The sequence below is a fragment of the Haemaphysalis longicornis genome, unplaced genomic scaffold, assembly GCF_048455015.1.
Source record: "Haemaphysalis longicornis isolate Haplotype H1 unplaced genomic scaffold, Haemaphysalis longicornis Haplotype H1 scaffold_6, whole genome shotgun sequence".
In the NCBI taxonomy this organism is placed as follows: domain Eukaryota; kingdom Metazoa; phylum Arthropoda; class Arachnida; order Ixodida; family Ixodidae; genus Haemaphysalis; species Haemaphysalis longicornis.
In genome coordinates this window covers 206460670-207037385 of record NW_027526407.1, presented here as the reverse complement: position 1 = coordinate 207037385, position 576716 = coordinate 206460670, and the positions used below count along the sequence as shown (strand labels likewise).

Genomic DNA, 576716 nt, shown 5'->3' with positions numbered 1-576716 from the left:
TACCGGAACGCCTGGATAGATTTAAAAACAGTTGACTGACCTAAATGCTGTAACTAATCAAGTGAAAGTTCTGGAAACCTCAGTGTCTAAGTTTGATGAACAGATTTCAGAACTGACGCTTAAGGTTGATGATTTCGAAAATAGGGGACGTCGGAACAACCTAATCATTTATGGTTTAGAAGAGCCTAACAAAGAGACGTACGAGGAACTGGAGGCGACAGTCAGAAATAACATTTTTCATGAAATACTGGGTGTAACCGTGAACGGTATTGAGAGGTGTCACAGGCTTGGACGAAAAATGTCTGAGAAAACTCGACCCGCTATCCCAAAGTTCGTCGACTACCGTGAAAAAACCGCGGTACTAAAAGCTTCTCCTCAACTAAAGGACACCGATTTTTCACTCTCTGAGTACTTCTCAAAGAGAATTCGGGAAATCCGCAAACAGGTATAGAGGAGTGCAGCTTAAAAAAAAGAACAAGGTGCTAAGGTCAAATTACTCTTCTACAGGTTAAGCGTAGACGGTGTACTCTTTGGTTAGAACAAGGAAAAGGTGACACGGTTTAGGCTGAATAAGAAAACTGCATGATAACATAGCACTGAAAATCAGTCATTAAAAATATTAGCATCAACTGCAGGAGTGTAATCAATAAAGCTACCGAACTCGAAAGTATATTACTAGTACACGATGCCGATACCGCAGTTCTCACTGAGACTTGGCTACATGAATCAGTATACGACAGCGAATTCGTTACTGCCGGATATACTGTAATTCGAAAATACCGAGGCAGCAAAGGAGGAGGTATATGCATTCTTTTAAAAAAAAAAACGTTTGCGTAGAGTGAGAATGCCTGACTTGACTGACGTTGAGTGCATATTCTGCAAAGCGTACCACGGTAAGGTTAAATATGTAATAGCAGCCATGTATAGAACCTCTAGCTCGTGTATTGACATGTTGGAATCGTTAAAGGACTATCTACATTCGAATATAAAACCTGGTGACAAAGTTATTCTGGCTGGAGATTTTAACTTGCCGAATATAGACTGGCCGAATTTCTCGCTCAATAATCAGAATGATCACTTGGGAGAATCGATGCTAAACATTGCGTTCACTTTTGACCTATTTCAAATTCTAAATCCAAGAAAATTGCAAATCAGGGCTAGATCTCTTTCTAGTAAGTGAACCCATTAGTGCCAAACGTTGCTGCAAAGTAGTTCCGGGAATTTCAGACCACAAGGGCGCGTTGCTTATCCTAGCTAATACTTATATAAACAATAATTGAACCATTTTGTCATTTCCGAACTTCTCTCTTGCTGATGATGTGTCTATAATTGACCTGCTCTACTTTAATTTTGATCATTTCCGCAATAGCACTTGTGGTGTACACCACCTTTGGGACATATTTAAACAGATTGTGAATGAATGTATCGAGTGTTTTGTACCCAAGATTACAAAAAAATGTAAGGGTAAGAACCCATGGATTTCGAGGGAGACATTGCAATCGAAAAGGCGAGTAAAGCGCTTAAAGAAAAGGTTAACAAACAACAGAACATTATTCATAAAGCAAGAAATATGGAATCTTTCTTTACAAATTAAAGGCCAAGTACCTGCTGATAAAAAGCGCTTTTACGATGAATCATTACCAAGCTTTATAACCACGTTTCCCGAGAAATTTTGGCGTTCAATTTCTCCGCACTCCACTGAATGTGATACCTTTGAAGTTGATGGCTGCCTTACTCACGATAGTGCCAAAATTGCCCATGCCTTTAACAACCATTTTAAATCTGTGTTCACCCAAGATAATGGGATATCACCTGTGTTTCATGCATCCCTACCACCAATGTCTGATGTCATTGTTACTAAAGGTGGTATATTTTCTTCTCCTAAGGCTTGATGTCAAAAAATCATCAGGGCCTGATGACATTCCTAATAGCTTCTTGAAAAGGTACGCTGAGTGGGTGTCAAAATATCTTAATGTCATTTTTTGCAAGTCCTTACCAGATGGAGAAATACCAAGAGACTGGGGAACAGCTAGAGTTAAACCAGTTCATAAGACCGGAAATAAGAAGTTCTGAAAAACTATCGTCCAATTTCATTAACATGTACCGCATGCAAGATTCTGGAACATATCATTTACAATCACATCTGCGAATTTCTGAACAACTATAGCGTTCTAACCGAATTTCAGCATGGTTTTAGAAAAGGTTACTCGACCAGCACTCAATTAGTTGAAACAATACATGACTTTGCCAAATCACTAAATAGTAGAACGCAGACCGACGTTATTTTTGTGGACTTTTCGAAAGCCTTTGATAAGGTATCCAACAATAAATTGATATATAAGATTGGTAGAATAATCAATAATTCTCAAGTAGTAAACTGGATATCTGCATATCTAACAAAACGTGAAGAATTTGTTGTCTTTGCTGATTGCGGCTCAAATAAACAGCTTGTTGACTCTGGCGTTCCCCAGGGCTCCGTGGTAGGACCACTTCTTTTTCTCCTTTTTATTAATGATATTGTTGATGGCATCCCGGTTAAAATCAAACTCTACGCTGATGACTCTGTACTTTATAACGAAATATGCTGTCCCGCAGACCAACATGTGTTAAATGATGCTCCACAAAAAGCGTCCTCCTGGTGTGATGAATTGCAAATGGCTATTAACTTCGAAAAAACAGTGTTTATGCAAATAACTAATAAAAATCCATTAAAGTGCGAGTACTCTACTACCCATGCTAAACTTTCCGAAGTCCCACATAACAACTATCTTGGGTTATGGATCACAAATCACCTAAATTGGACGAAACATTTTATATGGTAACTAACACTGCAATGCGTAAACTGTTCTTCCTCAGAAGAGCATTGAAACTTTCAACCCCCTCCGTCCGCCTTCTGGCTTATAAAACAATGGTTATACCGGCATTGGATTATGCTTTCATTATGGGACCCTTTCATATGAAACCCTTTCACCAAAACGAATATCAGCAAGTTAGAAAGAGTGCAGAAAAAGGCAATTCCTTTTAATTACAACAGCTTCGGGCGCACTTCAATTACGAAACTTTCAACTCGAGCGAATCTGCCAACACTAGCAGAAATAAACCGCTTATCTAGACTAAAATATCTATATCAACTAGTAAAGAGACATTACAAGACAGACATTTCTGAAGTTCTTTCATTTTCGTCCGGATATGCAACTCGACAAAGGCATTAGCGCAAAATAACACCCTATGCAACCAGTAACAACTGCTTTAAATATTCATTCTTTCCACGAACTATAAACGACTGGAACAAACTAACCAACACCGATGTTTTACAGTCATCCTTAACATTGTTTTCTTCTAGCCTCAACAACAGTGTTTAAATTAACATGCCAATTAAGCTCTGTCTCCACGAACATTGGAATTTTTTGTATATTTTGAGTTGCTTTGTGCATACGTTTGTTTCTGCGTGTTTTTATCTTCCTGTTTTGAAACTTTTTTTCGTTTCAATATTGAGCCTTCATGTAATTCATGTAACCCACTCGGCGAACATCCCTAATAGGGATTGCAGTATTCATAAATAAATTCATGAATAAATTTGGAAAGCCACAGTTCCCAACTTTGTTACTGTAAATGTGCTGCGCATCAATATGAGTGCTATGTAAAGAAAATCGCGCTGTTTGTGTGTTCTGGTTCATACTTTCGTGATTGCGTTTCATTTGTCCATGACTACACAGTACTAATTTGTGTAGCAACTCGTATATGCTGCTTTTGTGTGTCCAGCACCTACTGTGCATTACGTGTGACTATAGTGTGCTACAGTAAACTGTATTTCTAAAAAAAATTGGTTCCTGACTCACTTGTACACATGCATGACAACTGCAGGAGTATCTCCAGGTAAGTCACTTTTGTATTGCAGGCCAATTTAGCACCATGTTGTGACTGGAAATGGATTGCATATGTGCACTGCTGAATTTGTGTGTATGTGAGGGAGACAGAGGTGCACACAATAGGTATTCTAGAAAGTGTGTGGATTGCTGCTGGGACTTCAAACCCCAGCTGCATTTATACTAGGCCATTATTTGCTAGGCAAGGTTCACTGCTTGTGAATTGCTCCGCTTTACTTACACATGTACTGCTGCAATGAGCCCTTCTGTATATGCAACCTATGTGACAAATGGGGTGCTTTTTATCAAAGTGCACAAAAAGTGTAGAGAGCAGGTCAGGTGCACTTTCTATGGTCTAGCAGTATCCCGTACAGGCATGCTGGATTTAAATCCAGTTGAAACTTCTTAAATACTGTGTTTTGAATAGTTTTCGCTTTTAAAAATGTAGTGTTTGTGATGGAGCAAGACAGCTGTTATTAATATACAAGCTAGTGTCTGTCGCATGCCTGTGGAATGATTTTAGGTGATTTGATGTCCTAATATTTCTTGCAGTTATTGAGTAATTTAATTTCGTACTGCCTGCAGTCTACATTTGTGCATGTATCTCAGGTGCCTCTTTTTAGTTTTTCTCAGTTTATGATTATTTTTGACCTCTGCAAATTAAACATTACAACAAAACTGCTGCGTGAATGTCCTTTACTCCATGGGTGCCTTTTGCCCTATGTAGTGTTCTATTCTCTTGGCATCTCAGATGTGGCCACAGTAAAGAGTTAAACTAAGCTTGTGTATAAATTAGATTCCTCTGCGAAACTGGAGAATAAGAAGTTCAACCTGGCATACCCTCTCCGGAATATTACATGTGCCACAAGAGTGATCACACATCGCTAAGTGAATCAGCTTACTTCGCAGTCAGCGGTGACAAGCATTGGCCTGAGCTTTTGCCAGTCCCAATATATCCACCCCACTTAAAAAAACTGCTTATACAATTGCTGCCTTGACTAGTGTGTTACCCGTGACATCCCAACAATTGTGCATATACCTCGTAAATAAAAAAAACCTTGCTTTTAACTCAACTTATAAAGAAAGAAAGCATTTTGTAGATTGAAGCTGATAAAAATTGTAATTTTGATAACACTTCTAGTTGCTCATCGGAATTTCTTATAAAACCTGACCTTTTGTACCCAAGTGTAATGAACATGGACATTTCTTTGCTTACATAACACAACTGTGAGAATGTGTCTTCCCTCTTTGGAGGAGAATTTGTGCGTTCTTAGATAATGTGCACTAAAATCACGAGCAGGAATAACACAATTCAGCGTAACTGCGTTGGCAATGTGCGAGTTCTCTGAACATGTTATTTCGTTTGCTGCACTGTATGCCATCATGTTCGCAATTTCGTTTGCACTAGCTTTAGGTAGTGTAGCCCATGCAGAACTTGTCAATCCACACAACCCATATGTTATGGTCATAAATAGTAATTCAGGTCAAGAAGCCCTTATACTTAACAACTGCCTACCTCTCGAACTCCTTTTGCAGGGTTTTCGAGTGCGTAGTCACCGACATGTGGTTTATTAACTAATCAGCATAATAAAAAATGCAGAGTTAAATGGCAGCCATGCTTGCGGTGACTACTCCGTTTTATGACATCATTTCATCAGATTTTCTAACTTGACGGTCACACACGTAGATACCGAAATCTACATTCCAACACGCTTGTTGGTGTTTCACATATCAATGCATTTACATGTCATCGTGGCTAACATTCGTAATCTGTGTGGGAATGGCAGTGTGAAAAATTGTCTCATATGCACTGTGTTCATAAGAAAGTAATCTGTAAAATAAAACTAAATTACTTCGGAACAAATTGGGACAACTTTAGGGCAATGAGAACTGTGTGCTATTAATGTCGCAGTCGCTGTTCCAAACTTAAAGCGAATAGAAGCTTCTGGATGAAAAACCCACCTTAATAAAAGATGTTTATACATTACTTTTTCAAGGCAATTCTTTTGCAAAGACCCCCCTTTCTTTTTTGAAAGCAGCGTTTCGAGGCTGCCATCCAAATCACCATCCCCTCTATCTGGTTATGCTGACAAGTGCAACATCTCCAAGCATGGGCCTGTTCGATTAACGGGCGTTCTGGCCGCCCGCGGGCTACCAGAAGCTTGCTCTCGGACAGGAAGTTGCGTCATGACTACGTTGTTCCTGCGCCTCGGGATAGACCGGAAGCCGGGACCGAGCGCTGCGGAACAACTCGGTCGTCTGCTACAGTTTCAGCGGCAAAATGTCGGACGACGCAAGAAGTGCGCTCGCTGCTCTCCTCGACACGTTGTTTGCGGGCCACCGTCATCTTGAAGGTGAAGGGTACGATTGCGAAGCCGACGTTTTCAATGTGAGCGTCGTCCTCGCGATGGTCCAGCGGGAAGAACGGCACCGCGTTACCCTCTACATGGAGAACGTTGTGCTGACCTACTCGGAGTTCGAGTTCAGGGGACTGTTTCACCTGTCGTGGCGTACGGTGATAGCCCTGGTCGCCGAATTTCAACACTCAGAATTCTACCCCGAAGGCGTGCGAGGACGCCCCGATATGCCTGCCCAGAAAACAGTTCTGACTGCCCTGTCATAAATCTATGTACAGAGTGTACCATGTACATGATTGCGAATTCGGCGTGAGCGATCGAGTCACTTGTTCACGCCGCAGTCTACGGAGTCATGGGATTTGTACATTTCTATCAGCGGACGGGAAATATTCTGGCCCCACTGAGCAGTATTGAAGCTTAACAAGCGGGCGTTCCACACTCGTTCGTCAAGGAAGCGGAGTACTTCCGGAAAGTATCGGCGAGATTTATGTGTGCCGCATTTCTAGACCCTTGGAGCCCAAAGGGAGTCACTACAATCGCAAGAAATTTCACTCCATCGTACTCCAGGGGATCTAAAATGCGGACATGGGGCTCGTCGACGTGTTCGCTGGCTTTCCTGGCTGCGCCCACGACGCCAGAGTGCTGCGGGAGAGCTTTTTTTTCTTTCCGGAGGAATAAACGAAAACTTTCATTAATGACACGCGGACAACCAATGTACTCGCTGAAGTAATAAACACAGGTATGGCTTCATCTAGTCTTATGACACCGTCCTCGCCCACGAGATGAAATAGGCCCTCCATGTCTGTCAGAAGACGAACCGCAAATGACCGTTTAGGCTCGAATCATATCTCATTTCTCTTCTCGTTAAAAAAAACGGGTGTTGCAATGCGAAACATAAACTGAAATGTGCGCAAAAGTGATTTTTCATAACGAATAAATAAACTCCAAAGCATCATCAAATCCGAAAGAAAGAAAAATATTCGCGATTTTGTTTTGAAACTTGCCGAGCCGCTGTCTTTTGTCGGCTGCTAGCAGCGTCGTCTGCTATCTGCCAGATCTGTGACCGTTCGCCGCCAGACCGTGAACGCCGGCGCGGCTCTGGCAGCTTGGGGGAGCCAGAAGTGGCTGACACAGAAAAATCGAAGACGTTCTGGCACCGCCGGAAGTGACGTTTTGGGCTGCCCGAGAAAAACGAATGACCGGCTCTCGCCTCTGGTAGCTTGCGGGCAGCCTCGGGCAGCCAGAAGTGGAAAATCGAACAGGCCCCATGCTACGACAATGCTCTAGGTGGTGGCTTATCAAAGCGTGCTCTGAAGCCTATGCAATCACCGATTGCATTCGACCTGCACCACTTAGCATATTTTTCAGCAGACGCACCTCATCATGTTCTAGCTCAGGTAAGCATAGCTTGATGGTTTTTAAAAGCTTGTGCTAAAAAAAACAAGCTTTCGTGGGGGCTTTTTTTTTTGCAAGACCTCCACTTGCGGCCCTTCGCGCCGAGCTCATTGCCAAAAAATAATGGCGGAACATCTGAACTTGGAGGGCAAATATTTTTGCAAGGGATACGAATAGTCTTACACACACTTGCTGTTGCTTTCTCGTAGGTGTATGTAGAGCCAAGGCCTTGTGCAGCAACTACCAATTGAATATGAAAGAATACGAACACTGCACCAAGGTTACGCATTTTTATTGCACGCAAAACAAAACCCACAGCATGCAGAACTAAATGTAAACGAAAAAGGTACCCCAGCTTGCCATTCTTACGAACTGCCAAAATAATTTTGTATGTTGCATACTGTCGACACCTATAACTCAAAAAACCCACATGGGCTCCGTCTGTTTCAGAGGTGACTTGCAAAACATCTGAAATTCTGCGCGAAAACTTTTGCACTCTCAATTTACAAGTGCACGCTTGGGCAGGTACTTCACTGTGACTCAACCGATAGTTTGGGCGCAAACTACACATTGTGATGATCAACTTACCGCTATCAAGCAGATACCACGAATACGGCCTGAATGTTACGTGCGCGTAGGTCGCCGAACGTTTCGTGAGTAAATTAACTGCGTGAACCCAAGCATTACTTAAACGCTAGGCGCGCAGTGCTTAACTGGTCCACTGCGTAACCATTTAACACAATTTCTTCCCCACAAAGCAAGCCCACGCAACAGGCGCCTTTTTTTGCAACATCAGCTGAACGACTCTACAGCTGGTGCGGTTGCACGATTCGAAGCCGGGCCTGCGGATACACGGTGCTACTTCCAAACGCTGGTTTCCACGCGCAAATGCTTTTTTCCCCTTCAAACCCTTCTCACCTATTACCTGGTTTAACAAAGCCGAGCAAAACGGTCTTGAACAGCAGCCCCAGTCACTGGATAAATTAATCCTGCTGAGCACTTCTGCCCACACTGAGCTTGCGAAAACAAATTATCACCTAAAGCGACCGGTAGTACTTTTCGCGCTTACGTTAGTAGCCTAGACGTTGATTATTAACGACAGGCATCGGTTATCGCCGAGCAAGTAACTTCTCACAGCTTCGTTTTCTTACGGCATCGAGCGGGCTTCCTGACACACCTGGCCGCCGCCATGTTTACGCTGCGTGGAGCGTGTGACAGCGCCACTTTGATTTTCCTCCAACAGCGTCACGCAGGAATGGGCCCGGTCATCACACTTTTATAGTGCCTAGAATATACTGACTAGTGTGCCGAGGGCCCGCTCTCTCCTATGGGGAGCTGTGGCGCCGTCTGCGATGGATGCCCACGGTGGCCAATTGAGGGCGCTGCTTGTACGGAGCGGGCTTATACGGAGAGGTTTAAAGCAGGGTTATCCTCTGTCACCACTGCTGTTCATGCTATACATGGCTAGACTAGAAAGAAAGCTTTCAGTATATTCCAAGCCTCTACATCGTTAAATATGTGCCCAGACACGCCTTATAGCATGAACAAAGGCAGTTTAATATGAAACCACGGAAAAATACATGCTGTTCAAGTGCGGAAGAAACATAATAGCAATAATGGAAATAAACGAAAAATGCAGTGCAGCTTCTGACATGCTAAAGACATTCGTCGAAACTTAAGCCAGGTAGGATAACGCATCGAGCGCGGCCTGTAGGGGCGCCACTGAGATCCTCCTAGCGGCCCGTTTCGAAAGCATGCGCGGCAGTCCGCGTCACGCTCCCCAGTGCCGCCGCTGCTTTTGCGGCGCGCTCACGACTGAGATTTACCGTTTCCTGGCGTTTGAAATCTATTTTTATGTGGAGCAGTCACTCTGTTCGCAAATGGGGTGTGTTTACGAGAGTATAAATGTTTCTGACGCGATATCAGTATGGTATATTCGGCCTGTATAAGCGCCAGGTGTGGGTCGCAGGCCAGCGTCGCGGAACCGGCGTATGATGGAGCCGATTGTAGTTACACTGAGCTGAATTTACTAGCAGTGTCTCCGTAACCACCTGTTCCTCAGATGTTCATGCTACGGCTATACACTACGATGTAAATCAGTTTTGTGCGCAATCAGCGGAGCACTCATACCTGACAGCACGCCAGTTACGTTTGCCAATATTATACCTCAGATATTGATCACCACCATTTACAAGCCAGTCTGTGTTAATTTCGGGAATATTCAACAAAAGTACGATGGACAATGCATATTTATACTCGGGGATCAGCACACGACATAGTCGTCTTGTCGTGAGGTGAGCGCCCGCAAATATTGGTCTGCTATATATATCCTCTGCGAGCAGCGCGGAAACGGGCTTAGAATATAATCCGCGCTCGCGACTAATCTTTCTTCGAAATATCGTCATATGGCGCAGGGAGCCTACATAATAAAGCAGAAAGTGAAATCAGAGGCTCTTATCACATACCACACTCTTCAAACGACACCTCTCATCGCTTATTGAACAGCCTACCCTGCATACTTCCAAAAATGCGTCCGCCGTACGATCAGCTATTCGTTGAAGTAGAAAAACAAAAGGAAAGTGAACGCGAGATTTGTGTGTGTGATTACAAAAACGTTCATTGCTTGATACCGCTCCGCATTTGTACACAGCGTCGCCTTCCCCCCCCCACCCCAACCGATGTCTCGCGAAATAGCAGTGCATTTCGCGTATAATTGGTCTAGTGAACCCTACCTGAATTAAGTGTCGAAGAACGTCTTTAGCTTGTCAGAAGCTGCAATGTTTTTTTTTCATTTCTGTTAGAGCTAGTATGTTTTTTTAAGAATTTATTTTTCCGTGGTTTCATTACCTTGCCTTGGTTCTTGCTATATGGCGTGTGTGGGCACTGATTTAACGACGCACAGCCTTGGAATATACTTATCATTTTCGCAGGGTTTATATCTTATAAAACACACAAGTTATTGTCCAAGATTGGGTAAGCACATCCCCGAAACATATTTTTCTGCGACGTATATATTCGAAACAAAGCCGCATTCGTTGTCCACGCTGCAAAATAAAGGCAACCTCTCATTGTGCCAGTATCAGGTCTAAACGACGCGACAGTAGAATTCATTTGTGCCTGATGTTTTGGAGGTGACAGGTGTGATATGTTGGTATACCGTCGCCGACGCCCGGAAGAGCGGCGACGAAGCGCGCAGAAGCGGGTCCCCGGGTAGCTCTTGCATGCGATCGCGTACTCTTCGAAGACGCAGCTGCTTTTTAAGTGACCTAAACGTACTCTTTGCCTATAGACGTCACCATAACAAGTTTTTTTAGGGCGCGGAAAGGCGAAAAGAAGCGAAACAGAACCAAAACACTGCACGAGCCTCTATAAACCACGCAGCGCGAATCCCATCAACACCGCGGAGAAGCGGCGGCAGGCGGCGCAGCGATCGCGAAGCTCGAGGCGCGAAATGCACTGGTATTTCGCGAGACATATATGGGGGGGGTTAGGGGAGGGGAACGCTGTGTACAAATGCGGAGCGAAATCAAGCAATGAACATTTTAGTAATCACACACACAAACCTCGTGTTCACTGTAGTTTTGTTTTTCGACTTCAACAAACAGCTGATTGTTCGGCGGACGCATTTTTGGAAATATACAGGGTAGGCAGTTCACAAGCGATGAAAGGTGTCGTTGGAGGAGTGTGGTATGTGATAACATCCTCTGATTCCAGTTTCTCCTTTATTCTGCAGGCTCCCTGTACCATGTGACGATATTTCGAAGGAGCGTTTAGTCGCGGACGCCGATTATATTCCGAGCCCGTCTGCGCGCTGCTCGCAGAGGATATATGTAGCAGATGAATGTTTCACGACAAGACGACTCTTTGTCGTGTTCTGATCCCCGAGTGTAAATGGACATGATCCATCGGACTAATTACGTTGAATATTCCCGAAATTAACTTAAACTCGATTGTAAATGGTGGTGATCGATATCTGAGGTATATTATTGGTAAAAGTAACTGGCGTGCTGTCAGGTATGAGTGTTCCTCTGAATATGTAAGCACACAGAACTGATTTACATCGTAGTGTATACCCGTAGCATGAACATCTGAGGAACCGGTGGTTGCGAAGACACTGCTAGTAGATTCAGGGCATTGTAACTACATTCAGGTCCATGCATATGCCGGTTCTGCGACGCTGGCCTGTGACACACACCTGGCGCTTATACAGACCGAACATATACCACACTAAGGTCGCGTCAGAAACATTTACACTTTCGTAAACACACCGCACTTACGAACAGAGTGACTGCTCCACATAAACATGTATTTCCAGCGCCCGCAAACGCTAAATCTCAGTCGTGAACATGCCTCAAAAGCAGCGGCGACAGTGGGGAACGGGGCGAAGACTCCCACACCTGCTTTCGAAACGGGCCGCTTGGGGGATTTCAGTGGCGCCCCTACAGGCCGCGCTCGGGGCGTATATATTCCAAGTGATCTCTTCTTTTCCATCCCCTCAGTCCACATAAGCCTCTTGGTTTCCTTCACTTGCTTTTTAACTGCTCCCCCTTGTTTATTCGCCGCGGTCAAGTTATATTTACTCGCCAGCTTTCGCGTCCTCTTCCGCCATTGGGTGTCCACACGTTTAAGGTATAGGTACCTGTGCACTCTGGCTGCTCAGTTATTCTCATCCAAATGTATAAGCCGCTCCTCAAAACGTATTTTACTTTGCGCTTCCCTCGCCTCAATTAAAGCCCAGCCCATATCGCCTTGTACCGCCTCATTTGTAGTCTTACTGTGAGCTCCCAGTGCTAATCTGCCGACTGACTTTTGGTTAACCTCCAGTCCCGCTAGGATATCTGACTTTAAGCATAATACGGCATTAGAGAACATGAGCGCCGGCACCATTACCCCTTTCCAGATGCCCCGCACTACCTCGTACTTATTTTATTCCCCAAAGTGCTCTATGTTTCATTACTGCTGCGTTTCGTCTGCCCTTCAGTTTGAGGTGTTTTTCATGGGCATTCATGGGCACACTCCCACACAGCAGCGCCCCAAAGCGGCAGCCGGCTGCGTACATCGCTCCCGGCGCCCGTCTGGAGCCCGCCCTCGGTACAGTAGCCAGTATATTCTAGGCGCTATAACACTTTCCTATTCTAGCCACTGTATTGGAACGGCTACTGACGGCAACCTGCGGTCACAATGCACGCTAAAGATCGCAGCGCCACAAAGGCTTGATTCTGTTTTGGCGTCACTTTTCGAAGCTTGTTCCGAGCACTAACCTGTTTAACAATATTTTATGCCTGTTCTAGCACACTCTAATTAAATTTCACAAAGTCTCAAAAAAAAAAACGACTGAGAACGCACTAAATTTAGCGACTTTCTTTTAAGTCAACACCACTGGCGCTCAAAAACAAGTCAAACCGTTATCAAGCATCTTGCCCAAATGAAGGACGCATGCGAGTGGACAAATTGGGTGGTTGCTGTTCCAAATGTCTTCACTGTTCGCCATATCTCCGTTTTCTTTACATTTTATATTATGCCGTGGCAGCACCGTCTTACGGGTTTGCAATGGGTTCAACGGCAATTTCGCTCTATCAATCACTACCGCACTCAGTGTCCCTTACGAAATTTAAAAAGAGGTGGCTAAAAATCCTTGCTTTGTGCTTCAAGCCCACGAGGTGAAGTAAAAGTAGGGCATTCACAGCCCGAGTGTCCCCAGTCACAGTGCGCCTAGCTCAGACGCCACACAGCCATAAAAGAATTAGGTTATTTCTACCCGCTGTTGAAGACAACGTACACGGTCTGAAAAGGTCTTAAACGGGCCCCGTGTAGCCACGCTATGGAGGATGCTAATCCTGTTCTCATTGCAAACAACCCGCCGCGGTGGCTCAGGCGTTGTGCTGTCGAGCACGAGGACGCTTCCGGGTTTGGTTCCCGCCCGCGGCGGCCGCTTTCTGATGGCGGCGAAAAGCAAAAAACGCGAGTGAGTGCGAGATTTCGGCGCACGTAAAGATCCCCAGGTGATCAAAATTAATCTGGAGCCCTTAACTACGGCGCGCCTCATCGTCTGCGTAGCGTCGGCGTGGTAAACTAGGCCTATACACTAAACTTTTTTACACCCTTTTTGGCCGAAAAGGGTGTAAAAATCTTGTCCCAAGGCTAACCCCCTTAAAAGGTGTTTTGGCAAAAAAAGGGTGTATAGATGAAAAAAGGGTGTTGAGCTCAACACCTTTAAAAAAGGGTGTTGGGAATGCTCAACATCCTAAAAAAAGGGTGTTGAGTCCCACACCCTTTTTTTGAGGTGATGGCATGCGCAGAGGGAATGTCAAACGGCGGACCGCGCAGCATTCAACACAAATAGCCAATACGTACAAGTTACAGTTGGAACACGGGATGCAAGCGGTACAGGGAGTGCATAATTACTTAGCAATACATGTGCTGTTCTTGCTTTTATACCCAGCAGAGGAAAGCCCCCAGATGGAGTCGGTGGGCTTGTCGCAAAACACTGATATTTTAGCGCTAATTTTGTAAGTATGGATTTTACTACGAGAATATACAAATCAACACGCGGATTTGCAAAAACTTTTTAATTACGCGGTAGTTTTTCTGATCCGTAACTTATAGAATTTTATTAAATACCATACAAATCTTCCCTACCACCTCAACACCCTTCAAAAAGGGTGTTCATAATTTCAACACCCTTTTTCCCAGAAGGGTGTGAAGCTTCAAATTAGGGTGTTCGAAACTAAGAAAAAGGGCGTAAAGAAAAAAAGGGTTTAAGAAAAGACCGCCAATGAAGAAAAAAGGTGGCTAGACCTCCAAATTTGGAGGCATTTTGTACCTGTTTACACGGGTGGACTGAACATTCTCTACAAGCGGGCGGGGGGGGGGGTTGCACCTGACGATGTTTACAGCAATATGAATTGGCATAATTTATTACCAGTGAAGCTCTTTAAGCTTCAGGAGGTAGTTTCGGTGGCATTAGCACAAAATACAAAGAAAAAGAACTGGGGCACCTGTAAAGGGTGCACCACCGCAGATAGGGTATAATAACAGTGAAGTCGGCTTTCGAGCTTGTTAGAGTGTGAGCACAAGGGGCGTATGCGTATCCGCACCTGTACCATTTCAAAGGTACTATTCTTTTTTGGATTCTAAAAGGTAAAAAAATTCGCGCAGCTTGCAATAGTGGTGCAAGGCTGGAGAAACAGCAACGCTGGGGGCCGACCTACCTTGTTTCCCTCTTGGATCTCCTGGAAACGGGGAGGGGGGAAGAGGGGCACACTGGAACAGCCTTGTGAAATCCGGTTAAATTTGGCCTCATCCCTGAGCGGTCATCCTGGCTTAGCAAGAACATTGTAAAGCTTAGCAAACATTACAAAACTTAGCAACACCGGAAGAAACAAGGTCGACCCCCAGCTCCGCTCTTCTTTTTTTGCAGCTGAACACCTATTTCACACCGTCTCAACAACCTACAGAAAGCAAAGCGTGTTGCAGTTGGTTAACATCCTTTTCGCCACACGAGTACAGTCTTCTTAATTTTGAATGTTCCAATTGGTGTTTCACGTGCCAAAGCTAAACTTGGGGCATGTGGTGCACCGTATAAGGAAACGAGCGATCATTGCATAAGAGCAATTATTTTTTTTTCTTGCGTTTGGAAATTTCTTGCGAGTAGAGGAGTATATGAGGGGATGTCTTCTTCTTTACAGTGCTATTATGCATTCGAACATGGCCTTATACAATGAACAGCTGAACACCTTTTCCACACCCTTTCAACACCCTAAGAAAAACCAAGGGTGTTGAAGTTGATCAACACCCTTTTTTTCACACAAAAAGGGCGTGCAGCTAGGAAAAGGGTGTTGAGACTCAAGAAAAAGGGTGTAAAGGCCTCCCAACACCTTTTTTCCACTTATTCTACACCCTTTTTGGCTAAAAGGGTGTAAAAAAGTTTAGTGTGTACAATCAATCAGTTATTATTGAGAACAGAATAGAGACTGCCCGCCACAGCCTCATTATCGTGAAGGGCCTGTGTTTGGGTTTACAATGTATATAAAAAAAATTCGCTGGCGATTACAATACTCCCTAATGCGATATTTGGGCGCAGCGAATGTGCGCTGAGGCAGCATTCACACACTAAACTTTTTTACACCCTTTTTGTCTGAAAAGGGTGTAAAAACCTTGTCCCAGGGCTAACACCTTTAAAATGTGCTTTCGCAAAAAAAGGGTGTACGGACGAAAAAAGGATGAAAGAACAAAAAAAGGGTGTTGAGCTCAACTCCTTAAAAAATGGGTGTTGAGGACGCTCAACGCCCTAAATAAAGGGTGTTGAGCATCCTCACGTCGCTTTTTAAAGGTGATGGCATGCGCAGTACCATGGTGCTGCGCGTGTCATCACCAGGGCCTTGGAGGCTTGCGACCTATCACCATGGTGTCCTAATGCAATTCATGGCGACAGGTGTATGTCTGGAGGCTCTGTAAGTAAATGAAATGCAACAATTTATGACTAATGGCACAATTTTAAGTTATATATACAGTGATCCCTCGTGACGTCAAACTCGGATATCTTGAAATATCGGTTAACTTGACATGACACACATAAAAAAACGTAGTAGTCTGAACCAAAAAAGAAGAAATAATAGAACTTCACAATTTTATGCACGTGACGATCACAACATTCGTGCACTAGAGGGACCACTTAAAACCGTTATCATTGTGCTCACTACACATTAGCATTCAAGTGATACAACTAGACAGAACTGGACCCCCACTACAATTGCAATCACGTTTTGTGGTGCTAGCTTCCAAAAACAATATCCCATGTGATGTGCACCCATAGAGAACTTGTATTGGTATTTGTCGTCACACTTTTTTAAAAGGCAGACAACCACATTTATAAGTTCAATTGACCATAAATTGCACAATTTCTTTTGTGTCAAAAATCTTGACACTCAAGCCGAAGGAAACGACGTTTTACAATCGACAGTAAATGTCGCAACATAAAAAAAAAGAAACAAGAATGTTTGCAGAATTCTGTGCATGAATCCTGAGACTAAAACTAATTCACAACCATAAACTATGATTGAGGTGTCTACTAATAAACATTTTGGCAACTTCCCTTAAAACTTCACCGCCAAGCACATACCAAATATCAAGCACAAGCAATTATGAACTTCCTTCCCTCCGAATGCAATGAGGTGGACACAGCAGTCTGAACTATAAAGAACATTTATCTTTGACCCATCCTATGGCCGGTATTCATTGAAAAGTTTAGCTGTCAATTTCTTCATTTGGCAACACTGAAATAACCACGAACATGGCTGATCGCGCCACGCACATGGCGCGGCTCGTGCCACTGCGGCCGCACGCCGAAGAAAAATATAACACTGACGTGCGTCGCCTGCTCCGTTTCAACCGATTCTCAACAGTGGTGTCATCAAAGTTGTTATTAAAAGCACTCGCATTGGAGTCAAGGCATTACTTTGCGTTCGGCGGGCTAGAGCTTGGAATGTCCAAACCATATCATGCGCTTAGCACGTACAAGTACCGCCATCTTGCGGAGCTCGACGTAACCACACACTAAACATTTTTACCCCCAAAAGGGTGCGTTCAGCTTGTCGCCGCAGGAGCACCCTCATAACACAATATTTTACCCCCCTTAGGGTGCTTGGATTCTGTCGCCGCTGGAGCACCCTTTTCTGCCCAAAATATCATACGGTGCTTACTTAGCACTCCAATCTGTAGGAGCTTTTCCTGCAAAAGCACCCACTTAAGGGGGTACAAAAAAGGTGCATCATCCTCGGTTCACAAATGGCGCTGCAGGTGTGCAGCCACATATGGCACAATATGACACACGATTATGGTATGAAACATTCGTGCTTTCCAAGCTCCGGTCTACGAGACATTCCATTGAAGCGCAATGTCAGCTGATAATTTACTTGAACTGTTTGTCCCACCGATTTTTAAAACATCCATTTATAAAGTCTAATATTACAGACAAATCGCAGTACAGAAGTTGTATCATTAGAGGTTGTTGAATACTCAAAACGGTGTTAAAGGAGTACTGACACGAAATTTCTCGCTTTCAGTTTTTATGCTGCAAAGAATACCTATTGGCCTAGTAATTACGAAAATCGAACCGAAAGCCGTCAGCCGCCAACGCAGAATTAATTATAGCAAGTTTATTGCAACCAATTTCAAATTTGGTCGCCGCGCGGGAAAATGGCCGTACGAACGCCAGCCAGCAAGCGGGAAGCCTTACGTCACGGTCTCACCCGTGACGTCAGGGACGTTTTTCTTTCCTCCATGCGTTCGCCGCATCGTCTGCTACGATTGCACATGGTCCGCGACTCGCCCGCGCAGTCGACATGTCGTCTGAATCTTCAGACTCGGATGAGTCACTGCCACCCGACAGGCAGAACAACTTTATTTGGCCAGGTGATTAGGCCGGCGATGTCTTTGCCGACGTCCGTTTTTTTAATATCACTGCGGCTCGAACCGGCGCAGACCGTGATAGCAACAGCTTGTCGCCACTCTTCTAGTCAATCTGATCACGAAAAAGAAGCTCTACATGCGAGAAACTAGATGTTAGTGTGTTGAAAATTGTGCTAGGAGTTGTTATCAGCGCTGAATTTAAAAGTGGCGTTCAGATATTTGCCGCAATGGTAAGCCTAAGCTGACCGGCAGCGGGGGTTCGGCGCTCCGACCCAGCGCTGTCGGCACCACGGTGCGGCGAATGGCCGAAAGATGGCACCACCTGCGCGCTAGAATCAAAACAGGCCGCGGCAGATGTCTTGTTCACCGATCGCAGAAACGGAAATTATTGCCAAAATAAAGCTTCGTATGCAAAAAAGGGGATGATAGTGTGGTGAAAAGTTGTGTAAGGGATGGTCATTCGCAGTTGTACAGATACCAGCGATCAAATAGTCGCCACGATACCAACGATACTAAGTTCCCAACACCCAAGGTGACCCGTGCAAACCCGAGCCCGCTGGCTTGGGCGACAGTTCTTGCGGCCGCCGGCGTGCACGAACTCCACGAAGTCCACGTTTAGCGCTGCATGTCGTCGCGTGGAAAATAATGCATCTTGGCGTCGTCGTCGATTTGCTCGGGCAGGCTTCCACGAGCAGTACTTCGCATACCGCGAGCTTGCCATAGCACAACTTGGGCGAGCTCGGCGACGCGCACCGCCGCGTCGCCGCGGTGCCCGTCGACATCGCGCACCACGCCGTTTTCGGCACGAGTGCCGAACACCATGCGCCGGCAACAAACTGAAGAGCAAAGACGTCGAACACGCAACGTTTACAAGCATTGCTCACACAGCTACGCCCACGTCTCCTGCCCAAACGAATACCACCGACCACAGCAGCGCAGGATATCGTTTCTGAAAACGACTATATGACGTCACCCTGAACCGGCCAGACACGTAGGCCAATGTTTCGTCACGCCGAAAGCGATTGCGCTAGTGCTGCCGATTTGTGGAAGCTCGCGGCCTGGACAATCGAAATCGATTTTAGATGTGATTCCGGCCTCGGATCGCTGCAAAAATTTCTGTGAGGCATCTGTACAAACTACTGAAGCCAATTATATCATTTTTTAGGTATCAAAATTTGGTGTCAGTACTCCTTTAAAAATTCAATTTTATGTTCATTTTGCTGAACTGCAGCGCACATCCTTCGAGCTTCACTGCACAGCATAAACGTGTTATGCAGTGAAAGCAAGTAGGCGTGCAACACATCAACTGCACAAAAGTTCTTTGAACCTTACAACCCTCGGCTTCTCAGCATTGCATCAAACTTCCAATCATGGTAGCTACCCGCAATGTTTAGTGCCTTATTCTTGAGCTGAGCAGAAAAGCTCAATATTAAGGCACACCAAATGCAATATGTATACTTCCCTCCGTACTGTGGCTTTATTCTACCCATAAAAGTTGGGTCCCCACTGCAACTTATTTTATTTTACATTATTCTTTTTGCTTCATGGAAAATGACCTCACATAGCAATACCAAGAACTGTAAACATCACAGAACAATGCATATGCATACCTGCTAGGTTTGCCGGGGCGGCATTAGGGAGATCTTACTGGGGGGGAGGGGGGGGGTGTAGTAGCTACAATAGAATGGGTAACTTTACACACATTTTTTTTTATTTGCTTAACACGTAGCACGAAATGAACTGTTTCTTCGTACAAACTACCAAGAAGCTAGACCACTCAAATGTTCGACGAGGCTGACACCGCCCTTTTCAGAAAGTCCTGGAAATAGTACTGCAAGTGCAATACAAAACAGCAGGAACTGAACTGGTTTGTTGTTTCGTCTAAGCTAACAACAAGCTACACCACTGGAAACTTGCTAAATCTTCAAAACCGCCGTCCAGAACGGCCGTGCTCGTGTGTAAATGAAAGCGGCGGCGGCGGCGCTGCGTTTCTATAAACAGTAAACTAACAATGGGTCGAACAGGTTCACCATCTACACATGGCCCACTACACTTTTTAAGCACTTCATTGATAACGATGCCAATTGGTGTCGCGTTGTATTGTCAGGTATACCTCCCTCACATTGTGGCAACACTGGGAAAAAGATTTGGCCAAAGACGGGTGCGTTTTCGGCAGTTTTTTGTTTTGGTCGTACAATCCTACGAAACCATCAAAATTCGGAAGCCTCCTGGAAAATTTGGGAAACCTGGCAGGTATGCGTACCCTGGTGAAGCCCATGGTTGAAATGTGATGACATTGTTGCTATAGCAGTATTTTATCATGAGTCTAGCTTGTGCATGGTGCCTTGCAATATGTTCCTGCTGGTGGATGTGGGGTCATTTTTCAATGTTGCAAATGAAAACCCAACAGCCAGTGCCCATTAGTTTCGTCTAGTATTACGAGGTGCTTTATGGGAAGCATCAAACCCGTCTATAGCCCTTTTTAGAGTTGAATAGAAGTAAAATCAGCAAAATATTATCGATAAAACATTCAGCATCTTTTTTATTAGCAGCTTTAGTGTTGCTACTTTCCATATTTAGGTTTTTTCTGCTTTTCTTAATGACATTTTTGTTTCGCTGAGAAGGTGCATAACCAATGAAAGCTTTTCTGTAAACCTTTGGTAGCTATGCAACTGTTAGAAAATATTTTACTAAATAAGGCAGCTTAAACTGAGAATACTTGCATTTAGAAACATTAAAATCAATTTAAATTGATCATACATTTCTGGCTGTTTTTACACAAAGCTGCACATGGGATATTAAGTGCACCGCAGAGGAGGGCTCTGGATTAGCTTTGGCAGCTTTGGGATATCTATTGCGCACTTAAATCTCCACACGTGGGTATTTTCACTTTCTGCCTCCACCAGGAAAATGGCCACCAATTTAGAGAGCTATTCTTACTAGTATTTGACGTACATTTTAAAATAATCTCATTTATTATAGCCACAAAATTATTCTCTACAACAGCACCCAGCGGGTGCTGTTATAGAGAGATTGTGCACTACACCAGACACTGTACTACACTGTCGAGAGCTTTGACATCTACAATGACCTCTACAAAGCAAGCTAATACTGGTAAAATGTTTCATACCATAATTACTGCGTGTTCAAAGCTCACGTGTGAAGTACAGATACTGGTGCTTCAGCAAGAACCGAGGATGAGCCCCCTTCCTGGTTCTGAAAAAAAATAAACATGGAAAAATGCTTTAAGCAGGATTAAGAAACAGGGTTGAAAGAAAGTGAGCAAGCAATTCTTTCAAAATATGTAAAGCAATGCAAACAAATATTTATTCCAACTTCATGTCTACAAAAGACACTCTCATTAAGGCTGGTAATGGGGTCTTGGGTAAAAAAGAGCAGAGAGCACTTATATAAATGCTACAGGGAACCTTCAAGCCAAAAATTGCTTGAGCACTTAAACTAATCACTGTCCAACAAAATCATGAAAATTGAATGGATGAAAAACCAGCGGTAGACACAGGACACAGTTAAAAGAGAGCAACGGGACAAGCTTATCCCGTCATTCTCTTCCGTACCCTGTGTTTTCCGCTGGTTTTTCATCCATTCAAACATGTACCAACTAGCACAGTCCGACGCCTTGGTATCATAAAAATACGAATTGTCACTCCTTACAGACAGTTGGAAAAAAAGAAAGTATAAAGCAGGTGACAAAATTAAAACGACCGCAGATTGGTAAACTTTTATATTAAGTGATAATATAAAAAATAATGGCATGAATGAAAGTGAGCAGCAACGAAAGGACCATGATGCTATGCCGAATTCCGCTTTGAAGCAAAATATCCGCTTTCAACGCTACATAGGCCAAACATGCAATGAGGCAACCCTTTAGGCCCACAAAAACATACCATAATATTTAAAAAAGCTACAATTTAGTTGAGAAAAACTGACCACAACAAATTGGAATGGACAACTAGGTACAGTTGTCACACCCAAGCAAGCCGGCGAAAGATGAACAGATATCTAGCTGTCCTACCTCCTATTTGTGCCCTAGCCTCTGATCCGCTGCAGCAAACAAAAAAATTGTTTATATGTAGAACTATTGCTCTTGGTCAAACATAGACAGTTCTAATGAAGGAGCCAAGTGGGTTCCGAAACGTTGGGAACGCTTCGGATAAAGTCCTTGGTTAGAGTATTATATTTGTTTCCATCAAACACAAAAAAAATGCATGGTAAAGCACTGACATTTACTTTGTCTACTGCGGTTCCTTCATGGTGACATCACTACAGGAACCAAAACTACAATACAGTGCATTAAAGGGGCCATTCGGACAACACAGAAGTTCGTTTCGTTCTAAATATTTCCTGTTTTATAGTGCCCCCACCACTTGACCGGCAGCAAATGATGCTACATTCACTGAGAAATTAATTCAGGTTAAAAGTCTGATTCTCCCACCCTATCGTGTGTTTTTGGGATGTCAGCAATAAAGCCATAAGTGCGTGTAATCAAACAAACTACTGCGTCACTCGAATCTGCAGCCTTGCTAGCCATCAGTCCTCCCAGGTGGAGCTACCATACTCATCCGCGAACCGTTGTTTGCCATTGCTTTGTTTTAAGTGCGAATGCACTTTATAAGCGACCCCAAACCATCCACCGCCGGCGGCGGGGGCGGCGTCGGCGGCGGCGGCGTCCGCAGTGCTCCTCTATATTTAAAAAAGAAACAGCATCCGGCGCCAGGTTTCGATCCGAGGACTTTGCGGCCGCAGCGCGACGCTCTACCGACCAAGCCACGGACGCGACGCTGATATCAGTGTTAGTGACGCGCCTTATATCTTTAACGCATTCAAACTACGTCGTCAGCGGCGTGCATTGGCGACTCAGCGGCGTTATAGCGGCTTGATAACTGCGTGGTGTACACGTGATACTACAAACCCGATGGAAGAGATGGAAGAGAAGGCGGCGAGGCGGTGGGCTGCGGGGGCCGAGCGCAAGCGCCGCAAGCGGGCCGACAACCGTGCATTCGCACTTTGACATTCTCCCCCTCGGGGAAATGCGGGGGAATTTTTTGATCGTATCTGCACCTGGCTTGTTTTCGTTACTGTAGAAAGTAATGGTTTTGTGAAACATGGGGTATCCTCGACAAACAGGGTCACGTAAGACAACAACGCCTATGCCAATCGGCCAGTGCCGTTCAAGCCAACTCCAAAGCGGCGGAGTGCTGTCCAGCTAAAACAAGCATAGTGTGCACGCCGTACCAACAGCAGTATGCATCGGTGCTTGTATATTTACGCGTATTTTCGTAACTTTCATAGTTTACTGCACCATTTTTGCTGCTGTAAAATGAATATGCATTACATTTAAGCGCAACTAGCTCGTTCGGCATGCTTATAAAGCCTGCCCCATTTGCGTTTGCTTTTGCCGGCCTCAGCCAATCGCACAGCTGGGAACATATGACATCATAGGTACTGCTGTGGGAAATGAGCTAGTGGGTCGCATGGCCATTCCCTTTTTCCTAATTATATAGCTTACTCGAGTGGAGTGCGCGTTAAAAATGGTGTCAGTATGATTCTAACGAGGCAATCTCTCGAATGAACCAAGCTTATGTGTTGTCTGCATGGCCCCTCTAAGCAAAGGCAAGGCAGCCAATTTTTTTATTTAGGCTGCCTTCATGCACACAGTAGTGCTCTATTACTGCCAGAAACTCATTACGGGACTCCTGACATATTTACAGTTGCAATAAAAATCAGAAATAGAACGAAAAATCATTAGACACTCCACAATGTCCAAAAAACAAAGGCATAATGTGCGAGTGAGCTACCTAAAACACTGCGACAGAAGATCATATTCATCAAGGCAACTAATAAAAACCATGGCTACTGCATAGCCACTACGCAGCTCATTTGTTAAGAGCTTATGTGGGTCCCCACAAGTTGGCTGTGTAAACCCATTGACACCAACAGAGTCCAAGGTTCGACAAAAACTCGTCAGGGGAGGGTGATTCATTGATGAAATACAAGCAAGCATTCGCCTGGTCAAAAACAAATAAACAAATAAAGACGCCTTGGGGCCCCTACGGGCCCCTTGTTCACAATGAAGAGGGGGTGAAAGGTTGCAACTATCTATAGGTTTGGTGGTGCAGAGTGCGCATGTATATCTCGGGGAGATTACCCCGCGACTGGTTAATCGTGTTTTTAGTTGGTTGAATATGCACTGGTTCTAAAAGTAGTCGTGTCGACAGGCGCTTCTCTGATGCGATTATGCTTGCGGAATCCCAATCAATGACGTGGTCAGTAGCCAGGTGATGATCCGCCAAGGCATTTCAGCTTGCATTGTCTTTTTTTGACATCGTTCTGGTGCTATTGAATTCTTCTTTTAAAAATTTCGTTTCACCTATGTAGGATTAGGAACGAAAAAGAGATGCTGACCAGTCCAAACAAAACGTACTGACGTTTCGGCTTCCAGCACGGAAGCCTTGTTCACAATAAATGCATCACCAGAAGTGGGTCGTTTAAGTGGGCTTGAATAATCGCTGTAAAGAGTGTGCGTAGATCGGGTTTAGATTTCCGTCGTTACGATTGACTGTGTTAGATGTGGTCTGAATGATTAGTGATTCTAGATGTAGCCGTGATGCTGTCACTTTTTCTGTAGCGACGATTCTTGCATTGTCCCAATCAATCTTGTGGTCATTCACGACGGCGTGTGTGGCTAAAGCATTGCTTCGGACGCTTTTATTCTTTACGTCACGTGTGTGCTGCTGCAGACGATTCTTATAATTTCCTGATCCCCTGATATACACGCCGCTGCAGTCTGCACAAGGTATCTCGTATACCACACCGGAGAAGCGCTCCTTGGGCAAGCGGTCCTTGACTCTCACGAGCTCATGGCGCATCTTTTTGGCTGGAATGTGGGCCACCTGCATGTCATATTCCCGTAGGACACGTGCCAAACATTCACTTGTTCCTGGAAGGTAGGGCACAGGAGCTCGCTTCATCGGGGCAGGAGCCACGTCCAGTTGTCCCCGTCGGGTCAGTTGGCGTTCCGTTGCATTTATAAAGTGCCTTGGGTAACCGCAGCTAGCCACGTCGTCCCGTACCTTTGCGTGTCCACCGGGGCATCCTCGGACTTCGAGCACAATCTTTTCGCACGCTGCAGTAGCGTGCTAACAACAGCCCTCTTGTAGGAAGCGGGCTGCAGGGAATTGAAGTTCGCGTTTCCTTGCGGTACATGCTGAAACGTAGCCTCTGGCCCTGCCGAGACATGATGACGTCCAGGAAGGGAAGTTTGCCATCGGCCTCCTCTTCTGACGTGAACTGAATGGCACGTTCTATACTGTTGAGGTGGGCCAGTAAGTTGTTCGCCGCGTCTTTCTGAACGACGCAGAAACAATCGTCGACATAACGCAAGAACACTTTTGGTTGAGGGGAAAAGGAGGCTAGCGCGCGTGCTTCCAGCGCTTCCATGGTCAGGTCCGCCGCCGTGACCGAAATAGCGGCACCCATTGGAGTCCCCGGCCTTTGCTTGTAAAAATGGCCCATAAAGACGAAGTACGTATTGTTCAGGCAAAAATCTAGAAGCCTGCGTACTTCTGGCACATCCATCGGTGATCTCCCGGGCAACGTCTCATCAGCCTCGAGAGCAGCGGTGCATACGTTGACAGCCAGGTAAATCGGAACGCTCGTGAAAAGGGACTTCACGTCGAAGGACACCATGAAGTCGTCTTTCTCGATCACGGTGTTGCGAGTCTTCTCGACAAAATCAAAAGAATTACGAACGTGAGTGGTCCCTTTACCAACGAGCGGAGCCAGAACTTGGTGCAGGAACTTCGACAGGTGGCCCACGTTCCAGCCAAAAAGATGCGCCACGAGCTCGTGAGAGTCAAGGACCGCTTGCCCAAGGAGCGCTTCCCCTGTGTGGTATACGAGATACCTTGTGTAGACTGCAGCGGCGTGTATATTGGGGAATCAGGAAATTATAAGAATCGTCTGTAACAGCATGCACGTGACGTAAAGAATAAAAGCGTCCGCAACAATGCTTTAGCCGAACACGCCGTCGTGAATGACCACAAGATTGATTGGGACAATGCAAGAATCGTCGCTACAGAAAAAGTGACAGCCTCACGGCTACATCAGGAATCACTAATCATTCAGACCACATCTAACACAGTCAATCGTAACGACGGAAATATAAGCCCGATCCACGCACGCTCTTTGCAGCGATTACTCAAGCCCACTTAAACGACACACTTCTGGTGATGCATTTATTGTGAACAAGGCTTCCGTGCTGGAAGCCGAAACGTCAGTACCTTTTGTTTGGACTGGTCGGCATCTCTTTTTCGTTCCTAATGTACCCTTCCGGCCAGACAGGATTCCGTCATGATCTCGATTTTACCTATGTAGGATGCGTTGCAATCCTTGCATGGAATTTTGTAGGCAACTCTGGGAATCTTGATTTTTCTAAAGGGTCTTTCACGCGGGTCTTTCAACCGTCTTTCACGGGTCTTTCAGTAGACAAAGATATTGGGGCCGTCTTGTACGAGCATAGCGCAGACTTTTCTATAGCCTCTAAGGCAATATTCGCACAGGCTACTGAAATGGAAGCTCACATCGCTGTTCGAAACCGCTGCTTGTAATAGTGTCCGTTGAAAACAAAATATGTGTTATGCAGGCCAAATTCCAGGAGACGATATAAGTCTGGCGTCTCAATTGGCGACCATGAAGGCCGAAATACATCGTTCTCGAGTAGATCCTTGCAACTCCGGACCGCGTAATTTTGCCTGGAATTTGGCATGCAGAACACGTTTTGTTTTCAATGTACAATGTTACAAGCAGCGGTTTGGAACAGCGATGGGAGCTTCCGTTCCAGAAGTCTGTGCGAATATTGCCTTAGAGGCTCTAGAAAATTCTGCGCTATGCTTTGTGGGGTTCCTGGCGCCCGAGCCGTTGCGTGATCGCTAGGTTTGTGCCCTTGCGCGGCGCTCTTCCCCTCTCTCCCCGAAATGCCTGCTCGTCTCGGCGCCACTGTGTACAGCCGAGCAGTCCTCTCAAACTCCTGCCTGAGGTGAAAGCTCGAGAGACCGTTGCGGCGATAAAACACTGTCATGCAGCGGGCGCTCCACCCCGGTAGCGGAGCTAACCTCACCTCATTGGTCCGTTTGAACGATGCCCGAACCCGACTCTCGCCTGGACGCGAACGCGCGCCCTGCGCGGGGGTCCGTTCGGGGAGACGCTTCCAGGACGCCGAAGGCGTTGGCCGAAGGTATGTGACGCTTTCTTCACTAGCCGGCTGCAACTCTGTTGCGGCGGCGAAAGCCCACCAGCCCTTCCGGCTGCGGCCCGTGCCTAAGGCTGCTCCTGTTGCCCCTGCGCTTGCATATAGTAAGGCCGTACCTACCACTCGACGATCACGCCGTGCGGTACGCGCCTGTGAGCGAATGGGCCCCGTCTCCCTCGCTGCTGCGAGCCGATCTGGCCAGCACAGCGATGCGCGCGCGCACAACGTGCGCGCACCCCGGAATTTGCCCTGACCGAAGAGCCCACTGGCTTTGCGCCGACGATGCGCACACTTGCGCGTGGCGCCTCATCGCCCCTTTCACCTATCGGGAAGTACGTACCTGTACTGTAAATTATGTAATTGGGACTGTAAAATATGTGACTAGAACGTTAATGTAAAATAAACGTCTTCCCTCCGTACCCTGGGCATATTCCTTTGTCGCCCCTTTCTCCACCTGCCCAACAGAGGAGGTGTTATGTTGGCGCGACGGCGTTTCAGTATCGTGAGCGTGCTCAACTAGCTCGAACCCACGGTGGTTCCTCGCAGTGTGCATGAATGCATGCCTTGTGCAATGCCAGGGTTATGGATATTGTGAGGTAGAGAGACCACAAACTGGCGCCCAACGTGGGGCCATTGGCTCATTAGCCTTTGGCCGCTAATTAAGCTGAGTACGCAACCGGAATCAGTCTTAATGCTGATCTGCTAGCGGTAGCTGCTACAGGGACGAGGCGACTGCCCCTCCGTACGCGAGTGTGCGTGCACCCCTCGTTAACGCAGACCCCACTGGAGCGGCGGTAGACGTATTCCGGGAGAAAGGCCACAACCGCCTCTCGGAGTAGTGCACGCGACATTCATGCTTGTTTGCCGTCCCCTGAGAGTAGAGCACGAACGTGGTAGTTGACGTGCTATCTCGTGCTTCGTAATCCATCGAGATTCATTGTCCAAGTGTTACTTTAGCCGGCGGCGCAAAAGCGTGTGCCCGTAAAGGAGGCGAACTTGACAGCCGTTGAGTGGAAAGGACCCAGAGTTGAGAAAGGGCGCGCGAACACCCCACAGAGAGGGGCAGGCGCTTTTCGCGAACTCCATGCCGCCGGAAAGCGGACGGGCCTCGGCTGTAAAATCAGGGGGAAGGGATGCCCGTTGCAAGGCGGTTATATTGAGCCGAAAAGAGCTAGTAGCCGGCTAGCAGAATGACCCGTTTTGTCGCCTTATTTGCGACGGTCTCTGGGAGACAGTTTTTTTTTTAATTTGATTTTTTTCAGACGCCGACACGTAGCTTGTCCTGCTGCGGGCGTGCGCCGAGATGCTACTTGTCTTGTAGCAGGCGCGGGAGAGGGGCTGAAGTCAGCGTGTGTCGCCGACGCCCCGGGGGACTCATTTCTGCTGGACGGTGAAGGACTCGTGCCTAACTACGTAGCCACCGATGATGAGGCAATTGTTCCATTCAGTATGGTAACCCCCAAAGTTTGAGGTGCGCACTGCTGCGCTAATCTCATGACCAGCCATTGGCCGATCATTGAAGCCGCTCCAAAGTTTTCGATGAACTGAGTCGCTCTGTGACCTGGCCCGGCACGAAGCGAGATATTTTCGCGGTAGCCGATTTTTTCCATGTCTGTCAAACCGTGAGGGCGCGCGGTGGGAAACCGCCTTTGATTGTGAAACCAATTGACAGTGTGCATCTTTGGCAGGTAGTCGCTTGCGATTTCAAGGGATCTTTGCCGAGAAGGAAGCAGAGCTATACTTATGTGGTGTCACGGGCTGACTATTTGGCGCTAGAGCACTGTGGCTCTGTGCGGTGATGACAAGGCACCCCCGTTGATCCAGGCTTTTCTCGGCAGTCTCATCAGTACAATGTCAAGAAGAGGTCACCTGGCTAATCATAGGACACTAAACGTGAGGTACTTTCGCCGCCCGTGCTGACCACTTCTTTCAGTCTCAGTCATCGCGGCCGCCCTGGCCGCCCCAGCCCATTGTGTGTGGTCAGTTTCAGCTACCCTCCAGCAAGTTGTAAGCAAATGTTTCTCTTTTTGTTCGGTTTGTAAAAGGGCGCATGTTGCGGGGCGTTGTTTGTATTATCGTGTTCCATTTTATGCCTGCTGAGGGCGAATGGCGTATTTAGTACCCATTTGTTTGGGTGATTATTTTGTGTTCTCGCTTTAGCGCACTGCACTGCAGGATGGAGTTGTGTTGACCATTTGTAGCATAGCGTGTAGCGTGAAGGCTTTTTTTTGCTTTTTTTTACATGGTTCTGTCTGGTCCGAGTGTTTGGCCTTGCTGAAGGCGTTAAGTGTTACCTTTTTTTCACGATGTAACGTAGTGCCTCTTTTATGTGGTTTTTTTTAGTTATTTGTTTGGGTACAGGAAACCTATTTTCTATGCATGTAGGACGAAGTATGTTCTATGGTTCTTTTTATTTACTTCTAAGTAGTAGCGAAAAGGGCTAGCTTTCTTTTGGAGTTGCTCCTTCAGGGCGTACGGTGTTGACTGGAGAGCAACGGTGAGAGGGTGGAAGCTCGGTCGGTCTTCGAGGACATCCCCCTGCTCCTCGCGCGCGGGGTTCGAGAAGTAATGGGCTTGTTTTGAAAGTGTCCGAATTCGGCCATCCGCAGCCCCGTGTTCGGGCGAGCAGCGCGTACTGGAGGCCGTTGCGTGAACTGTGTGACGTTGGGAGAGCAGGCCAGACTTTGGGGGGACCATATACGCAATGCCAACGGGAGGTTGTGTTTTCCTGGAAAACGCGGGCCGGGCGTACGCTACGAGTGGGGCACACCGCGTTGTTGCGAAGGGACTTGGCCCCGGTGGCACGAACACTGTGACGCGCGTGTTGTGGAGGCGTTCGTGAGTGCGTTTGGTGTGTGCTTCTGCCGGCTTCAGCGAGCCAAACGGTGCATTCCGCGAGTGGCTTCTGCTTCGTCCGGTGCGCCCTCCGTCATGTCGTGCCTCGCCAGTGTGGTTAAGGGTCCGCGCGCCAGTGTGGTTAAGGGTCCGCGGGCAGAGAAACAGACGGATGGGGGAAGGGTTCCCGCGTCGTGAACTTGACCGGGCCCTGAACAGCTGTGCTGACTCGGAGGTCAACAATATGTACCCCCCCCCCCTGTGCACCGCCTGCGGCTGGCGAACGTAGCCGGGCGGCCCTGCACCGACGAGAACGGGACTGGCGGCCAGTTGCGAGCTGCGGAAGAGGTGCCCTCTCCAGATGCGGACAATGTGGTGTCATATCGGAACCGCACCATGCGTCATCGGCACCACGGCTGTCGTCCGGCAGCTGCCTGGCTCGCGCTGGGCGGCAGCCACCACCAGCGAGGGGTCATCGCTCTTTAGCGGGGCACCCATCGGGTGCCACGCGAGGTCTACACCTGAGCAGCGCCCTCGCGGTCATCATACCTGCCGGCTGGCTGCTCAAGCCGCATGTCCTCCTGGCTGGTGCCCCCCTTCACGGAGCTGCTGTCTCGACGCTACGGTGAGGTCGTTCCGGCACTGGTGCCCACCATCTTCCTTTCTTGATTGACCACAACGGACGTTTCCCCTAAAAAAAAAAAACTTTCGCGCTCCCAACCGCCGAACTTTGCACAAGCCCCGCGGAACGGCGTCCCCTGAATTTGTAGAAATATTATTTTCGTAACTCAGCGTAGTTTGTAGCATGCCTGTGCCTTGACTTTTGCCCTAATTCTTTATAGTCGTAGTGTGTGCTCTTTTTGTAACCCTGTGTAGCGTAGTATCGCCCTGCATGTATATATTATTACCATTATTGTTATTATTATAGTATCGCGTTCACTGTAATCATTGTATATATCAATAGCTTCATTTTGTGTGTGCATGTGGAACCGATTACTATGTATTATGTATCTCAGTGTCGCGTGTAGTTTCCTGTGTGTATCATTCGTGCTGGAGGGGGGGTAGTGTTGGTAGTGTAGTTTGTAAATATTTTGTATGGGCTGGGGACTGAGACTGCCTGTGCATGCATACTTTTCTACTCTTCGCCGTCTTTTGCATGCCTGGGCGATGGCCGGTCAACTCTTCTCAGACCGGCGAGGGCATTTAAGGAGAGGGGAGTGTGGGGATCCTGGTGCCCGAGCCATTGCGTGATCGCTAGGTTTGTGCCCTTGCGCGGCGCTCTTCCCCTCTCTCCCCGAAATTCCGGCTCGTCTCGGCGCCACTGTGTACAGCCGAGCAGTCCTCTCAAACTCCTGCCAGAGGTGAAAGCTCGAGAGACCGTTGCGGCGATAAAACACTGTCACGCAGCGGGCGCTCCGCCCCGGTAGCGGAGCTAACCTCACCTCATTGGTCCGTTTAACGATGCCCGAACCCGACTCTCGCCGGGACGCGAACGCGCGCCCTGCGCGGGGGTCCGTTCGGGGAGACGCTTCCAGGACGCCGAAGGCGTTGGCCGAAGATATGTGACGCTTTCTTTACTAGCCGGCTGCAACTCTGTTGCGCCGGCGAAAGCCAACCAGCCCTTCCGGCGGCGGCCCGTGCCTAAGGCTGCTCCTGTTGCCCCTGCGCTTGCATATAGTAAGGCCGTACCTACCACTCGATGATCACGCCGTGCGGTACGCGCCTGTGAGCGAATGGGCCCCGTCTCCCTCGCTGCTGCGAGCCGATCTGGCCAGCACAGCGATGCGCGCGCGCACAACGTGCGTGCACCCCGGAATTTGCCCTGACCGAAGAGCCCACTGGCTTTGCGCCGACGATGCGCACACTTGCGCGTGGCGCCTCATCGCCCCTTTCACCTATCGCGAAGTACGTACCTGTACGGTAAATTATGTAATTGGGACTGTAAAATATGTGACTAGAACGTTAATGTAAAATAAACGTCTTCCCTCCGTACCCTGGGCATATTCCTTTGTCGCCCCTTTCTCCACCTGCCCAACAGAGGCGGTGTTATGTTGGCGCGACGGCGTTTCAGTATCGTGAGCGTGCTCAACTAGCTCGAACCCACGGTGGTTCCTCGCAGTGTGCATGAATGTCTGCTTTGTGCAATGCCAGAGTTATGCATATTTTGAGGTAGAGAGACCACAGCTTGTACAAGACGGCCCCAAGATTTTGTCTGCTACGTAGACGATTGTTTTTGTGTGATCCACCGCCAAGACGTAATGCCTTTAATTGAGCATCTAAACTCTTCTGTTCCAAGCATCCAGCTTACCATGGAACAGGAAAATATTGGACAGATCGCCTTCCTCGACGTATTTCTGAAACGGTCGGCCAAAGGATTTACAACCAGTGTGTATCGAAAGCCGACCCACACGGGTAGATACCTGGGGTTCGACTATACGCCAAAAACGCTCCGCCACCGCTGCACTCTTCTCACGCGCATCACGAATCTGCTCTGAGCCTGGTCTACGCAAGCAAGAGCTAGCCGTGGTAAGGAAGGACCTTCGCAGCAACGGCTACCTTTCAAAGCTTGTGACGACGCAACAATTGCGGGCTTCAGTTGCTCCTCCGAAAGGGTTTCTCAAGAAGACAGGCAAAAACGCACTGGCGTCCCCTACACGCAAGGCATCAGTGAAGCTCTTGCAAGGGTGTTTGGCACATATGGCATTAAAATTGCACACGTGCCAACGAACAGGCTTAAGCAGAAGCTGGTATGCGTGAAGGACCCTTTAGAAAAATCAAGATTCCCCGGAGTTGCCTACAAAATTCCACGCAAGGATTGCAACGCACCCTACATAGGTGAAACTGGAAATTTTTAAAAGAAGAATTCAATAGCACCAGAACGATGTCAAAAAAGGCAATGCAAGCTGAAATGCCTTGGCTGATCATCACCTGGCTACTGACCATGTCATCGATTGGGATTCCGCATACATAATCGCATCTGAGAAGCGCCTGTCGACACGACTACTTTTAGAATCAGTGCATATTCAACCAACTAAAAACACGATTAACCGGTCGCGGGGTAATCTCCCCAAGATATACATGCGCACTCGGCGACACCGAACCTATAAATAATCGCGACCTTTCACCCCCCTTTCATTCTGATCAAGGGACCAGTAGGGGCCCCAAAACGTCTGTATTTGTTTATTTGTTTTTGACCAGGCGAGTGCCTGCTTGTATTTCATCAACACCGAACTAACCCGCCTGGATCACCACTTTATAGACATTGAGCAATTCTTTGAATTGGTTTATTGTAGCAAGCTGTCTTGTTTATTTCCTTATTTTTTTGGCATTTAAAATTGGGAGAAATTGAATTTGGCATTTGAAATTGGCATTCTCATTTGAAATTGGGAGACCAGATAGCTTTTACTACGGGTCATGCACTGGTGACAACAAATAATTGATTTCACTTTAAACAATTTTCAGTTCTGTTTTATTGCTCACCAGCCAATGACCTCAAATATCAGAGGCTCTTAAAACATATGCTGGCATTTCTTTCCTGCACTGTAGTACAACTAATCATGACTTTTATCATATTCAGGGGTGAGACAGCTTAATCAGATTTGGGAGCAGTTTTTGGAGCAGCGAAATCTCTATTATGGAGCAGAAGAACCTTGATTTGGAGCAGAAGAACGTGATTTATTACGTCACCCCAGGAGCCTAAAAAATCAAATTTTTGGCGACGCGGAAAGAAACGTGCACTATGTCTTGAACGTAGATAACACTGAAACAGCATTTCAATAAAGTTTTTTTTATTCCACTACCCTTTAACAAACCATTTTTAAATTCTGATGCTCTATGCATAGATAGCGTGGAGCGGCGTCGTAAATATCGAATTGAAAAACTAAGCAATTGCAAAGAATTTTTACTCTCTTGTGAATGCAGAATTTGTTATTTTTTTAATCCCAGACTGGGCTTATTCGGAGTCCTTCAATGCTTGAAGGACTCTGGCTTTACGCACAAGTGTAGAGCCACGGCAAAAGTTGTGCAAAGCGAGGTGACAGTCGTCGCACCCCACCAGGCCTCCCATTTCAATTCCCAAGGTGCACGTTCACTACGATCGTAATTTGAGTAATGTTGGTACATTTAGCCACCTCCCTCTTGGCATTAAATTTCACTTCAGATAAATGAACTATTATTACTAGCGTGCAATAATAACCCGTACTGCTAACGGACGCTGCTTGAACATTTTGCGGCGATGTAGCCTGCACCTTCTGCAATGTCGATCGTCTCATTCCCGCCGCTCACAAGGTCGCTGTCAAAGGCAGCAATAACTAAGCGTTTCATAACACCACAATGAGTCTGAAATTTCCTTTCAAGCACGCACCGCGCCTCAAACTCAAGGCCGAAACACGGCGAATTCGCGGGCACCACGATTCTGATGAACTCCCGTCTTTCGAGTCGGGCAACTTCCCGCAACAGACCAAACGACTAACTGTAAACCCATTCGCTCTCATAACCATAACCACGTTAGAAATCGGCAAACAGCACTCTAACTGAACCACGAGCAACTGATTCGCTCGGCGGCTATGTTTCCCAATCTTCTCCCCACCAAGATGGCGGCGCCCCGTGAAGTTGTTCCGGAGACACGGCGCTCCGAAAATTGCCGTTTTTTCATCAACTTGCACAAGTAGTTTGTCACCTCAGTACACATAAGTATTTTTTCTACACGACTTTGCAATGTTTTCATGTGGAAAGGCTTTAAAATCTCACATAATAAAACATGTGCAACCCAAAATTGTGACATTCAAAAAGACTATCACGGGGAAAATTTGTGCGGGTTTTTTATTAAATGATCAATCGATTATTCCTTTACAAACAGCATCACCTTTAGGGTGCTGGGAAATTATGCCGTCAGTAAGCATTTTTCCCCACCGAAACTGACGGGAGCGTTAAAATCCTTGGCTCTCAGACTGTTTTGGAGCAGTTTGGCGCAATTTTTGCAAATTTAAAGCTTTTGGAGCAGCCCAGCGCAAGAAAACACTTCTAACAAGATGGCAAGTTGGGCGAGTTGGTGCTGATTCATATCGACAACAGGCGCGGAAAGACGTAGACTAAGAAAGAAATACACAGGACTGTGTATTTCATTCTTAGTCTACGTCTTTCCGCCCCTGTTGTCGATATGAAAACACTTCTGTATCAAAACTGCGCAATATGCGCAGCTGTCTCACCCCTGCATATTTTGTTCACAAATTGTAATATTAAAAAGTATTCAGCTGAATGAAAATGTTATTTCAGAAGCATGCGCAATCAACAAGGCCTCAATGACTCACCACATGGTTCACTTGTTTCTGTCACAAATAACCTGATCGCAGCCACATTCCACCCAAGAGGCAGGCAACATACCCTCTGGGATGATGAATATTTAAAATGCCTTACGAGTAAGTGCTCAGCACATGAAATTGTGGCATTAAAATTAAAACAGAAGATCCCTCTGCGGCATCCTTCACTTGGGGCAGCGCTTGATCACAAACTTCGAGCAGCTGAAAAATGCTCCATGTGCCGCTCCAGCCAGCAGAAACAATGCAGGACGCAAGTTGGTAGGTGGACCGTTGGCATCCTGCGATTGTGAAGATTTTTGTTTAGTAGATGCTCTTCTTTTTGCACCACTGTTTATTCCTCCTTTAACAAGCAGCTTAACTCCTGCAGGTTCTACGAACTATACAAGCATAATAAAATGCAGCAATGCCGAACAATTGGCAGGGTTACCTCAATTTTTCTTTTCTAGGAATGAAAACAATGTAGGTAATCTATGCACAACTACAATCAAACCTTTCAATTTTTACCTACTTCACTCCTAACAAGCACACATACACGTTAGACATGTGAGCAAGCTGCTAAATTAATGCCCACAAACTTAATCAGGCATCAGAAATCGGCAGAGAACGACGTGTCACCTTTAAATGGCACTTTTTTCGTTCAAAACACGTAAATGGGCGAGAAAGATACATAATTATGAGTTGGTACCCTCATCTGGTATGGTTTTCAGGCAATGCTTACACTCACTTCAGTACCTTCAGGTGGTCGATATCTTTGAAAACTCATTGCGGGCAAGTGGGTTGTGTTCAAGCTCTCGTATCTTGCCAGCATATGCTGGATTCCAGCATTCCCAAATCAACGTGACGACCCGAATGTGGTGGATACAAGAAAGAATAAGCACACGCCAAGAGCGTAGCCGAAGGTGGGGTGGGGAGAGGGGGGGCCGGTGTTCCCCCTATAATGTTTTATGCCAAGGCTGGGGTGCGGTTTAAGCAGCCTGAAAAACCGCCTAAAGTCACCTGCAGGCGCGGAATTTGCAGTTTTAAGGACATTCTTGCTCATATAAAGCTGACAACAAGGGCAATGTCAACGTCTGGTCCCTGCGCCCACTCCAGATGCTGTACCTGTCAATATATACAGCCCGGCTGCATTTCGCGCCGGATACACCAACAAGCGCCGGTAACCTGCCGCGAGCCGATCGAAACAGCCCCACTGTTTCACTGGCGGAACAGCACAGCCGGGGAATGGCAAAACAGCAGGAAAAGCCTCATGTAGGCTTACATGTGGTCGGGAGCGTGTCATTCCTTGTCTTTACACTGATACAAAGTATAATCACATGACAGAGCATGTCGCTGTATTTTGTTCAGTCAACTATCAATCCTTGATATGTTTATTTTTCTACCGACATCGCATTTCATTGACTATTGCAGTTCCGTAATTTCTGCTGCATAAAAAGCATTGCTCTGACCATCTTGTATTTCCTCCACATCAACAAAACTACACAATTCTTCTTATTTCGGAGCTTTATTTTTTTGGCACTATTCCACTGTTTCCTTGACCTCCTTTTAGAATCAGCATTCTGTATTTGCTTAACCGGAATTTTACTGAAGCCATGTCTGTTTCAATTTAACAGATAGAAATAACGAAATTTAATAAGAAACGTGCAACAAGCTCAACATTCAGCAGCAGTGCAATAAGGTGTTCCGTTTAGCGCAAGTTCACTACTCACGTTACTAGCACAAAAAATAACAAAAGGCGATTACTAAAAGAGCCATGAAGAGACAAAAGTTTGTTTTATTCGAAAGATTAGGCGTTTCATAGTACCCCAAGCGCTTTCCCGGAAGCAAATGATGCTTTATTCATTGAGAAATAAGGCAATTTAAGCCAAAATTTTAAATCTCCCGCTAAAATTGCACATTTCATGTGAACAATGGCGTCATACGAGCCGGTCCATGAAACATATACTTAGTATGTCGACTCCATATAGCACCCACACGCGGGAGTCGACCGAGACGGCGGCCATTTTCAAAATACTAGTAAAACCTAGTGCACCCGCAGCCCTAGTCATGGAATCGCCTGATCCGGAGAAGAAAACTCTCGCCGAGGAGCTCGGGCTTGCATTTAACAACCTCACACCACTTGAACGCTCAATGCTTCTAAGTGCACGAGCGGCAAGAGTTGTGGGATACGCGGTGGACGGGAAAGCGACCATTCCGCGATAGCCACAACAGACGAACGCCCAGCCGTCGGCACCGCTGCCTCGTCAGATGTGCCGTATTTTCAATTTTAGTAGCAGTATCGCTTATGCCAGTTGGCCGGTGTCGTGTATGGAAAGCCGTTCGCTCGAGCTCTCTGCTCCGACCAGGAAGATTTGAGCGGCAATGCGCGGTGTGTACGGCAATTTTTTTCCCCAAGGTCAGAGCGCTTTGGCACCGATTTCACGAAGTCGGCGACGAGCGCCAGCATGTCCGGGTCCCTGACGTAATCACTTCCTCGGAAATGAAGCGAGCACACTCGTACTTCCTTTAGCTCTCTTTCTCATCCGTTTGCAAAGTTCACAAAACATAGCCAATTGCTTCGCCGAGGTTCGTCGTTGGGCAGCACATGAAAGGAGATCTCACCGGCGAGGATGTCACACTCCCTCGACGATTTGCCCGTACTACATGGGCATTTCAAAACACAGCAACAAAATTTCATTGTAAAGGGCTCGAACAAACTGAAGTTTTCAGTGGTTGTAAACTGTAAACGAGCTCGTAACGACAGCAGCAAGCCAACACGACCTCCATACCAAAACCTGTGCGACGAGTGGCACTATCTCGTTGCTGCTCTGTGTTCCTTACTCCCCTTGTTTCTATTTTTACCTTTCCTGGTTGGCGATATGACGGCCAACCTCCTGTGAGGGATTACGATACCAAGCAAGGTCGCGCCTGTGCGTGCTGGGACGGTTCCTTGGCCCCGAAGAGCCTTGAACCCGAAAATTCATCTGCGCGATGGTGGCGACGGCGAGATGTCGAGTTCGGCTGGCGGTAGTTTCGTACGCATTGGCATACACGCTTGCGTGTTCGTTCGGAACTTCAACCGTTTACTCCACCGTTCTTTGTCATAAAAAGATTGTGCAGTATGTTTCACGGGCATTTGATGATGATGGTTGGATGTTAATGGCGCAAGGCCAACTAGGGCAAAGAGCGCCAAAACAGTGGTTAAATATGAGAGGTGAGAACTTAGACACTGAAATCAGTAAGCAAGAACAAAAGTAAAATCAATAAAAGACAGTGAGGATGGCTGGTGTATAGGGCCAGATTTCATGATGCGTGATAGGAAATGAGGTTTAAAAACTTGACTTCTGACAAAAACTCAAACACACGTTTCACGGTAACAATGGCATCGTCACCTAGAAAAAACGACAGATGTAGGGGAATATGTTGTCTGTAGAGTTCTCTGAAGTGTTTGTGTCGTGTTGCGTGAAGTGCCTTGCATGTGATTAGTATGTGCACTACGGATAGGGCCTCTCCGCACCTGCTGCACTGGGGTCTAGATGATCCCGTCAGCAGATACGAGTGCGTCGCATGGGTGTGCCCTATCCGCAGCCTACCCAAGGCGACTTCAGTGTGTCTGTTGTGTGAGTCAGTTGTGTACCGTCCCAAGTGTGGCTTTATTACATGTAGTTTGTTGTCTGTCTGTTCGTCCCAGTGTGTTTGCCATCTTCTGCGCAGGTGTTGTCTTATGTGTGGCTTGAGGTCTGTGTAGGGTACCGTTGTAATGTCCACAGTGTTCCTGAGTGCAGCAGCACCGGCCCTCTCGTCTGCCAACTCGTTCCCAGCGATCCCTGCGTGTCCTGGGACCCAGCAGAGGACCAGCTCATGCTTTTGTGCATACACGGGCATTTAGCTCGCTATGCAAACTGTAAGCCCTGCCTAACATGCGTTTGCTTTTGCCGGCCTCTGCAAATCGCAGAGCATTCTCGAGTGACATCATAGGTTCTGTTGCGGAAAATGAGCTGGTGGGTCGCGTGATCATTTCCTTTTTTCCTAATTATGTAGCCTATTTGAGCGAAGTTTGGGTTATAAGTGGTGTCGTTATGGTTCTAACGAGGCAATCTTTCGAATGAACCAAACTTGTGTTTTCTCTTCATGGCTCCTTTAAGGACGAAGACGCACGTTTGCTAGCTTCACCGCCATAATATACGAATGCGCCGCATGTACAGTCACTGCGATTCGAAGTTTGTCGCGGGAAAGCTACTCTTTCAAACGAAGCAGAAAGAACACCAGCTTTAGCAAATATTCCATGCAAGTTTCGTTATCGTCGGCGTAGATAAAGGGCAACCAAGTCCAAGTCTGTGCTTGATAACAACGAATGTACAGCTTGAAACCCAAAGGGTGGCAAGTCAGTCGTGCGGGCCATTGTTGTATCATGGAACAGCCAACAAGGGAGCGAAGAGTGCGAAATCTCGATTTTCATGGTTCCGAAACGAAACCGTGGGCTGGTGGCCCGCTTGGCGCTCGATGCTCGCGCGATAACCTTCAAATCGTGCTCGACTGTACTTCATAGCTGACAAGAAAACTTAATAGTCCCTTTTCTAAAGGAAAATCTAAAACACGAGAATCTTGATAGTAAACACCCAGTGTTGGCCTGCACTTCCGCCCGACGAACTTCAGGGACCGCGCGTCACTCACGAGCGCACTCATGGTTCACGCTCACGAGCGTGGGTCCGCCTAAACACCTGCTCTGCGGACGAATGAATCGCCCGTGGTGTGCCCACAGACCAGCGAACGGCAATTTAGGTGGTCATCATGATCATCACCATCTAAGCTCCTTAAGGTGGGCTTTACAGATAGCATTGAGCATACACAAATCGCATGTTAAAGTCAGTTATTTCAAGCTTCGTTTCCAAAACAACGCGCAAGATGCCTTGCTTACATATTTCCCCGTCCCATCTTTTGGTCGACCACGGCCCCCCTCCACCCCCCCCCCCAGAAAAAAATTCCTGGCTACGCGCCTGGCACACGCCCAATCAGGAGTACGTTCAGCATGCACGTCGGTTGTTTAAAAAAAAGGGTGTAATGTATTGCTCAGAAGACTCAATGCTTGCACGCATCTTGGAGCAGCAACGGCCTTAGCAGATGTGTTTGAGTGGTTTTCCTCTCTCATAACATCCACAGTGCTTTCAGGAAAAGCCCCAGGCCTTACAATTAGCATGCTCCAGTTAAGAATAATGCAGCTGATACTTTACACTTTCAAATCTTTTTCTTTGTGGAAGGATGTTTCTTTATTGGCGGTACAGCACTAGCGTGCGTAAATCGCAGCCTTCAGAACCCCAATCAGGCCTCTTTAAATGGTACAGGCAGTTACATTACCTATTTGAAAAAGTGGACTGCAAGGACTGTCAATTCACATTATAAACATCCAAAAAATAGCTAAAAACAGAACTGGTAAGGCTTTACAGAAGACTAAACTACAAAGGTAATAACATTTTTGTGTCACCACCTAAGAAATATGGCTTCACCGTAAACATGACTAACACCAGGAAATTCGTATACATGGTGATTAACTGCTACGTCCACATTATGATTTTGGGTGAAACTGAGTTTTCCGAAATTAACAATAAATGTTGCCATTTAGCAGCTACATATTAGGTTATGCATGAAACACCAATAATTGTTACGGGGGCGAGAACTTGTACATTCAAGTGATCGAACATTGTTCAAGTATGGTAGCCCACTGTGCTACCAAAACGGATTGAAAACTTACGTTCTGGCGGCCAAACACTGTTGACAATGGTTGTGGCTCTTGTCCGGTTGAATGGAGGGACGTGATGTGCTCAGACCGTCCAGAGGTCTAAAACAGGATGACACATGATTACCACTCAGGAAAGAATGGAAATTATTGGCTGCACGAATGTTACAACTCGGGCAACACAACATTCAGCCAAAATCAATACCCGCGTACAGCGGCACCGTACACATGGTGAGGTGGCTCGCCTCAAACGCAACGAAGCTTGCGAGGGGCGCACATTCGCTCGCAAACGATTTTCCCTCGTCATTTACAACACGGCACAAACGACAGTGGTGATTAACGAAGCCGTAAACGCAGCGCCGCACAAGTAGCCGCCCGTGTTCTGATAAACTACGCGTAAGACGTGGTTCGCAGTGGTGAACTCTGAACCTGTTCAATATAGTGCTGCTTAATTGGAAACGTTACTGAGTTACTGAGCGCCACTGCGTTACAGAGCGCCAGTGCGTTCAGCGCTCAATGCAAGCACCCCAATGTTCTTTCGCACATCGCCTTTCTAGAGACAAGCCCTTTAGGTTCAACCTAGCCAGTTCAGTTAAACAATTCACACACGCGGGCTCCTGTTAACGAATCCTTAAAGCGGCGATGACAGCTACAAACGACATCCAGTGACAAGAAAGGCGGCAAGTGTGACGAGACAGCTTACCTGACAGAGACCACGCAGAGGAGCGAGCGACGTTCAGGGGCAAGCGCCAAACGAAATTAGCCGACTTCAGGTGGCAAAGTTGTTCTCAAATACTTCAGCGCGAAGTCGAACCCGACAGACATAACCGAAGACGACGAGGTGTCCAATTAATCATAATAACTGCGCTTGTTTAACCGCACGGTCGCACACCACAGTAAACAATCCATGAAAGACGGGTCACGGGGTATCTGTTCCGGAATCCGGCCACGCCGCCGCGCGCCGTACTCAGGGTATCGGCCGTTGGCAGGGAGTTGCGTAAACAAATTAAAACGACAACAATAAATATTTGCATCTTTTACTGAATATAACATAATCTTTAGGTTTATTATTTATTGTGTGTTTTATAATAAAGAAGCTTAGATATTTAAAGTTTACAAACACAAAACGCGAACTGAAGCTTTTGGCGCTCGATTTGAACGTTAAAAAAAGCAGCAGATAGTAAGATAACACTGCGCAATGAAATTTAGCAGTGTTCTAGTGTAAGTAATAGTATTATTATTTGGCACCGGTTTATTTAGCGCCCGATTTCATGCCCCTCCCTCCCCAACTTTTGTTTTCTTTTGATATCTGCCTTGTTCTCCAAAGTTGTTTCTGCAGGAGAAACTAGGTGGTCTGTTTATTGCATTTGTCCACAATATTTACGGTCGCTAACAATAAGAATGGAATAAAATTGTAATTGCTAGTACGTTATAACACCACTGAGCGACGAGAATGACTGTTGTCAGAGGGGGCTATGATTGTGCTGGTGGGGCAGGAGAGGAACAGGGAACGACGGAATGATGATACAGATGTCACAGTTCAAGGTTGTGCTGTGCTCCGTGGAAGGCTGTAGAAAACAAAAAGTGGGAGGGGTAGTGTTATTCTGTCGATGTCGTAATAAGCAAGGGCTGATATTTTTTCCTGTTTCAACGTCGGTGCTGCCGCTGCTTTTTAGTGAAATTTGGCAGCTTTTTTTTTGTGCTTCTGAACATTTTTGACGAGGTTGGGAGGATGGTGCGATGGGTAGTCTTTTTTAAATTATATTGCATGCATGGCCTCAATCAATGAAGAGCTGAACACCTTTTCCACACCCTTTCAACACCCTTCCAAAAAAAAGGGTGTTGAGGTTGGTCAACACGCTTTTTTTCACGCAAAAAAGGGTGGAGAGCTACAAAAAAGGGTGTGGAGATTCAAGAAAAAGGGTGTAAGGGCCTCCCAACACCCTTTTTTCAATTATTTTACACCTTTTTTGGCCAAAATGGTGTAAAAAAGTTTAGTGTGCACTCACGGGGCGATGATGAACCTCTGCGTTGGGGGCACGAAGTGTGTCTCAGGAAGGGAGCGCGAACTGCGTCTTCAGCGAACGCTCATCATAGTCTAACAATACTTGTGGCTTAGCTAGTTGGTACATACTTCAAGGAGCCATGAAGACAAAACAAAAGTTTGTTTTGTTCGAAAGATTAGGTGTTTCATAGTACCCCAAGAACTTTCCCGGAAGCGAACAATGCTTTATTCGCTTATTAATAAGGCAATTTAAGCAAATTTTTTAAATCTCCCTCTAAACTGTACATTTCGTGACGTGAACAACGCCGTTGTATGAGCCGGTACATGAAACAGTTACTTAGTATGTCGACTCCACACTCTAAGAAAAAAAGGTAGAAAAAGGGAGGAAATCGGGGGTTTTCTCCCCCGGACCAGCGAGATTCTCCCTTTAGCTCGTTCCACGTAGCGCCCTCTGTAGGGCCTTTACGAAACACCGAAACGGGGGAGGAAATATTCTCCCCTGTCGTCTGCAATCTGCTGTCGGCGCCGAAGACGAAACCGTTCATCGTTGCACTGTGCATTTCGCCGATTGGGCGCATACGACGACTACGAGCAACACCGCCCCTGCGGTTTTGCTGTTTGCTTGTTTTCTCGGCGTCTTTTTTTTATTATTACCATGTCCTCGCCACGCTAACGCACGGCTCGCCAGCCGTGTGTTTGAAGCACATTCTGTGGTCGCCGCTGCATGCTTGCTGTGTGCGACTCACCTGCGCCCTGTTCAACGTTACCACTGAATTTGTGGGCGTTTTAAAATGACGCCCAAGGGTAAAATAGGTCAGCGATGATAGTAAACTGCCCATTTTTTCGTTAACGAGCACGGACCGCAGCAGACTTTCCCTTTCCCCTCCGTTTGTAAAGTTCACGAAACGTAGCCACTTGCTTCGCCGAGGTTCGTCGTTGGGCAGCGCATGAAAGGAGATCTCTTCACCGGCGGGGATGTCGCATGCATAGGAATTTCAGAGCGCAGCTTCGAAATTTCATTGTAAAGTGTTCGAACAATCTGAAGTTTTCAGTGGTTGTAAACTGAAAACGAGCTCGTAACGACAGCAGCAAGCCAACACCATTCCGAAACTTCTGCGACGACTGGCACTGTCTCGTCGCTGCTTGCTGTTCCTTACTCCCCTCGTTTCTATTTTTAGCTTTGCTGGTTGGCGATATGACGGTCAACCTCCTGTCAAGGGATTAAGATACCAAGCAAGGTCGCGGCTGTGCGTGCTGGAACGGTTCGTTGGCCCCGACGAGCCTCGAACCCGAAAATTCGTCTGCGCGACGGCCAGATGTCCAGCTCGGCCAGTGGTAGTTTCGTATGTGTTGTTTGTACATGTTTGCATGTTCGTTCGGAACTTCAACCGTTTATTCCGCCGTTCGTAGTGTCACCAAAGGAATGTGCAGTATGTTTCACGGGCATATAGCTCACTATTCAAACTGGTAAGCCCTGCCTAATTTTCATTTGCTTTTGCCGGCCTCCGCCAATCGCAGAGCATTGTAGTATGACATCATAGGTTCTGTTGCGGGAAATGAGGTAGTGCGTGGCATGGCCATTCCTTTTTTTCCTAAATATGTAGGTGTTTTGAGCGAAGTTTGCGTTAAAAGTGGCGTCAGTATTTTTTTATTTATTTATTTATTTACTCTCAAGGCCGAATCATTACAGAGAGGAGCGGGTATACATCGTACAAAAAATTCAAGAAATACAGCAGATCAAAATTATATGCACAGAATGGCAGTCTCAAAACCATAAAAAGAAAGACTGCGTGATGTGAAAAAGAGGCAGGGTGGTTGTAACAACAATGTTCAACATGGTTGCGTTTTTGAAAGACGCGCACACACACAAAAAAAGCTAACAAGAGAAAACACAGCGTAACTGAAATGGCGAATTTACGCGAAAAAGAGAGGGAGTTTTTAAACAAAGTGACGTCAGTGATAGCAGTGATAGGGGATGGAAGGTGGTTCCACTGATTTGCAGTTTTCGGGGTGAGTGATTCAAAGTACAAATTCGTGCGGGCGCTATCGTTGCGTAAGGAAACGTACGATGGGGGCTGCAAAAGAATGTTGCTAGGAGACGGGATACTATGAAAAATCTTATGGAACAGGCAAAGGCGAGATATTTTACGCCGCAGTGAGAGAGTGGGTAAGTCAAGATTGGCTTTCATCGAGGTAACACTGGACGTACGATCGAAGTTTGACATGATAAAACGGGCAAAGCGATTTTGAATCGCCTCGATGCTGTCAGCTAGGCAATTAGTATGTGGATCCTAGACGGATGACGCGCACTCGAGTTTGGGTTGGACTAATGTTTGATAAAGCAAACGTTTAAGGTTAGTCAGACCCAAAGAAAAGTTTCTGCCCAGATAACCTAAAGTGCGATTCGCGTTATTTGTAATGTAGTCGACGTGTGTGTTCCAAGAGAGATTGTTAGAAATATACACGCCAAGCTACTTGTAGGACGAAATCAGATCGAGATTGCTTTGGTTAAGTGTGTAGTCGCACGGTACATTATGAGAAATATAACGGGAAATTCACATGGCCTTGCATTTGGTAACCTTTAGCTTCATTAACCATGCGTCGCACCATGATGAAATGTGATCCAGGTCTGTCTGAAGGGCAAGATTATCTGCGTTAGTCCGGATTACACGTTAAATTACACAGTCATCGGTAAAAGTTTTAATAGATGATGAAATGTAATTAGCAAGTCGTTGATGTAAATAAGAAACAGTAAGGGACCAAGAACTGAACCTTGCGGAACGCCGGACGTTACAGGGCTAGTCGGGGAACAGTGGTCGTTAGCAGTTACAAACTGGGTGCGGTTAGATAAGAAATATTGAATCAACTTTAAGACGTTAGAATCGATATTTAGCGTGTTTAGTTTCAGAAGAAGTAACTTGTGGCAGACAGTATCAAAGGCTTTTGAAAAATCTATGAAGATACAATCAACAGTAGATGAACGATCAGCGGCAGGGAATAAATCGTTAGTTAAGGCCAGAAGTTGTGTCTCACATGAATAATATTTCCTAAACCCGTGTTGTTAAAAGCTAAAGAAGGCGTTACGTTCAAGAAAACTCCCGACGTGAGTGTAAATTACTTGTTCCAGAAGTTTGCATGGTACACTGGTTAGTGAAATGGGGCTATAATTCCCGGGACTATGAGCGTTTCTTGATTTAAACAAGGGAACCACCATTACCACCTTCCAGTCCTCTGGGAGGATTTTCATCTTCTAATGACTGATCAAAAAGTCTCGACCGTATAATTGAGGAATAAACGGCAGTGTTTTTCAAAAATTTAGAAGAAATACCATCGACGCCTGGTGACGACGAAATTTTTAAATTTTGGATCAACAATGAAGTCGCGAGCTTGAACGCCTCGAAGAAAGATCGGAGCAGGGGCGGATCCAGTTTTTTTCTGAGACGGGGGTTAGCTTCTATCGGTCATGATGATGATAAGGAGGACGAGGTTAGTAACCTTTTTTATTCACCGGTATTCACGTGAGGGAGATTCGGCGCGTTTGGTTGCCCGGTCACTGTGGGTTAACCCTCAACGAAACCGCTGACATATTAGCTAAAACAGCATTGGCTTTACCGATCGTCGAGGTTCTTCCCCCGTTTTCTTGCGTGTTGTTTGCACGTTATCGCCAATACCTGTTCAATCAAGATGCCTCCGATCATGTTCTCCGGAACTCGAACACCTCAATTACCCCTGGAAGAGAAGCTTATGCCAAACTCGCTTGTGCGAAGTATTGCTGACTTCTTTTCATTGTGGTGTGCCGCCACTTAATCGGTATTTGTATAGGGCAAATCTGATAACCTCCCCCTTGTGCCACTTTTGCCAATAAATTGAATCCGAACAGCATCTCTTTCTTTTTTGCCGCCGATTTTCTAGCCATCGGAGAAGGCTGCTGGAGATCCCCCTGCCACGTCTCGGACTGCCTTTGACTGTAGCGGTGCTTTGTCGTTTGGGGGAACTAGGCTGGGTCGATGCCATAGGGACGTGTGCAACGCCATCCACTCCTTCATTTCGGAGACTGCTCGCCTGCAGTGTTAGAAACATTCCGATTAGGCTGACTTTTACTATAGTTTTCCTACTCTTCACTCTGTTGCTTTTTTTCGTGTTTTTTTTCTCTCTATCTCAGTAACCTAGACCAAATTCTTCCTTCTTCTCCATTATTTTGCCTAGCTCGATTGATTGTAATGAAAACTTAACTGTTCTTGGCCAATCCCACTAAGTGGGTATACGCCATTTTTCGGGCCCCAACCACCACCGCAATTTCATAAAGCCAAAACACAATAAATCGAAAAAAATCCTTCACTAGACTATTCCTAGACATCTTCAGAACTACACACCTTCTAGGAAGTATAAATTCGAAAATTAAGGGGGTGGTCAGGACATCCGGACTCCCCTTTTGGAACCGCCAATGGGTCGGAGTAGTGCTCGCAAAGAATGAAGAAAATGCATGGTTAAGGGCAGCAGCAGCAGCAGCAGCAGCATCAGCAGCAGCAGCACCAGCAGCCACAGCAGCACCAGCCGCAGCAGCAGCGAATTCCGCTCGTTCTTGTGGTGGTAAGTTCAGTCTGTTGCTTATCGTCCCCGTTTACGACCTGCCAAAATTTGTGGGGATCGTTTTGCAGAATTGACGGTAGCGTTTGCTGAAAAAAGGACTCCTTTGCCGCGGATTAAGTACGCCCGTATTCATCGGCTACCTTTTTGTAAACCACCCATCTTTCAGGTAAATTGCAACGCTTGGCTTGGCGGTGAACACGCGTCTTTTTGTTGGACAAGCGTGCTCTCGCACGTGACACCTGCCCTTTTCAAGTCTGCCTCGATTGCTTCCCTTTCAGCTTGTTTTTTGTCTCATCACTACGTCAATTCTCGGACAACATGAACGTGTACCGACGCCACGCCGCACTTTTCATCGTCGAACTAGTGAGTCAGCGCTTTATTGCTTTTGTGTTAAGTATTTCGTTTAAGATTTAACGGCCACTTTACTGGCCCTGAGCTCGCTAAGTACGGTACGCCATACTTCCCAGGATATTGTGGACAAAATATGCTGGAACCCTTTGATCCATGTCAAAAAAATAGGTGTTAGGGAATCCTAACACCAGGGCTAATTTTAAGAGGAAACTTAAGATGCTACACCTAGTGCAGCTATTTCCGGCTATATAATCTACCGTTATAGCATAAAATAGCACGAACTAGCACAAAATAGTCTAAAATATCAGCTATTCACGGCTATAGCATAAACGAGCACGAAATAGTGAAACTGCCTGCTGTCATACTACCTAATTTCAAGCGCACAAATTCGGACAGGGGATGAACGGGACAGAGACGAGCGCTGCTTCCAACTAATATTCTACTTATAAAACGACATATATAAATACAACAATGCTAACAAAAAGTTGCAAGTGACATCTACCTCATCATCATCATCAGCCTATCTACGCCCACTGCAGGGCAAATGCCTTTCCCATTATACTCCAGTTATCGCGGTCCTGTGCTAGCTGCGACCAAATTCTACCTGCAAACGTGTTGAACTCTTCTGCCCATCTAACTATCTGCCGCCCTCTGCCACGCTTGCCTTATCTACGGATCCACTCTGTTACGCTTAATGAGCAACGGTACCTTGCCTTCGCATTACATGCCCTGCCCACGCCCATTTCTTCTTCCTAATTTGTACTAATATATCCTTAACACGTTTGTTCCCTGACCCACTCCGCTCTCTTCCTATCCCTTAACGTTAAACCTATCACCTTCCGTTCCATTGCTCGTTTAGATGTCCTGAGTTTAAGTTGAGCCATTTCAGTGAGCCTCTAAGTTTCTGCTTCGTAGGCGAGTGCCGGTACGATGCAGCTGTCCTACACTTTCTTCTTCAGGGGCAACGGTAGGCTGCCATTCATTATCTGAGAATGCCAGCCTTAGGCACTCCAACCCATTCTAATTATCTCTGCCTTATGGTTGGTATCCGGGGTCACGAATTGGCCTAAGTAGATATATTCGCTTACGACTTCCATGGCCTCGCTACCTGTCGCAAACCACTGTGCTCTCCCGTCCGAGAGCAGCAAATAGTCGACCACAAGGAGCACAAGCAAGTGCGTGTCTTTGGCGATGCCACAAGTCAACCTTCCTCCACCCTAAACAACGTGGATGAACGCCGCCTGCAATACGTGGACGAAGATAACCCTCGACGACGGGGCAGTAGTAGAAGCGCAAGCCGAGGTGGAAGCCAGAGTCGAAGCCGGAGTGTTGTCAGCAACCGCCACACAAGCCGGGACCGCAGTCGAAGCAAGACCAGGGAAGCCTACCGTGGGCGCAGCCAAAGCAAGATCAAGAAGAATACCCGAAGTGACAGCAGAAGCCCGGAATACAAGACAAATTCGCAGGTGAGTCAGAATAGGTTGGGTCAATGGGATATACAACAACGGCAACACAGAGCAGCACTTAGTTATCGACAAGCCCTAATCCGCATTTCACACTCACATACAAATCAAAAAGCTCTAGAGAGTACCCCCGTTACGTCTGAGGAGGGAAACACAGACAATATAATGGATACGGAGCACTTCCCAGTCCTACGGCAAACCGATTCAAACGCCGATAGGAGTATAAACACAACGGCGAACGGCAATGGGGAATCCCTCCCTAGAAAATCGAAACTTGCCCAAGAAACGGCTCCATCACTAGCTGACGAATTCGTCCAGTTCAGGCAAGAAAGTGAAAAGCGTTTCGACCTGATTTTAAGACGATTAACTGAACTAACCGTCCCTACTCCACCCCCGCCATCCCCCGCGGTATCAGAAGAGGTAGTTGCTCTCACTAACGCAGTCTCGAAATCAACCAAACAGGTTGAGTATCTAGTGACACGCATAAGCAAGCTAGAGGGAGAACTATCCTCTATAAAGAGAGCGGGCAGCTCGCGCCCCAGAAAATACCCTGCAACCTCATGTTATGTCAACAACGATGAATAACTCAAACAATGACACATCCACGGGCTGCCTCAACATCTGGCAGTGGAATTGTAGAGGTTTCAGTAACAAGAGAGGTCTCCTAACCCAATACATTCAGATGGCACAGTTCAAACCAGATATTGTTCTCCTCCAAGAGACAGTACGTACCCCAACAATTCCTTGATACACAACTTATGAACCACAAGATCCCTGCAAACAAATTGCTACTTTAGTCAGAAATGATCTAGCTATCCGTTTAACAGCTTAAAACGCGGACACCGATACGCATTTTTTGACCATAGAGGTGGTGACACCAATTAAAAGTAAGGCACACGGTGAACAGAAAATATACATCACCAACCTATACAGCTTTCCGAAAGCGAAAGGATGCCATTTTTCCCAGATATTTTCGCAAAGACCAGGACGACGCTTTACCCACCTGGTGGCAGGGGACTTGAACGCAAAGCACGCAGCGTGGGGTTACGAGAAGTGTGATTTGAAAGGTAAAGCGCTGGAATCTTTAATACACAGGGAAAACTTTACATTGCTAAATGACCCTTACTCAAAGACCGGAGAAGGCAACTCAGTTCAGAAGGACACAAGCCCAGACTTGACACCAGTCAAGGGATCGCTTCGATGCCATTGGCATACGAAAGCGGAAACTCCAACTAGTGATCACACGATCATACACAGAGAAATTTCCATATCCAAATTTAAGAAGAGAAATAAAAAGGTGTGCATCACGAATGGGGATAAATTTCGTAAAAGACCGGGAACGATACAAAGCCTAACCCTAGAAGAATGGAATGCAAGGATATTACAAGATGTGGAGTCGTGCTCCAAAAGTGTATCAACTTCTGATAATTACCCGGAGATAGACTCCCATCTTTTGCATCTATTGGAAGCTAGGCGAGAATTAACCAGGAGATGGAAAAGAAACAAACTGAACAGGAAGCTGAAAAAACGAATAGCAAACATAAATGTCGAAATCCAAACATATGCCTCTCAACTCACAAGAAACAATTGGTACAATATATGCAACCAACTAAATGGCAATCTTCACCTGAAAAAAGCCTGGCCTTTGATTCGGTGTTTGATACAGCCGGGGAACTCCAGAACAGAACTAAACAAGCGTCTAGACATTTTGGAAGCTATCTATAACAAGGTAGAGGACCTTCTAGACGAACTAGCGAATGTCTATTTTCCCAAAAGAGACTATCCGGCCTACAAAGACTACAACGGCAAGACAAACAACATGTGCTACCTTAACCAGCCAATCACTAGGGCCGAGCTTACTGAAGCTATTGCTGAAGCTAACAGGCACTCAACCCCGGGGCGAGATCAAATTGGGAACGGTATTCGTCGCAATCTAATTGAATCAGATTATGAGTATCTCCTGCAGGTGATGAATAAGGCATGGGAACGTGAAACATTGCCGCAGAAGTGGAAGGATGCTATAGTTACTTTCATCCCTAAACCTGCAAAACCTATAGAGATTGGAAATCTGAGACCCATCTCTCTAACATCACGTCAATGCAAGTTATTAGAACGCATAATCTTGAAACGGTTAGTACGATATTGAAATGAGAAGAAGTGCTTACCGTTTCAGATGATTGGCTTCAGGGAACATATTTCAACCCAAGACGCCCTCCTTCAGATTAAGGAAGACGTGATCAGCAATCCAAGTGCAGCTCGAAATAAAGCCATTTTAGCAGTCGATTTAGCCAAATCATTCGATAATGTCACACACGACGGCATCTTTGAAGAGCTAGAAAAAACTGACTGCGATGACCGTATCTACAACTACGTGAGACATTTTTTGAAAGACCGCACTCTACGCATTGTCCTTGGATCGCACACATCAGAAAATAAAAAGAACCCAAGCAGAGGTACCCCACAGGGGTCGGTACTGTCCCCCATGCTTTTTAACCAAGCCATGTGTGGAGTCGCCAGAAAACTGAATGAAATTCCAGACATAAAGTACACCTTATACGCGGGTGACATTACAGTATGGATAACTGTTCTTTGGGGCACATTGAAAGCACGCTGCAAGTAGCACTAAATACAATCGAAGAGGAGGCTCAAAGAAAAGGCCTCCATTGCTCCCCTGCAAAATCAGAGGTACTTCTCTTAACGAGGCATACCAAACGAAACCCCCAAGAAAAAGTTAATCTGACCTTAGGAGAAATTTCCATCCCACAAACAGCGGAAATTAAGGTCTTGGGGCTTCGCATCCAAAAAGACGGCAAGCCTTACACCACAACTCAACAACTTTTGAAACCAGGCAATCAGATCATTCACATGATGAAAAGAATCACCAACCATACTATTGGATTAAAGAAGAAGGAAGCCCTGAGACTGGGGTATGCCCTGATACTTTCCAGGTTTAAATATCACCTCCCGTACTTAAACCCAGCACAAACAGAAAAACGTAAGCTAGAGGCCCTCATCAGAAAGGCTACCAAGGTTGCCTTAGGAGTACCAATGTCTACTAGCAACAAGGCCCTACTCAGGAAAGGTACTCACAATACGATTGATGAGATCGTTTCAGTTCATTTAGCAAACGAAATTCAAAGACTTCGGTCAACAGAGCAAGGCAGGAACATCCTCAGCAGCATCAATTTTGATCCCACACCTCGAAACGAGGCACAGGAAGTCAAGGGCCCATTTCTCGACAGCAAAACTCCAGACCTACTCAAAGCGCCCCTTTACCCAGAAATATGAATCCCGTAAGGAATAAGGACAGAAGACGGCAAAGAGTTAATTTTTTACACAAACTTGTGAAAAGATCTCCAACAAGCCAAGCAATATACTATGTAGATATTAGTTCCAGCAGAGGCAAGCAAAGCATCGTAGTGCTGAACAGAGACCTTCATCCGGCAGTAGCCTGCATTCTCAAAAGTGACGCCAACATCAACACAGCAGGCATTGAACTCCACGCCATCGCCAGAGCCATTAGATACCACGATACCTTCACACCGCATAGTCCGCATGATACAGAACTCCCGGTGATCATTTTCACAGATTCCCAAGAAGCATGCAGGCAAATTATACTGAATGACATGAATAAAGATACAGCAGATTTATTTAATAGTCACTGTCATCATCACTACGATATTATTTAGACACCAGGCCACACGGAGATGTTTGGCGACGTTCGGGCAGACACGCTCGCCCGTGAGGTACGAATCCGGGCACCGAACATCTCCCTGGAGAGGTCCCATTGTCGTGGCAACATGAACAATACACTATGAGACCTTAAACTAAACAGAAGAGAATTACCTCCACCTCATGCTAACCTAGACAGGCAGCAATCAGTATTACTGAGACAAGCACAGACTAACACGACATGCACCCCAGCTTCTTTTCTCTAAAGGAAGAGCACAAGAACCACCAGTCTGCCAACACTGTGGTGGATATCCTAATCAGCAACATATCCTATGGGAATGCCCTCAAACCATTCCCAGCATTCCTCACTTACACACACCAACGCAGTTGCCATATCCCATTGACCCAACCTGGCTGACTCTCGCCTCTACCTTCGAGGAGCAGTTAGCTCTAGTGCAATGCATCAAAAACGCACTAGAGCTGAGTTCCCCATTCACTGAAGACGACCTGTAATTGGGTTGTCTGAACCGCCTTTGGTTCTAAATAAAGTTTTCTCTCTCTCTCTCTCCTGAGGTGATTGATCATACTTTTAGTTTTCTGCAGATTCATTTTCAGGCACACGGTTATACTCTGCTTGTCCAGTGCAGTAAGCATACTTCGCAATTCGCCATCCGCGTTACTTGGAAAGACAACGTATAAACAAATCTCAGTTTACTGAGGTATGCTTCATTAATGCTTACACCCACCTGTTCCAAATCCAATGTTCTCAAAACTTCTTGTAAACAGGCTGTGAATAACATTCGAGAGCTTGGGTCCCTAGCCTGGCACCTTTGCTTATAGGTATTTTACTGCTCTCCTTATGAACGACTATGGTAGCCGTGAACGCATTGTAGATATCTTCTAGTATTCATACGCAATGCTTGTCTACCCCCTGGTTCCGTAATTCCTGAATGACTGCTGAGGTTTCTACTGAGTTTAATGCTTTCTCATAAACTATGACTGCTATATATAGGGGTTCAGTATACTCCGCGTACTTCTCTATCATCTGATTTATTGTGTGAATGTGGTCCGTTGTCGAATACCCTTTACGAAGCTCTGCTCATTCTTACGAGGCTGCCTTTACCCTTGCCCATCTAGCGGGGCCCGCGGCCATCATGCCGCGTTGCCGCATTACCAGGGGTGAAAGAGTCTGGCGTCATGTCCTGCCACAGGCGGTTGCAAATTGAGCGTCCACCGGGGCTGTGCAAGGAACAATGTGCATTCGGGCTTTGGTGATGCCGGGCACCTACCGTTAAAATAGGTACAAGCGACTCCACGTCCTGGTGCTGGGCCCTTGTGTGGAACTACAACACTAGGGAAGTTCACATCGCCTCTGTGAAAAGGGGCGGCTGCAAAAATGCAGGAAATTTTTGGTGACTGAAATGTAAGCGTTGACTGGAATCAGCCTATCTACGCATGGGTCTTAAGCCTATCTACGCATGGGTCTTAAGATGTAAGACACGATAGTGTTACTTCGACTGCCAGAGAACGTTATCGAACTCAGTGGCTGTATTTACGACCTATGCTTCGCGAGCACTGAGAGGAAGTGAAGAGAGAAATACTATGAGGGAGGGTATTTAATCGCCGTGGCCGGGATTAGGCAAAGTCTCTGCGTTTCTGCGGCAAGAGACGTAAGCTTAAAAGGTTGCGGCTACGGATTGATTGTTGGTGAGTTTGAACGAGAAGGGGTCAGTGTCAGTGTTCCAAAGTGTTTATTGTCTAGTGCCTCAGCCGGACTCAACATTTTTGCTTTTGACGAAGAGACAGAGCGAAGGGGTTGCATCAAGATCTTTCTTACGGAAGACAGTTGAGCTTTAGGAAAAGGGGGTAAATAGACGATGGGGATCTCAAGGTTGGAACCTGAACTCTAGGGACTCAAGATCCAGCAGTGTCTTCCCTTGCCTTCTCGTAAGCTTGTGCTGATCTTGAGGTAAAGAGCTGGTCCAAGCTGCCTCCCGCGTCTTGATAGAAGTGAAATATGTAATGTTTGAGTTGTTCTTCCCCGATCACACCCTTGGACAAGGCTGGGTTTTGTGGAAGGGGATGGAGGTTTCTCTGATTTTATCAGTGTTTTACGTTAATGTGTGATGTTTGCACCGAACATTTTTGCCAACATATATTTGTAAATACTTGTGTTGGTTTATCCTCCACAGCAATTACGATTTTCGTCATAGAGATACCCTTGTAGCAAAGGAAAAAATTGGGTTCCTAGTTGTAAGATAAGGAGACATTCTTTTCGTTTTTCTTGAGGTGGAGTGCGGTAGTCGTGGTTGCAAGGAGCGTGGTATGTGCGTTCCCGTGCCTCTTGGTTGGTGCCTCGTTCTTTTCCAGACCCTTGTGTCTGGGTGTCCAGGGGCTCATAAAAAACGGGTGTCATTTTAAAACGGCGTGGCAGCGCCTTGCATATGGATGTGTTCTTACCTGGGTGCCGCTTTTAGTGATCCCGAGGAACGACAACGGCACAGATACGCACTGTGCACCCAGGGCGCAAAAAGATGCATTGTTTGGCACCTTGTAAGGCGCTGCCGCATGGTTTGTAAACGACACCCTCTTTTTTTAGAGAATTGGGCACCGGGTGATGTTACTAATTTTCTTAATTGTGGAAGGGAGTATCTCACAGAAGCAGTTAGGTATTCTGCCTGCAGAAAACTGCCTAATGGGCTTTGACAGCCTGCAATAATGCTTACGCTTCTATTTAATACTTCCCCTAGGCGGATTGCCAGGTGATGTCTCCAACTTCGGGTGCCGTGTTTCTGCACGTAGGAGGGTCATTAAGTCATAAAGATTGCCCAAGTATTCAACTATGATGATTGCGGCCTTTTACTTTCGTGCATGCCTGATGCGATGCATACTGTGGTCTCATGAGCTTGGAACATTCCTCAAATAAACTTCATCCTGCTATTCGCCTACGTTTGTGTACGTTTGGATCCACGTTTTGGTAGAGGATTGTTTTTATGCCGCGTCACTAAATCGGTGACCTCTCTATCAAGGCGCGCAGTCGTTTGTTTATTTAGGGGCAGCCTGTGTTCTATACCATGGCCCGTCCCGAGTTTGGTTTCCCAGGCACCCTCTTGCTTCTAAGAGAATCGTTTCTCTGATTTCTACGAGTGTTATAAAGACACAATTTGAGGGCCTATTCATTGTCATCATCATCAACATCCTATTTAGGTCGACTGCGGGCTGATGGCTTCTCTCATTGACGTTCACCGCTCTTGTCCAGTGCTGCCCGAGTTCATTGTTTGCCCCCGAATGTTGTTATTTCATCCCTCTATCGAGTAATGGTCTTCCCTTTCCAGACCAATCTCTGGCTGTTCATTCTGTTACCCTGGTGGATCACCAGTGTCAGTTTGTCTCACGGTCAAAATTACGATGCCGACGATTTATGCCTTACAGGCTGCGCTGATGATGGTGTTAATTTGATCTCCTTCAGTGTGGGAAAATTTGTGGTGCGGTAAGCTCCGCAATATCCAGCCTATATTAGGTGGGTAAATGAGTTTTACCATTTTTTCTTTTGTTGCTGCTGTTCTGTTGGTAACGCGTTTTATAATTGTTTAAAGATTTTTTTCATTTGGGGAAATTTCTGTTCGACTCTCACTGTAATCTTGAGGCACACTGATCGTCTTCACGTGGCTGTACTCTGAGAGGACATACTCATTTATTTCAGGATGATTTTTATCTTTGGAGTGTGGCGTCCTCCACCGTTTACCAAATGCAGCTTGTAGCGGGGACTGAACCGGAGGGATAATGTATGGTTGTTTGGAACTTCATGTGATTAAACCTTTAGGTTTTAGTTTAATTTGTTTTTACTTATCACAAATGCCTTCTTTCAGCTCTAAGAGACTGGCGTTATTCCTATGCCTCCCATTTTAGTTAGGTGACTCTATGCTGGTGCTGGCATCAGTTCCGGTTGAAACACACCGGTGTAGGTCAGTGCGTAAGCGTCGAGCTGCCGAGCCCGATGACAGGGGTTGGATTCCCGGACCCGGCGGCCGTCTTCGTGATGGAAGCAGAAAACTGAAATGTCCGTGTGTCGACACTTCAGTGTACACTAAAGGTACCCAGGTGTGCGAAATTATTCAGGACACTTCCGCCACGGCATGCCTCGTAGCCCGGTGTAGCGTCATTTTGTGAAATGCCGGAATTTAATTTTGATTTTGCAGCGGAAAGACGCTTTGGTGTGGGGGCGGCAGTTGCAGGCACGGATGGCGACCATATCTGTCGATTAACACCCCACCGACAGGGCGTTGAACGACTTTCACTGTGCAGGCATGGCACCTGCTGAAAATGAGCGTCCTTCCATCATAGTATCATTGCCCTCCTTTCCACAGTTCAGTTTTCCGATTGAGGTCAAGGCTCTAATCTTGCTGCCTGAGTCGTAGCTTCTGGCTGGCAGCGATGACGTATTTTAGAGTACACTTGATAGGCACGGCTGATATCAGACGGCTAGCAGCCATGGGAAAATTTTAAAAATGCGGCTAATAATGCTATCGTGTTAAAACAGAAAGTAGAACAGAGTATGTGTGCAGTTTACTAAAACATAGTATGGGCTCAGTGTACACGTGCGCACACGTTCCTCATCCCTTATGTCAAGCGTGCACCCAGGAGGGCCAGCTCTTTCGCTGTCAAAGATACGGAGGTCATGCTAGCGCAATCTTCGGCCCTACAATGCATCGCAGCCGCCTCCACAATATTCCATTTTCGCTAATCAGAGTCGTGAAACACAACCGTACATTCGCCAAACAGATGCGAACACTTGCATTTCTGGTATGACTAGCTAGGTTTCCATCCGTGCCTTTTTCGGCTCGATTGGCGTGTTCACGGAAGCGTTAAGGCACTGCCCTGTTCACCCAATGTAAGCCCTAGGAGACGACAATGGGAGCTTATACGCGACTCCCGCACAGTAGTCAACGTACTCACCTTGGTGATTAAACCCGCACTTTTTTATAACCGGGCACTTATCAGTGGAGAGCCATCACAGTTTCTCTGGTGCAGACGTCACAACTTTGACGTCGACCCTTCCACCAACATTATTTAAGATTGTCTGAAATTTCGTGGAAGTAGGGTAGACCCACCACCTTATTAGGTCGGTGGGTCGCCCGGTTATCTTGGTCTCCTTGCCTGATGCCAGCCCGTCATTGCTTTGAATGACATACGTCAGCCATCGCTACGATCGCGTTTGCGACGTAACCAGCCGACCTAAGGCGACGCACTTGCAAGTGTCCATAACGTGCTTACATGTTTTGTTCAAAGCAGGGTTGAGGCAGCTGCTGGCAATGGCTCGTTTCACCACTTTTGTATGAGCAGACCTGAATGGCAGTAGTGGCTTCTGGCTGTGGGGATCGTACATCCAACCGACTAGTTTTCGTGAGAACTGCAGTCCCAGGTCGAAACATTTTATTCTGCACTGGTTAGGGACCTCGCGTGTACCCTCTAGTGTCTTAAGACAATCTTCAAAAATCACCAACGTTCGTGCCACATCCAGGGAAAACGCCTCTTCGCCACTGCAAACTAATACTAAAAAATCGTCAACACAACGAAAGACTGTTACAACTGCTGTCTCTTTTAGACTCTCAGCCTTTACCTGTCAAGGTGTGTCATGACGAGGTTACTCAAAACAGGGGCAATGCATGAGACTATACACACTCCTTCCTTTTGGATGTGCACCCCACCATCCCACTGAATGTACGTTGATTTTAACTAGAGCCCAGGTCAATACAAAAATGCTCAATAGAAGTGCCACAGTCATTCGGAAACGGTACTGGGCCAAACGCAAAAATGGCATCTTCAACACAGGTTAGCATCAGGTCAGGCAGCAACCAGTAGTACAATTCTTTAACGTCGACTGCCGAAGACTCTCTCAGAAAGCCGACCGCCTTTCAGGCAAGGCGACCAAGAGAACCAAACAGTTAGGCCAGTAACCTAACAAGCTGGTGGTTGTTGTCTAATTGCACGGCATTTCACGCAATCTTAAAAAGATGTGTGAAAGGTCAGTGTCTGTGATGTCTTCAGCAGAAATCTTTCATGGCTATGCACTGATACGTGCCTGGTTCAAAAACAAGTGCGGGGTTAATCACCAAAATCAGTGCGTTGACTGCAGGGCAGGGGTCGTGTATAAGCTCCCATTCTCGTGTCGCAAGGCTTACGTTGGGCAAACAGGGCGGTGCCTTAATCAATGCTTGCCAACATGCCAACCAAGCCGAAAAAGGCAGAGATGGGTACCTCGCTGGTCATTGCCAGAATTGCAAGTGCTCTCCTCTGTTTGACAAATGTGCGGTTGTTTCGCAACCCTGATCAGTGAACACGCGAATATGTGGATTCAGCTGCGAAGCATTGTGGGGGCGAAGATTGCGTTAGCATGACCTCCGTATATTGGACATCGAAAGAGCTGGCTTTCCTGGGTGCACGCTTGACATAAGGCATGAGGATCATGTTCACGGCTGTACATTGAGCACATGCCCTGTTTTTGTAGCGTGCGCAAACAATCTGCTTGATTTTGCAAAGAAAAGCGTTTTACCTCTAACCCCAGTGGGTTTTTTTCGCAACCATTCATGCCAACAGAAAACTGTAGAAACAAATAAAAGTTACGGGCACCGCAAAGGAATCGAACCTGGACCAAATAGAATAACGGCACGAGAGCCCGTTGTCCTACCTATTTAGCTACGAGCCCATGCGGATACGGGAATGACAGGCAGTGTACCCACCAAGCACATGTGAAGGTTTACCCCTTGTATTCTTGCTGAATCTCACGTTATAGCGTCACGCCAGTTAAATTTCGCCTCTCCATATTCTTGGCGAACTGATGGAGACGAAATAGTGATGTTCTTTTGATGCGCCAGCTGAGAGGACGATCTCGACTCGCTCCGATGACCGACGACCGATGCTTGGAGCGGGTGAGGGATGAGGACTGCCTTCCTTGCTGGTTATTAGGTTTATTTACACTATTTACAATACTCCAAGTTTACATCAGGACAGAGTGACGGTTACATTGTCACTCTGCCCGCAGCAGCCTGTTCAGCCGAGATCTATACTAAACTAGATCCCCTCTCGACCGACCCTCGACAAAACCCAACACTCCGGTTTTGATAGCAAAAACCCCGCCTCCAAACAGGGGGAGTTCAAGAAAGAGAGAAAAATCCAAACAGGGGGAGTTCAAGAAAGAGAGAAAAACCTTTCAAAATAATTATTACAAACCATTGATTGGCCACAGGAACCAGCCAATCACACATATGTCCCCACCTGTGGTCACGTGACCTAACACTCTCTCTTACACACTCATAATGCGTTTCCCACGAACGCCATAGCACCCGACAAGCAAACACACGACATCTGTGGCCTAAGTGGACACACTATACGTTCAGCGGGCGGCATCTGCACAAAAGCCCAGCCGAGGGCTTGGGGCGATCTTCGCGCGGCTACCATCCTCCCGCGTCTGCCTTGACCCCTCGGCTGCACGCACGTTGGGACAATGCGGGAGTCGCCACTAATCCCCTCCCAGACTAAGTACGCCGCCGCCCGCCGTCTGTCGCCAGGGAAGAGGCGCTTCAGGCCCAAGCAAAATCTTCGAGGCGATTGACCCGTCAACGACCCACGCCGCCGCCGGAGTCGAAGATTTTCCAAACTTACACCTCGCGCGCTTTCAACACTAAGAGATTCACCGTCATTCAGCTTCTCGTCAGCTTGTCATGCCGAATGACCCAGCCACCTCCGACGCGACAGAGGTACTCAAGCTAATCGCCCCCGTCTTTTGACACCAAAAGGACGGGCACAGAACGCGCTCTCGGCGGCTCCGAACTAGGCGTCCGTGCGGCTACATGAAAAGGACCCAGGATCGTAGCTACCAGCGCAGGCGACGCCAATGCATGGGCCACCGGCGGCCTTCATTAATTACATGCGGAGCCCGAACTTAACACCTCTGCACTAAGAATGTTGTCCGTACACTAGCTGTACGTACAACATTAACTCTCCTGCAGGTTATGTCTTACTGCAGAGCAAGAACTAAAAAAACACACTCGAGCCGTTACGCAAGTACAATACAACGCGGGTACAATACAGTACAACAACAAAAATTAACCCGCTACACACCAACCCAAACAGCAAAACGCGCCGGCCAACTGCACCAAAAACGGATACAACACGGCATACTCAGTGCCTTTGCCTAGCCATGGCTTGCGCAATATCAAACAATAAACGAAGGCGCTCAACTACAGGGCCCGTGAGAACAAACTCGGGGCACCCTCTACCATTAAAGGCAACCAAACCCACGAAGGGTATAAATGTTACAACTTGACAACTGGATGAATGACACCATCCATCCTTAACCGTTCAGCGCATGTAGGAACATTCTTTCACTCTAATGAAAGAAAAAAACAACACCCGAACAAAACCCAAGCGCTCAAAATGAGGCTACTCCTGTACCAATAACAAAACGTTTAAAGAAAGTTCTCTTCACGCACTCGCGGACGCCGGTTCTTTCGGGATGCGACACACATTGTTCGTCCCTGTTGCGGTTCACTTGCTGTCCACATTCGATGCACTGAAAGTTCATTTCTCAGTACTTCAAACACTATTTCGCACACAAGCGCCACAAGGGGGTCCTACGTGCACATTCCATGGCCCACCATGACCACATGCCAACGAGCGCAAATAAAGAAAGGCACTCGCCATTGTACCCAAAGGTACCCTCCCTACCGTGCTGTAACCGCGGCTCTGCTTCACAAGAAGACAGCGTTAAAACCGCCAAACTGCGCTACTCGCCAATTACACGCCTTACGACAGCTGAACGCAACCAAAACATGCACACACGAAAAAAAAATAACTACAAGGGGGAGAACGACAGTAGAGGTAAAACTAACAATACTCCTCATCTGGGCGAACCCTACACATAAAAAAAACACAAAAAAAAACGCAAAACGCTAACAACAAAGTCTGCGGCAAACAACACTGAACCGTCCTTGTCTCGCACTGCATACTATTCAGCGCGTACACCTCCTTCCACGGCGGCAAACACCGACCGTCGCACGGAAGCTGATTCCGCTTCGTGCGCCACCAGCTGATTCTACAGAAACCCTGGTTCGGCTCGCGGTGTCCTGCGCTCCCGGGAGAAAAGGAACACCCTACCCGGCGGTAGCGCGTACGACGATGTCGCACCTGCGCCGTCACACCTGCCGCCGCCTTCCGCATTCTCGGGCCTGTCGGAATCGACCTACGCGCAAGACGCCGCGGACCCCCTGCGCATTCATGCTTCGCGCACGGAAGCTCCACAATTAGGCGCGCCGATCCGCTGCCCTTTCCCGACCCCTGCGCTTCCTCTGTCTCCTCCGAGATGAGAATGCTTTCTGTAGCTTCGCTCGATCTCTGAATTAGCTCATCCTCGGCGCGTGGGGCGGTGCTGCTCTCGACAATTCCCTGCGCGGCCACGGCAACCTTTCCCGCCGCCACCGAAATTGCTGCAGCTAAAACTTCCGTCTCGCGAGATTCTATGATCTCATCTGCACCAGTCGAAATGCAACGGGGCTGCTGTACAACTGGAATGGCTTCAGCCACCTCAACTGCAATCCCACTCTCCTTGTCCCGTGGCGCTCGAAGCGCCCACGAGGGAACGAACACTGTGAAGACATTGGTGTCCTCTTCGAGTTCACCAATCTTGCGAAGCTTCGCTTTTTCATAAGCGATCTCCGCTCGCCCTTGGGCTAATTGAGCGCTAAGCTCTTCAGCTGCCCATGCGGACGGGCTACCCACGCCCCGGCTACCCGCTAGACTTGCTTTTTCTAAAGCGTGCTGGGCATTTTTGAGAGGTATCGCCGCTCTCAACTCCTCAATCTCGAGTACAATGGCACTAACCTTTCGGTCGGTGCCGCGACATCCCGTTAGCATAGTGGCCATGGTGAACCCGGAGAAAGTAAGTCAGGGCCCACCTGTGCCCGCTCCGGGTTCGGCCGGGTCGCAGTGTCGCTGGTGCAGCAGCTCGTGGACCCGACGCGCCGCTCTCGCCGCTGGGATGGGGCCGTGCTCCCTGGGCCAGAGCCCACGAGGCCTCCCGCTGAGGTGTCGCCCCGTTGAACCGCGGCTTACGCCGCCCTGGGCCAGAGCCCACGAGGCCTCCCGCTGAGGTGTCGCCCCGTTGAACCGCGGCTTACGCCGCCCTGGGCCAGAGCCCACGAGGCATCCCGCTGAGGTGTCGCCCCGTTGAACCGCGGCTTTCACCACCCTGGGCCGAAGCCCACGAGGCCTTCCGCTGAGGTGTCGCCCAGTTGAACCGCGGCTTACGCCGCCCTGGGCCAGAGCCCCCGAGGCCTCCCACTGAGGTGTCGCCCCGTTGAACCGCGGCTAACGCCGCCCTGGGCTGGAGCCCACGAGGCCTCCCACTTAGGTGTCGCCCCGTTGCGATTGAATCGCGGCTGCTGCCGTACTGAGCCGGAACTCACGTAGCCTCCCGCTGAGGTGGCGCCTCGTCGATGCTTGGAGTCTGCCTCGTCGTTAGTCGGAGCCGAACCTTGCGTTGAAGGAGTCTCTCCGCAATGCCCCACCAGCTCCAGCCGATGGTCGTGGTCATCCTGTCGACTGCGCCAGTTAAATTTCGCCTCTCCATCTTCTTGGCGAACTGATGGAGACGAAATGCTGATGTTCTTTTGATGCACCAGCTGAGAGGACGATCTCGACTCGCTCCGATGACCGACGACCGATGCTTGGAGCGGGTGAGGGATGAGGACTGCCTTCCTTGCTGGTTATTAGGTTATTTTACACTATTTACATTACTCCAAGTTTACATCAGGACAGAGTGACGGTTACATTGTCACTCTGCCCGCAGCAGCCTGTTCGGCCAAGATCTATACTAAACTAGATCCCCTCTCGACCGACCCTCGACAAAACCCAACACTCCGGTTTTGATAGCAAAAACCCCGCCTCCAAACAGGGGGCGTTCAAGAAAGAGCGAAAAACCTTTCAAAACAATTATTACAAACCATTGATTGGCCACAGGAACCAGCCAATCACACATATGTCCCCCCCTGTGGTCACGTGACCTAACGCTCTCTCTTACACACTCATAGCGCGTTTCCCACGAACGCCATAGCACCCGACAAACAAATACAGGACATCTGTGGCCTAAGTGGACACACATTACGTTCAGCGGGCGGCATCTGCACAAAAGCCCAGCCGAGGGCTTGGGGCGATCTTCGCGCGGCTACCATCCCCCCGCGTCTGCCTTGACCCCTCGGCTGCACGCACGTTGGGACAATGCGGGAGTCGCCGCTAATCCCCTCCCAGACTAAGTACGCCGCCGCCCGCCGTCTGTCGCCAGGGAAGAGGCGCTTCAGGCCCAAGCAAAATCTTCGAGGCGATTGACCCGTCAACGACCCACGCCGCCGCCGGAGTCGAAGATTTTCCAAACTTACACCGCGCGCTCTTTCAACACTAAGAGATTCATCGTCATTCAGCTTCTCGTCAGCTTGTCATGCCGAATGACCCAGCCACCTCCGACGCGACAGAGGTACTCAAGCTAATCGCCCCCGTCTTTTGACACACAAAAGGACGGGCACAGAACGCGCTCTCGGCGGCTCCGAACTAGGCGTCCGTGCGGCTACATGAAAAGGACCCAGGATCGTAGCTACCAGCGGAGGCGACGCCAATACATGGGCCACCGGCGGCCTTCATTAATTACATGCGGAGCCCGAACTTAACAACGCCACCTTTCGCACCGCTGTGCGTTCCACTGACGCCACGTGTGGCGGCCGTGTGCGCGCCTTGCGCATACGCTCGGAGTTGCAAAAATTAAAGGAAGCTCACACCAATGCTAAAGTAAATGGCAATGGCTAAAGTAAAAACACAGTATACCTACACAGTAAAAGCACAGTTTCCTTCAATGCTGAAGTACGTAAGAAGCAGGCTGTAGAAAAGGCAGTTGGGAACTATTGTCTTCATTGTAGAAATAACAGAAGGGACTTAATGGTTGAGTTTGCAGAACGGAATAATCTATGCATCATGAACACCTTCTTTGGCAAACGGGAGAGCCGGAAATGGATGCGGAGTACCCCGCACGGGGCACCTTCTCGCAATCTTGGTGACGGTGTTGGCGACACCGCGGATCCCGAACCACCATACATAAGTTGTGATCAACCGTGACAATGTGTTTTAAGGTGAAGGGTAGAAACCTCAAACGGTGGCCGTCGGAGCCCAGGTCAAGCTCTGTTTAGCAGGCAGGGAGCTCCAGGACCTCTTCAGCTATCAGGGTAAGGCTGACGAAGAAAGTACCCCCGTCTTCTGCTTTTATACTATGCTATATAGTAAATTCTAAACTACCCCAAATGTGATCGGCCCCCCAAAAAGGGGCCGCACCGAAGTATCTTTTCTCCCATGGCCATCTTTAACTTTTCCTGAACCGGACCATTACTCTCAATTTTATGTCATTGAATCCCTCAGAACAACCAACCCGCTTGCTTCGCAGTCGGTCTTCTTGATCGCAAGATATCTTGAACCCATAATAGGAAAATGATATAAGGTCAAAAAACAAAGGACTGGTGAACTCCTGATCAAGGGAAATGACAAACAGCAGTCCACAAAGCTTCTAGCTCAGACTAGACTGGCTGATCTAGACATCAGGGTGACACCCCACTGTAGCCTCAACAGTTCCCAGGGTGTGATATCCGGGACAGATCTTTTGAACGAAACGTATGCGGATCTTCTTTCGGGCGTGAAGGATCAGGGCGTCACTGCGGTGAGACACATCACCATCCGTAGAGACGACATGGAGATTCCCACCAAACACGTAATCTTGACCTTTGACCGCGCAGTTCTTCCAAAACACATAAATGCAGGTTTTTTTCCGTTGCTCCATCCGTCCGTACATTTCGAGCCCGCGGCGCTGTTTTAAGTGCCAGCGGTTCGGGCACGGTACAAATCTTGCCATGGCCGAACAACTTGTGCAAAATGTGCGGCACACGATCATCCGAGTGACCAATGCCCATCTGACACACTTACTTGGGTGAACTGCGTGGGGCCGCAAGCAGCGTACTCCCATAAATGTACAAAATTTTAGTTAGATAAAAGATCATAAGCATCAAGGTCACTGAAAACATCACCTTCCCAGAGGCGAGAAAGAGGTTCGCCTCTTTCCCTCTGGGGAGGTGAGCCGACGCAGCTCGCCGGTGGGCAGAGAGGCGTCTGGTTTCCACAAAGACCCAGTTAAGCGGATCTGACCTGGTCCCTCCGCCGCCCTCCCTCGGTTACTTCAGGCAACCCAACCCGTCACCACGCCGCTTGCTGTGGCAGCAGCGGTTGTGGTGCCAACCGTCTCTGTTGGGACAGATGGCGCTCCCGCCACTACCTCCCCGTCCTCCAGTGCGTTGGAGGGTGCCGAGGGAATGAACACCGTGGGCCCCGCATCGGCTCCCACCGCCACCGCACCGCCCGTGCCACTTCTGGTGCCCCCGACGCCCGCGGTGGTGGCGGCGGCTCAAATGAAGGGCCCCCGAAGGGGGGCTAAGTCTTGGGGACCCGGTTCGACGGGCACACCCAGGACGTCGGACGACGAGATGGACGTCGCGCTGTTCTTGCCTGCAACGCAGCGCAAGGAGCGGCCTCCGACGTCCAAGCCTACAGAAAGGCCCAAAAAACCCAATCCCAGAGTCACTGCCCCGAAAGACTACACATAAATATACACACTCCAGTAGCTCTCACACTACATAATGGGAAGAGAAAACATAATACAATGTAACTATAGACGCCTTCTTAAAAATCATGACGATGTGTACGAGATGCTGCATGCCAATCAGCCAAGTCTCATGTGTCTCCAAGAGACGCTTCTTAATTCCAAACAGACAAATTTCTGAAGTAGGTACATGGTATTCAGAAGGGTCAGGGTTGGCTGCACACACCCTTCTGAGGGTATGACCATAATCACTGAAAAATCTTTAGCATGCCACCCTGCCATTCTGAACACTGTCCTTGAGGCTGTAGCAATTCGCACAATAATATAACGGTGTGCTCCATATCCCTTTACGGCCCAGCCCACACAAACGTGTGGGTCCACAAATTCTTTTACTTAGTGGTGCCTGATTCGGTTTCGGTTTCACAGCCGTGGGTAGCTGCTGCGAACGCTTCCGAGACTTTTTTGGTTTCGGTAGTTGACTCATTTTGCCACCAGGGGGCGAGAAATCGCACAATAAAATAGCGCCCCAGCAGGCGCGATCACGCTAGCCGCCTTCAAGATGAAAACTGACATTTCTTCTTGTTATTCTCCTATTTTCTAAATAACAAACGTAAGACACGACTTGCGGGGCTTAAGAAAACACGATTGGCTAAAAAATACACCCGTTCCCTTCGCGTGCGTTCCGTCATCATGCTTGAAAAATGCACCCACACATATGTGTGGGCTGGGCTTTCGTCGTTACGAAAATTTTGCTGGGCGGTATAGGCTGGCGGGCTCGTGCACTGCAGCGGTAGCGATAAATAATTTTTTCTTGCTTTCTTGGTGTCTCATTTATTCGCGATTTTGTGCTGGCTCGTTGGTAATGTTTTCTTGCGCCTTAACCTTGAACTAGTTCAGTAATGACTTGTGATAATAAAATTAAATATAAATATTAATGAAAATAATTAAAACCTAATTATTATTTATTTTCACAAAATCCTATGTATAATATAAGTACTCCTGAAAACAATATAAAACCTATAAATAATACGTAAAAATGCAGTTTTTCTGCGCCTGATGCTGTTTTTAAGGTATTCTTACTATGCGCAGATCATACGAATAGAAGCCCAGCCCGCACATATGTGTGGGCATGTTTTCTGTGTGAAATACTCTGAGCTTTCCATTTTCACTTGTCGAACCATCATTAGGAAGGGGTAAATACACAAAATTTAAATACTTGTGGCCATTTTTTATAAAATATTTTTATTAGGCAGGAAAGGGATATACATTCCTCCTGATCAAGCACTTTCGAGCTCGGACTTCGAGGAACTGGTCGACCAGCTGCCCGATCCATACATCCTAACAGGCGACCTTAATGCGCACAACTTACTTTGGGGCTCCTCCAGAACGGATGCGCGAGGTCGCCTGGTAGAGAAATTCCTTACATCTTCAAATCATGCCTTTTCAACAAAAAAAGCCTACATACCATAAAGGCCACAATACATACTCACATGTTGACTTGGGTATTGATTCTGTAATTCTCTTTCCATGTCTTGAGTGGGGCGTGGGCACTGACCCATTGGGTAGTGACCACTTCCCCACGTCCCTAACATACTTAGGTAAAGCCCCAAGCAGTCCATCTTCCCATAACAGGTTTAATGAATGAAAAGCTAACTGGAGCATATTCACAGAAACATCTAAACTACACCACACATACATAAAACACCTACACGTGGAGGAAGCCGGCGAACTCATCACGGCGCACATCCTCGATGCCTGCCAAAAAGTCCATTCCCCACGCCTCCGGTGCTCCGCGCAACCCAAAGGAGGGCCTGGTGGAACGAGGACTGTAGGCGGGCGCGAGAGGTCCAGGACAAGGCGTGGGGTATTCTCCGTCGGTCCCCCACGTGGGGTAACCTAATTTCTTTTAAACGGACAAAGGCTTTTGGGACGCGGTTGCGTCTTGAGGCGAAAAGGGATAGTTGGCGCGCCTTCGTCTCTTCCATCAACTCATACACAGACACTCACAAGGAGTGGACAAGAATACGTAAACTTAAAGTACCCCTGGACAGTACGATAGGGGACACACTCAAAGACCAGGCTAACACACTTGCACACTTCCAACACGTTTCCAGCTCTGCACACTACACAAACACTTTCCTGAAACATAAAACCGCTTGTGAAAAGAAGTCCCTACATGAGAGAAACAGGTCAAAATCTGGTTGAGGGCTGCCCTGAGCACATGTAAACCTTCAGCTCCAGGTGCAGATAAGATTACATACACCATGATACAACACCTACACCCAGACACTTTTGAAACACTCCTACAACTATACAACAAAATATGATTTTCGGGGCAAATTCCACAATCTTGGAGGGAAGCCATAGTAGTGGCTTTCTCAAGGAAGGAGAGGACCCTTCCTCTCCTGCCAGTTATTGTCCCATTGCCCTGAAAAGCTGCCTAAGCAAGCTCCTCGAGAAGATGATAAACAGGAGGCTCGTGTACTTTCTTGAGCACAATGCTCTTCTCTAGAGCTGCCAGGCGGGCTTCAGGGCGGGGCGATCAACAAATGACCAACTAGTAGCGCTAGACTCCTACATTAAAGATGCCTACCTACATAAGCAGTACTGTATGACAGTATTCTTTGATCTTGAAAAAGTGCATATACTGCTTGGCGGTATGGTATCCTCAGCGATTTGAAGTCGTTTGGCATGTCTGGTAACATGATGAACAGGCTTGCTAGTTACTTTTCTGAAAGAACGGTTCGCGTGCGAGTTGGGACTGCACTCTCTAGCGTTCATGTGCAGGAAAATGGCGGGCCACAAGGTGGAATTTTGAGCTGCACCCTTTTTTTGTGAAAATGAATTCTCTTAGGAGGGCGCTGCCACAGCCGATTTCATGTTCAATGTATGTAGACGACGTTCAATTCTCCTTTATATCGTGTAACTTGTCGATCTGTTAGCACCAAGTCCAGCTTGATGTTAACAAGCTAGCCGGCTGGGCAGATAGCAATGGTTTTAAATTTAAACCAGGAAAGTGCACTTGTGTGTTGTTTTTTAAGAGGCCAGGTATTCAGCCGGATCCAGACATTCAACTCCACGGTGTCTCGATTCCTGTTAAAATGAACACACGTTTTTAGGTAATTTGTTTGACGAAAAGCTGACATTCATCCCACACAAAAAACAACTAAAATATAAATTCTTAAAAACAATGGCTATCCTGAAGGTTCTCTCGGACATTTCTTTTGGTGCTGGCAAACTACTTCTTTTACGTGTTTTTACAAGCCTAATAGGTTCTTGATCGGACTATGGTAGCGTTGTCTATGGGTCAGCCACTAAAACATCCCTCAGAATGCTGGACCCAGTGCTTCATCTAGAGCTCCGCTTGTCGTGTGGTGCCTTCCGGACCAGTCCAGTTGAAAGCCTGTATGTAGAGTGCAATAAATGGAGCCTAGAACGTCAGCGAGCTTACACAGTCCTGGTTTATGCTTTTAAAATCTCATCAATGCCTCACCATCCTTTTACATCAGTTTTTTATGATACATCCATATCTCAACTCCTTTCTAATCGTCCATCAATCTCTGCTCCCTACCCTTTCAGAGTAAGAGAAGAAGCGTCACAACTTGATGTCATGTTTTCAGACACCCTCAAAACCCCCGCCACTGAATTTCTAGTACCGTGGCAGCTTCGCCCGATATCATGTGATGTATCTTTCACAAGTGTCGAGAAAAACAGATTGCCTAGAAGCGCGATCGTGCAACATTTCTTGTCCCTGCAGCACAAATATGAGTGTGCTGAATTTTACACGGACGCTTCAAAAACCGCCACAACTGCTTGCTGGGCTGCGCGTGGTGGCACGTTTAATGTGTGTAAAACTATGAATAGAAATTTAAGTATCTTTACGGCAGAGGCCTATGGCATACTTCTTGTAGTTAAACATATTGTTCTAAATCGAATTCTCAAATCCGTAGATTATACTGATCTTTTAAGTGTTGTGCGTACATTAAACTCACAGAAGTCTACAAACCACGTGGTCAATGCTCTCATTACTACGATTATATCTGTGTATGCGTTAAACCTTGAAGTGACCGTGTACTGGGTGCCAGGGCACTCTGGGATTCCAGGTAATGAAACCGCAGACCGAATGGCTGCCGCTGCTGCACTTACAACTACACTTGACATAACAAAAATGCCCTACACCGACCTCAAGTCACATCAGAAAACACCTTCGCACAACATGGCAAGCACACTGGAATCAACAGACAGACAACAAACTACATGTTATAAAGCCACTCTTGGGAGGATACACCACTGACTCACACAACACACACAACGAAGTTACCCTGGCTCGATTACGAATAGGCCACACACATGCAACACATTCCTACCTGCTCCCGGGATCTCCAAGATCCCTGTTTAGCAGGTGTGGAGACGGCCTATCCGTGATCTATGTGCTACTTCAATGCAACGCACTCCACACAACACGACACAAACACTTCCCACAACTATACAGACAACACATCCCGTTTCACCCATCATACTCTTTAGGAGATGAGCCCAGCTTTTCCATCAAGCGTGTTTTTAAGTTTCTTACTGATGTCAATTTTTTACATGTCATCTCTTATGATGCATCATGAAAACCTGGCCCTTTACACCAGTCATCTTCTTTAGCTTGTGTTTTACTTCGTTGATTTTTACTGAAATGCTTCACTTTTATTTTCATGCCACCGAAATAAACTAACCATCATTTGGTGGTCTTTCCCCTCAGTCGGCCTTGCGCCATAAAAATCGAAACATCATCATCATGGACGCAGAGTAGCCCGAATGGAGAAAATAAAAATAAATAGTCCTCATTATATGCGATAACCCTGGCGTCACGGTGGTTGTGGAAGTGCTCGCAAGGGTGAGGTGTAGTTACCACCGTATGGTAACATGTCGAATTAGGCTAGATTTGATGGGGGACCGTAACAAGCTTGTACAAAAGAAGCCGATTAATGAGTAAGACGTAAAATAGAAGAATTCCGTATCGCGCTTCAGAACCGATATTCGGCTCTTACCAAAGAACCAGAATTTACGACACAGGAAGCGAGCGAAAACCTTACATGCGTTATCACGGAGTCGGGGTCATGATGGCTAGACCGGATACTGGTAAACTTTCCCGCGAGACGAAAGACCTAATTAGGAAACGGCAAACCATGACAATCTCCACCCCAGCTGACAGAATAGAACTAGCGGAGCTTTCGAAGTTAATCAATAAGCGTAAGACACCCGACATACGGAAGTATAATATGGAGAGGATCGAATATGCTGTAAGAACGGAGGTAGCCTGGAAGTAGTGAAGAGGCGTCTTGGTGTGGGGAAAAATCCGATATATGCACCTAAAGACAAGCAAGGCATTTGTCATCACAAATATGGATAAAATTGTCGCAGTAGCGGAGGAGTTCTATAGGGATCTGTACAGTAGCCGGGACATCCAGGATAATGCCGAACGAGAAAGTAATTCAGAGCAGATAGACATCCCACCAGTAACGACCGAAGAAGTAAGGGAAGCTTGAAAGAAATAACAGGGGGCAAAGCACCTGGAGAGGGTTAGATAACAGCAGACCTCTTGCAGGACGGTGGAGAAATTGTACTTGAAAAAAATTCCCCCGCACCTTCCCGAAGGGAATCGTGCAGAAATGCGAATGCATTGGGTGCACCGATGAGTGTGTTGCGAGTAATGGCGTATTTTATGACGAGAGTGTGAACGTAATCACTTATTCATCAGCACCTGTTCGTGTTATTGTTGTACCTGCGGCCACAATCACTGCCTTGTGATCGCTAAAGTGCACGGTCAAAGGGTCTTTGAGAAGCATACGCCCGTCACAGTTTCGCGTAAAGACCAGATCAATGCAACTCCCGTGAATGCTAGTGGGGCACGTGTCGAAGCCGGCAGAGAGACAATGCATAGAGTGCCTGGTCTGCGTGTACTTGACGAGCCACTCGCCACTCTTCTTGCGCACTTCAACGTTGAAGTCGCCCACCAAGACTATGGGGTCAAAGGGTTTGGAGCGCACGCGCACACTTTCCATAGCCGCGTCCAGCTGTGCGGCAACGGCGTCTCGAGCGCGGTTGGGCGCGAGGTACACGGTTACCACAAAGACTCCGTCTCCGGTGTAGGCAAGCGTGTACAAGTCCTTGTACGGAGACGTGTCTCGAACGGGAGACGTGGCAACGGCGTGTGATATCAAGTTCCCGTACACGTTAGACACGATACTAACACCGCAGTACTCGCCGTCCTTGCCGCTTCGGGCAAACTAGTACAGCTCGCTTCAAGCGCATGCGTTCGGCATTGAGCGCGGAGAGATCACACCTGCGGGCGCACGCCGACGGAGCACGACAACCCCCGACTAAGAAATTCATTCGCATTTACGACGACGACGACGACGACGAAGGCAGAACTATGAGGCGCGCGCTCACGTGCGCTCGCGCTGGAGGAATGCAGGCGCTCGCCGCTCGATGGACGCAAGACAACCCCCGACTAATAAATGCATTCGCATTTAAAACTGGCAAACCTGTATACGCAATGCCTAATGATCGTAAGTGTACCGCAATCTCCTAAGAACGCGAACATCATCCTAGTCCATAAGGAAGGTGGTATAAGGGACTTGAAAAATTACAGGCTGATCAGCCTACTGCCAGTTGTCTACAAGGTACTAACCAAGGTAATCGCTAACATAATTTCTGCAACCTTAGATTTCAGTTAACCGAAATAATAAGCAGGGTTCCGTAAGGGCTATTGAACACTAGACCATATTCGCATGATCAATCTGGTGATAGAGAAATGTGCGGCGTATACTCAACCCCTATATATAGCCGTCATAGTTGATGAGAAAGCATTTCACCCGGTCCAAACTTCAGCAGTCATTCAGGCATTACGAAATGGGAGTATAGGCGAGCATTACGTAAGAATACTAGAGGGTATCTAAAAGGGGTCCACAACTACCATCCTCCATAAGGAGACCAGTAAAATACTTATAAGCAAAGGTGCCAGACAAGGAGACACAATCTCTCCTATGTTATTCACAGCATGTTTACAAGAGGTATTAAGAACATTTAATTGTGAACAGGTGGGCGTAAGGGTTAATGGAGAATACCTGAGTCACCTCAGATTTGCTGATGACGTTGCCTTGCTAAGATACTCGGGGGACGAATTGCAAAGCATGCTACCGCACTGGGCAAGCAGACTAGGACCGTGGGCCTAAAAAATAATATGCAGTAAACGAAAGAAATGCTCAATAACCGCGGGAGAGCACAGTGGTTGCAGATAGGTTGCCAGGCAGTGTAAGTGGTAAGCGGATATATCTACTTAGGCAAAGCAGTAATCCCGGATCCCAACCATGAGGCAGAGATAATAGAAGGATAAGAATGGGGTGGAGTGCAGACGGCAGACATTCTCAGATAATGAATGGCAGCCTACCATTGTCCCTGAAGAAGATAGTGTATGACAGCTGCATCTTCCCAGCACTCACCTACGGGGCAGAAACTTGGGGGCTCACTAGAAGGGTTCAACTTAAAGGGACCCTGCAACACTTGCCATCGACTACTAGTAATGTATTTTGGGATAAAGTCTATTGTCCCAGAAATCTCCTACCGCAAGAATTATGAAAATCCGTTCACAATTAACGAAACTACGCGCGATGAGAAATCGCGCATAATCGTTCCCTCTCAACTCGACCGCGGGCAACGCGACGAAAGCTGCGCGCTCTCTCCCGGAGAGGGGGGCGGCTCGCGGCGTTCTCTTCGGCGGCCTTCGATATATCACATGCCGGGTAGTTTTCTCCTTTTCTCCGCAACGCGGAGGGGCCTATTTCCGGTCTGGTGCCACAAAAAAGCAGGCATGGGTGCCTGCTCGCAAGTGCGCGCTCAGGCTCGTAGGGTGTTTTTGAAGCAATAAACGTTTGTAGTCGAGTGGTCCCGTTGAAAGGGAAGTATTGAGCTCATCACTCAAACTCCGCGCGCACTCAAAACACAAAAGAAACGGCAAAACTGTGCCTACAGGTTCAGGCATAGAAGAGGTTCGTACACAGCGATGACGACGACGGAAATGGGAGAATCTACCCGCGAAGTTCACCAGTGACAGCCGATCGGGCAGCCATGGCCTATGTGACGTCCCTCAGGCCATGCATAATGAGGACAACTGAAGAGAGAGCGGTTTGTTTTTCCGCGTCTTTCACATCGATTTGCGCGCTCACCGCTTCACGTGCACGTGTAATATTTGGCTCAGGTATTCCTAGGAGTGTAATCTAAACGTTGCGCAGGTTTACTTGCACTGCTCAAAGAGTGTTGCAGGGTCCCTTTAAATTGAGAACTACTCAGCGGGAAATGGAACGGAAGGTGATAGGTGTAACGTTAAGGGAAAGGAAGAGAGAGGATTTGGTCAGGGAACAAATGCGTGTTAAGGACCTACTAGTAGAATTTAAGAGGAAGAAATGGACGTGGGCAGGGCATGTAATGCGAAGGTAAGATAACCGTTGGTCATTAAGGGTAACAGAGTGGAACCCTAGAGAAGGCAAGCAAGGCAGAGGGCGGCAGAAAGTTAGATGGGCAGATGAGATCAGGAAGTTTGTGGCGATACATTGGTCGCAGTTAGCACAGGAGCGTGGTAATTGGACATTTATGGGAGAGGCCTTTGCCCTGCAGCGGGCGTAGATAGGCTGGTGATGATGATGATGATGATTCAAAAGAAATTCGCGCTTCTCTATAAAAAGAACAAGGTCAGTGTAGACAGAGTAAATGACAGCCTTACATCGGCACTACGTGAATCAGCAGCAGCAGGTGTGGGAGAAGCAACATGTAGGGAACAAACTTCATCAAAAGCCTATTTGGGTCCACTGCAGGACGACGGCCTCCCCCATTGACCTCCACCCCTTTCTGTCCTGTGCTGCCCGTGTCCATTCCTTGCCTCCCAATTTTCTTATTTCATCTGTCCATCGAGTTAATGGCCTGCCTCTTCTTCTGGTCCCGTCTCGCGGTGTCCATTCTGTTGTCCTTGTGGTCCACCTGTTGTCCGTTCATCGTACCACATGCCCAGCCCAAGTCGATTTCTTTTTCTTAACCTGGACTATGATGTCATCTATCCGAGTTTGCTCCCTATCCCAGGTAAATCGTTTTCTGTCACTAAGGGTTACTCCTACCATTATTATCTCCATGGCAAATTGAGCGGACCTAAGCTTGCTTTCGAATTGTTTAGTAAGTCGCCAAGTTTCCGCTCCGCATGTCATCACTGGTAGGACGCATTGATTGAATACCTTTCTTTTTAGGGGTAGAGGCATCTTACTTTTCATTATTTGTGAGTGCTTTCCGAATGCACCCCATGCCAGTCCTATTCTGTGCCTGATTTCTATCTCGTGGTTTGGGTCCGCATCGACCATCCAGTGTTTCGTCTCCTAGTCTAGAAAAGGCGCAATCAGCATGCCTATTTATCGTCACTTTAGTGTTAGTAGTGTTTATCTTTAGCCCCACAGCGAAGCTCTGTGATTTTAGTTCCTCAATCATGTTTTGGAAGTGCTCTGCAGATTCACTAAGCAAGGCTATGTCATCTGCAAACCTTCAATGGCTCAAGTATTCGCCGTTTATTCGTAAGCCTAAGTTTTCCCAGTCGGGCCTCCTGAATACTCTCCAGAAATGCTGTGAACTATTTTGGCGAGATGGTATCTCCTTGTCGCACTCCCTTTCGGATCGGGAATTTATAACTTTTTGTTTGTTCTGTGTTCTGTTCAGAGAACAAGCTTGAAAAACCCAGGAAAAAAAGGAACGAGTTGCCATACCCAAGAACATGAAAGTGTCAAATACGGCCGATCAGATTGAATTAGCCGAGCTTTCGAAACTGATGAGCACAAGTAAAAGTAATGACATTCGGGCATATAACATGGCAGTGATCTACGAAACGTCCAATAGGGGCAATCTTGAAGGCAACAAAAGAAAGCTAGCCATTGGCACAAACAGGATGTCCGCACTCAGAAACGAGCAGGGAAACATTCCACACAACTTGGAGGAGATAATAAAGTCAGTAGAATGATTCTACAGTGGACTGTATGGCAGCCCCGTTAGACTAGGGGAAAGTACTGAAAGTACAAGTTCTACTTGCAAAGTCCTGTTAGTATCTAAAGCGGAAGTTGTAAAGACTTTCAAAAGCATTGAAACAGGAAACGCTGCTGGCGAGGACGGCATAACCGTGGATCTTTAGAGGGATGGAGTAGATATTGTACTGGAAAAGGATGCTTTGCTATTTTTGGAATGCTTGAAGATCAAAAAGTGCCCATATCAGTGAAAAAACCTCCACATTATTTCGATTAATAAGGAAGGCGATCCCAAAACCTCAAGAGATACACATGCGTCAGCCTACTCCCAGTTGTTCACAAGCTGTTTACCAAAGTTGGCCGCATAAGTGACAGCCTGGATGCCAAACAACGCTGAGAGAGAGAGAGAAAACATTTATTGCCCAGTCACCGACCTAAGTCCAGGTCAGCTAAACGACGGATCCTGAGGCGTCACTGTCTTCATAGTAGTCCAGAATGTCCTTGGAGATCGTCTGGATATGAAGGCAGAGAGCCTCCTGGGCGGCCCGAACGTCTGTTCCGGGCGGGGGAGCCAGCCAAGTGTCCCACGAGGTGATGCGGGAGAGGGAGGGGGGAAGCTTCGGGGGATGGCAGTCCCAGTAGGAGTGGGGAATAGAGGGGTATGCACCGCAAGAAGGGCAGGTTGGGGGACCGGAGCACTTGCGAATGCGATGTAGAATGTGGTGAGATGGGAGGGAGCGGGTATGAGCCTGGCGGAGAAGAACGGTTTGGGCGCGAGTGAGGCGCGGGTAGACTTGGCGGGCGAGGCGATAGGAAAGTAAAGTGAATTTACGGGTCTCGCGATCATGAAGACGAGTGGAAGGAGGATGGTATGAGGTTGGCCAGAGCATAGACGGACCCGGAGATAGATATCGGAAAAGCGCGTTTACTCTTGCGTTGCTGTCCATGTTAGCGTGGCCAGGTACCCATACCAGGACAAAGAGGTGAGAAGGATGTCTGTTGAGAGTGTCAGTCACTAAGTTAGAAGAAAAGGGGTTGACGGTATAGCGTAAATAATTTCGGATGGCGGATTGCGAATCTGTGAAGATATAAGTAGGGTGTTCGGTGGAGGTTGTGAGAGCAGCATGCTCTATGGCAAGAGCGATGGAGTGCTCTTCTAGGGAGGTGGCATCTGGCGGGCATAAAAAAGGCGTTTGTGCGGAAACCAACGACGAGTGGCGTAAAAAGGCTGGGGTTCCTATTTGCGTAGAGGGAAAATGACTGGCGTCTGTAAAATATACCGCTGATCCTTGCTTTTCTAGAAAGGAGACACGTTTGGTGAGGGCTTTACAGCGTAGAAAGCGGCGGGTGGCATGCCTGGAGGGGTTCATATTCTTAGGCAGGGGTTCTACGCGGATACGAGGGAACGTGGCCCAAGGAGGGGAAGTTGTGGGGATTGGAGGAAGCGAAGAAGTAGGGTAGGCCATCGTCTGCAACAGTGCCAGTCCCTGGTGAGATGTCTGAAGGCAATGACGTTGGGCTTGTTTGTATATCTGAATACGTTCTTCTATAGTGTTATATGTGCCGGTCGCGATAAGATTGTTAGTAGGAGCGTAGCGGGGCACGCCGAGGGCTATGCGGTAGAGATTACGGAGAGCTGCCTCTAGTTTGGTTAGTTGGGTGGGTGTGGGATGCAAGTATGGCACTGTGTACAGTATGCGGGACATGGTAAAAGCATCTATAATACGTAGGAGTTGTTGTTCGTGTAAGCCAGAGTGGCGATTTGTGACGCGGTGCAGCAGATGAATCATTTGCTCGATCTGAGAGTATAGTTCGAAGTGTAGGGTAGGAACTACCGGAGTAGTGGTAAGTGAGACCTAGAATTTTTAGTGAGTCTGTTTTGGGAATTGGGGTGTTATCAATGTAGATGTTGATGAGGTCACGGTCAGGGGCTCTGCCTTTCTTGTTCGTTATGATCATGAGAGCCGATTTGGAATGGGAGATAGCGAGACCTAAGGTGCGAACATGGCTGTTTATTACGACACATGCTTCTTGGAGGGTTTCTTCGAGTTGGGCTGGGCTACCATGGGAGGACCAGAGGGTAATATCATCGGCATAGATGGAGTAGGAGAGGTGAGGGATAGAGTCTAGGAGGGGAGGCAGTTGCGCTAGTGCCAGGTTGAAAAGGGTTGGAGACAGGATTGAGCCCTGTGGGGTGCCAGAGGTTAAATAAAAAGATGGAGCCGACGATCCCGGGATGCTTAAAGAGGCTGTGCGGTCTGAGAGAAAGGATTTGATATAGTTATACATTCGGCTCCCGCAGTTTGTTCGGGCAAGGTTAGCGAGGATGGCCTGGTGTGAAACTGTGTCAAATGCTTTGTGAATGTCGAGGGCTAGGAGGCCGCGAAGTTGGGAGGAGCTTGGGAATTCGTAAAGATCTTGAGAGATGCGGAGCAGTGTGTCCTGTGTCGAAATGTCGTGACGGAAGCCAGTTTGGGTGTAGGGGAGGGGGCAGTTGTGTTCCATGTGCCATTCGAGGCGGGTAAGCACCATGCGTTCGAGAAGTTTGCCTACGCACGAGGTAAGCGAAATGGGTCTAAGATTGTCTTTAGAAGCAGGTTTTCTGGGTTTGGGGATAAGAACGATGTCAGAATGTTTCCAGGATGAAGGGATCGTGCCAGTCTCCCAGACATGGTTAAAAAGAGTGAGGAGAGATTGTTGAGAGTCTGAGCTAAGATTTCGCAGGATTTTATACGTGATTTTATCCGGGCCGGGGGTGGTGTTGCGGTGTAGGGAGTCCAGTGCTCGTTGTAGTTCCTGAAAAGTGAAGGCGGTGTCCTTGGGCGACGCTGGAAACGACTGCTCGCGAAGTTTGCTTGTAGGGTGGTCTGCACTATTAGGAAACAGTAAGCTGCGGATAGAGTTGGCGAGGTCGGTAGGGGACTCTTGTGTGGTAAGTAAGAGCTTCGGAATCGGATCCATGCGTTGTGTTGGCTGAATGAGAGTTTTAAGGAGGGACCAAGCGCGCTTTGTGCTCATATGGGAGTTTAGTGAATCGCAGAGTGTCCACCAGTTAGTGCTGGCCAATCGATTGGCATATTCTTCGGCTTCCTGGGTGAGTAGGTTTATGCGGCGCCGAAGACGGCGGTTAGATTTATTTCTGCGCCAGCGCCGCATAAGAGATCGGCGTGCGTCCCATATGTGAAGCAAATGTGGGTCTACGTACGGGGCTTGGAGTGTGGGGGCAATGAGTTTGGTGTGTTTTTTATAGTTTTCACGAAGGGAGGATAGCCAAGCGTCAGGATTTCTGGGGTCCAGAGTGGGAGTGTTTCCGTCGCGAAACCTTGTCCAATTAGTGAGCGAAATGCGGGCTTGTGACCTCGGGGCTGACTTATGAGAGGGGAGAGTGATTGAAATGATTGCGTGGTCGCTCCCGAGGTTTTCATGTAGGTGCCCCCATAGGGGTGGGAGAGTGCCCTGGTAAAATGCAAGATCAGGGTTCGTATCTCGCTCGAAAGAGTTGCCTATACGCGTAGGATAGGAAGTGTCGTTGAGGAGAGAGTAACGGCCTTGGAGAAATGCATCTACGAGCTTTCGACCCTGGGGAAGTATGGATGAGTAGCCCCACATGGTATGATGACAGTTGAAGTCGCCAAGGATGAGGGAGTCTTGGTGGGGATCGCGAGAGCAGGTGAAGAGTGATTTAAGAGGAGGTGTTGGTTTCCGCGGGTGGTGGTATACGTTGAAACTCTGAGGGTAGCAGATGATTGAAGCTTCGGTTTCACAAGAATGCCATGAGTGTGAAAATAGGGTGTGTTAAAATGTGAGGTGTCAAGTGCCATGTACGTGAGGTCTTTCGCTATTAAAGTGACAAGATTAATGGAATGGGGGTCTTCAGGGTCACCTGTGTGATACGTGTTGTAACCCGATACAGCTGGAACGTGATAGGCTTCTTGAAGGAGGATGATTTCGGGGGGGTTATCGTGAGCTTTGATATACGCTTTGAGGGAGTTAAGTTTCTTGCGGAGGCCGCGACAGTTCCATTGCCAGATTATTAAAGGATTCCGCGAGTTCATGGTTTGTGAGCAGTACGGGGGGAGCTTGCATTTCGAGGGCGGGGCCTAGCTGATAGGGAACGGGCGCGTTTCTTAGGGTTGCGGAAGGAGTGACCTAGTGCTTCTTCTAAGGCGCCAACTCGCCGTTCGAGAGCATCAAATTTGGCGCTTATGTAGAGGAAGAGATCTTGGATGGTGGTGGGGATAGGTACAGGGGGTTGGTTAGTTGCATTTGTAACTACATTTGGGGCAAGTGCATCGCGGTATGAAGCTGAGGCAGTGATAGGTGTAGAGGCAGGCTTCAGGCCTCGGGGAGGAGGGGAGGGGGAGAGTGGCTGGCTCACGGTTTGATGTCGCGGGGCCTGTGCTGCTGGTGAGTGCGATGCGTCTTGGCGTTCGGTAGGCCTGGTCTCGTTGTGCTTCGAATTTTGTCGTTGATGGTGGATTCTGACCGTGGTTTTTGGATGGCGATGGCGAGACTGGGATCTGGAATGGTGGTTGTCCGGTGCTTCCAAAGCAGGAGATCGTTGGTTATCTGTTTTGCGGGTAGCGAGTCGGCGGCGGTAGGCTTGTTGGGTGACCTTGGCGTCGGCTTTAAGTTTCTCGGGGCACTCTGCCCAAGTGCTGGAATGAGAGCCTTTGCAGTTGCGGCAGGTGGCGTAGCAGTCGTGCTCTTGGCCGGGCGGAAGCTTGGTAAGGTCTTCGGAGCACGTCTGGCAGAGCTCTGTAGAAGAGGGCAAAGTGCACACGTCCTTGCGGTGGCCTATCTTATGGCACCGTTGGCAGAATTGAGCTTTTGGGCGTTCTGGGTGGCATCGGTATTCGGCCTGGTAGTACAGAACGTAGCGGGGGACGAAGGATCCTTCGAAAGTGATGAGGGCTGTTTCCGTGCTGCCCATCATGCGAGCCTTGATGATGCGAGCCCCAGTGGAGATGAGATGGGGTAGTAGTTCTTGTGGAGAGGTTCCAGCTGGGACGCCGTGGATGACACCCCGGCAGGAATCTGTGGGAGCTGCTTCGTACGTTGTGACAGGTACTTCCGTTGAGGCAAGGAGAAAGGAGCGAATGGCTAGGAGCTTCTGTTGAGCTGATGGGCGGAAGGTTTTGACGGCGATCAAATTCTGCTGTGGTCTTGGCTGAAGAATTGAGTCGGTAATTTCGCTCGGGGTAAGGTGGGCGGCGGCCGCAAGGGCTTGCATGAGTTCAGTGGGTTTGATCTTCGCAAGTGGGATGCCCGACGGGCGGATTACAATTGTTGCGAGGTCTTGGCTGCGTCGGCGGGTGTGGTATACGGTTTGCCAGCGGGAATCGGTCTCGGAGGACATGGCGTGTTGTTGGGGGAGGGCTGGGTGAGCAACGCAGGGGCACGCTACCGTTGCCACGGCGCTCGGGTTCGCCGAAGCGCCAGTTAGGCCTAGCTGGCCGTGCCGGCGTGGTCGATGTTTGGAGTGAGATTCATTGAAAACGGGGGCTCACCGGAGGTTGAAACTTGGACTGGAGGGTCCCTGCGTGTTCCGGCGTCGGTGGCCGTGCTTGTATAGCTGCTGAAAGGTGCAGTGACGGTTGTAGAAGGAAAGAACGCCAGAGCTCAGCGGAGGTGCGACCCACGGCGTTCGATGACGCTGAGAGAAATATGGTTTTAGTAAAGGGTGCGCAACCGTAGATCACATTCATGTTGTCAATCAAGTGATAGAAAAATCCGCAGAGTACGCGCATCCGCTTTACACGGCATAGATACAGTATGAGAAAGCGTTTGATTCCGTACTCACCGCAGCCATACAAGAAGCACTAAAAGGCCAGGGAACAGAATGCCAACACTATTACTAAGATTGAGCGTTTCCAGCGTCCTGCTGCACGGTTCATTTTGTCAGATTACAGGACATCGTCATCATTAACAAAAATAAAGATTCTTGGCTTGCAAACACTTCAACTCCGCCGACAGGTCGCCCACCTCAAATTTCTCTATCTACAGTACGACAACGAAACCGGCCTGTCACGCGATTATCTGCTTCCCGAACCACAGAGATCATCTAGGATGAACCACTGCAAAACCATATTGGGTTTCAGCCGCACTAAAATATTTCAGAGGTCACCTTTTCCTAGCACTCTAGAACAATGTAACTCTTTGCTGGTATCGAATATAGAGTGTGCATGTGTTGGCACTTTTGAACATAGTTTGTATAATCACCATTTGTAACCGCCTCCTGCTTAGGCAGCGATGCCAGCTGCAGCATTTGTTAATAAATAAATAAATAAATAAATAAATAAATAAATAAATAAATAAATAAATAAATAAATAAATAAATAAAAAATAAACCTCAGTTTCGAACACCGTAACAAATTACCTTGCATTGTAATAAAATATGGTTTTCACGTTTCCATGCATGTACCCACCCCTTATGTAATAGCCCTTCAATGGGGTCTTTGAAATGAAATAACGAATTCACAGGCAGGATACTCCTCCAAGCAACGCGATAAATTCCCGATCTGAGAGGGAGTAAGATAGGGAGATACCATCTCGCCAAAACTGTCTGGAGGGGTATTTAGAAAGCTTGACTAGGAAAACATAGGAATAGGGATAAACGGGAAATAATCGAGCCATTTGAGGTTTGCAGACGACATAGTCTTGCTGAGTGAGGGCGCATAACACATGCAAACAATGCTTGAGGAACTAGAACCCGAAAGCACGGCTGTGGTGCTAAAATAAATATGAATAACTCTAGGGTAATCAGGTATAAGCATGCCAAAAAAATTGGCTGCGGTCTAACTCAGTTACACCTGGGTGTGCGTTGCGAAAGGTACGGTTAATATTATTGTTTAGCTTGGTTCTCTATACAGTTATGACACTTCTCGAGGCGTGCGCCTCTTCTTCCTCCATCTCTTTGGCTCGCTGCCTCCTTTTTGTTTCGTGCTGACGACGAAGCCTGGGCACGAATCCCACCGAGCTGCATATGCGATTTTTTCTATTTTTATTCTTTACTCTGTTTGGTATGATTCGTTTCTTGTTTTTGATTTTGATCGTTTTTTATTTTCTTACATTTCTATTTTTTATTTTTTATTTTTCTTAAGTTTTTTTTACTTATGGAGCAGCAAGCGGCGCTGCCAGCAGCGGCGGCTAGGGAATCGCCAGGTTCCTTAGTCGCCGCAGGTTCCCTAGAAATAGCTGCAAGCGAGGAAACCGCTCAGCTCGCGGTGCGGCCACCGGTCACAGCAAAACGGTGAGAATACGGCCATTGTTGCGCTCGCTACAAAATGTCCTCTTCAGCTTAGGAAACAGGACGCTAGAAGAAGTAACAGTATACAACGACCTCGCACAAATGGTGAGTGCTGACCCCAACCACGAGAGAGATCCGGCGCAGAATTGTACTGGGTTGGCAAGCACTCGGCATGCACTCCCAGATAATAAAAAGTGAGCTACCTTTTTCCCTTAAAAAAAAAGCTACATCGAATGTATACTTCTGGTGATGGCATACAAAGGTGAAACTTGGAACGTTAATGAAGAGCTAGAAAGCAAACTTAGGTCGGCTGAACGGGCCATGGAACGAATAATGTTAGGAATAACGCTCCGGGTCGGGAAACAAGCTACCTGGATCAGAGAATAAACTAAAGTTGACGATATAATAGTTCAAATAAAGAAAAAGAAATGGACTTGGGCTGGTGATGTGGTGAGACGAACTGACAACCGGTGAACAATTAGCGTAAGAGTGGATACCAAGAGTTGGGTCTAGAAAGAGGGGCAAGACGAATAACACGGCAGAGGGATGGAATTAAGAAATTCGGCGGTTTACTGTGTGCTCGAGCAGCGCAGCAAAGGAGTGGTTGGAGGTCCATGGGAGAGGCCTTCGTCCTGCAGTGTACCCGAGCAGGCCTGTGGGATTATTATGAACTACTCCGATCGCGACTGAACCAAAAAATGTCTACCATGGTTCACATGGAAAGGGTTCGCGAAAGCGTTATTGATGCTGTGCGATCAACAACTTTTTCTGAAGCAGTTCGAACATTGGAGAAAACATGGCGAAAAAAAAAACATAACGCACGGCTGTCCTGCTTTTCTTGCCCTCTTTTTTTCGTCAATGAACCAGGTGCTTTCCGCCAGAGACTGTACGAACTAGCACATGGTATCAATGATATTGAATTAATTTCTGTTTCGCTTACCATCTAGTTTGTGATCAGTTGTGCGCTTTCATCTAACCGATCAATCACAAGAATTAAAAACACTCTATACTCAATCATGACATGAGAAAACTGTGTTGCCTCTTGTCGCGCTGTACAGATATCGCGCTTTGTGCAGTCCACTCGCGCTATGAAACGTCAACTTCTTCTTTCCCACGCCCAAGTCTCGCAAAGCGGGAGCAGGAGCAACTGAGCCGAAAACTGGCTGTGTTGCGTATAAGGGGCGATTTACTACCTCAAACTGCTTATTTGCATTTCACAATTAAGTTAAAGTCCATCGCACTCCCGGAAAGTGGAAGCTTTAGGGAAGCGTGCCACTGTGGGAAAAAGGAAAGGAGGTACGCCGGCAACGCAGGGTTTAAAATAATTTCCTGAAGCCGGCCGAACTTGAAAAATGTCTGATATTTTTCACTGCTTCCCCCAAAGAGTGAGGACAAAATCAAAATATTCATTTGCTCTGCACTTTTGTCTTTTCGCCTTTCACATAGCCGCATATATATGTCATCATAGAGAAGGCAGAAAGGGCCAAATAAAGGTTCGAACATTCGGTTTTTCACGACGAGTGAGGAGATAAAATGTCAGTTTTTGTCATCGTAGCAGACACAACAGAGACAACGGATAACACGTGGGGCAGTTTTCGCGCTTTCAAAAGAAGGTCAAGACTTCCTTTACCCCCACTATCTTCGACCTGGAAGGCACTGCATATTTCGTGCATGAAGAAAGGGCATCACTAAGTACGAGAAACATGCCGGAAGGGCGCTGTCCTCCCTTTCTGGTGTTCAGCTCTGTTTTGCATCAGAGGGGCAAATTTGCGACTAGGCCAACTCGCAATAATATTACGGCGCGGTTTGGCGCCGCGGTTTGGCTCTTACGGCGCGGTTTGGCTGTTGACACACGAAAGATCTACCCCCACCTTCCCTTAAGAAATGGAAATTAATCTTTTACTTGCTTCTTGGGCCAGTTCACCCATTTTGTATTGTTATAAAAAATCTATCGTCTCTGTCCGCGATCGCTGCCACGGCAGGAGTCAGGCATAACTGAGACGCCTTCTCGCTTCAACGATGGTTCAAAAAGCTCCTACCGTTCAGATTCTTGACGGAGAACCTTTACACTTAGCTCTGACAAACCACTACACTTTGTAGCCGGTGACTGCGAGCATATCAGATATTCGGATTTCAGTACGCTTTGCATATAGAACTATGCGATTTTAAGCATAAAACCCATCTGTATTTGCTAAAAATTCCGGCAACAATTATTGGCTGAAGTACAAATCTGCCGTTAATGGACAGATCCGTGTTCACAATTGCGGCGCAATTTTACGGCTCTTCCTTGCTATGTTTCGTGCCACAAAAATATTCGGCGTTAGAGGACTACTGAGGAATTCGCCGGGGCGGTTTTCAGCCCTTAATGCGATGGCATGCATGGTCCGCGGCAGTGGAACGGAGCCTCGGCTTCCAGGCTTGTGTGTAACTTTACTTCCGTCAGAGATACGCAGAAAATTAAACGTGGCATGGTGTCTTTCATTCACTGTGTACCGTGTTATCCGGGAAAGGTGGTTCTTGTAGCTTTTGGTACTGGTGACTCTTTCGCAGGTTTTAGGACTGGCCCTTCTGTGTACCAACTCCCCGGACGACGAGAGCGCCTTCCTAATTACCTATGTCATACACCCGCTTTTACTGGTTGTCAACGGAATGATCCTGATCAGCATCATTGTGGACCTTGAACTCTATAAGCAGTTGGTGACTACCAGTTTCGTGAGTGCACTTTACACGTTTTTTCTTCGATTAAGTACTGCATTACTTCCTCGGCGGCATCACATCCTCCCTCGTTACCTGAGCGATTTCCCTGCAAACGAGCCTTTTAATGCAGCACGGTATTAGGCAAGCTTTCCATACATTTCATGACGTCATTGCTATAAAACTCCGAGGTTCCAGGTGTTCCGTAGCACGCGCTTTAACGTGGAAGTAGCCATAGGGAGAGAGCAGCGCACAAAGCGTAGCATGCAGCCACAGGATGCAGAACTAGCCGAAATCGCAAGGGGAAAGCGGTTTGTGTCAACGGGCGAACGGACAAAGCGCTTCGAGAGCGCGGGAAGGGAGCAGAGCGGCTCAGCCATTTAATTGGAGATGGGTGCTTTTGCATTAATAACCTTTGCCTTTTTGTCCTCGGACGTCGCAGTCGGTGTTTTTAATCTCACTGTGTCTGGGCGGCAAGGTTTTGTTTTGGAAAAGGTTACGCGTTTCGTGTTGAGCCATTTGCCGATTGCGGTGCCACACCGATGTGGCCCAAAGTCGATTGATACCATCCGAGACCTACGTCTACTGATTCGCGATGAGTTGTGCATCATAGCGATGACAAAGCCGTTTTGAGAGTCGTTAATAAGTGACAGTAGCCTTGGTGCTTCACTGGTTAGCAAAATTCGCAGGGTGGAATGGCCTGTAATAATTTTGTTCCCAATGTTTTACCTTTCAGTTCCTTGCGCACAACGCAAGTACATTTTTAATCCTGCCCAGCCGGGTGACGATGGCACGAGATCAATAGGAAACGGTGAGTGAAGTTCCACAGGTCTTTGTGTGGTTGCACGCACCGTCATATGGGTATTTGAAATCACTGTCTGAGATTAGCTGATGCAAGGTGAATAATTATGGCTGAAAACATTTCATATTGAGGCGTTCTAATTCTGACCTAAATGTGCAAAATAAAATGCTTGGCGCTGCAAGCCGTTGATGTTGGCGGTTTTGTCGGCACTAGTGCCACACAATCACCGACATCACTAGCTTGCAGGTTCGAGCAATTTACGTCCATACGAGGACAAAATATTCAGCCTTACTGTAAGCGATGTATAATTTAATAGAAGCTATTTTATTTCGTGAGTAGCTTATAATTTATGACATATGTATGTATAAATGTTTATTAGGAAAAGGGGTGGGCTAAGAAGGGGGGGCGGGTTGTTTGGAAGGGGGTATGGGGCTCCCCTAGGCCCTAAAATCGCTCTCGCGAAAAATAGGTCTTGCGGCCGAACAGAACTTCGCAAACAGCGCTGTTGTGTCATATAGTGCATTCAATGTGTTTTCAACAGTATTGCTTGAAAGCAAAAAAAAAAATGCCTCCTATCCACGCTGTGAAGGTAGTTGGAGAGCAAAGATGTAGACGACCCCCACAACGATTGCTGAGGCGACGTCACTTGAATTCCCACTCGGGGCTCTACAAAGAGTGAAACTCGATATTCTGCCAGCCGTTACTTGGAATTTGCGCGGGCGGCGTCCCGAACGCAGCAGCATGAGCCACGGCCGGGGTAGAACTGTTGACGCCGCCGCCATAGCCCAGCAGTGCGTAGGCAGAAAGCGAACGGAGAGAAGCGTCTTTCGAATGGTGAGACAGCGGACCAAGCCACCCTGATGTGCTAGCTCGGAGCTACACCACCGCTCGACACAAGCGTAGGCACCGAAACAATTGGGCATGTGAGCTTATGATTCCCATTTATACCGATTTGAACCAGTGTGATTAGTTTTTTTGAGAATTGCGAGAAAGCGGAAGGAACTTTTATTATCGCTATTTTTCAGTTTTCAGGACCAGTCGCTCTTTCCGCCTGTTGTAATACCTCTTAATTAAAGGACAGCCGCATTGCTGTGTTCTTCATTGTAGGATACGGAGTCCCATTCGTGGCAAGCAGAGCGCAGAAGGTGGCGTCCCTCTACTGGCCAGATGTCTGTATGTGGTCCCTACATTTTTTTCCCGCCATTACAAACAGTCCTTAACGTATCTTTGCCCGGTGACCACTTAACTCTGTTGTGTCAAGGTTATCCAGGAGGTGCTGTCGAACAAGTTAATCAATCTATGCGAAGGAAGCACGCAATGGACGCGAAGCTGCGCCAAGACAAGCCCAAAACAGCCGTCGCTCAAGCAGACGACAAAACCGTACCACCGAGAGCAGGTGCATTCACGCGGGGAATGCTGGGTAAATTAGCCATGCCATCTACAAAGTGAAACACTCCACCCACGTTCCCCCTACCCCCCTCACCGCGTTTGGAGTTTATTGTCCAGCACGCTGCGAAAGAACCGTTGGCTGGTAGAGGTAGAAAGTTTGGCTTTAAAAACATTCACAACGAAAATACCAACACATCACACGCACTCTATATCTCGCACTCTGGCAAAACCCCAGCGAAACATAGGGGCTTTAACGGCTTCTTTGCAGTGCTCGAGGCTGGCTTGGACTTAAATAGGCGAAGCTGCACGCAAAGATTTCATCTCAGAAACGGACGATTCCACGTTTACATCGGCGGCATTTGCCTTTCTTCCTCTATTCTCTTTCTCCTGTCCTCCTCACGAGCAGCAAACCACTTTTCGCGAAGGGCGCCCCTTCGCTTGTGTTCTCTCTGTGTGGTGTCTTCGGTAGCGCAGTGTGCACATTTTGGTAACACGCACCAACTCGCCCAACAAGAGGTCCTATACCTTTTCAAGGCCGCCTTCGGCACTATAATACTTAGGATATGTTCAAAATTAAGGATGTGCGGTCAAAACTGCTAACAACAAACCAGGAACACGTGACGCTGCATGCATGCAGCGCAGCCTGCTAATAGTCACCGGCGTGACCAGCGAGACTAGGGGACGGCGCTCTCGCAGCCGGCCACGTGGAAGATGTTGCGGATGCTTTTGTGTTTATGGCGCAAGGTTCAAAATACACGGCGGCTCACCTCCACAGCTGCCAACGCCTTTTTGGTGAAATTCTGTTCGGTTTATAACCATGAAAGTACTTATCTGGCTGTTTGCGTGGTTCTTTGCCACAGAGCTTCATTACCAGTGCCATGAAGTTTTAACACGCATGCGCACGCGTCCGAAGTCCAAGGGCTCGCGTGCGGGTCTACGGCTTGTGCATTATTTTTAAATGTAATCGCCCGATATCTTAACGCGGTAGGGTTATGAGGCTGATTCCTCGGTTTTCCCGTGCCTGCTAGCCTTCCGCCATTAGCCGTGCTGATCACGCCTCGAGGAAGTACGCCATCGATGCCAGCAGGAAACTGCAACTGAGGAATCAACATAAGAGGGCTTTGACCCTATCGGGAGTACCAAGCGGCGGCACCTAGATAGTGGCAACTAGACTAGATGCCTATGGCCAAGACAGAAAAGATAAGCACCCGCCGTGCCTGCGCAGTGATGTTTTTCCTTAGTCGCATGCTTGGCAGATATTGTCTCCAGCCGCGTCGCCCTCCTCATCACCATCAGCAGCACCCTGCTCAGGCCCACTGCAGGGCGAGGGCCTATCTCAGTGACCTCCAACCGCTCCTGTCCTGCGCTACTCGAGTCCACAGTTTACCCCCCATGTTTCGTGTTCAATCCCGTCATCGCGTTATTGGCCTTCCCCTTCTTCAAGACCCACCTCTTGGTATACACTCTGTAACCCCAATTACCCACCGGTACTTGGTTCGTCTCATTATATGGCCAGCCAAAGTCCATTTCTTTTTCTTTACTTGAACTCTGATCTTCTACTCTAGCTTGCTCTCTCATGCAGGTAGCTCGTTTCGTGTGCGTGAGTGTTATTCCTAATAAATTTTCCTCCATGGCCTGAACTTACGCCACCACTAAAGCGCTTCTCCAAACCACACTACTGCCTACGCTAGCTAAGATTGCGTCACCTCTATAAAAAAGGATGTAAAATGATTAACGCCAGGCTTTCTAAACCCCGGAAAAATCTACATTGAAATCAGAAACGAAATAACATGGGTTGTAGGAAAAATAAAATTATGTATTATACGACTCCCATTTACAAGAATTTTAAAATTATTCTTCGAAGTTTTAGCGGCCCTGTCGTTTCCGCCAGCTCTGTGTGGCAAACGACGACTGGCGTCCCTCTGCCAATTTACAAAACCTAGAAATAGGTCAGAATGTGTTTTCCGAAAACAGTCCCTACCGAGACACGGCAGAGTTTTCCACCCAATCGGCGAAATACAGGAAATATTGCAACATTTCTCCCACATTAAAAAACACCGTTCTTAAGGAAGAGGATGAATAAAAGAGGAAAAGACAAAACTTAAGTACGCACTGATCATGACCCCGATATCGGTCAGCCTGTCCCACCGGAAAAATCAGCCAAATAAGCGCCGCTACCGCAACAACGTATAGCGGTGGCTAGCTCTTAATTTTCACGGTGGCCGTGCAGGTCGCAAATTGTGTCGAATAATAACTTAATATTATGGAACGGCTGTTGGCCATTATCGTCACCTTGTGAAAAGTTAATTTCTCACAAATCCAGGTAATATTGTGGAGAAAAAAGGTTTCTTGCAATTTCCGAATTAAAATACATTAAAGGCCAACTGCACTCAAATACTGCACTCAACTGCACTGTTTAGTAAGTACACACAAATCAGCTGGCACACAAGTGGTAGCCCCGTAAAACGCCTCGTTAATCAGTCAGAAGCGTTTAAAAAAGCTCAGCCGCAGACCACGCTGCACCTGCCGGCGGATCCCGTAAACAGCCATGACGCTACTGTGACGTTCCAGACGATGGGGGCTTCTTCCTCTGGCCAGCCACGCAGCCGGAGAGCCGGTCGAGCTCTGCTGCGCGCGCTTCACACATGTACTGCCCCATCCGCGTCAGCTTGAGTGCAGACTCTCTCCCGAGCTGGTGACCATCCGTCCGCTCACTGGACGGCTGCAACGCCCCTACAATGGCCGCGCTCGCTCTCCTCGAAATCGGTTTCAAAATCTCCGATTTTTGGTGGCCGATTTCGGCATCCACGCGCGTATTTCAGCTGTTGTATTTTGCATGTTGCTTCCTTTTTAAGGAGACTATACGAAAGTAGGGTTTTCTAGAGGCCGCAATTTTGAGTGCAGTTGGCCTTTAACGCTTAGACTATACTGACTGCCAAAGTTGACTCAGCCACCTGGAACACTCTAACATAGACCTGCCCTTAGTATGACAGATATTTTCTGGCTTGAAATACATTTTCTTGTTTGTTTCAAAACCGTGATCCTGTTTTTCTCTTCTTGTCGCAGTTCCTGGCGTTGGGAGACATGCTCGTGCACATCGGCCATTTTGCCGACACCATCGATCTATAAATCTTGCTCCTGTAGTATGTCACAGTTCTGATGGTCTTGCCAAAGGCCAAAAGTGCGCCATCGGTAACTAAAAATTATGGATGATCTGTGCCGTTCTAAAGCTGCGAAGTTTTGCGAAGCTGCAAAAAGATTATAATAAATTTCTAAATTCCCAGTGAAAAACCACCAATAGCTAGAAGCTGCCAATAATTAATTATAGCTGCAGAAGGCCATGGAAAGACACTAAAAAACTACCAATGCAGACCTCGTGAACTACAAAAATGACATTGCAAATTACATCAACCATTAAAAATGCCACCATTTTCTCAATCATTTTCTAGGATTAAAATGGTAGAGACACTGGCTCTGGCGTTCACACCAACCAAATCGGCAAACAAACCCATGTACCTTCTTATCGGCGCAGATACGCGCACTCCTGCGCAAGATACCTGGCCAGAAGCTTGTGACGCTTCTGCATTTCTGCTGGATCACAGAGCTTTACCTGGAGTTAATGCCAGAAGGAATCTGCATCGATAGAGAAAAAAAATGATGCAAGACAGTTTTTTCTACTGTCGGCAGTTTGTTGTACACAACACCTTCGGCAACTTGATTTTCGTTTTCTTCATTTTCTCATTTTCTTTTCACTCATTTTCTTCAATAAATTGACAAAAACTTTGACTGATATTTTTTTGCAACTAAGATGCGTGAAAACATTTGAAAAACTGGTATTATTAGAAAAGGCATTAAATATTCTGCATTTGGTGTTCCTGTAGTTAGTGCTTAACCATTTTTTTTAGAAAAAAAGTGCTTTCTTGAACCCCTAGAAATCGGTCAATGTTCCAGCAGGAGTGAGTTAAATTACTACAGAGCATGACTCATACTCATAAAAGTTCCCCACCCAAAAGTATAAGCCAGCTCGTCAAACTACGTGAAGTTAAGCAACGATAAAAGTTCAGCAAATTAAAAAATAAATTTAAAAAAATGCGGTACTCCCCAATGCAAAATTTCTGCGCAGCACGAACTGCTGTCTTCTTGGTCGAGGCGCATAGTTGCAGTGTCTCAGAAAATGATTGTGTGATCATCTTGATGTGCGTCGGCACAATGAAGCATGTTTTCTAAATCGTGTTTGAACAACCACACAAATGTCACGTGGCTCGACGAGCGATGCAACGAGGATGACGACGAAGGGTCCGAAGGATCGATGACCGTGCAGCACGCAGAACTTGAAAGAACAAGACGCCTCTTTTAATGGATGCCTGGTTTTGCGTTTGCTTTCTTGGGTGCCACTACACGCCGAGGGCAGTTTTCACACACGTGTCGGACACAGCCTTGGCAAGTGCCCTCCCGCTCACACTCTCAGAGCGTGTCGCGCAACCTCAACAAACGCCCGTCCCCCTCACAATTTCGCGGCACTCTCCTACTCCGTTGTTTTCTTTCTTTTTATCGTTCACTCAACTACAACGCCAAACCATTGCCTTCGTGAAACCACGGCAGTGGTGGCCGAAGTGCTGTGCACAAAAGTTTCAAGCTGGCGCCTACATTTTAACCTGTGCAATTTAATGCATCTTAACACCCAGTGTCCACGTCATTGCGCTGTTTCAGTGAGAGGGAGTTTTATAGCTGTAGGGCATAGTTATAGCAGTAACTAGTGGCATCACGCATTTATAACTTTACCTGATAATGCTGCCACCTTGACCGGGCTCAGCGCTTTGCGGATCTTCAGGCCACCCTTCGAGATGGCCTTGTTCGAAAGGGTGCCGTTCAAGCTTCGCACTTTCAGAATATCATTCCCCCACATCCGCACCGCCAGCTGCTTGCAGAACGCGGCGTCAGTCGGCAGGAGGAGAAGCCGCTCCCACGTTCCCAGGTCAATGTAGATGACCCTACCAAGGTGCATCTACAAAGAAATTAGTAGGAAATGGAAGCAATTATACGGGAATTTCTCTACAAAGATACACTGCAAGTCATGCGCTAAACTTCTTAATAAAGTGTGCTTTACATCAGCCTACCTGCCCATCGCTCACAGTCCCTGCAGTGGTGTCTGGGATTAGAGCAGCTTGTCGAAGGGCTGTAAAAAATCAGATTATAGGTTTCAGTTGTAAATCCTGACTACATGTTATGCAGATTATAGGTTTCAGTTTTAAATCCTGACTACATGTTATGCACTGCTTTACTTCCATAACGAGGTCTCTTTTGTTCCTTTCTAAGAAGTCAGCAGAACTTGGTTAATATTAGCTGGCCAGGCAAAACAGATTTTTAAGGGACATGTGATTTTGGACTGTATTCACCCATGCATATATAATTTGCACCAATAGTAGACAAATGTCAAAAGTGAGGTAGAGAAGGAAGCACGAGCAAGGAGGATGCTTCATGTGTGAGCAGAGCCCCGAGCTTTCTCGATCCTGTGCTCAGCCTGTGTTGACACCTTGACCGTGAATAAACCATTCTTCAAACAGCAACCCCGGCATCTAAAATTGCCTATGCAGCTGAAATGTTTAAATGTCGCTACCCACTACATGTACTGCTGTGGAACAACACCTTCAGCAATGCATCACACATCATTTGCTGGGAACAATTGAGCATTTGTACATGAGCCCACTTATAATGAACTCGATCATCATGCTGAACTCGCTCACTATATCCGCAGTTCATAATAAGCCTTTTCTGCATGAGAAAACGCTGTGTGCATACGGCAGGGGCACTGACGCAGCGGCAGACGTCACTTGCTCAGCGTTGGCTGCAGCAGTGAAGGTGCTTAGGAAAGTTTATTACTCGCTCACCAGAACAGAACTATGGATGGTTAGAAAATGGCGGTGCCCAGTGCACGATGGCAATTCTTGTAAGGAGAAACAAAAAGGGTTTTCACTCAAGCCTAGCTAATTCAGTGGCCCCCAGCTTTCCTTCATCCACTAGTGAAATCATTCTTCCACTTTCTCCTACCCCCGGCTGGAGGTCGGGGAAGACACGACCCACGCTTCGCAGGTGTTGCTACTGTGCCAGCACGAGGTTTCTGCGCATTAAATCTACTATGCTCCCTGTCTCGCGCTCCTCGTTTTGACACGCTCCCGGCAAACAGGAATGGATAGAAGGGGAGGGGTCGGAAACCTGCAATTCCCAAGCGCGGTTCCCTGTTTTGTTTACATTTTTGTTCACTGGCGTTTTCGTTTTCTGGCTGATATGTGTTGAGAAAGGGTGATCATGTGCAGTGCATATCACACTATGCGGGCATAAAACAGCCATCGAAGTGGCGACTGGGACTGCTTGTTGTAGACACAAAAGGGTGGGTCCTTCATTGTACCCAAGCTTCAGCCTCACACTCGTTTGTTGTATCGGGAATTGATTGCCATTGGCCCAGTGCATACAATCGTTCGTTATAACCAAGCCTTTCTTATAACTGCGGCAATTACAGGTGGGCTTGGCAGTATTTTGTATATGCATTCTAATATCCAACAACAAAAGTAACCAGCAAAAATTGTTTCCATGGTTAGCGTTTTAAGAACACCATAAGGAAGTGCACGTAAGCCTGCTTGTTTCTAAAGTCAACCCAGGCATAAACAAACACACCTTTTTTTGGCTGTGGTCTTGCCGCATCCTTTGCCCATTCCAGTTCCTGGGGCAGTAAAAAAAATGTTAGGACAACCTGAAGTGCTAATGGTAAAGCCACGATAAAAGGTAAATAAAGTGCAGGTTCACTTGCTTCCAGGAAATTTGTATGTGGAAGCGGCTTGCATAAGTAGGATGCAAAGCCATCCTATTTATGCAAGCAAGGAATCAATCCGCTGACCACATCAGGCTTCATAATGCGACATGGCTCCATGGCCATTGCTACTGAAAACTGCCACAATGACCAAAACAGAGGCCTCCGCCACAGGCCTACTATGTAACTCTGCTGCAAAATCATAGGTTCCACTATACTCGGTTACAACTTAAAAGAATGGCAACGGAAGTTGCCGCTGTGCCTCATCACCGCTGCCGGATGTTACTCCGCGCGGCGCAAGTAGTGCTTTACCGGGAGTGTTTTGAACATGGCACAAGCCGTTTCCGTGATTTTTCGGACTTAGTATGCTTACAAACTACTGCAGCGACAACAAACAAACTACGTGAGAAAAGGCAGACGACATCACTCATTCACAGCAATCTCCTTTCAAAACGCGCGCGCCCGTTGACATCCGTGTCCGTCGCTTGAGCGGAGTGATACCGTACAGGAGCTATTGCCGTTCTTAACTTGTTCCCGAGTATAGCCTAACTCGGGAAACATGCATCTGTCAATATTCTGAGCCAACAGCAAGAAAGCATTCACCTAGTTTCTTCGCAGCCAGTGTCGAGGGCAGGTGGTGGTGGTTCTGCCAGGCCTGTGCTGGCAGTGCCACAGCGCCTGTGCTGGCGCAGCTAACGGCTGGTGGCGGTAGCGACCCAGGGCTTGTGTTGCCGCAACTCGTGCCTGGTGATGGTGGTGCCGCGGAGTCCGTGCTGGCGAAGGTAGTGCCAGGTGGTGGTGGTAGTGCCCCCGGGCCCGCGCTGGTGCAGCTACTGCCTGGTGGTGGTAGTGCCCAGGACTTGTGCTGGCGCGGCTCATGGCTGGTGGCAGTAGTGCCCCCCAGCCCGTGCTGGCGCAGCTTACGGCAGGTGCTGCAGCAGGCCCATGGTGGTACAGCTTATGGTGGGTGCTGCTGGTTCCACAGCTGGTTCCATGTTGGTGTGGTGCTGCAGGCCATCTCCACTCTCTTCGCTGCCTGAAGGGGTGCCAAAGTTACCGTGTTTGCATGTAAATAAGCGACCTCAACTATAACGCAACGGGGGCACTTTTGGCCGCTCCAAAAATGAAAAAAATATATATTACGAATATAACACGAGGTAATGCGAAGTTGTCACGAGGCCCACCAACCTCAAGTGCAGGCTCCCTGGCATTGAGTTAAACAAGCTTAGCCTTTACAGGCAAAAACTGGCCGCGACATTTGCGGACGAATTCTGCAAGGTCATTTTTGAGTGTACAGTAGTGGCCATTCTTGGGTCCACGGAGCGCTTTACCAGTCGGTGTGGCTTGAAAGATGCGATCACGACACTTCCTCCAACCTCGAATGGTTGCCTCGCTTAGTCTATGCACTATGCACAATGCATACAACGTCGAAAACAAGTAAGCCAATCTACATAGCTGCAGTTTGTTCTTTTGGGACTAACAAGCCACTTTCGCAGTTGGGCCTGTAAGAAAACTGTAGACCAATAAGCTGTGTTGCCCAATAAGTCGCATCATTAGCAAGTCTGCCACACAATATATGGAGCATTTACATGTTTCTCCACTTTATATAGCAGTGCCGTTTTACGAATGTGTAATCCGGCCTTCTATTCAACAAGGCGCAATTCATGTGGTGCCTGCAAAGGGCATTACAGAGGCTTACAACTAGATAGAAAAGCAATATCTCAAAATGCCTACAAAAGAGCCATGTAACGAGGCCATGCTACAGGGCTAAAATTTGTTCTAACCCGCACAAAGAAAAGACCCTGTTAATGAGGGTGCAGGCAGTTTAGATGGTAATGGCGCATCTTAGCAGATGTGCTACCGTCCCTGCACCAGTAAAGATTACAGCCAAGTAAGAATGACAGTAACTGCAGCATCTGCCACATAACGTAGCTCATAGCAGTAATAATACACCATACACACTGATGGTTCACGCACCTGCCAAGGGAACTTTCCGGCACAGAGCTTTCTGAAGCTCCCTCTTCATGGACCGCAGCTCCTGCAGCTCGCTGCTACAAAGGCTTTCCTGGAGCTGCTTGTTCGAAGCCTTCAATTGGCTGTTTTCAGCCTCCAATTGTGCAATCCTCATTTTTAACGCTGCCACGGTACTTTCTTCCATCGCAGCAGCCTGAAGATGCAAGGTGGCTTCGGCTGATCTTTTTTGGGCTTTCTCAGCCTTTTTGTTTGTCTTCGCCTGCAAGGAAAGGTCAAGACAGGATAACAAATGTCACTTGTTCCGCATCTCTTCTACCAAAAAGACTCGCCTATTTAGAGCCACAAACATACTGCAGTGTCATTTGACACACAAATTTAAGTGTTGTTTTGAGATCAACTTTTGCAGAAATATTGTTTGACTTCCAAAAAAAGTCCCTAAAAGTGGTTGCTAATTTATTGCCACAGCGTTTAAGTGGGTGCTTATGTTCGATACGAACATTTACGATTAAAATACTATAGTGGCTAATAGAAACAAGGCCTTCACAGACAATTCACGATTTCGATGCTCTAACTCGAGAAGTTACTTAAAGCCTTGTTTACTTAAATAAGGGTGGTGTGGCGATAAGTGGAACACTTTAAACATTTTTTCTAACAAACCGCCGCTCTGTTCGCACTCAAACTTCAAACGAAGGTCGCATTTTGTGGTCTATTTTGTTTGACGCCGAAACAACAATGGTACTTACCTGGTCTTAGTGAAAATACTTAAAAACGATTTTCGCCTGTGGGAATATGGCGGCTTATTTGGATGTGTGAACAAGTGCCTGTTGATCTTGGAACGACGAAGCCACCTGGGGCGTGAAGAGCAAAACCCACATTTCCGATTCCCGGTAGGAAGAAGTAAAATGGTGTAGCAAACAATAAGAAAATCTTTTTCGTCCCTAGTTTAGGATGATCACAAATTCTTCCATAACAGCTGATACCAATCATAACAAAATATGCCCACGGTTCATCATTGCCAAGAAACATTAGATTTGTTTTCTCACCTACTGTTACATTTTCTGATCGCCTGCTAGCATTACCAGTTGATTCGGCCCTGCGAAATCAGCCTCACGATTCTTGCATTGTCCTTGTTCGTTCTTGTTTTATTTGTGAAGTTTTGTTTGCGTGTTTGTATGTGCCTGTCTGTCTGTCATTGCGAAGCATTGAGATGGGAGCTTTTTCTGCGGAAGAAAAGGCAGCTGCGATATGTTTCTTGGCAACGACAAAGTCGTACCATCGAGTACGCACCCTCTTCAAGAAAAGATTCAGCAAGCGACCCCCGAGCTACCCTTGTGTGCTTCGATGGAGGGACGCATTTGAAGCGAACGGATACTTGCAGCTTAAAGTGTGGAAAGAAAAAGGGTGCCGGCGTTCGGTACTTGCCGAGGCCATTGCAGGAGCGTTCGAAGCTAACCAGCGCTTATCGTGCAGAGGGCTAATGTTCGGGACGTCAGCGTCAACAGTCAATCGTGCCTTGAAGGCAAAAAGCTTCAAGCCTTATAAGCTAAAGGTCCACCAGTGACTGACGGACGACTACAAGGGGCGTCGTTTGAGATTTAGTCGCTTTGAACTCAGGCGAACCGCGACAGACCCTGGGCAGCTGTTGTTTCTTGTATTTAGCAAAGAGGAAGCTATTGATTTGGGCGGGCGTGTGAACCGCCGAAGTACGCATTTTCGGGCGAAAATAAATCCAAATTTTGTGACCACACGAGCAATAAATTCCCCCGGCGTCATCGTCTGTTGCAGAATCTGGCGGGAGGGTGGGTTAGGGCCGTTTTTTTCCGACGGCACTGTCACAGCTGATTCGTGGGAATATTTTCTTATGATTGGTATCAGCTGTTATGCAAGTATTTGTGATCATCGTAAACTAGGGACGAAAAAGATTTTCTTATTGTCTGCTACACAATTTGGCTTCTCCCTACCGTGAATCGGAAGTGTGGGTTTCGCTCTACATACCCCAGGTGGCGCCATCGTTCCAAGATCCACTTGCGCTTGCTCGCACGTCCAAATAGGCCGCCATTTTCCCATACGCGAAACTTGTTTTTATTTATTTTCAGAATAACCAGGTGAGTACCGTTGTTCCCGGTGTCAAAGAAAATAGACCACAAAATGAGAACATCGTGTGAAGTTTGAGTGCGAACAGAGCGGCGGTTCGGTCAGGAAACATTTTTTAAAGTGTCCCAATTATCGCACCCAATTTGGCTTGGGGACTATTCGACGCCAACACGAACTACGCAGAAAAATTCCTAGAAACTGTAATTCGTACACAGCGTTCGTAACCAGCACAAGAGCAGTGCACGGGCCGCAATTTCGATGCCCCGACCAAAAGAGACCACGGCCCAGGCCCAGCCCGGGCCCGAGAAATTTATAAAAATTGAGCCAGAGACCCGCCCGACGAATTTTAAAATCTGAGCTCGAGCCCGGCCCGAGCCCAACAAAATTCTAAAATATGAGCCCGAGCACGCGGGAGTGTTGTTAAATATCATCCGTAGTCCGACAGGATATTAACATGAACTTCAAGAAGTTTGCTGTTAAGCTAAAAAGCGTAAGCCCAAAGCAAATACGACTACTTTGGATTTAAATTTCCTTGGACCGAACTTGATACAACTTATCCTCACTTAGAAGCTGTATTTTCGTTAGTCGTGTAACTTCATTTGCCACTTCATTTGCCAGTCCTCGAAATCAAGGCACACCCGAAGATACCTTAAATGATTCCGAGTAAGTGGATTTTTTTATTATTGCAATTCTTCAACAGATATTGCACCTTTCGTTCTTCCATTCCTTGCTGAAGTTCGATCAGACAATGCACCCGGTTTCACCATTTGATTTTTGCCTTTCTCTGTAGTTACGTAGGCAGCATGATTTTATCTGCACTTCTGCTCTCTGTTGCCTTTAGCCATGGCTCTAAAATAATCTTTGCGCGAAAAAATCATGGGCTCTGCTTAGAAAATTGGTTCTTAAAACTCTGCACACACTGCGAAATCCAGGTCACATTTCTTCTGTTTGTTTTAGTTTGAAAAGGAGAGACAAAATACTATCATGTCGTAGTCTGTGGCTGGAGTGCCCTCGTTTTCTGGCCCGCTCTCTCCCACTAAGCTGATGGGACCCAGACTTTTCTTTTATTGATGCGAAGGCTTTTTAATTGCAATCGTCTTTTTATCGTATCTTTTAACGGCGCCGTAGTGAATTAGCACTTTCTTTTTTTGTTTTCACTTTACCTGAAATATCAACAAGAAAACTTTCTCTGGCCAACAATTAAGAATTTGCGGCACAGGCTAGCCGGGCCTCAGGAACTGCCCGGGCCGTATCGGACCAGCACGGCCCGACAAAATGCATGCTACCCGGACCGAGCCCGGCCCGGGCCTGTGCACTGCACTAACCAGCACTATCCTGTGTAAAGGTGAAAATTGTGCAAGCTTTTTTACGAACCTTTTTTTTCGGAATCGGTGCGATCTCCGAGGTAGCAGGCCTCGTCGGCGCCTTGCGACGGCTCCGCTGCCACGAACACATTTCTTCCTTACTTTCTGCAATTAGTGTCGGGTTTAAAAATGTTAAAGCACGCCCAGACCAGATAATATTACGCACAATTTATGGGTAAGAACACTTACCGGTCATATGAATAATGGTCGCTTCGTAATAGCCACCCCGCGTGTCGCTGTCCCCGGACCAAAACACTTCATATAAAGTGTCCCTTTCGTAATCATCGACATCCAGAGGAAAAAATCCGCGCACGTCTTCTACAACTTCTCTTTTTCCCTCCAAAACGTATTGCACGAGAATATACATTTTTAACACTACGATGCTCGTGCAATACAATAACAGAAATGGCTGCGCAACGCTGCCTCTAGTGTGGGCTATGGCTGCGGCTTCAGTCGGCCCGCTACAGATGTTGAAGCGCCGCAAAAATACTTCAAAACTCGGTCATTTTTGTTTTTTAATATAAACAAATATTAGTAACTGTTGACGAGTTTTGTGATTAAAATTTTACATTGTATTGTCTACTGATACCACCTTCCAAGTTTTGCACAGTTCTCCTTCAAATCGTGTAATCTTACGTCATTTTCTATCAGCAAAACAGCTTCCTCTAGATTGTAACTATTTTTTGCATCCTTTTATTAAAAAGTAGCATCCTTTTTATTGAGAAAACGGTACCGGCAATTTTGTTGAAGGTATATTTTTAGTTTTTTATTGCCCGCCACATTGGCAGTGGTGACAAGCAAAACTATCGCGTGACCCATGTAATGCCGGGGCCTGGCAGGGTCTAGTTCACTGTACACGCTACAGGCAAGTTGCTGTATCCTCACCCTTGTTTTTTGCAGTTTTGTGCTATTGCGTTGTTTCGTTTGATTAATTAAGGTGTTACAATGAGTACACCGGCCGGAAAGCGGTATCGCCGATACCTCGAGCCCGGAGAAGCGAGAGATGTTCCGGAGGCAACGTTGCGTTATCAGCGTGCGAAACGCTCTCGCGAACTTGATCGTGTCGAACCACGGAGTGTCGAACCACGGAGTGTCGAAAAGTGTGGAAGTGGCTCCCAGATGTCGTCTGATGAAAGTGAAGAAGGACAAGACTTTCCTCACAGTGATCTCGCGTAGGAGCCAGATGAAGGTTCCATTGGCGAACAGAATGCGTCCGAGGACAGCGACACGGATGACTACGACAGCGAAGGGGTCAGCGACTCCGAACACGCGGACGACTTCTTTGACTGCACAGATTCTGCTGACGACTCGACACCTTTTGATTGTGGCGATGAAGGCATTAAGCACTTTTTTGAGAAGTGTGCCCATGAAGTGCTTCCAAATTCAGCCATCAACAAGGCGCAGGCCATATTGTTGGCATTGACGTACGTCGTGTTCGCTGGCTTAACTTGGACGCAGGTGAATGGCATGTTGAAGCTCATCAACACGCTCTGCGGTGCCGAAGTCGTTCCAAGAAGCAAGTTTCTTTTTAGGAAGATGTGGCAGCGCCATAAGGATTCCCTGAGCGCGCACTTCTTCTGCGAGACATGCTTTAGTTATTTGGGCGCCAGGGACCGAAAGGACAGGGCACACTGCTTCTCCGGTGCAAGTTGCGAAGACTCCGACCGGAAGTCAGTGAGCAGTCTGCTCACAAAGGGATGTTTTTTTCTTGTTTTGGACATTGGGAAGGAAATTTACGATATTGTTTCCGCGTCCGCTGTACTTTTATACGAAGGCCTAAAAAGAGGAGCTAGCGTCCTTCACGAATAGTACGGCGACATTTGCGACGGGCGGCTTCACAAGAGCATTAGAAAGAACGTCGGCGCTGCATGGAGCGACCAGACGTTAACTTTGAACACCGACGGTTCTCCAGTGTTCAGCAGCAGCAAGGCAAGTGTATGGCCCATACAGCTGATGGTCAACGAGTTGCTTCCAGAACGTGATTGTCGGGGCGCTGTGGTTTGCTAAGACTCACCCCCCTGCCCACCTGTTCGTGAAGGCATTCGTAACGGCGCTGAGCAATATGGGACCTATAACTTGGCATTATGGAGACGAGTCTGTGAAGTCCAGTGTTTATGTCACCTACTGCTGTGTCGACTCTCCAGAAAGAGCCAGCCTTCCCAACATGAACCATCACGGAGGCTATTTCAGCTGCCCATGGTGCCTGCAGGAGGGAGCCCCTGTAGATGGTGAGTTTGGGCAATGAACTATATACAGAAGAAATAACAAAAATACACGCGGACTGTGCAGCTTTTGTTACTTGCTTTGCAGTATTGAGCATCCAGATGTAGCAGGGCCGAACATGTGGTGCCCTTCAAGGCATTTGTGAATACAGCCTACTGTTTAATTCACTGCTCGCTTCACGAGGAAACGATGTACACCGCCCAATTGTTTGTCAATATCATGGGAGCGTTGACCTTGCAAATGATCAGCCACCCTATGACGGAGTGGCACAGCAAACACGGCAAATGTGTGGCCACAGCACTAGCTGTGTTGGCCGTCATCTGCTAGCCTCTTCCAGGTGTTAAGCGCACCCCCGAATTGTTTCCTCCGCTTATCACACTCCTTCGGGTGCTGGCCGTCTTTGTTCACGAGAAGGCTCGTGCCAGTACTTCACACATCGCTAAAAACGCAATTTCAAAATTTTCTCGTGGAATGCCTAGGCTTGCGCTATTCACCTGCTCTCTTTGCACCATTAGTGGCTGTTTGGCAGGCAGTGTGCAAGTTTTGTCATTTGTTTTTTGTTGTTTTCACTTGCACAAAGAAAATAGGAACTTTTGTTCGGAATGTAAGCAACTTTATATTAAAGGGAATACGATGTTACCGGCATCCCTTTAATACGTAAGCAAACTTCTACCATAGCATAGTTGGGCTCCTAATGGCACACATATTTCGCTTGTTCTTTGTAGACTAGCCAGTTCTGTAGTACACTGCTGTCTGTTTTAACTGCAGATTTGGTGATTGTGGTAAGTGCGTTAAAGGAAATTGACACGTAGCTGAAAGACCACTCATTGTTGGTTTTGTCGAAGCAGGGAGTAATACTGTTGTTGCTGCAGTGGTAGGTATCACAACAATTGTCTGTAATTCGAGCAAATGTGATGCTGGACTTTACATTAAATGTAATTACTGCTCTTAGTTGGACTTGCTCATGCAGCTTGAAATAAATGGCAGTTGATGGACACATTGGCGTGTGTATTAATACAATGTTTCTAACCCAGGAACGGTGCGGTACAAGACTGGAGGGAGTCCGGCAGCACCACGCACTCACAGAAATGTCCTGAAGGACATGCATGATGCCCACGACAGCAATGAGATGGTTCGCGGCCTTGAAGGTCCATCACCTCTTATCCTTCTGAAAGGGTTCAACCTTGCTTGGTGCCTGCCACCAGATTACATGCATTGTGTTCTTGATTGTGTGACACAGCAACTTACAGACATTTGGGTCGCTGTCAAAAAATATGAAGTAAAGAAGCATCTAAAAGAACTAAAAGAAGTGGAGATGCGCATGAAGAAGATAAAACCTCGGAATTCATTTTGTCGTCTCCCTCGTCCAGTCAAATAGAGGAAGAACTGGAAAGCCACTGAGTGGCTTTATTGGCTCCTTTATTACTCACTCCCTTGCCTGAGTGGTATACTCGACGAAAGCGGGATTAATCATTTTGCATTGCTGTGTCAAGCACTTTTTCTTCTTCTTCAGGCCACTGTTACTGATGCTGACCTTCAAACAGCTGATGAGCTTTTGTCCTTATTTTTGAGTAGAGTGCGTACAGTTTATGATGACAGTATTGCCACCTTCAATGTGCACCAGATGGCACACCTCACAAAAAGTGTTGAAATGCTCGGGCCGTTGTGGGGGACGTCCACGTTTTCATTTGAAAATGGAAATGGAATGCTTGTTAAATTGGTTGCAGCTGCACAAGGTGTCCCATTTCAAATTGCTGAAAGGGTGTTAATGAAGTCATGGTTAAGGACAGCTCCCAAGTTTGTGGAGCTTCCTTTAAGTCTTGCCGATTTAAGGGATAGAATTATCGGCTCCCACAGTGTTCGAGAAACTGGCAGTGTGCGTCTTCTGGGAGTCCCGCTAAAGTCTGAGTCTTTAGAGCAAGCCGCAGTGCAGCTCTTCGCTGCTTGGTATGGCGAATTGCCCTCCTTGGCGCACTATGGTCGCTTAGAAGTTAACGGCACTGAGATTCACAGCACGCGCTACAGCCGGGTTACAAAGACTTGCTCTACATGTGTCAGAATGAATGATGGGTTGTACTGCAAGGTTACTGACATTTGTTCATTTCACTTAAATTGCCAGAACATCATTCTTGTCTGCCAAGAATTAGTGACTTCACAATCGGAGTTTAGAAACGTTACATACATACAGAACTGCAAGCTTCCACCTCCAGGTAGGAACATCTGCCTCTACTCTCCTGAGGATGTTTCTGCTCAGTGTGTTTTTGTCGGTCTGGAGGATCAATCCTATGTTTGTGACATACCAAACAACTATAAAGTAGACTGAGAAATCAAGAATCACCAAACCTCATCGTGCTTATGAGCCGGCATAATTGCGGCAAGTCTGCCATTTCATTACAAAAAATGTAAGCCTTTTCAGTCTGGACCTTTTATCCAATTTCTGGCCATTCCGGTCTGCAGCTATTTCGCCAGTTTCTTGCAATATATATAAAAATGCAAACAGCAAGAAAAACTCGCAGGATATTTATTTTTTCTTTTGCATTCTGTTTGCAACTTTTTTTACTATCATTTGAGCAGTGTGAAAAACTGCTTGAAGCATTCTCCTGGGTGCAGCCCAGGGTTTTAACTAACGTTTGTTTTGCGGTTGCAACGAACGGCACAGTTTTTTTTTTGCTTTGGCCTGGGAGTTTGTAGATGAAATGGCTTGTCCCATCTAGCCTTTACTCGCACTCCATATGTGCAGACAGGTCTAGCTTTTTGACTCAAGCCCTCAGATCACCCAACCGCTGTTGGATAAGGTTGCGGGAGTACTGCAGGTTTCCCTGCTCTTTTTCGTCATGATTCTGCAGCTGTGTGCTCCTCTAAATAACACTAATGACTAGGTAACCTCTAGATGCCAGAAAAAAAGCTTGCACCACTATTTCATTGTCTTTCGACAAAGTGAGCAGCTCAAAGAGTAATTATTCACGTGGTGCTGTCTCCACTACAGTTGTGGTCTTTGTCACTCACTTCTGTCGTCACTCACTTCTGTCGAATCACTGTCATCACGAACTGATGGAGGCACGCAATTCTCTTCCTCACTGAAGTCGCATCACTTTCACTACGTGCACCACTGTAGAGCGCAAACGATGAGGAAGCAGCCATGCTTATCAACAAACGCTGCACATTTGAAAGTGCTCTGTAATCCAGAAAGCCCATGCTGAACATTGCAAAAAAACCTAAACAAAGTGCACTTGTCCCACGAGACATGACGCATCATGTATGCAAAGAATAAGGGCTCATTGCAGTTACAAAAAAATGTAAACTTTAAACTTGAACATTCATGTTGAGAATAGCCCGACAGTGGGCCGCTACGGTGGTTTTGCTTTCTCGGGCAGGGCCCGGCAATAGACCACAAAGGGTTAGAAACAGCTGTCCGTGCAAAATTGAAATGTGATGGAGGAAAATTTTACATCCTACCTGACACTGCTATATGACCACGAAGGAACCGCTCCTATGTTGTATATGTGGCTCCTTTGTTCCAAATGTGCACTGTTCACATTTAAGTTTCTCTAAAACTGTGCTGCTGAAAAAAGATTTGTCCTGGTATGGTACGCGAAGCCGAAACCATTGCCTGTCTGGGGAAGTTACTGTATCGACTGAGCCAAGCAGAGGTTATCTGCTTTTAGTGCGAGAGCAAAATATTTCACAACCTATCCTTCTTTGCTCAAAGAAAGAGACATTGGTTTAAAAGATTGTTTGTCCAGGTACTCTTAAGCATAAACGGTTCAGGTGTTTGTGAACCTGTCCAGAAGACGTCTGGACTAGTCAGGAACGAAGGCCTTTCCTCTGAAGGAGTGTGAAAGGAATCAATCATAGCCTTTTCCTATAGTTTGTAGCAAAGAATTTCTGCTGTAGCTGCGACTGTTTTTTTAAGTGTCTGATAATTTTGGATGCTGGCTGGAGCTATAGACAGCACTAGCAGCTGTAGTTTTGTCCTGAATTCACGACCAAATATCAGCTGCGCTAGGCTTTTCTCTTTAGATGGACAAACGGTCAAGTGGAGTTTGAAAAAGAAGCTGGCCAAGTGAAGGGTATGTCTGTACCTTGTTTTCTTAGTGGCACCAGTTTAAGATCACATACATCACACTTCACGTGGCCATTAGTTGTCAGGTGGTATGGAGAACGTGCGACTCTGTGGATTCCATTTCCCAAACAAAATGTGGTAATTTCAGCTGAAATGAATGCGGTATTGTCTGTCATCAGCTTCTCTGTAATGTCAAAACTAGTGAACAGTAGATAAAGCTTCATGATTGCCATTGCCAAAGTATCATTTTAAAATCGCTGCATTTCTAAGCATTCCGTGTATGCGTCTATGACGACAAAGAACGTTCAACCCTTGACTGGTCCAGCAATCGAAATGTAGCATCTGCCAAGGGCACAGTGGGTGTTCCTATGAGGGCAAAGAAGCTCTGGGTTCACGTCTCTGAAACCCTTCGCACTCAATATATTCATCGTAAGTGATCTTAAGTTCTCGGTCTATGGCGGGTAACCACACATAGCTGTGTGCCACTATTTTCATGGTTACTGCACCTCTGTCACTGGCATTATTGAGCTTCCCCAAAACAGGCAACCACACTGTGTCGGCAGCTTTAGGGGAAAGTTGAAAGGTTTCAGCCGTTAAGTCAGGAATCTTGCTGTTTATATTTTATTGTAGACTCGAAGAAGGGCATAAGGTCTACCTGCATCAATGAAACTATCTTTTTAACAGATATTGGTAGATTCCGGAGTGTTTTTTATGCGTACATGTTATTTACAGTTTTCAAATGCTACTTGGAGTGGTGAGTTTCATTGCAGCCATGCTTGCTCTTGATTTCCGTATGTGATGCCTTTGTTTTAGTATTTGTTATGTAGTTTGTCATTCTGCTGTTTTATTTTTAATTTTGTTCAGGTGAACAGATGTATCGTGTGGCTTACGGCACTTGCATTGTATTAACAGTTTCCAAACTTTTCGCTTGTGATTCTGCATGGAGTGATGAATTTATATTCTTGCCATGCTTATTCTTGTGAGTATCTGATGTCATTTTTTTAGTTTGTTTTTGAAGCTGCTGTTTGCGGTTTCTTTACCTTGTCAATCGCTTTCTGTACATTCTTTTTTCCACGCTTTTATATGGAAACATTTCAAGCCACAACCTTACAGTGTCCAACTATCTTTTTGTGCTTTGTTATTTTTTGTGTGATATAATTTTTTTACCTGTTGCCCTATCAATTTATATGGGGTTGAGTGTACTTGTTATAGATGTTGTAAGAAAGATAGTGAGCGACCGTCAGAGCACCAGTCTCCCCGAGCGGGTATGTGTTCGGCTAAAGCGGAGGCTGACCTTCTGAGTGGCGTCAATCCCCCAGTGGGTATATGTCCCCGTAGCGACAAAGCGGCAGCTCCATCGACAGTGCTTCGGCGCGAGACCTGCGCGCGGACGCCAGACCTCGTTTGGACCGTATCACTACGGTTCGGGTTCTGCGATCATCGCCTCTTCTACTTCTCCCTTGCTGAGCTGCAACTTCAGCTCATTGTGTTCGAGCTGCAGCTCTTCCAGCTGCTTGCGGACCTGACCAAGCTCTTGCTTCATAGCATCAGTGCTGCCTTCCGCGCCGTCAGACCCCAGGCGCGCTCTAATGTACGCAACGGGGTTTATTGGCAGATCTTGCAAGAGGCACCAACGAGGTCTGGCCGTTTCAGAGTCCAAATGAGGTCTGGCGTCCGCGCGCAGGTTTCGCGCCGAAGCACTGTAGATGGAGCTGCCGGTGTGTCGCTACGGGGATATATACCCACTGGGGGATTGACGCCACTCAGAAGGTCAGCATCCGCTTTAGCCGAACACATACCCGCTCTGGGAGACTGGTGCTCTGACGGTCGCTCACTATCTTTCTTACAATGTCTATATTTTTAATAGTTAAAATGTGCAACTGGGAATGTGTTCACTATTTCATATCGTTTTGCTCAGGTGGACAGATGTACTTTGTATATCATACAGCATGACACAAAACATTTGTGTCTTACCTAATTACTGGTTTGGGTTCATAATCTCAAGCATTGTGTTCAGGTCTTAAGTCAGGTGTCAAACTCGCATCAGTGAATGGGCCATGAAAATTTGTCCCCCAAGGGCCGGGACAGCGGAGAAGGTTGAAATGAGTGAGGGGATAACAAAATGTCAGCTAACGCTGCCATTTCAAAGAAATAAGTCCTGTCGCACATATTGGAAATTTGCTGGGTCATTTCTGAATAAAATTTGGCGTAAGGATTTCTTGGCTATGTACGAACAAGGGATGCACTCACGCATTCGATCTTAAAAAAAATAAAAGAACGAAAGCACTCATGAGTAACCCAGGCCGTAATCGAAAGGTCTGCAGGCTGCGTGTTTGAGAACTCTGTCTTAGGTGTTCTTTACAGTGTGAAATAGTTTGTAAATAAGGCTTACTGTTGTAGCCATGTGTACCGTTTGAATTTATAACTCTGGCATCTCGCAGCTGCCTTGGATCTAGCTTCAAGTTGAAATACGTTTTTTTGACAGTGCGATTTTCAGTGTCGAGATTGGATGACGACTAATGCTGGACATTACACAGTTTCTGGCTCACAAATTTTTATGAAGACTGAAAGCAAGGTGCGGTGCTTGCTTCTGCTTTAAGATTAAGCTTGGTGTTCGTCTGTATGCATTTATTTGGCTCTGCAAACTACCTTGTCACTGTGAGAAATCCCTCATCAATGAGAATAAATGAGAACATAATTTTTTTGTATCACTTTGTGACTAATCACAGGACACTAATGTCAGAACCTCAAGCAAAAGAATACAAAGGTAGCACTAGCAAAGTCATGTTAGTGCTTTTGCAGAGTTGCGCTCCTGATGCCAGCACTCAATAAGAATGTGCATGCGTATGGTGTTTCTGCGATGTGTACTTCAGTTGTGATAGTCGAGCTGAAGTCCGAATAATGGAGTAATATTCAATTGCAAGAGCCTCGTGGCCATCAGTAATTGCAGATGGTGTCAATGTGATGCTCATTGGGGAGAGTAGCGTAAATACAACAAATTTAGCTTTTAATGCACAACACCAGGTCAATTCATTCCAAGTGACAGAATGGAGTGTAGATGCACATAGTATAAAACTAGGGTTCGTTTTCTGGTAAAGCCAGATGTTACCCAATTTTTACACCCCGAAGATGTTTCAGGAGAATCTGGTTAAACCAGATTTCTCCCCGAACAGACATTTTCAAAGTAGCGACCTGCACAAATGTGCGCTGACAGTGCTGTTCTCAACCAGTACTTGCTGGAAGCAAGGCCTACAAACACAGCTTCTAAACTTATTGAGTATTGGCACGATGCTACCTCTTACTGCATAAGGCTACAAAATGCTGCATTGATATTGTTGTGCCTAGCTTATGAAAAAGCTGTGTTGTCGAGAGAACTTTATCCCAGTGGTGTCTGGAGAACTTTATTCTTCATTGGAGAACTTTATGAGAAAGTTCTCAAATGGATACCTACATATGCTGTGCATAAAGATAATTTATGTAACCAAAGCTGACGAAAAAATTGACTATCAGCTTTACGTGAATGCATATGTTTCATTTCTTGGAAGTTATTAATTCTCCTTACTGTCATCATTACTGATTCATTTCCTAACAAATGCCGAGTTTCAGAAAGCATTTTAGTCTTGATATGTACCCTCAGCTACCAGCTATTCTGTAACTACTCTCGCCATTCTAGCGTAACGGCAATGAAGAAGTCACTAAACTTGCCTGACCTGTTATTGCGCCGTAATTAAGCATTCACAGCTTTGATGATGATGATGGTTGCATTTTAATGGCGCAAGGCCAGCTGGGGCAAAGAGCGCCAAAAAGAGATGGTTAGCTACAACAGATTAAAAGTGAATACTAAAATTGAATAGTAACAGAGGTAAAAACAAAGACAATGGAGATGGCTGGTGTAGAGGGCCAGGTTGTGATTATGCATGATATGATATGAGTTTCAGAAATTGAACTTCTGATAGATACTTAAAAACACGTTTGACCGTAAACATTGGTTCATCGCCTAAGAAGTACGATGGGTGGAGTGGGATTTGTTGTCTGTAGATTTCTGGAAAGTGTTTGCGTCGTGTGGTGTGGAGTGCCTTGCATGTGATTAGTATGTGAACTACGGATAGGCCCTCTCCACACCTGCTGCACACGGGTCTCTGAGACCCAGTGAGCAAGTGTGAATGCGTTACATAAGTGCGGCCTGTCCGTAGCCTGGCTAAGGCTACTTCCGTGTGTCTGTCTTGTTTGTCTTGTCTGTTATGTATCTACCTAGGTGTGGCTTTATAGTGTAGAGTTTGTTCTCTGTTTGTGTGTCCCATGTTTCCTGCCAAGATTTGCGCAAGGCTGTCCGTACCAGTGGCTTCAAGTCGAGGTAGGGAACACACGGTACATCTATGCTACTCCGGAGAGCAGCCACAGCGGCACATTGGTCACCAATTTCAGCAATTGTTAGAGCTTTAATTAGATGCTGGAGCACAATGTTTTTCGTAGGCCTGAAGCAATGCAAGGCTGTTACCACACTTAGAGGGTCTGTAAGGATAATTGAGTGTTCTGTTCTGGTTTGTGTAATGTGTTGTACTGCTAATAAGATACCATGCGCTTCTGCCGTAAAAATGCTGCTATTTCTGTGTAATGTCTTCGTACTGGTAAAGTTGGGGCGATATGCAGCACATGCGACGGCCGAAGAAGACTTTGAAGCATCGGTGTAGAAGGCGGTGTGCGGGTATTTGTGTTGTAACTGTAGGAAGTTGTAACTGTAGTATAAGTTCTCTGGGTGCATTTCGTTTGTCGATATGTTTAAAAGAAATATCACACGAAATTGCTGACCTCTCCCAAGGCGAAACGAGGTCAGCAATAGAAGACTTTATGCTCTCCTCAAATGAAATCCCTAGTTCCTCAGCGAGGGCTCTCACTCGTATAGGGAAAGGAACAGGTATCGACGGCCGTGCTGCAAACAATGGATCTGATGAAATGTTGTTTATGATAAAGCTACACGGGTGATTTTTTACAGAAGTCGCCTTAATAGCATACAGCAAGGAAGTGTAAGAACGCTGGCGTTCAAGGCTCCACCTATCACACTCTGCATACAGGCTTTCAATGGGACTCGTCCGGAACGCTCGAGATGCAAGACGGAGACCCAAGTGCAGGACTGGGTCCAACATTTTCAGAGCAGTTTTACAGGCGGACCCATAGACGACACTCCCGTTGTCCAACCGTGAGCCAATAAGGCTGGTAAAAACGCGGAGGAGTATTTGTTTGTCCGCTCCATAGGAGCAGGATATTCAGGATTTTCATGGTTTTCATGATTTTCATGATTTTCAGGATATTCATGGTTTTCAGGCATTTCTGTTTCAGGTGTTTTATATGCGGAATGAATGTCAGTTTTTCATCAAGTACCACGCCTAAAAATTTGTGTTTCTTTTTGAGAGCGATTGAGACACCTTTAAGCTTAATATCAGGATCAGCATGAATCCCTCGCCTCCTTGAAAATAGAAGAAGTACACTTTTCTGGATTAAGCTTAAATCCATTCCTGTCTGCCCAGTCAGCGACTTTGTTGACACCTAGCTGGACTTGCCTCTCGCAAACCGACAGATTACAGGATTTGAAGGAGATATGAACATCATCTACATAGAGAGAGTAAGAAATGGTTGGTGGCAAGCCTTTCCCAAGAGAGTTCATTTTTATAATAAACAGCGTGCAGCTCAAAACACCCCCTTGAGGCACACCGTTTTCCTGAACGTGAACTCGGGAATATGTATTGCCCACTCTCACACGAAAAGTTCTTTCTGACATGTAACTTGCAAGCGTATTTAACATGTTGCCTGACAAACCAAAAGACTTAAGGTCGCTAAGAATTCCATAGCGCCATGCAGTATCATACGCTTTTTCAATATCGAAAAATACTGTCATACAATACTGTTTATGAATAAATGCATGTTAAAGTAGGATTCTAAGGCAACAAGTTGTTCATTTGTAGCTCGACCAGCCCTGAAGCCTGCCTGGCAGCTCTCGAGAAGTCCGCTGTACTCCAAAAAGTACACGAGCCTTCTGTTAATCATCTTCTCGAGGAGCTTACAAAGACAGCTTGTCAGGGCGATAGGGCGATAACTGGCGGGGGAGGATGGGTCCTTCCCCTCCTTCAGAAAAGCAATAACTATAGCCTCCCTCCAAGACCTCGGGATGTGCCCCGAGAGCCATATTTTGTTGTAACGGTGAAGGAGTGTTACCAGAGTGTCTGTGTGCACGTGTTGTATCATTGTATATGTTATGTTGTCTGGGCCCGGAGCTGAAGGCTTACAGCCGCTCAGAGCAGCCCTTAGTTCATAAAGCGAGAACTCGGAGTTATATGAAGTGGCTGATCTGTTGTTAACACATATGGCTTCTTTTCAGCGGCGGTTTTATGTTTCAGGAAAGTGTTTGTGTAATGTGCGGAACTGGACACGTGTTGGAAATGTTGTGGGAGTGTGTTAGCCTGGTCTTCGAGCGTGTCTCCTGTTGGGCTAACCAGGGGCAGGCTGTGTGTCTGCTGCGCTTTAAGTTTCCGTATTCTTGTCCAGACTTTGTGGGTGTCAGTGTACGAGTTTATGGATGTGAGGAAGGCACGCCAACTCTCCCTCTTTGCCTCATGGCGCACGCGCTTCCCCCGGGCCTTCGCTCGTTTGAAAGATATCAGGTTATCTGAAGTAGGGTATCGCCGAAGGATACCCCACGCCTTGTTCTGGGCCTCTCGTGCCTGCCTACAGTCCTGGTTCCACCAGGGCCTCCTTTGGTTGCGTGGGGCACTGGGGACCTGGGGAATGGACTTTTCAGCGGTGTCAAGAATGTGCGCCGTGACCAGGTGGGTTGCTTCCTCTATGTGTAGGTGTGTTATGGATGTGTGGTGTAGTTTAGATGTTTCTGTGAACGTGTTCCAATTAGCTCTCACTTCATTGAACTTTTTGTGGGAAGGGAAACTGTTTCGGCCTATATATAACAGTGAGGTAGGGAAGTGGTCACTACCGTACGGGTTGGTGTCCACCTCCCATTCGAGGGAAGGGAAGAGAACTGCTGAGCCGATAGCTAAGTCTAGGTGTGAATAAGTGTTGTGTGCTATGTTATGGTACGTAGGCTGTTTCTTGTTAAACAGGCATGCTCCTGATGATGTTAAGAACCTTTCAATGAGGCGACCCCGCGCATCTGTTCGAGAAGAGCCCCAGAGTGAGTTGTGGGCATTCAGGTCACCTAATAGTATATAAGGTTCAGGTAACTGATATATCAGCGTTTCGAAATCAGAACTTATTAGCCGATGATCAGGAGGGATGTATATGGAGCATATGGTTACGAGCCTGTGAAAGATTATCGTTCGGATGGCAACAGCCTCGAGGTTAGTGCTCAGAATGACCGGATGATATGCTAAGGATTTTTGTGCGATTATAGCCACACCACCAGAAGAGGTTGGGCACCCATCTCTATCCTTTCTGAAAACCAGATAATTGTTGAGGAAGTTGGCATGTTTTCTGTTTAAATGTGTTTCTTGAAAGCACATGACACTTGTTTGGTTGGCATGCAGTAACTCGTATACATCATCAAGATTTTTAAGAAGGCCTCTACAATTCCATTGGATGATATTTTGTCTTCCCATTATAGCCATTTAAGAGCAACTGGAGTTGTGCATGAGTGTGTATTCATGTGTTATCTCTCGGGGCCTGTACTCTTGGGAGGGGCTTTTTGGGCCTTTCTGTTGGCTTGAACGTCGAAGGCCGTTCTTTGCGCTGCGATGCAGGCAGATACGGCCCGACGTCCATCTCATCTCCAGATGTCCTGGGTGTGCCCGACAGACTGGGCCCCCTGGACTTGGATGTAGCACCTTTTAGGGCGTTTTCCTCTTCAACCACCACTGCCGAGGGCGTAGTGGGCGCCACGGGCAGGACAGGTGGTGGGGCGAGATTTGGAGAGGGTGTGGTTTCTTCCGTGTCCAGTTCCACAGGGATCTCCGGTGTGCTTGAGACCTGTGAGGCAGGAACAGGAGTGACCACGTTCCCATCAGCATGAGTGGCCACCTCAACCACTGCCGCTCCAGCAAGTGGCCTGGTGACCGGGGCGGCTGCCACAGGCAGCCTCGTGGGGGGCGGAGGCGGGAGCAAGTCAGCTGAGCTGTATTGCGTCGCCGCCGAAACCAGGCGCCGCTCCGCCCCCCGGCGAGCAGCGTCGGCGTACCTTCCGGAGTTGAAGAGTGCAAACCTCTTCCGGACCTCGGGAAAGCTGGTGTTTTGATTGACCTTTAATGTGATGATTTGTTTTTCTTGTTTGAATATTTCACATGATCGTGAATATGCTGCGTGAGGTCCATGGCAGTTAGGGCAGGTGAAGTTGCTTGCGTTGCAGTTGTCTGTGAGATGGTCAGGTTGACCACACTTTGCACATTTTGGTCTCCCCCGGCAAGAGTTCGTACCGTGCCCATACCGCTGCCATTTGTAGCAGCGGCGTGGGTTTGGCACGTACGGGCGCGTGGGACATCGCAAGTAACCTGCCGTCACGGATTCTGGTAGTGGGGTTCTGGCAAAGGTCAAAATTACGTGTTTTGTTTTAATCTCTTTGCTATCTCGTCGTATTGTGATGCGCCGGAGTGCTGTGACCCCTTGGTCACGCAGTCCTTCAAGGATGTCGGTTTCCGTTTCGTTGATTAGATCGAGTTCGGAGATGACGCCTTGAGAAGAGTTTAAGGTTCTGTGAGGTGCGATCGTAATTTCTAGACCATCGAAGTTAGTTTGTTGAAGGAGCTTATTGGCCTGCTCTTTGTGGCTGATTTAAATGAGCACATCACCAGAAGTAAGTTTTTTCGCCTTGTAGTTTTTTCCAGCAACACTTTCAAGAAACTTAGCAACAAGGAAGACTGATTTTCCACTTACAGGGGTGTCTTTGTCAAGACATTGCATAATGAGGAAGCGAGGAAAGAGGTCATTGCTTCGGAGGTCAATGTTCAGAAGATGTTTGGAAGTTACTTCGGTGCGGGCCCTTTTGAGGACCCGATCATTGTTTGGGGGGTTTAGATAATACCATAAGCTATAGTATAAAAGTAGGGGACGGGGGTACTTTCTTCGCTCGGGTTACCCTGATACCGACAGAGGTCCCGGAGATCCCTGCCTGGTAAACAGACAGGGAGCCCATCTGCCGGAGCTTGACCACGGCTCCGACGGCCACCGTTAGAGGTTTCTACCCTTCACCTTAAAAACACATCACCACGGTAGGACACAGCTTAGGTTGGGGGGCTCGGGGTCCGCGGTATCGCCAGTACCGTCACCAAGATTACTCAAGGTGCCCCGTGCGGGGGTTCACGGCTTTCAATCTTTCACAAAATTTTTCATCATAACCCCATTTTAAAAGAAAAGCTTTTCACTCAACCCTCCTAAATTTCGTCCCGTTTGGATAATGTTTTAAAGTTAGAGTGCCATCTAGTCAAACTAATCTTTAACATGACTCTCTCATTCCACGAGCAAGCAGAGACTAGAACCACCTTCCCGCTGCCATCGCCTCCAAATTACGGACATAAATAACTTCAAGGTCATAACCCACCAAGAAGTGGTTTAAATATATTCTTCGCACATTTTTAGTTCTTGTTAAACCCTACTCCTCTCTGTAATGCTCTCGGGCCCTGAAAGTAAATAATCTGGGCCTGCGGGCATTAGAGACGCATTTTATAATTGTTGCGACCTAGGTAGGCCAGACTGCGGACCGGTGGCGATGAAGGGGATCCTAACGAAGGAGGAGGCCCCAGGCCTTTCGTCGTCAGGAGGAGCATGAGGAGTGAAACTTTATTTTTGTTAAGAAGACAAGAGAGTTAGGGCCTGCAGCCCTCCGCGCGGGTGCAGCCCCTATTCCGGGACCCCATTGGTCAAGGCCGCCGCGATCGCGCCCGTCGAACTAGAGCCAGCGTTCCGTGGACAGCCGTTCTCTACCGTTGCCCATAGACGACTCTCCCGTTTCCCTCTCCTCCGGAGGTCTCGAGTCGCGGGCACCGCTGCGGCCGCGGGCGGTCCAATCCTTCGGTCTCCTCTGAAGCCGCGACCCGCTGTCCCCCCGCTTCCGCCGGAGCGCACACGTGTTCCTATTTTAGTGACCGGACACCCAACCAGTGGTCTAAATCACTTGCTTGTGTTGGGGGGCCTCCCAATTCTTTCCGACGCGACACGGATGCGCAGGCGCGCCAGAGATGGCCGCATAGGTTCCCCCAGAGTACCGCACACGCAACACCCTCCTCACATTGAAATAAAGGTTTGTTTTTACCGTGACTATAAAAACAGTAAATTTGCAAAATAACTATGTCCCCCTTTTTTTTCTCACCGCAGGAATTAAATAAAAAAACGGCTGTCCTCGCGATAGAATTGTCTTGTTAACATTTGCCACTGCTGTCTTTTGTAAGTAGCGCGACATATTTTGTCATGGCAAACACATATAGGGTTCTGTCGTCGCGACAGCCGGCTATGTCACAACAGCATTTTTTTCGTGGTTCTGTAGTTACGACATACGTCACGACAGCTGGCTATGTCACGACATCATGATGGCTGTCGTGACGACAGGGAGTTCTGTTGTGACTACAGGAATTTTTGTCGTCGAGAAATTTGAAGAAAGGTGTGTCATAACAACCGACGGCTTTGTCGTAACGACAGAACTTATGTCGTCATTACAAAAAATTCTGTCGCACGACAGGAATTCTTGTTGGGTTTCTGTCGTATTCCTGTTGACATTTTCGACTGGGTTGTGTATGAGTCGACTTTGTGAATGTGTCAAATAAACTTTGTGAATGGGTAAAACGGGCTTTAGGTGCTGATGTTAGGGGCACCTGCCCTTTGGGGGGTCTTCTTTAGTCCGGAAAACCCAGGTCCTCGCTGGCTGCTCTTGCTCTTCGTATCAGGTCTCGCTGGTCGCAGAGGTCTGAGCTTGCCAGCCGGGCCGCCCACTGGTCGTAGGTGGGGTTGGGGTTTGGGGAGAGGCTAGGGGTTTGTGAGCACTCCCATACCATATGGTATAGCGTGCTTGGCTGGGTGCAGAATATGCAGGTTCGGGATAGAGGGTGAGGTGGATTGCGTGTAGAATGGTGCCATGCGGGTATGAGTTTGTAATTGGCGCAGAGTGGTGGCTTCGGTGCGGGTCAATTCGGGATGAGGGGCAGCGAATCTTGTGCGCTCGTGGCGGTGGTGAGCCAAGATGTCTGTGTAGTTTAACAGCGGCTCAGGTCTTGGCGCGTTGCCCTCTTGAGAAATGGCCCGCAGTGTGTTTGCGTGGGCCATGGCGTGCGCCGCTTCATTTCCCTCGAGGGACTCGTGTCCGGGGGTCCAGACAAGTTGGATTTGCGGCAGCGTCTTCGCAGAGCGTAGGATATTAAGCGCCAGGGGACATATTTCGCCAATAGCGTAATTTCTGCATGCTGCTTGGGAATCTGTAAATATCGTGAGGAACTCTTCTTCATTCTGGTGGGGGGCAGTAGTTGCGGCCAATGCGATGGCTAGTTCTTCAGCAGTTTCTGTTCTTGTAGTGCCAATCGTTGCTGCTGTTAGTTCTGTTCCATGGGGGTCAATTACAGTGATTGCATGAGCGGGTTTGAGCGGGTAAGCGGAGGCGTCGCAATACCGGTTGTCAGGTTGCCCAGCATACTTATTTTGGAGGGCTCTGACGCGGGTGGCACGTCGTGCTTGGTTGTAGATGGGATTCATGTTGCGTGGTATTGGAGCGACTCTGATTCAAGTTGGAGTAATTTGCGTGTGGCCGTTTTTGAGGGTAGAACCAGTGCAGTTTTGTAGGCTTGCCTAATCATAATGTTTAGCTTTTCTTTTTCAGCATTTTTTAGGGCTAGGTATGGCGCACCATAAGTCATTCGACTAATCAGGATAGCTTGGATTATGCGCGCAGTGTCCGCTTCTTTAAGGCCGTATCGGCGATGAGAGACCCGCCGAATGATGCTGACCAACTGATTCAGAGTTTCTTGTAGATGAAGAATGGTGTGAGAGCCGGAGCTGTCCTTTGGAATGTTGAGGCCTAGAATTCAGAGGTGAGATATTTTAGGCACAGGTTGGCCATTTATGTGCCGGTCAGGATCTGGGATTGCTTGTTCCTGGTTTTTGCGAGTTCTTTTACATAGCGTGAGGAGTGCGGATTTTTCAGGGGCGCATTCTAAACCACGAGTTTGCGAGTATCGTTGGGCAATCTGTATTGCTTCTTGGAGAGCGTCTTGTTGGGTGACTGTGGAGCCCATGGGGGTCCACATAGACAGGTCATCTGCGTATATTGCATGCTTGAGGTTTGGGATGCGTTGAAGGAGAGGTGGCAGATCCTTCATGGCAATGTTGAATAATAGGAGGGATATGACTGAGCGCTGTGGGGTTTCCTTTGGTATTGTTGTTGTAGTGCGGTCACTGAAAAAAGAGGATAAATAGTCGTAGGTCCGTTGGCCACAGTTTTTTGAAGCCAGGCCAGCGTAGACAGCGTCGTGGGAGATGTTGAAAGCTCCCTTGACGTCTACAGCCAATATGGATTTCTTGTTTTGGTTGCTGAGGTTGTCTATGATGTATTCTTTTAGTTGGAGTAAGATGTCCTGTGTTGATAGGTGTGGTTGGAAGCCGTACATCGTGTCGGGGAAGTAGTCAGTCTCTTCTATGTGTGAAAGCAGTCGGTTGTGAACTAGATGCTCAAAAAAACCTTTCCGATGCAAGAAGTCAGTGATATTGGGCGAAGGTTTTTGGGGGTGAGGGGCTTGCCTGGTTTTGGAATTAGCATAATATCGGCATGTTTCCATTGCGGGGGTAGGGTGGCGGCTATCCAGTGTTCGTTGATATAGTTGGAGGTTTTCCAGGGCTATGTAATCCAGGTTGCGAAGTAATTTGTTACGTATCTGGTCTCTTCCCGGGGTGCTGTTGCGGGTAAGTTTTCTGATCATCGCTTCGATCTCAGCCATTGTAGAGGGTTCGTCCTTGGCAGGATTAGCTTCACCAGTGTATGGCGGGGCCTTGTAAGTCTTGGGGGAGGTGGTCGGCTTTAATTCAATGGGGTTTCGAAGTTCGTTGAGCAGGTCGCACTCTCTTCCCTGGTAGCTGTGCATAAGCCGTTGAAGCTGGTGTGCTGTGGCTTGCTTGGACGTACCAGTCCCCATAAGGGAGCGTAGCAGATGCCATGTGCGTCGACTCCCCAGTGTTCCTTGCAATTTATCGCATAATTGTGTCCAGTTTTGCTGGCCGAGCCGTTGCGCGTATGCTGCAGCTTCTGCGGTTAGCTTAGCGATGCGAATCTTTAGACGGCGGTTAGTGGGGTGTTTGCGTAAGCCACCTTTTGCGTAAGCGACGGTAGGCGTCCCATAGGTGGCGAAGATGCACGTCCACTGCGGGGTGATATTCAGTCAGAGTCAATTCTTTGGTCTGTTGCTGGGCTGATTCGAGTAGTTTGGAGGTCCATGTTTCTAGGTTGGTGATGGGGTCTACGGGTGTTGCCTCACGGAAGCTCTTCCAATTAGTGAGACGGGCTGTTCCAATTTTACACTTCTGGTTCGGATTATGTGGTAGTTGTTGGATGATATAGTGGTTGCTACCCAGTGTCTCGTCGAGCCTTGTCCATGTAGCTGTTTTGATGTTATGCGGGAGCGTCATGTCTTGGGTCGTGTCCCGTGATATACTGTTGCCGATGCGGGTAGTAAATTGGGGGGTATTGCAAAGATGCAGCTGATTTTGTTGTATTGCATCGTACAGGGAGGTGCTTTTTCTATTGGAGCGGATATAACCCCACGTAGTATGGTGGGCGTTGAAGTCTCCCATGATTAATAATTTATGGCATTTCGTTCTTTGGTGGATGGTTCTGACTAGTTGGTCAATTCCGGGTAGGGCGGGATCAGGGGGGCTGTATATATTTAGCACAAACAGGCTGGTTTACAGTTTGCGCCGTCGTATGACTTGTACAAAGGTATAGTCTAGTTGCGTGGGTGCAGTGAGTTGTTGAGCTCTAAGGGTGGATTTAACCAGGATGGCGTTGCGAGATGTCAGATCAGATACAAATGTTGTGTATCCACTGAAGGATATATTATCAGTGCCCGTTTCCTGTAGCGCGATGAGCTCCGGTGCATGTTGGCCCGCAAAAAGGGTGAGGAATTCTTTCTTGCCACGTAGTGAGCGACAGTTCCATTGCCAAATAGTCAAGGATTTATGCAGTGTCGGGGTCTGTGTACCAGGAGGGGTAGTTATTATTAGAAAAGTGTATTAGTGATGGTCGGAGGGGTGTCTTTTTTGGGTTTCTTGTGCTGCGTCTGCTTTTGCCAATCTTCTTCCAGGGCAGCAACCCGGGTATCCAATGTGGTGATGGGTTGGGCAATGTTGGCGAAATTGGTCTTTCTTTGCTCGCACATACCTACGAGAAGTCGTTCCACTCGAGTCTTAAAGGCTGTGAGTCGAGCGTCTGTAGTGTCCACCGGGGAAGGGAGTTCTGGATTTGACTCAGGGCATGGGGCAGTCACCAGGCTCGGTTGTTGTGCATTTTTATTCTGTAAAATAGTTGCCATCTGGGTTGCAAGCTGATCCATTTGCTTTTTCTTACCGGCGAGTTGTTGTTGTAGTTTGGAATCCTGTTGTCTGAGTTGCGTGTTTTCGTGCTGTAATTCCTGGAGTTGGGGGTTGGGGGTGGTTTGATGGGGGTTGCGTTAGGAACGGGGGGGGGGGGAATTGGGTTTGAGCAGTAGGCGGGGATTTAAAAAGGGTTGACCAGCTCACATGCGGGTCCCGTGCTGGTCTTGATGGTGTGGCGGCTAGTCTTCGGTAGGTCTGCGGGATCTGGTAATGCTGGTTCAATTGAGCAGTGCGCTTCGGGGTCTTGGAAAACGATGGGGAGGGCTTGAACCTTTTCTTGCCGGCTTTGTCCGCGGTAGGATTATCCATGCCGCACAGCAGGCACTTGGGAGTGCATTCGTGGTCAGGTGTCGGTTCATGCACGTTGCACTTCACACACTCATTTTTGGCCCCAATTTTTGGCCCCAATTTTGCCCCCACGTGATGCAAAAACACCTTGCCAATGATTATGACCAGCACAATATTGAAGGCAAGCAAGCGATGCGAAAAAATGTGCATGGAGGTGAAAACCAAACTCTATGGAGGATGCTTGTTCTGATCATCACTAATCAGTCAGAAGTTTAAAGGGGCACTAAAGTGACATGTAAACATTGCAAGATTATTAGCGCAAATTGTAGTCCGAAGTCCCCAGGCCATGTTTCTACCACTCTGGGCGCGTTTGCGCGAGTTTATGTAGTAGAAAAATTCATTCGAAAATGCTGTCCTCCTCTCTTTACGCTCGCCCATTTTCTGTGGCGTTTTCGTGTGACGTCGGGAGGAGCCGAGCTCGCAATTGCCTGAGCTACGGCACGGCTCCCCGACCTTCAGACAGAGTCAGTCGGCCCAGCGTTTCGTCCGCCGGGCGCCGACGGGCCGTCGTAATTCGTTCGCTCAGTTGAAACGAAGCCAGGACAGGTTTGTGAATGTAAGAATGTGCCTTTCTTTACTTGGTTAGTTTGTACACTGTATCTAGCTCCAACTCAAGGTCGCTTCTCACAAGCGCTGCACAAGCGCACATGCGACGCTTCGCTGACTGGTACACCAGCAAGAAAATATAAGGCCTCTTGAAGGCGGGAAAAGAGTCAGCAAAGTCCATATAGGTACTAAGGAAATAAATTCAACTGATATTTTTACCGTACAGCGTAAAACTAGGGTGCGGAAAGCACTTTTTTGCGCTGGGCGAACAAGCACAGCGGTCAGCGGCACGACTACGCATCTGCGAACGCTTTTCCGTATAAGAAATGCAACTGCTCGACCTGAGATATTGTGGAAACTTGGGGGATGCTTACCGCACGAGCGCAAAACAACAAATAGTCACCTAAGCTTCTTGGGATGCTAAAACTAAATAAAAGGGTAAACTGGTTGTACATTATATACCCTTATATTTCCGTGGTCGGCAGCGCTCGCTCGTGGCCGAGTCGTCTGGAGCGCTAAGTATATCATTGCGAGTGTTTTGCAAGTCACGAGTTCGAATCCTCGCGGGTACGTGCTTTTTTTTATAAGTTAACTTTTTCGTTTACCCCCGATGTTTTCTATGCTGACTTCACCTTTTTTAGGGCCGCAACGTTCATTGTTCCACGGACTAGTTCACAGAACGCGCACAGGCTGGCACTGGCGCGCTAGCGAGCTCTCGTTGGCGTGCGGTTGCCGGTTGCCGACTGCCGACTACAGCACCGACTGCTTGCGTGCAGTGGGCACAGGCCAGAATCAACAGAACCTTGGCCTCGTGTGAACACGCTTTTTGCGATACAGGCATGAGTGATGCAAGCTCCAAATATGGGGGAAAAGCGCATGGCACTTGAGCGTCTGCGGCGACGCCGCGGGCGTTCATGCACGGCGTAGGCCTCGGCTAGTGAACGCTACGATTCCAAGCCGTCCTGGGAGGCTTATCCTATGCATTTTACAGCCGACAACATGGCAGAACCGCGGTACCATGATTACTGAGATATTGAGAATGCCCATCCAACGATGCCATGGGATGTGTTTTACAGAACCGAAACCGAAACTTGTTTGATTGCTGACCTTGGGCATCGTCCAATCACAGTGCCCCCTCCTCCCAACGTTACAGTCTTTAGTTGGTGCGACCGCCGAAAACCGCGCATGGTAGTTTGTCTTCTTTCGTGCTTTGTACAATAATTACCGAATTGCCAACCGGATAAAGGATAAAAAGTGTGCTAATATGAGCCAGTCTACGCAATGAAAGCAAAAACGGGAGCTTGACAAATTCACTTCAGTGTTCCTTTAAACTGCGGTTTTTTATCATGTTCCGACGTGCTACGGTAGCCCTGCTTGCAGGAATAAGGTACAAGAATCGTGCCCACCAAGGTTTCACCAAGCCGCCGTCGTGCTTTGAAGCATGTTCAACAGTACGAGCATAGTACATTGCAGCGCCACCTAGCAATTTCGAAAAGAAACAATTACAAGGCTGTTGGAAACTTTGTCAGAATAGACAGTTCTACTAAGCAGCGACACTTGACCTCCGAAAATACCCTCGTATGAAACCGAAACTGGCCGGTGAACAGCTGGCGGTGTTCAAGGCCAATTAGAAGCATTCTCCTCGTCTAAACTGATAACCGACAACTTGGTGTTACTTGTATCTTTCGACTTTCAGCGGAAGCTGTATCACATAAGTAAGGCGTGGATAAAGCGGAAGCACGAGTGGCATGCGTGTTTCAAGAAGCAGTAGCCGGCATCAGAGGTGCCATGAAAAACCTGACGTTCAGGAACGGTGGACGAGCCCTACTGCGCATGCGCCACTCAGACATCAAAAAACAAAGAACGCGGCCTTTTCTTCTTGCCGGATGTGACGTCATGATATAAGAAAAATGGCAGCTGTTGCACGGTCTCGCTGGGCTCATCTCGTCGCGATTTTTGTCTGCCGTTGCTGCGGTGTATAGGGGTTTTGCTGGCGATTGTGATGAGGGGCTCCCGAAGAACTCCTGAAAAGCACTTACGGTGGTGTGCAGCGTGTGTGTGGCCGCCTAATTCGCGCGCAGTACGTTACGATGGTGACCGGCCGTTCTGCATCAGTTCTGCCGCCTCGATTGCGAGAGTGATGAGTGCGCTCCCAACGAACATCTGCGCTGCGTGGTGAGGCCGCTGGGCGTTTCGTCGCCTACGCGCAGTGGCGAGAGGCAGCAAGGCCGGTGACACGAGGGTAGCAGGACGATGCATGACCGCTTTCATCGTAACTGAGCTAGCCACTGCAGACGATTCTGCGTGCATAACTTATTTCGCACCGCACTGCTATGTAGAACACAGCGGTGTGTTTTCATCCGAGTATAACGGAGTTAACCTGTGTGACAAACTATAATTGTGCGTTCGGAGTCGTGAGGCAAGCAGGTAATGTTTAGCATTGCAAAGTATGAGATGTAGTAACTACAATGCTGAATAATCGGTCTGCTAATCACTTCATTGGTCTGCAACCTTAAGCCAGCTGATAATAGACATGCAGCCCGATGGGAGGTAGGGCTGCGCACAGGACAAAGGTTTTTTATTGTTGTTGTTACCAGCTGTAGGAACCGACCTTAAGATTACACATCCAGGCCTGAAGTAGTGAATAAGAAAATGGTAACTAGTTGCACTTAGCCCTGGTGCCCAGCGTCTGACGGCCCGCTGAAGTAGCCGTTTTTAAAAATATCCTTTCTGGGGGCATTTTCAAGCTGGTATAATGCCATGCATTCAACAGATGCTGAACAGTTCACCCAATATGTCCTGGATGTGTGCTGTCACATGCCGCAGAACAATATTGTACTTCAGTTGGTACTTTTAGCAACAGATCATATGCTGAGCACGAGGTCGCGGGTTCGAATCCCGGCCGCCGCGGCCGCTTTTCTGATGGAGGCGGAAAGCAAAAACGCCCGTGTATACGAGATTTCGGCGCACGGCAAAGATACCCAGGTGGTCAAAATTAATCCGGAGCCCTCCACTACAGCGCGCCTCATCGCCTGCGCTGCGTCGGTGCGTTAAACACTACAATCAATCAATCAACAGATCATATGATGTGCACTCCCTTCAAGTCCATTTCTCCCGTGTTTAGCATGATTTAGAACTCGTTTACAACAATCGTACAGTGAGTAAGTTATTGCTTGTCAAACAGCACAAACTACCACTACAACTTAAAGCGGAAGTTAGTCAGGGATGAGCTTTTGCTTGTCAGTTTTATCTCTCCAGCAGTGATGGCAATTGCAGCTGAGTGTTTTATGTCGGTACAAAGATAAACTACCTTTTTGTATGTATATTTAAAGGTGTGTGATTATCACCTTTGCATCTGTGAATTGGATACAACAAGTTTAACTTGGCTCTGAATTGAATAAAATATTTTTGATTATGAACAGTAAAAATTGGTTTCAAATTGAATATTTTAAAACCACACTATCTTTGCTTTCGTATTTACAGATTGTATAAAGCATAACTACATTAAAAAAGACAGCTTAGGCAGTCAGAACTAGACACACCTCTGTTCAGGTTCTAGTGCTTGATATGCAACAAATGTAATGCAACAGAGAAAAAAATAAAGATGTGCAAAGCAATGAAACAAGATATTTGCATACATTGCCGTGGAGAAATGTAGGTTCTTCAAAATACCGTGAACACAGTAATATGTTCAAGTATATTTAATTATTGGCAGCAGTCTTTCCCCGCCCCAATAATTGAAAGGAGGCTGGGCATGCTACTTGCTATAAAACCTCACCAACAAGCCAGATATGATGCTTGATTTCTCACTCGTACCATAAAATTCACAAGAAACCTATTTTTGGATTGTAAATTTTGCCCTCGTAGTGTTGCACTTGACCCAATATACACCACAGCCCGTAAAGTCTTACCATGTAGTAAAGCTTGAAAGTTTGCAAGCCTTGTGGAAGAGCAAACATTCATTGCTCTACTATTTGTAAATTTCCAATATTTCAAACAGCGCAGCAAATCGAATGTCAAAAACTATTCGCAAAGTATTCTAAGTTGCGAATGTTCACACACCTTCAAATATACTGCCTGGTCACTTCAGTATAAGTGTAATAAATTTATACAAATAACTTCATTAACGAGAGTTCAAAATGGCGTAAGGTGTTCATTACGTAAGTTCGGCACATTTATTTGAACTCATTGATAAGTGTTAGGTGCAGTTGATTGAATGGTTAACCCCCCTGTCTTCCCTGTACTATCTCCTTCCTTTACAGGATGGGCACTCACAGGGGCACGTGATGGGTAGTATGTGTGGGCTTGTAGTCAACTGTACAACGGCTTTGGACTTAGAGGTCAGTGAAGGAATCTGGTGGGTTCTTTCTTCTTTCTACGAATCCCTCAGTAGTAAATTTGTGGAAAGCAGTGTGCGGCCTCATTCCCTTGTAGTTTAATAATGCATGATATCCAGATGAGGTAGATGATCGCTAGCTTTTGTATGCGTCGTAGTGTATTTGAGGTGTGATGCAGCCTTTTTGATAGAGGCGAGATGCTTAGTGTGAGGCATAGTGGAATCTGTCATGGCTATGCTTACATCTGTTTTTGTAAGGTTGTGGAGGCGGTAGTGGTGAGTGTGGCAATTGTCAAGGGGTTTTTATGAGTCATTATTGGCAGACGTCCCAGGGCTTTGCGCCTAAATATGCATTGCAGTGAACTGAATGCAGCGAATGCATATACAGTGAACTGAATGAAGGTCGATATGCAGGATAGCTCGGAGTTCATTTTGCACATTTTGGTTAAATGTCAAGCATGACTCAAGGAAAGGACAGAGACAGGAAAGATCCGCACTATTAGCACAGCTTGATTTTCTGAGAGCAATTACAAAGCAACCAAAAGGCCCATGTGGCACTGGTTTAAAACCCCGTATAAAAATCAATTACAGCTGGTGCACACTTTACACTAATCATTCAGTATTCTATAATGCATCTGTCTCCCATCTTTATCACATAGGCCTTACAGATTTCTCGTTCCTGTTTTGTGCCATACAACTTCAGCACTCTCGTCATATCAAATTCTGGCATGCAGCCGCCTGGCGTGCTTTGAGTGTTGGAGTGGAGCACCGAATTGATCTCTGTTCCAGTCGGAAGCAATGCGGCATGCTCCCACCACCACCTGTTAGAGCAGTTCCTTGTCTGTCCTATGTACCATCAAGATACATTAAAATACGAACAAGAATTAAAGCATGTGATATTCAGTGCATGCTGTGCATCATGGTGACGGGCGGTGTAGCCGCGGTGGGAACAAGTCACAAGAATTCGTGTCCAACATTTCTGTGGAAATAGCATCTGAGAATGTTAATTGCCGCATTTGGTGCGGGGTCCCGCTAGGGTTATCAAACTTTGTTGCTGTGTAGGATCAAGCGGCACACGACAAAGGGTGATAAAGGAAGCACAAAAAGGCACCAACTATTGCGGTTGGCAAAATCAATATTTTCGCACACCGAACAGTGCTCTGTCAACACCCACGTACACGTTGGTCCAACTGGAAGTACACAATAGTTTAGATGAACTGCACTAAGCTTATCGTCACTCCCAAACCCTCAACCACACACCAAACGACACACCGTAGCGCTCCTTGGATATCCACTACTACGCCAAGGACAGCTACAACGTGCCCGCCCCCACATCCACCAATACATTTGTGCAGCTCCCATACCGCGAAATACGCAGCCCATTACAACAAAGCACGCCACAAAAGATGGGTCGATGCGGTTACCAATCTCGAAGCAGTAGGGAACCCTACGACGCCATTTAGGATGCCGCATGCTACAGCAGAACTCCCTCCCCCCCTCTCAAGTCACGGTGATGAACCACCAGGGAACCCAACTCACAACTGCCACAATATGCACCACGTCTACAAACACTACTGAAGAAATTGCCATTGACCTAGCAGCCACATCAAACTGCGAATCAGCACAGTCATCACGAACTTGAAAGTCACACGCCACAACTACTAGCTGGGCCACATATCACCCTTTGACATCAAAATTCTCGAATGGGCCATGCAGACAAACTACAAATTTGTTTTATTCGGAAGATGTTGTGCTTGATAGTGCCCCTGTGCTTGTCCAACAACAGATGATGCTTTATTCACTGAGAAACCATCATGAATTTGAGTAAAACTTTGATTCTGCCATCAAATAGTTTGTTTTATGACATCTGCGATGATGTAACAAAGACGTCTTCAAGAAAACGGTAGTGCACTGTTTACTCTGCAGCATACTGTGGGACATATTCTTTACTGTTAGTCCTCCTGGATGGCACAACCACACTGCGCAGGGCTGCTGTCTGCCGTTACTTCGTTTCTAACTGTATTTTCACTTGGCTTGTTTTTCCTACGGTAGGTAGTGATCGTTTTATGAAACATGGGGTATATACAACACACCGGGTCACACAAGTCAATGTCGCATACACCAATTGGCCTGTGTTGTCTGGGACAACCCCAAAGCGCAGGACTGCTGGGCAGCTATAACAAGCATACTGCGGGCAGTACCAACAACAGTACACAGCGGACCTTCATGTAGTTCTGTAACTTAAAATGTTCACCCCACCAATCTTACCGCTATAAAATGAATATGTATTGCATTTACGCGAACACAGCTTGTACTGGACGCTTATAAGCTCTGCCTAGGTTGTGTTTGCTTTTCCCGGCTCCGCCAATCGCACAGCTGTGCATATTACGTCGTATCTAGTGTGTAGCTAGTGAGCTAGTGAGTCACATAACCATTTCCTTTTTCCATGATTAAACAGCTTATTTGAGCAAGTATACGTTAAAAGTGTTGTCGGTATGATTCTAACGAGGTGAGCTTTCGAATAAACCACTCTTGAGTTTTCTATGTATAGCCCATTTAAGATCACCCCGCAGCTTCCCAACATCTATACAGTTTGGACCACTGGACACGACTGATTGATTGATTGTAGGGTTTAACGCGCCGACGCAACGCAGGCGATGAGGCGCGCCGTAGTGGAGGGCTCCGGATTAATGTTGACCACCTGGGGATCTTTATCATGCGCCGAAATCTCGCACACACGGGCGTTTTTGCTTTTCGCCTCCATCAGATAAGCGGCCGCCTCGGCCGGGAATCGAACCCGCGACCTCGTGCTCAGCAGCGCAACGCCATAGCCACTGAGCCACCGCGGTGGGTACTGGACACGAGTCCAATGGAAATGAAACAGTGTCTGCCCAAGTACACACCTTCCGGGCCATCTTCGAAGAAAGTCTAGACCAGGACAAGACCCCCCAAGTTTGGGGGTCTTGTCCTGGTCTTGTCGTGGTCTAGGCGAAGCAACCCCCAGTTAAGTTTGGGGGCTGCTTCGCCTAATTCATAAGACAGGAAGGCAATGTTTTTTTTTCTTTTCTTTTCGTAGAGGCTCGGACTGAGTGTCAACAAGCCGGCCTAGAGGGGCCAAGGGGCGCGACTCGCCGCAGATGGAAGCACTTTCTTCGAGTGCATTTTTTTGTCTTTCTTTCGGGGCGACGGAAACCGCTTAGCGCTTCGGCGGCAACTACGAATAGGTTGGCCCTCATTCTCGGAAGTAAGCGAGGGGCGGGGGCCGTGTGGTCTCGCACCGGGCGCGTAGGGTGTCCACGCGGCGGCTCGGGACCGGTAGCGGCAGTGCAGCGGCCGGGTCATAAATCGCTGGGTGAACTCGTCACGAAGACGCGGAATGTCAAAGCGCCGGCAGCGGCGGCGACGGCTTTCTTTCAAACTGTAAGACGCTCTGTTTTGTTTTGCAATGGGAAACTCGGGGATGACCGGAAAGAAGCGTCAACTGGACATAAATTCTCAGAACCGTTGGCCCCGGAAACGGGCATGGTGTGGCAGCGGCACCTTTGGTAAACAGGCGGAGACACGCCGCAGGCGTTTGTGGCCCTGTGGGGTTTTGGGAGTGTAGGCCTTGTCGGGCCCTTTGAGGCCACTTCCAAAGTCGGTGCAACAATGCGTCAGACTTGGTTAGTTTGTTTGTTTTTCGTCGCGCGGCTTCTGGTGCCAGTCGTTTCCGAGTATTGGCGTCTAGCTTGCGTGGGAATGGGAAAGGAGTTTTGGACAAGAGGTGGGCCAATTGCTTAATTATGAGCTCCACCTGTGGCGGCTGTGTGGACTATGCACGGACAGATATTTGCATTATGTGTCCTTCTCTGTCTCTTTGGTTCCGCCTTCCATGGAGGCGTGTTTTTTTGATAAAACCAAGGTGTTTGTGGTAGAAGGGAGGGGAGAGCCCCGCTTGATGCGGGCTCGTCTCGAGCTATCCTCGAACAATGGTACTTCGATGTCTGTTGTAACTTAGCTGTAAATATTGTAATAAAGTGTAAATTTTGTGGAGTAGACCGTCGTCAGCTATGTGCCTTCGATCCGCGAGACATCTTCAACATCATCGACCGATCGACCGATCTCAGCCATCCATCGAGATTTCAAGTGGTGCCGTGACCAGGATGGATTGAGAGGCTTCCGGCGGACGACGGAGAGGCTGCTCCATGGCTTGGGCAACATTCCAGTGAGAGGCCCCAGGGAGCAGAAGCTCCGAGCTGCAGCGGCGAGAACCGGGGTGACATCTCCGTGAGAGACTCCGAGGGAGCAGAAGCTCCAGGCTGCAGCGACAAGGACGACGCCCAGGACGCGGTAGGGCTGCTCTCACTGAGTCAGCACCCGGATCGAGCGACGGCGGGCGTTCGAGCGCTGAAGTGAACCAGAATTGTCGGCGAGGCGACGACTAGGAACACCGGCAGAAGAATGGGGCTTTCGACCAGAGGGAGGTGCGTCGATGACGTAGCGAAAGTACAGACGGCGGCGTTACCACAGGTGGGCCCTCATTTGTTTTCTCCGGGTTCTCCATGGCCACTACCCTAGCGAAAGGTGGGGGTTCCGACCAGAGCCGCATGGCAATGGTGTGGGAGATTGAAGAGCTTCCAGCTAAGCTGGCTCTTCAGAATGCCCAGAATGCGCTAGGAAAGGTGAGGCTAGCGGGTAGTCGGGGCATTGGCGGTCTTTCCGATTGGTCAGGCGATGAGCTGAGTGCTCAACTGGTGGTCGGAAGGGCCGAAATCACTTTTGAAGAAGCGAAGTTTCGTAGGAATAGTCAGCTCACAGATGATATCCGCCAGCCTACCGTGTTCGCTCCATCATGGGCGTTTCGAGCGCCTCAGAGTAAGGAGTGTGAGGCTGGAGCGACGCGCGTGGAAGCTTGCGATCTTAAGGAGCCGGAGAAGGCAGGTGAGGCTACTCCGGTTGTTGAGAATTAATCTAGCGCTCCCACTGTTGTGGTGATCAATGAGCTGTTTTCAGTTGAGGCAAAGGCCAGTCCAATTGTTCTGCAACTACCTAGAGTGGCCTTTGTGACGGAAGAGGTCGTAACTTCTCGAAAGATAGCGGCCTTGACATCTGCCGTCACTCCAGTGGACGCGGAGGTGAGCAGCCTTCGGTTGGTGATGCCGAACAGCCGTCTTTCGTGCATAGCGCTACTCCATGCGCAGGCATAGAGGAAACGGCTGACCGCGAAGAAGCGGTAGAAGAGGGACTGCAGCTACAACTGGAGCCGAGCTTGTGTGAGGGGGACGGTGCCCCGGGATTGGAAGTCAGGCTCAAAACACACAAAAGCAAAGTTCCAAGGGGTAGCGAAGCCCTAGAGAGTCAGGTCGGTTCCAACCAAACGAAGGCGGTGCATGTTGCATGCAGTGAGACTCGTCGGCTAATTGTCAGCCGGGGTTGCGAAAAAGCGGAAGGCTCACTCGCAGCACCGCAACTTGCCCGTAGGTCAGCAGTGACAAGGCAGAGAAAATGTAAGGCGGGGCAAGGTGTCGAGTCGCAGGTGCGGCCCCGGGGTGCACGTTACCGCAGGGTAGGCTGTTCATTTTCGCCCTGGAGAAAAGGAACCTGTAAGCCACACCACGCATTGTTTAGCGTCAGCTGGAAGTGCATGAAACTGGAGCAGTTGCCGTGTGATAGTCGCTATACGCCTAGAGCGCGGCCTGTAGGGGCGCCACTGAAATCCCTCTAGCGGCCCGTTTCGAACGCAGCCGCGGGAGTCCCCGCCCCGCTCCCCAGGGCCGCCGGTGCTTTTGCGGCCCAATCACGACTGAGATTTACCGTTTCCGGGCGTTTTAATTCCATGTGTATGTGGAGCAGTCGCTCTCTTCGCAAATGGGGTGTGTTTACGAGAGTGTAAATGTTTATGAGGCGATCTTAGTGGGGTATATTCGGTCAGTATAAGCGCCAGGTGTGTGTCACAGGCCAGTGTCGCGGAACCGGCGTATGATGGAACCGATTGTAGCTACACTGACCTGAATTTACTAGCCGTGTCTCCGTAACCACCGGTTCCTCAGATGTTCATGCTACGGCTATACAATACAATTTAAATCGGTTTTGTGCGCTTACATAATCAGCGAAGCACTCATACCTGACAGCACGCCAGTTACGTTTGCCAATATTATACCTCAGATATTGATCACCACCATTTACAACTCAGTCTGTCTTTATTTCGGGAATATTCAACAAAAGTACGATGGACAATGCATAATTATACTACGGGATCAGCACACGACAGAGTCGTCTTGCCGTGAGGGGAGCGCCCGCAAACATTCATCTGCTACATATGTCCTCTGCGAGCAGCGCGGAGGCGGGCTTACAACATAATCTGTGTCCGCGACTAAATGCTTCTTCGTAATATCGTCATATGGCACAGGGAGCTTGCAGAATAAAGCAGAAACTGAAATCAGAGGGCCTTATCACATACCACACTCTTCCAACACCTTTTATCGCTTGTTGAACAGCCTACCCTGTATACTTCCAAAAATGCGTCCGCCGTACGATCAGCTGTTCGTTGAAGTAGAAAAACAAAAGGAAAGTGCACGCGAGATTTGTGTGTGGGATTACTAAAACTTTCATTGCTTGATTCCGCTCTACATTTGTACACAGCGTCCCCCTCCACCCCCCCCTCCACCCCCCCCTCCCCGATGTCTCGCGAAATAGCAGTGCATTTCGCGTATAGTTGGTCTGCTGAACCCTACCTGGCTTAAGTTTCTACGGATGTCTTTAGCATGTTAGAAGTGCGCTGGTTTTTTTTTTCATTTCCGTTAGAGCTAATATGCACTTGCACAGTAATTATTTTTCCGTGGTTTGATTAACTTGCCTTGGTTCTTGCTATATGGCATGTGTGGGCACATATTTAACGACGCACAGGCTTGGAATATACTTAACATTTTCGCATGGCTCATATTCTTATAAAAGGCATAAGTTCTTGTCCTGGATTGGGTAATAACCTCCCCGAAACATATTTTCTGCGAAGTATATATGCGAAACGAAGCCGCATTCGTTGTCCACGCTGCAAAATGAAGCCAACCTCTCATTGTGCCAGTATCAGGTCTAAACGAGGCGACAGCAGAATTCATTTGTGCCTGATGTTTTGGAGGTGACAAGGGTGGTATGTTGCTGCCGTCGCCGACGCCCGGAAGAGCGGCGACGAAGCGCGCAGAAACGCGTCCCCGGGTAGCTCTTGCCGGCGATCGCGTACTCTACGAAGACGCAGCTGCTTTTTAAGTGACCTAAACGTGCGATATCCCTATAGACGTCACCATAATCAGCTTTTTAGGGCGTGGAAAGGCGAAAAGAAGCAAAAGAGAACCAAAACACTGCACGAGCCCCTATCAGTCACGCAGCGCAAATCCCGTCAACGCCGCGGAGAAGCGGCGGCAGGCGGCGCAGCGATCGCGAAGCTCGAGGCGTATATTCCGCCGTGGAAGAAGCGTGCACGGTAGCTGAAACGCGCGGTAAAACCCTCAGACGGCCAGCAACGCTTTGCACACGTTAACTTGTGAATAATCCTTTTTGTTCTGGTATGCTATAGTCACTTAAGCTGAATGGTTAGTGTCAGGCAGGCCCGTAGCCACAGGGGGGGCCCCAGGGGCCCGCCCCCCCCCCCCCCGAATTTTTTATGAGGAGAGGGGGGTGTTTTTCAGCATTAGGGCTTTTGGCACCCCGCTGTGGCAAGACATTTGTCTACAGCAGATGAGCATGTGCAAAACTGAGCATATATTTCCGTGCCCGTGTCCTACGCCGCCTAAACAACCCGGAATATCAGAAAAGAGCACAGGAACCCGCACGCGACAATCAGCGCCCGATAAACACAGAAGGGTGGCTGCGCTACCGACTTTGCCGCCACTGCGGCTCTTCCGCCCGGACCACCCACACCATCAATTTCACCCCCAAACATGCCCTGTCTGCGGCGCCCTCGACGAGCACTTCACTCTCTGTACGAGGGCGCAGCAGACCCCTTTCCTCCCAACCATCTGGCAACAGGTGCTGCACGACCTGGAGGTATGATGACGGGAGGCATCATGATGTCGCGAAAGCCGTCTTCGCCGTCCTGGGGTCGACCACCTAAGCCTGCCTTCGACCGAGTGCCCCCTCCCCTCACTACCCTCATCGACGAGGAACATCCCGTCGTCTACACAAGACGCGTCGACGACCCGTGCCGCTGCTGCTGGACATAATCCGCTTTTGGCGGCACTCTCGGCCACCCAAGCGCCCCCGAATGCCGCCTTAATGATTGGAAACGTTCCGAAGAGGTGGTGACAAAGGCGCCTCACTTTTGGCGACAGGCTTGAGGTTCCTGTCTGCTTCTTTGGGGACGTGCCGCGTATCGTTCTCTTGCACTATGCGGTGTGGCTGATGACTCTGGAAAGGCCGTAGTTCAACGAGCCGCCAACGCCAGAATACCAGAAGGGATCCCAGACGTCCTCCCGACGCTTCAACATCGGTGGTCCGAGGGGCTTCGACCTTAGGCAGATTGCCTCACCGGAGTCAACCCGACCTTCACGTCTGCGAGAGCGAAACGTGCCCTCTCTGTGTGAGAGTGTGGGCGAGAGTATGAGCGCCATAGATTTTTCTGATGGGTGCGGTCTTGATAACAGTGGGAGAAAGTGGATGGAACTACGGCACTGCCTCTTCACGCTGGTCAAGAATGTAAATGCTTTTACATAAAGTTTTCTTTCTCCCTCAACTTGGCCCTCATGAGTGCTCCGGCACGACACCAACCGCGGTCCACTTCGTCCATGCTACCCCGGTTCGCAACATTGACCACCCAGGCCCTGGCAATCGTGGCGACCTTCTGTCCCGCCCCTCCCCCTTCCCCTGATCCCTGAGCTTAAACAAAGTTGTTCTCTCTCTCTCTCTCTCTCTCTCTCTCTCTCTCTCTCTCTCTCTCTCTCTCCGGGCCCCCGCCAAGCAAAATATGCGACACGGTGCGACGCAGTGCGCCACCGGCTCAAATTCAGTGGCGAGGTCCTTTGCAGTGGAGGCCAAGACGCACCACCGTTCAGACGGTGGTCAGGCCGGAATATATCGCGTGTTTGCCCTCTTGTGTGTGGTGTTCTCTGCGTTCGTCATTATGAGCACAAAAAAAAGCGGCAAGGTTCAACACTGATGAACTACTTCAACAAGCTTCCGAAGGTAAGCTTTCTAGATTTGTGCAATTTTCCTTAAGTGCGAGAACGTAATAGAACGCGTATACAATGGCATTTCGTATGCCGAGTTTACTTCCAGAATTAACAGAAAGTTAAGGTTTTAGACGCATAATTTGAGGAGGACTTGAGCAGCTTACTTGTTACTTACGAACGGTAATATTTTGTAGCATGCAGTGCCTGGGCGGTCGCACGAAGAGGACGAGACGGGTGCCAATCCGACAGCTGCGGTAGCCCACGACGAGAAAGTCGCTGGATCGTCGTCTTTAGAAAGACTTCCTGTGAAGCTGAATGAACCGCCTTAGGAAAATGATATTGGAATATACGTAGGCTGCTCGACCCTTCCCGAAGACACAAAAGAACGTGTCTGCACGAGCACAAGGACACCTTGTTCTAAACACGATTTCGAGGTTTCTGTGTCAAAGGATGGGAAAAGACGAAAATTCTAGTTGAACTGGTTGCAACGTTTCCAGTGGCTCGCTTACTCAGACGTTCAAAAAGGCGCCTTCTGCAAGGTCTGCGTACTATTTTCGATGAAATCCGGAACAGGAAAAGGTTCCCATGAAACTGCATGGAGCCTCGTGACTTCACCCTTCATGAAGTGGAAAAATGCCCTTGAAGTATTCTAAAACCACGCAAAAACACAGTACCACAGAGACGCAACGATCGCTGCACACTCATTTTTGGAAGGGGCTCACGGAAAAATGGACAACATTCGTCTGCTGCTGAACAAGCAAGCAAGCAAAGATCGAATCAGAAAAACCAAGGCAATGCGGCATACAGTCATTGAAACGGTACTTTTTTGTGGCCGACAAGAAATCGCGCTTACGGGAGACAGATATTCTGGCAGACTTGCCCTATAGAACCCGCAAAAAACGATGGGAACATTAGAGCACTGCTACGGTACAGGGCGAGGGGGGGGGGGGCGATGAGGTTCTTGCTGAGCACATAAAAACGTCTGGTGGAAATGCCCTCTACACAAGCCCGACGATTCAATATGAGCTGTTTGCGATAATCGGCAAGCAAATTCAAGATAGAATCGTTCAAGCTGTCAACAAGTCTGGATTTTTCTCCGTTCTCGCCGCCGATGGCACAACTGATGGGACACAAACTGAACAGTTCTTCCTGTGCGTACGGTACGTGGAGCTTGAAACTATGGAGATCAAAGAAGATTTTCTCGCTTTCGTACCAGTTTCAGATCTCAGTGGATCAGGTCTGGCGGAAACGTTGAAAACAGAGCTTGTTCGTCTCGGTTTAGACCTTCATAGCATGAGAGGTCAAGGCTATGATGGAGCCGCCGTCATGAGTGGCTCATTTCGTCGACATGAGCGTCGCCCTCGAGCATATCGACTTGGTGCTGAAACAGCTTAGTGATATCAGAAAAAATGCCAATGATCAGTTAAAGGAGATTTTCGATTCATGTGAAGCAACGGTGAGAGGATTTGGCGTTCAGCCAGAGATTTCCAGAAAAATTGGTTCACAGAAGTACAGAGAAAACCATGCTTCCTGTTCTCCTGAAGAATATTACAGACGGACTTGTTTTATCCCGTATTTGGATGATCTGCAGTCTGCATTGAACCAGCGCTTTACTGCTCACAGGGCGATGTTGAAGAGTCTTCAACTCGTGCTACCGAATTACACCGCCGAGAGCAGCTTTGAGTCGTTACAACCGGCAGTAGAATTCTACATGGCGGACACGGAACCAAAAATCTTCGGAGTGATCAAGGCGGAGTGGGAAATATGGAAGCAGAAGTGTCAAGCAACACCTTCAGAAGAGCTGCCAAGGTATGCGACCGAGGCCATGAAGCAGTGCAACACCAGCCTGTTTCCAAATATCAGTTCTCTCCTCAGGATACTTGCTACACTTCCTGTCACCACAGCAGCAGCTGAGAGAAGCTTTTCGACGTTGAAGCGCCTTAAGACCTGCCTTCGCAACAGCAATGTTGAGGAACGGTTGAATGCGTTGGCTTTGATGTCGCTCTACAGGGAGTCCATGGACGTGAGCAATGTAATTGCAACGTTTACGATGAAGGCACGGAGACTTGTGTTTTAGGCTCGCGATCTGAAGGCGCCAGTGCGGAGGATCACCACATAGCATTCAAAGCCACACGTCGGCTGAAGCTCTCGAGCGTGCTTCGATAAAAGGAAATCTGTTGCCGTCCGCCCAGTACACACCGGAGTGTAGAGGCGGTACGTCTTTGTGGACCCCAGACTTATTAACGACTCTCACCAGCACTGTTGCACCTCATTAACGCGCACTGATACATGACCCCACCGTGCCCATCATGCCCTGCAAGAGGCGCTACCGAGCATCTCCTGTGGAGTCGCCATGCTTTTGCAGCGCTCCGTGACGCATCACTTCAGTCCCTCGGCGGACATCGACCTAGCACTTTCCGAGAGTGGATCGGTCCGCGATCGCACATCGGCCCATCGTACACACTTCAGCTCTGGCAGGCATTTCTTCAGTGCTTTAAGAAAGAACAAGGACCTGGCCACTTCTTCGCAGAGCCGGGCTCCAGACCGCCCCACCTCAAAGAAGTGGACACCGGTCCCCGTTGACCTCCACCTCAACCCACTTTATTTCTGCCACAGTGGTTTTAACCTGTTATATTCAGAAATAAAAACGTAAAAGAAATATTTCGGCTATTCGTCATTTTATTGTTTGGCCAGAGTAGCGTAGTTTTATTTTTATAAGCGGAATTTGTTGAGACATATTGTCTGAATGAAAATATTGTACTATTTGGAAGATTACTTTCAAACTAAAAATATAAAAGAGTGGAATATCCCTTAAAAACTCAAATAATTTACATACTGCGATTTTTACCAAAAGTAATCACTGAAAATGGGTACTTTCTCCAAATAGTCAAGGCCTACAGCGAGTCGCCCCCCCCCCCACCCGAAAAACATTCCTGGCTAAGGGCCTGGGTCAGGGTGACTTGTATTTTCGTCACTTCTCTCGTTGTGTCAAGCCTTCATCTTACATTTCGGTGGTTGTTTTCGGAGTTTCATTTGTAGCATTATATCCGTACTCAATTGCGTGAAAGGGGATGTGCGTAGTGTACTGAGATGAGGAAGTTGATGCTAGTATTTTAATATGTGTGTTGCAGTATCTAGCTTTTTTTATACGCGCTGTAGCTGAGCTCTCGCGTGTTTGGTTATTGGTTCCGATACGCAGTTGGGTAGCGCTCACGGGCCGTTAGAGCACGTGCGTTTGGTGAAAGGGTCGAGTGACTCCCATTGTTGTGCTGGCTGGGGGTCATGGTGGGCCATGGAACGTACAAGTGGGCCCCACGCTGTGCGTGTTTGGTGGTGTGAATGCCATGCAGTTTCAACTCTCGCAATGCACCGAAGTGAACCCCCAAACGGGTTGACCGCTTATGAGTTCCTGTTGTGCATTCTGAGAATCGTGCGCGAGAATGCGAAGAGACGATGAACTATTCTTTTATATGTATTGTAACTGCTACAGGAGTAGCCGCATGTTGTGCCTTTGGGTTTGTCGTGTGTCTGTTTCTCTCAATAAAGTGAGAGAACGATTTGAATGCATTGTATGGTATTGTAGGGTGTATTATTGCTTCATTTGCTCTTTCAGAGTTCGCTTGTGTGTGCGAGGTATGAAGAAAAATCGGGTTTTGTTTCGATGTGCTGAATGCTTTCACCCTTTTGGAGGCTAGTGAGGAGTTTGTTGCGGGTGTTTTTTTAATTTGGTAGTGAGTGTCCGCTGGGACAGTTTGAAGTTTGCATTCGGTGTGCAGTGTATAATCTGGGAAGTGATGCATGCAGCTTTTGTTGCATACAGTGTTGTGCATACTTTGTTTTGGTTCTTTCGTGGTTTACGGTGCGGTGGCCGACTGAAGAAGTTTATGTTGTCGGTACAACTAGTGTACCTACAACATTCTTGGTGTGGAGGAGTTAAGTTTGGGGGTTGCTTCGCCTAATTCATAATACTGGAAGGCAATGTCTTTTTTTCTTTCGTTTTCGTAGAGGCTCGGACTGAGTGTCAACTAGCCGGCCTAGAGGGGCCAAGGGGCGCGACTCGCCGCAGATGGAAGCACTTTCTTCAAATGCATTTTTTTGTCTTTCTTTCGGGGTGACGCAAACCGCTTAGCGCTTCGGCAGCAACTGCGAATCGGTTGGCCCTCATTCTCGCAAGTAAACGAGGGGCGGGGGCCGTGAGGTCTCGCACCGGGCCCGTTGGGTGACCAGGCGGCGGCTCGGGACCGCTAGCGGCAGTGCAGCGGCCGGGTCATAAATCGCTGGGTGAACTCGTCACGAAGACGCGGAATGTCAAAGCGCCGGCAGCGGCGGCGACGGCTTTCTTTCAAACTGTAAGACGCTCTGTTTTGTTTTGCAATGGGAAACTCGGGGATGACCGGAAAGAAGCATCCACTGGACATAAATTCTCAGAACCGTTGGCCCCGGAAACGGGCATGGTGTGGCAGCGGCACCTTTGGTAAACAGGCGGCGACACGCCGCAGGCGTTTGTTGCCCTGTGTGGTGCTGGGAGTGTTGGCCTTGTCGGGCCCTTTGAGGCCACTTCCGAAGTCGGTGCAACAACGCGTCAGGCTTGGTGAGTTTGTTTTTCGTCGCGCGGCTTCTGGTGCGAATCGTTTCGGAGTATTGGCGGCTAGCTTGCGCGGGAATGGGAAAGGAGGTTTGGACAAGAGGTGGGGCAATTGCTTAATTATGAGCTACGCCTGTGGCGGCTGTGTGGCCTATGAACGGACAGGTATTTGCATTATGTGTCCTTCTCTGTCTCTTTGGTTCCGTCTTCCATGGAGGCGTGGTTTTTTTTCATAAAACCGAGGTGTTTGTGGTAGATGGGAGGGGAGAGCCCCGCTTGATGCGGGCTCGTCTCGAGCTCTCCTCGAGCAATGGTACTTCGAGGTCTGTTGTAATGGCTTTATGGACACCCCGCACACTTTGGACATGAGCATCAATAGTTACCTCCACCCTAATCCTACTTTTCCAGAGCCAAAGCGACCACACTTTGCCTTCCCCAGGCCAACTCCTACCACCCACCTAGCCGTGTATCCCACCTAATATTACAGTACCTGCAACTTTTCCTACCAGCCCAGTATGTTGCACCTCCTGGTCTGGGAATGTCAACAATCCCCGTCCCTTACACCCAATCCCTGTCCGACGTACGAGCAATGGGTGGGCCAGCTGTCCAGCTCGGACCTCTCGACCCAGCACAAGCTGATAGAGGGTGCACAAGCAGCCAGCTAGCACCACGGCATTCCAGACTAGCGCACGCCCCACACCGGGTTAGTGCTCTCTCATTAACCTGCACCAATGAATCCACAAATAAAGATGTTTATTCCCTCTCTCTTCATACCAAAGTTGAACACTAACTCTCGAAAATTATTCCTACTTTGCATAAATAGCTCATCACAAGAATGTGTAGGATGTACTGACAACCACATGCTCCGTTGTTCTTATTTCAATGTATCTTGATAGTGCATTCACCCACATGTCAATGGAATTTTATGAAGGCCGTGTATACAGTGCCGTACGACGGTATTATTAGCACTCCACTATATCGACGTCCACCGGCCTGTTGTAGCAAAATTGCCGCGTCTGGCAGTACATCGCTCTAGATAACGTAAAGCTAGGCAACCTAACCTAAACATAACATAAGATAACCTAACGCTCAGAAAGAAATCATTTTAAATACGAAAAGTAACCTAAGGCATAAAAATTACACTTCAATTAAATAAGGAAAAAAAACAACGGAAGCAAGAGCCGGTCTCGAACCACCCACTTCGGGATCAAGAAGCTAAGACGGATGATCTACACTATGACGACAGACACTTTGGCCGGTGCTAGCCTAGTGTTAAACATTCGAATGTCGTCGGACGACACTCTAGCCATGCCTGCAACGATCAGCTAGAGTGCAGTCGGACGGCACTCTAGACACTCGGTTTTATAAAATATGTTTGTTCTACACGCTACGAATGTAGTGGCGTGCTTTTCAGTGCACAGAGGAAGCGTAGGTACACAGTCATTTACTGCACAGGACAAAGCACCAAGCTTTTCTGGTGCACTGAATAAATACCATGCATACGCTGGCATGCTCCACACTTTTCTTGATACGTTGCGAGATGCTGTGTAGTTATGGAAGGGCGGCAATTTTCTTGCACAACTTCTGTTGGCCTCTAAAACAATCAAATCGAAAGGACACTGCCACTGAAGGATAGGCCGGCAGATTTGTGCTCAGGATGCAGGCATACCACCCGCAGAGCAGCAGCGGAGTGTAGTAATGCGGAAAATGTTAAACGTTGGTTGCTTCAGCAACATACTTTTTCTTTTTGCACCATGACTTTTCACGTCACTGCGGGTCAGTGAGAAAACAGAAATGGTCAAGCTTGCTTTGTGAAAAGAACAGTAAGGCATGAAGTTAAACAAAAAAAAAACAGGCAAATTTAAAAACAAGCACTCGGAAAAAAAATTTTAGGAAGTGAATACCACTAGAGAGACTATGTGACTATCACAGCATTTGAACTGCGGCCAAATATATTGTGCTGGTGCACAAGAGCAGCCAAAAAGTTAATGCAAGTGGAACCGAGAAAAGTGCAACGGCAAGCAGCAAAATTGACAAGTTCAGTGCAAACAAGTCCATGTACGCAGACAAAAAAAACAATGTGGTGTCTGCAACAACAACAAATAACGAAGTAAATTATTTAACCTTGCTCTCTGATATTTTTACACATGAACGAAATTATATCCAAGTTACACGTCAATTCGCCATCAACAGTGGCCAAAGTGAACACCACAAAACAATGTGGTGTTCAAAACTGTATTTTCTGTACGAGGACGTACGGAAACAGATATCTCCTGGGGAAGTTCTCTGTCGCCAGTGTAAAAAAAAAAAGGTGAGAAGCTGAAGGAGTAATGAACAGATATTATATGTGGCGTTGGACGACATAGTACGAGTGACGAACCAGCGCCTTGTCTCAGAAGCGTCGTAGGAACGACGTCCGCCATCGCCTAATGGGAGCTGAACGTCATAGAGTTTTATTTATTTATTTATTTACAATACTGCCAGTCTCCAACGAGACCACAGCAGGTGGGCACTACAATATACAGTTACAAAGATCACTTAACACTGTAAGGATCGCAATGAGGTAAATGTTACGTAAAAATAAAAATTAGCAACTTTAAAGATTACAAGCAGCAGTTATGCACACCATACACAAAGTGCTACAAGCACAAGCAAATTTTTATGAAAAAAATAACAATGGTAGTTTAACATTATGCACTATATGCACAACTATACACACGAAGTACAAGTGCATGCTGGTTTGCTTGCCACAGGAAAGCAAAGACATATCAAGGACGCTAAGAGACGTTATTTTGAATTCTTGACAAAAAATCGCACAAGGACTGGGCATTAGTGGTGAAAGGGGTTAACAAATTCCATTCGTGGATGGCAATTGGAAAAAAGGAATATTTAAACGCATCATTGTTACATTTATATTCCAATAGAGTATTTGTATGCTTGTGGCCGGTAGCTCGTGTTTGCGAATATTCATCGTACTTCGAAACGTCTATTTTTGTAATAATTATCTAAGAGTTGATAAAGGAATTTTAAGCGTGCCTGCTTCGCCCGTGTTTCGAGCGTGGGAAGCCCTGAAACAGCTAGAAGGGTGGGTAGTGGGTGAATCAGCCAGTTTATTTTGTTATGTATGAATCTTATGGCCTGCCTTTGTACCTTTTCTATTTTCTTTATGTTAGTCACGGTATGAGGGAACCATACAGTATTTCCATATTCAAGGATTGGCCTAATGAATGTTTTGTAGGCTAGTAGTTTTGTTGAGGTGGAGGCCATATGGAGTGATCTGTGAATAAAAAATAGTTTTTGCATGGCAGAAGATGTAACATTATCAATGTGAACGTCCCACCTTAGATCTGATGTTATTGTTAAGCCTAGATATTTATGCCTCTGTACATTCGTGAGAGCAGCACCATTTATGTTATAGCGAAAGTTAGAGGGTTCTTTTTTCCGTGTTATCGTCATGCATGCAGATTTTTTTTTACGTTGATTGTCATCTGCCAATGAGAGCACCATTCTGCAACGGTGTTAAGAGACTTGTTAAAGGAGAGGTGATCTTGTTCAGTGTTAATTTCTCGATAAATAATACAGTCATCTGAAAACAACTTTATTTTACAATCTATATTAGTAGTTATATCATTGATATCAACGAGAAGTAACAAGGGTCCAAGCACGGAGTTCTGGGGCACTCCTGATGTCACTGGTACTGTGTCTGATGAAAAATGATCGAAAATAATAAACTGGGGTCTATTAAACAAGAAATCTTGAACCCAAGCCTTTAACTTAACAAGTTTACTTAACAAGTTTCTTTCAAGAAAAATTGCTCTAAACGAGACGAATCTTATCCAACCTGCTCTGACACGAAAAACAAGGCACACTGCTAAACATGCCCTAACCCCTATTTTTGCGAAGACTAATTCATATAAGTATAGTTTTTTTCCCAGAACGGTGAGTGAATGGAATGACTTGCCAACAAATGTTGTCAATTCCAACAATTTTTTACAAGAGTTGGAACGCTTCTTTAGTGATCTGTATAAACCGTAGTTTCGGCGGTGCATGCTATTTTGTGGTTATTAAGGTGCTATTACATTTTATGCTGTTTTCTTTTTTCCATCTTGGTTTATTTTGTTATGGTTTGTGCTTTTTGTGTTCTGCATTTTATCAAGTTTACGCTCTTATGCTCTCAGTGTTGGCGATAGTTCTGTTACCTGTTTTTGTTTTGGCATTATGTCTGCCCATTGTACTAGCGTAGTCCACTGTGATACTTTTAAGTGCGAATGCACTTTATAAGCGACCCCAAACCATCCACCGCCGGCGGTGGCGGTGGCGGCGTCGGTGTCCGCAGTGCTCCTCTATATTTAAAAAAGAAACAGCATCCGGCGCCAGGTTTCGATCCGAGGACTTTGCGGCCGCAGCGCGACGCGCTACCGACTAAGCCACGGACGCCACGCTGATATCAGTGTGAGTAACGCGCCTTATATCTTTAACGCATTCAAACTACGTCGTCAGCGGCGTGCGTTGGCGACTCAGCGGCGTTATAGCGGCTTGATAACTGCGTGGTGTACACGTGATACTACAAACCCGATGGAAGAGATGGAAGAGAAGGCTGCGAGGCGGTGGGCTGCGGGGGCCGAGCGCAAGCGCCGCAAGCGGGCCGACAACCGTGCATTCGCACTTTCACATTCTCCCCCTCGGGGAAATGCGGGGGAATTTTTTTGAATTAATACTGTTTGTTATTGCTTATGTAATCCCCCTCCTGCCAGGGCCAAAGAATTGGCCTGCAGTATTCCTAAATAAATAAATAAATAAATAAATAAATAAATAAATACATAAATAAATTTCTCCGTCTCCGATCAGGCTTCTTAATTTAGTTATTAGCTTTGCATGACAAACGCAATCAAATGCCTTGGATAGGTCGAGTAGGATTATGTCGGTTTGGCGGTGATTATAATGCCTAGCACGAGGTCCTGTATTACTTCATTTAACTGTGTTAGGGTGGATAAACCCTGGCGATAACCGTGCTGGTTATTGGACAGAATGCCTTCTTGTTCAAGAAAAACGGTTAAATGTTTTAGAATGATGTGCTCGAGTAGTTTACATGCTGTGCTGGTTAGCGATATTGGTCTAAAATTTGATTCAATGAATTTATCTCCTGATTTTGTGTATCGAAATAATTTTTGCTATTTTCCAATCTTACGGTAGTTTGGATGTTGAGAGGGATTTCCGAAAAATAAGGCGCAGGTATCTGCTGCACCACTTCCCGTATCTTTAAAAAAATTGGTTTGGTATATTGTCCGGACCACAGGCTTTTTTAGTGTCGAGGCCAAGCAGAATATTAAGAACACCGGCGTCTGTGGTAACGAGTGGCTCAATAGTGGAGAACCACGCCGCGGATGTAAGTGCGGCATGTCACCATTATCTTTAGTGAAGACAGAACGGAAAAATTGATTGTATCTGTTGGCTTTATTTTTTTGTTCGCTGGACGAAAGCTTAGTTGTGAGTGTGTGGTTTTGGCGGAAATGGTTCCAAAATCTATGTGGGTTGTTTTGAATGCGGAGCATTTCTTCGTCGCACGATGTCGCGCTTCGGCGTCGGCGCCGTCCACATGCTCACTGCGCATGCGCGTCTCTCCCCTTACCCTCCTCGCTCTCAAAAACAGGTACGGCGGTGCGGGAGAAGCGCGTGTACCCGGTGCGCTCCGTCGCTCTCAACAACAGCTGCGGCGGTGCGTCCGTGCTGCGTCCGTGCGCGCATGCGTCGTAGCTACCCGTGCGCTGCGTCGCTCTCAACAGTAACGTCGGCAGGGCGTGTACACGTGATAACGGCGTGGTGGGTGCGTCGAAAGTTCGCGCTTGTGTACGGAAGTGTGCGCATGCGCGTCTCTCCCCCGTACTCCTCTCCCTCGAACGCGGGTGGTGTTGTATATAGGCGGCGGAGCGCGCGTTCGGAATTCAGTCAAGGGCGTCTTTGCTTGGCTTTCGCTTGACTTGACGCTTTGCTTGACTCGAGTAGATGCGATGGAAGCAACGAATTCACCAGTTACGCAATCGCACGACCGCTGCTAAAAGACCCCTAGACAGTGCACTTTAGCGAACACAAACCAGTCATCCTCTCCGTCCAATACAACGACGGCACCAAGCAATAAAGACAGACATTAACTTTACACTCCCTGCCTTCGCTTCCTCTTCATTCAATAAATAAGAATAATAAAGACGAAATAACAATTAAGCATTCCCAAACCATACCCAATTACGCAACATTCACGCGATACCCTCCCACTCTGTGACGCATTTACTCGAGTTCCCCCGTGGGAAGAAGCGGGCGGGTTTTTTTAAGAAGCTGGGCAGTACAGTGTTGAAATAATGGCTTTTCGCTTCTCTGGATTTCTGTTTAAAATTTTTTGCTGCAAGCGCTAGCCTAGGTGCGTTAGATGGGTTGGTGCCTGCTGCCTTGTTTGCCTTCCGAATCCTTTTGAGTTGGCGTTTTGCAAGTATTACTTCACGTGTAATCCAAGGGTGTTTTTTCTAGGTTTTTTTAACAGCACAGGAATAAAATTTGTTACACAGCGCGACACTATGGCTTTCAACCGCAACCAGACATCGTTTACATCCGACAAGGGATCTGAGGCCAATGCCGAAAACACTGGGAATTCATGAGCCAAGTAGGTTTGTATGGAAGCGTCATTCGCTTTGTCGAAATTGATTATGGTTTGCGCAGCCGTTTGCATCGGTATTGAGCAATCTAGTGGTAAAATACACATCGGTATTCCGTAATCTGATATTCCTTCTATTATTTCAACCTGCGTTTGTTCTAGAAGAAAGTTGTTACTCAGCAAGATTAAGTCGAGTACACTGCGACACTCGCCTTGCAACCTTGTGGGGCATTCCACAATCTGGCGCAGGTAAAACTTAGCATCATATCGACAAGTGCGTCTGAAGCCTTTGTCGTGTGCTGCATGTTAGCCCAGTTAAAGTCGGCAAGGTTGAAATCCCCCATAAGAATAACCCGGCACTTTCGAGCATAGTGTTGCAATTATTCTTGTATGGCGTTTATGCATTCGTGCCCTCATCCGGGGCTTCGATAGATGCAGCCAACAACTATACTTGTGCTTTTGGTATTAATTTTACAAAAAACTGCCTCAGCATCTACTATTTCTGGAAGAATGATTAATGGGATTGATTTCTTTATTACTAACGCCACGCCTCCACCACGTGACTGGCGGTCTTTCCTAACAAGTACATAACTTGGGGGAGCAACTTCATGACTCGAGATGGATGCCGATAACCACGTTTCGGTAACTGCCACTATATCGGGTTCTCGATCGAGTAGTAGGCTTTCAAATGGCTCTACCTTATTCAAGATACTGCGGGCGGTTATGTTCAATAACGTTATTTTTTCTTGCGCTGGCTTTGGCGCGTAGCGGGCCGGTTTCCTTCATTTTTTCTTTGTTCCACTTTTTCGTGCTTCTCTATTTCTACCCTTTCGTTCTTTTCATCGTCCCAGATGAACACACGGCTGTTAATGAACAGCTTATTATACGCTAACGACACTTTGTCTTTATTTTCGCGGTTTTGCTTAGCACTGTCCCAGAGTTTTTTTCTGGTTTCTGTGAGTTTTCGACAAAATTCCTCGCCTACCGAGAAATCTGTGCCCTTCAGTTTGAAGCCGTTTTTCAGTACCACTGTTTTTTCTCTTGTATCAAGTAATTTAGGTATGACTGGCTTTGTCTTGTTCGGTCCAACTCTTCCTAAGTGATGAATGCGCTCAATGGCCACAGGTTCAAGTTCAAAAATTTTTGTAATTATTCCATCATTTACTACCTCTTCTAGGGTTTCACTTGTTTCTCCTTCCAGTTCTGGTATGGCATAAACGATTAGGTTTGATCTCCTGCTGCGGTTTTCCAAGTCGTCTATTCTTGCTTCAAGGCCCCTGATTACCCCCTTCATACAAGCCATTTCTTTATTGCACGCCGCGACTTCAGCCTCAAGTTTTGTAATTACGTCAAGCTTCTTGTCAATATCCGAGAGTCGCTTGTCTGTGATATCCTTAATATCTGCAGCGATTTCCGTCAGTTGTTTGGCAATCTTTTCGAGCTCCGGGCCGGGATTGCTTTCGATGTATCCACCCATTAAGAGTAGTTTCTTGAAATATGTCATGCATGATTCACACACAGCGCTATACTGCCATGGGCACGGCAACACCAGCAAGAAACGGTGACTTGTGCTTATGCATTTTTCATATTTCTTTCTCACCTGAAAATTGTAGACGAACGGGCAATTTGTGAGCCGCATGTCGACGGTGCCACCGTGCCCAGTGACAGAGTGTTCCCTGAGGAAGGCGTAAATAGTCCCGAACAGCGCAGACGCTGGGTGGCGCTCTAGAGCGGATAAGTGGATGCATGTGCCGGTAAGCTGATGCAGCCGATAGTCGAGGAAGATCCGTGTCGGCAGCGTCGGCACGTGGTCCCTCTTTGCACGTTGCTCCAGTGCAGTCGCAGTCGCCCCGGTTGTTCCGAGGCCCACATCGCCTGCGTTGAGCAGCTGCAGGCCTGAAAAATGTAGACGAACCTGAAAAATCTAGACGAACGGGCAATTTATGAGCCGCATGTCGACGGTGCCACCATGTCCAGTGACAGAGGGTTCGCTCTACAATCTCTATGCTGAACGTCATCTAACAAGGTTTATATAGGCACGTATTGCACAGTAGGCAGTAAAGGCTGCGGAGGGCGTCTTTCGATGTGTGCTTCACCTCTCAAGGGGCATACATTTGCGCGACGAGGTGCATTATGCGTACAGAGAGGAGCACATTACCAACTCGTCAGAAAAGCAACCCTCTGGATACCAACGAAACTAACTTGGATAATTAAACTTTTAATTTAGTCGGTGAAGTCATTGTAGCGATAAATTGCGTAAAGCTCTCACAGATTCAAAAGCGGCTCTTCAAGCCTTAAATCCAATTGCGGCTTACAGTCATCACAATATCTTGGCAAGACACATCTGTGATGTGATTGCAACTGAAATAGGAAAGACTCAGAAAATAACATTTCAGTGGATTCCCGGGCACATTGGAATAAGAGGAAATGCACGAGCTGACCAACTCGTCAGGAAAGCAACCCTCTGGAGACCAACGAAACTAACTTGGATAATTAAACTTTTAATTTAGTCGGTGAAGTCATTGTAGCGATAAATTGCGTAAAGCTCTCACAGATTCAAAAGCGGCTCTTCAAGCCCTAAATCCAATTGCGGCTTACAGTCATCACAATATCTTGGCAAGACACATCTGTGATGTGATTGCAACTGAAATAGGAAAAACTCAGAAAATAACATTTCAGTGGATTCCCGGGCACATTGGAATAAGAGGAAATGCACGAGCTGACCGATTAGCAGAAACCGCTCATTCAAATTCCACGTGTAGCGCCGTGCCTTTTACCAGAGGTGATGTTAAAAATTATTTGAAAAAACTAAGGACACACATTACTTTGGAAACCAGGTTGACCGATAAATATTGTTCATCGCTGTTATACCAAGTGGACCCGTACCTTACATACCCGTGTGCGTCTCACCTGGGTCGTTCCGTCGACACGTTAATACATCGCCTTCGCCTTGACGTGGCCTACACCAAGAAATTTCTTTACCGTATTCAATTCGCTGATGACACCTGCTGTGCTTGTGGACACCAAACTGAAGATGTACATCATGTCCTGCTTGATTGCCCTCTATATGCGACCGATCGGAAAAAACTAAGTGATAAGCTTAACCTGCTATCTCGGACATCACTATCCTTGCCGAAACTGTTGGGTCCGTGGGACAATGTACGAAACCAAACGAAAGACTTCCTTGCCTTAAGGGATTTTTTTCAAATGACGAAGATGTGTGAACACTATTAAATAAGTGCACTTTCCTCTGAAACGCTCTGAAATGGGTGTGGAAACACACAAAGGTGCTATGTATATTGGCGAAACTATCTGTGTCGCGTCGTGGATGTCGTCTGTATATAGATGTGTATAGTTCTCTTGTTTTTTTTTAACTTCATTCCACTGCTGTAAGGACCGCTGCTGTCTAAATGTACTTAATCTAACCCCTTGTGGTTCCTTAGGGCAAGTATTGTACCTTTTGTATACTCCAATGCCTGGAGTAGCCAGCTCCTGTTTGGGTTGGAGCTAAACTCTCCAATAAATAATTATTTCTCTCTGTCTCTAAACTTTTCATTTCTGCGCGCCAAGAGCCCTCCGCAATTATTTACCAAGAATATGCAGCACGACCATGACCTCGCGAATATACGCCTCGAGCGCGGCCTGTTGGGGCGCCACTGAAATCCCCCTAGCGGCCCGTTTCGAAAGCAGGCGCGGGAGTCCGCGCCCCGCTCCCCAGTGCCGCCGCTGCTTTTGCGGCACGTTCACGACTGAGGTATACCGTTTGTGGGCGTTTGAAATCCATGTTTGTGTGGAGCAGTCCCTCTGTTCGCAAATGGGGTGTGTTTTCGAGAGTGTAAATGTTTCCGACGCGATCTTAGTGTGGTATTTTCGGTTTGTATAAGCGCCAGGTGTGTGTCACAGGCCAGCGTCCGGAACCGGCGTATGATGGAGCCGATTGTAGTTACACTGACCTGAATTTATTAGCCGTGTAACCGTAACTACCGGTTCCTCAGATGTTGATGCTACGGCTATACACTACGATTTAAATCGGTTTTGTGCGCTTACATAATCAGCGGAGTACTCATATACCTGACAGCACACCAGTTACGTTTGCCAATATTAAACCTCAAATATTGATCACCACCGTTTACAAGCCAGTCTGTGTTAATTTCGGGAATATTCAACAAAAGTACGATGGACAATGCATAATTATACTCGGGGATCAGCACACGACACAGTCGTCTTGTCGTGAGGTGCGCGCCCGAAGACTTCATCTGCTACATATATCCTGTGCGAGCAGCGCGGAGACGGGCTTAGAATATAATCCGCGTCCGCGACTAAATGCTTCTTCGAAATATCGCCATATGGCACAGGGAGCCTGCAGAATAAACCAGAAACTGAAATCAGAGGGCCTTATCACATACCACACTCTTCCAACGACACCTTTCATCGCTTGTTGAACAGCCTATTCTGTATACTTCCAAAAATGCGTCCGCCGTACGATCAGCTCTTCGTTGAAGTAGAAAAACAAAAGGAAAGTGAACGCGAGATTTATGTGAGCGATTACTAAAACGTTCATTGCTTGATTCCGCTCCGCTCCCCACCGATGTCTCGCGAAATAGCTTGTATAGTTGGTCTAGTGAAACCTACCTGGCTTAAGTTTAGACGAACGTCTTTAGCATGCCAGAAGCTGCACTGTTTTTTGTTTTTTTTTTTCATTTCCGTTAGAGCTATTATGTTTCTAAATTCCGCATTGGCACAGCATTTCTTTTTCCGTGGTTTCATTTCCTTGGTTCTTGATATATGGCGTGTGTGGGCACATATTTAACGACGCACAGGCTTGGAATATACTTTACACTTTCGCATGGTTTTTATTCTTATAAAAGGCATAAGTTATTGTCCGGGATTGGGTAATCACATCCCCGAAACATGTTTTTCTGCGGCGTATATATGCGAAACGAAGCCGTATACGTTGTCCTCGCTGCAAAATGAAGCCAACCTCTCATTGTGCCAGTATCAGGTCTAAACGAGGCGACAGCAGAATTCATTTGTGCCTGATGTTTTGGAGGTGACAAGGGTGGTATGTTGCTGCCGTCGCCGACGCCCGGAAGAGCGGCGACGAAGCGCGCAGAACCGCGTCCCCGGGAAGCTCTTGCAGGCGATCGCGTACTCTACGAAGACACAGCTGCTTTTTAAGTGACCTAAACATACTCTTTGCCTATAGTCGTCACCTTAACAAGTTTTTTTTAGAGCGCGGAAAGGCGAAATGAAGCGAAATAGAACCAAAACGCTGCACTAGCCCCTATCAGCCACGCAGCGCAAATCCCGTCAACGCGGCGGAGAAGCGGCGGCAGGCGGCGCAGCGATCGCGAAGCTCGAGGCGTATAATGTTACGGAGGTTATGACAGCACCTAGTGAGTACAAGACACGAGCTTCGACGAACCAAAGCGACGCGCAGGAGTCAGCTTTGTAGGTCGCAATAGTCTTGTTTGTTTTGTTATTTCTTCGTGAACGACCGTGTGGTGCGCGACATTGGTTTCACGCGAACGATCGTTTGTGGTTGGCCACGATAGAAGCGCCGTTTGAAGTAAAAGGCATGCGCGCACTCGCACGTAGGCAACGAATCACCCAGCGGCCTCATCACGCAGCGCAGAAGTTCGTCGGGAGCGCACTCATCACTCGCAAATCGAGGCGCCAGAACTGATGCAGAGCGCCCGGTCACCGTCGTAACGTACTACGCGCGAATTACGCGGCCCTACACACGCTGCACAACACCGTAAGTGCTTTTCGGAAGTTCTTCGGCAGCCCCTCATCACAATCGGCAGCCAAACACCAATGCACCGCAGCAACGGCAGACAAAAATCGCGACGAGATGAGCCCAGCGAGACCGTGCAACAGCTGCCATTTTTTCTTATATCATGACGTCACATCCGGGAAAAAGAAAACGTCGCTATCTTTGTTTTTTATATCTGGGTGGCGCATGCGCAGTAGGGCTCTTCCACCGTTCCTGAACGTCAGGTCGTGGAAAATGAGCTTGTAGTTGGGTAACTGCATAATAGCACCAAATATGAATTTTGCAACGCAAAAACGAAACGTAAACTGCTGGAAACGCTCAAAATGCCTGGCACACTCGCTAGTCATACGGGGGACCATCAGAAATAAGCTTTGGCAGAATAAAGCGACCCTTTCTGCGAACCAAAGAGCACTAGTGAATAGATGGTGTCATTTTCAAGCAATTATCACCTCTCAACACCGTCGGATGTCAAGGCTGACAACATTATTTGGTACTTGACTTGCCAGGAGCCATTTTATAAAGGCAGCGTCTGGAACACTGCGCAGGGCACGAGAATGAGCCCGCTCGCAACGGCTCCTGCCCCGGGTGACGTCCTAAATACATCATAGCGACGTCATATTAACAGCAATTGTTTTATATCGCGTAGTAGAATACAGAAAGCAAATTATTTTTGCACTTTAATAAAAAATTAGAAAGCCACTCATTCGCTAGAAGTTTTACAAAAGATTTTTTTTTGTTCGTTTTTGCTGAAGCCGCTGGTGCTTCCACTGCTGGCGGTATGGCATATCCGAAAGCGCTGAATTTCTTGGGTCGACAACGTAGATAAAGCAGAGTTGACATAGTTAGAAGAACTATCAGAAAGTGCGAGAACGTGGCCGTATGCGGGGACCAAGCCAGGCTTTCCACACGGTAGCAAAATCTGCTCTCGGGTAATGCTGACCTATGACCGCCTGCGATGGTACCTGCGATGACCTGCGATGGTACCTGCGATGACCGCCTGCGATGGTACCTGCGTTAGACGTTAGCCGAGTGACCCCGTTCGAACAACCCACGTTCCACGCAAGAAAACCACCGTCCGAGTGTGATTACGTGAGCCCTCTGCGGCATTTCTGCGGGACAGCATCTGCTATCAACAGTTTGCACCACGGCAAGTTCAGAATGCCTGAAATCGCGGTGTGCTTTCAAAATGATAGCAGCGCGGAACGTACAGTGCTCAGGATGTAGGCTAGACGCGGCCACTGATATTTTACTGGTCGCGTGTGCGCATTTCAACTGCAAACCACGGATTGCTAGAAAAGGTAATCATTGGCGTCCCCGCACATGTACGGCGTACAACCCAGCACAGCAGCTTCTCCTTTAAGAAGATTAGCAAAGAATACCCGAAAATCGGCAGTTTGTCGCGCTTTTTGTATATATTTTCGAGTGGACTGAATTGTGGCTTAAAATTGTTTATTCGAAATACGTTTTGTGTTTGGAAGTCTGGTGAGCATGCGCTTCTTGCATCATAAATGCATGGGTGTTCAATTCTTGAGAGGATTTTTCAGAAGAAAGTATTGCAGCTGTACTGGTGAGCCATTTCACTACACTAAAATGTGGCAGAAATACATCTGCGATACAAAGGATGTGAAAGAGGGAGAACATTGGCAGTCTCGTATACCATGGCCCAGATAGTGGCTGGGTAGTTTCCGTCATGCATTTAGCTCCTCACATTGGCAGACACATGATGCTACGACAAATTAAGACCTGGGTCCTCACAAAAGTACATTGGTTTGGTGCTTCATGCCATAGCTGATGCATTGGAATAATTGTCACGTCTCTCTGTATATCTGGCGGTATATGCTATGTTGGCCAGATTTTACCGGGTGCCCTCATGCAAAAGGCCTCAATTCAGGACACCCAGCCGATTGGGTCAGAGAAGAAGCTGTACAGACGGTAATACACTTGGCCGACCATCATGTCTAATACACATACATACACTCCTGCAGGGCCGTAGCCAGAATTTTTTTTTGGAGGGGGGGGGGTTATGGATTTTGGGAAGGGGGTAGTTTTGCTGAAAGCAACCGTAAGTATTGCTTACGTGCTGCTTGGAAAAGATTTTGGGAGGGGTTCGAACCCCCAAACCCCCCCTCTGGGTACGGCCCTGCACTCCAGCATATAAAAACCCATGGGTTCTACGCAGGCTCAATAGTCAACGTCAAAGAGAATCTTAAGATGTTCCTGGAACGTGAAAGCCTCAGCGGATTGTTTGTGTCCATGGGTATAAGCAGCGAGCACACTGCAAATGTAATTGATAGGCAAAGGTCAACGCTGTAATGATGCGAGTTTAACCAAAATAAATGGTGAAAAACATCCCAGTTTCAAACTGCAATAATATAATATGGGCTCGAGTGACATTATATGGACGTGCACTGTAAATGCAGTTATCTGCGTGTTAACTGTACGATAGCACTCAAGTGATACGATCAAACGTAATGGAAGTCCCACTGCAATTGCCCAGTTATGCTTTTTTTACAGTGGGTTAGGTCGGTTGCTGTCAATTGCACAAACAAGATTCTGTGATGTCATTGAGATATAGCTGGAAAGTGTGTATGGAACTTGTACTGCTCTACACATTTTCTGTACTATCTTATTTGTTTGAAGTTTACAATAAAATTGATGTCATTTGTTTTTCGGGCAAAGAAGTCTTTTTAATGAACGAACCTTGTATTTTTTCTTCGTACCCTCTGTAACAGCCTGCCTACTGTGCCCCCAAACAGTAGTCGCTAAACAAATGCCTACTTGCCAGGCAGCTTCAGGCGCTTGTAACGATTTACTAGGATTTCTCACGGCCAACATAAATTCCAAGGAATCCAAGGTGGTACACTCCAGGGCAGTGCAAGGCTCAAAAGAAGTTTGACAGCTGGACTGGACACTGTAACACAAGCAACAGGCTTCATAGGTGGAAACCAGAAGCCCACCCACACAATGCCATGCAATAAGCCAATGCATTGAGTCTCTAGTAATTATTACGAGTGTAGGTTGTCATTGATTTTTATGCGAGGCATTCAACCTGTGGGTTGACTAGTGAGGTCTACCTGGCCAGCTTTGGCACAACATACTCTTTTGATTTCAGACAGCTCTCAAAGGCCTCTCTAGAAGTCTGTGTTTTTTTTCGCGAAAAAAGTGAAAGCTCACAGTTGGGGATCTTAAAAACATTGTTTAGCTTCTCCAGCAATTGTGCGAGCCTGAGGTAACTCTGCCTATAGGTGGTCCTCCTGTTTGCTAGCTCCCTCAGCAAGCACATGAATGCAGTGACTGAGAAAGATGGTGGCCAAAGGGAGAAGAGAGGGTGGTTCCTGAACAAACAGCCCTTGATCATCAAAACAGCAGCAAAGAGCGCTGACGACTCAGAGTCCTCGGCTGGGGTGTCAAAAAACCTTCTGGCCTACGTGTACAGTGCACTCACAAACGTTTCTCTAAGAAATCTTGCGATTACACACGCTCCCTCCATGGAAGGGGTTTGTTTCCGGCAAGGTGGTTGAGTTGAAATTTGCGATTGGTAACAACAACTCGCCATTCGTCCCTTTCATTTAGCATGCTTCCGAGCTTTACTTTAAAAACCCTGTTTTTTTCTAAATTACGTATAAATGGATTGATTATGCAGTATTCTCTTATTTACCTCTGTTCAAATAAAACTGTGTTATACCTTAAACGCTGCTGTGTCCATGCAGGCGTTGCATTCCTCAATGGTGTTGTGTGGGGTACATTAAGCTCAGTACTAATAAACTTAAAACCTATTGTTTCAGGGTATCCAAACTACTTATAAATTTTTGTAAACATTCTAACTGTCTACCAATACTTTGGGGGTAACTCAACTAAGCTCACCCTTCTTCCCATGCCTTTATTATTGTTGTGCTCTACAAACACATCCCCAGCTGTAACATGCCTGCTGAATTTAGGGCCCAAACCATTCTGTTGCTATTTCACACGATTGCAGCTGTATGAAACATTGCTTTTGTTTAGTTTTAGCCAATGATTTCCAACAGGCCACTTAACTACTGTCATTATCATATTAAAACATTTTTGCTATTTATAACAAACAGTATCCTAACATTTTACATAAAACATTTTGTTGTAACCTCAATTCACGTTTTAGTTACACAGACAGCTTCAAAACAAGAAACACAGGTCACTGACCAAGTCAAAAACAAAAACAAAAAAAAACCAAGTCAAAAACGAATTTGTTTTTGACTCGGTCAGTGACCTGTGTTTCTTGTTTTGAAGTATGCTACCTGACCAGACGGTATGCCGTCCAACCATCGACTTTTACACAGACAGCCTGGTTCATATTTATGTACTTATGAAGGACATCTACACAACAAATGCCTTACTGCAATACATTCACATGCCTGTCTTACAGCAAATCAGCAGTGACAGAAGCCACACGTTTTGGCTTTCCAGCAGAGCTTTGGTGTCAACAAAAAGGAATCTTTCTTGGCTTCTCTGCAGAGCTTTGCACTCAAGCAAAAAAGATCACTTGGTGGTTTGGCTTTTTTTGCAGGACTGTAGTGTAGTGCTAGAAGGCATCACTTGCTTATTTGGCATTTTTTCTGCGTATTGTGCCAAGAAACCCTTATGTTTTGTTTGGAAAAGGAACTTCACACCACGGACTGTGCGGAGAAAGTAGAGCTACTCACTGACTTTTTTCACAGCCACGGAAGTTTGGTAGAATCCCTTGTCATTGACAAACACCAAGTTTGCTTTCTGTCTGAAGGGGCGAAGCTGGGAGAGTTGGTTTATATTTTAGGGAAAAATTCAGCCACAATAACAGTACTGAAGTACAAGGCAGGTGCTGTGATTAACAGTGTCCATGTGTTCACAGCTTTTTTGTTGTGTTTCTTTCCCGTGTTTTTTCATGAAGACTTGCTGCAGTGCCTGATCAAGCCTGTTTTTGTGTAACAAAAATGTCAACAGCGAAGCACTTGTCAATGCTGACAGGCTGCCCATTGACACCAAAGCAGAAGTACGTTCATTGGAGTCATTTTAGTGTTGAAGCATGCTAGGATACATACAGCTTTCAGCTGTACTGCAATATTCACCAACACCAACAAAGACATTCACGTCCACATAGGTGTGCTTGGCTCCAGTTCCTGCACAAGGTATTAAGTACTCTCGGGAGAGGGTAAAGTCAAGCTACAAGAACCATTCCCTCATAGATGTGCTCCAGAAACTGTATTTTTTGCTTGTTAGCTTAAATAGTTTTAGTGCCCCCTTTTTTCAAGCTAATGACCTTTCTAGCATTTGGATTGCTTGGAGCAGTTGGAATGCTTTCTAGCAGTTGGATTCTGCTGGGTATGCATCGTTGCAAACAAAATATGGGACACTGTGTTATGGCCCTTACGACTAAGCATATTCACTTAAGCAATTACCCAAAATAGTTTTTTATACAGCACAGAGTTAAAAAGCAATAGAGCATGAAATATCTCCTTGCAATTAGAAACTTTTATTGTTCAACCCCCCTCCTCCAAACACAGAACAGACAATTACAAGCTGTGAACGGAAGTATTAATGTCGAGTTAAATTCCACAGGGTGCTCCGGATGGGTACATTGATGTCAGTCCATCAGAATTCATAAATCCACTGTAAGCCTTCGAGAGAAGCTCTCACCATTACTAACCATCCAACTGAGTGGGCATTAAAGTTTTGTTGTTGGTTATGTTGACTTCCAAGCCAAACACAAGAGTAAACAAAAAACTAGCGTACCAAAATACATAATCTGAACAGATGCAGGATGAATTTTGTTGACTAACCGAGGTGAAGAAGGCAGAAGGCACTAGGGCAAAGGTTAGGGAAATAAAATCCATGGGGTAATTGTGAACGACGTTATGAGACGCTGCCAGACGATCAGGTGGTGAGGAGTGAGGGCTATCCTATCTATCCCTTGCTACCTCTTTACTATCTGGTGAGGAGGGAGGGCTATCCTATCTATCCCTTGCTACCTCTTTACTATAATTGAGCAGATAACAAGCTTTCATTACACTTTCTAGCTGGCAGTTCCATGTACCCTATATAGAAAATTTCAAGGTAGACAGAACGTTGTTTTCTGTACATTCAATAATGGCTGCCTACAGATTGCCTAGAATTCACAGCTCAGTTGAAGTCTCACCTATCATGAAAGCACAATAGTATTATTCGAAGCAACAAATTCGAAGAACATAGATGAACAACAAGTGTCACTTGTTTACCTTGATCACACCAAACTTCAAAGAACTATTTAACACAAGTGTCAAACTTAGCACAAACGGCGATCTTATCGGCTTGACTTCTCTCGAACTTGCACGTTTGGAGCTTGAGCCTCCTTGCACAGGAAGCCAGTCAGTGAGCGGCTGGTTTCAGCGATAGCTTAAGTACTTTTGCTGCCTATGGACGGGCAGCTGCTGGGCTCTCCCATTCACCAGGCCACCCACGAAAGTGGACGTGAGCTCCCTGCATGCAGCTTGCACGGATCGTTTCCGCTGGGTAGTAAGGTTGCTTGCACTGCCCCGCGAAAAAAATTGCAGAACAGGCTACATGAGAGGACGGATTGCGTTCGACGATGCCCTGCGCTACCTGACGATACCTGATTCGTGCACGCACTGGCGCCGCTGACACCGGGGCTCTACTATTTACAGTCTCGGACTCACCGCGGATAGTCTGCGGGTAGTCCGAGGATTCCCCGAAGCCATAGGGATACATGGGAAAATCGAATGCCGGACTGCTTCTCGGGGAGTCCGCGGTGAGTCCGAGACTGTAGATCGAAGAACCCCACTGCGTCGCTCGCGTTATCACGTCATCAAAGTTAGCTACCTCGTTAGCCACGGCACGAAGTGCTGGAAAACTGATCCGCACGTTTTACGCCAGAATAAAATACAAGGCTTGGAATGCAAGTAGCGATCGGAACAAGTAGACAACGAATGCAAGAGCATAAAGCCGATGGCACGCGAACTGCAAGACAATATGAAGCTAGCAACATATTTAACGGCAACAAAAGGAGAACGGAAAAAAAGCGGGCGAAGCAGCTTGCCGAAATAGGATGCGTTATGCTTACCAAGACTAGCAGCAGCAAGTTCACGAAAAAAAACTCAATAAATAAGTTCAAACAATCCTCCCAACAAGAAAAAAGCGCCGCGAGGCAGCGGCTGTGCAAGGCGATAAGGACGTAACATTGCGCAGGCTTGCGGTTGTAGCCACGGCCATTTATAGTGAAGGAGACATATGATTGGCTGCTTGGCTTGGGTGTCGGACCCAAAATGCCTTTCTTATGTTAAGTCGCCCACCTTTATTCTTACCCATCCTAACACTGCATGAAGGAGCAATAAGGCTACTAAAACATCAAAGTGGCAAAACAAGAAAATAAAATAAAAACAAGGATCATAAAAAAGACTGACTGGCCACGTATGCCTGGTATCTGCAAATGACCTCGTAAGATTCCCGGAACGCTTTTCCCGTCCACTGATTCCCTACCGCCTTTTATTTGTTTCCTACGACCACGGCTGAAGAAGCAGCCACCGTCCTAGCTGTGACCCAAGCCACGGCCGGAATCCCGAAGTGCGTGCACACGCCGTCAAACAACGTCCGCAATTGTGCAAAAAAATTTAGTGACGTCATAGGAAGTCACGTGACTAGTTTAGGAAGTCACGTACCTAGTATGACGTCATGCGTGACGTCATAACAATAATTGTGCATATTTTATGTGTTGTAGTAACAAATACACATTTTTTATTTGTTGGACAAATTAACGCGCCCTTCAACTGCTAGAACTTTTCTAAATCAACAATTTTTGTTCTTGCGGGACCTGCCGGCGCTGAAGCTGCTGCAGCAGTAGCAGACGTATCGCCGCGTACATGGAGTCGCGCATCCGAAAGCGGGACGAAGCTCTGATTTTTCTCGGGCCGACAGCGTAGATAAACCTGAGTTCATATTGTTAGAAGCACTATCTGAAAACATGAGAAAGTTGCTTGTGATTAAGTATTGCGTGGGGACCCAGCCAGCCTTTCCAGACGGCAGCAAAATAGCCGCTCTCGAGCAATGTTGACCCGTGACCGCTTGGTTGTGCTTGGTGTACGCCGATGGTACCTGCGTTCAGTTTCAGCGTACGTGAGACGGCAATCGCACAGCCGACTGCCCAGTTCCAACAAGCTACGTTCCACACAAGCGAAGACATCGTTCGGGCGTAATTCTGTGAACCTTCCAACGCATGTTGGCGCGGCGGCATCTGCTATCAACACTTTGCACCACGGCAAGTTCAGAATGCTTAAACGACAATACGACAGTTCTAGGAGCATGTAAAAAGCGGGGCGAAGCAGCCTGCAGAAAAGGATGCGTTAGGCTTACCAAGGCGTGCAACAGCAAGTTCACGAAAAATACCCTATCTAAATAGTTACAAGCACACCTCTTAACAAGAAAACGCAGCGAGACAGCCGCTGTACAGGGAGATAAGGACGCAACGATGCGTCAGCCCTGCCATTCGAACCACCGGCGGAGAACATCGGGGCACAAGACGAGAACACCACGCAGTCGTTAGCACAAAAAAGCGACATGTTCAAATGACGTAAATATGACGTGTATCTTGTGACGTCACAGAAATTCACGTGATTAGTTTAGCGTGACGTCACTTCTGCGTGGCAGCAGCCACCGCGAGGAGGTCGCGTCTCGTCCCACGCGCTTGGCACGAGACTTACCCAAAATGTAATCTAATTCTAGAAGTGCAGTGCCTAGACTAACCACTGACAGCATCAGGTGTACGAGAAACGACTAGTACAACAAGTTGAAATAGGCAACATAAATCATTGATCACCGGTAAACGATTTGAATTGGCGTGATATTCCACGACAGGTGGCGCTGGTGCGGGCGGCGCAGGGCTAGATGCTGATAGCCCAGGCAGCACAGGACTGTTCGGCCTAAAACAGGCCGGTGTACATTGGCCGGTGATTTTCTGTCCGGCCGCCATGTTCGGCCCATGTCCAAATGTGGGCCTTTTGGCCGTATACGGCCGTACTCCCGTGGCTGTCCAACGGCCATTGTCCGTCGGCCAGTCGACCGGCTTCCGGTCATACGGCCAGATTCCAGCCGTAGGGCTCCGGCCATTCCAAAGCTACCCGTGTACGGCCGAAGTACGGCCGCCGGAGGACAGCCGAGATGCGGTCGTCGGACTCCAGCCGGACTAAAGGTACCGGAAATACGGCCGTGCTCCAGGCATTGGAGTTCAGCCACAGTACGTTAACTGTACCGAGGCCGGTCACTGCAAGTCGCGCAAGCAGATGACTCATTCGCGCAGTGCAGAAGCAGCACAAACCCAGCATTTTGGGTCCAATGCAGCCACATCAAAGTGAGCTCGCGCGCAACCACCAGCCGTCAAGCTTTCAGCGCAACCTTGCTTAATTACCAGCCTCAGTTGACGGCAAAATCCATTTATTATACAGTGCTCACAAATTGTCGTTCCTTTAATTGCTGTGCCTCTTCTACTGCCGAACACAGAAAATATTCAGTTCTTTGTAGAGCTTGAATACTCCAGGTCCTGATATCCTCAGTGGGGCGGCTTATTTGTAATAAACGGGGAAAGAGGAGGGGGTGGCGGCGGAGGGCGCATACATTAGTGGGTTGAATTTTAGAGAGATAAATTGCGCCGCTATTAGCCAATTTCTTTTAGGGCAATATTCCGGCACACTTTCATGCTATGACTACATAAACTATTTTTATAACAGTTGCTTGACCAATTTTGATTTATATAAAACCGGCGTGAATGCCTTTACGAAGCGTTTTGGTTCTCAAAAAAACACTCAGGAGCATTTAATATAACTCCTTCACAAAAAAGTATCTCCAGTTTTTCCCCATTTTTCTTGCAAAGACATTATCTACTCGATCAACTTTTCTGGTGATCTTGCGCAGGGCTGATCCTAAGAAGGAGCGAACACGTACTTTCATTTTCAATCTATTTTAATGTTGTTTTCATGAGTATACGTCCACACCACCTAATAGTCCAAAAGAACTTAATTTTCTTCTAATGTCATACCACGCATTTATTTATTTATTTTTATTCATTTATTTATTCATTGTTTTATTTAGTTATTTATTTATTTATTTGATGCCTGCTTGCCTTTTTATGCATTACAGAAGGGAGACACATAACACTAAGCATTAAATAAGAGACAAACTAACAAAATATTTCCACAAAGCGCGCTGAAAATCGTCGATATAAAGAGTTAATGCAATCATAAGTGGAAGATAATTACACTGCAGTATTGATGTAAAATAAAATGAATCGCGCAAGGCGTCACTTTTAAAGGAAAGTTAATAATTTGATTTAAGCTAGCGGCCCCACTTTGCGATATGTAGAATGGCGCTTGGACATACTTCTCCCCTTCTACTCCACTTTTCGAATGATAGATATTACGAAAAAAGTTCAACCTGTGGTTTCGTCTGTGATCTTTCACGTCCTGCCATTTCAGTTTACTTTTACTTTCTCTCATGCTAAGTTGAGCGTGCCAATTACCTAATACCAATCGCACTGACATATTCTGTATGTTTTCGAGCGTATCAACCAGCTCTTTGGTGTAGGGATCCACGAAAACACATTCGTACTCCAAGATTGAGCGCACATGAGGGAAATACGGTTGTTCTTTTCAGTTAGATGGAGGTTCACTGAAATTTCGTCTCAGAAAGCCAAAAACATTTGCGGCGTAACTTTTATGGTGAGAACCTGCCTATTTAACCTCTAACCACTCCCTAAATAAACTCCTAGCTATTTAATATTCCTCGGCCGTTGTCACAGCAGCATAATTTACGGTATACGTATTAAGTTACGGTATACGTATTCAATTGGAATGAAGGTTTTCTTGTAAAGGTGCCGTTAACACACTGTTTAACATCGAAAAACTTTTATGAATCAGCACACCAGGATGTTATTAAATTCGAATAAAGCTGCAGGTATACAGAATAACGTTCATTCGCTATAGTCCGGTAAACTACACAGTACTTTTGAACAAAGATATAGGGCCAATAGTAATAACAATGCAAAAACCGATTCATTCAATTCACAGGATAAAATGTACTACGCAGAAGGTGATATGGAACACCATCATTTGCTTTTTTGCAGTCCAAGAATATACAGTCAACCACTTTAAGCTTATCTATTCCAAGAGCCAAATCGTACGTGAACTCAACAATCGGCGTTGAGCAAGAAAATCCTGACGAAATCCGTGTTTGCTAGGATGCTGGCGATTATGTTTAACCAAATGAGTCATATCCCAAGAATAGCTAAGCTCACCTTCAAACATCGGAACTAAATTAACAGCTAGGCTTCGTCAGTGACAAGGCTCTATTGTTACCGCAAATTTAAAATATTTTTTTTTCACATGGAGTTGATCCTACCGATGCACGAGCGAGTCTCTTCTACGTTTATCACCAACAACATAGTGCAACATTGCTTGTCGCAGTTTAATTGTAAGCAGAATAACTTGCGCTTTTGCTCGCACTTACCTTTCTTTGGTGGGGAGTCCTTGACATGGTGGTGGTTTAGCTCCTGCGTGGTATCCGCTTGCTCGACGCCTTTGAAGGCCAGTTATTTTGGTGAACCATCTCCATCTCGGATCGGACATCTCTGCCGGGTCGATGTCTCCAATGCTCTCCATTTCTTGAGGGGGCGAATAGCCTCGAGCTGATGCGTCGGCGAAGCCGGCGGCAGAGACGTGGTAGCGGCGATGACTGGCGAGGCTTAGCTCACCCGTCGGTGTGGCACAGTCTTCTTGTTTCAATAAATGACATTTCGATGGCCTAAAAGGTTCCCTGCGAATGTCCAGTGAGTCCTTGCACCTTGCCCGTTCACCGAGAACACTCATTACTCTATGACAAACTATGTTCATTCATTTAAAACGTGGAAACACGGAGCAGATCAAAAACGCGTCCCCGTCGTTCGGCTCCCTAACGGCTTTTTCTCCCCCCAGAAAAAAACCGGTCGGTCTCCTTCCAAACACGTCTTTGCATGAATTCTCAGCGCCCAGGCGCGTGCCGTTGTTCGGCTGTACGCCGTTTGCCGAAAAAATGACGTATAACAAGATACCTTACGTAGGCCGGTCTCCTCTTCAACACCGGTTGCCAAATATTCTGTGGCCATTCGCTTGCCGTAATTCGGCCGAGGACAGTTAACCGAATGAAAAACGTATATTCTGGGTCCGTACGTCGGCCGGTATCCTTCATAACACTGGTTGCCCGAAGAAAACGAATATTCTACCGCCGGACGCGCGGTTCACCGTTGAAACAACGAATGAACGGCAGCCGCGCTCCGGCCGGTCTCCTTTCGAACACCAACTGCCGCAAGAATACGCATATTCTGTGGCCGGTCACTTGCCGTGCTTCGGCCGATTACCGCTTCCCGAAGAAAAAACGGGTGCCCTAAGGCCGTACTTCGGCCGTTCTCTTTCTCAACATCGGCAGCCGTAAATGAAGTGAATATCTGGCAGCCGGTTAGCTGCCGTTGTGCGTCCGGACACGGGCGGACGGAAAAATACCGCAGCGCTCGTAGCCGAATGTTGGCTGTTCAACGCATGATCAGTGGCTGCCAGTACCTGGATCCTGGCTGGACATGCCAGAAAGCGGCCATAGACGGGCCGGTCTTGGGGCACACTTTCTGTGCCGCCTGGGAGGCTAGATGGCGCATGCCGTCACCCCGATTCAAAGAGGAGGCCTTTAATCATCATCATCATCATCAGAGGGGGGAGGCGAGCATTGCCGACGGCATTTGGGGAGTGCCAGCCGGGCTCGCTGGCCAGTTTTGTTTTGGTACTGTAACCGCAAGTTGTTATTAAACCTTAATTCTGTTCCTCATTCTGTCGGAATATAACAGGCTGGTAATGAAAGAGTTGCTATTCAAACCCAAAAATTTTGGTCTTTCCGTCTGCCCTTCGATTCAGCCACCTGACCAAAAGATAAGGTTCTCAAACCAGAATTTTATGCTGCCAAAACTTTTCCGAACCACCTGATATGCTACCACACTTCCTGCCGGTCAAGGCCTGAACCAAGCGCAGCTTGATGCCCCGATTCTTTTTGCTAGGCGGCGGAGCATGCCGAGGACCTGCTCCGACGTTAGGCATATCTTGTCCACGGCCGCGTCTGCCTTGCCGTCGCTGCGAAGCAACAGCCCCAGGATCCGACACGGTTGAGTGGGTTCGACCTGGATGCCGTCTATCTCGATCTTGAGGCGGCATCTGCTCCTCTTGCCGACGCCAGGCTGGACTACTAAGAGCTCGGACTTTTGGGGGGTGCAGCTCAGGCCGCACGACTTGGCGTACTCGTGGACCGTCGTCGCTGCGCGCGGCAATGTTTCTTCCATCAACCCCTCCGATCCGGCCCTGTTCGTCCAGACCGTGATATCGTCGGCGTAGAAAGCGTGGTTTAACCCTTCAATGCGTTTCAGCAGTTTAGACAGGGGTAGCAGTGCCAGGTTGAACAGCATGGGCGATATTACGGATCCATGGGGTGTTCCGCGTTCTCCTATCGTTATCGGTTCCGTGTTCGCGTTACCTATCCTCAGAGCGGCCGCTCTGTCCTCTAGGAAGTTGCGGACGTAGTGGAAAGCTCTGGCGCCCCAACCGCTCTCGTTCAGGTTACGCAGGACGCTGGCGTGGGTGACGTTGTCGAACGCCCCCTTGACGTCTAGGGCCAGGATGGCTCTAGGGCTCGATCTGGTTGCTTGTTTGATGGCGAGTTCGTGCAACTGAACCATGACGTCCTGCGTACCGAGATGTTTGCGGAAACCGAACATGGTCGCCAGCATCTGTCCTGTTTCCTCGAGGTGTCTCTGCAGCCTGTGCAACATCATCCTCTCCATGACCTTACCCACGCAGGACGTCAGCGATATGGGTCGAAGGTTCTCGATCGACGGTGGTTTCCCTGACTGCGGGATGAAGCAGACCCTGGCTGTCTTCCATTCTTGTGGTAGTCGCGACGTTTCCCACGCCTCGTTGATGTGTTGCAGTAGCTCGATGGCCGTTCTGCCGCACATGTTGAAGAGCAGCTTATAGGTGATGTTGTCCGCCCCGGGCGCCCTTTTCCTGTCGCTTTCGTCGATGGCAGCCCATAGCTCTGATATGGTGAAAGGTCTGTCCAGCTCCTCGTTAGGGGTCCCCTCGTACACTTGTGGTGGGAGATACCACCCCTTTTCGGTCTGCATGTCACGCTTTTGGAGGTCCCTAAGCAATTCGGCGCTATCCCCGTCGTAATTATTGATGACTTTGGTCACGTTCCGATTCGTGGTCGACTTGCTTTGTGCGGGGTCGATGAGGTGACGCAACAATTGCCAGTTCTTTCCTGCCGACAATTGCCCTTGTAAGCCTTCGCACATTTTATCCCAGTTTTCCCTGCACAATTTGGCCGCATACGCCGCTATCTCTCTGTTCAGTAGGCCGATGCGCCTAGCCAGCTTCCTGTTACGCCGCTGGCGCTTCCACCTGCAAATGAGCGAGAGGCGCAACACCCACAGGTTGGAGAGCCTGGCGTCCACGAAAGCCGTGTCCACCATCGTGGTGATCTCTTGCGTGTACTTTTGGAGCGTGGCCTGCTGTCGTCTGGCCCAGTCTTCGTAGGATTCCGCAGACGGTTCGGCATCTTCTTCCTGCTTCCTCTCACTCGTGTGCTTTTGCATCTTATCCCAATCCGTTATCCTCGCCTTGCCGTGCACCGCCTTATACTGAGGCCCGAGGTCATCGATCTTGATGATTTTGTGATCCGAGCCGAGGTCGGCGTTGTCGCACTTCCATCTCGTCTCCAGCGGCTCCAAGGACCACGTGAGATCGGGGGTCGTGTCATTGGTCACGCTGTCACCGGTTGGGGTCGGGATTCCCGGCTCGTTGATGAGGTACAGCTTGTGCTTTCCCATGGCGAGAGCCTTGCCTCTCTTGGATGCAATTTTATAGCCCCACATGGGGTGTGGCGCGTTAAAGTCACCCATGACCAAGAGCGTGCGGCTTTTTGCTAGCCCCATCGTGTCCTTCAGTATGGCATCGAAATCGTAATGGTGCTTGGCTCCTGGTCTACAGTAAACGTTCAGTATAAATACGTTCTTGCTATGCCCAATGTCTCTCGCGTGCAGCTCGACCATCGTGTGGTCGCAGCCGTGCTGCGCCGTGACGTGCTGCGTAGCAGCGACCGTATTACGTACGAGGACGGCGGTGCTCTTTTCGGTCGGATCGGTATACGTAATGTACCTCGGCATGCAAGGCTTAACTTTGGTCTCTTGTAGCGCTATGACTAGGGGTTGTCGGTGTGCGTCCTGGCTCCCTATGTGAAGGATAAGCTCCCTCTCCTTGGCTTTTATGCTTCGGCAGTTCCACTGATATATATCGGTCACCTCATCGACGACCCGTGTCCGATAATATTTGTTGCGTTGTTTCGGCTTCATCTTTCTGGTTGGTGTCTAATAGTCCCCTTTTCTTGGCAATTGCTTCCCTCAGTCGTTCTGCTCGTTCCTTCTTTAATGTTCCTTATTTCTGCTTGACTTCTAGGGCGTTGAGCCTAGCCGCTATGCGATCGTGCTTGGCCTCAATCGTAGCTACCCTTTCTTCTAGCCTGCTCTGAGCCGCCAAGATGACAGACTCGCCGGGAGTTAGCTGTGCCTGTTCTTCCTTCTTTTGCGCTTGTTGCGGTGGAAGTTCCTCGTCCGGCAACACAATGCCGGAAGATCGACCGCATCATATGCAAGGCCTAAAAACTACAGAATCGCGCCTCCGACTAACATTTATACCGGTCGCCTGATGGCGCTGGGAGTACATATTGCTCTCGACGACCTTACGGAGGCGCACCTGAGCGGCCAGAAAGCGGGAATAAGTACTACGCCAACAGGTCGCCAAGTACTCACGAACAAAGGGCAGGTGTCTATAATAGAAGCAGATACCGCGGTAGACGTACCCCGGGAAATAAGGTCCAAGTTAAACAATTCCCCACTGCTAAGAAACCTGAGCCGCCAGCACCACGGAGGCAGAGAACGACCAGGACGCTAACCCATGTACCACAATACCGCGAGTATAGTACGGTAGTCTTCACGGACGCGGTAAACTACGCGCGCGCAAACACCAAAACAGGGGTCGTCACCACCCCCACCGCTCTGATTACAAGTTTCACCCTTCGCAAGTCCGCTATCCTTGAAGCAGAACTCCACTACCTATAACGCAGACCCGAGGCCCGACCATCATTACGGGCTCGCAAGCGGCGTGTATAAGGTACACGGCTGGAAGAATGTCCGAGATAGCCATACAAATTAAAATACCGAACCCTCCCAAGAAAAGTATCAAGATTATCAGACGCCTTTTTACTGATCCCTTCGCCGCAATCAAGCGGTGCTCACGCCCGAGAACTTGAGCGCCGGGCACCGCAAGAGGGTGACGAGATGGCCAGTCACTGACTCATCACATACAATGACATCACCCAACTTTACACGCTCACAACACGCCCCTTCCTTCCGCCGGCAGACCACCTAGCAGAAGAAGAAGTCAGCCTTCCACGGATTAAAATAACTCATTTCCCCGCCCCACGCTGCTGCACACCATTCATCCGACATTTTACTGCTAGTGGTGGGCGCCATCACTGGCGAAACGCGCATTGCGGGCAGCATCACCGCAGCGGACGCACACCAAGCGGAAGAAATGGCCATCGCCTTGGCCATAACAGACACCAAGTGTACTAAAGTGATCAGTGATTCGCAAACCGCAGTGCGAATCACTGTGCGAGGAACCATACGATGGTTCCCCGCACACATGGGGTCCCTACATCTCGGAACGGGTCTCGCCAACCGCAACGAGACGGCCGATGCCGCTGCGCGCGCACTCACACACCACGCGGCGGCGAACGCCTCGGCCACATCTCCAGAATGGTACGAGCCTCCCGAATGCACCTCCCTCACGAGCTACGGGGACATTCTGCTGTGGTATAGAACTAATCGAAGACGGCTACTCCGGCCTCATCCGAAACTCTCACGCGCGGAAGCGGTGATATATCGACAGTTACAGACAGGATCCCTTCTATCCCCGGTGCTAGGTGTACATGTGTGCCCCGAAGTATACGAGACAAATGTGTGCCGATTGTGCGCGAGTGCCAAAGCAACTACAGCCCACATCCTGCGGAACTGTGAACTGAACCAGCGGGAGGCTGCCACACAAACGCAGCTTCCCCCAAACATTACGAACGCGATGACCTCGTCGGACTCCAGCACCCAACACCTGGCCGTCCAGCAAGTTCCGGCGGCTCTCGAACGCCAGCTGCCTAGGATCGCACCCACGGGTACGGGACGCCTCCGGGAACTCGGGGCGTCCTGGCCGCGTCTTAAAAGCTCGCCCCTACGGGGCTCGCTCCTCATTGCAGGCTTTCAATAACTGTTTTTCTCTCTCTCTCTCTCACCCCCTGTGAAAACCCTGCGGCTGCCCAGCTACGCTCGACCAATGGCATTGGGCATTCCAGTCAAACCCAGACCTTTATACAATCCCTAATCCACGTCACGAGCTATATGAGAGTGGCCTTGCCGGCTCAGACCTGAGTAAGCAGCTTTGGGTCGCTGGGAGGGCGAAGACGGCAAGCCGCACCAACGTAGTGCTGGGCTGAAGACCCCGATCACGAACCCGCTTGACTTCACAGCTAATAAAGTTTCGCTCCTCCTCCTGCCCTCATTATTAAATCATATCGAGGAATACAAAACAACACATCGTTACCAGTTACGATATCAGTAACATTTTTTCCTGGTCTGAGAGGAACAGGATATTAATCATTCCAACGAAAACTAAACTTGTGGTATTTTGATCTCGTTTGAAGACTTCAAACGAGATCATGCAAACGAGACTTCAAATGAGATAAAACTAGACTTCCAACGTGATCACGAGGGCCATGCAGACAAAACACACATTGAGGTAATTCGAAGGATTGCTTCGTTAGAATCATACCGACACCACTACTAGAAAAAAATGGAATGGCCATGCGACCGACAAGCTAATTTCCCGCAACAGAACCTATGATGATATATATGTCTAGCTGTGCGATTGCCTGAGGCCAGCAAAATCAAATGCAAATTATGCAGGGCTTATAACTTTTCCAAATGAGTTGTCTGCAGTTATATGTAGTGCATATGCATTTTACAGCCGTAACAATGGTGGAGCACTCCATGAGAGCTACGGAGGAGCCATTTGCGCTTAAATGTAGTGCATGTTCATTTTACGGCCGTAACAATGGTGGGGCAGAAAGTGAAAGTTATGAAAATACACCTATACATAGAAGCCCCGATGAGCACTGCTGTTGCTACTGGGCCCACTACGCCTGTTTTAGCTGCACAGCAGTTGGATTCTTTGGAGTTGTCTGGCACGACACTGGCCGACTGGCGTTAATCGACGGTTGTCTTGCGTGACCCTGTTTGACGGGAATGCCTGATGTTTCATGAAACGAATACTTTCTGTCGTAACAACAACAAGCCAGGTGCAAATACGCTCAATAACAAAGAAATGGCGGATAACGGTCCGCGGCTCCGTAGGGTAGCGCCATCTGGAAGGACTGACGGTGAGCACGGCTGTAGTGCATAATTTCGCACTGGAAGTTTGTTTGAATGAGATCGTCATGAGATTACCCGTGTAATCTCATGGCAGACGTCACTAAAACACACGATGTGTTGGAAGAATAAAATTTTGAACCTAAACTGACTAATGTCTCAGTGAAAACAGCGTGTTTCGTTTGCGGAAAAGCCCTGCGGGCACTATAAATGACGAAATCTTTCGAATAGAACAAAATTGTGTTTTGCCTGCATGGCCGTTTAAGTTTTATTGCTCCTGTCTAGTTTACCTCAGATGCTATCCCGCCGACCTGGCCGATGCTCATTTATGAGGGTGGAACTCGACAGCTCCTTAAAATTATTAACGACAGTAATTTTCTAAAAATCATTATGGCTAACGGTATCAGAGTATTAATTAAAGCAAGCAATCATTTACGACCCTCCTCGCCTTGCCTAGGCCTTGCCCACTCCTACTATTGCAAACGCCTGCACCTTGCATGCGCCTGCCTACGCCTACTATTGCATTTAATCCATGTGCTTAACTTATGATATTCGTTTACTTTTCTTGAAGGGCCTTAAAAACGAAGCCATTCCAATCACAACATTAAGCTCTTTCAACTTCCATTTGGCGTCACCATATCAAAACTTGCGTCTCCTCCAGTCAGATAACATAATGTATAAAGTCTCGCAATGACCAGCTATCGACTTGCTACTGATAAGGGTGTTCTTTTTATCATCGGTAGAAATTATTTGACTAACCCCAACGCAACGCATCTGTCACAACAGCGTGATTTTCTACTTTTAAATGTCAGAACTAATCAAAGTAAACCGTTGATTGGATGGGCCGTAATTATAATTATGGAACGACTTACCTATTAATACAAAAATACATCAACTCACTCAGCTTACGTACAATCAATCCTGAAATTTATGCACAAGGAACCCCGCCTTTCAGGTGATTAGTTCAGAGGCCCTTGGGGTGTTTCTTCTGAGCTCGTTTTTCTTTCTGTCTCATTATCCTTTTCCTTTGCCATTTATATCCGCAATCGTTTGTATATCTAAGACATATGTGCAATTCTTACAGAGAGGTTTAGTGTTTGTGAGTTTTTGTGGAAGGCTACAATGATTGTAGCACTACTTTTGTAAGTGAGTTCGGTTGTGATTGCTAGCTACATGCCTCGGCAAATTACGCCAACTGATCATTTGCAGAGGTCCCACCTTACTGCCATGCTTCGAGGGCTCACTTGGCCACTTCGGGACCACAGTGCCACACTTTCTGTAATATCTATAACCATGCACTGTACGCTTGTAATCTGTCATGATAAAGTGAGCTGAACTGAATTGAACATAAAACGGGACCACTAAATAATGTTGTTAGGGGCACTCGTACACTGCATTGACAAGCTTATTGACGGGGTAACGTGTTGAGGCTGTTTTCAGGGACAATGCCAGCGGAATTATTAGATTTATGTTTCCCAAAATACTTTATGTTTCCCAAAACACCTGGGTACTACGGCATCTCGCCGAATACCAGGATAAACCTTGCCAAAAATTTGTGTAACCAGTATCATAACCAGTTTTACAGTTAAGACTATATCATTAAGTGATAGCAGTACATGAGCAGTCGACAGCATTCTGGAGTATTTTCACAGCACAGGATCGGTGTATCCTTGTAACGTGTAACCGAACAGTTCAAAGTCGTACATATAAATCGCGTGCAGCTGGAGGAGCTGCTGGTGCGACAACTGCGACAAATGCTCAGCGACTGCTCGTTGCCGACTGTCGTTGCTTTGAGTCTTGACGTTTCTTTCCGGGAGTGACCAACCTGAGAGGCCGATCCCAGGCAGCAGAGCCTGTACGTCGTGGTCGAGTGTCTCCACCTTTGCGATTACGTTGTACCTGCAAAAACAAAAGACAATATAACAAACACTACCTAATTTTTGCTGCCCATACCTTTTGCGTGACATATATCAGCGCGGGACGAAACGGAACTTCCGGCCCGAAAACATAAGAGATACTTTAGCAGTTCATTGATGCAGGTTCATTGTTCAATTTAATACCCCCATTTAAGCACATCTCTTTCATCAGCAGTTAAAAATTTGAACCTACCTGTAAAACGGGCAGTGCTTTGCCCTGCTGTACGATGCAGAATAGAATTTCGCTTACGGGTTTAGGAAACGGCCATCATAATAACTCGATACGGTCTACTGGCTGTGAGAAAACGAAGATAGGCTCTTTAGGAAGTCGTTTCTTGTCAAGACGAATGAAAGCCCTGCTTATACTTTTGCTGCTGATTTTCAATGCGAAGTTAAAAAATCTTTCCGTATATTGCGCATGACTTAGGTGTATTGGTTCTAATTATCCTTGCGTGAGCTACATGCCTCGGCAAATTACGCCAACAGATTCAATGAAACTAGCTTTAGATAAAAAAGCGAGAATGTCTTGGGGGGTGGTCTGTCATTAATTTTGGAGAGTTTGACATCCACATGAATGCAGCCGCACGGCTACAAAGGAAAGCTATACAGCTTCATCAGAAACTTCGCTGTTGAAAAAAATTCGTTCTAGGTGGATGTAAAACTTTCATTTGAATAAACGTATTCCACCTTGGGGAGTTCCCCTAAAATCTGGTCGATTAATTTTGGAGACAGTGGTTCAAAATGTGTGTCATTTCTGGCATGTACAACATGGCCTTTTTGAGGAGAAAAGAGTAGGCCCAAATTATTATTTACGTAAATAATTATCGTGGGTAATAGGTTGCGAACCGAGAATTCCTTAGGAGAATGCTTTGTTGAATTTCTTGAAATGAACGTTCGCATCTGTTTAGAAAAAAACCACAGCTCTTACTGAATAGAGGAAATAATTCTTTCTTTATTTCCTTCAGGCCATCAAAAAACTACAGCAGATTCCACGGCACGGCTGCCTAACTCATCAAATTAAGAACAGTTGCCATGCACTTTCCGTACAAAACAATGTGGACGTACATGTGACCTGGGTTCACGGACACGCGGGAGGCTTCGGAAATGGGGCCACTCACGCTTTGGCGAGCGCGCTTCTCAACTCCCGCTCGCCGCGGTTGGAACACGGGTTCACTACCGCCCGTCCACTCCAGGGCCCCGACGACCAGCGTGACTTCCTGAAGCAACGCGGACGGCAAGTGCTCCTCGCATCGGTACCTCTTGACCCCCATTCATTGCCGAGCGGGCTGCCGCGTGCTGCCGAGGTTTTTATCCATAAGGCTCCAGTTGGAGCGGCACTCACCGATGATGTCATTGCTAAATGGGGAGCCTGCATCCCTCGTCGTGGACGCACCAACCTGAAGACGTTGACCCCTCCCACCCCGACGTCACTTGTCGAACATGCGACGTGGGGGTCCGCCCCACTAAGCAGCATCTTCTATGGGAGTGTCCCGGACTTGAGGCTATTCGCGCGCGATATCACCACCAAGTTCCGACGTACGAGTACTGAATTTTGCCACCACAGCACACGCACGCAGCCCGAGTCCTGCATTCCCTCTGGCACTTCGCACGCGAGGCTGACATTCGGAGCCGGACTTAATTTTACCCCCTCCTTTTCCGCCCTACCTTTTTTATAGGCCTCTGAGCCAGCCCTTTCCCTAATGAAGTTACATCTATCTATCTTTATTCAACGTTTACAGTCAATGATAGAGAAGAAGTGTTAAAGTAAAAACAACAAAAGAACGCATAAGTTTTCACCCAAAACGAGATAAATGCGTTGCCTGTATAGAGCCAATCTGTGCATCGTGTTCGTCCCGTGTTGATACCTGCCCTTGGTGGAGAACTTTAAATCAAGCAACAGGCAAAAACAAAAAAGAAATTAGCGAAAATTCGTTCAGCAAACGCACCTGTATGCTTTTTGTAACTATTAGAAAACGTACCATGTGTTTAAACCAAATTTGATCCGTCGTTTTGTTCCTAACGCTTTACTTATCTTAACAACTGTCCTATGTCACTGGTGCACTTTGGCTAGTTCTTGCTACTTGCCTAATATCTGGGTATAATTGTTGTTTGATTATTGCGAGAATAACAATACGTTCTACACGTTGCTGGTAGCTTTACAGAGCTAAGTCACATAAATATTCACTTATAGCAACCGAATGATATTAAGTGCAAAATTATTGTAAAACATCCCAATTGCACAAGTACACACATGCTTTATAGAGGATAAGGAGAAAAATCACACGAAACAGACGCGTGATGCAAGATTTGTTAATTACCTACGGTATTGGAAAATGAATTGATGAATCCTTAGGAATTGAATACAATAGCCACGCTTTCCTTTAAGTACTTTTGATCGACGTCACGCCCATGCGTTGCCATAACGCAATTTGGCGTTTCTTGAACGTCGAATACATGAACCATCTCTGCTTCAAAACACCCGTGCACTGACGTGTCCTTTCTACGTTGCTACCTTTTCCGGCTAACAGATGGGATTGCTTGCCTTTTGCTACTTTTCGCGTTCTGTAATGCTTAGCAGTCAAGGGCCGTTATTCCAATTATAACCTCCATTGTACCTATTCCACCATGCACTCGCTTTAAACTCTATTTTACGCTGCGGAAAAAACAACCCCGCCTTCAGATAATGGGTACATGTTTACCCCTAATTTCAGCGGTTACCTGCTTACACAGGTCAGAAAAGTGTCCAGTTGCAATCACAACAGGCGCTGATAAAGGGAGAGGTGCAGAAACAAATTCAAGATCCCACCAGCAAGGTGGGATCTTGAATTTGTGGGATCTTGAAGGTGGGATCTTGAATAAGGTTAAGCTATATGTTATAATATTTATTTTGGAGAATTCAAGTTAGCCAAAAAATATTTTGGAAATACATCAGCTGTTCGATTGAGAGTGTGTTCTGAAATCTAGCTGCCTAATTTAAGTTCGTGTGCTACTTCCTGAGAGCTTGCTGCGCCTCTAAATGCTTCAGGGTCGAAAACACAGTCTGAGAACCGCCAAAGACATTTCGTTTTCACGAGTGAACTCAAAATCTGAGCACACTACTTTTATTCTCTGCTCGCCTGCGTAGGACAAAAGATGGTTCTGTATTGCAAGAAATATTGTATTCCAATTTTAAAAAATGCGCCTTTCAATCGCTTCCTAAAAATTTTCATCAACGACGGACAAAAGCACCGCAATGAAAAAGAAGAAGCACATTTCTGCATATGTGGTTATTGATCGTGTTCAGCACGCACAGCCCCATTCTGCCTTTGGAATACTGTCGCTGTTTTTGTCCTAATGCTGCTAAAAAATATAACGCAAAGTTTACGACCTCTACGCAAAACGGTTTTCCTACTGCATCTTCTGCTACATGTACAACCATATATAAATACTGCCACCAATCCTGTCGTACCAATATATATATATATATATATATATATATATATATATATATTTATATATATATATATATATATATTTATATATATATATATATATATATATATATATATATATAGTTAGGAAATGAGGGGCTCGTTAGGAAATACAGAAAGAAATGCGGGCAGTCTACAACGCCAAAGAAGGCATAGGGGAATTGTTGGACTATATTTTTTCTACCGTTAGTGAAATTATATATATTTTTTTCATATTAATTGAAGCGAGAAAGAAAGAAAGAAAGAAAAACACGCGCCCAGAGTGGGGACCGAACCCACGCCTTTCGATACCTTACCTTATTTTTCTTTCTTTCTTTCTTTCTCGCTTCAATTAATATGAAAAAAAATATATAATTTCACTAACGGTAGAAAAAATATAGTCCAACAATTCCCCTATGCCTTCTTTGGCGTTGTAGACTGCCCGCATTTCTTTCTGTATATATATATATATATATATATATATATATATATATATATATATATATATATATAGGAACGTACCAGGTAATTTCCAACAAAATAAACATAGAAAAAAGCTTTTTTTGTTGATACTCCTTCAGTCTTACACAAACCTCAGAATTTGTCGTTCCGAAGCAAAATGAAATAGCAACCACATTTGTCTAGGTATAATGCGTCTGTGCTTACCGCATGCTGCAAGGCCGGCATACAGCTGTGAATGGAGCCCAGTGCTGATCCCACTTCTCCACCAGTTGCATGACAATAACATCGACGAACTCGCTGAAGGTTAAAGTCCCGTTGGGCCCGTTGTTAATGAAGCCGTCTTCTTAGATCTTCTTTGCCGCGTTTATAACCGGATGGCTTGTGCGGATTTTGTCGACATACGCCTGTCGAACGGGTGCCTGACCACAATCAGCTTAGTGTAGTCAGAGCCCAGCCTGGTCGCCAAATCGGCGCTCGGGTGTTCGAGGGGAAACTGCCTGTGAAAAGTACGAAAGATTTGGTCCGCGTTGTGTCCAGGATCTTTGATGCCTTCTGCTTCCAGGAGAAATGTCTTCAGGCTCGAGGTAGCTGCTTTTGGTATAAGCCAATAGCCAAACCGGCGACTATGGACGAAGTAAAAGGTGTAATCGCGATGCCCACAGTACCACGAATTTATGCTCGTACTCGGGTCACTTGGGCCTTCACATGAAATGGGGCCGTATTTTTTGCACATGGATTCACTGAGAGCCAACCTGCTCCCTGGGTTGTCGACCTCGCCCGTTGAAGTATTTTTAACAGCATCCCCCAGGTCATTGTGGCCGGCTAAGAAAGATGGGGAAAACTGCGACGCGAAATTAAAAGTAAATGCGTAAGACCACTTCATCGCATCAAAAGGAGATGCGCGTCAGACAATATCTGCATAGTTAAGTCGCATCAAGCACTCTGGCCATTTCCTTGCTAGGTGTGCTCTTTTTAGATCAAAACTGTCACAAACAACCCCCGCCTGCAACGCATCTCAAGCCCTTCGTTCTCAAAGGGGAACGAATACAGGTGCAAAAAGGCTTGAACACGAATACCAAAGCTGCTGCTTTTCAACTTACCTTTATCAGCTATCGAACATAAGCGATGCCTTCGAGGGTGAGCAAAACAACCCAAGCTGCTGCACCGACTACAATGTAGTAGCCTACACGACGCGATGCTATTGGTATTTCAACTAGATGATGATGATTGTGCTTAATGGCGCAAGGGCTTCTAGGCCAAAGAGCGCCTAAACAAGGGTGTGTTAATTTCACAGGTGAGTTATCTGCTGCATGTTTTCGTTAAAAAATGGATATGTCAAATTCGTGTATAGGGCCAACGATTGTCAGTAAAAAGGGAATAAAACAAGTTGTGAGAGTATAAGACGATTTTGGCTAAAAATTAGGGTGCCCAGGGGAGAGTTTTTCCCTAGGACAAAATGAATGACGCCCCGGAGTGTGACGAAAAGTACCTCAGCAGTGTACTACATACTAAAATCGCTTGGGCCTTTCTTATTGCAGCTGGCACGCACTGAACTTTCGCTCAGTGCAGCCCTGCTCATAGGCAGGCGAGCGGTTTGTTGCTGTGCTCACAACGGGGAACTGTACAAGCAGTGGCAGTGAGTTCAATGTGAACCCACAGCACATAGCGAAAAACTGTTCCAGCAGGTGGCTGATATCAGGACACTCAAGAATAAAGCTGTGAACAGAACAAATATCTGAAATTCGCAACCACAGTTGCCACAAAATAGTATTATGTACTTTGGAAAATAAAAACGTGGCAATCGTACAGCCATAACCAATTGCTTCGATCGTTCTACACATTGCAGGCGCCTGTCTTACAAGAATGCACGTATCATTATGCACCTGGCTATGTCCCCACCCGTAGGCACTGACATTCCGCGGTGACGCAGTGGCTAAAATGATGCGCTTCTTAGCCCAAATAGGTGGGTTCGATCCCGGCCTTGGTGGCCACTTTTCAGATGACAGTGAAAAACGAAAACTGCCCTGTGTCAAGAACCGGGCACGTTAACGATCTTCAGGGATTCGTAAGTATTCCGGAGCCCTCCACGACGGCGGGCATGATAGCTAAGGTGTAGCTACGGCGAGTGAAATTCCATAATTAAGTATGTAGCATTAAGCACAGCTACTAGGGGGTGAGCGAGTGCTGCATTGCCGTCTTGATGCAAGTAGGAAAATATTTCCAAGCATGCGTGACCAGAACATCCAATTTAATGGTCATTATCATCATTAATATTATAATTATCATCGTCGTGATTATACGTTTTGCAAAACTAATATATGTACTGCAAGACGGAGATACGTCTATAAGCTTCCTACCACATGTAGGCTGATTAATCAGGCTCAATGCAAAGCATAAAATTTCCTTGTCTCGTTCCTCCACACAGCTATGGTTCTGGCCCCCTTTTCCCGCCAGTGGGTAGCGATTCTGTTCCCTGGACGGACCATTGGACGCCAGTTTTCCCCAACGGTTCCCCAACGGGAAGATGGTGTAATTTTATTAGAGTGGGGGTGTTAGTGTGGAGAGGCAATAAAGAGAGAGAGAGAGAGAGATAGACGTTGTACGTGGTATGAGTTTGTCTTTATTTAGGCATTATAATCATCATGTTCAACGTAGGTGACGTCAGCTGTAGTTGTCGTTCCGCTTTGATTATGACCGCCTTATGTTCTGTGAAATGTAAAGTCAAGGGGTGTTGTAGTGGATGAACCCTAAAATTGCTGAAGATGAAGTCGATGCACGTTCCCCGGATGGTTGTGTGCTCCTTGTAATCACGGCCCAACGAGACTCGCACGATGCACGCCGCCGCCGACGAAGATGAAACGTCGAAGGTGCGTGAAGCGCGCTCGTCTCGTGCCGGCCCAGGAAGACACAAGCAACACTGTCGCTCCAGGAGCCCTTAAAGGGTAACACACCACCGGGCGTTCAGCAAGCCGAGCATGCGCAGTGGGGGTGTGGACGCCACACGGCGGAGGGAGAGACATAGCCCCGACCATGAAATGCTTCGCATCTAAAAATTCAGCGCCCTTGTCAAGCGGTACCGCGTATGCAATGCTTCGCATGACATATCAATGCCTATGACGATGGCTACTACTAGCACAGTGCAAACCAACGACAAAATATGTAAATAAACAATTTGAAAATTTCACAAATGCATGCGCCGCGCCTACGACGGCGCGGAATGTTTACGCTCTCTAGCGTGACCTGCTGCGAAGATATTGTGCGTGGTTTGTGGTTATCGCCGGAGCAGATTTCCAAAAACTTCTTGTTGCTGTTGGTAGTCTGGGATGAATCGTTTCATGCGACATTCCCGTCTTTGGCAGATGATTCCCAGTGCCTTTGGGGGCGCTAGCTGTACGCAGAAGCGCACGAGAACGCGATTTTTACGCCCAGAGCCCGATTTAGCGCATGTCCGGCGTAGCTTGTTTTTCACATGCAGAATGGTTCTACGATGCAATTAGTTTTCGCATATGAGTTCATGTGGCAAGCAGAAAAAAACATCTGAGAATTATCCACTATTACATAAGCATTCTTCCGCGGCTTGTTTAACCGACGTTTCATTTACTTGGTGGCATTGAAGGAACACGTATCTTTTTGTGACGCCTTTCTTCGCCGCCTTTCTTAACGTGAAAATGTCATTTTTGTAGGTAATGGCACGAGGACTAGTGATTTGAGCGATGGTAATTTCATTTCAAGCTTTGCTTTTTGTCGTTTATTTTTTTTAATTCTTTTCTACTATTGCTCTTTTATGATATTTTCACGTCAAAAAGCCGAGTCCAAATGGAACGGGGCTTTAGTCATTTAAGAGCGGTGATCAGAACAGCTGACAGCCGAAGGCCAGGAGAGAAGAAGTAGAACACAGAGCAACCAGACCGAGCCCCTCGGTCACACAGCCGTGCAACCGCTTGGCGGCGGAAGCAGCTTGCTAACAGCATGAGCCCTCCAATGCCATGTCGTCGTGGCAAAACCCCCTCTCTTTTTTAAAACATCGTCTCGATGCTTAACAAATGTAAATAGAATGTAAAGAAACACAAAGCAACAAATTACGACGCAACATGCAAAAATTTCGCGGGCACTGTCAATGACGTAATTGCGGTGGTAGAATAACGCCAACACCGGGAAAGAGGAACAAATCTTTTGAGCAAGTTTTCAAGTTATCAGATGGGCATGTGGCGGCCATTTTTGACTGGGGTATTTCCGACCGCCGAATCTAAGTGCTGGAAATGTTCGTTGACTGCGTTATGCAAGAATTTAACACTTCAACAATATTTGAAAAAGTGCTGCAGGGCCTTTTCAGCCCTATGGGACAGCAACAGGAGAAAAGTTGACGTCGGTATCCTAAACAAGAAATTTGTGAATGTGTGCTTTATTATTGTAGAATTGGTTGACAGTACTTTCCTGGGATTGACTATCGTTTTTACGAATTAATCGAACAGTTCATGCACTCCAAATTTCAGCTGACATTTTTTAACATCTTTTGCGTGAGTACGAGAAAATGTACTTGGTTGGCTTTAAATAACAAATATTTCCGAAAAGGTCTTAAAGGGGTCCTGAAATACCTTCCGCCGATGCATGGATGTACATGTAACCAAATAAGACAATGTATTAGCAATCTCCTCCCGCAAGAATTTTGTTGAAGGGACGAGTATTAGCTCAGAAATCGTAAATCAAAAACCGCGCATTATCGTCGCGCCGCGTTTCCTCCTCCTTTCAACTTACTCTCCGCTGTTGACGGCGCGCGAGCCTTCCCTCCCGTGATGCTGCGCTCCTCGGCGGTGACGTACATCCGCTATCGCGCTGCTCATCTGCCGTCTGCTACGCGCAAGCTTTGTTGACACCTTGAATCCCTCACTCCGCTCAAGGCTGGAAAAGCGAACGAAAAATCTGGCCGCATTTGTGTGGCGGCCTGGCCTTGCCCTTTCGCGGTGTGGTTGCTGCAGGGCAGCACGTGACTTTAATTCGGCGGCAAACTCGCAGCCGCTCGGGGTGGACCGTGCGCTCGGTCCCTGATGCCCCTCATGCATCGCGCACTGTTTATCCAAAAAGCGCCGTATCAGATGTGGCCCCGCTGGTGCCGGGTCTTATTTTGCGGTGGTGGTAATTCCTGCCGGCGGCGTGTGAAAAAGACATTTTAAACCAATGCAGAACCCGTGCACAAAACGCTTCAATCATGTGACCAGTTCAGCTTGGGGCGACGCGTGGTTTAGAGCGGCAACGTTGGCAAAACATGCTCCGGCGCGGCTCTGAGCTTCCTAGTGCTGGAGCGAGCGCCATTTCTTTGACAATCTCAAACATCGGTTGCCTTGGCAACAAGGCACAAACCGCCCCAGAAGTCAGTTACGGTTGCGTGATCCCGGTTCAGCTCGGGACCCCACCTCGCGACATGTGGGCACTGCAGGCGTACGCGTACCACTCACTCCCATGGGGAAGTGTGAGATGCGTTTGGCAACAGGAGGTGATGGTGTGTGTGTTGTGGACGCCTTCGTTTCGCGATGAAATGCGACGTTGTGCTTCTGCGGGTGGATAGTGCTTCCCATGGTCTGGATTATCTTTCTCGAGCGACGTACGACTCAACCTCGCATGGGGTATTTGCAGTGTGCGTGGCTAAAAGCCATCTCGGCTTGCGCGTCAGAGTTAAGTGACTTGCTGTTCGTCCCCGCAACCGCGTGCGAGGTGAGTGCCGAATTTACGACTGGCAGGAGGAGGCAACCCATCGTCTGTCAATCGTGGTTCAGACTTGCAACGCATATTGTGACGTTGCGTTCGTTCGAAACGCATCTCTGGATTGTTTTGAAGTGGAATAAAATGTATCCGTAAAACCCGGGCATTCGGCTCAGGGCGTTCTCTGCGATTGCACGAAAGACGTGCCACGGGGCTTCAACGCTTTCTTTATGAAACGTACTGAGGTAAGAGAATATCCATGTCGTGTTATGGCCTTGTTGCATTCAATACGAACAGTTAAGCGTTTGTTTACACTTGTTTCGTTAGTCGTAAAATGTCCAAGCACTCCGACACTCCGCTGGCAGATCAGCCGGCGAGCCGACGCTGAGCAGACGACCCATCTCTTTGCCGGAAGTGCGTGAAAAAGCCGCCCAATAGCAGGATGTCTAGCTCATGACGAACATCTGGGAATCGATGATGTAGACATGTGAAGATGGCGGCGTCCAAAAACACGAAGGAAAGGGTGAGAAAAAAGCGACAAACTTTGCAACAAAAGTGTGAGCTTTCCGCTGCGCCTAAAAGAGTAATACTTGACCCAGATGACCTTGACGACCCAATCTAACGATTGCGCTACTTCATTTAGTGCGCTCAAAACGCCTTTCAGGGCCCCTTTAAGCCTCGTGAGAGATATCAAACACCTAATGATTTTGGCCCACGTGCTTAAGTTCTCTACCTTCGTTTACACCATCTTCCTGTAGGGGAACGCTGAGTAGTATGCGAAGCAGCGATGGGGTTGAAGCAGCGATGGGGCCCATTAGTTTTCGGCTTGTCGTTTCCGTTAAGTTGAAGTACGCAGCTACCGTTATATATACTGTTTCGTTTCTATGGTAACTACCAAGCTTTCACTTACCGGAACTACGAAATGGGAAATTGCATTGACCCCATGGCTGCTTCGCATACTACACTCTTAATCTGGTTCCATATAAGTTCCAGTTAGAAGGGGTGATCCATATATTTTATGTGGATCCAAACGAAAGAATAACTGGAACGAAGCATATAGGTGGGTCTTATCTGGAACCGTCAGCTTGTTTTCTTTATGTTCGTGGTTTTTATCTGGAACCGAAGAAATGGGGTCATGCGATGTCGGCGGTTCCGTTTACTGTTCCACTTATGTCCCAGGAAACGGTTGGGGAGAGTGCGTTTGTATATTTTTTGCTCGTGTCTTGTTCCACATAACTCGTGCATGGCAGTGAAGTATGCACTCTTTCATGCATCAACTGGAACAATGACCCGCATATACATTAGGTGCTTCTTGACCCAAGATGCACGTGCGCGTTTAATATACACACGCACACCGCACATAAAATTTAATGAATTTCGCCGACATCTATGAAACTGCCTTGCAGCAGTTAACTTTCATAATACGGCTAAGCTGCAGGTTTAGTGATGTTCTTTGACAAAAAACAAAATCCCACTTTTTTGTCAACGCCCTACAAAGCATTAAAAATGTCGAGAGGAGGATATCTTAGGCAAAAGAAGAAATTGCAGGAACCCATTTCCAGGTGTTCTGCGGCACCCAAACCGCTTTCGTGAACATCGTATCTTTCTAATTTGAGGCGTCAAGTACAAAATCACCAGTGACTTCAATTTGAGAAGGACTAAACGTCTTCCCTTTCCCCGTCTGCCGTTCGAGCAAAGCCATAGCTGCTATAGCGCTGAAGAATTCGTTGTGCTTTTGTGAGCACCTTCATAACGAAATACTTGTTGAGGCTATTACATGTTATCCATCTGGTTTACAAAGCTTCGCAGAAACAGCAGTTTTTGTTCAACGCTCAGTCATCATATCGCTTTGGTGTAGTACGCGCTCAATGGTACTTAGTCCACGTTACTTATGTTGTGATGGGGTGCATACATAATGGTAACCGACTGCGTCACATTTTACACCGCACACATCATGCTACCCATGCAGTTATATGCTTAGAAGTTCGTTTTTGTATTTTGTCTCGTCTCGACTGTTAATTTTCACAAGCAAAAACGAAAGCCTCTTTGCAGAAAGAGAACGACTCAAAACCTGGAGAACTAAATCTACCCCGCGGCATCTGCCTTACATTCTATATATTTATACTTAAATGGCATTCTTATTTCAAATTATTCATTGCAGTATCGGGAAATCCGCAGTGTTACTCTAATGTTGTTACTTGCCATAGTAATTCAAGTTCACCGAATGACCTGCCGTCTCCTGCTGGTCCCCCCGTTGCTGTTTTCCTGCACTATTGGTGTTCATGAAGAAAAACTGCTGGAAAACGGGCAGATGTATTATTACTCGATAATTAGCTATGTCACACTGAATTCACTATACGGAAGTAGTTTTCTATAACGTGGGTACAAAGAGCATCGCAGTATATATTATTGGTATTGGAAAGGCTTGTTGTCAGGAGAACGCAGTCAATAAAGAAGCGTCGTTTTGTTTTCACTGCAAACAACGAAGTAATGCTGTCATCAAAGTTTATGCACACATACCGCACGCACTCACGGCCCGCGGCGAGAAAACATTTTAGCCCAACTAACGTGTTAAATTGGCTAATATCTGAGCTCTTTGTTCCAGCCTCAGAGCCGCATAGACGTCCGCTTAGAGGCCTACTCCCATTTTCCTAAGCAAATAAAAGCGATCAAGGGTGCCGAGTTTGTGATCTCTTCCGCGGACTGGTCACTGGCCACGGCGTGCATCGCCCAAACCACGGAGGAAGGAAAAGTTGGCCGAAACCATTACGAAACGACCGCCACTTCAGTGCGGCATGCCGTGCGCATGCGTCGGCAGCCGCAAGGTCACGCCGTTTGCGTTGATGCATGGTATAGTGGGAAGGCAACGGGTACAACGACGATGAGTGAAAAACAGGACTGCGTCAACCATTTAAACGACAGCAGCGCCCCTATCTCTCAGCGTTCACTGCGCTAGTTTTACGTTCTTCTGCATGCACCGCCACAAGTGGCGTTCTACAGCAGTTTTCTCAATTGCTCGCGTTATGCGCCTGATGTACTAGAGGTATTGCAATCACAGTGGCGGGAACCGTTATGGCAGTTTGGTTGTGGCGTGAAACTGCGGATTTCTTCATATCCTCGGGCTGTATTTACTGTTCGACAAAATGTAGTTTTGCCAGGAGGCTCAAAAAAGGTCAGTGCTGCTTATTTATGTTTCTGGTAACGGTTGTTGTTCATTGACTTGTTCATCACTGAGTCCGATACACATGCCGCTCCCATGCCTGTTGTTCGTGTTCAAGAAACGTTTGCTGCGTTTTTGTGGGTCCGAGTCGGCTTGACATTTATGACTGCGTACGTTGGCTAGTGCTATCTAGGAAGTTGCTGCTGCGCGCATTTCTCGAGTCTGCATGTCCCCTTACGGTGTGGTGTTGCTTAGTTGTATATTGACGGTTGCTGTTCCAGTCAGCGGTACTAAATCTTCTCCGGTTAGTCGCTCGCTATTGTCTCGCGTGCGCATTGTCTCGCGCGCACGCAATGAACAACTTGTAGCGCCTGTCTTTAGACTTATCGGCATTTTCAAACTTTCGTGTTAATTGCGTTGTGCTGGTCTGCTGAGATCCATAAATTTACTGTGCTAATCGCGCTATTCCGCCTCATGTTAATGTGCGTTCAAGGCGTTAGCAGCAGCACTGCTTACGTTTATCTGTGCTGTGTGTGTAGTTGTTCCCGGTTTCTTCCAGAGCCTTCGATGAATTCACATGTTCTATTTACACTAGTCAACTTTAGTTGGCTCCCTGACGTGTAGTGAAATGCAGGGAAAGTGGTTGTCTGAGCAGTAGCGTAGTGACAAAACGTTCCTTTTTTGGAGGGGAAGGCAGGTGGGAACACGCAGAAAGTGTGGTGCCGTTTCTATGCTGTTAATGTCAGTGGTAACCTGAGACCTCAGAATAATTAGCCATAAAGCTCACGTGTGGACTATTAGAAGTTTTAACGTCACAAAGTAAGTTTAAAAATAATTCATTCCTGCCATTTTATGCTATCAATGTCAGTGGCAGCCAGAGAGTTGGAATAATTTTTGAAACGCTCAGGTGCAAAGTTGTTGAATCATGGTGTGCACCAAACATTAATCCATTTTTGTTCTCCTTTGAACGTAGAAATTATACTGTAAAAGTAGATTGCTACATTCTGTATTCATACTCTATGACCTGTTCAGAAAGAGTCTGTGGCTGACTGTGGAGACATGTGGCCCTCCACTGATAGGTTGTGACAAATGTTTTTGTTCCTCTGCAAAAAAAATGAAAACAAATTATTTCCATTCTTTACATGCTCCTGCGAAGTCATGGCTGTGGCATTTACTGGCTGAAGACATCTTCGGCATGCTGAAGGGTCGTCGGGGAGAGTGTGGCGGATTATGAATGCCCTGTGGAGCTCATAAGCCACAAAAGAGTACCTTTTGAGTCGTGCATATTGTCACGTAGCCAAGGACGAAGCAGTTGTTTGGAAAAGAAACAAGTTTATTGGAGCGAACTTGTGCTCCCCTAACAACTGAAAAGAATACAGAGGTGGCGAAGCAGTGGTCAACAAAGTGACGTACGTGCGTCGGCGAGCGTCGCAGAATCGAATGCCCCGGCGTCTGCTCTGCAGGCTTTTTATCTTTCGGCGCGCGTGGTTCTGGAACCGTCGATTCGCATCGAGAACATTGTAGATGCAAGAAGATTATTCCGGGATGTTCACGTTAGATCGGAATGCTCTCCCTATCTGAACAGATAACACATGCGGCACAGAAAGAAAGAATGGAACACGCGCTTCCCTTGGCACGGAGATAACACAGACCGGCGCAGCCGGGCGGTAAAAGCAAAACGCAAATAAACAAACCCAACGCATGGTTCGCGGCATTACCCCCCCCTCTAAGAGTGCATCGACCCGATGCTAACATAAGCGACAGTCCGAAAATGAAAATAAAAGTTCGTCATCGTTCGTAGAAAGGTTTTAAGCGAACCACGTGGACGACTTCGGGCCGCGTACGTCGTCGTGATGTGCCGGAGTCACCATCGGGGATCACTTCGTAGGTAAGTTGGCCAACACGTCGCAGAATCTGGTAGGGTCCGAAATACCGTCGCAGAAGTTTCTCGCTCAGTCCGCGTCGTCGGATGGGAGTCCAAACCCACACACGATCCCCTGGCTGGTACTCGGCGTCTCGGCGTCGGAGGTTGTAGCGGCCGGCATCCACCAGCTGCTGGTCCCTTATACGAACTCGAGCGAGCTGGCGGGCCTCCTCCGCACGTTGAAGGTATCCTTGGACGTCGGCGTTGAGGCCGTCGTCTTCTACATGCGGAAGCATGGCGTCGAGCATCGTAGTCGGTCGTCTTCCGTAGACAAGCTCGAACGGTGTCATCTGCGTAGTTTCCTGCGTCGCTGTATTGTACGCAAACGTGACATACGGGAGGACTTCGTCCCAAGTCTTATGTTCAACGTCGACGTACATGGACAGCATATCCGCAATTGTCTTGTTCAGACGTTCTGTTAGTCCGTTCGTTTGGGGGTGGTACGCCGTGGTTCTTCGGTGATCCGTGTTGCTGTAGCGTAAGATTCCTTGCATCAGCTCCGCGGTAAAGGCCGTTCCGCGGTCCGTGATTAGGACTTCAGGGGCTCCATGTCGCAGCACAACTTGGTTTATAAAGAACTTGGCGACTTCTTGTGCAGTCCCCCGCGGAAGAGCGGCGGTCTCTGCGTAGCGCGTCATGTAGTCTGTCGCTACGACAATCCACTTGTTCTCCGATCGTGACGTCGGGAACGGGCCTAGAAGGTCCATTCCAATTTGTTGAAAGGGCCTCCGCGGGACGGCGATCGGTTGTAGAAGTCCGGCGCGTCTTGTCGGCGGCGTTTTTCGTCGCTGGCAGTCCCGGCAACTCCGAACGTAGTGGGTGACGTCGGATGTAAGGCGGGGCCAGAAGTACTTCGCCTTAATTTTTGCAATAGTGCGAGCTGTGCCGAGATGTCCGGAAGACGGGTCGTCGTGGGACGCTTCCAAAATTTCGTCACGAAGGTCTGCGGGGATGACAAGTAGATAATTCGTTCTTGTTCCGGGCCTGAAATTCTTCTTCACGAGGACCGAGTTTCTGAGGCTGAATGCTGGTAAGTTACGCTTGAACGCTCTAGGCACGGCGACGTTTCGTCCTTCGAGGTAGTCGATCATTACTCGCAAGTCGGGGTCGGCACGCTGCTGGGCGGCTAGGTCGCTCTCCGTAACAACCCCGAAGAACGCACTGTCTTCATCGGAGTCTTGTGGTGGTGGGTCGACAGGGGCGCGGGACAGGCAGTCGGCGTCGGAGTGTTTCCTGCCGGATTTGTAGACGATTGTAATGTCGAACTCTTGCAGGCGCAAACTCCACCGCCCAAGACGGCCAGAGGGGTCCTTCAAATTGGCGAGCCAACACAGCGCATGGTGGTCTGTTACAACCTTGAACGGTCTGCCATACACGTATGGGCGAAATTTTGAAATGGCCCATATAATAGCCAGGCACTCTTTTTCGGAGGCAGAGTAGTTTTTCTCCTCCTTCGACAGACCACGGCTGGCATAGGCGATTACGTTTTCGCACCCGCTTTGTTTTTGGACAAGGACGGCACCCAAGCCTATATCACTGGCGTCCGTGTGTATTTCCGTTTCGGCGTTGTCGTCGAAATGAGCGAGCACGGGCGGGCTTTGCAGGTGTTTTTGCAGCTCGCAGAATGCCTTTTCTTGGTCGTCTTCCCAGCTGAAAGCGGTGCTATCTTTCGTCAAGCGCGTGAGCGGCTCTGCAATGCGTGCGAAGTTTGCGACGAAGCGCCGGTAGTATGCGCACAGTCCAAGAAATCTGCGCACGCCCTTCTTATCTTTCGGCCTTGGGAAGTTCGCTATGGCTGAAGTTTTCGCCGGGTCAGGCAGGACTCCCGCGGCGTTGACGACATGGCCCAAAAACTTCAGTTCCTCGTACGCGAAGCGGCACTTTTCAGGCTTCAGCGTTAACCCCGACGTACGGATGGCCTCGAGTACTGACTGCAACCTTGCGAGGTGTTCGTCGAAAGTCCGGGAGAATACCACAACGTCGTCGAGGTATACGAGGCAGGTGTGCCACTTCAGGCCAGCTAGCACAGTGTCCATGACTCTTTGGAACGTTGCTGGTGCCGTGCATAGCCCAAACGGCATTACCTTGAACTCGTATAGGCCGTCCGGGGTTATGAATGCAGTCTTCTCTCGATCTCTCTCGTCCACTTCAATTTGCCAGTAGCCGGTCTTCAGGTCCATCGATGAGAAGTACCTCGCATGGCAGAGGTGGTCGAGGGCGTCATCGATTCGTGGCAGGGGGTACACGTCCTTTTTGGTGGTCTTGTTCAATCGCCGGTAGTCAACGCAGAACCTCAGTGTGCCGTCTTTTTTCTTCACGAGTACGACCGGCGCAGCCCACGGACTTTTCGATGGCTGTATAATGTCGTCGTTGAGCATGTCGTCGACTTGAGTCCGGATGGCTTCGCGCTCGTGGGAAGAGACGCGGTACGGTGACTGCCGGGTAGGTCGGGCTCCATCCTCGGTTATTATCCGGTGCTTCGCCAGAGGTGTTTGACGTAACTTTGAGTTCGACGAAAAACACTCGCTGTAGCGACGCAGCAAAGCCAATAACTTGTTCCTTTCTTCTTGCGGTAGCGCCGGATTCACGTCGAAGGGGTGCGGAAGCTTGAAGGTATCGTCGGGTGTGCGTTCAAAGTCGGCGACTGCTATCACGTCACTTGCTTGTTGCGTTTCTTCGACGAACGCAATTGCAGCGCCCTTGTTTAAATGCTGGTACTCCTCCGTGAAATTGGTGACCAAAACGTGGGATTTGCGCTGCTTAAACCGCGCAATGCCTCTTGCGACAGACACACCGCGGTCAAGAAGCAACCTTCGGTCACTCTCCACGATAGCGTCGACGTCGGGAGCAGCACCTTCACAGTAGACGGTGATCATCAAGCTTGCGCGGGGTGGCAGGGTGACGTGATCATCGGCGATCCTTACAGCTGCACGGTGTTCGGGGTTCGATTCCGGCGTCATGGAGTGGTCGGAGGAAAAAGTTATCGACTTCGTCTGGAGATCGATTATTGCGCCGTTGTCTGTCAAAAAGTCCATTCCGAGAATTACGTCGCGGGAGCAGTTGGGCAAAACGACGAACACTGCAGGGTACGTCGTGCCGTCTATGGTGACGCGCGATGTGCACGTTCCACTTGGCGTCACGATGTGGCCTCCTGCTGTGCGTATGTGCGGACCGTCCCATCTGGTCATAACTTTCTTCAGTTTAGACGCAAATGGTCCGCTCATTACTGAATAGTCAGCTCCCGTGTCTACGAGGGCGACTACGTCAAAGCCGTCGATGGACACCTTGACGTCAGATGCAGTCTTCCTCGAGTTCCGGGTTCGTCGGGGCGTCGTATCTCTGCTTGTACGTGTTGATCGTCGGGCACTGTGCATCGTGGTTGTCGTCGTATTCTTAACGGACGTCTCGGTCAGGTCGGGTACGCGTCGCGCCGTGTAGCCGTCGTCGTGTTCGGGAGTCTCGTCAGGGTTAGGTCGGGTCGTCGGGATGAGGGCATGTCGTGAATCACTGTCTTCAGCGCGTCCTTGCGTCGTTGGAGGGTTTCCAGTTTTTCGCCGTAGAGCAACTTCACCTCCAGAAGTTGCTGCTTTTAGTTTCCCCCGCGTGGGCTGGGGGACCTTCCACGGGCGAAGTCAGCGTTGCTACGGCGGTTCGGCGATTGGAATGGGTAGGGCGACGGCGAACGGTTGAAACGCGCTGGGCCACGGCTGGTTTCAGATAGATACTCGTCGATCTCACGTGGTCGTTGGCCAGGGAGAGGGCGAGGTGCGTCGACGGAGAAACCACGCAGTCCGAGTCTCTTGTATGGGCAGCGACGGTAAATGTGGTCGGCCTCTCCGCAGTGGTAGCACAGAGGACGGTTATCGGGAGTTCGCCATACGTCCGTCTTCCTTGGCGTCTGGTTTCGGGCTACCGGGGGTAGGGCGGGTGACAGTGGGCGGCGGTACGGCGGGGCCTCTTGACGGCGTGTTGGAGCAGGGCGGGGTCGACGAACAGCCGCGGAGTATGTCATAGCTTGTGGCTCTCGGGGTACCTCGGATGGCGTAGAAGTTCCCAACGCTTGTTGCACTTCTTCTCTAATCACGTCGGTGAGGGAAGCGACTTGGGGCTGCGGCGGCGTTGGAAGAAGTTTCCGCAGCTCCTCTCTCACTATTGCGCGGATAGTCTCGCGTAGGCTGTCGGCCGGGATCCGCGTGCTGCCAAAGTCGTTCTCATTGGCCGCGCCAACAAAGTTGCGGTCATACTGCTTAGCACGCATTTCGAGGGCTTTTTCAATGGTGCTGGCTTCGGTCACGAATTCGGCGACGGTTTTGGGCGGATTTCGGACAAGTCCAGCAAACAGTTCCTCCTTCACTCCGCGCATTAAGAAGCGCAACTTCTTTTCTTCCGTCATTTCGGGGTCCGCGCGGCGAAATAGCTGCTTCATCTCCTCAACGAAGATCACGACACCTTCGTTGGGGTGTTGCGTGCGTGTTTCCAACAAAAGGGCGGCTCTTTCTTTCCGCACGACGGTAGTGAAGGTCTTAGTGAACTCGCTTTTGAACTGAGCCCAGTTTGTCAAGGAGCTCTCGTGGTTCTCGAACCAAGTGCGAGCCGAATCTTCCAAGTAAAAGAAAACGTGCCGGAACGTTTCTGCGTCGTCCCACCTGTTGAATTTCCGGACGCGCTCCAGTTTCTCCAACCATTCTTCTGGGTCTTCTGCGGGGGCTCCTCGGAATGATGGCGGTTCCCGTGGCTGCTGCAGAACGACAGGAGGATTGGCTTGGTTGAGCATGGTGCTGGTTGCGACGTTTTTCTTCTTCGTCTTCTCCGGTAGTAGACCGAACTCGGGTGGTAAATCTTGCACGCGGAGGCTGGCTCTTGTTGGACTGGCTTGGCGGCTTCCAGAGGTTGTAGTGGGCATGAAGGGTGCGTACCCAGCACCTCCACCAGATGTCACGTAGCCAAGGACGAAGCAGTTGTTTGGAAAAGAAACAAGTTTATTGGAGCGAACTTGTGCTCCCCTAACAACTGAAAAGAATACAGAGGTGGCGAAGCAGTGGTCAACAAAGTGACGTACGTGCGTCGGCGAGCGTCGCAGAATCGAATGCCCCGGCGTCTGCTCTGCAGGCTTTTTATCTTTCGGCGCGCGTGGTTCTGGAACCGTCGATTCGCATCGAGAACATTGTAGATGCAAGAAGATTATTCCGGGATGTTCACGTTAGATCGGAATGCTCTCCCTATCTGAACAGATAACACATGCGGCACAGAAAGAAAGAATGGAACACGCGCTTCCCTTGGCACGGAGATAACACAGACCGGCGCAGCCGGGCGGTAAAAGCAAAACGCAAATAAACAAACCCAACGCATGGTTCGCGGCAATATTGTGCAGATATTCACCAGTTCGCATAGACCAAGGACAGGTGAGCTCAAAGTATGTTCAAATATTTTTATATCTCAAATTGTTTAGCAAGGAAAGATTACCAGGGCTTCCGCTGTAAAAAAGACATTCGACTTTCGTGGAACAAATCAGACATTGTTCAATATTTTCTCGTGCTCCCTGGGTAAAGCAAGGCATAAATTTATTCTCTGATATTTTTGTACTGTTTATTTTCTAGGCAATAGGGCGAAGATAGACCTGAAACAGCTGTACAAGGAATGCATATGGCTATTTTAATTGTATTTGGATCCCTTCTTGGAAGTGTATCATCAGAAGGCAACACATTAAAGCTGTTGCACGGGATGAAATCATTGCATTCTACAAGTAAGTACGCACTGCCATTTTTTGGTCTTTCATGGCGCGTTTTTAGGTAGTTTCTTTGTAACTAATGATTTGAAACTTGAACTTCTTTTCAGTGACAGCTTGGCCTGTGGCTCAAGGTGACAGTAGGAGCTTTTCGGAACACGTTAGCGAAACTTTCCTGGAAGTGCACTTTGAGACGTCCCTGGCAGAAACACCCGGGTCATAATTTTGGTTGGGTAAGCTGGCATTTTGTTTTTGCGGGACTCAATTTCTGGGGCTGTTCATCCTAATAAAATCTCACTGTTAACAAGTTATCGTGAACGCCAATATTGGCCATTGTGTTCACATTCCGCCTATTACGGATGCTCCAACACTGGCCAAAGAAAACCACTATTTCGTATTTAGGTTTTGTAAATATTTAACTTTTACGCCTTGAGAGTTGTTGCTGTGATTTGCCAGCACCACGGACACGCCCAACGTGGTTGCTGCTACAACAATACGGTGGCAACTGACGATTTAAATTTCCCGCTTTTAATACGCCTGTAGCACCAATAATACTCCTAAATACAGCCGTAGCATGAGTAATGCTTGCATTGGATTTTTACAGGTGGTTAAATAAGGGGTAATTGTTTTTTAAGGGAATTGTTTAGAGCACAGAAAGTGTCGTCTGCAAGAAAATGTGCTATAGTTGTGATTTATAAGAAAATTGTGCAACAGCCTAGTTCAGCATTAGTCAGCTCATCTTCTGCCTCATACCACTACGAACCATGGAGGTAATACATATCGAGTGGCAAATATTTCAGGTGGAATCAATTCCCCAAAAAATTTCTGCCACATTGCGATATTTATGATTTCCTGTGACTGGCCATTTATTTCTTTGCGGTAGACACATCGTTTAGCTTTAAGTTATATTAAGCCAGCCTCACTACAGCATTCTAGGGATCACATTATACAATACTGAGAACATTTTTTGCAGAGAGAAGGTGTGTAAAATATAATGCCAAAAGGTGATTATAGTAATTATTATTTGATTAATAAACGAAATCTCTCAAGGATAAAAAACCTCATATTCAGGATACCTAGGCAGCAAGGTGGGATACTTTCCAGAATCAGGGCAATTTCATTGATTGTCTCTGGTGATATTGTTTAGCTCACTTTCACCTTTAGCAGCACTTCCAGAAAAAACCCAAGAAATCACTGATTTTAAATCAATTACTGTGTTATAAAAGGGCCTAAGCAACTCACTCATTTAAAGCAACCACGTAACAAAATAATCTTGTTTCCTTGAAGGTACATGAGGTGAGCAGTAAGTCTTCTCGAGGCCCGGTTATTCTGAGAGAAGGGACTGGCGCCATCAATATTGCTCGCAAGAAACACATCACGGATTCGCCGCCTGCATTGTCACTTCAGGATGTGGTCATCCTCTTCGCCGTATATGTCATCTTTTTCATCGTGTCATCATGTTCTTATGGTTGTGTGCCTTTGAAGAGTTCTTGGGACTTTTACAGGGAGTTCTTGGAAAGCATGAGAAATTTGATAGTGGCCTGGTGTCATTTAAGTTGGAGTCTCTGTTGAAATACTTCAAGTGTTCAGCTCTACTTGGGATTTTAAATTATTGGTAGAGGTTAAAGTATCTCTTGAAAGGCATGAAGGAGGTCAGATGAAAGGCATGAAGGGGTTGAAATCAGATGAAGAGGTTTAAGTTACTGGCACATGCAAGTTTCATGTCAACTGAACACTGAAGTCGTGCCTTATTTTTCATCATTGGCACAATGCGCAGGCTGTCTTTGAATCTATAGTGGGTGTTAATGTAGTTCATGGCACCGCATTGTAACGTCCTATTATTCAAGTGTAGCTCATGAGATTTTTTTTCGTGGCAGTGCTGCTGGTGATGCAAAAGTGACAGTGCTTATTTACGGAGATGGCTTCCGCTTTCATTGATAAATTTTAGTACTGTAAGTGAGCTGACACCCATGCCGTAGAAGAATTTAAAATGTGCGTATTTGGCTTGAACAAGTCTTCTCCTTTGAACAAAGTTGCATTTCTTGCTTGGCAGAAGCAGGGCTTTGGTCACAATTACACTGACAGCAAGACGGGAGGGTTTTTACAGCACGCAACTGTGAATTTTACCTAAGGTAAAACGTTGAAGCTGGAAAAAATGCTTTCAAGTCTGCTTTGTAGAACTGGTCCCCTGTATGATTCAACGCTGGCTTGTTTGCCTCTTAAGGATGCGTGACTTGATCCCGCTTGAATCGATGACGTATATAATTAGTCTGCTTGTTAAATTTTAATATGTGTAACATGCTTCCGGCTACCTGGTTTGCAAAATTATACAAGATTCACGCTGGCTTTTGTGACATTTCCTGGGATGACTTATTTTAAACAACTAAAAATTGTTTGGTCAAGTAACGTCCCTTAAGTCAAAGGCCTTTTCAGGATGCTCATAAAGTCTATTTTGCCTACAAATAGCTTGATGTTACACTTACGTCTGGTGTCAGGAAACTACTATCTTTAATGATCATGTTTTAATTGTGGCATACTGCCGCATGTGACCTCTCGTGTCAAAATGTTTTATCGTTAATCTTGGCTCGACCGTTGTTTTCCCAAACTCTTGCACTGCACTGTTGTAGGTTTGTTGTAATACAACCGTGTATGCTTGTTTTTAGGCCTTTCCCTACAATTTAATAGCTAACTGCATTTTCCCAAACAGTTATGCGTAAACATAGTATGGCAAGCGCAATGAGTAATTCCGCCTTTGAATTATTTTGGTTTATCTGATAAGACAGCATATTTGACGCTCACTGTTGTATAATGTCTGTGTCAGTGCCGCGGTAGACGCACACGTCTATTTATTTGTGAAGCAGTTGACCTTAATACCGTCTTTATTAACCATGTTTTTGAGTACAACTGAATATGTGAAAATGCCACTTGGAGCCTAGTGTTATCGGTATGAGTGTTATCGTTATGGTATTTATTGCTTGTACGTTGGTCATGTTCTGTGCAATTTAAAATAGACAGCTATTCAAATCTGAAATGTATGAATACTAACACCTAATAAAGTTGTATAGTATGTTGAAAAACAGTGTATGAGTCATAATAGTTTGTTTCGTGCGTGTTTTAATGCAAGTATATTGTTTCTTTTACATGCAGCTGAAACCCAGAACAGGATTCTGCGGGTGAAGCCAAAAACTGTGTGCCGCTCTAGGTGCCTCAGACCAACTTTTATATGGAACTGTGCTCCGATAGGCAACTGTTGGGAACTGTCAGGGACCACACTGCTGCGGTGGTTTCTGCTTTCCAATTGTTGGTATCACTGCGGGTCATATATCAAGGCTGTGTTAAAATGGTGCTTGCGGTTTCCTGCTGATACCAATGCATCCGCCAGCCTGGCATATGACCTCGGTGTATACCGACAGGAAAGCAGAAATATTGGAAAAGTGGAGTCCCATAGACAGCTTCCCAATGCCTATAGGAACACCGTTTTATATAAACAGCTGGTCTGAAGGTACCTGGAACGGCGCACCGGATAAATTCCATAATGATTTTACATGGATCAATGTTCCAGTAACTTAAAGTACCCTTTTATTTGGAACAGTGATCCGCATACTTTTATTTGGAACACCGATCCACATAATTGCGTTGCAAAAATATGTGGTGCACTGTTCCACTTAATTTTCAGGATATGTGGAACACGGTTCCAATTATATAACTAGAACTTTTTTGCAAAAAAGTTCCAGTTACTAAGTGGATCTTACGTGGAACCAGATTAAGAGTGTACTCAGGGTTCCCCTACGGGAAGATGGTGTAATTTTATTGGCTCCTTAGGCTTTTCGCGCGGCGTCGACGCCGATAACCGTGGAGAGGCATCAAAGAGAGAGAGAGAGAGATTCGTCGTACGTGGTATGAGTTTGTCTTTATTTAGGCCTTATGATCATCATGTTCAACGTTGGTGACGTCGAGCTGTGGTTGGCGTTCCTCTTTGATTACGACCGCCTTATGGTCTGTGAAATGTAGAGTCTAAGGCTGTTGTAGTGGATGAGCCCTGTAGTTGCTGAAGATGAGGTCGATGCACGTTCCCCGGATGGTTATGGGCTGCTTGTATTCACGGCCCACAGAGACTCGCAGACGCACGCCGCCGCCGACGACGATGAAACGTCGAAGGTAAAGCATGCTCGTAAAGCATGCTCGTTGCTCGGTAAAGCATGCTCGTCTCGTGCCACCCAAGGAAGACACCGGCAATAGTGTGCTCTAGGAACCCTTAAAGGGGAAGCGTGCTCGTCACGTGCCGGCCCAGGAAGGCACCGGCAACACTGTCGCTCCAGGATCCATTAAAGGGTAAGACACCACCGGGCGTTCACCAAGCCGAGCATGCGCAGTGGGGTTGTGGACGCCGCACGGTTGAGGGAGAAACGTATCTCCGACCATGAGATGGTTCGCATGTAAAAAAATTGGCCGCGTATCTGCTCCTTTCGTTGCAAATGACGTCAAAAGACGATAGTCTTTATCGGCTTTTGCGAAGTAAATGCCTCCCTTTGCTTTCCCGCTCACCTCTCATGTTGTTCCTCTTGCGTCGCGCTCCTCCCAAGGTAAAGACGCCAAAGGTTTTTTTTAATCATTTTAAATTTCTCGCGTTCCACTGCTCCAAACCGGGTGTCTCGATGCGAACGCTGCCGTACGGCGGAGACGCGCGGTAATCGAGGCACCCTACTTCAACATTTATAGAACCGCGTTTCCCTACTCCACGTGCGTTGCAAGCAGAACGTGGAAACTATCTAGTGGAACCTTGCGTAACTGTTAGCGGTTGATTTCTTAAAATGGCGCCAGAAGCTATAGTGGCGCGGGCGACAGCAGGCGACGGCGGAGTGAATTCTTTTTCTGCAGTTGATGAAGTATTTAATTTCGGAAAAGCCAAGCATGTTTGAATTTTCATAAAGGAACACTGCAAATATCACTTCTGTATTGATTTGTTGTCTCATAATTGCGTAATGTTTTGTTCTTCTCCAACAATGTTGACAAGTATGAACATTACACCGGGCCAAGACGGGTAGATTTAGCTGTGACTATATAAGACTATTGCGCAGGCGTTGTTTTGCTTTGGTCGGGTGGCTGAATCGGGTCACAGACAGACAGACGGACAGACATACAGACATACAGACAGACCAACATTTCTGGGTTTAAGTAGCCCAAGAAAGACTATCGTCTTAAAAAATTCCCCCGCACCTTCCCGAAGGAAATCGTGCAGAAATGCGAATGCATTGGGTGCACCGATGAGTGTGTTGCGTGTAATGGCGTAATTAATGACGAGAGTGTGAACGTAATCATTTATTCGTCAGCACCTGTTTGTGTTATCGTTGTACCTGACGGCCACAATCCCTGCCTTGTGATCGCTAAAGTGCACGGTCAAAGGGTCTGTGAGAAGCATACGCTCGTCACTGTTTCGCGTAAAGACCAGATCAATGCAACTCCCGTGAATGGTAGTGGGGCACGTGTCGAATTCGGCAGAGAGACAATGCATAGAGTGCCTGGTCTGCATGTACTCGACCAGCCACTCGCCACTCTTCTTGCGCACGAAAACGTTGAAGTCGCCCACCAAGACTAGGGGGTCAGAGGGTTTGGAGCGCACGCGCACACTTTCCATAGCCGCGTCGAGCTGCGCGGCGACGGCGTCTCGAGCGAGGTTGGGCGCGAGGTACACGGTCACCACAAAGACTCCGTCTCCGGTGTAGGCAAGGGTGTACAAGTACTTGTACGGAGACGTGTCTCGAACGGGAGACGTGGCAACGGCGTGCGATATGAAGTTCCCATACACGTTAGACACGAGACTAACACCGCAGTACTCGCCGTCCTTGCCGCTTCGAGCAAAGTAGTACTCGTTGACGGCGTCATCAGCCACAGCAGTAGCACTCGGGCAGACACTGCGATCGAGGACGAGGAGTGACGCCTGTCGTTGTTGTCGCAGTTCTTCGTTGAAGGGCAAGTGGCACTTGACGAACACGTCCACACCACCGGCTCGGCGGTCAGATAACACCTGCGGGCGCACGCCGACGGAGCACGACAACCCCCGACTAAGAAATGCATTCGCATTTACGACGACGACGACGTTGAAGGCAGAACTACGAGGCGCGCGCTCACGTGCCCTCGCGCTGGAGGAATGCAGGTGCACGCCGGCCAACGGAGCAAGACAACCCCCGGCTAATAAATGGATTCGTATTTAAAACACAAAGCAACACAACACGACGCACACGCAAAAATTCGCGGCCACTATCAACGTGAGTGATACGGTTTCAACCGGGCAACATGAACCACTTCAGCGAGTGTCCTACTCCGCGTTGACCGCAGTGTTCCTTCGGGAAGAACTTCATAGTTCACTGCACTTACATGGCGTATCACTTTGTAGGGCCCGAAGTAGCGGCGTAAAAGTTTTTCGCACGTCCTCGGAGTCTCACAGGGCGCCAGACCCAGGCATGGTCACCTGGTTGAAACGCTACTTGTCGGTGGCTTGAGTTGTAGCGGCGGGGATCAATCGGTTGTTGGTGACGGATGCGTTGTTGCGCAAGTTGGCGGGCACCTTCGGCGCGGCTGGCGTATTCTGTGGCGTCTGGAGTAAGGGTGTGGATTTCATCCGAAAGCAGCATCGCATCCAGCATAGTCGTCAGTTCGTGACCTTGGACAAACCGGAAAGAAGCGAGGTTGGTCGTTTCACGAACTGCCGTATTGTGTGCAATGTTCACGTACGGCAGTATGTCATCCCAGTTCTTGTGGTCAACATCAACGTACATCGAAACAATGTCTGCGATAGCTTTGTTCAGGCTTTTGGTCAGCCCGTTTGTCTGGCGGTGATATGCAGTGGTTTTGCGATGGTCGGTATGACACAGGTTCATTACCTTTTCATTAAGTGCTGCGGTGAACGCTGTGCCTCTATCGGTTATGATGACTGATTCGGCGCCGTGACGGAGCACATTGTTATGGACGAAAAATCGGGCAATTTCAGCCGGTGTATCTTTGGGCAATGCTTTGGTTTCGCAATAACGGGTAAGATAATCAGTAGCGACTACGATCCACCGATTCCCAGCTGATGACGTAGGGAATGGCCCCAGTAAATTCAGGCCGACTTGCTTAAATGGCCTGCTTGGTAGATCAGCAGGCTGAAGGAAACCAGCTGGTTTAGTGGCCGGTGTCTTTCACCGCTGACAGTCACGGCATGTTTTGACGTAGCGCTTGAATGTCGGAGCCAACTTTGGCCAGAAGTACTTCTGACGAAGCCTCGCGCGTGTGCGGGTGAAGCCCAGATTCCCCGACGAAGGGTCGTCGTGGGAGGCTTATAGGACGTCGTCCCGTAGCGCTGTTGGCACAAGACGAAGGTGTGTGGCTCCTGTAGGGTCAAATCCTCTTTTGTAAAGGACTCCATTGTGCAGATGAAATGACGAGAACGAGCGCTGGAAGAGCCGTGGAGGACGCGAGCTGTGACCTTCGAGGTACTCAAAGAGCGGCAGAAGTTTTGAGTCCTTCTTCTGTTCTTCGGCGAGGACTGATAGTGCCAACGCTCGGAGGAAGGGTCTTCCTGGACACCAGTTACTCGCTCCAGCGGGGCTCGTGATGGGCAATCAGCGTCGATGTGGAGTCTTCCGTACTTATATACGACCGTCACGTCACACTCTTGGAGCTTCAGGCTGCACCGCGCGAGACGTCATCACGGATCTTTTAGGTTGGCAAGCCAACACAGACAGTGGTACTCACGGAACACTCGAAACGCCCTGCCGTATAAGTACGGGGGGATTTTGGTCAGGTACGAACTCTGGTCAGGTACGAGTGGGCCCTGGTCAGGCACAAGCTCGGCCTGTCAATAAATATCTCGAAGCAATCCAGAATTACTCGCACCTTACAACCGAAACTGTGTACGAATGCAATCGGCATTGTTTTCATTACTTGGTGTTTTTCTGGCCACAGCAACAATCGTCCTAATCTGTCCGAAAAAACATCTAGCCATCTGTCACATATCCTTGATATTATTCAGTGAGAGGCGCCAAATATATACGCCAAGTCTTGCAGTTGGCAGCCCATTCTTAGTCTGATCAAATCCACCATTTCTTTAAACTGGGTGAGTGCGTGTCGTGCACTATGGGAAACATGATCTTTCACGACGCAGAACACGGAGCCCAACATAAAAAATGACGGCAGCCCGGTAAAAAAGTCCACCCTGTTGTTGCCTCCTTGCAGGGACTCCTCCAAGAATGTCAGTGGTTGCAACGCTTTTTCTGTCTCAGTCAGATTTTGTTGCAATTGAAGAATTTGGCTCCTCATTGTGTCGATGTCAGTCCCAAGCAAATCCCTCTGGCAGCAAGTATCTACAGAAAAAAAAAGAACGATGTCACACAATATCAGCGTTATGTTCTACGCCAATTGAAATGCAATTCAAGGAGAATGAAAGCAAGTAGCTCTACATAGCTTGACATTTCCATATGGTGTTTGCATTTATCTAGAAATCTTGTAAAACTTGTACTGATATCAAGTTTGCCCGCAGTTCTTTCTCTGAACGACATGCACTAACTCACATGAAACACTACAGCAGCGTCAGCTGATTGAAAGCATGGTTGTGACAACATCAGAGACAGCACTGTGATTTTTTAGTAACAATTTCACATACCAACATTTCGGAGAACCTCTTCTGCTTGCTCACCATCCGGAGGCTCTTCTGGGGACAAAATAGTGACCACTGGGGAGACTTCTCCGGCAAAAAGGGATTTGTGGCTGTGAAAGTTTTTGCACAGGGAAAATGTCGGAGGGTCGAGTGAATGTCTTACCGCTGCGGTCTAGCTGCTGGGAACGAGCCCTTCGACGGTCGTATCGTTGCCCTACTAACGTTTTCGATGGCTAGCCCATGTGTTGCGATGGCAGCCAATCTGCTTAAAATCATCAAACAAATTCGCTGGGCGGCCTGGAATGAAGCACTGAAGATGAGTAAAGCTACACCGCGACATCCATCTCAGAAATTGTAGCGACAAACGTACTGCACGCTGTTATTCCGACATTTTGCCTACAACGTGGCTTCTAAGTAAACACGTATGTGTACGTACGAACACTGCCGCATCAAAATTATGTTCCACATTTTAACTATGCCCAGTTTCATCACTAGAATTTGTATCAGGGCTTCCACATACCTGAGAGAAAGTGTAGAGAGCAGACTCGGAACTTGTCTGTGTTGAGATCAACACTGCGTCTGTTGATGCGTGCCACCTACTCGCGTCGACGCCGCTCGGACAGTTCCTTAGTTTTGTTGCACTCTAGGACGCGCACTTTCGGTATTTTAAAGAACCCAGAGTCTTTCTGCTTCGTCTTCACATTCTTCGCCTTTGTTTGGGTGCTGCTATTGTAGCCCACAACTGCGCAGTACACCATTCTTGCTTAAAGAACGGCCCCAAAGCAGCATTAGTGCCGAAACGAAGAACTTTTAAATGGCCGCTAACCCAGAATGCATTGCGCCGCCGGCTATAATGCATACCCCCTATCAGATTTGAGGTTTGATAACGCTTGTTTCTTACACACCCATCTTGGACACGAGCACAGTTATGCTATTACTACAAGCGATGTAATCACAGCCCCCTTATTCGAGTCAAGAAATGGTATCGCAAAACCTTGGCCTCTCCTACGCAAGCCACGGTCGCAACAAATGGAATGGCATGCTCCGATAGCATTCTGGCGTTGATAACGCTTGGTCGTAACGAACCATTTTTTCTGCCAAGCCCCGCCATGCTAATACTGCAAGCGGCGTAGCCAGAGCTCCCTTATTTAACTTGTAGCGGCACTTCATAATCGACAGCAGGCACCCACTATCATCACCATGGGCCACTGTGCCATTGTCAGCAGCGCGTGGCCTAGGCACGCAGGATGAGCCACGCGCCAGAGAACATCATGGCTTCCGCGCTGCTCGGCCGCACTCCACGGGCGCTCCCCGATTCTCGGGCCCATGTTGTCGTCCCCACGCAACTGTGAATAAATGTAGGCCCTGCCGCACGACTACATCGGCGCCCACATTAATTGGTGACCCGGACGTCGACAGCATGGAGCCCCACTTAGCTTGCCCTCTGCCGCCCTACTCGGCCTTCGAGTGACCCTACCCCCGAGCCTGGTTCGTAAAAATGGAAGCGCACTTCTTCATCCGCGGCATCGACTCACAGACCGAGCGCTACCGCATCACCACCGCCCTGCTTCCGGCCGACCTTCCGACCTCCGGCCGACCTTCCGGCCGACCTCCTTCACGACCTACGCTGTGAGCCGCTAAAACACGGTGAGCGGCCCTATGACACGCTGCAGGCTTTCGTGGTGGCGCGCCTCGGCTCCAGTGTTTCCCGCCACAAGGACGCTGCATCGCCCCCCTCCACGGTTACCTCGGGCAACGTACCGCACGATGGAATGGGGACCGTGCTCACCGGCTTGCAGCATCCCTCGCGCCCTGAAGACGACTCTCGAACGCAAGAGCGACGAGATGTTCTACCACCACCCTGCTTCGCTGAACGTCATTCTACGGGCCACTCCAACCCGGCTGAGCCCAGTCACTCCACTCAAAGTGCTTCCACCACGGCACTCAGTGCGGCGACCTTGCCACCCCGCCCACCGTTCTACCCTAAGAACCCCGAGGCTTGGCTTATGCAGATGGAGTGCTTTTTCGATCTCTACCACGTCACAGCCGAGAAGGATCATTACGCGCTTATGTACGAGCTTTTTCCGTCAAGCTTAGCCTCCACCCTGCCTAAGCACGGAGCCCAGCCCTACGACGAGCTCAGAGCAGTCCTGGTCGCGCGCTACGGTCGGTACCTCAAACATCCCGCCCCAGCCGTCCAGCCTTGCACCACCCCAGTCGAGGGCCTCGTTTCTCGCACCAGCATGCTGGCGTCGGCGGTAGCGCCCAGGGACGACACTACTACCGCGGCCATGATATGCCCAGCCGAAGGCGGCCCAGCGGCAACGACGAACGACTGCGCCTCATACCCCAGCAGTCCACTGCCCACTGTATCTACGCCGCCTCCCTGCTGTGCGCAAGCACCGGCCTGGCGCCTGAACACACCGCTGTTACCACCCTTGACACAAGCGGTACCCGTGGACTTAAGCGCAATTTATGCACCCACCACGCCGTATTCATCTTCACAACAGGAGACGCTAGTACAAGACGCTGTTTCACAACGCAACTCGACCGTTTGTGCTGCGGCTGACTCGTCTACTACGACTCCCGTGCCGTCGCCGCATATCATGCACAAGATGGACACTGTTGCACTCGTTACTAACGGCGACGAAAACCCGCCCTCCAATGACCTGCCACCGTCCCATACCACCTACCGGTACCAGGACGCCGACGGTAAGGACGTTGTCACCGACAGCCCTCTGGCCCACGCAACACACCCCGGCCACGCGTTTCTAAGGCGCAGCTCTCACGGGACCAGCATGACTATGCCGACGCAAAGATCACGAGACACAAATCCTGTACCTCCAACGGACCAGCCACATGGTCAAACTGGCAACAACGAACCATCTCCACCGTTGAAGGGTCGTCAACCAGCAGTCACGGGCGCCGTCAAGACTAAGCGTTGCCGCAGAGGTCGCAAGCACCGACCACGACGACCGCCTCCTACGACGGCGAAATGCCAAGTTAACCGTTTGCTCCGGCTACGCCGACGTCCGTGGTGCCTGCGATGGACCCGTCATCTGTGCCGCCCGAGTCGTCAACTTCTGGTGACATCCCCACCACGTGCACGCAGAGAAATTCCTTGGCGTCACTTCCAGATTCCGCGTCATGCATACGCATCGATCCTGCGCCAAGCTCTATCCCCTGATCTTCGACTTGGACAGCTCAGGCGTGCTGCTAATAGACGGGCACACTCACGTCGTGGGGCGCTACACGTACTACGCCCGCTTTTCCATACCCGTCCCATCACCTTCATTAATGTGGAAACCCGCGACAGCCTGACATCGGACCAGCCGATTCATGCTCAAGCTCGTCCGGTACGCCACTCCCAGCCCAGGCCACCGGAGGTATAATGTGCACAGGAAGCCCTCATGACGACGACTTGGACTCGGATGCTATTTCCGAACTCTGACCGCGGACACACCCTGTATATAGCTTTCCTTGCTAGTTGTTCATGTTCATTTCTTTTGTCGCGCTCCGCGCTAGGGGGGAGCCCTGTAGCGGCACTTCATAATCGACAGCAGGAGCCCACTATCATCGCCACGCTGTGCCATCGTCAGCAGCCCGTGGCCTCGACACGCAGGATGACCCACGCGCCAGAGAACATCATGGCTTCCGCGATGCTCGGCCGCACTCCACGGGCGCTTCCCGATTCTCGGGCCCATGTTGTCGTCCCCACGCAACTGTGAATAAATGTAGGCCCTGCCGCACGACTACATCGGCGCCCACAAACTAAAAAAAAGCTATCGCAAATACCCGATCTCCGCGATGAAAGCCAAACAAGCCGCCAATGAATGGGCGCTTTCGAACAGAAATAGCTGGCAATTTGTATCACGGCAGCTGATAACCGCAAGTTAAAAAAAATTCCCCCGCACCTCCCCGAAGGGAATCGTGCAGAAATGCGAATGCATTGGGTGCACCGATGAGTGTGTTGCGAGTAATGGCGTAATTAATGACGAGAGTGTGAACGTAATCATTAATTCATCATCACCTGTTTGTGTTATCGTTGTACCTGACGGCCACATTCACTGCCTTGTGATCGCTAAAGTGCACGGTCAAAGGGTCTTTGAGAAGCATACGCGCGTCACAGTTTTGTGTAAAGACCAGATCAATGCAACTCCCGTGAATGGTAGTGGGGCACGTGTCGAAGCCGGCAGAGAGACAATGCATAGAGTGCCTGGTCTGCATGTACTCGACCGGCCACTCGCCACTCTTCTTGCGCACGAAAACGTTGAAGTCGCCAACCAAGACTACGGGATCAGAGGGTTTGGAGCGCACGCGCACACTTTCCATAGCCGCGTCCAGCTGCGCGGCGATGGCGTCTCGAGCGAGGTTGGGCGCGAGGTACACGGTCACCACAAAGACTCCGTCTCCGGTGTAGGAAAGGGTGTGCAAGTCCTTGTACGGAGACGTGTCTCGAACGGGAGACGTGGCAACGGCGTCAGATATCAAGTCCCCATACACGTTAGACACGAGACTAACACCGCAGTACTCGCCGTCCTTGCCGCTTCGAGCAAAGTAGTACTCGTTGACGGCGTCATCAGCCACAGCAGTAGCACTCGGGCAGACACTGCGATCGAGGACTAGGAGTGACGCCTGTAGTTGTTGTCGCAGTTCTTCGCTGAAGAGCAAGTAGCGCTTACGAACACGTCCACACCACCGGCTCGGCGGAGAGATAACACCTGCGGGGGCACGCCGACGGAGCACGACAACCCCCGAATAAGAAATGCATTCGCATTTACGACGACGACGACGATGAAGGCAGAACTACGAGGCGCGCGCTCACGTGCGCTCGTGCTGGAGGAATGCAGGCGCACGCCGGCCAACGGAGCCAGACAACCCAAGGATAATAAATGCATTCGCATTTAAAAGAAATTGATTCTGTTCCGCTGAAAGGCATGACCCAAAAGCACGAGAAGGACGTGAAACCCGACCGCTGCTGCCCGCTTTCCGCTGCTTTTTCGCGCTGCGTCGACGCCGATAACTGGCGAGCGTACACATCGGCGTTGTTCGCGCGTCAGCTCGCGTCGCCACGCGAGAAAGCGCCAAAAGTACTCTGCATGTGGTTGGGCGTTTAAGTTCGACCACATGCGCGTCAGCTCCCCAGCGCCACATGCCCAGCCTCCCGCACGGAGAGAAACCATCGGCCGCCGCCGAAAACGAGGAAAAAAAAATCCACGTCACGTGGAGTCGCGCACGAAGAGGAAGTGACGTCACGCTGTGACGTCGCTGTTTGAAGGCATGATCGGCGTGGTCCCTTACGGGATACGCTTTGGGAATACGCAACCGGGAAAGACAACCTGGGAGAGGACTTCCCCCTCTCTCACTCGCGGAGCCGTCGGACAGCGCAAGCGAACGAACCTTCACGGAAGTACGAAGGAGGAAATAGAAAAACCCGGCGCGCACGCCCCGCCCCACCCGCCGGACTGTGAAAACTCAAACGGAGCGGACGTCAAACACCGTTCTCTTTCGCCCTGCAGACAGGCGGGGAAACCTAGCTGCAGTAAACCGATTCGACGTGGACCTGAGCCAAGGGCGAACAATGTATTCTCACTATTTACAAGATGTCGGCCATGACACCGACCAGCGCTGGCTGCGCGCCTGCCCTACTTCTTCTTCCTTGTTCTCATCCTCGTCGTCGTCTTGTAACATTACCCCGAGCGCGTTTCTGGCGCATGCACGTCCTGGGGTTCATCGTCTTCCCTGACACCTCTTTGGAGCATATCCCTGTGTGGGGATTTGGCATTATCCTGTATGGGCTCTGCTGGTGAGGCACATAACCCGATGTCTGGATGGCATGTTGCGTCTATTGCATTTGTTCATTGCCCTCGTTACAATTGTCAAGAAGACAGCCGACATGCCGGTAGCCGGTTGAGGCTGTTTAATTGCAGGAGAGAAGCCGATGGATAACGCAGGTCTGAGCGTTGCGATCACCGAGCGCGTTTCTGGCGCATGCACGTCCTGGGGTTCATCGTCTTCGCTGACACCTCTTTGGAGCATATCCCTGTGTGGGGATTTGGCATAATCCTATATGGGCTCTGCTGGTGAGGCACATACCCCGATGTCTGGATGGCATGTTGCGTCTATTGCATTTGTTCATTACCCTCGTTACATATGAACCGCTGTTCCGCCCGCGACGGCAGGAGCTCTAGCCAGGCCCTCCAGACCACCCGAACGGAAGCTGCCGCAGAAGCCGCCCCATCTCCCTTATGAGGGCTGCATCCAAAATTCTAGAGTCCATGGCGCTCGCTCGCCTAGACTGGCTCGAGCGGATACGTCACCTCAACCCCGAACAACAAACGGATTTCCGCCGTCATTGTAGTGACATAGATTCCATCGCGGACCTGGTCTCGGCAAATACAAACACCAAAGCAACCAAAACTGTCGCTTTCGTCGTGTTCCTAGACATCCCGAGAGCCTCTGACCGCCTCCCCCACGAGGCAATACACGCCGCTGCAACATCTCCGGCCAAATGCGAGCGTACCTCGAGGCGTTTGTCGGCAACAGAAAGCTGCGCGTTCGGCTCTCCGGGTGTGTCAGCTCTGCCCGCCCCGTCACCACAGGAGTCCCCCAGGACAGCGTCCTCTCGCCGTTTTTGTTTAGCCCGGCCTTGGCTTCGCTACCCACCAACCTCCCCAACATCGCCACCAGCCCGGTTCACGTTAGCCTGTACGCGAACGATGTAGCTATCTGGTGCACTGCCGCCACCAAGCATCACAGAAACGCCCGCGCAGCCGCTCAACTGACCTTAAACATCGTGGTCAGCCGCCTCGCGCGACTCGGGCTCGAGGTGTCATCCGAGAAGACGGCGGCACTAGTCTACCGATCCGAGGCCCAAACCGTGCGCCGGACGCCACCTCTCCTCATCGGCGACACGCCCCTCCCCTGGCAAAAACAGGCCCGGTATCTCGGCATAACTCTGCACCACCGCCTAACACGGGTGCCACTTGTTCGCAAACTTCGCGCGCAGCCTACTGACACGCAGCGGATTATTTGCTCCCTCGTGGCCAGGGGCAGCGGCTGCACACAGGAGTGGGCCCTCCGCATTTATAATGCCGCGGCAGTGTCCAACCTGACCTACTGATTGTCACTGCTATCCCTGAACAAAACCAACTGAGCCCGCATCGAACGCGACCACACCGATGCCGCCCGCCTGTGCCTCGGACTGCTCAGATATTCACCCTCTCCCGCAACACCAACCGAAGGTGGCGCACAGTCCGCACAGTTGCGCACCGGCTCGCACGCGCCCCTGACGGCGCAGGCCTCCTGCTCAGATTAGTAGCTAGAAATCTTCACGGATGGCTCGGTTCTTCCGGGACCCTGTATCAGGGCGGTAGCGGCGTGCATGGCCCCCAGATCAACAGATATAACCAGTGCCCCCTCTCCTTTCACGCGAGATCCACCACTGCAGGGCTCGCAGGCCTCCACTTAGAGGTTGACTTCGCGCTGAAGCAGCGGCCTTTCTACACAAGCGTCGCCATCTACTGCGACGATAAGGCCGCACTCCAGCGCCTCCGCCACCCCCACAAGAATTCGCCCACGGCCGCACTGCTCAATAAGAAACTCTGCACGATCATCTCCCAGGGCTGCACGGTCAAGCTACAATGGCTCCTCTCGCACGCGGGCATCGACGGGAACGAGGTAGCGGACGCCCTCTCTAAGGAAGCTCACTCGCAGGATGCGCCATTTACCACCGCGGTGTCGCGCATTAACGAGGCGCGCAATATCATAGTGGATGAACTACGTAAGGTCCACCCGGACGCGCGGGTCACTTCGCACACAGCGACCGCCCGCGTACCAACCCAAGACCGCCATTATTCCAACCGGATGAAATTCAAGGCACGTTCCCACTGGCGATTCGACTTGTCGCGCGACGAAACGCGACGTCTCAAAGCGACGAGCAGGCCGTCGCTTTTCGTCGCTTTGCGACGGCGGCGCCGATCGCTCTCTGCCCGATTTCCTGGTCGCGCGACGGCCGTTGCAGCCAATCAGAGCCGGCTTCAACGTGACGTCCACGAAGTTCTACGGGATTTTTTTCATCCGGTTTGTTTGGTGGCAGAAAATCCGGCGGCCTAGCCTCGATCAGCATGGCTACCGAAGCTGCCATCAGTTTTTCGGTGGAAGCGCTGATCGAGGTAGTGAAACGGCACCCATTTTTAACAAACAAAAACACCCTGATTTGAAGAACCGGCAAAAGAAGGATTCGGCGTGGCTCCAAATCGACGTTTTGTTTGGTGTGCCAGATACGTGTAACGTTCCACTCATGCATGTTCTGCGTCTTCGCTCTTTCGCTATAGCACAGCTTTTATAAAAAAAGAAAGGTTCAGCTTAAGTGCTAAAATTGAATTAGGTCACATCTTCACTTCAGTTAGACGACTTTCGTGCGCATGCGAAGTAGCTTTCGCAAGAAGAGAGCAGTCACTTACGTATTGCTATTGCCTGCAGGTTTGAGGACTGAAGTTATGGCTAAAGTTTAATTTTGTTCCATGCGTGGTAGAACCAGTTAAGCTAACATATTCTGCAAACATATTTTACATTGCTATTGTGGATGTCCGTGTGACGGTCGTGCGTGTGCCCCGACTACTCCGAACCAGATGGAGGAACTTTGGCGGCAGGAAGTTTTCCCGTGGGAACGCGCGGCCACTTCGCTAAGGACACATGGTTCCGTTTTGCTTCGGGGCGAGCCAGGCTTCCCTCCCGCTCGACGCGCGCTTGTCGGGTTCATGGCCAGTCGCGTCGGCGACCGCCGCTTCAAACCGGCCTTTCTCCCTCTTTTCCCCGCCGCTGCTCGGACGTAGGAGGAGGAGGAGATAAAGAGGAGTGAACTGAGAGAAACGAGGAGATTTGGGGCGACCGTCTTGCTGTTCGGAGGCTGCCGTAGGAGCAATCCGAAAGTGCGTCCCTCCCAAGAGCCCGCACGCTGCAAGCGTTTCCTGCCTCGGTCCACACCTTGAGCCCGCCGAGCTACCGGTCCTGCCCGGCCTCCCCTTTCTGACCGTGGCCTACAGCTCGGGCCCGTCGAACTACCGGTCCGTTACTGCCTCCCGTTCCGGCCCGCGGATCCACCGCGCAGGCCTTTCGAGCCACCCGCCCCGCACTGCCTCCATCTCCTGGCCCCGAAACCCACTTGACCCATCGGCTTCCCGTCGACGATTGACCACCCCTGCAACCCGAACGAGTACGCCCAACCTGGTGAGGAAGCCGGGCCCACAAGAGGCACCCCATTAAACTAATTGTTAATGTTTTTCCCCCGCCTCAGTGTGTCTCATTTCCTCCAAGCTCTGCGTGGACCCACCTTAATATAAGCTGTGACTAACCAATTAACGAGCGTCACACATGGTGGCAGTGGTAAGATCCACGTAGGCTAAATCGCAGAGCTAAAGCGTGAGATTTCACCCTCACGCTAGGAGGAAACGACGAGACACTATGGCCGGGGCTACTGTGACCCAAGCATGCGTGATAGGCGCAAGTGTTATGGCATTGGGTGGCGTGGTTCCGTCCTTCACGGGAGATGGACACGGGGTCACCATCGTTGACTTTTTGCATGTCCTGGAGGCAGTGGGACGTCTCGGTTAGTGGTCTGACGCGCAGTTGGTAGGCATTGCACGCTGTAAAATGGTCGGTACAGCACATGATTTTGCATGGCACGATGAGGCCGCGGCCTTGGATAAAACCTACGCTGAGTTCAAGGAACGGGCACAAAAGCGGTTCGACACTGAGCCCGAGTACGAAAAATTGCGCAAATTTATGTGTGCCAGTCAAAACGACGCTGACGTGCAATCGTTCACGGCGAGGCTCTGCACATTGGGTAACGCGGCTATGGGCGGATGTGGTGACGTGGAGCCCGAATCAAAGCGCGAAATCCGCAGAGAGCTCCTCTACGAGCAACTCCGAACCCAATTCCTTAACGGGCTAAGGGAACCGATTAGAAGGTTCATGCTCTACCGAGACCCCAAGACCTTGGATGAGGCGGTTGACGCAGCCGTACGAGAGGAGAGGAACGAACGAGCCGTGAATAGCGGTCATGCACCCGTACGCAGCGTGCGGGAAGGCGACAGGCAGACCGACGAGCTGCGTGCGCGCCTTGAAAGGGTTGAGCAGCTTTTGGAGGCTAGCATCGAACTTCAAAACAAAAAAATGCGCGACCGCGACAGCCGGAGGGGGAGTTCTCCGCGGTGGGGGCCTGTTACAACTGCGGGAAGTACGGCCACTTTTCGAGGAACTGTAGAGAGAACAGGCGCGCTGACGGCGGCACCCGAGCAGGAGAAACCCAAACACAAGCGCTTACGAGACGAACCAGGGAAACTATTATGGCCCCCTTCCTAAGACAAACGCGCGGAGGTGGAAAATGAAGGGGGTGCTCAGACTGCTGTTATAAACATTTGTGGGCAGGCAAGCCCAATTTTAGAATACGGCTTGAATGGAGCTCTGTTGAAATGCCTAATAGACACTGGTTTCAAGGTCAGCCTTTTAAGACATAGCGCTCTCGATGAGGCTATGCCGGATTGGAAGCAGAAACTTGGGTGGGTAGAACAGAACGCGAACCTAGTCGGCTTTACGGGCGATACCTTAGAAACGGTAGCGTGTGGGGAAGTGCCTGTGTCGTTGGGAGATCGCCATTTCACGGCAAGGTTTTTTGTTTTGCACGGAAAAAGCCATGTTGCCGGTAGCCGGCATTATGGGCCAAAACTTTCTCTCAGAGCAGGGAATAGACCTGTTGCCGAGCAAGGAGACACTAAGCTTAGACGGCGTCAAAATAGACCTTGTAAACCGGGATGGTAAGGTCGACAGGACCAAAAATCCCCGAGATTGGCTCACGACGGAGAGAACCACAATCCGCCTTGCAGAGGAAGGCATAGTACCGCCGTTAAGCGAGGGCGTGCTGGCAGGCCAGGTCGCCTGTGAACCGGCGTATGGACGCTTCGGCGTCGCGGAAACTGACCTAGTAGAGGTGTCTGGGCTTGCCGGAGAGAGAGATGAAACGTTTATTAGGAGAAAAGGAGGTGGCGCGATTGTCTTAGAGGTGGTGCCCTCCTTCCAAGGCAACAGACTCTTCTGCTCCTCTCCGGGCTCGAAGAATTAAGTCCTTCTGAATCCCGAAGTCGGAGCTGGCCAGAGCTGCCTCCCATAGCGCGACCGTATTTGTAGGGTTGTGTCCTGAAGGCCAGATGATAGGGCAGGCCCATGTTGCGTGAAATAAGTTGGGAGGGTTTCCGCATTTATTGCATGCGTCTGTGTGTGTTTGAGGGAACATTTTGGTTAGCCGGGATTTGTTAGGATAAGTGTTCGTCTGGATTTGCCTCAGCGTTTGAGCTTCTGCGCCAGAGAGGTTCTTGTCCGGGTTGAGTGTGAGATAGGCAAGAGAGCCAAGCCAGCACCACAAAAGTATCGCAGGGATTGGGGAAAAGGGCTCGTTAACCTCTTTGGACAGTGAGGCATTCGCCAAAGCCACTTGGGAGGGGCTGAAGAAGGCTAGGACTGTTAGCTGTGCGGTTTGTAAGATTGTGCGCAGCCTGGTCGGCTCTCTCGGTTCCCTCCAGCTCCTCGTGTCCTGGAGTCAAGACAATGCGGTTGAACTGATTCGACATTTTTGGCTCTAATTTTTTTAACACGCTTGTGAATTCTTTCATTCCTAATGTTTTGTATAGCCTTTTTGTAATCTGTGACTGTATGGCAGCTTTCGTTCTTGTGCTGCCCGTACTGTATTGCCAGGAGGAGAGCACCAGTTTCGGCTTCGTCTGTAGTGGTATCTTTTAGCGTGAGGCAATCCTTGATGGCTCCTTCGTGATCGATTATAGCGATGGAGGCATTTTTCCGCTTTAGAAAGCAGCATCGGTGTAGATGACATTTTTTTTGTTTGAAAGTTGTTTCCGTAGGAAGGCTACTCGTGCTATTCTTCTCTGTTTGTGCATGCAGGGGTCCATGTTTCGAGGTGGGGGGAGCACTTTCAGTCGTGTTCGTACTTCTCTACTCATGTTCACTTTGTCAATAATCGAGTGTACGTCCATGCGGGACCCCACTTTTTGCAGGATAGCCTTGCCAGCTTTTGTTTTTTGCAGGCGTTGTTTTTGCGAGATAAGGAGTGCCTCTCTGACTTCTTCGAAGGTGTTGGATACACCCAAGTTCATCAGCTTTTTATTTGATGTATAGCTTGGGAGACCGAGGGCTGCTTTGTAAGCCGTGCGGAGTATGACATTGGCTTCATCAGTCTCTTGTCTGTTAAGGCAGTGGAAAGGCAAGCTATATGCCAGGCGGCTGACTACCAAGGCCTGCATAATGCGCAGTTTCTTCTTCCTTGAGGCCGGCTCTGTGTTTAGTTATTCTTCTCACTATTCTTGCAATTTGCACAGTTGACTTCTTGATCTTTTCTACGGTGAAGTTTGCCTTGCCATTACTTTGTATAAACATCCCTAGGACTCTTATTCGATCTTTTTCGGGTATTGTGGAATGTCCCAGCTTAATGTTTATTTGCCCTGGGCTTACATAGCGGGTGCCGTGGATTCGCATAACTTCGGATTTTTTGGTGCGCATTGTAACCCATTGTGTGCAGCCAGTTTTTCCACCAAATTTGTAGCCTCTTGAAGTACCTCTTCTTTTGCAGCCAGTGATCCTTTAGTAGCCCAGATTGTTATATCAACGGCGTAAAGGGTAAAGCCTATGTCGGGAATGGTTTGCAGTTTTTTTGCGATTTTGATCATGGTAAAGTCCTGTGGTGTCCCTTTGTTGGGCATGGAAAAGGGATTGAATCATATGTCTCCTATTCCTAAGGACGCGGTGCGATCCTATAGAAAGGCTTTTACATAATTGTATGCCCGCTCCCCACAGTGCAGTTCATTCAGTGCCTCCAAGATGACCTCGTGTGAGACATTATCGAAGGAACCTTTCAGATCTAAGGCTAGAACGAGGTGTTCGCCTCCCTGGGGGATGTTTTGCAGCACTTCCTCTCGGAGTATTAGGAAGGCGTCTTGTGTGGAAAGTCCGGTCCTAAAGCCCAGCATGCTAGGCGGTATCATGTCGTTATCCTCTAGATAGTTGACTAGTCTGTTCGCGACGATCCTTTCAAACACCTTCCCCAAGCAGGGCGTAAGGGATATGGACCTGAGAGCATCAATTCCTGGTGGTTATGCTTGTTTCGGAATTGTGACTACGTCCGAATGTTTCCATTCCGGCGGGACTTCGCCCTTTGTCCATAATTTCTCGTTGAAGTACTCAGTCAGCTCCTCCACCTGGCGATCGCCAAGATTTTGGATCATTCAGTTTATTATACCATCAAAACCTGGTGTCGTGTTCTTCTTCGCTGCTAACGTTGCACTGTAGACCTCTCCCCTTGCGATTTCCTTATCTAGGAGCTCATTTGGTCTACCTTTGTACGCTCCGGTGAAAGGCATTTGGAGCTGTGTTTCAGTTAGTTTGTTTTTAAGTTCTTCGAGAAGGGCATCATTGCTGCCCTGAAAGGCATGAGCAATTCGTTTCAGTAGGTGATTTCTTGCGTCTTTGTTGCGAGGGGGTCGAGCATACTTCGAAGCAGTGCCCAGGTTTTGGAGGTTTTCATGGTGCCTTGCAGCGACTCGCAGAAATGATTCCAATTTTGTCTCGCTAAAACGTCTACGTATTCTCTCACCTTTTTGGTTATTTCTGCGATTCGCTTTTTAAGTCTGCTGTTTTTCTTTTGCCTTTTCCACCGCCTTTTAGGCCATTGCTTGCTTCCCACAGATGGGCTAGATGAGAGTCGATGTTTGGAGTTTGTGCCGTTCTTTGTAGTGTTTGGGTAACCCTCAGGTATTTATTCTTGAGCTGAACGCATCAATCCTTGATATCCTTAATAGATGTGATTTTCTGTGAGCTTTCGGTATGGTTGGTTAGTTGTTCTCTGAATTTCTTCCAATCGGTGATCTTGACTACCCCCAATTTTCTCCGGAGTTTGGCTGTTGAGACTGAAATGCTGATAATTGCGTGGTTACTGCCCAGGTTTTCTCCGAAGTTCGTCCATGTGACGTCCTCGTCCGTCTTTACTAAAGTTAAGTCTGGGCATGTGTCACTGGCTCGTTCCCCGCGTGCTCTGGTAGGCTGATTGGGATAAGTGATAAAGTTTAAATTGCAGGCTTCGGCTGCAGAGATAATGCTCTGTCCTTGTTTCGTGTTGGGCTTATAACCCCATTCTCTATGGGGGGCATTGAAATCGCCTGCAATTATGACTTGATTGCCCTTGGATTTTGTAATGGTTTCTCGGAAGAACTTCTCCAAATTGCCGTCCGGACTGGATGGCGGTCTGTAGCGCCCGTGTTTGCCACATCCTTCTTCTTGTGGTTTGTCTGAGGATGCGCTGTTCCCCTTTTGTAATCATGAACCAACTCGCGCAAGTCTTAACCCTTGCAAGGACGGTAGAGGTTAAGGACGAAGGTGCTTTTTCTCCCTTTTTTTGTCGGGATTAGCCCTACAAGGAGGACATGTGACGCGGTCGTTTCGAGATTGTGTTCTATAGCTGTCACGTCTTTCTTGACCAAGGTGGCTAACGCATCGCTTCATTTTCTTTTATGATGTAGTGTCCCAGTAACCTAGGGTTATTGCCAACTTCCTGCAGACAGAATATGTCTGGTTGGATGGGGGCTGCTTCGATGTATTTTAAGTGCGAATGCACTTTATAAGCGACCCCAAACTATTCACCGCCGGTGACGGCGGCGGCGTCGGCGGCGTCCGCAGTGCTCCTCTATATTTAAAAAAGAAACAGCATCCGGCGCCAGGTTTCGATCCGAGGACTTTGCGGCCGCAGCGCGACGCGCTACCGACTAAGCCACGGAAGCCACGCTGATATCAGTGTGAGTAACGCGCCTTATATCTTTAACGCATTCAAACTACGTCGTCAGCGGCGTGCGTTGGCGACTCAGCGGCGTTATAGCGGCTTGATAACTGCGTGGTGTACACGTGATACTACAAACCCGATGGAAGAGATGGAAGAGAAGGCGGCGAGGCGGTGGGCTGCGGGGGCCGAGCGCAAGCGCCGCAAGCGGGCCGACAACCGTGCATTCGCACTTTCACATTCTCCCCCTCGGGGAAATGCGGGGGAATTTTTTTTTTCTAAACTGTTTTGCTTGCGGTGTAGGTTTCGGCAATTCCATTGCCAGATTTCTAGTTTTGTGTTGGTAGTGGGTGCTATATTATTCATCGTCAGTGCAGCTGAAGTCAGTGTCGTCTGCATTGGGGTCTATCACCTGCAGTTTTTCGTTTCTTGGAAGGTCGGGCATTTCCAGTTTGCGCTTGCCATCCAGATTTCTAGTTTTGGGTGAATCAATTTGTCTCTGATTGGTGTCGCAACGGCTCTTTATTATTTCTAACAATGGAGTCAAGAAAAGCCCTACGCCGCTCGAATCCTTCAAAAGAACTTCTGGGACCGTAGGCTGAGGTAATTGGGACGGACGACTGCGGGAAAGGCACGGTGTACTTTAGTAGCCGGGGGCTGCGTGCAAGAGTGTGCCCTGTTCCTGGTAGGCTGCATAAGTTGTTGCTTGAGGTTTGCTATCTCAAGTTCCTGTTTCTCTATTTGCGCTTTGAGGGTCTCAATTAACTGTTCTTGTCTAGACTCCTGTGTGGCTACTTTCGTGTTCTTGGTGGCTATGGAGGCAGCTGCCTTGGACCAGCTCACCTGTTGTTGTTGCGTTGGTTCTGCACAGTCATTGTCCTTGATTTTGGATGTTTTCGGTTTGCCCTCCTTCTGTTTTGGCGTTGAGGCGAGGTGGCGTTTCTGCGAGGACGTCGTCCTGGACTGAGACCCGTCCCTTTTTCTATTCTTCTCTTCAAGGCCTGGACATTCGGAGCTGAACCATCTGAGGTGTTGTTTACGTTCCTTGGTGATATCTCGACGTGATTTCCGGTTGTTTGGGTTTCCTTCTGGCGTACGTGGATTTTTCAGTTTTCGTGGACATTCTCTCGAACCAGTGAGGTGTGCGGCGTTGCACAGCACGCACTTCGGTTGGCAGTAATGTCCGTCCTGAGGGTCACTGGTTCCACACGTAGGACACTTCCTGATTGCTGGTGTAGGGCACATGTCTGACCGGTGTCCGGCGCTCATGCATCTGTGACACACCTGCCGCGTTGGTCTGTATTGAAAGCAGGGCATTTCCCCGCCGTAGAAATACACCGCTCTTGGCACTGTGTTCCCTTCAAAGGTGATGAGTGCTGTCTTGGATCTACCGAGCATGCGGGCTTGAAGTATCTTGCTGTTGGGTCTGCGGACCCGTAGGCCGTTCATGAGTTCAGCCGGGCTGGTGTTTTCTGGAAAGCCGAGGGCAACTCTTTTGACTTCATCCTCTGAGAAGGCAGCGTACGTGACGACTTCATATGAGGCGCCTCTCATCGTGGTGCGAGTGATTTTTCGAAAGGCGTTGGCAGCTTGTATATCCGGTGTGCACATTATAATAATATTTGAGCCAAGATGCGGGCGGACCAGGAAGTGGTGGAGGTATTGTTATCCATGTTCGCACGCTTCTATGATGGCTTTTGTGATTTCAGAGGCTGTGTAGTCCTTCAGCGGTAGGCCTTTTCGAGGTTTCTATATGATTTTGATGTCATCCCTCGGAAGAGCACCAGCTTGAAAATAAAGATTTATTCATTCATTCATTCATTCATTCATTCTCAGAAGAGGCGGGAGCCGTCGACGTGGAGGACGCTGTTTTTCGTTTCCCGATGAGGGGACGAACTTGCCGGGCTTCGATGTCCTCACGTTTGCTTCCAGGGTTTGCTTCGCTTTCTTCGCTTCCTTTAGTCTTTGCTTCTCTCTACGACTGAAGGCCTGTATCCAGCCCGCATCGTCGTCATTGTCGGCCATGTTGGAGGCATATCCTGCAGGCTAACTGGTTGCGTTGTTTTGATGCAGCGGCGCCGCCACCGGAAATATTCCTTCATCCGAGTTTGCCATTTCATATTGTCGTCGCTGTCCAGAGTCGCGCGCTTCATCGGGGACACCGGTGGGGCTGTGCGGCGGGCTCTCACACCCGCCGCTGCCTTGTTTGGCGTTAAGATTAACGCGGCCGCCGATCGTCGGTATAGTTTTGGGTGGTCGTAAAGAGGTGAAAAAGTCACTCAAAGTCAAAAGTGAGGTATCCACCAGTTCCACTTGATGTTCTCTAGCTTGCCGCACTGAGGAAAAAGGTGCACCAAGAGAAAATAACTGTGGGAGAAAGCATTCCTACGGAGCCCATAGAAAGCGCGTCTTCTACATCTTTTTTTCTCGAGCTACGACTTCTGCCGGAGCCTACTCCTTAGATGTTCCGAAGACTGCCGGCTGCCGGTGCGCATTGTAAACACTACGCTTAAGGAAGTCAGATTACCTCACAACAAAGTGGTCGGGGTCCTCGTCTCCGCCGTCGTGACCGAACAGCCGCTGGAGGAGGCAGTTTGCAGGCTTATCAGCACGGCCGGCCTTTGCGATAAGTTTTACCTTTCCCACGTCAGCGAACCCGAGAAATCCCGCATTCACGATCTGATGTCCGAGTTTAGCTCTGCCTTTTCCACGGGAAACACAGACATCGGCCACTGCGAGGTGACAAAGCACCGGATTCCTACTAACGACGCAGCGCCTGTCTATCGTAGGGCATACCGAATTCCTTATGCCAAGAGAGACGATATGGACAAGCAGGTTAATGATTTGCTGGACGAGGGGATCATTGAGCACTCTACGTCTCCGTAGGGTGCGCCGGCGCTACTGGTCGAGAAACGGGACGGGTCATATCGTTTTGTCGTTGACTACTGCGATATAAACCGTGTGACTCGCGTCGACCCGCACCCGCTACCGAACATTTCTGAGACGCTGTCAGAGCTGCGCGCCGCCAAGTTTTCACAGTCGTGGATATGGCTTCCGGCTATTGGCAGATAGAAATGCACGAGAATGACAGAGAAAAGACTGCTTTCAACACGCCCTCGGGGCATTACCAGTGGCGACGTATGCCAATGGGGTGAGTTAACAGCGCCGCCGTATGGCAACGCACGGCCGACGTCATCTTGGCAGGACTGTTGAGCAAGGTCTGTCATGTGTATCTCGATGACATTATAGTGTACAGCAGCTCATCTGAGGACCACCTGACCGACCTGCGGAACGTATTCCAGAGAATACAGGCGGCGGGCCTTAAACTCAAACCTTCTAAATACCAGTTCCTTAGGCCCGAAGTCAAATATCTCGGACGTATTTTGTGTCGGCAGAAGGCGTGCGTCCCGACCAAGGTAAAGTGCAGTGCGTGCGTGACTTCCCCGAGCCCAAGACAAAGACCGAGGTGCGGCAATTCTTGGGCCTTTTGTCCTACTATCGGTGACACATTCCCAACTTCGCAGCGCAGGCTCGTCCGTTGACACAACTTACCACCAAGAAACCGCTCCACTGGGGCGAAGTAGAGCAGACGGCCTTCTCTTCTATGAAAATGAAGTTGACGGAGGCTCCAGTGTTAAGGTTCCCCGATTTCACTAGACCATTCACTCTCGCGTCAGACGCGTCGGAGGTGGCTGTAGGAACGGTGCTGTCACAGGAGTTTGAGGGGCAGGAACATCCGATAGCATACGAGAGTCACCAGTTAAACTCCGTGGAGCAGACGTATTGAGCCACGGAACAGGAATGCCTCGCCGTAGTAGGGGCCGTCCGCCATTTCCCGTGTTTTCTGTTCGGGCGGCACTTCCGCATTGTCACTGACTGCCAGCCCTTAAAATGGCTGATGAGCGCACGCGACCCGAACTCGAGGGTAGCGAGATGGAACCTACTCTTGCAGGAGTACGACTTCGAAGTCATTCACAGGTCATGGACATAGTGGGTCCACTGCCGACTACCTCAGCGGGAAGCATTTCAGCCGCTACGCGGACCATTTGAGCCGCTACGCGGAAGCTGTTCTTTTAGTTGACCAGAAAGGAGAAACAGTGGCGAGAGCATTTGTAGAAAAGGTAGTACTGTGACACGGCGTGCCCGAACAGCTGCCGACCGATCAGGGTACATACTTTGTCTCCCGGGTAACTAAAGAGTTCTACGATCTCTTATGTATCAAGAAGCTACGAACGACTGCGTATCATCCTGAATGTAACGGCGCCGTAGAAAGGCTGAACCAAACGTTGGTGGGCATGTTGTCTCATTTTGTCGCTCTCCTGACCAACGAGACTGGGATCAGTGGCTTCCTTTCGCGATGTTCGCTTACAACACCGCGGTTCATGAGGGCACCAACGAAACCCCCTTTTTCCGGCTCCACGGGCGCGATGCAACGACACCGAGCGTCGACGGTGAGGCGGCCAAGATTCATTACAACACCATGGAGGATTACCGCGCGGAACTGGCTCGACGCCTCTTCATATCACACCGGCTGGCGGCCGAGGCTCTCGTAAAAACAGCAGAAAAGAGAAAGGCGCGCTCTGATCTAAAGGGCCGACCCAGCTGTTTCGAGGTAGGCGACAAAATCTTCATGAAGGTAGAATTCCGGACACCCGGACTGACCAAAAAACTTACGCCGAAATGGAAAGGCCCGTACCGCGTGGTCGAGAAGCTATCTGACGTGACGTGCAGAATCCGTGAGATCCAAACGAAAGAGGAGAAAATTGTGAATGTAAAACTCAAAATTGCTGTGTGCGAAACCGGAAATGAGCAACAGCCGGCAAGGGTGGCTGACAGAACAGGCCACGACCCCCGTCCCCTGAATGCAGTAGCCAAACGGCGAGGCCGTTCGGGGACATACCGCCCGAAGCTGTGATCGATGAAATTATTCAGAATTACATCCAATTGTTCCGTCCAGCCGCGGGAGGCGGCCGTCCTCAGCCATTTTACGATTATGCCTTGCGAAGCAGGGGTGCTGCACTCTACCCTCCCTAACACACGGTGGTGGTTGATGCTTCTCGGACAAAATTCCGAGCTACCGCATCCCTTATTTTTTGTTTATTTTTGATGTGCTTGTACAGTTTCGCAGCTATCGCAAGGGTGAAGTTTATAAACGCGACAATGCGCCTTGTTAGGTGCTTTAGTGGTGCCTCTTCCCCTGCGCCTTTATTGCCCAACCTGCAAACTGTGCCGTGCTCCACGACTGGACTTTCCGGTTCGCATAATGTGTTTGCCTAGACGGGTGCAATTTAAGACTTTTGCACTAGCAAAACTATTCTCCTAGAGTGGGCGGATGTGACGTCGTGTGAGTGCCTCGGCTACTCCGAACCAGATGGAGGAACTTTGGCCACAGGAAGTTTTCCAGTGGGAACGCGCTGCCGCTTCGCTAAGAACACATGGTTCCGTTTTGCCTCGGGGCGAGCCAGGCTTCCCTCCCGCTCGACGCGCGCTTGACGGGTTCATGGCCAGTCGCGTCGGCGACCGCCGCTTCAAGCCGGCCCTTCTACCCCTTTTCCCCGCCGCTGCTCGGACGTAGGAGGAGCAGGAGATAAAGAGGAGTGAACGGAGAGGAACGAGGAGATTTTGGGCGACGGTCTTGCTTTTGGGAGGCTGCCGTAGGAGCAATGCGAAAGCGCGTCCCACCCAAGAGCCCGCACGCTGCCAGCGTTTCCTGCCCCGGTCCACACCTCGAGCCCGCCGAGCTACCGGTCCTTCCCGTGCTCCCCTTTCTGACCGCGGCCTACACCTTCAGCCCGCCGAACTACCGGTCCGGCACTGCCTCCCGATCCGGCCCGCGGATCCACTGCGCAGGCCTTTCGAGCCACCGGCCCCGCACTAAGTTCATCTCGTGGCCCCGAAACCCACTTGACCCATTTGGCGTCCCTTCGACGATTGACCAACACTGCAAACCGAACGAGTCCGCCAAACCTGGTGAGGAAGCCGGCACCAGAAGAGGCACCCCATTAAACAAATTGTTAATGTTTTTCGCCCGCCTCAGTGCGTCTCATTTCCTCCAATCTCTGCGTGGACCCATCTTGATATAAGCTGTGACTATCCAATTACGAGCGTCACATATGCAAACGCAATGAATCTTAACTGGAGCTAGGAATCAGTAATGAAAAAAAAAAGTAATTTCGTACGCAGCTTGCACAGCTGTCTCTAGTAAAAAATGCTGCATTAGTATTGGTATTGAGTGGCAACTCATGAAGATGACACCTCAAGTGAGCACGCCCGGTACCTGCAAATGTGATTACTTCCCTCGGTCCAAAATCACTTACGATTGCTTCAAAAGGCTTGTGTAACAAAGAAGGTGGAGACAGGGTCATTTTGAGGCGTAAGGACTTTGTTTTACTTGGCAGTGTTGATATTGAAATAAAAACTCGAGATCCTGAAAGACACCTGTTTTATTTTGCAGGATCCTTGTTGGAAAAACGCTAAGAAACCTCAATCACGCATATATCAGAACGATTCCGCTAAGCCTAGACAAATATTTCACACCTACAACTATACACCTAAGGAAACGCTCTTCAGACATACAAGGTTGGCTTGATGACTGTTATGCAAAAGAAGGTTCAAGGGTAACACTTATACGTAAGTTTGGCTTGGTGACTGTTATTCAAAGGAAGGTTCAAGGATAACAATTATACGTATATCACACGTCTATTTCACATGTGCAGGTTCTTCATGGATGCGGGTCCGTCCCCACCAGAGCCAGTTTAACATTAGCCTCCCTTTTCACTACATTGTTTATTTTCACATACGAATTAGTGTGTTTTCTAAAGAAAGGAATTTCCTGCACAACTCGTCTCTCATTTCATTTACAGACGACCACAGAAGCGGCGCAGGATAGCTGCAAGTTATGCACGTGTCCATTAACGTAGAACTAAACAGTTTAACACAAGCAACCGACATTTTACTTGTCACTAAGTGACATGTAGAAGCTTACGGTTTGACTAAACCTTGCCTGGGGTCGGTCACAATATTCGTGCTTGAAACGGAGGTGGGGGAAGGGGGTCTTAACGACCTGTGCTGTGCGTTTATGCCGAGATGGAAAGGAAACCTGAGCCGACGGCGCGCGGCCGGCGGCTCGGCCCGCCCGACGAAGGAATTACGAGGGCGCGACCCGGGGAGGGCAACCGAAAATTAAAGGCACTCTCAGAATGTACGGCAACCGTGTCGCTTGTACGTCTCTTGCGCTCCGCGAACACTCCATAGTGGCAGCGTACGTTCGAACCTGCTACGAGGGCACTGATGGAGGGGTCGCAAGCCCAGGAAGAAAAAATGGCTATGTTCAGTTTTCGATGCAAGCCTCCAGAGGAATTTACTTTCGCAAGCCCAAGTAAGTGGGCGCAATGGAAGCGGCGTTTTGGACGTTTTCGCATCGTGAGTGGCCTCGCCTCTAAATGCGCGGTGAAACAAGTCTACGCGTTGTTCTAAATTATGGGCGACAAGGCAGAAGACATCCTTGCCTCATTCAAGTTGACAGAGACACAGAACAACGGCTACAACGACGTTTTGCAGGTGTTCGAGAACCACTTCGTAATTCGAAGGAATGTGTACGAAAGAGCGACATTCTTCAGCAGAGAACAGCGGGAAGGAGAAGGTGTCGAAGAGTTCGTCACTGAGCTACACCTACTGGCCAAGTTGTGCAGTTTCGTAGAACTGCATGACGAGATGATCCGGGACCGGATAGTAGTGGGCATCAGGGACCGCAAAGCTGTCACAACGAATGCAGCTGGACGCGGAGCTGACCCTCGAAAAGGCCACCAACATGGCGCGACAGTCTGAAGTCGTAAAAGAACAAGCTGCTACGCTGCACGGAGACAAGGAAGAAAACGTGGACAGAGTCGGCCAGACTCGTAAAACGACTGCACCTCCAAGAAATCGAAAGGGGTCTGCAACACGAGACAAGAAGCCGCCTGAATCCGAAGCAAAGCAGTGTATGTTCTGTGGCTACTCACAGCACATTTATTTATTTGATTGATTTATTATACCCTCAGGGCCAGAGGCATTACAGAGGGGAGTGGTACAAACAAAAGGCATAAAATGAGGTAGCATGGTTACAAAAACGTGGTGTGCATAAAAAAGAAAAGAAAAGACAAAACAAATTAGTATTATCGCAACAATATGGTCACATAAACAGAGATTAAACATCAGATATTTCTCCATATACAATATTGGCTAGAGCAGCTCGGAACAATTCTTTATCAGTGATACACGCAATTTCAGCAGGAAGGTGGTTCCATTCCCGGGATGAACGGGGCAAGAATGACTGAGTTGCAGATTTTGTATGACAATAGTTAATGCCAACCTTGTGACGGTGATCAATGCGATGGGAAATGTATAGTGGTTGGGGTAAGAGTTCGTTGCGCAGGGTGGAATGATGATGTATTTTGTGCAGCATGGTTAGCCTAAAAAGTTTCCTGCGTGATGATAAAGAGGGAAGGGAAAGGCTGCGTTTCATTGATGATATGCTGGCAGTCCGGTTATAGTTCGATAGGATAAAGCGAACGGAATTATTTTGAACAAGCTCGAGAGAAGCGATTAGATTTTCATGGCTTGGATCCCATACTGATGCTGCGTATTCTAACCTGGGGCGTATTAAGGATTTGTAAAGCGATAATTTTAGTGACGATGGGGCTCTAGAAAAATTGCGGCGTAAATACCCTAACATGCTGTTAGCGTTGTTGATGATATGTTCAATATGTGTAGACCAGCTGAGGTTAGTTGTAATGTGCACTCCAAGGTACTTATATGATGTAACTAGTTCTAAAGCTATGTTGTTTAGGTAGTAAGTTGACTGATGCCTAGGGTTGCGGGATACATGCATAACCTTACATTTGTTAATGTTTAATTCCATCAGCCAAGTTTGGCACCAGTTAGAAACAGTGGTTAGATCAGACTGAAGGATTCTAGTGTCATCACTGCTATTAATCGTACGAAATATCACACAGTCGTCTGCAAACAAATGAATATTAGAGCACAATTTCGAGGGGAGGTCATTAATATAGATAAGAAATAGAAGGGGCCCAAGGACGGATCCTTGTGGGACCCCAGAGCGTACTTCGCTGAAAGAAGAGTTAAAGCCATTAGCATGAACAAATTGGGTGCGGCGGGTAAGGAAAGATTCAATCCATTGTAGCACGTTTTTATCAAGATTGAGGTTAGTTAGCTTGTGAAGTAGAAATTGATGACAGACCTTATCAAATGCTTTAGAAAAATCTAAATAAATGCAGTCTGCTTCAGACGAACTATCCATGACAGTGTGCAGTTTTTCAGTGAAGGTTATGAGCTGTGTTTCGCAGGAGTATGTTTTGCGAAACCCGTGTTGCGCTGGAGTGAAAAATGAGTTTGATTGAAGGAAATTTACAAGATTTGTGAATAATACATGTTCTAGAAGCTTGCAACAGGTGCTAGTAAGAGAAATGGGGCGATAGTTAGTAGGAGAACATTTATTTCCGGATTTATAGATAGGAACCACCTTCCCGATTTTCCATTCAAGAGGTAGCATAGATTGATCGAGTGATTGCTGAAAAATTCTTGCCAAGATGATTGAGCTAATTACAGTTGTATTTTTCAAAAATTTAGCGTCAACACTGTCATAACCCGGTGAAGAATGAAACTTCAAATTGTTTATAAGAGCGGCAATACCAGGAGCGTCTACGGTCACTGGTGGCATTGGGACATAATTGCAATAGGGTAGGTGTGGCAAAGAGCTGTTGGATTTATGCGAAAAATTGTTTACAAATGTTTCATTAAGGATACCAGCACATTCACTTTCGGAAATATAATCACCAGACATATCTACGAGAGAGATGGAATCATTAGACGTCGGGTTAATAGTGCGCCAAAATTGTTTCACATTTGATGTTAGCATGGAAGGTAATACATTCGACATGAAATTTTCTTTAGCATTTTTTAGAGCTGTCACATAGCTGTCAGAAGCTTCTTTGTAGGCAGCCCATTTTGCATTGGTCTGGGAAAGTTTAGCAGCACGATAAAGACGTTTCTTTTTGTTTGAAAGGCGTTTGATGCTTGTGTTGTACCATGGGCATTGTGCATGAGTCGTAATGAAATGCGTGGGGATGTACTTATTGGTTAGTCGGCGAACTTCGGAAGAAAACATATCCCAGTTAGTTTGAATAGTTCGCTCATCGTAATCCTTCAAAAAAACATCAAGGAATACCGCAAGTTCTTCATTTATGGCTTCAAAATTAGCTTTTCTGTAGTTCCGTATTAGTTTTCTTTTCTTGCTACTTGTGTGGGATGGTGCATTCATACAGAATGTGAGTAATGAATGGTCACTTATATCCGGTAAGAATGTAATGTCGGACGCAAGGTCAGGTGTATTTGTTAAGATTAAATCGAGGGTGTTGGCGGCGTGAGATGTTACCCGCGTGGGTAGTGTAACTAATTGGGTAAGTGAAAAAGTCGATAACAGATGCAGGAATTCGCTAGCTTCACTTGAAAATGGTGACAAAGAGGGAGGGGCGGCATGCCACTTTATGTTCGGGAAATTAAAATCGCCAAAAAGGAACAAAGGACAGGAAGGGAACCGGGTATGAATGATGTTAAGAACATCGTGTAATTCATTAACGAAAGTCGGTGATAAGGAAGGAGGGCGATAACATACACCAACAATGTACTTTTGATGGCCTACTGTAAGTGAGCAAAATATTATTTCTAGATTGCTGCGCACATGGACAGGCGAAGAAGGAATGTCTTTTGATATTGCCAACAAAACACCGCCTCCACGTCTTTCAGTGCGGTCGCAGCGATAAATTGAGAAGCGGGAGGAATTCAGAAAAAGTTCGGAATCACGCACATGCGCATTTAGCCAGGTTTCAGTTAGAGCGATTATGTGGGCTGAACAAGTATCTATTGCGGAAGATAGTGAGTTGTGTTTGTTAAGGATGCTTCTTATATTTGTAAAAAGAACAGATACACAAGGTAAGATCTGTTGGCCACTGCCCCTCTCGTTTTCCTACGGCGAGGAACCCGAGGCAGGATCAGAAGAAGAATGTGTGACACGTGCCGCTTGCGGCCGTATTTCTTGAACGGCATCGGTAACAGAGTCGTACATGTAATGTTTGTTACCGATTGACAACTTTTTATAGTGAAGTTTGAAAAGTGGAGAGCCGGGTTGACTTTTTCCAAATTCTATTAGCTTTTTCCGCGCTGTACGAGTGTTTGTCGAGAAGTCTTCAGTTACCGAGATATCGTTTTCTTTGAGGCGATTGCGCATGGAAAGTATTTTTTCTTTAGTCTTATAATTTGCAAACTTGGCTATAACTGGGCGACACTTGTTAGGCGAGTAAGTACCCAGGCGGTGCGCTCTTTCAATTTCGCCGGACGGAAGAGTGTAATCCGAGGTGTTTAGTATGCCGATTAATTTGGATTCAGTTTGTTGCCATGTTTCTTTGGAATCAGTGATGCTATGAAAAATTAGGTTGTTCCGACGGGACCGGTCTTCAATTTCGTCAAGGCGGGACTGTAGAAGGTTATTCCGGGAAGTTAATTCCTCTATGGACTTTTGTGCTTCCGATAAACCCTCATTCAGACAATCAACTTCTTTTAGTTGACTTTCAAATTGGTCAAGCCTCTGTTCGATAAAATTCATTTTTGTTTCCACACTTATCTGGCTTGCTCTAATTGAATTTATACCTTCCACAAGTTCCTCTTGAACCTTTGAACTATGCAAGGATTGTGCACGGACATCCCTCAGAAGTTGGAAGATAACGCTCATCTGTTCAGCCGGGTTTTCGGGTAACGACTCAACTTCCAATGGGGTTTCCGAGCGAGCACTGCGGGTGTTAGGTCCAGGATTAGTTTCAACATCACCCGAAAGTAACAGTGTTAACGCCATAGCATAGCATTCGGACAATGACTCGCAAAACACCCGTGGGCACGGGAAGAGCACCAAAAAACGATCATCCGACTTTCTGGCATATAATGAAATTGGGCTACACACCTGCATTTCTGAAAAAACACGGGTGAGCGAAGCGCCGAAGGTGCTGCTCCCGTGCCCACTGAAGTAGGCGGTGGGGCGGCGTTCGTTTAAATACGGGCAGCTTGGTGATGTCGTTGCTGATGGGATGGGGTATCGGTCGTCGAGTTCCGGGCAGGCAGAAGGATCCGTGAAGAATGTCTTGTCAGGATACAGAGAAGTGCCCTGCACAAAACTCGGTCTGCAACAAGTGTTATCTTTAATGGTCATTGTTCAGAATCCTGAAGGAGATGTACGCATATGCGCAGACCTGACTGAGCTAAACAAGTTTGTAGAGCGAGAGGTTCACCCTCTGCCTGTCAGTGAACATGTCCTTGCGCAACTTGCCGGAGCTCAGTACTTTTCCAAAGTCGACGCCAATTCAGGATTTTGGCAGTTTGAACTTGCGGAAGAGTCTCGAAGCATGACCGCGTTCATAACGCCATTCGGCAGATACCAGTTCAAGAGACTACCGTTCGGAATCAGTTCAGCGCCTGAATTCTTCCAAAAGAAGATGTCACAGTTTTTGGATAACCTGGAAGGCATCGCGTGTAACATGGATGATATCCTGATCTACGGCAGGACACAAGCAGAGCACAACGCCCGTCTCAGAGCGGTTCTCGAAAGGTTACAGAAACATGGTGTCACGTTGAACCGTGAAAGTGCGAGTTCAATGTACAAAGGGTAAAGTTCTTGGGGTAACCAAGGAATTCATGCTGACCCTTTAACAATGCAGGCTATCATTGACATGAGACCACCATCGAACACTCAGAAGCTGAGAAGGTTTTTCGGAATGGCAAACTACCTGATGAAGTTTGTCCCGAACATGTCAGAAATAGCTCACCCTACGAATGCTCTTCTGAACGCGAAAAACGAGCGGGTATGGACCTCAGCCCAACAGAAAAGCTTCGAACTGCTGATAAAAAAGCTGCCTCAAAGTCTAGTTCTATCAGTATTCGACCCTGAGAACATGACTGTAGTTTCCGCAGATGCCTCATCGTTCGGGTTAGGTGCAGGTCTGCGACAGAAGCAGAAAGATGACGTCTATCGACCTGCAGCGTACGCATCCCGTAGCCTGTCATAAACAGAAAGGAGGTACGCTCAGATTGAAAAAGAAGGCCTTGCTGTGACCTGGGCATGTGAGAAGTTTCAGGAGTATGTCACTGGCTTGGCTTACCATTGAAACTGACCATAAGGCCTTAGTTCCGATTTTCATGTCGAAACATATGTCAGATATCACGCCCAGGCTACAAAGGGTAAAAATGCGCATGATGCGTTTTCCTATAAAATGATACATGTGCCGGGTAAGGACCTTGTTGCTGCTGACGCTCTGTCTCGACAGCCGCTACCTCACCGAGATAGCACTGAGCTTGAAGAAGAAGTTGCATGCTACGTTAGAAGCGCAATTGCAAATCTTCCGTCAACTGACAAGAGACTTGCGAAAATTCGACAAGAGCAAGCGGCAGATCCAATTTGCAGCACGTTGAGCAGCTACTGCAACGATGGATGGCCAGACACAAAGTGCTTCCTTTCGAATGTAAAGATTATTGGCAGCACAGGTCAGACATAGCTGTTCAAGATGGCCGTCTCATGAAAGGATCAAGGATTATAATTCCTAGGCCCATGCGCAAAGAAATACTCGCGGAGATACACCAGGGACATCAAGGAATTGTTAAGTGTCGACAATCGGTGTGGTGGCCAGGTGTATCGACAGAAATCGAAGAGCTTGTTCGCCGATGTACACAGTGCGTTAAAGAACAGGGATACAGACATGAGCCGTTGATGCCATCTGATTTTCCCGATCGACCATTGCAGAAAGTTGCCATGGACCTGTTTTACTATGGAGGGAAGAACTACTTGCTTGTGACCGAATATTATTCAAGGTATCCCGAGATCGCCCTGCTTCCGAGTATGACAGCGCAAGAAGTCATCAAGCACGTGATGTCCATTTTCGCAAGGCACGGCACGCCTGAAATAGTTTTCAGCGACAATGGGCCTCAGTTAAAAAAACTTGTTGGCGCTGCTTTCCGCCAGCTCGCGGAAGAATGGGATTTCGAGCACCTAACATGAAGCCCCAGGTTTCCGCAAAGCAATGGCTTCGTTGAGGCAGCCGTGCGGATCATAAAGAAGAACCTAGAGAAAACGGGGGACAGTTATGTTGCCCTGCAGGCGTACAGAGCCATGCCACTTGCAAATGGCTTCAGCCCTGCGGAGTTGTTAATGGGATGGCGTCTGAGAACCTTTGTTCCGGCAATGTCTAGTTCGCTAGATCCCGCTGTGGTCGACAAGACAGCGTTGTAGGCGTTGGAACTGCGCCGAGCAGCCCAGCAGAAGCGAAACCATGACAGAAGGCACGGGGCTCGGATCCTCCGTGATTTAGAGCTGGGAGAAACGGTGTGGCTAAAGAACCAGAACAACACTGGAACGGTACACTTTCATCGGCGGGGTCTCCGAGGTCTCACATTGTGGAGACAGACAGAGAGCAACTGAGAAGGAACAGAATCAACTTTGCCCCATTCCGTGAAGTTGAGGTTCCACACTCGTCACATGAATCAACGACTGGGAGAAACCCACCAGATTCTCAAGATGCAAGGAGACGTGAGGTGGGAGAAGCGCCGGTTCAAGACGTCCAAAAGCCGCCAGAAAAAAACAAATCCCAGGAAAGCTCATTCGCCCCACAAGCCTACAAGACACGGAGTGGACGCGTAGTCAAGCCTGTCTAGCGGTTGTAAAAGGGAAGGCTCAGAATGGAATATATGCTGTGTGTTTATGCCGAGACCGAGGGGAAACCTGGGCCGACGGCGCACGGCCGGCCCGCACGACGAAGGAATTACGAGGGCTCGAGCCGGGGAGGGGAACCGAAAAATAAAGGCACTCTCACACTGAACGCCAAAAGTGTCGGTTGTACCTCTCGCACTCCGGGAACACTGTACCACCAAGGGTTAATTCACAGAAAGACGTTTCGCCTCCACATGTTAAACAACTGAAAGAAGCAGGGACCTAGAAGCGTGTCCTTTCGTAGCTTTTCCTGTAGTTTACTTTTACGCGAGCTGTTGATGGGGCATATTGGCAAACATTCTCGCTGCCGAACTGTCAACACAGAGCAACAGCCTACTAGGAAACGAGAAAGCGCGTGGCAGATGGAGGCTTTTCTTTCTAAACGTCTTTCTAAAGAAAGAAATCTTCGGTCGCGATCCCTTTGTTTTGAGCAATGTGACGGCCACCATTTTAAAATATTTAATGATTGACCACTGGTGCATTTCAGTTAAAAATATCCCTTGGCATTTTTTTGCATTGACTTATTGTGATATCCCAACATTATTGCATTTTTTTACCCGTCTGGAGACACTGCTGGAGTAAGCACACATTACGGTCATTTTCCTCTGTAAACAATGCTTGTTTCTTGTCAAATTACTTTTGCAGCAATGGAGACGAGCCACAAAGCCTTGCTCAATCTGCTGTGGAGCCCCTTGGTGCTTTGAGGTCTCTCAGGGTAGGCCAAAACAAAGACGAAATTTAGTACTTTTGCATGCGCCTCGACGCACGGCTGAGAACCTTGCCCCGAGATGAGGCTGAAGACCTAATCAACAGCATCGAAAACGCAGTACACAATACTTCCCAGCAGTGCAGGGCAGCCATGCGTGACAGTGACCAATAGAGGAGAAGGAGGATAAACTTTATTACCAGCATCGTAATGTGGTGTGGTGCCCTCAGTCCAGGACTCTATTGGAGACCCCTGCCGCCACGGCCCTTTCCACCAGCCGAAGCTGGGAATCGAGACCGGAGCTGGACAGCTTCTTCTCCCACTGCTCACGGGAAGGGTGCGTGATTCTTTGATTTTTGGGGTTTGCGGAACACTCCCATACCATGTGGTACAAAGTGCCGGGGGCAGCGCAAAATTTGCACTATGGGAAGTACTGCGTGGGATGGAGCAAGTGAAGTTTTGACGGATGAGGAAACGTATTTGTTTGGAGGATCCGGAGGCAGTGGTCCTGCCCTGTGGTTAGAGATTCATGACCGGTGCGATAGATCATTCTTTTGCACTTTAGTACCCCGTTATGTCTTGATATGTGACCAAAGGACACGCAGTCTCTAACATATACCCTCGAGTCACCTGGCGGGGTAGATCCCGGGCGATGTCGTGGGCGGTCGTGTTGCCCTGGAGGGTTGAGTGGGCTGAGGTCCAAACAATTTTCACTTTTCTTTCCGGTGGCTTTTGCAGAAGGATGTCCAGAGCCGTCTTAGAAATTCTTCCTCGAAGGAAGTTTCGGCAAGCCTATAGAAGGATGGCAAGTTGAGATACGAGCAAAAAGGAAGGGTGATGATATAGGTGGTATTCATTGAAAAGCTTAGCTGTCAATTTTTTCGCTCGGCAACACTGAAATGCCCAGGGACATGGCACGGCTTGTGCCACTGCAGCTGCACGCCGAAGAAAAAAATAACACCGGCGTGCTTAGTCTGCTCCGTTTCAACCCGATTCTCAGTGGTGTCAACAGAGTTGCTATTATTCGCACTCACATTGGAGACAAGCATTACTTTGTGTTCGGCGGGCTAGAGCTTGGAATGTCCAACCCATATCAAGCGCTTAGCATAGACAAGTACATTCATCCCGCGGAGCCCGACGTAACCAGTGACGGCGCACTTGCATTGTTGCCTGCGTGCGTGCCTCGCTATTGCTCAATTATAAGTTCCAAACATTTATTGTGGTTGTGACTGATCAAACAGGATTCTTGTCTTCAAGTTATTTTAGTAAGAATGTTTACATATGCTGTTGTTGTGTTATGTAGAATAATTTATTTCATGCTGTGTCCTAGGCAAGTTTTCAAGGTTGTGCATACACAGGAAGATACTTGTTTTTTGCAAAGATCTTGCTTCACTTTGCTAGTCACCTAGCCATTTATTGCGTGCAATGCTTGAATGCAATAACTAAAAATGAACTTTATTGATCTCAGTCCACCATACACAAGCAATGCATTTGTGAGAGCTTTCTCATATCACTGTCTCATATCGGTCCCCTTTACAATACTCCACTGTGCAACACGGGTTCATTGTGTTTTGTGATATTTTTGCGATTAAGACCGAGCAATACTCGTTGTGATATTTTTGTTGAATTCTCCACATATTCTCTTGGTTTTGTATTCAGAAGTCTTTTTCATGTCATACATTGTAGATGTTTTCATACATAGCAAGACAGAGACTGTATTTTCTCCCTTTTCCAACCTTTGTATGTCTGTGTTTAACCTTCGATACAGATTTCTGGCCACTAAACTTTTTTTACATATCATGACTGTGTGCAATAATAAAGAATAATAATAGGTATGCATGCTTAACCCACATGAATCACTCCGTTGTTTACACAAATGCAACTATAGTAACCTTTTGTAACTCGAGTGAAAGAAACAATTAATAGAAAAAATGTACCTTGTTTAATTCTTGGGTGCATGCGATCACGCGATCTTAACAGGGGAGTCGCTCAGTGATGTGATGTGATGTGTCAGCTTGCTCCGTACGGCTTGAAAATACCTGGGTGAAAGCATTTTGTGAGATTAGTGCCTTTAGCGTCACAAATTTAGATGAAATGGTTTTTTTAAAGTTGCAGTGTGTATAAGAACACTACAGGGCCTTTTGTCAATTATACCTATTTTAAAACAAAATGCAACTATGGCTCTTCTGAAATGTGACTAGGCCAATAATCAGCAAAAAACGCTCAGGACTAGCATTTGTTGTACGAGTTCACTGTCAGATCAACACTACTTTTCATGAGCAAGCTGTGTTGAAAGCAGTGCTGGAGCTATGAGAATGTACTTACCGTGTCGAGTTGCAGATTGTGATTGGTGGTGCAACAAGCAGAGCACTTGTGGGAAGGTCAGCTTTCCAGTGGCCCGGGGTCACCTGTCCTTCCCAGCCCTCGCTGTCGACCATGCCAGGTGAACAATACGAGCGTGACGCCACGTCACTCGTCTTCAGCATGAAGTTGTGCAGAACTAGGCAGGCGCCGATGATGCGACAACTGTTTTCGTCCTTAGCCTTAAAAGGCCTCCGCAAAACTCCTCCACCTTTGGGGGAGAATTCTGAACGCATTTTCGACTACCCGCCTTGCCCTGCTCAACCTTTAGTTGAAGAGGCGGCGCTCGGTGTACTCCAGTCTCATGCCTTGGTGCAAGATTACGAAAAATAAAACGAGGAAGGTGTGTACACTTTCAGTATAGCATTTCCTTTTGTGGAATATGACCTCTCCTCGGATACGGCCGCATCATAAATCCCTTAAGAGAGAACGCCTCATCCTCCACAAAAAAGTAGGGAAGCGGCCCCTCATCCCCCACGCTGCTGGGGCAGGGCAAGGGGAACGTTCCGTCCTACAGCTGCTCCAGGAGCCGAGACCACGAAAAGATCCCTCCATCACAGTCACTGCCATGGTGTCCCAATTCAACGTACAGAAACCTGCACACAAAAACCAGTGCGCAACCTTCAGTTCCAACTCCAACAGCTCTCCGCTAGTGTAAGCAGCCTTATTATGCCATTTACTCATTTGGCACAGCACACCTTACCCGTACTGCGCGTCACTGATAGCAAGCAGAGACTTGCTGAAGGCACCTTTCTAGTTTAGATCCAAGCTCCGGACTTCGGAGGACATTCAACGTTCACGTGCTTCCCATCGAGAGCACCCATGCAATGGAGAAAATTCAAACGCTGCTCGAAATCAGATGCAATCTGAACGTGAAAATAAAATAACAGCAACCTATGAAATCGGCAGTGCATGACTATTTGTGACCTCTGTTTGGTTCAGGTAACAGGGCGTACAACTGCACTGACTTTGTTCAAAAATGCAAGCTTTCAAAAGAAAACAAATATCTTCTCCATATGTGCACATGTGTACTGCCTGCACCACAGTGATACCGTAATAATAAAGCATGCAGTTTTGTGCCCTACCTTGAAGATGTCAAGCCTGCAGCTTAAGAACACAATGCCACCTTGAGTAAAAAGTGTGCTGGCAAATGATTGAGTTGTGCCTATAAACTAGTGTGCAGGTGAGTGTAGCGTGTAGGCCGGCAGCTGCATGTGTACAGGTACAATTTTAACATAACGGACGAAGCCAGGCATTATTGCATGGTGCATACATGCAGGAAAAACATAAACGGGCCTGTTGCATGCTTCTCCAATTTGACCAGTCAAAGTTCATTTTTCCGTTACTTCTACATCCTGGAGGCAGTGCGGGTATCCAGTTTCACCCACAGGCTAATGAAATTAGCTATTAATAATAACCAACATCAACTGAAGGCTACTTGTATGAACACAAAATGGAATTAGCTGCTAATAATACCAACATCAACTGAAGTCGTATGAACACAAAAGGTGTTCAAACAAAAAAAAAGTAAGAACACAAAAGCATAGGCTGTTGAACCAATTTCTTGCCTTGATCCCTTCGTCAGCTGTTTGTGGTGAGACGAGGTAGAGAGGCTTGAGGATTTTCCAGAGGGCCCCGCACACGTCCGCGTCCACATCGCACGTGGTTGAGTGGCCCACCCGGAAGTCAAAAGAAATGCTGCGAAGAGTACGGCCGGCAGATAGATACCTGTGACGAAGAGAGGGAGAGAAAGCGCAATAAACGCAGAGCTCGGCGACATTAACAGCTGCGTGATCAGCCGTACAGATTGAAGCGATTCGCTGTGGCATATTTCTCACCTCAACGTTAAGGCCAAGCGATCGTGAGCGGATATCGCACCTATGAAGGTGGTCCATTGTTTTGAAATACGCCTCCGCACCACCTCAAGCAGCTGGTCGAAAGCCTGAGGCGGCATTCTGATGACGCTTTAGGAGAGGGGAACATCTGCAAGAACCTGGCCGCAGCGGTGTTAAGGATTGAAGTGGAAGAATGTAACGAAAAAAGCTTACTCTCTGATGTGCTCCAGGAAGTAGGCGCGAAGCCCTGGGAGCAGACGGCTCGCATGTCCGGCAACTTCTCGAGAGCGGAAATACGGCCGCACGCAAAACCGCCGTTTTTTCGGCAGGTAACAGCCGTCTTTGCAGACAGCACCGTAGAAACAAGAATAGTGGCGATCTCTTCCTCTTCGCTGAGCTGGTCGAGATCCATGGCGCAGGAAGAAAGGCTAAGCAGACAGCACCCGAGAGGTAAAACGTGCGCGCAACTCCGGGATATCTCGTCCGCTGCGAGAACTCCCGAGAAGCTATGGGGGTGGTTGCTACGATCACGTCGCAAGTGACAGCGCTGCTCTTTCACTCCTATGCTCGTCGCTCAACGTCGCGCGACGAGGCGAATCGCCAGTGGGAAAGAGCCATAAAGGTACCTGCACACTCGCATTGCCGTGCCGTGCCGCGCACCGCTTGCCGACGTCGGCAGCCGCTGGAATGTTGTTCTCGCCAAGGACGGCGGGTTTTCCTTGCTGGGGCTAGTAACACCCATCCTGAAGGTGGGTAAGCCCCCATGGAGCCAGCATCTTTCCGGCCAGTGTCTCTCATGTCGGCGGCCGGAAAGCTCATTGAAGGCACCGTCCTGGCCCGCCTTCAGTGTATAGCTGACGATCGTGGCGCCTTCCCGGAACAGCAGAGTAGCTTCAGGCGGCATCGCTGCCCTGATGAATGACTTAGGGATGTCGTCTCCATGCTGGATCAGGCGCGCCACGGCAAGGAAGTGGCCTACCGCGTCTTCCTTGACATCAGCTCGGCGTTCGACTCTGTCCCGCACACCACCATCTTTGTATCCTTGGACGGCATGGGCGTCGTCAGGCACCTAAGAAGCTATGTATACGCGTTTCTGGCAGGCCGGGCTTTTCGGGTGAAGGCGGTCGACCGGGCAATCAGTAGCCCAGGAGACTTCCGCTCTGGGGTGCCCCAGGGGCGCGTGCTGAGCCTGTTCCTGTTCAACTGGGTGCTGATTTCCCTTCCATACTGCATGCATTTCCGTATGGCTCCGGTATCCATTGGGATTGCGGTTTACGCTGACGACACGACAATCTGGCCGCACGGGCCAACAAGACAGCTGTCCAAGATGAAGGCGGGCCTCCAGGATGTGGCGGGGTTGGACGCAGACTTCGAGTAGTCGTGGCCTGTCGCTGTCCGAGGCCAACACAAAGGGCATGACGTACCACCCACGTGGCTACCAGGCACGCTGGACAACCTCCCCCAACACCCTGAGCGGCCAGCCGCTCCTGTGCTTTCCCAGGGTCACATACCTGGGGCTCCTCATTGACTGCCTGCTGACCTGGATACCAGCGGTGAGGGCACCCCAGCAGCGCACGCTGGGAGTCGAGAGAGGCGTGCGGAGGCTGCTGGCACGAGGACAGTGCTGCTCGCACTCCGTGGGCCTGCGAGTCTTCCATGGAATGGCGTCCTCGGCCGTCCTGTACGCTCGGCCACTGGTACGCCTGCAGCCACTGCTGTGGAAAGAGCTGGAGATGGACCAGCGACCGGCCATACGCGTCTTTCTGGGCCTCCCCAGCACGTCCCCGACTGCGGCTACCTGCACAGAGGCCGGGGCATGGACCATCCATATTCGGGCTCACCAGACGGGGCTTCACCACATCCAGTGGCTCCATAGCACACCGGATGCGGCAGCCCTTCTGCAGCGCTACCGCAGCCGCCCCTACTTGTAGGAGGGCATGTTGGTGTCTATCTACGAGGGTCACATTGAGCTGCTGCTGCGTCCCCCCTCCAGACACCACCACCTGGCACCGGACGAGCTCTTCGCATCAGCACCACGCTCGCGGGGATTCACAGCAAGCTGCCAACACTAGCCATGGCTATCCCTCAGCAGGTTGCTGCCCTGCTGAAGGACGAGACGGCCCGCCTCCTGCAGCTCTACACCGACGCCTCTGTGCAACAGTCCATGGGCAGAGCTGGAGCCGCTTCCACGGCAATGGAGCTTGTCACCAGTTGTGTGCGTGCTGCCTGCCCTTCCCCGCCTACATCCCTTATGGACAGCTGGCCGGGCTGCAGCTTACTTCAGACCTGCTCCTGGAGTAGGGCAACGGGATTTAGAGGGCCGTCATTTTCACCGACTCCCGGCCTGCTCTATTGCGACTGCGACGGGCGGCCCAGGCATTCAGCTCAAGCGGCTACGTGTAACGGGTGCTGGTAGCGAAGCATCACGTGGTGGAGTCCCGCGGTTTTGTCCTGCGGCTCAACTGGTTGTCACCTCATGTCGGAATCACCGGCCATGAGGCGGCTGATGCCTGGCCCGAGGTGCTGCTCGCAAGGATGGGGTCGCTCGCTCCCGCGACCTTAAGCCCTACGACGCCTTACAACCATTCCTGGCGCAGGAGGTGGAGACGATGCACGTGGAAACCAGAGTCATCAGCGGGGAAGCTCCACACGTTCAGCCTGGCCGCATCAGCAGGTACGCCCGCTTCATAATCCTCGGGTCGATTCCACCGGCAAGGCACTAGTCGCCGCTCACATGTGCTGACTGCCCAAAGCCCGAAACCAATGAGCACCTGCACTGCTCCTGCCGCCAGCACGATGCCCCGCATCCAGAGCTTATCGCCCGCACTTGAGCGCCTTGGGCTGCCCAGCCGCACCCTAAAGGACCTGTTCACATACCTCCTTTCGTTCCCTTCTCCAGTTCCCCCGGACTGTTTTGAATGCTGGTGAACTTCCAAATGAGGTGAAAATATCCCCAGTCCACTTCTTTTCCAGATTCTATATCAATAAAACACTCACATACTCACGCAGAACAGCAAATGGATCCGAGACCCATTTCTGCCGTGCCGCAGAGCGCAAAGGCCATTGAGCGATAGAGTGTGGGATGACCCGCTAGTCGTGTGCACGACAACCTGTTCCCGCTTCCCCGCTGGAGAGCTGTCGCTCGAAACTGCTCCCACAGAATGGCTGTACCACGTGACCACGTGGCCGTCGCCGGGCCGGCAGGGCAAGAAGTCCCCTTCACTGAACCGGCGGTTCCCCTGCGGCAGCGCAGGTGTGCGGTGCCGCGGAGCTCAAGAGAGCGCATGTTCCGTGTGATTCTAACAATGCTGTCCGCTTGGGAAAATTTGTTTCAGATGCAACTGCAAGTCTTCCTCGGTGCTACACACCGGATGAGTCAGCCAAGCCGGATGCGAGAAGGAGTGCGAAGGACGGTGCCACCTGTCATAGGTGAAGATATGCCACGGTACCGGGAGGCAGTGAGGGAACATGTTTGCTAGATGGATAGCAGGGCTTCTTCTCAGACTAAAAAAGAATAATTTTAGGCTACGCCGAGGTTTCGCAAAGACACCATAGAACAACTCAAGCTGCAACCGTTCATAAGCAAACTACAACGAAAGTGGCTATGACGTGCGAAGCAGGATTGAAGGATGATGATATGATGAAGTCACCGGCGCGGCCGGAGACGGACTAAAAGATTGTGAATAGGACCGAAAACGGGTTGCACCTAGCAAAATGAAAGACTCAGACACTGCTATTGCCATGTCGCAAGCAATGCACATGCCCCTACAAGACTTTTGGAACAAGATCATTGTCCAAGTACAGAGGACCCAGAACCTGCTTGTAGTCAGAACGGCCCATGAGGAGGTGATCAACCAACTAAGACCAATCCGGCAACAACAAATGGGCCCGAGTGTTCACAATTTCACCTCAGATATCAAACTATTGCCAAACGCGAGCGCCGGAGTAGTTCGCTGACCAATAAAAACTTTATGGAATACATAGCGCAGAACGTCACAAGGCGAACGTTGATATGCTATGTCCGTCGACGCTGCCCATAAGGCGAGGGACGAAATATTTTCTGTCACGTTTTAGGGGCAAACCCCCTTAATGGTTTGGCCTGTCGGCGTCTCCTGTCCTAGTGGTCGCTTCATGTAGTCACGGTACTAAAACACCGGGACAATTGTTTTCCTATGCCTCGTGCTAGGACTTAATGCGTACTAAAAGAGCGCACCGCGACGCTCGTTTTCCAACGTTTCGCTCTAGAACGCTTCGTGCTTCGAAGACTCGCGACTTTTACAGCAGAGCTCTATGCCTATTCCCCCAACGGTTTTATCTCAGTGGCCGAAAACGTCAAGGCGTGAAGAATGCATTATGCACTGCGTGCTTCGCCCTTCGCAAGATTTCACGTTAGTGGGGATGGCTCGGGATTTTTTCCTTGTCATAGAGTGGGGAAGCCCTCCTCCAGCAATGAATTCAAGTAATCTGTCCCGCCGTTATGTTTCATTACAGTTCTTTGTTCAACTTTTTGTACAACAAAGCTATTAAGCAAACTATGACAACGAGGCAGTTCGAGATTGTGCTCGAAGACAGCCAACGACAACGCTCGACACCATGCTGCAGCACGTAAAAAGCGGCGGCATCAATGCCAACATTAAGGGGTAACCCAAACATCAAAACAAAAGTTGTATACACTTCAAAAATGCGCTTTACGGGCTGTTGGGAATTTAGGTTGCCGAGATAACACATCCCATTTATTTGTCTAGTTTAAGGTTTCAAAATTTTGTGTTGCTATGAACATAACCTGTTGTTGTCTTTGAGGTCTGAAATTCGAAAAAAGTGTGCAAACCTGATAGGCTTAGCGTATTTACAGCAGAAAATTTTGTTGCGTCCGACGCGAAGTTCTGACCACTGGCACATCCCCCGACCGTGAACCAATTTCGGACTCCAAATGTTAAAACATCTGTTCCACACATACTAAATGCGTTCAAGCTCACAGAAGACCACTTGCGCCTCCTTTCAGATAGGGATATATTAAAACTGTTTGTATAAGGAACTGTAAACCCAGAGAAACTGTACCCAGTACTTGTAAATGCATGAAAATTTCAACTGTACCCCTTTTTGTTGTAGCGTCTTATTGTGGTATAAGTTGCCTTTTTTCCCAATTATTTTATGTGCTTGTGAACACCCAAGTGTGCATTTATTTTGTACTTGAAAAACAACCACTACAATATTGTTTTCTTTTCTTTCATACGTGAGTACCGTATGGGGTTGGTGTGCCGTTGTTTCTGTTGCCTTGTACAAATGGGAGGTGGGGCTAGTCAAGCTGCTATAGCGCAGCTTTTTTCCCACTTTCCATGCCACAATTGTTTCTATTTTGTGCAAACCACGGTGTATCGTTGTGGTGAAATAAACTTCAACTTCAATACAGAGGAGGCCCACCAGCTTGCTTGAGTTTGTTCGATGGACCACCAGCTCATGAACGCCGAACGCTGCAACCTCCGGTACCGAAATACCTAGTATAACTGAGCTGTCCTTGTGTGGATTTGGACTCCACTCCGACTACGTTATTTCAGCGTGATTCTTTTGAGGCTCCATTTCGGACCCCAGAAAATTCAGCGACGCATGAGCCACCTTGTCTACGGTGTTGTTCCCGTGGGTGACAACAGACCACGACGACGCACGCGGTCCGAAATCGTACACTCGGTTCGCCTGGAATTTTACCACCCCATGTGATGAAGCTTATTATTAAAGACGGTAGTCTGTCTTGGGTTACTTAAACGCAGAAATTTTTGGTTATCCTGCATGTTGTCTATCTGCCTGTCTCCTCGTGACTCGATTAAGCCACCCGGCCAAAGTAAAACACCAACTTCGCAAGAGCCTTATATAGCTACAGCCATACTAAGTGTCTAACCCCAGTTCATACTTGTCAACATTGCTGAACCAGAACAACACAATACGCAAATATAATGTAGAAAATCAATACATGAGTGATAGCTGCAAAGTTCTTTTATTGAAAAATTCACGGATGCTTGGTTTGTATGATAGCAAATAAAAGACTACATGAACTGCCGAAAAATGTCTCCTGCTGTTGCCGCCCTACCTCGCGGCATTAAAAAAATCAAACCGCAACCGCAAAGAATACTTCCTCCAGATAGGTCCCATGTTCCGCTTGGAACGCTCGTGGAGTAGGAAAACATGGTTCTATAAACGTTGTCGTAGGGTTCCTCGATTCGCGCCCGTCACCGCCGTACGGCAGCGCTGGCATCGAGGCACCCGATTCCGAGCAGCGGAACACGAGAAATTTAAATTGATCGGAGCAAACCTTTAGCGTGTTAACTTGGGAGGAACGAGACGGGAGAGGAACAGCATGAGAGGTGAGCAAGAAAGAGAATTGAGGTATTTACTTGTCAGGAGAGTCAGTCGACTATCGTCTTTCGCCGACATTTGAAACGAAAGAACGAGATACGAAAGAAGGTGGCCAATTTTCTCCTTGGCGCGACGAGCAGTCTTGTTTAACAGGAAGAGGTTACACACTGTGGTTCCTAGACTGGACTGCTATTCAGTGTTGTCGACCTCATTGGATGGTTTGAGAAAGAATAGTACTGAGAGATAAAAGCTTGAAGCGCAAACGCCGCGGCAAATAAATCGCCCCAACGCTCGACTGTGCGTGTTGCTGTATTGACCGCTTCTTTGCCGCTTGGATTTATTTGTTTTTTTGCAAAGCAAACGTTCGCTCATAAAAATCTTGTTTACTGAAAGACCCCTGCATCCTTATCGGCTACACGACAATACAATGCCTTTCAGTGACACAAACAGTTGAAATGTGCACCCAGTAATAATTGTGAGTAACAAAAAGGAGTACAGCACGCTGTAATTACACCAAGTTGCACACACTGAAATATAACTGCAGCAATGCAGGTGATTAATGTTATGACACTCCGTTTTGGTCGGCGAAGAATATTTAAAGAGGTCGTGCTGCAGAATTTCGAGCTGAGTGTTGTGGCCTTGAGTCGATCGTTGGAGCAGGAAACGAATGCGTCCCTGGCTTCTCCTGGCACCCGCAGGTCGCTTAATTTCCTGAAAAGAGAAAGCAATAGGTTAAATTACAAACTTTCCAAAGCTGAAAATGAATGAAACGTTAAAGCTCTGAGCAAGTAAATCTTTCGGCATCAGTTTTGCCGCCGCGACGTATGATTGCTGGTGGCCTTCATTTATGTAGTGCAACAGGAGAGAGTGCCAAAAATACCTTGGTCACACACGTTGTCGACAGTTAGATATGAGCACGTGTAATACTATATCTATTGTGTATGCACATATCTTCACGCTACCAAATCGAAAAGTAGTGTATCGCGAAGTTTAAAAACGAATACGGAAGTAAGTTATCATAAATATCCCTTAAAAAGAGCTTACCCCTTAATAAGAAACGTAGCTTAAATCGAATGTGAGGTTTTAACGCGCCGATGCAACGCAAACGATGTGACGCACCGTAGTGAAGGGCTCCGGACTAATTTTGACCACGTGGGGATTTTTAACGTGCGCCGAAATCTCGAACAAACTTGCGTTTTCGCTTTTCGCCTCCATAAGAAAAGCGGCAAAATGCAAAACTTGAGCCCGAACTGCGGGCTTTTTGGCGACGGCGCATAGCTGCTACTTCGGCGGCACGCACTTACGAATTCGCGCGTTGTCAGCGCTGAGGCAGCACTTCCTTCTTCTTAAGAAGCGATCGCGTCATCAGTGAACGCACGACAGCGTGTGGTGTTCTGGCGTTATTTCGTAGTGCTTCGCTGCCACCAAGCATCTCTCGCGCGCCCTCGGCATACCGCTTTCCCCCTTGTACTTTCGCTCAACTCTCCTCCTCACTGCATCTCAGGTGCCCTCCTGGATCTCTGGGTTACAACGGGTCCGGCTGTGAGGGACGACGCTAAACTACAGGAGCGGGCGGTTAAGAGCTGCGCTTTAAAACCAAGCTTACGCACAAAAGAGGTTGCAGTCCAACAGACTACCGACCGGCCGGCCGTAGCGTAAAAAGGCTCAGCCCACACCCACAAAAGTTAAACGACACCTGTGGCCGAAGCGCCGCGGAGAAAAAAGACGCAGACGGAGTGCTGGCGTTTGAGCTTGGTAACTAACTTCGTCCTCTTTCCGCTCGTGCAGCGCCACAGGCTATCCATCACGGTAGTGCTGCTGCGGATTCTGCTACAAGGTCTTTCCCTGGACCTATCGATTCAAAAAGTAACTCTTTTAGGCATGCCCTCTCCCGACAAACAGACTGTGACGCTAGGTCTGTTGAGTCGTACGCGGGGCTATAGGAAAGCTCAAGAGAAGGAATGGTTTTCTGTAAGCCCAAATTATCCTTGCACACGCCGACCGTCTTGATGTGGCCGGACACACACCAGCAAACCGGCACGCATGGTGTACATGTTGCAGGGCCGGCGCCGGCACCGTGACGCTGCGTCTGCACACGGAAGCACTCAAGGATGTGCGGCTACAGTTTGTCGCCACTCGCCAGAAAGAAGTCACTGCTAGAACGAAGTTGAGCACTTGAGGAAGGGGATGATAGTGTGGGAAAATTCCGAAAGAAATTGTCATCTCTAACGCTACAGCTAGTGCAAGCGGCGAATAAATATGTGCCGTAATAATAAGCGAAAGTTCCGTACAAGGGACGGGCCGTATAATGAGCTGATTGATTCGATCCCTTGACAACGCTCGCCACGCGGGCGTGCATCCCATTTGGTGCAGAAGTCCAGCCCACCTCTGCGCTAGCCTCGTCTATGTGGGCCTCAGTTACTCGGAACTGCACTCAAAATTTTAACCTCTTGAAAACGTTTTCCGTATACTCTTCCTGAAAAAAGACTGCAAGATACAAAGTATGACAGCTCAATTACGCGTGTTCATGGCACAAAATACCGTACAAAAGTGGAGACTTTGAAGCCGAAATTGAGAAGAACGCGGCCATCACGGCCAGGCTGAAGTGACGTACTAGACGGCGAGCGATCGGCCGCATGCGGCCGGCCGTCCGGAGCGAGCCTGCGCGCAAAGCTAAATTGGCTAGAATGGCTTAGGAACGCCTCTCCCTCGCAGCAGCCATACGAGAAGCGCACCCAGTCGAGCTCGAACCGTTCTCCTGGCTGGCCGGAGGAGAAAGCACACGGGCGGATGCAATGTCACTTCCGCTTCATGGCTGTTCCCGTGACCAGCTGGAAGGTGCAGCGCCACCTGCGATGGTGCTATTTGAAACGGTCTAGCTACTTCACAACGAATTTCACGGGGCCTGCAGCCATTTACTATTTGGTTTGGTTGTACGTAAATTTAAAGTAAATTTGGCCGAGGTGAAATTTGAGTGCACTTGGCCGTTAAGGAAGGTTTCCGAAAAATTCAGGAAACTTTTCTTATTCTGGCTCTTTTCAGACACTCAAGGAAGGCTGCCTTAAAGCACACGTTAAGTATGCTTTCTGAATAGCTAGGAGGCAACACATGCTTGGCTTCTCTTAATAATGAGACCCTGCAACACTTCTTCTAAGCTTGTTTCTAAATCCTAAATGCTCTTAGAACGTAGTCTGGAAACATATCTAGTACTTTGAATAGGAAGTCAGCAAGTACCTCTTCTAGAAGTTACTGCTCTATGCCCATTAGGAACTAGCCCAAAAATTTCTCTTTCCCGGTGTCACAAACTCCTCCTCCGTATACTTGCGTCCGCTTGCAAACACCAAACAAGGGCGTGAGAGAACAGTTATTTATATTTTAGCAGGGTGGTCGGACCGTGAGTTTTCACGTGTGCCGAGATTGCTGGGGTGAATGAAATCACAACGGAGATGCTCGACTACGTTTTGAACTATATAGGTTTACTGTACAAACAAAAACACTACAGGGCAACGCCCGACACAAGACAAAGAGGCCTTCATACTGCCATCGGCCTCTGCACGCAGGCACTAATCCGCCGTGGCCTACGACTTAGCCTTCTACCTTAAAAACATAACTCAGACAGCTGTACGCGACAAGCGAAACACTCTAGAGGCAAACACTTGTTACACCTCAGTGACGCAACTACAAAAAAAAATTCCCCGCATTTCCCCGAGGGGAAGAATGTGAAAGTGCGAATGCACGAGTTGAATTTGCGCGGTTCGGTAATGTTCGCGAAAGAGAGATCACACACACACACACAACTACAAAGAAAGAAAGATGCATTTATTCACAGACACCTATTTGTGTTGTCGTTGTACTTGATTGCTAGAGCGGATCTCAGCTTTGAAATTTCGTGTCAGTACTCCTTTAAGCGGGTGCATTAGCCCTTCTCACGCCCGATTCCTGGCCAAACCCCCACGTGGGTATGTGCCATGTCAGCGGACAGGCAGCGCGCGCCCATCTCCCGCCGTTGCCAAGGAAGACGAGAAGATTCCTGGCCAATCCCCCACGTGGGTATGTGCCATGTCAGCGGCCAGGCAGCGCGCGCCCATCTCCCCCCGTTGCCAACGAAGACGAGGAGCGCTCGCACCCGCAGCTGTTGCTATGCGGACGGCAGCGGACGCTTCAGGCTCGCATAAGAAGTGCATTCGCACTTAAAAAATACTCGCAAGTACGCAACACGCAAAACACTCTAGAGGCAAACACCTGTTTAAACCTCGCAACGCAACTACCAAAAAAATACTAACAACACGTGAAACACTATGGGACAAACATCGTTAACCCCCGACAACAGCACTCACTATAAGAAACATCTAACAGCTCTGCAAGCTGTACCCGACACGTGAAATGCCCTCAAACATCGTTACCCTTGATAACGACAATTACGACACCCAACACACAAAGAACCAACTCTCAGCTCGTTCGCTACGAGTGACGCTAGGAAACGAAAACCCGAAGGATGCGGATATCTTAATCCGAGGCGACAAACTACGGCGGGAGGGGCGCGGTAAAAGAAAATCTGTACGAGGCAAAGAGAACCCGCCGGTTCAACGGCAGAAAGTCACGACGAGGTGGAGACGGCCTCACCGGGCAGCAGCTCACGTGTTTCGGGGGTCCGGGGAGCAGAAGCTGGTCGGCCATGGGGCTCGCGGCGACGGGCGAACTCGAGCGCTGAGCCGAGGCGTGGACCGGTCCGTCGCGAGCCTACCGATGTGTTTCTGCTAAAGCGCGTCACCCCCGGGACCCTTCCCCGCGTAGCACGTTCACGAATGTCCAGCCGACTGCCCAAAGCGATCGCTTGCGCCCGCTTAAATAACCCCCGCCGGCCGTCCCGTAGACCCATTCCGAAGTATTCCCATTGTTCCTCTTTTCCCCCTCCCGGGGCCCTCGGAAACTTCGCCACGATCGCAAGCGAACGTCCAAGCCAGCGACCGTGACGTCACCCTCCGACAACAGCGCTGGAATGCGGCAGCTCGCATTGTCCTCGTAGCAGGCCGGGCGAAACAAAGGAGGTGAGAACAAAGGAGGACCCCGAATTCCTCTGCGAGGCGCAAAATGGCCGACTCCGTCCGGGAGGCCGTCATGTCGGCCGTCCGAAAATAAAAAAAATGGAGGGTCTGGCCTGCAGTTTGTGACAACCGGCCATGGCGTTCTCGAAGCGCTCAGACTAGGTCACTACAGCAAAGAAGGGGGTATTCGCCGGTTATCTTGCAGTTGGGGCAATAAACACTTTCGATAATGATTTCAGAAAAAAGAAAAGCAAGAAATCCACAATCTCCTTATAAGAAAGCTGCCTGTATAGCACTCCAGGGCATTGAAATAGAAAGGGAGATTTCTCAATCAGTTACCAAGCACTTCGTGCTGCGTGTCATGCCAACAGTCTACGAGGCTTACACTGAGGCAAAACGTAAAGACAGCCGTGACGAATGCATCGTGATGGTGCAAAATCAGTGCAAAATTAGTGCAAAGTCAGTAACATGCTGTCATATCCGCCAACTAAACGGTTCGTTCATCTCGGCTTGTGTTGTATGACATTACCCACGATGCCTTCTGTATGTAGGCGCCAGTGGTTTGACTTGTTATTGTCGCGGGTATTGATATATTGGGAAAGACCGATTCATAGGTCAATCTAATGTTCGAAACAGCCCTGATAAGAAGGGACTTTTCACAATACATATGACGCTACGAGCTACCAGGGTGTAGAAAGTGGCGCTGCTGCTGCTACGGCTACTGCTGCTTGCGATGGCAAACACCGGAGCAAAAAAAACGCAGTGGCTTAGCTCGGTTGTTCCAGGATATGCCTACCGTGAGCTAAGGTTCAGGTGGTTATTCTTAAGTTTCGTGATTGTCTAGGATTAGAGAATAACCATGCTTACTGCTGCTAAAACGATTTCGAAACCAATCCAATCGCGGCTGCTGCGGCTCCGGCGCTCCAGCTGGACGACGTAAGACGTCACTGCTCCTCGCTCATGCACAGCACGGCTCTCCAGGGGCCACGCGAAACTGCTCAACGTCGGCCAGTGTAGCTCACGCTACAAAACATGCCTGTATGGCTCACCCCTTCTGAAGGCCAGAGCTGGCCTTCTTGTGTGGCGCCCTGGCCGTGGATGTCGCCTCGGTGTTGTCCACGGTCAACGTGGAAGCAGCAGAGGGGTGCGCGGCTGAATAGGCGCCGAGTGAGTAGCTACCGTGCGCTGTACCTCCCCCGCCGAGCCACACCCGGTTCCGGAGGAGCTTGGCGTACACCAGCTGGGCGGGACAGAGCGGGTATGGAGCGGCGCACGCGGCCAGCGCGAGCAGCTGCTCGGAAGGAGACACGGAGGAAAGGCTCGAGTGAGCCTCTAGTTCACACCGCCTGCGAAAGCGGGGAAGGCGACGTCACAATTTCACTCGTGGCCACGGAGAAAAATGGGGTGATCGACAGGCCCATTGCGGCGGCCGTTGGCTAGGGACCCGGTAATGTCACATGAAATATTATGCATCTCCACGAAGTAAATCATGACTAGTCAGCGAAGCACTGGGGATCGTTCTTGCCGCAAATCACCCGTGACACTGCTTACCCCTGCTAAAACGATTTCAAATTCAGTCCAATCGAATACAATTCTAGTTTGTCCAATTCAATCCAATGCACTTCAATCCAATTCAGTCCAAATCCAAATTAATCCCATCCAATTCGATTTAATCCAATGCTCCTCGCGCATGTGCAGCATGGTTGTCCAGGAGCACTCTCTCTCTCTGGCTCTATCTCTCTAGACGTTTAGGGATCTCGCATTTTGTCGTTATTAAACTTTTGTCAACCTTTGGTTCACAGATGTTTCGATTTCCGCAATGCTGTGTCTCTCTCTCTGTCTCTCTCTCTCTCTCTCTCTCTAACCATCTGTGAACCTTTGTGAAACTCCACTTCGCTGTAAAAGATTTTATGTGGGGCTCACCCATTCGTTGAGCGGTCATGTGTGTCCAGTCTTCTTTTTTGTCCGTGAGCCAGCTGCGTTACATTTCCCCTGATTATGTTAAACTAACACGCCCAAATAGCCACTTCAGTGCATGGTATGTCTACTACGGCTGTGAAACCCTGAAATTGCCCCAAGATTCTAAGGATTTCATTTGGTTTTCTCGGCTCATGGTTCGTGACAACCCGGAAGAGAAATCGACCCATAGGGTGCTTCACTGTGCCGCCACCCACAGTAAACTGGCCAGCATTGAACATACCACATTTAAATGTGTCTCAAATGGAATAAGGTGCCAGTAAAGTAACTTATAAGATTTTAGCTTTTGATTGTTCTTTCTCACCTTTACGAGGTATATCCTGCGGAATATTCTTTGTAAACCGACAAACACCCATTCGAAGCTGTTGAGTGCCCCGTGAATAATCCAGTATCCCAGCCATTTCGGTTGCAGGTGCGGGGATTGCCTGTCCAAGGCTCGAAGGCTGTAAAACAGGATAGCGTGCTCAGAATGAGTAGGATTGAAAAATATTTAGGGCGTTCACGCCGAAACATTCCCTATTGCGCCTTACGTCTTCAACTTCTTAAAAAGCCACTGCTATGAGTACGCAGCCTTTCACATATGCAAGAAGTCGCATGTCATGCTGCAATGAACATATTGAAGGCATCGTTAGGCACATTCCGGATCAGTATAACTGAAATATTCTTCAAAAAGCACCCCAATATAACGGGCTCCTGTTTACAACCGAGAATAGCAGAGAGTGGAGCATCATTTATTATGCTTTGAATCCACTTCTTTTACTTTGCCACTTCGACACCCAGCTATTCGAATTCACTACTGATCTCCATCATAACATATACAACAGCTTTCAAACGGATTGCGTCTTTCCTGACTTCTCGAAAGCATTCAACCGTGTAGCCCATTCTCGTCTCATAGCACAATTATCAGCTCTTCGTTTAGATTCACTAGCATTGCTACGGCTTCGCAACTTTATTACATTCCATCAGCAGTTCACTGTAGTCAACAATTTTTCTTCCCCTCTTTCGAATGTGACTTCTGATTTAACGCAAGGCAGCGTTTTAGGCCCTTTACTCTTTTAAATTTGCATCAACGACTTGGGTACAAATTTAGCATCATGCGTTTGGCTCTTTGCTGGTGATTGCATTATATTATATACCGTAAAATAATTATATGCTGCCGATCATCTAGCCTTCCGAATGATCTTAATCTGATTTCAAGCTGGTATGACACGTGGATCATGACACTACATTTAAATGAATGTGATGTAATGACTTTTGCCGTAAACGTATTCCCTCTGACTTTGCGTATACCAAAAACAATAGCTTGCTAACGCGGACGTCGCGTCCACATATCTTGGCATCATTCTCACTCCCAATTTGTCTTTGTCGGACCACATCTCTACCATGAGCGCAAAAGCTTCACGATCACTTGGTTATCTGCAACGCAACATACGCAATTCCCCGTCTACTGTTCGGGAAATTGCTTTTCTAACATTCGTCCTCCATGAGCTAGAATTTGCTTTTTCCATATGGTCTCCATATGAAAACTATCTAATAGACATGATTGAGACCATTCAGAATCGAGCTGCTCGTTTCATATCATCTAATTACGAGCCATACGCTAGCATCACCCGGATTAAACTGGAGAAATTGTCAGGTTTGGGAAATGTTAACTCTGGCAAGGGAGGAAAGGAGACTTCGGTGCGGCACTTTTTCTGGAACCATCACGTTTTGGAGGGGGGGGGGTTGAATTACCTATATGACATAGGAAAAAGCAGGGGACGGGGGTACTTCGCTCGCTCGGGTTACCCTGATACCGAGAGAGCTCCCGGACCTCCCTGCCTGGTAAACAGACAGGGAGCCCCTCCGCCGGAGCTTGACCCGGGCTCCGACGGCCACCGTTTGAGGTTTCTGCCCTTCACCTTAAAACGCGTTACCACGGTCGGTTACAGCGTCAGTATGGGGGCTCGGGATCCGCGGTGTCGCCAACACCGTCACCAAGATTGCTCAAGGTGCCCCGTGCGGAGCAGTTGCGGTCTTGGACGCGTCACTGTAACACTCTTCACAGCGGTACTTATGCTGCACAAACAAAAAATGCTGCAGAATCGCAATCCTTGGTGACCTGTTCTTGTTAAATTGCATAAAAGACAGGTCACATGACACAGGGTGGAGATGCCATGATGGAATGGAATCAATGATGGGTGTCTTGTGGATGCCTGAAAACGAGACTTCTAGCTCAGAAGCTTCTAGAGGAAACGGCATGGAGATTGATGGACAATTTAAAAAAAGTTGCTGTGAGGATGCATCAATAATGGTAAGAGTAAAAGGATGATTTGTCATAGACATGATTTTTGAGGCATGTAAAACGTCCATGTACACCCTCTGGTGATCTAGGGACCATTTATTGCATTTCATACAGGCTTTGGGCAGGGCTAGTGCGAAAAGCCCCACATGCGAGGCGTAGCCCTAAATGCAGCACCGGGTCTAGCATTTTTAGTGCCATTTTTGTTGCGCACCCATATACGACACTGCCGTATTCCAAGCGGGATCGCACTGGGGCGCTATAAACACGCAGGAGTTTCTTGTCTGCACCATAAGACTGCTGGGAGAGGACTTTGAGAATATTCATAGTTTTTAGGCATTTTTGCTTAAGATGCTTCAAGTGTGCGACAAATGTTAGCGTGTTTTCAAATATTATGCCTAAAAACTTGTGGTCCTTTCTAACAGGAATTGAAACTCCATTAAGAGTAATATCTGGGTCCGGTTGGATCCCGCGCTTCTTGGAGAACACAGCACACGAACTTTTTCCTGGACTGAGTTTAACACCATTCTTGTCTGCCCAGCTGGCAAGTTTTTTAACACCAACCTGGACCTGACGTTCACAGATTGACATATTACAATGATAATGATGATTGGTGTAAAAGGCGCACGGCCGACTAAGGCAAAGTGCGCCAAAGAAGAAGTTATTTAATGGTTTATGAGACTGTGCATACTAAAACGTGTTACTAGAAGTAAAAGTGACGCAAAACAAAAGGCAATGAAGATGGCTGGTGTATAGGGCCAGGATGATTACACGAGATATGACAAGAGCTGCAGAAATTTTACTTCAGCTAAAAACTTAAAAACACGTTGAGTAGAAAAAAGTGGTTCGTCGGCTAAAAAGTATGATGGGTGCAAAGGAATGTGTCGTCTGTATAATGAGGGTAAATGTTTTGTCGTGTTGCGTCAAGTGCCTTGCATGTGATTAGTATGTGGACTACGGATAGGTCCCTTCCACACCCACTATACATGAGTCGCGAAGGTCCAGTGAGCAGGTGGGAGTGTGTTACATGTGCGTGATCGTGGCCTATCCGGAACCTAGCCAGAGCGACTTCCGTGTATCTGTTTTGTCAGTCAGTTATGTAGCGTCCTAGTTGTGGTTTTATTATGTGTAGTTTGTTGCCTGTTTGTTCACTTCAGTGTAAATAAAATGTGTTATGAAGCTGTCGTCTGATGTGTGTCTTTAGGTCGGTGTAAAGTACAGTTGTAATGTCAACTGTAGTCATGAGAGCAGCATCAGCAGCCATTTGATCGGGGGCCTCATTGCCAGAGATTGCACAGTGCCCTGGTACCCAGCATATAGTTATTTCAAGATTTGAGGCATATGCAGTCATTAGTTCCTTGAAAAGAGCGTTGATTACATAGTTTTTGATGACCTTCCTAATGAAAGTGCCTGTACAACGCCTAGAGTGTCTGTGTACACGATGAACTTGGGAATTTTATGTTTGATGATGTGGTTTGAAACGAGTAAAATGCCATAAGCTTCTGCCGAGTAAATACTGCTGTGAAAATTCATTGTTGCGCTAACTCTAAAATTTGGCCCGCGGGCTGCAAGAGAGGCAGTAGAACCAGTTTTCGACGCATCGCTATAGAATTCTGCGCACCTGTACTTGTTCTGCAGGAACAGGAAGTGCTGCAGGATCGCACTCCTGTGAACCCTATTTTTTCTACTAGAGTGAATGTCAGGTCGCATGATACAGAAAGAAGATGCCATGGTGGAATGATATGAATGGGTGTATTGTGCGTGTCTGAAAGGGGGACGTTCAGTGCAGAAGCCTGCTCCCTAACTCTGAGACAGAACGGTAAGAAAATATGTGGCCTGTTTAAAAAGTGTTGTAAATTTCATGTATCGTTCATGGTGGGATTAAAAGGATGGTTGGTGAGAGACACGACCTTGGATGTATACACCAGGTCAACATACTCACGTTGATGCCCTAGACACCATTTGTAGCACTCGACATAGAGACTTTCGACAGGGGTAGTGCGGAATGCGCTGCTTGAGAGGCGAAGGCCAAGATGCAGCACTGAGTCTAGCATTTTCAGTGTTGTTTTTGTAGCCGACCCATACACGACACTGGCGTAGTCGAGCCGAGACCCAACAAAGGCTGTGTATAGGCGCAGCAGGAGTTGTTTGTCGGCCCCATCAGATTGATGTGAGAGGACCTTAAAAATATTCATTGCTTTTAAGTGTTTGCATTTGAGCTGTCTGATATGCGGGATAAATGTAAGCTTTTCATCGAATAAAATACCTAAAGCTTGTGGTCCTTCTTCACAGGAATCCGCACGTTGGCAAGAGTGATGTCTGCGTGCGACTGGACTCCACGCCTCCTAGAGAACAGAACACAATAGCTCTTCGCGGGATTAAGATAAAACCATTCTTGTCAGCTCAGACGGCCAGTTTCTTGACGCCGAGTTGGCCTTGACGTTCGCAGATGGAGAGGTTACACGATTTAAAGGATATCTGCACGTCATCTACATACATGAAATAAGAGATTGTAGGCGGCAATGCCTTTCCAAGAGAGTTAATTGTTACTATTAAGAGAGTGCAGCTCGACACTCCACCTTGCGGCACGCCATTTTGCTTCCACGTGAACCTTTGACCGTGCACAACGAACTCTGACGCGAAAGGTTCTCTCCGACATATAACTACAAAGGATGTTCAACATGTTGCCCGCAACACCGATTGACTTCAAGTCACTCAGGATGCCGTACCGGCAAGCGGTGTCATAGGCTTTCTCGATGTAGAAAAACACCGTAAGACAAGGTTGTTTATGCACAAGGCATCTTTTATATGTGATTCAAGAGCGACAAGTTGGCGTTCGTAGATCGCCGCATTCTGAAGCCTGCCTAGCAGCTTTCGAGAAGACCGTTGTACTCCAAGAAATATATGAGACTGCTGTTGATATCTTCTCGAGAAGCTTGCAGAGGCAGCAGGTCACGGCAGTTGGTCGATAGCTAGCAGGAGAGGAAGGGTCCTACCCTTTTTTCAAGAAGGCTACAACTATGGTCTCCCTACAAGACTTTGGAATGTGCTCCGAAAGAAATATCTTGTTGTAAAGGTGAAGGGGTGTAACAGGAGTGTGGGCGTGTCAGTGCTGTATCATTGTATAGGTGATGTTGTCTGGGCCTGGAGCTGTGGGTTTACAAGTACTCAGAGCACCCCTCAGCTCATGAAGCAAAAACCCGGAGTTATAAGATGTGTTGGATCTGTCACTGTCATGTAAAGGCTGATTTTCGACTGAGAATTTGCGTTTCATCAAATTGATTGTGAAGTGTGCTGAACTAGACACGTGTTGGTAGTTCTGCGCGAGCGTGTCAGCCTGGTCTTGCAGTGTGACCGCTGTTGTGCTGACCAGAGGCAGGCTGTGTGTTGGTTGTCCCTTGAGTTTCCGTATTCGCGTCAATACTTTTCGTGTGATGGTGTAGGAGTTTATTCATGTTATAAATGAGCACCAACTCTCTCGTTTTGCTCGCCGCACACGTTTTCCAGTCGCCTTGTAGTCAAGACCATTGTACCCAAGAACGTACATGAGCCTTCTGTTTATCATCTTCTCGAGGAGCTTGTACAGGCAGCTTGTAAGGGCGATGGGAAGATAGCTGGCGGGAGAGGAATGGTCCTTCCCTTCCTTCAGGAAAGCCACTACAATGGCCTCCCTCCAACAGCGAGGAATGTGCCCCGAAAGCCATATGTTGCTGTATAGATGTAGGAGTGTTTCAAGAGTGTCTGGGTGTAGGTGTATTATGGTGTATGTGATTTTGTCTGCACCTGGATCTGAAGGCTTACATGTGGTCAGAGCAGCGTTCAGCTCATGAATTGAAAAAGGAGAATTGTACAACTACTTCTTTTCCAGAGATGTTTTGTGCTTTATGAAACTGTCTGTGTAGTGTTCTGAACTGGACACGTGTTCAAAGTGTTGTGCAAGCGCGTTAGCCTGGTCTTCGAGTGTGACCCCTATTGTGCTAACCAGGGGCAGGCTGTGTGCCTGTTGTCCTTTTAGTTTGCGTATTCATGTCCAGACTTTGCGAGTGTCGGTGTATATGAGTTGATGGAAGTGAGGAAGGCACGCCAACTCTCCCTTTTCGCCTCAAGGCGCACACGCTTCCCAAAAGCCTTTGCCCGTTTGGAGGAAAGGAGATTATCTGAGGTGGGGTACCGGCGAAGGGCACGCCATGTCTTGTTCTGGGCCTCTCGCCCCGCCTTATGTACTCGTTGCACCAGGGCCTCCTTGGGTTGCGGGTCGCACTGGAGGCCTGGGGAATGGACTTTTCGGTGGAGTCGAGCATGTGCGCCGTGATGAGTTGGGCTGTTTCCTCCACGTGTAGGTGTTTTATGTATGTGTGGTGTATTTTAGATGTTTCTCTAAATGTACACTGGTTTGCTCTTGATTCATTAAATGTGTAGTGGGAAGATGGACTGCTTGGGCCTCTACCTACATACGTTAGTGAAGTGGGGAAGTGGTCACTACCATAAGGGTCCGTTCGCACATCCTACTCAAGACATGGAAACAGAATTGCAAAACCAATAGCCAAGTCAAGATGTGAGTATGCGTTGTGTCCTATATTATGGTACGGAGGCTGTTTTTTGTTGAAAAGGCATGCTCCCGAAGACGTTAGGAATTTCTCTGTCAGGCGACCTCGGGCATCTGTTCTGGAGGAGCCCCAAAAAGAGTTGTGCACATTAAGGTCGCCTGTGAGGATGTATGGTTCGAGCAGCGGGTCAACCAGCGCCTCGAAATGAGAGCTGGAACGTGCGAGATCAGGAGGAATGTAAATGAAGCACACCGTTATTAACTTTTTAAATATTATTGCGCGGATGGCTACAGCCTCAAGCACAGTGTTAAAAGTGACAGAATGGCATGTTAAGGGCACAGGGTAAGCCCTATACTCCCATGCATTTTTGGCCATATTGAGGTACATTTTTCTCGGCATCTAATAAAGGTATCTGCATAACTTATATATCATTTTCTTTCAAATTTTGTGCTCTTTTAGCTGTACTAGAATTGTGAACATTCTTAAAAAATTCAGATTTTTTATCATTTTTTGTCTGTTCCTAAATTTTGGCATTATTTTAGTATTAAAAGTTCTGTACCAAAAAAACTGTTGCGTGCATATTTTGAATTTTAGTACAGCAGGTGTGACAAGTTATGTAGATAACAGGGAAAAATATCAGCTTATTGTCTTGGAAGATATAGGAAATAATGGTACCTATGTAAGAAAAAACATTGTTTTGAGATAATTGAGTTTAAAGTAAATAAACAGGTGAAAAACCACACTTTTTTGCCAAAAACACCACTATAGCCATTTATTTAAAAAGCACCAGCTTGGTCATCATCGTCGAATTAATTTTTTTTGCTTTTCAGCCGGTCATCTGTCCTTCCTTGACTATTTTATTGCACCATTGTACACATCTGTTCACAAAGTATTTCGCTTGTGGTGAACCTCTTTAAGTCCTTGATGGTGGTGTTGTGCCCAGGTTTTGGTCTGAATGATTTCAAAATGCTGGCTCATGCATTACTTCATCATTTAATGAAAGAACAGCATCCAATGTTGCAATCATTAGAGTGTGAAGCCCAAAAAAGATGTCATTTTGTGAGCAACTTTGAAGGATAAAATGTGGAAAAAATGTGCAACAGGGTCCTTGGATTGCCCTCACTGAAAAATCAGCTATGCCATGGTTGCTAAGCCATTTCCTAATACAGCTGCTTCCAGAAAAGCATTTTGATCTGAAACTGGAAATTTTTTGATGAAAATAAAATGACAATAAACCCTGAGAACATTCTTAAGAGGATGTGGGCACTTACTACTTGCTTACGGGAAAACTGCTTTTTAGCGAAAAGCCAGACTTTTTAAGGCAATTGTGAATATGAAAATGTGCACAAGGAATTAAACTTCCCTAATTGCGAAGAAAAACAAAAAGTCATTTTTTTCAAAATTTCGGCTTACCCTGTGCCCTTAAGGATTTCCGGGTGATTATGGCTGCACCACCCGAAGAGTGTGGGCAGCCAACCCTGTCCTTACTGAATATCATGTATCTATTTCGGAAATTTGTGTAAAATTGAGGTGTGTTTCTTGGAGGCACAGGTCACTTGGCTGATTGGCATGCAGCATATCAAACACATCATCAATATTTTTAAGACCTCTGTAATTCCATTGAATGATGTTTTCTGATCCGATTATTGATATTTACGAAGAATGGAGTGTGTGTGTGTGTTCATGTGTCGTCTTTCGGGGCTGTTACTCTGGGATTGTGCTTTTTAGGCCTCTCTGTAGGCTTGGAAGTCGGAGCCCGCTCGCTTGCGCTGCGTTGCAAGCAGCAACGGCCCGACGTCCATTTCCTCGTAAGATGTCAGAGGAGTGCCCGAGGAACCGGGCGCCCTGGACATAGCCCCCCTTCGGCGATCATTCCTTTGAGCAGCCACCGCCGCGGGAGTCGGGGGTTCCAGGCGTGGCACGGGTGGTGCAATCGGGGTGGAAGACGATGCGGGGCCACGGTGTCCATACCCTCGGCACCGTCCAACGCACTGGAGGACGGGGAAGCAGGGGCGGGAGCGGAACCGGTCCCGACTGAAGAGGTTGGCACCACAACCGCTGCTGCCTCAGCAAGCAGCGTGGAGGCGGGTTGGGCTGCCTGAGGCCACCAGGGGGGGCGGGTGGGCGGTACCAAGTCTGTGATGATGATGATGGTTGGATGTTAATGTTAATGGCGCAATGCCGACTTGGGCAAACAGCACCAAAAGAATGCTTATATATGAGAGGTGAAACCATAAACACTAAGATAGGTCAGAAGAACCACAAGTAAAATCAGAAATCGACAATGAGCATGGCTGGTCAATAGGGCCAAGGAGTGATTATGCGTGGTATGAAATGAGGTCTAAAAATTTAACTTCTTGTAAATATTTAAAAACGCACTTGATAGAAAACATGGAATGGCCAGACAAGAAAAAGGCTGGGTGTAGTGGGACGTGTAGTCGGTATAGTTGTGGGAAGTGTGCGTCGCGTTGTGTGAAGTGCTGTGCATTGAATGAGTATGTGAACTACGGATAGGACCTCTCCGCACCTGCTTCACTGGGGTCTTGAAGGTCCCGTCAGCAGATACGAGTGCGTTGCATGGGTGTTCCCCATCCGTAACCTAGCCAAGGTGACTTACGTGTCTGTTGCGTGTGTCAGTGGTGTATGGTCCTAAGCGTGGTTTTATAACGTGTAAGTTGTTCTCTGTCTGTTCACTCCAGTGTGTTTGGCGTTCTACACAAGTGTTGTCTTATGTGTGGCTTGAGGTCTGTATATGGTACGGTTGTTATGTCTACAGTGTTCCTGAGTACAGCAGCAGCAGCGTCTGCCAACTCGTTCCCAGCGATCCCAGCGTGTCCTGGGACCCAGCAGAGTAGCAGCTCATGCTTTTCTGCATACACAGACATGATAGTGCTGAATACAAGATTAACTATGTGGTTTTTCGGGGGCTTGTGCGATGATAGTGCGCGAACAGCACTCAAGAATCTGTATGGATGATGGAATTGGGAATTTGATTTTCAAGAATCTGTCGTACAATCAGTAAAATTCCATACGCTTCTGCTAAAAAAATTGTTGTGTGCACGCTCATGGTTCTAGCTGCATTGATATTTGTACCATGAGCAGCGCACGACACCATAGTGTAGGTTTTAGAAGCATGATAGTAAAATTCAGCACATGTGTATTTAAACTGCAAATACTGAAAGTGCTGTAGTATTGCAGCTCGTTGTACCCGATTTGTGTCAAGTTTCATAAAAGAAAGGTCACAGGACACAAGACGAACTTTCCAGGGAGGTAAAATGTCGGAAAAGGTTATCTCTACACCTCTCAAAACAAAGCGCTGAGATCCGAGGCTCGCTCTCTCACTCTAATGAAAAGGGCAGAGGAACGGATGGGCGATTTACAAAGAGCAGAGATGTGAATGTGTCGTTAAAGACAGGATAAAAAGAATGGTTATTCAGTGATGAAATTTTAAAAGCATACAGCAAGTCCATGTACGTTCGTTGGTTCTCACGGCTCCACTTATTACACTCGACATACAGACTCTCGACAGGGCTAGTAAGAATAGCACCCGATGCGAGATGAAGCCCAAAGTGTAGCACTGGGTCAAGCATTTGTAACGCCCTTTTATTCGCCGACCCGTACACCACACTGCCATAGTCCAAACGAGACCCAACCAAAGCAGTATACAAGTGAAGCAGGAGCTCTTTGTCGGAACCATAGGAATGGTGGTAGAGCTTTAAGAATATTCATTGTTTTGAGACATTTATGCTTAAGTTCCTTGATGTGGGAGAATGAATGTGAGTTTGTGGTCAAACACAACACCTAAGAACTTGTGCTCCCTGTTCACAGGAAGCGACACGCCATTAAGGGTAATGTCTGGGTCCGGATGGGCCCCGCCCTTCTTGGAGAACACAACGCAGGAACGTTTCGCAGGATTCAATTTAAAACTATTCTTGTCTGCCCAGCCGGCAAGTTTCTTTACACCAAGCTGGACTTGATGTTCGCAGGTTGACATATTGCATGATTTATAGAATATCTGGACGTAATCTACATACACAGAATAAGAAATTGTGGGTGGCAGTGCCTTTCCAAGAGAGTTCATTTTTACTATGAAAAGAGTGCAGCTCAACATGCCACCTTGCAGCGCGCCATTTTCTTGCACGTGAACCTTCGAAAGTGCACAATCAAATCTTAATCAAAACGTTCTGTCTGACAAGTAACTAAAAAGAGTTACCCGTTACCCGATAGTTACAAGAGTTACATGTTACCCGAAACACCGAATGACTCGAAGTCACTAAGCGGTGTCGTTAGGACGCCTTCGGTGGACGCCACGCGGTGTCGTACGCCTTCTTGAGGTTGAAAAACACAGTTAAACCATACTCTTATGCACGAAGGCATTGTTGATGTACGAGTCAAGAGCTACCAGTTGATCGTTCATCGGTCGCCCCACCCTGAAGCTTGCCTGGCAGCTCTCCAGACGACCGTTGTACTCAAGGAAGTACACGAGCCTGCGATTGATCATCTTCTCGAAGAGCTTTCACAGGTAGCTCGTCAGGCCTATAGAACGGTTACTTGAGGGGGACGACGGGTCCTTTCCCTCAGTCAAGAAAGCCACTACTATGGCCTCCCTCCAAGACTTTGGAATGTGCCCAGAAAGTAATATTCTATTAAATAGATGTAGAAGTGTTTGAAGTGCGTCTGCGTGTAAGTGTTGTAACATTGTGTATGTGATGTAACATTGTGTATGTGATGTGGTGCTGGAGGTTTACACGTGCTCTGAGCAGCCCTCAGCTCATGTAGTGAAAACTCCAAGCAGCCGAGGCCGATCGCCAATGATTGGAAAACCCATGGGTCCCCATTGCCTTCCCAGCTATTGGCCACTCATCGGTAACTCGGCTGAAAGATTGATAGAGCGCAAAGCAAACGGCGACCGGAAGTAACGTCACACGGAAAGCTCATCGGTGGCCGAGCAGGCGAATAAATGCGAATTTTGGCCTTCCGCTTGCCGAGCCCGTGGCGGCGGCGGTTGGAGCAGTGAACAGGCCACAACGCAGCAAAAAGTAGTTACCTAAAGAGCCTCAGCTCCGTGCCACAAAACAAAGGGTACTAAAATTAAAGTACAGCGTATTCAAAATAGCGTGCGAGATAGTGTAACACGTTCTCTAGGAATGGGTCATTTGTGTGTCCTAACGCAACGGTGTCCGTCGGACTACTTCAGCGTTGTGCCTTTGCGCGTTCTCTGTCTCCGTGGCTGGGCTGGCGGGCGGTCGCGTCGCTCCGACGTCTGAGTCTCTTTTGTGGCAGTGAAACCGCCATAGTACTCCTGTACGTGTCTGTGATGTACGTCTTGTTGTCGGTGGTGGTGTTTGAAGTATACCTGACTGGTGGAATAAAATCGTTTGCCTGCTGCGACCGGCCGCTGAAAACGTGAGTCACCATTCCATTTTTGATGATGATGGCCGGAGTTTAATGGCGCAAGGCCAACGACGGCAAAGAGCGCCAGAGAAGTTATTTAAAACATAGTAAAATCACTTATAGATAATGGTGATGGCTGGTGTATAGGGCCACATTTGATTATGCTTGATGGGAAATGAGGTTTAAAAACTTAACGTCTGACAAATACTCAAACACACGTTTCACGCAAACCATGGCATCGTCACCTAGAAACAGCGATGGATGTAGGGGAATATGTTGTCTGTAGAGTTCTCTGAAGTGTGTGTGTCGTGTTGTGTGAAGTGCTTTGCATGTGATTAGTATGTGCACTACGAATAGGGCCTCTCCGCACCTGCTGCACTGGGGTCTAGAAGATCCCGTCAGCAGATACGAGTGCGTTGCATGGGTGTGCCCTATCCGCAGCCTACCCAAGGCGACTTCCGTGTGTCTGTTGTGTGAGTCAGCAGTGTACCGTCCCAAGTGTGGCTTTATTACTTGTAGTTGGTTGTCTGTCTGTTCATTCCAGTGTGTTTGCCATGTTCTGCGCAAGTGTTGTTTAATGTGTGGCTTGATGTCTGTATAGGGTATCGTTGATGTGTCTACAGTGTTCCGGAGTGCCGCAGCAGCGGTCTTCTCGTCTGCCAACTCGTTCCCAGCGGTGCCTGCGTGTCCTGGGACCCAGCAGAGTATGCTCATGCTTTTGTGCATACACGGACATGATAGTGTTGAATACAAGTTTAACTGTGGTTTTGGGGCGGATTGTGCGATGACAGTGCGCGAACAACACTCAAAGAATCTGTATAGATGATGGAATTGGGAATTTGATTTTCAGAATTTCAATAATGTATCGTACAATCAGTAAAATTCCATACGCTTCTGCTGAAAAAATTGCGTGCACGCTCGTGGTTCTGGCTGCATTAAAATTTTCACCATGAGCTGCGCACGACACCATAGTGGAGGTTTTAAAAGCGTCACTATAAAATTCTGCACATGTGTATTTAAACTGCAAAGAAAAAAGTGCTGCAGTATTGCAGCTCGTGGTACCCGATTTTAGTCAAGTTTCATAAAAGAAAGGCCGCACGACACAGCGCGAACTTGCCAAGGTGGTACAATGCTTGAAAATGATGACCTGTACACATCTAAATACGAAACACTGAGATCCCAGGCTCGCTCTCGCACTCTAAGTGAAAAGGGCAGAGGAACGGATGGGCGATTTGCAAAGAGCAGAGAGGTTGATGCATCGTTAAAGACAGAATAAAAAGGATGGTTATTCGGCGATGAAATTTCAAAAGCATAAAGTAAGTCCAGGTACGTCCGTTGGTTCTCAACGCTCTACTTATTACACTCGACATAGAGACTCTCGACAGGGCTAGTGCAAAAAACACCCGACGCAAGCCGTAGCCCCAAGTGCACCACTGGGTCAAGCATTCGCAACGCTGTTTTACTCTCCGACCCATATACCACACTGCCATAGTCTATACGAGAACCAACCAAAGTAGTATGGAGCCGTAGTAGGAGTTCTTTGTCAACCCCATAGGATTGGTTGGAGAGAACCTTAGAATATTCATTGTTTTCAGACATTTATGCTTAAGTTCCTTGATGTGGGGAATGAATATGAGTTTGTGGTTGATCACCACACCTAAGATCTTGTGCTCCTTGTTCACAGGAAGCGACACGCCATTAAGAGTAATGTCTGGGTCCATATGGACCCCGCCCTTCCTGGAGAACACAACGCAGGAACGTTTTACAGGATTCAATTTAAAACCATTCTTACTACTACTACTATGTATATTTTATTGGCGCAAGGGCGTCTGAGGCCAAAGAGCGCCAACACGATGTTTGTTTTGTGACATTTGTTTTTAAAATGCCATGGCAATGATTGTGATGGACTTGATAAAAATAGTGTATATATGTGTGTAAAGGGCCCTTACTCTAAAAAGCAAAGATGAATAAGATGAGAGGAAACAATGACGATATTTAGGTGTGCGCTGGGGACGTCATAACATAACAGGAATGGCAGTGACGTCCCTGGCACGCCATGAAAACGCTCAGAACCACCATTACTGTTTGCATTGGGTGGCCCTGATGTCACACATGGTATGAGATGAGTGCTAAAAATCTAATGTGAGTGAGGTAGGCTAAAAGGCGTTCACTTCTTATCGGGGGTTGACGAGATAAAAACAATGATGGGTGTAAGGGTATCGAGTAGGTGTATAGTTCGGGAAAGTGCCGTTTCCTTGCTTCATGGTATGCCAAGCATTCAATCAATACGTGGAGGACTGTAAGTCTTCCTCCGCACTTTTCAAAAGATGGTGGTGGGGTTCCGTTTAAAAGATATGAGTGTTTAGCGTGTGTGTGACCTATTCTTAATCTGCATATTGATGTTTCTGTTAACCTGTTCCGTTTTTCTGTGTTGTATTTCTCTGTGTGGTTTTATAATGTGAAGTTTGTTTTCGACTTGTGTATCCCACTTTACCTGCCATTGCCTCTGAAGCATGCGCCGGACTAGTGGTTTCATGTCTAGGTAGGGAACATGTAGGACATCTGCTATACTGCGGGGAGCCACCACACCGGCATTCTGGTCAGCAATTTTATTGCCGGAAATTCCGCTGTGCCCAGGTACCCAGCACACTACTACAGTCAATTTTATAGCGTAAGCAGACATTATGGGTTTTATAAGACGGTTTAAAATGAAGCTTCTCGTTGGTTTTCCTGAATGAAGAGCTAGTACTACACTCAGGAAGTCTGTAAAAATGATGCAACAGTGTATTCTGGTTTCTGTAATGTTTTCCACAGTGGTTAAAATGTCGTGTGCCTCAGCTGTAAAAATAGTGGTACTTTTGTTCACTGCCTTTGTGATAGCAAAGTTTGGGCTATGTGCAGCGCATGACACAGAATGGGCGGACTTGGAGGAATCTGTGTAAAATGTTGTGTAAGGATATTTGTGTCGTAGGTGTAGGAAGTGCTGCACGATGAGTTCTCGTGGTGCAGTGCTTTTGTTAAGGGCTTTGAAAGCTAAATCACAAGAAACCGTGGACATTTCCCAAGGAGCAACAGGGACTGTGATCGAAGTTTTGTAAGTCTTAATAAAAGAAATCTCAAGCTCCTGAGCTTGCACTTTCACTCTCAACGAAAAAGGCATAGACAGAGAGGGATGGCTGAGAACCGAGTGCATGACAGAGGTGTCATTGACAATAAACGAAGAAGGGTGATTTTTTACGGATGTGGTGTTCATGGCATACAATAGGTCTGTGTATAAACGCGGTCTTCCAGGCATTACTGGTCACATTACACTAATAGGCTTTGTGCAGGACTCGTTCGGAAGGCTCCTGACGAAAGGCGAAGCCCAAGGTCCAGAACAGGGTCAAGCATTTTTAAAGCGGTTTTCGAAGCTGAACCGTATACTACGCTCCCATAGTCCGACCGCGACTTCACTAAACTGTTGTAGAGACGCAGCAGGCACATCTTATCTGCACCGTTGGAGTGGTGGGATAGGACTTTTAGGATATTCATTGCCTTTATGCATTTTATTTTGAGTATGTTCCTTCTTCACTGACACAGCTACTCCACTAAGCTGGATTGTGGGCATATGATGAATACCACGCCTCTTGGAAAATAAGACACATGTGCTCATTTGTGGATTTAGCCTAAAGCCATTTTTACCGGCCCATTTTACAAGCCTGTTTGTGGCAAGTTGTAACTGCCGTTCACAGATATGCAGGTTACAGGACTGGAAACTGATATGAACATCATCCACGTAAATGAAGTAAAAAATAATACGGGGCAGAGCTTTTCCAAGTGTGTTCATCTTAGCTATTAAAAGTGTGCAACTAAGTACTCCACCCTGAAGAACACCGTTTTCTTGCATTTACAGTGCTGATACCGCAGCCCGACCCTCACTTTGAATGTTCGTTCAGACAGATAGCTTTCAAGGGTGTTAAGCATATTCCCACATATACCAAAAGATTTTAGGTCCCGCAGGATGCCGTAGTGCCAGGCAGTGTCATATGCTTTTTCTAGATAAAAAAATATGGACATAGAAAACTGTTTGTTAACACAGGCATTTTTCGCATAGGATTCAAAAGCGACAAGTTCGTCTTTTGTTGATCTGCCCGACCAAAATCCTGCCTGGCAGCTGTCAAGAATACCATTGTATTCCAGGAAGTATAGTAACCTTCTGTTGATCATTTTTTCGAACAGCCTGCACAAGCAGCTGGTTAGGGCACTTGGACGATAGTTTGAAACAAAAAAGGCATCCTTTCCCTGTTTCAGCAGTGGCACAACAATACCTGTTTCCATGCCTAATGAAAGTGCCCAGCACGCCTTATTCTGTTAAATAAAAACAGGAGAGTGTTGATTGTGTCTGGATGAAGTTGTTTGATCATGCGCAACGTAATGTTATCTGCACCTGGCGCCGAATATTTGCAACCAGCTAACTAAGTCATGAGCTCGTGAAGGGAGAATGGAGAGTTATAGTAGTCATTTGATTGCTTGTTGTCACGTATGGACTTCCGCTCAGCTGACTTTTTGTACTGTATAAATGTGCTTGTGTAATGTGAAGAGCTTGAGACGTGTTCGAAGTGTTGTGCCAATGCATTTGCCTGGTCATCTAGGGTGCCACCAGTGGTATCAACAAGGGGTAAGCCATGTGTGCTTTGTCCATTTAGTTTTCGTATCCTGTTCCAAACCTTCCTTGCATTGGTGAAAGAATTTATTGAAGTTAAGAAGGACCTCGAGCTATTTTTTTTTGGCCTGACGGCGAATGCGCCTTCCCATGGCCTTGGTGCGCTTGAACGCCACAAGGTTGTCTGCAGTTGGCTACCTGAGAAGAATTCCCCACGCCTTGTTCTGTGCCTGGCGTGCTTGTCGACACTCTTCATTCCACCAGGGCCGCCTTAGGCTACTTGTCTTACCATAAGTCTTGGGAATGAAGTTCTCTGCAGCGTCAAGGATGTGTACCATGACAAAGCTACAAGCTTCATCAATACCGAAGTGTTCTATGGAAGTGTGTGTTAGTTAAGATTTTCGCTTAAATTTCTCCCAGTCTGCGGCGTCTTCTTTAAAACTTTTATTTGATACGGGAGTGTAGGGGTCTCTGTCTAGGCATCTCAGGAATATTGGGAAATGGTCACTTCCAAGCGGGTTTTTCTCCACCTGCCACTCAACGAGCGGAAAAAGAACAGCCGAACCAATTGCCAAGTCTATGTGTGAGTAGTTGTTGTGTGTGATGTTATAATATGTAGGCTGTTTTTTGTTGATCAAACACGCACCAGATGATACTAGGAAATGTTCAACCAAGCGGCCACGAGCGTCAGTTCTCCCAGAGCCCCAGAGTTTGTTTTGTGCATTTAGGTCTCGAGCTAAGATATGATGATGGTTGGCGTTTAATGGCGCAAGGCCAACGAGAGCAAAGTGCGCCAAAACAGTGGTTAGGTATGAAGGATGTAAAGGTTAAACAAATGTAAAATTGTTTAGGAAAAATCGTTTTAACGTTTTAACAAATGTAAAATCGTTTAACAAAACAAAAGTAAAATTAGTAAACGACAATGAGGATGGCTGGTGTAGAAGGCCAGGTTGTGATAGTGCATGGCATGAAATAAGGTTTAAAAAAACTACGCGTGATAGGAAATGAGGTGTAAAAACTTGATATCACTGAGAAACCTAAAAGTGCGTTGTACAGGAATCACGGGATCATCCGCTAGAAAGTGCTGGGTGTAGTGGAAAGTGTTGTCTGTAGAGATGAAGGAAGTGCTTGCGTCTTGTTGTGTGGAGTGCTTTGTATGTAATGAGGACGTGAAGTAGGGATAGGCCCTCCCCACACCTGACACACAGGGGTCTTGGAGATCCGGTGAGCAGATAGGAGTGTGATGCGTGTGTGTGGCCTATCCGTAATCTAGCTAGGGCAACTTCGATGAATCTGTTGTGTGAGTCACTAGTGTATTGTCGTAAGTGTGGTTTTATTATGTGTAACTTGTTGTCTGTCTGAGTACTCTAGTCGGCTTGCCATGTTTTGCGAAGGTGTTGTTTTATGTGTGGCTTGAGGTCGGTGTAGGGTATTGTTGTTATGTCCACTGTGTTGGCAAGTGCAGCAGCGGCGGCCATTTGATGCGCTCCATCGTTCCCGGCTATACCACAGTGGCCATTGACCCAGCAAAGGACTAGTTCAAATTTGTGGACATACACAGACATAATACCCTTGACTATTATATTTACAACGAGATTTTTTGAAGACTTTGTTGACGACAACGCGCGCACAACACTGAGGGAATCTGTATATATAATGGGTTGTGGAATGTGGCTTTGGAGGATATGATTAACAACAAGAAGTACACCATAAGCCTCTGCCGTAAAGATAATGGTTTTACTATTAAGGGTTCTAGTGACCTTAAGGCCGGGCCCATGCGTCGCGCAGGACACTGAGGTGGAAGTTTTAGAGGCGTCCGTATAAAATTCAGAACATTGGTACTTCTGCTGCAAATACACGAAGTGCTGCAGAATTGCACATGTGGGAGCTCGGTTTTTATCTACATTTGTGAAAGATGTGTCACATGATACAGGGCGGAGATACCATGGTGCTATAAAATCTGTTAGAGAGCTTTAAAATTGTATCGAAAAATGAGACAGCAAAATCTGACGCTTCCTCTCTAAATCTGTAAGAGAAGGGCGCAGAGAACGATGGTCGATATAAAAGGAGTTCACTGATGGATCTATCCTGAAAAACTGATTTAAAAGGACGGTGAGGCATGGATGAAGTTTTAAAAGCTTAAAGGAGATCTGTGCATGCTCGCTGGCGTTGTAGGTTCCATTTGTTGCACTCCACATAGAGGCTTTCAACTCCACTAGTCCGGAAGGCACCACACGCCAAGCGGTGCCCTAGATGAAGCACAGGGTCCAGCATTCTGAGGGATGTTTTAGTGGCTGACCCATAGATCACGCTACCATAGTCCAGTCGTGAACCTATCAAGCTGGTAAAAACACGTAAAAGAAGTTGTTTGTCAGCACCAAAAGAGATGTGCGAGAGAACCTTCAGCATATTCAATGTTTTTAAGCATTTATGTTTTAGTTGTTTTATGTGTGGGATGAATGTGAGCATTTCGTCAAAGATTATACCTAAAAACGTGTGTTCCTTTTTGACAGGAATCGAGACACCATCGAGTTGAATGTCTGGATCCGGCCGGATGCCACGCCTCTTGGAAAACAATACACAAGTGCACTTCCCTGGATTAAACTTAAAACCGTTGCTATCTCTCGAGCCAGCTAGCTTGTTAACACAAAGCTGGACTTGGTGCTCGCAGACAGACAGGTGACAAGACTTAAAGGATAATTGTACGTCGTCTACATAAATCGAGCAGAAAATCGACGGTGGCAATGCTTTCCTAAGGGAATTCATTTTCACAATAAAAAGGGTGCAACCTAAAACTCCACCTTGTGGCACTACATTTTCCTGCACATGAACCCTAGAGACTGCAGTTCCAACTCGCACGCGAAACGTTCTTTCGGACATGTAACTGGCAAGTGTGTTCATCATGTTACCCGACATGCCGAACGACTTCCGGTCGCTTAGGATGCCATACCGCCACGCGGTATCATACGCGTTTTCCCGATCAAAGAATACCGTCATACAATATTGTGAAGGAAAGCATCCTTTATATAAGACTCGAGCGCGACGAGTTGATCGTTAGTAGACCGCCCTGCTCTGAAGCCTGCCTGGCAGCTCTCGATAAGGCCGTTGTACTCAAGAAACTACACGAGTCTCCTGTTTATCATCTTCTCGAGGAGCTTGCACAGGCAGCTTGTAAAGGCGATGGGCCGATAGCTAGCCCGAGAGGAAGGCTCCTTTCCTTCCTTCAGGAAAGACACTACTATGGCCTCCCTCCAAGAGCGAGGAATGTGCCCCGAGGGCCATATATTATTGTGTATATGTAGGAGTGTTTCAAGAGTGTGTGGGTGGAGGTGTTTTATTATGGTGTATGTAATCTTATCTGCGCCTGGAGCTGGAGGTTTGCACGTGCTCAGCGCAGCCCTCAACTAATAAAGAGTGAATACAGAGTTCTAAGAAGTTTTTTATTTGTCTTTGTCTTGTAAGGGCTTTTTTGCTGCAGATGTTTTGTGTTTCATGAAAGTGTTTGTGTAGTGTGCTGAACTCGACACGTGTTCGAAGTGTTGTGCAAGTGTGTTAGCCTGGTCTTCCTGTGTGTCCCCTGTTGTACTAACCAGGGGCAGGCTGTGTGTCTGTTGTCTTTTTAGTTTTCGTATTCGTGTCCAGACTTTGTGTGTGTCTGTGTAAGAGTTTATGGATGTCAAGAAGGTGTGCCAACTCTCTCGCTTGGCCGCACGGCGCACACGTTTTCCTAACACCTTGGCCCGTTTTAACAAGAGGAGGTTTCCCGACGTGGGGTACCGACGAAGGATACCCCACGCCTTGTTCTGGGCCTCTCGCGCCCGCCTACATTCCTCATTCCACCACGGCCTCCACTAGTTGCGCGGGGTGCCAGAGGCGTGGGGAATATACCTTTCGGCGGCGTTGAGGATGTGCGCCGTTTGGAGTTGGGTAGCTTCTTCAACGTGTAGGTGTCCTATGGATGTATGGTGTAGTATCGATGTCTCTGTAAATGTGTTCCAGTTAGCTCGTGCCTGATTAAACCTATTATCTGAAGATGAACTGCTTGGGCCTTAACCTATATATGTTAGTGAAGTGGGGAAGTGGTCACTGCCATATGGGTCAGTGCCCACACCCCACTCAAGACATGGAAAGAGAATTGCCGAACCAATAGCCAAGTCAAGATTTGAGTATGTGTTGTGTCCTATGTTATGGTATGTAGGCTGTTTCTTGTTGAAAAGGCATGCTCCAGAGGATGTTAAAAACTTTTCTATCAGGCGACCTCGGGCATCCATGCGAGAAGAGCGCCAAAGAGAATTGTGTGCATTGAAGTCGCCTGTTAGGATGTATGGTTCAGGCAGCTGGTCGACCAGCGCCTCAAAGCCAGAGCTCAGAAGTGCAAGATCAGGAGAGATGTAGATGGAGCATACCGTTCTCAACCTATTAAATATTATTGTGCGGGCAGCTACAACCTCAAGAACGGTATTCGAGGTGACAGGGTGGCATTCTAGGGATTTGCGGGCAATTATGGCCACACCCCCAGAAGAGTGTGTGCAGCCAACCCTGTCCTTTCTGTATACCAGGTAACTATTCAAGAAATTTGTGTGCTTGGAATTCAGATGTGGTTCCTGGACACACATTAAACTTGGCTGATTGGCATGCAGAATCTCATGCACGTCGTCAAAGTTATTCAGAAGGCCTATGCAGTTCCATTGAACTATGTTTTCTCTTCCCATTACGTTGTGTTAGAGCTACTGGAGTGTGAGTATTTACGTGAGGTCTTTTGTGGCTTGCACTCTTTGGATGGGTTTTTTCACCTTCCCTGGACGTTTAGATGGAGAAACCCACTCCTTCCGCTGCAAAGCAGACAGGAAAGATCCCACATTCACCTTATCATCAGATTTTGAAGGGGTACCCCGCATACCGGACCCCCCGAACGTGGCACCCTTTGCGGTGCCCTTCATTTTGGCCGCGACCGCCGAGGGCGTCAGGAGCGCCCCGGGTGTCACAGGCGGTGCGGCGGAGCTGGGAATTGCTGCAGGTTTCCTCCGTCTCCATCTCCTCCGGGCCCTCGCGTGTGCTTCGGCCCGGTGGAGAGGAGGAAACTTTGGGTGCAGCAGCATCCCCTCCAGACGTGGATGCCACCACAATTGCTGCTGGCTCAGCGAGCGGTGTGGAAGCGTGTTGGGATGCAAGAGGCAACCCTGGGGGGGGGGGGCGAGGGCGGGACCAAGTTCGACTCGCGGTACTGGGTCCCCGCCGAAACAAGACGCCACTCCTCCCCCGGCGAGCCGCATTGGCGTACCTACCCAGGGGGAAAGAGGCGAACCACTTTCGCGCCTCTGAGAAGGTGATATTTTCAGTGACTTTGATGTTGATGATTGTCTTTTCTAGATGAAACTTTTCACATTTTCAAGAGTAGGCGGCGTGGGGTCCCTGGCAGTTGGCGCAGGTGAGGGTTGATGACGGACAATTGTCCGATGGGTGATCATGCTGCACGCACTTTGCGCAGGTCAGACGACCACGGCAGGAGTTGGTTCCGTGCCCGAACCTCTGGCCCTTAAAGCATCGGCGCGGGCTCGGACGCGGGTTCGGAATGTAAGGACGAATGGAGCATCGGATGAACCCTGCATTGATATGGTCAGGAAGTGAGGAGCAGTTGAAAGTCAGGATAATATGTTTCGTGGGGATTATCTTATCATCTCGGCGGATCGTGATGCGGCGCACGGCTGTGACACCCTGATCCTTTAAACCTTCAAGATTGTCGGCATCTGTCTCTTTATGGAGATCTGACTCAGAGATCACACCCTGCGAGCTATTTACGCTGCGGTGGGGTGTGACCCCGATGTCCAGATCGACCATTTTCTTCTGACCAAAAAGTGTGGGTGCCTGCTGTTGGTTTTTTACCTCAACAAGGACTTCACCTGTGCGTTGTTTTTTGGCATTGTAGGTTTTGCCAATTATTCCATCAAGGTATTTTGTATAGAAAATTCTGATTGTGAAGCAAGAGGGCGGGTTGTGTCAAGAGATTTGATAACAATGAAACGGGTATAGTTGTATGGCTTTGCGAAGCTCATGCTTGGAAGTGGAGGAAAAGATACTTCGGTGCAGCCCCTTTTCAGGGACCGATCACGTTTGGAGGGGGGTTCTCAATTTTTCATACATCATAGGAAAAAGCAGGGGACGGGGGTACTTTCTTCTCAAACCTTACCCTGATAGCCTGAGAGGTCCCCGAGCTCCCTGCCTGATAAACAGACAGGGAGCCCATCCGCCGGAGCTTGACCTGGGCTCCAACGGCCACCGTTTGAGGCTTCTACCCTTCACCTTTAAAAACATCATGACGGTAGGACAGCTTATGTTGGGGGCTCGGGGTCCGCGGTGTCGCCAACACCGTCACCAAGATTGCTCAAGGTGCCCCGTGCTGGGGTTTCATTATTTTCATGAGCAATGTAAAGATATTGTGGAGCGACAAAGTAATTACATTGCCGCTGGGCTTCGTCGGTTCCGCTCGCATCTAGTGCGTCCGGCGAGGCAGAAGTGAGCGAACGCCACAGCAACGCCGCAACCAGCTTGATACCCAATCAGTTAGGTTTGTAGCGTCGCTTTAATGGTCGCTTTATTTGCTTACCGCTTAAAATCTACCGCAGTGAAAGGTCACAAGGCTTCTTTCTCATCTACCTCCAAGTTGGCATAGGTGTCTTGCAAAAGAAAAAAAGGCGGAACGTTTGTTCGTTCCGAACCCATTGTGTAGCACGTTGCCTGGTAGTCTGATCCCGCGTTGTTAGAAAACAAAACTTACACTAATAAAACGTTGACAGCACGACATTTCGGTGGCGATTGATTAATTGTTTATGTGACTGCAGTAGCCGCGACAAAATTTCACGGAACCGCTGGCGTGTTGCTTTGTCTATTGGACTTTGTTTCATATCACCTTGGGCGACTGCAATAAGTGTGAAGCCCATTTTCTGCAAAATTCAGGACTGTTTTCTCAAGAACGAGCCAAGTAATTGTTACTGTAAAACACAGTTTCGAAAAATAGATAGCGCTGTACAAGTCTCCTGGTTATCACCTTCTCGAGGAGCTTGCACAGGCAGCTTGTAAGGGCGATGGGCCGATAATTGGCAGGAGAGGTTTGGTCCTTCCCCTCCTTCGGGAAAGCCACTATTATGGCCTCCGTCCAAGACTTTGGAACGTGCCCCGAAAGCCATATCTTGTTGAAGAGGTGTAGGAGTGTTTCAAGTGTGTCTGTATGTAGGTGTTGTAACATTGTGTATGTATTGTTGTCTGGGCCTGGAGCTGAGGGTTTACGCGTGCTCAGAGCTTCCCTCAGCTCATGTAGTGAAAACAGGGAGTGGCAAGAAGTCTGTGATTTGTTGTTGTCTTGTAGGGACTTCTTTTCACTGGAGTATTTATACTACCGGAAAGTGTTCATGTAGTTTGTGGAACTGGGCACGTGTTGGAAGTGTTGTGCGAGTGTGTTGGCCTGGTCATTTAGTGTGTCCCCTGTTGTGCTCACCAGGGGCAGGCTGTGTGTCTATTGTCCCTTGAGTTTACATATACGTGTCCATACTTTGCGTGTGTCTGTGTATGAGTTTATGGATGTGAGGAAGGCACGCCAACTCTAACTTTTTGCATCACGGCGCACGCGCTTCCCGAATGCTTTTGCCCGTTTAAAGGATACAAGGTTCTCAGACGTGGGGTACCGGCGAAGGACACCCCACGACTTGTTCTGGGCCACTCGCGCTCGCTTGCAGTCCTCGTTCCACCAGGGCCTCCTTAAGTTCAGTGGGGCACCGGAGGCCTGGGGAATAGACTTGTCGGCGGCGTCGAGGATGTGCGCCGTGAGCAGTTGGGTCGCCTATTGTACGTGTAGGTGTTTTATGGATGTGTAGTGTATTTTAGATGTTTCTGTGAATGTTCTCCAGTTTGCTCTTCCCTCACAGAACCTTTTATGAGAGGTGGAAGTGTTTGTACCTTTGCCTATGTAAGTCAATTTGGTGGGGAAGTGGTCACTACTGTATACGTTTGTGTCCACATGCCACTCAAGAAATGGGGAAAGAACTGCAGAGCCAAGAGCCAAGTCAAGATGTGAATAACTGTCTTGTCCTATGTTATAATATGTAGCTTGGTTTTTGTTTAAAATGCATGATCCCGATGATGTTAGAAATTTTTGAATTAGGCGACCTCGGGCATCTGTGCGGGAAGAGCCCAAGATTGAATTATGTGCATTGAGGTCGCCTAAGACTAAGTACGGTTCAGGTAGTTGATCTATCAGGTCCTCAAAATCAGTGTTCAATAGTTGGTAATCCGGAGGGATGTAGAGGGAGCATACCGTTATTAACCTATCAAACATAATTGTTCGAATCGCAACAGCTTCCAGCATGGTGTTTAGGTGGATGGTGTGAAACGCTGATTTTCGGGCTACTATGGCCATACCACCTGAAGAATAACTGCAAGTGTGCCTGTATTGTCGAAATACAAAGTAGCTATTTAGGAAGTTAGTATGTTTACTGTATAGGTGTGTTTTCTAAAGACACATCAGACTTGGCTGATGTGAATGAAGCATCTCGTAGACATCATCTAGATTGTTGAGGAGGTTAAGGACGTTGCCGAACCACAGGAAGGATGGCCACAATACTCGGTGGAAGTGAAAGGTGTCTTTGGTAAGTTGTAAGCGCGTTTGGCACTGGCAGATTTTAAGTTATTTATTTTCTTTTACTGGGTTTTATTTTCAGCAACCTCGTGAGATTTTTGCGGACGCAAAGTCTATTGACCTGAGAAATAGAAACAAATGAAATGTCTTCACTCTGCAAGCCAGCTCGCGGCTGCTCTCGAGCGGGGAAATACCATTTCCCAGAAGCGCGGTGTGCCCGAAGCCGGCACGCGTGTGAAATTTACCCGCGAGCTGCACGCGCTCGCAGCTGATGCCTGGTATTTTCATGCGCCGGTGGCGCAAACCCAAACCCTTAAAAACGCCAAATATGGCTGTTTCAAATACATGCTCTTTGTGTCCCCGAGTGTGCGGTGTAATATCTTCTCAATTACGCAAGCGCGAACCCATTTTTAATGCGAACGCACCTGGGCGTGTATAGCCTTTTCTTACGCCTCCGGTCCCCCCACCCCCCCGCTACCCACCTTTTTCCCGATCACTCCATTTGTATATTGAGGATGATCGCACGTCTGCAAAATAAAAACATACACCCCAGTTGGTCTCAGCTGGCCTTTTCTTTTTCAGCTGCTTTCGAGATGCCCTCTTATCTGCAGGACGAAACTTGCCCACTTTGGAGGCCTGAATCGTTCCGTGGTGCCATGCGTACAATATTCCGGTCTATAAAAAAACATCAGAGGTCACTGATTTGCCCTGACGCAGGAAAAAGGGAGTTCAAGCGTAACCTCTATTTTTTTCCCGTTTCTGTGATCAGTGCGTTCGTAATGTGTTGCACTTAGAGCGCGAGGAGCAATGCAAGTTTTCGCCCTCTTTTTTCCTTTGCCTGTTACGATCTGGTGTGCTGTGAAAACAGTTTTAACCTCACCACAAATAATGCAAAAATACGAAACAATATAAATTACAATTTGAGAGCATACGTCACAATATTGTCTCAGATCAAAGCTTAGAACGTATAAAATAAAAATAGGCACGACGCTAGCAAGCGTGTTATGCATGCAAAAAATAATGTATTGACTAAATAGTTATTATAATGGGCTGCCCTTAACTTTGTTTCGCCGGTTTTTCCTGCACATAAATCCACCACAAATGCTTTTTTTTGTTTTTACGTTTCCAGCTTCATACGAAACCGCAAGGAAAGAACTTGATCACTCACAGTTCACATCGGATTTGTCATCCACAGAAGACGAATTGAATCAACGTCGGAAGGTGCCGAGGCCAAACCTCTTTGTATCTGATTCTGAATCGAACTCACCGCCGCAGAAGAGGAGACGGAAACAACCAATATCTGCCCGGCAGTTGTACCCAGAGCTGCCGGTCTGCTTTCCCTCGTCCCTTGCTTCCGGTCCGTTTCAACCTTTCCATTCATTGTAAAATGAATGATTTGGATCGACATGTGACGGTGCAAATTAAACAATGCTCTTCGTACGGCAGTAGGATACAGGTGTATAAGTTACACATATTTTCTATTTCTGCAGTGGATACACTGTCCACTCCGAGGCAAGGAACTCCTAGACCTACAGATGACAGTGTTTCAAGCACACGTCGTGTTGCAGGTTCGAAACAATTATATCAGCAACTAAGGGCTTGAAGTTTATCATAGTTTGGTCTTTCTTGCAGGACATACTGCTTCTACAGATCTGTACCCAGAGTGGCCAGTCAGCTTTCCCTCGTCCCTTCCTTCAGGTCCGTTTCATCCTTCTCCACTCATCGTAAAACGACTGGGCTCGATATGTAATGGCGCGAATTAAACAATGGTCTTCGTAGAGCAGTAAGATGCAGATCTATAGGTTCGCATATTTTGTTATTTCTGCAGCGGATTCCTGGTCCACTTCGAGGCAAGGAACTCCTAGACCTACAGATGACAATCGTTCAAGTACACCTCGTGTTGCAGGTTTGAAACAATTACATCAGCAACTGAGGGCTTGAAGTTTATCATAGTTCAGTCTTTCTTGAAGAACATCCTGCCTCGACAGCTAGAGCTCCTGCCATCCCAGAAAGGGGTATCTACGTTTCCCGTTGCTCTTGCTTTTTTTTTGTTGAAAAGCTGTTTTAATGAGGCCTTCTAATGCCTAATAAACCGTCATTTTTTCTGTAACTGATTTCGTAATTGACTGCCTTTAATACATTTGTTAGAATTTGAGAAGCAAGTCTGAGACAGCTTCAGGAGATTCGACTGATGCTGGAGCAACACGGAGATGTCCTCGACAACTTGACCCAATTCAAGTCTCCCGACACCGTTGGACAGCACCTGCTTATCTCTCCCGACACCGTTTGAAGAGATCAGCGAACTGTGGTTCTTCGATGACACTGTCAACGAAGTTAAGGAGCAGCTGGTGAACACACTTTTTAGACTATCTTGAAGGTGGTTTTATGGTGACAACTGTTTCAATGCGTGACTAACAGCGTCTATAAAAATCAGTGGTTACCTCCTCCTCCGGTTAGCTTAAATTAAAGCAAATGAAGGGTGCCTTTTTCCCTTATCGCCACCGATTGTTTAAAAATAAAGCTTACGTCAGCATACTTTAATTTTTTTAATTTGCTTCTACTTCATGGTGGCCGCGACGAAGGCAATTGAAAATTAGGGGTGAAGTAGCAAAATATTTTAATGGGAATTACAAGACATATTGCAACTAGAAAGTAAAGTCCTATCTTCCTTCGTGCGAGCCGCAAGGTGAAATAGACCAAAAAATTGTTGCCTACAGGAGAAATTGTTTCACATCCGCAACACTCCTGAAAGCGAAGCTGATCGGGAACAGGATGATATGAGGACATTTGCCATGTCTCTGACTTTCGTTTCCAAGTGGAAGAAATGGGAACACTGCAATTGAGCCGGGGATGCGGGCGCAGCTAGAAAACAATGACGACGTAGCCCCTCCTTCACTGTGCCTGCACCAGTGTCATTTCGATACGGCGTCGCAGTTAGCGGTTGGAAGCATTGAAAGAAATAGATGAGAAGAGGGCCGGAAAGTGGTGTGAATTCGAAAAAGCTCCAAATTCTGGAACTTTTGCGCGCCGAAACATCACACCTGGTCTATGAGGCGCGCCTTACAGTAGAGATCCGGTTTTATTTCAAAACACGAGGACCTTAAGCGTGTACCGCGATATCAACGCATGGGTATCTTATGTTTTCCCCTACATCAGCTAATACGGCCGCTGCGGCCAGGTTCTGTGGGTGAAGTGAATTCACAAATGTCATGCAAGCGCACTCGCACCGCCCCGTCAACCAGGATGATCGCCTAATTAATTTTCCCGACCAGTTTCTCATTTTACCGCAATGCCGGGTGCAATAATTGCTCCTGCAGCGCCCGCAAGAATTTTCTTTTTTTCTTTTTTGAGTTTATTTCAACAAGCGATTGGTTTGTTAAACTGAAGTATAGCCTATATCGAGAAGCTAGACCAGTTTCATATGCGTTACATTTCCTCTTAACTGTTCAATCGAACATTCAATTCAACACATTGGGTAATTAGCCCCCTGTGTCGGCTCCAACTTTGCCCTTTCTTTAGCAACTTAGAGGGGCTTGCAGCTCACCACAATCTGGTATGAACTGGCGATAAAAGTTCACCATTCCCAAAAACCTTCTCAGGCCGCTGACATCTGTTGGCGATGGATATTCTAGCAGTGCTCGAACCTTATCCTCGCACGGCAGAATACGGCCTTCATCGATCGTGAACCCCAACAACGTTATTCGGGTTGCAGCGATTTGGGCCTTCTTTGTGTTCAGGGTAATTCCTGCTAACCTCAATCTCTCAAGCGCATCCTTCAGGTGCTCTACATGCTCCACAAACGTCTTGGAGTACACTACAATCTCATCGAGGTATGCAAGGCCGTGTTGCCATTTTGCATCCCCCAAGACCCGGTCCATTAAACGCTGATTGGTCGCAGGCGCTCCGACCAAACCATAGGAAATTCGGGTGAATTCAAACAGTCCTCTGTGACAGGTGAAGGTCGTTTTGTGCCTGTCAAATTCATCCATTTCTACCTGAAAGTATCCGCCACTCGCGTAGTGAAGTACTTCGCCCCACCAAGGTTGGAAACAAACGAGGAAATGTTAGGCAGAAGGCACGCATTTTTTTTCGTAACCTCGCTCAGCCGTCTGTAGTCAACACAAAGGCGGTAGGTCCCACCCTTTTGTTCCACAAGCTCAACAGGAAAACCCCATGGGCTATCTGAGGGTCGCGCAACGCCCGTGTCGATGCGTTCGTCTAAAGCGTCGTCTAGACCCTTTCTCTTAGCCTGACTAAATGGCCGGGGATTGCATTTCCATGGCAGGGCGTCCCCCGACCCAATTTTGGGCTTGACGAGCATTGTTCGGCCCGGACAATCAGTGAACATCGCGTCGCACTTGTGCAACAGTGCCGACAAACGCTCGTTTTCCCTCCCAGAAAGACCCTGCGTGTCCGCCAACAAAGGGTGTAAGCTCGCCCCCTGCAGCACGGCAGCGCAATGGTCCTCTGCGGCTGGCGCCCATCGGATTGTCTCACCCCGTCCCGGCTGCGCGCATCCTCGAAGCAGCCTCGGGCGGTTAGTGAGGCCCGAGCGGCTTCCCTTCCTCCGCTCTCGTTTTCTCGGCCCTCGGCAACTGTTCGGTCAGCGCCGAAGCTCCGGGCGGCTTCGCAAAAGGTTTAAGGGCACCAGTTGCTCACTCTCGATATCCGCCACTGCTTATGTCTATCACAATGCCTGTCTTGAGCAGAAAATCCCGCCCCAAGATGACAGGCACTGACAGACCCGGGAGATGGACTAGGTGTTGTTGCCATACGCGTCTCTCCCAACACACCACTAGCCTTGACGCGCCCCTTCACTGCGCCGTGCTGCTCGCAAGCCTGAAACTCGTGTCGCACACTCTCAGCCTGATATTGCTCCTGTGGAGGTGCTCCAATACCTCATCGCCGAACAACGAAGCGCTTGCTCCTGTGTCCAGCAAAGCGGTAAATTTTTTTCTAGCTATCGTCAGCTCAATGAAAGGTGCTGGCATGTCGGCCGGTTGTCCCGCACGGTAAGCCGGCGGCGCGAGAAACTGGGTACAGCTCGAAGCCGCCGTGAGCTGCTCAGTTGGCCGTTTCCCGCTCTCGACTGCTGATGGACAGGTGGCCGACTGCACTAACGGGCGAAGTGCGCTGGTTGGCCACTATGGTGGCACTGCCTGCCGAAGGTTTTGGCGAACCTGGCGCTGTCTATCTCCGGCCTCGTGCCCACCATTCCGTCCCACCGAGCTTCCTGCGGCCGGATGATCTCTCCTATCCGGCCTTCTTCCCCCACTGCATTCTTTGTGCACTTGGCTACTCTCCGCGCCAGATTGTGCAGTCCGCCACGCGTAAGAATACGGGTCTAGAGCCCGGTCTGAGAGTTCAAACCCGACTCGGGGTTGCTCATCCGCGTACGAAGCGGTAGCATCTGGTCTGCTCCGATGCAACAAAGGCAGCTCTCCGTTCCACGCATAGCGGGGCTCTAATAAGTTTGCCGCGGGCGGTGGCGGCTGGTACGCACGCGCGGCGAGAATGTCGCCCTGAATGCGCTTAGCCTCTGCGGCGAGCTCCTAGCGATCCCTGAACCTCCTTCCTCGCAAGTAGGCCATAAATGTCGGGTGCGCCTGTCGCGTCACGCGGTCGACCTTCTCTGCGTTTGTGGCTCGGGGGTCAGCGAGGCGATAGAGATCTTCCATCGCTATACGTACTCCAGCAGGGATTCATCTGGATGCTGGGTACGCAGCTCAAGCTCCCGCCGCAGCCGCCACTCGTAGTTAGCGGGAAGAAACGCGTCGCGGAATTTCGCTCAGCAGCCCTCCATTGTGCGCTCGCTCTCCCACCAGCTTGAACCATCGAGCCGCCTGGTCCGTCAGGGAAACGGGGACTACGCGGCTGAGAATTTCGGCCTCCGTCAGCGCTGTCCCCCGCTGGTACTGCTGCAAAGGGTCCAGGTAATCGTTCGCGCTGGCACTGTCATGGTAGCCACTGTACTTGGGGATGTCCACCTTTACGCGTGGCATCCCCGCGTGCGCTGGGCTCGGGAGGCTTTTCAGCTCTACGGACGCCATAGGCTCAACCAGGCGCGTCGCGTCCTGCAGGAGTGCCTCTTGATTGATTGATTGATTGATTGATTAATCGATCGATCGATTGATTGATTGATTGATTGATTGATTGATTGATTGATTGATTGATTGATTGATTGATTGATTGATTGATTGATTGATTGATTGATTGATTGATTGATTGATTGATTGATTGTAGGGTTTAACGCGCCGACGCAAGGAGGCGGTGAGGCGTGCCGTAGTGGAGGGCTCCGGATTAATTCTGACCACCTGGGGATCCTTAACGTGCGCCGAAATCGATAGCCAAGAAAAGCGGCCGCTTACAGTTACTGTGTGTCCAATCTGTCCTCCAGAAATTAATGTGTCGGATGCCCGCCGCCAACAAGTTTTTGCGCGTATACTTCGTAGGCGTATATGCCTTCAGGAAAAGGGAATTAAAAAAAACCGAATTAAGAGTAGAGAAATAAGGTGCCTCGCTGTAGAGTCATATCTTCAAATTATATTGTGGGCAGCTCACCGCAAGAAAGTACACATATGTTCAGCAACTCCACAACAAAAGTGCGGCTTGCATGACGACTAGCGAATTCATTATTGCTTCTGAAGGTGACGGTTTTTGAGCGATGTTACGAAGGCTGAAGAGCAAACGGGACATATAAGTGGGGCAGGGGCAAGCAAAAACTTGGGGCAAGGGGGGAAGCAAACTTTTCATTATTGTTTATTGTTGAAACCAAATAACGCTGCAAAGATTGGCTTAAACTGTGTTACTATTCCATAAAACTAAGAAAGAAGAAACAGGTAAAATACGGACATTTATATTTATGGGACGTAATTTATACAGTGATTATAATAGCTACGCCTGCGTGATTAACAGAGGTTCGATTTCTTCCACGCGTAAGAAATCGCCGCAGGCCCATGTGCCGGACACAAAAAAATGCCGTGGCGGACACGATCATTGCGGATGACGCGAGCTCATGCACGACATCGATAACTTAATGAGGCTACAAAAAGTATTAGCTATGATCGTGAATCTGCCTGCCTGACATGTCTAAATTCTGTTCTCCAACATAAACCAAGTGTCTTTGTGTATTCTTTAGTTATACAGAATGCAAAGCAATAAATGAGCGTTTTTGCAAGTTTTTCCTGAGCAAACCCATTTTTTGTTCGCGCTCAATCTTTGCACGAAGATCCTATATTTGTAACATATTTTGTTTAACACCAAGAACGGCGACGGAACTTACCGGCTTATTTGTAAATCGAATAAAAATGAATTTCATCTATGGGACAGCCGGCGGCCATCTTGAGATAATGACCATCTTAGAACGGCGCAGCACCTGGCTTTAAAAAAACGCGCGATGCGGATCGCGGGAGGGGGTTTTTTATTCCAGGCTGCAGCCTGTATCCACTCTAAACTAACATTGTGTGATCATACAAAAAATGAGGGGCTAAAATAAACGTATCTGCCACCGAGTTTGGCTGCGCTATTTATCGAATCGGCACCACGTGTTTCTTTCGCTTTGAGAAACGTTCAAACATTTGCGCTTCCTTTTAGATTCCATGGGGAATCTACGCGCTCGGCGTGACACTTTTCGGCATGCATTCCTGAAGTTTTTCGAGTGCTGTGTCTCTGAAAGATCACACATCGTTGTAGAGTGCCCTGCTGTCTGCCTCTGAATAACTTCAGATAGTGCTGCCTGGTCCTGTGGTATATCATCCGCGGTTATCAGAGAGGCTACACCAGATAGGCGATGCCTAAGACGGCATCCGTTCATGAGAACAAGATTGGCCCCTTTGGTGTTGCATTCGGCCAGAACCTCCCGTATTGGGAGAGGCCATCGTCCTGCAGTGGACTGGCTGACGATGACGATTTTCTTTATGTGCGTGCATCGTGCGTGCGCGGGTGCGGAACTGCAGTATTATACGCAGCTAAGGTACAGTAAAGTACAGGAGGCGATGGTACAGTGAACTGTGGCCAAAGCATTCGTTGAGCATAACAAGGTGACGTGATTCTTTCAAAACGTAGGTTAGTGTGGTGCTCCACCTAATAAATAAATGGAAAGCTGCTAAACCCATCAACATTCCGCAATATTGCGGCAACCGAGATAAGCATGTACGCAGGTAATGTTGTTTGTAGGTTTTTTGTGGGCATTGCTAACTATGTAGAAATTCTGGATCACAGTTAACCACACTCCCGTAATTAACGTATCCTGATGTTACATGTACATCGCTAACATTGAAGCCTGCTGTACGGGATCATTTGAATTTTTAGGCAGCTTATGTAACTCCTTATGTAATCGTTTAACATTATAATGACATTTGCCAATATTTGGCAACAATGCTGCAACCAAAAAAAAGCGTGTATACGGGCAACGTTGTTCATACGTTGTTTTGAAACGTTGCATGACTGTGCCCAATGTTGCCCACATTTGGCAACATTGCTGCAAAGCAAGAAAACGTGCATGTGGGCAACTTCGCGCATGCGTTGTTCACTGCGTCAATGTTGTTGAATGTGTCCTACGTTGGCCCACATTTGGAAAGATTGCTGCAACGTGAAAAGATGTGCATACGAGCAACGTTGCCTTGCGTTGTTTGTAAACAGGCTTGTATAACGTTGCGTAAATGTTGTTGAATGTGTCCAACATAACCCCAGCTTTGGCAACATTGCTGTAATGTGAGAAAACGTGGAGACGCAACATTCAAGTCTGCTGTACAGGATCATTTGAATTTTTAGGCAGCTTATGTAACTCCTTATGTAATCGTTTAACATTATAATGACATTTGCCAATATTTGGCAACAATGCTGCAACCAAAAAAAGCGTGTATACGGGCAACGTTATTCATACGTTGTTTTGAAACGTTGCATGACTGTGCCCAATGTTGCCCACATTTGGCAACATTGCTGCAAAGCAAGAAAACGTGCATGTGGGCAACTTCGCGCATGCGTTGTTCACTGCGTCAATGTTGTTGAATGTGTCCTACGTTGGCCCACATTTGGAAAGATTGCTGCAACGTGAAAAGATGTGCATACGAGCAACGTTGCCCTTGCGTTGTTTGTAAACAGGCTTGTATAACGTTGCGTAAATGTTGTGGAATGTGTCCAACATTAGCCCAGCTTTAGCAACATTGCTGTAATGTGAAAAAACGTGGAGACGCAACATTCAAGTCTGCTGTACAGGATCATTTGAATTTTTAGGCAGCTTATGTAACTCCTTATGTAATCGTTTAACATTATAATGATATTTGCCAATATTTGGCAACATTGCTGCAACACAAAAAAAGTGTGTATACGGGCAACGTTGTTCATACGTTGTTTTGAAACGTTGCATGACTGTGCCCAATGTTGTCCACATTCGGCAACATTGCTGCAAAGCAAGAAAACGTGCATGTGGGCAACTTCGCGCATGCGTTGTTCACTGCGTCAATGTTGTTGAATGTGTCCTACGTTGGCCCACATTTGGAAAGATTGCTGCAACGTGAAAAGATGTGCATACGAGCAACGTTGCCCTTGCGTTGTTTGTAAACAGGCTTGTATAACGTTGCGTAAATGTTGTTGAATGTGTCCAACATTAGCCAACGTTTGGCAACATTGCTGTAATGTGAAAAAACGTGTGGACGCAACATTCAAGTCTGCTGTACAGGATCATTTGAATTTTTAGGCAGCTTATGTAACTCCCAATGTAATCGTTTACCATTAAAAATATGACATTTGCCAATATTTGGCAACATTGCTGCAACGCAAAAAAAGCGTGCATACGGGCAATGTTGCCCATGCGTTGTTTTTAAACATTGCATGACTGTGTCCAACGTTGCCCCACATTTGGCAACATAGCTGCAACACCAGAGGACGTGCATGTGGGCAACTTTGCCTATGCGTTGTTTGTAAACATTGCGTAAATGTTGTGGAATGTGTCCAACATTGGCCTACATTTGGCAATATTGCTGTAATGTGAAAAAACGTGGAAACTTGGAACGTTGCCCATACGTTGTTTGTTAAGCGTGAATGTTGCTGAATGTGTCCAACGTTGGCCCACATTGAGCAACATTGCTGTAATGTGAAAAAAAAACGTGGAGACGCGCAACGTTGCCCATACATTGTTTGTAAACGTTGCGTGAATGTTGCTGAATGTGTCTAACGTTGGCCCACATTCGGCAACAATGTCACCACTTTGAGTAACGTTGCCTAACGTTACACAACATTGGCAACATGGCAGAAACGTTGCGGCAGCAATTTGTGCTGCTAGGGAACAGAAAGAAGCAACTTTTTACTTTAAGGTACTTTGTAAAGCTTTAAAAATGTTCTGCCAAATATTGTTCTGGCAAGAAAAAAAACCTTTTAGCACTACGACTATGTACCATGCCACCACAAGCAACTTTTGAGCATCTTCACGAGCCAAGCCAAGCCAGAGTTACTAATTTTGAGCAGTCGCGCACGCGTACAGTTTATGCAACTGCACCGTTTCTGTACTGCAAGGCACGTTGGAGTATATTTGAGTGAAACTCTGTGCGCGAAACAACTTTCGGAAGTAGTCACCGCTATCCCTGCACCCCCAAGCTGGTGAAGTGTGACCAATGGACGTGTTAAAAGGTGAGATCGAACGCAAGGGAAAAGAGCTGGAAAGCAGGCAGCTGATTGTGAGTGTGTTCGGTGATTCGACTGACGCTCATTGCACCATCGGCGGAAAGGTATTTTATTGGGCTACGTTATTTTGTTAATTATTCGCAGCGCACCATCGTGGTGTTCTGCTATATATGAGCGGCCCATGCCAGCCAAAGCGCTACCAGCTCCGGTTGTTTACACGAGCCGTCCAAGTAGGTTGTATAGAAAACCTCCTTGGTGCCGTCTGGCCCAAGGAGGTTGTATATAACTTGAGCGGCTCCTGTACCGAGCTCTCAGCACACGGCCAGCATGAAAGAGAAAAGAAGTTCCTTATGACGCACTAGCCAGCTCAACATCGGACGCTCGCGAATGGTTTTGTGTTGTGTTGTGTGAATGTATCCCTCGTTGTGTGAATGGTTGTGTGAATGTAACCCTGTGAGCAAAGCGATGAGGCGGCCTTCGCTTTTTGTCGCTTTGCGACGGCGGAGCCGATCGCTAGTCCCCCGTTGCGCGACGCCGCCGTCAACCGTATAGTTAATCACGGCTGCAGAGTCACCTCACGTAGCCGGTAGCAAAACATTTGTTTACATCCGCAATGCCAAACGGCGGCGAGACGCCGCCCGGTCAAAGTTCGCCCGGCCCGCTGGGCTGGCAAGCAGCGTCCGTGCTCGCCGGCTCTTTGGTGAGTGGCTTCAGCAGACACGTACCAATCGACGGACAGCGTGGGACTCATCAGTGTGCAGAAACTACTTTGACTTGCCGAAGCAAGTCATCTTCGTAGGTAGCCGGATGCACAGCGGGGCGGTAGGCTGACCTCCATCGGCAAGTTGTAAACACCCATAGAGTTTCATCGTGGAGTTACAAGGTGCCACAACTTCTGCGTCTGTTAAAACAATCGCATAATCTCTCGTCGCAAGTGCGAATACCGCCTCATCTCGTGACACGCGTCGCGTGCCAAACATGCCCGAGTCCCTGTTTGACTGATTGTAGGGTTTAACGCGGCGACGCAACGCAGGCGATGAGGCGCGCCGTTGTGGAGGGCTCCGGATTATTTTTGATCACCTGGAGACCTTTAACGTGCGCCAAAATCTCACACACATGGGCGTTTTTGCTTTTCGCCTCCATCAGAAAAGCGGCCGCCGCGGCCGGGAATCGAACCCGCGACCTCGTGCTCAGCAGCACAACGCCATAGGCGCTGAGCCAGCGCGGCGGGTGCCCGAGTCATTGGGTTAGCGCATATTGTACCTTGGTTTCGGCTCGCTTCCTCATAGGAATACAGCGATACATTAACACAACATAACCAGCCGCGATCGTCCGATCTTGAGCTAGTGCGTAGAAAACTTCTTTTCTTTCGTATAGGTATCTTAAGACGACTGAAGCTCAAAGGCGCGGTGCTGGCCGTGCGCTGAAAGCTCTGCCGCTAAAGCACCGGACTGGTTGGCCGGACGGACGGCACGAGAACGTACGCTTGCAGCGCCGTCGGACAGCACTGTGAGGCCCCGCTAGAGAGCCGTCAGGCAACAGGCTAAGAAAGTGGAACTGACCACGGTCCGAAATAGAGCAGTGAAGAGGAGTTCCAGGGTACATTCCGGCTGTTTACCCGCGTCGGGCGGCCGAGACGTCACTTTGAAGGAACGCCATGAAACCAACACGCAACCTCCCTCCATTCCAGAGATTGCCTCTTCGGAAAAATATGCGAGGCGGGCCTAAGCTTCTGTGAAATAACTGACATATAGAGGTGGAAAGCGTGGCTGTGACGCAGTTACCCAATGGGTTGATGCCGACCAGATTGAACCTGTTATTGAAATAGGCTTGTAGGATTGCAGCTGGAGCTCATAGTGTCCGACTCTGATTCAGTGCAATGACAAGGATATTTCGCTGCACCCTTTAAAACCGTCATAAACTAATGAGCTGTGGTGCTGCCCCCTCTCATTAGTGGCTCTCGCATTTTGGCAAGAGCTTTAGAATTAGGAATAATCATAAGCAAGTAGCTTCCGTCGTTTCGTCATGAGGCACTGATGGTTCGGGAGAGCTCGAGTGCTCTAATTATGGTCGCATGCATCGGCCTGCTATTTCGCACCGAGAGGCCTCCCACATATGACAAGGGATTTGAGCCTTTGTTTCTTCTAGCAAAGTGTGAGCTGTACGAAGAGAGCGAAGTTGAGTGCTGTCTTCTTGGGGCCTTTAACCTCGTTATAATCCTGAAGCACTATTGATGTGACCGCCGTTCCAAGCTGTGTATTTCTGCGGCCCGCACCCCAGGTGTGCTTTGTGGAGCTGCTGACAGGTCTGTGATACAGTACTTGTTGCTAGGGGCGGCTTTTCTGTGTCTGTGAAAGCAGCACCTCTTTGTACGCTGATGGGCTCATCAGCTTCAGTGCTGGATACCTCGCACTCGTGCCTTGGGTTGCCACCTTTCCCCGACAAAAAAGAAAACTGGCCCTTGGGGGGTGTCGTTGGGGGGGGGAGGCCGAGGAGGGTGTGGTATATAGAATGTTTAATTTGTGTTGAAAAAAAGACGCCATGCTTTTGTCATGCAGTGTCATTTATTGTAGCGTTTTCTTAAATGGAAATCAACATAATGTTTGTACTGAAAGTGGTTCAGAGCTTGGTTATTGCTCTGTGTGGGCTTCATTGCAAAGTAATCGCAATTTCTGACCGCGGCGACTGCATTTCGTTTTGTTCCTCCCTTAGGTCCCCTGGTATTTTGTCTCGTCGCGTCTCTTTGCGCAACTTGTCGACATATATTTATCGTCTTAGTTGGGTAATTGACGTTTATAAAACGCCAAAACGGACATAATCACGGCACGAGGACCAATAAACCAGCCAATGAGGGCCCCTTTCAAGTATGGACGGGCAACCGGCTCGCTGTTTAAAAAAAACAGGCAGGTAGCAACCCTTCCCGTGCCTCTTTGTGGAGCGAACACACCCCAGTTGCTAAATTGGCGCATTGTCCTAAAAATGCCTGCCTGTATCCTTCGCGTCTTTTGGGGTTATCGTATAACCTGTTCATTTGTTTCTGATACTATGCAGACCACAACTATGTCACACAGTCTGCAGCACTTTGAAGCTATAATTCCTCCCTTGGAAAAATTGGGGTAGCTCTTTCGTGCCATTGGGCAAAATTTCATAACACTCTTACTTTTATAAAAATCTGCTTCCTCGCATTCTTCTCTATCTTTGAAACTACCGGTAGTATGGAAAACGCTTGCTGCAGATTGGATCTTGTGCATGACATCAAAGCCATGTGAAAAAGCCAAACTTGCATGAAAAACTCTCACAAAAAATGTTTAGTGTGATTTTTAGGTGCAAGAAGAAATTCCAGTGCTACTGTCCGTAGCTTTACCAAAATCATGAAGGCTCTCTTGACACATTTGGTATCAAAAATCACTGCAGTAAGAAAAACATAAAAACAGGGTGTCGAACCGGAACTGAACCGGTATTTTTGCCGGAACTCAACCCGAACCCGAACCGTTATTTTTGAGCATGCTGAACCCGAACCGAAACTGAACCGAAAAACGAAATAACGGTTACCGGTTTAGTTTCGAAATAACGGTTACGAAAAACAAAATAACGGTTTGGAAAAACGAAATAACGGTTACGTACCGTCAAATTCGTACCAGCTTGCGCAGTTTCCCCTCCAGACAATTGAACACTATCACGCTTGTGGAAATCGTGGAGAACCGCGGCCCGCGATCCCGAGCTGGCGCGCGCTTCGGGAGAGAATTGTGTGCTGAAACCGGTCCGGCGCTCCCCTGGTTCGTCGGCGTCCCCCGAGAGATGGCACCACCGGGCCGTGCGGTGCATATTCGTGCGGGCAGCGCGAACGTTGTGCGCGCGGGAGCATGGGAGTGTGGTCCCTAGAAATATTTGCTAGTAGGCCGTCCGCGCGCCTTCTCCATGGGGAGGCGTGTCCGCACCTCTGATGCACGCACAGCGCTGCGCAGAGGGCGCTGCGCGCAGTCTGGGTGCCGGAGCGGTCGGAGGGAGTGCGGCCGCTGGCTGGCCTGTGCCGCGCGCTACTGCCGCGGAGAGCGCGCGCGCATCAGGGTTTGTCAGCCGTTAGAGCGGTGAAATCCAATCGCTCGAGGTACACCAGCTCACATTTGAATGAACGATAGTACTATAAGACCCTTTAATTTCGCGCCCCGAATTTTTCGCGAATCAGGCTACGGCCGCCTCTTTCCGGCCGTAGTTGTTCCTAAAAAAAGTTCTAAAATAGTTGTTCCTAAATAATTTGGGGAGAGTGCGGGGGGAGGGGGAATAAAACAAGGTATCAATGGCCATACATGGGTGTACAAATAAACCTCAATATTTTTGCTCCTTGGTTTCAAACGGCCGCGAATATAATGATTGGCCATGACACAAATATTCTCCCTTTTTGCTTTCTCCGCGTGCATCTCGCGATTCACTCCGAGTGTGTGGGCAATCAAAAAGAACCGGTGCAATGAGGAATGCCAGCGCAGTTACTTATTTGCAGCTGTGTTCTATTAAAAATAAGTTTCACATACCCCTAATGCTGGCGAATAGTTCAAATCGTGGTATTCACGAATTACGTACGCAGAATATGTTTAACACGTACAGGAGAAAAGGTTTAACACGTACAGTATAGGTTTAACAGTATTGACACGTACGCAGAAGAGGTTTAATAGTACAGGAATTTCTGTCGCCTTTAAATACAGTAAGGTGAACTGGAACTCCCAAAATCCGCTGAAAATTTCGAGATAAGCGGAATGCGATAAATGTATGGCCAGGTCACTGAAATAAGAGCTAGTGCTGGTAACAAATGCTCCGATGCGCAAGGAAGTTTTCGGAATAAAGGCAGAATAATTTGCAGGAAAAAACAATTTTTATGAGGTATTGCAGTAGAAAAAAAGAACTGCGTGATGCTGACTGGTTTCGCGTTCGCATCTGGTCCCCAAAAGAACTTTTCGAGCTTCTCAGTGCCGCATCAATTGTTGGTCGCCAACGCTATATTCGATCTTGCTCCGAAGCAAGCAAAGCATATCTGTTTCTAGTTTCTGCCTTTGTTGGCACTTCTTGAGGCTCGTTGTCGTCCACATGATCAGAAGCGTCTTCTCCGGCTATATCAACAACGTAGGCGTCGGACAGAATTCCGGTTACGGGACATCGGCCTCGCACAGTGCGTACCCCGCGTAAATTTGCCATAACACTGAAAGGCAGGCTGATTGGTGACAATTCATAGCTGTAACTTTTGCGCACAAAAAACGAGGACTAAACGGAGACACCAAGACCAGCGGTGCGCTGGTTTTCGTGTCTCTATTTAGTCCTCCTTTTTTGTGCGCAAAAGTTACAGCTGTAAATTTGCCGTTCGCTACGGTTCTGGGCGCGTAATGGGAGCTAAGCGAGGCTTTATCAGCTGCCTGCAGCGGATATGTTGCATTGTGTCCTCTTTGTCAACATTTCGAGATATTCGTGATCCCCCGAAAGGACGTTTCGAGATAAAGGATGGCAAATGTCGGCTGTGGCAAGTATGTGCAGGGCAAGAAAAAGTTTCGCCTTAACCGATATACCGAGATATCCGAGATAACGAGAAATCACTGCATCTGTTGACTGAAAGTGCTAAAAAACTTCGATTTCGTATACGTGCACACGTGATTTTTTTATTCGGCATTTACATTTAACAAAATTTCCAATTGACTGGGTGTAACTGAGGTCAATGATGTGAAAGGTCAGAAGGCACCGGTTCTGGCTGCTTTATTTACATACCCGTACAGGGGACAGCATCTTGGGAAACTTGTAAACGAAGACGGTTCCAATGATCCATACAAGGAAGCGGAGCGTCTACACACCACACATATTTTCACGTGTTGACATAACAGCGGCGGAGAACAGTTCTTTGCTATGTAGCGTAGTTGCAATCCCGCGTGATGCTCCCCAGCTGGAAAAAGATGCCATGCCGCCAGTGTTCCCAAAGCTTCCGAGTATGCGTCGAAATCGGTTTCTCGGGAGAGAAAAGAGCGTAGCGACCCGATTCCGCAGTTTTTACAAGGCTCGATCATTTATAATATGCGACAAAGTACTCCTATCACTTCATGCTTCGGTTAGAACTCTTCGTATTCGTAGGAACGCGCACTTATTTCGCTAATCTGGTTTGTCGACAGAAACGGATAGCGTTCGAAAAGGGGCAGTTAAAATTTGCTGAACACAAATAGGGGAACTACGAAGGCAGCAGCGGCACTCCAGAGCGCCGTCCGCGCGCTGCTTATCGCCCGGCCGTGGCCGGCCGACCGCGCTCCGATTGATCGCAGCACCGCCGCTGCATGCATCACGGAGGAGGCCCCTTCCCAGCCGGCGGACGGCAGACTAACAAATATTTCTAGGAACCATAATGGGGGAGTCTTGGCGGAGACCTGGTCGGGGCTGGTTTGGCGGAACTTTCCGGCGGTGGCGGATACATGTATCTCAGGTGGGAACTTTGTCGCGCGCCGTGAGTGCCTGCCTCCCGTTCGCGATCACGACCCGGTCAGCGTGATTCGTGAACGCCGTCGACCCTTGTGCTCACATGCTTTCGGATTCCCAAATAAACGGCTGTGCTTCGACACTACTGTCTACTGTGTTCTCGTATCGGCGAACGTCGCTGGGCTGCCGTAGGCATGGGAGCCCGCGGGGTTGACACGGCGGGAGCTAGCGTGGGGCCTACCCCAGAGTGCAAGGCCTCCGAGGAACCCCTCATTTCCCACATGGTGCCCGAACGTGGGTCTTGTCTTCAGACGAATTCGAGGTTGCTAGCTCCCCGAGAAATGCGTTGCTGCAGTCGTAGCCCGCCACGCTTTGTCCGGAAGACGTCGGACGAAACGCCTCGCTCCAGTCGCTTGCAGGCAGGCAGTTATGGTGCCCGATACAGGCGTGACGGCAACAGTGTAAACCTTCGTACATGCACCAGGCGGTGCGTCCGAAGGATACCTCCGAGCAGCACAGTCGTGGCTCGCTTGCGAGACGAGAGGTACGTAGGCCTTGAACATGGCAACGGGTCGCCTTCCTCGTAGCGCCGTCGTCGCGCCAGCGGCGCCCGTTGAAGTTTCCCGCAGGCACGAGGTGCACCACTTGGAACTAATTTTACAGCTCATTAAACTTTGGTTGCACCAGTGGCTAGGAGCCATTTTGAATGCCCATTTCAAACACCAAAGTTTAATGAGCTGCTGGGTGAGCTGCTCGCGACGCTACCCTCGCAGTTCAGCCCCGCTCCGTCGACGTTAATGGAGCGCTTCCGCTTCAACAACCGGAGCCGCCGAGACGGAGAGACGCTCGAGCAGTTCGTCGCAGCGCTGCGAGGGTTCGCGAGCAGCTGCGCCTTCGGGGAGCAGCTCGACTCGCTGCTCCGGGACCGTTTCGTCTGCGGCATTAACGACCCCGCCATGCAGACGCGACTCCTGGAGCTTCCCGACCCCTCACTGGACGACGACGTGAAGGCAGCGCTGGTGATGGATGCTGCGGCCAAGGACGCGGGCGAGATGGCGCGTACGGCCGGCTCACCGTCGACGGAGGCGACGGGAAACAAGATGGCGACACGGCATGGCAGATGCAGTCGCTGCGGTGGTGACCAACTCCCCCCCCCCTCTCACAGTACCAGTTCGCGCAAGCGGAGTGCTTTGCGTGTGGAAGAACTGGGCACATTGCTCGGGCTTGCCGAGGGGGGACAGCAAACGGGCAAAAGCAGCAGCCGGCGTCGAGCACAGGTTCCGCGCCAGCAGACGGCCAAGGGAGTCGGTGCAAGGGAAGGTGGCAGGGGCGTGCGGCAGCAACTTCGGGTGCAACGGCTAGGCTTCATGTCATGGCCGAAGACCCGCAGATTTTCGACATGTGGCACACGGACGTACTTCAGTCGTCTGTGCCGCCGTACATGCTGACTGTCGAAGTCTCGTGCGTCCCATCTAAATGGAGCTGGACACGGGGGCCAGTGTGTCGGTCATGGCCAGGAAAGCCTTCGAGCGCACCTTTCTTGGCGTGTCCATCGAGGCATCGGGCATCATGCTGCGCAGCTACTCCGGACAGCTCGCTCTGGTCGAGGGTCAAGCCCAGGTCAGCGTGCGCCTTGGCGACAGGGAGGCATCCCTTCCCCTGTACCTGACCAATGGGCCGTCACCGACGCTGCTGGGTCGGAACTGGATGCAGGCGTTGGGCGTGAGGCTGCCGGAGTACCAGGAAGCAGTGCATGCCGTGGCAGACGTCCCAGGCCTCCTGACCAAGTTCAAGGCCCTGTTCCAGCCCGGGGAGGGCCCATTCACCGGCACGGCGGCGAGCATTCATGTGCCAGAGGGAGCCAAGCCCCGGTTTTTTAAGCCACGCCCGCTGCCGTTCGCCCTGAGGGACGGAGTCACCCAGGAGCTGCAACGGCTGCAGCGAGACGAGATCCTGGTGCCCGTCAAATCTTCGGAGTGGGCTGCTCCCATCGTGCCAGTCCTGAAGCAAGACGGCAGTGTAAAATTCTACGGGTACTTCAAGGTCACCATCAACCCCGTCGCTACGGTCGAGAAGTTCCCGCTGCCACGTATTGAAGATCTCTGGTCGGCGCTGTCCGGGGGAGAGAAGTTCACGAAGCTCGACCTCAGAGATGCGTACCAGCAGCTGGTGCTCCAGGAGTCGTCCCGGAAGTATGTCAGCATATCGACAACGCTGGGACTCTTCCAGTACACGCGCCTACCGTTCGGCGTGGCCTCAGCTCCTGCCATTTTCCAGAGGAAGATGGACAACCTGTTCAAGGGCATGAGGCACGTGGCGGTGTACTTTGACGACATCCTGGTGACCGGTACAGACAACGAGGACCACCTGCAGAACCTACACAACGTCCTGGCACGATTGCAGGATGCCGGGTTCAAGCTCAAGCTGGAGAAGTGCGTTTTCTTGGCCCCTAGCATTGAGTACCTGGGCCACGTCATTTCCCAGGCAGGCCTGGCCACGGCACCCCGCAAGGTTGAGGCTGTGCTGAAGGCGCCCAAGCCCCAGAACAAGAAAGAGCTGCAGAGCTACCTCGGCCTCATCAATTTCTACAGGAGCTTCCTGCCAAACCTGTCGTCGCATCTGCCGCCGCTCGATCTTCTGCTTCGAGATGGACAGTAGTGGGCCTGGAAGAAGGAGCAGGACTTGGCCTTCCAGCGCAGCAAGGAGCTCATCACAAAGGCTCCGGTTATTGTGCACTTCGATTTCGATCCGGCCAAGCCGGTCGTCCTGACTGTAGATGCGTCGCCGTATGGCGTGGGAGCCGTCCTGGCCCACCGGGAGAAGGATGGCCAGGAACGCCCTGTATCATTTGCGTCCCGTAGGCTTCATGCGGCAGAGCAGCAGTACAGCCAGCTGGACAAGGAAGGCCTGGCCCTCATGTTCGGGGTCGAGCGCTTCTACCAGTAGCTGTGGTGCCGGAAGTTTGAGGCGGTCACGGACCACAAGCTGCTGCTGGGACTGCTGGGGCCTGACAAGGCGGTTTCAGTGCAGGCATCGCCTCGAGTGGTGCGCTGGGCCTTGAGGCTCGGGGCCTACAACTACCGGCTGGTGTACCGCCCGGGAAAAGACCTGTCACCTGCTGACGCCCTGCGCCGACAGCCCCTGCCGGAGGTGCCTGCTGCCGTTCCTGAACCTTCCGAAGTGTTCATGCGGAAGCACGCTTACCCGGAGGTGCTGTCCAGATCGGCAGTGTCGCAGGCGACCAGCCGGCACCCAGTCCTGTCACAGGTGGTCAAGGCGGTGTCCCGAGGGGAGGAGTTGGCTGAACGCACGTACAGCCACAAGGCCGCAGAGCTGAGCCTGCAGCAAGGCTGCCTGCGGTGGTGTTCCGGGTTGGCGATTCCACAGAGCCTGCGGTCCAGGGTCCTGCAGTTGCTGCACGCGGGTCATCCAGGCGTGGAGAAGACCAAGATGGTGGCCCGGTCTCACGTTTGGTGGCCTGGCCTGGACCCGGACATTGCTCGCATGGTGCAGGGCTGCCAAGTCTGCCAGGAGAACCAGCGAGCCTCGCGCCATGTGGAGATCACCGTTCCCAGAGAGACCCTGGTCCCGCCTGCACGTGGACTTCGGAGGCCCCTTCAAGGGCCACTACTTCCTGGTGGTGGTGGAAGCCTTCCCCAAATAGGTGAGGTACTGCCAGTCACCACTCCCTCGGCAGGAGCAACCATTGCGGCGTTGAGGCAAGTCTTCGCAGCCCAGAGGTTGCCGGATGTCATCGTGTCCGACAAGTCCCGCTTTCGCCAGCGAGGAGTACCTGGCCTGGCTGACGAAGAACGGAATCCGCCGGATGATGGTTCTTCCTTAATACCCTGCGCCGAACGGTGCTGCCGAGCGGGTTGTGGAAACGGTGAAGGACAAGATCAAGAAGAGCAAGGCTGGGGATTTCCGGACGCAAATTACCCGGGTCCTCTTCCAGTACCCGACCATACCCCACGACGTCACGGGCCGTGATCCCTGCGAGCTCCTGTTGAGCCGGATGGTGAAGACACCGTGGGACGTTTTGCACCCCAACCTCCGGTCCACAGCGCTCCTGAAGCAGCTCAGGAAGAAGCTGGCGGCTGACCCAGGTTGCCGTCCTGGGCCCTTGCCGGAGTCTGGGGCTCCGGTCTTCGCCAGGAACTTCTGGCCTGGTCCACGCTTTTCTGCCGGGCATATTGTCTCTCCTCCCAGTGCGTCATCACTGCTCGTTTGCATGTCGGCCGGGACCACGTGGCACCGGCACGCTGACCATGTGAGGCCTCGCCTGGTGACCTCAGTCACCCCTTCAGGAAGCCAGTAGGCAGGGGAGCCAACCATACCGACCGCTGCAGCACAGCCCCAGAGGCTGGTGCTACTCGTGCCTCTGCGACGCCACCTGCAAGTCCGGTGCCACCTGCAAGGCCTACAGCTGGTGCGAGTGTGACACAGGCAGCACCCAATGCTGCCTCAACTGCTTCGACACCTGTCCTCCGGCGGAGTGAGAGACTGCGGAGACCTCCGGATCGCTACTCGCCAGGGTTACAGGTGGTGTTTTGCGTCTGTGTGGACAAACAAACTTGGGGGCGAGGGGTGTGACAAGTGTGTAGCGCCCCCCCCATCCCTGATATTCGTTGGCCGCTAAGTTCAGTGGCCCCACCAGGCTCGGTGGGCCACATTGTGGGTGGCCGGGCAATAAACACCGCCTAGCACGGCTGCTCGCTGTCAGTCACCCTCACCACCAGCACGCTGCATGTCGTCACTCGGCTGGAGGGTACCCCTACCTACCCAGATTCACGAACGCGGGGCTAAATCGTGACACCACCATACCCCGTTCAAGTGTGTGCTTGGGTGGCTCCTTTTCACCAAATGAAGCCCAGTAGGCTCTGCTTTTGTCTTTACACTGAACCTGTTGCAGTCTGTGGCTTTCCTCGGTTTTATGCAGCGCCCTCTTTCCCGGACAGCCTTGTGCAGGGGAGGGTTGTGAGCGTTTCCAGCTCTCTGGTAGTTGTCTCCGTAAGGCACTGATGCTCTGTTTCCCCCTCTCTCTGCCCCCCCCTGCAGCACATAGTGGAGGAACAAGGGCAAGGACGCCGGGCTGGGGAAGGGCACGCCTTTCGACCCCTGCCTGGCACGGTTCCGTGCAGGGATGAGGGGCACGCTTTGCAGTGGAGGTCTTCTTCCAGGGGGTTGCCCCTCCTCCTGTATTCATTCACTGCACCGCTGTCAACTTCCAATCACTCCACAGCAGTCGTACCGGTCTGGGCCAGGTCTGTGCCTCGTTAGTGCAAGTGCTGCACAGCACAAGCGAAAAATGCGAGGCAAGCGTAGCAAAGGGGTTAGCGTTTTGTGCACGACGTTCACCATTTGTTAATGTTCAGAAAGACATCGCCAGCGCACAAAAGGCTGTTTGAAGAAGGAATGGAGTAGATAAATTATTTACGTCAATTAAAAATATTAGTGGTCCTAGTGTAGAGCCTTGAGGCACACCTCTGTTCATAGTAGCGGTGTGAGAGGAAACTCCTGAAATGGAAGTGCTTACGTGCTTGGCCGCTCCCTTATACAAGACGACAAACAGGCATTTTTGCGCGCGAATGCGTAAGGTGTCACCTCCGGTGGTACCGTCAGGTGTCACAGCGGTATTGTACATTATGTGTATACGTCTCCTTCGTCTTGCACCATCTCCGCGTCATCTCGTAAAACTCTGCTGGTCAAGGGCATCCGCAGAACATTTCGCAAGGGGCGCATCCATTAGCTAGAAAGGGGGGGCGGTGTACGATTGGATTGCACCAGGAAGGCGCTATTTGTGGTTTAAACTACGCATATAAAACATAAATTGCAAACAGCGAATTAAAACCAGACTTGGAGAATATAGGTACATTGGATTTTATTACCGAACACAGAAAAGTTAATAAAGAAAATGTGAAAAGTTACTGTCACTTCGTAAAGAAGAGTGGTCAGTCTCGCTCCGTAAGGGTTCTCGACTCATGCAACTGATCACCAGCACACAACACAAAACGTTCACATACATGTCACTGCACTCCGTCAATCTTCCTTGAATAGCAGATGGAGACGCCTCGGGTTTTCCTGGGCAAATTGCGAGATGACATGTATGATGAAGACTGTTGAAATGGCTCACGCAATAAAGATACTACTGGCCTCCCAGACTTTCAATGCAGTGTAGGCGTACAAGGTTTTGAGGAGCTGATTTATAGGCTTTGTTTCGGGCCCTGGGTGGTGCCGACATTTCGCAATTTGGAAGGAAAGGGTGTACAAGGTGATGTGACGGCACGGGAGATGTTACGCTCTCCCTACTAAGTGTAGCGGTGAAGATTTTTGGCTAGATATAGCTGCAAATTTATTCGATAACTGAAATTCTTGTGGTAAGACTGCATAAATCTAGAGTTTAGAAAAAAAAATGTCAAACCTTTTAGAATTGTTTGCTATCTTCAATAGCCAGCCGCGGCAGTCTGTTTCACTGCCGTCACATGACCGGCAATGTTTGTCAGTGTTTAACGTGCAATGTTGACCGTTGTCCTGAAGGGCGCTTCATACGGATACGGACGACCTGAGTGTGCTAATTACAGCGTGGAATGTTGGGCTGGTTGGTTCACTTGCATAATTACAAAAAACTTTGCGCTAAAGGACGGGACAAAGGAGAGGACGTCGGTGTCCTTCTCTCCTGTCTTTCGTCCCTCAGGGCAAAGTTCCTCTAATTATAAGCCAAGCAAGGTGTGCAGGTTTTTTGTTGTGCATAAAAATATCCGAATCTCCAGGGGGGGGGGCGCAGTTGGCTCCCCTTCCGGGCGCCTATGCTGCTGGTATTTGCGAAGCCTTGATATTGTACCGCTTGTCTGGGTAAGGTCCATCCATCACGGCGCGTGAAAGAAGACTGCTGTGTAACGATGTCTCGTGATAGAGAAACAGCGTCGATACTCGAAAAGGTGACGCGGGCACATTCTCCTGCACAGATGATATCCCCCCCTCCTTGCCTCCGTCTCTGCCCAGTTCATCCTGCAGCTGGAGAAGTGTGGCTGAACGCACGGCCGATGCTCGGCAAGCTGGCGTCCACCACGCTAGGCCAGACGTCGCTGTTCAAGTGCCTCCGCAAGGGCTCCTGCATCCCCGAGGACATCCTCGAGCACCAGGTGCGCATTGTCAGGGACATGCTGCTCAAGGAGTGCGTCCGGGTGAGATCGTCGCTGCGGCGTGTCCACGCTCGAATTAAAACTGCAGCGAATTAAAAACTCAGTCACACGAAAAAAAAATTATAACCACCAGGGCTCAAACCTAGGCCGTTAGCGTGAAATCCCAGGACTCTAGCCCTGGGCCCCTGTAGGCTGAGCAAGAATACCGTTTTAGGAGTTGCACTGGACATTGGGAGGAGTGTTCCAAGCAAACGAGTGGGAGGCATCAGTGGAGGCCAGGTTTGTTAGTTGCGCACCCAGGAATGGCTGCTTGGTTGGCCCTTTTGCTGCACTTTGGATACGTGCTCTTCCTGGTGTAGAGAAATCCCAGTAATGGGTTCCAGACTTCACGGTCTGAGCAGCTCCGGGCTTGTGCGCCAGCATATTACACAAAGTTTTGTACTATGTAAACTGGATCAGTTACAGGTATTGTGGGTAGGAGTTGGTCCCACGGTAAAAAAAAGGTTAGTTTTGAGAAACCACGGAAAGTAGTTTTGACATCTATGCAATGGTGGTCGTTTCAGGACTTTGATGGGCAAGAGCTTCGTGAAAAATTGACCGCGTATCTGTTCCTTTCGTTGCAAATCTCGTCAAAGATGATAGGCTTTGGTGACACTTGCCAAGGAAATGCCCCCCTTTGCTTTCCTGCTCACCTCTCATGCCGTTCCTGTACAGTCGCGCTCATCCCAACGTAAACACACTAAAGGTTTGCTCAAGCCGATTTGAATTTACCGCGTTCCACTGATACAGGCCGGGTCCCTCGAGGCGGAGACGCGCGTGAATGGAGGCGGCCGACTACAAGGTTTATAGAACCGCGTCGCAGTGCTCCACTTGCGTTCCAAGCAGAACATGGAACCTAGCTAGTGGAACCTTTCGTTGCTGTTGCCGCGTGATTTTTTATATGCCACCAGGAGGCGGCGGTTTTCTGCAGTAGATTTAGAATATCATTTTCTATCGAAAAACCAAGCATCCATGAAATATTTTATAAAGGAACACTGTAAATATTCCTTGTGTACTAATTTCCTGTCTTATATTTGCGTAATGTCTTGTACTTGTTCAACAAAGTTGAGACGTATGAGCACATTAACCGGGCTTAGGCGTTTACGTTTGGTTGTGAGTATATAAGACTAGTGCGCAATATGAATTTTACTTTGGCCGGCTGGCTGAATCGAGTCACGGACAGACAGACGGACAGACAGACAGACATACAGACTGACCAAAATTTCGGGGTTTAAGTAGCCCAAGAAAGACTATCGTCTTTAATATCAAACATGCGACGGTCAGATTTTGCAGGCACCTTGTTTAGCACTTGTAGGCCGCACATAAAAGGCGTACGTACATGAACTGATCCTTTGGCTCAAAAGGGTGGGCCATCGCTTTTGTTACACGTAACTTTGCAATGCCATGACAAAGTATTTTTGTGTAGAGTTTGAAAACAAACAGCACGTATGCCAAAATTGTTGCTCCCATAACACTTTCCTTCACAATACTATGACAAATTTTTATGTGTGTGTGTGTACAGTTTGAAACAGGGAACACGTCAAGTCAAGGTGAAGAAATCTCTGGTCAAACGTACATTAGCAACTGCCCTCCCTCAGTGTGCAGGACAATGATGCGTATCTGCCATTGGCAACGCTCCGTGGCCCATTGGAGTCACCATGGTGGCCATCCACGCCTGGACAGGCCGCGAGAAAATCTCCCAAAACAGTGCCCGTATCCTTCTTCTTTGTGCGCCCCCACCAAGAATGGTTTTTTTTTTGAGGTGGTGATCTTGCAAGAAAAGACTGAGCATTGCTGCCAGTAACATGTCAGTGTGCTCCTGAACTTTGCGAGCGCTGACATTGTGCTCTAAAGTGCCATGACTACTCGAATATAATGCACACCTTCCTTGGGGGGGAATATAGGTCCTAAAATCGCATGTGTGTTATCATCGACCCATGTTGCAATCGCATTGCCGTCGATATTTCAGAAATGCTGCTTTGTTATGCTCCGACAGCGCAAGCAGCACTTTGTGGTCTGCAGAAATCTGACGTGATCTAGGTAGTCCCTCTGTTTTAAATGCGCATGCATTTCTTAGTCGGTGGTTGTCGTGCGTCCGTTGGCCGGCGTGCGATAGCAGGTGTTATCTTTCCGCGCTCCTCCTCGCCCCTAGCAACAGCTGTGGCGCGCCTAGCAACCGCAGCAGGTGGTAGCTCGGGCGGGAGTGGCAGAGGGCAAGGGGAGAGGAGGAGCGCGCACGGGCGTGTGAGGGCGCTCGCATCGCGGAGCTCTTGCGGAGTAGCGGAGAGTGAGTGGAGAGGAGGAGCGCGCTCGGGCGTGTGAGGGCGCTCGCATCGCGAAGCTCGGCGGAGAGAGCTCGCGCGAAGGGCGGGCGTGTTGCGCGGGTCTCTCTCTCCTCTCCGCGTACCCTCTCTCCGCTCGCTGCGCTCGGAAAAATATATCGGTGCACCCAATGCATTCGCATTTCCGTACGATCCCCTTCGGGGAGGTGGGGAAATTTTTTTTCCATTGATGTATTGAACACACACTGAGTTCACCACAACGCTGGCTTTAAAAAGAAAGCGTAAAAAAAGATGGGGCTGCGTCAGTCCGCGGCATCTTAGCCTTCAACCCAGCGTCCCGCCTAATTGTGGTCGTAGCGCTAAATCCTCCCCTGGCGAGCCTGGGCGGGCAAAAGTGAGTTGTAATTGCCATAGCAACGTCACCGCCATCTTGAGCTTGGAGGCGTACTAATTGTCATGGCAACACAGCGAGGAGGCGCAAAATGGGGGGGGGGTGGGGCTGATGCTTTCCTCCCCCTGCTGCTTCCGGCCGCTGCGCTGCCGGCTCCGCTAGCCCCGCGCCGCTCGCTAGGCCTCGCTGAGACCGGCGCGCCTCCATGGGACAGTAAGACGGCAGCAGAAATCGCACTTCAACACTTTATTCATGTTACGAAAATACGACCGAGCACAAACGCAACGTGCCGTGATAACCACTGATGTTCGACACGGCATAGCACAAGTTGACATCGAACACGGGACACGTAGTTGTACAGCTCACGACACCGCGCTATCGTTCAGAATAAATTCCCGCTTTACGAACGAGTGTCTCACCTTTTGCTAACACGAACCAAAATCACTTCTTGTTGTGCTTCCTCCCTGTGCATGGGGCATATAACCGCTCTTCTGTGGTCTTCAGAACAATGTCACGATATTTCCGCTATGCTACGACTCGCACGCGAGCCCAGCGGCTCCTCTCGCGCACCGGCACCGCTGTTGCTCCGGCAGCTGCAGCGACCGTTACCCCGCTGTCGTGCATGCGCGCCTAAAGTCGCGCAGGGAAGAGGTATAGTGGGAAAAACAGTGAGAGAAGGAGGAGTGTTTTGCTTGCCTCGCGCCGCTGCGACATGGAGCGCATAAATCAAAGAGAAACTAGCAAAAAGTCACCTCGGACTGGCTGCGTCATGTTTGTAGTGTTGCATAAATTTGCAAGCAATACTGGTGTGAGAAGGAAGTTCTGGCCACCAAGTCAACCTAGAAGGGATTTAGAAGATTGAAGAGAAGCTGGTTTCCTGAGAGAGAAGACCTGCTGGTGGAAAAGGTACAGCAGCAGTGGGCTTCACAGAGACCCATGACAACAGAGCTGCTCAAAATTTGGGTGCTTCAGCTAGCATTACAGCGAGTGCTAACGCACAGGGAGCTAGCGAGTGAAAAGACAGCAAGTGCTCGGTGTCTAACTTCATGCAAACAAAATGCTTTGAACTTGGACATCGCACAGGCATATGCCGGAAATCACTCACGGAGATTGAAGAGAAACTGGAGACTTGCACCACAAGAACGAACGGCTTGGGTAACTTGGAAACGTGGCCACCAAAGCCACGAAAAAGCCAGCTTTCAGAGGAGTGATCAAGCGGGCCAATAAGACTGGGTGGATGACCACGGCTTAGTTGCAGACTGGATCTACCATGTGTGGCGGAAAAAACGTGTGTTGCGGAAGAATTCAGTCATTAGCCGCTGTAACGAAAAAATCACTGTATTTGAATCACACTGAATGGCTTGTCACTGCGAGCATGGTGTCCTAAAAGTTCCTCTTCTTCCTCCTCCTTCTTTCCTCAGTAGCGTCCCCTAATCATGTCATTTTCTTCATCTCGGTTACGTGGCTATGTGCGACACAACAAAATTCAACATCCTCCCCACCCTACAAAAAAACTGTAGTTCAAAAAATGGCGTTGTCCGTACATCCTTCGACTAAAATGCTACTATCATGGTACGCCGAAAACACTCGATATCGAGCTCGCCTCATAGAGAAAAATGTTCGGTAACCCATCTACTACTTTCCACCGAGACGTGCAACGTTTGCAAACTTCCTTCAGTCACTGGTGCTGGCTTCAAGCCGGATCAGTTGCCGTTTGGTCGCTTCCGACAGTCCTCTTCACTCAGTGATGTGCGCCCTCTTCTGTCCTCGCTACTTTTCATCCGTAGCCCTGCCTTGTGACGTGCACAGTTAAGTTCCACACTTGCTCTTCTGCAGAAAATGTTTCAGGTGATGAACCGTAGTCTAATCTTTGACTTGCTAGGACCGAATGTCGCTTCTTGGTACCTCGTTCCATTTCATATTGGGCCGTGGACGGTATACTTCTGCGTCGAGACAATTCACGGCTGCAATCTTGGCAACCTTTTTGTGAAAAGCATTGACACTGGGAACTCTTAGTCTGAACTTCGGAAAATTGCGTACCTTGCCTACAGAAAATTCTTCTAAGTTCTTTACGTTTCGACTGAGGCTCTGTCGCCTTAGCTGGTCGGTCCTGGTATTGATTGCTTTCAGAATTATGCCTGCGTCTGTGAAAAGCTGGACGCCGTTTTCACCGAGTTGATTCTTTGCTGGCATCGCCTTGCCAGTGTTTGGCAGGTACGCTCCTTTTGTTTTTGTCATCTAGTGGGTTTGCTTCAAAACTTCCAATTCGTTCAAAGCCCCAGAATCTCCCAACTTGGCCAACTGCCTCGTAGTTGGGGTTCGCTCGCAGCACGCATACGTTTGATGCAACACTCGATGAACCGAATACGGAAAGGGGACCTGGAAACATCCACCCCAAGTGCAACTAATCGATTGTCTCTGGGATGACGCCGAACCTCTCCCGTCATTACCTTCCAGCGATGGTCAGCTCCAAGCAGCAGGCTAATCCCAGGCACCGTCGCCATCCCTGGCTGAAGAAGCTTGTCCGCAATAGGTTGACCGGTAGCTTCGATAGATAAAACAGTCACTCTCCAGTGGCCCGTGCACGGAGTCCTTGCAAATGTAAGGAAATTCGATGGCTTCCATAGCGAAAAGTTCATCACTGTGCTGACTGCGGACGACCACTTCCACTAGACGGCAATCATTCCTTGCTGACGTGTCCTGACCGAAGATGTTTAGTTGCAAGCTAGTCCTCCCAACCTCCCGTAAACCCAGGGTACGGGAGACCTCTTCGCGGATGAAAGAGCGCTGACTTCCCCCATCCACGATGCCACGGACGTACGCACATTGCCGATCCCCATAAATCCAGAGCCGACAAGTCTGCAGCAGGGTTTCCGTGTCTAGCATGGCTAGATTGCTGGAGTAAAGGCGGCTGGCACACAACTTCCACCACCAGGTAGGATCACATACCGATGCTGCAGGTCGCCCGTTGCAGTTTCCGCACTTGACAGCGCGACGACACTCTTTGGAAAAATGTCCTTTCAAAGTACACCGAAAGCATCGGCTGTCTGCTGCCAACTTTTTCATTCGATCCTTACGAGAAATGTTGCAGTCGCATATCGGCGTGGAATGCTGGTCGGGGTCGCAGAACAGGCACTTGGACTCGACTAGGGCGCTAGAAGTCAGTACCGCCGCCGTTGACGGCATGCACAAACCTTCCTTTTTATCTTGTGCTTTAGGCCGAGCTTGCTCCTTCTCGCTTTCAACCCCACTCCGTTCTCGGCATTCTACTTCAATCATAAGGCGGAATAAAAGCGCGTGAAGCTCGCCGTCAAAGGACGCCGGTGGTGCAGCTGCTCCGCCAACGGAGTACTCTCCCTCTAGGAGTTTTGACCTATGCGAACTATTTATTTATTTATTTGCATACCTACTTCGCCCGTTGGGCATTATAGTAGGGGGGATAAATAATCGATATAAAATACAACATTGCTCACTCCTTGAAAGGTTGAAGAAAAAAAACAATTTTAAGAAAACATACAAGGTTTGCGTTAGTAAGCCACACACTGCCGACCGTGAGTACAATACTAATCACACATGTGGTACATTCTGAGGGAGCACATGAGACAGCACTAAAAACAAGTATCGGCCAGGTAACAAGACACAATCATTTACACAGTACGCTGGCTAACATTGCAAAGCATAAATATCAAAGAAAGTTTCAAATGGGGAGTACATTTTTATCTATAAATATATTCTTGAAGGACAGTGGGGAACGTCACATCAGAAGCAACTTCGATTAGTTCAGGAGGCAGCAGGTTCCATTCGCGTATTGTACGGGGAAAAAAGTTTAGGTATGTGGTTATGTGCCATATGTCGGTGATAAGCAACGACGATGTCGGATGGCAAGCCTCTCAGTACCACATCAGTCATCATCGACGAGTACGTAGCAGACGAAACCTTCAGAGCCGCGAGTTCATGCACATGACACTGCACGTGGTCTAGCAGTCGGCGTAGTCGGCTGACATCATTCGAGGAAACCACTGAAGGGAGCACTCGAAGCTGTGCTAAATGCTCATTCACAATGCGGCGGGTGTCACCGAAGCGTCGAGAAAGAATTTCCACGGCGTCTTGGTAACAATCTTCCGTTGGTTACATCCCGGCAGTGGATCAAGCAGCTGATCCACCCAGCAGCGACCGAAGGTAATGGAATTTTTCGCCATTGTCCAGGCTGGGGTTTTCGTGGACGGCTGCCTTGAACTGCGTCCAAAAGCTCAGCCACTGGCCCAACTTGCCGTCGAAGGTTTGCGAGTGAAGCATCGGGAGCTTCACGGAGCCTCCATGCCGACGACGCTCGTCACTGTGGGAATCCACTGCCGTAGGGGGGGCTGTCGTTCCAGGCAGGCGTGGACCATTCCGATGTGGTTTCTCTTTGGCCTTAAGCTGGCGTCCTCGCATCTCATCATTGATTCGAACTTAGCCGCGAACTCTTTGTCGGGTATAGCGTCTTCCAGCTCCGCGGTCAGCCTACTCAACGCATCATTGTTCGACTGCAGCCGCTCTAGCAGTGATCCCAACGTTTCCACATCCGCGGTATCCAGCACCGTATTAGCTTCGTTAATGAGCCTGGGGTTTTGCTCCCTATGAGCCGTTCTGTTTTGTTTCAGCTTGTGCATGCTGCGTTGCTTGCCTCTGGCTGGTAGACGCAGTAACCGCTTTCAATCCGTTCAGGCCTTCATCTGCCGATCTCGTAGCTCCGACTTCGTTCCCGGGTTTACAGGCGCCGTATGTTGCGGAAGAATGGAGTCCTTAGCCGCCGCAACTAAAGAATAACTATTTGAATCACACTGAATGGCTTGTCACTGCGAGCATGGCGTCCTAAAAGTTGCTCTTCTTCCTCCTCCTTCTTTCCTCAGTAGCGTCTCCTAATCATGTCCTCTTCTTCATCGCGGTTACAAGGCTAGGGGCGACACAACAAAATTCAGCTACCTGGGCCCGCACAAGACGCTCTTTCTTGACACCTCCGAAATATAACTGAGTGTGCTTGAAGACTATGAGATGGCGCTGCAGCGTGGCCCCTGAGGAGCGGGTTCCGGAACGCCGGGTTCTCCATTTGCTGCACCTCTGGTTGGAGTCTGCAGGGATATTTCTCGGGCACTGATCTCCGTCAAGTGTTTTCCTTGGAGTCTTTCTTGGCATGTCAAGGTGCCACCTCAGCGAGTGCATCACGGTCAAGCTCTCCGCGCAGTGCCCTGTTGCATGAGGTTGCGCGCTGCAACCATTGGATGCTTCCCTGAACAAGGGCCAGCTTCGGGAGCTCTATGCTGAGTGGTGAAGTCTTGATGGCTGGGTGAAGTGTGCCTGGCTGCAAGGCTTCATTGAAAGGGTGACAGACACATGGTGTCTGTCACTGTCGGCAACGCGGGATTTCCAGCAGCATAGATGGCATTGAAGACGGAGTGCTTTTGCCTGTGGGCAGCAATAAGATACGTGCTGCCCCACAGTCGCTGCCCATGACCATCATCAGGATGACAGTCTTCCCGGCAGCAATTAGCGCCATTCGTTCTGTTGTGAAATTGAGGCATTTAGAAAAAACCTTTGTTGTTCCAAGTGAGAAAAGGCTGCATCTTTGTGTCAAATCATAAAAATGTGGTGTGCACAACTGTTGCGTTTTTAAAGAAAAGCTTTTTACTTCTACCCCCCAAGGGTTCTTTCGCGACCGTTGGTGTCACCCGAAAACTCCCACGAACAAATAAAAGAATATACTGGTACCGCCAGGAATCGAACCTGGAACTAATAGAGTAACGAAGCAAGAGGCCGTCGTCTTACCGATTTGGCTACGAACCCACACGGAGACCGGTAAGACAGGTGTTGCACTCACCAGGCACATCTACGTGGTTACCCACTGCATTCTCGCTTAATGCAGCGATGGCGTCACGCGACATCTCGCGCCCCGGCACGTCTAGCGACCCTGTGCGCGCCTTGCGCGTGTGGTAGAAGTTACAACAATTAAAGGAATCTCACACCAACGCATGGCATCTCACTTCTAATACGCCAATGTGGTAAAGCCTGTGCCCTCTAGTGTTCACGTAAAAATCACAGCTGCTTGTCGTCCGCCCTCACGCCAAACATCACATCAAGGAACACATTCAAATACTACTTGATTGCCAGGCCATCACTCCAAGCTCCAGCATCAAGATCCTGCCTCTCCAGGCCAACACCAAGAGTTACGTACCGTTGCAGCGCCTCAAACACAGCATCAATCAAATCGCACACATAACCAGGAGACATAACCACGGTAACATAGTGCATACATGTGATTTTTCCCCACGCCAAGACGTCTCTTCACTGCTTTCAGGCTACCTCCGTTCTTTACAGCGTATTCGATCCTCTCCATATTATACTTCCGTATGTCAGCTGTCCTACGCTTATTGATTAACTTCGAGAGCACGGCTAGTTCTATTCTATCAGCTGCGGTGGAGATTCTCATGGTTTGCCGTTTCCTGATTAAATCTTTCGTCTCCTGAGAAAGTTTACCAGTATCCTGTCTAGCTATAGTGCCCCCGACTTCTACTGCACACTCCGTGAGAATGCGTGTAAGGTTGTCACTGGCTTCCTGTGTCGTAAGCTCGGCTTTCTCGTTAAGGGCGGAATATCGGTTCTGCAGCGCGATCCTGAATTCTTCTACTTTACGTCTTACTGTTAGCTCATTTATCGGCTTCTTACGTACTAGCTTGTTGTGGTCCCTCCTTAAATCTAGCATAATTCGAGATCTTACCATACGGTGGTCACTACACCTTACCCTTCCGAGCACTTCCACATGCTGCACGGCGCCAGGGTTATCGCATAATATAAGGTCTATTTCATTTTTGTGCTCCCCATTCGGGCTCCTCCAGGTCCACTTCCGACTCTCCCGTTTACAGAAGAAGGTATTCATTATGCGTAGGTTATTCCGTTCTGCAAACTCAACTAGTAGGTCCCCCCTGCTATTTCTACAGCACAGACCATAGTTCCCAACTGCCTTGTCTCCAGCCTGATTCTTGCCTACTTTAGCATTGAAGTCCCCCATAACTACGGTATACTGCGTTCTTACTTTAGCCATTGCCGATTCCACATCTTCATAGAAGCGTTCCACTACTTGGTCGTCGTGGCTGGATGTGGGCGTGTAGCCCTGCACCACCTTGAGCTTGTACCTCTTATTGAGCCTAATTACAAGACCTGCTGCCCTTTCGTTAATGCTATAGTATTCGTCTATGTTGCCAGCTATGCTTTTATTGACTAGAAATCCCACTCCCAGATCTCTTCTGTCCTCTAGACCACGGTAACATAGGACGTGTCCATTTTTCAGCACCGTAAAGGCTTCGCCTGCCCTCCTAACATCGCTAAGCCCTATTACATCCCATTTAATGCCCTCTAATTCCTCGAACACCTCGAGACTTGCTTCGCTAGATAAGGTTCGCGCGTTAAACGTTGCCAGGTTCAGATTCCATTGGCGGCCTGTCCGGATCCAGTGATTCTTAGCACCCTCTGCTGCGTCACAGGTCTGACCGCCGCCGTGGTCAGTTGCTTCGCAGCCGCTGGGAACTGAGGGCCGAGGGTTAATTGGCGTATTCATGGGAGGTTGTGGCCGTTACTACACCAGGAGGGTCAGTCCTGCTCTGGTGAGGGAGTGCATTACCGGCAATGGTCGCCAGGGTCAGGCCGCACCCCAAGCCCCTTTGTGCAATTCCATCAATACGCGGAATTTTTTTTTAATCCGGTGGGAATTGTCCGCCACCGGGATTCGAACCACGGTCCTTCTGCACGTGAGGCGGGTGTTCTACCTCTACGCCATCGCTGCCTCCTGGGGGGAACATCGCTGGGGGGGGGGGACAACCAACTAACTTACGGCTAATACAATCAGGCTCATTCCACACCCGACGCGTCTTCACTTACTGCACCCGAATCACTAACATGCTGAATGTAAATTTTACTCAGAGGTATGAACACTCCGTCACGTAATGAGGGTGTGCGACTTTAGCCCTGAGCATCCTCTTCTATTTCCATTAACTACCCAACAAGAGCAATGGGAGATGCTGCTGTCTAGCCCCTCTCTGCCTACCCAGCTTGCGCTGGGCGGCGCGGACTGCATATGGGCTCCAGTGAAGAAGCAACCACTCCCCCTTGGTGACAATCTGGGCCGTTCAGAAATCTGAATAGATTTCCTCCTCCACCTTTCTGACCCTCCTCCTCATCCCGCGTCTCTGCCGAAGATCTCGTCGCCTCGGTCCGCGGCAGCAGAGGCGGGGAAGTGGGATTGTCTAACACCGGGTTTGAGCTTCCTTATTTTATAAAAAAAGTGTTGTAGCGATGGCGTAGAGGTAAAACACCCGCCTCGCGTGCACAATTACCGTGGTTTGAATCCCGGTGCCGGACAATTCCCACCGGATTAAAAAAAAAATCCGCGTATTGATGGAATTGCACAAAGGGGCTTGGGGTGCGGCCTGACCCCGGCGACCATTGCCGGTAATGCACTCCCTCACCAGAGCAGGATTGGCCACCCTGGTGTAGTAACGGCCACAACCTCCCATGAATACGCCAATTAACCCTCGGCCCTCAGTTCCCAGCGGCTGCGAAGCAACTGACCACGGCGGCGGTCAGACCTGTGACGCAGCAGAGGGTGCTAAGAATCACTGTATCCGGACAGGCCGCCAATGGAATCTCAACCTGGCAACGTTTAAGCGCGAACCTTATCTAGCGAAGCAAGTCTCGAGGTGTTGTTCGAGGAACTAGAGGGCATTAAATGGGAAGTAATAGGGCTTAGCGAGGTTAGGAGGGCAGGCGAAGCCTTTAGGGTCCTGAAAAATGGACACGTCCTATGTTACCGTGGTCTAGAGGACAGAAGAGAACTGGGAGTGGGATTTCTAGTCAATAAAAGCATAGCTGCAACATAGACGAATATTATAGCATTAACGAAAGGGCAGCAGGTCTTGTAATTAGGCTCAATAAGAGGTACAAGCTCAACGTGGTGCAGGGCTACGCGCCCACATCCAGCCACGACGACCAAGTAGTGGAACGCTTCTATTGAGATGTGGAATCGGCAATGGCTAAAGTAAGAACGCAGTATACCGTAGTTATGGGGGACTTCAATGCTAAAGTAGGCAAGAATCAGGCTGGAGACAAGGCAGTTGGGAACTATGGTCTGGGCTGTAGAAATAGCAGGGGGGACCTACTAGTTGAGTTTGCAGAACGGAATAACCTACGCATAATGAATACCTTCTTCTGTAAACGGGAGAGTCGGAAGTGGACCTGGAGGAGCCCGAATGGGGTGCACAAAAATGAAATAGACTTCATATTATACGATAACCCTGGCGTCGTGCTGGATATGGAAGTGCTCGGAAGGGTAAGGTGTAGTGACCACCGCATGGTAAGATCTCGAATTAGGCTAGATTTGAGGAGGGACCGCAACAAGCTAGTACGTAAGAAGCCGATAAACGAACTAACAGTAAGACGTAAAGTAGAAGAATTCAGGATCGCGCTGCAGAACCGATATTCCGCCCTTAACGAGGAAGGCGAGCTTACGACACAGGAAGCCAGCGACAACCTTACACGCATCATCACGGAGTGTGCAATAGAAGTCGGGGGCACTATAGCTAGACAGGATACTGGTAAACTTTCACAGGAGACGAAAGATCTAATCAGGAAACGGCAAACCATGAGAATCTCTACCGCAGCTGACAGAATAGAACTAGCCGAGCTCTCGAAGTTAATCAATAAGCGTAAGACATCTGACATACGGAAGTATAATATGGAGAGGATCGAATACGCTGCAAAGAACGGAGGTAGCCTGAAAGCAGTGAAGAGACGTCTTGGCGTGGGGAAAAATCAGATGTATGCACTTGAGGATAAGCAAGGCAATGTCATCACAAATAGGGATAAAATAGTCACAGTGGCCGAGGAGTTCTATAGGGATCTGTACAGTAGCCGGGACATACAGGATAATGCCGAACGAGACAGTAGTTCAGAGGAGGTAGACATCCCACCAGTAACGACCGAAGAAGTAAGGAAGGCTTTGAAAGAAATGAAAGGGGGCAAAGCATCTGGGGAGGATCAGATAACAGCAGACCTCTTGAAGGATGGCGGAGAAATTGTACTTGAAAAACTGGCAAACCTGTATACGCAATGCCTAACGACCACAATGGTACCGGAATCTTGGAAGAACGCGAACATCATCCTAATCCATAAGAAAGGCGACATGAAAGACTTGAAAAATTAGAGGCCGATCAGCTTACTGTCAGTCGTCTACAAGGTATTTACCAAGGTAATCGCTAACCGAATCTCTGCAACCTTAGATTTCAGTCAACCTAAACAACAAGCAGGGTTCCGTAAAGGTTATTCTACAATGGACCATATTCACACGATCAATCAGGTGATAGAGAAGTGCGCTGAGTATACTGAACCCCTATATATAGCCTTCATAGATTATGAGAAAGCATTTGACTCGGTCGAAACCCTAGCAGTCATTCAGGCATTACGGAACCAGGGGGTAGATGAGCATTATGTAAGAATACTAGAGGATATCTACAGTGGGTCTACAGCTACCATCATCCTCCATAGGGAGAGCAGTAAAAGACCTATAAGGAAGGGTGTCAGACAAGGAGACACAATCTCTCCCATGTTATTCACGGCATGCTTACAAGAAGTGTTCAGAACGTTGGATTGGGAACAGGTGGGAGTAAGGGTAATGGAGAATACCTCAGTAACCTCAGATTTGCTGATGACGTTGCCTTGCTAAGTAACTCGGGGGACGAATTGCAAAGCATGCTTTCCGCACTGTGCGAACAGAGTAGAACCGTGGGCCTGAAAATTAATATGCAGAAAACTAAAGTAATGATCAATAACCTCGGGACAGCACAGCAGTTTAAGATAGGTGGCGAGGCAGTGGAAGTGGTAAGCGAATATATCTACTTAGGCCAAGTTGTGACCCCAGATCCCAACCATGAGGCAGAGATAATTAGAAGGATCAAAATGGGGTGGGGTGCATATGGCAGACATTCTCAGATAATGAATAGCAGCCTACCATTGTCGCTGAAGAAGAAAGTGTATGACAGCTGCATCTTACCGGCACTCACCTACGGGGCAGAAACTTGGAGGCTCACCAAAAGGGTTCAGCTTAAATTGAGAACGACTCAGCGGGCAATGGAGCGGAAAATGATAGGTGTAACATTAGGGACAAGAAGAGAGCGGAGTGGGTCAGAGAGCAAACTGGTGTTACAGACATATTAGTAGAAATTAAGAAGAAGAAATGGACGTGGGCAGGGCATGTAATGCGAAGGCAAGATACCCGCTGGTCATTAAGGGTAACAGTGGATCCCTAGAGAAGCAAGCGTTGCAGGGGGCGGCAGAAAGTTAGATGGGCAGATGAGATCAAGAAGTTTGCGGGGATAAATTGGTCACAGTTGGCACAGGACCGAGGTAATTGGAGAATATTGGGAGAGGCCTTTGCCCTGCAGTGGGCGTAGATAGGCTGGTGATGATGATGATGATTTTATAAAAAAAGTTTGCACTCATGTGCTACACCAATACAACTCAACCAGCCAACGTTCATGCATCATGCATTCATTAAACATTACCAAGAATATCTCTTGGAAGGAATAAAGCGTGTGGTTAGGCGCATTTCACTTCTCTCTGGTTTCGCTATTCGTTGAGCGACGTGAGAGAATTGGAGTGACGTCGCATGGGTAATCGTTGTGGGTGCCGTTTACAGCTTTGCTTTCCAACCACATTCACGGGGTGGATTGGTGCGATTTTTTTCTCTCTCTCATTTTTTTCCATACCATGAAAAACAGGTGCACATTACAATCGAGAGTGCCTTAAATTTGAGTAAATGGGGTATTAATTTGGCGTCCTTGTTCTTCTATTGGTTCTTGCTGTGTGCAATTGACAGCTCTGTGGCACCTGCTGTTTTGTGGCACGGTGTGGCCATTTTAATAAATATAGAAATCCGCCATCACGCGGGCGTGTTTTTTGTGAAGTTCTTAGTTGCAAAGCCCAGGAGGTTTAAAATCCAGCATGCAAAGCTTTTCTATAAATGCAAGCTCCACCCAACGAAATTCAACTACGTAAATAATTAGCTCTTGTTTTTGTCAGCTGGAGAAAAAGGGTGTCCCGTGCCTCGATAAACTCGATTTTTGTCCTGGGAATGACCGCTGTACTTGGTACAGGTTACCATGTTGATAAACCATGCTTGGCTGACTTTTCATTCATCATGAATGCTGCTGGCAAAATTGAACTGGGGTGGTATCACCCTGTGCACTGCCTTTGGTGGGTTCTGTCGTTACCACTTATTTCTGCTTTTCCGTGCCATGAAATTAGAGCGTCACATTACAGAAGTAGCTGTATTTATTTACAACACAGGGGGTCCAAGCAGAGTGGCCATTGAAGGCTGTGCGATAACACAAATTTATGTAAATCTCTACCTAACGCTTCACACTCGCTCTGATTTCCATTCCATTCCATTTGATTTGGCTATTTCATTTGATTATGCTATGCGAGAATGAAAGCTACCAGAAAATGCGCAATGTAGAGGCAAACAGATTAGGTTCGCAGGGCCAGGTATATCTTGTGATTGTGATTTACCTCTTGAAATTTTGAGCAATGGAAGGCCAGAATTCTGCCTCAGTTCAGTTGTGAAACATTTGTGATAAATAAATGTCACAGCCCTTCCTTTGATAAACTTGGAATTACCACTGTTAGGTTAAGTGCGCAGGTTCGTATTTATTTGCCAGCACTTGTGAGGTAGTAGGGCCTACGAGCTCACTGATTTTGCCTGTGCTGTAAGTGATCGAATCGGAGTGCTTTTATTGGAGTGGTCACCGGATCGAGGTACTTTGAAAGCTTGCGTAAGGCACACCAGACTTGCTCTGAGGGAGGTTGCTTGAACATTGTTCCCTTATCAAGACTCCATGGACAACAGAAGGGAGTCTGTAAGGGGGCCTGTATTGTCTTCGACCCATCAAGTTTCGGGTCAGTCGTCGTGTCGAGTGACGACATCGCCCTCATCAACGATCTGGTCCAGAAGCCTGTTATTTGGTGTGATGACTTTTCACAGTTTGGGTCAAAGGTATGTTGCTGTACGTAGAATTTAACCGAAGCTTTCCTTGACAAGCCTTCCAGACGTCGTGAATGACGAAACACAACGCAAGTTCATCCAGGTTAGTTGGCCACCTAGCAGTCGGCACGGTATTTGTCACGATTTAGCCCCGCGTTCGTCAACCTGGGAGGATAGGGGCACCCTCCAGCCGAGTGACGACATGGAGCGTGCTGGTGGTGACGGTGACTGACCGCGAGCAGCCGTGATTGGCGGCGTTTATTCGCCGGCCACCCACAGTGTTGCCAAACGAGCCTGGTAGGTCCACTGAACTTCGCAGCCAACAAATATCAGGGATGGGGGGCGCTACACGCTTGTCACACCCCTCACCCCCAAGTTTGTTTGTCCACACAAACAAAACTCCACCAGTCACCCCGGCGAGTAACGGTTCGGCGGTCTCCGCTGTCTTCCACTCCGCCTGAGCACAAGTGTCGATGCAGGTGTGGCAGCATATGGTGCCGCCTGCGTCACTCTTGGACTGTCCGTCAGCCTTATAGGTGGCACCGGACCTGCAGGTGTTATCACAGAGGCACGAGTAGCACCAGCCCCTGGTGCTGTGCTGGCAGCGGACGGTGTAGCTGGCTCCCCTGCCTGCTGGCTTCCTGAAGGGGCGGCTGAGGTCGCCAGGCGAGGCTTCACATGGTCAGCGTGCCGGTGCCACGTGGTCCCGTCCGACATGCAAACGAGCAGTGACGACGCACTGGCAGGAGAGACCACATGCCCGGCAGACCAGCGTGGGCCAGGCCGGAAGTTCCTGGCAAAGACTGGAGCCCCAGACTCCGGCAAGGGCCCAGGACGGCAACCTCGGTCAGCTGCTAGCTTCTGCTTGAGCTGCTTCAGCAGCGCTGTGGACCGGAGGTCTGGGTGCAACACGACCAACGGTGTCTTCACCATCCGGCCCAACAGGAGCTCACAGGGTGCATGGCCCGTGACGTCGTGGAGTGTGGTGCGGTACTGGAAAAGGACTGGGGCAGCCTGCGTCCGGAAATCCCCAGCCTTGCTCTTCTTGAGCTTGTCCTTGATAGTTTTCACCACCCGCTCGGCTGCACCATTCGACGCAGGGTGGTACGGCGGAACCGTCATCCGGCGGATTCCGTTCTTCGTCAGCCAGGCCAGGTAGTCCTCGCTGGCGAAAGCGGGACTGTTGTCGACACGATGTCGTCCGGCAACCCCTGGGCTGCGAAGACTTGCCGCAACGCCGCAATGGTTGCTCCTGCCGAAGGAGTGGTGACTGGCAGTACCTGCACCCACTTGGAGAAGGCGCCCACGACCTTCTTCCCGCCAAGAGGTTCTTACCACCTTCTTTACGCAACATTTTCACCATGTTGCTTAACGTTGCCTTACGTTACACAACATTGGTAACACGGCAGAAACGTTGCGGCAACAATTTGTGCTACTAGGGGTGTCTTATGCCTGTGCTACACAAGCGTTTCAATGGAAATCTCAATTGAATGGCCTTCGAAACTTCAAATGCCATTTGAACTGGAGTTCCGCCGGACTCCACGACAATTCTATAAGGCAGTTGAAAGTATCCGCATTTGACAGCCATTTTTGGGTGTTGCCACTGCTGCCACGTCGCATTCTTGACTAAAATGTAATTTTAGGGTTCAAATGGCTGGAAAAGCAATGGTAAGTGAACAAACCGATAACAATGCACAAGTGTGCACAAAGCTTGCGTGAAGAGGCATTCGTTTTTCTTTTTTCGCACCACGAGGGTTGACAGTAGGAAGTCACTGTTGTCGTAGAGCAAGTGCTCGAGAACAAAAAGAAGTGAAAAGCTATGAAAATCGCAGGTTTTAAACACCAAGGTTTACAGGTTAATAAATGTTTGTAATTGCAGCATGCAGTAGACTACACCCACAAGTACGAGCGTTTGCGTTTCAAGAACATTTGAGAACCTTAAAGGTCATTGGTGGTGTTCCTTTGACTGAAATGGCATTTCAACCGAAGGCCTTTGGAAAATGTCAGGTGCAGCTCGCAGGGGTCATTTGAGTCAAATGACTTTTGCCTCAAAGGCCTTCGAAACGCTCGTGCAGCACGGTAATTACTAAGCAATGTGAAATATTGCCTAACCATACTCATTAGATTGCCTTTTTTTAAACGGCGACTTTGATTTGTCACTTAATGCAGCTTCTTGTTGCTTCCTGTTGTGCTGCTGTTGTTGCATGTTAAAGCCAGAGTTCTTGTCATTATTGCTTATTGTCATTATTACATGCCAGCAGACAGCTTCTTGCCGAAACAATTTTTATGCAGATTTTGTGCGTGTATCTCGTATGCAGACTTTGTTAGTGTATCTCCTTTGTTAGTGTACCTTTGGGCAGTTCAACTTTGGAAATTGTATGTGCAATGCAGACCTGCACACAAAGCAACTGGAATGTTCTAGGTTATTTTATATTATACGTGTGCAGCCATAGTGTGCCAACACTAGGAATAAAACAAAGTAAGCAGAGGTGCCCCTCACAGCCAATTTCCACAAATTGCCTGGATTATCACGAAGGTTTAAAGGGGGGACGTGGATCGTAAAACAATTTCTTTAAATGTGTAAGTAAACTCTGTGAAACTTGTCAGTCTTGCTGCTTTTTTTCACGCTGATTTTAAATATGGCATTATTTTTTTGAGTCAGTCAATTATTCACCAAGATAATTAGAGATAATTGATCATTTTTGGAGGAGCAATAGGCAAAACAGTGTTAGCCATAACAATAAACGTTATATTTTCTAATAATATGAACCCTGGTGAGTTGCAATAAGCAAATCAGTTTTTTTGACGCACCAGGTAGAACTAATTTAACAGGACAATAAACTTTGGTGTTTCTAATGAGAATTTGAAATGTTTCCTTTGCACTGGTGCTACCAAGGTTTAATGAGATCTAAAATTAGTTCAAAGTGGTGCATCAAAAAACCGATTGGCTCATTGCACTCGCCAGGGTTCATAGTGTTGGTAAACAACGAATAAAGTTTTATGACTAACACTTTCCTGTGTAATGTTCCTCCAACAATGACTAATTATCTCTAATTATCTCGGGAACTAATTTAGCATCTGAAGAAGTAATAGTATATTTGAAATCAGTGGGAAAGAAGCCACAAGACAAACAAGTTTCACAGAGTTCACTTAACAAATAAGGAAAGCTGTTTTAAGAGCAGTGTCCCAAGTTTGGTTTAATAGCACCTTTCCCTCTTATCTGTAATGGCTAAGCACAGTGGTGGAATTTTAGGTTTGATTGTTTGCTAATAACAAAGTTACCACGCATCCTATTCTGTAGTATTTAGGCATATGCCAGATATATACAGAAGTAGGTATGCTTGCGAGCTCGTGTAATACTATGGGGTAAGCTCTCGTGAAAGTCTGATGGAACACGGTTGTTTCCTTGGAGATCGCGCGGCTGTGACACAGGACTAGAGAAACCTAAAGCACCTTTGTTAGCCCTCCCCACTGGTTTCTTTTATTGTTTCCCGGTTAAAAAATTACGTTGTTACTATCTGAGGCCTTCGTAATGCTATATGAAAGAACAGCTGACCGTAGTGTTCTATAGTTCTATAGAAGTGTACACGTTAAGGTAGGTAATTATATGACATGACTGTGCAAAGGAACAATTGCGCTGTTAAATTAGCCTGCAGATTTTATTTTTGGAGTATGCATAGTATTTCAACATCTTGCCTGATGCATGGTAAACTTACATTCAAGCGAAGCATACAAACGCCTGCGAAGCAAGTAGAAATCGCAGGCCAGTCACCAGGGGTTTATCCAGAATTTTGATTTTGGGACGATCTCGGATTCGTCATGGGGGTGTTGTGGGCCAGTGGGGGGGTGTATAAATCCTTGGTGTCCATGGGTGTGAAATCTTTTTGTTTGGGGTGTCCAAACCCTTCTGAGGGGGACAAAAGGGGGGTGCATAAACCCCTGCCGGTCGCTGTGATCATTTGGAGAGACCGAGTAAAAGTGTGAGAAAAGGTTTAACAGCAACAAGGCATGTACAGTTATCAGCATTTGCCTAAGGACATTGGTACGAGGCATTGTGTGTGGATTATTTGCGCTTGCATACTGAAGTCAAAATTATCACATAACAACCCATTGCCATCCTCCTCAACGCACCTGACAGCGGGGGGTAAATTTGCGAGGTTTGTTCATTTCAAAACATCCACTTTGACGCAACACTGATTGAAATTACCGGAATACGACACAAAACACGCAAGCTGTGATTTGCACACATCAGATGCTCTGCAGTCAAACAATGTTACCGTTCCAAGAGAACCCCGCACGGGGCACCTTCAGTAATCTTGGTGACGGTGAGCAGCGACACCGCGGACCCCGAGCTCCCAACATAAGCCGTGTCCAACCGTGGCGAGGTGTTTAAAGGTGAAGGGTAGAAGCCATAAACGGTGGCCGTCGGAGCCTTGGTCAAGCTCCGGCCGATGAGCTCCCGGCCTGTCTACCAGGCAGGGAGCTCCGGGACCTCTTTGACTACCATGGTAAGGTCAAAGAAAGTACCCCAGTCTCCCTGCTTTTATACTATGCCCTATGGTATTTGGTATTTACAAACCCCCCCTCCTCCCCCCCCCCGAACGTGATCGGTCTCTGAAAAGGGGCCGCAGCGAAGTATCTTTTCCTTCATTGCCATCTTTAACATTTCCTGAACCGGATAATTTTTCTCGATTTCTTGCGATGGAATCGCTCAATCCAACCCAACCTCTTGTATCGCAGTCAGTCTTCTTGATCGCAAAATATCTTGAAGCGATAATAGGAAAATCATATAAGTGCAAAAAACAAAGGTCTGGCGAACTACTAATCGAGGTAAATGACAAACAGCAGTCCACGAAGCTTCTAGCTCAGACTAGACTGGGTGATCTAGACATCAGTTTCACACCCCATCGGAGCCTCAACAGCTCGCAAGGTGTGATATCCGAGACGGATCTCTTGAACGAAACGGATGCGGATCTCCTTGCTGGCTTGAAGGATCAGGGCGTCACTGCAGTGAGACGACTCACTATCCGCAGAGACGACAAGGAGATTCCCACCAAGCACATTATCTCGACGTTTGACCGCGCAGTTATTCCACAACACATAAATGCAGGTTTTATCCGTTGCTCCATCCGTCAGTACATCCCGAACCCGCGGCGCTGTTTTAAGTGCCAGCGGTTCGGGCATGGTACAAACTCTTGCCGTGGCCGAACGACGTGTGCGAAATGAGCGGCACATGATCATCCAAGCGACAATTGTCCATCCGATACCCTGTCTTGTGTTAACTGCGGCTGGCCGCATGCAGCGTACTCCCGGAAGTGCGAAAAATTTCAAACTGAAAAAAAAGATAATGAACATCAAGGTAACTGAGAACATCACCTTCCCAGAGGCGCGGAAGAGGTTCGCCTCTTTCCACCTGGTGAGGTACGCCGACGCAGCTCGCCCGGGGGCGGAGCGGCGTCTAGTTTCCACAGGGACCCAGTTCAGCGAGTCTGACCTGGTCCCTCCCGCGCTCCCCGTGGGTTGCCTCAGGCAGCCCAACCTTCCACCACGCCGCTTGCTGAGGCAGCAGCGGTTGTGGTGCCAACCTCTTAAGTTGGGACCGGTGCCGCTCCTGCCGCTTCCTCCCCGTCCTCCAGTGCGTTGGAGGGTGTCGAGGGGATGGACATGGGGGGCCCCGCATCGGCTCCCACCGTCACCGCACCGCCCGTGCCACTTCTGGCGTCCCTGACGCCCGCGGCGGTGGCGGCTCAAACGAAGGGCTCCCAAAGGGGGACCAAGTCCGGGGAGCCCGGTTCGACGGGCACCCCCCGGACATCTGATGACGAATTGGACGTCGCGCCGTTCCTGCCTGCAACGCAGCGCAAGGAGCGGCCTCCGACGGCCAAACCAGTAGAAAGGCCTAAAAAGCCTAATCCAAGAGTAACGGCCCCGAAAGACGACAAATGAACACATACGAACACACACAATCCAGTAATTCTTGAATTTAAATAATGGGAACACAAAACATCATCCAATTGAACTGCAGAGGCCTCCTTAAAAATCTTGACGATGTGTATGAGATTCTGCATGCCAGTCAGCCAAGTATCATGTGTCTCCAGGAAACCCACGTCAATTCTAAACAAACAAATTTCTTTAATAGGTACATGGTATTCAGAAAGGACAGGGTTCGCTGCATCCACTCTTCAGGAGGTGTGGCCATTGTCGCCCGGAAATCCTTAGCCTGCCACCCTCTCTCTTTAAACACTGTCCTTGAGGCTGTAGCGATCCGTACAATAATATTTAATAGGTTGGTAACGGTATGCTCCATTTACATCTCTTCTGATTTTGCACTTCTGAGCTCTGATTTCGAGGCAATGGTTGACCAGCTGCCCGAACCATACATACAAACAGCTGATTTTAATACGCACAACTCTCTTTGGGAGTCCTCCAGAACGGATGCCAGAGGTCGCCTGATAGAGAAGTTTCTTACATCCTCCGGAGCATGCCTTTTCAACAACAAAAACAGCCTACATACCATAAATTAGGACACAATATATACTCGCACCTTGACTTGGCGATTGGTTCTGCAGTTCTCTTTCGATGTCTTGAGTGGGGTGTGGGCACAGACCCATATGGTACTGACCATTTCCCCACTTCATTAACTTATATAGGTACAGGCCCGTGCAGTCCATCTTCCCATAAAAGGTTTAATGAATCAAAAGCAAACTGGAGCACATTCACACTAACATCTCAACTACACCACACATCCATAAAACACCTACACGTGGAGGAAGCCGCCCATCTCATCACGGCGCACATCCTCGACGCCGCCGAAAAGTCCATTCCCCAAGCCTCCAGTGAGTCCCGCACCCCAAGGAGGCCCTGGTGGAACGAGGACTGGAGGCGGGCACGAGAGGCCCAGAACAAGGCGTGAGGTGTCCTTCGCAGGTACCCCACGTCAGATAACCTAACTTCTTTTAAACGGGCAAAGGCTTTTGGGAAGCGAGTGCGTCGTGAGGCGAAAAGGGAGAGTTGGCGCACCTTCCTCACTTCCACCAACTCATACACTGACACACACAATGTCTGGACACGAATACGAAAACTAAAAGCACAACAGACACACAGCCTGCCCCTGGTTAGTACAACTGGAAGACCAGGCTAACACACTTGCACAACACTTCGAACACGTGTCCATTTCAGCACACTACACAAACACTTTCATGAAACACAAAACATCTGCAGAGAAGAAGTCCCTGCGTGATAACAACAAGTCGCACACTTCTTACAATTCTCCTTTTCCAATTCATGATCTGAAGGTTGCTCTGAGCACATGTAAGCCTTCAGCTCCAAGTGCAGACAAAATCACATACACCATGATACAACAACTACACCCAGACACTCTTGAAACACTCTTACATCTATACAACAACATATGGCTTTCGGGGCACGTTCCTCGCTCTTGGAGGGAGGCCATAGTGGTGGCTTTCCTTAAGGAAGGAAAGGACTCTTTCCCGCTATCTATCGGCCCATCGCCCTCACAAGCTGCCTGTGCAATCTCCTCGAGAAGATGATAAACAGGAGACTCGTGTACTTTCTTGAGTACAATGGTCTTCTCGAGAGCTGCCAGGCAGGCTTCAGGGCGGGGCCGTCCACCAACGACCAACTCGTCGTGCTCGAGTCCTATATAAAGGATGCTTTCCTCCACAAACAATATTGTATGACGGTATTCTTTGATCTTAAAAAAGCGTACGATTACGCGTGGAGGTATGGCATCGTAAGCGACCTCAAGTCCTTCGGCATAACAGGTAACATGATGAACAAACTTGCCAGCTACTTGTCTCAAAGAACCTTTTGTGTGTGAGTTGGAACTGCACTCTCTAGGGTTCAGGTGCACGAAAATGGAGTGCCGCAAGGTGGAGTTCTCAGTTGAACCTTTTTTATTGTGAAAATGAATTGCCGTAGGAAGGCGCTGCCACCGTCGATTTTGTTCAATCTATGTAGACGACGTTCAACTCTCCTTTAAATCTTGTAACTTGTCTGTCTGTGAGCGCCAGGTCCAGCTTGGTGTTAACAAGCTAGCTGGCTGGTAAGATACCAATGGTTTGAAATTTAATCACGGAAAGTGCACTTGTGTTGTGTTTTCCAAGAGGCGTGGCATCCGGCCGGATCCAGACATTCAACTCAATGGTGTCTCTATTCCTGTCAAAAAGGAACACACGTTTTTAGGTATATTGTTCGACGAAAAGCTCTCATTCATCCCACACATAAAACAACTAAAACATAAATGCTTAAAAACAATGAATATCCTGAAGGTCCTGTCGCACAACTCTTTCGGTACTGACAAACAACTTCTTTTACGCGTTTTTACCAGCTTGATAGGTTCACGATTGGACTATGGTAGCGTTGTTTATGGGTCAGCAAGTAAAACATCCCTCAAAATGCTGGACCCAGTGCTCCATCTCGGGCTCCGCCTGGCGTGTGGCGCCTTCCGCACTAGCCCGGTCGAAAGCCTCTATGTGGATTGCAACAAATGAAACCTACAAAGTCAGCGGGCATACACAGATCTCCTTTATGCTTTTAAAATTTCATCCATGCCTCACCATCATTTTAAATCAGTTTTTCAGATACGTCCATGACTGACGTCCTTTTAAATGGACCATCTTTCTCTTCGCCCTTCTCTTACAGAGCTAGAGAGGAAGCGTCAGAGCTTGCTGTCTCCTCTTTAGACAGCATCAAAAGTTCTGTAACAGATTTCATAGCACCATGCCATCTCCGCCCTGTGTCATGCGGCCCAACTTTCACACATGTAGATAAAAACCGAGCTCCCACATGTGCAATTCTGCAGCATTTCTTGTATTTTCAGCAGAAGTACCAATGTTCTGAATTTTATACGGACGCCTCTAAAACTTCCACCTCGGTGTCCTGCGCGGCGCATGGGCCCGGCCTTAGTGTCACGAGAACACTGAACAGTAATACAAGTATCTTTACGGCAGAGGCTTATGGTGTACTTCTGGTTGTTAATCATATCCTTCAAAGCCACATCCCACAATCCATTTACTATACAGATTCTCTTAGTGTTGTTCGGGCGTTGTCGTCAAAAAAGCCTTCGAAAAATCACGTTATAAATTTAATAGTCAAGGGTATTATGTCTGTGTATGTACGCAAATTTGAACTGGTTCTTTGCTGGGTCCCTGGCCACTGTGGTATAGCCGGGAACAAAGCAGCGGACCGAATGGCTGCTGTTGCTACACTCCTGAATACAGTAGACATAACCACATTACCCTACACCGACGTGAAACCACACATCAGACAACAACTTCGCAAAACATGGCAAACACACTGGAGTGAACAAACAGACAACAAGTTACGCGTACTAAAAGCTCACTTGGGACCATGCATCACCGACACACGCAATAGATACTCTGAAGTCACCTTGGCCCGATTACGGATAGGGCACACACATGCAACGCACTCGCACCTTCTCACTGCATCTCCAAGACCTCTGTGCAGCTGGTGCGGAGAGGCCCTATCCGTAGTGCACATACTAATCACATGCAAGGCACTTCACACAACACGACACAAACACTTCAGAGAACTCTACAGACAACATATCCCACTACATCCATCGCTGTTTCTAGGTGCCCATGCCAGTGTTTCTGTGAAACGTGTGTTTGAGTATTTGTCAGACGTTAAGTTTTTAAAGCTCATTTCCTATCACGCATAATCAAATCTGGCCCTATACACCAGCCATCACCCATGCCGTTAACTGATTTTATTATTATTCTGGCTTTAGTAGCCACTATTTTCTTTTAGATACTTTTGTTTGGCGGTCTTTGCCCCAGGTGGCCTTGCGCCAAAAAAACTCCAACCATCATCATCATCGTTCCAAGAGAAGGTGATGGATGAGACTACGTAGCCAAACCAAGTACAAAGATGCTATGCCCTACAAGGCAGGGCATACCAATCCACATGGTAGCACGACCTATCACGCGGCTGCAGGAGTTTCGTGCACACGAGGGCTTTGGCAGTGCATGGCTGATCTTTCCTCACACTGCACGTCAGGTTTTCCGCACGCCCTGGCCATCACTTCACTTCTATACCTCAGCCTTGTAGCAGCCTGTGCACACTGTCTCTATGCAAGTTTTAAAGGCATCATAAAGAAAAATATGGTTGGTTGTTTAGGTAGACTCTTCGTCCTGGTAACAATGATGCAAATGTTAACGCTAATTGGAAACAAATCTAAGAAAACAAATGAAGTGGTGGTAGCACCTTATCCACTTTCTGTTGCTTTCTTTGACCTCAGAGAACCAAGCGCTTGTCTGCGTCTATACTTCCGTCCCGTGTGTTTCTGGTGCGCTACATTTGATCACTATGAATTACCAGCTAGCCTAGTCTACAGCTATACTTGTTTGTGCCACTGGCCAACAAATGTCACTGCCAAGAAACATGGCTGGGTAATTGCAGTGGGGACCCCCAGTTCTTGTTGCTCGTATCAATTGAGTGCTAACACACCACACTGATGACTGCTGGTTTTAGTTTTGGCCCACAGTGCAACCCTGCCGCTCACAGTACACAGCTCGAGGCTGAAATGTCAGTGTTTTGATATTTGCCACGTTTTCTTGTTGTTTAAAAAACATCGTTTGGGACTGAAATACAGCTAAGTGGGCTTCCAGACACTAGTTCCTTCAAAATGAACAGTTTCACTCCGTCTTTATGGCCACAATAATAAGCCTAGTTATGAACCAGTATGACCAAATTCCACTGTTTAATCTGCGAAGCTGCAATGAAGCATTGGTAATTTCAGATGAATGGGCACGGGCAACTCAGAATTCTACCAGAGTTTTGCCTTCTGCATTCAAGAACCCTATTTATTTTTGGTTTGATATCCTCACTGTGGCAGTAATAGGAATCATGTGTGCGAAAGCTAACTGCTCAGTTAGCAACAATGTTACATTTTTTCAGTAATAATAACACAGGTTATCACCTTACTTCTCCTCACTTAGAGGTGGTCTTTTTTTGCAAAAAATAAGTTGTAACGCATACCAGCCAGTATACTGATTATTAGCACTATCTGACAGAAAAAAAGTACACAAGGGTTCCCCATATATTACCTAACCCTGCCAGTCTGACCTGCTGCAGCTCCCCCTGATGTGCAGCAGTGCTTACTAGTGCGGATTCATGAACTGGAGGTGCAAGTTCGGCGTCTCCAAAGGGAGAAGAAGAAAGCTGAAGGCTACAGCCAGGCACTGAGCGAGGGCCTACACAAGGTGTTTCGGCCTGATCCGATCCGCGCCCTCTCCAGGAGCACCAACAGGGGCTCTAGGTGGTCTGCTGCCCCTATTGAACAAGCCCTGCATCTTCACGCTGCCTGTGGGGAGACAGGTGACGACCTGCTGCTGTCGCAGGGCCAGCCCCTACCATCTGCGTGCACACTATGGTGTCGAACACAAGGCAATGTGGCTGCACGTTGAATTGCTGGCAGCTGTTGCACATGTGCTCACATTATTTTGATTTTTACAGACATCAAGTTTCAGCCGGGTGTTCTCCAAGAGGTGTTTGCGCTGCTGGAGTCGAAGGCCCCCATTTAGGAGGAGATGTGTTCTTATGTTGGACAAGATGTCCATAGTGCCCAAGTTGGAGTACGACACTAGCACGGGGTCAGTGCGTGGGGCTCCTGCCAAAAGTATTGCCACCCACGCGTTGGTCTTCATGCTGGGAGGTGTCTCATAGAGGTGGAAACAGGTGGTTGGCTACCACTACACAGGTTAGTAGTAGTTAGCCTGTCAAGAAACATTTTAGCAAAATCTGCAGTTGACTATCATTTTTCACCTCTGCTGTGACTAGTAAAATTTGGTCAGCTTATGAAAAGTACTTTTAGTCAAAGTACACAGCCTCGCATCCCAATCTAGCCTGAGAATTCCATTTAACAAAGTATAGCGATATGATTAACTAAGTTCCAATTGACTAGAGGCAGCTGTACTAATGGGCAATGAGCACCACAATTACAGGTGCTTCTTGAATGTCTTTCTTCTTTGCAGGCAATTTCCTCATTGGGGTTGACGTTGGCTGATGTGTCACAGAGATTTTTGAACGGTGCCGCTCAATTGGCCTAGATGTTTTGGCACTAACTACTGATATGAGGTCTGGCAACCGAAACCTCTGGAAGCACCTTGGCATACATGCTGGGAGGCTCTCCAGAGTCCGCAATGAATTTCCCCACCCTAGTGATAGGAGCAAAAAAATTTGCAGTTTTGGCTGACGTGCCACATGTCATCAATAATTTATGCGGCCACCTTCTTCGCAACCAGAAAATCAGTATTTCAAAAGCAGTTGCTCAAGCCAATGGGTTGCCCTCACAAACTGTGTCTCTGGCCCCTATAGAAAAATTTATTATTCAACAAAAAAAAAAAAAACAACATTCAAACTAGCTCCGAAACTTAAACCTGAGCTCCTGGCACAAACCCAGTTTGAATGGATAAAGGCAAGTGAGAAAGGTGCACCACGATTAAATTGACCACTGCCCTTGCAACTCAGAAACAGAAGGTGTGGTAACCATGACTTCTTTCTCCTCCTGGGCTCTCTGTTCTGCAGGTGTGCGACAGACTGGCCGTGTTCAGCCATTCCACCGCCAGTGCGCTGCGTTACACGGTGGAACTGCATGGCTGAGACAAAGAGGTACTGACGACAGCGTGGTTCCTTGATCAGGTGAACCGGTGGTTGGTCCTGATGAGCAGCAGGAGCGCCACCATGGCTACGAGTTTGCTGGACGCGACCAAGCACTGTTGATTTTTTGAACAGGTTTAAACAAATGATTGTAACCGCAGAAATTGGGGGGGGGGTCATTGAAACCAGTTCAGGTGGGCATCATCATGTCAACTACCTCAATGCTCCAGGTTCAGCACAGGCTCCTAAATGAAGAAGTCTACCGCTTCATTTTGACATCGCGGCTCACTCATGGAAGCCTTGAGAACTTTTTTTCAACTGTGAGGCAAAGAAATTCCATCCCAACTCCGTGCGAGTTTAAGTCCGCGCTGCGGATAATCACACTGGCACAATACCTCAGGCACTCAAAGCACTCGTCGTATGCGGATGACGAGGACAGCTTTTATTTGGGCGACCTGTCGGACTACACCCACAGCCCTTGCATACCAACACAAGGGGAAACGAATGCCAGTGAAGTGAGCTTAAACTTTGAAGCATCCGAAGCTACATCGTTTGAGTACTATGCGGGATATTTAGTTTCAAGAGTACTCAAGAATAATCTCTCCTGTTAAACTTGTGCCCAATCCGTGCAGACGTCGCACACATCAGAGCAAGATCATGACGGAGGTCTGGTGGTCTTTGAAGAGTACAAGCAAGGCAGCCTAACACACCCATCGCAGAAGGCTGTCACACTGATGGAAATCTGCGAGACTGTGTTCTTGGCAAAAATGCCAACACTGGTGCACCAGAGCCAAATTAGTGACAAATTAGCATCCCTGATTAGGCAGGCAGCCAGCACCATGTGCCTTCCAGATTGTCACCACATCAAGGAAAAACTAATTGCTCGATTCATCCACGCGCGGCTGCCCTTGTTTGCAAAGAAGCAAACCGGAAAAAAATAGCAACTGCTAAGCTGGAAGGAGCGCAGAGCAGCAAATCAATGGCTGCCTTACGGATTCCCTAGACGTGCTCAATACACAGTAAACTCTGTTTGCATAAGCTTTCTCGGGACTTCTCTAACACCTAGCCTGATCAGAATGTTAAAAATGGTTGGGCGAACAGAAAACAGAAACAGGAAGCCTCTGTTCTTGGCTGCTGATGCTTCTTCTTGTTCTCTTTTTTCATCTGTTTCATTTTCTAGATTCCCCCCCCCTTCTCCTGGGAAGGTGAAGATGTCCAGACCTCTCTGAATGTAAGTGGACCAGGCGTGTTTGCCCAGTAGAAAATTGTGGCTGGTTTCATAGATGCGGTCTTATTCAACTTTTCCCCCAAGACAAACTTCCAAGTATGAAGCCTACAGACAGTCTTGCATGGCTCCTTGCACATATTTTTGTCTTTGTGCCTGTGGACACAAGTGTGTGTTGATATTTCTTGTCTCGCACTTCAGTTTTTTGTTTCTGTCGTGGTCGCCTCACAACAATATGGGTGACACTTAAATTGAATATTCCCTCTCTCCAGAGTTGCTTCTCACATGATGAGACTCACTGTGGTAGTTCGATGCTGGTTTGGAGTAACATCACTCTTTTGAGTCGAATGTGTCATCATGCATACGGCGTACATTGACTTTCTTGATGCTCTTTAAAGATGGGACTGAAATTAGTTTTCGGCAGTTATAATGCCCACCTTCGCCTGAACAGCGATGCAACTCTTTCAACATTGATGCAATTCTTTCCTCGAGCCAAGCGCTCCCTGCAGCGGAACAGTGATTTTCAGCAAGAAGGACAAAATTTCAATACTCTCTGGCATATCCTTGCCTCCTTCGGTATGGCCAGCCGATTTCCTGGTGGCTGGTTCATTGCTCGGAAAGTTAGGTGTTACTACTGTGCTGGCCGGCATTTCTTGAGAATGCAGGGCTTACAGGGGATCTCCGGTTCGTTCAAGACAGGAGGTGGTGAATTTCACAGAGGTCATGTCACAGAGGTCAAGCAGCAGATGTTTGACAAGCCGCATTGTAGAGACTCTTGAGGCCACATACATCAGAATATGATGCGGTCAGATGGTGCAGCTGGATTGTGCTTTCTTTCTCATACCGCAGCCTGAGAACTCCCTTAACATCGGCTTAACATAACACTGTGGTTGGCAAGCCTACCACCTTCCCCGTCTCGTCACGGTGTAGATGAAATTTTGACAAGGGCGAAAGGGCACTGTTGTTGTGGATGTTCTGCACAAACTGCCCCCAAAAGCCCGGTCAGACCTGGAGCTTATATCGAAATATGGGTACGCCTAGCTGTGGAAGTCGCGGTTTCAAGGTAGCGGACACACGTTCCTGTCTGCAGCTGACTTGATTGATCGGTGGTCCTTGTCGGGCATTTTGGGCAGTTTGTTCTGGAATGTTTATCTTGTGCTGTATTTGCAGCAAAGTTTTGAAGGTCCAACTATTGTGCAGCTCGAATGCTTGAAACTCAATGTCAAGTGCATCCACCTTAACAAAATTCTCTAGCGTCTCGCTGATCTTTGACAGCTCGGCGTGGTTGGCCACGGTGCAATCAGGCTAGCTGGTAGCTTGGCGATGCCTTCACATCCAGCACAGAGCAAAGAGCAGCCTTCATTTGTAAAGCTCGCATTTGTGGCCCTTCACGGAGAGAGCTTGCTCTCGATATACTCCATTGTGTGAGAGACTGCAGCTGATCGTTCCCCGCCAGTCAAGTTCCAGAACCGCTTTGAGAAACAATCCCCCCCCCCCACTCGCTGCGCAGAATCGCAAAGTAGCTGAGAGGCAGGGCCTGCGAATCGTTCATAGAAGTAAGTCATTACCACATGGAATTTCGGCACCAAATGTTAAAAATGGTCGGGTGAAGAGAACACACAGACAGTATGCCGCCGTTCCAAGCTGCTGTTGCTTCGTCTCTATTGCTCTACTTAATTTTCTACATCCTCCCCCTCGGAAGGTTCAGGCCGAATCCCCATGCACTTTTCCCACCCAGGGTATGAGTGGACACACCTTTTGTACACATCCTTGTACAGCTTGTAAACTAGAAACTCAGATGCCGCATTCGTGTCATGAATTGTTATGTTTGCACAGCCATAGTTATGGTAGAGCGCCAAAATATTTTTCCACTACAACCGCGCAGGATGGAGCTTGCAAGAGGTAGTATGTTTATTTCACCTTTGATCCTCTTTCATCGATGTACTGGTGAAGTAGAAGGACTTACGCAACGGGTAGCAGAAGAGGTATGAACAGAAGCATGCACGTACATCTGGCCTCTGGAGGGTAAGCTGTGTAAGGACTGCATGAGGCATATCTTAGATTGGTTGCGGTACCTGGAATGACTGAAAACATGAGGCATATCTTGGATTGGTTGCGGTACCTGGATGTCTGAAAAGGGCCGTCAGCAAAGCCCCACTTTGTTGGTTCTTACAAGGAGCACTCTGCTTGGTTTGTAATTTGCCCAATGCGATCCACATGGCGACACACATCTCCACTAGTACAGTTTACAATCTATGAGCACATACGCATGCGACGTAGGAGATCGCCTACAACCTCATCTGAATTTGCCTTGAATCTATTTTATGGAGGATCGCCCTTTCATTTTCGTTCAAACATTGAGGTGCCTTGAACAGTGCACGCTTGATGTTGTTTATTTCGTTTCCCCTCAAGGTTTTGCCCCTAAAAGCCAAACTGATGAAAAAGTTCTTACCCAAACATAGCTTGCACAGGTGGTGTTCCCATTCCACTGTGCACTGTCGTATGCTGCCAAAGCATGAAGTGGAAAATCTGGAATTGTATGCCAGCCGTGATATCCTGAAGACGGGCTCACAGCAACATAATACTCCACCTGTTTGTGTACAGCACGGTGGCTTGAAGTGGATGGTAATGCTTTGCTTCCATTCACAGTGTACAATTTCTTTGTTTCGCTTGAGATGGAAGCAGTTTTGCAGACGGACACGACTTTTTTTCGTGTGCCGAATAAGCAAGCAGGATTTCTAGCATAGTATTGCATAGTTGTTGCTTCCATGGAGTCCATTTTTCTGAGTCTAGTGTGGTGCTTTTTTGTTCTAACCGCAATCATGGCACATCTTCTTGTTCTGGCCATTCTACCAGGCTGGCCAGATTTTTCGTGCACACTGCAGAATTCCAAAAGCAGCCATCGTGGTCGACTCTTGATTCTTTCATTGCTTCAACATTTGTTCCTGCATTTTTTGAGCTTTAGTCTGTGAGTGCATGGCTCTGGATAACGAGTCTTGTGTAGTTGCACGGCATAGTTGTAGTTTGGTGAACACTTCTCAAAGCCTCCATAACACTCTACTGGTATGTATGTCGAGTTGCTGAGTTGTTGTGTATATATATTAGAATGTCCTCATTTGGTGATATTGGGAAGATTTCTAAGATATCAGTAATGACTCTCTGGAATGCCTAAGGTTCTCACGCTTTCCCAACTGAAACAAGCAGAGGGGTGTGCCAGGCCTGGAGTGCTGAACACACTGTACATCTGCATTCTTTCGGGCATTGGGAATTGCCAGAAGCCTTTCTTCAATTCAAGCCGCGTGGATAACGTGCACGCCTTTAACTGCTATTTCCGCAGCTGTCTTCAGGAGAAAACTTTTCCGTACAGGTGACTCATCCAGGCCCTTCTGTTGCCTTGGCTAACCAGCACCACTGTCGTGCATATGCAGGTTGGCCATTGCGGAACCTTGCTTCCCCTGTGGTGTCAAGGTTCCTTATGCTATTCACGACCACAGTAGCGCTTATCTGGGTGGCCCGTATTTGCAGTTCTTTTTGTGGTCTTTTTCAGTTGTGTTGCCGACTAACCCTTCCGTCATCCAAATCCTTGGTTTAGGTCGACCTCATTGTGGTTTTTTTTTCTAGGTGCGCACCACGCTTGTTCCTGAGCATGACAGCTTGTACCGTGGTTTGTCTTGCAAGTGCCGGCAGCATTACCAGTTTTGCTCGAGTAGTCTTATTAAGCATGGAAATTGTCATTGTGTTGGCGGGTTATTTATTGCATGTAAATGGTGACAATTGCTGAGCGAACTTTTGGTTTTCCATGAAAATCAGGCTGCCATGAGACTTGGGAAAATGTAATGCAGCTTTTTATGTAGTCACGGTGGCTTATATTTGTTCGACCTATCTTGCTTATAGCTTTCACGTTTTGAACGAACCTGGAAATCTGCCTGCAAAGTCCTCTCCCCATAACTTAGCACGCTTAGTCTTGCTAAGTTGCACACCCAACTCAGATGCAGAGACACTGTGAAGCCCGCATTCCTGGTGTGCAAAGTGCCATTGCTTGGAGGCCACTTGGTCAAAGTTTCAAGGCATGGTGATGGACCTTTATGGATATGTGCCACTTCATAGACAATTTTTCATCAAGAGGCAGCATATTCAATCTGGGCAAGCATGCTGTTGGGTAGAGGTGTGATTTGATTTCAACTTATCCCTATGTGTGAGCAAGTATATTTTGGCGCTCTTCGCCCTAGGTGGCCTTGCGCCACATGAAATCAGCAATCATATTCATCGTCATCTGTGGACTTGGTGTCTCCCGACAAAGTGCTTCTTTGCCTCCGGTAAATGGTCTCTAGATACTTAGGCTGACACTGCTTTATTGCAGCCCGACATCACCACCTAGTTACCCTTGAGCTTCCTCAGTTATTTCTGAACAATGCACTGCAATACTCACAGATTTTACACCAACTTATGGAACTGTAGGTTAGCACTGATCCCCTAGAAAGTTGGTATACATCCTAGGATTTCATCAAAAATGTTTTTATTGCTATTAGTCCTGCTCCTGTAATATCCTGCACATGCAGAGCCCATAAATATTTAATTGCCATGAAATTAATGCCTCTTCCACGTATGTTGCTTGGTTTGGCAAAGTGTTGGAAAAGCTTGTCTACGAGGTCATGCACAAGCAAACGTACGCGACAAGCTCAACAACATAAGGATGCCTGAACAACTAAAAGAAGACAAAGGGAAGCCAAGAAATCTGTGGATTGGTTCTTACGTGGAGGTTTTACTAAAAAGGATTTATACTGGCACCAAGTGTTCGATAGCCATCCCTGTATTGTGTGTTAGCTGTTACTGTTTACATTGTTTACTAGTTTAGAGATCAAATTGTGTTGCTGTGACCATGCCTTTTAACATATGCTGTGTAAAGGTAACTGTCTGCATTTGCATATCATCCACACACTGAGTGGTGATAACAGTGGTTCTGCAGTACCTGTCAGCAGAACAAAAAGAAACAAGAGATGGGTACGATGAAGCCCAAATGGCACACTGATTCATTCAAAACATCTAACAGTCATACCTTGCAACAATTCTTTTTCTAAATGGAAAGCATGGCTGCTATCGTGCAGTAGTTAGTGCTTTAAAGGAGCCGTTTCCAAATTACCCCCCTCACGGGTGACATAATACAGTATTGCCAGCGCTTTGCGCCACACCTGGGGGGGGGGTAGTCCAAAGGCCAGGCAGTCATTCGAAGCTGTGCTGGAAAAACTGTAGTTTGGAAACATTGATATCATCAAGGAATGCACAGCATTGAATTCGGGCATGAAATAAACATGTGCCGTGCTGCATCGCAGCCACGGATTTTGATCTCATTTTGGGCGATGCAACTGACTAGAATTGAATAACTAGAGCCCCATAAAAAATTAGTCGTGTCTCGTGAGGGAACATCGGGTACGATTTGTTTGAGGTTTGTTTACTTTCAGCACTAGTGCAGTGTTGCGACAGGCCCCCAAGAGAGGCCCTAGTGTGACTGCAGAGTTTAAATTTGCTGGAAATATTTGCCCCCAACTTATGCGCATTTTTTTAGTGTAATTCACTGTGGCCATTTGTTGATCTCTTTATTTACACAAAATAGCACCATTTTTTTAAAGTAGTATGCGCTGTAGCTGAAATGGCACGACAGTGTTCTCATTATCATTTTGTGCTGTCTAACTGAAGCTTCTGATTTCAAAGCAGGTAATGAAAAACTTGATTCAGCTTCAAGTTGGTTAGCAGTGTTATAAAATTTCGAATTGATTTTGTAACTAGTCTGTAGTTCCAAGACATTGTTGCGAGGTAGGCCAGACTGCGGACCGGTGACGATTAAACTTGCTACATCCTAACGAAGGAGGCCCTAGGCCTTTCGTCGTTCGCACGAACCTTCCGTGGAGAGTCGTTCTCTACCGCTGCCCAAAGACGATTCCCCCGCTTCTCTCTCCTCCGGAGGTCTCGAGTCGCCCGTACCGCCACGGCCACGCGGTTCCGAGAAGCCGGCCTTCGGTCTCCTCTGAAGCCGCAACTCGCTGTCCCCCCGATTCCACCGGAGCGCACATGTGTTTCTGTTTTGCCGACCGGACACACAGCCGGTAGTCTAAACACTCGCTTGTGTTCAACCTTGGCTCCCCTCCCAATGTCTTTCCGACGCGACAGGGATGCGCAGGCGCGCAAGAGTTAATGGCCGCAGAGTTCCCCCCCAGAGTCCCGCACGCAACAACATGAAGCACCATTCTCCGCTCCTGGTCAAGGGCTTTCCTGCATCGCCTGGGTGACGTGCGGGCATACGGCAAGGGGAGGGTGTTTTTGAAGCTCGCCTCTTATCTCGGTCATATTTGGGCCAACTCTGCCCTTGTGTTTCTCTCATAGAGATAAAATTTGACAACGAGCGCTGAAAATAGGTTTCATGAGACTTTTGCAATTTTGGCCACCTTTCTCTCATCTCCCATTAACACTACAAGGCCTCAGTCCTATTCCTAAATGAAGTCGTTCAGGCAATTATTACATTTCATAACACAAACAAAAAAAATAACTTTTCAAAGTGCTAAGAGTTGTGCCGCGCCTCCGCCAGATGCGCCACGGGTCCCGCGACCGAGAGAAGACGCAGTGAAACATCCCCCTCGCGAGGTGCACGATCAAAGGCAGAGCATTTCCGGGGGCGCAAGACGTTAAGTAGTTTGCGTTACGTTAATGTTGTAGCACTTGCGGCACCTGCTGACGAGAGAGCGCTCGTCAGCAGTAATTTGAATGAGTCAACGATATAAGGCGCGTTCGTAGCGTCCCATTCTGTGTCGGCTTTGTGGCGCAGTGGGTAGAGCACCATGTACATTGCGTTCCGCCCGCAGGGTCGAGGAATCGAAACCGGGCGCCGGATAGTATTTTTTTATATAGAGGGGGGGGGGTTCGGACAACGGACATCAACGCTGGTGACATCGTGAGTTACTGAAATGCTCTGCATTTAAAAGGAACATAACAGGTTTATAAACAGGATCGAAACCGGGTACTCTGGGGCGTGTCAGTATGCCTCTGGGCATTCTTATCTAGAGGGTGTTGACCAGAGCCGTACCCACAGGGGGGGTTTGGGGGTTCAACCCCCCGCCCCCCTGAGATCATTTTCCAGGCAGCATGTAAGCAGTACTTAGTGTTGCTTTCAGCGAAACTACACCTTCGCACAAATCATAACCCCCCATGAAAAAACTTTTCTGGCTACGGCCCTGGTGTTGACATTGGCACCTTCGGTCTGACCGCTTTTTTCGGGGAGCGAAACGAAGTGTACCTTTTTCTGTACTTCTGTTTTTGCGTCTTGACAACTTTGTTGCACTCCAGCTGCCCTAGTCCACACCCCCTAGACAAGAGAGCAGCTGCATACTGACATACTACTTGAGTCCCCTGTTTTGGTTTTTTTTACTTGCTTTGCTTCCTTTTGTATCCATTATGGGGCATAAAAAAACAATCAAGTGGACAAGCTTCACACTTCTAGACACGGAGACGATGTTTTTTCTCACAAGAAGGCGTTGACACGGGGACCTTTTTCCAGCTGCTCGCCCTCCCTGCGCATGTGCTGCTGTCCACTTCAGTCTGTTATCAGGCATGTGCTTTTAATTCCTCGTCAACTCTTTTTATATCTTCATACTATTCCTACCATGCCCTTCCCTCAAAAGTTGTTTTTTGCGTAACCTATAATGTACGTGCGCGTTTATGGGCTGTTAGTACTGGGAAAAGGGACCCATAAGCAAGCTCAGGGCAGGGATGAGACGATTAGACAAGAGCTTAAAAGTTTCGTTAACAACTGACGAGAGCATGAAAGAAAGTAATGCGTGTGGTTTTTTAACGACATATATGCTAATCTCAGCTCGTCATAATGAGTACCTGCAATGCACTATTGCTGAAAGGCTGCATGAGGTGAAAGTTTACCCGATGAAAAATATGTGGTAGCATAAGTGAAGCTAAAAGTGCGGAAACAGCTTCTGCTTATTTGATGTCAGAAAATTGCAAAGCCTTTTACACCACCCTTTCATTTTTCTACAAGCTATAGGCTGTTACTGAAGAGTGCTTGAGGAATTGTATTTTTCAGTTCCTTTATTACAAAGCGCTCAATATTTCCTTCAGTTCACAACTGTTCCAACAAAGCTATTTCTCACTCAATATCTGGTGCAAAACCAAAAACCTGTACTCGCACACCTCTGTCAGCCAGTAATGAAAGTTGAAAATGGGAGGAGTTAGTGAATCCCCTCCCGTTTTGTGTTTCCCTCAACACATAATAAATGAACTTGATCTTTCCTTTTATATTGACATTAGTGTTCTTCTTGCAAGACACCCTTTGGATTGGAGCTAAATTGTAAGTCTTCATGGTTCCTTTAACAGTGTGCTTCTTTCCTAGCCCTACCTTCTCCAAGATCAGTCTAAGGTTTGGTCAGTCACGCGTACAGTAACGAAATTCACACTTCAGAACACATGTTATGCCAATCAAGTGTGTGTGCTCGATGTCTTGGTCCATGCGCCAAAGAGCAGCATGTTGCCAGCAAAAAAATTGGAATGGTGATCTCACTATCCTGCACAAAGTTCAGGATGCAATCGCTGCATGGCTGCTGCGCTAGAACACACTGCCCTGTCAGCTTTGCCGTGGGGGCATGCATGAGCAAGTCCATGTGCATTGTGAGCAATCATAGCGACAAGTGCCTGCTGGGATGTCGCCATGCATGTTTTACCGCAACAAGTGCACTGCAAAAATTAGGAATTAAGTAATCTGCGCTAACTGGACGTACAGAGAAAGGAAGACACACACTTCGCAACTCCTTTCTCTGTATGTCCAGTTAGTGCAAATTACGTAATTTATAATGCACCAACTAGCCCAACAAAACATTTTTAAGCAACAGTTATGTTCTTGCTATGTTCCAGGGACATGAACTGTGCATATGCTTCTGCAGGGTTAATCTTCTATGACGTGCTTCGTGCTGTTACGTGCTTCATGTAGCTGTATGTAGCGGCGACTGTATCCTAATGCATGCTTGAGTGGAAACGCTATGCCGTCTGCTGTTGTATTGCTACAATGTGCTTTTGTTATTGCTGACGCGATCTCTCTAGTATCACAGGTTTTCTCTATTTAGCAGCTACTGCCTATCAGTGTCTGCATATAAAACTGCACAATAAAGGAACAACGGCTACAAGATATGAAGGAACCGGGCCCTTCTCATGGGCCGATCAGGCGGTGTCTTGTTTTTAGCCATAAATTCAGGTGCTGTTTCGGTGGCCAGGCTGGCCGCCCACCACAAAGCCCAACCATGGGAGCGTGCAGGTAGTCACGCTAGCCATACGTGGCCACTATAACTTCATGTAAAATAGTCTAGGTAGGCCTTTTCGCACACAGTTAAACCTTGCCGCTTGAGGGTGAAAGGAAAAAAACATTAAAAGAGTAGGTGACAGGACAGGCATGGAAAGATGACAGGACAGAAAAAGAGAGAGAGGGACAGGGAGATAGGAAAAGGTGACTGGCTGCTTTGACCCGCCCTGGGGAAAGCAGCCAGTCGCCTTTTCCTATCTCTCTGTCCCTATCTCTCTTTTTCTGTCCTGTCATCTTTCCATGTCGGTCCTGTCACCTACTCTTTTCCTGTTTTTTCCCTTTTACCCTCAGGCGACAAGGGTTAATTTTGTGCAAAATGGCCTACCTAGACTCGGGGGAAACTTTCTATGGCAATGGAGACAAAGCTACGTGGAGGGGGGCCAACTGCTTTCTGTTACTGCGCCAAAGTAGTTCCCAGTAAACTAGTTTCGTTTTCGGTTTCGACGTGACGCATACGCATTTTGCTACAGTTCGTTTCTTCGCATGAGCTCTTTGGTTGAGTGCACTGAACCGCAATCACCAATCATGCAGGCACATTGACGTCTCCTTCTCTACGTTTCATTTGATTCTAAGCAAAAGCCAACGTTTCACTGGAGAAATCGAACCGACTTATTATACCGTATAAACAGGATTATAGGTCGACCCTGTATATAGGTCGACCCCCTACGTTGAGGTGGGAAAAGTTGACAAAAAAATAATTGCGCACAGAAGCACGCTCACAACGTTTATATTCATTTTCGACACCCGTCCGTCACTGCCACTCACTATGCCTGCCGATGTCACACGCCCGAGCTCACAGAGTCGTCCGAGGATGACTGCTTCGCACTGTCATCTTCCATGCCATCAGGCGCGTTGCTGATGGAGCACTTCCTGAACGCTCGTGTAACCATGTCGTTGGGCATCGACTGCCCAGAGAAGAACACCCAGCTTGACACGGTCGCAACCGGACCGTATGGGTCTTTTTGTTGTCGCCGGCTATCCACTCATTGTACAGTTCGCCGAGCCGGTCCGCGCATGGCCTCCGGAGCTATCGTGAGCGAAGTTCCGGGACGAAGTTCCCGGACGAAGTCCACCAATTTGTTCTCCAACTCGGGGTGCACCGCTTGACGTCCTCGGAACGATCGGTTTCGGGGGTTGCACGCGCACAGCTTAGCTTTCTGGCTCCGTCAGTACCGCACTTTTCTCCGAAACGCCTACTCGGTGACTCAATCGCCGTCAGCTGAAACGCCGCGGTGAATTGGCGTCGACTGCCGCCACTCATCTCGGAACAGAGACGTACTGAAATGTACGCACGCACGCACAATAGACGAGTAAACGACGAAAAACTAGAGAAAAGCGAAATCAAATAAAGGCCTGATAGTGCGAGAGAGCAGTCCGACACGAATGGCGACGGACTACGCTTCACCTGACGTTCAGGAACGGTGGACGAGCCCTACTGCGGATGCGCCAACTAGACATCAAAAAACAAAAAAAAAGCGACTTTTTTTTGCCGGACGTGACGTCATGGTTTTAAAAAAATGGCGGCTGTTCCTCGCTGCGATTTTCTCGCCGTGATTTTTGTCTGCCGTTGCAGCGGTGCATAGGTGTTCGGCTTGCGATTGTGATAAGGGCGCTCTCGAAGAACTTCTGGAGAGCATTCACGATGGTGTGCAGCGTGTGATTGAGACGCTGAGTGTGTGTGGCCGCCTTATTTGCGCGTAGTGCATTACGACGGTGAACACGGGCGTTCTGCATCAGTTGTGCCGCCTCGATTTGCGAGAGTGATGAGTGCGCTCGCGACAAGCTTCTGCGCTGCATTTCATTAGAGCACCGTGTTGAGGTCGCTGCGCGTTTCGTCTCCGACGTGCGAGTGCGCGTATGCCTTCAACTTCAAACGGCGGTGCTATCATGGCCAGCCACGAACGATCGTTCGCACGAAACTCTTGTCGCTCACCACACGGTCGTTTAACAAGACAAGACTATTGCGACCTACAAAGGTGATTCCTGCGCGTCGCTTTGGTTCGTCGGACCCCGTGTCTTGTAATCGCTGCGTGCTGTCATAAGCTCCGGGACATTATATTCAGGAGGTCATGGTCCTGCTGCATATTCTTGTTAAATCATTGCAGAGGACTCTTGGCGCGCAGAAATGAAAAGTTTGTAATTATCCACGTTAGTTTCGTTGGTCTCCAGAGGGTTGCTTTCCTGACGATATCGCGGTATGGGAGCTGTACAAATGTGTTGACGGATGTGGAGGGGCACACTTTGTAGCTGTTCTTGGGGCGCTGGATATACGAGGAGTTCAAGGGTGTCTCGTCTGGTAGGTGGTTGAGGCGGGAGGTTTGGGAGTGATGGTAAGCTTCGTGCAGTTTATCTAAGGTATTATGTACTTCCAGTTCGACCAACTTGCACGTGGGTGTCGAGAGGGCACTGTTCGGTCTGTGAAAATATTTATTTCGCCCACCGCCATATTTGGTGCCCATTTGTGCTTGTGCTATCAGCCTTCGTCGTTTTCTGCTTGATCCTACACAGTGACAAAGTTTGATAACCGCAGCGGGACCCCGCACTACATGTGGCAGTGGGCCAAATTACATTCTCAAATGATATTTCCATAACACTGTTGGACACGAATTCTTGTAACTTTGTTGCTCCTGTGGCTACACAGCCCATCACCATGATGCACAGCATATACTGAAAGTCACATGGTTTGTTGTTCCTATTTCAATGTATATTGATGGTACATAGGGCAGACAAGGCCCTAACAGGCGGTGGTGGGAGCATGCCGCATTGCTGATGACTTGAACAGAAACCGATTTGGTGCTCCACTCCAAGACTCAATGCACGCCAGGTGCCTACACGCCAGAATTTGATACGACGAGAGTGCTGAAGTTGTATGGCACAAAACAGGAATGAGAAATCTTTGAGGCCTATGTGATAAAGGTGGGAGACAGATGCACTATAGAATACTGAATAATTAGTGTGAAGTGTGCAGCAGCTGTAATTGCTTTTTACATGTGGTGTTAAAGCAGTGTCACATGAGGGTTTTGTTTACTTTGTAATCACTCTCAGAGGAAAATGAAGCTTCGTTGATGAAGCTCATTCCTGTCTCTATCCTTTCCTTGAGTCATGCCTGACATTTGACCAAAATTTCCAAGATGAAGTCTCAACTAGCCTGCGTAGCCACCTTCGTTCAGTTCACTGTTTTGATGCATATTTAAGCAAAAAACCCTGGGACGTCTACCATTAATCACTCATAAAAAATCCTTGATGCCCGCCACACTCACCACTACCACTTCCACAACTTTGCAAAAAACAGATGCAAGCACACCCACGACAGATTTCACCGTGCTTCCCAGTAAGCATGTCCCTTTATCAAGAAGGATGCATCACACCTCAAATACACTACGACGCATGCAAAAGCTAGTGATCATCTACCTCATCTCGACATCACGACTTTCTACAAGGGAATGAGGCGGCACGCACTGCTGCCCTCAAATTTACTAGCCACGGATTCGTAGAAAGCAGAAAAGACCTGCCAGATTCCCTCACCAACCTCTAAGTCCAAAGCCGTTTTACAGATGCCTAAAAACCCACACATACTACAACACAACATATTACCCAACAAGTGCCCCTATGAATGCCCACCCTGAAAACGAAGGAAGGAGAGAGAGAGAGAACAAACACTTATTTCTAAGTCCAGGTCCTAATTTGAAAGTTCAATTTACCGGATCTACGTAGTACTCCTGAATGCCTGGTCCTAATTTGAACGTTCAATTCACCGGATCCACGTAGTACTCCTGAATGCCTGTGCGGATCCGGTGCACGTGTTTGTAGAGAGCTTCCTGGGCAGCCTGGATGTTCACTTTCAGCGGGGGAGATAGCCAGAGCTCCCAGGAAGTGATGAAAGCGAGGGATTGGGTAAGAGATGGTAGGGTGAAGTCCCAATTAGAATGTGGGATGGATGAGTAGGAAGAACACCTGAGGCAGGAAGGATGGCCAGGGCACGGATAGATGCTGTGAAGAATGTGATGGGAGGGAAGTGAGGAGGTTTGAGCCTGTCGAATGAGGCACGCAGCCTCACGAGTTAGATGGGAACTGGGGGGTGGGTACAGGGTGCGTAATGGGCGTTGGGCTTGTAATTGGTAATGGCGGGAAGCGCGGTGTTGAGTACGAACCGTCGGCGGGTGGTACAAGGTTGGCCAGGACATGGGCAAACCCGGGAAAGGTACTCGGGTGAGCGCGTCTGCTAAGGCGTTTCCGCACATGCCAGCGTGGCCAGGAACCCAAACCAGTGTGAAGCGTGGCCGAGGATTCGATGCAAGTATCGGAGTGACACAATCAGTGATGTGTGGGTGGGTCTTATGGTTAGTGAAATTACGAAGGGTTGACTGACAGTCGGAGAAGTTATATACCGGCGTGGTGGGAGGAACATTAAGAGTAGTGTGCTCTATTGCAAGGGCAATGGCGCATTCTTCGAGGGAGGTCGAATCCGGTGGAGAAAGAAAGGAAAGCAGAAGCCATGCCCGTTGAGTTTGAGGGGATGTGGGAGATAGTACAGGGAAGACCGAGAGGTTAAGCATCCAATCAACTGCACCCAATGCTTATCAGTGATTTCAAATAAATGCGTCAAACTTGCATGAAACACCTTACTGGATTTTTAACTCTCATTCATGAAATTATTTGTGTAAATTATACACTTGTACTGAAATGACAAGGCAGTATATTTGAAGGTGAACGTTCGCAACTTACAATACTGTGCGAGTACTTTTTGGTATTCGATTTGCAGCACTGTTTCAAATATTTGAAATTTACAAACAGTGGAGGAACGAATGTTTGATCTATCTGAAGACGTGCAAACTTTCAAGCTTCACTACATGGTAGGACCTTGCGGGTTGGTTTTTCCGCATGACACCGAAGACGTGCCAAAAGCCTAATGCAGAAGCCTTGCACCAAGCAAGTGTTCGCTAACTGTGGTGTATGTTAGGTCAAGTGCAACACTACGAAAGCAAAATTTATAATCTAAAATAGGTTTCCTATAAATGTAATAGCAGAAGTGATAAATAAAACGTTATTTCTGGCTTGTTGGTGAGGTCCCACCGGCAACTAGCCTCCTTTCAATCATTGAGGAGAGTGGGGGGACTGCTGTTTATCATATTAAATATGCCTATTATGCTTAGTGTGTTCACAGTATTTTGAGGAACCCATTTTTCTTTATGGCAATGCATGCAAAATTCTTGTTGCACTGGTTTGCATGTATATGTTTTATTTTCTTTGTTACATTAAATTTTTTGTATGTCAAGCGCAAGTACCTGAACAGAGATGTGTCTAGTTCTGACTGCCTAAGCTGTCTTTTTTGGTGTAGTTATGTTTTATACACTCTAGAAACACCAAAACAAAGATAGTTTGGTTTGAAAATATTCAATTCGCAGCCAGCTTTTACTATTCGTATTCAAAAATATTTTATTGAATTCACAGCCAAGTTTAACTTGTATTCAATTCGCAAACGCAAAGTTGATAATCACACACCTGTAAACATATATACAAAAGGTAAGTTGTGGTTTGTAGTGACAAAAAACACTCAGCTGCAGTGGCGTCGCTAACGGGGGGCCGGGGGTCCCTGGGCCCCGTGTACTAGCCCCTCGGTAAAGGGGGGGGGTGCCACTTGTGCCCCTACAATGTGTAATGCTGACGTCAAAAACTGGAAGACAACTGTAACGAGACCACAGCTTTGACCTGTTCAATTTACGTCCCCACCAGTCTATTCAAACTTGTTTCCTGGTACAATGGAAGAAAGCGAGGAGAATTTTGGCAACCAGGAATGTCGCGGTAGTTGAGGATGGGTGTGGCTTGAGGAGTTAATTGGCTGCAGTGTGAGCGGATGCAAACAGGGAACGATTCCTGGAGAGCGGTTGCGTCGGTATACGACTGCGACGCTCGCAGGGGTGTAGCGAGCGAGCTTGCTTTTCAATGGGACGACGGGGGCCTAACAAAGCCCCTTCATCACGTCCACAACCACTGTTGGTGTGGTGGACGAGATCAGTAGGGAAGAGGAGTGAAGGGGGAGGCATTCCAGCCTGCGAGACTTTGGTCATGTGTCCTCGGCGGTTATTTATGTGGCTTTTTTTACGCACATGAGATGTTGTGTACGGGTCATGGTGAAGTTTAGCATTTTCTGGAGTCTTCACAGTGACGCGTCGGAGACCGTGTACCCAGGTCCGGTTGTCATATTTTCAGAAGGAAACCAAGGTGAAAATGACCGGAAAAAAAATATGGGGAAGATTGAATCTTGAGGAAGCGGGGACTGATAATTCAAAAGCAACGAAAGTAAGTGTGAAACATGCAATGAAGGTTGGTGCGGGGGAGCTAACTGTACAAAGCCTGTGTTGGGAGGAGGGGCGCATGTGGAAGAGGAGGGGTGGGAGCTCGGTTGTCCAACATTAGGCGAGACAAATGGGTTGTCGCGATTTCCCCTTGGTTGCACGAGATTCCTTCAGTGCTTGCACTAACCAACCAATTTGCGATTTAAGCAATCGCGAAGGATCTGATATCGGGTGTTGATAGCTCATATTTTTTATGTCGTTGACTTTCCTTCATTGTGCCCAGTGACGCAGCCAGCACATGTCAATTGTACGAAGATGGTATTATATGGAAGGGGCGTATCCTATGCGGCCCCGTGTAATTAAACTAAAAGAACAACGGACAACTAGCTTGTCGAACAAATTATGCAAGAAATAGAACAGTTATGTAGGCATTTATTTTATTTACCTAACTTTTAATCAGGTAAATCTACGTTTTTGTATTTAATTCCCCTGTAAGTTAAGAGCAATATAAATGAGTATCTGCGTTGCGCACATAAATAAAGCGGATAGCCGTGTGTTCATCTTCTTTCCATTTTATCATGGTTTTCGTGTGGCTGTCCCAAGGAGTTCTAAGTGAAGAAATATTTGAAGCTGATGATCTAAATATTTTGCTCTGGTAGGTTCATCTTTCATGGTGGAGGGTGAGAAAAAAAAGGACAGGACAACGAATTAAGTGCATAACAAAAAGATAAACAACGTCACCCACTTTCCATCATTAGGCATTCGTTCCGCTGAGTGCTCCCATCCAGGAATATGGTCGGGAGACCACACGATAATTGAGGTGGGAGTGAGGGGCAGTTTCTGTGTTAGTGAAAGGTTCTGCTGAGTGCTTCGTGAAAATTACTAGAAAAAAAAAATGTTGAAGACTGTGTGACAATGGACAGGACGCCCGGTGTCGGATACACGATTTTTGAGCTGAGTGCCCCTCCCCATGCATTGGGGAGGAAAAATCTACTGGAACGACTCAGGCAGCGTGACGATGTCACGCTGCAAAACCGTCGCCCAGTACTGCAAAACATCAGACCACAAAAGAGGTTTCGGTGAAACGCTCCAGAAGCGTGACCAACTGGAGGAAAAGATGCAAAGAACATAAATACTTCCCTCCGAACCCTCCCGCTTGTGCACATGCGGGCACCGTGCTCTGTGAGTTCGCTTTGTGAGTGACCGGCGCTACAACGCGACCCCAGTATCCCCTGAAGGAAGAGGGAATCGAGATTGGTCCCAAACGTCTTGTTCTTGGTTATTACTTTTGGTTGGAGAGGGCGATATTATTTCCTCAGCTATTGGGAAAAGGTTGTTTCATCTAGGATCTGTCTTGAGCTAGTCGACTGTACAACGACGTCAATGAAATCGTCACCAACACATCGGGATGGGCGCGACCGAATGGTTGTGAGCCAGCGTGTGGCGCTGATACACTCGAGCCCGTACGAATCTGATATTTTGCTCAAGAGTTTTTTCTTTATCGCCTCATAACCTCATTCGATTCAGATTTCCTCCATTGGCTGGTGGATGCTTCACTGGTAATCCCGAACCTCACATTTTATACGTCATACTGTGTTCATTTTCCCAAGACGCCAATGTCAATTAACTTATTTGCAAATGTGTGGTGGAATCTTTTTACAACGTACGAAAGGAAACGACAACACTGTCGCAGACAAACATCCACACGACTAGCCGTGCACTGGCCGCTTAGACGACTCATGTACGGCCAGTCGTCTCTTTCAACGCTAAATGTTCCCTTTCTATCTGCTTCCATTCTCAGTAATCACATAACCATAAAAATAAAGAGACCTGACAATGTATCTATTTCAAACGTACTGAAATTCTCACTTATAGAAATTTCCAGCAGTTGCATGCTGCCACAGAGGCTGCCTTTAGTGACAAACAGGCAGGCGCTGGCAGTTTTTCCTAATTTATGGGGCGGCCGCCGTTTTTTTCACATAGTATACCACTTTTCCTGCACAATACTTGGAAATAGCTTTTTTTTAAGTCCAGCTGTTGTTTATTTGCTGCGACAACGTCTATTTCTCCCCCAGCCTTCTTTCACCAGGCTCCACCTGTGGTCCTTCAAGCATAATTGGTTCAAGGTGTGTTCCTAGACACAGGAAAATTGATGTGAATGAAGCGACTATTTGTCTTGCATGTGTTGCCTTTAAACAGCCCTATCATTGCTGGCCACCCTCTTCCAGGCCCGTGGGACATCTGCAGGATTTAGGCTGCAAAGCTTTCCGAACGCCTCTGGCGACCACCTTATAGTGTCGTTTTCTGACGAGGCCCGAGACTCTCTCCCACTTCCATTGGTCTTGCAGGCATTCATTTGCTTGGTATCGACTGTAAGATGTGGTACTCTCACACTGCTCCATATCAGCCTTCACTTTTCCCCTACCCTAGTTTGGCTTGGCGCTTTACACCCTGTGCTGCTGCAAGTAGCTCTTGGCCACTCTTTTCTCGGCTGCTAATGGTGTTTTCGTGCTCACGAGTGACACACCATGATGCTCCTTACTGTCACGATTTTTATCGATGCCTAATTCACTGAAAAGGTTGGTGTTGTGTATCAAGAACTTCACCAGAGTCGTCGTCTGGGGTTCTCTAAACCAAGCTCGTGTAGCTATTATTGCCTAAATAACACACGGCTTCTTATCTTGCTACTTACTTTTCTAATACTATATTGCCAGTTCTTTATAAATAACTACACATCAGGTATCCTGTGGCTTCATTTCGCATCGCATGTCACATATTATGCATGCTTGCATTGACGTTTCGAAGCCCATGCATTAAGTAGCTCTAAAAAGTTTTTTACATTGGTATCCAAATGAAAGACACAAAATTTGTCGAGACCAATCGCTCTTGTTGCGCGATGAGAGCAATGCCGAGTGACAAGAGTGACAGAAATCGCTTTTGGTAGCTCCAGTCGCAAGTGTGAACCAGCCTTCATATGCTAACAATAGAAGAGATTAATATTATCAATAATAACCATAACACTAGTTTTATTATTAATAATTGTTTTGTAAATGTGAGGGGGAGACAAATTTCCTGGGCCCCGGGTGCAAGTTTACCCAGCAACACCACTGCTAAGCTGCCATTGCAATCACTGCTGGAGAGAGAAAACTGACAAGCAAAACCTCATCCCTGACTAATTTCAGTTTTAGCTGTAGTGGTACTTTTGTGCTGTTCGACAAGCAATAACTTATTTGCGGTAAGATTGCTGCAGAAACGTCCTCAGTCACGCTAAACACAGAAGAAATGAACTTGAAAGCATTGCACATCATAAGATCTGTTCCTAAAAGTACCAAATGAAGTACAATATTGTTCTTCGGCATGTGACAGCACACAGCAAGGACATATTGGGTGAACTGTCCAGCATCTGTTGAATGCATGGCATTATACAAGCTTGAACGTGCCTTAGAAGGGATAATTTTAAAAACCGTAACTTGAAAGGGCCCACGAAAAAAAATGCTTGGCACCAGGGCTAAGTGCAACTAGTTAATATTTTCTCATCACTACTTGAGGCCTGGATGTGTATTATTAAGGCTTGGTTCCTACAGCTGGTAACAACAACAAAAAAAAAACCTTTGTCCTGTGCGCAGCCCTACCTCCCACCGGGCTGCATGTCCTATTATCAGCTGGCTTAAGGTTTCAGACCAACAAAGTGATTAGCAAACAGATTATGATAGTTACTACACCTTCGCAATGGTGAACATTACCTGCCTGCCTGACGACTCCGAACACACCATTATACCTTCGTACTGGTTAACTTCGTTTTACTGGGACAAAAACACGGCCCTGTGGTCTACGTAGAAGTGGTCTACGTTTGCAGTGGCTAGCTTGGTTACGATGGGAGTGTACATGCGCCATCCCAGTGCCCTCGTCTGACCGGCGTTGCTGCCTCTCCCGACGGCACGTAGGCGGCGAAACGCCCAGCGGCCTCAACACGCCGCTCTAATAAAACACAATGCAGAAGTTCGACGGGAACGCACTCATCACTGTCGTAAATCGAGGCAGCCGAACTGATGCAGAGCGCCCGTGGTCACCGTCGCAACGTACTACGCGAAAATTAGGCAGTCGCACACGCTCTGCGTCCCGATCACGCGCTGTACACCCCCGTAAGTGCTCTCCAGAAGTTCTTCGAGAGCACCTTCATCACAATCGTAAGCCAAACACCTATGCACCGCTGCAACGGCAGGCAAAAATCACGACGAGAAGAGCGCAGCCAGATGACCGCGCAAGAGCTGCCATTTTTCTTGAACCATGACGTCACATCCGGCAAAAAAAAGAAGTCACTTTCTTTGTTTTTTGATGTCTAGTTGACGCATGCGCAGTAGTGCTCGTCCACCGTTCCTGAACGTCAGGTCTACGCTTCCATATTGTTGCCAGACAACGATTTACATTCTGCCAATGACCGCTATATAAGTCGAGGGGTGACTTTTGTGCGGATTTTTTTGGAAAAAAACTCGACCTACGTATATTCCGGTTTATACGCTATTATAGCATGGACGGTACCGTCGAACTCTGAACCTCCCAGAAACGGCGTCAATTTTGTCAGCGGTGCAGTTTTGAGGGCAAGCACCGATATTTAATTTAAACTCTTCTTTAGCCGAAAACTGGGCAGCACAACGGGCACGTGTAGCGTGCGTACATAGCGCAGGCTCGATCTACCGTTAGGTCCGCACGCGCACACTACGGCACGAAGTGAAATCCCATTTGGATCGCGCTGCGTTAGGCAGGCCTCAAGAAGTCTCGGTGACCCGCCACTCGGAAAGCGTATAGGGGAACCCATGAATCTTGCGCTCAATCCCCACGCCTTCCTATTCCAATATCTTTGATGAACATTACGCAGGCTTTCGGGCGTGTCTCGCTATACTACGTGGCTCTGGTTTCATACTTTAGGATAGCAGTCGTACTGCACTGGTTAAGTTGCATATTTACAGCATAAAGGCGTGTCAGCCCTGGGACGGATGAAACACGAAGCGCTCACTAAACACCTGCACAGTTAGCGGTGGTCGTAAAGTTTAAAAACAATTGGCCACTGAACATTTTGCCAGTAATGTGGTCACTGACATCGTAAAGTACATTGCATTAGCTAACTTTGCCAAACGCTAATATATCGAGCAGTTCTCAGATTCTGTGGTTAAGCCACCCCTTTCCATTTTGAATGTGTGATCATTTTTTAATGTGTCACTTGCCGAAAAAAGCACCGTATCCAGAACACGCAACTGGGCCTCTCAGCAAAATTTCTATTGGCTTCTAAACCAGGCAACCGAATTCGCGTTGGTAGCATGTAGCTGATCATGGTTGCATGTAGCCTTCATCAACCTTCCAATTGGCTGCAACAGCCTCCTTTCTTTGTCACATCAATGTTGTGGGAGCATGGCTGGCTCTACATTGAAAAATAGCTGACTTGCATTCATTTCTGTTAATTTGATGTTGGCCTCACCTTGGCCTTGTTCCCAAGCCCAACACGTGGGTTCACCAGTGATGGTCCTGCCCATCTATTTCACCAATTTTCATTTGGCGGCGACGTGACACCCCACCATCGCTAAAGTGCTCCAAAATTTCGCAAAATGTACGATTTTGTGGCTATGGCCATGATTTGCACACACAATTCCATAACCAGCAGAAAAACTCCGACACTCAGGGCTGCCACCGCCAATTGCAAACTGTTTGACATTGGTACACCGTGAGCATTAGTCAGCAGGAATAATGTGTGCTACGTGAAAAATTGAAGCCAGAAGAAAGAATGTGTTTGTTTCATTTATTTCATATTCATCATCATAACCAGCCTATCTACGCCCACTGCAGGGCAAAGGCCTCTCCATTATTCTCCAATTACCTTGGTCCTGTGCCAACTGTGACCAATTTATCCCCGCAAACTTCTTCATCTCATCTGCCTATCTAACTTTCTGCCGCCCCCTGCAAAGCTTGCCTTCTCAAGGGATCCACTCTTTTACCCTTAATAACCAGCTGTTATCTTGCCTTCGCATTACGTGCCCTGCCAACGTCCATTTCTTCTTCTTAATTTCAACTAATATGTCTTTAACACCAGTTTGTTTCCTGACCCACTCCGCTCTCTTCTTGTCCTTTAGTGTTACACCTATCATTTTCCCTTCTATTGCCCGCGGAGTCGTTCTCAATTTAAGTAGAACCCTCTTAGTGAGCCTCCAAGTTTCTGCCCCGTAGGTGACTACCAGTAAGATGCAGCTGTCATACACTTTCTTCTTCAGCGACAATGGTAGGCTGCTATTCATTATCTGAGAATGTCTGCCATATGCACTCCACCCCAATATGATCTTTCTAATTATCTCTGCCTCATGGTTAGGATCTGGGGTCACAACTTGACCTAAGTAGATATATTCGCTTACCACTTCCACTGCCTCGCCACCTATCTCAAACCGCTGTGCTGTCCCGAGGTTATTGATGATTACTCTAGTTTTCTGCATATTAATTTCAGGCCCACGGTTCTACTCTGGTCACCCAGTGCGGAAAGCATGCTTTGCAATTCGTCCCCTGAGTTACTTAGCAAGGCAACATCATCAGCAAATCTGAGGTTACTGAGGTATTCTCCATTAACCCTTACTCCCACCTGTTCCCAATCCAACGTTCTGAATATTCATTTATTTATTTCCTGCATAATCAGCTGAACAAAATCTGGAAGCCACTCCAAGTAGTCACACAACCACAAACATGCACACAAATGCCAGTCAGAGGAGTAAACCTTTAAAACCGCAGCCCCATCTTTCAAGCCCACTTGAGCACTCAAAGGCACGCAGCCACTATTTCCAAACAAACATTTCTGGCTCTGTTAGCAGTTATTCGCAGTCACTGTGTACGGTGTACAGTAATTTCTTCATGATAAATGTGAAAACAAGGTAGATGTACCAGACATTGCACCACAAGCATGAGAAAATGGCACTGCCCCTCATTTCTGTAAATTCTGTTTCATGAGAGCGTGCCGTTACCTTTCGGTGTTCGACCTGATATCCCATGGCATCGGGAAGCTTGTATTTTAACAAAAACTAAGGCTGGAACCCACAGCTTTTCAACATTTGAAAGTGAGGCATTGACGATTCGTATTAGTCCTCGCCATTTAACCCTGTAAATACGCATAAAAAATTATTTGAGCCGGAAGTGGTCTTTTACTTCAGCAATCTGCCCTGTAGTCAAAAAGACCAACAAAACATGAGCAAGTGAGTGCAAATGATTACCTCACTTACAATGTGCAACTGATGGTTGTAAATTTTTTTCCCGAAGACTGAAACAATTACAAATGATAGACAACTCAACCATGCATTTCTGGACATCACTACCATCTCGCAGTTCTTGCAAAATAATTCTTCCAGTCCTGTCATTTCATGCACAGGTAACTGCTATTTGCAGAGGCTGTTTACAACCCCTTGTTTTGTAATCAAATTTTCCCATTGCATTTCTTCTGGGTGAAACAGGATACGTGACGTGCCATCCTCACTGCTTGCTACAAGCGTTCGTCATCAGGTTCCATTTTATGCATGACAAAGGTACAGCAAGTGCATCTTAGCTGCCACCCACAACCGAGAACCTGAAGACTAATTCGCATACTGACAACAAGCACATTTAATGATTGCCTGGTGCTGCACAAATCCAGCACTGTATGAGCAGCTACCTCCTAAGTTGCGGGGCATCAGGAAGGTAAACAAGGTGTCCTGTAAGTTGTTGCACACAAGCAGCACCCCATAAACCAACAGAGGGTACTTCCAAGCTTCTGGCCACCAGAAAGAAAACAAAGTACCCCATCACTTGCCACACAAGGCCCGCACCACATAACCAGCAAAGCGTACTTCCAAGCTGCTGGGCATCGAAAAGTTAAACAGGGGGCTCTGTGAGTTGCCACACAAAAGCACCACCAACCGAGCGTACTTATAAGCTTCCGGTCACCAGAACCGTAAACAAAGCACCTTGTCACTGGCCACACACGACCAGCACCACATGTCAGCGCCCACCGGTTTCATCACAGTTCCTCTACGCCGCTCATTTCGCTGTCACAGCAGTCACTAGAGCTGCTGGAGTCGGAACGTAGCGGAATCGCGTTGTCGATTCTGGTTTCGATTGCACCATCCCACTCCCAGGCCTCTTTCTGAAGACGCTCCGCATGAGCGCACTCCCTGACACAGTTTTCCCGAGTCACGAGGCTTCGTTGAGTAGTCGTTCAACTTCAGCGAGAGTGAATGAAGTGTTGTTGGCAGCAATATAGCCCTTAACCTGGCTCCACACCGTTTCAATAGGGTTGTATTCACAGTGGTAAGGAGGAAGCCAAACAATGTCATCACCAGCAACTGTGGCCAGGGCTTCAATCCGGTATCCAAAAAACGTGTTTGTTCTCAATAACCAGCCGAAGGAGCACGGGCTTCAACTGGTCATCACACCACGGGATGGTTTTTGCAGTCAACCAAGACTGAATGTCGGCCTTGCACCACGATGTCGAGGGCAGTTTTTTTATTTGAACACTGTGCTACGGAGCATTTTCATTGACAATAACACTCCGTGGCTCAATGTTTGGTAGAAGTTGTTCTGCGAACCACTTCTCAAAGCGTGGGCCATCCAATTCACTGTGGTAGTCAGTGGAGGCACTCTTTCACGCACGGAAAATGATGCATGCCCCGTCCACAAAGCCCTTCTCGCTTCCAGCATCGAGGACGGTTAGCCGACCACCTTTGCCACTTGGTGCACAGAGCCCAGTTGTTAGACCCTTGCAAAAGGCGTCTTCGCGGGATGACACAGTGGTGTCCTCCCACGCCGTGCCCTTGGTGTGCCCAGCATTCACCCAAGTCTCGTCGAGGTAGTATATAGCCCTGCGAAAATGAGAGGAATACGTGTCAGTTTTTCTTTGTGGAGAAGGGTTGATAACGACAGAGAAGGCATTTATTGCTTGCACCTAACATCATTCTACTACGCAGGCAGGTATGTTTAGTTTTTGGTAGCACCGGAAAACACCAAAGTAAAAAAAGTTGGCAGAACGTACACACCCACATGGCTAACGAAATCCAATCAGTGAGTGCCATCCATACATTATTATAACATGTCGATGCATACTTGTCCCTTCACTCGCTGAACCAGAATAGCATGCAAAATACGAACAAGAGGCAGGGATACAGAAAATAAAAAAATAAAGTGAACGCCACTATGCATGTGGAGCGGTGTTGATAAGTAACTCTCAGCAATAAAATATTTGGCTGTACGAAAACTTCCATCGTTACTTTTTCTGGTTACATTTCAACTTCCGAATAATTTTACCTACGAAATTGTTATTGTATTCGCCGGAATTGACATATACCTATACGTCCGCCAAATCAAAACAGTAACCACGTACCGTTTATGCTTTCGCATTTCTCGAAGGGTCTGCAGATATTTCCGCCGCAACACGATGATGTCATCCCTTTCCAGAAGCGCAGAGCTACGTTTTCGCTTCCGAAAAGCAAATCCAATATCATTCAGAAGCCGACGCATCGTTGTGTCGTTGTGACACTCAGCTTCGGCACCCCCATGTCGGGGTCGCTGGTCACATCGTTGAGGATCTTTTCTGCAGTTGGCGCCTCGTTGCGAATGAAGTACTGATGCACTTTCCGTCGGAGATCAGCAAGGGTGAAGCTGTCGTACCGCTGTACTCTTGTCTGTCCTGTAACTGCAGGCGGTTTCCCAGTCGACAAAGGAAGCCTTTTGCGCTTTGGGGACTTTGGGGTGCCACGCAAAACCTCATTCTTGAGCCGTGCGACCGTAGGCTCACTTACGCCCGTAAGCTGGCTAACCGAACGAAGTGCGTTAACGACGGAGAGTCCTGCTTGTGTCAGTTTCACTTGGGCGTACACGTTGCAGACAACTTGCTTGGTGTGGTTTGACAGCTTTTGGTTGTGAAGCTTATTGAGAATACTTTGAGGCGAATTAACTGGCGGTTGTCACGAGGTGAAGTGAACACGATAATGAAGACGCGCTTCACGGGATTTGCTCCGGACACCCCGGACATCATCATCGTCAGCTCCAATATCATCATCGTTGTCTTGCCAAGGATTCAATGACAACCTGCCAGCAGCGACGGAAGGATGGGGTGACGGGGAAGAAGAAGAAGACGCGTGTGGAACGCGGCGGAGATACATAGCTGTCGGGCGTTCGGACCCGAGCATGCAGCGGCGAGCATCGACGGGTGACATCCGCACCTACCATCCGCATGTCCTCAACTCCAGCATCGAAAGGGGTCGACCGTGCGTCCACGAGGGCCGCGTCCTCTTCAACCGCGAGAGCCTGGAACACGGTGCACCACAGGGGGCGTCCATACATGAGTGGGCCCCCACCAACGAACCCATGGCGCGACTGGCCCACACCGACGCCGCCACGCCTTACCCGGGCTGACGGTGCGACGGGACTTATTAAACTGTATGCCGTGCTCTGTGTTTGAACTTTTGTATAGTCTCTTCCGGATGGCTAAGCTGTCCTCTTTTTGGTGGTACGTTTCTTTATTCCGTCTGTCTGTCGTGGGTTGAGCGGTTCATAAACGCAGTTATCCCTGGTCCTTTTCTCTATTACTTCACTTCGACTAAGAACCTGACAATAATTGGCGTCCACAGCAGGACCAGTTCGTTTAATAATATCCATAAAACCCACAATAGACACACGGGAGCTCATAGCCATGGGCGAACGCTTGGGCTTGAGTGGCGAGCAATTGAGGCAGTGGGTCCAGGCGGAGCAGAAGCACTTGCGCGACGAACGAGCGTTAGAACGCGAAGAGACAGCACGCGAGCAAAAAGCGTTGAGCGAGAGGGCCGAGCACGAGCGGGTGAAAGCCGAGCAAAAGCGGGTCGTGCAGAAGTCGAACAACGCAATTTGCAGCTGCGGATTCGCTTGGCGGAAACCAATTCAGCGCGAGGAGAGGGGGCCCAAAAGATGGCGAGGGACAAACCACTGGTCAGGTTCAGACTGCTACCGCGCAAAGCCTCAGCGCACACAAATTTCTTCCCCCGTTTGAGGATACTCGTGACGACCTGAACGCGTACCTTAACCGGTTCGAATGCCTAAATCGAAATGGGCCATTACGCTGAGCACCTGTTTGACAGGAGAAGCGTTGAAGGTATACGGCCGCCTCTCGCCCGAAGAGTCTCTTGACTATGATCAGGTCAAGCTCTCTTTGTTCCAACGCTTTCGCTTAACTGCAGAGGGCTACAGAGAGCGGTTCCGGGGATCGAAACCCGAAAATGAAGAGACTGCAAATCAGTACGCCGCCAGTTTGAAAGGTACTTTGAAAGGTGGATCGAGCTGACAGCCATGAAAAGGACCTTTGAGGATCTCACAGACTTGGTTGTCACTGAACAGTTCATCGCCAACTGTCACAAGAAGGTAGCTATTTTCATCCGGTAAGGAGAGTGCAAGACGCTTTCGGCGACAACTACGGCAGCGGATAACTTTATGAAGCCCAGAACCAGGCTTATCTGTTTCGGTTCCAAGAAGACTGTAAGGAGGCTACCGCATCCACAATAGCTAATCTCAGCTTAAATAAGGAATCCACTTCTGCTACGGGAAACAAATGCTTCCTGTGCGGGCGAGAAGGGCACCGGTCATCTGATTGCCGATCAAGAACTAAGCCATTGTTTCCCAGAAATGCCACTCAAACGGACATGACGCGAAGTCGTGCTCAAAGAGAAATCCTTCTGCCGGTCAAGTGTCTTGTCTGCGCGTAGAGCCCGACAGGTTAGAGGAGCCAAGTCTTGAACTGCCCACAGTCCCCGAGGCAACCGAGAGCCACGTGATCAGTGCCATGAACGAAGCCACTTGCGGGCGTAGTACGAACATTAACATGCCTATCGTAACAGGCATTCTCAATGGAGAAGTGGTCCGTGTACTTCGGGATACTGGGTGCAACACAGTCGTTGTGCGAAAGGACCTTGTTCCACACCGGACGTATACCGGATAGGAGAGTACGATTACTCTGGTCAATGGTAGTTCTTTTACTCTCCCGGAGGCGCTAGTGACCATCTCCTCACTGTATTTCTCGGGAACGGTTGTGGCCAAAAGCATGGACTCACCCATATACGACGTTGGCCTCGGCAACGTTTTGGGAGTACGAGACCCAAACGACCCGGACCCTATCAGGAACCGTACAGATGGCTCAAAGACGTCAAACTCGCATAGGACGGAGACTGTTGGTGTCTTAAGATCCGGTTGCCGGAACGAACGCGCTCCCTTAGACACAAGAAAACTAGACGTGACCAGAGAAACTCTGAAGAAGGCTCAAGCCGAAGACCCGACGCTGAAACGATGTTTCCAGCAAATCGGTCAAGAATTTCATAGCCAGGCTAAGACGTGGGGATTCTACCTGTCCAAGGAGATTATTTACAGACGATACGGTTGGGCGTCTGGAAGAGAATGTAAGCAAGTGGTCTGCCCGGCTCCCCGGCATCCCAGAATTTTAAGCGTCGCACACGGATGACTTCTATCGGGACATCAGGGCACGAAGAGAACCACTGACAGAATTCTGGGATCCTTTTATTGGCCTGGTATTCAAGCAGACGTTCGGCGGTACGTAAGTTCGTGTGACCAGTGCGAACGTACCATTCCGAAGGGAAGGATACAGCGGGTCACCATGGGCAAGATGCCAATTATAGACGCACCATTTGAATGGGTCGCAGACGACACCATAGGCCCTCTGTCACGCACGTTCCGTTCTGGCAAGCGGTACATTCTTACCTTGGTGCACTTTGCCACCCGATACCCTGACGCTGTAGTTTTGAAGACTATTGACTCGGCATCTGTTGCCGAAGGACTCTTGGAGATGTTTTCAAGGGTCGGATTCCCAAGAGAGATTCTCTGTGACCGAAGCTCAACATTTACGTCGGACCTCATGAGAGAGGTGAACCATCTTCTGTCAGTGAAACAGCTACATACAACGCCTTACCACCCTTTGTGCAATGGGTTAGTGGAGCGCTTCAATGGTACATTAAGGCAGATGCTGCAGAAGATGTGCCAAGAGAAGCCTAAGTCCTGGGACACTTATCTGGCTCCCCTCTCGTTCGCCTATCGTGAAGTCCCGCAGTCAAGTCTGGGATTCTCACCGTTCGAGCATATATATGGCAGGCATGTCAGAGGACCACTCACGCTGATGAAAGAGCTCTGGACAAAAGAGGAAATCAGCAGTGAAATCAAGACAACCTATCAGTACATCATCGAGTTGTGAGAACGCCTGGAAACGACGACAAAGCTCGCCCATGAAAGACTGAGGGAAGCACCGAAGAACCAAAAAGGGAACTATGACATGAGCTGTTCACGTCGGCAGCTCAAGATGGGAGACAAGGCGCTCTTGTGCCTACAAGCCACGACAAACTGCTGCTCCACTGGAAGGGGCCGTTTCCGGTGATTGAGAAACGGAACGAAGTGGACTACTTACTGGATCTGGGACACAAGAAACAGCTGTTTCATCTCAACATGCTGAAACCGTACAAAGAACGCGACCCAGGGCCCAGAAGTGAGATCGTCGCAGCCTTTATGGCAGTGGACGAGGATGAGGCGGAACAAGCGTTGCCTATGGTCGACGTGAAGGAACAACGCAGAATTGAAGATGTAGCAATTTCTGAGCATCTCACCTCAGAGGAACTCCAGATAAGGGAAATACTTAAGAAACACAGCAACCTCTTCTCAAGCAAACCCCGCCAAACTTTTGGTGCACTGCCATCTCGAACTAACCATGGACGTTCCCGTGAGCACACCCCAGTACCCAATACCTTTCGCCCTTAAAGAGGCAGTGGCAGCAGAAGTACTAGAAATGCTGAAACTGGGCATTGCTGAGAAGTCAACGTCACCCTATAATGCCCCTCTGGTGTTGGTTAAGAAGCCTGATGGATCTTACCGCATATGCATTGACTTTCGTCGGCTGAACAGCGTGCTGGTAGCCGACGGGGAACCCATCCCCCGAACAGATGTGGTTTTCGCTGAAGTCAGCAAGAAACGCTACTTTTCAAAGTTTGATCTTGTCAAAGGATACTGGCAGGTTCCAGTAACAGAGTCGTCGAAAGAGAAAACCACCTTCTCAACGAGTTCGGGCCACTACAAGTTCCGGTTTATGCCCTTCGGCATCAAGACCGCATAGGCCGTCTTCACGCGGCTGGCCTGCATTAGAAGGGATTCCCAATGTTCACCACTACATTGATGATGTGTTGGTGGCCACCGATAATTTGGAAGACCATGTAATCGCACTCAACCAAGTATTTGAGGCATTATCAGCAGCGGGACTGAAGGTAAAGCCAGAGAAATGCGAGATAGGCTCACCAAGCATAGGGTTTCTCGGGCATGTCGCCGGCTCTGGAGCGGTAGAACCCCTGCCTCCGACAATGAGGAAAATGCTAGAGGCTGAACGGCCACAAACCAAGAGGAAAGTCCGCGCCTTCCTCGGGCTAGCAGGCTACGACCGACAGTTTATTCAAGACTATGCGATGCTAGCTGAGCCTTTAGTAACTCTAACGCGAAAGAACATGCATAAGAAAGTTGTGTGGGACACCACCTGTGAAGGTGCCTTCCAAAAGTTAAAGCTCGCACTATCAACCCATCCGGTATTGAGGGCCCCTGACTTTTCCAAGGAATTTGTGGTGCGCACGGACGCGTCGGCAACTGCCCTGGGGGCTATCCTAATGCAAGAACACGACGACACCCTACACCCAGTTCTATACGCGAGTAGGAGACTCCTACCCAGGGAAATCAGGTACTCGGCTATAGAACGCGAATGCCTAGCGCTTGTGTTGGCAGTGCAGAAGTTTCACTTATATCTGTATGGTACACACTTTATCATCGCGACTGACCATCAGCCATTGCTATACTTGAACAGGGCCAAAATGGAGAACTCCCGTGTACTACGCTGGGCTTTAACGCTGCAGGAGTTTTCCTTCCGAGTGCAACACATTAAGGGTGCAGACAACATTGGAGCCGATTACTTGAGCCGCGCATAGAATAACGGAAATCTGTCTAGGATGTATTACCTTGGGATGTGTTTGAGTGCAATTATGTAATGGTTCGTTACCGCAACTGCGTGGGTAGGACTGTTGTAAGGTCCACTTATGGGATTAGCAGCCGGGCGCCCGGGCTGCGCGTGAGAACCCGCCGCTCTGTCTAGCGACGAACAACTGCCGACACTGCGCTGCAACTGCCGCTAATTCGTCAAGGCGTGCACTGGAGACGGATCGTCTGGCCCACCGCATACCTCAAGGATAATCCCCCATTCAGAAAGCAAATAGCTCCGCCGGGTTCCAGGAACGTCCGCTCGACGCGCGGAGGTGGTGGGATTACCGGCGTGTCTCTATTATTGTCGCGCCCTGGTCAGCATGACGCACTGTCGCTGTCTTTCGCTTTCACCCCGCGGGGTGGCCCGAACTTGCTCATCCGCGGGCGTGCCGTTGACCCGAAGATAGCGGCGCTTCATTGAATATTCCGTGGCGTGCTGAGTGACAGCTGTCTACGTGAATTTAGGCACTCCTTGCGCGTGTACGAACGCTACAGGGGCGTTGCCGAGAGAGGGTGATCTCGAGGTTTTATAAGACCGACCTTGGCCGCCGTTGGAAATGGTTCTTGTCGGAGCGCTGAGCTGGCAGTTACCGGTGGGACAAGGAGTCTCGACCGTTAAAGCTAGGTTGGGATTTATGAGCACCCTAGTCGAGGTTAAGATCGCGTCGGAGGTTTAGGGTGCAGCGCCGCACCGGGCAACTAGACGGATCTTGCGGCGAGACAGAGTCTCGGCCGTCGTTGATCGAGCGGTTTGTGTACGCTCCGAAAATAGGAACAGTTAGACGAAGTTGAAAAGCTCGAGTGATTTGTGCGCACTCGGAGCTAGCGTGTAGCTGAAGTTTGCAGTTTTTCCTTTATTATTCATGTACCCAGTTTTCCCACTGTAAATAGCTGCATATAAACCCTTCGTTTTACTTAATAAAACCCCAACGCCTTGAGTTCGTCAATTCGACCGCCGTCTCCAAGGACTTCAACACCATCGCCCAGCCAGCCTCCTGCCAAATCAACCGGAGCCCGGGCGATTGGGTTCCTGATCGACACCGGACTTCGGGAAAACGATCTCTACTGGCGCAGTCGGCAGGATTTGGCAGAAGAAATCACCAAACCACAACCAGGGGCAGCAAGCGGACACAAGCCCGCCCTCATCGGCAGCTCCGCGCGGAGTGGAGCGGCAGAGCCAAGTCAGCGTACGGAGCCAGCGACGCGGCAGCCGAGTACCGAAGCTGCGGGTGCGTGGGATTTCTTGCGCTTTGTTGTGGTGGTGTAGGCTGAGTCTGGGGTAGCATGGTAGTCATGCGGAGCATGCAGACGAACATGGCGGAAGGAGACGGAAATGGTCAGACACATGAGGCGCCACCTCAAGGGGGAACGGCGGAAAGAGGGGTGGTCCAAGCGGAGTCTGAAACAATAATCCTTTAACGAATGGAGTTGGAGTTTCAGGAGCGAGAGAGAAGAGAGGCGCAAGAATCGGAAGAACGCAAACTAAAACTGAAGCTCGAATCCGATGAGCGGCTGCGAAGGTTGGAGCTGGAGACGACGGCTGGCACGCAAACTCCTACGGGCTCGGACTCAGACGAGGGTAGGCGGCCGGGCTTAGACCCGGTCACTCAGTGCGCAAAGGTCCTGAAAGGGCTTAAGCTGCCGTGTGATGCGGACATTCCGTTGTGGTGCGACGAAGTTTAAAGGCTGTTTGTAACGCACGGTGTACCGGAGTCGAGTCGGGTTCATTTAGTTGTATCGGCATTGTCGGAATGGGTGAGGTACACGTTACGTGGACTCGGGGACAGTGAGTGGAATGACTACGAAGCGGTAAAAAAGGCCGTGCTGCAGGAGCTTAGGCTAATCCTCGGAGAATACCTCGCCCGATTTGCAAAGGCAGCGAAACGTAACGACGAAACCTGGTCGCAATTTGCCTCCCGCGTTGGCACCCAGTTTGACTACAACCTGTAATCGAGGAAGGTGGAAACAAAAGAGGAGGTAGTGGCCCTCATGGTGGCCGATAGAATTAAGAACAGTTCGAGCTCTGAGGGAATGAAGTACGTTCGCCTGCGCGAAGCAGAGACGTGGCTGAAGCCGCCAGAGAAAGCTAACGTGCTGCAAACCTTCGAGCAGGCCAAGGGGAGAGGCTCCGCTGTTGGGCGCAGAGATCAAGTACCCCCGCGCAATACCAACAGTGGCAAGCGAATGTGGATTTGTAGCGTCTGTAAGGGAGAGGGCCAACATTTCCGGCTGTGCCCGAGAATTGCTGAGAAGTCAGGAAACCCAGGGGGCAGCGCGCACCTGCAGAGAGTGATAGTAGCGGACGCAAGTGCAGTGCAGGCTCAGTATGCCGGCCTCACGAGCGAGGGGCAGCGAATTCTCGGGGCCGAGGTAAATGCGCTCGGAAGCATTGATGAGCTGAGAAAGTCAAGGCTACAACACGTGGAACTCGACTGTGCCGGCAAGACATTTACCATGACGGTCGACACGGGAAGCGAAGTTACGGTGGTACGAGAGCGTCTAGTCCCACAGGACGCTATGCAGCCATCGGGCACCATCAGGCTAGTTCCAGCATTTGGCGAGTCGGTTAGCGCGAGAGTGCTAAGCCTGCCGGTGAGTCTGAGGCAGGCCGTGTCGGTGGTCGGGAGCCCCAAGGTGCAGCTAATCTGTGCTGTCGCCAACCATCTCGCCGAGGGACTAGACTGTTTGCTTTCGAGAGAGGATTGGTAGCTGCTGACGAAATGTCGCCCCAACCAGGAGGCGAACAGCACGGCTGAAACTTTCGCCTCCCCAAGTGGGGACTGCGAGGTCGGCACCAGGGCGATCTCGGAACCGGCGGCTGCCGTGTGTGAGATTACGGGAGAGACGGCACCCAAAGCTCCAGCCGAGGAGATTGATGAGGCAGTCGAAGTTGAGGCCCCACGGGCAAGGCTACTGTCGTCTCAGCTGACTGATTACAGCCTAAAGAAAGCTTGGGCCGACGCGAAAAGAGGGAAAGCCGGCTTGTTTGTCTCTGACGGGTTGCTGTTTCATAAGGACACTATAGCGGGCGCGAAAGTAACGCAACTTGTGCTGCCCTCAGAGAGACGCGAGGGGGTACTTTTGCTTGCCCACGAGTCACTATGGGGAGGCCATTTAGGCCCCAAAAAGACGAAGGCTAGGAAGAAATATAGCTTTTTCTGGCCAGGCCTAGAGGCAGACGTATCCCATCACTGCCAAACATGTCATGGCTGCCAAATCCGGGCATATAGACGGCTGAGCGACCGGGTCTCTGTTGTTCCCCTCACAAGGCCCGACCACCCATTCCAGGTGGTAAACGTGGACATCATCGGTGCTCTGGACGTACCGTCGGGTCGGGGCCACAAGTATGCGCTTTGTCTGGTTGACCTCGGCACACGCTAGCCCGAAATCGTTTGCTTGCGGTCACTAAGGGCGAAAGCAACTTGCGAGGCTCTCCTGACAATATTCAGCAGGACTGGCATCCCTGAGGTAATATGGTCTGACCAGGGTACTAACTTCACGTCCAAACTGACACAAAGCTTTTTGGAAAGCTTGGGCTGCGCGCCACGCTTCTCGACACCGGAACACCCGGAGAGCAATGGCACGGTGGAGCGTTGGAATAGGGTACTTAAGAACATGCTGTTTCACGTCATCGAGAAGGATCCAAGGAACTGGGATAGACTAGTACCGTTCCTGTTGTGGGCCTACCGAGAGGTTCCGCACGACACAACCGGAGTCGCCCCGTTTCGCATGCTATATGGCAGGAACTCCACAGGACCGCTGGCGATCCTCCAGCACAGTTAGACAGGGGAACTGCCCGTACCGGGCACATTAAAGGGACCCTGCAACACTTGCCATCGACTACTAGTAATGTGTTTTGGGATAAAGTCTATTGTCCCACAAATCTCCTCCCGCAAGAATTATGAAAATCCGTTCACAATTAACGAAACTACGCGCGATGAGAAATCGCGCATAATCGTTCCCTCTCAACTCGACCGCGGGCAACGCCACGAAAGCTGCGCGCTCTCTCCCGGAGAGGGGGGCGGCTCGCGGCGTTCTCTTCGGCGGCCTTCGATATATCACATGCCGGGTAGTTTTCCCCTTTTCTCCGCAACGCGGAGGGGCCTATTTCCGGTCTGGTTCCACAAAAAAGCAGGCATGGGTGCCTGCTCGCAAGTGCGCGCTCGGGCTGGTAGGGCGTTTTTGAAGCAATAAACGTTTGTAGTCAAGTGGTCCCGTTGAAAAGGAAGTATTGAGCTCATCACTCAAACTCCGCGCGCACTCAAAACACAAAAGAAACGGCAAAACTGTGCCTACAGGTTCAGACATAGAAGAGGTTCGTACACAGCGATGACGACGACGGAAATGGGAGAATCTAGCCGCGAAGTTGACCAGTGACAGCCGATCGGGCAGCCATAGCCTATGTGACGTCCCTTAGGCCATGCATAATGAGGACAACTGAAGAGAGAGCGGTTGGTTTTTCCGCGTCTTTCACGTCGATTTGCGCGCTCACCGCTTCACGTGCACGTGTAATATTTGGCTCAGGTATTCCTGGGAGTGTAATCTAAACGTCGCGCAGGTTTACTTGCACTGCTCAAAGAGTGTTGCAGGGTCCCTTTAAAAGAGGAGCCAGCGAAATACCTACGGCAGCTGCGCGGGCATCTAGAGGTAGCGGTGGAAGTGGCGGGGCTCACGGCGAGCGCGCGCCAGGGCAGCTACGCGCAGGCGTACAATAGAACCGTGCGTAACAAAACGTTCAGCGTGGGTGAACAGGTCCTTTTGTTCGACATGGAGGGTAAACGTAACACGGCCCCGAGATGGTTGGGCCCATTCATGGTTGTTGCACAGGAGAGGCAGCATTCATACCGTCTCGACATGGGGAAAAAGAGAACTTCGGTGGTGCACGCGAAGCGCCTGCGGCCTTTGTATTGCCGCGTCGGTCACGTGGGGGTAGGGTTCGATGAAGATAGCGAGTTTGGGGACGTAGAGTGCTCCTCGCGCTTTATGCCGCCGCGTCGAAGTACCCTCCCCTTACCGATCGAGAACTTGTCACACTTAAGCGAGCGAGAGGGCTCGGAAATTGCAAGCGTATTTGCGAAACACGCCGACCTGTTCGATGGAACGCCAGGACTTGCCGGGGTGGGGTAACACCGAATCGAGCTGCAGGGAAGATATGAGCCAAAACGGCTTTTCCTTACCGTGTTCCGGAGTTGCTCAGGAAAGAAGTCACCCACCAGGTAGACGAACTGTTAGAATTGGGCCTCTTTACCCAGTGGAAAGAGAACATGCTCACCCGGTCCTTTGCGTGGGAAAGAAAGATGGGTCGTGGAAAATGTGTATTGACTACCGCAGACTAAATGCCGTGAATCGCGCCGATGCATTTCCTATGATTCCACCGCAGGAGCTGATCCAGAAAGTGGGTCACTCGAGGTTTATCACAGTCATAGACTTGCGGAGGGGCTACTGGCAGGTGCCGGTAGCGCCGGAGAGCCAGCACCTAACCGCCTTCGTCACGCACGATGGGCAGTACGCGTGGCGCGTCATGCCGTTTGGTCTCAGAAATGCGGCAGCGACATTTCAGAGGATGATGAACACGTTGGTCGCCAAACACCGGTTCTACGCCACGGCCTATCTGGATGACATTGCCGTTTTCTCCTCTTCATTGGAGGAACACCTTAGGCACGTGGACACTATCCTCGGCTTGTTGACGGACGCGAGGTTAAAGGCGAGCGTTGAGAAGTGCCAGGTAGCTCACGGCCACATTAAGTACCTCGGCCACGCAGTGGGCAGCGGAACGCACGGTCCCGATCCGGAAAAGCTGGCCGCATTTAGAGGTCTCGTACAACCAAAGACTAAAAAGAAGCTTCGAAGCCTCCTTGGCCTTTGCGGGTATTACCGAGAGTACGTCAACAACTACGCGGAGGTAGCTGAGCCGCTAACGTCTCTGACAAAGCGCGGTGTACCCAACTCGATTCCTTGGAGTAGCGAGGCCGAGCGGGCGTTCGAGCAGCTAAAGGAGTCCCTTTGCTCAGCCGCGGCGCTAAACACCCCTGACCCGCACCAGCCATATTGGCTGTCTACTGACGCGTCTGAGGTGGGACCCTGGGCATGTGTGGTGCAGATGGGGAAAGAGGGCCGCGAGAAGCCCATCGCTATTGCCAGCCATCGTTTCACTCCAACCCAAACCCGCTGGTCAACCATCGAGCACGAGGCGTTTGCCATCATTTGGGCATTGAAAAAGTTTGATTATTGGGTTCTTGGGGCAGAAGTCAATGTCGTGTCTGACCATAACCCTCTGTCTTTCCTGACGACCTGTACGCCTCATGTGGCTAAATTCTCAAGGTGGGCATTAGCCTTGCAACGCTACAACGTTGTGGTTTCTCACAGGAAGGGAGGAAACAACGCGAACGCGGACGCACTGTCGCGCCTTCACAATGTTGCTTGGGGGGGGCACCATTCAATTGCCTCCGAACCTTAACACCGCCACGACGGACGTGAACGTTCCCGTTCACCCGTCCTTTTTCGTTGGTGGTCTGTGTGTGTGTGTGTGTGTCGTGGTTGTGCGCGACGAGATGCCTTGGGTGCTCGATCCGTGCACCGAATTGATCGATCGGCGCACCGAACTGAACTTTCTGTCTACCGCAAGTGAGCGAAAGCACAGCCGAATATTCAAGGAACGTTATCAGTCTACGCCGTCAAGGAGGACATTCGCGTGCGCGCCCAAAGTGACAATGCAAACTTTCTTAACGTTTTATTTTTGTTGACGGCAACATTGCCCGTGTTGTTTGCCAGTCCTTATTCTTTTTGTTCTTGTTATCGAGTGCCAGAATGTTTGTGCGTGTTTGCAGTTATAGGGCGCATCAGTGTTATAGGTTAAGTTGTATCGTTGTTCGGACCGTTTACGCGCTCCGGAGACACGACCCGATTTCTTTTTACTCGCACTTAGGGTTTTTAGCATCTTTTTCGTCCCTTATTCCGTCCCTGTTGATGGCTGGCGAATAGGTTGTGTTTGTAGCTCAGGTGAAGGAGAGTTAGGAAGAGCTGAACCGCAGAAACAGAAGGGGGCTCATTTGTGGTTATACCTAGCTCCTCCCACGTGTTTTTTTTTTTCGTTTGTTTGTTTGTTGCGCTGTTATTGCGGAAGGAAAGACGAAACGAGTGGGCCTTTTAAATTCTTTTCGGATTGACTGAACCAAGAGGTCCAGTAACCCTCTTAAAGGGGGAGTTGTAAGGTCCACTTATGGGATTACTAGCCGGCCGCCCGGGCTGCGCGTGAGAACCCGCCGCTCTGTCTAGCGACATAGCACTGCCGACACTGCGCTGCAACTGCCGCTAATTCGTCATGGCGTGCACGGGAGACGGATCGTCTGGCCCACCGCATACCTCAAGGATAATCCCCCATTGAGAAAGCAAATAGCGCCGCCGGGTTCCAGGAAAGTCCGTTTGACGCGCGGAGGTGGTGGGATTACCGGCGTGTCTCTATTGTTGTCGCGCCCTAGTCAGCATGACGCACTGTCGCCGTCTTTCGCTTTCACCTCGCGGGGTCGCCTGAACTTGCTCATCCGCGGGCGTGCCGTCGACTCGAAGTAGCGGCGCCTCATTGAATATTCCGTGGCGTGCTGAGTGACAGCTGTCTACGTGAATTTAGGCAATTCCTTGCGCGTGTACGAACGCTACAGAAGCGTTCCCGAGAGAGGGTGATTTCGAGGTTTTATAAGACCGAACGTGGCTGTTGGAAATGGTTTTTGTCGGAGCGCTGAGCTGGCAGTTCCCGGTGGGACAAGGAATCTCGACCGTTAAAGCAAGGTTGGGATTTATGAGCCCCCAAGTCGAGGTTACGATCGCGTCGGAGGTTTAGGGTTCAGCGCCGCACTGGGCAACTAGACGGATCTTTCGGTGAAAGAGAGTCTCGGCCGTCGTTTCTCGAACGGTTTGTGTACGCTCCGGGAATAGAAGAGTTAGACGAAGTTGAGGAGCTCGAGTGATTTGTGCGCACTCGGAGCTTGCGTCTAGCTGAAGTTTGCAGTTTTTCCTTTATTATTCATGTACCCAGTTTTCCCACTGTAAATCGCTGCATATAAACCCTTCGTTTCACTTAATAAAACCCCAACGCCTTGAGTTTGTCAATTCGAACGCCGTCTCCAAGGAGTTCAACACCATCGCCCAGCCAGCCTCCTGCCAAATCAACCGGAGCCCGTGCGATTGGGTTCCTGATCGACACCGGACTTCGGGGAAACGATCTTTACTACTGTGAAAAGACATTTGTCATTGAAAAATGCTAAAGTGGGGGACATTGTCATGAGGTGAAGTGAACACGATAATGAAGACGCGCTCCACGGGATATGCTCCGGACACCCCGAACATCATCATCGTCGGCTCCAACATCATCATCGTTGTCTTGCCAAGGATTCAATGACAACATGCCAGCAACGACGGAGGGATGCGGTGACGGGGAAGAAGAAGAAGAAGCGTGTGGAACGCGGCGGAGATACATAGCTGTCGAGTGTTCGGACCCGAGCGTGTAGCGGTGAGCATCGACGGGTGACATCCGTTCCTACCATCCGCATGTCATCAACTCCAGCATCGGAAGGGGTCGACCATGCGTCCACGAGGGCCGCGTCCTCTTCAACCGCGAGAGCCTGGAACACGCTGCACCACAGGGGGCGCCCATACGTGAGCGGGCCCCACCAACGAACCCATGCCGCGACTGGCCCACACCGACGCCGCCACGCCTTACCCGCACTGACGGTGAGACGGGACTCATGAAACTGTAAGCCGTGCGCTGTGTTTGAACTTTTGTACAGCCTCTTCCGGATGGTTAAGCTGTCCTCTTTTTGGTGGTACGTGACTTTGTTCCGTGTGTCTGTCGTGGGTTGACCGGTACATAAACACAGTTATCCCTGGTCCTTTTCTCTATTACTTCGCTTCGACTAAGAACCTGACACGGGCTATCGGACAGAAAAGTAGCCGCAGCCGATGACGACGCCATTTTTCCTTCTGAACAGAACCATAGTGCCACCAGTGGTTGTTAGTTTTTCTGTTGTGTCCAACATGACCCCAATGCGAAGGGCACAGAATGCGGCAGCCTCGCGAGGAGTCGAAAGAAACGACGAGCCGCCGTCAAGCACCCATCTTCTTTATTGCAACGTAATACGCGCGAGCGCGCGGCGCGCGGGAGTAATACAATACGACCGTAGAAACGAAAATACAAGAGCCACAAAAGCGCAGGACGGTGCGCGCTGTCTTCGGTGAGTCACGGTGTCTCTTGAGCAGGCATACCCGCTGCAGTACCCCCGGCACCATCCGGTGGCCGTTTAGTACATAACTAACAGTGGTAATTTCCGCAACCAAGCAAAACCGAAAATTTTTAAAAAAGTAACGCTTACTGGCGATTACATTCTGGCGATTTCTTGTCATTGTGAATGGAATACTAGAAAAAAAGAAATATATGTTTTTGAATTGCAAAGGTTATGCGCATTGAATAATGCTTGTAGAACTACTTCCAACTGTGCAGCGAAATGTCGTGGTTCGGCCGGCCGCTTCGCCCCCCCTCCCGTAGCTTTCTCTCCATTGCCACAGAAAGGTGTCCCCGAGTATAGACTATTTTACATAAAGTTATAGTGGCCACGTATGACTAGCGTGACTGCCTGCACGCTCCCCTCGTTGGGCTGCGTGGTGGGCGGCATTCCTGGCCACCGAAACAGCAGCTAATTTCATGGCTAAAAACAAGACACCCCCTGATCGGTCCCTCAAAAGGGCCTGGACCGAAGTCACTTTTCAGTACTTCCCACAAAGAACAGTGACAACTTCTCACGATTTTTTGTCATTCAAGAAGTCGAGGAGCCAATGCAGACGAAGTCTCCCTTTGCAATTGCCAAGGCCCTCAATCAACTAGTGGGGACAAACTACAACGCCAGGAAACTCCAGAATGGTGATGTACTGGTAGAAGTGCACGCCAGAGAACAGAGCGCAAATGTCATGGAACTCACAAAAATCGACGACACGAATGTAACAGTGATAACGCACCGCTCACTAAACTTATCTGAAAGCGTGGTCTCTGAGTCCGAGCTATTCCACTGCTGTGACGCGGAGATTGAGAGTGAACTGGCGGAACAAGGGGTGGTCGCAGCAAGTAGAATATTGATCAGGAAAAATGGAGAGAAAATGAAGACCAAGTCTTATCCTTCAACTGTACTACGCCACCAGACTGAGTAAATGCAGCGTTTCTGCGTTACAAAGTGCGGCCCTACATCCCAAATCCTAGGCTCTGCTTTCAGTGCCAACGGTGTGGGCACGGGTCTGGATCATGTCGCAGCAAACCCACATATGCTAGGTGTGGAGGAAAAGCGCATGAGAACGAAAGGTGCGAAAAAGAACCCCAGTGCGTTAACTGTTCTGGCAACCATGGTGCGTACTCCAGATCCTGTCCTGTCTGGAAGGATGAAAAAGAAGTCATGACGAGCAAAACCACACAGAATGTGTAATACCCCGAGGCTAAGTGAAGGCTTAGTTTCCAGCAAAGAGGAACTTTTGCGGAGGTGGTGCGGCGGGGGCCGGTGCCATCTCTGGTGTCTGTAGGCACGCAGGTAGAACTAATAGACCTGGTGTCGGCGGCACGCCCCCGCCTGTCCCAGAGGCTGGGCTGCCCCAACGGTCCACGGACTCGGTCCACGCAGGTGGACCAAGTTGACCGCTCAGCGGACGGCTCAGTCCGGCAGCACTCAACACAAGTTGGGCCAGAACCCGGTGTACCGGCTACCGATGGGGCGGAAGAGGCTTCGGGGCTAACGCGCAGCTCAGCGGGTTCTGCCCCGGCTCCACGGTTGGCTCCCTCTTCTCGGGGGACGGTCGACACGCCCCAGAAGGCGCCGCCGACAAGTGGCACTGTTGCAGGTGCGGCTCCTGCGCGGCAACGGCCTGGGGAACCCCCCGACGCTCGAAGGGTACCGAAGGGCCGCGGGAAGCCTGATCGTCCAGCAGGCGACAGAAGGAAAGAGGGAGAGGAGAAGATGGACGTGATCTCACCCACACCTCCCTAAATACAAAAGAGCAAACCCAAAAAGACTGGTATGGTGCGATACTACAGTGCAACTGTAATGGGTTATTGTCTAACATAGATGACATTCACGAATTGTTGGAGAAGTCCCAACCATCTATTATCTGTCTTCAGGAAACTCATTTCTCTTGTATGCACAATAATCTATTCAGAAAATACAATCTTCACCGCAAAGACAGGACAAATTCACTTGTATCTTCTGGAGGAGTGGCAGTCGTCACTCCCCAGTCGATCCCAACAAACGAACTGAATCTTCAAACCTCTTTTGAGGCAGTAGCTGTAAGAATGCGCATTGGAATAGCCCTCACGATTTGCTCCCTGTATATTCCACCAACCGTTTCAGTGACCCAGAACGATGTGTTCAGACTCGTATATGAGTTGCCTGAGCCTTTCTGGTTGCTGGGGGATCTCAATGCGCACAATGTACTGTGGGGAAGTGCAAGAAGTGACACACGAGGCCGACTTATGGAGGCTGTAGTGTCGGCAACTCCGTTGCATTTATTAAATCATGGGAGTCCCACTTACATATGCTCATCAACCCGCACCGATTCACGCATCGACATCTCTGTTGCAACGCCATCCCTAAGTGCCTTTTTCACTTGTTCAACACTTGAAAATCCTCTCGGTAGTGACCACTACCCAGTTTTTCTGGACTCAACACCGGTAGTACACATGCTACCAGAGTGCACCAAAAGGTGGAAGTTGGAGGACGCCAATTCGTCTCTATTTGAACAAGCATGTGAAATCAAATTGCACAAAATACAGGACTTGAGTGCAGATGAAGCTTGCCGCCTAATAACTTCACGGATCTTGGAAGCTGCAAAAGTATCTATTCCCGAGTCCTCCGGGACACTCCCCAGGAGATCAAAGCCGTCGTGGAACTCTGATTGCAGGGACGCCCGTAGGAAGCAAAACTGCGCATGGTCCCGTTTCAGACGCTATCCCACTGCCGAATGTCCATTGAACTTCAAACAACTCAGAGCAGAGGCGCGCAAGATAAGACGGCAGTCGAAAAAGGCTTTATGACAGGACTATGTAAGTTTCGGAAGTAGTAACGTAAGCAAAAAATGGTCTCGGATAGGGTCAGGAAAGTCAGTTGAACTTATAGTGCAGTTACCATGCCACTTTTTGATGGTAACAAAGGCCTTGCCGAGCCGGCAAACATTCTAGCTGAATATTTTGCCAAGGTGTCGAGCTCAGCCCAGTACTCTAAAGCATTCCTCAGGTATAAAGAACGGGCTAAAAAAAGTGTAACTAAGATAAACTTGAGTAATTAAGAAGCATAGAATGCACCTTTCTCCATGGCTGAGCTACTCATTGGCGATTGCTCAGGGAAACAGTCAGGCTGCAGGACCAGACCGAATACATTATGAAATGTTAAGAGATCTGACAACAGGAACCTTAAAAGTCATACTACATTTCATCAAATATATTTGGTTTGAAGTCTACTTTCCTGTAGCGTGGCAGGAAACCATTATGCTCCCACTACTGAAGCCAGGTAAAGACCGTAGTGAACCAGCAAGCTACAGGCTAATTGCCTTGACAAGCTGCCTCGGGAAATGTTTTAAACGAATGATCAACAAGCGGCTCACTCACTTTCTGGAAGAAAGTAACCTTATTGATGCCCTTCAGTTTCGTTTCCGTGCAAGGCATTCAACAACTGACCACCTCCTCCGTTAGAAACTCAAATTAGGCAGTCCTTTTTTCAACGACAAAACTGCGTATCCGTATTTTTTTTACTTGTCGAAGGCTTATGACCCCACATGAAAACATGGTATAATGCTAGATCTGCAGGGTTATGGTGTAAAATGCAGAATGATTGGGATGCTGAAAAGTTACCTTTCCAATCGCTCCTTTCGAGTGAAATTTAGAACAGTATTATCGGATGTGTACACTCAAGAAAATGGCGTACCTCAGGGAGGTGTTCTTAGTGTTACCTTGTCTCACGTGTAATACCTAAATCTTTGATGCATTCACTTTATGCGAACGATATTCAGATCAGCTTTTCCTCGTGCAACTTAGCATCCTCCGAAAGGCAACTGCAAGTTGGCATCAACCGTCTAGTGCAGTGGGCCGAGGAAAATGGATACAACTTTTGTGCAGAAAAAACAGTCTGTGTGCCTGTCAGTCTGTACCGAGGAATTGTGTTACATCCTCACCTGCACATTAAATCGGGCCGACCTGAGCACAAATTTCTTGGTTGAATACTTGCCCAAAAGTTAACACATAAAAGCCATGTTAATTATCTAAAACAAAAATGTCCGAAATCAATTATTGTTTTAAAGCATTTATCCTACAGAACGTGGGGCTCAGATCGTACCTGCCTTTCGCGGCTGTACAACAGTCTAATTCGTTCTCAGTTGTGGTATGGCTGCTTTATCGATGGATTTGGTCGCGAATCTGTACTCAAAGTGCTCGACACCATTCACCACCCGGGCTTGAGAATAACAATTGGAGCTTTCCACACATCTGCGGTACAAAGCCTGTATGCAGTAACCAATCAGTGTTAACTTAAAAACGGAGAGTCCTGCTTGGAAACATAAATAATGGGAATTCTTTCCTGCACCACTCACGCTTGTCGACAGCTGTTTCTTAAACCTTGCTTTGAAACTCTCTTTCCCAACAACCTCAGACTATTCCAACCATGTTTTTCAGGTACTGAATTCTTAATGAAGCCCTTGACATTTATGTAGATGATACCATGCTAGTCACCCACAGAACCGGTTATGCTCCATGGTAATACCGCAAGCCACAGTGTGACTTTTCCCTGCTTAAATACAATAATCGCAACACTCCAAAGGAACTACTGCAGCAAGAGTTCTTAGATATTCAGTTCAGGTATTCCGGATGTGCTACATACTTCACGGATGGTTCCAAAGGAGAAAGGCATGTGGGAGCAGCTGCAATTGGCCCCTATTACGAAGAATTCCAGCGGCTCAGACCTGACGCTAGTATCTTCACTGCCGAACTGCATGCCATACAGCTCGTTTTAAACAAAGTATGCACTGAAAGGACAGCGCAGTCAATCATCTTCTCTGACTCTCTCAGCGCGCTAGCAGCCTGTGTTCAGGAAACAAAACCAGAAATCCGCTTGTTCAACAAGTGCTCAACCAACTAATGGACTGTAGCAAAAATCACTTAGAGGCGAGGTTCTGTTGGGTACCGAGTCATGTAGCAATGGTCGGCAATGAAAAGGCAGATGCCCTCGCAGCGCAGACAAAAGAGCTCGAGGTGATGGAAACTCGTTTACCCTACCAGGACTACAGAAGGAGACTAAAATTATCAATAACGAAGAAGTGGCAGTCTGAATGGACACAACTCAATGAAAACAAGCTCCACCTTGTGAAGCCGCACCTAAGAGAATGGGAGAGCTGCAAACATAAAGAAAGATTTGTAGAGGTGGTGTTACGTCGCCCAAGAATTGGGCACACGCGCTTGACCCACAACGTCTTATTGCTGGGAGAAGACCCTCCAGAATATGAGCAAAGTGGGAAGCGCCTTACAGTAATACAGATACGTATCGAGTGTCCTAGTTACGAAAACAAGCGTCGTTAATTTTTTTCCACTTTTATATATTTCACATTCCTTTGCACCCTGTTTTACTACTAGGCGATGAACCCCTGGTTCCCTTGGAAAAGGTTTTTTTTATTTTTGAGTGCAATCAAGATTTTACAAAAACTTTGATTTTACAACTTTACATCATATTGCCGCGAACCATACATTGGGTTTGTTTATTTGTGTTTTGCTTTTACCGCCCGGCTGTGCCGGTCTGTGTTATCTCTGCGCCAAGGAAAGCGCGTGTTCAATTCTTTCTTTCTTTCTGTGCCGCATGTGTTATCTGTTGTGATAGGGAGAGCATTCCGATCTAACGTGAACAGCCCAGAATAATCTTCTTGGGTCTACTATGTTCTCGATGCGAATCGACGTTTCAAGAACCACGCGCGCCAAAAGATAAAAAGCCTGCAGTGCGGACGCCGGGGCATTCGATTCTGCGACGCTCGCTGACGCAAGTCACTTTGTTGACCACTGCTTCGCCGCCTCTGTATTCTTTTAAGTTGTTAGGGGAGCACAAGTTCGCTCCAATAAACTTGTTTCTCCTGCAAGACAACTGCGTCGTCCTTGGCTTCGTGACATCTGGTGGAGGTGCTGGGTACGCACCCTTCATGCCCACTACAACCTCGAGAAGCCGCCAAGCCAGTCCAACAAGAGCCAGCCCCCGCCTGCAAAATTTACCACCCGAGTTCGGTTTGATGCCAGAAGGGCCCAAGAAAAAGAACGCTGCAACCAACACCATGGTGCAAGAAACAACATCGCCAATCGTCCTGCAGCAGCCCCGGCAACCGCCATCGTTCCGGGGAGCCCCCGCTGAAGACCCCGAAGAATGGTTGGAGAAGCTGGAGCGCGTCCGCATCTTCAACAGGTGGGACGACGAAGAAACTTTCCGGCATGTCTTCTTTTACTTAGAAGATGCTGCTCGAACTTGGTTCGAGAACCATGAGAGTTTTTTGACCGACTGGACTCACTTCAAAAGGGAGTTCCTGAAGACATTCACTACTGTTGTGAGAAAAGAGCGAGCTGCGCTTTTGCTTGAAACTCGGACACAACACCCCAACGAAAGGGTCGTGATCTTCGTTGAGGAGATGAAGCAATTATTTCGCCGCGCGGACCCTGAAATGACGGAAGAAAAGAAGTTACGCTTCTTGATGCGCGGTGTGAAGGAGGAGCTGTTTGCTGGACTTGTCCGCAACCCGCCCAAAACCATCGCTGAATTCGTGACCGAAGCCAGCACGATTGAGAAGGCTCTCGAAATGCGTGCTAAGCCGTATGACCGGAACTTTGTTGGCGCGGCCAGTGCGAACTACATCGACAACATGCGGGTTCCGGCTGATAGCCTACGCGAGGCTATCCGCGAAATAGTGAGGGAGGAGCTGCGGAAACTGCTCCCGACGACGCCGCAACCACAAGTCGCTTCTCTTACCGACGTCATTAGAGAAGAAGTGCAGCAAGCGCTGGGAACTTCAACGACGCCAGTAGCACCTCGCGAGCCGCAAGCCATGACCTACGCGGCTGCTGTACATCGCCCTCGCCCACCTGCACCCTATCGTCCCGAGGCTCCGTACCGTCGCCCCTCTCGCCGGCCCGACCACCTGCTGCGCAACCCCCTGCCCCAAGGAAGACCGACGTGTGGCGAACGTCCGACAATCGTCCGCTGTGCTACCACTGCGGAGAGGCCGACCACGTCTACCGTCGCTGCCCCTACAGGAGGCTCGGTTTGCGAGGGTTCTCCGTCGACGCACCCCGCCCCCGAACTGGTCAGCACCCATCGGAGATCGAAGAGTACCTGTCCAACACCAGCCGTCGACCAGCCCGTTTCAACCGTTCGCCGTCGCCCTACCCATACCAGTCGCCGAACCGCCGTAGCAATGCTGAGTTCTCACGTGGAAGGTCCCCCAGCCCACGCGGGGGAAACTAAAAGCAGCAACTTCTGGAGGTAAAGTTGCACGATCGCGGAAAAATGAAAACCCTCAACGACGCAACGACTCGCGGAAGACAGTAACTCACAACATGCCCTCATCCCGACGACCCGACCCAGACCTGACGAGACTCCCGTACACGACGAGACGTCCGCTGAGAAGACGATGACAACGACGACGCACAGTGCCCGACCGTCAACACGCACAAGCCGAGATGCGACGCCCCGACGCACCCGGAACTCGAGGAAGGCGGCATCCGACGTCAAGGTGTCCATCGACGGCTTTGACGTAGTCGCCCTCGTAGACACGGGAGCCGACTATTCGGTAATGAGCGGACCATTTGCGTCTAAACTGAAGAAAGTTATGACCAGATGGGACGGTCCGCACATACGCACAGCAGGAGGCCACCTCGTGACGCCAAGTGGAATGTGCACATCGCGCGTCACCATAGACGGCACAACGTACCCTGCGGCGTTCGTCGTTCTGCCTAACTGCTCCCGCGACGTGATTCTCGGAATTGACTTTTTGACGGACAACGGCGCAATAATTGATCTGCAGACCAAGTCGATAACATTTTCCTCCGATCACTCCACGACGCCGCAACCGAACCCCGATCACCGTGCTGCTGTCAGGATCGCCGACGATCACATCACCCTGCCACCCCGCGCAAGCTTGATGATCGCCGTCTACTGTGAGGATGCTGCTTCTGACATCGACGCTATCGTAGAGAGTGATCGAAGGTTGCTTCTCGACCGCGGCGTCTCCGTCGCAAGAGGCATTGCGCACTTTAAGCAACGCCAATCTCACGTTTTGGTCACTAATTTCACCGAAGAGTACCAGCATTTAAACAAGGGAGCTGCAATTGCGTTCCTCGAAGAAACGCAAGAAGCAAGTGATGTGATCGCAGTCGCCGACTTTGAACGCACACCCGTAGAAACCTTCAAGCTCCCGCAGCCATTCGACGTGAATCCGGCGCTACCGCAAGAACAACGGAAAAAATTATTGGCCTTGCTGCGTCGCTACAGCGAATGTTTTTCATCGAGCGCAAAACTACGTCAGACCCCTCTAGCGAAGCACCGAATAATAACCGAAGATGGAGCCCGACCTACCAGACAGTCACCGTACCGCGTCTCTTCACACGAACGGGAAGCCATCCGGACTCAAGTCGACGACATGCTGAGCGATGACATTAAACAGCCATCGAAAAGCCCCTGGGCTGCGCCCGTCGTACTCGTAAAGAAAAAAGACGGCACATTAAGGTTTTGCGTTGACTACCAGCGACTGAACAAAATCACGAAAAAGGACGTGTACCCCCTTCCCCGAATCGACGACGCCCTCGACCACCTCTGCCACGCGAAGTACTTCTCATCGATGGACCTGAAGACCGGCTACTGGCAAATCGAAGTGGACGAGAGAGACCGAGAGAAGACTGCATTTATAACCCCAGACGGCTTATACGAGTTCAAGGTGATGCCGTTTGGGCTGTGCACAGCACCAGCGACGTTTCAAAGAGTCATGGACACTGTGCTAGCTGGCCTTAAGTGGCACACCTGCCTCGTATACCTCGACGACGTAGTGGTATTCGCCCGGACTTTCGACGAACACCTTGCAAGGTTGGAGTCTGTACTCGAGGCCATTCGTACGTCGGGGTTGACGCTAAAGCCTGAAAAGTGCCGTTTCGCATACGGGGAACTCAAGTTCTTGGGCCACGTCGTCAACGCCGCGGGAGTTCTACCTGACCCGGCAAAAACTTCAGCGATTGCGAACTTCCCAAGGCCGAAAGACAAGAAGGGCGTGCGAAGATTTCTCGGGCTGTGCGCATACTACCGGCGCTTCGTGGCAAACTTCGCACGCATTGCAGAGCCACTCACGCGCTTGACGAAAGATAGCACCCCTTTCAGCTGGGAAAACGACCAAGAAAAAGCATTCTGCGAGCTGCAAATACGCCTGCAAAGCCCGCCCGTGCTCGCTCATTTCGACGAAAATGCCGAAACGGAAATGCACACGGACGCCAGTGATATCGGCTTGTGTGCCGTCCTTGTCCAAAAGCAAAGCGGCTGCGAAAGGGTAATCGCCTATGCCAGCCGTGGTCTGTCGAAGGAGGACAAAAACTATTCTGCCTCTGAGAAAGAGTGCCTGGCTATTATATGGGCGATTTCAAAATTTCGCCCATACGTGTATGGAAGGCCATTCAAGGTTGTAACAGACCACCATGCGCTGTGTTAGCTCGCCAATTTGAAGGACCCCTCTGGCCGTCTTGGGCGGTGGAGCTTGCGCCTGCAGGAGTTCGACGTTACCGTCGTTTATAAATCCGGCAGGAAACACTCCGACGCCGACTGCCTGTCCCGCGCCCCCGTCGACCCACCACAAGACTCTGATGAAGACAGCGCGTTCTTCGGGATCGTGACGGAGAGCGACCTAGCCGCCCAGCAGCGTGCCGACCCCGACTTACGCGTCATAATCGAGTACCTCGAGGGATGCAACGTTGCCGTTCCTAGGACCTTCAAACGCACATTACCAGCATTCAGCCTGAGAAACTCCGTCCTTGTGAAGAAGAATTTCTGCCCCGGAACAAGAGCGAAATACCTCCTCGTCATCCCCGCGGACCTTCGTGACGAAATTTTGGAAGCGTGCCACGACGACCCGTCTTCCGGACATCTGGGCACAGCCCGCACTATTGGAAAAATCAAGGCGAGGTACTACTGGCCCGGCCTTACCTCTGACGTCACCCACTACGTCCGGAGCTGCCGTGACTGCCAGCGACGAAAAACGCCGCCGACAAGACCCGCCGGACTTCTGCAACCGATCGCCGTCCCATCGAGACCATTTCAACAGATTGGAATGGACCTTTTAGGCCCGTTCCCTACGTCACGATCACACAACAAGTGGATTGTCGTAGCGACAGACTACATGACGCGCTACGCAGAGACCGCCGCTCTTCCGAGGGGGACTGCACAAGAAGTGGCGAAGTTCTTTATAAGCCAAGTTGTGCTACGACATGGAGCCCCGGAAGTCCTAATCACAGACCGCGGAACGGCATTTACTGCAGAGCTGATGCAAGGAGTATTACGCTACAGCAACACGGATCACCGAAGAACGACCGCGTACCACCCCCAAACGAACGGACTAACAGAACGTCTGAACAAGACAATCGCAGATATGCTGTCAATGTACGTTGACGTTGAACATAAGACTTGGGACGAAGTTCTCCCGTATGTCACGTTTGCGTACAACACGGCTATCCAGGAGACGACGCAGCTGACGCCGTTCGAGCTTGTCTACGGTAGAAGGCCGACTACGATGCTCGACGCCATGCGTCCGCACGTAGAAGACGACGACCTCAACGCCGACGTCCACGGATATCTTCAACGTGCGGAGGAGGCCCGCCAGCTCGCTCGAGTTCGTATAAGGGACCAGCAGCTGGTGGATGCCGGCCGCTACAACCTCCGACGCCGAGACGCCGAGTACCAACCAGGGGATCGTGTGTGGGTTTGGACTCCCATCCGACGACGCGGACTCAGTGAGAAGCTCCTGCGCCGGTATTTCGGACCCTACCAGATTCTACGACGCGTTGGCCAACTTACCTACGAAGTGATCCCCGATGTTGACTCCGGCACATCACGACGACGCACGCGGCCTGAAGTCGTCCACGTGGTTCGCTTAAAACCTTTCTACGAACGATGACGAACTTTTATTTTCATTTGTTCGGACTGTCGCTTATGTTAGCATCGGGTCGATGCACTCTTAGAGGGGGGGTAATGCCGCGAACCATACATTGGGTTTGTTTATTTGTGTTTTGCTTTTACCGCCCGGCTGTGCCGGTCTGTGTTATCTCTGCGCCAAGGAAAGCGCGTGTTCAATTCTTTCTTTCTTTCTGTGCCGCATGTGTTATCTGTTGTGATAGGGAGAGCATTCCGATCTAACGTGAACAGCCCAGAATAATCTTCTTGGGTCTACTATGTTCTCGATGCGAATCGACGTTTCGAGAACCACGCGCGCCAAAAGATAAAAAGCCTGCAGTGCGGACGCCGGGGCATTCGATTCTGCGACGCTCGCTGACGCAAGTCACTTTGTTGACCACTGCTTCGCCGCCTCTGTATTCTTTTAAGTTGTTAGGGGAGCACAAGTTCGCTCCAATAAACTTGTTTCTCCTGCAAGACAACTGCGTCGTCCTTGGCTTCGTGACAATATTTACATGAGCCTTTTACCGTAGTGTGTTCAAATTTATTATATTATCTTGCGTCTGGCGCATTATAGCCAAATTTTGCTGCTGCGCCAATAAAAATTCAAAAATTCAAATTCAAACTTACAACTGCTAACTAAAAATCAAGAACAAGTGTGTATAACAATACAAAACCTCACAGGTATGCATTGCTCATATGTTTTTATTGGCATCCACCAATCATCATTACTCAGAGGAGCTGAGCTCTGGTTGTCATTTTTATGTTTGGCCGCTCTCTTTTCCCCTGCTCATCTCGGCCGGTGCATTCGTGTGCTTGATTGCAGTGCTTTGTACAGGCACCTCATTTCTGTGCGCTCCTGGTTGGGTCTATCCACCTGATGGGTTTATCCAGCCAATGCCGCCAAAGTCTCTAACTGGTGAAAGCAGATAGACTACTTCAGTGTGAGAATGTTGTTTTCCTTCAACACAATTGCTTCTGATATACAGGCGTCCACACCTGTTCCGTATTTGGGGATTGCCACGTCGTGCTGTGCACAGCTTTTCACAGTTGGCGGAATCGTTTACTTACTGGGGCTCTTTGACTATCCATCTTGGTATTCACCAGCGACTCCTCGAGAATCAATCTGGTACTGATTTTTCGACGATATTCCTGTGATGTGGGGATACTTTGGACTACCCGCTGACTGTCTGGGGCAAGTGCGAGAAAGTAAATTGAAGAGCCCCTGCATGTGGTGAGGGGCAACATAATCACGGAAAAACAAATTTTATTGGATGGACATCACTGAAACTTGCTCTTATTGCAGGAGGAGAGAGACAGCTTGGTTCCGGTTCGTGGCTGAAAGGTACAGGAATAACACCTTTAGTGGCAATGCTAGTGTGCTGGTACTACCAATAGCAGATATCCCAGCGAGAGATACAATGCGCTCCTCACATCACAATATGCGCATCTGCAACTAACTAGAATCAGCACAAACTGCATGCCCACACCGAACTTGCTGGCAGTTTGACATTTGTTTTCCTGGCTGCACATCTTGATCATGGGCTGGCACTGCACACTCTTGTACCCATTCTTTTTACGTAGTTTGGGGACCAAAGTTAGTGCCGCCTGCCCGCAATCAGAGATCTTAGGCGGCTGCTTGGGCTCCTCCTGGTGTTATGCTCTGATGTGCTTCTCTGGTGCATCTTCCTATGTTGAGTTGCACCTCCCCTTTGTGGTGCACATTCTGTACATGTAGGTGGCAAGTACAAAGGTATTTTTTTCGAGCACCTCACGACGCTGTTGCTTTGATTGGTGGTGCAATGCCTCTGTTTCTGTGCCTCGCAAAAGGAGCATGACAAGGGCAAAACGATTTCTTTTGGTTTTTTGTTGAGGTCATCAGACACATTTACTGTACTACCCTGTATTGGTGTCGCCTTCTGTTCAGACTACCCCAGTGACATCTCGGTGATCGCTTCTTGCTCACTCGTGCAATGGTGCTTGCTCATGCTTGCTCACTCTGGCAGTGCCAGTGCACACTCGAGAAGTCTTCACATGTTTTTTTCTCAACTTTAGCCAATTCCCATAGCAGGTCCTGGTGGTGCGTGAATGATGATTAGTAGGGCACCTTGTAGCTGGAATCAACGATTAGTTGTGGTGTTTTGTGTGCAGGCACACATAGCACCAGTGACGATGCTGCATTGCACAAGCAGTGGCTGAACCCTTCGTGAGGTCGTGAGGTCAGGCCGGCTTGTCACGTTTTACTCAATGGGGATGAACAAGTTTGCCTTCCTACCCCTTAGGTTTGCAGTGTTTGCCGTGAGTCCTTCCATACAGTCGTCAGATGCAGCCATTTCTTCTACCTCCAGCGGTGCTTTAACCTGCATCACAGCTTCCGTGATGCCGAGCATTGTAACGACGACACAAACAGCGGAGTGTTCATAGTCATCCAGATGGGTAGACTGCAGGCTTTCATGTGTTCTGCGCTTGTGGTGCACATCTCTGAGGTAAAAGCACCGCCTTCCAATTTTCCCCTTAGTGAACCTTCTTGCACGGTGGGTTGTGTGCAGTGTTAGGCACCACCTGTACGTGTCAGCAGATTACAGGTTTCTGGGTGTATTTTGCTTTGGTGATTAAGTTTCAATGGGGGCATAAGATTGCAGAACTTTAATTTATGGGTGGCTCTAGGCCCATGACTTCCTCACTGAGACGTGTTCTGCCTGTATGTCGGAATGTATGCGTGGCCAGGTTTCATGCGTGCGGTGGTTTCTGGTCTATTATGGTGAGTTGACATTCTTGAAAAAATACATGCTGGTAGGTAGTTGTATGCATGTGCCGGTGCAGTTTCAGCGAGTTCAGCAACACTGTATATTTCATGAAGTATGGGACAAACAAGTAATCGACCTCATGCAGTGGTGCATTAGTGTGTATTTCTTCGGGACCTTGCACTACGTTCAATTCCACAAGAGTCGTTTGTGTTTGCCCAAATTCCGAGCTGTTGAGAAGTTTGTGCGGCTCCTTCTAACAGGCTCCATTTGCTTGTTTATTACTGAGGCGCGTTTATGTGCCACTAAAACTTGCGTCTAAAATTCTCATCTGTGAACTGGCCAACTGATAGCCAAGTTTGACGATTACCTAGCCCTTTTAGTGGACTTTGACTTTGGGCAGCACTCCCTTCTTGCAGCAGGTTGTGCAATGTGTAAGAAATGACCTTGCAGGGCAAAAGCAGTCGGTGTTTAATTCAGCATTCCCTGTTGTTGTTGTAATATGTATTTAGTAATACTAATTACTTTGTGCGTGGACCTTTGTCATCACCGGAGGGGGAGATGGGGGACGGGAGTCGGGTGTTAGGGGGGGCAGTAATTGTGTCCTGACTAAATGTGGTCCTGTAGGGCGGCTTCTCCAACTTTCCCCGAAAAGAACCGAGGACCACCTTCCTGTCTTCTGTAGACCGTTCAGGATGGGTCCACGCCTGCAATGTTTGTGCCCGGACTTGAGGAAGAATGAGAGCATGTGCTTGGTTTCTCTGATCCTTGAAGGCAGGGCAGCTCCATAGCAGATGGTTAAGGTCGGCGACTTGTTGGCTGTCTGGTGAGTCGGGGTGTTGGCGGAAGCGTGCCATGATGTGTGGTGTTACGGCAGTGTTCGTCAGAATACGTCGGAGTGTGACTGTTGCCCACCACTTATAACGGGATGGGATAGGGTCATCTCTTCAGGTCTACAGGTAGACAAAAGCCGAAGCGCTGCATGTCGTCAAGCATGTGCTTTGGGAATAGCTTTCTCGTAGTCATACTCTTCATCATTCCCTTCCTTTTCCAACTCGTCGGGCAGAAGCGCCAAAGATGAAGGAGTCTGCGATTGGAGAGCGGGGAAGATGTCCGTTGATCGCGACGGAGGCTTTTGGCAATTATCGGGGTTCGAAAGCATCTCCCGTGCTTCCTTGTGTGCTTCCTGTTGCTCGGTATCCCATTAAGGTCAGGGACCCAGCAAATTGTAATTGTGCGGCCGGCTTGTCGAAGGCCTCTTGCAACAGCAGGCATTCTTGTGACCGTCCGACTGCGCGTTATTTTTTCCGCGTTCTCGCATGGCTTTCTTGGAGTCCTTATAGAGCAGGAAAGTGGTTGGCGCCTCGGCGGGGCTTGTGGCGGATATTCTGTGCACTTTTTCCATCCCTAGTAGTAAGCCCCTCAGTTCCGCTTCCTTCGCAAAGGGGGTACCACGGAGAGGCTTAGCTCCTTTGGGTTAGGTCTGGTCGCAGTACCGCAGTATGGCGACCTGATCATCTTGAAGAGGTGTGTCAGTGTAAATCCTGCACACGCCTTCGTTCTGGTCGGTACGCTGGAGCTCTTTCAGGTGTGTCATTGCTTCTTGTTGGTGGCATGTCGGATGTGCTGTGCTTGTGTTTTTTGGCATGGGCCGGTGGTCAACGATGACTATTTGTTTTCATGGTTCCGGTGGTTGGTAGATTGGAGACTTTGTGTCCAGCGAGTGACCAAGTTGACGAAGAATGCCCCTTCCAGCTTCAGTACTAACGAGTCGTATTAGTTGTGAGGCTTCTAAGCTTTAAGCTTTGTATTCTATGGTGTTCATCCCTGAGTGAAGGTGGAGATTTTAAAGCATTGCAATGCGAGGAAGACCGGACACAACTAGCATGTCTTCATGGTTACCTCTCGGTGTTTTGTTTTTCTGCGTCTATAGAAGTTATACCTGTACGTCGCTTTTGAAACCAACAACACATTTACCAAAATGCGAAGAACGCGTTCATCGGCGCCCCACTCTTTTTAAGTAACCCACCGGATCAGGGCTGGGGTGCTTTTTCACGTAGAGGTCATTTTCTTGAGCCACGTGGTGGCTCCCCCATCCTCGTCTATGTCAAGACCGAGAATACAGACATTAGGTCACTCTTGAATTTGTACTCTATTAATGGTGAGCTTAAACGGGCTCTTTATGTTTTGTTTTGTAGCCGTTTGTTTACCACTACTACAGAAAAACTCTTCTCTAGAGATGAAGCGAGTCTTACCATGGTTAAGAAAAAGAGAGTGTGTTTAGACCTTGCTGCATTGCTTGTTCTTGTTCACCTATCGAGCCTCCCTTCGCCCAAAGCGTGATGTCATCTCCATACATCGTGCAACGTTAGCCTTCAATCTCATCCAGGAGGGGGGGAAGTTCAGCAATGACGACATTAAATAGCGTTGTTGATAAGACTGAACATTGAGATACTCCAACGCATTTGCTGTTTTGGGGCCGAGTGTGTCACCAACACGTACTTGATAGTGGCGGTCTCGAAGTAAATCTTGCACAAAGGCGAATGGCTTTACATCCAGTCCCTAGTTTCGTGCGTCTTTGATAACTGCCTCCAGAAGTACTGAGTCAAATGCTTTTTAACATCGATGGCTACCTCTTGACGGGGGTCATCTGATGTGGTGTTAGCTGTAACATCTTTGGACAGCATTGTTAAGCTGTCTAGAGTAGAAAAGTGCCTCCTGGACCCCATTTGACATGGGTGCAGTTTGCCTGTTGCCATTGAATTCGTGCTAGAACCAGTCTCTCCATAAGTTTCCTAATATTGAAAATCAGAAAAATGGGTCTCCGATTCTCTATTTGCGTGAGTGGCTTCCCAGGCTTTGGGATGGGTACCAGCCACGATTAAAGTGAGTGACCATACTCCTGGGACCCCAAAGCAGGACGGGGTGGGGGGTTGTAACGAAGAACTGAAAGATTGTTCGTTTGGTAGTTCTCTCAGCCTTTGTTCGACGAGCAACGATGTGTTATTTTCTAGATAAGTAAATAAGTACTGAAGCACGTCCACCTGCCATTCATCAAATGTAGAAGAGGGTACTTGACGGTTTGTTGGTACGCTGTAACTTAGCAAGAAACACACAACAGTTTCTTGCTTTGTCTTGTCGTGTGCTCTCTTTTATTGAAGTTGTTCAAACGGTTTCTTTTGGCTCTTTCATTCCTCCAGCTTTTCATTAGTGGCACTGAGCTTGATACCAGTTTTCCATATCTCTGGCCGAAGTGGGGACAAAACACCGTCCTACAAGCACGCTGCGGGACAGCGGGACCACAGCGGCGAAACCCGGACGTGTCCCGCCTAAATCGGGACGTCTGGTCACTTTACCCACCATGCCACCCACTCATTAGGCAGCACAAATGATTCCCAGATAGCATTAAGCCAGTCGAAAAGTTGCTTCTTGTGGGCTGCAGCCAAGTTGCAAAGGGCCGCGTAAGTGATCCCATCTGGACCACGTGCGCTCGTAATTTCGGTTTCCTGAAGAGCTGATAGAAGTTCAGGCATTCTAAATAAGTCATTTAGACTGGTGTTCATTCTTTGAGGCGTCATGCGTGCGTGAACTGGCGCTGTTGGCTTCATCCCAAGTGGGGGTTGTGGAAATAAAAGTTGGCCAGCCTGGATCGTAACTTTGCTCTCACCGTTTCATTCTTTCCTTTGTCCTGCATGCCACGAAATGTCGTCCAGGCTTTGCTGAGCCCGGTCTGTGAATTGAGGGCGGCGCAGTTCCGATTCCAGTTATCCCGGGAGAGCTGCAAGGAGCACTACGTGCCCGTGCAGTTGCTTGGTTGAGGAGCGATCGAAGCAGGGGTATCCGCCCTCCTTTGTGAAATTGCTGAAACGCTTGCAGACGGCTGGCCATAGATTTAGCCAATGTACGTTGGGGGTGAGTGCGCCGTCTTCGACTATGACCGATTTTGTGGCTTCCCGCAGAGCAATACTAATGCAAGTGTAGATAGGATTTGCAGGAACGGTTTTATTAAGAATGGTGCGAAACGTATCCCATTTTTCGAAATCGGTCCGTTATTTCTCTAGTATCGCTTGCAATGCTTGAGGTGTTATTTATATTGGCAGGTAGAAAATTTCCGAGTGTGTCTGATGTAGTCTGCCAAATGCCTCGAACGTTGAGAGAAGCCCAAGTAAGGTCCGGTGTTGTGTCTCGCTGCGACGCAGCATTCTCTGCTTTCTCCGCAATTTTTCGTCAAGGTCGTGTATTGTTACCAAATCCAAATTTTTTAACTTTGTTCATCCACGTATCACATCTCCATGCCAGATTTCAAGTTTGTAGACAGCGGGTATTGGAGCACTAATTGAAATTGAATACCACTTTATTTTTGCATTTTTTGCTAATGCTGCCAAGAAAATAACAAATTCTAAAAAGGAATTCCCGCTGAACATAGAACAGCCAGCTGACCACTGTAATGTTCGGTAACGCTAGGGTTCAACCCAGACATTTTGATTCTTGTCGTGGGCCTGTGTCGGAGTGGAAGTTGCCGTCAGTTTTTGTTGCATTGGCAATGTCAGTGCGTGTAAGTTGAGTGTGGGTAGTTCCGCTACCCTTGAGAAAAATGGTGCATGTGCCCGTAATGGTGTGGCTGTCGTCAAGAAGGTCTGCAGTTCGGTCCCTCAGAGCTGTGGTGCCAGCTGGTTCGGGGTGAGACAGCGGTGAGCCATTCTCAGTCTTATTTGCCTTGGCATCCTCGCTCGCCTGGTCAGCCCCTCGTAGCCTTCCCTAAATGTTGCAGCAGGGTAAGAAAGGCAGCAAGCCTCTGGGTCGTGGCCGATCGGTGCAAGCACGACTTTTTTCATGGAAGCACCAGTTTTTCATGGAAGCACCTCCATATAAATAGCAAAGGTTCTTTTTGTGTTTGGTAACCATTGCTGGGCAACTGGAAGAACTTCAGATATTGCTGGTATGTCGAACCCTCCACTTGCTGTGTATCGTAGTCCCTTTTGTCATAAGTAAAGCTGTCACTGGATCAGGTTTCCTTTGCGTCGTGCTGTGGCTGGGATTGTCCCATATCAGCATGCTTGCCCTTGTGCCAGTTGTGTGGAGAGCTTATCCAGGGCAGCAAATGGGTTATCTTGCATGCTTTGATGTTAAGTGCTACAGTTAATCTGTTCGGTGGTGAGACCTTACTACCGGGAAGTTGCATTGCCCACATGCAAAGTTGTAGGTCATACGTCAATCGCACCCACATCCATGGTCACATCTACAGTGCATATATTGTGTACGAATAACAAGACCAACCAGAGCTGTGGCTGCCAGCTATTTCTATGTTCACTGGCTTCATTCCCTGCCTTGTGTCCGTCCTAGCTTAATGAGCCATGCCACCTATTTTCATGGCATCATACAAATGGTACGGCTTGTTTAGCATTGCAGGCCACTCACTTTTATGTGAACATGACCATCAGGTTTTTTGTGAGACGTAGCTGTGGAGCTGTGTACGCTTGACCTCTGTCCGCGCGGATGCTTGACACAAAACTTGGTGCAGCAAAGCGGAGTGGGGGAGATGCTGCCCAAGAAGTATGAGGGGTAGTGGCGAGGAGGCAAGAAGCCCAGGAGCAGGTGTGGGGGCACAAAAAAAACATTTCTTTGGTGGGAATTGAACCTGAGTCCCATGTGTTATAAAGCTGGAGTATATTTTTTTGCACTGTCATCACACTCGCAGTACACAGCATTTCTTTTGGAGCTGTAGCATGGCTGTTAGCTTTGGACTTAGGCTGAGTTGAAGTGGGCTGTGGCAGTTTCGGGTTTGGACTTTAGGACGGTGTATTGTGGACTTCGCCTTAGAACTTTGGCAATTTTGATTTTCGGCTTTGATTTTACTCAGTTTGCATGGGGAAGACCACCAGTTCCGCTATTTCCTCAATCTTCACATCTCAATTGCGAAGGTGGTTGATTTTTTCGCTTACTTATGGGTGACTTCTAAGGTGCAGTTGTAAGTTCACCATTTTAGGTAACTTAGTATCTTTAGCACCCTGGTTCCTGCATTTTGGTGTTCGCATTTAATCTGAAGCACCTACTGTTGAGCACTTGCCTTGTATTCTGCTGTAGTGCATGGTTGTTTATGGTATTTATTTTTCTTGAGTGGTGAGTTTGTAATGCATTTCCAAAGCCCACCTGAGTGTTTATGTGTACACTCATGGGCCAGTGAAATGTGAACACAAAAATGTTAACCAGAACACGCTAAATCCAAAAAATACTATTCTTGTAGGGTAAATATTGCCGCACTAATAACAAATTCGCTGCTGCCATGCCCACAGAGTGGGCATGGCAGCAGCGAAACCGGCACTATCCTCAGCAACCCCTTTTGCTCCGTGCTGCAGGTCCTTCTTACGGCGCGGCTGATGTTACCCGCTATCCATCCTGGGGTGGCATGTGCGAACGGCATGGGCGTGCCTAACGGGACCTTGTCTGCAGATAGCGAGGGCTTTACAGGCTGCAACATCGCTGACTCATCGCTGCACTGCAGAGCTGCGCTTGCGCCGACATGGATGACCACGTCGGTGACATGCCATCACGTGACGGACCAAGGCACTATAAACGACGGACGAACACCGGGCATCGCCAGTGGGCATGGCAGCAGCGAAACCGGCACCATGCTCAGCAACCCCTTTTAAATGCAGAGCATTTCAGTAACTCACGATGTCACCCGCGTTGTCCCGTAGTAGTCCGCACCGTCGTTGACCGCACCCCTCCCCCTACACTATATAAAAGAAAATACTATTCGGCGCCTGGTTTCGATCCCTCGACCCTGCGGGCGGAACGCAATGTACATGGTGTTCTACCCACTGCGCCACAAAGCCGACACAGAAGGGGACGCTACGAACCCGCCTTATATCGTTGACTCATTCAAATTACTGCTGACGAGCGCTCTCTCGTCAGCAGGTGGCACTAGTGCAACAACATTAACGTAATGCAAACTACTTAACGTCGTGCCCCCCTGGAAATGCTCTGCAATTGATCGTGCCCCTCGCGAGGGAGATGTTTCATTGCGTCGCCATGCGAACAGTTTGCCACGCTTTAGTTTCAGTTCTTTCTTTGCTGGGGTGCCGACGAGCGGCGCCACGTCCTCGCACTTCGCCGCGGGAGGATCCGCGGCGGGGGCGAGAGATGGCGCTGGCGTCTACGCGGCCGCGTCTGTGGCCTCCACGGGCACCGGCGCCGGCGCGGGGTCATTTGGTGTACGGACATTTCGGTGGACGCACATATCGGTGTGCGGACGTTTCGGCGCACGGCATTTCCTTGCGCGAACATTTCGGCGACCGTATTAACGGGTGCTTGTTAATTTGAAACAGCCGTTTTTGCTTCGTGCTGCAGGTCCTTTTTACGGCGCGGCTGATGTTACCCGCTATCCATACTGGGGTGGCATGTGCGAACGGCATCGGCGTGCCTGACGGGACCTTGTCTGCAGATAGCGAGGGCTTTACACGCTGCATCATCGCTGACTCATTGCTGCACTGCAGAGCTGCGCTTGCGCCGACATGGATGACCACGTCGGTGACATGCCATGACGTAACGGACCGAGGCACTATAAAGGACGGACGAACACCGGGCATCGCCAGTGGGCATGGCAGCAGCGATATTGTCACCATGCTCAGCAACCCCTTTTGCTTCGTGCTGCAGGTCCTTTTTACGGCGCGGCTGATGTGCGAATGGCATCGGCGTGCGTGACGGGACCTTGTCTGCAGATAGCGATGGCTTTACACGCTGGATAATCGCTGACTCATCGCTGCGCTGCAGACCTGCGCTTGCGCCGACATGAATGGCCACGTCGGTGATATGCCATCAGGTGGCGGACTGAGGCACTATAAAGGATGGCCGAACACCGGGCATCGCCAGTGGGCATGGCAGCAGCGAAACCGACACCATGCTCAGCAACCCCTTTTGCTTCGTGCTGCAGGTTAGTTATTAACGGTATACGAAATGTTACCGGAGTGATGACCGTTTTTTGATTCCGCTGCCTAGCCCACGTTGTGTTAAGTGCATTTTTTATTGCGTTCTTGGTCGCCCTGATGACTTATTGTCTTCTGGCGACATAGAGGCTAATCCAAAGCCTTCGAAAACAGATAGAGATATTTTGTTAGAACTGGTACAGGGACAGAGTAAAATGACTGCAACAATTGAAGCCGTACTCACCGCACTGAATAAAATCGAAGATAAGCTCTCATCCTTACCGGAACGCCTGGATAGATTTAAAAAACAGTTGACTGACCTAAATGCTGTAACTAATCAAGTGAAAGTTCTGGAAACCTCAGTGTCTAAGCTTGATGAACAGATTTCAGAACTGACACTTAAGGTTGATGATTTCGAAAATAGGGGACGTCGGAACAACCTAATCATTTATGGTTTAGAAGAGCCTAACAAAGAGGCGTACGAGGAACTGGAGGCGACAGTCAGAAATAACATTTTCCATGAAATACTGGGTGTAACCGTGAATGGTATTGAGAGGTGTCACAGGCTTGGACGAAAAACGTCTGAGAAACCTCGACCCGTTATCCCAAAGTTCGTCGACTACCGTGAAAAAACCGCGGTACTAAAAGCTTCTCCTCAAATAAAGGACACCGATTTTTCACTCTCTGAGGACTTCTCATAGAGAATTCGGGAAATCCGCAAACAGGTATAGAGGAGTGCAGCTTAAGAAAAAGAACAAGGCGCTAAGGTGAAATTACTCCTCGACAGGTTAAGCGTAGACGGTGTACTCTTTGGTTAGAACAAGGAATAGGTGACACGGTTTAGGCTGAATAAGAAAACTGCATCACAACATAGCACTGAAAATCAGTCATTAAAAATAATACCATCAACTGCAGGAGTGTAATCAATAAAGCTACCGAACTCGAAAGTATATTACTAGTACACGATGCCGATACCGCAGTTCTCACTGTGACTTGGCTACATGAATCAGCATACGACAGCGAATTCGTTACTGCCGGATGTACTGTAATTCGAAAAGACCGAGGCAGCAAAGGAGGAGGTGTATGCATTCTTTTTAAAAGAAAAACGTTTGCGTAGAGTGAGAATGCCTGACTTGACTGACGTTGAGTGCATATTCTGCAAAGCGTTCCACGGTAAGGTTAAATATGTAATAGCAGCCATGTGTAGAACCTCTAGCTCGTGTATTGACATGTTGGAATCGTTAAAGGACTATCTACATTCTAATATAAAACCTGGGGACAAAGTTATCCTGGCTGGAGATTTTAACTTGCCGAATATACACTGGCCGAATTTATCGCTCAATAATCAGAATGATCACTTGGGAGAATCAATGCTAAACATTGCGTTCACTTTTGACCTATTTCAAATTCTAACCGACTTCCCTCGAATCCAAGAAAATCGCAAATCATGGCTAGATCTCTTTCTAGTGAGTGAATCCATTAGTGCCAAACGTTACTGCGAAGTAGATCCGGGAAGTTCAGACGACAAGGCCTCGTTGCTTATCCTAGCTAATACTTATATAAACAATATTCGAATCATTTTGTCATTTCCGAACTTCTTTCTTGCTGATGATGTGTCTATAATTGGCCTGCCCTACTTTAATTTTGATGATTTCCGCAATAGCAATTGTGGTGTACACCACCTTTGGGACAGATTTAAACAGATTGTGAACTAATGTATCGAGTGTTTTGTACCCAAGATTACAAAAAAATGTAAGGGTAAGAACCCATGGATTTCGAGGGAGACATTGCAATCGAAAAGGCGAGTAAATCGCTTAAAGAAAAGGTTAACAAACAACAGAACATTATTCATAAAGCAATAAATATGGAATCTTTCTTTAAAGGCCCCTTTTCCATGGGGCCTTTGAGGTAACAAAAATAAATAAATAAATAAATAAATGAGACCAAGTACCTTCTGATAAAAAGCGCTATTACGATGAATCATTACCAAGCTTTATAACCACGTTTCCCGAGAAATTTTGGCGTTCAATTTCTCCACACTCCACTGAATGTGATACCTTTGAAGTTGATGGCTGCCTTACTCACGATAGTGCCAAAATTGCCCATGCCTTTAACAACCATTTTAAATCTGTGTTCACCCAAGATAATGGGATATCACCTGTGTTTCGTGCATCCCTACCACCAATGTCTGATGTCATTGTTACTGAAGGTGGTATATTTAATCTTCTCCTAAGGCTTGATGTCAAAAAATCATCAGGGCCTGATGACATTCCTAATAGCTTCTTGAAAAGGTACGCTGAGTGGGTGTCAAAATATGTTAATGTCATTTTTTGCAAGTCCTTACAAGATGGAGAAATACCAAGAGACTGGGGAACAGCTAGAGTTAAACCAGTTCATAAGACCGGAAATAAGAAGTTCGTGAAAAACTATCGTCCAATTTTATAACATGTACCGTATGCAAGATTCTGGAACATATAATTTACAATCACATCTGCGAATTTCTGGACAACTATAGCGTTCTAACCGAATTCCAGCATGGTTTTAGAAAAGGTTACTCGACCAGCACTCAGTTAGTTGAAACAATACATGACTTTGCCAAATCAATAAATAGTAGAACGCAGACCGACGTTATTTTTGTGGACTTTTCGAAAGCCTTTGATAAGGTATCCAACACTAAATTGATATATAAGATTGGTAGAATAATCAATAATTCTCAAGTAGTACACTGGATTTCTGCATATGCAACAAAACGTGAACAATTTGTTGTCTTTGCTGATTGCTGCTCAAATAAACAGCTTGTTGACTCTGGCGTTCCCCAGGGCTCCGTGGTAGGACCACTTCTTTTTCTCCTTTTTATTAATAATATTGTTGATGGCATCCAGGTTAAAATTAAACTCTACGCTGATGACTCTGTACTTTATAACGAAATATGCTGTCCCGCAGACCAACATGTGTTAAATGATGCTCTACAAAAAGTGTCCTTTTGGTGTGATGAATGGCAAATGGCTATTAACTTCAAAAAAACAGTGTTTATGCACATAACTAATAGAAAATCCATTAAAGTACGAGTACTCTACTACCCATACTAAACTTTCCGAAGTCCCACATTACAACTATCTTGGGTTATGGATCACAAATGACCTAAATTGGACGAAACATATTAATATGGTAACTGACACTGCAATGCGTAAACTGTTCTTCCTCAGAAGAGCATTGAAACTTTCAACCCCCTCCGTCCGCCTTCTGGCTTATAAAACAATGGTTATACCGACATTGGATTATGTTTTCATTACATAGAGTATGAAACCCTTTCACCAAAACAAACATCAACAAGTTAGAAAGAGTGCAGAAAAAGGCCATTCCTTTTAATTACAACAGCTTCGGGCGCACTTCAATTACGGAACTTTCAACTCGAGCTAATATGCCAACACTAACAGAAATAAACCGCTTATCTAGACTGAAATATATACATCAGCAAGTAAAGAGACATTACAAGACAGACATTTCTGAAGTTCTTTCATTTTCGCCCCGGTATGCAACTCGACAAAGGCATGAGCGCACAATAACACCCTATGCAACCCGTAACAACTGCTTTAAATATTCATTCTTTCCACGAACTATAAATGACTGGAACAAACTAACCAACACCAAAGTTTTACAGTCATCCTTAACATTGTTTTCTTCCTGCCTAAACAACAGTGTTTAAACTAACATGCCAATTAAGCTCTGTCTCCACGAACGTTGAAATTTTTTGTATATTTTGAGTTGCTTTGTGCATGCGTTCGTTTCTGCGTGTTTTTATCTTCCTGTTTTGAAACTTTGTTCGTTTGCATATTGAGCCTTCATGTAATTCATGTAACCCACTCTGCAAAAATCCCTAGTAGGGATTGCAGTATTCATAAATAAATTCATGAATAAGTTTGGAAAGCCACAGTTCCCAACTTTGTTACTGTAAATATGCTACGCATCAATATGAGTGCCATGTAAAGAAAATCGCGCTGTTTGTGTGTTCTGGTTCATACTTTCGTGATTGCGTTTCATTTGTCCATGACTACACATTACTAATTTGTGTAGCAACTCGTATATGCTGCCTTTGTGTGTCCAGCACCTAATGTGCATCACGTGTGACTATAGTATGCTACAGTAAACTGTATTTCTAAAAAAAATGGTTCCTCACTCACTTGTACACATGCATGACAACTGCAGGAGTATCTCCAGGTAAGTCACTTTTGTATTGCAGGCCAATTTAGCACCATGTTGTGACTGGAAATGGATCGTATATGTGCACTGCTGAATTTGTGTGCATGTGAGGAAGACAGAGGTGCACACAATAGGTATTCTAGAATGTGTGTAGATTGCTGCTGGGACTTCAAACCACAGCTGCATTCATACTAGGCCATTATTTGCTAGGCAAGGTTCACTGCTTGTGAATTGCTCCGCTTTACTTACACATGTACTGCTGCAATGAGCCCTTCTGTATATGCAACCTATGTGACAAATGGGGTGCTTTTTATCAAAGTGCACAAAAAGTGTAGAGAGCAGGTCAGGGGCATTTCAATGGTCTAGCAGTATCCCGTACAGGCATGCTGGATTTAAATCCGGTTGAAACTTCTTAAATACTGGGTTTTAAATACTCGGGTTTAAATACTGGCTTCTTAAATGTAGTGTTTGTGATGGAGCAAGAGAGCTGTTATTAATATACAAGCTAGTGTCGGTCGCACGCCTGTGGAATGATTTTAGGTAATTTGATGTCCTAATATTTCTTGCAGTTATTGAGTAACTTAATTTCATACTGCCTGCATTCTACATTTGTGCATGTATCTCAGGTGCCTCTTTTTAGTTTTTCTCAGTTTATGATTGATTTGTGACCTCTGCAAATTAAAAATTACAACACAACTGCTGCGTAAATGTCCTTCACTCCACGGGTGCCCTTGGCCCCATGTAGTGTTCTATTCTCTTGGCATCTCAGATGTGGCCACAGTAAAGAGTTAAACTAAGCTTGTGTATAAAGTAGATTCCTCTGCGAAACTGGAGAATAAAAAGTTCAATCTGGCATACCCTCTCCGGAATATTACATGTGCCACAAGAGTGGTCCCACATCGCTAAGTGAATCAGCTTACTTCGCAGTCAGCGGTGACAAGCATTGGCCTGAGCTTTTGCCAGTCCCAATATATCCGGCCCCACTTAAAAAAACTGCTTATACAATTGCTGCCTTGACTAGTGTCTTACCCGTGACATCCCAACATTTGTGCATATAAAACGGAAATAAAAAAACCTTGCTTCTAACTCAACTTATATGGAAAGAAAGCATCTTGTAGATTGAAGCTGATAAAAATTGTAATTTTGATAACACTTCTAGTTGCTCATCGGAATTTCTGATAAAACCTGACCTTTTGTACCCAAGTGTAAGGAACATGTACATTTCTTTGCTTGCATAACACAACTGTGAGAATGTGTCTTCCCTCTTTGGAGGAGAATTTGTGCGTTCTTAGATAATGTTGTACACTAAAATCACGAGCAAGAATAACACAATTTAGCGTAACTGCGTTGGCAATGCGCGAGTTCTCTAAACGTGTTATTTCGTTTGCTGCACTGTATGCCATCATGTTCGCAATTTCGTTTGCACTAGCTTTAGTAGTGTAGCCCATGCAGAACTTGTCACTCCAAACAACCCATATGTTATGGTCATAAATAGTAATTCAGATCAAGAAGCCCTTATACTAAACAACTGCCTACCTCTCGAACTCCTTTTGCAGGGTTTTCGAGTGCGTCGTCACCGAAATGTGTGGTTTATTAACAAATAAGCATAATAAAAAATGCAGAGTTAAATGGCAGGCATGCTTGCGGTGACTACTCCGTTTCATGACATCATTTCATCAGATTTTCTAACTTGACGGGCACACACGTAGATACCGAAATCTACATTCCCACACGCTTGTTGGTGTTTCACATATCAATGCATTTACATGTCATCGTGGCTAACATTCGTAATCTGTGTGGGAATGGCAGTGTGAAAAATTGTCTCTTAAGCACTGTGTTCATGAGAAAGTAATCTGTAAAATAAAACTAAATTACTTCGGAACAAATTGGGACAACTTTAGGGCAATGAGAACTGTGTGCCATTAATGTCGCAGTCGCAGTTCCAAAGTTAAAGTAAATAGAGGCTTCTGGAGGAAAAACCCACCTTAATAAAAGATGTTTATACATTACTTTTTCAAGGCAATTCTTTTGCAAAGACCCCCCCTTTCTTTTTTGAAAGCAGCGTTTGGAGGCTGCCAACCAAATCCCCCTCCGCTCTATTTGGTTATGCTGACAAGTGCAACATCTCCAAGCATGGGCCTGTTCGAATAACGGGCGTTCTGGCAGCCCGCGGGCTACCAGAAGCTTGCTCTCGGGCCGGAAGTTGCGTCATGACTACGTTGTTCAAGCGCCTCGGGATACACCGGAAGCCGGCACCGAGCGCTGCGGAAGAACTCGGTCGTCTGCTACACTTTCAGCGGCAAAATGTCGGATGACGCAAGAAATGCGCTCGCTGCTCTCCCCGACACGTTGTTTGCGGACCGCCGTCATCTTGAAGGTGGAGAGTACGATGCGAAGCCGACGTTTTCAATGTGTGCGTCGTCCTCGGGACGGTCCAGCGGGAAGAACGGCACCGCGCTACCCTCTACATGCAGAACGTTGTGCTGACCTACTCGGAGTTCGAGTTCAGGAGACTGTTTCGCCTGTCGTGGCGTACGGTGGTAGCCCTGGTCGCCGAATTTCAACACTCAGAATTCTACCCCGAAGGCGTGCGAGGACGCCCCGATATGCCTGCCCAGAAGACAGTTCTGACTGCCCTGTCGTAAATCGATGTACAGAGTGTACCATGTACATGATCGCGAATTCGGCGTGAGCGATCGAGTCATTTTTTCACGCCCCAGTCTACCGAGTCATGGGATTTGTACATTTCTATCAGCGGACGGGAATATTCTGGCCCCACTGAGCAATATTGGAGCTTAACAAGCGGGCGTTCCACACTCGTTCGTCAAGGAAGCGGAGTACTTCCGGAAATTATCGGCGAGATTTATCTGTGCCGCATTTCTAGACCCTTGAAGCCCGAAGGGAGTCACTACAATCGCAAGAAATTTCCCCCCTGGGATCTAAAATGCGGACATGGGGCTCGTCGACGTGTTCGCTGGCTTTCCTGGCTGCGCCCACGACGCCAGAGTGCTGCGGGAGAGCTTTTTTTTCTTTCCGGAGGAATAAACAAAAACTTTCATTAATGACACGCGGACAACCAATGTACTCGCTGAAGTAATAAACACAGGTATGGCTTCATCTAGCCTTATGACGCCGTCCTCGCCCACAAGATGAAATAGGCCCTCCATGTCTGCCAGAAGACGAACCGCAAATGACCGTTTAGGGGCGAATCATATCTCATTTCTCTCCTCGTTAAAAAAAACGGGTGTTGCAATGCGAAACATAAACTGAAATGGGCGCAAAAGTGATTTTTCATATCGAATAAATAAACTCCAAAGCATCAAATCCGAAAGAAAGAAAAATATTCGCGATTTTGTTTTGAAACTTGCCGAGCCGCTGTCTTTTGTCGTCTGCTAGCAGCGTCGTCTGCTATCTGCCAGATCTGTGACCGGTCGCCGCCATACCGTGAACACCCCCGCGGCTCTGGCAGCTTGCGAGAGCCAGAAGTGGCCGACACAGAAAAATCGAAGACGTTCTGACGCCGCCGGAAGTGACGTTTCGGGCTGCCCGAGAAAAAAGAATGACCGGCTCTCGCCTCTGGTAGCCCGCGGGCAGCCTCGGGCAGCCAGAAGTGGAAAATCGAACAGGCCCCATGCTACGACAATGCTCTAGGTGGTGGCTTATCAAAACGTGCTCTGAAGCCTATGCAATCACCGATTGCATTCGACCTGCACCACTTAGCATATTTTTCAGCAGACGCACCTCATCATGTTCCAGCTCAAGTAAGCATAGCTTGATAGTTTTTAAAAGCTTGTGCTAAAAAAAAAACAAGCTTTCGAGTGGGCTTTTTTTTGCAAGACCTCCACTTGCGGCCCTTCACGCCGAGCTCATTGCCAAAAAATAATGCCGGAACGTCTGAACTTGGAGGGCAAATATTTTTGCGAGGGATACGAATAGTCTTACACACACTTGCTGTTGCTTTCTCGTATGTGTCTGTAGAGCCAAGGCCTTGTGCAGCAACTACCAATTGAATATGAAAGAATACGAACACTGCACCAAGGTTACACATTTTTATTGCACGCAAAACAAAACCCACAGCGAGCAGAACTAAATGTAAACGAAAAAGGTACCCCAGCTTGCCATTCTTAAGAACTGCCAAAATAATTTTGTATGTTGCATACTGTCGGCAACAATAACTCAAAAAACCCACATGGGCTTCGTCTGTTTCACAGGTGACTTGCAAAACATCTGAAATTCTGCGCGAGAACCTTTGCACTCTCAATTTACAAGTGCACGCTTGGGCAGGTACTTCACTGTGACTCAACCGATAGTTTGGGCGCAAACTACACATTGTGATGATCAACTTACCGCTATCAAGCAGATACCACGAATACGGCCTGAATGTTACGTGCGCGTAGGTCGCCGAACGTTTCGTGAGTAAATTAACTGCGTACCCAAGCATTACTTAAACGCTTGGAGCGCAGTGCTTAACTGGTCGACTGCGTAACCATTTAACACAATTTCTTCCCCACAAAGCAAGCCCACGCAACGGCGCCTTTTTTGCAACATCAGCTGAACGACTCTACAGCTGGTGCGGTTGCACGATTCGAAGCCGGGCCTGCGGATACACGGTGCTACTTCCAAACGCTGGTTTCCACGCGCAAATGCTTTTTTTTTCTTCAAAACCTTCTCACCTAATACCTGGGGCAACAAAGCCGAGCAAAACGGTCTTGAACAGTAGCCTTAGTCACTGGATAAATTAATCCTGCTGAACACTTCGGCCCACACTGAGCTTGCGAAAACAAATTATCACTTAAAGCGACCGGTAGTACTTTTCGCGCTTAAGTTAGTAGCCTAGGCGTTGATTAATAACGACAGGCATCGGTTATCGCCGAGCAAGTAACTTCTCACAGCTTCGTTTTCTTACGGCATCAAGCGGGCTTCCTGACACACCTGGCCGCCGCCATGTTTACGCTGCGCTCTCTTGGAGTAAAGCCCGGCTTTATCTTGGAGCGTGTGACAGCGCCACCTTGATTTTCCTCCAACAGCGTCACGCAGGAATGGGCCCGTCATCACACTTTAATAGTGCCTAGAATATACTGACTAGTGTGCCGAGGGCCCGCTCTCTCCTATGGGGAGGTGTGGCGCCGTCGGCGATGGATGCCCACGGTGGCCCATTGGGGGCGCTGCTTATACGGAGCTTATACGGAGAGGCCCCGCAGCGACACAGAGATGTCGTGGTGGGTAGGCCGAAATGTCTGGAGATAGATGGGGACAAGCTGAAATGTAAAAGAACAGAGGAAAAGGTCCCCAAGAATACCGCGGCCGGCACGGATGGGATACCGATGGAGTTGAATAACCAGTTAGGACCAAAGAGCAAGGGAAAGCTACTGCAAGCCATCCGAACAAGGATAGAAGAAAAGGCAATTCCGGCCGCGTGGTAAATGAGCAGGATGAACTTAGTGTACAAGGGCAAAGGACTCAGGACAAACCCAAGCTCGTATAGGCCAGTAACCGTCACGTCAGTGCTGTACAGGTTAGGAATGCAGGCAGTGAAGTTCGAACTAGAGCAGTGGGTGGAAGAAAATAGGATATTAGGGGAGCTTCAAAATGGGTTTCGAAAGGACAGAAGACTAGACGACAACTTATTCGTGGTAAGCCAATGCATAGAGGTGGCGAAGACGCAAAACCGACCTTTGTGGTTAGCCTTTCTGGACATTAAAGCGGCGTATGATAATGTAGACAGGGAGCGGCTTTGGAGTATCCTGGAGGACGAGGAGTTGGGGCAGAATTCATTAGCTTACTCAGGGAGCTATACCGGGAGAACCAAGTGCAAATAGTGTAGGAGGGGGTAACATACAATAGGCCTGTATACACCTACAAGGGTTTGAAACAAGGATGTCCTCTCTCTCCGCTGCTGTTCATGATCTACATGACGGGGTTAGAAAGGAAGCTAGAAGTCAGCACGATGGGGTTCGACTTATCCTACATGAAAAACGGGTAGGTGGTGGAACAACGGGTTCCGGGACTAATGTATGCAGACGACATATTGTTGAAGGCGGACAACCGGATAAGTATGCAGGGCTTGATGGATATATGCGGTGAAGAAGCGACGCACCTAGGGATATCCTTTAGCAGAGAAAAATCGGGGATCATGGTCTTTAATGACGGCGAGGAGCACAAAACAGTATCAGTGCAGCAAGTAGAAATACCATTGGTGAAAGAGTATAAATATTTAGGAGTATGGCTGAACAACAGCGAATATTACACGCAGGCGCATGAGGCTCACCTTAAGACGAAAGGAAGACGGAACGCGGCTATAATGAAGCATAGAGCCCTCTGGGGATACAGCAAATACGAGGTGGTAAGGGGAGTCTGGAAAGGGGTCATGGTACCAGGATTAACTTTCGCTAATTCGGTCCTGTGCATGAAGCCGGAGACCCAAGCGGGCCTTGAAGTAAATCAGAGGGTGGTAGGCAGATTGGCCCTAGGGACCCACAGTAAAACTCCAAATGAAGCGGTACAAGGAGATATGGGCTGGTCGTCTTTCGAGGCGAGGGAGGCGCAGAGCAAGATAAAGTTTGAGGAGCGACTTCGTGACATGGAGGACGAAAAATGGGCCGCGAGGGTGTTTAAGTACCTGTATTTGAGGAGCGTGGACACGCGGTGGAGACGGAGGACCAGACAGCTGACCAAGCGGTACGGAAAGTCGGTAGGGGAAAGCGGGGTTTACACAACAGTTAAAAAGCAGGTAAAGGCAGCAGAGACGACGAAGTGGGCACAGAGAATGGAAGCGAAAAAAACCCTGGAGGCTTATAGGGCAGAGAAACGGGAAAATAAGAAGGAGGGATTCTATGGCAATACGAGAGGCAGTGCGTTGCTCTTCGAGGCACGGGCAGGGTGCCTGAGAACCCGGGCATACACGGGTAGCTACAGGCAGCAGGATGAAACGTGTGCATCTTGCGGCAGTGATCGGGAAACTATAGACCATATTGTCAGGAGCTGCACAGAGATACAGCCACCGCGGGGTGAGGGGGAAACGACGCTGGCGGAGGCTTTGGGATTTGGGGCGAGGGGGAACCTCAACTTCAAGGCAATAGAGGTGACGAAGAGGCGACTGGAGTGGTGGTGGAGGAAAAGTAGGGAAGGGATGGGTACACAGGCGGAGTAATCATGCGGACGAGAATTTAGAACAGCGAGGGGAGAAAAAAGGGGGGGGGCGATGAGTTTAAAACAGAAAAGAGGGAGAGATGGGAGGGAGGAAGTAAATCTATAGGTTAGCGGGGAGTAGGGCAAGTAAACGTAATAAAACAGGCAAGTCGGTTGCTGACAACCGACGCCCCGATTCAAAGGGAAAGCCACTAATCATCATCATCATCATCGGGCTTATACGGAGAGGTTTAAAGCAGGGTTATCATCTGTCATTATTGCTGTTCATGCTGTACATGGCTAGACTAGAAAGAAAGCTTTCAGTATATTCCAAGCCTCTACATCGTTAAATATGTGCCCAGACACGCCTTATAGCGTGAACAAAGGCAGTCTAATATGAAACCACGGAAAAATGCATGCTGTTCAAGTGCGGAAGAAACATAATAGCAAAAACGGAAATAAACAAAAATGCAGTGCAGCTTCTGACATGCTAAAGACATTCGTCGAAACTTAAGCCAGGTAGGATAACGCATCGAGCGCGGCCTGGAGGGGTGCCACTGAAATCCCCCTAGCGGCCCATTTCGAATGCATGCGCGGTAGTCCGTGTCACGCTCCCCAGTGCCGCCGCTGCTTTTGCGGCGCGCTCACGACTGAGATTTACCGTTTCCGGGCGTTTGAAATCCATTTTTATCTGGAGCAGTCACTCTGTTCGCAAATGTGGTGTGTTTACGAGAGTATAAATGTTTCTGACGCGATATCAGTATGGAATATTCGGCCTGTATAAGCGCCAGGTGTCGGTCAAAGGCCAGCGTCGCGGAACCGACGTATGATAGAGCCGATTGTAGTTACACAGAGCTGACTTTACTAGCAGTGTCTCCGTAACCACCTGTTCCTCAGATGTTCATGCTACGGCTATACACTACAATGTAAATCGGTTTTGTGCGCAATCAGCCGAGCACTCATACCTGACAGCACGCCAGTTACGTTTGCCAATATTATACCTCAGATATTGATCACCACCATTTACAAACCAGCCTGTGTTCATTTCGGGAATATTCAACAAAAGTACGATGGACAATGCATATTTATACTCGGGAATCAGAACACCACAAATTTTTTTTGAATTTCATCGTCACGGCGCCCCCCGAGCGTGTGTTTGTGTGCGCGCTTGACGGTGCGCGCTCCTGCGCGGTCGTCGCCTCGCACCTCTGCAGCGGTCCCTGTTTCTACTCGGCCTTTGGAAGAGGCCCGCATTTGAATTTAACCGTCGCGGCGCCCCCCGAGCGAGTGTCTGTGTGCGCGCTTGTCTGTGCGCGCTTCCAGCGCGGTCGTCGCCTCGCACCTCTGCAGCGGTCCCTGTGCGGCCGTTGGAACAGGCCCGCATTTGAATTTCACCGTCGCGGCGCCCCCCGAGCGTGTGTTTGTGTGCGCGCTTGTCGGTGCGCGCTCCTGCGCGGTCGTCGCCTCGCACCTCTGCAGCGGTCCCTGTTTCTACTCGGCCTTTGGAACAGGCCCGCATTTGAATTTTACCGTCGCGGCGCCCCCCGAGCGAGTGTCTGTGTGCGCGCTTGTCTGTGCGCGCTTCCAGCGCGGTCGTCGCCTCGCACCTCCGCAGCGGTCCCTGTGCGGCCGTTGGAACAGGCCCGCATTTGAATTTCACCGTCGCGGCGCCCCCAAAGCGTGTGTTTGTGTGCGCGCTTGTCGGTGCGCGCTCCTGCGCGGTCGTCGCCTCGCACCTCTGCAGAGGTCCCTGTTTCTACTCGGCCTTTGGAACAGGCCCGCATTTGAATTTAACCGTCGCGGCGCCCCCTGAGCGAGTGTCTGTGTGCGCGCTTGTCTGTGCGCGCTTCCAGCGTGGTCGTCGCCTCGCACCTCTGCAGCGGTCCCTGTTTCTACTCGGCCTTTGGAACAGGCCCGCATTTGAATTTAACCGTCGCGGCGCCCCCCGAGCGAGTGTCTGTGTGCGCGCTTGTCTGTGCGCGCTCCTGCGCGGTCGTCGCCTCGCACCTCTGCAGCGGTCCCTGTTTCTACTCGGCCTTTGGAACAGGCCCGCATTTGAATTTAACCGTCGCGGCGCCCCCTGAGCGAGTGTCTGTGTGCGCGCTTGTCGGTGCGCGCTCCTGCGCGGTCGTCGCCTCGCACCTCTGCAGCGGTCCCTGTTTCTACTCGGCCTTTGGAACAGGCCCGCATTTGAATTTAACCGTCGCGGCGCCCCCTGAGCGAGTGTCTGTGTGCGCGCTTGTCTGTGCGCGCTTCCAGCGTGGTCGTCGCCTCGCACCTCTGCAGCGGTCCCTGTTTCTACTCGGCCTTTGGAACCGGCCCGCATTTGAATTTAACCGTCGCGGCGCCCCCCGAGCGAGTGTCTGTGTGCGCGCTTGTCTGTGCGCGCTTCCAGCGCGGTCGTCGCCTCGCACCTCTGCAGCAGTCCCTGTGCGGCCGTTGGAACAGGCCGGCATTTGAATTTCACCGTCGCGGCGCCCCCAAAGCGTGTGTTTGTCTGCGGGCTTGTCGGTGCGCGCTCCTGCGCGGTCGTCGCCTCGCACCTCTGCAGCGGTCCCTGTTTCTACTCGGCCTTTGGAACAGGCCCGCATTTGAATTTAACCGTCGCGGCGCCCCCCGAGCGAGTGTCTGTGTGCGCGCTTGTCTGTGCGCGCTTCCAGCGCGGTCGTCGCCTCGCACCTCTGCAGCGGTCCCTGTGCGGCCGTTGGAACAGGCCCGCATTTGAATTTCACCGTCGCGGCGCTCCCCGAGCGTGTGTTTGTGTGCGCGCTTGTCGGTGCGCGCTCCTGCGCGATCGTCGCCTCGCACCTCTGCAGCGGTCCCTGTTTCTACTCGGCCTTTGAAACAGGGCCGCATTTGACTTTAACCGTCGCGGCGACGCCCGAGCGAGTGTCTGTGTGCGCGCTTGTCTGTGCGCGCTTGCGCGGTCGTCGCCTCGCACCTCTGCAGCGGTCCCTGTGCGGCCGTTGGAACAGGCCCGCATTTGAATTTCACCGTCGCGGCGCCCCCCGAGCGTGTGTTTGTGTGCGCGCTTGTCGGTGCGCGCTCCGGCGCGGTCCTCGCCTCGCACCTCTGCAGCGGTCCCTGTTTCTACTCGGCCTTTGGAACAGGCCCGCATTTGAATTTAACCGTCGCGGCGCCCCCCGAGCGAGTGTCTGTGTGCGCGCTTGTCTGTGCGCGCTTCCAGCGCGGTCGTCGCCTCGCACCTCTGCAGCAGTCCCTGTGCGGCCGTTGGAACAGGCCGGCATTTGAATTTTACCGTCGAGGCGCCCCCCAAGCGTGTGTTTGTGTGCGCGCTTGTCGGTGCGCGCTCCTGCGCGGTCGTCGCCTCGCACGTGTGCAGCGGTCCCTGTTTCTACTCGGCCTTTGGAACAGGCCCGCATTTGAATTTAACCGTCGCGGCGCCCCCCGAGCGAGTGTTTGTGTGCGCGCTTGTCTGTGCGCGCTTCCAGCGCGGTCGTCGCCTCGCACCTCTGCAGCGGTCCCTGTGCGGCCGTTGGAACAGGCCCGCATTTGAATTTCACCGTCGCGGCGCCCCTAGAGCGTGTGTTTGTGTGCGCGCTTGTCGGTGCGCGCTCCTGCGCGGTCGTCGCCTCGCACCTCTGCAGCGGTCCCTGTTTCTACTCGGCCTTTGGAACAGGCCCGCATTTGAATTTAACCGTCGCGGCGCCCCCCGAGCGAGTGTCTGTGGGCGCGCTTGTCTGTGCGCGCTTCCAGCGCGGTCGTCGCCTCGCACCTCTGCAGCAGTCCCTGTGCGGCCGTTGGAACAGGCCGGCATTTGAATTTCACCGTCGCGGCGCCCCCCGAGCGTGTGTTTGTGTGCGCGCTTGTCGGTGCGCGCTCCTGCACGGTCGTCGCCTCGCACCTCTGCAGCGGTCCCTGTTTCTACTCGGCCTTTGGAATAGGCCCGCATTGGAATTTAACCGTCGCGGCGCCCCCGAGCGAGTGTCTGTGTGCGCGCTTGTCTGTGCGCGCTTGCGCGGTCGTCGCCTCGCACCTCTGCAGCGGTCCCTGTTTCTACTCGGCCTTCGGAATAGGCCCGCATTTGAATTTCACCGTCGCGGCGCCCCCCGAGCGAGTGTCTGTGTGCGCGCTTGTCTGTGCGCGCTTGCGCTGTCGTCGCCTCGCACCTCTGCAGCGGTCCCTGTTTCTACTCGGCCTTTGGAACAGGCCCGCATTTGAATTTGACCGTCGCGGCGCCCCCCGAGCGAGTGTCTGTGTGCGCGCTTGTCGGTGCGCGCTGATGCGCGTTCGTCGCCTCGCACCTCTGCAGCGGTCCCGGTGCGGCCGTTGGAACAGGCCCGCATTTGAATTTCACCGTCGCGGCGCCCCCCGAGCGTGTGTTTGTGTGCGGGCTTGTCAGTGCGCGCTCCTGCGCGGTCGTCGACTCGCACCTCTGCAGCGGTCCCTGTTTCTACTCGGCATTTGGAATAGGCCCGCATTTGAATTTAACCGTCGCGGCGCCCCCCGAGCGAGTGTCTGTGTGCGCGGTTGTGTGTGCGCGCTTCCAGCGCGGTCGTCGCCTCGCACCTCTGCAGCGGTCCCTGTTTCTACTCGGCCTTTGGAACAGGGCCGCATTTGACTTTAACCGTCGCGGCGCCCCCCGAGCGAGTGTCTGTGTGCGCGCTTATCTGTGCGCGCTTCCAGCGCGGTCGTCGCCTCGCACCTCTGCAGTGGTCCCTGTGCGGCCGTTGGAACAGGCCCGCATTTGAATTTCACCGTCGCGGCGCCCCCCGAGCGTGTGTTTGTGTGCGCCCTTGTCGGTGCGCGCTCCTCCGAGGTCGTCGCCTCGCACCTCTGCAGCGGTCCCTGTTTCTACTCGGCCTTTGGAACAGGGCCGCATTTGACTTTAACCGTCGCGGCGCCCCCCGAGCGAGTGTCTGTGTGCGCGCTTGTCTGTGCGCGCTTCCAGCGCGGCCGTCGCCTCGCACCTCTGCAGTGGTCCCTGTGCGGCCGTTGGAACAGGCCCGCATTTGAATTTCACCGTCGCGGCGCCCCCCGAGCGTGTGTTTGTGTGCGCGCTTGTCGGTGCGCGCTCCTCCGCGGTCGTCGCCTCGCACCTCTGCAGCGGTGCCTGTTTCTACTCGGCATTTGGAATAGGCCCGCATTTGAATTTAACCGTCGCGGCGCCCCCCGAGCGAGTGTCTGTGTGCGCGCTTGTCTTTGCGCGCTTGCGCAGTCGTCGCCTCGCACCTCTGCAGCAGTTCCTGTGCGGCCGTTGGAAGAGGCCGGCATTTGAATTTCACCGTCGCGGCGCCCCCCGAGCGTGTGTTTGTGTGCGCGCTTGTCGGTGCGCGCTCCTGCGCGGTCGTCGCCTCGCACCTCTGCAGCGGTCCCTGTTTCTACTCGGCCTTTGGAATAGGCCCGCATTTGAATTTAACCGTCGCGGTGCCCCCGAGCGAGTGTCTGTGTGCGCGCTTGCGCGGTCGTCGCCTCGCACATCTGCAGCAGTCCCTGTGCGGCCGTTGGAACAGGCCGGCATTTGAATTTCACCGTCGCGACGCCCCCAAAGCGTGTGTGTGTCTGCGGGCTTGTCGGTGCGCGCTCCTGCGCGGTCGTCGCCTCGCACCTCTGCAGCGGTCCCTGTTTCTACTCGGCCTTTGGAACAGGCCCGCATTTGAATTTAACCGTCGCGGCGCCCCCCGAGCGAGTGTCTGTGTGCGCGCTTGTCTGTGCGCGCTTCCAGCGCGGTCGTCGCCTCGCACCTCTGCAGCGGTCCCTGTGCGGCCGTTGGAACAGGCCCGCATTTGAATTTCACCGTCGCGGCGCTCCCCGAGCGTGTGTTTGTGTGCGCGCTTGTCGGTGCGCGCTCATGCGCGGTCGTCGCCTCGCACCTCTGCAGCGGTCCCTGTTTCTACTCGGCCTTTGGAACAGGGCCGCATTTGACTTTAACCGTCGCGGCGCCCCCCGAGCGAGTGTCTGTGTGCGCGCTTGTCTGTGCGCGCTTCCAGCGCGGTCGTCGCCTCGCACCTCTGCAGCAGTCCCTGTGCGGCCGTTGGAACAGGCCGGCATTTGAATTTTACCGTCGAGGCGCCCCCCAAGCGTGTGTTTGTGTGCGCGCTTGTCGGTGCGCGCTCCTGCGCGGTCGTCGCCTCGCACCTCTGCAGCGGTCCCTGTTTCTACTCGGCCTTTGGAATAGGCCCGCATTGGAATTTAACCGTCGCGGCGCCCCCGAGCGAGTGTCTGTGTGCGCGCTTGTCTGTGCGCGCTTGCGCGGTCGTAGCCTCGCACCTCTGCAGCGGTCCCTGTTTCTACTCGGCCTTCGGAATAGGCCCGCATTTGAATTTCACCGTCGCGGCGCCCCCCGAGCGAGTGTCTGTGTGCGCGCTTGTCTGTGCGCGCTTGCGCGGTCGTCGCCTCGCACCTCTGCAGCGGTCCCTGTTTCTACTCGGCCTTTGGAACAGGCCCGCATTTGAATTTGACCGTCGCGGCGCCCCCCGAGCGAGTGTCTGTGTGCGCGCTTGTCTGTGCGCGCTTGCGCGGTCGTCGCCTCGCACCTCTGCAGCGGTCCCTGTTTCTACTCGGCCTTTGGAACAGGGCCGCATTTGACTTTAACCGTCGCGGCGCCCCCCGAGCGAGTGTCTGTGTGCGCGCTTGTCTGTGCGCGCTTCCAGCGCGGTCGTCGCCTCGCACCTCTGCAGCAGTCCCTGTGCGGCCGTTGGAACAGGCCCGCATTTGAATTTCACCGTTGCGGCGCCCCCCCAGCGTGTGTTTGTATGCGCGCTGTCGGTGCGCGCTCCTGCGCGGTCGTCGACTCGCACCTCTGCAGCGGTCCCTGTTTTTACTCGGCATTTGGTATAGGCCCGCATTTGAATTTCACCGTCGCGGCGCCCCCCGAGCGAGTGTCTTTGTGCGCGCTTGTCTGTGCGCGCTTGCGCGGTCGTAGCCTCGCACCTCTGCAGCGGTCCCTGTTTCTACTCGGCCTTCGGAATAGGCCCGCATTTGAATTTCACCGTCGCGGCGCCCCCCGAGCGAGTGTCTGTGTGCACGCTTGTCTGTGCGCGCTTGCGCGGTCGTCGCCTCGCACCTCTGCAGCGGTCCCTGTTTCTACTCGGCCTTTGGAACAGGCCCGCATTTGAATTTGACCGTCGCGGCGCCCCCCGAGCGAGTGTCTGTGTGCGCGCTTGTCGGTGCGCGCTGATGCGCGTTCGTCGCCTCGCACCTCTGCAGCGGTCCCGGTGCGGCCGTTGGAACAGGCCCGCATTTGAATTTTACCGTCGTGGCGCCCCCGAGCGTGTGTTTGTGTGCGCGCTTGTCGGTGCGCGCTCCTGCGCGGTCGTCGACTCGCACCTCTGCAGCGGTCCCTGTTTCTACTCGGCATTTGGAATAGGCCCGCATTTGAATTTAACCGTCGCGGCGCCCCCCGAGCGAGTGTCTGTGTGCGCGGTTGTGTGTGCGCGCTTCCAGCGCGGTCGTCGCCTCGCACCTCTGCAGCGGTCCCTGTTTCTACTCGGCCTTTGGAACAGGGCCGCATTTGACTTTAACCGTCGCGGCGCCCCCCGAGCGAGTGTCTGTGTGCGCGCTTATCTGTGCGCGCTTCCAGCGCGGTCGTCGCCTCGCACCTCTGCAGTGGTCCCTGTGCGGCCGTTGGAACAGGCCCGCATTTGAATTTCACCGTCGCGGCGCCCCCCGAGCGTCTGTTTGTGTGCGCCCTTGTCGGTGCGCGCTCCTCCGAGGTCGTCGCCTCGCACCTCTGCAGCGGTCCCTGTTTCTACTCGGCATTTGGAATAGGCCCGCATTTGAATTGAACCGTCGCGGCGCCCCCCGAGCGAGTGTCTGTGTGCGCGGTTCTGTGTGCGCGCTTCCAGCGCGGTCGTCGCCTCGCACCTCTGCAGCGGTCCCTGTTTCTACTCGGCCTTTGGAACAGGGCCGCATTTGACTTTAACCGTCGCGGCGCCCCCCGAGCGAGTGTCTGTGTGCGCGCTTGTCTGTGCGCGCTTGCGCGGTCGTCGCCTCGCACCTCTGCAGCAGTTCCTGTGCGGCCGTTGGAAGAGGCCGGCATTTGAATTTCACCGTCGCGGCGCCCCCCGAGCGTGTGTTTGTGTGCGCGCTTGTCGGTGCGCGCTCCTGCGCGGTCGTCGCCTCGCACCTCTGCAGCGGTCCCTGTTTCTACTCAGCCTTTGGAATAGGCCCGCATTTTAATTTAACCGTCGCGGTGCCCCCGAGCGAGTGTCTGTGTGCGCGCTTGCGCGGTCGTCGCCTCGCACCTCTGCAGCAGTCCCTGTGCGGCCGTTGGAACAGGCCCGCATTTGAATTTCACCGTCGCGGCGCCCCCCCAGCGTGTGTTTGTATGCGCGCTTGTCGGTGCGCGCTCCTGCGCGGTCGTCGACTCGCACCTCTGCAGCGGTCCCTGTTTCTACTCGGCCTTTGGAATAGGCCCGCATTTTAATTTAACCGTCGCGGCGCCCCCCGAGCGAGTGTCTGTGTGCGCGCTTGTCTGTGCGCGCTTGCGCGGTCGTCGCCTCGCACCTCTGCAGCAGTTCCTGTGCGGCCGTTGGAAGAGGCCGGCATTTGAATTTCACCGTCGCGGCGCCCCCCGAGCGTGTGTTTGTGTGCGCGCTTGTCGGTGCGCGCTCCTGCGCGGTCGTCGCCTCGCACCTCTGCAGCGGTCCCTGTTTCTACTCGGCCTTTGGAATAGGCCCGCATTTTAATTTAACCGTCGCGGTGCCCCCGAGCGAGTGTCTGTGTGCGCGCTTGCGCGGTCGTCGCCTCGCACCTCTGCAGCAGTCCCTGTGCGGCCGTTGGAACAGGCCCGCATTTGAATTTCACCGTCGCGGCGCCCCCCCAGCGTGTGTTTGTATGCGCGCTTGTCGGTGCGCGCTCCTGCGCGGTCGTCGACTCGCACCTCTGCAGCGGTCCCTGTTTTTACTCGGCATTTGGAATAGGCCCGCATTTGAATTTCACCGTCGCGGCGCCCCCCGAGCGAGTGTCTCCGTGCGCGCTTGTCTGTGCGCGCTTGCGCGGTCGTCGCCTCGGACCTCTGCAGCGGTCCCTGTTTCTACTCGGCCTTCGGAATAGGCCCCCATTTGAATTTCACCGTCGCGGTGCCCCCCGAGCGTGTGTTTGAGTGCGCGCTTGTCGGTGCGCGCTCCTGCGCGGTCGTCGCCTCGCACCTCTGCAGCGGTCCCTGTTTCTACTCGGCCTTTGGAACAGGCCCGCATTTGAATTTAACCATCGCGGCACCCCCCGAGCGAGTGTCTGTGTGCGCGCTTGTCTGTGCGCGCTTGCGCGGTCGTCGCCTCGCACCTCTGGAGCGGTCCCGGTGCGGCCGTTGGAACAGGCCCGCATTTGAATTTCACCGTCGCGGCGCCCCCCGAGCGTGTGTTTGTGTGCGCGCTTGTCGGTGCGCGCTCCTGCGCGGTCGTCGACTCGCACCTCTGCAGCGGTCCCTGTTTCTACACGGCATTTGGAATAGGCCCGCATTTGATTTTAACCGTCGCGGCGCCCCCCGAGCGAGTGTCTGTGTGCGCGCTTGTCTGTGCGCGCTTGCGCGGTCGTCGCCTCGCACCTCTGGAGCGGTCCCGGTGCGGCCGTTGGAACAGGCCCGCATTTGAATTTCACCGTCGCGGCGCCCCCCGAGCGTGTGTTTGTGTGCGCGCTTGTCGGTGCGCGCTCCTGCGCGGTCGTCGACTCGCACCTCTGCAGCGGTCCCTGTTTCTACTCGGCCTTTGAAATAGGCCCGCATTTGAATTTAACCGTCGCGGCGCCCCCCGAGCGAGTGTCTGTGTGCGCGCTTGTCTGTGCGCGCTTGCGCGGTCGTCGCCTCGCACCTCTGCAGCAGTCCCTGTGCGGCCGTTGGAACAGGCCCGCATTTCAATTTCACCGTCGCGGCGCCCCCCCAGCGTGTGTTTGTATGCGCGCTTGTCGGAGCGCGCTCCTGCGCGGTCGTCGACTCGCACCTCTGCAGCGGTCCCTGTTTTTACTCGGCATTTGGAATAGGCCCGCATTTGAATTTCACCGTCGCGGCGCCCCCCGAGCGAGTGTCTGTGTGCGCGCTTGTCTGTGCGCGCTTGCGCGGTCGTCGCCTCGCACCTCTGCAGCGGTCCCTGTTTCTACTCGGCCTTCGGAATAGGCCCGCATTTCAATTTCACCGTCGCGGCGCCCACCGAGCGAGTGTCTGTGTGCGCGCTTGTCTGTGCGTGCTTGCGCGGTCGTCGCCTCGCACCTCTGCAGCGGTCCCTGTTTCTATTCGGCCTTCGGAATAGGCCCGAATTTGAATTTCACCGTCGCGCCCCCCCCCCGAGCGTGTGTTTGAGTGCGCGCTTGTCGGTGCGCGCTCCTGCGCGGTCGTCGCCTCGCACCTCTGCAGCGGTCCTGTTTCTACTCGGACTTTGAAATAGGCCCGCATTTGAATTTAACCGTCGCGGCGCCCCCCGAGCGAGTGTCTGTGTGCGCGCTTGTCGGTGCGCGCTCCTGCGCGGTCGTCGCCTCGCACCTCTGCAGCGGTCCCTGTTTCTACTCGGCCTTTGGAACAGGCCCGCATTTGAATTTAACCGTCGCGGCGCCCCCCGAGCGAGTGTCTGTGTGCGCGCTTGCCTGTGCGCGCTTGCGCGGTCGTCGCCTCGCACCTCTGGAGCGGTCCCGGTGCGGCCGTTGGAACAGGCCCGTATTTGAATTTCACCGTCGCGGCGCCCCCCGAGCGTGTGTTTGTGTGCGCGCTTGCCGGTGCGCGCTTCTGCGCGGTCGTCGACTCGCACCTCTGCAGCGGTCCCTGTTTATACACGGCATTTGGAATAGGCCCGCATTTGATTTTAACCGTCGCGGCGCCCCCCGAGCGTGTGTTTGTGTGCGCGCTTGCCGGTGCGCGCTTCTGCGCGGTCGTCGACTCGCACCTCTGCAGCGGTCCCTGTTTATACACGGCATTTGGAATAGGCCCGCATTTGATTTTAACCGTCGCGGCGCCCCCCGAGCGTGTGTTTGTGTGCGCGCTTGCCGGTGCGCGCTTCTGCGCGGTCGTCGACTCGCACCTCTGCAGCGGTCCCTGTTTATACACGGCATTTGGAATAGGCCCGCATTTGATTTTAACCGTCGCGGCGCCCCCCGAGCGTGTGTTTGTGTGCGCGCTTGCCGGTGCGCGCTTCTGCGCGGTCGTCGACTCGCACCTCTGCAGCGGTCCCTGTTTATACACGGCATTTGGAATAGGCCCGCATTTGATTTTAACCGTCGCGGCGCCCCCCGAGCGTGTGTTTGTGTGCGCGCTTGCCGGTGCGCGCTTCTGCGCGGTCGTCGACTCGCACCTCTGCAGCGGTCCCTGTTTATACACGGCATTTGGAATAGGCCCGCATTTGATTTTAACCGTCGCGGCGCCCCCCGAGCGTGTGTTTGTGTGCGCGCTTGCCGGTGCGCGCTTCTGCGCGGTCGTCGACTCGCACCTCTGCAGCGGTCCCTGTTTATACACGGCATTTGGAATAGGCCCGCATTTGATTTTAACCGTCGCGGCGCCCCCCGAGCGAGTGTCTGTGTGCGCGCTTGTCTGTGCGTGCTTGCGCGGTCGTCGCCTCGCACCTCTGCAGCGGTCCGGGTGCGGCCGTTGGAACAGGCCCGCATTTGAATTTCACCGTCGCGGCGCCCCCCGAGCGTGTGTTTGTGTGCGCGCTTGTCGGTGCGCGCTCCTTCGCGGTCGTCGACTCGCAGCTCTGCAGCGGTCCCTGTTTCCACTCGGCCTTTGAAATAGGCCCGCATTTGAATTTAACCGTCGCGCCGCCCCCCGAGCGTGTGTTTGTGTGCGCGCTTGTCGGTGCGCGCTCCGGCGCGGTCGTCGACTCGCCCCTCTGCAGCGGTCCCTGTTTCTACTCGGCCTTTGAAATAGGCCCGCATTTAAATTTAACCGTCGCGGCGCCCCCCGAGCGAGTGTCTGTGTGCGCGCTTGTCTGTGCGCGCTTGCGCGGTCGTCGCCTCGAACCTCTGCAGCAGTCCCTGTGCGGCCGTTGGAACAGGCCCGCATTTCAATTTCACCGTCGCGGCGCCCCCCCAGCGTGTGTTTGTATGCGCGCTTGTCGGAGCGCCTTCCTGCGCGGTCGTCGACTCGCACCTCTGCAGCGGTCCCTGTTTTTACTCGGCATTTGGAATAGGCCCGCATTTGAATTTCACCGTCGCGGCGCCCCCCGAGCGTGTGTTTGTGTGCGCGCTTGCCGGTGCGCGCTCCTGCGCGGTGGTCGACTCGCACCTCTGCAGCGGTCCCTGTTTCTACTCGGCCTTTAAAATAGGCCCGCATTTGAATTTAACCGTCGCGGCGCCCCCCGAGCGAGTGTCTTTGTGCGCGCTTGTCAGTGCGCGCTTGCGCGGTCGTCGCCTCGCACCTCTGCAGCGGTCCGGGTGCGGCCGTTGGAACAGGCCCGCATTTGAATTTCACCGTCGCGGCGCCCCCCCAAACGTGTGTTTGAGTGCGCGCTTGTCGGTGCGCGCTCCTGCGCGGTCGTCGACTCGCACCTCTGCAGCGGTCCCTGTTTCTACTCGGCCTTCGGAATGGGGCCGCATTTGACTTTAACCGTCGCGGCGCCCCCCGAGCGAGTGTCTGTGTGCGCGCTTGTCTGTGCGCGCTTGCGCGGTCGTCGCCTCGCACCTCTGCAGCGGTCCCTGTTCGGCGGTTGGAACAGGCCCGCATTTGAATTTCACCGTCGCGGCGCCCCCCGAGCGAGTGTCTGTGTGCGCGCTTGTCTGTGCCCGCTTGCGCGGTCGTCGCCTCGCACCTCTGCAGCGGTCCTTGTGCGGCCGTTGGAACAGACCCGCATTTGAATTTCACCGTCGCGGACCCCCCAGCGTGTGTTTGTGTGCGCGCTTGTCGGTGCGCGCTCCTGCGCGGTCGTCGCCTCGCACCTCTGCAGCGGTCCCTGTTTCTACTCGGCCTTTGGAACAGGGCCGCATTTGACTTTAACCGTCGCGGCGCCCCCCGAGCGAGTGTCTGTGTGCGCGCTTGTCTGTGCGCGCTTGCGCGGTCGTCGCCTCGCACCTCTGCAGCGGTCCCTGTGCGGCCGTTGGAACAGCCCCGCATTTGAATTTTACCGTCGCGGCGCCCCCCCCGCGTGTGTTTGTGTGCGCGCTTGTCGGTGCGCGCTCCTGCGCGGTCGTCGCCTCGCACCTCTGCAGCGGTCCCTGTTTCTACTCGGCCTTTGGAACAGGGCCGCATTTGACTTTAACCGTCGCGGCGCCCCCCGAGCGAGTGTCTGTGTGCGCGCTTGTCTGTGCGCGCTTGCGCGGTCGTCGCCTCGCACCTCTGCAGCGGTCCCTGTGCGGCCGTTGGAACAGCCCCGCATTTGAATTTTACCGTCGCGGCGCCCCCCCAGCGTGTGTTTGTGTGCGCGCTTGTCGGTGCGCGCTCCTGCGCGGTCGTCGCCTCGCACCTCTGCAGCGGTCCCTGTTTCTACTCGGCCTTTGGAACAGGGCCGCATTTGACTTTAACCGTCGCGGCGCCCCCCGAGCGAGTGTCTGTGTGCGCGCTTGTCTGTGCGCGCTTGCGCGGTCGTCGCCTCGCACCTCTGCAGCGGTCCCTGTGCGGCCGTTGGAACAGCCCCGCATTTGAGTTTTACCGTCGCCGCGTCCCCCCAGCGTGTGTTTGTGTGCGCGCTTGTCGGTGCGCGCTCCTGCGCGGTCGTCGCCTCGCACCTCTGCAGCGGTCCCTGTTTCTACTCGGCCTTTGGAACAGGGCCGCATTTGACTTTAACCGTCGCGGCGCCCCCCGAGCGAGTGTCTGTGTGCGCGCTTGTCTGTGCGCGCTTGCGCGGTCGTCGCCTCGCACCTCTGCAGCGGTCCCTGTGCGGCCGTTGGAACAGCCCCGCATTTGAATTTCACCGTCGCGGACCCCCCAGCGTGTGTTTGTGTGCGCGCTTGTCGGTGCGCGCTCCTGCGCGGTCGTCGCCTCGCACCTCTGCAGCGGTCCCTGTTTCTACTCGGCCTTTGGAACAGGGCCGCATTTGACTTTAACCGTCGCGGCGCCCCCCCGAACGAGTGTCTGTGTGGGCGCTTGTCTGTGCGCGCTTGCGCGGTCGTCGCCTCGCACCTCTGCAGCGGTCCCTGTGCGGCCGCTGGAACAGCCCCGCATTTGAATTTTACCGTCGCGGCGCCCCCCAGCGTGTGTTTGTGTGCGCGCTTGTCGGTGCGCGCTCCTGCGCGGTCGTCGCCTCGCACCTCTGCAGCGGTCCCTGTTTCTACTCGGCCTTTGGAACAGGGCCGCATTTGACTTTAACCGTCGCGGCGCCCCCCGAGCGAGTGTCTGTGTGCGCGCTTGTCTGTGCGCGCTTGCGCGGTCGTCGCCTCGCACCTCTGCAGCGGTCCCTGTGCGGCCGTTGGAACAGCCCCGCATTTGAATTTCACCGTCGCGGACCCCCCAGCGTGTGTTTGTGTGCGCGCTTGTCGGTGCGCGCTCCTGCGCGGTCGTCGCCTCGCACCTCTGCAGCGGTCCCTGTTTCTACTCGGCCTTTGGAACAGGCCCGCATTTGAATTTGACCGTCGCGGCGCCCCCCGAGCGAGTGTCTGTGTGCGCGCTTGTCGGTGCGCGCTGATGCGCGTTCGTCGCCTCGCACCTCTGCAGCGGTCCCGGTGCGGCCGTTGGAACAGGCCCGCATTTGAATTTTACCGTCGTGGCGCCCCCGAGCGTGTGTTTGTGTGCGCGCTTGTCGGTGCGCGCTCCTGCGCGGTCGTCGACTCGCACCTCTGCAGCGGTCCCTGTTTCTACTCGGCATTTGGAATAGGCCCGCATTTGAATTTAACCGTCGCGGCGCCCCCCGAGCGAGTGTCTGTGTGCGCGGTTGTGTGTGCGCGCTTCCAGCGCGGTCGTCGCCTCGCACCTCTGCAGCGGTCCCTGTTTCTACTCGGCCTTTGGAACAGGGCCGCATTTGACTTTAACCGTCGCGGCGCCCCCCGAGCGAGTGTCTGTGTGCGCGCTTATCTGTGCGCGCTTCCAGCGCGGTCGTCGCCTCGCACCTCTGCAGTGGTCCCTGTGCGGCCGTTGGAACAGGCCCGCATTTGAATTTCACCGTCGCGGCGCCCCCCGAGCGTCTGTTTGTGTGCGCCCTTGTCGGTGCGCGCTCCTCCGAGGTCGTCGCCTCGCACCTCTGCAGCGGTCCCTGTTTCTACTCGGCATTTGGAATAGGCCCGCATTTGAATTGAACCGTCGCGGCGCCCCCCGAGCGAGTGTCTGTGTGCGCGGTTCTGTGTGCGCGCTTCCAGCGCGGTCGTCGCCTCGCACCTCTGCAGCGGTCCCTGTTTCTACTCGGCCTTTGGAACAGGGCCGCATTTGACTTTAACCGTCGCGGCGCCCCCCGAGCGAGTGTCTGTGTGCGCGCTTGTCTGTGCGCGCTTGCGCGGTCGTCGCCTCGCACCTCTGCAGCAGTTCCTGTGCGGCCGTTGGAAGAGGCCGGCATTTGAATTTCACCGTCGCGGCGCCCCCCGAGCGTGTGTTTGTGTGCGCGCTTGTCGGTGCGCGCTCCTGCGCGGTCGTCGCCTCGCACCTCTGCAGCGGTCCCTGTTTCTACTCAGCCTTTGGAATAGGCCCGCATTTTAATTTAACCGTCGCGGTGCCCCCGAGCGAGTGTCTGTGTGCGCGCTTGCGCGGTCGTCGCCTCGCACCTCTGCAGCAGTCCCTGTGCGGCCGTTGGAACAGGCCCGCATTTGAATTTCACCGTCGCGGCGCCCCCCCAGCGTGTGTTTGTATGCGCGCTTGTCGGTGCGCGCTCCTGCGCGGTCGTCGACTCGCACCTCTGCAGCGGTCCCTGTTTCTACTCGGCCTTTGGAATAGGCCCGCATTTTAATTTAACCGTCGCGGCGCCCCCCGAGCGAGTGTCTGTGTGCGCGCTTGTCTGTGCGCGCTTGCGCGGTCGTCGCCTCGCACCTCTGCAGCAGTTCCTGTGCGGCCGTTGGAAGAGGCCGGCATTTGAATTTCACCGTCGCGGCGCCCCCCGAGCGTGTGTTTGTGTGCGCGCTTGTCGGTGCGCGCTCCTGCGCGGTCGTCGCCTCGCACCTCTGCAGCGGTCCCTGTTTCTACTCGGCCTTTGGAATAGGCCCGCATTTTAATTTAACCGTCGCGGTGCCCCCGAGCGAGTGTCTGTGTGCGCGCTTGCGCGGTCGTCGCCTCGCACCTCTGCAGCAGTCCCTGTGCGGCCGTTGGAACAGGCCCGCATTTGAATTTCACCGTCGCGGCGCCCCCCCAGCGTGTGTTTGTATGCGCGCTTGTCGGTGCGCGCTCCTGCGCGGTCGTCGACTCGCACCTCTGCAGCGGTCCCTGTTTTTACTCGGCATTTGGAATAGGCCCGCATTTGAATTTCACCGTCGCGGCGCCCCCCGAGCGAGTGTCTCCGTGCGCGCTTGTCTGTGCGCGCTTGCGCGGTCGTCGCCTCGGACCTCTGCAGCGGTCCCTGTTTCTACTCGGCCTTCGGAATAGGCCCCCATTTGAATTTCACCGTCGCGGTGCCCCCCGAGCGTGTGTTTGAGTGCGCGCTTGTCGGTGCGCGCTCCTGCGCGGTCGTCGCCTCGCACCTCTGCAGCGGTCCCTGTTTCTACTCGGCCTTTGGAACAGGCCCGCATTTGAATTTAACCATCGCGGCACCCCCCGAGCGAGTGTCTGTGTGCGCGCTTGTCTGTGCGCGCTTGCGCGGTCGTCGCCTCGCACCTCTGGAGCGGTCCCGGTGCGGCCGTTGGAACAGGCCCGCATTTGAATTTCACCGTCGCGGCGCCCCCCGAGCGTGTGTTTGTGTGCGCGCTTGTCGGTGCGCGCTCCTGCGCGGTCGTCGACTCGCACCTCTGCAGCGGTCCCTGTTTCTACACGGCATTTGGAATAGGCCCGCATTTGATTTTAACCGTCGCGGCGCCCCCCGAGCGAGTGTCTGTGTGCGCGCTTGTCTGTGCGCGCTTGCGCGGTCGTCGCCTCGCACCTCTGGAGCGGTCCCGGTGCGGCCGTTGGAACAGGCCCGCATTTGAATTTCACCGTCGCGGCGCCCCCCGAGCGTGTGTTTGTGTGCGCGCTTGTCGGTGCGCGCTCCTGCGCGGTCGTCGACTCGCACCTCTGCAGCGGTCCCTGTTTCTACTCGGCCTTTGAAATAGGCCCGCATTTGAATTTAACCGTCGCGGCGCCCCCCGAGCGAGTGTCTGTGTGCGCGCTTGTCTGTGCGCGCTTGCGCGGTCGTCGCCTCGCACCTCTGCAGCAGTCCCTGTGCGGCCGTTGGAACAGGCCCGCATTTCAATTTCACCGTCGCGGCGCCCCCCCAGCGTGTGTTTGTATGCGCGCTTGTCGGAGCGCGCTCCTGCGCGGTCGTCGACTCGCACCTCTGCAGCGGTCCCTGTTTTTACTCGGCATTTGGAATAGGCCCGCATTTGAATTTCACCGTCGCGGCGCCCCCCGAGCGAGTGTCTGTGTGCGCGCTTGTCTGTGCGCGCTTGCGCGGTCGTCGCCTCGCACCTCTGCAGCGGTCCCTGTTTCTACTCGGCCTTCGGAATAGGCCCGCATTTCAATTTCACCGTCGCGGCGCCCACCGAGCGAGTGTCTGTGTGCGCGCTTGTCTGTGCGTGCTTGCGCGGTCGTCGCCTCGCACCTCTGCAGCGGTCCCTGTTTCTATTCGGCCTTCGGAATAGGCCCGAATTTGAATTTCACCGTCGCGCCCCCCCCCGAGCGTGTGTTTGAGTGCGCGCTTGTCGGTGCGCGCTCCTGCGCGGTCGTCGCCTCGCACCTCTGCAGCGGTCCTGTTTCTACTCGGACTTTGAAATAGGCCCGCATTTGAATTTAACCGTCGCGGCGCCCCCCGAGCGAGTGTCTGTGTGCGCGCTTGTCGGTGCGCGCTCCTGCGCGGTCGTCGCCTCGCACCTCTGCAGCGGTCCCTGTTTCTACTCGGCCTTTGGAACAGGCCCGCATTTGAATTTAACCGTCGCGGCGCCCCCCGAGCGAGTGTCTGTGTGCGCGCTTGCCTGTGCGCGCTTGCGCGGTCGTCGCCTCGCACCTCTGGAGCGGTCCCGGTGCGGCCGTTGGAACAGGCCCGTATTTGAATTTCACCGTCGCGGCGCCCCCCGAGCGTGTGTTTGTGTGCGCGCTTGCCGGTGCGCGCTTCTGCGCGGTCGTCGACTCGCACCTCTGCAGCGGTCCCTGTTTATACACGGCATTTGGAATAGGCCCGCATTTGATTTTAACCGTCGCGGCGCCCCCCGAGCGTGTGTTTGTGTGCGCGCTTGCCGGTGCGCGCTTCTGCGCGGTCGTCGACTCGCACCTCTGCAGCGGTCCCTGTTTATACACGGCATTTGGAATAGGCCCGCATTTGATTTTAACCGTCGCGGCGCCCCCCGAGCGTGTGTTTGTGTGCGCGCTTGCCGGTGCGCGCTTCTGCGCGGTCGTCGACTCGCACCTCTGCAGCGGTCCCTGTTTATACACGGCATTTGGAATAGGCCCGCATTTGATTTTAACCGTCGCGGCGCCCCCCGAGCGTGTGTTTGTGTGCGCGCTTGCCGGTGCGCGCTTCTGCGCGGTCGTCGACTCGCACCTCTGCAGCGGTCCCTGTTTATACACGGCATTTGGAATAGGCCCGCATTTGATTTTAACCGTCGCGGCGCCCCCCGAGCGTGTGTTTGTGTGCGCGCTTGCCGGTGCGCGCTTCTGCGCGGTCGTCGACTCGCACCTCTGCAGCGGTCCCTGTTTATACACGGCATTTGGAATAGGCCCGCATTTGATTTTAACCGTCGCGGCGCCCCCCGAGCGAGTGTCTGTGTGCGCGCTTGTCTGTGCGTGCTTGCGCGGTCGTCGCCTCGCACCTCTGCAGCGGTCCGGGTGCGGCCGTTGGAACAGGCCCGCATTTGAATTTCACCGTCGCGGCGCCCCCCGAGCGTGTGTTTGTGTGCGCGCTTGTCGGTGCGCGCTCCTTCGCGGTCGTCGACTCGCAGCTCTGCAGCGGTCCCTGTTTCCACTCGGCCTTTGAAATAGGCCCGCATTTGAATTTAACCGTCGCGCCGCCCCCCGAGCGTGTGTTTGTGTGCGCGCTTGTCGGTGCGCGCTCCGGCGCGGTCGTCGACTCGCCCCTCTGCAGCGGTCCCTGTTTCTACTCGGCCTTTGAAATAGGCCCGCATTTAAATTTAACCGTCGCGGCGCCCCCCGAGCGAGTGTCTGTGTGCGCGCTTGTCTGTGCGCGCTTGCGCGGTCGTCGCCTCGAACCTCTGCAGCAGTCCCTGTGCGGCCGTTGGAACAGGCCCGCATTTCAATTTCACCGTCGCGGCGCCCCCCCAGCGTGTGTTTGTATGCGCGCTTGTCGGAGCGCCTTCCTGCGCGGTCGTCGACTCGCACCTCTGCAGCGGTCCCTGTTTTTACTCGGCATTTGGAATAGGCCCGCATTTGAATTTCACCGTCGCGGCGCCCCCCGAGCGTGTGTTTGTGTGCGCGCTTGCCGGTGCGCGCTCCTGCGCGGTGGTCGACTCGCACCTCTGCAGCGGTCCCTGTTTCTACTCGGCCTTTAAAATAGGCCCGCATTTGAATTTAACCGTCGCGGCGCCCCCCGAGCGAGTGTCTTTGCGCGCGCTTGTCAGTGCGCGCTTGCGCGGTCGTCGCCTCGCACCTCTGCAGCGGTCCGGGTGCGGCCGTTGGAACAGGCCCGCATTTGAATTTCACCGTCGCGGCGCCCCCCCAAACGTGTGTTTGAGTGCGCGCTTGTCGGTGCGCGCTCCTGCGCGGTCGTCGACTCGCACCTCTGCAGCGGTCCCTGTTTCTACTCGGCCTTCGGAATGGGGCCGCATTTGACTTTAACCGTCGCGGCGCCCCCCGAGCGAGTGTCTGTGTGCGCGCTTGTCTGTGCGCGCTTGCGCGGTCGTCGCCTCGCACCTCTGCAGCGGTCCCTGTTCGGCGGTTGGAACAGGCCCGCATTTGAATTTCACCGTCGCGGCGCCCCCCGAGCGAGTGTCTGTGTGCGCGCTTGTCTGTGCCCGCTTGCGCGGTCGTCGCCTCGCACCTCTGCAGCGGTCCTTGTGCGGCCGTTGGAACAGACCCGCATTTGAATTTCACCGTCGCGGACCCCCCAGCGTGTGTTTGTGTGCGCGCTTGTCGGTGCGCGCTCCTGCGCGGTCGTCGCCTCGCACCTCTGCAGCGGTCCCTGTTTCTACTCGGCCTTTGGAACAGGGCCGCATTTGACTTTAACCGTCGCGGCGCCCCCCGAGCGAGTGTCTGTGTGCGCGCTTGTCTGTGCGCGCTTGCGCGGTCGTCGCCTCGCACCTCTGCAGCGGTCCCTGTGCGGCCGTTGGAACAGCCCCGCATTTGAATTTTACCGTCGCGGCGCCCCCCCCGCGTGTGTTTGTGTGCGCGCTTGTCGGTGCGCGCTCCTGCGCGGTCGTCGCCTCGCACCTCTGCAGCGGTCCCTGTTTCTACTCGGCCTTTGGAACAGGGCCGCATTTGACTTTAACCGTCGCGGCGCCCCCCGAGCGAGTGTCTGTGTGCGCGCTTGTCTGTGCGCGCTTGCGCGGTCGTCGCCTCGCACCTCTGCAGCGGTCCCTGTGCGGCCGTTGGAACAGCCCCGCATTTGAATTTTACCGTCGCGGCGCCCCCCCAGCGTGTGTTTGTGTGCGCGCTTGTCGGTGCGCGCTCCTGCGCGGTCGTCGCCTCGCACCTCTGCAGCGGTCCCTGTTTCTACTCGGCCTTTGGAACAGGGCCGCATTTGACTTTAACCGTCGCGGCGCCCCCCGAGCGAGTGTCTGTGTGCGCGCTTGTCTGTGCGCGCTTGCGCGGTCGTCGCCTCGCACCTCTGCAGCGGTCCCTGTGCGGCCGTTGGAACAGCCCCGCATTTGAGTTTTACCGTCGCCGCGTCCCCCCAGCGTGTGTTTGTGTGCGCGCTTGTCGGTGCGCGCTCCTGCGCGGTCGTCGCCTCGCACCTCTGCAGCGGTCCCTGTTTCTACTCGGCCTTTGGAACAGGGCCGCATTTGACTTTAACCGTCGCGGCGCCCCCCGAGCGAGTGTCTGTGTGCGCGCTTGTCTGTGCGCGCTTGCGCGGTCGTCGCCTCGCACCTCTGCAGCGGTCCCTGTGCGGCCGTTGGAACAGCCCCGCATTTGAATTTCACCGTCGCGGACCCCCCAGCGTGTGTTTGTGTGCGCGCTTGTCGGTGCGCGCTCCTGCGCGGTCGTCGCCTCGCACCTCTGCAGCGGTCCCTGTTTCTACTCGGCCTTTGGAACAGGGCCGCATTTGACTTTAACCGTCGCGGCGCCCCCCCGAACGAGTGTCTGTGTGGGCGCTTGTCTGTGCGCGCTTGCGCGGTCGTCGCCTCGCACCTCTGCAGCGGTCCCTGTGCGGCCGCTGGAACAGCCCCGCATTTGAATTTTACCGTCGCGGCGCCCCCCAGCGTGTGTTTGTGTGCGCGCTTGTCGGTGCGCGCTCCTGCGCGGTCGTCGCCTCGCACCTCTGCAGCGGTCCCTGTTTCTACTCGGCCTTTGGAACAGGGCCGCATTTGACTTTAACCGTCGCGGCGCCCCCCGAGCGAGTGTCTGTGTGCGCGCTTGTCTGTGCGCGCTTGCGCGGTCGTCGCCTCGCACCTCTGCAGCGGTCCCTGTGCGGCCGTTGGAACAGCCCCGCATTTGAATTTCACCGTCGCGGACCCCCCAGCGTGTGTTTGTGTGCGCGCTTGTCGGTGCGCGCTCCTGCGCGGTCGTCGCCTCGCACCTCTGCAGCGGTCCCTGTTTCTACTCGGCCTTTGGAACAGGGCCGCATTTGACTTTAACCGTCGCGGCGCCCCCCGAGCGAGTGTCCGTGTGCGCGCTTGTCTGTGCGCGCTTGCGCGGTCGTCGCCTCGTACCTCTGCAGCGGTCCCTGTGCGGCCGTTGGAACAGCCCCGCATTTGAATTTTACCGTCGCGGCTCCCCCCCAGCGTGTGTTTGTGTGCGCGCTTGTCGGTGCGCGCTCCTGCACGGTCGTCGCCTCGCACCTCTGCAGCAGTCCCTGTGCGGCCGTTGGAACAGCCCCGCATTTGAATTTTACCGTCGCGGCGCCCCCCCAGCGTGTGTTTGTGTGCGCGCTTGTCGGTGCGCGCTCCTGAGCGGTCGTCGCCTCGCACCTCTGCAGCTTTCCCTGTTTCTACTCGGCCTTTGGAATAGGCCCGCATTTGAATTTAACCGTCGCGGCGGCCCCCGAGCGAGCGTCTGTGTGCGCGCTTGTCTGTGCGCGCTTGCGCGGTCGTCATCTCGCACCTTTGCAGCGGTCCCTGTGCAGCCGTTGGAACAGGCCCGCATTTGAATTTCACCGTCGCGGCGCCCCCCCAGCGTGTGTTTGTGTGCGCGCTTGTCGGTGCGCGCTCCTGCGCGGTCGTCGCCTCGCACCTCTGCAGCGGTCCCTGTTTCTACTCGGCCTTTGGAACAGGGCCGCATTTGACTTTAACCGTCGCGGCGCCCCCCCCAGCGTGTGTTTGTGTGCGCGCTTGTCGGTGCGCGCTCCTGCACGGTCGTCGCCTCGCACCTCTGCAACGGTCCCTGTGCGGCCGTTGGAACAGCCCCGCATTTGAATTTTACCGTCGCGGCGCCCCCCCCCAGCGTGTGTGTGTGTGCGCGCTTGTCGGTGCGCGCTCCTGCGCGGTCGTCGCCTCGCACCAATGCAGCGGTCCCTGTTTCTACTCGGCCTTTGGAATAGGCCCGCATTTGAATTTAACCGTCGCGGCGCCCCCGTGTCTGTGTGCGCGCTTGTCTGTGCGCGCTTGCGCGGTCGTCGCCTCGCACCTTTGCAGCGGTCCCTGTGCGGCCGTTGGAACAGGCCCGCATTTGACTTTAACCGTCGCGGCGCCCCCCGAGCGAGCGTCTGTGTGCGCGCTTGTCTGTGCGCGCTTGCGCGGTCGTCCTCTCGCACCTTTGCAGCGGTCCCTGTGCAGCCGTTGGAACAGGCCCGCATTTGAATTTCACCGTCGCGGCGCCCCCCCAGCGTGTGTTTGTGTGCGCGCTTGTCGGTGCGCGCTCCTGCGCGGTCGTCGCCTCGCACCAATGCAGCGGTCCCTGTTTCTACTCGGCCTTTGGAATAGGCCCGCATTTGAATTTAACCGTCGCGGCGCCCCCGTGTATGTGTGCGCGCTTGTCTGTGCGCGCTTGCGCGGTCGTCGCCTCGCACCTTTGCAGCGGTCCCTGTGCGGCCGTTGGAACAGGCCCGCATTTGAATTTGACCGTCGCGGTGCCCCCCCCCCCCCCCCCCCCTAGCGTGTGTTTGTGTGCGCGCTTGTCGGTGCGCGCTCCTGCGCGGTCGTCGCCTCGCACCTCTGCAGCTTTCCCTGTTTCTACTCGGCCTTTGGAATAGGCCCGCATTTGAATTTAACCGTCGCGGCGGCCCCCGAGCGAGCGTGTGTGTGCGCGCTTGTCTGTGCGCGCTTGCGCGGTCGTCGCCTCGCACCTTTGCAGCAGTCCCTGTGCGGCCGTTGGAACAGGCCCGCATTTGAATTTCACCGTCGCGGCGCCCCCCCAGCGTGTGTTTGTGTGCGCGCTTGTCGGTGCGCACTCCTGCGCGGTCGTCGCCTCGCACCTCTGCAGCGGTCCCTGTTTCTACTCGGCCTTTGGAATAGGCCCGCATTTGAATTTAACCGTCGCGGCGGCCCCCGAGCGAGTGTCTGTGTGCGCGCTTGTCTGTGCGCGCTTGCGCGGTCGTCGCCTCGCACCTTTGCAGCGGTCCCTGTGCGGCCGTTGGAACAGGCCCGCATTTGAATTTCACCGTCGCGGCGCCCCCCCAGCGTGTGTTTGTGTGCGCGCTTGTCGGTGCGCGCTCCTGCGCGGTCGTCGCCTCGCACCTCTGCAGCGGTCCCTGTTTCTACTCGGCCTTTGGAATAGGCCCGCATTTGAATTTAATACTCGTCTACCTTTGAGTTGCTTACGTAGTGGATGAGTTCTTCAAAATGTCTAAAGAAATAGCTAAAATGGAGGAGATGAAGGCCGAATTTTTGAAACTAAAAGAGGAAATGAAGGCTGAACTGAAAGAACATCGCGAAGCACTCGAACGCCAAATTCGGAGCGAGCTTCGTGAACTGAAAGCTGAGCAACAATCTTTGACTCAGAGCCTCGAGTTTGCTCACGAAACCGTTGAAGACCTAACAAAAACACTGGATGCCAAAACTGCAAAAAATGCAGGGCTTGCATCTGAGAACGCAGCGCTGGAAAGAACGCTGCAAGACTTGGAAGGGCGCCTTGTTCACTTGGAGCAATACTCTCTTAAGGCTAATCTCGAGATACAGGGCGTAATCAGGAAAGACGATGAATCCGTCTCTGAAATCCTTTCGAATGTTGGCTCTGCAATAAACGAGCCAATCGCCGACAGTGGCATTGAGGCTTGCCACCGTGTGCCTACGCGCAACGCTGATAGGTCTTATATCATTGTCCAGTTTATTTCGCGCACAAAACGTGACGCTGTGCTCAAGAAAGTAAAAAACTCGACTCACGAACAATGACTTCGGCCTTGAGAACACGGCACCAGTTTTCGTAAACGAACATCTCTGCCCCGCCCTGAAAAAACTACTCGCCATGGCCGTCAAAAGGAAACATGAATACCACTGGAAAAGCGTTTGATCGCACAATGGAAAAATTTTCGCGAAGCAAACTGATGACTCGCCTATTGTGTCGATAACAAATGAAAATGATATTGGTAAGATCTCTGCTAAACAGGCTGCCAGTAACAAATGAAGCGTGTGCAGAAGCGCCTGCAGACTGCGTAGAGCAGTGAAGAAGTTAACGCTTCTACATAAAACCGCAATGTACGCCATGACTTACTACGAGTTTTGTTTGCCACACACAGTTAGGCTTTATGATTCATCCTGTGAATCGGTCCTTCATATTAATATACGTTCTATCAGCAACAAAGAGGATTCTTTTGCTCTCCTTCTCGACCAGTTCTCTTTGAATTTTAGCATAATCATGTTTTCGGAGACCTGGTATCAAAACGATTCTAAAATATTAAATTTGCCGGGTTATAATGCTTTTTACATAAATAGGAATAATAAACGGGGTGGTGGAGTTGCCGCCTATGTTACAGATGGGAAACACTGTGAAATTGTGTCAGAATTTACTAGTGTCACCGATGATTATGAAGTGCTGACTGTGATGTGCAAAAAGCAAGCAATTTGCGTTATCTATCGCCCCCCGACTGGGAATGTACTGCAATTTTTCGATTTCTTCGAAGGGCTATTAGATTACATAAGCAAGAACAACTATTACCTTGTTTGTGGCGGAGATTTTAACCTAAATATCCTGGACCAAGATTGGTCTATTCGAGAGTTCAACACTCTGCTTTCTTCCTATGGTTTTGCCAACCTAATTTCAACTGCAACCAGAGTCACACAATCTCCCTCTTCTGCGCTTGACCTGCTTATTACCGATATTGAAACTACCGTCCATGGTGCTGGGACAGTAGCATCGGGTTTAAGCGATCATTGTCCAGTTTTTCTCATTTACCACTCCCAATTTGTGGAAAACGATGCTCGATCTGAGCCTTTGATTGTTCAGCGAGTCACCCAAGACAGGCTACTATCATTTAATCAAGACGTCATGAACCATGACTGGTCATTTGTGCTTAATATAAGCAATGAAAACGATGCGTACACGGAGTTTATGCAGGCTTTTGTGCGCATTTACATGCGACATTTTCCTTTCACTGTGGTGAAGCCATCGAAAAAGATACGGAAGCCCTGGGTGACTCAAGAGCACATAAAAATGATAAAAAACACAAATTTCCTCTATCACTCGTTTTTGCGGACACGCTCGGAAACAACGCTAAAGCAGTTTAAAAGATTTAGAAATAACCTGAACACAGAATTGCGACGTTCCAAAATAAACTATTATCAAAACATCTTTGGGCATATCACTCGACAATGCCCTGATGTTGCTTGGAAGATGATAAATGATGTTCTTGGTCGTAACACCAATAGATCTGGTGTGCAAAAGTTAACCGTAGGCAACCGTGAACTTACCGGCGAAGAACTTGCAGACTACGTTAATACTCACTTTGTTAATGTAAAAGTGGCTGATAATAACCAACCCGATATCAGCACTCAGTTTAGCAATTCTACCGACAGTATTTTTATTCAAAGAACAGGTGAAATTGAAATAAACAATACATTTTTGCTATTGCGAAACAGTAAGGCACTGGATATTGACAACATTCAAATTGAACCGGTTAAGTATGTTTTGCCTTTCATCGCCTACCCACTTGCTCATATTTTTAACTTGGCGATTGAGCACGGAATTTTTCCCGATGCCATGAAAAAAGCAAGGGTATCAGTGATTTACAAAGAGGGAGACAAGAACAATCCATCGAACTATAGACCGATTTCTGTTCTACCTGTTTTTTCTAAAGGGTTAGAAAAAATTATATGTTCACGATTAACAAATTTCTTCGACGCAAAAAATGTGCTAACTGAGTCTCAATTTGGCTTCCGAGCGGGAAAATCCACAGAATTGGCTTTATTAACTTTAAAAGAAAACATCCTTGGAAACATTGAACAAAATTTATATACAGTAGGTCTTTTTTTAGATTTTAGTAAGGCCTTTGACTTAATAGACCATGACATTCTCACGATAAAGCTTAAACAATACGGGATTCGCGGGAGCCCTTTAGCCTTGCTAGAGTCTTACCTGCGCGGCCGACAGCAATGTGTTTTTATTAACAACCACAAATCGTCTCTTTTACCTGTTACTCACGGTGTACCTCAGGGTAGCATACTGGGTCCACTGTTATTCAATACCTATATTAATGACATTGTCCTGATTGATCCCGAAGTTAAATTTATGATCTACGCCGACGATACCACTTTTACAGTCTGGTTCTAATTTAGATCGGATAATTCTAAAATGCAATGAACTTCTCAATAAGATATCATTGTGGTCCAAAATAAATAAACTCAAAGTTAATCCCAATAAAACCAAGGCCATCATATTCCGTGTTAAAAACAAACAAGTTTCCTCGTCTTACCACCTTAGTTATGAACATCAGCCTGTGGAAATTGTCAGTGACCACAAAATTCTAGGGGTATATTTTTCTTCAAACTTGAATTGGGACACTCACATTGATTCTCTTAGTAAAAAGTTATCTGCAGTGACAGGGGTACTGTCGCGCTGTTGTAGTATTCTTCCGCAGCAAGCAAAGCTTCAAACTTACTATGCTTTATTTTACTCACACATAAATTACGGCAACCTGGTTAGGGCTACCACAACTAAAAGAAATATGAATAGGATTGTCACTATACAAAAAAAAATTATACGACAAATATCAAATCTTAAACGCACCGACACGACAAAAGAGGCATTTCTAGTGAATAATGTACTTCGCGCCGATAAAATGTATGAGTTTCGGTTATTACAGATCTTTAATTGCTCCTCACCTCAAATCGTTAATTACCTGTCCTCTCTTGCATCATTACAACACTACTCATTGACTGTTAAAACACGCTGCACCGATATATGGGCTATACCACATTTTCGTACAAATTACAAGTTTCAGTCATTATCTAATAATGTTCCCATGACACTAAATAGACACCAACATACTTCTGGGTACAGTAGAAAACAACTTCGAACATACATCCTGCAATCGTAACTGAACCTAGCTTGTTTTTACTTCTGTGTTCCTGGCCTATTGTAATTGAACCTAACTGGTTTTTACTTCTGTATTTCTGTCCTATTGTATGTTTACTGTGTGTTTGGAATCGTTTATGCACTGTGTTCTGAATCATGTTTTTTTCCTACATATTTCTATCGTATTATTTTTAATTTTTATTTACAGTGTGCTTGAATCTCCTATTGATAATGTAAACTATTCATTCTGTTCGTGGCCTGTTTCTCTAATCTGTGTTTCCTTCATCTAATTTTGATTATCTTTGATAAAATTTGTAGAACTGATTTGTTAAATTGAAATCGTGTTTTATTTTTGTTTTTTTGTTACTTATGATTACATCTGTGTTACGTGGTCCGTCCTCCATGCCTTGTAACGGCTTCCTGCGCCTTTGTCAAGCTGCTCGAGCAGCTTTTAGCCAGGAAGTCGTCCAGATGCTTCTGGGAAATAAACTGAACTGAACATAGTCGTCTTGTCGTGAGGTGAGCGCCCGCAAATATTGGTCTGCTACATATATCCTCTGCGAGCAGCGCGGAAACGGGCTTAGAATATAATCCGCGTTCGCGACTAATCTTTCTTTGAAACATCATCATATGGCACAGGGAGCCTACAGAATAAAGGAGAAACTGAAATCAGAGGGCCTTATCACATACCACACTCTTCCCACGACACCTTTCATCGCTTGTTGAACAGCCTACCCGGCATACTTCCAAAAATGCGTCCGCCGTACGATCAGCTATTCGTTGAAGTAGAAAAACAAAAGGAAAGTGAACGCGAGATTTGTGTGTGTGATTACAAAAACGTTCATTGCCTGATTCCGCTCCGCATTTGTACACAGTGTCCCCCTCACGTCCCCCCCACCGATGTCTCGCGAAATAGTAGTGCATTTCGTGTATAGTTGGTCTAGTGAACCCTACCTGGCTTAAGTGTCGAAGAACGTCTTTAGCATGTCAGAAGCTGCAATGTTTTTTTTTTCATTTCTGTTAGCGCTAGTATGTTTTTTTAAGCATTTATTTTTCCGTGGTTTCATTACCTTGCCTTGGTTCTTGCCATATGGCGTGTGTGGGCACTGATTTAACGACGCACAGGCTTGGAATAAACATCATTTTCGCAGGGTTTATATCTTATAAAACACATAAGGTATTGTCCGGGATTGGGTAAGCACATCCGCGAAACATATTTTTCTGCGACGTATATATTCGAAACAAAGCCGCATTCGTTGTCCACGCTGCAAAATAAAGGCAACCTCTCATTGTGCCAGTATCAGCTCTAAACGACGCGACAGTAGAATTCATTTGTGCCTGATGTTTTGGAGGTGACAGGTGTGATATGTTGGTATAACGTCGCCGACGCCCGGAAGAGCGGCGACGAAGCGCGCAGAAGCGGGTCCCCGGGTACCTTTTGCATGCCATCGCGTACTCTTCGAAGACGCAGCTGCTTTTTAAGTGACCTAAACGTACTCTTTGCCTATATACGTCACCATAACAAGTCCTTTTAGGCGCGGAAAGGCGAAAAGAAGCGAAACAGAACCAAAACACTGCACGAGCCTCTATCAGCCACGCAGCGCAAATCCCGTCAAGACCGCGGAGAAGCGGCGGCAGGCGGCGCAGCGATCGCGAAGCTCGAGGCGCGAAATGCACTGGTATTTCGCGAGACATATATGGGGGGTGGGGGACAGGGGAGGCGGACGCTGTGTACAAATGCGGAGCGAAATCAAGCAATGAACATTTTAGTAATCACACACACAAACCTCGTGTTCACTGTCGTTTTGTTTTTCGACTTCAACAAACAGCTGATTGTTCGGCGGACGCATTTTTGGAAATATACAGGGTAGGCAGTTCACACGCGATGAAAGTTGTGGTTGGAGGAGTGTGGTATGTGATAACGCCCTCTGATTTCAGTTTCTCCTTTATTCTGCAGGCTCCCTGTATCATGTGACGATATTTCGAAGGAGCGTTTAGTCGCGGACGCCGATTATATTCCGAGCCCGTCTGCGCGCTGCTCGCAGAGGATATATGTAGCAGATGAATGTTTCACGACAAGACGACTCTTTGTCGTGTTCTGATCCCCGAGTATAAATGTATATGATCCATCGGACTAATTACGTTGAATATTCCCGAAATTAACTTAGACTCGATTGTAAATGGTGGTGATCGATATCTGAGGTATATTATTGGTAAACGTAACTGGCGTGCTGTCAGGTATGAGTGTTCCGCTGAATATGTAAGCGCACAAAACGGATTTACATCGTAGTGTATACCCGTAGCATGAACATCTGAGGAACCGGTGGTTACGAAGACCTTGCTAGTAGATTCAGGGCATTGTAACTACAATCAGGTCCATGCATACGCCGGTTCCGCGACGCTGGCCTGTGACACACACCTGGCGCTTATACAGACCGAACATATACCACACTAAGGTCGCGTCAGAAACATTTACACTTTCGTAAACACACCCCACTTACGAACAGAGTGACTGCTCCACATAAACATGTATTTCCAGCGACCGCAAACGCTAAATCTCAGTCGTGAACATGCCTCAAAAGCAGCGGCGACAGTGGGGAGCGGGGCGAAGACTCCCGCGCCTGCTTTCGAAACGGGCCGCTAGGGGGATTTTAGTGGCGCCCCTACAGGCCGCGCTCGAGGCGTATAGATTCCCAGTGATCTCTTCTTTTCCATCCTCTCAGTCCACATGAGCGTCTTCGTTTCCTTCAGTTGCTTTTTAACTGCTCCCCCTTGTTTATTCGCCGCGGTCAAGTTATATTTACTCGCCGGCTTTCGCGTCCTCTTCCGCCATTGGGTGTCCACACTTTTAAGGTATAGGTACCTGTGCACTCTGGCTGCCCAGTTATTCTCATCCAAATGTATAAGCCGCTCCTCAAAACGTATTTTACTTTGCGCTTCCCTCGCCTCAATTGAAGCCCAGCCCATATCGCCTTGTACCGCCTCATTTGTAGTCTTACTGTGAGCTCCCAGTGCTAATCTGCCGATTGACTTTTGGTTAACCTCCAGTCCCGCTAGGATATCTGACTTTAAGCATAATACGGCATGAGAGAACGTGAGCGCCGGCACCATTACCCCTTTCCAGATGCCCCGCAATACCTCGTACTTATTTTATTCCCAAAGTGCTCTATGTTTCATTACTGCCGCGTTTCGTCTGCCCTTCAGTTTGAGGTGTTCTTCATGGGTATCATGGGCACACTCCCACACAGCAGCGCCCCAAAGCGGCAGCCGGCTGCGTACATCGCTCCCGGCGCCCGTCTGGAGTCCGCCCTCGGTACAGTAGCCAGTATATTCTAGGCGCTATAACACTTTCCTATTCTAGCCACTGTATTGGAGCGGCTACTGACGCCAACCTGCTGCCACATTGCACGCTAAAGATCGCAGCGCCACAAAGGCTTGATTCCGTTTTGGCGTCACTTTTCGAAGCTTGTTCCGAGCACTACCCTGTTTCACAATATTTTATGCCTGTTCTAGCACACTCTGAATAAATTTCTGAAAGTCTCAAAAAAAAAACGACTGAAAACGCGCTAAATTTAGCGACTTTCTCGCTAAGTTAACACCACTGGCGCTCAAAAACAAGTCAAACCGTTATCAAGCATCTTGCCCAAATGAAGGCCGCATGCGAGTGGACAAGTGGGGTGGTTGCTGTCTCAAATGTCTTCACTGTTCGCCATATCTCCGTTTTCTTTACATTTTATATTATGCCGTGGCAGCACCGTCTTACGGGTTTGCAATGGGTTCAACGGCAATTTCGCTCTATCAATCACTACCGCACTCAGTGTCCCTTACGAAATTTAAAAAGAGGTGGCTTAAAATCCTTGCTTTGTGCTTCTAGCCCACGAGGTGAAGTAAAAATAGGGAATTCACAGCCCGAGTGCCCCCAGTCACAGTGCGCCTAGCTCAGGCGCCACACAGCCATAGAAGATTTAGGTTACTTCTACCCGCTGGTAAAGACAACATACATGGTCTGAAAAGGTCTTAAACGGGCCCCGTGGAGCCACGCTATGGAGAATGCTAATCCTGTTCTTATTGCAAACAACCCGCCGCGGTGGCTCAGGCGTTGTGCTGTCGAGCACGAGGACGCGGCCGGGTTCGGTTCCCGGCCGCGGCGGCCGCTTTCCTGATGGCGGCGAAAAGCAAAAAAACGCAAGTGAGTGCGACATTTCGGCGCACGTAAAGATCCCCAGGTGGTCAAAATTAATCTGGAGCCCTTCACTACGGCGCGCCTCATCGCCTGCGTAGCGTCGGCGTGGTAAACTAGGCCTACAATCAATCAATTCTTATTGAGAACAGAATAGACACTGCCCGCCAGAGCCTTATTATCGTGAAAGGCCTGTGTTTGTGTTTAAAATGAATAAAAAAAATTCGCTCGCGATTACAATACTCCCTAATGCGATATTTGGGCGCAGCTAATGTGCGCTGAGGCAGCACTCACTCACGGGGCGATGATCAACCTCTGCGTTGGGCGCACGAAGTGTGTCTCAGGAAGGGACACCGAACTGCGTCTTCAGCGAACGCTCATCATAGTCTAACAATACTTGTGGCTTAGCTAGTTGGTACATACTTAAAGGAGCCATGAAGACAAAACAAAAGTTTGTTTTGTTCGAAAGATTAGGTGTTTCATAGTACCCGAAGAACTTTCCCGGAAGCGAACAATGCTTTATTCGCTTATAAATACGGCAATTTAAGCTAAATTTTTAAATCTCCCTCTAAAGTGTACCTTTCGTGACGTGAACAACGCCGTTGTAGTCAAGAGTTCGACGAAAGTTCGTCTGGTCAGGTATCATGATGAGAACGAAATGCGGTCACTGACCAAGTCAAGGTGAAAAACACAGAGACGTTTCGGAACCCGTACGGGTTCCTTGATCACACTAAGCAGGCAAGAGCCGTAAGTCGCTTCTTATTCTAAAATGTGACGTAATGAACGGGTGTAGCTTGCTGGCAGATTGCCATCTGTCCTATTGATAGTGTCCTTGGTCTTTTGAATGAACACGGATTCCAAAAGTAATCTCGTGGCTGGGTTCTTTTCCTTTGCTAATATAGCGGCGTTATCCCAGTCGATGGAATGACCGTGATCATCGGCATGCTCGGCCAGGGCATTCGACGCTTTCTTGTTGCTGCCCACGTCCCTTTGGTGTTCCTTTAATCTCCTTCTGAAGTTGCCAGTTTCGCCGATGTAACTGCAGCTACAGTCTGCGCATGGTATCTTGTAGACAACACCGGGGTATCTCTTGCTGTCCAAGCGATCTTTCACGTTCACGAGCTGATTCCTCAGCTTGTTGGACGGCATGTGGGCAACGCGAAGGTCATACGTTGAAAAGATACGGCTTAAAGCTTCGCTCACCCCAGGAACGTATGGGATGCCGGCGCGTCTTCGATATGACTTGCCCTGGGATGGCCTGGGATTGAGAACACGGTCTTCGGCATTCTGAGCCGGTTTCATGTACCGGCTCATACGCCGTTGTATGAGCCGGTACATGAAACAGTTACTTAGTATGTCGACTCCACACTCTAAGAAAAAAGGGTAGAAAAAGGGAGGAAATCGGGGGTTTTCTCCCCCGGACCAGCGAGATTCTCCCTTTAGCTCGTTACACGAAGCGCCCTCTGTACGGCCTCTACGAAACACCGAAACGGGGGAGGAAATATTCTCCCCTGTCGTCTGCAATCTGCTGTCGGCGCCGAAGACGAAACCGTTCATCGTTGTACTGTGGATTTCGCCGATCGGGCGCATACGACGACTACGAGCAACACCGCCCTGCGGTTTTGCTGCTTGCTTGTTTTCTCGGCGTCTTTTGTTTATTATTACGATGTCCTCGCCACGCTAACGCACGGCTCGCCAGCCATGTGTTTGAAGCACATTCTGTGGTCGCCGCTGCATGCTTGCTGTGTGCGACTCACCTGCGCCCTGTTCAACGTTACAACTGAATTTGTGGACGTTTTAAAATGACGCCCAAGGGTAAAATAGGTCAGCGATGATAGTAAACTGCCCATTTTTTCGTTAACGAGCACGGACCGCAGCAGACTTTCCCTTTCTCCTCCGTTTGCAAAGTTCACGAAACGTAGCCACTTGCTTCGCCGAGGTTCGTCGTTGGTCAGCGCATGAAAGGAGATCTCTTCACCGGCGGGGATGTCGCAGGCATAGGAATTTCAGAGCGCAGCTTCGAAATTTCATTGTGAAGTGTTCGTACAATCTGAAGTTTTCAGTGGTTGTAAACTGAAAACGAGCTCGTAACGACAGCAGCAAGCCAACACCATTCCGAAACTCCTGCGACGACTGGCACTATCTCGTCGCTGCTTGCTGTTCCTTACTCACCTCGTTTCAATTTTAAGTGCGAATGCACTTCTTAAGCGAGCCTGAATCGTCCGCCGCCGTCCGCATAGCAACAGCTGCGGGTGCGCGCGCTCCTCGTCTTCCTTAGCAACGGGGAGAGATGGGCGCGCGCTGCCTGACCGCTGACATGGCACATACCCACGTGGGGGATTGGCCAGGAATCGGGTGTGAGAAGGGCTAATGCACCCGCTTAAAGGAGTACTGACACGAAATTTCAAAGCTGAGATCCTTCTAGCAATCAAGTACAACTACAACACAAATAGGTGTCTGTGAATAAATGCATCTTTCTTTCTTTGTAGTTGTGTGTGTGTGTGTGATCTCTAAGAGCGAATGCACTTCTTAAACGAGTCTGAATCGTCCGCCGCCGTCGTCCGCATAGCAACAGCTGCGGGTGCGCGCGCTCCTCGTCTTCCCTAGCAACGGGGGTCCTGCTGACATGGCACATGCCCACGTGGGGGATTGACCAGGAATCGGGCGTGAGAAGGGCTAACGCACCCGCTTAAAGGAGGCGCCTCCTATCCCCTAGCAACGGAGCGGAGCGGAGGGGAGCGCGCCTAGCAACGGCGCGACCGATGATGGTGGATAGTTCGCAGGCAACGGTACCACCAACAACGCGTGAAATACAATCCAGCACGACCATTTCACCCGTCGCTGAAGGTCACGTCACCGCGGGAACTTCGAATACTTCGTCGTCGGTCGAAGACAAGGCTGCGAGGCGGAGGGCCCGCGACGCCGACCGAAAGCGGGCGAAGCGAGCGGCCGATCAGGAACTGCGAGCGCGGGAAGCCACGGCCCGACTTCAACGTCGAGTGGGGAAAGCGGCCGAAGAAGCGGCTCAGAGACGGCAGCGTCGAGTCGACGACGCCGAGGAAGGTCGCCGGAAAGACGCGGCTCGCAAACGCCAACGTCGAGCCGATTCACGGACCACAAAGCGATCCTTCTAGCAATCAAGTACAACGACAACACAAATAGGTGTCTGTGAATAAATGCATCTTTCTTTCTTTGTAGTTGTGTGTGTGTGTGTGATCTCTCTTTCGCGAATATTACCGAACCGCGCAAATTCAAATCGTGCATTCGCACTTTCACATTCTTCCCCTCGGGGAAATGCGGGGAATTTTTTTACCTTTGCTGGTTGGCGATATGATGGTCAACCTGCTGTCAAGGGACTAAGATACCAAGCAAGGTCGCGGCTGTGCGTGCTGGAACGGTTCGTTGGCCCCGACGAGCCTCGAACCCGAAAATTCGTCTGCGCGACGGCGAGATGTCCAGCTCGGCCGGTGGTAGTTTCGTATGCATTGGCGTACATGTTTGCATGCTCGTTCGGAACTTCAACCGTTTATTCCGCGGTTCTTAGTGTCATCAAAGGAATGTGCAGTATGTTTCACGGGCATATAGCTCACTATTAAAACTGGTAAGCCCTGCCTAATTTTCATTTGCTTTTGCCGGCCTCCGCCAATCGCAGAGCATTGTAGTATGACATCATAGGTTCTGTTGCGGGAAATGAGCTAGTGGGTGGCATGGCCATTCCTTTTTTTCCTAATTATGTAGGTGTTTTGAGCGAAGTTTGCGTTCAGAGTGGTGTCAGTATTTATTTATTTATTTACTTACTCTCAAGGCCGAATCATTCCAGAGAAGCGGGTATACATCGTACAAAAAATTCAAGAAATACAGCAGATAAAAATTGTATGCACAGAATGGCAGTCTCAAAACCATAAAAAGAAAGACTGCGTGATGTGAAAAAGAGGCAGGGTGGTTGTAAAACAATGTTCAACACACACACAAAAAGACGCGCACACACTCAAAAAAAGCTAACAAGAGAAAACACAGCGTAACTGAAATGGCGAATTTACGCGAAAAAGAGAGGGAGTTTTTAAACAAAGTGACGTCAGTGATAGCAGTGATAGGGGATGGAAGGTGGTTCCACTGATTTGCAGTTTTCGGGATGAGTGATTCAAAGTACAAATTCGTGCGGGCGCTATCGTTGCGTAAGGAAACGTAAGATGGGGGCTGAAAAAGAATGTTGCTAAGAGACGGGATACTATGAAAAATCTGATGGAACAGGCAAAGGCGAGATATTTTACGCCGCAGTGAGAGAGTGGGTAAGTGAAGACTGGCTTTCATCGAGGTAACACTGGACGTATGATCGAAGTTTCACATGATAAAAGGGGCAAAGCGATTTTGAATCGCCTCGATGCTGTCAGTTAGGCAATTTGTATGTGGATCCTAGACTGATGACGCGCACTCGAGTTTGGGTTGGACTAATGTTTGATAAAGCAAACGTTTAAGGTTAGTCAGACCCAAAGAAAAGTTTCTGCCCAGATAACCTAAAGTGCGATTCGCGTTATTTGTAATGTAGTCGACATGTGTGATCCAAGAGAGATTGTTAGAAATATATACACCAAGCTACTTGTAGGACGAAATCAGATCGAGATTGCTTCGGTTAAGTGTGTAGTCGCACGGTACATTATGAGAAATAAAACGGGAAATTCACATAGCCTTGCATTTAGTAACGCGTAGCTTCATTAACCATGCGTCGCACCATGATGAAATGTGATCCAGGTCTGTCTGAAGGGCAAGATTATCTGCGTTAGTCCGGATTGCACGTTAAATTACACAGTCATCGGTAAAAATTTTAATAGATGATGAAATGTCGTTAGCAAGTCGTTGATGTAAATAAGAAACAGTCAGGGATCAAGAAGTGAACCTTGCGGAACGCCGGACGTTACAGGGCTAGTCGGGGAACAGTGGTCGTTAGCAGTTACAAACTGGGTGCGGTTAGATAAGAAATATTCAATCCACTTTAGGACGTTAGAATCGATATTTAGCGTGTTTAGTTTCAGAAGAAGTAACTGAAAAATCTATGAAGATAATCAACAGTAGATGAACGATCAGCGGCAGGGAAAAAATCGTTAGTGAAGGCCAGAAGCTGTGTCTCACATGAATAAGATTTCCTAAACCCGTGGGGTTGAAAGCTAAAGAAGGCGTTACGTTCAAGAAAACTCACGACGTGAGTGTAAATTACTTGTTCCAGAACTTTGCATGGTACACTGGTTAGTGAAATGGGGCTATAATTCCCGGGACTATGAGCGTTTCCTGATTTAAACAAGGGAACCACCATTCCCACCTTCCAGTCCTCGGGGAGAACACCCTCTTCTAATGACTGATCAAAAAGTCTCGACAGTATAATTGAGGAATAAACGGCAGTGTTTTTCAAAAATTTAGAAGACATACCATCGACGCCTGGTGACGACGAAATTTTTAAATTTTGGATCAACTTTTGTATGCCGGCCCACTCAACGTGTACAGAATTCATCACAATGAAGTCGCGAGCTTGAACGCCTAGAAGAAAGATCGGAGCAGGGGCGGATCCAGGTTATTTCTGAGACGGGGGTTAGCTTCTATCAGTCGTGACGACGATAAGGAGGATGAGGTTAGTAACATTTTTTATTCACCGGTATTCACGTGAGGGAGATTCGGCTCGTTTGGTTGCCCGGTCACTGTGGGTGAACCCTCAACGAAACCGCTGACATATTAGCTAAAACAGCCTTGGCTTTACCGAACGTCGAGGTTCTTCCCCCTTTTCTTGCGTGTTGTTTGCACGTCATCGCCAATACCTGCTCAATCAAGATGCCTCCGATCATGGTGTCCGGAACTCGAACACCTCAATTACCCCTGGAAGAGAAGCTTATGCCAAACTCGCTTGTGCGAAATATTGCTGACTTCTTTTCGTTGTGGTGTGCCGCCACTTAATCGGTATTTGTATAGGGCAAATCTGATACCCTCCCCCTTGTGCCACTTTTGCCAATAAATTGAATCCGAAGAGCATTTCTTTCCTTTTTGCCGCCGACTTTCTAACCATCGGAGAAGGCTGCTGGAGATCCCCCTGCTACGTCTCGGACTGCCTTTGACTGTACCGGTGCTTTTGTCGTTTGGGGGAACTAGGCTGGGTCGATGCCATAGGGACGTGTGCAACGCCATCCACTCGTTCATTTCGGAGACAGCTCGCCTGCAGTGTTAGAAACATTCCGATTAGGCTGACTTCTACTATAGTTTTCCTACTCTTCACTCTGTTGCTTTTTTTCGTGTTTTTTTCTCTCTCTTCAGCAACCTAGACCAAATTCTTCCTACTTCTCCATTATTTTGCCTAGCAAGATGGATTGTAATGAAAACTTAACTCTTCTTGGACAATCCCCCTAAGATGGGTATACGCCATTTTTCGGGCCACAACCACCACCGCAATTTCATAAAGCCAAAACACAATAAATAGAAAAAAATCCTTAACTAGACTATTCCTAGACATCTTCAGAACTACACACCTTCTTGGAAGTATAAATTCAAAAATTAAGGGGGTGGTCAGGACATCCGGACTCCCCTTTTGGAACCGCCAATGGGTCGTAGTGCTCGCAAAGAATGAAGAAAATGCATGGTTAAGGGCAGCAGCAGCAGCAGCATCAGCAGCAGCAGCACCAGCAGCAGGAGCAGCAAAATTTATCGTTCGTTTCGTGGTAAGTTCAGTCTGTTGCTTATCGTCCCCGTTTACGACCTGCCAAAATTTGTGGGGATTGTTTTGCAGAATTGACGGTGGGGATTGTTTTGCAGAAGGACTCCGTACGCCCGTATTCATCGGCTCAATTGTAACTCAATTCTGGAAACGATGGACGTGCGGCAACGCCACGCGGCGCTCTTAATCGTCGAAGAAGTGAGTCAGCGCTTTATTGCTTTTGTGTTAAGTATTTCGTTTAAGATTTAACGGCCACTTTACTGGCCCTGAGCTCGCTAAGTACGGTACGCCATACTTCCCATGATATTGTGGACAAAATATGCTGGAACACTTTGATCCATGTCAAAAAAATAACGGGAATCCTAACACCAGGGCTAATTTTAAGAGGAAACTTCAGATGCTACACCTAGTGCAGCTATTTCCGGTTATATAATCTACCGTTATAGCATAAAAAAGCACGAACTAGCACAAAATAGTCTAAAATATCAGCTATTCACGGCTATAGCATAAACGAGCACGAAATAGTGAAACTGCCTGCTGTCATACTACCTAATTTCAAGCGCACCAATTCGGACAGGAGATGAACGGGACAGAGACGAGCGCTGCTTCCAACTAATATTTTACTTATAAAACGACATATATAAACACAACAATGCTAACAAAAAGTTGCAAGTGACATCTACCTCATCATCATCATCAGCCTATCTACGCCCACTGCAGGGCAAATGCCTTTCCCATTATACTCCAGTTATCGCGGTCCTGTGCTAGCTGCGACCAATTTCTACCTGCAAGCGTAATCAACTCTTCTGCCCATCTAACTATCTGCCGCCCTCTGCCACGCTTGCCTTATCTACGGATCCACTCTGTTACGCTTAATGAGCAACGGTACCTTGCCTTCGCATTACATGCCCTGCCCACGCCCATTTCTTCTTCCTAATTTGTACTAATATATCCTTAACACGTTTGTTCACTGACCCACTCCACTCTCTTCCTATCCCTTAACGTTAAACCTATCACCTTCCGTTCCATTGCTCGTTTAGATGTCCTGAGTTTAAGTTGAGCCATTTCAGTGAGCCTCTAAGTTTCTGCTTCGTAGGCGAGTGCCGGTACGATGCAGCTGTCCTACACTTTCTTCTTCAGGGGCAATGGTAGGCTGCCATTCATTATCTGAGAATGCCAGCCTTAGGCACTCCAACCCATTCTAATTATCTCTGCCTTATGGTTGGTATCCGGGGTCACGAATTGGCCTAAGTAGATATATTCGCTTACGACTTCCATGGCCTCGCCACCTGTCGCAAACCACTGTGCTCTCCCGTCCGAGAGCAGCAAATAGTCGACCACAAGGAGCACAAGCAAGTGCGTGTCTTTGGCGATGCCACAAGTCAACCTTCCTCCACCCTAAACAACGTGGATGAACGCCGCCTGCAATACGTGGACGAAGATAACCCTCGACGACGGGGCAGTAGTAGAAGCGCAAGCCGAGGTGGAAGCCAGAGTCGAAGCCGGAGTGTTGTCAGCAACCGCCACACAAGCCGGGACCGCAGTCAAAGCAAGACCAGGGAAGCCTACCGTGGGCGCAGCCAAAGCAAGATCAAGAAGAAGACCCGGGGTGACAGCAGAAGCCCGGAATACAAGACAAATTCACAGGTGAGTCAGAATAGCTTGGGTCAATGGGATATACAACCACGGCAACACAGAGCAGCCCTTAGTTATCGACAAGCCCTAATCCGCAGTTCACACTCACATACAAATCAAAAAGCTCTAGAGAGTACCCCCGTTACGTCTGAGGAGGGAAGCACAGATAATATAATGGATACGGAGCACTTCCCAGTCCTACGGCAAACCGATTCAAACGCCGATTGGAGTATAAACACAACGGCGAACGGCAATGGGGAATCCCTCCCTAGAAAATCGAAACTTGCCCAAGAAACGGCTCCATCACTAGCTGACGAATTCGTCCAGTTCAGGCAAGAAAGTGAAAAGCGTTTCGACCTGATTTTAAGACGATTAACTGAACTAACCGTCCCTACTCCACCCCCGCCATCCCCCGCGGTATCAGAAGAGGTAGTTGCTCTCACTAACGCAGTCTCGAAATCGACCAAACAGGTTGAGTATCTAGTGACACGCATAAGCAAGCTAGAGGGAGAACTATCCTCTATAAAGAGAGCGGGCAGCTCGCGCACCAGAAAATACCCTGCAACCTCAGGTTATGTCAACAACGATGAATAACTCAAACAATGACACATCCACGGGCTGCCTCAACATCTGGCAGTGGAATTGTAGAGGTTTCAGTAACAAGAGAGGTCTCCTAACCCAATACATTCAGATGGCACAGTTCAAACCAGATATTGTTCTCCTCCAAGATACAGTACGTACCCCAACAATTCCTTGATACACAACTTATGAACCACAAGATCCCTGCAAACAAATTGCTACTTTAGTAAGAAATGATCTCGCTATCCGTTTAATAGCTTAAAACGCGGACACCGATACGCATTTTTTGACCATAGAGGTGGTGACTCCAATTAAAAGTAAGGCACACGATGAACAGAAAATATACATCACCAACCTATACAGCTTTCCGAAAGCGAAAGGATGCCATTTTTCCCAGATATTTTCGCAAAGACCAGGTCGACGCTTTACCCACCTGGTGGCAGGGGACTTGAACGCAAAGCACGCAGCGTGGGGTTACGAGAAGTGTGATTTGAAAGGTAAAGCGCTGGAATCTTTAATACTGTCACGGAACAGTTGGAAGAAGACGATGAGGGTAGCTACGGCTATGTGCCGTTTGGACTGAACTTTAGAAGAGGAAGAAGGGCTTCCAGCTACCGGTCTGTGTACTTTCCCGCTGGCATTGCTAAGCATTGTAATTTCAATCAATACACTGCATTTGCGCGCTTCTGCCTCGTAACATCTTGGTGGAGGTAGCGGGCTTTCCCCATTTACCACGGAACTCCGAAGCGGTCGTCAAATTCCGCCATCCAGGATGCCTAACAGCACCGACCCTCCTTCAGGCGCTGCCATTCCCCCCATCATCGTGTCTCACCCTCGAGAACCTGGAATGTTTACCGGCAACGATGGAGTCGACGCTGATGAGTGGATCCGTATGTTCGAGCGGGTCAGCCGACTTAACAGGTGGGATCCCACAGTAATGTTGGCCAATGCTGCGTGTTGCCTGAAAGGCACAGCACTGACATGGTACGACACCAACGAAGAGACATTGACCAGCTGGGACGTCTTCAAGGAGAAGCTACGGGCAGCGTTTGGAAACGCTCCTCACCATCAGCTTGCCGCCAAGATCGACCTCGCGTCTCGTGTCCAGAGTTCAACCGAATCGTACAGTGCATATATTCACGATGTACTTGCTCTGTGTGTCAAGGTTGACCGGGCAATGCCTGAGGAAGAAAAGGTTGGGCACATCTTAAAAGGCATTGCGGACGACGCTTTCAATTTACTAGTTTTCAAGAACAGCTCAAACGTGGATGACATCATTGCAGAGTGCCGACGCTTGGAGCAAGCCAAAAGCCGCCGTATTGCCAAAAACTTCGTCCGCCTTCCGAATACGGCCGCTACTTCGTCCTGCGACGATGTGCTGCTTCGCCCACGCGACGTCGCCCCACCTGCACCACCTGAGACGCTCACCAGAATAATTCGTAGAGAAATTGAGGCCATGTCGCCAGCCCCGCTCACAACACCCAGCGGCGACAGCCCATCCATTTCTGCTATTCAAGCTGTCGTCCGCCAAGAACTCGACAACTTGGGCCTTCGCCCGGTTTGCGCCATGAATCGTCAGGACGTCTACCCGGTTCTGCAAAGCCCCGCACCCATCTATCATACCACGCCTCGTCGTTTCCGCAATCCGGCTGCCTGGCGGACCCCTGACGACCGTCCGATTTGCTTTTGTTGCCATCGTATCGGACACGTCTCCCGTTACTGCCGCAATCGCCCTTACGACGCTGTCCGTACTTCGTACTACACTTCCCGGCGACCTGAGAATGCTCCCCGACGATTTTCACCCGATCGTGATACCAACAGTGCCGACACCGCTGCTTCGTTCACCAGACTTAGCCGTTCGTCCTCGCCTCATCGTCGCCAGTCCCTGTCCCCCGAAGCTCGCCGTCCGATGTCGCCGTCCCGCCCCGGCCGCCTCTTCCCGGAAAACTAGATCGTGCAGCTCTCAGAGGTGATGCTGCATCGACGATCCCGACCGAAAATCCTCTGCCCGCTTTACCTGCACCTTGCAATCTTCTTGATGTCTTTGTTGATGGAGTTCCTGTCCAGGCGCTAATTGACACGGGCGCGAACATATCAGTGATAAGTGCGAACCTTTGCAGCCGCCTCAAGAAAGTGCTCACTCCTGCCCCATCCCGTGTTCTTCGTATTGCCGATGGAACTTCCCCTACCGTTGTCGGTATGTGTACAGCCCGCGTCACCATTGCCGATCACCCAGTCCCCGCTTTGTTTACTGTTTTGCCCCACTGCCCCCATGACCTCATTCTGGGCCTTGATTTTCTTTCTGAACATTCTGCGCTTATCGACTGTTCGGAAGGCGCCATCAGCTTTGACCTACCTTGCCCTGAAAGTGTGCCCGAGGAAGTGCAATGTCGCTTACATTCGGCGGAGTTCATTCGTCTCACCCCGCGAGCTGCTACTAATGTCCTGCTTTCTACGTCGCCTCCTGTTCCCGACGGTGACTACTTCCTTGCCCCACAAATTGACGCTCTACTCAGCCGAGACGTGGCCCTTCCGCACACCGTGGTGCGTGTTTGCAACAACCGCACTACTCTACCTTTGCTTAATTTTGGCGCTAGTCCGCAAATTATTCCTGGTGGCATGACCATCGCGACGGCTCACCCATTGGACCAGTGCGACCTCTTGACCCCTCCTTCTGCCTCGCCGGCAACCGCTGCCGGTTCCTGCACCTCCCCTTCACCGAAAAATGCATTCAGAACAATGATGGCACCCGATCTCTCGCACGAGAATACTGCAGCCCTTTATCGCCTCCTGCACTCTTACAGCGACATTTTTGACTTTGGCACTCGCCCTCTCGGCCAGACAAGTGTAGTCAAGCACCGTATATACACGGGTGACGCCCGCCCGATCCACCGCAGGCCATACCGCGTATCCGCCACGGAACGTCGAATTATACAAGACGAAGTCGACAAAATGCTCGCTAAGGACATCATCGAGCCCTCTTCCAGCCCTTGGGCGTCACCGGTTGTACTGGTTAAAAAGAAGGACAACACGTGGAGATTTTGCGTCGATTACCGTCACCTGAACCACATAGCGAAAAAGGACGTGTACCCTCTTCCCCGAATTGACGACGCCCTTGATTGCCTCCACGGAGCAAATTATTTTTCTTCCATCGACCTACGTTCCGGTTATTGGCAAATCGCCGTGGATGAAATGGACCGAGAGAAAACCGCCTTTATTACACCGGATGGTCTCTACCAATTTAAGGTAATGCCTTTCGGCCTATGTAACGCGCCTGCCACGTTCGAAAGAATGATGGACGCTCTCCTTCACGGCCTCAAATGGACCACCTGCTTGTGCTACCTCGATGACGTCATCGTTTTCTCTCCGACCTTTTAAACGCATTTAGAACGTTTATCCACGGTCCTGTCTGTTTTCCGTCACGCAGGTCTTCAATTGAATTCATCCAAATGCCGATTCGCCCAACGTCAACTTCAAATTCTTGGTCACGTCGTGGATGCCCGCGGCGTGCAGCCCGATCCAGCCAAAATACACGCAGTCAAAAACTTTCCCCAACCGTGCACCGCAAAAGACGTCAGAAGCTTTCTTGGGCTATGCTCCTACTTCCGCCGCTTCATACAAAATTTCGCCCATATTGCCAGGCCTTTAACCGACCTCCTCAAGAAAGACGTTCCATTCACGTGGGAATCTGCACAAGCTGAGGCCTTTTCCACGCTTATTGATAGGCTTACTACCACTCCTATTCTAGCCCACTTTGATATTTCTGCTCCAACCGAACTACGCACTGACGCCAGCGGTCACGGCATAGGAGCGGTCTTAGTGCAGCACCAGTCTGGCGAAGTCCGCGTGATCGCGTACGCCAGCCGCCTCCTTTCGGTCGCCGAGCGCAACTATTCCATAACCGAACGCGAGTGTCTTGCTCTCGTGTGGGCAGTGGCGAAGTTCCGCCCATATCTCTTTGGCCGTCCGTTTTCTGTGGTCACGGATCACCACGCCTTGTGCTGGCTGCAATCACTAAAAGATCCTACGGGCCGCCTTGGCCGCTGGGCTTTGCGTTTGCAAGAATACTCGTTTTCAGTCGTGTACAAATCGGGACGGTTGCACCGTGATGCCGACTGTTTATCGCGTTACCCCGTAGATCCTCCAGACGTAGCCTGGACTGACACAGAGGCCTGTATTTTTTCCATCTCCGCACTGCTGCAAATCGGTGCGGAACAATACCGAGACCCCTTCCTCCGATCAATAATCGATCGCCTCCGTACAAATTGCCCTCATCGAACCTCCCGGAATTACGTACTGCAGGACGGCGTCTTATACCATAAGAACTTTCAAAACGATGGCCCAGAACTGTTGCCTGTCATACCCCCTCACTTGCGTTCCACTGTCCTTGAACAACTTCATGACCATCCACTTTCTGGTCACCTTGGCGTTACGCGCACATACGCTCGCGCACGCCGCCGTTTCTTTTGGCCTGGCTTGTACCGTTCGGTCAAGAAGTATGTTCAAGCTTGTGACCAGTGTCAACGGCGAAAGGTTCCCTGCAAATTGCCTGCTGGACTCCTTCAGCCCCTTCCTATCCCTCACGAACCCTTCGCCCGCGTCGGTCTCGTCCTCCTGGGGCCTTTTCCTGCATCCACTTCTGGTAATAAGTGGGTTGCCGTCGCAACAGATTATGCAACACGCTACGCCATAACACGGGCTCTACCCACTAGCTGCGCAACTGACGTCGCTGACTTCTTCCTTTACGACGTCATCCTGCATCATGGAGCACCTCGACAGCTCTTGACCGATCGGGGCCGCAATTTCCTCTCTAAAGTCATTGCGGACATTCTTCATTCCTGTTCCACTAAGCATAAATTGACTACCGCTTACCACCCTCAAACTAACGGCCTCACGGAGCGACTAAACCGCACGCTGCTCAACATGCTTTCTATGTACGTTTCCTCCGACCACCGGGATTGGGATGCCGCCTTGCCATTTGTAACCTTCGCCTACAATTCCTCCCGCCATGAAACAGCTGGTTACTCCCCTTTCTACTTGCTGTTCGGCAGGGAACCCGCTTTACCCTTGGATACCCTTGTCTCGCCTGCCTCAGCTCCTCCTAGTCAGTACGTCAGCGACGCCATTGCACAGGCTGATCTCGCTCGTCAGATCGCTCGCACACGCCTCACTTCGTCGCAAGCATCGCAGAAGTCCCTCTATGATCGCCACCACGTCAATGTCCAGTTCCATCCAGGTTCATTAGTGCTACTGTGGTCACCCCAGCGTCATGTAGGACTTTCGACCAAACTACTTTCTCCTTACACCGGCCCTTATCGCGTGTTGCGCCGCGTCACCGACGTCACGTACGAAATCACACCGTACCCGTCTTCCTCTGCCCAGCCTCCCACGGACCTTGTTCACGTGGCCCGGCTCAAGCCTTACCACCCCAACACCTAGAAGTTATGTCCCCAGACGCCGTGGCGGCGTCTTCCCGCCGGGGGGGTTGTGTCACGGAACAGTTGGAAGAAGACGATGAGGGTAGCTACGGCTATGTGCCGTTTGGGCTGAACTTTAGAAGAGGAAGAAGGGCTTCCAGCTACCGGTCTGTGTACTTTCCCGCTGGCATTGCTAAGCATTGTAATTTCAATCAATACACTGCATTTGCGTGCTTCTGCCTCGTAACAATACACAGGGAAAACTTTACATTGCTAAATGACCCTTACTCAAAGACCGGAGAAGGCAACTCAGTTCAGAAGGACACAAGCCCAGACTTGACACCAGTCAAGGGATCGCTTCGATGCCATTGGCATACGAAAGCGGAAACTCTAACTAGTGATCACACGATCATATACACAGAAATTTCCATATCCAAATTTAATAAGAGAAATAAAAAGGTTTGCATCACGAATGGGGATAAATTTCGTAAAAGACCGGGAATGATACAAAGCCTAACCCTAGAAGAATGGAATGCAAGGATAATACAAGATGTGGAGTCGTGCTCCAAAAGTGTATCAACTTCTGATAATTACCCGGAGATAGACTCCCATTTTTTGCACCTATTGGAAGCTAGGCGAGGATTAACCAGGAGATGGAAAAGAAACAAACTGAACAGGAAGCTGAAAAAACGAATAGCAAACATAAATGTCGAAATCCAAACATAAGCCTCTCAACTCACAAGAAACAATTGGTACAATATATGCAACCAACTAAATGGCAATGTTCACCTGAAAAAAGCCTGGCCTTTGATTCGGTATTTGATACAGCCGGGGAACTCCAGAACAGAACTAAACAAGCGTCTAGACATTTTGGAAGCTATCTATAACAAGGTAGAGGACCTTCTAGACGAACTAGCGAATGTCTATTTTCCCAAAAGTGACTATCCGGCCTACAAAGACTACAACGGCAAGACAAACAACATGTGCTACCTTAACCAGCCAATCACTAGGGCCGAGCTTACTAAAGCTATTGCTGAAGCTAACAGGCACTCAACCCCGGGGCCAGATCAAATTGGGAACGGTATTCTTCGCAATCTAAATGAATCAGATTATGAGTATCTCCTGCAGGTGATGAATAAGGCATGGGAACGTGAAACATTGCCGCAGGAGTGGAAGGATGCTACAGTTACTTTCATCCCTAAACCTGGAAAACCTATAGAGATTGGAAATCTGAGACCCATCTCTCTAACATCATGTCACTGCAAGTTATTAGAACGCATAATCTTGAAACGGTTAGTACGATATTCAAATGAGAAGTGCTTACCGTTCCAGATGATTGGCTTCAGGGAACATATTTCAACCCAAGACGCCCTCCTTCAGATTAAGGAAGACGTGATCAGCAATCCAAGTGCAGCTCGAAATAAAGCCATTTTAGCCGTCGATTTAGCCAAAGCATTCGATAATGTCACACACGACGGCATCTTTGAAGAGCTAGAAAATACTGACTGCGATGACCATATCTACAACTACGTGAGACATTTTTTGAAAACCCGCAATCTACGCATTGTCCTTGGATCGCCCACATCAGAAAATAAAAAGAACCCAAGCAGAGGTACCCCACAGGGGTCGGTACTGTCCCCCATGCTTTTTAACCAAGCCATGTGTGGAGTCGCCAGAAAACTGAATGAAATTCCAGACATAAAGTACATCTTATACGCGGGTGACATTACAGTATGGATAACTGTTCTTTGGGGCACATTGAAAGCACGCTGCAAGTAGCACTAAATACAATCGAAGAGGAGGCTCCAAGAAAAGGCCTCCATTGCTCCCCTGCAAAATCAGAGGTCCTTCTCTTAACGAGGCATACCAAACGAAACCCCCCAAGGAAAAGTTAATCTGACCTTAGGAGAAATTTTTATCCCACAAAGAGCGGAAATTAAGGTCTTGGGGCATCGCATCCAAAAAGACGGCAAGCCTTACACCACAACTCTACAACTTTTGAAACCTGGCAATCAGATCATTCACATGATGAAAAGAATCACCAACCATACTATTGGATTGAAGAAGAAGGAAGCCCTGAGACTGGGGTATGCCCTGATACTTTCCAGGTTTAAATATCACCTCCCGTACTTAAACCCATCACAAACAGAAAAACGTAAGCTAGAGGCCCTCATCAGAAAGGCTACCAAGGTTGCCTTAGGAGTACCAATGTCTACTAGCAACGAGGCCCTACTCAGGAAAGGTACTCACAATACGATTGATGAGATCGCTTCAGTTCATTTCGCAAACGAAATTCAAAGACTTCGGTCAACAGAGCAAGGCAGGAACATCCTCAGTACCATCAATTTTGATCCCACACCTCGAAACGAGGCACAGGAAGTCAAGGGCCCATTTCTCGACAGCAAAACTCCAGACCTACTCAAAGTCGCCCCTTTAACCAGAAATATGAATCCCGGGCAAAGAGTTAATTTTTTACACAAACTTGTGAAAAGATCTCCAACAAGCCAAGTAATATACTATGTAGATATTAGTTCCAGCAGAGGCAAGCACAGCATCGTAGTGCTGAACAGAGACCTTCATCCGGCAGTAGCCTGCATTCTCAAAAGTGGCGCCAACATCAACACAGCAGGCATTGAACTCCACGCCATCGCCAGAGCCATTAGATACCACGATACCTCCACACCGCATAGTCCGCATGATACAGAACTCCCGGTGATCATTTTCACAGATTCCCAAGAAGCATGCAGGCAAATTATACTGAATGACATGAATAAAGATACAGCAGATTTATTTAATAGTCACTGTCATCATCACTACGATATTATTTAGACACCAGGCCACACGGAGATATTTGGCGACGTTCGGGCAGACACGCTCGCCCGTGAGGTACGAATCCGGGCACCGGACATCTCCCTGGAGAGGTCCAATTGTCGTGGCAACATGAACAATACACTAAGAGACCTTAAACTAAACAGAAGAGAATTACCTCCACCTCATGCTAACCTAGACATGCAGCAATCAGTATTACTGAGACAAGCACAGACTAACACGACATGCACCCCAGCTTCTTTTCTCTAAAGGAAGAGCACAAGAACCACCAGTCTGCCAACACTGTGGTGGATATCCTAATCAGCAACATATCATATGGGAATGCCCTCACACCATTCCCAGCATTCCTCACTTACACACGCCAACGCAGTTGCCATATCCCATTGACCCAACCTGGCTGACTCTCGCCTCTACCTTCGAGGAGCAGTTAGCTCTAGTGCAATGCATCAAAAACGCACTAGAGCTGAGTTCCCCATTCACTGAAGACGACCTGTAATTGGGTTGTCTGAACCGCCTTTGGTTCTAAATAAAGTTTTCTCTCTCTCTCTCTCCCGAGGTGATTGATCACACTTTTAGTTTTCTGCAGATTCATTTTCAGGCACACGGTTATACTCTGCTTGTCCAGTGCAGTAAGAATACTTCGCAATTCGCCATCCGCGTTACTTGGAAAGACAACGTATAAGCAAATCTCAGTTTACTGAGGTATGCTCCATTAATGCTTACACCCACTTGTTCCAAATCCAATGTTCTCAAAACTTCTTGTAAACAGGCTGTGAATAACATTCGAGAGGTTGGGGCCCTAGCCTGGCACCTTTGCTTATAGGTATTTTACTGCTCTCCTTATGAAGGACTATGGTAGCCGTGAACGCATTGTAGATATCTTCTAGTATTCATACCCAATGCTTGTCTACCCCCTGGTTCCGTAATTCCTGAATGACTGCTGAGGTTTCTACTGAGTTTAATGCTTTCTCATAAACTATGACTGCTATATATGAGGGTTCAGTATACTCCGCGTACTTCTCTATAATCTGATTTATTGTGTGAATGTGGTCCGTTGTCGAATACCCTTTACGAAGCTCTGCTCATTCTTACGAGGCTGCCTTTACCCTTGCCCATCTGGCGGGGCCCCCGGCCATCATGCCGCATTTGTCGCATTACCGGGGGTGAAAGAGTCTGGCGTCATGTCCTGCCACAGGCGGTTGCAAATTGAGCGTCCACCGGGGCTGTGCAAGGAACAATGTGCATTCGGGCTTTGGTGATGCCGGGCACTTACCGGTAAAATAGGTACAAGCGACTCCACGTCCTGGTGCTGGGCCCTTGTGTGGAACTACAACACTAGGGAAGTTCACATCGCCTGTGTGAAAAGGGGCGGCTGCAAAAATGCAGGAAATTTTTGGTGACTGAAATTTAAGTGTTGACTGGAATCAGCCTGTCTACGCATGGGTCTTAAGCCTATCTACGCATGGGTCTTAAGATGTAAGACACGATAGTGTTACTTCGACTGCCAGAGAACGTTATCGAACTCAGTGGCTGTATTTACGACCTATGCTTCGCGAGCACTGAGGGGAAGTGAAGAGAGAAATACTATGAGGGAGGGTATTTAATCGCCGTGGCCGGGATGAGGCAAAGTCTCTGCGTTTCTGCGGCAAGAGACGTAAGCTTAAAAGGTTGCGGCTACGGATTGATTGTTGGTCAGTTTGAACGAGAAGGTGTCAGTGTCAGTGTTCCAAAGTGTTTATTGTCTAGTGCCTCAGCCGGACTGAACATTTTTGCTTTTGGCAAAGAGACAGAGCGAAGGGGTTGCATCAAGATCTTTCTTACGGAAGACAGTTGAGCTTTAGGAAAAGGGGGTAAATAGACGATGGGGATCTCAAGGTTGAAACCTGAACTCTAGGGACTCAAGATCCAGCAGTGTCTTCCCTTGCCTTCTCGTAAGCTTGTGCTGATCTTGAGGTAAAGAGCTGGTCCAAGCTGCCTCCCGCGTCTTGATAGAAGTGAAATATGTAATGTTTGAGTTGTTCTTCCCCGATCACACCCTTGGACAAGGCTTGGTTGTGTGGAAGGGGATGGAGGTTTCTCTGATTTTATCAGTGTTTTACGTTAATGTGTGATGTTTGCACCGAACATCTTTGCCAACATATATTTGTAAATACTTGTGTTGGTTTATCCTCCACAGCAATTACGATTTTCGTCGTAGAGATACCCTTGTAGCAAAGGAAAAAATTGGGTTGCTAGTTGTAAGATAAGGAGACATTCTTTTCGTTTTTCTTGAGGTGGAGTGCGGTAGTCATGATTGCAAGGAGCGTGGTATGTGCGTTCCCGTGCCTCTTGGTTGGTGCCTCGTTCTTTTCCAGACCCTTGTGTCTGGGTGTCCAGGGGCTCATAAAAAACGGGTGTCATTTTTAAACGGCGTGGCAGCGCCTTGCAAATGGATGTGTTCTTACCTGGGTGCCGCTTTTAGTGATCCCGAGGAACGAGAACGGCACAGATACGCACTGTGCACCCAGGGCGCAAAAAGATGCATTGATTGGCACCTTGTAAGGCGCTGCCGCATGGTTTGTAAACGACACCCTCTTTTTTTAGAGAATTGGGCACCGGGTGATGTTACTAATTTTCCTAATTGTGGAAGGGAGTGTCTCACAGAAGCAGTTAGGTATTCTGCCTGCAGAAAACCGCCTAATGGGCTTTGACAGCCTGCAATAATGCTTACGCTTCTATTTAATACTTCCTCTAGGCGGATTGCCAGGTGATGTCTCCAACTTCGGGTGCCGTGTTCCTGCACGTAGGAGGGTCATACAGTCATAAAGATTGCCCAAGTATTCAACTATGATGATTGCGGCCTTTTACTTTCGTGCATGCCTGATGCGATGCATACTGTGGTCTCATGAGCTTGGAACATTCCTCAAATAAACTTCATTTTGCTATTCGCCTACGTTTGTGTACGTTTGGATCCACGTTTTGGTAGAGGATTGTTTTTATGCCGCGTCACTAAATCGGTGACCTCTCTATCAAGGCGCGCAGTCGTTTGTTTATTTAGGGGCAGCCTGTGTTCTATACCATGGCCCGTCCCGAGTTTGGTTTCCCAGGCACCCTCTTGCTTCTAAGAGAATGGTTTCTCTGATTTCTACGAGTGTTATAAAGACACAATTTAAGGGCCTATTCATTGTCATCATCATCAACATCCTATTTAGGTCGACTGCGGGCTGATGGCTTCTCTCATTGACGTTCACCGCTCTTGTCCAGTGCTGCCCGAGTCCATTATTTGCCCCTGAATGTTGTTATTTCATCCCTCTATCGAGTAATGGTCTTCCCTTTCCAGACCAATCTCTGGCTGTTCATTCTGTTACCCTGGTGGATCACCAGTGTCAGTTTGTCTCACGGTCAAAATTACGATGCCGACGATATATGCCTTACAGGCTGCGCTGATGATGGTGTTATTTTGATCTCCTTCAGTGTGGGAAAATTTGTGGTGCGGTAAGCTCCGCAATATCCAGCCTATATTAGGTGGGTAAATGAGTTTTACCATTTTTTCTTTTGTTGCTTCTGTTCTGTTGGTTACGCGTTTTATAATTGGTTAAAGATTTTTTTCATTTGGGGAAATTTCTGTTCGACTCGGTCACTGTAATCTTGAGGCACACTGATCATCTTCACGTGGCTGTACCCTGAGAGGACATACTCATTTATTTCAGGATGATTTTTATCTTTGGAGTGTGGCGTCCTCCGCCGTTTACCAAATGCAGCTTGTAGCGGGGACTGAACCGGAGGGATAATGTATGGTTGTTTTGAACTTCATGTGATTAAACCTTTAGGTTTTAGTTTAATTTGTTTTTACTTATCCCAAATGCCTTCTTTCAGCTCTAAGAGACTGGCGTTATTCCTATGCCTCCCATTTTAGTTAGGTGACTCTATGCTGGTGCTGGCATCAGTTTCGGTTGAAACACACCGGTGTAGGTCAGTGCGTAAGCGTCGAGCTGCCGAGCCCGATGACAGGGGTTGGATTCCCGGACCCGGCGGCCGTCTTCGTGATGGAAGCAGAAAACTGAAATGTCCGTGTGTCGACACTTCAGTGTACACTAAAGGTACCCAGGTGTGCGAAATTATTCAGGACACTTCCGCCACGGCATGCCTCGTAGCCCGGTGTAGCGTCATTTCTTGAAATGCCGGAATTTAATTTTGATTTTGCAGCGGAAAGACGCTTTGGTGTGGGGGCGGCAGTTGCAGGCACGGATGGCGACCATATCTGTCGATTAACACCCCACCGACTGGGCGTCGAACGACTTTTACTGTGCAGGCACGGCACCTGCTGAAAATGAGCGTCCTTCCATCATAGTATCATTGCCCTCCTTTCCACAGTTCATTTTTCTGATTGAGGTCAAGGCTCTAATCTTGCTGCCTGAGTCGTAGCTTCTGACTGGCAACGATGACGTATTTTAGAGTACACTTGATAGGCACGGCTGATATCAGACGGCTAGCAGCCATGGGAAAATTTTAAAAATGCGGCTAATAATGCTATCGTGTTAAAACAGAAAGTAGAACAGAGTATGTGTGCAGTTTACTAAAACATAGTATGGGCTCAGTGTACACGTGCGCACACGTTCCTTATCCCTTATGTCAAGCGTGCACCCAGGAGGGCCAGCTCTTTCGCTGTCAAAGATACGGAGGTCATGCTAGCGCAATCTTCGGCCCTACAATGCATCGCAGCCGCCTCCACTATATTCCATTTTCGCTAATCAGAGTCGTGAAACACAACCGTACATTCGCCAAACAGATGCGAACACTTGCATTTCTGGTATGACTAGCTAGGTTTCCATCCGCGCCTTTTTCGGCTCGATTGGCGTGTTCACGGAAGCGTTAAGGCACTGCCCTGTTCACCCAATGTAAGCCCTAGGAGACGACAATGGGAGCTTATACGCGACTCCCGCACAGTAGTCAACGTACTTACTTTGGTGATTAAACCCGCACTTTTTTATAACCGGGCACGTATCAGTGGAGAGCCATCACAGTTTCTCTGGTGCAGACGTCACAACTTTGATGCCGACCCTTCCACCAACATTATTTAAGATTGTCTGAAATTTCGTGGAAGTAGGGTAGACCCACTACCTTATTAGGTCGGTGGGTCGCCCGGTTATCTTGGTCTCCTTGCCTGATGCCAGCCCGTCATTGCTTTGAATGACATACGTCAGCCATCGCTACGATCGCGTTTGTGACGTAACCAGCCGACCTAAGGCGACGCACTTGCAAGTGTCCATAACGTGCTTACATGTTTTGTTCAAAGCAGGGTTGAGGCAGCTGCTGGCAATGGCTCGTTTCACCACTTTTGTATGAGCAGACCTGAACGGCAGTAGCGGCTTCTGGCTGTGGGGATCGTACACCCAACCGACTAGTTTTCGTGAGAACTGCAGTCCCAGGTCGAAACATTTCATTCTGCACTGGTTAGGGACCTCGCGTGTACCCTCTAGTGTCTTAAGACAATCTTCAAAAATCACCAACGTTCGTGCCACATCCAGGGAAAACGCCTCTTCGCCACTGCAAACTAATACTAAAAAATCGTCAACACAACAAAAGACTGTTACAACTGCTGTCTCTTTTAGACTCTCAGCCTTTACCTGTCAAGGTGTGTCATGACGAGGTTACTCAAAACAGGGGCAATGCATGAGACTATACACACTGCTTCCTTTTGGATGTGCACCCCACCATCCCACTGAATGTACGTTGATTTTAACTAGAGCCCAGGTCAATAGAAAAATTCTCAATAGAAGTGCCACATTCATTCGGAAACGGTACTGGGCCAAACGCAAAAATGGCATCTTCAACACAGGTTAGCATCAGGTCAGGCAGCAACCAGTAGTACAATTCTTTAACGTCGACTGCCGAAGACTCTCTCAGAAAGCCGACCGCCTTTCAGGCAAGGCGACCAAGAGAACCAACCAGTTAGGCCAGAAACCTAAGAAGCTGGTGGTTGTTGCCTAATTGCACAGCATTTCACGCAATCTTAAAAAGATGTGTGAAAGGTCAGTGTCTGTGGTGTCTTCAGCAGAAAATCTTTCATGGCTATGCACTGATACGTGCCTGGTTAAAAAACAAGTGCGGGGTTAATCCCCAAAATCAGTGCGTTGACTGCAGGGCAGGGATCGTGTATAAGCTCCCATTCTCGTGTCGCAAGGCTTACGTTGGGGAAACAGGGCGGTGCCTTAATCAATGCTTGCCAACATGCCAACCAAGCCGAAAAAGGCAGAGATGGGTGCCTCGCTGGTCATTGCCAGAATTGCAAGTGCTCTCCTCTGTTTGACAAATGTGCGGTTGTTTCGCAACCCTGATCAGTGAACACGCGAATATGTGGATTCAGCTGCGAAGCATTGTGGGGGCGAAGATTGCGTTAGCATGACCTCCGTTTATTGGACATCGAAAGAGCTGGCTTTCCTGGGTGCACGCTTGACATAAGGGATGATGATCATGTTCACGGCTGTACATTGAGCACATGCCCTGTTTTAGTAGCGTGCGCAAACAATCTGCTTGATTTTGCAAAGCAAAGCGTTTTACCTCTAACCCCAATAGGTTTTTTCGCGACCGTTCATGCCAACAGAAAACTGTAGAAACAAATAAAAGTTACGGGCACCGCAAGGAATCGAACCTGGAACAAATAGAATAACGGCGCGAGAGCCCGTTGTCTTACCTATTTAGCTACGAGCCCATGCGGATACGGGAATGACAGGCAGTGCACCCACCAAGCACATCTGAAGGTTTACCCCTTGTATTCTTGCTGAATCTCACGTTATAGCGTCACGCCATTTAAATTTCGCCTCTCCATCTTCTTGGCGAACTGATGGAGGCGAAATAGTGATGTTCTTTTGATGCGCGAGCCGAGAGGACGATCTCGACTCGCTCCGATGACCGACGACCGATTCTTGGAGCGGGTGAGGGATGAGGACTGCCTTCCTTGCTGGTTATTAGGTTTATTTACACTATTTACACTACTCCAAGTTTACATCAGGACAGAGTGACGGTTATATTGTCACTCTGTCCGCAGCAGCCTGTTCGGCCGAGATCTATACTAAACTACATCCCCTCTCGACCGACCCTCGACAAAACCCAACACTCCGGTTTTGATAGCAAAAACCCCGCCTCCAAACAGGGGGAGTTCAAGAAAGACAGAAAAACCTTTCAAAACAATTATTACAAACCATTGATTGGCCACAGGAACCAGCCAATCACACATATGTCCCCACCTGTGGTCACGTGACCTAACACTCTCTCTTACACACTCATAGTGCGTTTCCCACGAACGCCATAGCACCCGACAAACAAATACAGGACATCTGTGGCCTAAGTGGACACACATTACATTCAGCGGGTGGCATCTGCCCAAAAGCCCAGCCGAGGGCTTGGGGCGATCTTCGCGCGGCTACCATCGCCCCGCGTCTGCCTTGACCCCTCGGCTGCACGCACGTTGGGACAATGCGGGAGTCGCCGCTAATCCCCTCCCAGACTAAGTACGCCGCCGCCCGCCGTCTGTCGCCAGGGAAGAGGCGCTTCAGGCCCAAGCAAAATCTTCGAGGCGATTGACCCGTCAACTACCCACGCCGCCGCCGGAGTCGAAGATTTTCCAAACTTACACTGCGCGCGCTTTCAACACTAAGAGATTCACCGTCATTCAGCTTCTGGTCAGCTTGTCATGCCGAATGACCCAGCCACCTCCGACGCGACAGAGGTACTCAAGCTAATCGCCCCCGTCTTTTGACACACAAAAGGACGGGCACAGAACGCGCTCTCGGCGGCTCCGAACTAGGCATCCGTGCGGCTACATGAAAGGGACCCAGGATCGTAGCTACCAGCGGAGGCGACGCCAATGCATGGGCCACCGGCGGCCTTCATTATTACATGCGGAGCCCGAACTTAACAACGCCACCTTTCGCACCGCTGTGCGTTCCACCGGCGCCACGTGTGGCGGCCGTGTGCGCGCCTTGAGCATACGCTCGGAGTTGCAAAAATTAAAGGAAGCTCACACCAACGCTAAAGTAAATGGCAATGGCTAAAGTAAAAACACAGTATACCTACACAGTAAAAGCACAGTTTCCTTCAATGCTGAAGTACGTAAGAAGCAGTCTGTAGAAAAGGCAGTTGGGAACTATTGTCTTCATTGTAGAAATAACAGAAGGGACTTAATGGTCGAGTTTGCAGAACGGAATAATCTATGCATCATGAACACCTTCTTTGGCAAACGGGAGAGCCGGAAAGGGATGCGGAGTACCCCGCACGGGGCACCTTCAGCAATCTTGGTGACGGTGTTAGCGACACCGCGGATCCCGAACCCCCATACATAAGTTGTAATCAACCATGACAATGTGTTTTAAGGTGAAGGGTAGAAACCTCAAACGGTGGCCGTCAGAGCCCAGGTCAAGCTCTGTTTAGCAGGCAGGGTGCTCCAGTACCTCTTCAGCTATCAGGGTAAGGCTGACGAAGAAAGTACCCCCGTCTTCTGCTTTTATACTATGCTATATAGTAAATTCTAAACTACCCCAAAGGTGATCGGCCCCCCAAAAAGGGGCCGCACCGAAGTATCTTTTCTCCCATGGCCATCTTTAACTTTTCCTGAACCGGACCATTACTCTCGATTTCATGTCATTGAATCCCTCAGAACAGCCAACCCGCTTGCTTCGCAGTCGGTCTTCTTGATCGCAAGATATCTTGAACCCATAATAGGAAAATGATATAAGGTCAAAAAACAAAGGACTGGTGAACTCCTGATCAAGGGAAATGACAAACAGCAGTCCACAAAGCTTCTAGCTCAGACTAGACTGGCTGATCTAGACATCAGGGTGACACCCCACTGTAGCCTCAACAGTTACTAGGGTGTGATATCCGGGACAGATCTTTTGAGCGAAACGTATGCGGATCTTCTTTCGGGCGTGAAGGATCTGGGCGTCACTGCGGTGAGACGCATCACCATCCGTAGAGACGACATGGAGATTCCCACCAAACACGTAATCTTGACCTTTGACCGCGCAGTTCTTCCAAAACACATAAATGCAGGTTTTTTTCCGTTGCTCCATCCGTCCGTACATTTCGAGCTCGCGGCGCTGTTTTAAGTCCCAGCGGTTCGGGCACGGTACAAATCTTGCCGTGGCCGAACAACTTGTGCAAAATGTGCGGCACACGATCATCCGAGTGACCAATGCCCATCTGACACCCTCACTTGGGTGAACTGCGGGGGGCCGCAAGCAGCGTACTCCCATAAATGTACAAAATTTTAGTTAGATAAAAGATCATAAGCATTAAGGTCACTGAGAACATCACCTTCCCAGAGGTGAGAAAGAGGTTCGCCTCTTTCCCTCTGGGGAGGTACGCCGACGCAGCTCGCCGGTGGGCAGAGAGGCGTCTAGTTTCCACAGAGACCCAGTTAAGCGGATCTGACCTGGTCTGTCCGCCGCCCTCCCTCGGTTACTTCAGGCAACCCAACCCGTCACCACGCCGCTTGCTGTGGCAGCAGCGGTTGTGGTGCCAACCGTCTCTGTTGGGACAGATGGCGCTCCCGCCACTACCTCCCCGTCCTCCAGTGCGTTGAAGGGTGCCGAGGGGATGAACACCGTGGGCCCCGCATCGGCTCCCACCGCCACCGCACCGCCAGTGCCACTTCTGGTGCCCCCGACGCCCGCGGCGGTGGCGGCGGCTCAAATGAAGGGCCCCCGAAGGGGGGCCAAGTCTTGGGGACCCGGTTCGACGGGCACACCCAGGACGTCGGACGATGAGATGGACGTCGCGCTGTTTTTGCCTGCAACGCAGCGCAAGGAGCGGCCTCCGACGTCCAAGCCTACAGAAAGGCCCAAAAAACCCAATCCCAGAGTCACTGCCCCGAAAGACTACACATAAATATACACACTACAGTAGCTCTCACACTACATAATGGGAAGAGAAAACATAATACAATGTAACTATAGACGCCTTCTTAAAAATCATGACGATGTGTACGAGATGCTGCATGCCAATCAGCCAAGTCTCATGTGTCTCCAAGAGACGCTCCTTAATTCCAAACAGACAAATTTCTGAAGTAGGTACATGGTATTCAGAAGGGTCAGGGTTGGCTGCACACACCCTTCTGAGGGTATGACCATAATCACCGAAAAATCTTTAGCATGCCACCCTGCCATTCTGAACACTGTCCTTGAGGCTGTAGCAATTCGCACAATATTATAACGGTGTGCTCCATAATAATATAACGGTGTTCTCCATATCCCTTTACGGCCCAGCCCACACAAACGTGTGGGTCCACAAATTCTTTTACTTAGTGGCGCCTGTTTCGGTTTCGGTTTCACAGCCGTGGGTAGCTGCTGCGAACGCTTCCGAGACTTTTTGGGTTTCGGTAGTTCACTCATTTTGCCACCAGGGGGCGAGAAATCGCACAATAAAAACAGCGCCCCAGCAGGCGCGATCACGCTAGCCGCCTTCAAGATGAAAACTGATATTTCTTCTTGTTATTCTCCTATTTTCTAAATAACAAACGTAAGGCACGACTTGCGGGACTTAAGAAAACACGATCGGCTAAAAAATACACCCGTTCCCTTCGCGTGCGTTCCGTCATCATGTTTGAAAAATGCACCCACACATATGTGTGGGCTGGGCTTTCGTCGTTACGAAAATTTTGCTGGGCGGTATAGGCTGGCGGGCTCGTGCACTGCAGCGCTAGCGATAAATAATTTTTTCTTGCTTTCTTGGTGTCTCATTTATTCGTGGTTTTGTGCTGGCTCGTTGGTAATGTTTTCTTGCGCCTTAACCTTGAACTAGTTCAGTAATGATTTGTGATAATAACATTCATTATAAATATAATTGAAAATAATTAAAACCTAATTATTATTTATTTTCACAAAATCCTATGTATAATATAAGTACTCGTGAAAACAATATAAAACGTATAAATAATACGTAAAAATGCAGTTTTTCTGCGCCTGATGCTGTTTTTAAGGTATTCTTACTATGCGCAGATCATACGAATAGAAGCCCAGCCGCACATATGTGTGGGTATGTTTTCTGTGTGAAATACTCTGAGCTTTCCATTTTCACTTGTCGAACCATCATTAGGAAGGGGTAAATACACAAAATTTAAATACTTGTGGCCATTTTTTCTAAAATATCTTTATTGGGCAGGAAAGGGATATACATTCCTCCTGATCAAGCACTTTCGAGCTCGGACTTCGAGGAGCTGGTCGACCAGCTGCCCGATCCATACATCCTAACAGGCGACCTTAATGCGCACAACTTACTTTGGGGCTCCTCCAGAACGGATGCGCGAGGTCGCCTGGTAGAGAAATTCCTTACATCTTCAAATCATGCCTTTTCAACAAAAAAAGCCTACATACCATAACTTAGGCCACAATACATACTCACATGTTGACTTGGGTATTGGTTCTGTAATTCTCTTTCCATGTCTTGAGTGGGGCGTGGGCACTGACCCATATGGTAGTGACCACTTCCCCACGTCCCTAACATACTTAGGTAAAGCCCCAAGCAGTCCATCTTCCCTTAACAGGTTTAATGAATGAAAAGCTAACTGGAGCATATTCACAGAAACATCTAAACTACACCACACATACATAAAACACCTACACGTGGAGGAAGCCGGCGAACTCATCACGGCGCACATCCTCGATGCCTGCCAAAAAGTCCCTCCCCACGCCTCCGGTGCTCCGCGCAACCCAAGGAGGGCCTGGTGGAACGAGGACTGTAGGCGGGCTTGAGAGGCCCAGGACAAGGCGTGGGGTATTCTCCGTCGGTCTCCCACGTGGGGTAACCTAATTTCTTTTAAACGGGCAAAGGCTTTTGGGACGCGGTTGCGTCGTGAGGCGAAAAGGGATAGTTGCGCGCCTTCGTCTCTTCCATCAACTCATACACAGACACTCACAAGGAGTGGACAAGAATACGTAAACTTAAAGTACCCCTGGACAGTACGATAGGGGACACACTCAAAGACCAGGCTAACACACTTGCACACTTCCAATACGTTTCCAGCTCTGCACACTACACAAACACTTTCCTAAAACATAAAACCGCTTGTGAAAAGAAGTCCCTACATGAGAGTAACAGGTCAAAATCTGGTTGCAATTCTGATTTACACTCAATGAGTTGAGGGCTGCCCTGAGCACATGTAAACCTTCAGCTCCAGGTGCAGATAAGATTACATACGCCATGATCTAACACCTACACCCAGACACTTTTGAAACACTCCTACAACTATACAACAAAATATGATTTTCGGGGCAAATTCCAAAATCTTGGAGGGAGGCCATAGTAGTGGCTTTCTCAAGGAAGGAGAGGACCCTTCCTCTCCTGCCAGTTATTGTCCCATTGCCCTGAAAAGCTGCCTAAGCAAGCTCCTCGAGAAGATGATAAACAGGAGGCTCGTGTACTTTCTTGAGCACAATGGTCTTCTCTAGAGCTGCCAGGCGGGCTTCAGGGTGGGGCGATCAACAAATGACCAACTAGTAGCGCTAGAATCCTACATTAAAGATGCCTACCTACATAAGCAGTACTGTATGACAGTATTCTTTGATCTTGAAAAACTGCATATACTGCTTGGCGGTATGGTATCCTCAGCGATTTGAAGTCGTTTGGCATGTCTGGTAACATGATGAACAGGCTTGCTAGTTACTTTTCTGAAAGAACGGTTCGCGTGCGAGTTGGGACTGCACTCTCTAGCGTTCATGTGCAGGAAAATGGCGGGCCACAAGGTGGAATTTTGAGCTGCACCCTTTTTTTGTGAAAATGAATTCTCTTAGGAGGGCGCTGCCACAGCCGATTTCATGTTCAATGTATGTAGACGACGTTCAATTCTCCTTTAAATCGTGTAACTTGTCTATCTGTGAGCACCAAGTCCAGCTTGGTGTTAACAAGCTAGCCGGCTGGGCAGATAGCAATGGTTTTAAATTTAAACCAGGAAAGTGCACTTGTGTGTTGTTTTTTAAGAGGCGAGGTATTCAGCCGGATCCAGACATTCAACTCCACGGTGTCTCGATTCCTGTTAAAATGAACACACGTTTTTAGGTAATTTGTTTGTCGAAAAGCTGACATTCATCCCACACAAAAAACAATTAAAATATAAATGCTTAAAAACAATGGCTATCCTGAAGGTTCTCTCGGACATTTCTTTTGGTGCTGGCAAACTACTTCTTTTACGTGTTTTTACAAGCCTAATAGGTTCTTGATCGGACTATGGTAGCGTTGTCTATGGGTCAGCCACTAAAACATCCCTCAGAATGCTGGACCCAGTGCTTCATCTAGAGCTCCGCTTGTCGTGTGGTGCCTTCCGGACCAGTCCAGTTGAAAGCCTGTATGTAGAGTGCAATAAATGGAGCCTAGAACGTCAGCGAGCTTACACAGTCCTGGTTTATGCTTTTAAAATCTCATCAATGCCTCACCATCTTTTTACATCAGTTTTTTATGATACATCCATATCTCAACTCCTTTCTAATCGTCCATCAATCTCTGCTCCCTACCCTTTCAGAGTAAGAGAAGAAGCGTCACAACTTGATGTCATGTTTTCAGACACCATCAAAACCTCCGCCACTGAATTTCTAGTACCGTGGCAGCTTCGCCCGATATCATGTGATGTATCTTTCACAAGTGTCGAGAAAAACAGAATGCCTAGAAGCGCGATCGTGCAACATTTCTTGTCCCTGCAGCACAAATATGAGTGCGCTGAATTTTACACGGACGCTTCAAAAACCGCCACAACTGCTTGCTGGGCTGCGCATGGTGGCACCTTTAATGTGTGTAAAACTATGAATAGAGATTTAAGTATCTTTACGGCAGAGGTCTATGGCATACTTCTTGTAGTTAAACATATTGTTCTAAATCGAATTCACAAATCCGTAGATTATACTGATCTTTTAAGTGTTGTGCGCACAATAAACTCACAAAAGTCTACAAACCACGTGGTCAATGCTCTCATTAGTACGATTATGTCTGTGTATGCGTTAAACCTTGAAGTGACCGTGTGCTGGGTGCCAGGGCACTCTGGGATTCCAGGTAATGAGACCGCAGACCGAATGGCTGCCGCTGCTGCACTTACAACTACACTTGACATAACACAAACGCCCTACACCAACCTCAATTCACATCAGGAAACACCTTCGCACAACATGGCAAGCACACTGGAATCAACAGACAGACAACAAACTACATGTTATAAAGCCACTCTTGGGAGCATACACCACTGACACACACAACACACACAACGAAGTTACCCTGGCTCGATTACGAATAGGCCACACACATGCAACACATTCCTACCTGCTCCCGGGATCTCCAAGATCCCTGTTTAGCAGGTGTGGAGACGGCCTATCCGTGATCCATGTGCTACTTCAATGCAGCGCACTCCACACAACACGACACCAACACTTCCCACAACTATACAGACAACACATCCCGTTTCACCCATCATACTCTTTAGGAGATGAGTCCAGCTTTTCCATCAAGCGTGTTTTTAAGTTTATTACTGATGTCAATTTTTTACATGTCATCTCTTATGATGCATCATGAAAACCTGGCCCTTTACACCAGTCATCTTCTTTAGCTTGTGGTTCACTTCGTTGATTTTTACTGAAATGCTTCACTTTTACTTTCATGCCACTGAAATAAACTAACCATCATTTGGTGCTCTTTCCCCTCAGTCGGCCTTGCGCCATAAAAATCGAAACATCATCATCATGGACGCAGAGTAGCCCGAATGGAGAAAATAAAAAAAAATAGTCCTCATAATATGCGATAACCCTGGCGTAACGGTGGTTGTGGAAGTGCTCGCAAGGGTGAGGTGTAGTGACCACCGTATGGTAACATCTCGAATTAGGCTAGATTTGATGGGGGACCGTAACAAGCTAGTACAAAAGAAGCCGATTAATGAGTAAGACGTAAAATAGAAGAATTCAGTATCGCGCTTCAGAACCGATATTCGGCTCTTACCAAAGAACCAGAATTTACGACACAGGAAGCGAGCGAAAACCTTACATGCATTATCACGGAGTCGGGGTCATGATGGCTAAACCGGATACTGGTAAACTTTCCCGCGAGACGAAAGACCTAATTAGGAAACGGCAAACCATGACAATCTCCACCCCAGCTGACAGAATAGAACTAGCGGAGCTTTCGAAGTTAATCAATAAGCGTAAGACAGCCGACATACGGAAGTATAATATGGAGAGGATCGAATATGCTGTTAGAACGGAGGTAGCCTGGAAGCAGTGAAGACGCGTCTTGGTGTGGGGAAAAATCCGATATATGCACCTAAAGACAAAGCAAGGCATTGTCATCACAAATATGGATAAAATTGTCGCAGTAGCGGAGGAGTTCTATAGGGATCTGTACAGTAGCCGGGACATCCAGGATAATTCCGAACGAGAAAGTAATTCAGAGCAGATAGACATCCCACCAGTAACGACCGAAAAAGTAAGGGAAGCTTGGAAAGAAATAAAAGGGGGCAAAGCACCTGGTGAGGACTAGATAACAGCAGACCTCTTGTAGGACGGTGGAGAAATTGTACTTGAAAAAAATTCCCCCGCACCTTCCCGAAGGGATTCGTGCAGAAATGCGAATGCATTGGGTGCACCGATGAGTGTGTTGCGAGTAATGGCGTAATTTATGACGAGAGTGTGAACGTAATCATTTATTCATGAGCACCTGTTTGTGTTATCGTTGTACCTGACGGCCAGAATCACTGCCTTGTGATCGCTAAAGTACACGATCAAAGGGTCTTTGAGAAACATACGCCCGTCACAGTTTCGCGTAAAGACCAGATCAATGCAACTCCCGTGAATGGTAGTGGGGCACGTGTCGAAGCCGGCAGAGAGCCAATGCATAGAGTGCCTGGTCTGCGTGTACTCGACCAGCCACTCGCCACTCTTCTTGCGCACGTCAACGTTGAAGTCGCCCACCAAGACTATGGGGTCAGAGGGTTTGGAGCGCACGCGCACACTTTCCATAGCCGCGTCCAGCTGTGCGGCAACGGCGTCTCGAGCGAGGTTGGGCGCGGGGTACACGGTCACCACAAAGACTCCGTCTCCGGTGTAAGCAAGGGTGTACAAGTAGTTGTACGGAGACGTGTCTCGAACGGGAGACGTGGCAACGGCGTCCGATATCAAGTTCCCATACACGTTAGACACGAGACTAACACCGCAGTACTCGCCGTCCTTGCCGCTTCGGGGAAACTAGTACAGCTCGCTTCAAGCGCATGCGTTCGGCATTGAGCGCGGAGAGATCACACCTGCGGGCGCACGCCGACGGAGCACGACAACCCCCGACTAAGAAATGCATTCGCATTTAGGACGACGACGACGACGAAGGCAGAACTACGAGGCGCGCGCTCACGTGCGCTCGCGCTGGAGGAATGCAGGCGCTCGCCGCTCGATGGACGCAAGACAACCCCCGACTAATAAATGCATTCGCATTTAAAACTGGCAAACCTGTATACGCAATGCCTAATGATCGTAAGTGTACCGCAATCTCCTAAGAACGCGAACATCATCCTAGTCCATAAGAAAGGTGATATGAGGGACTTGAAAAATTACAGGCTGATCAGCCTACTGCCAGTTGTCTACAAGGTACTAACCAAGGTAATCGCTAACATAATTTCTGCAACCTTAGATTTCAGTTAACCAAAATAATAAGCGGGGTTCCGTAAGGGCTATTGAACACTAGACCATATTCGCATGATCAATCTGGTGATAGAGAAATGTGCGGCGTATACTCAACCCCTATATATAGACGTCATAGTTGATGAGAAAGCATTTCACCCGGTCCAAACTTCAGCAGTCATTCAGGCATTGCGAAATGGGAGTATAGGCGAGCATTGCGTAAGAATACTAGAGGGTATCTAAAAGGGGTCCACAACTACCATCCTCCATAAGGAGACCAGTAAAATACTTATAAGCAAAGGTGCCAGACAAGGAGACACAATCTCTCCTATGTTATTCACAGCATGTTTACAAGAGGTATTAAGAACATTGAATTGTGAACAGGTGGGTGTAAGGGTTAATGGAGAATACCTGAGTCACCTCAGATTTGCTGATGACGTTGCCTTGCTAAGATACTCGGGGGACGTATTGCAAAGCATGCTACCGCACTGGGCAAGCAGACTAGGACCGTGGGCCTAAAAAATAATATGCAGTAAACGAAAGCAATGCTCAATAACCGCGGGAGAGCACAGCGGTTGCAGATAGGTTGCCAGGCAGTGTAAGTGGTAAGCGGATATATCTACTTAGGCAAAGCAGTAATCCCGGATCCCAACCATGAGGCAGAGATAATAGAAGGATAAGAATGGGGTGGAGTGCAGACGGCAGACATTCTCAGATAATGAATGGCAGCCTACCATTGTCCCTGAAGAAGATAGTGTATGACAGCTGCATCTTCCCAGCACTCACCTACGGGGCAGAAACTTGGGGGCTCACTAGAAGGGTTCAACTTAAATTGAGAACTACTCAGCGGGACATGGAACGGAAGGTGATAGGTGTAACGTTAAGGGAAAGGAAGAGAGAGCATTTGGTCAGGGAACAAATGCGTGTTAAGGACCTACTAGTAGAATTTAAGAGGTAGAAATGGACGTGGGCAGGGCATGTAATGCGAAGGTAAGATAACCGTTGGTCATTAAGGGTAACAGAGTGGAACCCTAGAGAAGGCAAGAAGGCAGAGGGCGGCAGAAAGTTAGATGGGCAGATGAGATCAGGAAGTTTGTGGCGATGCATTGGTCGCAGTTAGCACAGGAGCGTGGTAATTGGACATTTATGGGAGAGGCCTTTGCCCTGCAGCGGGCGTAGATAGGCTGGTGATGATGATGATGATGTTGATGATTCAAAAGAAATTCGCGCTTCTCTATAAAAAGAACAAGGTCAGTGTAGACAGAGTAAATGACAGCCTTACATCGGCACTACGTGAATCAGCAGCAGCAGGTGTGGGAGAAGCAACATGTAGGGAACAAACTTCATCAACAGCCTATTTGGGTCCACTGCAGGACGACGGCCTCCCCCTTTGACCTCCACCCATTTCTATCCTGTGCTGCCCGTGTCCATTCCTTGCCTCCCAATTTTCTTATTTCATCTCTCCATCGAGTAATGGCCTGCCTCTTCTTCTGGTCCCGTCTCGCGGTGTCCATTCTGTTGTCCTTGTGGTCCACCTGTTGTCCGTTCATCGTACCACATGCCCAGCCCAAGTCGATTTCTTTTTTTTAACCTGGACTATGATGTCATCTATCCGAGTTTGCTCCCTATCACAGGTAAATCGTTTTCTGTCACTAAGGGTTACTCCTACCATTATTCTCTCCATGGCAAATTGAGCGGACCTAAGCTTGCTTTCGAATTGTTTAGTAAGTCGCCAAGTTTCCGCTCCGCATGTCATCACCGGTAGGACGCATTGGTTGAATACCTTTCTTTTTAGGGGTAGAGGCATCTTACTTTTCATTATTTGTGAGTGCTTTCCGAATGCACCCCACGCCAGTCCTATTCTGTGCCTGATTTCTATCTCGTGGTTTGGGTCCGCATCGACCATCCAGTGTTTTGTCTCCTAGTCTAGAAAAGGCGCATTCAGCATGCCTATTTATCGTCACTTTAGTGTTAGTAGTTTTTATCTTTAGCCCCACAGCGAAGCTCTGTGATTTTAGTTCCTCAATCATGGTTTGGAAGTGCTCAGCAGATTCACTGAGCAAGGCTATGTCATCTGCAAACCTTCAATGGCTCAAGTCTTCGCCGTTTATTCGTAAGCCTAAGTTTTCCCGGTCGGGCCTCCTGAATACTCTCCAGAAATGCTGTGAACAACTTCGGCGAGATGGTATCTCCTTGTCGCACTCCCTTTCGGATCGGGAATTTATAACTTTTTGTTTGTTCTGTGTTCTGTTCAGAGAACAAGCTTAAAAAACCCAGGAAAAAAAGGAACTAGTTGCCATACCCAAGAACATGAAAGTGTCAAGTACGGCCGATCAGATTGAATTAGCCGAGCTTTCAAAACTGATGAGCACAAGTAAAAGTAATGACATTCGGGCATATAACATGGCAGTGATCTAGGAAACGTCCAATAGGGGCAATCTTGAAGGCAACAAAAGAAAGCTAGCCATTGGCACAAACAGGATGTCCGCACTCAGAAACGAGCAGGGTAACATTCCACACAACTTGGAGGAGATAATGAAGTCAGTAGAATGATTCTACAGCGGACTGTATGGCAGCCCCGTTAGACTAGGGGAAAGTACTGAAAGTACAAGTTCTACTTGCGAAGTCCTGTTAGTATCTAAAGCGGAAGTTGTAAAGACACTCAAAAGCATTGAAACAGGAAACGCTGGTGGCGAGGACGGCATAACCGTGGATCTTTAGAGGGATGGAGGAGATATTGTACTGGAAAAGGGTGCTTTGCTATTTTTGGAATGCTTGAAGATCAAAAAGTGCCCATATCAGTGAAAACACGTCCACATTATTTCGATTAATAAGGAAGGCGATCCCAAAAACCTCAAGAGATACACATGCGTCAGCCTACTCCCAGTTGTTCACAAGCTGTTTACCAAAGTTGGCCGCATAAGTGACAGCCTGGATGCCAAACAACGCTGAGAGAGACAGAGAGAGAGAAAACATTTATTGCACAGTCACCGACCTAAGTCCAGGTCAGCTAAACGACGGATCCTGAGGCGTCACTGTCTTCATAGTAGTCCAGAATGTCCTTGGAGAGCTTCTGGATATGAAGGCAGAGAGCTTCCTGGGCGGCCCGAACGTCTGTTCCGGGCGGGGGAGCCAGCCAAGTGTCCCACGAGGTGATGCGGGAGAGGGAGGGGGGAAGCTTCGGGGGGTGGCAGTCCCAGTAGGAGTGGGGAATAGAGGGGTATGCGCCGCAAGAAGGGCAGGTTGGGGGACCGGAGCACTTGCGAATGCGATGTAGAATGTGGTGAGATGGGAGGGAGCGGGTATGAGCCTGGCGGAGAAGAACGGTTTGGGCGCGAGTGAGGCGCGGGTCTGGAGAAGGGTAGACTTGGCGGGCGAGGCGATAGGAAAGTAAAGTGAATTTACGGGTCTCGCGATCATGAAGACGAGTGGAAGGAGGATGGTATGAGGTTGGCCAGAGCATAGACGGACCCGGGGATAGATCTCGGGAAAGCGCGTTTACTCTTGCGTTGCCGTCCATGTTAGCGTGGCCAGGTACCCATACCTGGACAAAGAGGTGAGAAGGATGTCTGTTGAGAGTGTCGGTCACTAAGTTAGAAGAAAAGGGGTTGACGGTATAGCGTAAATAATTTCGGATGGCGGATTGCGAATCTGTGAAGATATAAGTGGGGTGTTCGGTGGAGGTTGTGAGAGCAGCATGCTCTATGGCAAGAGCGATGGAGTGCTCTTCTAGGGAGGTGGCATCTTGCGGGCATAAAAAGGGCGTTTGTGCGGAAACCAACGACGAGTGGCGTAAAAAGGCTGCGGTTCCTATTTGCGTAGAGGGAAAATGACTGGCGTCTGTAAAATATACCGCTGATCCTTGCTTTTCTAGAAAGGAGACACGTTTGGTTAGGGCTTTACAGCGTAGAAAGCGGCGGGTGGCATGCCTGGAGGAGTTCATATTCTTAGGCAGGGGTTCTATGCGGATACGAGGGAACGTGGCCCAAGGAGGGGAAGTTGTGGGGATTGGAGGAAGCGAAGAAGTAGGGTAGGCCATCGTCTGCAACAGTGCCCGACCCTGGTGAGATGTCTGAAGGTGCTGAAGTTGGGCTTGTTTGAATATCTGAATACGTTCTTCTATAGTGTTATATGTGCCGGTCGCGATAACATTGTTAGTAGGAGCGTAGCGTGGCACGCCGAGGGCTTTGCGGTAGAGCCTACGGAGAGCTGCCTCTAGTTTGGTTAGTTGGGTGGGTGTGGGATGCAGCTATGGCACTGTGTACAGTATGCGGGACATGGTAAAAGCATCTATAATACGTAGGAGTTCTTGTTCGTGTAAGCCAGAGTGGCGATTTGTGACGCGGTGCAGCAGATGAATCATTTGCTCGATCTGAGAGTGTATAGTTCGAAGTGTAGGGTAGGAACTACCGGAGTAGTGGTAAGTGAGACCTAGAATTTTTAGTGAGTCTGTTTTGGGAATTGGGGTGTTATCAATGGAGATGTTGATGAGGTCACGGTCAGGGGCTCTGCCTTTCTTGTTCGTTATGATCATGAGAGCCGATTTGGAATGGGAGATAGCGAGACCTAAGGTGCGAACATGGCTGTTTATTACGACACATGCTTCTTGGAGGGTTTCTTCGAGTTGGGCTGGGCTACCATGGGAGGACCAGAGGGTAATATCATCGGCATAGATGGAGTAGGAGAGGTGAGGGATAGAGTCTAGTAGGGGAGGCAGTTGGGCTAGCGCCAGGTTGAAAAGGGTTGGAGACAGGATTGAGCCGTGTGGGGTGCCAGAGGTTAAATAAAAAGATGGAGCCGACGATCCCGGGATGCTTAAAGAGGCTGTGCGGTCTGAGAGAAAGGATTTGATATAGTTATACATTCGGCTCCCGCAGTTTGTTCGGGCAAGGTTAGCGAGGATGGCCTGGTGTGAAACTGTGTCAAATGCTTTGTGAATGTCGAGGGCTAGGAGGCCGCGAAGTTGGGAGGAGCTTGGGAATTCGTAAAGATCTTGAGAGATGCGGAGCAGTGTGTCCTGTGTCGAAATGTCGTGACGGAAGCCAGTTTGGGTGTAGGGGAGGGGGCAGTTGTGTTCCATGTGCCATTCGAGGCGGGTAAGCACCATGCGTTCGAGAAGTTTGCCTACGCACGAGGTAAGCGAAATGGGTCTAAGATTGTCTTTAGAAGCAGGTTTTCCGGGTTTGGGGATAAGAACGATGTCAGAATGTTTCCAGGATGAAGGGATCGTGCCAGTCTCCCAGACATGGTTAAAAAGAGTGAGGAGAGATTGTTGAGAGTCTGAGCTAAGATTTCGCAGGATTTTATACGTGATTTTATCCGGGCCGGGGGTGGTGTTGCGGTGTAGAAGGTCCAGTGCTCGTTGTAGTTCCTGAAAAGTGAAGGCGGTGTCCATGGGCGACGCTGGAAACGACTGCTCGCGAAGTTTGCTTGTAGGCTGGTCTGCACTATTAGGGAACAGTAAGCTGCGGATTGAGTTGGCGAGGTCGGTAGGGGACTCTTGTGTGGTAAGAGCTTCGGAATCAGATCCATGCGTTGTGTTGGCTGAATGAGAGTTTTAAGGAGGGACCAAGTGCGCTTTGTGCTCATATGGGAGTTTAGTGAATCGCAGAGTGTCCACCAGTTCGTGCTGGCCAATCGATTGGCATATTCTTCTGCTTCCTGGGTGAGTAGGTTTATGCGGCGCCGAAGACGGTGGTTAGATTTATTTCTGCGCCAGCGCCGCATAAAAGATCGGCGTGCGTCCCATATGTGAAGCAAATGTGCGTCTACGTACGGGGCTGCGAGCGTGGGGGCAATGAGTTTGGTGTGTTTTTTATAGTTTTCACGAAGGGAGGATAGCCAAGCGTCAGGATTTCTGGGGTCCAGAGTGGGAGTGTTTTCGTCGCGAAACCTTGTCCAATTAGTGAGCGAAATGCGGGCTTGTGACCTCGGTGCTCACTTATGAGAGGGGAGAGTGATTGAAATGATTGCGTGGTCTCTCCCGAGGTTTTCATGTAGGTGCCCCCATAGGGGTGTGAGAGTGCCCTGGTAAAATGCAAGATCAGGGTTCGTATCTCGCTCGACAGAGTTGCCTATACGCGTAGGATAAGAAGTGTCGTTGAGGAGAGAGTAACGGCCTTGGAGAAATGCATCTACGAGCTTTCGACCCTGGGGAAGTATGGATGAGTAGCAACACATGGCATGATGACAGTTGAAGTCGCCAAGGATGAGGGAGTCTTGGTGGGGATCGCGAGAGCAGGTGAAGAGTGATTTAAGAGGAGGTGTTGGTTTCCGCGGGTGGTGGTATACGTTGACAACTCTGAGGATAGCAGATGATTGAAGGTTCGGTTTCACAAGAATGTCATGAGTGTGAAAATAGGGTGTGTTAAAATGTGAGGTGTCAAGTGCCATGTACGTGAGGTGTTTCGCTATTAAAGTGACAAGATTAATGGAATGGGGGTCTTCAGGGTCACCTGTGTGATACGTGTTGTAACCCGATACAGCTGGGACGTGATAGGCTTCTTGAAGGAGGATGATTTCGGGGGGGTTATCGTGAGCTTTGATATACGCTTTGAGGGAGTTAAGTTTCTTGCGGAGGCCGCGACAGTTCCATTGCCAGAATATTAAAGGATTCCGCGAGTTCATGGTTTGTGAGCAGTACGGGGGGAGCTTGCATTTCGAGGGCGCGGCCTAGCTGATAGGGAACGGGCGCGTTTGTTAGGGTTGCGGAAAGAGTGACCTAGTAGTGCTTCTTCTAAGGCGCCAACTCGCCGTTCGAAAGCATCAAATTTGGCGCTTATGTAGAGGAAGAGATCTTGGATGGTGGTGGGGATAGGTACAGGGGGTTGGTTAGTTGCATTTGTAACTACATTTGGGGCAAGTGCATCGCGGTATGAAGCTGAGGCAGTGATAGGTGTAAAGGCAGGCTTCAGGCCTCGGGGAGGAGGGGAGGGGGAGAGTGGCTGGCTCACGGTTTGATGTCGCGGGGCCTGTGCTGCTGGTGAGTGCGATGCGTCTTGGCGTTCGGTAGGCCTGGTCTCGTTGTGCTTCGAATTTTGTCGTTGATGGTGGATTCTGACCGTGGTGTTTGGATGGCGATGGCGAGACTGGGATCTGGAACGGTGGTTGTCCGGTGCTTCCAAAGCAGGAGATCGTTGGTTATCTGTTTTGCGGGTAGCGAGTCGGCGGCGGTAGGCTTGTTGGGTGACCTTGGCGTCGGATTTAAGTTTCTCGGGGCACTCTGCCCAGGTGCTGGAATGAGAGCCTTTGCAGTTGCGGCAGGTGGCGTAGCAGTCGTGCTCTTGGCCGGGCGGAAGCTTGGTAAGGTCTTCGGAGCACGTCTGGCAGAGCTCTGTAGAAGGGGGCAAAGTGCACACGTCCTTGCGGTGGCCTATCTTATGGCACCGTTGGCAGAATTGAGCTTTTGGGCGTTCTGGGTGGCATCGGTATTCGGCCTGGTAGTACAGAACGTAGCGGGGGACGAAGGATCCTTCGAAAGTGATGAGGGCTGTTTCCGTGCTGCCCATAATTCGAGCCTTGATGATGGGAGCCCCAGTGGAGATGAGATGGGATAGTAGTTCTTGTGGAGAGGTTCCAGCTGGGACGCCGTGGATGACACCCCGGCAGGAATCTGTGGGAGCTGCTTCGTACGTTCAATTCAATTCAATTCACTTTATTCAGCAAAAAGTAACGAAAACATTCGCATAACACTGCGCGGACCCATAGCCAAAGGCTAGTCTCGGGTCCGAACGAAGTAAATACATAGAGGTGGGTTTTTAACACAAAAATAATGCTGAATATTGAAATATTATTAATATATAACTTACGATAGTACAGCATTATACGTGGTACACATGCTTGGGAATACGTATGGAGCAATGCCAACACGTTCACAAATTCACAACATGTTGCTTAGGCATTAACACACTTATATATGAAATTGTAGAGAAACACACAATGACATTCAAACAGTCCTTAGTCTTGATCTAATAAATGTTTTTTCAGGGTTCGAGAAAAATTGGGAGACTGCTTGACAAAGTACGGTACATCATTCCATGTCTTAACGCCGCTAAACTGCAGTAGCCGCTCTCCATACACATTGAAAACTGGCGCAAGGTTCAAGTTCTCCAGCGAGAGACTTCTGGTGTTACGCAACGGGTGATGAAAAATAGACACATCAAAGGGCCGATGGTACCTTAAAACATTGTGCACACAGATAGATATTTTCAAACACAACAAGCGGTCGAAAGGCAGAACATTCATTTTTCGGAAGAGTGGTCTGCAGGATTCGTAATAATCGGAATGGTTTATAATTTTCAGTGAACGTTTCTGAAGTTGCCTTATGGGATCCAAATATGTTTTGTACGTTCTACCCCAAGATTCAATACAGTAAGAAATATGGCTCTGGATAAAGGCGAAGTACAACGTACGCAGTATATTTTGGTCAAAATAATCTCGAGCCTGTAGCAGGGCGTAGCAACCTGAAGCGAGTTTTTGACAAATGATATGAATGTGATCCTGCCAGTGTAAATGATTATCAAGAGTAACTCTGAGATATTTAAATGATACAGCTTGTTCTAGCTTTTGGTTATTTATATACAGTATATTACAATTGGCGGCAACAGAACTTGGTTTTCTTGGCATTAATAGTCAACCTATTAGTTATCATCCACTTAAACACTGAGTCCAATTCTTTGTTTGCCCTGGTTTCAAGTTCATTAAGGGTGTCGGCAGTAATTATTATACAGGTGTCGTCAGCATACATCAGTACTTCAGCAGTGTGAAGCGCTGATGGTAAATCATTGACGTATAATGAGAATAGCAAAGGCCCGAGCACTGATCCCTGCGGGACCCCTGCTTTGAGATACTGCGATGAAGATGAAACGTTGTTCATTATTACGGTCTGTTGGCGTTCACTGAGGTAATCTAGTAGAAGGTGAGATGCACTGTTACGGAAGCCATATTGCTGAAGTTTTTTAATTAGAATATTGTGATTGACTGTATCAAATGCTTTTGATAAATCTAGAAATATGACACACACAAGCTTACGTTTATTTAGCGCCGTATTAATTAACTGCGTTAGGGTAAGGACTGCGGTTGAAGTGGAGCGGTGCTGACGAAAACCGTGTTGTTGTGGGCAGAGTATATTGTATTTATTTATAAACTTGTTGTACCGGTTGGCAAGAACTTTTTCAAAAATGTTATTAATTATACTGAGAATTGAAATTGGCCTGTAATTTAGAGGGTCCGAAGTGTCCCCTTCTTTATATATTGGCACAACTTTCGCAATCTTCAATGACGATGGGTATATAGAAGCTTTAACAGAGTGATTGAACAAGTGGCATAATATGGGACCCAGAATGTGAAAATTTTCTTGGATCATCCTTGGAGAAATGCCATCTATACCAACAGATTTGTTAGACGTCATATATGAAACGACGTGTTGTATTTCTTTTAAATCTATGTCGAACATTGCAAAGGAATTCGGTAGGCAAGTTGCCAAACTAAGTTCATCTGATGCAGGTGGAAGTTTCTGTGCGAGTGATATGCCCACGGAAGCGAAAGTGTAATTAAAGGTATCAACCGTATTGCTGTCAACAATATCGGGAAGTACACGAGGTTTGAGTGGTTTGCCTGCGACTTCTTTGACGATATCCCAAATTTTTTTAGTATTAATGGTTAGCTTGTTGTATGCGGCTTGCGTAATACTCTTTTTTGCGGGTTCTTAACATTGCCACCAATTTATCCCGCATAGCCTTAAACTGAATAAAATAATATTGATTTTTTCTATTGTGTCGCCATTTATAATACCAATAGTTCTTTGTTTTAATTGCTTCAAGAGTGGTCTTGTTCATCCAAGGGCAAACCGGCGTATCGCGGGAGCGCGGAGAAACTTTCTGGGTGCTTTTTGCTAACGCCCCAGTAAGGAAACTGAAAGCGCAAAATAGACACGGAAAAAGAAAGGGGACAACAGGACGAGCGCTCGTCCTGTTGTTCCCTTTCTTTGTCCGTGTCTATTTTGCGCTTTCAGTTTCCATTATGCATCACCAACAGGCCCAAACCATGACCCTTTTGGGCCCCAGTAAGAGCATTGATGAAGTTAGAAAATTCAATATTGACGTCATTGTGATAAATTTCATCAAAATTGAGCGACAGAATATTATCTCGTAAAAGATCGTAGTTGATCTTGCTCACAAGTCTGGGACTTTCGGGGCGTGGTTTCGGGAAAGAGTTAATTTTTATGAAAATGGGTAGGTGGTCGCAGATTGCCTGACTATAAACTTCGGCCGTTCTACCTGATGTTTTATTGGAAAGAGCATGGTCGAGAAGTGTAGCAGATGAAGCAGTCACTCGCGTGGGCTCAGTGATTAAATTGTGAAAGGCGAATGATCGCAACAAGTATTCGTAATTTCTGTGCATGGCGCTATTTGTGTCAATATTTATGTCTCCAACTATTGCAATCACCCCTTTGTGATCGTGCGTTATTGAAGAAAATATTGTTTCAAATTTTTCCAAAAAGGAATTCACACAAGAATTAGGAGGCCGATAAACAACGCCTACTATAAGGGACGATTCCAGTATAACAAAAAGAGATTCGATAAACGGTGTGCTACAAGTAACACCTGATAAGACTGAAAATGAACGTTCACTTTTGATAAAGAGCGCAACACCACCACCCCGCGAACGGGATACACGTGCGTTTGACATCAGAGTATACCCAGGAATTGTTATATTTTCACCCGGCTTTAGCCATGTTTCTGTCGTTGCTACTATGTCAAAAATTTGTTCCTGCTGAGCTAAGAAAGAAACAAGCAGATTAACGTTTTTTCTTATGCTGCGTACATTGCAGTGAAAAATGGACGTGCGGGTTGTACCGTCCTTGTTGGTGACAGGCATTGGCATGAACACACAAGTTCAAAAACGGGGTTCCAATATACTTCTTTACACAATCTTGTCGAGATCCTCCTCGCACGCCACGTGAACCGCTCGTGACTTTTCAGTTTTCCTGAGCAGAATTTTTCCTTCCGCTACCCAAGCAAATTTCCAATTTTTTTCTCGCTTGGCTTGAATTGCCTTGCCGAGCAAAATCTTGTTCTCCGGGCAAAGGTGCTCATTTACGAAGACTGGCTCACTGGTATCAAAACCAAGGGCTCGTGCGTTCAACCTATGCTTCTTAGCAGACTGCAAGAATTTGTCGCGTTTGCATTTGGACACAAATTTGATGATCACATTAGGGGGACCAGGTTTACGCGTAGGGACTCGGTGAATCACATCTACATCAGCCACAGACACGTCCGTCTCGAGGCAGGATGCCATTGTAGTGAAGATTGTATCAAGGTCGTCTTCGTCATTCATCGGAATGCCTTTCACTTCTAGGTTCGCCCTCCTACTGTACTGTTTAAGTTCCACAAGCTCCCTTTTTACTTCTTTAAGTTCTCTGACAACCCTCGTGCTTTCTTTCTGCACCTCTAGAGTCTGTTTTTTTGCTTCCGTGAGTTCCCGGCGGAAGCCCTTGACGTCTGCCCTAAATTCTTCAAAACTATCATTTATGAACTTCATGGAAGCTTTCACAGACGTAATTTCTTCCTGGATTACAGTGTTCGAGGAGTCAACCTTCTTTAGCTCACATCTTAGCTCAGTCAAAGCGTCGACGAACTTCGTAGTGAGCTCAACTAGTACCTTGGTTATTTCCTTTATACTACCAGGGGCTTTTTCCCCAAAGCCTTTAGCCACATCGGACAGAGCATCACACTTTCCCGTAGCCATTTGAATAGCAGAATGTGCAAAAATAGATCACAGCATCAGACAAGTCCAGCAGCCGCTAAACCGTACCAAATACAAAGACGGGTAGCAACCCCAAACCCACCTGCGGTGCGTTGAAATTTCTGATTAGGGCATGTGTCGACACGGCTGCCTGGACCAGTCTGAAGTGTCTTTTCGTCTCGCTTATCGGTTTATATAGGCGACGGTGACGCCTCCCCCGCAGCGATGGCGAAGTGGTCGTCACGTGCTCAGCTGCAGTTTCCGCTCTCGGCGCGTGCGAGCATCGTTCCTCCGGTAAGAGGGATGACGGGCCGAAGTGCCTGCGGTGCGTTGAAATTTCTGATTAGGGCATGTGTCGACACGGCTGCCTGGACCAGTCTGAAGTCTGTGGGAGCTGCTTTGTACGTTGTGACAGGGACTTCCGTTGAGGCAAGGAGAAAGGAGCGAATGGCTAGGAGATTCTGTTGAGCTAATGGGCGGAAGGTTTTGACGGCGATCAAATTCTGCTGTGGTCTTGGCTGAAGAATTGAGTCGGTAATTTCGCTCGGGGTAAGGTGGGCGGTGGCCGCAAGGGCTTGCATGAGTTCAGTGGGTTTGATCTTCGCAAGTGGGATGCCCGAAGGGCGGATTACAATTGTTGCGAGGTCTTGGCTGCGTCGGCGGGAGTGGTATACGGTTTGCCAGCGGGAATCGGTCTCGGAGGACATGGCGTGTTGTTGGGGGAGGGCTGGGTGAGCAACGCAGGGGCACGCTACCGTTGCCACGGCGCTCGGGTTTGCCGAAGCGCCAGTTAGGCCTAGATGGCCGTGCCGGCGTGGTCGATGTTTGGAGTGAGATTCATTGAAAACGGGGGCTCACCGGAGGTTGACACTTGGACTGGAGGGTCCCTGTGTGTTCCGGCGTCGGTGGCCGTGCTTGTATAGCTGCTGAAAGGTGCAGTGACGGTTGTAGAAGGAAAGAACGCCAGAGCTCAGCGGAGGTGCGACCGACGGCGTTCGAAGACGCTGAGAGAAATATGGATTTAGTAAAGGGTGCGCAACCATAGATCACATTCATGTTGTCAATCAAGTGATAGAAAAATCCGCAGAGTACGCGCATCCGCTTTACACGGCATAGATACAGTATGAGAAAGCGTTTGATTCCGTACTCACCGCAGCCATACAAGAAGCACTAAAAGGCCAGGGAACAGAATGCCAACACTATTAATAAGATTGAGCGTTTCCAGCGTCCTGCTGCACGGTTCATTTTGTCAGATTACAGGACATCGTCATCATTAACAAAAATAAAGATTCTTGGCTTGCAAACACTTCAACTCCGCCGACAGGTCGCCCACCTCAACTTTCTCTATCTACAGTACGACAACGAAACCGGCCTGTCACGCGATTATCTGCTTCCCGAACCACAGAGATCATCTAGGATGAACCACTGCAAAACCATATTGGGTTTCAGCCGCACTAAAATATTTCAGAGGTCTCATTTTCCTAACACTGTAGAACAATGTAACTCTTTGCTGTAATCAAATATAGAGTGTGCATGTGTTGGCACTTTTGAACATAGTTTGTATAATCACCATTTGTAACCGCCTCCTGCTTAGGCAGCGATGCCAGCTGTAGCATTTGTTAATAAATAAATAAATAAATAAATAAATAAATAAATAAATAAATAAATAAATAAATAAATAAATAAATAAATAAATAAATAAATAAATAAATAAAAATAAACCTCAGTTTCGAACACCGTGACAAATTACCTTGCATTGTAATAAAATATGGTTTTCACGTTTCCATGCATGTACCCACCCCTTATGTAAAGCCCTTCAATGGGGTCTTTGAAATGAAATAACGAATTCACAGGCAGGATACTCGTCCAAGCAACGCGATAAATTCCCGATCTGAGAGGGAGTAAGATAGGGAGATACCATCTCGCCAAAACTGTCTGGAGGGGTATTTAGAAAGCTTGACTAGGAAAACATCGGAATAGGGATAAACGGGAAATAATCGAGCCATTTGAGGTTTGCAGACGACATAGTCTTGCTGAGTGAGCGCGCATAACACATGCAAACAATGCTTGAGGAACTAGAACCCGAAAGCACGGCTGTGGTGCTAAAATAAATATGAATAACTCTAGGGTAATCAGGTATAAGCATGCCAAAAAAATTGGCTGCGGTCTAACTCAGTTACACCTGGGTGTGCGTTGCGAAAGGTACGGTTAATATTATTGTTTAGCTTGGTTCTCTATACAGTTATGACACTTCTCGAGGCGTGCGCCTCTTCTTCCTCCATCTCTTTGGCTCGCTGCCTCCTTTCTGTTTCGTGCCGACGACGAAGCCTGGGCACGAATCCCACCGAGCTGCATATGCGATTTTTTCTATTTTTATTCTTTACTCTGTTTGGTATGATTCGTTTCTTGTTTTTGATTTTGATCGTTTTTTTATTTTCTTACATTTGTATTTTTTTATTTTTTATTTTTCTTAAGTTTTTTTTACTTATGGAGCAGCAAGCGGCGCTGCCAGCAGCGGCGGCTAGGGTATCGCCAGGTTTCTTAGTCACCGCAGGTTCCCTAGAAATAGCTGCAAGCGAGGAAACCGCTCAGCTCGCGGTGCGGCCACCGGTCACAGCAAAACGGTGAGAATACGGCCATTGTTGCGCTCGCTACAAAATGTCCTCTTCAGCTTAGGAAACAGGACGCTAGAAGAAGTAACAGTATACAACGACCTCGCACAAATGGTGAGTGCTGACCCCAATCACGAGAGAGATCCGGCGCAGAATTGTACTGGGTTGGCAAGCACTCGGCATGCACTCCCAGATAATAAAAAGTGAGCTACCTCTTTCCCTTAAAAAAAAGCTACATCGAATGTATACTTCTGGTGATGGCATACAAAGGTGAAACTTGGAACGTTAATGAAGAGCTAGAAAGCAAACTTAGGTAGGCTGAACGGGCCATGGAACGAATAATGTTAGGAATAACGCTCCGGGTCGGGAAACAAGTTACCTGAATCAGAGAATAAACTAAAGTTGACGATATAATAGTTCAAATAAAGAAAAAGAAATGGACTTGGGCTGGTGACGTGGTGAGACGAACCGACAACCGGTGAACAATTAGCGTAAGAGTGGATACCAAGAGTTGGGTCTAGAAAGAGGGGCAAGACGAATAACACGGCAGAGGGATGGAATTAAGAAATTCGGGGGTTTACTGTGTGCTCGAGCAGCGCAGCAAAGGAGTGGTTGGAGGTCCAAGGGAGAGGCCTTCGTCCTGCAATGTACCCGAGCAGGCCTGCGGGATTATTATGAACTACTTCGATCGCAACTGAACCAAAAAATGTCTACCATGGTTCACATGGAAAGGGTTCGCGAAAGCGTTATTGATGCTGTGCGATCAACAACTTTTTCTGAAGCAGTTCGAACATTGGCGAAAACTTGGCGAAAAAAAAAACATAACGCACGGCTGTCCTGCTTTTCTTGCCCTCTTTTTTTCGTCAATGAACCAGGTGCTTTCCGCCAGAGACTGTACGAACTAGCACATGGTATCAATGATATTGAATTAATTTCTGTTTCGCTTACCATCTAGTTTGTGATCAGTTGTGCGCTTTCATCTATCCGATCAATCACAAGAATTAAAAACACTCTATACTCAATCATGACATGAGAGAACTGTGTTGCCTCTTGTCGCGCTGTACAGATATCGCGCTTTGTGCAGTCCACTCGCGCTATGAAACGTCAACTTCTTCTTTCCCACGCCCAAGTCTCGCAAAGCGGGACAGGAGCAACTGAGCCGAAAACTGGCTGTGTTGCGTATAAGGGGCGATTTACTACCTCAAACTGCTTATTTGCATTTCACAATTAAGTTAAAGTCCATCGCACTCCCGGAAAGTGGAAGCTTTAGGGAAGCGTGCCACTGTGGGAAAAAGGAAAGGAGGTACGCCGGCAACGCAGGGTTTAAAATAATTTTCTGAAGCCGGCCGAACTTGAAAAATGTCTGATATTTTTCACTGCTTCCCCCAAAGAGTGAGGACAAAATCAAAATATTCATTTGCTCTGCACTTTTGTCTTTTCGCCTTTCACATAGCCGCATATATATGTCATCATAGAGAAGGCAGAAAGGGCCAAATAAATGTTCGAACATTCGGTTTTTCACGACGAGTGAGGAGATAAAATGTCAGTTTTTGTCATCGTAGCAGACACAACAGAGACAACGGATACCACGTGGGGCAGTTTTCGCGCTTTCAAAAGAAGGTCAAGGCTTCCTTTACCCCCACTATCTTCGACCTGGAAGGCACTGCATATTTCGTGCATGAAGAAAGGGCATCACTAAGTACGAGAAACATGCCGGAAGGGCGCTGTCCTCCCTTTCTGGTGTTCAGCTCTGTTTTGCATCAGAGGGGCAAATTTGCGACTAGGCCAACTCGCAATAATATTACGGCGCGGTTTGGCGCCGCGGTTTGGCTCTTACGGCGCGGTTTGGCTGTTGACACACGAAAGATCTACCCCCACCTTCCCTTAAGAAATGGAAATTAATCTTTTACTTGCTTCTTGGGCCAGTTCACCCATTTTGTATTGTTATAAAAAATCTATCGTCTCTGTCCGCGATCGCTGCCACGGCAGGAGTCAGGCATAACTGAGACGCCTTCTCGCTTCAACGATGGTTCAAAAAGCTCCTACCGTTCAGATTATTGACGGAGAACCTTTACACTTAGCTCTGACAAACCACTACACTTTGTAGCCGGTGACTGCGAGCATATCAGATATTCGGATTTCAGTACGCTTTGCATATAGAACTATGCGATTTTAAGCATAAAACCCATCTGTATTTGCTAAAAATTCCGGCAACAATTATTGGCTGAAGTACAAATCTGCCGTTAATGGACAGATCCGTGTTCACAATTGCGGCGCAATTTTACGGCTCTTCCTTGCTATGTTTCGTGCCACAAAAATATTCGGCTTTAGAGGACTACTGAGTAATTCGGCGGGGCGGTTTTCAGCCCTTAATGCGATGGCATGCATGGTCCGCGGCAGTGGAACGGAGCCTCGGCTTCCAGGCTTGTGTGTAACTTCACCTCCGTCAGAGATACGCAGAAAATTAAACGTGGCATGGTGTCTTTCATTCACTGTGTACCGTGTTATCCGGGAAAGGTGGTTCTTGTAGCTTTTGGTACTGGTGACTCTTTCGCAGGTTTTAGGACTGGCACTTCTGTGTACCAACGCCCCGGAGGACGAGACGGCCTTCTTAATTACCTATGTAATACAGCCGATTCTACTGGTTGTCAACTTAATGATCCTGATCACCATCATTGTGGACCTTGAAATCTATAAGCAGTTGGTTTCTACCAGTTTTGTGAGTGCACTTTACACGTTTTTTTCTTCGATTAAGTACTGCATTACTTCCTCGGCGGCATCACATCCTCCCTCGTTACCTGAGCGATTTCCCTGCAAACGAGCCTTTTAATGCAGCACGGTATTAGGCAAGCTTTCCATACATTTCATGACGTCATTGCTATAAAACTCCGAGGTTCCAGGTGTTCCGTAGCACGCGCTTTAACGTGGAAGTAGCCATAGGGAGAGAGCAGCGCACAAAGCGTAGCATGCAGCCACAGGATGCAGAACTAGCCGAAATCGCAAGGGCAAAGCGGTTTGTGTCAACGGGCGAACGGACAAAGCGCTTCGAGAGCGCGGGAAGGGAGCAGAGCGGCTCAGCCATTTAATTGGAGATGGGTGCTTTTGCATTAATAACCTTTGCCTTTTTGTCCTCGGACGTCGCAGTCGGTGTTTTTAATCTCACTGTGTCTGGGCGGCAAGGTTTTGTTTTGGAAAAGGTTACGCGTTTCGTGTTGAGCCATTTGCCGATTGCGGTGCCACACCGATGTGGCCCAAAGTCGATTGATACCATCCGAGACCTACGTCTACTGATTCGCGATGAGTTGTGCATCATAGCGATGACAAAGCCGTTTTGAGAGTCGTTAATAAGTGACAGTAGCCTTGGTGCTTCACTGGTTAGCAAAATTCGCAGGGTGGAATGGCCTGTAATAATTTTGTTCCCAATGTTTTACCTTTCAGTTCCTTGCGCACAACGCAAGTACATTTTTAATCCTGTCCAGCCGGGTGACGATGGCAAGAGATCATTATGAAACGGTGAGTGAAGTTCCACAGGTCTTTGTGTGGTTGCACGCACCGTCCTATGGGTATTTGAAATCACTGTCTGAGATTAGCTAATGCAAGGTGAATAATTATGGCTGAAAACATTTCATATTGAGGCGTTCTAATTCTGACTTAAATGTGCAAAATAAAATTTTTGGCGCTGCAAGCCGTTGATGTTGGCGGTTTTGTCGGCACTAGTGCCACACAATCACCGACATCACTAGCTTGCAGGTTCGAGCAATTTACGTCCATACGAGGACAAAATATTCAGCCTTACTGTAAGCGATGTATAATTTATAGAAGCTATTTTATATCGTGAGTAGCTTATAATTTATGACATATGTATGTATAAATGTTTATTAGGAAAAGGGGTGGGCTAAGAAGGGGGGGCGGGTTGTTTGGAAGGGGGTATGGGGCTCCCCTAGGCCCTAAAATCGGTCTCGCGAAAAATAGGTCTTGCGGCCGAACAGAACTTCGCAAACAGCGCTGTTGTGTCATATAGTGCATTCAATGTGTTTTCAACAGTATTGCTTGAAAGCAAAAAAAAATGCCTCGTATCCACGCTGTGAAGGTAGTTGGAGAGCAAAGATGTAGACGACCCCCACAACGATTGCTGAGGCGACGTCACTTGAATTCCCACTCGGGGCTCTACAAAGAGTGAAACTCGATATTCTGCCAGCCGTTACTTGGAATTTGCGCGGGCGGCGTCCCGAACGCAGCAGCATGAGCCACGGCCGGGGTAGAACTGTTGACGCCACCGCCATAGCCCAGCAGTGCGTAGGCAGAAAGCGAACGGAGAGAAGCGTCTTTGGAATGGTGAGACAGCGGACCTAGCCACCCTGATGTGCTAGCTCGGAGCTACACCACCGCTCGACACAATTGTAGGCACCGAAACAATTGGGCATGTGAGCTTATGATTCCCATTTATACCGATTTGAACCAGTGTGATTAGTTTTTTTGAGAATTGCGAGAAAGCGGAAGGAACTTTTATTATCGCTATTTTTCAGTTTTCAGGACCAGTCGCTCTTTCCGCCTGTTGTAATACCTCTTAATTAAATGACAGCCGAATTGCTGTGTTCATCAATGTAGGAAACGGAGTCCCATTCGTGGCAAGCAGAGCGCAGAAGGTGGCTTTTCTCTACTGGCCAGATGTCTGTATGTGGTCCCTACATTTTTTTCCCGCGATTACAAACAGTCCTTAACGTATCTTTGCCCGGTGACCACTTAATTCTGTTGTGTCAAGGTTATCCAGGAGGTGCTGTCGAACAAGTTAATCATTCTATGCGAAGGAAGCGCGCAATGGACGCGAAGCTGCGCCAAGACAAGCCCAAAACAGCCGTCGCTCAAGCAGACGACAAAACCGTACCACCGAGAGCAGGTGCATTCACGCGGGGAATGCTGGGTAAATTAGCCATGCCATCTACAAAGTGAAACACTCCACCCACGTTCCCCCTACCCCCCTCACCGCGTTTGGAGTTTATTGTCCAGCACGCTGCGAAAGAACCGTTGGCTGGTAGAGGTAGAAAGTTTGGCTTTAAAAACATTCACAACAAAAATACCAACACATCACACGCACTCTATATCTCGCACTCTGGCAAAACCCCAGCGAAACATAGGGGCTTTAACGGCTTCTTTGCAGTGCTCGAGGCTGGCTTGGACTTAAATAGGCGAAGCTGCACGCAAAGATTTCATCTCAGAAACGGACGATTCCACGTTTACATCGGCGGCATTTGCCTTTCTTCCTCTATTCTCTTTCTCCTGTCCTCCTCACGAGCAGCAAACCACTTTTCGCGAAGGGCGCCCCTTCGCTTGTGTTCTCTCTGTGTGGTGTCTTCGGTAGCGCAGTGTGCACATTTTGGTAACACGCACCAACTCGCCCAACAAGAGGTCCTATACCTTTTCAAGGCCGCCTTCGGCACTATAATACTTAGGATATGTTCAAAATTGAGGATGTGCAGGTCAAAACTGCTAACAACAAAGCAGGAACGCGTGACGCTGCATGCATGCAGCGCAGCCTGCTAATAGTCACCGGCGTGACCAGCGAGACTAGGGGACGGCGCTCTCGCAGCCGGCCACGTGGAAGATGTTGCGGATGCTTTTGTGTTTATGGCGCAAGGTTCAAAATACACGGCGGCTCACCTCCACAGCTGCCAACGCCTTTTTGGTGAAATTCTGTTCGGTTTATAACCATGAAAGTACTTATATCGCTGTTTGCGTGGTTCTTTGCCACAGAGCTTCATTACCAGTGCCATGAAGTTTTAACACGCATGCGCACGCGTCCGAAGTCCAAGGGCTCGCGTGCGGGTCTACGCCTTGTGCATTATTTTTAAATGTAATCGCCCGATATCTTAACGCGGTAGGGTTATGAGGCTGATTCCTCGGTTTTCCCGTGCCTGCTAGCCTTCCGCCATTAGCCGTGCTGATCACGCCTCGGAGGAAGTACGCCATCGATGCCAACAGGAAACTGCAACTGAAGAATCCACATAAGAGGGCTTTGACCCTATCGGGAGTACCAAGCGGCGGCACCTAGATAGTGGCAACTAGACTAGATGCCTATGGCCAATACAGAAGAAAAGATAAGCACCCGCCGTGCCTGCGCAGTGATGTTTTTCCTTAGTCGTATGCTTGGCAGATGTTGTCTCCAGCCGCGTCGCCCTCCTCATCACCATCAGCAGCACCCTGCTCAGGCCCACTGCAGGGCGAGGGCCTCTCTCAGTGACCTCCAACCGCTCCTGTCCTGCGCTACTCGAGTCCACAGTTTACCCCCCATGTTTCGTGTCCAATCCCTTCATCGTGTTATTGGCCTTTCCCTTCTTCCAGACCCACCTCTTGGTATACACTCTGTGACCCCAATTGCCCACCGGTACTTGGTTCGTCTCATTATATGGCCAGCCAAAGTCCATTTCTTTTTCTTCACTTGAACTCTGATCTTCTACTCTAGCTTGCTCTCTCATGCAGGTAGCTCGTTTCGTGTGCGTGAGTGTTATTCCTAATAAATTTTCCTCCATGGCCTGAACTTACGCCACCACTAAAGCGCTTCTCCAAACCACACTACTGCCTACGCTAGCTAAGATTGCGTCACCTCCATAAAAAAGGATGTAAAATGATTAACGCCAGGCTTTCTAAACCCCGGAAAAATCTACATTGAAATCAGAAACGAAATAACATGGGTTGTAGGAAAAATAAAATTATGTATTATACGACTCCCATTTACAAGAATTTTAAAATTATTCTTCGAAGTTTTAGCGGCCCTGTCGTTTCCGCCAGCTCTGTGTGGCAAACGACGACTGGCGTCCCTCTGGCAATTTACAAAACCTAGAAATAGGTCAGAATGTGTTTTCCGAAAACAGTCCCTACCGAGACACGGCAGAGTTTTCCACCCAATCGGCGAAATACAGGAAATATTGCAACATTTCTCCCACATTATAAAACACCGTTCTTAAGGAAGAGGATGAATAAAAGAGGAAAAGACAAAACTTAAGTACGCACTGATCATGACCGCGATATCGGTCAGCCTGTCCCACCGGAAAAATCAGCCAAATAAGCGCCGCTACCGCAACAACGTATAGCGGTGGCTAGCTCTTAACTTTCACGGTGGCCGTGCAGGTCGCCAATTGTGTCGAATAATAACTTAATATTATGGAACGGCTGTTGGCCATTATCGTCAGCTTGTGAAAAGTTACTTTCTGACAAATCCAGGTAATCTTGTGGAGCAAAAAGGTTTCTTGCAATTTCCGAACTAAAATACATTAAAGGCCAACTGCACTCAAATACTGCACTCAACTGCACTGTTTAGTAAGTACACACAAATCAGCTGGCACACAAGTGGTAGCCCCGTTAAACGCCTCGTTAATCAGTCAGAAGCGTTTAAAAAAGCCCAGCCGCAGACCACGCTGCACCTGCCGGCGGATCCCGTAAACAGCCATGACGCTACTGTGACGTTCCAGACGATGGGGGCTTGTTCCTCTGGCCAGCCACGCAGCCGGAGAGCCGGTCGAGCTCTGCTGCGCGCGCTTCACACATGTACTGCCCCATCCGCGTCAGCTTGAGTGCAGACTCTCTCCCGAGCTGGTGACCATCCGTCGGCTCACTGGACGGCTGCAACGCCCCTACAATGGCCGCGCTCGCTCTCCTCGGTTTCGGTTTCAAAATCTCCGATTTTTGGTGGCCGATTGCGGCATCCACGCGCGTATTTCAGCTGTTGTATTTTGCATGTTGCTTCCTTTTTAAGGAGACTATACGAAAGTAGGGTTTTCTAGAGGCCGCAATTTTGAGTGCAGTTGGCCTTTAACGCTTAGACTATACTGACTGCCAAAGTTGACTCAGCCACCTGGAACACTCTAACATAGACCTGCCCTTAGTATGACAGATATTTTCTGGCTTGAAATACATTTTCTTGTTTGTTTCAAAACCGTGATCCTGTTTTTCTCTTCTTGTCGCAGTTCCTGGCATTGGGAGACATGCTCGTGCACCTCGGCCATTTTGCCGACACCATCGATTTATAAATCTTGCTCCTGTAGTTCTGATGGTCTTGCCAAAGGCCAAAATTGCGCCATCCGTAACTAAAAAATTATGGATGATCTGTGCCGTTCTAAAGCTGCGAAGTTTTGCGAAGCTGCAAAAAGATTATAATAAATTTCTAAATTCCCAGTGAAAAACCACCAATAGCTAGAAGCTGCCAATAATTAATTATAGCTGCAGAAGGCCATGGAAAGGCACTAAAAAACTACCAATGCAGACCTCGTGAACTACAAAAATGACATTGCAAATTACATCAACCATAAAAAATGCCACCATTTTCTCAATCATTTTCTAGGATTAAAATGGTAGAGACACTGGCTCTGGCGTTCACACCAACCAAATCGGCGAACAAACCCATGTACCTTCTTATCGGCGCGGATACGCGCACTTCTGCGCAAGATACCTGGCCAGAAGCTTGTGACGCTTCTGCATTTCTGCTGGATCACAGAGCTTTACCTGGAGTTAATGCCAGAAGGAATCTGCATCGATAGAGAAAAAAAAATGGTGCAAGACAATTTTTTCTACTGTCGGCAGTTTGTTGTACACAACACCTTCGGCAACTTGATTTTCATTTTCTTCGTTTTCTCATTTTCTTTTCACTCATTTTCTTCGATAAATTGACAAAAACTTTGACTGATATTTTTTTGCAACTAAGATGCGTGAAAACATTTGAAAAACTGGTATTATTAGAAAAGGCATTAAATATTCTGCATTTGGTGTTCCTGTAGTTAGTGCTTAACCATTTTTTTTAGAAAAAAAGTGCTTTCTTGGACCCCTAGAAATCGGTCAATGTTCCAGCAGGAGTGAGTTAAATTACTACAGAGCATGACTCATACTCATAAAAGTTCCCCACCCAAAAGTATAAGCCAGCTCGTCAAACTACGTGAAGTTAAGCAACGATAAAAGTTCAGCAAATTAAAAATAAATTTAAAAAAATGCGGTACTCCCCAATGCAAAATTTCTGCGCAGCACGAACTGCTGTCTTCTTGGTCGAGGCGCATAGTTGCAGTGTCTCAGAAAATGATTGTGTGATCATCTTGATGTGCGTTGGCACAATGAAGCATGTTTTCTAAATCGTGTTTGAACAACCACACAAATGTCACGTGGCTCGACGAGCGATGCAACGAGGACGACGACGAAGGGTCCGAAGGATCGATGACCATGCAGCACGCAGAACTTGAAAGAACAAGACGCCTCTTTTAATGGATGCCTGGTTTTGCGTTTGCTTTCTTGGGTGCCACTACACGCCGAGGGCAGTTTTCACACACGTGTCGGAAACAGCCTTGGCAAGTGCCCTCCCGCTCACACTCTCAGAGCGTGTCGCGCAACCTCAACAAACGCCCGTCCCCCTCACAATTTCGCGGCACTCTCCTACTCCATTGTTTTCTTTCTTTTTATCGTTCACTCAACTACAACGCCAAACCATTGCTATCGTGAAACCACGGCAGTGGTGGCCGAAGTGCTGTGCACAAGAGTTTCAAGCTGGTGCCTACATTTTAACCTGTGCAATTTGATGCATCTGAACACCCAGTGTCCACGTCATTGCGCTGTTTCAGTGAGAGGGAGTTTTAAAGCTGTAGAGCATAGTTATAGCAGTAACTAGTGGCATCACGCATTAATAACTTTACCTGATAATGCTGCCACCTTGACCGGGCTCAGCGCTTTGCGGATCTTCAGGCCACCCTTCGAGATGGCCTTGTTCGAGAGGGTGCCGTTCAAGCTTCGCACTTTCAGAATATCATTCCCCCACATCCGCACCGCCAGCTGCTTGCAGAACGCGGCGTCAGTCGGAAGGAGGAGAAGCCGCTCCAACGTTCCCAGGTCAATGTAGATGACCCTACCAAGGTGCATCTACAAAGAAATTACTAGGAAATGGAAGCAATTATACGGGAATTTCTCTACAAAGATACACTGCAAGTCATGCGCTAAACTTCTATATAAAGTGTGCTTTACATCAGCCTACCTGCCCATCGCTCACAGTCCCTGCAGTGGTGTCTGGGATTAGAGCAGCTTGTCGAAGGGCTGTAAAAAATCAGATTATAGGCTTCAGTTGTAAATCCTGACTACATGTTATGCACTGCCTATAATTGCTTTACTTCCATAACGAGGTCTCTTTTGTTCTTTTCTAAGAAGTCAGCAGAACTTTGTTAATATTAGCTGGCCAGGCAATACAGATTTTTAAGGGACATGTGATTTTGGACTGTATTCACCCATGCATATATAATTTGCACCAATAGTTGACAAATGTCAAAAGTGAGGTAGAGAAGGAAGCACGTGCAAAAAAGGATGATTCATGTGTGAACAGAGCCCCGAGCTTTCTCGATCCTGTGCTAAGCCTGTGTTGACACCTTGACCGTGAATAAACCATTCTTCAAACAGCAACCCCGGCATCTAAAATTGCCTATGCAGCTGAAATGTTTAAATTTCGCCACCCACTACATGTACTGCTGTGGAACAACACCTTCAGCAATGCATCATACATCATTTGCTGGGAACAATTGAGCATTTGTACATGAGCCCACTTATAATGAACTCGATCATCATGCTGAACTCGTTCCCTATATCCGCAGTTCATAATAAGCCTTTTCTGCATGCGAAAACGCTGTGTGCATACGGCAGGTGCACTGACGCAGCGGCAGACGTCACTTGATCAGCGTTGCCTATAGCAGTGAAGGTGCTTAGGAAAGTTTATTACTCGCTCACCAGAACAGAACTATGGATGGTTAGAAAATGGCGGTGCCCAGTGCACGATGGCAATTCTTGTAAGGAGAAACAAAAAGGGTTTTCACTCAAGCCTAGCTAATTCAGTGGCCCCCAGCTTTCCTCCATCCACTAGTGAAATCATTCTTCCACTTTCTCCTACCCCCGGCTGGAGGTCGGGGAAGACACGACCCACGCTTCGCAGGTGTTGCTACTGTGCCAGCACGAAGTTTCTGCGCATTAAATCTACTATGCTCCCTGTCTCGCGCTCCTCCTTTTGACACGCTCCCGGCAAACAGGAATGGATAGAAGGGGAGGGGTCGCAAACCTGGAATTCCCAAGAGCGGCTCCCTGTTTTGTTTACATTTTTGTTCACTGGCGTTTTCGTTTTCTGGCTGATATCTGTTTGGAAACGGTGATCATGTGCAGTGCATATCACACTATGCGGGCATAAAACAGCCATCGAAGTGATGACTGGGACTGCTTGTTGTATACACAAAAGGGTGGGTCCTTCATTGTACCCAAGCTTCAGCCTCACACTTGTTTGTTGTATCTGGAATTGATTGCCATTGGCCCAGTGCATACAATCGTTCGTTATAACCAAGCCTTTCTTATAACTGCGGCAATTACAGGTGGGCTTGGCAGTATTTTGTATATGCATTCTAACATCCAACAACAAAAGTAACCAGCAAAAATTGTTTCCATGGTTAGCGTTTTAAGAACACCATAAGTAAGTGCACGTAAGCCTGCTTGTTTCTAAAGTCAACCCATGCATAAACAAACACACCTTTTTTTTGGCTGTGGTCTTGCCGCATCCTTTGCCCTTCCAGTTCCTGGTGCAGTAAAAAAATGTTAGGACCACCTGAAGTGCTAGTGGTAAAGCCACGATAAAAGGTAAATAAAGTGCAGGTTCACTTGCTTCCAGGAAATTTGTATGTGGAAGTGGCTTGCATAAGTAGGATGCAAAGCCATCCTATTTATGCAAGCAAGGAATCAATCCGCTGACCACATCGGACTTCATAATGCGACATGGCTCCATGGCCATTGCTACTGAAAACTGCCACAATGACCAAAACAGAGGCCTCCGCCACAGGCCTACTATGTAACTCTGCTGCAAAATCATAGGTTCCACTATACTCGGTTACAACTTAAAAGAACGGCAACGGAAGTTGCCGCTGTGCCTCATCACCGCTGCCGGATCCCGGGCAGCACAGGACTGTTCGGCCTAAAACAGGCCGGTGTACTTTGGCCGGTGATTTTCTGTCCGGCCGTTTTCCGGCAGCCATGTTCGGCCCATGTCCAAATGTGGGCCTTTTGGCCGTATACGGCCGTACTCCCATGGCTGTCCAACGGCCAGTGTCCGTCGGCCAGTCGACCGGCTTACGGTCATACGGCCAGATTCCAGCCGTAGGGCTCCGGCCATTCCAAAGCCACCCGTGTACGGCCGAAGTACGTCCGCCGGAGGACAGCCGAGAAGCGATCGTCGGACTCCAGCCGGACTACAGCTACCGGAAATACGGCCGTGCTACGGGCATTGGAGTTCAGCCACAGTACGTTAGCTGTACTGAGGCCGGTCACTGCATGTCGCGCAAGCAGATGACTCATTTGCGCAGTGCAGAAGCAGCACAAACCCAGCATTTTGGGTCCAATGCAGCCACATCAAAGTGAGCTCGCGCGCAACCACCAGCCGTCAAGCTTTCAGCGCAGCCTTGCTTAATTACCAGCCTCAGTAGACAGCAAAATTCGTTTATTAAACAGTGCTCACAAATTGTCGTTCCTTTAATTGCTGTGCCTCATTTACTGCCGAACACAGAAAATATTCAGTTCTTTGTAGAGCTTGAATACATGTATTGTCCAGGTCCTGATATCCTCTGTGGGGCGGCTTACCTGTAATAAACGGGGAAAGAGGAGGGGGGGGAGGGGGCGGAAGGCGCATACTTTAGTGGGTTGAATTTCAGAGAGATAAATTGCGCCGTTTTTAGCAAATTTCTTTAAGGGCAATATTCCGGAACACTTTCATGCTGTGACTACATAAACTATTTTTATAACAGTTGCTTGACCAATTTTGATGTATATAAAACCGGCGTGAATGCCTTTACGCAGCGTTTTGGTTCTCAACAAAACACTCAGGAGCATTTAATATAACTCCTTCACAAAAAAGTATGTCCCGTTTTTGCCCATTTTTCTTGCAAAGACATTTTCTACTCGGTCAACTTTTCTGATGATCTTGCGCAGGGCTGATCCTAAGAAGGAGCGAACAGGTACTTTCATTTTCAATCTATTTTAATGTTGTTTTCATGAGTATACGTCCACACCACCTAATAGTCCAAAAGAGCTTAATTTTCTTCTAATGTCATACTACGTTCAAAAAATTCTAGACGCGTCGCGAATGACGCCCTGCTTCAGGTGGCTGCAGTTGTATCCCTTTGTGTTCACGCAAGGAAAGGCGTAAAATTAGAGTTACATAATTTGTTTCAAACCAATAACATAGCAATGGTAGCATGTATACAGGAAACCTTGCATACTGCAACGAATAGGGCAATAAATATTTTATTGGTCAAGGTTGAATGCGTAGGGTTCTCAACCCGTCGGAGGCAAACTTGCCCCTCTGGAATTTTATTTATTTATTTATTTATTTATTCATTGTTTTATTTATTTATTTATTTGTTTGTTTATTTATTTTTATTCATTTATTTATTCATTGTTTTATTTATTTATTTATTTATTTATTTATTTGATGCCTGCTTGCCTTTGCATGCATTACAGAAGGGAGATACATAACACTAAGCATTAAATATGAGACAAAATAACAAAATATTTCTATAAAGCGCGCTGAAAATCGTCAATATAAACAGTTAATACAATCATACGTCGAAGATAATTACACTGCAGTATTGATGTAAAATAAAATGAATCGCGCAAGGCGTCACCTTTAAAGGAAAGTTAATAATTGGCTTTAACCTAGCGGTCCCACTTTGCGATATGTAGAATGGCGCTTGGACATACTTCTCCCCTTCTACACCAGTTTTCGAATGATAGACATTACGAAAAAAGTTAAACCTGTGGTTTCGTCTGTGATCTTTCACGTCCTGCCATTTCAGTTTATTTTTACTTTCTCTCATGCTAAGTTGAGCGTGCCAATTACCTATTACGAATCGCACTGACATATTCTGTATGTTTTCGAGCGTATCAACGAGCTCTTTGGTGTAGGGATCCACGAAAACACATGCGTACTCCAAGATAAAGCGCACATGAGTTAAATACGGTTGTTCTTTTCAGTTAGATGGAGGTTCACTGAAATTTCGTCTCAGAAAGCCAAAAACATATGCAGCTGTAACTTTTACGGTGTGCACCTGCCTATTTAACCTCTAACCACTCCCTAAATAAACTCCTAGGTATTTATATTCCTCGGCCGTTGTCACAGCAGCATAATTTACTGTATACGTATCCAATTGGAATGAAGGTTTTCTTGTAAAGGTGCCGTTAACAGACTGTTTAACATCCAAAAACTTTTCTGAATCAGCACACCAGGATGTTATTAAATGCGAATAAAGCTGCAGGTATACGGATTCACGTTCATTCGCTATAGTCCGGTTAACTACACAGTACTTTTGAACCAAGCTATAGGACCAATAGTAATAACAATGCAAAAACCGATTCATTCAGTTCATAGGATGAAATGTACTACGCAGAGGGTGATATGCAACACCATCATTTACTTTTCTGCAGTCTAAGAATATACAGTCAACCACTTTAAGCTTATCTATTTCAAGAGCCAAATCGTGCCAATCTGCGTTGAGCAAGAAAATCCTGACAAAATCCGTGTTTGCTAGGATGCTGGCGATTATGTTTACCCAAATGAGTCATATCCCAAGAGTAGCTAAGCTCACCTTCAAACATCGGAACTAAATTAACAGCTAGGCTTCGTCAGTGACAACGCTCTGTTGTTATCGCAAATTTAAAATAATTTTTTTTCTAAATAGGCAGTCATAAAATCCCCTGAAGTAACATAGTGCAGGGCATGAAGTTGATCCTACCAATGCACGAGCGAGTCTCTTCTACGTTTATCACCAACAACATAGTGCAACATTGCTTGTCGCAGTTTAATTGTAAGCAGAATAACTTGCGCTTTTGCTCCCACTTGCCTTTCTTTGGTGGGCAGTCCTTGACATGGTGGCGGTTTAGCTCCTCCGTGGTTGCCGCTTGCTCGACGCCCTTGAAGGCCAGTTATTTTGGTGAACCATCTCCATCTCGGATCGGACATCTCTGGCGCATCGATGTCTCCAATGCTCTCCATTTTTTGAGCGGGCGAATAGCCTCGAGATGATGCGTCGACGAAGCCGGCGGCAGAAGCGTGGTAGCGGCGATGACTGGCGAGGCTTAGCTCACCCGTCGGTGTGGCACAGTCTTCTTGTGGCAATAAATGACATTTCGATGGCCTAAAATGTTCCCTGCTAATGTCCAGTGAGTCCATGCACCTTGCCCGTTCACCGAGAACACTCATTACTGTTTGACAAACGATGTTCGTTCATTTAAAACGTAGAAACACGGAGCGGATGAAAAACGCGTCCCCGTCGTTCGGCTCCCTAACGGCTTTTTGTCCCCCCAGGAAAAAACCGGTCGGTCTCCTTCCAAACACGTCTGTGCATGAATTCTCGGCGCCCAGGCGCGAGCCGTTGTTCGGCTGTATGCCGTTTGCCGAAAAAAGGACGTATAACCAGATACCTTACGTAGGCCGGTCTCCTCTTGAACACCGGTTGCCAAATATTCTGTTGCCATTCTCTTGCCGTAATTCGGCCGAGGACAGCTAACCGAATGCAAAACGTATATTCTGGGGCCGTTCGTCCGCCGGACGCGCGGTTCACCGTTGAAACAACGAATGCACGGCAGCCGCGCTCCGGCCGGTCTCCTTTCGAACACCAACTGCCGCAAGAATACGCATATTCTGTGGCCGGTCGCCTGCCGTGCTTCGGCCAATTACCGCTTCCCGAACAAAAAACGGATGCCCTAAGGCCGTACTTCGGCCGTTCTCTTTCTCAACATCGGCAGCCGTAAGAGAACTGAATATCTGGCAGCCGGTTAGCTGCCGTAGTGCGTCCGGACACGGGCGGACGGAAAAATGCCGAAGCGCTGGTTGCCGAATGTTGGCCGTTCAATGCATGATCAGTGGCTGCCAGAACCTGGATGCTGGCCGGACATGCCAGAAAGCGGCCATAGACGGGCCGGTCTTGGGTCACACTTTCTGTGCCGCCTGGGATGTTACTCCGCGCGGCGCAAGTAGTGCTTTACTGGGAGTGTTTTGAACATGGCACGAGCCGTTTTCGTGATTTTTCGGACTTAGTATGCTTATAAACTACTGCAGCGACAACAAACAAACTACGTGATAAAAGGCAGACGACATCACTCATTCACAGCAATCTCCTTTCAAAACTCGCGCGCCCGTTGACATCCGGGTCCGTCGCTTGAGCGGAGTGATACCGTACAGGAGCTATTGCCGTTCTTAACTTGTTCCCAAGTATAGCCTAACTCGGGAAACACGCATCTGTCAATATTCTGAGCCAACAGCAAGAAAGCGTTCAACACCTACTTTCTTCGCAGCCAGTGTCGAGGGCAGGTGGTGGTGGTTCTGCCAGGCGTGTGCTGGCAGTGCCACAGCGCCTGTGCTGGCGCAGCTAACGGCTGGTGGCGGTAGCGACCCAGGGCTCGTGTTGCCGCAACTCGTGCCTGGTGATGGTGGTGCCGCGGAGTCCCCGCTGGCGAAGGTAGTGCCAGGTGGTGGTGGTAGTGCCCCCGGGCCCGCGCTGGTGCAGCTACTGCCTGGTGGTGGTAGTGCCCCAGGACTTGTGCTGGCGCGGCTCATGGCTGGTGGCAGTAGTGCCGCCCAGCCCGTGCTGGCGCAGCTTACGGCAGGTGCTGCAGCAGGGCCCATGGTGGTACAGCTTATGGTGGGTGCTGCTGGTTCCACAGCTGGTTCCATGTTGGTGTGGTGCTGCAGGCCATCTCCACTCTCTTCGCTGCCTGGAGGTGTGCCAAAGTTACCGTGTTTGCATGTAAATAAGCGACCTCAACTATAACGCAACGGGGGCACTTTTGGGCGCTCCGAAAATGAAAAAAAATATATATTACGAATATAACACGAGGTAATGCGAAGTTGTCACGAGGCCCACCAACCTCAAGTGCAGGCTCCCTGGCATTGAGTTAAACAAGCTTAGCCTTTACAGGCAAAAACTGGCCGCGACATTTGCGGACGAATTCTGCAAGATCATTTTTGAGTGTACAGTAGTGGCCATTCTTGGGTCCACGGAGCGCTTTACCAGTCGGTGTGGCTTGAAAGATGCGATCACGACACTTCCTCCAACCTCGAATGGTTGCCTCGCTTAGTCTATGCACAATGCACAACGCATACAACGTCGAAAACAAGCAAGCCAATCTACATAGCTGCAGTTTGTTCGTTTGGGACTAACAAGCCACTTTCGCAGTTGGGCCTGTAAGAAAAATGTAGACCAATAAGCTGCGTTGCCCAATAAGTCGCATCATTAGCAAGTCTGCCACACAATATATGGAGCATTGACATGTTTCTCCACTTTATATAGCAGTGCCGTTTAATGAATGTGTAATCCGGCCTTCTATTCAACAAGGCGCAATTCATGTGGTGCCTGCAAATGGCATTACAGAGGCTTACAACTAGATAGAAAAGCAATATCTCGAAATGCCTACAAAAGAGCCATGTAACGAGGCCATGCTACAGGGCTAAGATTTGTTCTAACCCGCACAAAGAAAAGACCCTGTTAATGAGGGTGCAGGCTGTTTAGATGGTAATGGCGCATCTTAGCAGATGTGCTACCATCCCTGCACCAGTAAAGATTACAGCCAAGTAAGAATGACAGTAACTGCAGCATCTGCCACATAACTTAGCTCATAACAGTAATAATACACCATGCACACTGATGGTTTACGCACCTGCCAAGGGAACTTTCGGCACAGAGCTTTCTGAAGCTCCCTCTTCATGGACCGCAGCTCCTGCAGCTCGCTGCTACAAAGGCTTTCCTGGAGCTGCTTGTTCGAAGCCTTCAATTGGCTGTTTTCAGCCTCCAATTGTGCAATCCTCGTTTTTACGCTGCCACGGTACTTTCTTCCATCGCAGCAGCCTGAAGATGCATGGTGGCTTCGGCTGATCTTTTTTGGGCTTTCTCAGCCTTTTTGCTTGTCTTCGCCTGCAAGGAAAGGTCAAGACAGGATAACAAATGTCACTTGTTCCGCATCTCTTCTACCAAAAAGACTCGCCTATTTAGAGCCACAAACATACTGCAGTGTCATTTGACACACAAATTTAAGTGTTGTTTATAGATCAACTTTTGTAGAAATATCGGTTGACTTCCAAAAAAAAGTCCCTAAAAGTGGTTGCTAATTTATTGCCACAGCGTTTAAGTGGGTGCTTATGTTCGATACGAGCATTTACGATTAAAATACTATAGTGGCTAATAGAAACAAGGCCTTCACAGACAATTCACGATTTCGATGCTCTAACTTGAGAAGTTACTTAAAGCCTTGTTTACTTAAATAAGGGTGTGGTGGCGATAAGTGGAACACTTTAAACATTTTTCCTAACAAACCGCCGCTCTGTTCGCCCTCAAACTTCAAACGAAGGTCGCATTTTGTGTTCTATTTTTTTGGCGCCGAAACAACAATGGTACTTACCTGGTCTTACTGAAAATGCTTAAAAAACGATTTTCGCCTGTGGGAATATGGCGGCTTATTTGGATGTGTGAACAAGGGCCTGTTGATCTTGGAACGACGAAGCCACCTGGGGCATGAAGAGCAAAACCCACATTTCCGATTCCCGGTAGGAAGAAGTAAAATGGTGTAGCAGACAATAAGAAAATCTTTTTCGTCCCTAGTTCAGGATGATCACAAATTCTTCCATAACAGCTGATACCAATCATAACAAAATATGCCCACGGTTCATTGTTGCCAAGAAACATTAGATTTGTTTTCTCACCTACAGTTACATTTTCTGATCGCCTGCTAGCATTACCAGTTGATTCGGCCCTGCGAAATCAGCCTCACGATTCTTGCATTGTCCTTGTTTGTTCGTTCTTGTTTTATTTGTGAAGTTTTGCGTGCGTGTTTGTATGTGCCTGTCTGTCTGTCATTGCGAAGCATTGCGATGCGAGCTTTTTCTGCGGAAGAAAGGGCAGCTGCGATATGTTTCTTGGCAACGACAAAGTCGTACCATCGAGTACGCTCCCTCTTCAAGAAAAGATTCAGCAAGCGACCCCCGAGCTACCCTTCTGTGCTTCGGTGGAGGGACGCATTTGAAGCGAACGGATACTTGCAGCTTAAAGTGTGGAACGAAAAAGGGTGCCGGCGTTCGGTACTTGCCGAGGCCATTGCAGGAGCGTTCGAAGCCAACCAGCGCTTATCGTGCAGACCTGCGGGGCTAATGTTCGGGACGTCAGCGTCAACAGTCAGTGGTGCCTTGAAGGCAAAAGGCTTCAAGCCTTATAAGCTACAGGTCCACCAGTGACTGACGGACGAGTACAAGGGGCGTCGTTTGAGATTTAGTCGCTTTGAACTCAGGCGAATCGCGACAGACCCTGGGCAGCTGTTGTTTCTTTTATTTAGCAACGAGGTAGCTATTGATTTGGGCGGGTGTGTGAACCGCCAATGTACGCATTTTCGGGCGAAAATAAATCCAAATTTTGTGACCACACGAGAAATAAATTCCCCCGGCGTCATCGTCTGGTGCAGAATCTGGCGGAAGGGTGTGTTAGGGCCGCTTTTTTCCGACGGCACTGCCACAGCTGATTCGTGGGAATATTTTCTTGAGATTGGTATCAGCTGTTATGCAAGGATTTGTGATCATCGTAAACAAGGGACGAAAAAGATTTTCTTATTGTCTGCTACACCATTTGGCTTCTTCGTACCGTGAATCGGAAATGTGTGTTTCGCTGTGCATACCCCCGGTGGCGCCATCATTCCAAGATCAACTTGCGCTTGCTCGCACGTCCAAATAGGCCGCCATTTTCCCATACGCGAAACTTGTTTTTATTTATTTTCAGAATAACCAGGTGAGTACCGTTGTTCCCGGTGTCACACAAAATAGACCACAAAATGCGAACATCGTGTGAAGTTTGAGTGCGAACAGAGCGGCGGTTCGGTCAGGAAAAATTTTTAAAGTGTCCCAATTATCGCACCCAATTTCGCTTGGGGACTATTTGACGCCAACACGAACTACGCAGAAAAATTCCTAGAAACTGTACTTCCTACACAGCGTTCGTAGCCAGCAGAAGAGCAGTGCACGGGCCGCAATTTCGAGGCCCCGACCAGAAGAGACCATGGCCCAGGCCCAGCCCGGGCCCGAGAAATTTATAAAAATAGAGCCAGAGACCGGCCCGACGAATTTTAAAATCTGAGCCCGAGCCCGGCCCGAGCCCAACAAAATTTTAAAATATGAGCCCGAGCCCGCCGGAGTGTTGTTAAATATCATCCGTAGTCCGACAGGATAATAACATGAACTTGAAGAAGTTTGCTGTTAACCTGAAAAGCGTAAGCCCAAAGCAAATACGACTACTTTGGATTTAAATTTCCTTGGACCGAACTTTATACAACTTATCCTCACTTAGCTGTATTTTCGTTACTCGTGTAACTTCATTTGCCACTTCATTTGCCAGTCCTCCAAATCAAGGCACACCCGAAGATACCTTAAATGATTCCGAGTAAGTGGATTTTTTTATTATTGCAATTCTTCAACAGATATTGCACCTTTCGTTCTTCCATTCCTTGCTGAAGTTCGATCAGACAATGCACCCGTTTTCACCATTTGATTTTTCCCTTTCTCTGTAGTTACGTAGGCAGCATGATTTTATCTGCACTTCTGTTCTCTCTTGCCTTTAGTCATGGCTCTAAAATAATCTTTGCGCGAAAAAATCATGGGCTCTGCTTAGAAAATTGGTTCTTAAAACTCTGCACACATTGCGAAATCCAGGTCACATTTGTTCTGTTTGTTTTAGTTTGAAAAGGAGAGACAAAATACAATCATGTCGTAGTCTGTGGCTGGAGTGCCCTCGTTTTCTGGCCCGCTCTCTCCCACTAAGCTGATGGGACCCAGACTTTTCTTTTATTGATGCGAAGGCTTTTTAATAGCAATCGTCTTTTTATCGTATCTTTTAACGGCGCCGTAGTGAATTAGCACTTTATTTTTTTGTTTTCACTTTACCTGAAATATGAACAAGAAAACTTTCTCTGGCCAACAATTAAGAATTTGCGGCACAGGATAGCCGGGCCTCAGGAACTGCCGGAGCCGTATCGGACCAGCACGGCCCGACAAAAAGCATGCTACCCGGCCCGAGCCCGGCCCGGGCCTGTGCACTGCACTAACCAGCACTATCCTGTGTAAAGGGGAAAATTGTGTAAGCTTTTTTACGAACCTTTTTTTTCGGAATCGGTGCGATCTCCAAGGTAGCAGGCCTTGTCGGCGCCTTGCGACGGCTCCGCTGCCACGAACACATTTCTTCCTTACTTTCTGCGATTAGTGTCGGGTTTTAAAATGTTAAAGCACACCCAGACCAGATCATATTACGCACAATTTATGGGTAAGAACACTTACCGGTCATATGAATAATGGTCGCTTCGTAATAGCCACCCCGCGTGTCGCTGTCCCCGGACCAAAACACTTCATATAAAGTGTCCCTTTCGTAATCATCGACATCCTGAGGAAAAAATCCGCGCACGTCTTTGTGTTCTACAACTTCTCTTTTCCCCTCCAAAACGTATTGCACGAGAACATACATTTTTAACACTACGATGCTCGTGCAATACAATAACAGAAATGGCTGCGCAACGCTGCCTCTAGTGTGGGCTATGGCTGCAGCTTCAGTCGGCCCGCTACAGATGTTGAAGCGCCGCAAAAATACTTAAAAACTCGGTCATTTTTGTTTTTTAATATAAACAAATACTAGTAACTGTTGACGAGTTTTGTGATTAAAATTTTACATTGTATTGTCTACTGATACCAGCTTCCAAGTTTTGCACAGTTCTCCTTCAAATCGTGTAATCTTACGTCATTTTCTATCAGCAAAACAGCTTCCTCTAGATTGTAACTGTTTTTTGCGTCCTTTTATTAAAAAGTAGCATCCTTTTTATTGAGAAAACGGTATCGGTAATTTTGTTGAAAGTATATTTTTAGTTTTGTATGGCCCGCCACATTGGCAGCAGTGACAAGCAAAACTATCGCGTGACCCATGTAATGCCGGGGCCTGGCAGGGTCTAGTTCACTGTACACGCTACAGGCAAATTGCTGTATCCTCACCCTTGTTTTTTGCAGTTTTGTGCTATTGCGTTGTTTTGTTTGATTAATTAAGGTGTTACAATGAGTACACCGGCCGGAAAGCGGTATCGCCGACACCTCGAGCCCGGAGAAGCGAGAGATGTTCCGGAGGCAACGTTGCGGTATCAGCGTGCGAAACGCTCTCGCGAACTTGATCGTCTCGAACCACGGAGTGTCGAACCACGGAGTGTCGAAAAGTGTGGAAGTGGCGCCCAGCTGTCGTCTGATGAAAGTGAAAAAGGACAGGACTTGCCTCACAGTGACCTCGCGTAGGAGCCAGATGAAGGTTCCATTGGCGAACAGAATGCGTCCGAGGACAGCGACACGGATGACTACGACAGCGAAGGAGTCAGCGACTCCGAACACGCGGACGACTTCTTTGACTGCACAGATTCTGCTGACGACTCGACACCTTTTGATTGTGGCGACGAAGACATTAAGCACTTTTTTAGAAGTGTGCCCATGAAGTGCTTCCAAATTCAGCCATCAACAAGGCGCAGGCCGTGTTGTTGGTATTGACGTACGTCGTGTTCGCTGGCTTAACTTGGACGCAGATGGATGGCTTGTTGAAGCTCATCAACACGCTCTGCGGTGCCGAAGTCGTTCCAAGAAGCAAGTTTCTTTTTAGGAAGATGTGGCAGCGCCATAAGGATTCCCTGAGCGCGCACTTCTTCTGCGAGACATGCTTTAGTTATTTGGGCGCTAGGGACCGAAAGGACAGGGCACACTGCTTCTCCTGTGCAAGTTGCGGAGACTCCGACCGGAAGTCAGTGAGCAGTCTGCTCACAAAGGGATGTTTTTTTCTTGTTTTCGAAATTGGGAAGCAAATTTACGATATTGTTTCCGCGTCCGCTGTACTTTTATACGAAGGCCTAAGAAGAGGAGCTAGCGTCCTTAACGAATAGTATGGCGACATTTCCGACGGGCGGCTTCACAAGAGCATTAGAAAGAACGTCGGCGCTGCATGGAGCGACCAGACGTTAACTTTGAACACCGACGGTCCTCCAGTGTTCAGCAGCAGCAAGGCAAGTGTATGGCCCATACAGCTGATGGTCATCGAGTTGCCTTTTAACATGCGCTTCCAGAACGTGATTGTCGGAGCGCTGTGGTTTGCTAAGACTCACCCCCTTGCCCACCTGTTCGTGAAGGCATTCGTAACGGCGCTGAGCAATATGGGACCTATAACGTGGCATTATGGAGACGAGTCTGTGAAGTCCAGTGTTTATGTCACCTGCTGCTGTGTCGACTCTCCATCAAGAGCCAGCCTTCCCAACATGAACCATCACGGAAGCTATTTCAGCTGCCCATGGTGCCTGTAGGAGGGAGCCCCTGTAGATGGTGAGTTTGGGCAATGAACTATATACAGAAGAAATACCAAAAAAATACACGCGGACCGTGCAGCTTTTGTTACGTGCTTTGCAGTATTGAGCATCCAGATGTAGCAGGGCCGCACATGTGGTGCCCTTCAAGGCATTTGTGAATACAGCCTACTATTTAATTCACTGCTTCTTCACGAGGTAACGATGTACACCGCCCAATTGTTTGTCAATATCATGGGAGCGTTGACCTTGGAAGTGATCAGCCACCCTATGACGGAGTGGCACAGCAAACACGGCAAATGTGTGGCCACAGCACTAGCTGTGTTGGCCGTCATCTGCTAGCCTCTTCCAGGTGTTAAGCCCACCCCCCGAATTGTTTCCTCCGCTTATCACACTCCTTCGGGTGCTGGCCGTCTTTGTTCACGAGAAGGCTCGTGCTAGTACTTCACACATCGCTAAAAACGCAAATTTCAAAATTTTCTCGTGGAATGCTTAGGCTTGCGCTATTCACCTGCTCTCTTTGCACCATTAGTGGCTGTTTGGCAGGCAGTGTGCAAGTTTTGTCATTTGTTTTTTGTTGTTTTCACTGGCACAAAGAAAATAGGAACTTTTGTTCGGAATGTAAGCAACTTTATAATAAAGGAAATACGATGTTACCGGCATCTCTTTAATACGTAAGCAAACTTCTACCATAGCATAGTTGGGCTCCTAATGGCACACATATTTCGCTTGTTCTTTGTAGACGAGCCAGTTCTGTAGTACACTGCTGTCTGTTTGAGCTGCAGATTTGGTGCTTGTGGTAAGTGCGTTAAAGGAAATTGACACGTAGCTGAAAGACCACTCATTGTTGGTTTTGTCGAAGCAGGGAGTAATACTGTTGTTGCCGCAGTGGTAGGTATCACAACAATTGTCTGTAATTCGAGCAAATGTGATGCTGGACTTTACATTAAATGCAATTACTGCTCTTAGTTGGACTTGCTCATGCAGCTTGAAATTAATGGCAGTTGATGGACACGTTGGCGTGTGTATTAATACAATGTTTCTAACCCAGGAACGGTGCGGTACAAGACTGGAGGGAGTCCGGCAGCACCACGCACTCACAGAAATGTCCTGAAGGACATGCATGATGCCCACGACAGCAATGAGATGGTTCGCGGCATTAAAAGGTCCATCACCGCTTATCCTTCTGAAAGGGTTCAACCTTGCTGGGTGCCTGCCGCCAGATTACATGCATTGTGTTCTTGATTGTGTGACATAGCAACTTACAGACATTTGGGTCGCTGTCAAAAAATATAAAGTTAAGAAGCATCTAAAAGAAGTGGAGATGTGCATGAAGAAGATAAAACCTCGGAATTCATTTTGTCGTCTCCCTCGTCCAGTCAAAGAGAGGAAGAACTGGAATGCCACTGAGTGGCTTTATTGGCTCCTTTATTACTCACTCCCTTGCCTGAGTGGTATACTCGTCGAAAGCGCGATTAATCATTTTGCATTGCTGTGTCAAGCACCTTTTCGTCTTCTTCAGGCCACTGTTACTGATGCTGACCTTCAAGCAGCTGATCAGCTTTTGTCCTTATTTTTGAGTAGAGTGCATACAGTTTACGATGACAGTGTTGCCACCTTCAACGTGCACCAGCTTGCACACCTCACAAAACGTGTTGAAATGCTTGGGCCGTTGGGGGGGACGTCCACGTGTTCATTTGAAAATGGAAATGGAATGCTTGTTAAATTGGTTACAGCTGCACAAGGTGTCCCATTTCAAATTGCTGAAAGGGTGTTAATGAAGTCATGGTTAAGGACAGCTCCTAAGTTTGTGGAGCTTCCTTTACGTCTTGCCGATTTAAGGGATAGAATTATCGGCTCCCACAGTGTTCGAGAAACTCGCAGTGTACGTCTTCTGGGAGCCCTGCTAAAGTCTGAGTTTTTAGAGCAAGCCCCAGTGCAGCTCTTCACTGCTTGGTATGGCGAAGTGCCCTCCTTGGCGCACTATGCTTGCTTAGAAGTTAACGGCCATGAGATTCACAGCACGCGCTACAGCCGGGTTACAAAGACTTGCTCTACATGTGTCAGAATGAATGATGGGTTGTACTGCATGGTTACTGACATTTGTTCATTTCACCTAAATTGCCAGAAGATCATTCTTGTCTGCCAAGAATTAGTGACTTCACAATCGGAGTTTAGAAACGTTACATACATACAGAAATGCAAGCTTCCACCTCCAGGTAGGAACATCTGCCTCTACTCTCCTGAGGATGTTTCTGCTCAGTGTGTTTTTGTCGGTCTGGAGCATCAATCCTGTTTGTGACATACCAAACAACTATAAAATAGACTGAGAAATCAAGAATCACCAAACCTCATCGTGCTTATGAGCCGGCATAATTGCAGCAAGTCTGCCATTTCATTACAAAAAATGTAAGCCTTTTCAGTCTGGACCTTTTATCCAATGTCTGGCCATTCCGGTCTGCAGCTTTTTCGCCAGTTTCTTGCAATATATATAAAAATGCAAACCGCAAGAAAAACTCGCAGGATATTTATTTTTTCTTTTGCATTCTGTTTGCAACTTTTTTTACTATCAGTTGAGCAGTGTGGAAAACTGCTTGAAGCATTCTCCTGGGTGCAGGCCAGGGTTTTAACTAACTTTTGTTTTGCGGTTGCAACGAACGGCAAAGTTTTTGTTGCTTTGGCCTGGGAGCTTGTAGATGAAATGGCTTGTCCCATCTGGCCTTTACTCGCACTCCATATGTGCAGACGGGTCTAGCTTTTTGACTCAAGCCCTCAGATCACCCAACAGCTGTTGGATAAGGTTGCGGGAGTACTGCAGGTTTCCCTGCTCTTTTCGTCATGATTCTGCAGCTGTGTGCTCCTCTAAATAACAGTATTGACTAGGTAACCTCTAGATGCCAGAAAAGAAGCTTGCACCACTATTTCATTGTCTTTCGACAAAATGAGCAGCTCAAAGAGTAATTATTCACGTGGTGCTGTCTCCACTACAGTTGTGGTCTTCCTCACTCACTTCTGTCGTCAATCACTTCTGTCGAATCACTGTCATCACGAACTGATGGAGGCACGCAATTCTCTTCCTCACTAAAGTCGCATCACTTTCACTACGTGCACCACTGTAGAGCGCACACGATGAGGAAGCAGCCATGCTTATCAGCAAACGCTGCACATTTGAAAGCGCTCTGGAATCCAGAAAGCCCATGCTGAACATTGGGCTGCACCCTTGTGCAAAAAAAACTTAAACAAAGTGCACTTGTCCCAAGAGACATGGCGCATCATGTATGCAAAGAATGAGGGCGCATTGCAGTTACAAAAAAATGTAAACTTTAAACTTGAACATTCATGTTGAGAATAGCCCGACAGTGGACCGCTACGGTGGTTTTGCTTTCTCGGGCAGGGCCCGGCAATAGACCACAAAGGGTTAGAAACAGCTGTCCGTGCAAAATTGAAATGTGATGGAGGAAAATTTTACATCCTACCTGACACTGGTATATGACCACGAAGGAACCGCTCCTGTGTTGTATATGTGTCTCCTTTGTTCCAAATGTGCACTGTTCACATTTAGGTTCTCTAAAACTGTGCTGCTGAAAAAAGATTTGTCCTGGTATGGTGCGCGAAGCCGAAACCACTGCCTGTCAGGGGAAGTCACTGTATCGACTGAGCCAAGCAGAGGTTATCTGCTTTTAGTGCGAGAGCAAAATAATTCGCAACCTATCCTTCTGTGCTCAAAGATAGAGACATTGGTTTAGAAGATTGTTTGTCCAGGTACTCTTAAGCATAAACGGTTCAGGTGTTTGTGAACCTGTCCAGAAGACGTCTGGACTATCCAGGAACGAAGGCCTTTCCTCTGAAGGAGTGTGAAAGGAATCAATCAAAGCCTTTTCCCATAGTTTGTAGCAAAGAATTTCTGCTGTAGCTGCGACTCTTTTTTTTAGTGTCTGATAATTTTGGATGCTGGCTGAAGCTATAGACAGCACTAGCAGCTGTAGTTTTGTCCTAAATTCACGACCAAATATCAGCTGCGCTAGGCTTTTCTCTTTAGATGGACAAACGGTCAAGTGGAGTTTGAAAAAAAAGCTGGCCAAGTGAAAGGTATGTCTGTACATTGTTTTCTTAGTGGCACCAGTTTAAGATCACATACATCACACTTCACGTGGCCATTAGTTGCCAGGTGGTATGCAGAACGTGTGACTCTCTGGATTCCATCTGCCAAAAAAATGTGGTAATTTCAGCTGAAATGAATGCGGTATTGTCTGTCATCAGCTTCTCTTTAATGTCAAAACTAGTGAACAGTAGATAAAGCTTCATGATTTCCATTGCCAAAGTAGCATTTTAAACTCGCTGCATTTCTAAGCATTCCGTGTATGCGTCTATGACGACAAAGAACGTTCAACCCTTGACTGGTCCAGCAATCGAAATGTAGCATCTGCCAAGGGCACAGTGGGTGTTCCCATGAGGGCAAAGAAGCCCTGGGTTCACGTCTCTGAAACCCTTGGCACTCAATATATTCATCGGAAGTGACCTTAAGTTCTCGGTCTATGGCGGGTAACCACACATAGCTGTGTGCCACTATTTTCATGGTTACTGCACCTCTGTCACTGGCATTATTGAGCTTCCCCAAAACAGGCAACCACACTGTGTCGGCAGCTTTAGGGAAAAGTTGAAAGGTTTCAGCTTTTAGGTCAGGAATCTTGCTGTTTTATATTTTATTGTAGACTCGAAGAAGGGCATCAGGTCTACCTGCATCAATGAAACTATCTTTTTAACAGATATTGGTGGATTCCGGAGTGCTTTTTTATGCGTACATGTTATTTACAGTTTTCAAATGTTACTTTGAGTGGTGAGTTTCATTGTAGCCATGCTTGCTCTTGATTTCCGTATGTGATGCCTTTGTTTTAGTATTTGTTATGTAGGTTGTCATTCTGCTGTTTTATTTTTATTTTTGCTCAGGTGAACAGATGTATCGTGTGGCTTACGGCACTTGCATTGTATTAACAGTTTCCAAATTTTTTGCTTGTGATTCTGCATGGAGTGATGAATTTATATTCTTGCCATGCTTATTCTTCTGAGCATCTGATGTCATTTGTTTACTTTGTTTGTGAAGCTGCTGTTTGCTGTTTCTTTACCTTGTCAATTGCTTTCTGTACATTCTTTTTTTCATGCTTTTATATGGAAACATTTCAAGCCAGAACCTTACAGTGTCCAACTATCTTTTTGTGCTTTGTTATTTTTTGTGTGGTATAATTTTTTACCCGTTGCCCTGTCAATTCATATGGGGTTGAGTGTACTTGTTATAGATGTTGTAAGAAAGATAGTGAGTGACCGTCAGAGCACCAGTCTCCCCGAGCGGGTATGTGTTCGGCTAAAGCGGACGCTGGCCTTCTGAGTGGCGCCAATCCTCCAGTGGGTATTCCCCGTAGGGACACAGCGGCAGCTCCATCGATAGTGCTTCGGCGCGAGACCTGCGCGTGGACGCCAGACCTCGTTTGACCCGTATCACTACGGTTCGGGTTCTGCGATCATCGCCTCTTCTACTTCTCCCTTGCTGAGCTGCGACTTCAGCTCATTGTGTTCAAGCTGCAGCTCTTCCAGCTGCTTGCAGACCTGATCAAGCTCTTGCTTCATAGCATCAGTGCTGCCTTCCGCGCCGTCAGACCCCAGGTGCGCTCTAATGTACGCAACGGGGTTTATTGGCAGGTCTTGTAAGAGGCACCAACGAGGTCTGGCCGTTTCAGAGTCCAAACGAGGTCTGGCGTCCGCGCGCAGGTTTCGCGCCGAAGCACTGTATATGGAGCTGCCGGTGTGTCGCTGCGGGGATATACACCCACTGGGGAATTGACGCCACTCAGAAGGTCAGCCTCCGCTTTAGCCGAACACATACCCGCTCTGGGAGACTGGTGCTCTGACGGTCGCTCACTAGCTTTCTTACAATGTCTATATTTTTAATAGTTAAAATGTGCAACTGGGAATGTGTTCACTTTTTCATATCGTTTTGCTCAGGTAGACAGATGTACTTTGTATATCATACAGCATGACACAAAACATTTGTGTCTTACCTAATTACTTGTTTGGGTTCATAATCTCAAGCATTGTGTTCAGGTCTTAAGTCAGGTGTCAAACTCGCATCAGTGAATGGGCCACAATTCTGAAAATTTTTCCCCCAAGGGCCGGGACAGCGGAGAAGGTTGAAATGAGTGAGGGGATAACAAAATGTCAGCTAACCCTGCCATTTCAAAGAAATAAGTCCTGTCGCACATATTGGAAATTTGCTGGGTCATTTCTGAATAAAATTTGGCGTCAGGATTCCTTGGCTATGTGCGAACAAGGCATGCACTCACGCATTCGATCTTAAAAAAAAATAAATGAACGAAGGCAGTCATGAGTAGCCCAGGCCGTAATCGAAAGGTCTGCAGGCTGCGTGTTTGAGACCTCTGTCTTAAGTGTTCTTTACAGTGTGAAATAGTTTGTAAATAAGGCTTACTGTTGTAACCATTTGTGCCGTTTGAATTTATAACTCTGGCATCTCGCAGCTGCCTTGGATCTAGCTTCAAGTTAAAATACGGTTTTCTTGACAGTGCGAGTTTCATTGTCGAGATTGGATGACGAATAATGCTGGACATTACACAGTTTCTGGCTCACAAATTTTTATGAAGACTGAAAGCAAGGTGCGGTGCTTGCTTCTGCTTTAGGATTAAGCTTGGTGTTCGAATGTATGCATTTATTTGGCTCTGCAAACTACCTCGTCACTGTGAGAAATACCTCATCAATGAGAATAAATGATTACATCATTTTTTTGTATCACTTTGTGACTAATCGCAGGACACTAATGACAGAACCTCAAGCAAGGGAATACAAAGGTAGCACTAGCAAAATCATGTTTTTAGTGATTTTGCAGAGTTGCGCTCCTGATGCCAGCACTCAATAAGAATGTGCATGCGTATGCTGTTTCCGCGATATGTACTTCAGTTGTGATAGTCGAGCTGAAGTCCGAATAATGGAGTAATATTCACTTGCAAGAGCATGGTGGCCATCAGTAATTGCAGATGGTGTCAATGTGATGCTCATTGGGGAGAGTAGCGTAAATACGACACATTTAGCTTTTAATGCACAACACCAGGCAAATTCATTCCAAGTGACAGAATGGAGTGTAGATGCACATAGTATAAAACTAGGGTTCGTTTTTAGGTAAAGCCAGATCTTACCCAATTTTTACACCCCGAAGATGTTTCAGGAGAATCTGGTTGAACCAGATTTCTCCCCGAACAGACATTTTCTAAGTAGCGACCTGCACAAATGTGCACTGACAGTCTGCTGTTCTCAACCAGTACTTGCTGGAAGCAAGGCCTACAAACACAGCTTCTAAACTTATTGAGTATTGGCATGATGCTACCTCTTACTGCATAAGGCGACAAAATGCTGCATTGATATTGTTGTGCCTAGCTTATGGAAACTGTGTTGTCGAGAGAACTTTATCCCAGTGGTGTCTGGAGAACTTTATTCTTCATTGGAGAACTTTATGAGAAAGTTCTCAAATGGATACCGACATATGCTGTCCATAAAGATAATTTATGTAACCAAAGCTGAGGAAAAAATTGACTACCAGCTTTACGTGAATGCATATGTTTCATTTCTTGGAAGTTATTATTTCTCCTTACTGTCATCATTACTGATTCATTTCCAAACAAATGCCATGTTTTAGAAATCATTTTAGTCTTGATATGTACCCTCAGCTACCAGCTATTCTGTAACTACTCTCGCCATTCTAGCGTAACGGCAATGAAGAAGTCACTAAACTTGCCTGACCTGTTATTGCGCCGTAATTAGCGTTCACGGCTTTCAATCTTTCAAAAAATCTTTCATCACAACCCCATTTAAAAAGGACAGCTTTTCACACAACCCTCCTAAATTTCGTCCCGTTTGGATAATGTTTTAAAGTTAGAGTGCCATCTAGTCGAACTAATCTTTAACATGACTCTCTCATTACACGAGCAAGCAGAGACTAGAACCACCTTCCCGCTGCCATCGCCTCCACATTACGGACATAAATAACTTCAAGGTAATAACCCACCAAGAAGTGCTTTAAATATATTCTTCACACATTTTTAGTTCTTGTTAAACCCTACTCCTCTCTGTAATGCTCTCGGGCACTGAAAGTATATAATCTGGGCCTGGGGGCATTAGAGACGCATTGTATAATTGTTGCGACCTAGGTAGGCCAGACTGCGGACCGGTGGCGATGAAGGGGATCCCAACGAATGAGGAGGCCCCAGGCCTTTCGTCGTCAGGAGGAGCATGAGGAGTGAAACTTTATTTTTTTAAGAAGAAAAGAGAGTGAGGGCCTGCGGCCCTCCGCACGGGTGCAGCCCCTATTCCGGGACCCCATTGGTCAAGGCCGCCGTGATCGCGCCCGTCGAACTAGAGCCAGCGTTCCGTGAACAGCCGTTCTCTACCGTTGCCCATAGACGACTCTCCCGTTTCCCTCTCCTCCGGAGGTCTCGAGTCGCGGGCACCGCTGCGGCCGCGGGCGGTCCGATCCTTCGGTCTCCTCTGAAGCCACGACCCGCTGTCCCCCCGATTCCGCCGGAGCGCACACGTGTTCCTATTTTAGCGACCGGACACCCAACCAGTGGTCTAATTCACTTGCTTGTATTGGGGGCCCTCCCAATTCTTTCCGACGCGACAGGGATGCGCAGGCGCGCCAGAGATGGCCGCATAGGTCCCCCCAGAGTACCGCACGCGCAACACCCTCCTTACTCTGAAATAAAGGTTTGTTTTTACCGTGGCTATAAAAACAGTAAATTTGCAAAATAACTATGTCCCCCTTTTTTTTCACCGCAGGAATTAAATAAAAAAACGGCTGTCCTCGCGATAGAATTGTCTTGTTAACATTTGCCACTGCTGTCTTTTGTAAGTAGCGCGACATATTTTGTCATGGCAAACGCATATAGGGTTCTGTCGTCGCGACAGCCGGCTATGTCACAACAGCATTTTTTTCGTGGTTCTGTAGTAACGACATACGTCACGACAGCTGGCCATGTCACGACATCATGATGGCTATCGTGACGACAGGGAGTTCTGTTGTGACTACAGGAATTTTTGTTGTCGAGAAAATTGGAGAAAGGTGTGTCATAACAACCGACGGCTCTGTCGTAACGACAGAACTTCTGTCGTCATTACAAAAAATTATGTTGCACGACAGGAATTCTTGTTGGGTTTCTGTCGTATTCCTGTTGACATTTTCGACTGGGTTGTGTATGAGTCAACTTTGTGAATGTGTGAAATAAACTTTGTGAATGGGTAAAACGGGCTTTAGGTGCTGATGTTAGGGGCACCTGCCCTGTGGGGGGTCTTCTTTAGTCCGGAAAACCCAGGTCCTCGCTGGCTGCTCTTGCTCTTCGTATCAGGTCTCGCTCGTCGCAGAAGTCTGAGCTTGTCAGCCGGGCCGCCCACTGGTCGTAGGTGGGGTTGGGGTTTGGGGAGAGGCTAGGGGTTTCTGAGCACTTCCTTACCATATGGTATAGTGTGCTTGGCTGGGTGCAGAATTTGCAGGTTCCGGGATAGAGGATGAGGTGGATTGCGTGTAGAATGGTGCCATGCGGGTATGAGTTTGTAATTGGCGCAGAGTGGTGGCTTCGGTGCGGGTCAGTTCGAGATGAGGTGCAGCGAATCTTCTGCGCTCGTGGCGGTGGTGAGCCAAGATGTCTGTGGAGTTTAACAGCGGCTCAGGTCTTGGAGCGTTGCCCTCTTGAGAAATGGCCCACAGTGTGTGTGCGTGGGCCGTGGCGTGCGCCGCTTCATTTCCCTCGAGGGACTCGTGTACGGGGGTCCAGACAAGTTGGATTTGCGGCAGCGTCTTCGGAGAGCATAGTATATTAAGCGCCAGGGGACATATTTCGCCAATAGCGTAATTTCTGCATGCTGCTTGGGAATCTGTAAATATCGTGAGGAACTCCTCTTCATTCTGGTGGGGGGCAGTAGTTGCGGCCATTGCGATGGCTAGTTCTTCAGCAGTTTCTGTTCTTGTAGTGCCAATCGTTGCTGCTGTTAGTTCTGTTCCATGGGGGTCAATTACATTGATTGCATGAGCGGGTTTGTGCGGGTAAGCGGAGGCGTCGCAATACCGGGTGTCAGGTTGCCCAGCATACTTATTTTGGAGGGCTCTGACGCGGGTGGCGCGTCGTGCTTGGTTGTAGAGGGGATTCATGTTGCGTGGTATTGGAGCGACTCTGATTGGTTTCCGGATGTTGAGAGGGATGTGCTGTTTTTGGTCCTGTGGTGACGGGACCATGTATCTCAAGCGGGCGAGGGTAGTGCGTCCAGTTTTGGTGAGTTTGAGTCATGACAGCTGGGCGACATTGTGAACTTCTTGTAATTCTTTCCATGTGTTGTGAAGTTCAAGTTGGAGTAATTTGCGTGTGGCCGTTTTTAAGGGTAGACCTGGTGCAGCTTTGTAGGCTTGCCTAATCATAATGTTTAGCTTTTCTTTTTCAGCATTTTTTAGGGCTAGGTATGGCGCACCATAAGTCATTCGACAAATCAGGATAGCTTGGATTATGCGCGCAGTGTCCGCTTCTTTGAGGCCGTATCGGCGATGAGAGACCCGCCAAATGATGCTGACCAACTGATTCAGAGTTTCTTGTAGATGAAGAATGGTGTGAGAGCCGGAGCCGTCCTTTGGAATGTTGAGGCCTAGAATTCGGAGGTGAGATGTTTTAGGCACAGGTTGGCCATTTATGTGCCGGTCAGGATCTGGGATTGCTTGTTCCCGGTTTTTGCGAGTTCTTTTACATAGCGTGAGGAGTGCGGACTTTTCAGGGGCGCATTCTAAACCACGAGTTTGCGAGTATCGTTGGGCAATCTGTATTGCTTCTTGGAGAGCGTCTTGTTGGGTGACTGTGGAGCCCATGGGGGTCCACATAGACAGGTCATCTGCGTATATTGCATGCTTGAGGTTTGGGATGCGTTGAAGGAGAGGTGGCAGATCCTTCATGGCAATGTTGAATAATAGGAGGGATATGACTGAGCGATGTGGGGTTTTCTTTGGTAATGTTGAGAAAGTTGGGGAGCGAAGGTGTCCGATGCCTATTGTTGCAGTGCGGTCATTGAAGAAAGAAGATAAATAGTCGTAGGTCCGTTGGCCACAGTTTGTTGAAGCCAGGCCAGCGTAGACAGCGTCGTGGGAGATGTTGAAAGCTCCCTTGACGTCTAAAGCCAATATGGATTTCTTGTTTTGGTTGCTGAGGTTGTCTATGATGTATTCTTTTAGTTGGAGTAAGATGTCCTGTGTTGATAGGTGTGGTTGGAAGCCGTACATCGTGTCGGGGAAGTAGTCAGTCTCTTCTATGTGTGAAAGCAATCGGTTGTGAACTAGATGCTCAAAAAACCTTTCCGATGCAAGAAGTCAGTGATATTGGGCGAAGGTTTTTGGGGGTGAGTGGCTTGCCTGGTTTTGGAATCAGCATATTATCGGCATGTTTCCATTGCGGGGGTAGGGTGGCGGCTATCCAGTGTTCGTTGATATAGTTGGAGGTTTTCCAGGGCTATGTAATCCAGGTTGCGAAGTAATTTGTTACGTATCTGGTCTCTTCCCGGGGTGCTGTTCGGGTAAGTTTTCTGATCATCGCTTCGATCTCAGCCATTGTAGAGGGTTCGTCCTTGGCAGGATTAGCTTCACCAGTGTACGGTGGGGCCTTGTAAGTCTTGGGGGAGGTGGTCGGCTTTAATTCAATGGGGTTTCGAAGTTCATTGAGCAGGTCGCAATCTCTTCCCTGGTAGCTGTGCATAAGCCGTTGAAGCTGGTGTGCTGTGGCTTGCTTGGACGTACCAGTCCCCATAAGGGAGCGTAGCAGATGACATGTGCGTCGACTCCCCAGTGTTCCTTGCAATTTATCGCATAATTGTGTCCAGTTTTGCTGGCTGAGCCGTTGCGCGTATGCTGCAGCTTCTGCGGTTAGCTTATCGATGCGAATCTTTAGACGGCGGTTAGTGGGGTGTTTGCGTAAGCCACCTTTTGCGTAAGCGACGGTAGGCGTCCCATAGGTGGAGAAGATGCACGTCCACTGCGGGGTGATATTCAGTCAGAGTCAATTCTTTGGTCTGTTGCTGGGCTGATTCGAGTAGTTTGGAGGTCCATGTTTCTAGGTTGGTGATGGGGTCTACGGGTGTTGCCTCACGGAAGCTCTTCCAATTAGTGAGACGGGCTGTTCCAATTTTACACTTCTGGTTCGGATTATGTGGTAGTTGTTGGATGATATAGTGGTTGCTACCCAGTGTCTCGTCGAGCCTTGTCCATGTAGCTTCGTTGATGTTATGCGCGAGCGTCAAGTCTGGGGTCGTGTCCCGTGATATACTGTTGCCGATGCGGGTAGTAACTTGGGGGGTATTGCAAAGATGCAGCTGATTTTGTTGTATTGCATCGTACAGGGAGGTGTCTTTTTTTTGGAGCGGATATAGCCCCACGTAGTATGGTGGGCGTTGAAGTCTCCCATGATTAATAATTTATGGCCTTTCGTTCTTTGGCGGATGGTTTTAACTAGTTGGTCAATTCCGGGTAGGGCGTGATCAGGGGGGCTGTATATATTTAGCAAAAACAGGCTGGTTTACTGTTTGCGTCGTGGTATGACTTGTACAAAGGTATAGTCTAGTTGCGTGGGTGCAGTGAGTTGTTGAGCTGTAAGGGTGGATTTAACCAGGATGGCGGTGCGAGATGTCAGATCAGATACAAATGTTGTGTATCCACTGAAGGATATATTATCAGTGCCCGTTTCCTGTAGCGCGATGAGCTCCGGTGCATGTTGGCCCGCAAAAAGGGTGAGGAATTCTTTCTTGCCACGTAGTGAGCGACAGTTTCATTGCCAGATAGTCAACGATTTATGCAGTGTCGGGGTCTGTGTACCAGGAGGGGTAGTTATTATTAGAAAAGTGTGTTAGTGATGGTCGGAGGGGTGTCTTTTTTGGGTTTCTTGTGCTGCGTCTGCTTTTGCCAATCTTCTTCCAGGGCAGCAACCCGGGTATCCAATGTGGTGATGGGTTGGGCAATGTTGGCGAAATTGGTCTTTATTTGCTCGCACATACATACGAGAAGTCGTTCCACTCGAGTCTTAAAGGCTGTGAGTCGAGCGTCTGTAGGGTCCACCGGGGAAGGGAGTTCTGGATTTGACTCAGGGCATGGGGCAGTCGCCATGCTCGGTTGTTGTGCATTTTTATTCTGTAAAATAGTTGCCATCTGGGTTGCAAGCTGATCCATTTGCTTTTTCATGCCGGCGAGTTGTTGTTGTAGTTTGGAATCCTGTTGTCTGAGTTGCGTGTTTTCGTGCTGTAATTCCTGGAGTTGGGGGTTGGGGGTGGTTGGATGGGGGTTGCGTTAGGAACGGGGGAGGGGAATTGGGTTTGAGCAGTAGGCGGGGCTTTAAAAAGGGTTGACCAGCTCACATGCGGTTCCCGTGCTGGTCCTGATGGTGTGGCGGCTGGTCTTCGGTAGGTCTGCGGGATCTGGTAATGCTGGTTCAATTGAGCAGTGCGCTTCGGGGTCTTGGAAGACGGTGGGGAGGGCTTGAACCTTTTCTTGCCGGCTTTGTCCGCGGTAGGATTATCCAGGCCGCACAGCAGGCACTTGGGAGTGCATTCGTGGTCAGGTGTCGGTTCATGCACGTTGCACTTCACACACTTATTTTTGGCCCCAATTAGCCACCACGTGATGCAAAAACACCTTGCCAATGATTATGACCAGCACAATATTGAAGGCAAGCAAGCGATGCGAAAAAATGTGCTTGGAGTTGAAAACCAAACTCTATGGAGGATGCTTGTTCTGATCATCACTAATCAGTCAGAAGTTTAAAGGGACACTAAAGTGACATATAAACATTGCAAGATTATTAGCGCAAATTGTAGTCCGAAGTCCGCAGGCCATGTTTCTACCACTCTGGGCGCGTTTGCGCGAGTTTATTTAGTAGAAAAATTAATTCGAAAATGCTGTCCTCCTCTCTTTACGCTCGCCCATTTTCTGTGGCGTTTTCGTGTGACGTCGGGAGGAGCCGAGCTCGCAATTGGCTGCGCTACAGCACGGCTCCCCGGCCTTCAGACAGAGTCAGTCGGCCCAGCGTTTCGTCCGCCGGACGCCGACGTGTCGTCGTAATTCGTTCGCTCAGTTGAAACGAAGCCAGGACACGTTTGTGAATGTAAGAATGTGCCTTTCTTTACTTGGTTAGTTTGTACACTATCTAGCTCCAACTCAAGGTCGCATCTCACAAGCGCTGCACAAGCGCACATGCGACGCTTCGCTGACTGGTTCACCAGCAGGAAAATATAAGGCCTCTCGAAGGCGGGAAAAGAGTCAGCAAAGTCAATATAGGTACTAAGGAAATAAAATCAACTGATATTTTTACCGTACAGCGTAAAACTAGGGTGCGGAAAGCACTTTTTTGCGCTGGGCGAACAAGCACAGCGGTCAGCAGCACGACTACGCATCTGCGAACGCTTTTCCGTCGAAGGAATGCAACTGCTAGACATGAGATATTGTGGAAACTTCGGGGATGCTTACTGCACGCGCGCAAAACAACAAAAAGTCACCTAAGCTGCTTGGAATACTAAAACTAAATAAAAGGGTAAACTGGTTGTACAATATATACCCTTATATTTCCGTGGTCGGCAGCGCTCGCTCGTGGCCGAGTCGTCTGGAGCGCTAAGTATGTCGTTGCGAGTGTTTTGCAAGTCACGAGTTCGAATCCTCGCGGGTACGTGCTTTTTTTTATAAGTTAACTTTTTCGTTTACCCCCGATGTTTTCTAAGCTGACTTCACCTTTTTTTGGGCCGCAACGTTCATTGTTCCACTGACTAGTTCACAGAACGCGCACAGGCTGGCACTTGCGCGCTAGCGAGCTCTCGCTGGCGTGCGGTTGCCGGTTGCCGACTGCCGACTACAGCACCGACTGCTTGCGGCGAGTGGGTACAGGCCAGAATCAACAGAACCTTGGCCTGGTGCGAACACGCTTTTTGCGATACAGGCATGAGCGAGGCAAGCTCCAAATATGGGGGAAAAGCGCATGGCACTTGAGCGTCTGCGGCGACGCCGCGGGCGTTCATGCACTGCGTCGGCCTCGGCTAGTGAATGCTACGATTCCAAGCCGTCCTGGGAGGCTTATCTTATGCATTTTACAGCCGACAACATGGAAGAACCGCGGTACCATGATTACTGAGATATTGAGAATGCCCATGCAACGATGCCATGGGATGTGTTTTACAGAACCGAAACCGAAACTTGTTTGATTGCTGACCTTGGGCATCGTCCAATCACAGTGCCCCCTCCTCCCAACGTTACAGTCTTTAGTTGGTGCGGCCGCCGAAAACCGCGCATGGTAGTTTTTCTTCTTTCGTGCTTTGTACAATAATTACCGAATTGCCAACCGGATAAACGATAAAAAGTGTGCTAATTTGAGCCAGTCTACGCAGTGCAAGCAAAAACGGAAGCTTGACAAATTCACTTCAGTGTCCCTTTAAACTGCGGTTTATTATGTTCCGACGTGCTACGGTAGCCCTGCTTGCAGGAATAAGGTACAAGAATCGTGCCCACCAAGGTTTCACCAAGCCGCCGTCGTGCTTTGAAGCAAGTTCAGCAGTACGAGCCTAGTACATTGCGGCGCCACCTAGCAATTTCGAAAAGAAACAATTACAAGGCTGTTGGAGACTTTGTCAGAATAGACAGTTGTACTAAGCAGCGACACTAGACCTCCGAAAATACCCTCGTCTGAAACCGAAACTGGCCGGTGAACAGCTGGCGGTGTTCAAGGCCAATTAGAAGCATTCTCCTCGTCTAAACCCGACAACTTGGTGTTATCTTTCGACTTTCAGCGGAAGCTGTATCACATAAGTAAGGCGTGGATAAAGCGGAAGCACGAGTGGCATGCGTGTTTCAAGAAGCAGTAGCGGGCATCAGAGGTGCCATGAAAAACCTGACGTTCAGGAACGGTGGACGAGCGCTACTGCGCATGCGCCACTCAGACATCAAAAAACAAAGAACGCGGCCTTTTCTTCTTGCCGGATGTGACGTCATGATATAAGAAAAATGGCAGCTATTGCACGGTCTCGCTGGGCTCATCTCGTCGCGATTTTTGTCTGCCGTTGCTGTGGTGCATAGGTGTTTGGCTGGCGATTGTGATGAGGGGCTCACGAAGAACTTCTGAAACGCACTTACGGTGGTGTGCAGCGTGTGTGCGGCCGCCTAATTCGCGCGTAGTACGTTACGATGGTGACCGGGCGTTCTGCATCAGTTCTGCCGCCTCGATTGCGACAGTGATGAGTGCACTCCCGACGAACATCTGCGCTGCGTGGTGAGGCCGCTGGGCATTTCGTGGCCTACGTGCAGTGGCGAGAGGCAGCAAGGCCGGTGACACGAGGGCAGCAGGACGATGCATGACCGCTCTCATCGTAACTGAGTTAGCCACTGCAGACGATTCTGCGTGCGTAACTTATTTCGCACCGCACTGCTATGTAGAACACAGTGGTGTGTTTTCATCCTAGTATAACGGAGTTAACCTGTGTGACAAACTATAATTGTGCGTTCGGAGTCGTGAGGCAAGCAGGTAATGTTTAGCATTGCAAAGTATGAGATCTAGTAACTACAATGCTGAATAATCTGTCTGCTAATCACTTCATTGGTCTGCAACCTTAAGCCAGCTGATAATAGACATGCAGCCCGGTGGGAGGTAGGGCTGCGCACAGGACGAAGGTTTTTTGTTGTTGTTGTTACCAGCTGTAGGAACCGACCTTAATAATACACATCCAGGCCTGAAGTAGTGAATAAGAAAATGGTAACTAGTTGCACTTAGCCCTGGTGCCCAGCGTCTGACGGCCCGCTGAAGTAGCCGTTTTTAAAAATATCCTTTCTGGGGGCATTTTCAAGCTGGTATAATGCCATGCATTCAACAGATGCTGAACAGTTCACCCAATATGTCCTGGATGTGTGCTGCCACATGCCGCAGAACAATATTGTACTTCAGTTGGTACTTTTAGCAACAGATCATATGCTGAGCACGAGGTCGCGGGTTCGAATCCCGGCCGCCGCGGCCGCTTTTCTGATGGAGGCGAAAAGCAAAAACGCCCGTGTGTACGAGATTTCGGCGCACGGCAAAGATCCCCAGGTGGTCAAAATTAATCCGGAGCCCTCCACTACGGCGCGCCTCATCGCCTGCGCTGCGTCGGTGCGTTAAACACTACAATGAATCAATGAACAGATCATATGATGTGCACTCCCTTCAAGTCCATTTCTCCTGTGTTTAGCATGATTGAGAACTCGTTTACAGCAATCGATGATGATGTTTAGAGTTTAATGGCGCAAGGCCGACTAAGGGCAAAGAGCGCCAAAAAAAAGTGATTACATGAAAGTGACATGGAAGTAAAAGAACATTTTAGTAAAAATAAACACAGTAAAACACAACGAAATGAAGATGACTGGTGTAAAGGGCCAGGTTGTCAACATGCATGATAAGAAATGAGATGTAAAAATTTTACGTCGGTCAGAAACTCGAAAACGCGTTTGATTGAAAACAGGGCTTCGTCACCTAAGAAGTATGTCGGGTGTGGTGGAATATGTCGTGTGTGTAGTTGAGAAAAATGTTTGCGTCGTGTAGTGTCGAGTGCCTTACATTGTATGAGGATGTGCATCACGGATAGGGCCTCTCCGCACCTGCTGCACAGAGGTCTTGGAGACCCAGTGAGAAGGTGCGAGTGCGTTGCATGAGTGTGCCCTATCCGTAATCTGGCCAAAGCGACTTCAGTGCATCTATTGCGTGTGTCGGTGGTGTATGGTCCCAAGTGTGGTTTTATTACGTGTAACTTGTTGTCTGTCTGTTCACTCCAGTGTGTTTGCCATGTTTTGCGAAGTTGTTGCCTGATGTGTGGTTTCACGTCGGTGTAGGGTAATGTGGTTATGTCTACTGCATTCGAGAGTGTAGCAGCAGCAGCCATTCGATCCGCTGCTTCGTTCCCGGCTATACCACAGTGGCCAGGGACCCAGCAAAGAACCAGTTCAGATTTGCGTACATACAGAGACATAATACCCTTGACTATTAAATTTATAACGTGATTTTTTGAGGACTTTTTTGACGACAACGCCCGCACAACACTGAGAGAATCTGTATATATAATGGATTGTGGGATGTGGCTTTGAAGGATATGATTAACAACCAGAAGTACACCATAGGCTTCTGCCGTAAAGATACTTGTATTGGTGTTAAAAGTTCTAGTGACACTAAGGCCGGGCCCATGCGCCGCGCAGGACACCGAGGTGGAAGTCTTAGAGGCGTCCGTATAAAATTCAGAGCACTCATACTTCTGCTGTAAATACAAGAAATGCTGCAGAATTGCACATGTGGGAGCGCGGTTTTTATCTACATGGGTGAATGATGTGTCGCATGAGACAGGGCGGAGATGCCATGGTGCTATGAGATCTGTTACAGAACTTTGGATGGTATCTAAAAAGGAGACAGCAAGCTCTGACGCTTCCTCTCTAACTCTGTAAGAGAAGGGCGCAGAGAACGATGGTCGATTTAGAACGAGTTCAGTCATGGAGGTATCATGAAAAACTGATTTAAAAGGATGGTGAGGCATGGATGAAATTTTAAAAGCATAGAGGAGGTCTGTGTATGCTCGCTGACGTTGTAGGTTTCATTTGTTGCACTCTACATACAGGCTTTCGACTGGACTAGTCCGAAAGGCGCCACAGGACAAGCGGAGCCCTAGATGAAGCACAGGGTCCAGCATTCTAAGGGATGTTTTAGTGGCTGACCCATAGACAACGCTGCCATAGTCCAATCGTGAGCCTATCAACCTGGTAAAAACACGCAACAGAAGCTGTTTGTCAGCACCAAAAGAGATGTGCGAGAGAACCTTCAGATATTCATTGTTTTTAGGCATTTATGTTTTATTTGTTTAATGTGTGGGATGAATGTGAGCTTTTCGTCAAAGATTATACCTAAAAACTTGTGTTCCTTTTTGACAGGAATCGAGACACCGTGGAGTTGAATTTCTGGATCCGGCCGGATGCCACGCCTCTTGGAAAACAAGACACAAGTGCACTTCCCTGGATTAAATTTAAAACCGTTGCTCTCTGCCCAACCATCTAGCTTGTTAACACCAAGCTGGACTTGGCGCTCGCAGACAGACAGGTTACAAGACTTAAAGGATAATTGTACGTCGTCTATATAAATTGAGCAGGAAATCGACGGTGGCAATGCCTTCCTGAGGGAATTCATTTTCACAATAAAAAGGGTGCAACTTAAAACTCCACCTTGTGGCACTCCATTTTCCTGCACATGCACCCTAGAGAGTGCAGTTCCAAGTCGCACGCGAAACGTCCTTTCGGACATGTAACTGGAAAGCGTGTTTATCATGTTACCCGTTATGCCAAAGGACTTCAGATCGATGAGGATACCATACCTCCAAGCAGTATCGTACGCCTTTTCAAGATCAAAGAATACTGTCATACAGTACTGCTTGTGGAGGAAAGCATCTTTGATATAAGACTCTAACGCAACGAGTTGATCGTTGGTAGATCGTCCCGCCCTGAAGCCCGCCTGGCAGCTCTCGAGAAGACCATTGTACTCTAAGAAGTACACGAGTCTCTTGTTTATCATCTTCTCGAAGAGCTTACACAGGCAGCTTGTCAGGGCAATGGGACGATAACTGGCGGGAGAGGAAGGGTCCTTCCCTTCCTTTAGGACAGCCACTACTATGGCCTCCCTCCAAGAGCGTGGAATGTGCCCCGAAAGCCATATTTTATTGTATAGGTGTAAGAGTGTTTCAAGTGTGTCTCGGTGTAGGTGTTGTATCATGGTGTATGTAATCTTATCTGCGCCTGGAGCTGAAGGTTTGCACGAGCTCAGGGCAGCCCTCAACTCATAGAGAGTGAATTCAGAGTTGTAAGAAGTTTTTTATCTGTCTTTGTCTTGTAAGGGCTTTTTTTCTGCAGATGTTTTGTGTTTCATGAAGGTGTTCGTGTAGTGTGCTGAACTGGACACGTGTTGGAAGTGTTGTGCAAGCGTGTTAGCCTGGTCTTCAAGTGTGTCCCCTGTTGTGCTAACCAGGGGCAGGCTGTGTGTCTGTTGTCCTTTGAGCTTGCGTATACGTGTCCAGACTTTGTGTGTGTCTGTGTATGAATTAATGGATGTCAAAAAGGTGTGCCAACTCTCTCGTTTCGCCTCACGGCGCACACGTTTTCCTAACGCCTTGGCCCGTTTGAACAAAATGAGGTTACACGACGTGGGGTACCGACGAAGGACACCCCACGCCTTGTTCTGGGCCTCTCGCGCCCGCCTACAGTCCTCATTCCACCACGGCCTCCTCTGGTTGCGCGGGGCACCAGAGGGGTGGGGAATGGACTTTTCGGCGGCGTCAAGGATGTGCGCCGTGAGGAGTTGGGTAGCTTCTTTACGTGTGCTATGGATGTGTGGTGTAGTTTCGATGTCTCTGTAAATGTGTTCCAGTTAGCTCGTGCTTCATTGAACCTAATATGGGAAGAAGAACTGCTTGGGCCGTTACCTATATATGTTAGTGAAGTGGGGAAGTGGTCACTGCCATATGGGTCAGTGCTCACTCCCCACTCAAGACATGCAAAGAGAATTGCCGAACTAATAGCCAAGTCAAGATTTGAGTATGTATTGTGTCCTATGTTATGGTATGTAGGCTGTTTCTCGTTGAAAAGGCATGCTCCAGAAGATGTTAGGGATTTCTCTATCAGGCGACCTCGGGCATCCGTTCTGGAAGAGCTCCAAAGAGAGTTGTGAGCATTAAAGTCGCCTGTAAGGATGTATGGTTCGGGCAGCTGGTCAACCAGCGCCTCGAAGTCAGAGCTCGTAAGTGCAACATCAGGAGGAATGTATACGGAGCATACCGTTACCAACCTGTTAAATATTATTAAGCGTATTGCTACAGCCTCAAGGATAGTGTTTAAAGTGACAGGGTGGCATGCTAAGGATTTTCGGGCAATTATGGCCACACCGCCAGAAGAGTGTGTGCAGCCATCCCTGTCCTTTATGTATACCAGGTAACTATTCAAGAAATTTGTGTGTTTGGAATTCAGATGTGTTTCCTGGACACACATTAAACTCGGCTGTTTGGTATGCAGAATCTCATACACGTCGTCAAGATTACTCAGAAGGCCTCTGCAGTTCCATTGAACTATGTTTTCTCTTCCCATTATTATGTGTTCAGAGCTACTGGAGTGCGACTGTTTATGTAGGGTCTTTCGGGGCTTGGACTCTTGGGAGGGGTTTTCTGACCTTCTCTACTGACCTGGACGTCGCAGCCCGTTCCTTCCGCTGCGATGAAAGCCGGAAGGGCTCGACGTCCATGTCGTCATCTGAAGGCAAGGGGGTGCCCAGCGGACTGGGCCCCCTTGGCGTGGTACCCTTTCGGGTGTTCTTTGCCTGCGCTGCCAGTGCCGAAGGCGTGGGGAGCACGACAGACGGCACAGGCAGTGAGGCGAGGGAGGGGGTCGCTGCGGCTGCCTTTGTCTCCATCTCCGTGCCCTTGCATGTGCTTTGGGCCGGTGGAGAGGAAGCAGTGGATGCAGCGGCATCCCCAACAGATGTTGTTGCCACCACAGCCGCTGCTGGGTGAGCGAGCGGTGCAGAGGCTGGTTGGGCTGCCTGGGGCAACCCTGGGAGGGGCGGGGGCGGGACCAAGTCCGACTCGCGGTACTGGGTCCCCGCCGAAACCAGACGCCGCTCCGCCCCCCGGCGAGCCGCGTCGGCGTACCTCCCCAGGGGGAAAGAGGCGAACCTCTTTCGCGCCTCTGGGAAGGTGATGTTCTCAGTTACCTTCACATTAATAATCGCCTTCTCCTGCTTAAACTTCTCGCACGTTCGAGAGTAGGCGGCATGGGGTCCCTGGCAGTTGGCGCAGGTGAGGGTTGACGATGGACAATTATCAGATGGATGATCATGCTGAGCGCATTTTGCGCAGGTCAGACGACCACGGCAGGAGTTGGTTCCGTGCCCGAACCGCTGGCACTTAAAGCAGCGGCGCGGGTTTGGAATGTAGGGCCGGACATTACAATGTACAAAACCTGAATTGACGTACTCTGGGAGTGTGGACCGGTCAAAAGTAAGGATAATGTGCTTGGTCGAAACTACTTTGTCATCCCTCCTCATAGTTATGCGCCTCACAGCTGTCACGCCGTGATTTCTCAGGCCCTCCAGTAGGTCAGCATCTGTCTCATTCATCAGGTCTAGTTCAGAGATGACACCTTGAGTACTGTTCAGGCTCCGGTGGGGTGTCACCCTGATTTCAAGATTGGCTATGCGAGTTTGTTCAAGGAGGATCTTTGCATGCTGTTGGTTGTGTACTTCACCCAGGATTTCTCCAGTTCTTTGTTTTTTGGCCTTATATTTGCCACCAATGATGCCCTCCAGAAATTTCGATATTAGGAACACGGACTGTGATGCAAGAGGCTTTTCTTGGTCACTGGATTCCAACACCAAAAAACGGGGGTAGTTATCGGGCTTTGGAAGACTGAGGGTTGGGAGTGCCGGAAATGAACCTTCGGTGCGGCCCCTTTTCAGGGGCCCATCATGTTTGGGGGGGGGGGATTTACGATTTGCCATATGGCATGTAAAAGAAGCAGGGGACGGGGGTACTTTCTTCTCAAACCTTACCCTGATAGCCTGAGAGGTCCCGGAGCTCCCTGCCTGGTAAACAGACAGGGAGCCCATCCGCCGGAGCTTGACCTGGGCTCCGACGGCCACCGTTTGAGGCTTCTACCCTTCACCTTTAAACACATCACCACGGTAGGTTGCAGTTTATGTTGGGGGCTAGGGGTCCGCGGTGTTGCCAACACCGTCACCATGAATACTCAAGGTGCCCCGTGCGGGGCGTTTACAGCAATCGTACAGTGAGTAAGTTATTGCTTGTCAAACAGCACAAACTACCACTACAACTTAAAGCGGAAGTTAGTCAGGGATGAGCTTTTGCTTGTCAGTTTTATCTCTCCAGCAGTGATGGCAATTGCAGCTGAGTGTTTTATGTCGGTACAAAAATAAATTACCTTTTTGTATGTATATATAAAGGTGTGTGATTATCACCTTTGCATCTGTGAATTGGATACAACAAGTTTAACTTGGCTCTGAATTGAATAAAATATTTTTGATTATGAACAGTAAAAATTGGTTTCAAATTGAATATTTTAAAACCACACTATCTTTGCTTTCGTGTTTACAGATTGTATAAAGCATAACTACATTAAAAAAGACAGCTTAGGCAGTCAGAACTAGACACACCTCTGTTCAGGTTCTAGTGCTTGATATGCAACAAATGTAATGCAACAGAGAAAAAAATAAAGGTGTGCAAAGCAATGAAACAAGATATTTCCATACATTGCCGTGGAGAAATGTAGGTTCTTCAAAATACAGTGAACACAGTAATATGTTCAAGTATATTTAATTATTGGCAGCAGTCTTTCCCCGCCCCAATAATTGAAAGGAGGCTGGGCATGCTACTTGCTATAAGACCTCACCAACAAGCCAGATATGATGGTTGATTTCTCACTCGTACCATAAAATTCACAAGAAACCTATTTTTGGATTGTAAATTTTGCCCTCGTAGTGTTGCACTTGACCGAATATACACCACAGTTAGCGAACACGTGTTTGGTGCAAGACTTCTACATCGGGCTATTGGCATGGCCTCGGTGTCATGCGGAAAAGCCAACCCGTAAGGTCTTACCATGTAGTAAAGCTTGAAAGTTTGCAAGCCTTGTGGAAGAGCAAACATTCATTGCTCTACTATTTGTAAATTTCAAATATTTGAAACAGCGCTGCAAATCGAATGTCAAAAACTATTCGCAAAGTATTCTAAGTTGCGAATGTTCACACACCTTCAAATATACTGCCTGGTCACTTCAGTATAAGTGTAATAAATTTATACAAATAACTTCAATAATGAAAGTTGAAAATGGTGTAAGGTGTTCATTATGTAAGTTCGGCACATTTATTTGAAATCATTGATAAGCGTTAGGTGCAGTTGATTGAATGGTTAACCCCCCTGCCTTCCCTGTACTATCTCCTTCCTTTACAGGATGGGCACTCACAGGGGCACGTGGTGGGTAGTATGTGTGGGTTTGTAGTCCACTGTACAACGGCTTTGGACTTAGAGGTCAGTGAGGGAATCTGGTGGGTTCTTTCTTCTTTCTACGAATCCCTCAGTAGTAAATTTGTGGAAAGCAGTGTGCGGCCTCATTACCTTGTAGTTTAATAACGCATGATATCCAGATGAGGTAGATGATCGCTAGCTTTTGTATGCGTCGTAGTGTATTTGAGGTGTGATGCAGCCTTTTTGATAGAGGCGAGATGCTTACTGTGAGGCATAGTGGAATATGTCATGGCTTTGCTTACATCTGTTTTTTTAAGGTTGTGGAGGTGGTAGTGGTGAGTGTGGCAAGTGTCAAGGGTTTTTTATGAGTCATTATTGGCAGACGTCCCAGGCTTTGTGCGTAAATATGCATTGCAGTGAACTGAATGCAGCGAATGCATATGCAGTGAACTGAATGAAGGTCGATATGCAGGATAGCTCGGAGTTCATCGTGCACATTTTGGTTAAATGTTAAGCATGACTCAAGGAAAGGACAGAAACAGGCAAGATGCGCACTATTAGCACAACTTGATTTTCTGAGAGCAATTACAAAGCAACCAAAAAGCCCATGTGGCACTGGTTTAAAACCCCGTATAAAAATTAATTACAGCTGGTGCACACTTTACACTAATCATTCAGTATTCTATAATGCATCTGTCTCCCATCTTTATCACATAGGCCTTACAGATTTCTCGTTCATGTTTTGTGCCATACAACTTCAGCACTCTCGTCATATCAAATTCTGGCATGCAGCCGCCTGGCGTGCTTTGAGTCATGGAGTGAAGCACCGAATTGATCTCTGTTCCAGTCGGAAGCAATGCGGCATGCTCCCACCACCGCCTGTTAGAGCAGTTCCTTGTCTGTCCTATGTACCATCAAGATACATTAAAACACGAACAAGAATTAAAGCATGTGATATTCAGTGCATGCTGTGCATCATGGTGACGGGCGGTGTAGCCGCGGTGGGAACAAGTCACAAGAATTCGTGTCCAACATTTCTATGGAAATAGCATCTGAGAATGTTAATTGCCGCATTTGGTGCGGGGTCCCGCTAGGGTTATCAAACTTTGTTGCTGTGTAGGATCAAGCGGCACACGACAAAGGCTGATAAAGGAAGCACAAAAAGGCACCAACTATTGCGGTTGGCAAAATCAATATTTTCGGACACCGAACAGTGCTCTGTCAACACCCACGTACACGTTGGCCCAACTGGAAGTACACAATAGTTTAGATGAACTGCACTAAGCTTATCGTCACTCCCAAACCCTCAATCACACACCAAACGACACACCGTAGCGCTCCTTGGATATCCACTACCACGCCAAGGACAGCTACAACGTGCCCGCCCCCACATCCACCAATACATTTGTCCAGCTCCCATACCGCGAAATACGCAGCCCATTACAACAAAGCACGCCACAAAAGATGGGTCGATGCGGTTACCAATCTCGAAGCAGTAGGGAACCCTACGATGCGCTTTAGGATGCCGCATGCTACAGCAGAACTCCCTCCCCGCCTCCCAAGTCACGGTGATGAACCACCAGGGAACCCAACTCACAACTGCCACAATATGCACCACATCTACAAACACTACTGAAGAAATTGCCATTGATCTAGCAGCCACATCAAACTGCGAATCAGCACAGTCATCACGGACTTGAACGTCACACGCCACAACTACTAGCTGGGCCACATATCACCCTTTGACATCAAAATTCTCGAATGGGCCATGCAGACAAACTACAAATTTGTTTTATTCGAAAGATGTTGTGCTTGATAGTGCCCCTGTGCTTGTCCAACAACAGATGATGCTTTATTCACTGAGAAACCATGATAAATTTGAGTAAAACTTTGATTCTGCCATCAAATAGTTTGTTTTATGACATCTGCGATGATGTAACAAAGACGTCTTCAAGAGTACGGTAGTGCACTGTTTACTCTGCAGCATACTGTGGGACATCGTCTTTACTGTTAGTCCTCCTGGATGGCACAACCACACTGCGCAGGGCTGCTGTCTGCCGTTACTTCGTTTCTAACTGTATTTTCACTTGGCTTGTTTTTCTTATGGTAGGTAGTGATCGTTTCATGAAACATGGGGTATGTTCAACAAACCGGGTCACACAAGTCAATGTCGCATACACCAACTGGCCTGTGTTATCTGAGACAACCCCAAAGCGCAGAACTGCTGGGCAGCTATAACAAGAATACTGCGGGCAGTACCAACAACAGTACACAGCGGTCCTTCGTGTAGTTCTGTAACTTAAAATGTTCACCCCACCAATCTTACTGCTATAAAATGAATATCCATTGCATTTACGCGAAAACAGCTTGCACTGGACGCTTATAAGCTTTGCCTAGGTTGTGTTTGCCTTTCCCCGGCTCAGCCAATCGCACTGCTGTGCATATTACGTCGTATCTAGTGTGGGAAATGAGCTAGTGAGTCACATAACCATTTCCTTTTCCCATGATTAAACAGCTTATTTGAGCAAGTATACGTTAAAAGTGTTGTCGGTATGATTCTAACGAGGCGAGCTTTCGAATAAATCACTCTTGTGTTTTCTCTCTATAGCCCATTTAAGATTACCCCGCAGCTACCCAACATCTATACAGTTTGGACCACTGGACACGAGTGATTGATTGATTGTAGGGTTTAACGCGCCGACGCAACGCAGGCGATGAGGCGCGCTGTAGTGGAGGGCTCCGGATTAATTTTGACCGCCTGGGGATCTTTATCGTGCGCCGAAATCTCGTACACACGGGCGTTTTTGCTTTTCGCCTCCATCAGAAAAGCGGCCGCCGTGGCCGGGTATCGAACCCGCGAACTCGTGCTCAGCAGCGCAACGCCATAGCCACTGAGCCACCGCGGCGGGTACTGGACACGAGTCCATCAATGGAAATGAAACAGTGTCTGCCCAAGTACACACCCTCCGGGCCATCTTCGAAGAAAGTCTAGACCAGGAGAAGACCCCCCCAGTTATGTTTGGGGTTTGCTTCGCCAAATTCATAAGACAGGAAGGCAATGTTTTTTTTCTTTTCTTTTCGTAGAGGCTCGGACTGAGTGTCAACAAGCCGGCCTAGAGGGGCCAAGGGGCGCGACTCGCCGCAGATGGAAGGACTTTCTTCGAGTGCATTTTGTTGTCTTTCTTTCGGGGCGACGGAAACCGCGTAGCACTTCGGCGGCAACTACGAATAGGTTGGCCCTCATTCTCGGAAGTAAGCGAGGGGCGGGGGCCGTGTGGTCTCGCACCGGGCGCGTTGGGTGTCCAGGCGGCGGCTCGGGACCGGTAGCGGTAGTGCAGCGGCCGGGTCATAAATCGCTGGGTGAACTTGTCACGAAAACGCGGAATGTCAAAGCGCCGGCAGCGCCGGCGACGGCTTTCTTTCAAACTGTAAGACGCTCTGTTTTGTTTTACACTGGGAAACTCGGGGATGACCCGAAAGAAGCGTCAACTGGACATAAATTCTCAGAACCGTTGGCCCCGGAAACGGGCATGGTGTGGCAGCGGCACCTTTGGTAAACAGGCGGCGACACGCCGCAGGCGTTTGTTGCCCTGTGGGGTTTTGGGAGTGTAGGCCTTGTCGGGCCCTTTGAGGCCACTTCCGAAGTCGGTGCAACAACGCGTCAGGCTTGGTGAGTTTGTTTTTCGTCGCGCGGCTTCTGGTGCGAATCGTTTCGGAGTATTGGCAACTAGCTTGCGTGGGAATGGGAAAGGAGTTTGGGACAAGAGGTGGGCCAATTGCTTAATTATGAGCTCCGCCTGTGGCGGCTGTGTGGACTATGGACGGACAGATATTTGCATTATGTGCCCTTCTCTGTCTGTTTGGTTCCGCCTTCCATGGAGGCGTGTTTTTTTAATAAAACCAAGGTGTTTGTGGTAGAAGGGAGGGGAGAGCCCCGCTTGATGCGGGCTCGTCTCGAGCTCTCCTCGAACAATGGTACTTCGATGTCTGTTGTAACTTAGCTGTAAATATTGTAATAAAGTGTACATTTTGTGGAGTAGACCGTCGTCAGCTATGTGCCTTCGATCCGCGAAACATCTTCAACGTCATCAACCGATCGACCGATCTCAGCCATCCATCGAGATTTCAAGTGGTGCCGTGACCAGGATGGATTGAGAGGCTTCCGGCGGACGACGGAGAGGCTGCTCCACGGCTTGGGCAACATTCCAGTGAGAGGCCCCAGGGAGCAGAAGCTCCGAGCTGCAGCGGCGAGAACCGGGGTGACATCTCCGTGACAGACTCCGAGGGAGCAGAAGCTCCAGGCTGCAGCGACAAGGACGACGCCCAGGACGCGGTAGGGCTGCTCTCACTGAGTCAGCACCCGGATCAGCACCTGAGTCAGCACCCGCCCTCGATGAGCACTTCACTCTCTGTACGAGGGCGCAGCAGACCCCTTTCTTCTCACCCATCTGGCAACAGGCGCTGCACGACCCGGAGGTATGATGACCGGAGGCATCATGATGTCGCGAAAGCCGTCTTCGCCGTCCTGGGGTCGACCACCCGAGCCTGCCGTCGACCGAGTGCCCCCTCCCCTCACTACACTCATCGACGAGGAACATCCCGTCGTCTACACAATGACGCGTCGACGACCCGTGCCGCTGCTGCAGGAGATAATCCGCTTTCGGCGGCACTCTCGGCCACCCAAGCGCCACCGAATGCCGCCTTAATGACCGGAAACGTTCCGAAGAGGTGGTGACAAATGCGCCTCACTTTTGGCGGCAGGCTTGAGGTTCCCGTCTGCTTCTTTGGGGACGTGCCGCGCATCGTTCTCCTGCACTATGCGATGTGGCTGATGACTCTGGAAAGGCCGTAGTTCAACGAGCCGCCAACGCCAGAATACCAGATGAGATCCCAGACGTCCTCCCGACGCTTCAACATGGGTGGTCCGATGGGCTTCGACCTTAGGCAGATTGCCGCACCGGAGTCAACCCGACCTTCACGTGTGCGAGAGGGAAACGTGCCCTCTCTGTGTGAGAGTGTGGGCGAGAGTATGAGCGCCATAGATTTTTCTGATGGGTGCGTTCTTAATAACAGCTGGAGAAAGTGGATGGAACTACGGCACTGCCTGTTCACGCTGGTCAAGAATGTAAATGCTTTTACATAAAGTTTTCTTTCTCCCTCAACTTGGCCCTCATGAGTGCTCCGGCACGACACCAACCGCGGTCCACTTCGTCCATGCTACCCCGGTTCGCAACATTGACCACCCAGGCCCTGGCAATCGTGGCGGCCTTCTGGCCCGCCCCTCCCCCTTCCCCTGATCCTTGAGCTTAAACAACGTTGTTCTCTCTCTCTCTCTCTCTCTCTCTCTCTCTCTCTCCCTCCGGGCCCCCGCCAAGCAAAATATGCGACACGGTGCGACACAGGGTGCCACCGGCTCAAATTTAGTGGCGAGGTCCTTTGCAGCGGAGGCCAAGACGCACCACCGTTCAGACGGCATTTGGGCCGGAATATATCGCGTGTTTGCCCTCTTGTGTGTGGTGTTCTCTGCGTTAGTCATTATGAGCACAAAAAAGAAGCGACAAGGTTCAACACTGATGAACTACTTCAACAAGATTCCGAAGGTAAGCTTTCTAGATTTGTGCAATTTCCCTTAAGTGCGAGAACGTAATGGAACGCGTATACAATGCATCGGCATTTCGTATGCCGAGTTTACTTCCGGAATTAACAGAAAGTTAAGGTTTTAGACGTATAATTTGAGGAGGACTTGAGCAGCTTACTTGTTACTTACGAACGGTAATATTTTTAAGCATGCAGTGCCTGGGCGGTCGCACGAAGAGGACGAGACGGGTGCCAATCCGACAGCTGCGGTAGTCCACGACGAGAAAGTCGCTGGATCGTCGTCTTTCGAAAGACTTCCTGTGAAGCTGAATGAACCGCATAAGGAAAATGATATTGGAATATACGTAGGCTGCTCGACCCTTCCCGAAGACACAAAAGAACGTGTCTGCACGAGCACAAGGACACCTTGTTCTAAACACGATTTCGAGGTTTCCGTGTCAAAGGACGGGAAAAGACGAAAATTCTAGTTGAACTGGTTGCAACGTTTCCAGTGGTTCGCTTACTAAGACGTTCAAAAAGGCGCCTTCTGCAAGGTCTGCGTAATATTTTCCATGAAATCCGGAACAGGAAAAGGTTCCCATGAAACTGCACGGAGCCTCGTGACTTCACCCTTCACAAGTGGAAAAATGCCCTTGAAGTATTCGAAAACCACGCAAAAACAGAGTACCACAGAGACGCAACGATCGCTGCGCACTCATTTTTGGAAGGGGCTCAAGGAAAAATGGACAACATTTGTCTGCTGCTGAACAAGCAAGCAAAGATCGAATGAGAAAAAAACAAGTCAAGGCGGCATACAGTCATTGAAACGGTACTTTTTTGTGGCCGACAAGAAATCGCCCTTAGGGGAGACAGATATTCTGGCAGACTTGCCCTATAGAACCCGCAAAAAACGATGGGAACATTAGAGCACTGATACGCTACAGGGCGAGGGGGGGGGGAGGCTATGAGGTTCTTGCTGAGCTCATAAACACGTCTGGTAGAAATGCCCTCTACACAAGCCCGACGATTCAAAATGAGCTGATTGCGATAATCGGCAAGCAAATTCAAGATGGAATCGTTCAAGCCGTGAACAAGTCTGGATTTTTCTCCGTTCTCGCCGCCGATGGCACAACTGATGGGACACAAACTGAACAGTTCTCCCTGTGCGTACGGTATGTGGAGCTTGAAACTATGGAGATCAAAGAAGATTTTCTCGCTTTCGTACCAGTTTCAGATCTCAGTGGACCAGGTCTGGCGGAAACGTTGAAAACAGAGCTTGTTCGTCTCGGTTTAGACCTTCATAGCATGAGAGGTCAAGGCTATGATGGAGCCGCCGTCATGAGTGGCTTATTTCATGGAGTGCAGGCCCTGATTCGCGAAGTGTATCCTTTAGCAGTGTGCACGCACTGCTCTTCACATTCGCTAAAACTTTGTTTGAACGATGCATCTAAGGTAAGCGACATCCGAAACACTTTCGCAACGATTGGGGAAGTTTGCACATATTTCAGAAGCTCCTCGAAAAGAACCGATGTTCTCAAGAAGCACCTCGAGTCTTCTTCGCGCACATTTTCACGTCTTCATAAGTACTGCGAGACTAGGTGGGTTGAGCGGCACGAAGCCGTGATTCTCTTCAGTGAAGCGCTGCCTGACATTGTCGAGTCGCTGGAAGTCCTTATGGAAAGTGAAACAGGGAGAAATGCGACTGCTTCCGCACTTCACACTCGTCTGTGCAGCTTCAACTTTCTCGTCTCCCTCGCAGTGAGCGAAAGGTCTTTGAGTCTTACGCTTCGTTTGTCGCAGTACCTGGAAGGCAATTTCGTCGACATGAGCGTAGCCCTTGATCATATAGACTTGGTGCTGAAACTGCTTAGTGACATCAGAAAAAACGCCAATGATCAGTTCAAGGAGATTTTTGATTCATGTGAAGCAACGGCGAGAGGATTCGGCGTTCAGCCAGAGATTTCCAGAAAAATCGGTTCGCAGAAGTACAGAGAAAACCATACTTCCTGTTCTCCTGGAGAATATTACAGACGGACTTGTTTTATACCGTATTTGGATGATGTGCAGTCTGCATTGAACGAGCGCTTCACTGCTCACAGGGTTATGTTGAAGTGTCTTCAACTCGTGCTACCGAATTACACCGCCGAGAGCAGCTTTGAGTCGTTACAACCGGCAGTAGAATTCTACATGGCGGACACGGAACCAAAAATCTTCGGAGTGATCAAGGCGGAGTGGGAAATATGGAAGCAGAAGTGGCAAGCCACACCTTCACAAGCGCTGCCAAGGTATGCGACCGAGGCCATGAAGCAGTGAAACACCAGCCTGTTTCCAAATATCAGTACTTTCCTCAGGATACTTGCTACACTTCCTGTCACCACAGCAGCAGCTGAGAGAAGCTTTTCGACGTTGAAGCGCCTTAAGACCTACCTTCGCAACAGCTCTGTTGAGGAACGGTTGAACGGGTTGGCTTTGATGTCGCTCTACAGGGAGTCCATGGACGTGAGCAATGTAATTGCAACGTTTACGATGAAGGCACGAAGACTTGTGTTTTAGGCTCGCGATCTTAAGGCGCCAGTGCGGAGGATCACCTCATAGCATTCAAACCAACACGTCAGCTGAAGCTCTCGAGCGTGCTTCGATAAAAGGAAATCTGTCGCCGTCCGCCCACCACACTCCGGAGTGTAGAGGCGGTACGTCTTTGTCGACCCCAGACTTATTAACGACTCTCACCAGCACTGTTGCACCTCATTAACTCGCGCTGATACATGACCCCACCGTGCCCATCATGCCCTGCAAGAGGCGCTACCGAGCATCTCCAGTGGAGTTGCCATGCTTTTGCAGCGCTCCGTGACGCATCACTTCAGTCCCTCGGCGGACATCGACCTCGCACTTTCCGAGAGTGGATCGATCCGCGATCGCACATCGGCCCATCGTACACACTTCGGCTCTGGCAGGCATTTCTTCAGTGCTTTAAGGAAGAACAAGGACCAGGCCAGTTCTTCGCAGAGCCGGGCTCCAGACCGCCCCACCTCAAAGAAGTGGACACCGGTTCCCGTTTTCCTCCACCTCAACCCACTTTATTTCTGCCGCAGTGGTTTTAACCTGTTATATTCAGAAATAAAAACGTAAAAGAAATATTTCTGCTATTCGTCATTTTATTGTTTGGCCTGAGTAACGTAGTTTTATTTTTATAAGCGGAATTTGTTGAGACATATTGTCTGTATGAAAATATTGTACTATTTGGAAGATTACTTTCAAACTAAAGATAGAAAAGAGCGGATAGCCCTTAAAAACTCAAATAATTTACATACTCCGATTTTTACCAAAAATAATCACTGAAAATGGGTACTTCTCCAAATAGTCAAGGCCTACAGCGAGTCGCCCCCCCCCCCAACGAAAAAAGGGCCTGGTGTCAGGGTAGCTTGTATTTGCGTCACTTCTCTCGTGTCAAGCCTTCATCTTACATTATGGTGATTGTTTTCGGAGTTTCATTTGTAGCATTATATCCGTACTCAATTGAGTGAAAGGGGATGTGCGTAGTGTACTGAGATGAGGAAGTTGATGCTAGTATTTTATATGTGTGTTGCAGTATCCAGCCTTTGTTATACGCGCTGTAGCTGAGCTCTCGCGTGTTTGGTTATTGGTTCCGATACGCAGTTGGGTAGCGCTCACGGGCTGTTAGAGCACGTGCGTTTGATGAAAGGGTCGAGTGACTCCCATTAATGTGCTGGCTGGGGGTCATGGTGGGCCATGAAACGTACAAGTGGGGCCCCACCCTGTGCGTGTTTGGTGGTGTGAATGTCATGCAGTTTCAACTCTCGCAATGCACCGAAGTTAACCCCCAGACGGGTTGACCACTTATGAGTTCCTGTTGTACATTCGGAGAGTAGTGCGCGAGAATGCGAAGAGACGATGAACTATTCTTTTATATGTATTGTAACTGCTACAGGAGTAGCCACATGTTGTGCCTTTGGGTTTGTCGTGTGTCTGTTTCTCTCAATAAAGTGAGAGAACGATTTGAATGCATTGTATGGTATTGTAGGGTCTATTATTGCTTCGTTTGCTTTTTCAGAGTTCGCTTGTGTGTGCGAGGTATGAAGAGAAATCGGGTTTTGTTTCGATGTGCTGAATGCTTTCACCTTTTTGGAGGCTAGTGAGGAGTTTGTTGCGGGTGTTTTTTTAATTTGGTAGTGAGTGTCCGCCGGGACAGTTTGAAGTTTGCATTCGGTATGCAGTGTCTAATCTGGGAACTGATGCATGCAGCTTTTGTTGCATACACTGTTGTTCATGCTTTGTTTTGGTTCTTTCGTGGTTTACGGTGCGGTGGCCGACTGAAGAAGTTTATGTTGTGGGTACAACTAGTGTACCTACAACATTCTTGGTGTGGAGGAGTTAAGTTTGGGGGTTGCTTCGCCTAATTCATAATACTGGAAGGCAATGATTTTTTTCTTTCGTTTTCGTAGAGGCTCGGACTGAGTGTCAACTAGCCGGCCTAGAGGGGCCAAGGGGCGCGACTCGCCGCAGATGGAAGAACTTTCTTCAAACGCATTTTTTTGTCTTTCTTTCGGGGTGACGCAAACCGCTTAGCGCTTCGGCGGCAACTGCGAATCGGTTGGCCCTCATTCTCGCAAGTAAACGAGGGGCGGGGGCCGTGAGGTCTCGCACCGGGCCCGTTGGGTGTCCAGGCGGCGGCTCGGGACCGCTAGCGGCAGTGCAGCGGCCGGGTCATAAATCGCTGGGTGAACTCGTCACGAAGACACGGAATGTCAAAGCGCCGGCAGCGGCGGCGACGGCTTTCTTTCAAACTGTAAGACGCTCTGTTTTGTTTTCCAATGGGAAACTCGGGGATGACCGGAAAGAAGCGTCCACTGGACATAAATTCTCAGAACCGTTGGCCCCGGAAACGGGCATGGTGTGGCAGCGACACCTTTGGTAAACAGGCGGCGACACGCCGCAGGCGTTTGTTGCCCTGTGGGGTTTTGGGAGTGTAGGCCTTGTCGGGCCCTTTGAGGCCACTTCCGAAGTCGGTGCAACAACGCGTCAGGCTTGGTGAGTTTGTTTTTCGTCGCGCGGATTCTGGTGCGAATCGTTTCGGAGTATTGGCGGCTAGCTTGCGCGGGAATGGGAAAGGAGGTTTGGACAAGAGGTGGGCCCATTGCTTAATTATGAGCTACGCCTGTGGCGGCTGTGTGGCCTATGAACGGATAGGTATTTGCATTATGTGTCCTCTGTCTCTTTGGTTCCGCCTTCCATGGAGGCGTGGTTTTTTTTCATAAAACCAAGGTGTTTGTGGTAGATGGGAGGGGAGAGCCCCGCTTGATGCGGGCTCGTCTCGAGCTCTCCTCGAGCAATGGTACTTCGAGGTCTGTTGTAACTTAGCTGTAAATATTGTAATAAAGTGTAAATTTTGTGGAGTAGACCATCGTCAGCTATGTGCCTTCGATCAGCGAGACATCTTCGACGTCATCGACTGATCGACCGATCTCAGCCATCCATCGAGATTTCAACTTCCCCCACACACTCAATGGCTTTATGGACACCCCTCACACTTTGGACATGAGCATCAATAGTTACCTCCACCCCAATCCTACTTTTCCAGAGCCAAAGCGACCACACTTTGCCTGCCCCAGGCTAACTCCTACCACCCACCTAGCCGTGTATCCCAGCTAATATTACAGTACCTGCAACTTTTGCCACCAGCCCAGTATGTTGTACCTCCTGGTCTGGGAATGTCAACAATCCCCGTCCCTTACACCCAATCCCTGTCCGACGTACGAGCAGTGGGTAGGCCAGCTGTCCAGCCCGGACCTCTCGACCCAGCACAAGCTGATAGAGGGTGCACAAGCAGCCAGCTAGCACCACGGCATTCCAGACTAGCGCACGCCCCACACCAGGTTAGTGCTCTCTCATTAACCTGCACCAATGAATCCACAAATAAAGATGTTTATTCCCACTCTCTTCATACCAAAGTTGAACACTAACTCTCGAAAATTATTCCTACTTTGCATAAATAGCTCATCACAAGAATGTGTAGGATGTACTGACAACCACATGCTCCGTTGTTCTTATTTCAATGTATCTTGATAGTGCATTCACCCACATGTCAATGGAATTTTATGAAGGCCGTGTATACAGTGCCGTACGACGGTAATATTAGCACTCCACTATATCGACGTCCACCGGCCTGTTGTAGCAAAATTGCCGCGTCTGGCAGTACATCGCTCTAGATAACGTAAAGCTAGGCAACCTAACCTAAACATAACATAAGATAACCTAACGCTCAGAAAGAAATCATTTTAAATACGAAAAGTAACCTAAGGCATAAAAATTACACTTCAAATAAATAAGGAAAAAAAACAACGGAAGCAAGAGCCGGTCTCGAACCACCCACTTCGGGATCAAGAAGCTAAGACGGATGATCTACACTATGACGACAGACACTTCGGCCGGTGCTAGCCTAGTGTTAAACATTCGAATGTCGTCGGACGACACTCTAGCCATGCCTGCAACGATCAGCTAGAGTGCCGTCGGACGGCACTCTAGCCACTCGGTTTTATAAAATATGTTTGTTCTACACGCTACGAATGTAGTGGCGTGCTTTTCAGTGCACAGAGGAAGCGTAGGTACACATTCATTTACTGCACAGGACAAAGCACCAAGCTTTTCTGGTGCACTGAATAAATACCATGCATACGCTGGCATGCTCCACACTTTTCTTGATACGTTGCGAGATGCTGTGTAGTTACGGAAGGGCGGCAATTTTCTTGCACAACTTCTGTTGGCCTCTAAAACAATAAAATCGAAAGGACACTGCCACTGAACGATAGGCCAGCAGATTTGTGCTCAGGATGCAGGCATACCACCCGCAGAGCAGCAGCGGTAGTGTAGTAATGCGGAAAATGTTAAACGTTGGTTGCTTCAGCAACATACTTTTTCTTTTTGCACCATGACTTTTCACGTCACTGCGGGTCAGTGACAAAACAGAACTGGTCAAGCTTGCTTTGTGAAAAGAACAGGCATGAAGTTAAACAAAAAAAAAACACGCAAATTTAAAAACAAGCACTCGGAAAAAAAAATTTAGGAAGTGAATACCACTAGAGAGACTATGTGACTATCACAGCATTTGAACTGCGGCCAAATATATTGTGCTGGTGCACAAGAGCAGCCAAAAAGTTAATGCAAGTGGAACTGAGAAAAGTGCAACGGCAAGCAGAAAAATTGACAAGTTCAGTGCAAACAAGTCCATGTACACAGACAAAAAAAACAATGTGGTGTCTGCAACAACAACAAATAACGAAGTAAATTATTTAACCTTGCTCTCGGATATTTTTACACACGAACGAAATTATATCCAAGTTACACGTCAATTCGCCATCAACAGTGGCCAAAGTGAACACCACAAAACAATGTGGTGTTCAAAACTGTATTTTCTGTACGAGGACGTACGGAAACAGATATCTCCTGGGGAAGTTCTCTGTCGCCAGTGTAAAAAAAAAAAGGTGAGAAGCTGAAATAGCAATGAACAGATATTAGATGTGGCGTTGGACGACATAGTACGAGTGACGAACCAACGCCTTGTCTCAGAAGCGTCGTAGGAACGACGTCCGCCATCGCCTAATGGGAGCTGAACGTCATAGAGTTTTATTTATTTATTTATTTACAATACTGCCAGTCTCCAACGAGACCACAGCAGGTGGGCACTACAATATACAGTTACAAAGATCACTTAACACTGTAAGGATCGCAATGAGGTAAATATTACGTAAAAATAAAAATTAGCAACTTTAAAGATTACAAGCAGCAGTTATGCACACCATACACAAAGTGCTACAAGCGCAAGCAAATTTTTATGAAAAAAATAACAATGGTAGTTTAACATTATGCACTATATGCACAACTATACACACGAAGTACAAGTGCATGCTGGTTTGCTTGCCACAGGAAAGCAAAGACATATCAAGGACGCTAAGAGACGTTATTTTGAATTCTTGACAAAAAATCGCACAAGGACTGGGCATTAGTGGTGAAAGGGGTTAACAAATTCCATTCGTGGATGGCAACTGGAAAAAAGGAATATTTAAACGCATCATTGTTACATTTATATTCCAATAGAGTATTTGTATGCTTGTGGCAGGTAGCTCGTGTTTGCGAATATTCATCGTACTTCGAAACGTCTATTTTGTAATAATTATCTAAGAGTTGATAAAGGAGTTTTAAGCGTGCCTGCTTCGCCCGTGTTTCGAGCGTGGGAAGCCCTGAAACAGCTAGAAGGGTGGGTAGTGGGTGAATCAGCCAGTTTATTTTGTTATGTATGAATCTTATGGCCTGCCTTTGTACCTTTTCTATTTTCTTTATGTTAGTCATGGTATGAGGGAACCATACAGTATTTCCATATTCAAGGATTGGCCTAATGAATGTTTTGTAGGCTAGTAGTTTTGTAGAGGAGGAGGCCATATGGAGTGATCTGCGAATAAAAATAGTTTTTGCATGGCAGAAGAAGTAACATTATCAATGTGAGCGTCCCACCTTAGATCTGATGTTATTGTTAAGCCTAGATATTTATGCCTCTGTACATTCGTGAGAGCAGCACCATTTATGTTATAGCGAAAGTTAGAGGGTTCTTTTTTCCGTGTTATCGTCATGCATGCAGGTTTTTTTTTTACGTTGATTGTCATCGGCAAATGAGAGCACCATTCTGCAACGGTGTTAAGAGACTTGTTAAAGGAGAGGTGATCTTGTTCAGTGTTAATTTCTCTATAAATAATACAGTCATCTGAAAACAACTTTATTTTACAATCTATATTAGTAGTTATATCATTGATATCAACGAGAAGTAATAAGGGTCCAAGCACGGAGTTCTGGGGCACTTCTGATGTCACTGGTACTGTGTCTGATGAAAAATGATCGAAAATAATAAACTGGGGTCTATTAAACAAGAAATCTTGAACCCAAGCATTTAACTTAACAAGTTTACTTAACAAGTTTTTTTCAAGAAAAATTGCTCTAAACGAGACGAATCTTATCCAACCTGCTCTGATACGAAAAACAAGGCACACTGCTAAACATGCCCTAACCCCTATTTTTGCGAATACTAATTCATATAAGTATAGTTTCTTTCCTAGAACGGTGAGTGAATGGAATGACTTGCCACCAAATGTTGTCAATTCCAACAATTTTTTACAAGAGTTGGAACGCTTCTTTAGTGATCTGTAGAAACCGTAGTTTCGGCGGTGCATGCTATTTTGTGGTTATTATGGTGCTATTACATTTTATGCTGGTTTCTTTTTTCCATCTTGGTTTATTATGTTATGGTTTGTGCGTTTTGTGTTCTGCATTTTATCAAGTTTACGCTCTTATGCTCTCAGTGTTGGCGATAGTTCTGTTACCTGTTTTTGTTTTGGCATTATGTCTGCCCATTGTACTAGCGTACTTTTATACTTTTTGTGATACTTTTATACTTTATATACTTATACTTATACTTTTATACTTTTTGTGATACTTTTGTGACACTGTGATACTTTTTGAATTAATACTGTTTGTCATTGTTTATGTAATGCCCCTCCTGCCAGGGCCAAAGAATTGGCCTGCAGTATTCCTAAATAAATAAATAAATAAATAAATAAATAAATAAATAAATAAGTTTCTCCGTCTCCGATCAGGCTTCTTAATTTAGTTATTAGCTTTGTATGACAAACGCAATCAAATGCCTTGGATAGGTGGAGTAGGATTATGTCGGTTTGGCGGTGATTATTAATGCCTAGCACGAGGTCCTGTATTACTTCAGTTAACTGTGTTAGGGTGGATAAACCCTGGCGATAACCGTGCTGGTTATTGGACAGAATGCCTTCTTGTTCAAGAAAAACGGTTAAATGTTTTAGAATGATGCGCTCGAGTAGTTTACATGCTGTGCTGGTTAGCGATATTGGTCTAAAATTTGATTCAATGGATTTATCTCCTGATTTTGTGTATCGAAATAATTTTTGCTATTTTCCAATCTTCTGGTAGTTTGGATGTTGAGAGGGATTTCCGAAAAATAAGGCGCAGGTATCTGCTGCACCACTTCCCGTATCTTTAAAAAAATTGGTTTGGTATATTGTCCGGACCACAGGCTTTTTTAGTGTCGAGGCCAAGCAGAATATTAAGAACACCAGCGTCTGTGGTAACGAGTGGCTCAATAGTGGAACCACGCCGCGGATGTAAGTGCGGCATGTCACCATTATCTTTAGTGAAGAGAGAACGGAAAAATTGATTGTATCTGTTAGCTTTATTTTTTTTTTCGCTGGACGAAAGCTTAGTTGTGAGTGTGTGGTTTTGGCGGAAATGGTTCCAAAATCTATGTGGGTTGTTTTAAATGCGGAGCATTTCTTAGTCGCACGATGTCGCGCTTCGGCGTCGGCGCCGTCCACACGCTCACTGCGCATGCGCGTCGCGTCGAGGCGCAGGTGCGCGTCTCTCCCCTTACCCTCCTCGCTCTCAAAAACAGGTACGGCGGTGCGGGAGGAGCGCGTGTACCTCGTGCGCTCCGTCGCTCTCAACAACAGCTGCGGCGGTGCGTCCGTGCTGCGTCCGTGCGCGCATGCGTCGTAGCTACCCGTGCGCTGCGTCGCGCTCAACAGTAACGTCGGCAGGGCGTGTACACGTGATAACGGCGTGGTGGGTGCGTCGAAAGTTCGCGCGCTTGTGTACGGAAGTGTGCGCATGCGCGTCTCTCCCCCGTACTCCTCTCCCTCGAACGCGGGTGGTGTTGTATATAGCCGGCTGAGCGCGCGTTCGGAATTCAGTCAAGGGCGTCTTTGCTTGGCTTTCGCTTGACTTGACGCTTTGCTTGACTCGAGTATATGCGATGGAAGCAACGCATTCACCAGTTACGCAATCGCACGACCGCTCCTAAAAGACCCCTAGATAGTGCACTTTAGCGAACACAAACCAGTCATCCTCTCCGTCCAATACAACGACGGCACCAAGCAATAAAGACAGACATTAACTTTACACTCCCTGCCTTCGCTTCTCCTTCATTCAATAAATAAGAATAATAAAGACGAAATAACAATTAAGCATTCCCAAACCATACCCAATTACGCAACATTCACGCGATACCCCCCCTCCCCACTCTGCGACGCATTTACTCGAGTTCCCCCCGTGGGAAGATGCGGGCGGGTTTTTTTAAGAAGCTGGGCAGTACAGTGTTGAAATAATGGTTTTTCGCTTCTCTGGATTTCTGTTTGAAATTTTTTGCTGCAAGCGCTAGCCTAGGTGCGTTAGATGGGTTGGTGCCTGCTGCCTTGTTTGCCTTCCGAATCCTTTTGAGTTTGCGTTTTGCATGTATTACTTCACCTGTAATCCAAGGGTTATTTTTCTAGGTTTTTTTAACAGCACAGGAATAAAATTTGTTACACAGTGCGACACTATGGCTTTGAACCGCAACCTGACATCGTTTACATCCGACAAGGGATCTGAGGCCAATTCCGAAAACACTGGGAATTCATGAGCCAAGTAGGTTTGTATGGAAGCGTCATTCGCTTTGTCGAAATTGATTATGGTTTGCGCTGCCGTTTGCATCGGTATTGAGCAATCTAGTGGTAAAATACACATCGGTATTCCGTAATCTGATATTCCTTCTATTATTTCAACCTGCGTTTGTTCTAGAAGAAAGTTGTTACTCAGCAAGATTAAGTCGAGTACACTGCGACACTCGCCTTGCAACCTTGTGGGGCATTCCACAATCTGGCGCAGGTAAAACTTAGCATCATATCGACAAGTGCGTCTGAAGCCTTTGTCGTGTGCTGCATGTTAGCCCAGGTAAAGTCGGCAAGGTTGAAATCCCCCATAGAATAACCCGGCACTTTCGAGCATATTGTTGCAATTATTCTTGTATGGCGTTTATGCATTCGTGCCCTCATCCGGGGCTTCGATAGATGCAGCCAACAACTATACTTGTGCTTTTGGTATTAATTTTACAAAAAACTGCCTCAGCATCTGCTATTTCTTGAAGAATGATTAGTGGGATTGATTTCTTTATTACTAACGCCACGCCTCCACCATGTGACTGGCGGTCTTTCCTAACAAGTACATAACTTGGGGGAGCAACTTCATCACTCGAGATGGATGCCGATAACCACGTTTCGGTAACTGCCACTATATCGGGTTCTCGATCAAGTAGTAGGCTTTCAAATGGCTCTACCTTATTCAAGATACTGCGGGCGGTTATGTTCAATAACGTTAATTTTTCTTGCGCTGGCTTTGGCGCGTAGCGGGCCGGTTTCCTTCATTTTTTCTTTGTTCCACTTTTTCGTACTTCTCTATTTCTACTCTTTCGTTCTTTTCATCATCCCAGATGAACACACGGCTTTTAATGAACAGCTTATTATACGCTAACGACACTCTGTCTTTATTTTCGCGGTTTTGCTTAGCACTGTCCCAGAGTTTTTTTCTGGTTTCTCTGAGTTTTCGACAAAAATCCTCGCCTACCGAGAAATCTGTGCCCTTCAGTTTGAAGCCGTTTTTCAGTACCACAGTTTTTTCTCTTATATCAAGTAATTTAGGTATGACTGGCTTTGTCTTGTTCGGTCCAACTCTTCCTAAGTGATGAATGCGCTCAATGGCCACAGGTTAAAGTTCAAAAATTTTTGTAATTATTCCATCATTTACTACCTCTTCTAGGGTTTCACTAGTTTCTCCTTCCTGTTCTGGTATGGCATAAACGATTAGGTTTGATCTCCTGCTGCGGTTTTCCAAGTCGTCTATTCTTGCTTCAAGGCCCCTCATTACCCCCTTCATACAAGCCATTTCTTTATTGCACGCCGCGACTTCAGCCTCAAGTTTTGTAATTACGTCAAGCTTCTTGTCAATATCCGAGAGTCGCTTGTCTGTGATATCCTTAATATCTGCAGCGATTTCCGTCAGTTGTTTGGCAATCTTTTCGAGCTCCGGGCCGGGATTGCTTTCGATGTATCCACCCATTAAGAGTAGTTTCTTGAAATATGTCATGCATGATTCACACACAGCGCTATACTGCCATGGGCACGGCAACACCAGCAAGAAACGGTGACTTGTGCTTATGCATTTTTTCATATTTCTTTCTCACCTGAAAATTGTAGACGAACGGGCAATTTGTGAGCCGCATGTCGACGGTGCCACCGGGCCCAGTGACAGAGTGTTCCCTGAGGAACGCGTATATAGTCCCGAACAGCGCAGACGCTGGGTGGCGCTCTAGAGCGGATGGGTGGATGCATGTGCCGGTAAGCTGATGCAGCCGATAGTCGAGGAAGATCCGTGTCGGCAGCGTCGGCACGTGGTCGCTCTTTGCACGTTGGTCCAGTGCAGTCGCAGTCGCCCCGGTTGTTCCGATGCTCACATTGCCTGCGTTGAGCAGCTGCACGCCTGAAAAATGCAGACGATCCTGAAAAATCTAGACGAACGGGCAATTTATGAGCCGCATGTCAACGGTGCCACCATGCCCAGTGACAGAGGGTTCGCTCTACAATCTCTATGCTGAACGTCATCTAACAAGGTTTATATAGGCACGTATTGCACAGTAGGCAGTAAAGGCTGCGGAGGGCGTCTTTCGATGTGTGCTTCACCTCTCAAGGGGCATACATTTGCGCGACGAGGTGCATTATGCGTACAGAGAGGAGCACATTACCAACTCGTCAGGAAAGCAACCCTCTGGAGACCAACGAAACTAACTTGGATAATTAAACTTTTAATTTCTGCGCGCCAAGAGCCCTCCGCAATTATTTACCAAGAATATGCAGCACGACCATGACCTCGCGGAGGTTATGACAGCACCTAGTGAGTACAAGACACGAGCTTCGACGAACCAAAGCGACGAGCAGGAGTCAGCTTTGTAGGTCGCAATAGTGTTGTTTGTTTTGTTATTTCTTCGTCAACGACCGTGTGGTGCGCGACATTGGTTTCACGCGAACGATCGTTTGTGGTTGGCCACTATAGAAGTGCCGTTTAAAGTAGAAGGCATGCGCGCACTCGCACGTAGGCGACGAATAGCCCGCAGAAGTTCGTCGGGAGCGCACTCGTCACTCGCAAATCGAGGCGCCAGAACTGATGCAGAACGCCCGGTCACCGTCGTAACGTACTACGCTTGAATTACGCGGCCGTACACACGCTGCACAACACCGTAAGTGCTTTTCGGAAGTTCTTCGGGAGCCCCTCATCACAATCGCCAGCCAAACACCAATGCACCTTAGCAACGGCAGACAAAAATCGCGACGAGATGAGCCCAGCGAGACCGTGCAACAGCTGCCATTTTTTCTTTTATCATGACGTCCCATCCGGGAAAAAGAAAACGTCGCTATCTTTTTTTTTTATATCTGGGTGGCGCATGCGCAGTAGGGCTCTTCCACCGTTCCTGAACGTCAGGTCGTGGAAAATGAGCTTGTAGTTGGGTAACTGCATAATAGCACCAAATATAAATTTTGCAACGCAAAAACGGAACGTAAACTGCTGGAAACGCTCAAAATGCCTAGCACACTCGCTAGACATACGGGGGACCATCAGAAATAAGCTTTGGCAGAATAAAGCGACCCTTTCTGCGAACCTAAGAGCACTAGTGAATAGATGGTGTCATTTTCAAGCAATTATCACCTCTCAACACCGTCGGATGTCAAGGCTGACAACATTATTTGGTACTTGACTTGCCAGGAGCCATTTTATAAAGGCAGCGTCTGGAACCCTGCGCAGGGCACGAGAATGAGCCCCCTCGCAACGGCTCCTGCCCCGGGTGACGTCCTAAATACGTCATAGCGACGTCATATTAACAGCAATTGTTTTATATCACGTAGTAGAATACAGAACGCAACTTATTTTTACACTTTAATAAAAAATTAGAAAGCCACTCATTCGCTAGAAGTTTTATAAAAGAATTTTTTTGTTCGTTTTTGCTGAAGCCGCTGGTGCTTCCACTGCTGGCGGTATGGCGTATCCGAAAGCCCTGAATTTCTTGGGTCGACAACGTAGATAAAGCAGAGTTGACATAGAAGCACTATCAGAAAGCGCGAGAACGTGGCCGTATGCGGGGACCAAGCCAGGCTTTCCACACGGTAGCAAAATCTGCTCTCGGGTAATGCTGACCTATGACCGCCTGCTGTATGCCGATGGTACCTGCGTTAGACGTTAGCCGAGTGACCCCGTTCGAACAACCCACGTCCCACGCAAGAAAACCACCGTCCGAGTGTGATTATGTGAGCCCTCTGCGGCATTTCTGCGGGACAGCATCTGCTATCAACAGTTTGCACCACGGCAAGTTCAGAATGCCTGAAATCGCGGTGTGCTTTCAAAATGATAGCAGCGCGGAACCTACAGTGCTCAGGATGTAGGCTAGACGCGGTCACTGATATTTTACTGGTCGCGTGTGCGCATTACATGTGCAAACCACGGATTGCTAGAAAAGGTAATCATTGGCGTCCCCGCACATGTACGGCGTACAACCCAGCACAGTAGCTCCTCCTTTAAGAAGATTAGCAAAGAATACCCAAAAATGGGCAGTTTGTCGCGCTTTTTGTATATATTTTCGAGTGGACTGAATTGTGGCTTAAAATTGTTTACCCGAAATACGTTTTGTGTTTGGAAGTCTGGTGAGCATGCGCTTCTTGCATCATAAATGCATGGTATTCAGTTCTTGAGAGGATTTTTCAGAAGAAAGTATTGCAGCTGTACTGGTGAGCCATTTCACTACACTAAAATGTGGCAGAAATACATCTACGATACAAAGAATGTGAAAGAGGGAGAACATTGGCAGTCTCGTATACCATGGCCCAGATAGTGGCTGGGTAGTTTCCGTCATGCATTTAGCTCCTCACATTGGCAGACACATGATGCTACGACAAATTAGGACCTGGGTCCTCAAAAAGTACACTGGTTTGTTCCTTCATGCCATAGCTGATGCATTGGAATAATTTTCACGTCTCTCTGTATATCTGGCGGTATATGCTATGTTGGCCAGATTTTACCGGGTGCCCTCATGCAAAAGGACTCAATTCAGGACACCCAGCCGATTGGGTCAGAGAAGAAGCTGTACAGACGGTAATACACTTCGCCGACCATCATGTCTAAAACACATACATACACTCCTGCAGGGCCGTAGCCATAAATTTTTTTTTTTTTGGGGGGGGGGGGTTATGGATTTTGGGAAGGGGGTAGTTTTGCTGAAAGCAACCGTAAGTATTGCTTACGTGCTGCTTGGAAAAGATTTTGGGAGGGGTTCGAACCCCCAAACCCCCCCCCGCTGGGTACGGCTCTGCACTCCAGCATATAAAAACCCATGGGTTCTACGCAGGCTCAATAGTCAACGTCAAAGAGAATCTTAAGATGTTCCTGGAACGTGAAAGCCTCAGCGGATTGTTTGTGTCCATGGGTATAAGCAGCGAGCACACTGCAAATGTAATTGATAGGCAAAGGTCAAGGCTGTAATGATGCGAGCCTAACCAAAATAAATGGTGAAAAACATCCCAATTTCAAACTGCATTAATGTAATATGGGCACGAGTGACATTATATGGACGTGCACTGTAAATGCAGTTATCTGCGTGTTAACTGTACGATAGCACTCAAGTGATACGATCAAACGTAATGGAAGTCCCACTGCAATTGCCCAGTTATGCTTTTTTTACAGTGGGTTAGGTCGGTGGCTGTCAATTGCCAAACAAGATTCTGTGATGTCATAGAGATATAGCTGGAAAGTGTGTATGGAACTTGTACTGCTCTCCACATTTTCTGTACTATTTTATTTTTTTGAAGTTTACAATAAAATTCATGTCATTTGTTTTTCGGGCAAAGAAGTCTTTTTAATGAACGAACCTTGTATTTTTTCTTCGTACCCTCTGTAACAGCCTGCCTACTGTGCCCCCAAACAGTAGTCGCTAAACAAATGCCTACTTGCCAGCCAGCTTCAGGCGCTTGTAACGATTTACTAGGATTTCTCACGGCCAACATAAATTCCAAGGAATCCAAGGTGGTACACTCCAGGGCAGTGCAAGCCTCAAAAGAAGTTTGACAGCTGGACTGGACACTGTAACACAAGCAACAGGCTTCATAAGTGGAAACCAGAAGCCCACCAACACAATGCCATGCAATAAGCCAATGCATTGAGTCTCTAGTAATTATTAAGAGTGTAGGTTGTCATTGATTTTTATGCGAGGCATTCAACCTGTGGGTTGACTAGTGAGGTCTACCTGGCCAGCTTTGGCACAAAATACTCTTTTGATTTCAGACAGCTCTCAAAGGCCTCTCTAGAAGTCTGTGTTTTTTTTCGCAAAAAAAGTGAAAGCTCACAGTTGGGGATCTTAAAAACATTGTTTAGCTTCTCCAGCAATTGTGCGAGCCTGAGGTAACTCTGCCTATAGGTGGTCCTCCTGTTTGCTAGCTCCCTCAGCAAGCACATGAATGCAGTGACTGAGAAAGATGGTTGCCAAAGGGAGAAGAGAGGGTGGTTCCTGAACAAACAGCCCTTGATCATCAAAACAGCAGCAAAGAGCGCTGACGACTCAGAATCCTCGGCTGGGGTGTCAAAAAACCTTCTGGCCTACGTGTACAGTACACTCACTAACTTTTCTCTAAGAAATCTTGCGATTACACACGCTCCCTCCATGGAAGGGGTTTCTTTCCAGCAAGGTGGTTGAGTTGAAAGTTGCGATTGGTAACAACAACTCGCCATTCGTCCCTTTCATTTGGCATCTTCCGAGCTTGACTTTAAAAACCCTGTTTTTTCTAAATTACGTATAAATGGATTGATTATGCAGTATTCTCTTATTTACCTCTGTTCAAATAAAACTGTGTTATACCTTAAACGCTGCTGTGTCCATGCAGGCGTTGCATTCTTCAATGGTGTTGTGTGGGGTTCATTAAGATCAATACTAATAAACTTAAAACCTATTGTTTCAGGGTATCCAAACTACTTATAAATTTTTGTAAACATTCTAACTGTTTACCAATACTTTGGGGGTAACTCAACTAAGCTCACCCTTTTTCCCATGCCTTTATTATTGTTGTGCTCTACAAACACATCCCCAGCTGTAACATGCCTGCTGAATTTAGGGCCCAAACCATTCTGTTGCTATTTCACACGATTGCAGCTGTATGAAACATTTCTTTTGTTTAGTTTTAGCCAATGATTTCCAACAGACCACTTAACTACTGTCAAAATCATATTAAAACATTTTTGCTATTTATAACAAACAGTATCCTAACATTTTACATAAAACATTTTGTTGTAACCTCAATTCACGTTTTTGTTACACAGCCAGCCTGGTTCATATTTATCTACTTATGAAGGACATCTACACAACAAATGTCTTACTGCAATACATTCACATGCCTGTCTTACAGCAAATCAGCAGTGACAGAAGCCACACGTTTTGGCTTTCCAGCAGAGCTTTGGTGTCAACAAAAAGGAATCTTTCTTGGCTTCTCTGCAGAGCTTTGCACTAAAGCAAAAAAGATCACTTGGTGGTTTGGCTTTTTTTGCAGGACTGTAGTGTAGTGCTAGAAGGCATCACTTGATTATTTGGAATTTTTTCTGTGTATTGTGCTAAGAAACTCTTATGTTTTGTTTGGAAAAGGAACTTCACACCACGGACTGTGCGGAGAAAGTAGAGCTCCTGACTGACTTTTTTCAGAGCCACGGAAGTTTGGTAGAATCCCTTGTCATTGACAAACACCAAGTTTGCTTTCTGTCTGAAGGTGCGAAGCTGGGAGAGTGTGTTTATATTTTAGGGAAAAATACAGCCACAATAACAGTACTGAAGTACAAGGCAAGGTGCTGTGATTAACAGTGTCCATGTGTTCACAGCTTTTTTGTTCTGTTTCTTTCCCGTGTTTTTTCATGAAGACTTGCTGCAGTGCCTGATCAAGCCTGTTCTTGTGTAACAAAAATGTCAACAGCGAAGCACTTGTCAATGCTGACAGGCTGCCCATTGACACCAAAGCAGAAGTGCGTTCATTGGAGTCATTTTAGTGTTGAAGGCTACCAAGATACATACAGCTTTCAGCTGTACTGCAATATTCACCAACACCAACAAAGACATTCACGTCCACATAGGTGTGCTTGGCTCCAGTTCCTGCACAAGGTATTAAGTACTCTCGGGAGAGGGTAATGTCAAGTTACAAGAACCATTCCCTCATAGATGTGCTCCAGAAACGGTTTTTAGGCTTGTTAGCTTAAATAGTTTTAGTGCTCCCTTTTTTCAAGCTAATGACCTTTCTAGCATTTGGATTGCTTGGAGCAGTTGGAATGCTTTCTAGCGGTTGGATTCTGCTGGGTATGCATCGTTGCAAACAAAATATGGGACACTGTGTTATGGCCCTTACGACTAAGCATATTCACTTAAGCAATTAGCCAAAATAGTTTTTTATACAGCACAGAGTTAAAAAGCAATACAGCATGAAATATCTCCTTGCAATTAGAAACTTTTATTGTTCAACCCCCCTCCTCCAAACACAGAACAGACAATTAGAAGCTGTGAACGGAAGTATTAATGTCGAGTTCAATTCCACAGGGTGCTCCGGATGGGTACATTGATATCAGTCCATCAGAATTCATAAATCCACTGTAAGCCTTCGAGAGAAGCTCTCACCATTACTAACCATCCAACTGAGTGGGCATGAAAGTTTTGTTGTTGGTTATGTTGACTTCCAAGCCAAACACAAGAGTAAACAAAAAACTAGCGTACCAAAATACATAATCTGAACAGATGCAGGATGAATTTTGTTGACTAACCGAGGTGAAGAAGGCAGAAGGCACTGGGGCAAAGGTTAGGGAAATAAAATCCATGGGGTAATTTTGAACGAAGTTATGAGACGCTGCGAGACGATCAGCTGGTGAGGAGTGAGGGCTATCCTATCTATCCCTTGCTACCTCTTTACTATCTGGTGAGGAGGGAGGGCTATCCTATCTATCCCTTGCTACCTCTTTACTATAATTGAGCAGATAACAAGCTTTCATGACACTTTCTAGCTGGCAGTTCTATGTACCCTATTTAGAAAATTTCAAGGTAGACAGAACGTTGTTTTCTGTACATTCAATAATGGCTGCCTACAGATTGCCTAGAATTCGCAGCCCATTTGAAGTCTCAGCTATCATGAAAGCACAATAGTATTATTCGAAGCAACAAATTCGAAGAACATAGATGAACAACAAGTGTCACTTGTTTACCTTGATCACACCAAACTTCAAAAAACTATTTAACACAAGTTTCAAACTTAGCACAAACGGCGATCTTATCGGCTTGACTTCTCTCGAACTTGCACGTTTGGAGCTTGAGCCTCCTTGCACTGGAAGCCAGTCAGTGAGCGGCTGGTTTCAGCGATAGCTTGAGTACTTATGCTGCCTATGGACGGGCAGCTGCTGGGCTCTCCCATTCACCAGGCCACCCACGAAAGTGGACTTGAACTCCCTGCATGCAGCGTGCACGGATCGTTTCCGCTGGGTAGTAAGGTTGCTTGCACTGCCCCGCGAAAAAAATTGCAGAACAGGCTACATGAGAGGACGGATTGCGTTCGACGATGCCCTGCGCTACCTGACGATACCTGATTCGTGCACGCACTGGCGCCGCTGACACCGGGGCTCTACTATTTACAGTCTCGGACTCACCGCGGATAGTCTGCGGGTAGTCCGAGGATTCCCCGAAGCCATAGGGATACATGGGAAAATTGAATGCAGGACTGCTTCTCGGGGAGTCCGCGGTGAGTCTGAGACTGTAGATCGAAGAACCCCACTGCGTCGCTCACGTTATCACGTCATCAAAGTTAGCTACCTCGTTAGCCACGGCACGAAGTGCTGGAAAACTGATCCGCACGTTTTACGCCAGAATAAAATACAAGGCTTGGAATGCAAGTAGCGATCGGAACAAGTAGACAACGAATGCAGGAGCATAAAGCCGATGGCACGCGAACTGCAAGACAATATGAAGCTAGCAACATATTTAAGGCAACAAAAAAAGAACGGAAAAAAAGCGGGCGAAGCAGATTGCCGAAATAGGATGCGTTATGCTTACCAAGACTAGCAGCAGCAAGTTCACGAAAAAAACTATATAAATAATTGCAAACAATCATCCGAACACGAAAAAAGCGCCGCGAGGCAGCCGCTGTGCAAGGCGATAAGGACGTAACGTTGCGCAGTCTTGCGGTTGTAGCCACGGCCATTTATAGTGAAGGAGACATATGATTGGCTGCTTGGCTTGGGTGTCCGACCCAAAATGCCTTTCTTATGTTAAGTCGCCCACCTTTATTCTTACCCATCCTAACACTGCATGAAGGAGCAATAAGGCTACTAGAACATCAAAGTGGCAAAACAAGAAAACAGGTTCAAGTAAAGGAGCATAAAAAAGACTGACTGGCTGCGTATGCCTGGTATCTGCAAATGACCTCGTAAGATTCCCGGAACGCTTTTCCCGTCCACTGATTCCCTACCGCCTTTTATTTGTTTCCTACGACCACGGCTGAAGAAGCAGCCACCGTCCTAGCTGTGACCCAAGCCACGGCCGGAATCCCGAAGTCCGTGCACACGCCGTCACACAACGTCCTCAATTGTGAAAAAAAATTAGTGACGTCACAGGAAGTCACGTGACTAGTTTAGGAAGTCACGTAACTAGTATGACGTCACGCGTGACGTCATAACAATAATTGTGCATATTTTATCTGTTGTAGTACGAAATACACATTTTTATTTGTTGGACAAATTAACGCGCGATTCAACTGCTAGAACTTTTCTAAATCAACAATTTTTGTTCTTGCGGGAGCAGCCGGCGCTAATGCTGCTGCAGCCGTATGAGCCGTATCGCCGCCTACATGGAGTCGCGCATCCGAAAGCGGGACGAAGCTCTGATTTTTCTCGGGCCGACAGCGTAGATAAACCTGAGTTCATATTGTTGGAAGCACTATCTGAAAACTTGAGAAAGTTGCTTGTGAATAAGTATTGCGTAGGGACCCAGCCAGCTTTTCCAGACGGCAGAAAATAGCCGCTCTCGAGCAATGTTGACCCGTGACCGCTTGGTTGTGCTTGGAGTACGCCGATGGTGCCTGCGTACAGTTTCAGCGTACGTAAGACGGCAATCGCAAAGCCGACTGGCCCAGTTCCAACAAGCTACGTTCCACACAAGCGAAGACATCGTTCGGGCGTAATTCTGTGAACCTTCCAACGCATGTCGGCGAGGCGGCATCTGCTATCAACACTTTGCACCACGGCAAGTTCAGAATGCTTCAACGACAATACGACAGTTCTAGGAGCATGTAAAAAGCGGGGCGAAGCAGCCTGCAGAAAAGGATGCGTTAGGCTTACCAAGGCGTGCAACAGCAAGTTCACGAAAAATACCCAATCTAAACAGTTCCAAGCACACCTCGCAACAAGAAAACGCAGCGAGGCAGCCGCTGTACAGGGAGATAAGGACGTAACGATGCGTCAGGCCTGCCATTCGAACCACCGGCGGAGAACATCGGGGCACAAGACGAGAACACCACGCTGTCGTTAGCACAAAAAAGCGACATGTTCAAATGACGTAAATATGACGTGTATCTTGTGACGTCACAGAAATTCACGTGATTAGTTTAGCGTGACGTCACTTCTGCGTTGCAGCAGCCACCGCGAGGTGGTCGCATCTCGTACCACGCGCGTGGCACGAGACGTACCCAAAATTTCATCAAATTTTAAAAGTGCAGTGCCTAGACTAACCACTGACAGCATCAGGTGTACGAGAAACGACTACAGCAAGTTGAAATAGGCAATATAAATCATTGATCACCGGTAATCGATTTGAATAGGCGTGATGTTCCACGGCAGGTGGCGCTGGTGCGGGCGGCGCAGGGCTAGATGCTGATAGGCTAGATGGCGCATGCCGTCACCCCGATTGAAAGAGGAGGCCTTTAATCATCATCATCATCATCAGAGGGGGAGGCGAGCATTGCTGACAGCCTTTGTGGAGTGCCAGCCGGGCTAGCTGGCCATTTTTGTTTTGGTACTATAACCGCAAGTTGTTATTAAACCTTAATTCTGTTCCTCATCATGTCGGAATGTAACAGGTGTGGTTGCTATTCAAACCCAAAAGTTGCTATTCAAACCCAAGAGTTGCTATTCAAACCCAAAAATTTTGGTCTTTCCGTCTGGCCTGCCACCTGACCAAAAGATAAGGTTCTCAAACCAGAATTTTATGCAGCCAAAACTTTTCCGAACCACTAGATATGCTACCACACTTCCTGCCTGCCAGTACTGTTTAGCAAGAAGAAAACATCAGGTACATTAAAGGCAAAATGACGATACAAAACTGGTACTAAGCACTACTCTTTTAATTAAACATATATGCGGGGCAGATATTTGCAATGCCAAATAAAACAAATATGCATTACGAACAATGTCTCGGCCCGAAAATAAGCAAAGTGCTTGCGAGCATGCCTCTGCTGTGTGGCGGCATTCCAAGAAGTCTAACATTATCTCCCGTAGATGACACGAGCAGTGGAATGCAGCAAAACTAAATGGACAGGAGCAAAGCTCCCCTGTGTTTATCGTGGGAGGATCGCGAGTGGTAGGCGGGGAAGAAAGGAGAGGCAGTTACGTGGCCGTGGTGGCACGAGACTATTGCCTTTTGACGGCCTTGGCAGCAAACAGAGCGAGCACGCGGCCAATTTGTAATCCCGGCCAGGCAGGCACTGTACCAGTAGTCTACACTGCATTTGGAAACACACGTGAAAGGCAGACGGTCACGGCCAATCTACGTCCTCGATATTTACAAACCTGAAAGCTTGAACTCATTCCCACAGGCCGTGAGTGCATTTTCTTCGGCTGGGCTCAATTATTGGAGTTAAAAAAAGTGGAGGGGGGGGGGCACTAACTAATACCTGTGGCACACAGCAACGCTAGATCTCCCTTAAACTGAACCCCTTTCCCTACGTCAAAAGACATTTTGTAGAAAGGAGTGGCGCTCCTGACACGCAGCAACCCCGGATCTCCTCATGACCTCCGCGATCACCGCGCGCGCGTTTTGCTCCGGCCGTCCCAATCGGCCGGAGAGAGGGTAAGTTGAGAAGAAGGCGTGGCTGCGTCTTCCGCCGCACCGCGGCGCTCGCCACCTATGCATCAACTAGTCCGCTACAGCTTGGTGCAACCGGGGAAACGCGCGTTTTCGCAGCGTGCAGTCAAATTGAGCCGTGCAACCAGCTTTAAAATGACAGGTACAAGACACTAACCAACAAATCTATTATGGTTAGCTTAATAATATGAGGCCCGCAATTACAAAGGCTAACCAGCAATCATACGAGCGAAGCACACTCGGTTCTGGCGCTCTAAAGTGCGGTTTCGCGTCCCTAATTTTTTTTTTTAGATTTGTCGATGTGTATTTACACGCGGCGCCGTTGAAAAACCCCTCACGTCCTCACCCAACATTATTTACAAGAGTGGCGACTTGCATAAGCATCTCTCGCATAAATGCAATATTAAGATTGTTTCTGATTGGTATGCATGTTACGATAGATTTGTTGCCGCGGCTTTTAAAGGCAGACTTAGAAAATGGTAAGCATGCAAGTCCAACACGAACCAACGGTGATACATTCAGACACCAGCGTCCATTGCAATGCAGTGCCATTGAGTATTTGCGAGGTTTTAGTAAGAACTTTGTGAACTAATATAGCGCATTTGCGCGGCAGTTAAGAAAAGCATCATAGTCTGTAAAAACTAAACGATACATCGCAGCATATAATTATCGTGTAATGTGCACTTGTTATTTGTCTCTGTTTGCAATTGTGAATGCTTTTTGCCTCTATACCTTCGCGCGCAGATGGCTCAGCTAGATTGATGGTTCCATATAAATTTAACAATTACATCTGCGAACTCCGCTATTTATTATTTTGTAAGATCACTCTCAAAGTTTGTTATTTTTATTTTGTTGTATCTTCTGTTTTCAAGTTCTATTCAATTAATTAGCTCCATTTACGCTATTTTTAATATTTAAACATCTTATCACGCGCATTATGCACTTCCATGCAAAGGCAGGGGTTTACACGGTTGGTCGTTCCCACGATATTTTTGTACGTGTTTCCTTAGTTCTTTTCAGTGCTTTTTTATTTTTGTCTTCCGTTTTTGAGGAAGCGTATCAATGTGGATTTTTTTATTTTGTAAGCTAGCTTTTATAAATAATTATTTCCTGCTTTTGGCCCTTTTAAGATTCCGTACGACTAATCGTCTCCGTTGACACTATTATAACGATTAATTACACGTCTTAACTCCGCCAATTATACATTTTTTTTGCGCAACGGCAGGGCGTTGCACTTCGGTCAGTTTTCATGACTTTTTTTTATTCTTGCTTCCGTCGCTAATTATTGTCAGAGCTTTTTATTACTTCGCTTTGCGGGGGAGATCTATAGAAATCATATTTTTGAATTCGTGAGTTCACTTTTATAATTTCCTTCTATGTTTTGTATTTTTGTTTTTAAGATTTCGTTTCATGAATTATTTTTATTCGCGCTTTGCGATTCTATTCTGTGCAAATGCGGGTCGTTACAAGGTTAGTCTGTTCGCGAGATGTCTTTGTTCACGTTTTTGTCAATATTTTCGCTGCTCCTTTATTATTATTTCTTTTTTGGAGGATCTATATGTCATCATCATCATCACCAGCCTATCTGCGCCCATTGCAGGGCAAAGGCCTCTCCCATTATTCTCCAATTACCTCGGTCCTGTGCCAACTGTGACCAATTTATCTCCGCAAACTTCTTGATCTCATCTGCCCATCTAACTTTCTGCCGCCCCCTGCAACGCTTGCCTTCTATGGGGATCCACTCTGCTACCCTTAATGACGCATTACATGCCCTGCCCACGTCCATTTCATCTTCTTAATTTCTACTAATATGTCTTTAACACCAGTTTGCTCCCTAACCCACTCCGCTCTCTTCTTGTCCCTTAATGTTACACCTATCATTTTCCGCTCCATTGCCCGCTGAGTCGTTCTCAATTTAAGTTGAACCCTCTTAGTGAGCCTCCAAGTTTCTGCCCCGTAGGTGAATACCAGTAATATGCAGCTGTCATACACTTTCTTCTTCAGCGACAACGGTAGGCTGCTGTTCTTTATCTGAGAATGTCTGTCATATGCACCCCACCCCATTCTGATCCTTCTAATTATCTCTGCCTCATGGTTGGGTTCTGGAGTCACAACTTGGCCTATATGTATAAGGTTTATATGTATATATGTATAAGGATGAATATGTATAAGGTTTATATTTATGAATTTGTTAATATCACTTTTATAGTTCTTATTTTGCTCCTTTCGGTATTTTTGTTTTTTCTAAATTGCGTTCCACTTTATCCACCCTTGTACTGATCAATTATAGTAACTCCGCCAATTTGTATTTCTGTGGATATGCAGAGATGCACAGGCTGCACATTTGGTGCCGTACGTGGGGTACTTGAAGGTTGTGTATACCTTCGCTCTAGAATCATCCATAACGATAGGCTGCTCATTTTCTAAATGCGATTGTACGCCTCTGTATAAAACGTATATTACCGTTATATATGTTGGCTTGGCTCCGAGAAAGAGCGCGAGGAAGCATTGCTGGGGTTCCTTTATGAATAAATGAAGATCGGGGGACTTTACCTGCAAGGGCGGAGGCCTGTGCCTCGAAGGTGTCGATTTCTCGCCTGTTCCAATGAAGGACACATCCATTACAGGCGTTCTGTGTAAGAATCTTCGGCAGGAGCTGAGCAGAAACGCGGCCGATAAACCCGCAAATACGCTCGTTCCAAGACCAGAAAAACTGCAGCGTTGGCATGCGCGAAATGCCGCATTAAAAACAGCGGCCCAAACGGCTGAACAGTGCATTCGATGATGATGATGATGGCTTGACCCTTTGTAGCGGGTAGACACCAAAGGGGTGTCCCAGCCGGTATTAGAGAAAAAGAAAAAAAAGAACCGTACACACTTACAGGGGGGCATGAAAACACAAGAAAGTTATCGGAAAGTTGTTTCACGGTGAGCGCGCGGTGCTCCACGCGATTGCACACGCACACATCAGTTGGCGGGGGGAGCGCAGAAACAGAAGAAATTCATCGATAGAAGAGGTTATACGGTGAACGCACGGTGATCCGCACTCGAATGCACTCACACACACACTGTTGGCGAGGCGAGCATAAGTTGTTGAAGAGTTTTTTTCCCGGTGAACGCACAGGGATACGCACGCGAACTAACACACGCACTCAGGTGACGATCCTGAATGAATGAATGAATTTGAATTTTATTGGGGCAGCAGCCAAATTTGGCTATAATGTGCCAGACACAAGGTAATATATTTGGAACACACTACGGTAAAAGGCTCATGTAAAAATCATGTAAAGTGGTGTAATCAAAGTTTCTGTAAAAGTTTGAGTGCACTCAAATGATATGTGAGCCTGTCCAACCAACTGCCCAACACAAACTGCTGGCCTGAATCAGGCCTGGCGCACAATGGTCCACCACTGAGTCGCCCGCGGTTTTGGTTTGATTGATTTATCAAACTTTATTATGCGAGAAATTGAGCCCCCTCCAGTTTGGGGGGGGGGGTGGAACCGCCGAAGGGAGCGGAGCATCATTTCCAGGCCCCGTACCGGGCTAGCAACTCCCGCCCACTGGCCGCTAGGCTCGCGTGGACATTTGTGGAGGGGCTGAGCCGAAGGATCTCCCATCGCTCATTAAGAGGAAGTGGGAAGGGGAGGGTGTGTCGGGTATTGGTGCCTTTAGTGCGGTGCACTCGAGGATGACGTGTTTTAACGTTCCTTTGCTAGTGTGAAGAACGGGCACAGCTCGGAGTACTGGTGCGGATACATCTTATGTGGTAGTGTTGGGTGAGCCAGATACCCTGCCTCTATTCCGCGTATTATCGTCTGGTTCCGGCGGGTGAGGGAGTGATGAGGCTCAGGTAGTGTTTGTCTATTTTCCCTGTACATTGTAACGACATCTTTATAGGCAGTGATTGGTGTCAATAAGTCGACCCCCGTCTCCTCCACCTCCCGGCGGGACATGTCTTGGGCGTAGTAGTCGGCGATGTTATTGCCGACCAGGGAGGAGTGCGCGGGGGTCTAAATCACTTCGACCTCGTTGTCTGGTGGTGTTTTTTGTGGTTTGACGACGCGTGCCGCATCGGAGGAGACCAACCCCCCACGGTAGTTCGCGTAGGCTTTCTTGCTATCTGTCACGACGTGCGTCACCCCGGGTTGGATTAGTGCCAATGCGATCGCCATCTCTTCAGCGTTCGTTGCGTTTCTTGTCCTCGTGGACGCCACGGCGACGAGCCTGTCTCTTGTTGTCACTGCCAAAGTGGCCTTGTCGCTTCCCTTGACCAGGGCGGCGTCGACGTACATGACGTTGGGGTTGCCTTCCAAGAGCGTTTCCAAAGCATTGGCGCGCGCTTTTCTCCTGTCGTCATCCTCCCCCGGCGCCATGTTGCGTGGGAGGGGTTTTGTGCTGATCTTGTCTCTCCAATGTTCGTGGACGCGGCCGGACGTTTGCACTAGTTCAGGGCTTCATCCGATATTTTCCAATATCCTCCTTCCGTGTTCGGACCCGCTGAGACGCACCCTCTGATTGGAGAGGTGCGCCTCCACGAGCTCGTTCACGGTGCTGTGGACCCCCATCTCGTACAGCCGTGTGGTCGACGTGTACGCAGGTAGTCCAAGGGCTTGCTTCGTGGCTTTTCTCAAGATGACGTCTAGTTTTGCCTTCTGTGTTCCGGTTAGGTTAAAGGGGTACTGACACAAAATTTTGAAGACGAGATAACTTCGGAGATAGATTGGTGTGAACACACATACATCATCTGCAAAATATCAGCGGTGAATACAGCCTAGAACATATTGAAAATCAATTTTATGGTGTGCGAAACTGAACCGAGCAGCCAGCAGAGGACCTCGCGCAATCGACATCCCGTGGATATTTTGTAAATAAACAACATCTAAACACGTCACGAATTTGTGTTGGCCGCTTCCGCACTGCCGCCGTTTTTCGCCGGCTCGCCGCTCCAATCGGAGGGAGGGGGGCGGAGCTTCTGCTCTCGAGAACAACGACTCGATCGTTGGCGGCGGAGGCGCCGTGATTTCGTCGGCTCATCGGGCAGCTCGCCGCGACCAAAGTTCTGCAGCGATTCGAGGCGCTCTAATTTTATTACATTTTATTTACACTTGACGCGAAAACGCGCCGGAGACACGAAAAGCCCACTGAGCGAGCCGCATTGTCGCTGTGCAGGCGGCGGCCACGGCCGCCAAGTGACCCAGGCCGGCTTAGGTAGCTTGAGGGATAGCTTGTTACCGCTGCACGAAATCGGACCCAAATTCCAACCATGGCAGCTTATATGAGAAAGCAGTTAATGATGCGATGGTGGGTTGCATTAAAAATTGTCACCTACACCACTTACGAGAGCGGCAATCGAATATCCGCCGCAGTGCTAAGCCGAACACATCTGTAGGCGGACCTGTAGGCAGACAGGCTGGCTGCTCCCAGCGCGCGTATTGCCACTGGGGCTCTTCGATTTAGACTCTCGACCTCACCGCGGATAGTCCGCGAGTAGTCCCAGGAATCCCCGAAGCCATAGGGATACATGGGAAAATCGAATGCCGGACTGCTTCTCGGGGAGTCCGCGGTGAGTTCGAGACTAAATCGAAGAACCCCACTGTTTCGAGCGTCACGCGTCGTTCTCTAGCCGCGGCAGCATTTGCACTCGCAGCGCCCGCTTCACGTCCACGGTAGCTTTTTAATTAAGCGCTCACGAGATCAGTACGTGGGGGCATTCGCAGAAACTGCAGGCGACGCAGATTCGACAGTGCTACGGCAGCTCTGCTCTGTGATATCCCTCCGACGGTCACGTGATCAGCTTTGTTCACAAAAATCTGTCGTTTCACGGCACCCACTGAAACCGAAACCGTGACTGGCTGCATGTGAAATGCCTCTAATTAAACAACCATCTTAAGCTGAAGCAAATGAGGTTTCTACAGGTGATAAGTAGGTCACTAGCTACTTATCGCAACAAAAAAAAACAAGATGCAAAATTTTTGTGTCAGAGCCCCTTGAAGGTATGGAGCCGAGTAGGTGATTCTGGTAACCACGAAGGTCTGAACCAAGCGCAGCGCGTCGTTCTCCTTGATGCCCCGATTCTTTTTGCTACGCGGCGGAGCATGCCGAGGACCTGCTCCGACGTTAGGCATATCTTGTCCACGGCCGCGTCTGCTTTGCCGTCGCTGCGAAGCAACAGCCCCAGGATCCGACACGGTTGAGTGATTTCGACCTGGATGCCGTCTATCTCGATCTTGAGGCGGCATCTGCTCCTCTTGCCGACGCCAGGCTGGGCTACTAAGAGCTCGGACTTTTGGGGCTGCAGCTCATGCCGCACGACTTGGTGTACTCGTGGACCGTCGTCGCTGCGAGCGGCAATGTTTCTTCCATCAACCCCTCCAAACCGGCCCTGTTCGTCCAGGCCGTGATATCGTAGGCGTAGAAAGCGTGGTCTAACCCGTCAATGCGTTCCAGCAGTTTAGACAGGGGTAGCAGTGCCAGGTTGAACAGCAGGGGCGATATTACGGATCCATCGGGTGTTCCGCGTTGTCCTAGCGTTATCGGTTTCGTGTTCCCGTTGCCCATCGTCAGAGCGGCCGCTCTGTCCTCTAGGAAGTTGCGGACGTAGTGGAAAGTTCTGGCGCCGCAACCGGTCCCGTTCAGGTTACGCAGGACGCTGGCGTGGGTGACGTCGAACGCCCCCTTGACGTCTAGGGCCAGGATGGCTCTAGGGCTCGATCTGGTTGCTTGTTTGATGACGAGTTCGTACAACTGAACCATGACGTCCTGCGTACCGAGATGTTTGCGGAAACCGAACATGGTCGCCAGCATCTGTCCTGTTTCCTCGAGGTGTCTCTGCAGCCTGTGCGACACTATCCTCTCCATGACCTTGCCCACGCAGGACGTCAGCGATATGGGTCGCAGGTTCACGATCGACGGTGGTTTCCCTGACTTCGGGATGAAGCGGGCCTTGGCTGTCTTCCATTCTTGCGGTAGTCGCGACGTTTCCCACGCCTCGTTGATGTGTTGCAGTAGCTCGATGGCCGTTCTGCCGCACATGTTGAAAAGCAGCTTATAGGTGATGCTGTCCGCCCCGGGTGCACTTTTCCGGTCGCTTTCGTCGCTGGCAGCCCATAGCTCTGATATAGGGAAAGGTCTGTCCAGCTCCTCGTTAGGGGTCCCCTCGTACGCTTGTGGTGGGAGATACCGCCCCTTTTCGGACTGGAGGTCACGCTTTTGGAGGTCCCTGAGCAATGCGGCGCTATCACCGTCGTAATTATTGATGACGTCGTAAATCGGTCACGTTCCGATTCGTGGTCGACTTGCTTTGTGCGGGGTCGATGAGGTGACGCAGCAATTGCCAGGTCTTTCCTGCCGACAATTGCCCTTGTAAGCCTTCGCACATTTTATCCCAGTTTTCCCTGCACAATTTGGCCGCATACGCCGCTATCTCTCTGTTCAGTAGGCCGATGCGCCTAGCCAGCTTTCTGTTACGCCGCTGGCGCTTCCACCTGCAAATGAGCAAGTGCCGCAACGCCCACAGGTTGGAGAGCCTGGTGTCCACGAAAGGCGTGTCCACCATCGTGATGATCTCTTGCGTGTACTTTTGGAGCGTGGCCTGCTGTCGTATGGCCCAGTCTTCGTAGGATTCCGCAGCCGGTTCGGCATCTTCTTCCTGCTTCCTCTCACTCGTGTGCTTTTGCATCTTATCCCAATCCGTTATCCTCGCCTTGCCGTACACCGCCTTATACTTACGCCCGAGGACATCGATCTTGATGATTTTGTGATCCGAGCCGAGGTCGGCGTCGTCGCACTTCCATCTCGTCTCCAGCAGCTCCGAGGACCACGTGAGATCGGGGGTCGTGTCGTTGGTCACGCTGTCACCGGTTGGGGTCGGGATTCCCGGCTCGTTGATGAGGTACAGCTCGTGCTTTCCCATGGCGAGAGCCTTGCCTCTCTTGGATGCAATTTTGTACCCCCACATGGGGTGTGGTGCGTTAAAGTCGCCCATGACCAGGAGCGTGCGGCTTTTTGCTAGCCCCATCGTGTCCTTCAGTATGGCAGCGAAATCGTATTGGTGCTTGGCTTCTGGTCTACAGTAAACGTTCAGTATAAATACGTTTTTGCTATGCCCAATGTCTCTCGCGTGCAGCTCGACTATCGTGTGGTCGCAGCCGTGCTGCACCGCGACGTGTTGCGTCGCAGCGACCGTATTACGTACGAGGACGGCGGTGCTCTTTTCGGTCGGATCGGTGTACGTAATGTACCCCGGCATGCAAGGCTTATCTTTGGTCTCTTGTAGCGCTATGACTAGGGGTTGTCGGTGTGCGTCCTGGCTCCCTATGTGAAGGATAAGCTCCCTCTCCTTGGCTTTTATGCTTCGGCAGTTCCACTGATATATAGCGGTCACCTCATCGACGACCCGTGTCCGATATGATTTGTTGCGTTGTTTCGGCTTCATCTTTCTGGTTGGTGTCTAATCGTCCCCTTCTCTTGGCAATTGTTTCCCTCAGTCGTTCTGGTCGTTCCTTCTTTAATGTTCCGTACTTCTGCTTGACTTCTAGGGCGTTGAGCCTAGCCGCTATGTGATCGTGCTTGGCCTCAATCGTAGCTACCCTTTCTTCTAGCCTGCTCTGAGCCGCCAAGATGACAGACTCGCCGGGAGTTAGCTGTGCCTGTTCTCCCTTCTTTTGCGCTTGTTGCGGTGGAAGTTCCTCGTCCGCCAACACAATGCCAGAAGATCGACAGCATCATATGCAAGGCCTAAAAACTACAGAATCGCGCCTCCGACTAACCTTTATACCGCTCGCCTGATGGCGCTGGGAGTACATATTGCTCTAGACGACCTTACGGAGGCGCACTGAGCGGCCAGAAAGCGGGAATAAGTACTACGCCAACAGGTCGCCAAGTACTCACGAACAAAGGGTACGTGTCTATAATAGAAACAGATACCGCGGTAGACGTACGCCGGGAATTAAGGTGCAAGTTAAAAAATTTCCCACTGCTAAGAAGAAACATGAGCAGCCAGCACCACGGAGGCAGAGAACGACCAGGACGCTAACCCTTGTACCACAATACCGCGAGTCTAGTACGGTAGTCTTCACGGACGCGGCAAACTACGCGCGCGCAAACACCAAACAGCGGTCGTCGCAACCCCCACCGCTCTGATTACAAGTTTCACCCTTCGCAAGTCCGCTATCCTTGAAGCAGAACTCCACTAGCTATAACGCAGACCCGAGGCCCGACCATCATTACGGGCTCGCCAGCGGCGTATATAAGGTACACGGCTGTAAGAATGTCCGAGATAGCCATACAAATTAAAATACCGAACCCTCTCAAGAAAAGTATCAAGATTTTCAGACGCCTTCCCACTGATCCCTTTGCCGCAATCAAGCGGTGCTCACGCCTGAGAACTTGAGCGCCGGGCACCGCAAGAGGGTGACCAGATGACCAGTCACTGACTCATCACATACAATGACATCACCCAACTTTACACGCTCACAACACGCCCCTTCCTTCCGCCGGCAGACCACCCAGCAGAAGAAGTCAGCCTTCCACGGGTTAAAATAACTCATTTCCACGCCCTACGCTGCTGCACACCACTCATCCGACATTTCACTGGTAGTGGTGGGCGCCATCACTGGCGAAACGCGCATTGCGGGCAGCTTCACCGCAGCGGACTCACACCAAGCGGAAGAAATGGCCATCGCCTTGGCCATAACAGACCCCAAGTGTACTACAGTGATCAGTGATTCGCGAACCGCAGTGCTCCGTTACGCCACAAACAAAGTGTGTGCCAGTGCAGTGAAAGTGATCAGTACCGCGATATCTACAGACACCCCAGTAACTCTCCGATGGTTCCCCGCACACATGGGGTCCCTTTATCTCGGAACGGGTCTCGCCAACCGCAACGAGATGGCTGATGCCGCTGCGCGCGCGCTCCAACACCACGCGGCGGCGAACGCCTCGACCACATCTCCAGAACGGTACGAGCCTCCCGAATGCACCCCCCTCACGAGCTACGGGGACATTCTGCTGTGGTATAGAACTAATCGAACTGTGAAGTGAACCAGCGGGAGGCTGCCACACAAACGCAGCTTCCCCCAAACATTACGAACGCGATGACATCGTCGGACTCCAGCACCCAACACCTGGCCGTCCAGCAGGTGCCGGCGGCTCTCGAACGCCAGCTGCCTAGGATCGCACCCACGGGTACGGGACGCCTCCCGGAACCCGGGGCGTCGTGGCCGCGTGTTAAAAGCTCGCCCCTACGGGGCTCGCTCCTCATTGCAGGCTTTCAATAACTGTTTTTCTCTCTCTCTCTCTCTCTCACCCCCTGTGAAAACCCAGCGGCTGCCCAGCTACGCTCTACCAATGGCATTGGGCATTGGTAGACCTTTATGCTCAGACCCAGACCTTTATACTATCCCTAATCCACGTCACGAGCAATGGGAGAGTGGCCTTGCCCGCTCAGACCTGAGTAAGCAGCTTTGGGTCGCTGGGAGGGCGAAGACGGCAAGTCGCAACAACGGAGTGCTGGGCTGAGGACCCCGATCACGAACTCGCTTGACTTCCCAGCTAATAAAGTTTTGCTCCTCCTCCTGCTCTCATTAATGAATCATATCGAGGAATACGAAACAACACATCGTTACCAGTTACGATATCAGTAACATTTGTTCCTGGTCTAAGAGGAACGGGATATTAATCATTCCAACAAAAACTAAACTTGTGGTATTTTGATCTCGTTTGAAGACTTCAAACGAGACTTCAAATGAGATCAAACTAGACTTCCAACGTGATCACGAGGGCCATGCAGACAAAACACACGTTGAGGTACTTCGAAAGATTGCTTCGTTAGAATCATACCGACACCACTACTAGAAAAAAATGGAATGGCCATGCGACCGACAAGCTAATTTCCCGCAACAGAACCTATGATGATATATATGTTTAGCTGTGCGATTGCCCGAGGCCAGCAAAATCAAATGCAAATTAGGCAGGGCTTAAAGGTTTTCCGAATGAGTTGTCTGCAGTTATATGTAGTGCATATGCATTTTACAGCCGTAACAATGGTGGAGCACACCATGAGATTTACGGAGGAGCCATTTGCGCTCAAATATAGTGCATGTTCATTTTACGGCCATAACAATGGTGGGGCAGAAAGTGAAAGTTACGAAAATACACCTATACATAGAAGCCCCGATGAGCACTGCTGTTGGTACAGTGCCCACTACGCCTGTTCTACCTGCACAGCAGTTGGCATCTTTGGAGTTGTCTGGCACGACACTGGCCGACTGGCGTTAATCGACGGTTGTCTTGCGTGACCCTGTTTGTCGGGCATGCCTAATGTTTCATGAAACGAATACTTTCTATCGTAACAACAAGCCAGGTGCAAATACGCCCAATAACAAAGCAATGGCGGATAACGGTCCGCGGCTCCGTAGGGTAGCGCCATCTGGAAGGAGTGACGGTGAGCACGGCTTTAGTGCATATTTTCGCACTGGAAGTTTGTTTGAATGAGATCGTCATGAGATTACCCGTGTAATCTCATCGCAGACGTCACTAGAACACACGATGTGTTGGAAGAATAAAAATGTGAACCTACACTGACTAATGTCTCAGTGAAAACGGCGTGGTTCATTTGCGGACCAGCCCTGCGGGCACTATAAAACAAGAAATCTTTCGAATAGAACAAAATTGTGTTTTGCCTGCATGGCCCGTTTAAGTTTTATTGCTCCTGTCTAGTTTGCCTCAGATGCTATCCCGCTGACCTGGCCGATGCTAATTTCTGAGGGTTGATCCTTAAAATTATTAACGACTTTAATTTTCTAAAAATCATTATGGCTAACGGTATCAGAGTATTAATTAAAGCAAGCAATCATTTACGACCCTCCTCACCTTGCCTAGGCCTTGCCCACTCCTCCTATTGCGAACGCCTGCACCTTGCATGCGCCTGCCCCCGCCTACTATTGCATTTAATCCATGTGCTTAACTTATGATATTCGTTTACTTCTCTTGAAGGGCATAAAAAACGAAGCCATTCCAATCCCAACATTCAGCTCTTTCAACTTCGATTTGGCGTCAATATATCAAAACTTGCGTCTCCTCCAGTCAGATAACATAATGTATAAAGTCTCGATATGACCAGCTATCGACTTGCTACTGATAAGGGTGTTCTTTTTATCATCGGTAGAAATTATTTGACTAACACTAACGCAACGCAACTGTCACAACAGCGTGATTTTGTGCTTTTAAATGTCGGAACTAATCAACGTAAACCGTTGGTTGGATAGGCCGTAATTATAATTATGGAACGACGTACCTATTAATACAAAAATACATTAACTCACTCAGCTTACGAACAATCAATCCTGAAAGTTATGCTCAAGGAACCCCGCCTTTCAGGTGATTAGTTCAGAGTCCCTTGGGCTGTTTCTTCTGAGCTCGTTTTTCTTTCTGTCTCATTATCCTTTTCATTTGCCATTTATATTCGCAATTTTTTGTATATCTAAGACATGTGTGCAATTCTTACAGACAGGTTTATTGTTTGTGAGTTTTCGTGGAAGGCTACAATGACTGTAGCACTACTTTTGTAAGTGAGTTCGGTTGTGATTGCTAGTATGTATAAATTTTACTGATCATTTGCAGAGGTCCCACCGTACTGCCATGCTTCGAGGGCTCACTTGGCCACTTCGGGACCACAGTGCCACACTTTCTGTAATATCTATAAGCATGCACTGTACGCTTGTAATCTGTCATAATAAAGTGAACTGAACTAAATTGAACACAAAATGGGACCACTAAATAATGTTGTTAGGGGCACTCGTACACTGCAGCTTATCGACGGGGCAACGTGTTGCGGCTGTTTTCAGGGACAATACCAGCGGAATTATTAGATTCATTTTTCCCTGAATACTTTACGTACGTGCCGTCGCGGCACCTGGGTACTACGGCATCTCGCCTAATACTAGGCTAAACCTTGCCAAAAATTTGTGTAACCAGTGTCATAACCAGTTTTACAGTTAAGACTATATCATTAGGTGATAGCAGTACATGAGCAGTCGACAGCATTCTGGAGTATTTTCACAGCACAGGATCGGTGTATCCTTGTAACGTGTAACCGAACAGTTCAAAGTTGTACATATAAATCGCGTGCAGCTGGAGGAGCTGCTGGCGCGACAACTGCGACAAATGCTCAGCGACTGCTCGTTGCCGACTGTCGTTGCTTCGAGTCTTGACGTTTCTTTCGGGCAGTGACCAACCTGAGAGGCCGATCCTAGGCAGCAGAGCCTGGACGTCGTGGTCGAGTACGATTACGTTGCGATTACGTTGTACCTGCAAAAACAAAAGACAATATAACAAACACTACCTAATTATTGCTGCCCATACCTTTTGCGTGACATATATCAGCGCGGGACGAAACGAAACTTCCGGCCCCAAAACATAAGAGATACTTTAGCAGTTCATTGCTGCATGTTTATTGTTACTTTTAATACCACCATTTATGCACATCTCTTTCATCAGCAGTTAAAACTTTGAACCTACCTGTAAAACGGGCAGTGCTTTGCCCTGCTGTACGATGCAGAATAGAATTTCGCTTACGGGTTTAGGAAACGGCCATCATAATAACTCGATACGGTCTACGGGCTGTGAGAAAACGAAGATAGGCTCTTTAGGAAGTCGTTTCTTGTCAAGACGAATGAAAGCCCTGCTTATACGTTTGCTGCTGATTTTCAATGCGAAGTTAAAAAATCTTTCCGTATGTTACGCATGACTTAGGTGTGTTGGTTCTAATTATCCTTGTGTGAGCTACACGCCTCGGCAAATTACGCCAAAAGATTCAATGAAACTAGCTTTAGATGAAAAAGCGAGAATGTCTTGGGGGGTAGTCTGTCATTAATTTTGGAGAGTTTGAGATCCACATGAATGCAGCCACACGGCTACAAAGGAAAGCTATACATCTTCATCAGAAACTTCGCCGTTGAAAAAAATTCGTTCTAGGTGGATGTAAAACTTTCATTTGAATAAACGTATTCCACCTTGGGGATTACCCCTAAAATCTGGTCGATTAATTTTGGAAACAGAGGTTCAAAATTTTTGTCATTTCTGGCATGTACAACATGGCCTTTTTGAGGAGAAAAGAGTAGGCCCAAATTATTATATACGTAAATAATTATCGTGCGTAATAGGTTGCGAACCGACAATTCCTTAGGAGAATGCTTTGTTGAATTTCTTGAAATGAACGTTCGCATCTTTTTAGAAAAAAACCACAGCTCTTACTGAATAGAGGAAATAATTATTTCTTTATTTCCTTCAGGCCATCAAAAAACTACAGCAGATTCCACGGCACGGCTGCCCAACTCATCAAATTAAGAACAGTCCGTGCACTTTCCGTACAAAACAATGTACAAAACAATGTACAAATCCTAGGTTCACGGAAACGCGGGAGGCTTTGGAAACGGTGCCACTCACGCTTTGGCGAGCGCGCTTCTCAACTCCCGCGCGCCGCGGCTGGAACACGGGTTCACTACCACCCGTCCACTCCAGGGCCCCGATGACCAGCGTGACTTCCTGAAGCAACGCGGACGGCAAGTGCTCCTCGCATCGGTACCTCTTGACCCCCATTCATTGCCGAGCGGGCTGCCGCGTGCTGTAGAGGTTTTTATCCATAAGGCTCCAGTTGGAGCGGCACTCACCGATGATGTCATTGCTAACTGGCGAGCCTGCATCCCTCGTCGTGGACGCACCAACCTGAAGACGTTGACCCCTCCCATCCCGACGTCACTTGTCGAACATGCGACGTGGGGGTCCGCCCCACTATGCAGCATCTTTTATGGGAGTGTCCCGGACTTGAGGCTATTCGCGCGCGATATCGCCACCAAGTTCCGACGTACGAGTACTGGATCTCTCCACCACAGCACACGCACGCAGCCCGAGTACTGCGTTCCCTCTGGGACTTCGCACGCGAGGCTGACATTCGGAGCCGGACTTAATTTTACCCCCTCCTTTTCCGCCCTACCTTTCTTATAGGCCTCTGAGCCAGCCCATTCCCTAATAAGGTTACATCTATCTATCTTTATTCAAAGTTTACAGTCAATGATAGAGAAGAAGTGTTAAAGTAAAAGAAACAAAAGAACGCATAAGTTTTCACCCAAAACGAGATAAGTGCGTTGCCTAGTATAGAGCAAATCTGTGCATCGCATTCGTCCCGTGTTGATACCTGCCCTTGGTGGAGAACTTTAAATCAAGCAACAGGCAAAAATAAAAAAGAAATTAGCGGAAATTCGTTCAGCAAACGCACCTGTATGCTTTTTGTAACTATTAGAAAACGTACCATGTGTTTAATCCAAATTTGTTCAGTCGTTTTGTTCGTAACGCTTTACTTATCTTACAACTGTCCAATGTTACTGGTGCACTTTGGCCAGTTCTTGCTACTTGCCTAATATCTGGGTATAATTGTCGTTCGATTATTGCGAGAATAACAATACGTTCTACACATTTCTGGTAGCTTTACAGAGCTAAGTTACATAAATATTCACTTATAGCAACCGTATGATATTAAGTGCAAAATTATTGTAGGACATCCCACCAATTGCACAAGTACACACATGCTTTATAGAGGCGAAGGAGAAAAATCACATGAAACAGACGCGTGATGCAAGATTGGTTAATTACCTACGGTATTGGAAAATGAATTTATGAATCCTTAGGAATTGAATACAATAGCCACGCTTTCCTTTAAGTACTTTTGATCGACGTCATGCCCATGCGTTGCCATAACGCAATTTGGCGTTTCTTGAACGTCGAATACATGAACCATCTCTGCTTCAAAACACCCATGCACTGACATGTCCTTTCTACATTGCTACGTTTCCGGCTTACAGATGGGATTGCTTGCCTTTTGCTACTTTTCGCGTTCTGTATTGCTTAGCAGTTAAGGGCCGTTATTCCAATTATAACCCCTATTGTACCTATTCCACCATGCACTCGCTTTTACCTCTTCTTTACGCTGCGTGAAAAACAATCCCGCCTTGAAATAATGGGTACATGTTTACCCCTAATTTCAGCGGTTACCTGCTTACACAGGCCAGAAAAAGTGTCCAGTTGCGATCACAACAGGCGTTGAAAAGAGACAGGTGTGGAAACAAATTCAAGATCCCACCAGCAAGGTAGGTGGCTCTGCATAGGTTAAGCTATATGTTATAATATTTATTTTGGAGAATTCAAGTTAGCCAAAAAATGTTTTGGAGATACATCAGCTGTTCGATTGAGAGTGTGTTCTTAAATCTAGCTGCCTAATTTAAGTTCGTGTGCTACTTCCTGAGAGCTTGCTGCGCCTCTAAACGCTCCAGGGTCGAAAACACAGTCTGAGAACCGCCAAAGACATTTCGTTTTCACGAGTGAACCCAAAATCTGAGCACACTACTTTTATTCTCTGATCGCCTGCGTAGGACAAAATATGATTCTGTATTGCAAGAAATATTATATTCCAATTTTAAAAAATGCGCCTTTCAATCGCTTTTTAAAAATTTTCATCAACGATGGACAAAAGCACCGCAATGAAAAACAGAAGCACATGTTATTCATACGTGCTGATCGATCGTGTTCAGCATGCGCAGCGCAATTCTCCTTTTGGAATGCTGTCGCTGTTTTTGTCCTAACGCTGGTAAAACATATAACGCAAATTTAAGGACCTCTACGCGAAACAGTT

At 48.7% G+C, this 576716-nt stretch overlaps 2 long non-coding RNA genes and 1 pseudogene across 2 annotated transcripts; 1 reads left to right on the top strand and 2 right to left on the bottom strand.

Annotated features, from left to right (window-relative positions):
- Nucleotides 1-35667: 35667 nt before the first annotated feature.
- Nucleotides 35668-42055, bottom strand: LOC144142180 (uncharacterized). Its single transcript, XR_013316875.1, has 3 exons — nucleotides 41863-42055; nucleotides 41175-41261; nucleotides 35668-35727 (listed from the first exon to the last, which is right to left on the bottom strand). It is a non-coding gene; the product is annotated as an uncharacterized LOC144142180 (long non-coding RNA).
- Nucleotides 42056-149377: 107322 nt separating this feature from the next.
- Nucleotides 149378-549360, bottom strand: LOC144143448 (uncharacterized; annotated as a pseudogene).
- On the top strand, nucleotides 194067-196531 carry LOC144142179 (uncharacterized). The gene is made up of 4 exons (XR_013316873.1): nucleotides 194067-194102; nucleotides 194298-194443; nucleotides 194536-194658; nucleotides 195713-196531. It is a non-coding gene; the product is annotated as an uncharacterized LOC144142179 (long non-coding RNA).
- Nucleotides 549361-576716: the final 27356 nt, after the last annotated feature.